The sequence below is a fragment of the Melospiza georgiana genome, chromosome 2 (assembly GCF_028018845.1).
Source record: "Melospiza georgiana isolate bMelGeo1 chromosome 2, bMelGeo1.pri, whole genome shotgun sequence".
Taxonomy (NCBI): Eukaryota; Metazoa; Chordata; class Aves; order Passeriformes; family Passerellidae; genus Melospiza; species Melospiza georgiana.
The window spans coordinates 63,149,700-63,726,415 of NC_080431.1; the positions used below are offsets into that span (position 1 = coordinate 63,149,700).

The following is a 576,716-nucleotide window of genomic DNA, read 5'->3' on the forward strand; positions in this document are numbered from 1 at the left end:
GTAAATTCTCATTTGTCTGGTTTTTTTCCCCCATCTGCAAATGCAGCAGTAGGTAAGTTTAACCACATTAGGAAATTTTAACTTTCAACCTGAAGATGAGAAGACAATCTCTCTCAGATGCTGCCATGGGCTTCTATCTCAAGCTGACACATTTATTCTTGGCCTTTTATACCATGCTTGCAAATGCTATGAAGGAGCTGAGTTATAAATGTTAGTTTTGCTGGAATATGGCACTGTAAATAAACATGCCAATACACTGTAAGATTGTCATCCTCTTTCATCCTCTCACCTCTCATCCTCTCCACCTGATAACCCTTGGCACCTGCTACCAGAAAGTCCATAGAATAGAATGGGCATCAGACAGGTATGTATGAAAATGGCCCATGAATACTATCTAATAGGAAGAGAATTCAGAAATCATAACATCATGAGAAAAAAAAAAAGTAAAAACTCTGAAAAAAATAGAACAGTTGATGCTCATTGCAAAATTTTGTGGTGCCCAAAAGTTGTACCTTTCTTTAAAGAAGAGACCACATATTAACAAGAAGAGAGAATCACACTAAATGTTCATGATTATCATCATCATATTGGCCAGTGAGAGATTCCTTTTAAAGAGCAGTATTCATTGTGCTACTCCCACAGTAAAATGGGTGTAGAGGTAAATCTCATATAATGACGAAGGTGGAAAAAACATAGTAAATCTGCATTTCAGTGCCTTTTGTTTTTACTGCTTTGGATGTTGCCTTTCACAGAGCCATAAAAGCATGGAAAAACCTACCAAACAAGCCAATGCTCCTCCTTAACCCTTTGGCAGTGAGCAAGGAGTGTCTGGAAATCTTGAATTTGAGCATCAAGGCTATCAAAGCAAAATAAACAAAAAAAAAACAGCTCACAACTCTCAAAGTCTGGCAAGAGAAGCAGAGAACATAAAAGCTGTGAAAATGAAGCTAGCTAGGCAAAAATACAGAAAAGGATTGGCACTAGAAAATATTAGCTCACTGACTGATTTTTGAGCAAATACAAAGTTGTTGGTTTTTTTAAAAAGGATGCAAAGTTTCTTCTTTGAAAAGGGGTATTTAAAGCAGAAATTGAAGAATTCATCTGATTACTAAGTAAATAGCAATAAGCTAGTCATCATAAGCTATTTTAATTGTCATGTTCCCCGATTCTAGTCAAAGAAACAGTTCCAAATAAAGTGATGGACAAAGTGTTTCTGACTATTATAAGGTCACTTTCCTAAGCTTGAAAATCCAGGATTCAAATAGCTTAACTCCATGTTTTCAGAAAAAGAAGAGATAAAAGTAATCTGTATTTAGACACTGTTATGAATAAACACAAAATCAGCTGTTGAACTCCTTTTTGCTGTGACATAAAATCATAAAAATGGTCCAATTATTCAAACTGAATCAATATAGAGATAACAAATAAAATTAGCAGGCATTTCGGTATGCTACTGGTATATTTACATATTCATAATATCACTAGGTATAGGTACGAACTTTTACATGTACATGGTGTATGCGCACACTTGTGTATAGATCAGTTTTTTGATTTTACCAGGATATTTCACATGCCCTGTATTGCCACAGAATCTTAGAATGGTTTGGATTGGAAGGAACCTTGGAGGTCATCTAGCTCCAACATCCCTTTCTTGGGCTGAGGCACCTTTTTCTAGACTAGATGCTCAAAGTCCAATCTCGCCTGGCCCTGTGCACTTCCATGGATGGGGCATCCAAAACTTCTCTCGTCCTTCCCCTGTGATTTCCATTCTAGGAATTTTTCTCCTCATCTCCCTTAGGTTGATGGGAGTTAGTTCAAGATTATCAGAGCTGCTGGACATGCAGCATTCAAAACAGCAAGCACTCTGTGCTTGGGCAGTTTTCATTGCACCTCCAAGCTTGGCTGTGTCCATAGCAGGAGAACTCTGGCTATGCACATGGGACTTTGGGAGCCCCAGTGCTCCAGGAAGTACCTCTGCCCTCTTTGCTTCATTTGGAGCAAACAAATACAAATTGCAGCAAAAGGGGTTGACTTTGCTAAACAGGTAACTGCCCAGAAGGAAGAGGTTTGCTAGAAAAAAAGACTGAAGCTTAGGTCAGGCACCCACCTGCTACACTGCTGCCCTCATTTCTGAATGAAATGAGAATGAAGAGAGCAAGTGACAGCACCCACAGTTCCTATGGAGGAGCTTTGTGGCACAGAGGGCACTGGGTCACTACCAAAGGTAATCAGGCTGGGGAGCTTTTCCCAATCAAGGTGTCAAAATCCACCTTCAGGATAAAATTAAGTAGTTCAAAACAGTTCAAACTGCAGTTCACTGTTTGTGAAATGAGGATAGCAAGTGCATAATTATTTGAAACGGCTTCTGTGAGATTTAACACATGAAGATTTGAGAGCAGGTCAGATATGAAGACAGAAATCCCCAAATAGGGACTATTTTAATAAGAATGCTGAAGTAACATTTCTAATGCTCATAGAAATTATGACCTTCCAGATCTTCAAGATCTTCTTTCAATGCTTCTTCTGTCCAGTGGAAAAAAAGTTTGATCATAATTCCGGATGTAGCATTTCTTCCTTTTTTCCCAGGCATAAGAGTGGGAATCTTTAGTTCTGTGTTTTATGTATGTGTTACTAAAAACAGAAGAAAATAGGTTACAGAAACTGTGACTAGAAGATCTGCAGGTGTGTGCCCTATGATCAGAGACAGAGCAGATGAGAGGTCAGGAAATTGCTGGTTTCAAATTTGAAGAGACTGTATAATAAATTCAAGCTAAAATTAAACCATTTCTCCTCCAGGAAAAAAAAAAGTATTTGTTAAACCTGAAATCAACTGATTGTATATGTTACCTAGATTGATTTTGAACTATGTGATTCCTCTTTGAAATTACATTTACATTAAAGAATATACAATTACCATGTGCTTTTTAATTCTTTTACATTTCTGTCACGAAGACTACTGCAGTTGCAGTAGATACTGAAAGACTAAATAGGAGGCACAATACTCTTTAAAGGAGGTGTAAAAAATTCAGATATAACAGTCATAAAAATATTTCCATTCTAGCAAGAAAACAAAGAACTTGATGGTGTCAGGAAAGCTAAACCTCAAATGCAGCTGAGACTTGTAATGCATGACAAAACTTTTTTTAAAAAACATGGTTTAATGATTGGGTGCAGCATCTGGTGATTAGTGGGATGCATTCAACTTGGAGACCAGCAGAAGCAAAGCAATGCAGGGAGCAATCCCAGGATCTGTACTGTTTAATCAATAACCTGGAGGAGGCATCATGAACATCATGCTTACGGCCCAGACAAGTGCATGAACGCGAGCACTGAGCCTTCCCTTTAAACAGGATGGTACATATTTTCAAGGCACCTGACCTTGAAAGAGCGGTCCTTCCTTGTTTCAAGTTCTTTGTCCTGTGCCTCATACCATCATCTTCCCAGCCTGATCCAACCCTTATCCTCTCCTCAACCTGTCCCAGTCTTCCCTGTTCCCCATGTCATCTTCTCTGCTTTTGAGTTCTTTTCCCCTGGTCCCAACTCACCTCTTGTCACTGTTCCAGCCAGGCTGTCCCTTAAACAACCATATTTGCTGCTCTCTCTAAGTTTTGGAGCTACAGCCAGGAGAGCGTTGAGAGGACAAGACAGGGCAGGTTCTGTGTTTACCTTCTTGTCCCCTGGAGAACGTAATAATTTGTCCCAGGGGCAGCCCCACACAGATGCTGCAGTTTTAGCCTGGCCCACACTTGATGTGTTTGGAGCCCTCAGAGATGTTTGTGTTGATCATGGAAATGGGGTTTCTCAGAGGCTCTAACTTTGGTTTTCTCAAGGATAGCAATAGTCACTCATTTTTAATCACACTTTCAAAGCTTCACAGATAAAACAATTTGTCCAAACTTAGATCACAGTAGACCTACTTAATGAAAAGTCTGCATAATATTTTATCTTCATTAGGCGGACACTAAGACATCCTTGATATAACTTTTTGAGCAACTTTAACTTGAAGCAGGAAAAGAAACTTAAAGTAACAGCCAAGGTGGAAATTAATCTATTTTATCAGTTTACAGCCAATGGCTACTGAAGAGGATGGTGGGAATGGAAAGCAGACTTGACTCTCGTTGTCATTTCCTCTTCTTACAAGCCAAAGATACAACCAGTTCAGTGACCTCTGTACGCAATATTCCTCATAAAGAAAGCTCATTTGAACAGAAAGCACACTTCGTCTTCCCTAATACAGGATAACACAGAGTGGTGCAGTAATGCAACACAAAGACAATTGACAATTCTTAAAAACAAATTGAGCAAGTGATCCTAAATATCAGTGACACAGTGAAATGATCTCCAGGAGCAAGAGCACAATATGTTCTTTCTCTATCTATTAAATGAAAAAGTAATGGAAAAAGGGCTGTACTCTCAAATCTAGATACAATTTGTACATCCGTCTTAATCTAAGAAAAAAAAAATTATGCTTATTAAGGCTATCCAGTGATGTTACCATATTCCACCAGCTTTCAAGGCCAGCCTTTTAAGAGAATTCCTAGAAAAACGCATAATTTTTATCAAGATTTGAGATTTGTTCATTTAGCATTAATGAAGTATGAAATATATTGTCTGCTAAACCTGCCAGTCTAGGCAGATTTCCAGATTATTCTGCTTTAGTACTCTTTTCTCTTTAGTGGTGTTATGAAATAAAAATAACATTGGGGCTTTCGTTTTGTTTTACTTATTTTTCCTAGCATATGCTTTGTTTTTAATGTTCTTGCTTAGTATCATGCTCTCCAGAGGATCCACAAGTAACACAGCCAAAGGCAGCTGAAATTATCCAATACACAGTATGTAGTAAAACACAGTAGTATGAACCTTTTCTTCTACTTTCTATATTTTGCATCGTTATTCAAGCTCGTGTGCAAATAATGACACTTAGAATCCTATTACTAGTTTGTGCCTTTAATTCAGGAAGTGAGATAAATAAGTGGTATCAGCTGGGCCAGCAATTAACTTTGCATTGAATTGCAGTTTCAAAAATAGAGCCAAAGTTGACTCTCTTAAAAAGGCTGCTCCTAGAATATCACTATACTGTATGCATTCCTAAATGTATTGGTGAAATGCATGCAGCCAATGAACATTTCCTAATATGCATAGGATATTTTTGTGGAGTGGACACATACTGGTTATTATGGAAGAGCATTCAGAAAGGCAGGAGGGGACTCAGAGCCTTGCAACACAAGTGGCTGTCTAACACCTTCAGTCCCTGCTCATGTCTGCATGGCCACCTGTGGTGCTGCACATAAACACACAGGCTTGATGACTATTAAAAGGTTTTTCTACAGTCAAACTGGTGCAGAAAGACCACAACACACTCCAGTTCCAGAAAGGGAAATACATCCAAATATATATTTCAGTTGACTCTGCTCTGAACAAATGGTTTGGACTAGACGATCTCCAGAGGTGCCTTCATACCTCAGGTATTCTATTGATAGTTGGCATGGGGCAAATGTCAATGCTATCCATCTCCTCATTAAAATTCCAAGACATCACTGCTTCAAAAAACCTCAGACTGAGTAACTGGAAGAGGAGCTGGGGAGAGGATAGATGTAAGTGGAATGCCTGAATAGAGGGATCAACAAAAAAAAACCAAACCAAACAAAACAAAAAAGGAAAGATATTTGAAATAGAAGAGCTGGATAGTGGCACAGGCAGCTGTTCTAGAAGAAAGCTAAACCCTTTTTTAGCAGTCATGCTTTCTCTGAGAGAACTGGAAAAAAACAGTCATTGTTTTTTCTGAAGGCATCAGCTGTTTTTTTCTGTCAGTGAATCACTGGCAAGCATCTACTTAATTGTGAGAATTTACCATTCATTGTTCCATAATTTATGCAAATCTATTTTCATACCCACAGAATACTAGCTATTAGTTATTTATGATAGTTATTAGTCAGCTAGCTCTGAGTCATGACTAAAACTCTTCAAGCAGGAGAAAACAAACAATTTAGGAATAATAAGCATGAGATATTATTTCTTTCCATATGGTACTATGCCTATTTGTAGGTGAATACATAGTGAAAGTCACCAGTCACTGAATAGATACGATCAAAAATTTTAAAAAATATTTGCTAATAGCAAATAGGAAAGGTTTCCATGTAGCAAAGAAGAATTATAGCTTATTCCAGGACAGACATTCTAGACTGGTGCAAAATCAACATCATTCTAGTGACAACAACAGGGTCACTAGAAGTTTCATTGATTTATACAACACATAAGTCTAAAGTTTATTTCTTCTTTCTTGTTTTCTTCCCATTGTCCAACTTGCTTCACTGCAGAGGATGATTAGAAAGAGAGACTTAGGAAGAGCACAGTAGCAAGCACCTGGAGAGATGAGATCCAAACTGACTAAGGCATGAACAGGTATTTGCAGATATGTAGAGGAAAGAGAAGTCAGGTTCTGGCAATGTTTCTGTGATTGTGACATGAAGTTAGAGATGATAGAGATGAGGGACAGAAAAGAATGTCTGGAGTCAGGAATGTCTCCATTCTGCAGTAATTTGATACTAACCTTCTATAGCTGAAAAAAAATAAATTAAAAAAAATTTAAAAAAATAATTAAGGAAAAGATTAGAGAAATAGACTCATCAAAATATTTTACCCAGAGCAGAATTAAAAGTTTTCTTCACCAGATTTACTCTGGTGTTGACTTTGGCTAATATTTTTTTGTATTATTTTTGCTCATGAATTAGATATATGACTGCCTTTTTTTTACCACTGCCTGACTTTATTTCTACCAAAAAAAAAAAAAAAAAAAAAACCAAAACAAAAATAAGTATTTTTCTAGAAGCATTGGATGACTAGGACATGTGAAACCCTTTCCTGGATTTTCCCAATTCAGAAGAACCACGCAATGAGAAGAAGCAAGCTTGCCTGAATCTGGAAACAAAAGGATATATTGTCTACTTTTATGTACCAGTGACAGACCCAAAGGATCTCAACACTTGCTTCACCCACCAACCCTGCCTATGGACAGATGTGCACCAGTATATTCATACACACATGGTTTTTTCTTCACACTAGACAAATCTGAAACAAGGAAAGGCTTGATTTGATTTGTAAAATTCTTCAAACCACGAAATTACAGAAAACACATGATAAAGAAGAAAAGCAAAAATTTCAGGGGAAAGAAAACACTTCAAACCCAGTTGCTTATGTTAAAAAACCCACCAAAAAGCCATGTTCAGGAACCCACTGTTTAATAAATTGATACTAGACATATATACAAGTTTACTGTCTGAACCTAATTCAACATACACCAATGCTAATGACGAGTAATTTACATTGACAGCTTTTCAAAACAGGTTAGTTTCCCCGATCCAATATAAAGTCCTCAAGAATACACCACAGCTGTTCTTAAACCTATACTGGAAGTTCCTGACAAGGGAAAAAGAAATGGGAACAGATAAAAATGACTGTAGATAGGGAAAGACCTGGTCCCATCCAGTCTTTTTTCTTCTGCTTCTCCCTGTGACTTTATACTCCATGTTAAAGGAAGGAATGAGGCATAGCACAAGCCTGAAATCTTGTTCCACACATCAGGATAACTGCTGGAGCTTGGGCTTTGCTGGACAGTAAAAATAAACACAGAGCAAGAGAAAATCAGGATAGAGCAAGCAAAACACTCAGAAACAAAACCAGTAGCCAGTTCAGCATGGAACAGAGAAGAAATATGAAAAATTTTCCTTTTGCATGGCCCAAAGGGGCAAAACTAGGACATGCTTTAAGTAAACCAGGCACAAATTCATCCCTGATGTGGCCTGATAGGAACGGCTTTGCTCACAGGAGCAGTAAGATCCTGATCATCTCCCACTGCATTTTCACAGTTCCTCATGACTTAATGCAGGTTCAACTGCATGATAAACCTCCTTGCAAAGATACAGAGCTAAAGGCCAGCCAAGGCCCATGGAGGAGTGTGTCACTCCTGCTCTAATTAATTCAGGCAGAAAGAACATGATCAAAGAAGTGCTGACACTCAATCAAAAGTGAGACAATATGTTCATGAGTAATAAGCACCGTCACATTTTCAGGATGTGCCAACACTTCCACTGAAGTACACACTGGAAAAGGGGGAGAAAGGCCAGCAAGGCAATTGCAAAACATATGAGACAGAGGCTCGACAAAAATAAATAGCTCCCCAGCCAAAAAATAATGCTCCCTGACTCCCCCCTACACTGCAGACAAAGCACCAGGCCCACTAAAGCTTTTTCACCTCACAGAGCAGCTGAGTGCAGGAGACTCATCTGGCTGCGAACCTGTAGGTACCATACGGTCATTTGCAAGCCACATGGCAAAAACCTTGCCCAGCACAGATGAAAACAATTCAGTAGGTGAGTTAAACACACCAGAGGTCTAAAGGACAAGGACAAGGCTGGCAAAGGATTGGCCCTTTTGGAAAACAAAAACACAAAAGCACAAGTCATCTTTCCAATCTGCCAGTCCAAGGCATTGGAAAACTGTCTTACCTCACTGGGGTGGAGTAGGGACATGTCTCCAGGTCTTCACCATCCCAGGCTTGTCCTGCTTTTTTGGTAGCAAGGTCAAAAAAATCTTCATTGACAACAGGATTGCAAAATTTTCTCCTTGATGTTCTCCCCAAAAAGCTGTAGCACCCAAGCTCAGACACAAACACAGAGCTAAGATTTCTAAGGAAAAACTTCAAGACCTGTACATGTCCAGCCCTGCTCAAATCTGCTCACCGACAGTGCCAAAGAATGCATGTGCCATGCATCACCAATAAAAGTATTAAATATTTAATTTTTTCTCCAATAGTGTAGGTTCCTCAAGCAAAACCCTTACCATCTGCTATAAATGTCTGTCCTTATCAATTAAATGACTTTTACTTTATTTCTTCCAATAAAACCTAATTTTCTTCATCAGTTGGACATTTTTCATGACAGTATTGTATTGTTTCAACATGGTATTGTTTCCACTACATGGTAAATATTAAAAATCATACCATTACCTTTCTCCTATGCTTTTTATAAAAAATATCTTCCAGAATACATCATATTTTTCAAAGATCAGTCCCCATAGACCTTTAAAGAGGCTATGCTATTTGCATTTGTAGTATTCTCCAGCAAAGACATTTCTGGCCATGAGAACCTCAATCAAGCAGAAAATGCCATAAAGAAATAAGATTCATAAAAGTCAAAAAATTTTCACCAGAAATCAGGTGCACAATAGTCAACATAACCATAATGTGCCCAGAGTTGCAGCAGTCATCCATTTTATGTCTATTAAATAAAACCTCTGGCTTAGACAGTGGCTGCATATACCTGACCCAGAAATGTCTGGATTCTATTGCCTGATATGACCTGGAGAGTGCTTCTCCATGCCCAAAAGCCTTTTGAACCATATGGGGTGCTGTAAGCTTGCTCACTGGAAAGATATTTGGAATATCCCCTCCATGCCTGTGCACATCATTTAATTTTTTTTGTAATAGACAGGTTGTTGTTGCATGGCTCTGCCTAATGAATTAGAAGCACAACTGAGGAAGAATTTGGTGCCACCAGTTCTCTACCATAGGGACGAGTTCAAGGAGAAAAGAGGTTACCAGAGAAAATGCATAAGAAAAGGAGCCTGGCATGGAATTTCTGTGAGCTCCTGCCTCATCTCCAGACAAGGAAAGCATGTGGCTTTTTTTATAAAGTAGATTCAGATGAGATTGGGAGTTTTTATTACTGCAAATCCTTATTATAGGCTTTTTCATTTCTCTGTCTGGCAAAATAATCAAGAAAATGTTGTGCTTTCAGTACCTGCAGCTCCAAGTGCAAGTCAAAGTATAAGTCATTGCTTGTAATATTTTACAATACTCTATTATTTTACCACTTTCATAGGCCAGCTACATCATGCCGCACACATGGCTTGTTTTCCGCGGGTTCAATAAAATGCATTTCTATTCAAGTTTTTAAGCTGATGTCAACAGCTGAAGTCATCTCCATGATATCGAAGTAATTTGGATATATGATGGACATAAATGGTCAACATTTTCAAGTATTCAAACACTTTTTTGAAGTTGGTGAAACCATGTTCTATTGAAGTTCTATTCATGTCTTCAACACACATTAACAGGAGCTGTGGACACTCAACATGTCTTAATATAAAGGAAGCTAAAGTTAATGTTGTCTTTTCACAAATACGCCTGCAGGTATGTGCAAGCAAATTATGGATTCTGGAATTTTAGAAAAGACAGAAGTAAAAAGAAAATGTGTTTTCAACAGTTACATCTAATGTGAGGTGCTTGAGTTTTGTTATTGGATCTTCTTAATGTCTTAAAAACATTATTGAATTGAATCTTTGGAGAGACATCCATTTATTCAATTGAAAAATCAAAATATTTGGGGCAGTATCAATCTCACTCAGCCATGGAAATCTCCATTTACATACCTAAGCCTGAGCAAGTCACTGTAGGCTCCTCTGAAGTCAATAGTGAGAAATAAATTACTCCTGAGGTGATACTATATTTTATCTTTTGTTTTGTTTTGTTTTGGTTTTGTTGCTACTCTTATTTTTCCTTTAAAATAAGATAATTCTCTTTTGAAAGTACTTAGTTCTCTAGAGCAACATGGTGCAACAGCCATATACTGTAGCTACACTGTAGGGAAGGAGAGGAGATTGGCTCCTTTGCAGTCTGAGGACTAAGGTGGGAAGGCATCCCTGGAGATCCCCTAGTCCAAACTCTTCTCACAGCAGAGTAACTTCCTAGGTATAGAAGGTTGCTTGAATAAATCTATGAACCTTTTGGGACACCAATATGAGCCAGGTGCCAGGCAGGGAGAGCAGTGTCTCAACCAGCACTGTTGTGTTTCACAAATGACAAGAGAGCAACAGCAGCAGTGAAGCTATCAGGAAAATTCAAGCAGCAGAATAGCTCCCTTGACCAGGAACACAAATATTCAAAACAATGAAAAAGACATAAAAACATAAAAAGGGGTGGGGTGCATGGGGAGGTGACAGGAAAGGATTCAAAAAAGTCATGTCATCCTATGTAATGACTTGGTAGGAAAATGTTTTCACACTTCAGCCCACTGAAACTAGACTGACACTCCACCCTGTGTAATGTCTGTATTTTAACCACAGATAATTGAAATGGAACACCCCAGCCTTTACTTACCCTGCCTAATGAATGTTATCATGTGGAAAAGGTAAATCAATAACAGCTGAGATCAAACATACCAATCTCCTTTCCAGTGCACAATGCTCTCATTTATATAAATCTTTACAACCTGACTGCCCTTCTCGTTTAAACGCAGCAAGTGAAACATTGCCCAGTACAAAAGACCTTCTCTCTCAAGAATTCTCCATGCTGTTTGAAAGGGTAGCCCAAGTGAATTGCTGGAATGGCCATTGAAAGGGCTACTCATTAGCTATGACTGTCCTTGGGAATTGGCCAGGCCTGAGGTAACAAGACCACTAAGTGCTGTTGGTATTGGCAGCAGAGGCAAGGTTCATCATAGTACCTCTTGTCTAGACTAGGGATGTAAAAGGAACTAGAAAACAATTCTTCGACTATATGCACTTGATGGTCTGTTCCTTTTTTCTATAGAAAAAAACTGTAAGACATTTGGAATTTTTCATTTTTATTTGGGAAAGAAAAATTTGGAAACCATAGTGACTCATGCTGGAAAGTGTCTGACTGGCATGGGATAGACAGCTAGCTCATGAAAGTTAAAGCTGCAGGAGGAGTTTGAGCAAGGCATGTGAATTCAGATTTTAATGTGATTTAACTCTTAGTATCCTTATAATTCATTTTGCTTTATTCACTATGAAAATAGCAGGGAAGTCCTTAACCGGATACATACCAAGAGGTTCACATACCCTGGCAATAAGAATTTCAGCTTTAGGAATGTGTACAGGTCCATTCCCAAATGCATAGCATAAGTCTCTTTTCAGGTCATTCTGTCATACAGGTATCCGGGATGAAAAGGTTAGATCAGATCCCTATTTCTGTCTCACTTGGGTGGCTGCAAAAGAAATGCTTTAATCTTCAGAGCATCCTGGCACTGTGGTATCCCTGTCTGAATTAAGAACCACACACCCTTTTCACACAATTGCTTCTCATTTCCAGCTGCTGCACATTGTTCCCTGGCCAGATCAGGTTCCATCACACAGCAGCTGGCTAACCCAAAGCTATAGCCTGAAGGAAAATTTACAGTCTTTTCTCAGGACTTTCCCTAGAAGCTGAATCACACCTCTTTGGGGAACTTTTTTTCTGTCCAGAGGCAGCTACTGTGAGCTTAACCACAACTCACACTCTTCTTTGCCTCCTTTCCTTCATCAGAGTCCTGACATCTTCTGCTTGCAACCACCCTAATTTCTTTTGGGAAGGGTAAGCACTGAGTTTCCTCAATCACTACATCTATACTACCTCTTAGCTGTCAACATTTACCCATTGACAAATTTCCTAGTAATAAGTCAAAATGAAAACACCATCTATTCCTTAGTATCTTTTTAGTGTCCCTACTAATTCAGGTAATTGAGAAGGTAAGGGGGCATCACAATGCCCCCTTCTTTATCATCACCTCCTTATAGACACCTTGTCTTCTGTTTCCACCAGTGTGTTTTGTTCCCCACTTTCTCTTTGTGTGTGTGGTGCCCATGTGTCCTTCATTGCACTGACAAGTGCAGAAGTGGATCTTCCCTTATCTGTCTTTCATTCCAAATAAAATTTGATGGCCTTTCAGGCAGGTATTTTATGTCCTTAGAAACATGACTGATAGGACTCCAGCACTTTCACGTACACTTACCTATCGTTGTGGCTCCTGATCGTATCACACTGGCAATTTTGAGATATGACAGTGCAAATTTGACTCCATATACACCCAACTCTAATAGACTGTTTTGGGTTTTTTTATCATTCTCACATTCCCCTGCCTCAGTCCCTAAGTACCATTCAGGCATGGAGGCTAGGCTTTCTATGCTGAACACTTAGAGTATTGGACTTACTAAAGCAGGGTAATGTGCTGTCTTCAGCCTGATACTTGGACCTCTCTGCTTGTCTGACCTTTGATTGTCACCTTCTCAGTGAAATGGCATCTTTATGTCCTATCCATGCCATGGCCTCAAAGCTCAGGAAGTGCTTTATGTTTGCAGACATATGGAGCAGACACATAAACTCCGAGGAGTACCAGATACCAAGTATTCTTTCATGGAGAAACACCACACAGAGGCGGCAAAATGGGCATCTACATCCACCCTTTGCCTCCATCTCACTCTTCAATTACTATCTGAGCTGGTATGGAGTTTCTTAAAATCAAAAGCCTTTCTTCCCCAAGTTCACCCTCCTCTGCCAGCTTAATTGCTAAGTAAATCTCCAATCATAAAACTTCTCTCAACTCAGTGGTTTTCAATGTCCTGTTTCAAACTTCTCTTTATCATCTCTTTTCCAGCTTCCAGATTTTCTTGTCATGTAAGTGGCAGTCTCATGAGGTGCTCTGCAAGACTGCCTATGACTAAATTGTTTCCTCAGATTCAAATTTGGGCTGGACAACAATGAGTTTTTTGCACATAGGCAAATAAAACCAGCCAGATATAAAAGTATCTTGAAACCCTCATCGAGATTTGAATCTGACAACAGTAGAAGAGAAGTGCACAAAAAGTCTAGTGTTTAACGAGGATATGCACATTTTCTATGTGAAGCAGAATTGACAAGTCATAAAAATCAACAAAGAACCTCGAAAAACAGGAGTCCTCCTTCACATGGCTGTTTTATGAAAAGGGATGGCAGAACAGACAGGCAATACTTTTGGCAATGACAGGACAAGAGCTGGAATAAAGGCAAGAATAGAGAAGCAGAGGAAAATCTTGTGTATCTGCAACCAAGAAATCCTAGTCTGGCTCTCAACCTGCATGTTAACAACTGCTGTGCCAGACATATTAATGCTTCCCAATTGTTTGGTTTTAACTTAGGGCTTTGCACATGATTGAATCATTGAGTGACTGTGTCTTGGCCTTATATTTCCAAGATATATTGCATTCCTTTTACATATACATTACACATCCTACTCAGGGCTTGGTGCTATATTCAATATGCAATCTACATTTAGGAAGCATTCCTTTAGATTCACCCAAGAAAAGTGCTATCTCCATCTGGTGTCCTGATCATCCTTATGTGAAAAATTCATCTGTCTTTTAATCTCCTCTGAAACTAGTCTTCATCTGATACTTTGGAGTGTTCAGAACATTACTTTCTTTCATGTGTCTCATTTCTGATTCTTTCTGGACTAGAGCCAGAAGTCTTACAGGAAAGCATCTATACATGAGAATAAAAGCCCATTTAAAAGGTTGGAATAATCTGAATCAGGTATATGATCTAAAGTCAAAGCCTTTGCCCAGTAGCTTTACTATTTACACTTGATCACAAGTCAACACCATAGAAATGATTTGCATAAATAATTTTCATTCTCTTTAGTACCTATAGAAATTACAGTAACGTAGCTCACTCATCCAGGATTGCTCACTGGTTGTTGTCAGATCAGCTGAAGACAAAAAAAATCATATAGCTTGCTGATATTTTTAAAGTTTTCCATTCACTCCTCTTTTCTCTGTTTAGTCAGGTTATCACTCGGAACGCAGCAAAGGTACTGCTCATGTCCTGAACCCTGTAGTGCTAAGCTATGTGTGCAAATACAAACAGCATGTTCTTTCTAAAAGAATATGTACTTGCAAGAGTTTTTTAGTTTGCTATCACAAACAGTGGTACAGATTTCACTGAAAGTGAAGTTTACCAAACACATACTTACCTGCAGAAATGATAAACAAATTGTTGTGGAAAAATAAATTTTGACAGTCAAGATTAAGAAAGTCTTGTTTTACAGTGATCAGTGAACTCTTCCAAGAAAGCTGGGCTGTGCTTCTCTTTACCAAATATTATTTCAGTTTTCTAGCTAATCACAGGAGTTTGCTCAGAATTAAAACAAGAGTAGGCATACACTATATCTTGTGTAAATGACATTATCACTAGGATTATTATTAAAGGCTGCTTTTGTAAACTGATATGCATAGAAATGAGCTTAGTGTAGCTCTATTGAGTATAAGTTATTTGCCACAAGTCTTTAATTTTTGTGTTCCATGAGTGACTTCCCCATCTTAATTCCATTCTAACTAATCGGTGTAATGCTGTGTAACAATCACAGAATCGTATATCACAAAAACAAATTTAGATTGAAAGACACACCCAGAGGATGTCTGATCCAGGTCCTTTCTCTAAATAGGGTTAAATAGATCAGATTGTGGAGCTGTCCAGTTGAGTCCTGAACATTGCCAAAAACAAGAGTGTCCACAGACAGAGCAACATATTTGACCACCATCATGGTGATATTTTGTTAATATCCGACAGGAATTTCTCTGTATTGTAACTCATGTCTGTTGTGCCTCATTGTCTCACTGTGCAACTCCAAGAAAACCCCAGCTACATGTCTACGTGTAATTGAAGACAGCCGTGACACCTCCCTTTTGCCTTCTCTTCTGAAGGCTGAACAAACACTCTTCCCACAGCCACAAACTCTGTCTTTTCTGCAGACTCCTCCCATTGATGTGACGTCCAATGAACTCTCTCCGCTTAGCTGAAGCCTTTCTTGTCCTGGAGAACTCAGACACAACACTCCAAATGGCATCTCAAATGTTCCAAGTCACTCAAGCAGTCTTAGTGTTTCTTTTGGTGAACTCATGATGTTCTTGTCATCTTTATTTGTCCAACAAGTCAAGATCCCTCTGAGGAGAGCAACCCAACTCTCCCCAGTTTGGTACCATTTGTGAATTTTTTGAGGGCACACTCTGTCACATCACCTATTATAGGTGTCAAAAGCCCTTTTGAACAGTACACATTACACTTATGTATGGAGAGAATAATAATATTGGTGTACATATACGGTTTTACCTACTTTCCCTGGTCAGTTATCAGCAGAACCAGGGTTAAAGTCTGACTCCCTTAGCAGAAGAATTCACACATGTGGCTGCCATCATTACTAGCATTTCTGGAGACCTGGGATGAAGGGGAACTTTATGAATTCACTTGAAGAAAATCATTCTGGGAGGATTGGAGGAGTTAAGATACCAGTCAATAGAAACCATTTTTTGTCTCATTGTTTTCTCTGAGTTTAGCCTGACCATGCACATAAAATCTATTCTAGGATACATCATACACATGAATTTTTTTATCTTCACCGCAGTGAATAGAAAAAATGTTCTTTTACTTTAAAACATGCTCTGCAAAACCTTTAGACCCCACGTGTTTAAATCTCAAACATTTGCACTTTTTCTCCTTCACTGACCTTTTTTGCAAAACGCGTCAGGCTTAAGGTAATTTACAGGAAGCACCATTTGCAAACCTGCATCACCTTCTCTTGTAGCTGTAGTTTCTGCTGCATGGTCACTTAGCCTTAGGTGGTCAGGCTGAGCTCTATTCTGCTTTCTCCCACCAATCTTGGCACCTGCGATGTCCCAAGTCCAAACCATGACTGGATGTCAGCCTGGGACACTAGGGCCAAAGCCATCTGGACAAGAAACCTTGTTTCCTTACCTTCATGTCCAAATAAAGCCTCTTCCTGGGACCTGGGTTAACAACTGGTCACTGCAATTTCTCAAGGAATGCAAACAAAAGGGCTACAAGTGTAACAGGACTGAATCATGATTTGGGTTTTACAGGATTGGCAGGAAGCTGGCAGTGTTTTAGTGTTTACTTACACAATAGCTCTGCTTACTATAGTCCCTCAAGGTCCAGGAGTGAGTGGGTTTTCATGCCTGTTGTCTCACTCTCTGAATTATAGTTGGGCCAGTAACACTTTGTTGGTTGTTATAGGTTATACTGAGACCAAAATGTCATTTGCAACCACATAACCAGGGACTCAGTCAGGGGAATTACAGTTTAGTTTAAGTCACTGAATTTCTCTATTCATTACTGTGCAGTATATTAATTTGAAAAGTGATGATAGTGCTTTGATGACAATATTCCCTTATTATGACTAATTAATTTTCTCATGTACCTTGAAGCCATAGAATGTAAACAAACAAGTGATGTCAACATGTGTAGCAGACAAAAAATAGTGTATGAGAACATACCCTTTCTTGCATATAATGACATGTTTTTGCTGTAGGAAGTCCCCAAGGCTGATTTCTTACTCGCAGTTTCAAAACATCATCATTAGTAAGACACTGGGGAATTAAACCTTTCCATGAATCCATTTATGTCTTTACTGAAAACCCCACTTTTCTACAAGAACAACAAGAGTCACTTGCAGTTTTTCCCTCACAGCTTTTGATGTGGGCCAGAAAACCATTTCAGGTAATAGACGTAACATACCCTGCTAATCTGAGTTGGCTTACTCAGCTACCACAAAGGAAGGAGCCAAATATAAAATCTATTGTCAATCTCATGACTGGTCATATGTTATTTTCTCTACTGTATGTTTGTTCGCTTAAATTTCCCTTTTGTTGCATTCATTGATATTTGGAGCTTATACTAAATTAGAAGACACATATTTATGCAATAGTTCAATGGTGAGGTAGGAAGATAACTTGGCAAGATTCTTTTTCCCCCTCAGGCTTATAAAAAATTCCAGATTTTTCTCTTTTTTTGCCACACCTATTTGGCTTTTTTTTTTCTTTTTCTTTTTTTTTAAATGAAGAACAGGAATAACAAGATCAACCCTGAAAAACACAAAAGTACAAAGCCCCTTTAATGAGGGCCCAATCCTAACCTCCAGAACCTCTTTTGCTCAGTTTAGCTATTTCTGGACCAGGCTCATACTGAATTGCTCCTGTTCCTCAGCATGTTTCAGCTGACAGCCAGCACTGCACAAGAATGCTTGAGAGAACCCTCTGTCCTTGGCATAAACGGGATGAGCTGTTAATCATTTCTCTCTCTCTCTGACTGACATTTTTTTCTGCCTTCTGACTTTCCAGGTCATCTGTTTCTCTCTTCCCAGTGCTCTCAGACACACCACGTTCCGGTTGCTTCAGGGGCTGCAGCCACTCTGCTCAGTGGTTCATGCCTAGCAGCCTCCCGGTAGCAGGTACCTCCCCGGTAAACCGGGTTCTGACACCTTTTGACTAGCTCCAGTTCGTCCAGCTGCACTGCACTGGAAGGAGCAAAGAATATATTTCATTTAAAAGTGAAAGAAAGGCTAGCTGGGTAATGTGATCTGCTGCAAAATCTCTCTCTCCTCTGAGGGCAGTCAGGTAAAAAACATTACACAAAGAATTTCTAAGATTCTTTTTTCTAAAGTTGTCAGTAACAATACAGACTATTCTTTACATTTTAATTAACTTCTGTTTCACTGTTTTTTAAATAAGATTAATTAACCTATTGCTTTCAGCTGAATTATTGCAAGGTCTTGAACCTATTCAAGACCTGCTTAAAATTTTCAAAGGCTGGCTTGGCTGGTTTGTGTAGGGGAAGTCAAATTAGCCATAGCTTCATGGCAGTTTAGTAGCTCATAGAGACTGCAGTGATGAGAAAGATCTCTTGGAGAATCTCTCTGCAGCAGCCTTTGATCTTACAGGGGTTTTCTTCTTTACCTTTGTAGTATGTATAACTGTTCCAACTAGAAAATAAGGAACGGGAGATTATATGTGTAATATAGTAAAAAGCTAACATCAGAAACCTCAGAAGTATCCCTCTACTTGTGCTAAAAATAAAGAGCACACCTGGCCTTGACATCACTGCAACGAAAACAAAATCTGAGAAGATACATTGAGTGCCACTCTCCTGTATTTACCACCTTCTCATCTGCACTTTCACTACCAAAACCTTAATTCCAGTCAAGAATCTTGCTGCTCTTACACTGTGCCTTTCAAACAGCATGTTCAATATAGCTGCTAGCAAACGTGTTACAAATGTGCATAGAATTGGGAGCAAGCTGTGAGAGCAACATTGCACAACTAAAAGGAAGTATATGATTGACTCATTTATAGAGAACATATATATATATATATATATCAAATATGTCTGAATCCTGATACGAATCAGTATGGTTTCTTGATGGTATACATGTAGCACCCTAGATCTTTGGCTAGGACTACAAAGCATATTACACAACACAGGAAATGTGAAAAGGGAGTTTCAGGCCAAATTTGCAATGTGCCACTCCCAAACTAGTGACGTGCTGATCTGATCTTCCAACATAAGTTGTTTGCTTTAAATTATCCCTCCTGTCAGTAGCACAAAAGTGCTATGACAGCAACTAGGAATTGGCAGGAAGAAATTAAGTTCCTAGCTGTGCCATCTCTTTTCTAGACCCATAACCTCTTTTTCCAGCCTTCCTCACTCTCTTCACCAGATCCTCGGGCCCTTCCTGTCTCTTTCACTTTTTATGCTTATTTTTGGCATGTATTTTTCTTAACAGAGTCTTCTGGCTGCGTGCGTAATTCATCAGGAGAACTAATGCAATCAAGGGTTGATCAACCTTTGCCCTATTGCCCAAAGAAAAAAAATTCCTTTTCCAGCAGGATTTCTTACTCAGCCTGGCAGACTCTTAACAATTTTCATACACTCACAGGCAAATCTTAATAATATTTTGACATCTATTCCCACATAGTAGTGACGAGTTCACACATGTAGTTTGTAGACTGAAGACTGAGGACATAAGAAATTCTTTCCAGCTCTGACGAAACTTGCAGTCTTACGTCCATTGTACCAAGGAGATGAACTATTGAAGTGCATAATATTGAAAAAAAGTTTAGTTTTTCATGACACTCTTAGAGAATAAGACAAACAACGACCAGAACTAACATGTCATAATCATCTGGTGACCTCAGACGGTCCCCTTGAACTCCTCTCTTTTAGAAACCAAAAGCATCCCCACAACTCACTGATGCATCTTGATAAATAAGTAAAAAAGCTAGATAGGATTGCATGTGGTAGAAAAACAATCCTGAATTTAACAGTGGCATAAAGGAATAAAGGGAACCTTTTACATAACTGTCATCACATCACAAAACCTTCCCAATGAACCAGCTAGTCACATGAACACTATAAATGTTGGTCTTTGTCACTCTTTGGTCTGTTTTTACTAAGAGTGGGTAAATTGGAGATGACATAATATTACTATTACTACACTACTACTACTACTACTACTACTACTACTACTACTACTACTACTAATAATAATAATAATAATAATAATAATAATAATAATAATAATAATAATGTTCTTTTAAAAGGATAAGTAATCCCAGATCATTTTATCTAACAAGATGCTCTGGAGCTTAGCATACACTAAGTTGACCACTGGAGGCCAAAAAGCCTTAGAAAATACTGAAGTCACTATGGCAAGGGGAATAAAATGTGTTATTGTTCATGAACAAACAAGAAAGTCCAGGTTTGCTTACAGCTTGGAGATATTATGGTTACAAAATGCTTCTGTTTTCATCCACCCTGATTTTCTCCTTAACAGATGGCATATGCCTTACCATCTTTATTACTGACTTCATTTCTCATTCTTGTATTGGAGTTAGAATCTATTGCTTAAAAAAGGTCATTCCATGAATACCAGAATGGATGAAACTCTTTTTCTGTGACTCTGAGCCTTCATGATGATTGACTGATTAGTTAGGAATCTTTAACATATTGAAATTCTTATTTAAGTTTCTCTTTTAAGAACGCACTCTATTTACAGTGATAATCACAGCAGCAATCAAGCACTAGAAACGAAGTACATTCACTCCAAACTCCCCATTCACAGTTTTAGAGGTGAGAGAAATTAATCAATATGTCAATTCTTTGTGACAGGAAAAAAATTCATGAACATGCTCCCATGTAAAGGCACGTAATTTTCACACTGCTTTGTTTCCATACCATTCGTAGGAACGATTGTTTTCTGTGGGAATGTTAAAATGAGCTCTTTATGGTTCACTTTTTTACCACCTGATTCATACTGTGTGGATGTTAGCCTGAAATGCTGTCATAAGATCTGTTTTTCACAATTTGGGTACAAAAGTGACTATGAGCAAGCCATCACAACAGGCTATATCCAGTAACCTGAAGAGGTTGCACTTCTTGGATTGTTCTATAATCCTCTTATCTTTCTTGCAGCTTTTGCTTCCCCAAGTATTCAACATTATTCTTGAAGACTAGAGACAAGAAGGGAGTTCTACATCCCAACATCAGTCACATCAGAACAGTTGTAGAAGAAAAAAGTTTTCCCCTCCAGACCCTTTCCCTGATTCTACAAATATTAGCATAGGCTGTTTTGATCATGGCTTCATTTACTTACATGACCATAACCCTCAAGTCTCCCAGAGTCCCTTATCTGAAAAATACTGTGGATTCTCTTCTATAATGGCTATTATTCTATGGCTTTGGTTATAGAACATTACAGCTGTTCATGTTGAAGGCCGTGTCATTACCTGTGCTTGGTTAAGTGATACAGATAAGCCTGTGTCAGGGTAAAGTCCTACCTTCAACCACCCCAAAGTCCCATCCTTTTAGCCACATAGCTTCCTGTGAGAGCCATCAGAAAGTCACAGGGTCCTGATAACAAGTCCACAGTTCCTGAGGACACTTCCTCACATCTTTTATAGATAATGACAGGGGATGGATTGTCTCCTTGAGGTGCCAATAACTCTCCTCCTTTGACTCTACAGAGCTGTACAATCGGTGCAGATTACACGCCTGATGTTACAGCTACTGACATGGGATGTAAGACAAACCCCATCCCCAGTGCAGCACCAATGTCAGCACCAATGTCACCATCCCCAATGTCAGCACCATTACTTAACCCTCTCCTAATCTTTACAGGTGTCTTCTGTCTCTTTCTTGTGTAGGGTTTTTTTCAGGAGTGGTTTTAGATCTTCATTCAAGCTACCAGTATGAATTTTGAAATGAAAGAAGGTCAATGACTTACCTCTAGGGGCTCTGCACAGATAAACACATACACTAATAATGATTTGCCTGCTTCCAATTACATTTTGAAAGGTGTTAACTTAATGAATTGTTTTATCTTTTCTCATTTTTTCCATTGAAATGCTGTATGGCATCAAAACAAATTCATTTTAAAACAAAAGTATCTTATAATACTTTTTCATAGAAGTATTATACTAGTTATAAACTCATTGTGCCTGACATATGCTAGAGGTTTTCCTTTCTAGAATTCAATTCTACTTACTCTTGGGATCAATGTCAGATCAGTACATTTAGAAATACTTGATACAATAATAAATTTTCATCCATTCCTCTGAAATTTTTGTTTTTACATATGAACATATGAAAACATATGAAAAATCAGTATTAATAGTTAAGAATTCTCTCTTTAAATAGATATTTCAAAATGTTTAAATTCATTTTCTGTAGTTTAACATTTTTGTCAGTAATTAAAGCAAAAACAGCATCTACAGATAAAGTCTCCTGTTTTCTTTGATATATAATAAAAACATCTATTTTTTGCCTTTTTGCTAACATCTCTGACATTTTAATCTATAAATAAATATAGCTGTTGTGTTTCCCCCTTTATAAAATGCTTTAGAATCTCCGACTTTTTCCTTCCTGTTAGAAACATCTGAAATCTGCTATTCATAGATTTTCTCATGTCTTTCTTCTTCCTTTCTTAATCTTTTCAAACTCTTTCCTTTTACTTTATACCTTTCCCCTTCTTCATTAATAATGTTCCTGTCTTTATGAATCAGAAACATAATTCAGGCAAGCACCTTAAAAAATGAAACTATGACCTTAGTCTTCAGAAACACATTGTAATGCAGAAGATCCTTCCAATCATCTCATTCCTAATTCCCAGACACCCAGTTTTTGACTATCACATACTGTAGCAAAGTTCTGCAAAGTTCTGCAGCTTGTGCTATCTGCTACTGTACTGGATATTTTGCTATTTAGATTCAGAACGGTGTCCAGTTACTTCTTTCCTGGGGAGAAAAAAAAAAAAAAAAAAGAAAAAAAAGAAGTGGTTTCAGCATGCTCTGGATCTAACTGCTTTCTAATTCCAAAAATATCCAAGTGGATACAAGCATCCTAACATCTCTTAAGCTTCTTCACTGAGTTACAAGATGGCAATGGTCTTATAGTACTGCACGTTACATTTTTGAGGTTCGGAAAACTTTCATCCCATTTTTGATCTCTGCAAAAGTTTTTGAATCTGAATAAGATTGAATAGTTTCAGTTCCAGACAATAAATTATGAGGGAAGTTCCTCAATTTTAGGCTTGTATGGGAAGAAGTGGGAAATTTGAGGAACTTGGAAAATATGAGCCAGAGTGGAGTATGGAAAATATTTTCCTAGAAGATTTAGTTGTTCAAGACTATGAACTCCGGAGTCATGTAATATAAATTACGAGAAAAGACAGAGAAATAGAATATTCATTTTAAACATTTTAAGCTACAACTCTTCACTTAATAGAAGCAAGTCACTTTCAGATTTTCTATGGAATCCCCTTGCACATAGCCCAGAAGCCACCACCAGGAAAAAGCAGCAAAGTGGCTAGATGTTCCAGAAGAAGTTATGGAAATGAAGAACAATTGGGGGATTTACTCCCAATTGCTCACAGAAGTTTCTACATTGAATGTTTTCCAGATCCATTGAAGTGAATAATTTCGAAGAATAAATTAGATAATTTAAAGCTCCCTAATCTACTGTAGAGGAAAAAAAAACAAACCCTAAAAATCAATACAGAACAAGCCTACTAAATTACAAAGCCATTCAAAACATCCATTGGATGAAATGAGTAGGGAAAAGTAACCCTTGTTCTGACACAGGTTCTGGTGAATAAATGTGAGGTTAGTTATTTTCTGATGAATTATTGGCATGAAAAATGCATGGGAATTAATCATCAGCATACAGAGGTCCATGAGGGGGGCATCAGCCTTCTCTTCCTAATCAATTTTAAGAAAAACACGCTAAGTTTATGGGAAGAATACATGACACGGCTTCAAATCATGCCTGTTAACTATGCACATAACCCAAAACAATTTGAATGCTTTTAAGAGTTCCACAAGCTCATTGACAAGGACTTACTGACTCTTCTCTGCCCTCTGGGGCTGCTTTGCCACAACTCTTGTATCTTTAGCCATGATAAAGAAAGTTACATAATGGCAGAAATGTAAACATGGAAAACAAGTTAGTCTTTCTATTTTTTTTATACCAGGTCTCTTGAAATGTTGCTGATTAAAGCAATAACTCAGCTGAACCAAAATAATAACAGATGTACTGTAAGTATTCCCAGACCTAAACACCTTGGAAGGTCTGAGATCATATTTAGTAAAACTGATCCCTATCTTAAGCAGTTTTGACACATATTCTTAGCCTTGGTGGTAAGCAAATAAGTAAGTCCTTTGAAGCATTCTGAGGCAGGCAAACAAGGATCTGTCACATAGGGCTCTTTTGACCTTATATTTTTGCACAAATTTCCCCAACTTAGTTAAATTCACTAGGATTTTTCAAGTGATGTTTCATGGAGCTGACATTTTAAAGCAACAACCTGTCTGCCTGGGCATGTGTGTGTATAAAATGGAAGACAGCACCTACATATTCAAAAGTCAAGTGAAGTGATATAATTGGAAGTAAACTAGAGGTGACATATCTTTAAAAAATTATGAAAGTGTTCTCTAGTTACCATATTCAAATATATTTTCAACAGAGATATATTTCCTTTCCTCTTCATCATTTTCCTGATTATTACTAAACCAGTAAATGAGTAAACAATCTTTTCTAATTTAGTATATTGTTTTAATTCAGCATAGGCAGGCATACCCACTACTGCAATATGACATGGTGAACATGATGAAAGCCATCTGCTTCCAAAGGTTATGGTTCAGAATTTCACTCAAAATGTTTTGTAATGGTTCCAATTACAGATGCTGATATTCATGTGCCAGTGGCATAAAGAACATGAAAAGGCAGTCCCAGCAGATCTGTCCAGAAACAGGTTCATCATAACTTCCCAGATTTTTGCAGACAACCCCAAAATCACAGTTGGCCACATCTTAGGCCACCCAAGACATTTCCACATCACCAGCTGGTATTTATATGTTCCAAGGCATGGATTTTTTTACTGTGGCTTTACAGTTCTGTTAACCTATGTGAGGCTTTAGGGAAAAAATGTTAGAGAATAAATCCTTAGGATCAAAATAAAAAAATATAGATGAAATAACTAATTATATTTAAGGCAACGGTAACAGTAAGCTGGTGCTTTGTTTAGCAACTTCCTATACAATAAAAAGCTTTAATTATAAAAAATTATCAGAAAGTACAACAGGTAGGTAGATGGTTAAAGAACAAGCAGGGTCTGCTTATATTGATACACATTCAGCTCAGTAAGATGGTTCTTGTGTCCTTTCCTGAAAAAAATCAACGACGATCCACCAAAAGTGTGCACTTTCTGTCACTTTGTAAACATATCCCTTTTAACTCTTCTTTTCTTCCTTCTGCCTTAATAATCTCATTTTCTTGCCCTGCTTATTCCTTCTTCTTGGCTTCATTAGACTGAGTTCCTTGTGCTTGGAAACTTCTTTGGAGTTATAGAACAAATAAGACAAATGGGGCTGTGATCTTAACTTCCAACAGCAGATGCTACCAGAGAATAAACTCTCCTGGCCAGTGGCAGATTATCATCCCTTGTTTCTCACCCTTGCAGGGCACACTATGAAGTGTTCTATGACAAGCACAGAGTGAAGAAAATCCAGACTTCCTCCCACTGCTCTCTGGGGCAGCATGCAACCCATCTCTGTCTCTAGAGTCCCTACATAGTGTAGGGGGAAAAAAATTGTCTATTGAATAGCTGTGGATTTCTTTATAATTCAAAGGTTTCTGCTCAGAGGTTTCTACCTTTTTTTTTCTTTAAAAGCCCAAGGCTGTAGGTGAAGCCAAATCTTGGTCTAACATTTGCTTTTCATATGTATGGGAGAATAGTAATGGAGAGCAAATAATAACACACCAAGATATACAGAAAGGCAGAATTCTAGTTAACAACTAAATTTAAGCATGGGGCAGGGCTGTCTTTCTTACGGGTCCTTGTTTCAGAGGCATTTACATCATTTTCCTCTCTTCATGAGCTGAAGAAGGAAAACTGCATTCACATACATGTAGGCAGAGCTGTCTCACTAAGGGCTACAACTCATCCTCAGGTTAAGCACCTTACTTATGGTGACTGCACCCCATCCAAAATCACCTCAGTCAGTCAGGAACAGATAGCTCTAAATTAGCTGCAAGAATCACTGATACATGTGAAGTAAAATGCATCAGAGGATAAAAGTGAAATTAATCTTACAATCAAAGTCTGGATAATGGCTCGGTTGAGCGTGGAAATGTAGGTACCATTGCAGACAGTACACTAAGAGCTCATGGTCCCCCCCAAAAAAATCTAACAGCATTCAGGTGCTGCAGAAGCATGAAGGAGAAGGTGGAAACAGCACAGAAAGCATCATAATGCCTTTGCATATATGAAGGACAGAGCATACTCAGATACTTCTTGCAGCACCAGGCACTGTGTTCCATAAAGCAATATGATAGAAGTGGTGAGAGATCACAGAAAAATATCAGAAGTGGAAACGTGGTCTTGTGAAGAGAAATTGAAAAGACAGAGGATTTTCCTCTCATACAAGAAGGAATGAGAGGCAAAATGAAAACCTTTTACAGATTAATGTTATCATATAAAACAGCACAGGGAAAGCAGATCAGGGGCTTCCACTCTGGCTCTGGAAGGAAAAACAACAAGGCATTCATTGAAATTAAAAGGTGGGCAAGTCAAAACTGATAAAAGGAAATACCTTTTTATATTACGTGTAATTAAATTGTGGAACTCCTTGCCAAAGGAAGTTGTTGAGACCAAAAGCTTTACCAGATTCATCAAGAGATTGGATATTATATCAATATCATGGATATCCAGAGTTATCATAATTAAAGAAAATAAAACTTTTGGAAGAGATATTAAACCTAGTGCTTCAGGGCTTAAACTAGTCTCTCACAATTAGTGAGTAGGATCAGGAGATCTCTGTGGAGGCAGATTATTCTGCCTCCGCCTCCTGCAGGGTTCTTCTGTCATTCTTTATAGCATCTATTTCTGCTTGTATCAGATTGAGCAACAGACAAAATGGTTCTCCAGTCTGACTTAGTCAAGGATCCCTCTACACTTACACTCCTCTCCAACGAAGGTCTACCTCGAAGTGGCTGTGGATATGTGCTAAACCTTTCTGTATAAGCACAGGATGGGGTCACAATTTGATCCTTAGCCACACGTGAAGGATATTTAAACATGATTTCATACTTGCAGGGATTTATTGCTTTCCTGATTTTACTGTGAGTTTTGCCCAGCACTTCCAAATTTGTTGTTCTGCACAAAGATGCAAAACAATCTTTAGAGATAGATAAAGTTTTATTAAAGAGCAAGATAATCCAGATGATATATCAATATGTTCATGGTGCCGAAATAACAAAACCCATGAAAAGAACAAATCAGTAGACAGGACACTCTAAAAAGCATGCTTCGAAGCAGGTCATTAAAAAGATGCCCCTTTTCCCTATATCTTCTCACCTTGGCTTAGCTTTGCAGTCTCAACACAAATTCTGATCCCCATTCTGGTTTGGGGGTCTTGGAACCTGAGCACACCATTTGTGAGATAAGGAACTCATAGACTTCTTTCTCCAGAGAGATATCCTGTCCACTATATATAGAAGTTATACTTAAAAATCAGCTGCAGTGCACTCCTTTAATCTAGGGCTGGCAACAGGGAGATGCCACTATCATGGTTTGAGAAGACATACGGCAGTGGACTGCCAGTCAGTGGGAAAATACATCTTTTGTATTATTTGCGTAGTACAAAATGGGGAGGAAAAAAGTTTTGGAATTAATCCAGACATAATTTTTACCTCTTTTTGAACCAACAATAATTGACCTAGTTTTACTCCAAACAATAGCTGACCATTACAAACATAAGTCTTTAAAAGCTGACTTTCCATTTCACCCAGCCACCAAAGCTCTTTCTTTCTTTGGAGAATTAAATTGCCTCAGTATAAAGAATTCATACTAGCTTTAGTTCTAGAAATCTGATCCTACATTTTTTTTCCCATGAAGAATAATTCCTTGATCTGCTATCTTTGGCACTTTTCCTAATCCTTACAAGCATTCATTATCTATTTTGTTTGGTTGGGTTTTGAGCTACATTTGGAGATATTATTTGGCAAGTACTTGTAAATATACAGTAGCCTAGGTAACCCCTTCTTTTGTGTTTGCCTTCATGCACAGGGTTACTTTAAGCTACCTCTACCAGTGTGGCAGGAATTTAATAAAGTTTATAACTAGATATTTACTCCATTGACCATCCTTGGAAGTAACTTCTTTAAAAAGAAATAACTGAAGATGCAATTGAGAGCATGACAGACAAAAGTTTGCACCATTTTAGTTGCTATTTTTGCCATTCTTCCCCCACCTCAGGCTTTTTTACTCAAGTTTTTCATTATTTCATTTTGAAAGTATTCTGTCAATGACAGCTAGTCAGAAAATTTTTTCTGCCTCTTTGTAAAATATGGAATTTTTGTAGTATGTAAAAATGTAAAATGAATGCATGTTACATATACAAAAATGGACCAAAAAAGTCAAGTTTTTGACAGTATTGTTGTGACTAAAACATATTTCAAACTCCTCTTTGCTTAGTTTTAACTTTCAATGTCTTCTTTAAGATTTTATGAATACCAGAAGAATTCAGATCTGTATTCTTTAATCCCTTATATTCCTATTTTTCCTTTTTCTCGTCTTGTTTATACACCCTGCACCCCTATGCACTCTACTGAAACAAGGGCAGAGGAGATAAACAGTGGGTGAAAATAGTGGATGGGAACAATTTCTACACTTATTTCTCCCAAGCAGAGAAATTCAAAACAACATGAGTGAGAAAATTATATTTGTGGTGATAAATAATAGCAGTAGTAATAGCAATGCAACTTTACAGCTGAAACAATATATTAATATGTAGCTGTGCATGTACTTTTAATTTTTAATATAAATTAATTTATATAGACTTCTCTGCAAGCCCCATACTTGGTTTCTGTGACCCAAGTATTACTGTCAAAAATTCAAAATTTTGTCCTGGACTGATTTGGTATAACTGACTCATAACCCAGTGAATACATGGGTATTTTTAATGGGAATGCTGACACCATCCCATCTATTCTAGCTCAGACAGTGCTACTCAGTTTCTTGTACATAAAATTCATTTAAATGCAGTGATGACAAGAGCTTGTGTTTTCACAAGCCCTATAAAGTTCAGTTCAAACAAATACCTGTTATCAGACTATTCAAGAAAAGGAATGTGGGAGGGGGGGGGGTTGTTTTAATGTTTTACTCAGTTTTGAAGTGGTTGAATGGTTCATCAACCCACTGAGTAGTTTCCTTAATCATTTTCTTTTTAATTAATAGACTTGTGAACAACCACAACTGCTTTGTGGAAACACTAAACAGATGACTAACTTGGAGTGAGCAATCTACTCAATACAGTCTGCCTTAATTTGAGCCATACATGCTGAAAAATAAAAGCATGGCAAGCATGCAGGTTATTGTACAGCTTTGTGCCTGCTTTCAGTTAGAACAAGTCCCTGGTGAGCAGAAAGCAGCAATCATAAAACTGAGCGGAACATTTTAGATTTACTGCCACCTGCTAGCATGACTTTGAGCCGTGTAAGGGACATGCCTTATCAGCCAGGTTAGTGTCACAGCACTGGCGCTGGTGGCCACCATGGCTGCAGAAAGAAATGGTCAAGTGTCAGCTCTGTGGACCAGAGCAGACATTAGTGCCTGATTACAGGAAAGATAGCAGACTGTCACTGTGTTCCTTCTGTCCTGCTTCTGGATAGGAACCATCTACTGGGGGTTCATTAGAAAGGAGCCTCGAGGCAAGCCAGCTCTGTAAACTACAGCTGTCTAATTGGTTTTGCTTGTGTGCACTGTCTTTGCTTTTATAATGGGGAAAAGCAACATAGCCTTTCTAATTAGATTGTTAAACATAATAGCTGAATGGCACAGCAGTAAAGAATTTGCCCTACTCTTTGTAATTCCAGAATAAGGCACAGCAAAGATCCAGGATTTTTCCAGCCCATTTCCCTCATCATCATAGCCAATGGTAATGAGACTGGGTGATTTTTTTTCCTTAAAATAATGCAAACGATTGTAGGCCTTGCTAAAACCAAAATAAATGTCAACACAGAATTCCAGGAGCAAACACATCTCTCCCTTTATTCTGTTGTCTCTGCTTTCATTTGCTACAAATGCTGGTACTATGCACTAATTGGTGTCTTTGTTGGCAGCTGACACAGAGGGGAAAAAATGCACAGGCTTGGAAGATGAACTCTCCTCTCTGCCTGAAGGTGGTCCCCCTCCACCAAGGCTGAAGTGCCCCAGTACAGGGGAGAAAGCTCAAAAACCACCATTTACTGCACCTGTTTTGTGTATTAGGAAAGGAATTTTATCTGTCAGCTCAGCACCTTTCATAGCCTCTAAATTGATTCAGAAGGAATAAGAAAGCTTCATGAAGCCAGTTTTTTTTTTTTTTTTTTTTTGCCTCAGTGTCTTAGATTCAAAGTTCTTGATTCTTTTATAGGTCCTTGCTGGTTTTCACATAAGGACTTTGTCAGCATGCTGAGCACATGCAGAAGGATGCAGAGAGGCCTCTGTTTCCATTTGTTTTCTATAGAGTAATTTAATGCATATCCTCACAGACATGATGTGGCTATTTGGAGGAATTCCTAATACAGTTGAACCTTTTCTCTTCTTTGAGAAGAAGAAAATTCTTCTCAAATATTTTAATATTCTCTTTTCCTTTCAGAATTCTATCCTGGTGAAAGAGTCTCCATTGGATTCATAGGATAAATGGGGTAGGGAGCAAATAACAAAGTATCAAATAAATGTGCAATTTGTATTGATTCTAAGGTTTAAGTCACTCTCGACAACATGGCAGCAAAATGCTTATATTTTACCTCAGTCTTCAAGTAATTCAATGACTCTTTTGTCAGATACTCTTTTTGATTCCCTGATTAGAAAGGGGGAAAAAATAAAATGGTTTGCTAGAATAACCAAACATGAACTTCCCCCTAAATGCTCTCTTTCAAAAGATAAATTCTTGAGTACTTTACATATAAAAGAGGATTTTTTTTTTTTTTCTGGAATAGCATAGAAAATTATGCTTGAGATATTTGAAAGATGTCACGGGAAATAGCAAATTGTTCAATGTGCAACTGCAGTAAATAACAGCAAGAGGAACCAGCTGTGCAACTTTCATGTGGGTGTCTCAAAGGAAACAGAAAATGAAAAACAAACCATAAGTGCGCTACACAAACCTTTAGCATGTATTGCTCTCTATTGCCTTAAGCCTTCTGAGTCAAAATTAATTTGATTTCTACACTGCAGCTCTTTCTCATCTCTCAGGGTTGCACTTTGTTCTGCAGGATCTTCAGGACCAGAATTCTGAGAAAAATTGGTTGAAACTCATCTTGCACAGTATCTTTCTATTATGTCGTGGTCAAATCACCTTGCATTACCAGAACTGCTCACATCAAATAAAACTCATTTTGTTTCCAAATTTGGAGACTTTTTCCTTCTATTTTATCTATAAAATGTGAGTTAATATCATACAACTCTTTTAGTTCTTGGGAAATTGCAAAATTTATGTAATAATTGTAAATAGTAAATACAGAAAAATTTTGGATTAATACATTAGAGGATGGCAAAAAGCAAGTTCATTTCTGTAAGAGATTATTTCTAAAAATGAGAATGACAAGCAGATACTTTTAAGACATGTACATTAATTCTTTATCTGCTTTTCCCCTGGTTCATCCAACTGTGATATAAACATCATTTTAATGAGTAGATATGGTTCTATCACATATGTATTCACCAACCAAGATCTCACCATAATGGTAACACCTAATACCAAAAACTAGGTTTTTAACATCTCCTTTAAAGACCTTCTTCATAAAATGGATTTGAGATACCTTAGGGGGACGTTTGAGGTTTTATACTGTAACATGAGGTTGCTCATGGATTTTTTCTGACTGTCTTCAGGGATGGAGTTTTCCCAACATCTCTAGACAATTTGCACCACTGTTAGACAACCCATATAGTGAAATTTATTTCCTGATATCCAATAAACATTTTCTTGTTTTGCACTTTGTGTATGTATTTTTTATCATGCTTTTTCATTAGAAAGTGTCAGTCCTCAAGACCCAATAACTTTGTGACACTGTCTCTGTTTTAGAAAATGTCTGAAAAGATATTTTCTGTACCTAATTAGACAACAAGTGAGACACCACCTGATACTGTAGTGAGCAAATATTTTTCCATAAGAGGCCAATGCAGACGACTACTCAGCCTTGATTCAGGTCTTTTCTTCTTGATCCAATGATATGAACTGAAACAGGACCAAAAGCAGACACAAACCCATTTGTTAGGGCATTCACCTACACTAAGTAGCTTTGATTCTTCACTGTGAATCAAACCAGACAAGAGCTTGGCTTTGCCCCAAAGGTTCTTCAGCAGATGCTTTAGGCAGAAGCCTACTGTTCTGGGTAAGATTCTCACAAATTCCAGAATTTCAAAGAGTGTTTCTACTTTACTTGTAAGTAAAATGTAACCATTGTTCTCTGGCCAGACCCAGACACAAATTCTGCCAAATTTATAGAAGACAACAAGGCTGGAATTCATCTCATTTAACCCCAAGCATGCTCTTAGTCCATGGAAAGAATTAGGCTTTTCTGAGGTGTGATACATCTGGTCTTTCTTAGATACCTTAGGTGAGATTTCTCTTACCAGATGTTCTTACATCCAAGCTGGTCTCCCAAGCCAATGGACCAAAAAAAAAGCAACTCTACAGCACTATTTGCTTTATTTTAAGGTAAATTTCTAAAATTATCTAAAATTGTTAATTTCTTCCCATTGACTATAGGCAGAATAAAGAAGAAAAATCGGGGTTAAACACCTTTCTCATAGATATCTGAAATTGGATGCAATGAATTCTACCCTGAGAGGAAAACCTTGTGTCCATTTTCATTTGAAGTTATGGCTCATATCCAGTTTTAATGAAGAGAGAGAAAAACCAGGGATTTAAAAGAAGTGTGAGGTTGCTTTCTTGGCTTTTGTAGGCTTTGGAAGAAAACCTATACTGTGCTCTTTCTTAGGTTATGTGTTGAAACATGTTTCTATGTTGTCAAAGATTAAATAATTAGTAGAACATGGTCGAGATCAAAAGGCTGTTCCATGTCATAGCTAATTTGAGAGTTACCACAAATATGACAAGTAGCGATTCCTGCTGGTCCAATACCTGCTGTAGCCAACCATATGGATTCAGAGCGAAATGTAATACACTCACATTGTGTTTTAATTCAAGTTGTCATAAGGTGTTAATTTAAGAACTGAATGTATTTTTACCACTCCTCATCTTCCAGTTAATATTAACATAAAAATGAATAATGGGCTTCTATTCTAAGCAAGAATAGTTAAACACCTGGCCAGTGACCTCTCAGACACCAGTTCCAAAAAATGTGTATAAAAAAAAAAAGCTTTATGCTGATTCTATGCACAGTTTTATCAGAAAGCAGTCTAATAATACTGTCTTGGTGGAGGGGGTAATTTTTTTCCTTCTTTTGTTCTTTCATTTCTCTCTTTTTCACCTTTCTTTCTTTCTTTCTTTCTTTCTTTCTTTCTTTCTTTCTTTCTTTCTTTCTTTCTTTCTTTCTTTCTTTTCTTTTCTTTTCTTTTCTTTTCTTCTTTTCTTTCTCCTACTCTCTCTCTCTCTTTCTCCCTCTCCCTCATATTTGGCATATTGAGGACACCCATCTATATATTCTGTAAGAATCAGTATCTTTGTTATGCAACAAACACAGAAAATGACTGATATAAAAAAGAATCATTTCATTTGGCATTATTCATAGATTCAAAAAGCAGTAAGCAAGAACATTGTATTACTCTGATGCAAAAAATTATTCATTCTGTGCCAGTGACTCATGCATCAATGCTTTGATATGCATAAGCTGAAACATTCACCCTCAAATTAACCTTTGTATCTTACTGTGATCTATCCACCTTCCATCTTAACCACAGACATTATTAGTATGGAATACTATTCCTACACACTTCCCTGCAAACACTTTTGAATCCACGTGCTACAAAACACAATCTTCTAAAGCCTGATCTGGAGGTTTCAGTTTCAGAGGGAGAACTTCCATCGCCTGATGGCCAGGAGTGAGAAGAATTCTTAATGGTTTCAGCTTTGTTAATCATTTTTGTATGTTGATTGTTTCGATGCACCAGTACCAACCAACATAGGAAGATCCGAAACGCAGGAATCATGAGTTCCGCTGCTAGGTACATCAAGCTACTCGTGACTTTGAACTATTCAAGGTGAGAACATTGCACTTAGTTTTTCAGAGGCTGTTATATATTCTTCTGTCTTTGCATAAAATTGGACTCTATCAGAAAAGTAGCAGGCTCTCATATCACCTAGAAACAGTTGTTTACTGCTTTTACTTCATCTTCTTCCTCTATTCCAAAGTGTCTCTTCTTTCTTCTATTTTAATTTTTTTTAATCCATCTTTTATTGTACTAGAAAAATCTTATAACTGCTTTAAGACTCTCTTTTCTTCCATAGTCCTCTTAGATATTGCACTATCTATCACACAGTCTTGATCTATGACCTCAAGATCTTCCAATAGACTCTCTTTTTACCTTTGTTCCAGCAATGATTTCAGCTAAAATTCTGTTTAGGAATTTTTCATTAAATATTTTTGGCCTTTAACAGATATAACAAATCTACTTTTCATCATATTGTCCCAGTAGTGATTGAATGTAGCAGATTCAGGCCTGCATGATGCAAGACATTGTCTTTTATCAGCTGAACTGGGGAAAAGATCATATTTGGTTTGGATTTTGAAGGACACTAAAGGTGAAATAAGGCAACTTGCTTAAACGCCTTGTCTTACTCGCAGTAAAATTGAAAATATCTTACATTTGTTAATAATTTTTATGCTGCTTGAATCTAACCATATGCCAGAGCATACAGACAAAAGAAGAAAACTATCTGAAAGCCAAGAACACATTTCTGGTCAAAATAAGAGATAGAAGAATCCACTTACCAACCACCAGAACTTAGTGGTTAGGGCACTTGCCTACAAGGCTGCAGGCCTTGATCAAGTCCCAGACTGATTTTTTTCTCTCTCTGATTTACTAAAGAAAAAATTCAAAGACCTTATATCTGTTTGACCCCGGGACTGAGCCATTTGAAAACTTCAGTAAAGAAGAATAAGTTTATACATCTCAAAGTAGGAATGCTTTTAAATCCTTACATCTCTTTTGCTATTTTTCTCTTTTGTCTTTTAAATCTCTACGTGCATATTTATTTTGTAAACTGTGTCCTATTTGACATAAGTAAGATGTTCAACTTTCAGCACCTAAAATGACAGCTAAACTTTTTCTGACTTCCTAGGTGAGCTTCAGTCATTTTCTTGTCTTCTCTCCTGTGAATGCAATGATTATTCAGTTTGGGGATTTAACTTTCACCTAGATGTCCTTTAGCTGTCTTTCTTCAGTTCAGGGCTGGCTTTCAACTGAGGTCCAAAGTGCACTGGACTTTACTGTGAGCTTTATTTTGCTTGCAAATTTGATTATATTATTTTAAAGCACAATATCACAGAGGGTCCAGAGGAAGCTCCTCCACAGACATTCCTTTTTTACTCTTTCACATGTCTAGATTCACATCTCATTTATAAGAGATTTCCAATTCCAGTGGAGACAATGAAAGTAAAATTAAATTAGCTCTCAGGGAAAAGGATTCAATATTGCCAGAGACACTGCTGTGAAGGGCATCTGAACAATAATTTTCTTGGAAAGCAGGCTTGAATGTGCTGTCCCAGATCACAGAGCAAGAAAACTATGCATATATCATAGCCTTCTGCAGAAAGCATGACCTTTCAAAACCCTGTCAATTTAAAAACCCATGAACTTCATTTGGAAGTCATAAGAACAATCGGCATTATTGGAGTTACCTCAATTTTTCTCTCTTTTATCCTGAGGATGTGAGATTTTTGTGAAGGGAAAAAGTAACAACATGACAACTATTCTAGAGTACATGTAGTGGCTTATTTTTATGAGAAAGTACATGGATATTCTCCAGTATTGTAACTGTAACTCAATTTTATGAACTTTATCATTTAGTGATTGTCTTTATTGCATCTAGATAAGGATTTTTGTGGGTTTTAACCTAGATATGAATGAATGAATGAATGAATGAATGAATGAATGAATGAATGAATGAATGAATGAATGATGGTCAAATGTGAATGATGGTCAAAAGCAATGTGCTCTGTTCTCAGTTCTTCGATATCTGCTTGACCAAGGTCAGAATTGGTCTGTTTGGCCCCACTGACATTAACAGGACAAAGCACAGACCATGGTAAGAGGACTGGAAGAATGGGCTCATTCTGCTCTGAAATTCCCAGCACAGCCGTGTGGGACAGAGGGAGCAGGAGGGAGTGGCAGTGATGTCCCCTGCCCTGGCAGCTGCCCAGGCTGTGCAGCAAAGTCCTCCTGGGAGGCCAGTGTGAGGACCACGCTAGGGATCATACACACATGTGCCAGGAACAGGGCACGGGGCTGTGCGCCTGCTGAAGGGAAGCCTCTCTCTGTCCATGCCCGGTTAATAAAGAGGATTTAAAGGGTGGAGGATGTGTAAAGGATTCTGCTTGCACTCACACCTGGGCTTTGAGAGGATGCAGGAATGGGCAACGGGACTGCAGAGGCATCCCAGAGGCAGGGCAAGGTGCCCAGGGCATGAACCTGATGAAAAAGCCTTTTCCACAGAAGATGACATGGGACGCTGCCCACAGTAAGAAGCTGTATGGAAGGGTTGGGATGGCTTAGGATTCCAGCACAGCCCAGAGAGCTCAGTCCCTGTCCCACCGAGAGATGCAATGGGAGAGGCTCTGGAAAGGCTGAAGCAGCCAACCACCTCCCCAGGGGCAGCCAGCTGTGCTGGGTTGTAGCACATCCTCCAACCTGCTCCTTGGGATCGGTAGGTCCAGGCCAGAGCTCAGCTTGGAGCAGACAGTGCAGCCCAGCACTCTGTGATGATTTATTATCACCATTATTATTTTAGAGAAAAATGTATCAACACTCATGCACACACCTCAATTTGAAGTATCATTTAGAAGTCTATTCTCATACAAGTTTTTTTCCTCATGTGCAAGCTATTAGGTATGATTGTTTAAGGAAGTTAACTGGAGTTACTAAATATTCCTGTCATATGCTTTTGGGGAGATTTTTTTCCCTAGGCCTATAATCACAAATTAGAATTTACAGCATATACTACATGCAGCCTTGGCAAATAGGACTATGGGGAAGAAATTATAGTGCAATAACTCATTCTTGTTTTCCCTCTTGTTTTAGTGATAGCACTGACACAAATTACAAAGGAAATATTACTTCAAGTAAGCATTTCGGTGGTTCAAAATACTATTTAAACACTTTCAGGTCACCTTAGGGAATGTATTTCACCAAGGACTTTGTTTTGGTAGCGATGTGTGATTGTGCATTTGCGCATAAAAATGTTTCTCTGTGTGAGTAGAAAGCCCATGGGGATGTGTTTTAGTGCATTATGCTGGTATTTATCATAGCAAAAGCTTGCTAAGGAGACTTAGTCCTTTCTTAAATGAAGCTAATCACTTGGTTTTATTTCACCAACTTTTGTAATGCCAGTTTACAAACTGGTAAATAGGGCCAGATTCTGAGAGGAGAAATTGTTTCCGTTGTAAAATGTTTTGGAAAATATTAGAAATTAACCCAATAGCTTTAATTTCTCTCTGGATTCTGCCACTTAATTTTCAACATAAAGCTAAATATTTTCTAACAAAAAATATTTATCCATTGCATCACTTTAGAGGCTCTAACTCATCATCACACTTCTGTGTATTTATTTACAAACACGCCTGTTTACTTTAGTGCCTCATTAACATAGCTTCCCTCATTCCTTCAGGCCACTACTCATCTTCTAGCTTAGAACTTGGGGTTTGAACAATACTTCTTTTCCCAAAACACAGATACATTTCTTCCTACATTGTCTTCAGTTTTAGTAACATCCATCAAAGTTAAATCAGGAGGCTCTGCTCTTGCACCACTGTTTCTGGCTGCACAGGTTACTGGATACAGGGACACGGTATCACAGCCAGCAAAACAACATCTGCTAGAGTGATTAGAACTACATTACTGCTGGTGGAGAAATGTTTGTAAAATTCTTTGAAGATAAAAAGTCATATTCACAGGAAAATTGATGCAGCATTCTAACAAAGTTACACAGAGCCCTTAATACCTTTTCTTCTATGCCAAATACCTTATCAAAATACTCAACACAGTGTTAGAAACAGGTGTAAATGTGTCTGTTTTGCAAAGGCAGATGCATCAGTGAAATCAGGAAGGCGGCCATTTCAGTTTACAGAGCTGGGTTCAAATGACAGAGGTTAGGTTCATACAGCTACATGCCCGTGGTAGTGCGTTGTCACATCAGTCTCTGTGCATTTCTGGCTCCGACAGAATACCACAATTTGTGTCTAGGGACTTCCAAGGCACAGAGAATGCAAGCAGCTCTTTGCAGATCACGTGTTGTGCTTTCTGGTTTTGGAGTTATGTAAGTGTGCAGCTGAACTGGGCAAAGGACCCCAGAGCTGCACTTTGCAAGCCTCCAAAGCGCTGCTCACAGTCCTCATGAACTGGCAGACGTGACGCTTGACCACCCAGGCACTGAGGAGCTACAAATACAGGCTCCAGCTGGAGATCCAGATAAGCTTGCATCACAGAAGAAGAAGCTGTTCTGAGAACAGTCAAAGCGCCAAAGTCCAGAGACAGCACTTATCGACAGCTGCCCAAAAAAGCAGAATAATGCCCTTGTGTGCCAGGAAGTTCAGCTTCCAGTCTCTAACCTGTGTGTGTGTCTGTGTTTGTTTGTTTGTTTGTGTGTGTGTGTTTGTTTGTGTGTGTGTGTGTGTGTGCACGCTCACATTGCATTAGTTCATTTAATGACTGAGGGGAAGGGTGCCTGAAATTATATTTTGTAACCCTCTTCTATATTAAATTTTTTTAAAAATCAGAGAGGGAAAAGAGAAAAAAAGAAGCATGTGTTGTTGTGGCTAGTGTTCACTGATTCCTGACATATGACCTTCCTAAAGTAAAGGTTCTTAACAGTGGTCCTGGATATGACAGGGTTATTGTAGAACCAATCCACTGTGAGCACAATAATAGACTAGAATTTTTCCAGCTGCCATTTTCATTATCAGATAAGCAAGGCTTAATATCAACAGAGCCCAAAACCCTAGCACTTTTCTTGTACAATACCCTGTACAAAATCTCCAATCTTTTTTTATTTTTTGCACTGGAAAACATTTATTAAATTTATCTTCCCTCATGTGGAGCAGCCACAACCTCAAGCTGGGCATTTAGGATTTACAAACAGTGCTGAGCCTTCAGGAAATATACAGCACAGTTTGGAAGAAAAACCTTTGCTCTTTCTAACTTTTAATATTCTCTTCTACTTACATTTTTGTCTCCTTAAGGTTTCTTATGAGGTTTCAGTACTTGTCTATTACCAAATTTACTCATCAGAAATCCAAGTATTTTGTCTAAAGTAATGATCTTGGATGGGGAGAGACTAACATTTCCAGAAGATAACTGCCTACTGAAACAATTTCCCTTCAAGTGTAATGAACACTTGATTAAGGTGCTTGCACTAAGGCCCTCAATTAGGGACCTTAAAGATCTTGATTAAAAGAGTTTTAGGGAATGAGTCATGCGTAGAATCAAGTGAGATGTATGTTACCTTTCCACCTTTCTGCTGAGGTCGTAAGCAAACTTTCATAGTTTCTAAGTTTACACTGGCCAAATACTTTGCCAGACAATTCTTCTTTTGCTTATTCTATTCCACTTATATCTGAATTATACACTGTGTTTCACTTTATAAACATTTACAGTTGATATGTTCTAAAGGGAACAAATGACAGTTTGCCTGCTATGAATGTGGGCTTGACTGCCAACTCCAATACCAGCAGTACAGAGAAAAAATTTCTTTGCTTTCCCCTTCAGGATATTGCTGGGAAATAAGGCATGGGAAGAACATTTTTCTGCTGAAAAGTAGTATTCAGTGCAGAAGCAATTCACATTGCAGAGGAACTTGAAGCTAAAAAAAATTTAGCTTAAGGAAAAACTTTTATAGGAAACTGCACAATAATTGTAGCTATTTTTTCCTCTAAATTTTTGTTGTCATAAAAAAATCCTTTGAACAGTTTTTTATATTAGAACTAATTTTGTCAAAGAAAAAAAAAACAAATGGAAATAGAAAACTATAAAATATATAATTCTTAAACAAAGAAGAAACTTGTAGAATTATGAAAAGTTAAAAAAGACATTTTGGCTTTATTATTGGGGGAGAAGAAAATCTACATTAAAATTTCTTTTAAAAAATTGTTTAAGATTCTTTGAAATGCTTTGAAGACTGACAAAACATGCAAAGCAGATCAGTGCACTTAGGATGACTGATGGTTTTTGGACTGAAACAGCTGGGTTTTGCTCAGTATCATAGCATTGCCATCTGGAATTATTAATCCATAGGATCCCTTCACAGTTTAGACAAATGTAAGGGCAGATTCCCAGGCTAGAAAGCACAAAGTGTCTCTGGAGCCCATTGGGACAGCCTCAGTCTTACCCCTCAGAACATCCTTGAGATGAGATAAGCATCCTTGTGCCTGTAGTAGAAAGAGGCCAGTCCAGGAACTGGCAGCTGCCACAGAGCAGCCCACCCTTTGGGCTTTTCTAAGGCATGGTGGGAGACCTTCTTTTTTCCCAGCAGGCAAAGCTTAGTTTTAAACCCCTACAGAACAGAATCAAGTCATATTCAGCATGCACATTGCTAACCATAACAGAGTGTACAATTTGTATATATAGCTTTGTATTCATCATGTCAGAGAGGGTAGCGAAAGACCGATACTGAGATCAAACTCAGACTTCTCTGAGTCTGATCTTAGTGTTGATCTTCTTTTCTTCCTACAACATAAAGGGATCTACAACACAGGTGTTCTGCAAACTACCTCATAACAAGCAGAGAACTTAACAGATATCACCACCATTACAAGAAGGACAGGTATAAAGCTCTTCCTAAGTCAGTGGAGGGAACATCTTTGCTTGCTCCACTTCAGTCAGAAGCTGCTTGCACCAGCAGAGCCAGACATGGGATGGGATGGGATGGGATGGGATGGGATGGGATGGGATGGGATGGGATGGGATGGGATGGGATGGGATGGGATGGGATGGGATACCTTTGCATCCCATGAAGAAATTTTTCATGCAATATTCTAAGGGAGATTCCTCCACTGAGGTCACAAAAGGAGATTTCATAATGTCCTTCTTCTAAAACAGTGGAGATGTGCAACATACAACAAGGGTCATGGGACCAGTTTTCTATTGCAGTCTACACGAAGTCACACCTACCAAGGTGTCACTGATCACCTTACATTTATTTTTGAGCCCTTGTGCAGAGATACCAAACCAGGACAGGTCAATATACAGAGATAGACATAAAGAGAAGGCAGCACTAGCTGAGACAACCCCTTTTTCAAAAGCAAAGACACAAGAAAAAACTTCCTTTCATAATGATTTTTTGTGCATCTCAGAACTTTGATGTTTTTGTGGCCATGGACTTGGCCTGGGGGTTGAGTGGATATGCCAGTCCTGCAGGACAAGAGCCTCTATTCCAGCTTTCAAACACAATCAGCACAAATTTTGCTCCATAGTACACCAGCTCCTGCTCCCTGTACTCTAACTAATTCATCAGAAGCAAACTCTATAAGCCTTACACTGTCCTCAATGAAATGCTGGATACGCAGCACAGCTGCCATCCTTGCACTCTCTGGGGATGCAGGCAGCAGCCTCTTGCTCACAGGTGGATATTGACACTATTCCAAGGCACTAAAGCAGTGTGAAGGGCCTGGCATCTACAGTTGAGAGATATCAGCAACTGTGTTTTCTTTGACTCTGGACTGTCCCAGCAACGAGGCTGCTTGACAATTTGCTTTAGACCTGTGTTTTTAACTAGATCCATTGGGTTTGTTGTTTTTTGGTTTGTTTTTTTTTTGTTTTTTTTTTTTTTTTTTTTTTTTCTGAGAACATGGCAATATTCTTTAAAAAAACACCTTGAAAATTGAAACTAAACTTCACAGAAATCTTTGAAATTTTGTTCTTTTCTGCCGAGTACATCACTGAAAATAAGATAATCTTTACTTTGGGCTGTGACTTTAAAAGATGCAGCCCAAAGTAGCAAATTATATCATTATTACCTGACCTCTCTGGAAAATGAGCTACCAGGAAGAAAAAGTTACTTGTGAGCCACAAAGTCCCTGCTTAAACACTCTTGGTGAGTTTGGACAGAAAGGGGCCTTCAGGGCTTGGCTTTGGAACATACACACACCTCCAGCAAGGAGCAAAAAAAATCAGGAAAAAAGCATGTGAATTTAATGTAAATAATTATATTCAGTTTCCCATGTTTGAACATTTATTCTAATGTGAAAGGTTTTCTTGAAGCAGAAAGTGACTACCTGGTATGTTTTGGAACCTCATCCAAGGGAATATCCCCCCTCCCATCACACAGTAAAATCACATCCCTGCTGTTAAGCGCTCCCTGCACTAAGAGCCTCTTGCACAGTCTCCTGTTGAACTGCAGGGAGAATTCAGGACTTACACTCAAAAGCACATGAATTCTATTCCAGAATCATAATCCTTTTCAGCTGGCTGCTGCACTTGTATAGTCACATTTTCTGTGTAACTGAAGGGTGCTGGAAAGTTTCCTCAGTTTGATTATCCCTTCCAGAGCTGGTGAAAGCATGTGGGGGTTTTTGGTTTGGTTTTGGGGTTTTTTTTGTTTTGTTTTTTTTTTTTTTAACCAAGTTATCTTGTTTAATCAGGACTAAGTAAACATATTACACACTAATAATAAAATCACTGGAAATTCTCTATTTAATCTCTGTGATTTTCCTTAAAGGGCTCAAACAAAGACCAGAAGGATCTCTAATCTTATGATCAACAAAGTTACATCACCAGCAGCCTCTGTTTTATCTGTTTACAGATCAGGCTAATGTTGTTAGAGGGTGGTGACATTAACTGTTACTGTATCAGTAGATAGTGCAATTGCATTAGGCAGCCCAAACTTTGCTGTCACCTCTGGCAGCAATTGAGGAAACTGCAGAGATTATTTTTAGTGCCACAGGATGTTGTTGTGGCTAAGTTTGAAGCAGTAGATCACAGAGTTGCCACTGAGGATGCTATAGGAGCCTTTGCAGAAGCCTCCAGTCATGCAGGAGCTTTTTTGCCAGTGAATGACCTTCCTCTGGGCTGGTAAACGCCAGCTAACTGAGTATGGAGAGAGGAGCTAGAGGCTAAGGATTCAGTCTGCTCCCCATTCCTCGGACATGATGTCTCTCCAGCCAAAACTTGTTCCCCCACCCTCACACTCTGCCTGGCTCCAGGATAACCCTGGGTGCAGGCAGATAAGGATGCAACAGGCATTGCAGGAAGGCAATCCCCAGCCCTACAAGAAGGGACCCTGGCATGGGGGCTGCCTGCCATCCCAGCTGCTGCACGGCTGCTGCTGCGTCACCTTCCCTGCCCCTGCGCAGGCTGTGTCCTGGAGGGAGCTGCAGCTGATTATCATCATGCCTCCCACACGAGAGGGCTGTGCTGGAAGGAGCATTACTCCAGCCAGCCTCCCACAGCTCCTTGCTTGAAGTAAAAAGCCCAATCTAACCCTTAACAAACATGAATAAAAGTGCTAGGGAAGGAATTTTAATTGGTTGACACTGTAAGTGCTTTGAAGGTGCTGTGTCATTATTGACTGACTTTCAGCACACCTGAGCCAGCCAGAGGGCAGTGATGTTAGTTTTGGACCCAGGGTATTCCTGTTACTGTGTCCTAGCACCCCACTGTTAAACTGCATCATCTCTTTCCATTGAGCAGGTTTGTTGTGCCTCATCGTGTCAATAAAACCTTGCCTTGCCTCTGCACTGAGTTTGCAGGGAAGGTTGGAGCTGGGTTCTTCTCATACCTCTGCCTGGCAGCGTTCCACCACCAGCACATGGCTCACCCACATGCAATTCTGAGCACTCACAGAGTGCAGCAGTGTAGATAACCTCCCCTTCCATCCCACTTCTTCCCAGGAGTACCCTCCCTGCCCTGAGCTGAGTTGTTGTTCCTCCCCCATGCAAATGCTAATGAAAAAAAAAAAAAAAAAGTAGTGGAGAACAAGAACAAGACAAGGAAGCTGAGTTCATTTTAAGTGACGAATGACATGAAATCAGAAGTCATCCAAATAGGAACCTGAAAGGATGCACACTGAGCCCAACACAATGTTCCATATGGTGCTCAGGTAGTAAGTACTTGTCAGACAAGATAAGTCAAATTCACAAAGAGCTACTACACAGCCCCATCGCAATGCTTTCCAGCAGACACGAGAACTGTCTTTGTATACTCTGCTGAAGGATATCAGAAACTCTATATCTCAATCTTTTCAGGTGACCTAACCACAAGATGCAGGGAGCTTTGCTCTTTTTTCCTTTAGAAAAGGTTCTTTTAATTAAAAATAAGTGACATCTGATATTTAGGTGTTTAACGCCCTTTGGCTCATATGTGATCATGCTAAAATATTGGGATTACTTCCACTACAAAATAAAACATATGATGAAGCCCTGAGGAAGAAATCTTGGAAGTGACAATTTTCTCCTTCCATAAGGATATACACAACTAAATGTAAAGTTAATCACAAAATTGAAATATTATTTATGGAATATTATTTATGAAATATTATTTCTGCTGACATTGACAACTAAAACCACCGCTGCTTTACATTTTTGGGTTGTATTCTGCATTGTTCATGTGAAGGACCTTTTTAATGGCAACTTTTAAACATCCAGGAGACAACATCATTATTACACTCATTAGCAGCTCCTGAACACTTCCTTTCAGCCCCCAGCAAGGAATTTCTTCTCTGGATTTAAACCACAAGTTACAAATATTTGAGTATCATTTTTACTCCCTTCCTCTATCCTAGCTGTGTAGCCAGTGTCAGTATGCTGTACGTGTATCAGGGATAACCAGTGATAGAGAAAACTGCATTGGGAACAAGGCACTGCCTTGGCAGATGGACAGACATCCCCTCCATGGATGAGGGAAGGGTTCCAGCATCCCTGGCCCCACCAATGGTTTGTCACTGAGAGCAGGCCAGTCCACATGAGGGCAACAGTTCCAAAACAGCACAACAATAATTCTACTCTTATAAGAAAGTATTTTCATTTGTATATCCATATTTTTATGAGAGCTTTAGAAACCTTAAGCCTTCTCCTGCAAAGGTCAGTAAGTGTTTTATATGCTACCCTGAGATGCTGAAATGCCTGAGTAAAAATAGACTGTTGAATGAGAGACCTTCCACAAATGAATTTTCTAATAGCTTTGATATTGTTGTCAGCACAGATTTCATGGATGAGCTGAAACTAGCCTGAACTTGCTGTGCCACCCAAGTTCATCAAAAACTGCAGGAGGAGCTTGGATGGGGAGGGTAGAAAGGTCCTAAAGGTGATTCCTACCACCTTTAAACCTAGACCTGTTGACCAGAACAGCCTCTTTGTGGTTTCCCATCATCTGGAAGAAATAATCTGAACCATCACAGTTCCCAGAAGTGAGACCATGCAAAATAGGTGAGAGACAAGTGTACAGAATCCAGTAACATCAGCCTGAGAAAGCTCAGGTTGGATGTTTCTTTCAGACAAGCACTTCACATACATCATGACCTTCAGAGACTGTAAACTCTTATCCTGTTGAGGTTATTTAAAATCAAAGGCCAGTGTGCCAGCAGCTGCACAAGTGAGGAATGCCTAAGAAAATAAATACCAGTTAGAGTGCTATTTAATGCTGTTAACTGCAGTGGGTGGAGGCTGGAGGGCAGTAGCTTTTAACAGGTTTTATTTGAAAGACTAACTCAGTGTGGTTGTCACGACAGTTGTCTTTGTGACTGAAGTTGTATTGCTAACAGATGGAAATCTGGCAGCTTTTTCTAATTTATGCAGATGCTTTGCAGAAGGAATTACCATCCTAAGTGATTCTAACATTAACCTTACACAAACCTTTCTCTACTGTGTTAATAAACAGAACATTTTAAGGCTGTTCTGCTCAAAAATGTCAAAATGCTCAACCATGCCTCCCTTTCAATCTCTTCTCTTGCAATTTAGCTTTAAAATTCTTTTGCATAAAGCCTCTTAACTGAGAGTTGGATATGTAGCAAAAGTCAGCACAGTGCTCAAAATACCCATTTTAATTATAAAATTACCTACCAGGTTGTGTCTTCATTAATGAGCTAAGCTTGTGGACTGTCTTGTTCTTGAAAACTGGCATTCAGTACAATAGCTAAAAAGAATGATTTAACAAGAGAACTATCTAAATTGGCAATCATTTAAAAGGACTGAATAATATTCTTAATAGCTGTGTAATGTTTCATTTTTTTGCTTTGATTGGCACTTTTTTAATTGTTAACACTCTTTTCAAACTGGCAACACATTTCCTCATTCTAATCTGCAGTAAGCCCTACAGTATTACACACCAATGTGAGTGCTAAACAGACTCAGAAGGAACACACCACTGAGATGTTTTGAGGCATTTGGTGTATTTAATGGATCTCTGTTCTTTATAGTACATTTTAGGAAATCAGGAGACCATATGCTTTTGTTTTGCCTCTTGGCAGTTTGAAAATGTGGGTGCTGTAGAGGTTATATGGGGAAATTAATTTGCATAATCAATGCCCTGATCAGCTGAGTGAAAGGGATGCTTGCTACTTCCTCTGTAGCTCTTTGAGATTACTGATCATATGCATCCACACTGAAGATGACTTGAACAAAAGAGCAAAACTCATGAAATGGTTCCCTGTTTCCATATGTAAGATTTTGACCCTCGCTGACTGAAGGCAGTAATAATATAACTCTGTAAGGAACAGAGATGAAAACATGATATTGAGACAATGAGTCAAAATTAGTTTTTAATTTTTTTATCAGTATCTGCATGACTTATCAGCCATCTTTTGGGTCTGAGCGTTCTAACTTGAACCAAGAAAGATACCTTAAGTGCACCTTGAGTGCTTTTAATAATGCACTCAACCTAGAAAATACACAAATTAGATGCTAAGCTCAGATGCCATATTCAGGCAGGTCAGATCTTTCCATGGAGGCTTTCAAATGCCTTTTTACTTTGGCCATTTTCTTTACATGACATCAGACACTTCCTTTTGGAGACCTTTTCTATCATTAACTTAGAAATTAGGCACAAGTCAGTTTTGTCAAGAGGATTATTTTTCCCCCTTTTTTTACAAAAAGCCTGCCTTACCTGCAACACAGAATTGTCTACCTTTTCAGAGTGCAGTCAGGTGGCAGCTTTGACAGTGCAGTAGCCTTCTCAGCAGCCCCAAGGCATGGACACACACCATGGGCAGAGAAGACAAGTGAGTGTTGGTGACAGTATAGGAAGCAAGTTTCCAGGCCTGTGGCTCAGGCTTCAGTGAAATGGATTGTTTCCTGCCTGGAAATCTCATGCAGCTATTACAGAGAGGAGATGAGATGCTCCAGTGAGGTATGTATACTTACCTTCTGCTGCTTTTTTGGCCCAAAGCATGACCTTGACTGCACATGAGCCTCTGTTCTTTTTCCCTAGCAATCAAGTGAAAAGAAGTCTCAAGTTGTGGTGACTAAAAATATCCTGGAACTACTTGTAAGTAAAAAATTTCCAGCTCCCTCCTGAGGGATCCATATAATTTTTCTGGATTACGTTTTTGAAGGGACCAGATATTTGCTATTTCTAATTTATTTATACAGACTTCTCTGTCAGGAGGCTTTGCCTGCAGAACATCCAGAAAAGGAAAAATTTTCCCTTAAATCACTCAAAGTTTAACATCCACTGCCCCAAAAAACTTCTGCTTGAGCTCTATAAAAAGGATACAGACATTCAGGTGACAGAACAAGAGCTATGTTCTAGGAAGGATGAAATAATGACTAGGAATGATGAAAAAGGGTGAGGACTCTAACAATTTCTCCCAATTCCTCTGACTGTGTAATGCCAACTCAGCAGAGGAAACAATCTCTGATTGATCATAATCTTGTTTTTGTAGTATTGGGTCTGAGAGAGTACAGGCTTTCCAGAGTGGTTTAGCAGTGGCCCAACTTTGAATGGGACATGAGAGAATAAGCAGCCACTTCTGAAACTCAGGGCATTTGGAAATAGAAAACTCTTTCAGTTGCTTGACAAATGTTACGAGAGTCAAGAGGGTTAGACAATATGTCAGGTGGGAAGTACCATTAGTCCCAAACAGTTTTACAAGAAAACCAAACCATAAAACCCCAAATTCTGTGCATAAGTAATACTACAAAATTGAGTCTAGTAAGCATTTATAGCACTTTGTGCCTCTGGCTTCTTGTGAACTAAAAAAGATCAAAGGCTGAGAGTCCTCACCACTCAGTCAGACCTTCAAGAAGGGGTCCAATATTCCTCCTAGTTGATTGCTGCCTTGCAGGGAACACTGAGCAGCTTGAAGAATAGGGCCCTAAATGCATATCTGGCACCCAGTTAACTTCTACAGTAAGTAGTATTTTTTTAATCAGCACTTGTTACACTCCAGTATAAACCGCAGCTAAAAGAAATCTCACGCACCTGGTCTAAATCTTGGTCATTAATTAATAAGCCTGTCAGCCTTATCACAATAAGAGTTAACCCACTCCAGTTAACAAGTTACTGCTATTCATGTAACTTGTATTTTCCCTTCAGTGGGCTATTTACTGTACATTGCACTTACAAAATTCCATTATTTACATAGATAGCAATTGTGCATGAAGTGTGTCTCCAGCTGTTTTCAACTTTTGTGACCTACGTAAACACTGAGCTTTGAAATAGTTTATGTTAACTCCTATTGAGAATAAGTTAATTCCTCAGCTGACTGATTCTAAGTATTTTAAAGTCTGCGGTCTCAAGTGAGCTTTAGATTTCATATTTCATCTCAAAACAGAGCTAAAACTTTCCTATCTTTAGCTAGAAAGCTTTAAATCAGTACCATCTTCTCATAATGTTTGTACTATCACAGGCTTTATACCCGTATTAAAAAGACATCTTTAAGATTTTCCGTACACTAACTAATTTGCGCTGCAAATTTCCACAGGTAACAAATTGCTCTGTCAGAGTACAACACCATATTTTCTCTTGATTCCACAAAGGCAAACTGCAAACTCACAGTGTTTGGTTTATTCAAATAAACCTGCTGTAAATTTAAAAATATATTATGAATATCTGTCACACACACTCATTTCTCTCTTCAAACCCAAGAAATAGAGACTGACAAAAGCAAAATTATTAATCAAACGTTATGCTGAGTGACAGTCAAAACACCAGACAAAAGCCCGTATTCTGGTCTGTTCTTCTCCATAGTTTGACTAGTGCTTTTGTAGGATGTATTAATTTGAAAAATTATACCTTCTATTTATTCTAAGATTCAGCAAAATGGGAGTAGCCATTTTAGATCTGTGTGAAAAGGTAAAAACCACCAAGCATTTCTTCCTACAGACTGATTTTAAACTGATGCAATTCCTTGTGCTGAGTCACATGCAGAGGACAACAACTCTGCATGTAAAAACTTTCAGGGAAGCTTTACTTTCTTTATGGGCAGAATGTACCCTCACAGAGTGTGGCCATGAAAGGACCTTCGGATGGAATCATACAAGTTCGGCTTGGAAGGAACCTTCATCATCATTTAGCTCAAAGCCCCCTGCCATGGGCAGGGACACCTTCCACTAGACCAGGTCGCTCAAAGCCGCATCTAACCTGGCCTTGAATATTTCCAGGGTAGGGAGTCCACTGTCATCCTGGGCAACCTGTTCCATTGCCTCACCACCCTCACTCACATTAAAGAATTTCACCCTAATAACTGATCTGAGCCTTCAATTACAGGCTGGAAAACACAGAGAAAGTTGCTGTGAAAGGAACATAATGTGTGTCACAGGAAGGGACAGAGGCAGAAGCTCTGTTTCAGCTTCCCAGAAGTTAAAGTGAGGAATCAATGAATGGCAGATGGAAGATTGAAACTTGCCTTACACTCCAAAACATACACATTACCTACGCAATGACTGCCCCTCTCTTCTTAAGTTTTCAGTGGCAGTTGTTTAGCAGACAAAACACAAATCAGCCTCAAAATACAGATTCTCAAGACTTGCATTGTTTATGTTTCTTTGAATATGGGCCTTGATAAGACAGTTGCGAAAGTGTTTTCTAAGAAAACAATTTAGTGACTAGATGAACTCGTCTTTGACAAACGCTGAAAATGAAGGATTAATGATGATTAATGTCAGCTATTTTTCAAATTATCCAAGGTCATTCAAATTCAGAATTTTCCAAAGTATTTTTTTTCCTGTCTGAAATTGTTATTTTATTTATTCAAGATAATTGACATTCAGTGCTTCCAATGCCAGCCAGAATGTCTTTTAATGTCATGAGCTAACATTTTATAATTTGAACAAAAATTAGCAGTGGTCGAGATTTTTCACATTAACCCATAGCAAAGAAGCACAGTACGTGACACCACACTGTTAATTCTGATTAAAAATTTGAATTTGGTCTGCCTTGACCATGTAATCCTAAGTCAGTAAACAGAGCTAAGTGGACTGTAAATCGAGGTTAAAAGAAAGATGGAAATGGTAATGCCAGCATAAAGTTTAATGGATCTGGAACATATGAAGTCACAACTGTTACCCAGAAATGGAAGAATTGACAGCATAATCCATTTATTATAAAGCTGTTACTGTAAATGGGGTAACACCACCACTTAGAGTCTCACCTTGTGGTCTTGAAGGAAATCTTTCTCTTAAAGACACTTGATAGGGACATATGGCAAGACACTGCATTTGAAGTAATTTCAGTGTGGATCCAGCATCTCAAGCCCCTTCTTCTTCACCCTGAGACAAATCTGGAAGAAGTCATTACAGATCTCATGCAAACACTTCCAGGGGGATATAAACCTAGGCTTTGTTATAGAATGTTATCCTTCCGTATCCTTCCTACCTTAAACATTTTCCCAATTTGGAAAAGAAAGTATTACCCTCTTTTTCTTACTAGAAGGAATAATGGCTGATGGATTTCTTTTTCCCTGTACACCTAATTGCACAACTAGTCAGTTTGCCAGTAAGCTCTTCAATCAGTTAATAAGACAGTTAATAATGTTAAAGACCATTAACTCCCACCAATGTAATTCCCTGTGTGTCAATTTAAAGGTCAGAAGCAATTTTCCACTGTTATTTTATTTGTGCATTTGTATTTAAGGATACAGACCTACCTAGTCTTTAGTCCTGCATATCTGAATAAGGCATTTATAGTCTTTCATTATTCAATACAACGCTGTGTAAAACTAGGCAAATGCAAAACAAATTCTTGACCGAATCACCATCATTTCCATGGTCTTCAGACTGGTTTTTTTTCTCCTCCCCAATCCGTTTTTGACAAATACAACTATGTATGTATGTATGTTTTTTTATCTTATGTGGGTTTTTTTTACTATCATTTTGTGGTTATTCACTAAGAAAAACAGAAAATTGGGGTTACCTGGCAATAGAAAAACTGGCATTTAGCCATGGCATCATCAATTGAATCAACTGCCCTTGGGAGTCCTGTAAATTCATTGTGATGGTGGATCCTAATATAGAGAGCAGTTACACCTACTGCTGCTCATGCAATCTAGGAGAATGCCTTGCTAAATTTAGCACAATGTTTATCCCTACTGTGCCTGTATGTTCTGATTAACCTGCCTGTTGTCCTTCACAACCTAGCAATCAGCTAAAGCAACTGAACTTTCTAGTGTGAGACAAACTAAACTATTTTTTCAGTAGCTGTCAGCTGAAATAATTTGTAAAACCAATACATTTTTCCAATCCAGTTTAGAAATCTATGAATCACCAAACTCCTAATTTATTTCTTCAGTAAAAGAGCTTAAAATTATAGTCTGTTCATCAAGTTTCCTCACCTATTCATGGAAAGGCCCTGGTATTTTCATGTATGCGTCTTCTTAAAGTGGTGACTTTCTTGAAGGAATGTAAGGAATTAAGTGTTTCCTATTCATACACAAAATGGCAGTAACCTAAGCACCAAGGTTTGAGGCTACTCTGTTTCCTAGGACATCCTGACATTTCAGTCACCTTAGTCAAGGTCATTTTAACCTTTTAAATCTATTCACTATCACCCTTTCCTGCTGAGGGTATCAATTAGAGCATCATTTGCTCTATACCAAGCAAGCTTACCAAACTCATCTAAACTGAGATCGTTCCTTCCTGAGAAAGCAGAGTGAAAAGTATTTCCTGCTAACTTCCATAAATCCTGGATCACACATAGAAACCATCAGACTGATAAAATAAATGTGCTATTTGGGAGCATGTAGTAACAATGGCAAGAAAGGGAAAAGCAGAAGTCAGTGCTCATTACTGGTGTAAGTAATAGTAATCAAAATTTGTGAGTATTAATGGCATTCAACAGCAGACGGAGCAGCAGCACTGTCTTTTCCACAAAAGATCTTCAGTACCCCCTGAGCTTAACCAGTGATTTAGAAGTCACAGGCTCCTCATACACTGCAGATTTCTGAGTCATTTGGACTGCTGTGTTTTTAACATACCTGAAGGATCTCATTTGGCTTGCTACAGAGCCATCAGAAGGTGCTCCAAACAAAAACATTATGAACATTTTATAATCGGTAATTAATTTTAATCAAGATTTAAAGGAATAAGGTTACTCTTCTGCCTAAAGTAATGCAAGTAATTATTGTGAAGGTTTACACAGTGATGTTAATTGTGTGGACCTCTAAGAAGGAGCAACTATTTTCTTGCAAAGATTAAGGAATTAACCCACGTATTGTGCATCACCACAATTGGAAGTTTATCCTCCATATATTATATCTGCTACTCCTTCATAATAATCCCATAAACATCTTGGTACATTTAATCTAGATTCTACATCTAATCTAGATTCTAGGACTACAGGTCCTTGCCAGAAAGGGATGTAAACATAAAAAAGTCCCCCCCACCATGAGAAAAGAAACACAATTGTGCCAGAACCATTTTTTTATTTGCAAAAATTGCCTGGTTGACTATGCAAAGGATATGGGATTACCATGAGGCATTCTTTGTAAGGAATGAAGAGAAGGTTCTCTCAGGTAATGGCAGACTGAAAGGATCCCCCAGCAAGAAACTTGTTAACACAGAAGCTGAAGAAGCCCCGGCAAATACAGAGGTTCAGGGGAGAGGGGGTTCAGGTCAGAGCAGTGCACAGGATTTTCTAAGCCCCATTGTGGTTTGACTGGGAGTTGTGGGAGATCAGGAGGAGGTAGCAGGAAGGACAAAACAAATGTAAGGAGAGGAGGCTAGCTGATTCATGCATTGTAACCACTGCGGTTGGAAATGAGAGGGAGATGAACTTGGAGATGTGGAAAAAGAGCCACCAAAGTAGAACAGGGGCCTGGATGTGAAAGAAGAAGGGAAATAAAATCAAAGAACTCTGCCATAGGTGAATATGTTACACATGGAGGACTGTTAAAGCTATGCTGAGAGAGGGTAAAATTGTTCTTGGGTTCATTCTCCCACAAAGAGAGGCCAGTGGAACTCCCTCCTTAGTCCTCTGCATGTAGGCAGGTGTCAAGAGGAAAGTATTCTGCAAATGGTGTAATTGTACACTCCTTCCCAGCAGGAAGAAGTTAAATTTTGGATGGGGCTGCAGCTATATTCCAGCTAGTGGACAGGAATGAGTCTGGCAGAAATAACCAGGAGCATGAGTAGGTGCTGCTCAGTGTTGCAACAGCCAGTTTAGAAGGAACACCTCTGTATCTGTCCTGAGAGCTGTGTGATCACTGCAGGCCTGCACTGCTGCGGGAAGCTGAGATCTCTCACAACAAATGCCATTGAAAAATGGGTGGTGCTAACACAGCTGCTCATAAAACTGGTAGGGTGTTGTTGGGAACATGAAAATGGAAGTAGCAGCTGAGGCTGTCAAAAGGGAGACTTACCACTTTTAAACTGATACAGGTCCCTTACAATTGGAAATTTTAATTCTGAACTTTAATATTTATTTTAACAAAGTTGTGGTTAAGAGACACATCACAGTAATAATGTTTCTAAGGCTTATCACAGGATGGAAATGGTTCATTAAGACATGTTCTGTAATAATTACATTCATAGGGTCATCACAAAATACCTTCAGAAATTTTGTGTGAGGAGCGCTATACTCAAACAGCCTCAAGAAGAAGTCGACTTTTAAGAGAAATTTCCACCTCTGTGTAGAGCTAAGATTGAAAAGATGTCCCGTCTTGAATAAAATTATGGGGTTTGTAGCCTTCTTTTCCCTGAAATACTGACTAGAATTTGAAAACTACCCATTAAAATTTGGTTAATTCACATGAAGATTGGCTTTCATTTTGGATAGCTTAGAAATGGTGATTTATGTTAACAGGGGGAGTGTGTAAGGTATGTGTTTCTGCCATCCTGCTTGTTACAGAAAGTTTGTTTTTTGGTTTTTTTTCAGCTTATTAATGAAAAAACATGAAAAATTCTCATTCAAAGAAATTTGTGTTACCTTTTGGAGAAAAAAAGCCAAGCAGAAAACACCAACCTCTCCTGAAACTTGGATGGTTCTTTCCAACAACCTTTTGAATATTTTCCAGTCTCTCATTCTGTACCTCCTTGGATGCATAAAGATATAATTAATAAAACCATGTCACCAGGAGCCTACTATTAAATCATTTCACTGAGTTTTCTCTCCATTTAATTCTGTTTAGCTGAATGTTTACTGATGAGTCAATTAGCCACTGCTTTGTTTGTTCAACTTAATGTCATCACATCACCACGAGATCACCCCAGCAAAGATGCAGCAGCAGCAGCATTGTCGTGCCTGGCTGGTTGCTGCAGGCGGGCCTGGGGCTGGCCACATCAGGGGTCTGGCTGGTCAGTGGCCTTGGGCTGGCTGTGATGTGCCCTGGGGAACCACTATGTGCAGGGGGACCAGAAAGTGCTTTTCAATCAATGGTGAGGATCATGCCTCCCTAGGGTGCATCCCCTCAAGCAGGAAATAAGGAGATAAGCCACTTTGCAAAGGCAGCTGGGACAACAACCCAGGGCAAGTGAGTTGGTGTCTGCAACAGGAACAGATCCTGTTACGTTGTGATGGTACCACACTAAACATCTGTAAATTATTAGGGAACAGGGTAGCAGATGTACCAATGGGCATTAATATACCCGCCCAGAAGGTTTCAATTATATTGATGTACCTGGTCAAGCACAACGGGCATCAGATTAATTAATTTGCATTGTGTATTGCTGCCATGGACTCAGATATTCTGGAGCTGAACAGAAGATGGCAAATGCATGTCAGGGTCACTCAAACTTAGTGCCTGAATTACTTCTTCAAGCACATCTGCCAGGCTATGTCTTCAGAGATTGTTTTCCCAAATATCTGTACATGGACACAGTCCAGCTCAAGGTACACTTCAGTATATCAGCAAATGATGTGTTTCAGACAGGGTTTTTGTTCAGAGAAGATAAAATCCTTTCACAGAGATGCTGAAAATCTAAATCATGCTCAAGGAGTGCCTGTTGTCTTTCATGGCTTAAACAAGGAGTATTGTTTAAGGAATAGAAGCAGGCTACTAACAAAGAAACTTAATCAAGGGAGGTTGGATGTGACTGGAGCATAGGCTTGTGAGTTGCCTCTTAAAAAAAGAGTTCAATTTTCGCCCTCTCTGCAATCCTCTTAAAACCTAGCAATTGATCCTCAGTTTCTAGCAAGGGCAGAGGTAGATAAATAAGGTGTTTCAAGGGGAAATAAAAATTTGTATTTATAACCAGTCATAAAGGATATGGAAGCTAACAAGGAGAGGTAAGTCCACAAATCCTGTGATTTAGGGAAGTGAGGAGAGAACCAACCCCTTGCACAGCACCTACTACATGGTCTGTGTCCTCCATGTGGCACAGTCTCTAGGTCCTAATAATATTCTGGCACTGATGCTTATTAACAGTGCAATTTCAATAATCAGCATATTTCATCAAATAATTGGTAGGCTGATGGTTATAAGAGGTGACACTGCCAATATCTCATAAAGGCTGAAAGAAATATTTCCCATTTCTACACTGCATAAACAAAGCATGCCAGACAACCTCAGGAATGCTAATGATCTCCAGTACTTTAGTATATTAAGTATTCATCAATTGAGCACAGACCACAACAATGTTTTGAGAGTCCTTAAACACATGAGAAACACATGAGAAATGATGTAAAGTTTATATGAGCTCATATAATCTTAGTTGGTTGTACAGCCAAGCACAAGATCACAGAAATAAGGTCATGTGTACTATATCTCTCCTACTAGAGGGTTGTGCCCTACATTATATTTGCTGGTGCCACATCCAGCCCAGAATTAATTGACTCAAGAAATGAGTCATCCACTTTTTCCCCTATGGCATTATTCCCCAATCTAACAGATTACATTGTTGGGATTTCTTTTCCTTGATAATCAGACTGCACTGTCCTTAATTTCATCCCATTATATAACAGCTCACACTTACGCTGTAACTGCCATCCAAAAGCTTTGCAAGTGTTAATTGAGTTTCATAACAGCCCCCCATGAAATAAATAAGTTCTGAGTCAGAGAAGCAAAAACCTGAGTTACTTGCCACAGGCCACATGTGGGATCACATGGAGCACAGCTGGGTCTCTATCATTGACTGGGAGCTGTGTGCTTGGAATTTATGCAATAATCAAGAAATAAAAACTCCTTTCCAGGATGCAGCCCTGATCCACTCCTACCAGTGTCTATCTGCACTGTGAAAAACAGTTTACTTCTTCATTAATATTTGTGTCCTTTAAATATTCACATGTGTATCTTTCCCTAGCTATAATTTTCATACTGTTGATATTTGCTCTATCCAAAAATAAACCATTCCTTTTATTATGTGGCTCTTTTCTCATGACTCTCTGATCTGGAGACATGTCTTTGCAGATTATGTGCCTAGAAGGATACTGTGTGGAGATAAATCATGCTGTGACTTCGCCTCCCAGGCTGCGACACGATAGGAGAGGCACAATCCAGCTGGCTGCTCCAGACTGTCAGCTGAGACACAGTAGCTCACTGTGCTTGTGCTGTTGCCCCATTGTGAAGCACAGTAACATGGGTTCATGTGAGTCACCATCAACTGACCTTGTTTTTCGACGCAGCGCAGCAATGGATCTCACCCTGTTACCACATCTGAAATGAAGGACCCTGACTAACAGCTGGGGGACACGAACCTCTACAGGCCAGCACAGGCTTTCTGCCTGACAAACCCTTAATTTTCTTTCATTAACACAGTTGGGTTTAGAATACACAGTTAGAAATGGCATTTTATTGCACGCATCACCATAGCATCTCAGGTTTCTAATTGAAGCAACTCAGGCAATATTCTAGATCATAATCCAAAAGCAGGCAAGTGCTAGAAACCTTCTGACTGCTTTGAAAAGTAATGTATTTGGTTGTAATTTCTTTTGCTGAATTTCTTTCTAAGTATTTATCTTCAATTTGCTTACTAGATTTTGGGTGATATTTATCTGATTACTGTTTTTCTTAATAGGAATTAATCATATTGCTCATTTGTGTTTTTACAACACCTTCATCTCAGATTATTTTGTATCATCCTTCTGCTATTCTCCCTTCTTTTGCTACCATTTCTTAATGAATTGAATAGTACAGTGCATGGTGGAGATTCCTGCCATGTAAAATTCAATGTGCTTTAATGTGGCAGAAATGAATGTTTTCAAAAACATACCAAGCGGTGAATTACAACATTTTTTGTGTGTGTTCTGCTATATACAACATAGGGGTCATAATACATGCAAAAGATGTTTCTACGAGTAAGTTTTGGTACAATATCTTCCCTGAAATTATCTTTATCCAGTACTCATCCTTTCTCCACCCTGCCAGAAAAGCAAACTGACAATAAGGAAAACTAGCAGTCCTCTCCTGCCTGGGCAAAACAGGCCTGGAAAAGGGGGAAAATCTTTCTTTCCTGAGAAAAACAAAGAGCTCCAGATATGAACTAGTGGTTGTCTCACCTGCATGAAACAATGGGTGTTTGTGAGCTATTTAGCTAACTTTGAAATTGCTTTCAAAAAGGCTCATAAAAACTGAGGCTAACATCTTGCTGTAGCCAGCCCTGCAGCTCACAGATCTCACATATAAAAAAAATGTGCTACTTGTGCATAATTAAAGGATCTGCAAACTACCAGTCAAGATAAAAAGATCAAGGGCTATCATAAACCATGCTGCCTTACGGGATGAGTTCACCAGCAGCAGAAAAAGATGTGTTTTCTTTCTGTGAGGATTACTTGCTCTGGTATGGTATAGGAGTTTGACAATCTCCTCTCCAGTAGCTCTACTTGAGGGCACAATGGAGTCTTTTTTCTAGGACAGCTCCTGTGTCAGAAAATGCCATCAAAATAATTTGCCTATCTGGTCTGATATTTAGCGAGGACCCACACAGAGCAGAGCTAGTGTGGAATGTTATTTATTTACTTCTTGAGAAAGTGTTTATGGACCAACACTGGAGTTTTTTCATGGGAATATGTCAACTCAGATAAAGTTTTTGGCAGGAAGCTTTCCTACTGTACAGAACCCAAGCTGGAAAGACCTGGGAAAGTGCAGAGGTCTCAAGCTGATGGAAACAGAGAATTCAGTATCTGTCTTTTCTATATGTTTTGCCTCAGAAAGCAGTTGTAATTAGCCGGCCTGAGCCATGTCACTTGCACCTATATTGTCTTTTTTTAAGAAGATGTCAAAAGAAATTAACTTTTTTTTTCTCCCTTTCCTTCTTATTTTCTTTCTGTATGAATGTTTTGGGAGGATAAGTGTGGAACCTAGACAAACAGCGAGGGCTGCAAAATCATTCTTGCTTTCTTTCTGTTCCTAATACTATTTCTTCTTAGGACCCTGCTGTAGTCTCAGGGAATTTGGAAGCAAAACTTAATGTTGATTAAAGTCTTGAGCTCAAGTTCTATTGCAGCCTCATCAGTTATAAACTGTTTTCATGTCAATAAATAAGCTTTCTAGCTTGTTTACAGAGAAAGTAAACAAACATTTTCCCTGCTAGTGGTATCCCTTTTGAGCATTTTTTTTTTTTGAGTATTTTTGTAATATTTTCCTTTCACTTGTGCAAACTGTTTAGCATTTAATGAACCTCCAAAAATTTGAATCTTTGCTCTAGTAAATACACAAAACCTTGAAAACTCTTCAATTTTGCTGATTTATGAGACTTTTAGTCTCATAAATCAGCAAAATTCAGCAGTGGAAGATCCAGGAAATTTCCAGGTGTCCCACATTTATGGCCAGTTATCAGTTTCACTTCTCTGCTTGGGTTTTTTGGGGTTTTTTTCAGTCCATTAGATTGTGTAGGGAGAGAGGGAGCAGGAAAGGCCAATAAGGTAGACGGGATGCTTCGACTCATCAACCTGTGCAGGGCAATTGTCCAGTGACTGTAGCAATCTTTCATCCCCCTCACCTGAGCTCACACCTTCCCCCATCACAGAGAAGCCTTAAAATAGGCTCCATGCAGCAGCCAGCCCAGAGCACCTTGGGATTACCCGCTTCCAACACCAGAGGGAATGCAGTTGCTGCAGCTAATTATGACTTCTCATAGGTAATCTCTAGTAATACTCATCTGGAAAATCTTAGTTTCTCCATAAAAGGCAAATTTGGAGATACTGAAGAGTAAAATCAGTGTGCAAGTCAAGCTGGGAAGGGCCAGGTGGGTGTCACTAAAGGTCATTTCTGCACCTCTCCTACTGGTTTTTGGCGCACACACACGTGCAAAACAAAACATGTGAATGACAGTGCTTGTCATGCTAACCCAGCTGGATCCTGCAATCTCCAGCCACTGTGAACTCCCAGGGAAGCATTAAACCGCCTCAGCACAGGCTTCTCATGCCATTTCAGATGCTGCAGAGTATCTGGCATGACCTTCAGCTCTGGCTTGAGACAGGTGTGGATCTCCCATGGATCCTAAGTCCCTTCTACCAGCTCTGTGTGGGTGGCTTAGCTACTTCAGAGCATCTGAAATGTTCTGAGCAGACTGTATTTTGGCAATGGGCCCCTGCTCCCTGTGTTGCAAGCTATGGAAAACATGTTTTTTCACTTTCACAAAAATCCCCAAGTGTGAAAAGATCAGAATGAGGCAAAATCTCACCAGAGTCTGGTTTACTTTTGCAGCTGTGACAAAGGTTTTGTGCACTGTATTTCAGCACAGCACCCTTTGCTGTAGACGTTCTAGGGTGGCCATAACACCAGGGTAAAGGCCTCCCATGAAATTGCTTACTGTCCAGGGCTGTTTTTGCATCCTCTGCCAAACTCTTCATCAGCTACTCTATAAGGCAAAAAAACCCTCTGTGTTTACTGTGGGATGGAAGTCCAGCCTGGGACATCTATTCCTTGAGAGCTAATGCGTCAACATGTCCTGCCTGGGACTGCAGAGGGGTGTGGTCCACAGGACATGGGGCTATGGGGGGCTCCTCTGGGGAGAAGAGGATGCCATTAGTGCTGCACCCCTCCTTACATCACCAGGAGAGCAGCTCTCCACTAAATCAATCTGCTGTACTAGAAGTGGAGCTGTGGGAGCCACAGGGGGAAATTCTCACCTAGCAGGCTTTAAAACAAAAGAACAATCCCCACTGCTTTATTATCAAAGCAGGAATGGGCATAACATAAAATTCTTCAACCTAAAAAAAAAAAAAAAAAAAAAAAAAAAAAAAAAAAAAAAAGAAGAAAAAAGATATCAAAATCACATTCACCCTTTTTCTTACCCAGAATTTCATCTGGTGGAAAATCTGATACAAAAGGGAGTTGCACGCTTTGGAAAATCTGGCTAGTGTGTCAGTTCAGTATAAAAAAGAGTGGAGAACAGAGAAGCCAAGCTCCCATGATCATGATGACCCTTAAGGGAGCTTAATTAAAGGTGATGGTGAAAGAAAGGTAAGCAGTTAAGACCCTGCACCAGACAGGATATACTGAGCCAGACTACTCAATACTTGTAAAGACAATGTTTGTCCCTTGCTCCCATCAGTCTTTCTTTCCTCAGTCCCTGCACTCTGATGAAGGTGAGGGGTAAAGCAGGGGAGGAGGTAAATGACAGGCAATAATGCCATTCTTTAAGTCCTGTTTCCTGGTTAATTGCTCTTCCAAAATTTTTATTTCACTCTGCTTCTCTTTTCTTTCGTACCAGGAATCTGTCCCAGAACTTGCCTGCCACTTACCAAAAATTAATAGCAAAGGAAAGAAAGAAAGAAATCCTGTGCAGACAAGGTCATGTTCCAGTGAACTCATTCTAAACATAACTTTTTCATTTCAACAATCCTGCTCTGGCAGCATCTGAATTCCCTGCCCAGCTGGTGGTTAAGGCTTAATGCCTCTATTCCCATTACTCTCCAGCCCTATAAAGTAAAATCTCTATGGCATACAGCTATGAGATAACAGTCTCCTTGGGGCTGAGTCATAGGACTCTTCATCTAGGGATGAACAATTAACTTGCTACCATTCTTCTTTGCCTCCTGCCATTCTTTTTCTCCACTCTCTGCTACAGAAATCTGCATTTATTCTCCATCTTCACACTGCTGCACTGAAATCTGTCTCAGGCCACCATGTCAAACAGTTGCCTGTGGGCCCTGTATAACCATTCACCAGAGGGACCAGGCTACAGCAATCCCTGCCTGCTCTGGGAGGAGGGTGAGCAGCCACAGATGAAGAAATCCATCAAGAGAAGAGGCAGGAGCCTCAAAGAGCTTGTTTAAAGCAAATATTCTGTGCTTTGACTAATGCTAGTTTGGGGAACTTCAGAACAGCGTAACATGGCTGTGAGCTCATTACAACTGATGGAGAAGAAATTGTTTTGATCTGATGAAACTGGAAGTGAGAGGATGTGGCCCATTTCTTCTTTTTATGAAAATCTCTGGGTTTTTTTGCCTTATCCATAAAGGAGTTGATATCTTAATTTTGGATTTACAAATCATTAACATCCAGGGCACGGATTCAAGACTATTCCTGGTACAGGATTTTTGCATGACCTTGATAAGTTAATCTAATGGGATCATGCTGGCACTCAGCAACTCTGAAAATCAGAACACAAAGGTGCCTAAATATGGATGAGATGCCCACGTTTCAAATGCTGAATGTAACCACTTTGCCCTTCTATTTTCATACTTAAAAGAAATCAAGCTAATAACACTTTATCAGGATCAATACTTTACTGAGAAAAGAAACTGCAGTGACTGGCATAAATTTCTAGCAATAGTGCATTAATTCATTTTTTAGAGTCCATTTAGGATGGTAAGATGAAGGTACTATAAAAATGCAAAATACCCCACAAAATTTTTCTTCTCTCTCCATTTATAGAGTTCATACTTGCAAATGTATGCATCTCACTAAATATAGAATCCACAAAGTGTTTCAAAGTAGACAGATTAATATTAGTTTATTTACCTGAAAAAAAATTAATGTCTGCAATACAAAAATTAATGAGAAATATATGGATGTTACAGGGAGCAGCTTCCATTTGGAAGATGTGCTCAAAGTCTCACACTAATGAAATGTCATAGGCTTTCTAAAAGTTATGGAGCATAAGTTTCTGACACAGAAGGTTACTCTGCCTTGGACTTCATATGATGGATAAAGATGAATAAATCACTGGAGTAGAAGTTGGTCGTTGCCTAGGAACCAATGATCATGACCTCATTGCATTCAACATACCCAAACAAAAGATAGCCCCAAGAATACAGTAAATGTGATGTTTCAGAATGGCTACTTCCAAAAATCTAAAGGAAACTCTGAGCTACATTAACTGATAGAGAAATATTTTAAAGGAACTGTGCTTATATAACTTTCTACAGTGATATTTGTCCCTGTGGTAGTAATTTTAATGAACCTTCTGATGATTATAGCACATACCTAGGAAGATACTTAGTTTGAAAAAAAAAATAAGCAGACAAGCAGAGATCTGGATAACTACAGTTTGGCTAGTTTAATGTCATATTCAGGGAAAGTAATGATAGATACCTTTTGGTAGTATGTGCTACAGAATTAACTGATGTCAATTCAGTAGCTGCTGTAAAACAAACAAAAACCTAAACACATCATAGTCTTTCAGACTATAAATTCAGATGGCAAAGGTTATTTTTAAAAGTGATTCAATTGGGAATATTGTTAGTCATTCAAAGCAATAAAACATGATATTCTGATTAAAAATAGCATTGTTTATTCTCTGGGGCACTTATTTAATGGATCTAAGGAATGACCAAATAACAGATCTTGAGCACTTGGTGAAAGACTGTGTTACTAGTGGGATTATTTAAGGATTGTTACTATGTCTTTTACTGGCCAATGTTATTATATTAATTAGAAGCAATAAGAACAAATTTGGTGCTCACCTACAGATTAATGCAATAATATTACAGAATGGGCACAGGACATTTATTTAAAGCAACATATTTTTTCAATAAACTAGGATCTACTGAAAGAAAATATTCTTTAGAACAGAGCAGAAGAATAAATCTCCCAGCTTCTACTAAAAGATGTTGCTTTGACCTCGCTGCACATTGCTGTTATTTGGAAAGTTATCACAGAGTAGGGATCAGACTTTAGTTTTGCTGTCTCTGTCCTCTGTCCCTAAGACTCCCTGGTAAGAGAGTAGGCACTGTTCTGACTGAAATTTCCATGTCTTCAAGCACAGCTGTCCTTATATTTTAAACTGAAAATCATTTGTCTTTGGTCAAGGAACAGATATGGTTCAAGCAATGGCTAACTGGTTGAAATAAACAGGAGATCAGGCTAGATTTCTAGCTGTTCCTTCTAGTCCTTAATCTCACAAACCACAAGCAGGCTAATGCATAAAATATTCAGCCAGGCAATATCTAAACATTTTGCTTCAGTGTATTTGTTCTATAGGAGAAAGCAGTGTCTTCACTCCAAAGGCTTACCCAAGAGACTGTTCTATGGCTTCATGGAACCAGTGTGCAGCAATGGTCTTGAATTTTTTAAAATTTCTTTAATACCCTAATTAAACACCCTAATTTTAAAATTTCTTTAAAATACCCTATCCTACCCAATTCTTTTCACCAGCAATTGATAAAACTTATTTGGACATTTGAAACTTAAAAGAAACACATTTAGTATCTGAGGTTGCCATTAAAAACTACATGCAAAAAACAAAAGGAAACATTTCCTCCCCTTGAGATGGCACATCTGCTCAGTAAACTTGCACTATACTTTACTGGCTTTGGTTTTTTTCTTCCCAACAACTGCCCCTGTGAAAACACCTGTGAAGACAAGTCAGACAGAGCTACATTAAATGGACATTAACAGTATGTATTGCCAATTCTCAAATCCAGATTGTGTCAGGAAAGAACAAAAAGGAGGTCTGAAAATCTAAGTTGACCATGAAAAAAAATAGCCAAAATGGGCCAAGCTAGCGTATGTAAGAGATCTATCTCACAGAAAATATAATGGCAACATTGAAATTTTTCAAATAGTCAAAACAGGAAAAAAGAGTTCAACTTAAGTGTAATCATGCCACAGGAGTTTTCCGAATAGTTCTTGGATCAATTCTTGCGATGTTACTTAGAGAAATGTCAGAGCTCACTGGTTATCTTCCAGAGAACCGACCAGCTGCCTGCCATCAGCACTCCAACACTCGCCTTTCCCTCTTCATTACAGATTTGACTGCTACTGCTTTAAAAGCTCCTTTCTCCTGAACAGTAGAGATCCTGGGTTTGTGCAGTTTTGCTAAGAACAGCCATTTTATTAATAAGTACTCGGCCTGTTGCACACATAACAATATGAATTCCGAAGCATTTCAAATCAATTATTTTTAATTATCACAATTCTAATATGTCAGTAAAAATATATAAAACTATGTTATGTTATATTTTGATTACTACATGATAGTATTTGGAAATAATATTCACATGAAACATGCATTCTCTGTGGAGACGCAGCACTCACATCGCATTGTTTAAAATCACGTCACACTGCTACAGCACACCAAGTACCTGGTGTTGAAAGTGGATAAAGGTAGACATGTCACCAGAAACTCTGAAGCACAGGAGAGAAAAATGGTTACAAGGAAGGGGATGAGAAAGACCTCAAGAAATCCATTTGGATATTCTGTGTCTGTCTCTTGCCCACTTTGTGCTTTGAGAAATCTTGGGAAAGTGGAGTACCAAGACTGCCAACACAAAGGCTTATCTATACCTGGCCAGTCTTACTGCACACAGCTCATCTGTGCTTGGAGTCCCTGAGCAAACACAGTGGGAAAGGCACCATGTTATTTCAGCACTTACATTCATAAGGCTAAAGAATTTAAAAAATAGTATAGCACCACGACAGGAAATTCACTGTGAACAAAGTGCCAGTCGTTTCTGTAAATTATTTATCAAATCGGTCACCATACTAAAAGAGAAAAACAGAACTGAAAACCTGGATAACAACAAAGACAATGCTTCTGACAGTAATTGTCAGTGGATAAATGAATATGCTGTGGTCAAAGTTCTGCCTTCACGAACTGTGGCAGCAGAACTTTTATCTGAGCTCTTTCACGACCCTAAATAGTTACTGAGTGCAAAGAAATGAGCCATAGATAACTCCAGGGAGTTCAGAAAGGAATTGAAAGCTGAAACAGAGAAAAATAAGCAGGAGAGACATAATAGTGTGGTTTACTTGGATTTTTAACAAGCTGTGTGTCTTCTGCCATAGCCCCTAAACTGTCCAAGGAAAGAGGTAGAGGTCATTTTTTTCAGTGTAATTGCATTCTTATGTATCTATTTTATTCCATTGCCTTTCAAACACCCTGAAGCCCACATTTATGTGTCTGGATTGAGAACTTCTCATGCAAGTGAATTACACCCATGGAGCCTTGGAAAGTAGTCACAGAGATGCATGGATTCACAGGAGGGGTGTCCACAGCAGCAGCACCTCTCCACACCACCCCTCACCCTGTCTGTGGCACCTGCTGCTGCTGTGGTACCGTGCCACAGTCTGAGCAGGGCAATGTACCCATTGATCCTACCTGGAATGGGATGCTGCATCTCTTTACTCCACAGCAGTAAAAGAGATACACGGGTGGTGGGCAATATTTTTTTTCACTTTAGCAAGAAAACAAGGGAGTGCTGACCTTCCACAGTCATGGCTTGCAATCATCGCGTAAAAGAACTCAGTGGAGCTGCAAGTACAACCTGAAAATAAAGACAATTTACTGGGCTATTTCACTACAAAACAAACTGTTTACAATATTTTATGAACCACTCATGCCAGTTTCCATGAAAATAGAGTGCTGTGTTTATGAGATAGTATAACCTTAGTGCCTTACACTTGAATTCTACTAAAAATATGTTGCGTTGTCATCAGGGAAAAGTTAGAGTAAAACAAAACAAAAAAAATGATTACAATCTGGTAGACTGGATAGTGCTGAAAAGCTGAGAATTAGGCTAGGACTTACAGCACATTACTCTGGGGATCCATGGCGTACAGCTAAAGGGCTACATCAGCTGCCCAGTCTGTTGCATGTTTGTCCAGCCCAGGACACACAAGCTTCCTTCTCTCCCCTGCCTTCACTCCGCCAGGCTCCTGTAGCCTTTGAAACTCTGAAGCAGCTAGAGGGATGGTGTCAGGAAGCAAGGCGCATGTGTCAAGCTCAATGAGTCCCTACAAAACCCTTGGAGTCACAGCTCTACCTGGTTCCCCACCAGACTGCAAATGCAGCAGGCAGAAGTCCAAGGGAAGTGCCTGCTGCCGCCGGCAGCGAGGTGATGCGTTCCGCTGTGTCAGATTTTTGGAACACACTAGTAGCAGCTGAAAATAGTCAGAAGGCTTTAAGTATGTGCACAATCATCAGAAAGCAAGGAGAGAGAGCCTCCATTAATGAGAGAGAAGGTAAATAGAGCCTGAGAAACTGGAAACATTCTTTGGTTTGGCTTACAGCAGGGAAAGAAAAATCTTAAAAAGCATTGTGCAGAGCACAAAGAGAGGCCATTAATCACAGGAAATGCACTTCCTCAAGTACAGTAGGAACATGTGAGAGCCTGTCATTTTTCAGACCGCTACCCAAAAGCTTTCCAGAATTTCAGAATACGATGATCCTCAAGACCCAGGTGACGTGACATGGCAACAGAGTGACTGATGTGACAATGATGGCAGAGGGCTTAGTTAGCCTGAAGAAAAACATAATTCCTAGGCTTTGGAAACCTACCACAAATTTGACTTAGGTGCCCCAGCTGGCTTGGCATTGAGGGCCCTTCCCAAATACCCAGCTGGCCACATGCATGAGAGAAGTGACCTGAGAACTTGATCAACTGTAAAAGGGGTCCATTCTTTGCACTTTCCAAATGAGCCATCAAGTCCTAGAACACATATACCCTGCTATGGCAATTGTTAAAAATTACAGCAAAACTTCAAAATCAGTGGTAAATTGCCATGCCTCTTTCAACATCTGAAAAGAGTAATTTATTTAAACTTGAAAAGTATCTCTCTCTGCTTTGGCTTTAGAACAAGAGCCAGGTACAGTATTTGTGTTTTACAACCGATGTGGGGCTGTAAACTGAGAATTTGGTATGTCTGTGGGAGCTGGAAAAAATTATCTCTGCTGACAATCACGTATCAGGGATTCACAGGTTTTAAAAGTAACAATGTCATACAAAGTATGATGGTTTAGTAGGAATACCAGGTCTTTGTTCTCCAGCTCACCACATTTGCTAATATCATCTATGCAAAGGACTTTGCACAAATTCATTCTTCATAAAATCCCATTGAATTGAGGTAAATTCACTCTAAAACAAAAATCCTTCATTGGATATCCAACAAGATGCAAAAAAAAAAAACTCCAACAAGCATCAAGGAATGGGTCCAGAGTTTTTTTCTCCTCTGTGGATTTACCTCTAAGTATAGGTAGCAATCATATTTGTTCCCACAATTTTGGATGATATTTCTCTGTTAAAACTGCAACAGACCTGTTCTGCTGGAAAAACAGTACGAGGGAAAGTATTTCCAAGAAGCTGTACCAATTAAAATGAGCGAACTGCCCAGTGCATGGAGGTGTGCTAGCAGGATCTGGGCTTTTTGTCGGTGATACCAACCTTGGGTGGGGCTCACTGTTATCCTCTGTAGCCCTGTGGGTCTGTCCTTCCCTCGGCATTGGCTGCATGCTGCTGCCTCCCTTCCAGCATAGCTTTCTGTGCCTGCCTAATTGCCTAAACGAAGGTGAGGGAAATTACAGGGGAGAGCCCTGTATGAAACCTGAAAATGCTTTGCCATGTTTATAGCGCTGACACCTTCATAAAATCCCAGGTACAGAGTGGATGACAAAAACGTGGGTTTGAAATGAGCAGGCAGAGTTAAGGAAAGTGCTTTTTTAACTGCTGCCACAAACATTACTGACAGCTAAGTGACACTGGAAATACAAAAGGAGGGAAGGCACAGTGGAGCCTGTCGGTTTAACTCTTCATCGGAGCACGTTTAATGGGACTTTATGTTCAGCCATGTGAACTTTGAAATACCTAAGTTCAAATTTCACCTTCAGACTTCCCATCTGTTCTTATTTCATCCTCAGACTTTCCATCTGCTCCCATCTAGGCCTTCCTAATGCCATGCCCAGTCAGACGGTATGGTTTTACCAGATGCTTCTGTCTTGGAAATTTTATGGCATATATGAAACAATAAAAATTTATGTTCTACATGTTACTTGCGCTAATTAATTCCATTGCACAACAATGTTTTTTAAATGATATTGTCCAGAAAGTCTGTTAAAATCCACTGTAGACAAGTATGGCAATATTTTATAGCTCCTAATGCCAGATGGGTTTGGAGTTCAGACATTTGCGCTAATGCATTTTGCACTTAGGTGCTGTGCTGGGAAAAATCGACTCCCAGGGACAAAGAGTTAACATTAAAATGTTGGTATTAGATAGGGGCAGTAAATGCAAGGTAGAGGTGTGTTTTTCTGTACTAATTTTTTGCTGGAAATGAGTATATGGTAAGCTGTTAGTGTGCCATTTTACAAATTTTATATAAAATGAAAGATGTTATTTCTTATTACTAATATGAAAATATTTTAACGTCTGGAAGAGCAAAAATGTGCTGGCTAACAACCAAAGATGTGCTGGATAAAATCCCCTCCACCTGTTCAGAGGGCCATTGTGCTAGAAAAAGAGTATTGTTAAATGAGCAGCGTTAAGTCTCGTATAATAGCAAGTCTAGTAAGAATAATTAGTATATTAAAGAAAGCGTCATTATCCAAGGGCATTCCTGTAGTTTCTTACTTCAAATCACTGCATTCAGAGCCAGGAGATATTCTGAACTCTGAGTGCAAACAGTGGGTTACTCAGTGGGGCTTGTTTTGTACAGGGCTTTTTGTTTGCTTGTTTGTTCCACGAGACTGGGTTAATAAGGCTTCATGCCAAGCAAGACTTCCCTTCCCTTGATTTTGCTCCCTCCCAAGCACTCTGGTGGCTGCGCCTTCTATACATGAAGAATCCAGAATGAGCCCAGGGGTTTCACATTTGAACCCAAATGCTGTTAGATATCAGACAACAAGGGTTTCCTCCCCAATGGCAGATTCAAAAGCAACCTCCTGAAAAAGGCTCTGTCATCTCCATCACCGCAGGAAGCTCCCTGATGGCCAGACAAAATTTGTTTTTAAGTGGCAGCTCCATCAACATCACATCACGGGGGTTAAAAGGTGCAGAGCTGATGGGGGAATGGCTCTCAGCAACAAAAATTGAAAGAGCAGCTTGTCTCATTTTCCTCAGTAAAAGAGGTGCTCTGGGAGGAGGACAGGGAAAGGACAGACTGCAGTATCTATTCAAGTGAACATAAAGATTGGATATTATCTTGTCTAACAATTTTTGGAAGCTGACAAACAGTTACAATTGATGCTCAGAGATTAAAACAGGAAATTGTATCATTGTGAGAAAGGGCATTTACAATAATGCTGTGATTCAAGAATACTTTTGTGAATAGAAGAAATAAGCAGAGTTTCCTGCTATTTGTGCTTTTATAATATGCCATGCTTATAAATCCCCACACAGCTGTGGGTATTTGTCATGATAATCATGAATCTTCATACTTTACTCAAATTTTAGTGCATGTGATTTGTTCCTGTAAATTATGCCAACACTGCAATTAGCCCTATACTTTTTTCCATATTATTTTGTTTTTAAAGCAAACAATCTCATTTCTAGGGAGAAAAGATGATACCTGTGTGAATTATTGACTAATTGTGATGCACAAGTAGAAACTACACAGATATAATAGCATCCTACAAGCAACCCACAGACTAAAGTCTGTTTTCATAAACTAGTCAATGAATATTTATGCATGGAAAATATATTCATGAACAAGGGGGGGGAAAAGGGCTAAATTTGCAATTAATATTTGTGGTGAATAATTTTGATTTATGAATGGGGACATTTTGTTCAAGGTTGCTAATTATCAGTTGGTTTGCATGGCTGCAAAACAGATTATTCTAGCAAAAAATTGGAAAACAAGTGAATATTCAATGCTTCCATAAGTTTTGAAGTTCTTTATCTACTTTTTAAACTCTTACAGCTTCTTAGATAACACCTGATTACCTAGTTGCAGGTAAGCATCTTTCTGAAACTGATACATTGTTTAACAGGTATTAATATGCTCATGATCCATTACTATTTTACTCATTGTTTCAATAATGATGAGACTGAAGGACTCTGAAAAATAATTGTGGGATATGTACCTTTTCTTTTTTGATTGGTTTGGGTTGGGAACATGTCCCAGTTTTGGGACATAGCCAAAATTGTTACCATTGTTGGCCAAACATTAAGCCGCAGCATGAGTTGTGGTCAAACATAGGCATCTCTCACACACTGCAAATAAATATATTGCCAGCTTGCATTGAGTATATTGTGGAATTGCTCCCAGTGAAGGTGGTGAAAATCCTATCAGGTTAAATGTACCTTTAAGGTACCCACTGGAAAAAACAAGAGACAATATGTTTTTAAGAGCAAAGAGTTTCCATACCAACAGCCAAGGGTTAGAGAAACTTGGTATGTCCATTGCTGTAGGTTAGCAGCAGAATAATCTGACTGGGAACCTAATACTGAGGCTACTCTTTTTGTTTCCTTCTTTTTCTTTTTAAAAACACAAATACAAGTTTTCAATTTGGGGGCTTTCCTGTATGCCGAAAATAGGCCTGAGTCCCACTGCATTTTGCCATAAAGACACAGTAGAAGCCATGTGCCTCTGGCTTCCAGGTGCCAGCCAGGTGCCCTCAGATTCCTGTCATCCTTTTTGATAAAGGGCCATTCTCATAGTCCTTGCCATCTTCCTTCAGACTTTGCTAGGGGTCACTTCTCTTTTACTCTGACCCACACATATCTCCTCCCTCCAGCTCTATAGCAAGCAGCTGACACATCTCTGTGCCCTCCTCCATGCCAAGAGAAACAAAAGAGCTGACTTTCTGACATGAGATCTGACTTTGTCCGTGTGTAAGAAGATATTTATACTCACATGTTCATAAAATCTTACATTTTCACACAGGAAATCAAAATATTTGAAAGCACAGGCACACAGTGACACTGCCTAAAATAAGTCGTCATTCTGTTGTTTTGTGTCTATGGGTTCCCTGGTCTGAGCTTGAGAAAATCAAATTTGTGAATGCACGTGGACACATGAGAGGAAGGAGGCAGCCAGTGTGTTCGGACAGAAAAGAAGGCTATCACAATCCCTTTGGTACACCTGGCAGAAGTCCCACAGGTAGCCGAGCTCTCATGAAGCCTCTCAGAAATCAATTGCTAACGGTTCTGGTCCATGCCAAGAAAAATGGGTTCATAAAGAACAGTTCATTGGTTAAAACAATGAAAATACCCCACCTATAAACACTGTTGATTACACTCTCTCAGGGCCACAAGAAACTTTGTCTTCACATTCAAAGATTCCTCCTGACAAAGCTCAACTGAAAGAAGTGAAAGCAAAACCAGACTGGGAACACAATGAGAGCCTGTGCTGATCATGCTGGTTGTGAGCTTGTGCTGCCCAGGACCTTTTTCTCATTTATGAAAATATTAAGAAATGTATACCTTTCTCTAACATAAGGCAAGATGCATTTCAAATGATACCACTTCCTTGAACTGAATTTTCTTCCAGCCATATCTAATGATTATGGGATCCTTGAAAATATTTTCAATGGTTCCTCAATTACTTAGGCAAGTCCTTTTGCTTGTTCTTCTGTAGCTTCTATAAAGCAAAAGAAAAATATACTGCTATTTTTATATCATTTTTGCTTGTTCTTCTGTAGCTTCTATGAAGTAAAAGAAAAATATACTGTTATTTTTACATCATTTTAATCCTCTACACCTTCAATCTTTTGTTCTTTCCTCCAAGCTGTAATTATTTCCTTGGAAACACTTTCAGTTTAGAGAACATCTTGATCACTAACATTATATCAATATAATATAATATTTGATTCAAAATTAATCTAGCAGGAGATATATCAACTCCAATTAGCCTTTACTGCATTTTTAATTCAGTACAAAGACTTTCCTGGAATCAAACAAACCATCATAATTTAATATTTTACACTGGGTGTCTGAGACTGAGAAGTGAAGTGAAAAACACATCAGCATTGTTTTTTGTTACCACTGTATGTTGTATAAGGATGATAGACAGGGCCTGGATGATGGCAGTTCTTTTATAACAAAACACATTCTTGGCGGTGATGGTTTTGTTCCTGCTTTCTTTTTTATAAATAATTCACTTCTTTATTTTTCCTGGATTTTTGCAGCTGTGGCTCCCTGTGGGGACAGACCTTCTCTCTGAGCATCCTTCAGCACTGACCACTTCCAGTCTGTCAGATAAAGTCTTACAAGCTTCCTAGGTCATCATGCACTTGTAGATCTGTGTTAGGCTTTAACTGGGAATTAACTACCTTGGTTTCATCAACTACAGTAAGGATGACTTTTTCCTTAATCTTCTGTTCTCTTTTTTTTAAACTACTTCAAATGCCTGCTATGAATAAATCATGATTGTAGGAGTGTCCCGTGTAAATAACTGGCTGGGAGAGATTGTTCATTTGGCTGCTAAAGGGAGGGAAAAGCCCCTTAGATTCATTCAAAATAAGTTATAACAACTAACATTTTATTATTGAAGAAAAAACATAAATATACCAAAACAACAACAAAAACACTAAAAACCACCACCAAAAACCAATCTTCACTCATTCAACCCAAGATAAATGAAGTTTAGAAGACTTATTTTCGTGTTTCTGAGAAGACTGTCTCTTTTGCCTACTGGCCTCCCTGAGGATTTAGATGAAAGCCCAGATGAACTTCCAGACCTTCCTCATGGAGATTCAGACCAATGTTCTTTATTAGAGAGCACTCTTCCAAGCCATTTTGTAGGAAGATGCTCCTCTGGCATCTCCCTACTCAACTCATATTGTTTACCACTAAGTGAGTTGAAGTCCACAAAGGACTTCACTCCTGCATGGGAGATACATATATTCCATAGCTGATGCCAGTATTTACATGTATTTGCAGAGGAGTGAACAGGTGGATCAATCCCTTCAGACCTGTTAGCTGCACCACAGGCACAGAATGGATAAATGCTACTTCCAAAGCGGTAGTTTCCACCTCAGCACCTAAGCAGTCTCTCCAGCAGCTGTTTTATCTCCTTACGAATCACTTCTTCTTCTGCAGAACTTATACAGCCAATGACAAGGTTTCAGAGCTGTCCTACCTCTTGATTCTAGAAATTATTTGAAGTCGGTGTTAATAGTTTGCATTCTGCACGGGCAAGCTCTAGATGGGATGCCCACTAGATTGAGGAGTCAAACTGTCATAAAATGATTAAGTGAAATTATCCCTGAAATGAATTAACATGACTTTTTGGCGAATGTAGAAAAGTGAAAGCAGCAGCAGCTCTGTAGTGGGTTGACCCTGACCAGATGTCAGGCACGCACCAAAGCCACTCACTCACTCTCCTCTGTAGCTGGACAGAGAAGAGAAAACAAAGTGTTCATGGGTTGAGATAAGGAACTGGAGAGATCACTCATCAAATACCGTCAGGGGCTAAACAGGCTCAACTTAGAGATATGAAGTAAATTTATTGCTAACAAAATCAGAGCAGGATAATGAAAAGTAAAATAAAACCCTTAAAAACACCATCCCCCAAACTCTCCCTCCTTCCAAGCTCTTCCTTCTATCCCAGCAGCACAAGGAGGCAGGGAATGGGGGTTATGGTCAGTTTATCACTCGAGGCTTCTCCCACTGCTCAGGGAGAGGAGTTGTTCCCCTGCTGCACCATGGGGTCCCTCCCACAGGAGACAGTTCTCCATGAACTTCTCTAGTGTGGCTCCATTTCATGAACAGCAGTTCTTTGCAAAGTGCTACAGTGTGGGTCACTCTTCCATGGGGAGCAAGAACAGGCTGCTCCATTCTGGAAGCAAGGAGCCCTCTCTCCACAGGTCCACAGGAACACAGCCTCCACCAGGCATCCACCCGCTCCAGCATGAGCATCTCCACGGACTGCAGGTGGATCTCTGCATCGCTGTGGCCCTCCATGGGTTGCAGGGGCACAGCTTCTTCACCATGGTCTGCATCACAAGCTGCAGAGGAATCTCAGCTCCAGTGAGGTACCACTGGTGTGGTAGTCAGACAGCAAATTATTCCATGTTTTTTGGTATTAACACTAATAGCACATTCCAATATGCCAACACTACTTGTCATTCAATATAATTGACCATTGACTTAGAAATGTAACATTACAACCCAACCTAAGTGCATATTTAAGGCTAGAAAGACCAGGAATATATTGCTATTCATGCCAGGATGAATAGGACATTACACCTGACTGTAAGTAGAAACTCCTTCCTTCTGCTTGGATCATGCATGCCTTTCTCTTTCTCATTGGCAAATGAGTAACACAGTTCCCAGACTCTGACGCTGGCACCTGCTCCTGCTTCCATCTGTATTTTGGCAGAATTAATGTTCATCGACTTCTCTATTCAAAGGCTGTATGACATAAGTCGTAATTTTCTTTATGCCATTATATCTATTTGTTTTGCTCTATCCATGAGCCCTGCATATATTCCCTAACTGTGCCCTCATAGCTCTGTGAATTTTCAAACTTTTATGAGAACCACAAAAATTGGTTTCTGTGCTTGCTGAATGGCAAAATTCTTTCTTTCCCCAGAAGATTTTCAGGGAGTCTTTCAGACATTTTTTTTCTCCCTCAGGACTCAGAAATTTCCTACTGGAAGTTTCCTCTGATGCTTAGAAATGGGCAACTTCACTGAACCCAGATATCAAGTCCTTAGCCTCAGAGATCCTATTTATCTCTTTGTAACTGAATAATAAATTCCTAGATGTACTGAAGGATTTAGTGGAGGTATCTGTTGCATCCAGAGACTTGTGTCCAGAGTCTTAACTAGGCTTTAGGGATGAGGGAGAATCCTGTTTCCAAAAAAGAGCCAACTTGTACACTCAACACAAATCTGGAGGAGAGATTTGCAGGATTACTGTAAAAAGTCCAACCTTCATGACAATACTTAAACTCAGTCTAAGTGCTCTGGCACTTCCCAAATTAGTTTTCACTAACTGCTGAGGTCTTTCTTAACTCCCTATGTTTCATTCCTGCCTCAAATCCCTATTCCCTACTCCTGGTGCACCTTGATTTCTCACCTCAGTCCTGCCTTGAGAACTTCTTCAGTCATAGGAGCTTTGTCTATCCTGAGATACAATATCATTGCACCTCTCAGAGAACCTGAATTCTCAAGCAAGTTCAGAAGTCCTTCTCCTGACCAGATAGATGGGAACCATAGCTCAAAATTCCTGATATTTCAGATGTGAGCAAAGAAATCACACATAAGCCTCCACAGGAGACTGATTGATTAGACTGCTTTGGCTCATCAAGATAGCACCGAATTTGGTATCCAAAAAATGGAGTATCAACCTCTTGGTCAAGAACTTCAAGTGCTCTTTCATGCAATGAGTGGATTGAAATCCACAGCCTGAACCCACATCATAGGTCTTGGCAGGTATCCAACAACTAGGCCATGACATTGCCTGAAATAAAACTATTCATTCTCCCTTCCCTTCATCTGAAGCTGAGTCACAGAACAGAAAAATCTCAAGTCATAGCTAAGAAGAAAGGATGAAATAAAAAGCAAAGCTGAAAAGGGTTAATAATAAGTTTCAAAGTCAGAATATTATTCATAACTTTTCTTTGAATTTCGGAAGCCAAATAATCCAATCAAGAGTTTAACTCCCTAATATTCATGAAGCTGATTTTCATTTGTGCTAATGTCCTCTATGTCCTCCATTAACAGATCATTTAAAATTTTTAAAGTCCCTTTACATCTCTAAAGCAGTGTGAAGGAGCCATTCTACAAGTTAGTGTAGGCTGGAAACATTTTCTCCACTATTACATATTCTGTTTTGTGGGGATTTCTTTGGTATGGAAACTACATGAAGCCTTAATTGAATGTGTCCCCACAAGTCTTAAAACATTACTACTATAGGTGATAGTTTCCAGGAGCTGTTCTCTAGAATTATTCATGCCTCAGTCTTGTGGAGAATATGTAGATTTTGCAAGTGAATGTGGATTATCATACAGCATGCTGGGGTTTTCTCCAGGACTTCCATGAAACAAAAACATTTCCATAAATGAAAGGATGCATGATTTTTCTTGTGGGTTTCTTGTAAACTTGGAAATTTTTGCCAAAATACTGCATCATGAACTGCTTCATACTTCCATCTAGAGCATGCAGTGTGCAGGCCATCTTTCTCCAGAGAACTAGAAAAGTGTATTTTTCCCAACAGGCCTTTGGGTATGAAGCCACTGTGCCCTTCACACAAGTCACAAGCAGGGGGACTGCCAGCTCTGGATCTTCCTGAGGTCTTTTTAGACCAAGAATAACCCAACCCAGCTCCACTAACCAAACTCTATTCCAAAATGAAGTGCTAGAGGTTTTCAATTTCCCATTTCCTGAGGAAAGAGGTTCTGTGGCAATCACTGCATAAGAGCTTCTCTGGGAAACCATTTTAAAGTGTTTTAATTGGATGTACAGAAGCAAGTTAAGTTTTCATCTTGAATGAGAACAATTGGACCTACAGTAAATAATGGCAGCTAAGGGGATAAAATTGCTTTAAAAGGAGAATGTGGTGTTTACATTCATATAAAACAATTCATCTGTAACAACTCTATTTCCTTCATTTTTCCTTCATTGGGCATGTTCTGCAGCTCCAGGCACTCAAGTGTAGTGCACGGTAAGAAGGCAGGCTATCAACCATGTTAATTTAGAGGTCTTTCAAAAGCAAAACTTTCAAAGAAGGCCATCAATTTTAGTAGTATCTCAAGTGCAAATTGCTGAATATTCTGAATTTCCTCCCAAAGTAACCCATCTGAAAAGCAGGTCCTTTCATGTGGCTAAAAGCTATCTCAGAGTCTTCCCACTGATCTCTGTGGGGAAATTTTTTCAAATTACCAGTAATTCATGGAATTAAATCATCCTACTTCGAGCAATGTTTTGCAAACCCTCTCAGTTCCTTTGAACTAAATGCTCCTTAGGTTCCTGCTTTATTCTTCTGTCAGGCTCACATGCCTGAGAAGCTCAGTATATAACACAGTATCAAAAGAAGATAAATGCCTACAATTGGAGACTAATTGGAAATAGGTGCTGGGGCCAGAATTCAGCCCCCCTTGGCTATAGAGAACAAACTAAGGCGCATGAGTTAGGAGTGCAAGTACACCGGGCTGCCAATGGAGTCAGCAGAGAGACAAATGCATCCCTTTCTGGATGCATAAAAAGACCTCTGATTTCATGGGCTGGGAAAGGTTGCAGGACAGTTGTGTAACTAACACAAAGGGCCTGGATCTGGCATGAAACTCAGCCTGAGCCTACAGTGAGATATGGTTGTTTCTCAGAATGTTAAATACAAAGATTTAAAAGACATACTGACTCTAGGATCACACCCAGTGTTTTGAAAAGTTTTGCATTTCCATAGATTTCTGTGGAGTGCAATCACACAAAATCCTGCTGTACCCCCATGTTATTGCCACACTCGGAAAAAACAGTGACTGAAACCACTTAGCCTTAAGGTAGAATTGCTGCATGTGAGGACCTATCTACCAAAAGCCCTCCCCAAGACATGAATGCCATTATATGAGCTAAGTGAAAAAACAGAAGGTAAATTGTTCAGTTCTTTCAAGGGTAAAGACAATGTAAGAAATTTTTAAAAATCTCAATATGTAAACATCGAGACCTATGTATCCCAACAGAATTAATTAATTATTCCTATGTTTGTTTTTTTTTTCTTAAAAATATGTGAAATCACTTCAAAAATCTGCACAACAGTATAAAGGCCATTATTTTAGACATATTACTGGAAAAAAATAATTCTATTTGCAGGGTCATGGGTGCTGTTATAAGAGCTTAGGGGCAGCAAATATTTCTTGTCAACTTGCAGCAATTTTTTCTGTTTCTTTTCCTAAAAGCTGCCTGTGCTGTCTTTTTTACAAATTATCTGAAATTTCAAAAGACCACACACTTGGCTTCTCCATTATTTTTTTTTCCCAGGAGCCCCTAAAAGGGCGAGGAACCTTGTTAGAATAATTTCTTTCCAGAATAGAGTTTGAACTGGCATTCCACTGGAGAAATGCTATTTTGTTCTGGCCAGAATCCATAGGTTCCATCTTCATATTAGAAGTTTATCATCTTGCTTAAGCTGGAATTGTGTCCAGCTGGGGAGTCGCCATTCATCCCTTCATCATCTTACTAAATATTCAGAGAATGAAATCTAACAGCTAAAAATGTGTGGCTTATGATATGCAGCTTGAATTTATAGTAACACTATCTGCACGCTAATAAGGAATTTGCAAGCTATAAAGATGATTATCTTTGTCCTTAAAGATGAACGTCATTAACCAGGCCAGTTCCATATTAGCAATGATATGCCAAGCAGTCTCTTATTTTAGAATTGCCAATATTTTCCCTACCCTTTTTTTTAGCAAATGCAAAAAGGCTAAAAAATTTAAAATAAAACTGAGACTAAGATAGAAGGTGACATATAACTATTATGTCTATAAATAATAATTACTATTTAGTCCATAATTTTTTTTTAAAACCCCAGATTTAAGGCTATTATCCCACTAAACTAGTTGAAGTACAATGTCCTGAATAATCTTATTGTCTTTGCCTGAAAATGGATTAAAAAAAAAAAAAACTTTAGGAAATTACTCTTTTGATCTTAATAACATGTAAATTTTCATCTGATCCCTGCTGACAGTTCTCTGCAGTCTAATCCATCCCTCACTTCAAATTCCTGCATTTCTCTATGAAAAAAGACATTGTTCTCTACAGCCTTAAGAACCTCCTCATGCAAAAGTTATTGAGGAAACATTGCAGTCATGTTTTTGGAAACATTGCAGTCATGTTTTTGAAGACTATTGACAACTGTAGTCCTTTGGGACCATTCACTTCACTGTAAGCAGAAGAAGGGGTAGGATACTTTTGACCTGATCCTCAAAGAAAAAAATTAAAATCTGCTTAATCAGGTCTCACTTTCAAATTCAAATTTTAATTGCTAATTTTTGTTTGAGGTTAATTAGATCGGCCATGGATTTGAAGGATTCAAAATTCAAAATCTGTTAGTGAACAGAGAAACTAAGGTGTGTAATTCAAGTAAAAAATTTGTTTTATAACTGTCTGAATGTGAATGGTTAGTCTGGGAATACCCGAAGGAAGCTCTCACCAGCCCACACAGTGTCAGTGGTTTTGGGACAGCAGTAGCAGCCTTCAGGGTCCCAATAGTCCTCACCCTCCTTCCCAGTGCCAGTGTCATGCCACCAGCCATGACCTCTGCTTTTCTCAAATTCTCAACAGTCTTCAAGCAATAAGCATGAAGCATGGACATCTCAGACACTTTAGCAGGAGTCAGAAATCTCAGAGGAGATGACTGTCATTCCTGACCATCTGTTTCTCTCATCATGAATGCTGATGTGCTTTTATCTGCATCACCTTCATATCTGAGCCTCCAGCAGTCAGCACTGCAGCCCATTGTGGTTCCCTCCAAACCAGTCAAAAACTGTTTATCACTCTGCTTGCCCAGGATAGTATGCTTTATATTATAGGCCAAAGGTAGATTTAATTTGGCAATACATTTTCTTTAAAAGTCAACCCCTTTGGTGCTGTAAAAGACATGAGGTTTGATGTTCTTGGCTATGAAAAACTTGCCTTTTGCCAAAGTTGCATTGTCTGAAGTCTCAAAGCAGAAGTTATCATGTTATTTGAGATGAAGGTCAGAGTAATTTGTGGTGCTTGGGCATGACACATGTAATTTTACACTTTATCTGTAGGTGTGATACTGGATTCTGCCAGAGTAGGCACCTGGTATCAATGTGCATTCTGGCAATAGTTCAGCAAGACTCACGACTCCCAAGAAAAACCACAGGTTACCGTATAGAAAATGAACTCAAAGTGTCTAGAGATAGGCTAACATTAGAAATGTATGACCTACCCAGGAATTTGTGGGTGACAAGGAAATGGAAGGATGTATTTCTCTAGGGGCTTTTTTGCATTCGGGGTGATGTGGCAAAAGTGACTGCTATGTATCTCTGTCTCTGTCTTAACAACTGTTTGGAGAAATTTTCTCATACTTAGGATTTAATGCCGTGTTTATCCTAGGGAACATTAAATAAAACTTCAATTTGCTCTTGGGAGGTACTTTTCCTGTTATCTGCCTGCCATAGCTATTTGCTCCTGGCAAAGAAATCCTTGAAGAAAAGGAAGTCTTTCATCACAATTTTAGTGGACTGAAAATTGCAGCAGACTCCAAATGACTGATGTTTCTGTGGGTAGGCTAGGCACTGAGCATCAGGGGAGATCATTATTTAAAATCAGTGCAGAGAAGGCCATTTCTAGTGTCACTACTAGGATGAGTAATTTAAAATCATTCCTGAAGCTACTGCAGAACAAGTTTATCAGATTTATATCCTTGATCCAGATTATTAGCATGCAAGTGCATACTCCTCACAGAGAAAAATTGCAGAACCTGGTCCATTTTTAAAACTATATTTCCAGAACTGAAAAAATCCATTGTAGAAACTGTCACTAGTTTAATGCTGGGTCAGTGAATGAAAACTGCCAGACAGCCTCACATATCCATTGCAGGTTATGAGCCTTGTTGTCCACATACCAGTATTTTTCAAACAGCAGCTGTTATATAAAACCAAGAGTGTTATGTTGCACATAAATGGAGGGGACTTATTTCACAGCAGTTTTTCTATGTACAAACAACTATAAAAGATAGACAACACAGGATTTATCAGGCCACAGTCAGAGCACTAACCATAGCAGCATTGTTTCACATCTTTGAATTTATAGACAGACCAAGGTAATGAGAGAGTCAGTGATTCACTTTACCCACTAAATAAAAGAGGTATGTTCCAGCTGTCATAACTCGTCATTAACAAAAGCACCCATGCTTTGAACTAGATAATCAATAACACTCTCCATTTTGGAATAGGCTTTTATGTGTTTTATGCATGCAGGTTTCTTTTCTTACTTTATAGCTTTATTTCTTTCTCTTCACCAAATCAACAAGCACCAGTCAAACACTGGAATTGTGAATACGAATCTATCTCTCTTGTTCAACTGCCACAAATGTCACTTTGGAAGTTCAAAGCCAGCATCTCAGCAACTGAAGCTTCAGTATCATTTACTATACTGAATAAAATTCAAGGGCTTTCATTGCAGTATCTCTGAAGTGGAATCTCTAAAGCCTTGTGTTGAGAAAACACTTGGTAATCCTGTCTGCAAATATCCCAAATAGAGCTCCTAAAAACCAGATACATTTCCTCACCTCTTCCTGCAACTCTTGCTACTGCAGCAGTTTCTCCTGCAAGAGATGTTATAAGAAAACTCAACATCCCATTTGACATGTCAGAACGAAGCAACACAGTCTGGCTGCATAGTTTTGAATCTCTGTAGAAAATTTGCAACACAGATTGATAAATTCCGCAACTGCAAAATGTCACTGGATAATATTTGAATATTATACAAATTTTAAAAAGTTGTGCATGTCCATGTATACTTATTTTAAGATAGGCAGAAAGACGGAGAGGCAGAAAATCATGCTCTAATTGTTTGCAAATTCCTACAGATGTTTATTCATTTTCTCTGGTTGAAACTCTATTTGATTTGTGATCAAAAGCAACTACATAAAGGAGTTTGCCTTCTTTAAGAGCATTCTTTCCATTAGCAAAAGTATTGGAAGACAAGCCAAAGAGAGGATTTCTGAATGGAAATCTTGTTGACAGTTGTGGTAATCCAGACTCCGGTTGGCTATTTTTCCATGTGGTTGTTGGGCAAGGATTGTTGTTTATGGTTCTGGTTGATCACATTTTCATGTTCTCTGCAGCCTTTGACAGACAACTTCAAACTGGAGAAGCACAGCAGTAATCCAAGAACATGTTCATATTCTCAGTTACCACAATCTTAACTGCTTTCAGAAGTTATTATGCTTCGCAGTTTACAAACGATACAAAAAAGTCCATAACAGCTATTAGCAAAATCAGCTGCAAACTTCCCAGCATCTCAGCTCAACTGAGTATCTGGAAAACAGTACTTTGACTTTGCAGAGCAGTGGAATAATGCAAGAGTTCCTCAGAGAAGGCCTAGCACCATAAACCCCCACAATGTTATGGTTAAATATGTTTATGCAGAAGTAGCCCGACTCACATGACTTACCCCCATCTCAGAGATGCAGAGGTTAGAGTGAAAACATTTGATTATCTAGTCTACCTCTTTAATTCAAACCATAGAATGTCATCCAGTTACTCCTGTATAGAAATCAGATGCTTAGGCTTGCCAAGAAAGGTCTGAAAAGATATTGGCCCTTGATTTGTGTAGAATTAGTAATTTTTGCATGTCAAATAATTTATCTATAACTTTTTCATTTTACCTTTTGATGAAACTGAATTTTTCTTGGTCATTACACAAGGGAAATTCTGGAAAAAAAGCCTATTTCTTACAAGAGTGTTAATTTTATCAATCTCATTCTATTCAACATATATATCTCCAGAAGAAAAATGCCAGAAGTGTTGGGCAAATAATCCTGTGACAGTTATAAAAGCAAGTATTTTTTCCCAGAAATTTATGAAATAATAAGGAAAAATAGAATTAAAATATCATAAACATCTGAAGATCTACTCTTTGATCACCAAGGATCCAGATATTACACTTTGGATTGATATATTAAGGTTGTTTCAAAATGTTTGTTGAGAGAGTGACAGGAAGGACACAGGGCAGTATAGCCACATTTTCTTATGAAATGTAATCACAGAATCACAATTGTCTGAAAAACAATAAACTGCTTAAATGAAATATATAGGCAAAAATCTATATATAAGTAAGTGTATGATCCTTGCTGTTCATACCCAAGCTTAAAGGCCTCTGGATGATACTTCAGGATTCTTTTAATTTCACTTTAATGTGGTTTTAGTTGTCATACCACACTAGCTCTGGATGGTGCAAACACACTTAAGCAGAGCTTTGAATTACTGAAGATTTCACAATGTCTGTGACAGTCATGCCTGTAGCAGTCATGCAGAAAAAGTCACATACTCTCATTTGCTGCTTTTATGGCATATGAATCTTCTCTGCTGCTCCTGTACAGGCAGATCCTGTGTGACAGGTGCTCAGCTCAAGACTGAATTTCACCTAAACCCCTCACTTTTGGTTTGTTTTTTTTTAATTCTTCCAACAAGTCTTGGCCCTTATCAATGAATTTACCACATCTAAATAAAGGTCATTTATTAAACTCCTCATTAAATAAGCAATCCATCTCAAATTATTTCCCTTGCCAAATCTGCAATTTTAGGGATGTCTTTTCTCTCAATCAGACATGAAATTTTCTTTCTCAGCTTTCTTGTTCAGAGTTTCCTTCTCTTGCAGTTCTTGGAAGAGGAATGTGTAAGTTACACTCAGCCTTTCTCTCAGTGCCTGCCAAGTCAGATCAAGTCATCCGTAACACACACAAAGATACAGTGATGATTCCAGAATGAAACACATATCTTTATTAGTTAATGACTTCTTGGAAATTTACTGACACAGACCTTCAGAATAATCAATATTTCACAGAACAGTCAACAGTGAAATAAGCCACAGCTGGAACAGCCAGTCACAGAAGTTCACGTACATGGCAGCCAAAGATTACTGGAGGAGAGGGATTTTTGTCCCTCGGTTTTCCGCCTGATAACTAAGGCTGCATCTGTCCTTGACATTCAATGATTTTCTTTTATTTAGCTTCTTTCAGTTGTAGGATTCTATTTTCCTTACGATGTAATATCAAAATTATTTCTTCTAAGAATTTTTTCCCTTGCAAATCCTCTTCCATGAAGATCACCAAAATAAAGTAGAAACTAAAAGGCATGAAACAATGTCACATCAGCAATAGCTGTGTAAACATGCTGTCTTCTCTTTACAAGTCTTGGGGTGAGTAAGGGGAGATGGATACTGTCTATGTTTCCCCTTTCTTCAAATACCAGACTCTTAGGTCATTAGTAAACAGGGTGATACTGCAACTCTGCTGGAAAGGGTAAAATTTTACAGTCCATCTTTAGAACTTAGTGTCTAGGAATATGGAGTTGATTTACATTTCTTTAAAAACATGTGATCAGCATTGAAGAGTGCAGATGTTAATGATAATAGAAATCAAGCAGACTCTTTCTGGAAAGGATAAAACATTTTCTCTGCAGTAGTCTGATGTTCTGGATGACTGTTGATTCAGTCTTTGTGCCATTCATCCAACTAATTGATTATTTTAAGTATACTTGCAAGCTTTTTGTATTACACAGAGATATTCCTCAAGGGTGCTTACTGACAAAGAATAAGTTAAGCTGGTGACTAAAAATGGAGTGAGAACACAGTATCTGTGAATGGGTATAACACATCTGGTGAAAATATGCTACAGCTAGAAATGTCAGTAGTCCTTTTTAAACATATTTATTGTATTCTAGAATTAATATATACATTCACCAATTAGCCATCTACCTGTAGGTACAACATCAAGGGCAAGAATGAATTAAAAACTGGCAGTTGATATTAAAAGTATTGTAAACAGTTGCGTCCTTTTACATCAAGAAAGAAAAAGGTGTTGGGGGTGGGAAGAATGTCTTTATATTCTAGGAGTCACTTATTCTGCTAAACCAGAAACTGAACCCTGATGAAGAAGTGTCTGAAAAATAATGGGGCTGTCAGCTCTCCAGGAAAAATGCTCCACCTGTGTGACTTTGATGCGGGCTTTACTAAAGAGTGTGAAACGAGAGAGATGTCACTCATAGTGACAAAGGACTTCCTCGTGTCACCCCTTTACAGAAAGCTTGCCAGAAACACCTGCAATTTCCTTTGCTAGTCTTTTACTGAGCCTGCTCATAGATTGTCATCTTTTTCAGTACAGGATGTTTCATGGAAGTCCTAAATTTCACCAATCAGCCTGGCGAACCTAAAGTTGTAAAACTAATTACATAGAGCAAACCTCTAAGGTCAGTCTTTAAATCCTTAATTTAATTGTTACATGGTGCACTTTGAGAGGACCAGATTTTCAGATGGCATTTGTTACAGAAAGATTTAAACCAAATGGGGACACAAGTCTCACTGAATGGAATCAATAATATCCAGGAGGTTCTTGTCTAAACTGAAACAAACTGGACCTGATATGGTGCTGTCTTCTCCCACGTTGCCGCTGTACCCACTACAGTACAGAGTCAAAAGCATCTCTCCAGAGCTGCAAAAATTATTCAGGTATTCTACACTGGAAGATGAGAGGGTCTAAAAAGTTGTTAATATCCACATTGCCTATAGATTATGGAGGGACTGACAGGTGGAGGATCATCTTTTCTGAAACCTTGCTCACTCTGGAAAACCATGAATTTGAATGGTCACCAAAGATGAATACTTGATCATGGCACTGAAAGCCACACTGCACTTACAGGTAACTACTACCACCTCAGGGTTACAGCACAATGTGACACATCTCAAAGATCCAATGTCTTGCAAATGAAATGTCTGCATTTTGGATCCCTACACCCCAATGTAAAGATCAGATGGTACAACAACCACCCACATAGTAGGATGCATTTATGAAATGCTAGTGAAACTCATAGATTCCTAGCATGAGAGAGGAAGATAAAACATGTTTAGTGCTTAGGAAGTTGTTAACTATTTGAGTTGGGTGGCGGGATTCTTCTGGCACTTTCCACTCCATGTCTATAAAGGCTGATTCAACTCCAGGAATGTTTAATGCCATTTAACATGAGAGATAAATACTAAGTTGTGAGCCTTTGAAATATGAATAAGAGAGGAATAAGAAGAGATGGAAAGCAAAGTGAAAAAAAGACAAAAGAAAATGTCCAAGCTAGAAGAATTTTTTTTTAATTTGCTATGGAGAGCAAAGCAGAGAAAAACTGCAGGAATGCTGACTTGCCAAATGACCTGTTGTAAGAAGATATGAGGAGTTAGACTTCAACGGTCCTTGCAGGTCCCTTGCAACTCAGAATGTTCTATGATCTTCAGATCTATAACCTAATCTAGCTATTTTGGATCATCAACATATTTGGCTGCCATAAAGCCCATTAGCACCGATAGACTGGATTTCTTGTGTCTGGGCTAACTCCTGGGGAAATGCTCTGATCCATCTTACACCTCCAGGCTGGAATAACCCAGCGTGCTGGGGTTAGCTTTCATGGTCTGCCTATGAAGCAATCTAGTCTGCATAGAATTTCAAGGGGTGCGGTGAAAATCACAAAAAATCCTATCTCTGACATTTTATTTTGCTCTAAGGCAAATTGTTTGCAAAAAACTTTCCTTTTGATTCCTGTTATCCAAATAACTCCAGCTTAAATTGGAACTCAACTATTAATCTGATAATGACATGGCTGAGACAAATTCTCTGACAATTGATCTCAAATGACATACAAGGCTTTACTTTACCTCATTGTCTGCATTCCTTTCCATCCAGGAGTTCTGTCAGTATTTAACACACACACAAACCCCTCAAATGTAAGTATTAAGATGATTACTATGTACCTGGAAATATCCTTTAATTTTAATTTTGTTTTATTTTATTTTTAGCTTCAAAGCTTTCCCAGGAATGAACACCTGTCTTCCACAGCATTACAAGAAATAGTCGGGTACCTCAGATGCTTTGTTGTGTCAAGTCCTCTAATAGGGACACTGTGAGTATAAGTCACATTTTAATTAATGATCAAAGCAAAGGACACCTGTAAATTTTGGTTCAGTTTCTTCAGTTCTTTGATATCAGGTTTATCCATTAGAAAAGGACTCCTTTGATGCATATCCTGCTGACATAAGGTATCTTTCATGCCTAGATGCCATGGTGACTGGAGCTTTACAAATACTGAATTGAACAAGGCAAACAGAATACTATGTTTTTGCCCCATTACATCCATCAGTTTAAATCTTATCTCTAAAAGCAGCAAAACTCACTATCCTGGGCAGTCTCCTTTTGTTCCCATGACTAATTTCTACTCAAGACTTTAGAAGGTACCATTAGGAGGTCTTGTTGGGGTCTGGCCCTGAGAGATAGTGACAGATTTGTGTAAGCCTTGAAACCTGCTCACCATCCAAACGAGCATGAAGATGCTGCTGGGGAAGGAAGGGACAAGATACTGCAAGCCCCTGAAATGCCTCCCCATTTCCACTGGAAAAAAAAAATACAACCCAAAAAACTGGTGGGACTCCCCAGCTCAAATCTCCATTCATTCCTGGGGGAATTAGGAGGGGTAAAGCAGAACCACCCCCACTAGCCAGTGTCAACTAAACAGTGCACACAGCATGGAAGGGACAAACCCTGAATTTCATGGAGGCGGCAGCACAACCTCCAAGCAGAGTTGACACAGAACCCTCTCTCAGGCTTTGCAAGTATTGAGGCAGGGGAGGCAAAGGGCAACTGGTCCTTGTGAAATAAAATAATAATAACAGAAATATCACACAGCTTCACCTATAAGATTAGTTCAAATGTTATTGATCATTTTTCATGGGGCTTTTTTACCCAAAACGGTGGCATGTAGCAGAGAGATCTGTGTGACGTGCAGTATTGAGGCCAGATCACATCAGCAGCACAACTACCCAAATAAAGCCACAGTCAAACCTCTACCCCTGAAAATACCTAAGTCCTGTATGTAAGAAGTCCTACAGTTCCAAAAATGCTCAGCATTTTAGGTGCCTGACTTTTGGAAAGCCTATTTTAATCTATGTCTAAACACTTGGAGAAGGTCATGCAATGATTTAAAATGTATACTTATTGATGGGAATTATATGGATTCTTTGCCTAGACAAAACCAGGTAACTAGCCTAAATAAGTTATTCAGGTTTCTTCTACAGGCAAACATGAGCAACAGATACCTTTATAGTGCAATGCCATCTGTCATGGGAAATGATTCATGCTCCAGAAGTGCCTAACTTTATACAGCTATTTTATGGATCTATTTTGCCTGCATTTAGCTCTCATCTATTTCTTTAAACTGAGTTTCAAAGGAAACTACACTCCGAAAATTGTTGAGTAAAATGTCTATCTTCTAGAAATTAGTGATTTTTATTTGCTTTCCTACATGAAAACAAATGTGCAAATTTTTAGTAGAGAAAATCTTTGACTAACGTGATAGCAAATCCATCAAAATAGCTTCACACAAAATTACTAGAAAGACAAAGATTTCCAGAAATACTCCCTCCCACACCATGAAGATTTTATAAACTGTTTTGAAAGATCTGGAGGGTCAAAGTGAAATATTAAATTCTCAGAAACTGCGCTATGAAATCAAACATAAAACTTCTGATTATTTCGGTGTCAGAAAACCATCAAATCATACCTGAAGAAATGCAGGAATGTCATATGCCTTAGACATCATCCACTTGGCTACACATATGTCTCTGCCTACAAGGGAGGGAAAGAATGTACTTGAAAAGGAATAGAGGATAGAAATAAAAACTGAAATATGTTTCTACATGCCACGTTTGGGAGAGTGGAAAATAACCTTGCAATATGTCTTTAGAAAATACTTTTTGCATTCTCTTTCCTTAACTGAAAGATATAGGATTGAACATTTCTGTGTCTAGACCACTCCCTTCCCCAGTATCTCAAGGCTTTGCAATTATCATTTACCTTGCCTGTATCCCTGTGGATGTAAGAAATTATCATTTTCCTTCTTTTAGGATGGGGAACTGTTACACAGGAAAGATTTCAGCACCTTCCTTGAAGTAACAAAAAAGTTTGAAGCTAAGTCAGGAGTTGAGCCCTGCTCTGTTGCATTGCAATCCAATAACCTACTCACTAGATCATCATTTCTATTCATCTTACCTTATCCTGACTTGCATAGCCAACAAATTGTGCCTGTGCTTTTGCCAGAACCTCCAGTAATGTTTTGCATTGTTACTGTCACTAGTCCAACAGACTACAGACAACACTTTGTAGATATTACTTCTTTTGTTGGTAAAGCCACACCTCTCACCAGAGTGGACTTAATACCTAATATAAAGCAGCTCAGGAATTTTTCCATGAATCTTTTGGAACAGAAGATTTGTTATAACCAACATTTTCCTTACTATATTGCCATGTTCAACACAAGATTTCTGCATAGGCGTGCTTGAACTTCAAGAAGAAATAGCTTTTCAGAGACATTGCTTGATTCAGAAGCTGCTGATTAGAGAACCCTTCCAGGGTGCCATAGGTTTGGTTTTTACCCCTAGCCTGCCTCATACACAGAAAGAAGGTCTTGCAGTCTCTCTGAGCTACTGGCAATTTTGACATGAGGGTCTCCTATTTCTGAGTAAAAATTCTGACAATATTCAAGCTTATCAAAGGAAAATAAGGAAATGTGTCTAAATACAAGAAACTAGCAGATGTACTGGCTAAAAGAGTTCCCTTATGTCTGCCTCCACGGTGAAGCAAGTTTAATCATCATCTGTAAAACATTTAATCTGGGCTTAAATATTTCTCCTTCAGGGAGAGTAATAGTGTCAGTAAAGACATCTGTATTGACAATTTGATTTACTCTGTTTTGCCAAAAACCCCGTATCTTTTAATTTTCTCTACTGTATATATGATGGTCCGTACCCAGGCTTTGATTTGTAGTAACCAGCTAGTTATTTTGGCCACAAAAACCATGGCAGGGAAGAGCAATTTCTTTGCTGCAGGGTTGCTCACTACCAGCAGCAGAGACACCTTTGTGCCAAGCTTCTATTTCCCTGTGCAGTACAGGAGGAGCCAGTCCTTCAACAGTATCCCAGCAGGATTCACAGTCCTCGCCTCGCACTCAGAGGTCACTGCCTCAGCAGCATCCTGCAAAATCCCTGCTGGAAAATCAGAGGACTCTGACAAGCAGCTCTCTGGCTGTTCAGCTACCTAGCTTACTGGCTCTAATCCAACAAAAGGAAAAAAAAACACCCAAAAGCCAAGATTTATCAGAGGAGAGAATGGGAGCAAGGTCCCAGAAGAGACTCAGGCACTTTTTGTAGACCACAAAGGAGCATAAATAAACCCAGTAAGAGTATTTCTTTCTGGAGGCTTAGGAGTAACACTCAGAGGCAAGGGCTCAGCTCCCTGCTGTGTTGCAGGCACCATGGATGACCTGTCTCATCTGTAATGTGTACACAAACATTATTGCTCTCAGACTGACAGTAGCCTCTGTACAACTTCAAGCAGTGTGTTTGCACAGATGAAGTTCAGCCCTTGGAGGCTGCCTCTGTCTCAAACTATGAGGAGCAAGCATGAATTCATGACCTGGGCCTGGAAATGAATGGATTGTCTGAACGAATCTCAAGCAAAAAATTAGCTTTTAAGGGGTTTTGTTATGAAATAAAGAATTCCCCAATTTGGAAGGAGGGAGGGGAGCATGAGGAGTGGAGAGAGCAATTTAGGAGTTCTTTCTTGTTAATTGTGTTAGTGAAGTAGTTTTCACTCCCTCATGAAGCAAGACAGACCTGACAGACATGCATTTTATCAGCCACGCCTCAGATAATGAAAGGGGTGTTGTTAATTGAAACAAAGCGATTTTGCAGATCTTTCATACCCTCAGAAGATTTGTATCTGCCCTTCATTGATCTAGATGGGGAGGCAGAGCTGAGCAGCGCCGCACTTAACCCAGTGGAAGCAGAGGCACTGACGTGAATGTGCACATTGGATCATAGCAATGGGTTAATATGTGCAACTGCACTGAAAAAAAAAAAGAGCAAAACTCTGTAGTGAAAGTGGAGGAGCTAAAAATATAGTTTAAACTTCTGCCCTACATAGTCTTCAACAATCAAAATCTACTACATTTTGTGACAAAATTGTGCACTGACTTTTCCAACACAAAAAGTAAATACCAGTGTGTATGTGCCATCTCAACCATGAGGTGCCCTCCCCACCTTTATGTCAACATCCTACAGGGGATGGACTGGATAAATACTCACCAGGAACACACTTTTGATTCAATAATTAAAAATCCATCTGATCTTGCTCCTGCACGGGCAAAGGACAAGCATAGAACTGCAGTGTCTACAAGACCAACAACACTCCCTATTTTCCAGCTCCCTTAATCCTGATTTCTGGCAGTACACTATGCACTGGTTGTTGCATCTGCCCTCCCTCATGGCAGATCCTGCATGGCTGGATCTCCCCCCAGATTTGCAAGCAGCACATTAACAGCTGGGAACGGGGGAAAGGTCTGTATTTCCCTTGTTTTACTTGAAGAATCTTGGGAAAATCAGTGGCATCACTTTTAGAGTCAATGCAAGTCCAGAAGAATGGCTCAAGTCTTCAATCATATGTTTCAATGCACATCTCATTAGGAAAAATAGGCCTTCAAATGTCAATCATCCATCTCTGGCCTTCCAGATTTTAATGTTATTTATAAATATCCATGTCATTCCTACTAGCAGGATAAAATTTCAGTTAACTTAAACTGAAAATAAACATGAACTTCAGTCCTAAATTAAAGAAAAAAAGATTAAATACATTCCCAGATATCTGAAATATAAGAGATTCCTGAGATTCTCTCAGAGAGGCATGTTACACAATCCAGAAATGTTATGCTATCCAGAAGGGCTGATATTCAGCCTATATCCTGTCTCAAAGTTGTTTGCTGAAGCCATTTCTGAAAATAGTTCTGCCACAGACATTACACAATGGGCAACTGTGGTACTGAAGCTCACTAAATATGAATCAAATGGACAGCAGCCCTTTTGCATTCTTGGTGAGGTGTTGCTTTGCTGCCTTCTTTGACAGAAAGGGAAAATCACCTATAATATGGGATGCAAAGCTGTATGGTTTTTTTAATGCCAGGCTGGTCCTTTCTAGAGGGTTAGAATCATGTGTCAAAACTTTCTTTATCAGTGAACAAAATATATTTTTTTCCTCTCTCCTTAGTAAGACACTGGGAGTACTTCCATATCAGCCCTTCTATTTTTCCCTTTTTTGTCCTCTTCATTTATATCAAAATTCCAATTTTTCAACAGTAAAACTGAGTATAGCTAATAAGGCAGAGATCCAGGATAAAGAGTTTTACATAAGTGTCATTGAAATATAGTGCAGACTCTGATCTGAAACTGTAAAGGTCAATCTTTAAATAGCCAGGTCTTTTGGGATCTGACCTATCCAAGAGCATTTTAGCTTTGACTGGACTTTTTTGTTCAAATTCAGTTCTCTGGAAATAGTGCTGTGTCCAAGAGTACATCAGCAGGGCAGGACTATTCTTAGAAAAACAAGTCAAAATCTGCTTGTCTCAATGCTCCTCACATTGTCACCAAAACCAAGGACTGCAGCTGTGGATGCTGTTTCCATTGAGCAGTACTGCAGCACAGCTGGCATTTCATTCTCTGCACCCTATGATTTAGTCTAACCACATTCAAGGCAGGAGGAAGTAATACAATTCCCTGAGCCCTCCCACTCTCAAAACACATAAGTTTTTATCCTGCATCAAACACTTGAAGCACTGAAGCTGGTAGTTGACCACCAATTTTCCTATTGCCCGCAGAAATAGTTTCTTGTTAACCCTGACTTGGATCTTTCCAGGTCCTGATAAAATCTGGGAATGGAAAGAATCTGACGTGAATGTGCAGGAGGTGAGAGAGCAAAGAAGGTAGGGGAGTGGCACAACAAAGTATTGAGGGTCTCAAGACATTGGAAGTAGAGGATGCAGCAAGAGAGCAGCTCTAGGGGTCCCAGGTCACTCATACAGAGCAGCGGGGAATGGTGTGGTTTTCTAAAACTGACATCAGGGCAGTGGGTGTAGAAGAGACCACAGGGTTGCAGAGTTTTGCTGGGGAAAGGAAGGGGAGGTTACAGCCCAGTCCCAGTTTCTTCTCCCAACATCATAGGTGTGCCCGAGGAGTGGGGCTCACAAGGTAAATGCAGTATGGCACATGGATGAGCTACAATTCCCAAGCAGATGGTGGACCTAATTGCCCAGAAAATCATCCAGAAGTTTTCTGGACTGTTCTCATCTCAAGTTCTAATGCTGAAATTTTTTTTTGCAGCTTCAGACTGAAGGCCATGCAGGAAGTCATCAGATCATGGTGAAGATGAGGAGGGTCTGCCCTCCTCATCTGTATCTTATTCCATGCACAGCCTCTATAGCCCCAGACAGAAGGAAACAAAAAGACTGCATCATTGCAAAGCAGGATGCTTTGGTTTGTTCTTATGACTAGTATTTCATCCACAGATTTTTTAATATCTGGGGTTTTTTTTAATTAACTCAGCTGACATACCTGCAAAACATATTCTTATTTACAGGGAGTCACTTTAGCCAATTGGCTGGCCCTTCTGAAAAAGATACCAATTTTTTGCAAGGGTGATTTTATATCCAATGAGTCCTTGGTAGTGTGTTTAACATGCATTTTTCATAAAACCAGCCCTTAGCTGCTAGTTTGTTCATAAATATACAGAGAAATTATGAATACACAGGCCATGTAACCTAGAACCCTTTTGAGTCAGTTTTGGAAGTAGACCAGTGTTATCACAGTGAGGTCTTCCAAGGCATTCAGTTCCCAATATTGTCACCATGGTCCAGCCATTATCAGAGAGAATATGAATATGGCCCCATAAGAATTGCTATTTTATTATTGTCACAGTAAGAAAAGAAAAATAAACAAAACCACCAGAAATTCATTTTGCAAAATTGTAGGTCAAGTCCACACAGAAAAATTTAAGGGTAAATGAGTGCTTTCTTGACTTTCCTTCAAGACTAAGACTTATTCAGCAATTCTCATTGCTATTAAACCTGCAGAACCTGAAGGTTTGCATAATTTTAAAATAAATTAATCAAAAAGCCGGCTGCTTTTAAAATCACAAAAATAGTCACAATTGCTATCAAGCTCGGCTTGGGTGTGCAAGAACAATGAAAAGATAACTACTGTCATGCTAACTAAAAGAGAAAACAAGGAACAGTGATAGAGATAATTTACTCCAGAGTGTTGTTAAAACTATCCTGATGTCCCCTGGCTCTTACTTAATGTGCAAACCACTGAACCTCACTTTTTCACAAAGCTATAGCTTTAAATTCTCTGTTCACTTTAGAAGCACACAAAAACTCTATAAAATCATAGAGAATAAAGCAAATGTCAAGGTTTCCAGAAAAGTACCTCAAAGCATTTTATATTATCTCAGAGGGGAAACACTCTTAATGTCAAACAAGCAAGCTTCCTCTTGCCAGTGAATTTATATTTGACTATATCTGAAGTAGAAGGGTTTCATTGTGGTTACAAACATGAAAGTATTTCCAGTGTCTTGTAGTAAACTGAAAATGGTCCCTCAGTTCTCCAGCCTAACACAGCAGTATGACATTGACACACCTTAAAACAAAGCAGGAGTTAAATACAACACTTTATAAAGCAGCTTTAAAAAATTCTAGTAGTGACATTTCAAAAATGAACAGAATATAATCTAACGTGGGGCCAACACAGAAGAGGGTCATCTTGGAGAGCCCTGTGCTGTCCCGTGGTGACAGCAGGAAATTCACTGCTCCTCCTGTCCATTCAGGATTACTCAGCCACAGCCACAAGCCACTCACTCAGCTGTGTGCCAGGACAGCACAGCTGCAAAAGCAAGTGGGAAGCTCAGCCAAGAGGCTCTTCACAGGGCATTGAGACATATTTTAGACTCAGGAGTGTGGCCTTTTAGACCAGACAAAACACAGAGGCAGCCTTTGCACACAGTGGCCAGAAGCAGACTCCGAACGTTCCTTGGTACAGCAGATGATGGAAAGTAAAGCATTGAAAATGTCACCAATGCATCATGACTTCTTCTGGTTATGATGGTTTATATTTGTTAATGTTATGTATGAAGTAGAACCGGCACATGAAAAAGATCAGAGCTGCATTATTCAGCTTGCTATTCAGTCAGACACATGCAAACATAAGAAAAATAAAGCAAAAAAACTTGTGTGTTTCTTTCTATGGCTGTATCTCTCAGTATGAGAAAGATTCTATTTTAATTACAAACTAGGGAAGCAGTATTGTGGTTGAAATTCTAGAGTTTATGAATGGGACCATGGTTGTTCACTGTACCCAGCAAGTTGGAAGGACCTTTCAGGTACCTTTGCCCAAGTCAGTTCAGCATAGTCACCATCCCCATTCCCCTTATCCTTCACCTTCACATGGCATCTGATCTCTATGGAAAGTTTTTGCTTTCCTACTTCTTGTTTCTCCTTAAACTCACAATCATTATTCTCCCGTACGCATTTTCACTTATTTTAAGCTATCACAGACACCAAGAACTGATTAATTTGAGACACAGTTATACTTCTCCAGAAGAAATCTGATTCTCAACTAATAATCTGTAGTGATGGTTTACTGCAAGTGACATAGTATCAAAAAGTCATATACCATAACATGGAAAGCAATTTGTCTCCTTATGATAAACTATCTGAATACATTCTTACTGTCATAGATTGATTAGGTTTGAATGTAAAAAGCAAGCTGGTATGAAAAAGGAGATAATGAAGATTTCTAGACATTATAAAGCTGAATAAGATTTTTTATTAACCCCAGTTTGTTCTGGTAGAGTTAGTGAAGGGTAATTGAGTATGAGAAGTTGAACATGATCTGTCTCCTTTCCTATAATCTCCTTGACTCAGGAGACTGGGCAAGACCCAAGCTGTACAGGATGCAGAATGTGGACTAAAGACCGTATCTCTAAATAAGTCTTCCTGTTAAGTTCTCTAAATCCAGTTCTAAGGAGTTAAAAAAATTAGGTGCAAATCCCTATTGTTAAAGATAATAAACAATCAGCTGTATATTTCAAGAGAGAATTTTAAAATCAATGTGCATGTTGACTTTATACTCCCTAATGAGTTAATATCAAAACAATCTTTCTCATAGAAACACTGCTGAATCACTGACTTCAGAGAACATTTAAATCTTCTGGCAGGAACATAACATGGTTCCCTAAAATTATTTAGTTAAAAAAAGCCAAGTGATAATACATACCACAAAATTTCCAATTTTCCTTATGTTTCGTGGTCCTCATCTTTTCAGGGGTTTTTTCCCCAACAGGAAGCCAAGAGTAGAAAAAACCAAGATATTTTTTTCAATTATATAAGTGAATCTATCAGATCAGCCGCCAAAATATCCTGCTATGGACATACTGCCTGTTGCTAACACTAAAAATAAGTAACCTGATATGTGTTTCAAGTCTAGGACTTACTGTAAACCTATCAGGCAGTTTTCCCAAAGTCTGAGCATATTGTGTGCTTAGGGCACTGAACTTATTGCAGGAATCCTCTGGGATTGTCTGATTCTCTCCAGAACAAAACTTCTACATCATGATTCTGACTCCACTTTTGTATTTCGCTTTGCAAGCTCAGTATGACTGTACAACAAAATTGAAGCAGTGGGGTGTGTATTTTGAAACCTTGCCCAGGGAGGCTCACAAGCCTCTTTTAAAATGGACAAAAGACATCATCTAACTTTCAGGTCAGGAACTTTTTTCTCATTCATCAAGTTTCTTCAGGAATCAGTCTTTGTCTTCTTTTCTTCAGGTTTATGTTTTGGGGAATACTTAGGAAATGTGCATAGTTCCTGCTGCTACACATATATCTGATACTTCATAGTAAGATATATTTTATAAAAGTGTAGGCATATACAGGCATATAAAAATATATGGATTAATCTTGCATATTATACATGCTCTTTAAATCCTCAGGACATGACACAGGCAGCTTTCTGTAGGCATGAGCAGATGTTTCATTACAAACTATGCTAAACTTTGTCCTTTTTTCTAGAAAACACAAGAGTTCACATAAGCCCTGCAAACATGGAGTGCCACTAACACAATCTGTTAGCATGATGTCACACTTATCTGACGTCACCATGCATCTCCTTGGGTGTTTCATCGGTCAGGTCTCCAGGATGGAGTGTGTCTGGATGTCCTGTGACAAGTGCTGTGTGCATCAAGTCTCTGCAGCATCCTGCTGCTGGCAGGTGCTGTGATATCCAAGAGCACTGTCTACCTTTTCTGTTGGGTGCCTCCATGGGAGACACAGGATGGCACTCACTCCTGTCCTGTTACACTCTAGACACAACCTTCAGTTGTTAACATACACAAAAGATTAGGTTCCACATCTCATTTTTCTTTTCCTAGGGTAGGCTGATGTAATACCTCTCTCAGTGGCATGAGGTTAGCTTGCATCCCCAATAGATCTTTTCTCAGTCAGTGACCCATTGCATTTGGCAGATCTCATTTACTATCACAGTATGCTGCCCCAGATAGCCCAAGTACTGCTAATCACACAGTGATTAGAGTAGAGGAGGTGCTCCGTTTGTAAAGAGAAGAGATCTTCATTTTGTTGAAGAGAAGAGGTACTGTCCAAAACCAGCAATGTGATGATTGCGCTGGACACACTGTCATTTATGCCTGCAAAGTGCCAGCTTTCCTGCAAGTGAGTGAGAGCACCTTCTTTTGATCCTTGCTGCTACATTGGATAACTCACAGATATTCTACCCCCACCCCGCAAAACTCTTAATTATATATTCAAACATGGAATCCAATAAAACAAGGTGTCAGGATATCTTTAGTTCCATTTATCCTGTAATGCATGCTGAAAATATCTCTTCTTCCTTCTATTATTACACAGGTTCAACTTGTTTTTGTAAATATATTCCTTCATTCAAAAGAGTAGATACTGGAGGTGGTGGTTGCAAAAGCTATTTACTCCCAATTCTCTATAAAATATTAGGTAGAATAAATATTTGTGCCTCTCTATTTAAGACCAGGCTTCTACATGTTTTACGCTGCACTAGTATGTGCAATGCTGAGAGACAGTCACGGTCACTGAGGTCAGCTTCATTTCACTGCAGGATTTCCTGCATTTCTCATTAGATTTAAAATAGCTTGTGATACCACACACTATGATTTCCATTGGAAATACTGACCTGTGGCCTATGCACAAAGTATTTTTTTCCAGGGTTGTGTGAATATCAACTGTTCTTAAAAAAGAAGAAGGTAGCTGGTGTCACCACTAAAGGAAAATGCTTAAGAGCAAGAAGAAAGTTTAACTGGAATTAGAGAGGAAAGAAAGAAGGAAGGAAGGCAGCTAGCTCTGACACGACTTGCTCCCAGGGCTCAGCTGGGATTCTGGCTGTCTCTGGGCTGCGCTGTGGGACGTGGAGCGCTCCAGCCCCGTTTGCACAGCACGAGCCCATCCTGCTCCGCTGCTGACACCCGGCACCCTGAGCGGAGGCAGAACTCGTGCTGTGCTGACCCGGCCGTGACTCTGATCTTCCCACTTCAAAGGAGGAGGACTCCTGCAGAAGGCAGCCTGAGATTCCTAAACTGTTTTTCACACAACAGATGAGCAGCTTTTGATAAACCAGAACATACAGTATAATTAGGCCTCAAACAGCATATACTAATTACAAGCACAGAATTATGCACATTCCTAATGAGAGTGCTGGAAAGGGGCATAGGGAAAGGAACTCTAGCAAGCACAGGCAATCTTCAGCAGCCACAGTCACAGTGCAGAGGAGCTATGCCTGGAGATGTGCTGCCATAGGGGAAAAGATGATGAGGAAGACCGGGACAACTGAGCTGTTTAAAACAAAATTTTACAGTATTTAGGCATTGCTGCCACCAGGAACAGGCAAGGTGGAAGGTGACCCACAACATCAGGCAGTGGAGGCAACAGAGGATCCAGCTCTTTCCAACAACCTCCAGCTTCATCTGCAGGAGGTGAGCACACTTGAGGATATAGGCACCTTCAGGGCAGCCTTTGTCAACAAATACTGTGATCTCCTGAGGCCAGCTGTGTTTGCCAGGCACAGAGCCTGCCTGTCCCTGGAAATCAAAGTTTGGGGCATGTGACATGCCAGCACATGCCCGAGATGTATTCAGGGTTGTTTGTATTCACCAGTTCTTGAGGGCTCTCACTGTGGCTTTAGTTCACATACTGACTAGCACTGAATATCAGCTCAAGGGGACGCTCTCAGATGGGTTCCAGAGTGGAACAGGGACTGTCAGAAAGATCCCAACGTATCAACTGTACAACAAAAAAGGTGAAGGTCAGCAAATATGGACCTGATCACAAAGTTTATTCCCCAGAATCCCTGTGAATAGTGTTACTCCATCCAGATTGGGCTGTTCAGAGGGATCTGCCTGGTGTCAGGAAACTCTAATGGTCTCAAAACCATTTACCCAGCATGAGACATCACTGTGATCCCTTTATCACACCTGCCCCCTGTACTGGGGCCTGGAGCTAGCTCCAGAAACCCTTTTTCCCCAACCATTCCGCACTTTCCGATCCAGAACTAAAACTGATATTTCAGCTTGTTCTCTGCCTTACTCTCTTCCTTCCATACCCAAAAACACTCTTTCCTGAAAGTCCATTTCCAGCCCATCCTAAGGTCAGCCAAGTGAATCTCACTCTAGCAGTGGCATAAATCCTACATGTGAATGTGTATAATATGTGTATAACAGTTTTGTTACCTCCTGTTATAACCCCTAGAATTTGATTAGTCCACACAATGTGAGGACTGAAACACAAAAACACCCACAGAGAAGATGGAGATCAAATTTAGTGGCAGATTATCAGATTTTACAAAGGCTATAGCTCTGGAAAATACAGGAAAATCTATCACCTCTATGTTTTAATAGAGGACATGGAATATTAGACTATATTTGAGACTATTCAGGAAATCCCATGTTACACAGCATATCTGGCAACCATAATGCTATTCCAGGAAAAGCAAATTTTATGCTTGAACATACTGCTGAATTCTTCTGTGATGCTGAGTAAGTCGCTCTGAGCAGATTTTCCCTCATCCTGTGTTCCCTGATTTTGCATCCTTCCCATTCCCCTCAGGTTGCCTTCATCTCTTCATTGCTAGGGCACCAGAAGGAAAAGCAGCAGGAGCAGAGGATATTAGAGCCTGCTATTAGATGCTGTGCCATAGCCATACATGGTAACAGGAGGAGAAATTACAGGGAAAGTTATGTTCATCTCCTACAGCCTTGGGGCAGAGGATGCCCAGTGCAGATGGCGTCTTCGGAAACCTAAGTGCCAGCTTCTGCCAGGTCACTGCTGAGAAAATAAGAACTAAGGTTTCAAGAAGCACATAATTCAGCCAAATCTGGGGGCCTCTTTACAGATAGGAAGGAAAATGCACACCATTTGTGATGAAATTTCCAAAAGACCTGAGGCTGAAGTCCCTACCCTCCATGGAAAACACAAATGTGCTCAGGCCATTTGACGCAAGTAACTGAAAAATGGAGTCCTGTAATGGAAAACCTTAAACAAAAGAGACTTTTATTTGCCTTGCTCATAATAATTATATCAAAAGAGAGACCTTATGCTGTGCTTATTATTTGTACTTAAAATTGTGGTCAGTTTTTAAGTTGCATTAATTTAGGGGAGGATAAAACTTTTCTATGAAGTAGTGAAGTAACTATCACAAGATGCCGTGTGAGGTTGATGACAAAACCAGACACAGGAATAATAAGTGGAATCCCGCACTTAGGAAATATAATGAAGTTCTGCCACTGGTTTCCACACGATCAGCCTTTCTACACGTGGTGGGACATTAATAGCCTAGATTAGTTTAGCCCATCTATGTAATACTCACTCTCACATAAAATGCAAAGACTTTTTCTTTTTTATCAGTACTCGTCAGTTCAAGATCACTTGGGAAAAATAATGTCTATCCTTAACAGAAATGTCAAAGGGCATTTTACTTGAGTATGTGCAATTATTCCAACTGGAATTTGACCAAGTCACTGCAGTTAATGTCCCGTTTTCACTATGGAAAGACATTTCTCCCTATTTAATTCTGGGTCTGATAACTCCAAATCAGAGGAACTAGTTAAACCATCAATGAAATGCAAAGCAAAACCTTGATTTTACCTATATAAAAAGAAATCTGCTACATTTTCAATACATGGAAATGTTTTTCTTGAATTTAGAGGGATGACATTCTCTTTTTTGATGGAATTTGTGTGAGATTCTCAAATAAATTCTTTTTTTGCAAGAAAGACCATGGTACTATTACTTCTTTGGTAGACAACCAGAAGGTCTTTCTGGTTTGAACTTGAATGGTTCTGAGCCTATTAAATAACATTATAGCTCTATTCTTGACTAGCTAAAATCTTGTACTTGGTCAGAAGGCCTTTCTCACAATAAAACTAATAAAATGTATAATAATTCCTCATGATGGGCATGTAGTGAAGTACCTCTTTCTTGCACTCTTGGCAATTGTGGGTACCTTGAAAATACTTAGTAAATGCCTTGTAAACAAATATGTCCAACATCTAAGTATTTGTTCATGTATGTGATATGCATGCAAAGCAAAGCATTAAAAGATACAGCCAACACTGCTGCAAGGTGCCATCTCCAGACCCCACAGCCCTTTTTGATCTCTTCTATTGCTGCCACAGGGCCAGAAATCCAAGTCCTCACTCATGAGAGAAGGCAGAGGGCTCGTTATGGAGTTCAGGGAGCACCATACTGAAATACCTGGATATTTGCACTCTCCTCCCAGTGCCAGGGACCTGCTCAGGAAGAAGGGACATTTGGCACAAACTCTCTCTCCAGCAATATGACTCCAGCATAACAATCGCAGAGAGCATCCCCTAGCAGGGAATCATTAGGGTGGCCCCAAGGACGGGATTGTCCTGAGGCACCTCCCATCCAGACTTACAGCTTGCAGCAGCATCCTATGGCCTGAGTCACCCAGGAGGTCCTGCAGGCACTCATGAATGTCCTCTGAGGGGCAATACTAGCTCATTAAAGAAGGGGAGGCTAAATGAAGTAAACACTAACTCTCATGAGTCTAAGTTGTTTAAATAAGCTTGGAAAATATTTTTAATGGCACTGAAACGAAATTTGAATAATTTTCTGTATTTTAATATCTTGATGTATGCTGGAGGATATAATACATGTATCCCTCAAAGAGAAACCTGAGTTATTCTTCGATGTTATGTGAGGAAAATGAGAGGTCTAGATTAGCACTATGAGAGTTAAAGAAAAGATCATAGTATAAAAAAAGGAATTAGAAGTGGGTAATTCACAGAACCATTTTATTTGTCTTCCCTATAAGTATTTATTGATTTGCTGCAGATTATATGTAAGTAAATAAAAACATCAACACAAAAAATTGCAAAATCAAAGAACACTTTTTTCTTTTCCAGTTCAAGGTCATAAAACAAAAGACACAATGTTCAAAAGTAAAGATTTCAGGAGGAAAGGACTTTTTCTTTGACATGACCATATTTGACAGTGTTAGGAAGCAAATCCTGTTGCTGCTTTGGCAGAAAGTATTCCCCATCTTTGCTGAAGAGTCAAATTTAAATTTTCATGGCCTAGAGTACAAAGCCTTTGCAGTTTGTCCTCTTCCAAGGAAATCGATCCTCTCATCTCACACTACTTAAGAGGTCCTGCACTCTCTGCATGGCAAAGTCCTTTGTGGGCCCACAATGATAAACTCTTTGCCTGATTCTATTAAAAGCAGAATTTTCATTCAGAAAAGACATAAGTGTCACACAATGATCAAATATTATGAAGCTATTTGCAGAAAAAATCCTCAGCAGAGACCATGCAAAGATTATGTAAATAATTTATTTTAAGATGAGTCAGCTAATTAAGATTAAGATCAATGGGGAAAACATGATTTTAAAAGAGCCAGATGACTAGAGCCAAGAAGGAAATAGTATATACTTTTTTATACATATAATAAGTGATAAAGTTAATCATAATTGATATAATCATGATACTAATACATCAGGTTTTACAAAGAGCATATCATGTTTTGTAATGCTAAAGAGGTTATGCTAAATTGCTTTTTATTATCCAGAGAAGACATAGACTTGTTGAGGTTGGAGGAGATTTGAGAAGGTCTCCAGTTCAACCTCCTGTTCAAAGCAGTGTCAAGATTGAATTCAGATCTGGCTGCTCAGGGCTATGTCAGCTGTCTGTAAACCTCCAAAGATCAAAGATAAGGTGATGTATCTCCCTCTCCTTGCCTCTACCCCCTGCCCCCTCCACCTTTTAACCTAATTTCAGTTCCAGAAATCTGCCCTTTCTCCTCTGTGCACGGCAGTGAAGAGCTCAGCTCTGTACCCTCAGTAACCTTCCCAAAGGCACTGGGAGCTGCTGTCAGGTCCTGCTGAAGCTGCCTCTCCTCCAGGTTGAACAGAGGGTATTTGTTCAGCCTCTTTTCTCAGGGTATATGTTCCAAGATCCAAACAGGGAAAGAACAGCATCCCAGGTGCAATCCTGAGTGCCTTTTCTTTTTCCCTGTGCCTTTAGGATCCAGAACTACTTTGGTACGGAACAAATGGCCCATACACCTCTGTGTACATATGCAGCCTGGAGTCTTTCTACTTTTCCTAAAAAAATCATAAACTGGCAATAAGATCCCAAAAGATCCATGAGGTTTTTCTTACTAACTTTCAGATCCATTAAGCTATATGCACACAGATGAGCTTTAACTGCTGGAAAGCAATCTCTCTGAGTGACAGTGCTGCCATCCTTTTCCAATCAAACTGCCTCCTACTGACAGTAAGATGTGCAGTTATCAAACTTATTCAAAATATGACTTATTCAAGAAATTATTCAGTGGAAAAACTTTTGTTACCATGTCAAAAGATCATCAGGGCATTTGCTGCACCACATTATGCCCTTTACCTCCCAATAGTGCTGGCCAGTCTGTTCCCACTTTTGCAAGCAGTAATTACTTCTTTGTCTTTGGATGCAGAAAGTCCATGCTGTTCACTGTGGAAGAAATGAGCATGACTCACCTTCTTTTTCCATATCAAACAATAATTGAATTTTTCCATTCAACTTTTCTGGCCAGAGAAAAATTTTTCCTTATGTTCAGAAGTTTCCAACCATATGGAAGGGCCATACCCACAGAAATTCAGCATCAGTTTCTCACAAATCCTGCTCAGCTTGTGATAGGTTATCAAAAGTAAGAGATAAGCTAACATGCTCTGTTTATGTCTCTCAAAATAAAAGGTCTGAAAACCTGACTTCAGCTGCCACACTTCATTGAAAAATTCAAAAAGCCAGCAGATTCTTCCATGTACAATGAGCAGTCTTAATTAAGGGTAGTTTCTTTTACTATAAAATGTATTTTTAAAAAAGAATAAGAAATGTCCAGTCAAATTGGCTTTTTGCAAAAAGCTGACTGCATAAAGACCAACATTATGTCATCGTCGTGTCTGATGGCCAAGTCTGCCCTGTATACAAGGTGTTTTGGACACAGATTTTCTGCTTGTCCTTACTTACAGTAAAGTCTCATTATAGTTTATGATCTGTGATTTACAAGTTTGAATTAAGATCAGTCTCAGCATATCATTTCTGATCCAGACTAGGTACTCTGGTTCATGTAAGTCTCCGTTGATGTGAGGCCAAGGAATGCAATCACTCATTACCTATGCCATCACCTTGCTGATGGATTACTACGAAAGAAGTTGGCTCCCAGGATCCTAAGGAGAATCCTCTGCTTCAGGGCACCATGGGGACCAGGGACTCCCTGAGACCTGGAGGCTCCCCAGGGTGGAGGCAGAGCCTGTCCCACCATTCCATGGGGAAAGCCAGATGGGGGCAGCCAGGGGGGCTGACATAGGGTCTTGTGTTTTGGGCAGGTGGGGGAAGCTCTGAAGGTGGCAGTGCCATCTGGACTCTGACACTTTGATATAGTCAGTAAAGCTTTCCTGAAAGTCACTGAAATTCTCTTTTCATGAACATCACTCAGGAGAACAGGAATTAGAAAAGTCCCGCTGTGCTGCCCAAAGCTATAACTGATAAAAGATCATGGTACAGTTTTCAGATGGCAGATGCTGATCTCATGAATTTTACCCACCCTGGGTTTTGGCTGCTTCAATTTCTAAACAGCATCTTCCATGGCTGGCACTGAACTTCCTTTACTGACTCCTAAAAGAAAAGCCTCTTGCATAGATCTTATTAATTTCCTTCCCCAAGTCACATCTATGAGGATATGATTGATTTCCTTCCTACCTAGAAAATACACTTTCACACTTCAGTGTAAATACACTTTTTTTACACTCCAGAGAACTGGACTGCAGGATCCCTCCTGCACTGAAGACAACTTTACCTCAGAGCTGTTAAAAGCAGGTCTAACAGCCCTTCAACCATCCTGCTCTGCAGAAAATGTGGCAAGAGACTCTTCAGATGTGTCACCAGGCTGCTTCCATTTCCACCAACACACGGGCCTATTGAAGAAGAATCTGTGTTGGATTTTGTATAATGGGCACTGACAATATTAATTCCTTCCTTCTTTAACTGCTCCCACAAGATAATGTTTCCTCCTCTGTACTACACTAAAGGCTGAGTCTCATCACCTCTATGCCTACACTGCAATCCACAGTAAATCTGAATCCAGAGAGCTGTGAATGGCATCTCTTGCCCATTCAATTATCTCTATTTAAAGCGAACCCAAAAGTGGTTGAGCGGAAGAGTTTCTGATCCAGCTCTTCAGCAAGAAGTCAAATTAAAAAGATTAATGAATTCACCAAGAAAATTATTTTTCCATAATATCTACTTACCTGTGCTTTCAGTTAGAGGATTAAAAGTGTAAATAGACTAAATTAATACAAACAGAATGGAACAAAGTAAAAGTCCTAACAAGATTTAACTCCACTGTCCGTACTGACTGGGTACACGCTTCTGAGTGACCATGAGTAATCATTAGTCCTTGGAGAAAAAAATGAGAATGTGAGATAATATCAAAGCAAAGAAAGTACTGGGTCTGCTTACATATGCTGATTTAAGCAGGAATAAGTCTGTCAGTACAGTGATAATTATTAAGAGGCTGACACAAATGAGTTTTGAATGACTAGAACTGGGTTGTTATGAGTTCATCAATCCCTTAGTGTGAGAAACATAGGATAATGGAACCAGCAGGGACTGCTGTTGTGTGAGCTAGAGGTGGACATGAAGAAGATAAAGTTTGAACTGTACAAAATTATACTGTTCTTATAAAAACTTTAATAAGAAATAGTAATTTTGTTCTGGCAAGTTCCCCTATCAAGTGTTAAATACTTAAAGCCACAAATTATTTTATCTATGTCGCAATTTACCCAAACCCCCATCTTCTGGGGAATGTGATATATATGAATTTGTCTTTTGATGTCATTTGTAGTACTTTAACCCATGATATGTATAAGCAATAATTCTGACTGAGTGACCTTTCAGATTAAAGACATCTCTGGATTCCATGTATCTACATTACACAATTTCATCACAGAGCTCCCATGTATATTCAGATTCCTGCAGTGAGCTCTCACTGAAATTTAAGTCAATCATTTTTTAGATTCAAAATCTTCCCCATCAACCAGGTGTACAAAAGCTCCAGGTCATGCAGAAATTCAGTGCTCAGGATTTAAATATTATTTCTTAGAAAAGTCCCCTTTGTTCTTGCTTCCATGGAAACTTATCTTCTTCTCAGCATCCCTGGAGTGAAATCTTGTAGCAGATGAGAGAAGAGTGGCATGGATTAGGTCTTTATTCTAATAATACTATCCCTGTCTCTGCTGCTTTCATCTAAAAATCTGAGTAAGAGGATTATTAGCTCCTCTAAACATCTTAACATTTTGTTTGGGCTTCTATCAGCTACTCCTCTGCTAAGATTAATATCTTGACTAATGTTTTTCCTTCAGAAAAACAGACCATTTTAAACCCACTTATTTTGGTTTTACTCAGTGTCCAGCTGAGTCCCCTTGTCTCCTCTCCATCAAAAAACCCCACAGTATTTCCCCCCTTCGAGGGTGCTAGCACATTGCCATTGGGGTATCTCACAACAACTATTTTGGCAAATGCTTTGGCTTCCAATCTCTCACCAGCAGGTTCTTTGCCCTGTCACTCTTTGCTCCAGCATCTGCAGACTCACTTTTTTGAATGTGGACATGTCAAGATGGTACACAATGTGCAATTAGCAGCAGCTAATTATTTAACATGTAGATAAGTAAATTCATCTTGTCTTTCTTACTCAAATATCCCATTGCTGTTCATAGAGGAAAAACTCACACTACACCACCCTGGATCTCATTTTTAGCTTAATCTGGCCCAGAAATCCTAGCCAGGGTAGCAGGCTGTCAGGAAATAATCTTCCTCCTGCAGGTATCACCTGTCCTCCTTATTCCCCTGCTCTCAACCATATCAAAACACTTTTTCTGACTGAATTTACTAGTGGATCCAAGCTCCTCTAAGAGACTGCAATCTGAAATAGTTAAGAATCCTGTGTCTTTGTGTAGTTTCTAAAATTTAGGAGGATTTCAGAGCCCTGACTAATGTTTCTGTTGTTACTGCTAGATAACATATTTTAATGCAAAAGGGACCATTCTAATCATTTAATAGACTGATATCCTGAATAAAATCACAGACCATTAAATAATTCCTGTATTAGACCACAAGTTTCTTCTTAATATACCTCACCTAAAAGCTTTCATTAATGCAGTATGTGCCATACAGTTTGTTAAATTGTTCCAATATTTTCTTAGGATTGTGTCCTTCACCTCACATTTTCTTGGTCTCCAAATACTTTCTGACCACTATTTTGAATTTGTCTGTCTTCATATCTGAGCAATTTGACATTATAATTCTATGTTCATTGTGCAGCCTCACATTTCATTTTATAAATATATAATTCTTCATCAGCGGCGATCATATTAGAGACCGTAAGTGAACAAAAAATAGAGGATAAAGTGCGTATATGTCATATGTTTATTGTTGACGGAAACACTGCCGAAGGAAAAACAATTTTCATGTATATAATTGCCATTGTATAAAAAACCATAAGGCTAGGCAAAAGCCAATTTTTGTCCCATGTTTAGACCAAAGCTCTGTAGCTCAGTTTGCAGAAAACAGGATGTTTGTGTATAAAAGTAAGGTAAAAATTATTTCCTTTTTTTTTTAAGCTGCAAATGATGGTACTTGCTTTTTAGGTATTTTTAAATGAAAAAAAAGTCTTCAGATTTGGAGATAAAAGTGCATGTTTCTTAATTTGGTGCTTCAGTGTCAAGCCACAGGAATTGCCAGTATATTGTGGAAATACTCCTGCACAACAGAATTGAATGGAAACTTTGACTTTTATTTATATGCATGGAGGATCAAACACTTCGTATATAATCAAGACAGTAGTTTCTATCCCAGATCAGCAAGGAAGAGAAAGATCTGAAATTAGAGGCTGGCAGCCTAATTATTCTGGCACTTTGACATCAATACATCAACTAGAAAGAAATGTTATACCAGCTTATTGAAAAAAAAAACCTATCAACTAAAGCCCTGATACAAGAAGCATTAATTTAAATTCATTATTTAAGCACATGCTTAGTTTGAAACACAGACCAGAAGCTCTGTGAGCCCTGATAGGGTTTAACCAGATACTTACAGGTCACTTAAAACCAAGGTTGGAATAAACTTCTGACTCAGAACAAACATTTCAAAGAAAAGTCTTTGCTCCAAAAATAGCTTAAGAGTCGCCCTGCCTCAACCATGGCAATCAGAAAGATAATGGGATTATCTTTCAAATTATTAGTCTTAAAGACTGAAAGGTTTAGCTAAACCACATGGACTGAACCATGAGACATCACAAAAAGACAGCTTTGAAAAGCTTTCACAGATGTGTCCCCCACCAGATCCAAAACAATCTTCTCCAGGAGGTGTTTCCAGAAGGAGGCCTTACCCCAAGAAAGAGCGAGCTGCAGAGCAGAAGCAGGCTGTGGACAAGCAGCTCAGGGGACAAGGTTAGAGGGTGCATGGGCACAGCCTGTGGAATCAGTGGATTCAAAAGGTGGAGGTCACAGAAGGAAATGCCTTGAGTGCACCAGCAAGAAGAGCTTTGGAGATGTAGTTTATCCCAGCAACAGAAGGTGTTGGCTCTGATTGTATTGATACAAAATATTTCTGTGGCTCAGCTTTCAATTATTGGATATCATGGTTTAATCCCAGCCAGAAACTAAGCATCAGGCTGCCACTCACTCACTCCTGCTCCCCACAGTAGGAATAAGAATTGGAAAAAGAAGTAAAACTCATAGGTTGTGGTAAGAACGGTTTAATAACTGAAACAAGAAAAGCAATATCAACAACAAAATAATAGTAACAATAACAACTACAATTAAAATCAGACAGAGAGAATAAGACCCCAAAAAGACAAGTAATGCTCAGCATAATTACTTGTCACCCACTGGCCAGTCCCCAGCCTGTTCCCAAGCAGCAATTGCCCTCACAGGCAATTCACCTCTGTTGACACACTGAACGTGGTGTTCTATACTATGGAATAGCCCTTTGGCCAGTTTGAGTCAGCTGTCCTGGACATGCTCCTTCCCATTTTCTTGTGCACCTGCTGTCTGGCAAACTGAAATGTCCTTGGTTTAGAGTAAGCACTACTTAGCAAGAACTACAACATCAGTGCGTTATCAACATTATTCTCATACTAAATACAAAACATAGCACTGTGCCAGCTACTAAGAAGAAAATTAACTCTATCCCAGCTGAAATCAGGACACTAGGCCATGCATTTACCTTTAAAATAATACAAAGATTTGTCTGGATTTCTTTTTTTTAGAAATACACTGCATTTTCCCCACTGCCTTGTATTTCTAACTATTCTTCTTCCACCATTACCATTAAACAGTTTCTCTGTGTGTCAAGGCTTTCAACAATGTAATTGTGTGCAACCCACTCTCTAGTTAAACCAACTTCACTGTGTCTCTACTGTATGCTGATCTCACACAGGCTTTTATACTGCCTTGCACCTGTAGTGCATCTGTTCACTTCCTAATTATAGGTTAGTCAAAGCAAATTAATACCCTTGTGTATGGTTCGTCCTCTTTGTCTTCCCAGGAAGAAACTGTCTGGTGGGAGAAGTATCTTTCAGTCATGATGCTCTGCTCAAATTTTTGTTTGACAACTTTTTATTTTCTAAGGTGAATGTTATTTTGGGTGGGATTTATGTAAACTAAATTCAGGCTTAGAACATCGGAATTTACATGGGAGATAGTAAGCCACAGTTCCTGTACTGGGATGTGAAGAAATAGATGCATCTTAAGGACACACGTCATCCTACCTGTATTAAGTACCTATACACAAATTTTACCTTAAGGTCTCATTGACCACTCTCTCTATTGACTAAAAGTGTGATCACTTCAGTAGCAGAAACAGGTATCTGTACTAAGAGTCCACTCTTTTGTATATATGAAGAAGTCAAGGTCAGAAAACATACCCAATGCAGGAGCAAGAATGCAATTTGCCATAGTCCCTAATATCAAAGCTAATCATTTTGGCAGTATCCAGCAGGTTTCTGAGACGCCTGCTTTTCTCTCCTGCCTAGGGAAGGTTTTGCGCTGTGCATGTTTCTCTCATTAAGCCACAGGGATGAAGCTTTGATTCCAATCTTTACCCTTCACCAACTGATTCTTGGATGACTTGGCCTAAGCTCATTGAGCCTCTTGAAGGCACAGCCAAGACCCTCAGCTTAACCTGCTGTTCTCTAAAAATTATATATACAATGAAGGAGAGGGATCCATGTGCTCCCAGAGGCTCATGTTGGGGAAGAAGGAGGCTCCTGCTCTACAAAGTTTCCTGTGGGCTGATGGGTTTGTAAGAACAAGGATCAGTGAACATCTATTTGTAGCTCACATTCTGCAAATGTTAATTTAGGTTTTGATTTTGTATAATTGTTAGTTTGCATTTTTAGTAGCTATCTCAGTATTCCCTGAATACTGAGAATCAGTGCATCCCTGGTTATTTTGCTGTCTCTAATGTGTGCTTTTTTGATACTGCCTGAATTGACAGAAAAATTCTGTAAAGATGGCAAGTCCAAAATCTGCTCTTTTCTTCTCTGCTGCACTGTTCGTGGGGGATTGCTACTATATCAGCTTGTTGCCAACATCAAGTTCCTCCAACATGCATGACATGCTCTGAATGTCCAATATATTTAAGTGGAAAAAAATAGAGGGAGGCAGAGTAAGAGGAAGAATGATAACAAAATTTGACTGTATTTAATGGGCCATGGTAGCTGCATTAATCTGTGGCTATAAGAGCTTGCCTTTCTATCTGCTGGAGCAGGACTCAAACAGGGGTAAGTACAGTGCTTTGAATAACTGCCATTCAGCAATCTCCAGGAAATATTTGTTTGTTTCTAAAAACAGTAACACATTAGGTGACACATGCACTTTGGGAAAATACTTCGGACATGAAAAGCACAGAGCAGCATTTTAAGAGGCTTGAATTAAGACTTTCAGAGCTAGTACAATTTTCTGACCTCTTTGTTTGGGCAAAAGGGAAGACAAGATGGATTTGTTGATATTCAGTAACAGAGTTACCTGGAGTAACCACCCAGAATACCATGTCTGAAGGTTATTCAGCACCCAATGTGAGATGCAAGCAGAAGCAAAGGTGACCAGTCACCTTTATGGCCATTCAAAAAACCTGAGAAATAGCCTCAAATTTCTCCTTGCCCTGCAGGGAGTCACACTCTTTGTCATCTTTAGGTTGTGATGGCAACACTGAAAACTACTGGGTGATCCAACCTGGCCTCAGCTGGATATTTGATGGGAACCAGCTTCTTTCCTCTGGAGGATACCAACTACACGTACCAACATGTAGTTTGGTATCCTCCAGATGTTGGTACATGTACCAACATACCATTTGGCCAAAACAATAGAAAGTATGGTTATTTCCAGTGGTGTTTTGGCAGTACTGCTTGTAATCTCAGCTGCTAGTCACAAGTGGACAAGCCAATGGAAATGAAAATTAAAAAACAAAACCAGAAGCAATGTACAAAGTTATAGAAGATTTCTCAAAACCTTAAGAAAAGATTTGAGTGAAGTGAATCTATTGTTTTGGTAACTCTTTTGTTCTCGGCTCTCTAATTGTTATATATTTGCATGGAATGAACCCATGGCTGTGTCTGGAAAGTTCTTTTTCTGAAGTTTCTTGCCAAACCAATATTCTCTGCTGAGGCTGACAGGCTTTATGGAAAAGTGACCATGTTGACTTGGGGGAGAGAAGGAGGTTTCTAAGATCAGAGGAAAAGACAAAGAGAGTACAGACAGAAATGTGATGGGGTTTTGATCCAAAAATGCTTTTTTCCATTCAAATACATTCTGACAAAGTGCTTGGAAGGTTTTGTTTTCATTCCAATATAGGAAAAATGTCAATTCTGCAGTGTTCAAAGTTATCATGAAGTGGAATTGCTGTTCTCCAGCCAGCTCTAAAGGCATCGTTAATGGACTTACTTTTGTTCTCACTGCACAGGTGCAAAGTTGGCAAGACTCCACTGTCATTAGCGACTTACCCCAGGCTAACACCTGGCTAAAATGAGATTAAGGCTCACTACCCTTAGATTTTCTCCAATGCATGGCATGTGTTAGAGCTCACAGGGCCTCTCTCCTGTTTGCAAAGCAGAAACCAAATATATACTGTGTACAACACCCCCTAACCTGTACCCAAGCTTAAGGTGTATAAGTATACCTGTGCCCCAAAAGAAAATGCCAAATTTCCCTTATAGTCAGTGGAGAGAAGTATGTGTTTGCGAATGCTTCCAGAGGGCAAATGTGTCTGCCTCTGCCTGGAAATTTTGCAGGCTTTTGTGCTCTTTCCATTGACCTGTGAGAGAATTCAGACAGTAAACTTCAGGATAACTGCTTCATTGTGTGCCTAAAAATTATTCAGAATCAGTTCCTGCTTTCAGTAAATTGGACAACATCTACTATGAATCTGAGGGGAGAAGTACCTTTGCATAACATGCCCATTGGTAACACTGCCATTAAAAGTATCACTAAAGTAAACAGCATGAAAGCAGTGTAAATTGATCCAATCTCAAAGCCTGCTTAACTGCAAAAGTTTTTTTAAGCACTGGACCTGTTTCAAAGTTTCTGTAACTCATTATATCATGCCAATGTCAATGCCTCTGCCTAGGGTGGATTTATGTCATTAGTAAGAGGACATCGGGTTTATCACAATGCTCAAAAAGTCTCTGTACCTTGCAAAAGTGTGTCCTTGATACTGGTTGATGAACAATTAACTTGCACGTCATGAATAAAAGAAGACAATTTCTAGAGCCAGAAGAGCCCAATTCTTTGAGTTTTTCTTAATTTGAGGAAGCTCCAGTGTCAGAAGGACCAGTAGATTAAATAATCAATAGACATCTCCTAAAGTACATTTTTTTCTTGATGAGCATAAATTTTCAGGATTATTTACACAGTGATTAAAAAAAAAAAAAAAAAAACAAAAAAAAAAAAACACCTACTTGCTGGAAAGGGGATGTTTTCATATTAAAAAACATTAGAAATCCTATTATTTCATGCCTATCTGTAATCTTAGTCCTCCTGGGGCACAGTATCTGCATATTTCTTTATGTCTTCCAGGAGCCTGGACTGTTGAATAACGCTCACAAGTCCATCATCTGGTTGGCCTGACAGGTGATGCCTGTAAGGGATGCCCTGTATCAATCAATAATGGTGATTTCTCCATTACTGTTTGATCAATACTGATTCATCATAAAAATTTTCCTCTTTTCCCTATATCCAGCCTTTTCCAGCAGAACCATCTTAATCTATAAATAAAAATGCACAGACTCTGCAGTCTTTGAATACCATTTGCCAGATGATTCCCTTTTTTTTTTTTTCCTTATCATCTTGGTTTTGTCAGAATTATATTTAACCTGATAAGAATATTTCAAAAAAATTTTGCAAAGTTAAGTGCAATCCACTGTCAGCCTGTGTTACATGAACCCCTACTGTGTGGCAAAAAAAGCATGTTGAAACACACTGAATTATGAAGACAAGCAGTAGCATTACTTGAACAGTTGTTCCTTGATACCACTTGCCTTGAGTGCTACTGGAAAATCAAGATATTATAAACTTTTGCAAAGCATACCCAAACATGGAATAATTAAATCTCCATCATCAGCCTTCATTTCTGTGGTTTATGAGTACTGAATATTTGTCTTTGCAACATTCACAGATTTATTAATGTATATATATTTTTAAACATGTTTTACTGTACAACAACCTCTCCAGCTTCCCAGGCTTAAATTCATAACAGCAGCCTGAGACTCCAGCTCCAGCACCCCTCTGACCCCTGATGCTGAGTTAACAGCAGCAGCCTCCAGAACCTGTTCTCTTCTGTGGCGGGTAGCAGGTGTGCTTGCCAGGGCAGATGGCTGGGTCCTGATCCCTGGAGCATCTGCACAGACACTTCAGGGTGCCTTGGTTCCAAACCAGCCTTTCTGCCTCTTCTCACAGGTTGTCTCTGCTCCCTGGTCTTCTGTAGCTCCTTTGCTGCCCCCCACACACCCACAGGAGCTTCCACTTCTCTTCCTGGGGGGCTTCACTGCTCAATCCCAGCAGCAGCAGACAGGTGGATTCCTGGGCCAGGAATTTTGTCTCCTGCTCTCTGCTTTTAATACTCTTGCTGCTACTGAAAACAGGAGCATGTAAATATGCGAGGTCACACACCCACCAAGGGTGCATAGAAACTAATTTTACTACTTGATATTCTGCTGGGAAGGAATTTTCAGTGTGGTCCGACCAGGTTCTGTAATGTTTAGTCTATCCGATATTTTTGTTAATGATTTGGATAATGGAAAAGAGAGAAAATGTGTAGAATTTGCAGACAATGTCAAGCTGGAGGGAGCTGAAAGCTTTTAGGGGGCTAGGATTAGAATTGAAACTGACCTTGATAAATTGGAGGCATTGTCTAAAATTAACCAAATGAAATTGGGGAAGATAAATGTATTGCCCTGTACTTAGGAATGAGAAGCAAAATACTAGTAAAACTAGAAGTAAAGGAGCAGGCAACAGCACCAAGAGGAGGGTCACAGTGCAGGGCAAATCAAATATGCATTTTTTAAATGATGCTGATAAAAAATGATAAAAAATAGGATAATTTAAGGATAATTTAAGAAGAATAATTTAATTCTGTGTGATATTGGAAGGAATGCTGTGTGCAATGCAGGAGCAGTACTTACCCTACGTTACGTTACTGCAACTGTGTCCCTTTTGGGGCAGTGCACAGCAAAAAAAAAAGCCCATGCAGATATACTGGAAGGCAGCCAGAGGGGGAGCAATGAGGATGATAAGAGGTTTAGAAAACTGGAACTATGAGAAAAGGTTGAAGGAATGGGGTTTGTTTAGTCTAGAAATGAGAAGACTGAACAGGGACATGATAACAGTCTTACAATACATTAAAGGTTATTCTGAAGAGGATATTCTGAAAAGTGATCGGTTGTTCTCTATGTCCACTCACTGTTGTACAAGAATTTAGCTTACTTTACAGCAAGGAAGATTCTAGATAGATATTAAACCTCACTAATAAGAGACAAGTACTAGGAAAATCCCCTTTCAGAAGCTGCAGAATAGCAGCAGAGGTCTTTAACCAAAGGTTGGGCAAACATCTGTGACCTTGAGATTTGTGGGGGCTCCAAACCCGGCCAAATCTGAAGAGAGTTTCTCAGGGATAGCACAAAGCCCACCTCTGCAAGCAGTGCCTGTTTCCTGACAAAGCCCTGGCCTCTGGTGCAAAGCAGGCAAATGCCAGCAATTGTCAGCGATACCTTTCAACTTTTTCCATGCAAACTGTTTGGAACAACCTTTTTCTCCTCAACCTGTTCTAGGAGGCCGAGAAAAACTTCAGATAAAACTTTACTCAGAAAAAGGTTTCCTCTATCCCAGGCAAACACCTGAGTAATTACAGTCTGAATAGTTAATCTGGCAAATTATATGCAACAAAAAACAGGATCTTAAAATACAGAATGTTAGGAAACCTTAATTATAGGTGGTGTTACCAAGCTCCACACATAATTTTTATTATGGTATCAACCCAAAGATCTAGCCAAGGTCATCATCGTGAGAACTTGATGAAGGACTGAAATAAAGAATATTAAAATAGTTACATGTGCTAATAACAGTCAATAAACTCACAACAATTTTTTGTCTTTAGAAGCTTGGTAACTACTCTGTCTCTTGATATGATCGGTCCTTTATTCTGGAAATGGGACCAGCTCATAAACTTGGTTAGAAAATTTTGGTTTTCAATTAACTTTCTGAAGTGTTTTTCTTTGCCTCTTGATCCTGCTAGATCAGGATGAAATTTTAAAGATTATCTTTATAAATTTAGGAGGTAGAAATATTCCCTTGAAATTAAAGGATAAAAAAAGAAAAGGAAAAGGGGGAAAAGGAAGAAAACTGAGACCTTCACTAAAGCACCTGCCTTGAGGAGTTAAGACTACAAGCAAAATACTGTGAGACTCATAATAATAGTGTGAGAATTGGCAATCTTTCATCAGGGTATAATTTCCCTTTCTTCTAAACCCCTTTTTACTAGCAAAGTGGTCACACTGTAAAGAAGACTAGACCCTTAATATTAGGAATAGTCCACATGTAGGGTCACAACTGAAGCTCCAAGCTAAAGAATGGTTACAGTCATTGAAAAAATTACATAGAAAATGTAGGATATTGGGGGGCTGTAATTAGAGGAAATATATCTCTGAACACTAGAGAAAGCAAAAATGTGTAATTGTTTTACACAGTAAATTAAAAAGGGTGAAATTAGACAGGGGAGTAAAGAAAGATGTTGATTAAAGAGTAGAAAGAGCCTGAATACATGGGGTATGCTTCCTTTTGTATGTTTGAACTCCGGCCATGAACAGCCAGTTAGTGTTGAAGGCTTGTTAGAGCTTGTCCCACAGCAAGGCAGTAAACACGAGTAAGTGGATTTCTGTGTGGAGCAGCTGGCCAGGATGCAGCAGGTGCACACCTGAGCAGGGAACTGCGCCCTTCCAGCCTGGAGAGGGCATGGCAGCAAGGTCTCTGCAAGGGGCTAAAGCCCATCACTGACTTCTGCAGGCTGTTGATCAGGTCCTAGCAAGGCTGTTTGCTTAAGATGGGATACTTCATAGAAGTGTTGTCAGACAAATATGGCCTTTGCTTTTTGTGAATATTTTGCCCAAGAGGAGCAGCATGCCAGGCAGCATACCATGTATATTACCACAAGAGACTTCTGTTCAAATATCATGCCAGAATTTTGATCTAAGCATTGCAGAAGAGGTTGCTCTGCCAAGCCATTCCTTTCCTCTTAATATTCCTTTGTGAGCAACGTATCTCCTGGAAGAAAAAGAGAAATGAAATTAAATTTGTTTTCTTGCCATGTTTGAAGAATATCCCTTGGAGACTTAGTTTTCACCTAAAGTTATGCTTAGAGTGCCTAGAGGTACAATCTGTCATCAAAACTCATACCCACATGTCCCTCTGCAGCTAAATCCAGCCTTCTTCTGAAGGATGCTTCTGTGGCCAACAGCCTCGAAGCAGAAGGTTACTGCCCTGCCAGCACAACCCTTCTCGGTGGAATCAAAGGACATGAAATCAAGTAATTTTGGAGTTTGATTCACCCTGGACTCCAAGGCTTTTTATGAAATCTGTTCCTAGAACTCAAGTACCTAACAAGGAGATGAAGGAAGTTCAGAAAAGTATTTGGTATTTTGATCTGAGTGAGGCAGTCAGCTCCCTAACTATAAGGAAAGGAATTTTCTTCAGCTAGAAAGATTTGCCTTTACAACAGAACCAGGGTTTGGGGTGGAATGAGGCCTTTTAATTGCCAGTCCTTCTTGAAGGGGACCAAGTTCCTGGTATTTTAACAGAAGCATTGCAAGGAGGAAGTTCTGGGACAAGATGGACGTATAAGTGCTTTGTAATAGGACACTAAGAGAATTTTGCAGTTGTGTGGTTTTCTATGCTCAGTGACAAAAAGTTCAGAAGTCCAAGCCAAGCTCTTCACCTACATCTGGATGGAAAACATGACAGGACTAGTAGAGAGGATGAGAAGAAGCTGCATACTTCTTAAGAAAATACCTAAATACCTAATTCCAGATGTGTAAATAAATCTTTGCTAGGATAGGAGGGTTTAAAATTAAAATACACTTTAAACAAACATTTCAGGGAACATAGTGTCTTTTAATGGTATTTTCATGTCTACTAAGGAACATGATGTCTTTTCTGGACATTCTCAAGTTTTCAAAGCCTCATATTACTTTTCTCTAAAGTTTTCTCAGTGTTCTCAACACCTGAAGGGTTTAAATATTGTGTATCTAAGTAGAGTGTCCCGAATGGGTACAATGATATATCATCTTCCAGTTCTATATGCTCTCCATGATTGCAAGCAATCCAATTGTTGCTAAAATTTTCAACATAATGGCTATCTTCACTTGATGAGAAATTTTTCGTATTTGATTCATAAGCAAAGACCTGGAAGTTTGCATGATTTCATACCACTCCTCTGGAATTCTCTCTCAAGCCAGTATTGTGCCTCATCTGCATGCTAGTACTGTGGGGTTTGATCCATTTGCACAGGGAAGAGTGTCTAATTCCTGGCCGCACGTCTGTAGTTCTATATTAATGTTGTCTAAAATTTATCAGTGTTTGCATCATAAAAAATTACTTTTTGATAGGAGATGAAATTTTTTGGAAGTTTCTGCTATTACAACATACCATGTTTTCATGCTAGCAAAAATACTTGCCTCATAACCCACCCTTGCACTTGCATGTCTGTTGTGTAAGACTTTAGCTTAGGACACCTTGTATTGAGAGTTCTCTTCTCTACATGACTCAGTGCAACTCCCTAAGCTTTCTGTAGCTATGAATCTTTTCTTATATTAAACAGCAGCACGGGCAAGACTATATTACAGAGGCCAACTATTTCCAAATTATCCCTACAAGGTCAGTAAAATCTGCAGAGGTATACTGAGATTCTTTAGTGCTTGCAGATCACATCCATCTTCAGTCTCAATGAGCCACTTCATTTATTCAATGTTGCATATTAGAAAATTACCTTCAGTAATGCAAAATGTGCATAATGCATTGTGAAATCATGGATGCCTTTTGGGTTAAAGAAAACTTTCTGGATATGGTCACGAACTACTAAAAAAGTAGTGTCCTTTTAATTCTCTTCTTTCTGAGCAAAATTTTCTTCCTTTTTTTCCAACTCATGGACACATATCTTTTACAAGACACTAGTAGAATATCTGTATTTAGTAAGACAGTAGATTTATATTTGGGAAAAAGCCATAAGGGCAAGCAAATGACAGAAATTTGCATATATTGGTCATTCAGTATCCTCAGAAGTATCAAATGCTTAACCTCCAGAAGCAAAAAAACAGAGCTTTGTCATAAATTCACAGATTTATACAAGCTGGTGTAGATTAATTGAACAGGACTAAAGCCATCTCTTGACCATGGAAGTTCTAGCTTCTGCCTTCTCTCCTTGTATTCTCCAGACAGAGTGGGTATATCCTATAAGAGTCAACAGGGAATTCAGCTGTTAACTTGTGATGAAATCCTCTTCAGCCTATTTAAAACATAGAAAAAAATTGGAACATGGAGAAGCCTCCAAAGCATCAAGCGGAGAAATATCACCCTGAGCAGACACCATGGGAACAGAAAAATGGTTGCATCTTCTTGATTCCTTCAGAAGCCGCCAGATGAAGAAGATCAGAGGATGGGGCTAGTGACTGGATGAAGTACACAGCGAAGGAAAGGAAGATGTGTAGTGCTCAACTCAGAAAGAAAACAAGTAGCTTCAAAGCCCATGCTGACTGGTGACATATCCAGGCCATCTGGGTTTGCTTACATTTAAAATAATGGGCTTTCCAGGACCTGGAGCAGTCCAAGATCTCTAAAACACACAAAGTCTTACATTACCTTCATTTTGCCGATAATGTAACTGCTGTGCAAGACTTGGACCTGCAACATAAGGACATCTTGCTTTTAAGAGCAAAGAACTGCAGTATGGCACTGATTGGAAGTATATAAAATTTGCAGTAGAAGTGAAAAGAATTCACATGCTATTTCACAATCTCTTGCCTTAAAAGCTGTCTCACTTGTTTTGAGAACACTACCTGCTACACAGGATCTGGCTTCACCCCAGGTCTCTCTGAAATTAACCAGACTTACTTTCAATTTTACATACCCTCCCTCCAGTTTCCTTCTAGTGTGAGATTAAAACTCAAAATTACTTTACTAATTAATGATGGTAATTAGCCACAATTGTGACAAAAAAGACCTGATGCTGTACAACACACCTGGGTGAGGTGTCTCCTACCTCATCCCTACAGCAAGAACAAGACATGTAGAAAGGATGTAGTAATGTAGTAGGCTTTTAAAATTCCTCTCCTCTCAGTACAACATACAAGGAAAGTATTATAATATTATATAATAATATTGTATCATTATGTAGCTGTATTATAATATTATATAATTTTATACAGACCTGCCAAAGCTATAAATATTCCCTCTTCAACTGAGCCTCTGGGAAATTTCTCTAAATAGGAAAAAAAAACAAAAACCAACAAAAAAACCCCCAAAACATCCAGTTAGCATGCTACCATATTTCCCAGTGGTAGTACTTCATTGTTGAGAAAGTATCAAGTCTTCTTTCTGCCTCCTCAAGGACTGATTCTCCCTGCTCTCTCCTTGTATTCTGCATTAATGAATGTGCCCTTCTGTTTGACTCTCTCGCTGCAACCTTTCAACTCACCCGTCTGTCACTTGGCAGTAGCTTCGGGAGGGCTCTTCCCAGGGACATTTCGTGTTTATTCAAGTGCTGCTGTGCTGTGAGACTGAAGAAGCAGATCTGTTTTTTCCAGCTAAATCTGTTTATTTCCCAACCCACAGCACCACATATCCCCATAAGGAAAGGCAGGAAGGCAGATACCAATTTGAAACAAAGTCAGGGGACTGTTCTCCTTTCTCATATTCCCGTTAGTTGCCTGTGGCCTTTCTATGCAGCTAGTACACAGAGAATTCAGAGTCTGCAGAACCCATATGAAAACAGCTTCTCTTTTTCTCTATTCTTTTGTGATCCATTTCCTTTTACCCCAAGACTCTGAGTAGCTTGATGTATATCAAGACAGTACAAATGGATGGAGGGAGGCCAGCCCTTGGGCCTGGTAAGTAGGCCCAGTCTGTAATGAGCTGGACATGGTCTTCATCAATAGCCTTAGGTGGGTGCAGATGGAGCAGGAGGAGCTGTAGGTGCATACCGGGGTACCATGGGCTTATCTTGGGATAGAGCAGCTCTCTCTCTCATGTTAAATGTGGGTGGTGCAACCTCAGGAAAGGCACAGGCATTCTCTTCCTCAGCGTGACTTGTCCTGTTTCCATTGTGCTTGAAATGAAGGCCAAGTTAGGAGCCGCCTTTGAAGTGGAACATTACTTAATTTTCTGACCAGAAAGGAGACAAATGAGTCTGTGGATAGTTTAGGAAATTGCTTTGGAGTGGTCCCATTTTCCTGAGGCTCTGCAATAGAGCATACCCAGCCCACCACGGGCTGAGCAGCAGCCCTGCCACAGGGCCTGCAAAGGACAAGGGAAGGCTGCTTTTGGCTGCCCAGGGCAAATACTCCTGGGCTACTTTCTGTTCTTCACAGGGTAGGAGTCTGAGCAGAAACACCTACTAAAGAGTGGTTCATGTGCTGTGACATGCTGAAACAGCAGCTTTTACTCACTGAGTCAACAACAACAACAATAACAACAATAACAACAATAACAACAATAACAGCAAGGTGTGTGTAGAATCAGTCATGGTGGCAAATACAGGAAATTAAGATAATGCTTGGCATTCAGAGCAACCTAGAAGAACAGCAAAAGATTAAAAGATTATAGGTCTCTACACACATACAGTCCCAGGTTAATATGTACTGTATGGATACAAGATAATAGTAACAGAACTACCAGCATGAAAAGTGGCAAAAACTACAATTAAAAATTGCTTTTATTAAAATCAAACTTTGAAAATGTGTACATGCTAAAAGGATGCCAGAAACCATTTAATTAATTTTGAAAGAAATACCCATAAGTTAGAAAGGTGAAATTCAAAACTTACAAAACTGAGCTACTCTGCATTGTGGGAGTATATGAATTAAAGATTTATGTAAATACATTAAAAAAGACAGACCAAAAGGAAAACATCAAGAGGGAATAGCCCTCACTCCCTGAACAAGGTACAAATAGTCCAGTGCTCACTGAACAAGGCTACAGGCTGATTGCAAAGAGGATTGTGACCATCAGAGAATGGAAGTCTGAAGCAGTCACTGGGATGGAGAGCTTAATCCAGCAATAAGGACCAGCATCCTGCCAGGGCTGTCCTGCCAGCAGCCCAGTGGATGCACAACAACTCTGAGAATTTGCAAGAGCTAAGGAATCTCTGCACTTGACAAACTAACACAGTAGCCTCAAAAACTACTCCAAAACAGACCTAGGTCCTGACCAGTAAAGCCTGGGGATCAGCATATAAAGTTTGACACCTGGAAATGCCAATGCATTGTTGAATGCTGGATTTGTATAAAGGTATTAAGATACTGGACTGTAGAGAGAATTCCAGCCTATAAATGCGTTATCATCAGCCCTAGCTAACAAAAGGGACTTCATAAACATTTTCATTTCCTGTGTCTCACAAACATAGAAACCAACTTTCAGCTTACAAATTTATGAAAGAAATAAAAACTTGAAAAATCTACTGATTGTAAACATGGTCCCTTAAGTTTTGGACACAAAGCTCTAGGTAGATTGTGTACCTCCACATCTGATTAAGGAAAACCTGTTTGCAAACAAAACATGGATTGTGTTTTCCAGAACTACCACTGGGACCATGATAAATTATCAGACAATTTGTGTAGGGCAACCCATAAGGCACTTCCTATCCCATTATGATCTAAGCAAGGAGTTCTGAATATTAGAAGTGATATTGTGTACAGGCCACACAGGATATCAAATTCTCCAGTACAACAGAAAAGAGTGGTAAACCTTACCCTCACACACAATTATTCAAATATTAGAAAATAACTGATGCTTTATATTGGCCCAAATGAACAGTGACACAGGAAAACCATCCTGTTGCAAATGTCAAAAATATAGCAAAGTCAAAGAAAACAAGCTTAGTGGTTGGTTGGGTACCCTCAAAGCAAATTAAAATGTTAATAGTATGATTATCTACAATAGCTTGTCTTGAATCTAGAAATCAGGTAAAATTAGTTCCCAACACTAGCAAAAAATTCAGATGAATCCACACATCAATGTGGGTTTTTTCTGTGACTTTCTTTCTGCAAAATAAAAAATAGGCAGTGTATTATTCCAGATTATGAAAGTCTGCAACTCAGTCAAATGAATAATTCTTCTCACAGATAGATTAAATAAGAAGTCTACTTGTCATCACTCTTTTATTTCCCAGGATGGTTATCATAATGCACTCATATTGCACACTATATAGCATTCCTTATATTCTTTTATATTCTGCAATTTTCCTGCTACCTGAAATCCACTACAGGCTGCTGAGGATTGCTCAGAATTGAATGTGAGAGCTGCTTTTTGCAGTCTTTATAGGCAGGAAGACTAAGTTCAAACATGTAGCTGCACTAAGAATAGACAGAATTCACACCACAGGTCAATCCAGCCTATTGCTCAGCTCCAGGAACTGATATAAGGGGAAGAGTATGAAAACAAGGCATAGACTTGAAAATCCTTGGCTGGGAATGTGTCTGTCCCTTTAACAGCTCTTGATAGACCTTTTACTCCAATGTATGTGCTCAGTTGTGTTTGAACCCATGTAAACCTTTAACAGCCATGATATTTTTCATCACTACATTCCACAGCTTAACTTTCTTTCTCAATGAAACCTTGTCCTTTTGTTTGCTCTGAAACTGCCCCTACTAGTTTCATTTAATGATTCCTTGTCCTTATATTGTAAAAGAAAGCAAACACTGGCTACTTACCTGTAGAATCTGCTTGGGCCTATCTGCTGATACTTTCAACATTGATCAGTAGCTTAGTATCCTCATTACTAAAAGATCCGTTAGCAGCTGAACAAAATATGTATCTCTGATTAATGCAGGAAAGCTCAATAAGAGAATATTTAGTATCAGGTCAGGACTAAAACAAAATTTGCTTTTACCTGAGGGAGAAGCAGTAACTCTTACCATATCCTTAGAGGGCTCAGCTGCTGTTGAACTTGGTATCTCCCAAGACGAAGCTTTGAGGTGAAAAGTGTCTTCCACTGACATCAAGTTCCTCCAGGCTAAACACCTACTAGGTACAATTCTGTCTGTCCATGGGCACTGGATCCTGGGCCATCAATCAGTAACAGTCAGGGGTTTCTGGTCTGCAGGGAAAAATGTTTTCCTGTACTTTTTCTGCACTGGTAGTCAGAGACCACAATAAAGTAATATCTACAAGTGCTATAGTAGACACTTCTCTGTGTTATCTGATTTGCAATGAAAATAAGCAAATGAAAAGGAAAAATCTTAAATGAAAAATACTTCTGTTATCTGAAAATAGTATTACACAAGTCTCTCTTTTTTGGAAATTATCCATTCATTTTCTTCATAAACATTTACTAAGGAGAAAAGTATTTTATGAACATATGGCACTTGTCTCTGTTTTGGATGTAAAAACGTCTGGTATTTTGCTGACTTCATTTCATTGTGAGTCACTGTGTAGGTTTGTATAAACACCAGGGTATTTTCATCAATTAGAAATAACTGAGATTTTCAACATAACATTCCCATATTTACTTGCACTTGAATAGTTCTGCTAATACCCTAGACAATACACATATAGATGTATTTACTGCACACACAGGATCCCTGTTCTTAAAAAAGTCCAGTCAAAGCCTGAGGACCTATGACTCTACTCTAAAACCCCTCTGTATCCATTAGCAAAATCCCTTCAAATTTTCCCTGTAAGTGGGTGTTCTTCATCAGTTAGGATACTGTGGTCAGGAAAAATTAAGTTTTAGGAAAACAAATTCTAATGGGAAAAAAAATACTATCAAATGAACAGGCTGCTTCAGAACACACAGAATCTCATCTGGTTGTTTCAGATAACCTTTCATTATAATATATTCCTGCTTGTTGCTGGTAACTCCATACCCAGACTGGGCAAATCAATTGCTCTATCAATACTTCAAGAAGTAGATTGATTCTGTCCCAGATTTGGAGTACTGCAGGAGAGAGAGGGGACACCAGAATTCCTGTCTGCCTCAGGAAATTAGTAAAAAGATTCCCTTTAATCCAAATTACTAGCACATCCAAGACAGTAACCAAGACAGCAAATCCAAGCCACTGTGGTGGCATCCCTAGAATGGCAAGTGGATGATTACATATGGCAGGACAAGAAATAGGTTAGAAGAAGAAAGTGCTTATGCCACTATGGAGGGCACTTTCATGGGGAGTAGATGTTGTGGGTTCAAATGCCTTTGGCAGAAAAGAGTCTCTATAGCTCAAGGTTCCTGGATAACTGCTCTAGCCTCGAGCTAGCAGGTGAAATAGAGAAAAAAGCTGTGTGAAGCTAGCCTGTCCCATGGCTGAAATCACACTTGCTAGTCAACTTGATTCTGAAGGCAGAAGAAGAGCATCTTCCCTGATCTCGCCGCGATGAGAACAGACAGAACCTTTGCTGTTTGTCCTCCCACAAGGTGACACTAGATGGCAGCAATTGAAGTGGCAGCAGGAGCTGCAGGTCTTGCTGGCCCAGAAGGCACTCCAGCAACCAGAAGGTCAAAAATATGGGGAACACCTGATAGTCACCTCTTCTCTCCCTACCTACAGCCACCGAGGTTCTCACAGTACTCAGGCAAGTCATGAGATACAGACATGAAGATGAAGTCTGTGCTTTGATTGTCCTACTTATCATACCTGATCTAGTTGAAGGTGTCTCTGCTCATTGCAAGGGAGTTGGACTAGTTGAGTTTCAAAGGTCCCTTCCAACCCAAATTATTCTCTGGTTCTGTGTTCTGTGATTCTGTTTCTTTTCTCAACACTGACTTGCCCATATTTGGTTGACCCATTTTGTGTCTGGGGCATCTTAGCCTGCATTTAAATGGCAATTTTTCACAGAGTAATGTGATAAAAGGTATTAACCAGTCTAATGTTATGTTTGCTTCTTTGGAGTCAAATGGGTTAGGTGTTGCATGGCATTATGGAAAAACTCATAGAAATGGCCTTGCTAGTATGGAAAACAGAGTCAAGAAGCATAGTAACCGAGGGATAATGTCACAACTGCTGTTCTGACAATTAACTTCTGAAAGAAACCAATGGAAGGAAAAGCTGAGACTCCCCAACACATGAACAGTGCCAATATAGCATATGTTCCTCTTGCTTTATTAAGACAAGACTTCACTGCCAGCAAAATCACAGCTATTCAAAGTTTAACAAAGATGTATCAAAAGACAGTGACCAGCAAGAGCATTAGTATTGCCTTTGAAATATTCATGTGCTTCCTGTCCTCCACAAGACAGTTTTGTTCGATATCTTTGCCACAGTTAAAGCTGTCTCCACTGCTTCATTACACCTGCCAAGTTCTGAAAATGTGTTTGGGGCTTAAATCTGGATATCAAGCTATCAGCAGGGGAAAAGAGCACAGCACTTTACACAGTAATTGAGATTCTGACTTTGAGCTAATGAAAGCAAAATCCAGTGCTTAGTCACTGATGGGAACTGCAGGCATTTTAGTCAAGATCTCGAAACTCAATTGCTGGCTGCAACTTCTGTTGCTGCAGTGTGGCGTAGTCACCTAAAGATAAGTGCCTCATACGACAGCCAAACCATTTACATCTTTGAGCAATTCTGGCAGTGGCCTTGCTGTCTGCCTGCCAAGCAGCAGGGAAGGAGAAGGGAGGGGTGGAGATGTGAATTGTCACTATGCATAAGCGTACACGAGATGGAAGCAGTGGCAGGTGACTCAAGATTACAGAGACACTGTCTGCATGTGCAGGAACAGGGTTTTGGGAGCCAAAGAAAATGAGATGTTGAACTTCAGGAGAGACATAAATGGTGACTGAAAGGGCTTATACAGGTGTATGAGCAGCTAAAGGAAAACTAGGAAAAATGTGGTCCTGCTGCTGAAGGGGGCAGGAGACCCGGTGACAAAGGACCTGGATGTTCTTGATGATTTCTCCACCTTGGTCTTTACCAATTAGAGCAGCCTTCAGCAATACCAGGCCATGAGACCAGAAGGACAATCTTGAGCAAGGAAGACTTATCCACAGTAGAGAAGAATCAGATTAGCAAATATAAACAAGAAAATGAGACTTGATAGGAAAAACACGCACGTGCAGTGACACCTGGCCAATCTCACTAGAAGGTCAATCTCAATTGTCCTTGAAACATCATGACAAGCAGCAAAAGATCCTGACAGCTGAAGAGAGCTCACATCACTCCTACCTTCAAGAAGGTAGGAGGGCAAGGAGGTCTGATTCCATAGCCGATCCAGCCTCACCTTGGCCCCTGGGAAGGTGAGGGATCAAATCCTTCTGGAAGCCATTTACAAACATGAAGGACAAAATGGTGATTAGAAGTAGTCAGCATGGATTTACAGGGGAGAAAACATGTCTGACTAACCTTGTATGATGAAATGTCTGGCTTAGTGGATCAGGGGAAAGCAGTGAAGATTTTTAATCTTGATTTTACCAAGTGTTTCAACAATGTCTTATATAACATCTTCATTGACAAAGTGGAATACTGGCTAGATGAGTGGATAGTGAGATGGGTGGAAAACTGGCTGAACTGCCATGCTCAAACATTTGTGATCGGTGGCATGAAGTTCAGATGGAGGCCAGTCACTAATGGGGCACCTCAGGGGTTGCTACTGATGCCCATAGGGTTTAGTGTCATTTGTGACCTGGATCATGGGACACAATGGACTTCATGTTTTCAGACAATACTAAACGGAGAGGAATGGCTGATGCACCAGATGAGCATGACATGATGCTATTTAGAAGGGTCTTGCAGGGTGGAAAAATGCACCAACAGGAGTCTCATGAAGTTCAACAAAGAGAAATCCCAAGTCCTGGCCCTAGTACAAGTGGGGTCTGACCATCTGGAAAGCAGCTTTGTAGAAAAAGATCTAGGCACCCTGGTGGCACCAAGCTGAACATGAGCCAACAGTGTGTCCTTGAAGCCAGCATCTTGCTTTGCATTAGGAAAATGTTGTCAGCAGTCTGAGGGAGGTCACCCTTTCCCTTCTCTCAGCATGGGTGAGACTCAGCAGGAATGTTGGATCCAAGCCTGGGTTCCCAGCACAAAAGAGTCCCTTAGATACTGGAATGACTCCAGGGAAGGACCACAGAGATGATTAAGGCACAGGAGCATCTGTTAACCAAGGAGAGGATGGTAGAGCTGGGACTATTTAGTCTAGGAATGAAAAAGCTTGGTGGAGCTCATCAGTGGGAGGGGAGGTTAAGAAGACGGAGCCAGGCTCTTCTCAGCAGCATCCAGTGTCCTTGTTTCTCAGAAAGGCTATAGAGACTCCATCCTTGGAAATATTCAAAACCCAAGTGGGCACAGTCCTGGACAGTCTCTTGTGATCCTGTTCTGAGCAGAGGAGTCAGACTAGGTGATCTCCAGAGGTCCCACCCAACATCAACCATTCTGTACGTGTGTGAATCTGTGATTCTGTGTCAAACAACTTAGTCTTCAGATGGCCATCACTGCCTTCTGCACTGCAGAGTCCACCCAAACCCTGCAAGACAAGCTAATTGACAGGCTAATGCCATTTCTGCAATGATGCAAAGAGTAATCACACACCATTGTCTCCCCCTTACTGTTCATGTTGATTTGTTCATGTTGTGATCATTGCACCAAATAGAGAAGGATCAACAAGCCTGTGAAGACAATTTTTTTAAACAGGAGCAAGAGATAAAAAATCATCTTCACAGTTCAGGGACAAAGCATCTTTTTGGCAACTCCCTGGGGAGATGGTTTTGGCTCACTGTCTCATTTCCTCAGCAGTGCAAGGCACTGTAGGATCAAGAAAATTACAGGAAAAGATTAGCAAGCACCTTCTGTCCTCCTGTCTTAGGATACCTTGTGTTCTCTTGGAGCCCTACATATATTACTTTTTAAAGGAATAATTGTGGTTCTCAGAAAACAATTACTCAAAACTTGCTAAAAATAATAGAAAATTGAGATTCATCTGAATTTGGAGCTCTCTGCCAGTAAAACATCATTCAGCGTGAATAAACATTTGCTAAACTAACAGAACCTATGGGTAAAACTAATTGTCACCTGCACTGTGGTATTAATGACAGAGGGCACCTTGGTGACGACACTGTGCTACTTGAGGCTCACAAGGCCCAGTTATGCCAATGGACACACTTTCATCAGAAGCTACTGCCACTCCTAAAATACCAGGAATGCTGTGAGTGCATGAAAACCTCACTGAAAGTATCCAAACCTTGCAACTACTGGGAGAAATTCAAAAACTGTTCTGAAAGTTTAACAATCTAAGTGGCAACAGTAGTCCATGTTACAGACGATTTCAGGGAGCCTAATTCATATCATTTGAACATGAGTCCAGCAGTTCCTTTTAGTTCCTCCTCTCAGGCATAGAAGAGAAATCATCCATCTTTGCCATTGTAGGTCTCAATCATCTGAGCAACGCCTCTGTCTCCTTTTTTTTCTTTTTGTGACAGTTAGAAAAGGGCTGTTCTTTACCAGCAGAGAGGTAGAATTTTATACATGAAACAAGGAGGCCAAGGTCTTGAGAAACCTCTTCTTACCATAGCTCAAAGTAATTTTCTCTTTAAATCAGTATCTGTTGTCACACACTGTCTAGATTTATAAAGTTATTATCATTTTCACTAATAAATACCCTATAAGATTTAGTAGCAATGTCAGTGTTGTTACTAATAAAAAGATTTTCAGCTTTTTGTAAACTCTTAACTCATGATACCTTGTTCAGCTTCTTAAGCTTTTAATAAATATCAGGCTGTGCTAAAAATACTATTTGTCAGATGACAGTTTAAAAAATGTTTTGGATAGAGCTCTCAAATCCTATTGAAATGTTTTGAGAATATTTTTGACTGCCGATGCACTATGAACAGCAGGAGACCTTGCTGACCCCACTGGAGATTAATGGGCTGGAATTTGTGTCTTTCTGAGGAATGGAAGACGTCAACGCTAAAAGTTCCCTTACCCCACAGATAGCTGGTCCCCAGTCCTGTTGTTTTTTCCAGTCTTCAGAAAAATCCTTGGCAAGAACTATCATTTTTCCAGTCATCAAATTTCCAAGAATCTTCTCTTCACATCTCTCTCTTTTTCTTTGATGGACTCTCTCACTGTAGTAAGTGCAGACCTCTTGCAGGAATGTGGGCCAGACATGTGTGTAAGCCAAATGGCTTATGCCTGGAACAGCAGCAAATGAACAATGAAATCCAGCAATGAGATTAAATTTAAAAGGATACTTTTTTAAATATAGAAACGTTTCTCACTTCTTAATTGATTTGATTGAACTGCGCAATTAGTTTTGGCTCATTGAATGGCTGTCCGATAATGTAGGGACACCACGTCCAGTGCCACCTCATACACATTTGAAATTAAGCTGTAAAAACTGGCAACACTGAAAAAATATTTTCACAATTTAACCTAAGACAGAAGAGGCAGGTGAACTTTTTTTACCCTGTTTTTCTTAATCCAGATATACCAAAAAGCTTGTTTCCTTGAACAGATCACCTAAATTCCGGTGAATGAATGAGTATTTTTTTGCCCTTTGCTGCTTGGCTTATACATACTAACATTGACCTATTCTTTCAATAGTATTGTTCCTGTTCAAATGGTAGAGTTTGGGGTTCTGGGCTTTCTCACTGGTGAGACACTCTGGTTTATAAAATTACACACATATTTTTAGTTTAAAGCCCATCAAAATGACTTCAAAATCTTTAATTTCAAATGAGCTGCACTGTACAAACTCTTACACTTGAAAACACATTTAATTGTTTTAATAGACACCTCACTCGGGATATACAGAATTACAACTGTACTCTGATTTTCATATATTCTTCGTAATTTTGACCTATATTATTATTTTCAAATTTTTCCACTGCTATGATGCTATCCTGTCTCTGGTAAATAAAGAAATGAAAAGCTATCTTTCTTCTATGTGTAGTTGTGTCTTGCCAAACACCTAAAAATTAGAAACACTGGTTTTTTAGGGGATGTGGATAACTCTAAGGACTAGTTGATTGATTCCTTAAGTTCTAGGCCTCATATTTACATCTTAGTCCAGACTACTAAAATCAATAATTCCCAAAAATGAAGAATATTACAGGCAGTCAAAAATAACCTCAAAAATCAAGGAGATGGAGTAATACAGAGTAACACAGTAATACCTTGGTTCTGGTAAAGATTACAGAGAAATTCTCACAGGAGTAATTTTTAGGAAGGAGGAGAAGCTGACTGGGAAAAACCAGCATAAATTAACCAATGACAAACTGCCTGGCCAACTCAGCCGCTCTCTACAATAGGAGGACTGGTTTTGTGGAGAAACAAAGCAGTTCATGTCATTTGCCTCAACATCAGCAGTGCTGTTGACATATCCCTCATGGCACCACCCCCTGGGCAGACACGGATCCTGGGCAGGTTCCAAGATGGGTGAAAGACTTTCCAGGCTGGCAGGCTGAGAGAGCAACAGTCAACACTTTGAAGGGATGACGTTGAAGAGCAATGTTCCTCAGAGATATGTGCCGGAGCTGACACTGACCTGATGCAGGAGAACAGACTGAGGACTGCAGCTCTGCAAGGAAGTGTGGGCTGGTCTTGGACAACAAGTTAAATATGAACAATCAGTGCATCTTTCAAACACTAACCATGCATTGGCTGCATTAGCAAGGTGGTCGCAAGAAGACAAAAGGAAGAAGTTGCTGACTCTGTTGGGTACTTTTGTGTCTCTGTCTGGAGTACTGAGCCCAATTAACTGAGTAATTTAACTGAGCCCATTTATGAGAGAGATTTAGTCCAGCTAGGAATATCTCCAGCAGAGGTGTGGGGGCTGGAGCAACTGATATTTGATAAGGTGAGTCTTTCAATGTGGAGAAGACTAAGGAGGGGTGTAATTGCGGTCTTGAACTACATAGTGGGAGGTTGTAGAGGAGACTTAGAGAGGAAACACGGGAAGGGACAAGAAGCAGCAGTAAAAGGCTGTAACAAGGGAAAATCTGACCAGGTCTGGCGAGGGTAGTGCAGAAGAGGGACAGGGGCTCAGAGATGCTGGTGACATCTCCATCCTTTGAGGTATTTAAAACACATCTAGCAGTCAGACCTAGCTGTAAGTTAGAATCATTGAATCACAGAATACCTCAAGTGGGAAGGGACCCATAAGGATCAGTCCAGACCCCTCTTTCTCTCAGAACTACCTAAAAGTATATACCTAAAAGTAAACCTTCTGGATAAGAGAACTGTCCAGACACTCTTTGTACTGTGATAGTCTTGGTACTGTGACTGCTTCCCCAGGGAGCCTGTTCCAATGCCTGACCACCCTCTGTGTGAAGAACCTTTTCCTAATATTCAAACTGTGAACTTCCCTTGACACAGCTTCATTCCATTTCCTCATATCCTTGTTAGCCCTGACTTGAGCAGAAGTTTTGCCTGGATGACCTCCAAGGTCCCTTTCAACTACAGTAATCCTGGGTCCATGTCTCTAAGAATAATTTAGGTTCTGTTTCTCACAGTGAACTAAGGAACAACAGTTGTCACAGCCACTGCCCCAAAGACTATTAAGACACAGGATCTAACATCTTCCTATCTATAGAAATGCTTCTCTAGTCATATTTGAAAATACATCTCCTTTACTAGTCTTGGAAAACACCCAAAATCCAGTTTTAACAACCTAACTGGGAAGGACTAGAAGAAAGAATTCATCAGGGTAGAAGGAAGGAGCCTGGGATGCCACAAAGCCACTAAAATGAACTTTTTCTCTTTCCTGGTCTCTCACAAAAGGGATCCTAAGTGTGGTGGAGTGTGGTAAGCATGGGCTGCCCCTGGACCCAGGGCCTAGCCCACCAACCAGGCCACGAGCAGCCCCCTTCTGTGGAGCCACCCGGTGTCACCCCACCCACAGCCACGAGCAGGCGATTTAGGTCAACCCAGCCCCTTTCCACCATCACTATGCCTGCTCCCAACGAAATAAATAGAAAGGCTATTTTGTCAAGCCCAGCTGTTTTTATTCAAGAACTTCTCAGAGGAAGCCTGAGTGCGTAAACAGGAAAGCAGGGGCTGTTTTTACTTCACCCATCTATAGCCAGTACACGCGGGTTGACATCAGGCTAGGGCCAGCTGCACTGAATGCACCCAACAATTTGCTCCCCAGGCAGCAGTACCAGCACCAGGACAGGCATGGCTGCAGCGAGGTACAGACAAACACAGCACCCCAATACCCCTGTGCCCACCCTGGATGCCCCCCAGGTCCCCATCCTCGCTGGGGGCAGCAGAAAGGCAAAGGGGCACCTGGAGGATCATCCTTGCTCCAGAAATTCACAAACAAGAATTCTTTTTCCTGCAAGAGTGGCAGCCTCTTAATGCAGCTTTCTGATCATGGGGGGCCTTACCACAGCCGCCCAGGACCCTCATGCTTGTGTGATGTGAAGTGCTGCAACCAGCAAGCACTGGGTGGCTAAAAATAGGTGCCCTTGTGGACTGGAATTGCAGGCTGCACTGCAGATCTCCCTGCAGAAACACTGGTGGGAAGGAAAAGCAGCACCACACTGTAATTTTGTCTCTAGTGATGGGGTTTTCTTTCTAAATCCCGAGTATCAGTTTCATTCACTACTCCAGGCTACAAGAAATATGCTTCACCTACAGCTATAACATCTTCTCTCCTGCCTATATGTCACCATATAATAAAACGTGCAGCAGTTTTATGGTCACTGTAGAGTTATTACAAGACATATGTGTAGAGAGCACACTGGCTTATGTGACCACCCAAGCGATTAATAAAACTGGTTGCCTGCTAGAAGTGATCTTTAACTAAAGGTTGAACAAAATTGGTCTGGAAACCTTGAGAATAATTTAGAGTGGTTGCTCAAATCACAGAGACACAAAGTCTGCAGGAGGTGGATCTTCATGTAGCTTTCATCATTAATGTGTTTTCTCTCCATGCTCTCAACACTTTTAAATAGAATAACCTACCAAATAATATTTATGTTAATTTGTTTGTTTGCTGCCATAGAAAAAAAACAACAGCAACAACAGTGCTAAGGGAACAAGTGTGAATAGTAGTGAAGAAGTGCCTTGGTTATGAGTAATTTCTGTCTCTATTTTAAACATACTGAGCAAATTCTGCTCAGTTACACCAGCCTAAATTGGAAAAAAATTAATTCTGTGAGAACTGAGGACAAAATTTAGCCTACAAGTTCAAATCACCACTTCATAAAATAACAAAATCCAGTTATTAATTTTATAAATTACTCTCATCATATTTTATGCATTACTTGTAAAATTTTCCTTGCATATAACTTAGTTATATGCATAAACTGAGCATAAATTAATTTCCTTATGTGTTTTGCTACTTGTTAATAACTTGAAAGCCTCAACAGCGGTGATCTTAACTTATATCAGAAAGTAAAATAACCGTTTGATCTGCAACAGAATAGAAAGGACATGCAGACACAGCAAGTCTGCTCTGCCAAGACAGTACCACCTTATGTTTGGTTTTTATTGCACAAATTAGGTTGTAGTGTAGAGCACAGCGAGAGCCCTCAGAAAAACAGATTTACTCCATGGTTTTCTAGGTCCTCAGCTCGCTATAAATAGAAGCACATGAAGACTGTTTGGGAGACATTATTTGTTCTGCATATATCCTATCATTAAGGGGGCTTACTCATTTTCTACTCTGTCTTTAATCTGGAAAAGATAAAAAAATCAGTAAACAGTAAGTTTAGGCTAGAAACTTCTCTGCTGTTGACCAGCTGAGTCCATGTCATACTGCCTCCCAGTTAATGCCCAGCTGCCTTTTTTAAACTCTCCTTCTGCTTCAATTCCATAGAGTCCATCTGCCAGGCAGAAGTCATGTACAATGCCCAGAGAGTCACTAGATAGACTTCAGCATTTGCTAACTTTAGTTAAACTCACCAGGGACTACTATAAAGATTTGTGCAGAACTAACATAAGTCTTGGGTATTTGATCCGAGGTTTAATGTTACAGTTTCCAGCTAATACAAAGGTTTTGGGGGTTTCTGTTCCAGTAAAAAGGCAAAAATTTCTGACAATGCAAATTGAATAGCTGATGATGGACATTGATTGTTCCTGATGAGTTTGAATTTGTTGAATTTATATTATAGAAATAAGCAACCTCACACACCTCTTCTTAGGACTTCAGGTGGTGTAAATCAAATATAAACGGCACAAACTCAGTGGAATTACTTGGATTCAAATGAGATTAGAACCTGACTCTGCATCTCTAGCAAGCAGTGCCCAGTGTTCTTCAACACCCCACCAGTATGTAAAGGAGACAGCACCAGCCTTTCATAGTCACATCCAGAGAGTCTCTGACAGATGCCTTTCAGGGCAACTGCTACTGCATGGTTATCTCAAGTTGTGATAGAGTCATTTAACAGATTTTCTCTTTAACCTTGTGCAGGTGTCAGAGTGCAGGTAAAGAAAGAGAACAAGTCCATGCAGGCCATCAAGTCCATCCTTTCTAGCCTCCCTCTGCATCAGCGACTCAGAAGTGCAATTATGGAACCTCTTCTCATTCCAGCTCAGGGAGACTTACTGCAGTGGCCAAATTTTCATTGTGCTTTTGTACAAAATAACATGATACAACAAGATCTCAAGAGGGACTGCCCTTCTCTAACCCCAGCCTCCAAAAGCTTGATGCAATATATCCATGCCTTTTTGGTTTAAGCATGAAAAGGGGGAAGAAAGTATCATTTTACTGTGAAAAGTCAATATTTCATTTTAAATAGAAAAGCAGTGGGGCAAATCAATAGGTCTTGCCTGATACACATTTGTGGAAGAAATTAGTTCAGAAGTTGGGAGGTTGAGCAGTGAAACCACAGACTAAGAAAAGGGACTCCAGGACAGAGCCTCTTGTTCCTTCAGCCTGTAAATTTTAAGATTTCTTAAAATCGTGTTGATCCAGCAAAATCAGTTCATACACAGGTAAATAAGAACACAGCAGTACATGGAAGGAAACAGAATCAGCTTCTGCTATTCATGCAGGCTAAAATTTGGAGCAGTTTAGTTGTCGGTTCATGCATTAGGGAACGAGAGTCATCTGGCTTTTCTGGGTCTGGGAATAAGAGAGTCACCAGTGTGAAAACAAAGGAAGACATGGTAAAAAGCTAGAAGCTACTCAGAGAGTCCTGAGGTACCTGTTTTCAGAAAACAATCAATTCTGGGATGCAAGGAAAGAATTAAAAAGCTCCCTGGAGCTTCACTGCAGTGTTCAGTACTGTTCCTCATGTTACCCAGTACAAATAAAATGTGAACTCAATAGGCCTATATAAGGCATATTCAAACTCCCTTTTCCCTTTCCTTTTAGCTTTCTCTTTCATGTCTTTCTTCTTTGATTTCTGAATGAAATTTCTGCCTTTCCTTTGTGGTCAACCATGCCAGCCATCTAATGATCTCTTGAGAAAAAGACTCTTTTCAAGAGTTAGTAATCATGTGCAAAGAACTTTGGTCATAAATACTTCAGGGATATTGTCAAGAATAAAATCCAACAAAAATAGGCAAGTTTAAAAAAAAATATGTAGGAGTAGTTCAACAGAGCCAGCTGCACTTCCTCCTGTCACACAGTCCTTCATGTATTCTTCAGAACAGGACAATTCAGAGGATCCCAGTAATTTCTTCTGTGGGGGTAAGCTGCTGTTCACATCCTCAAGCAATACAAGTCTTTCTATGTTAATGGACATGATAAAATTGACACTTTAAAGACATATATAAGTCATCTTTCATGAAATATCATCAGTACCACAATCACCAAAGAGATTTAAGAGACAATTCCAGCTAGCAAACATCCCTGACTTGCAGTTTCTGAAACTAGTATATGCCTTCTCTGTCTGTAATGAAAAGGCATCTCCATCTTCACTGTAAAGGAGATCACAGCTTTGAAGATCACAGCTACAGTGTGCCTAATAACAAAATCAAATGCTCAGCTCACCTTTGCTAGTAGTCTGGTGTCCTGTGCCTCATCCATCCACCAGTATGAACCGTGACAACATCCTTAAACCATCCCTTCCTCTCAACCATATAGGTTGTGGGATTCATTTTCATGGATAGCATCCTACAGCCACTTCCACAACAGGTGTGCCCCTGCTTGTGGAAATCACAGTAGGGTCGGGCAGAAGCAAGTGCTTTGTGGGAATTCAGTCAGCCTCATCAAGTCGGTTGCAGTAACTTCAAGAGGCCAAAAACAGAGGTGTTACATCTTGCTTAACACTTGCTACCAATGAAAGGCAATTTTTAGCAGCAGAGGTTCCTAAGGAAGAGAAAGAGAAGACAGCCCCTAAGACCCTCTAAGAAATATTCAGCATTCTTTTCTACAGTGCAGGTGTCCTTTTCTAAACAAATATTATTTCATTTCTAAAATCTGTTCAATTTCTTCTCTATATCTGTTTATAGTGATTCTCAAAGTATCCCTAAGTAATTTTGAAGTGGTGAATTTATAGGAAGTTCTCTCTATAGCTGTGGTTCTTTCTGCCACTAACAGATGAAACAAAGAGATTTTTCCCTCAGTTCTTTCACCGCACACAAAGTTCTGGCTAAAATATGTGCCTAAATAAAGCAGCCCTGTACCTTTGTTTTTCTCCCTTGTCTGTTGTTATGGTGGAGCAGGAGTTCATTATTCGTGTCAAAGCTCCAGTGGTACATCAGGACTGAAGTCAGAGGGGAGAGAGAGGACATGTTTACTACATCTGCATGTTACAGGCAACACCTGTGCTCAGCAGTGGGGTTTGCACCAGGCTTTGGCTGTGGCAAAGCAGGCAGTCACTACATGAGAACTGATGGCTGGAGGGCAAGGAGTTCCTTTCCAACAACCAGGAGCACCAGGTGAACTGAATTTCTCTTAAATATCTAAAGAAATAGACATACATTTAATGATCATAATATCCTTGCAAGCAGTCTGGGAGACCAAAGGAAATCAAAATCCAAAAGAAAAGTTTACAACATTCAATTAATTTCCAGTGAATCTGGTTCGTAGATCAAAATCTGAAGGCAGAGAAAAGCACTCAGCAACGACTGCACTGGTCAAACTAACAAATTACTTTTCTCAAGGTTTGGACAAATAAATAGATGCTCTTATTACATGTTTATATGAATCATTTGATATGATTTATTGGTTTGTTTTCTCATTAAAAACTACAGGCTCTGAGCATCTTTCAACTTCTGTTGTATGTGTTAAATTTTATCAGCCACATGCATTTTAATTTGTCTCTATTCATGGCTCCAGCTTCTTGAGTTTGAATAGACCATAGGGAATAATGCAAGGATCTATTTTTAGTCTACAGCCATTTTCTATTTTGGCAAAGAAATAACTGACAGTAAATAAATATCATGCCATATTTTAGATTCATGTGAATGATTCTGGATGACCTTACAGAACTCAACAAAATAGGAAGCAAAAGAAATCAACAGCCAACATTAAGAATGTACAAAATGAGCATAATACCATTGAACTGCTAGTAAATGGAAGTGTGGCTGCATTAAGCTAACTTGAACAGCTATTTTATCATTTCTTCCTTTTCATACTTGAGACAAAAATAAGTTTCTGCTGGATTAACACCAGATCCAAGGTCATCTTCTTGAAACTAATCATGATATTTTATGCACAATACAGAAATTAGGCTACTTCTGCAGTTTTTTTAACATATTTCAGTTACTAACATTTGAAGCATTTTTCCTATTAGGCCAGTCCATGGTCATGACATGGTCAGAGATGCATGAGATAAAGTGCTGCTTTGGTCTTTGAAAACGTTGTTGTGAAGTGGGACTTTATTTCCCTTCTGCCCATCCAGCTCCTAGTCCAAGGTTATTTCCACAGAGGTCTCACAGTAACCTTTAAAACATAGGAGAGTATGAAACTCTGAATAGAGATCTTGTTCATAATGTCAAGATAACTAAATCAAATTTGGTGCTTCATCTCTCCAAAATTTGCCTCACCTGCTGGTAAAGTAAAAGTTGTTACAAAATAGAGGTCTTACCTCTTTCCAGGGCACTTTAACGGCCCACTGGTAGAGAAATAAATGGTTTAAAGATATATTCTTGTAAGGGTGGATGTATGAAGCAGCACATCAGATGGGTGGTGCCAGGATGAATTTACTCTTTTTGTGCAGTTGTCATTTTACCCATTTCCCATTTTGTCCGTATCATCCCCAAGACTGTGTAGGTCTTTCCTCTACTGCGAAGAACTGGTTTTACTTTAGCTGGTAGTGCTTCAATTAATGTTATTTTTATCTCTAAAATTGCTAGAATGTATTAGAAATCCGGTGGGATGATATTAGCTTATTTGACCTATACTTTTAAAATAATTTTTTGTTTTTCTTGGGCAAAAATATGCAGGCCACTCCATTATCTGTTGCATTAGAGCTGAGCTCACTGCCTTTGATCCAGAAGACATCAGAACCAACATGGGCTACCCACAGGACAAAACATCTCCTCCTCAGTGGTGACCTGCCCAGCACAGCCATTGCTGCTGTCACTGATGGTGCCACACAGCTCATTTCCCACAACAGCGTGAGCTGTAGAGATGCAGGAGCAAGCAAAGTTCAGCTCTCAGTTACAAGAGGTTGCCCAATGATAAATGCCAAGTTCATTTAGACCTTCATTCTTGTGTTCAGTTCTCCCCTGTTCTTTGTTCTTGTTCTCAGCTTAGAGGCATTTTACGGCATCCATTGCTAAGTAACACTATAGAGAAAATCAGTGTTTAGTTGTGTTCCTAAGAGCTGAAGCTCTTGAATACAAATCAAGAGTTAAACCTGCAGTAGGTACAAATTGATATATCTCCATTAATTCCTTTGGACCTATGCCATTAGTCTGGTTTTCATCAGAATATCTAGTGGGAAAAATTTCAGATGGGTTGTTTTTTAATACTAAGACATAGCAAAATAGTTCAGCCATAGATCACTTCCATGGAACAGTCTTCATTTTGAAACACAGATTGTCAGCTTACTTTTAAAAAAAGTAGTATAACAGCCTTTAAGTTCACTCACAGGTTACTTGTTTTGGGGGTTTTTTTGCCTCTGAGGTTTTGGGTCATTGGGATGTTTTTTTTATTCTTGGGGCTTTTTTAGAAATCTCATAATTCATATGTATCCACACCTTTCAAAAATCACTCTGTTCTTCTAAAGGAACTAGCTTTCAAAATAAAGAATTCATCCACATGTCCTGTCCTTGTGCTGGAATTGCTGGAGTGGAAATCAGAGCTGGAGCCAGTATACTTTAAAGCTTTTTTCACTTAACAGACCACTTAGTTTACACAAATTGCATACTTGCTGGTTTCACCTGTCCAAATCGCAAAAACAAACATCTACAAAAGAGCCAAAGTAAAATCCGAGCATGCATTCAGAAGATGAATGGCACCAAAAAGTAGCTGTTTGTGGATAGAGAGCATTTACACTTGCATTCGCTGCAGAGTTATCAATGTGACAGCTTCCTTTTGTTACTGCTATGTATTGGCTTTGATTAGAAACCGCCGCAGAGCTGAAGGCTAAGAAAAACTTCCACATTTCCCAAATTATTTCTGGAATACGTGAGGGTCAAAAGGTCGGATTCTGCTCCACAGCACACCCACCAGCTGACACCAGTGAAGGCAGTTCCCTTGTGGGAGAGCAGGCTGGCCAGAGCCCAATACACTGAGATTTTAAAGAAAACTTTGTCACAGGTTACACCAGCTCGCCTAAGATGCTACAAGGAAAAGGGGTGAAAATTAATATTTATACTGGGAAAAATCACCCAGCTGAGTAGTCATGGGTCTGAGTGCTACAAGAAATCCTTTTAATAAAAAGTGTGGGTTTTGCCAATAACTATATTTGTATATCTCTGCTCCCATGAAGCTGTATCTCCTCCCCAGTGTCAAAAGACCATGAGTTCCTCCTCTTCTGCCTCCATCACCTCCTTTCAGATACTCCTCTCCTGCTGTAAATGTGGCTATCAAAGCAATTCCATGGTAGGCGTGCAATCAGCACCCAGGGGAACATTTCAGCTCCAGAACCCCTTCCTATTGTGCAATTTTCTCAACCCCACTGAATTTACTTTTATTTTAATTTTTCTTCTTCCTGCCTTTCCCCAGGTTCTCTCCCTTCATATTTATTGCAGAACAGCAGACTTTCTGCAATAAAGAAGGAAGAAAACTGAGTCCCTCACTGAATGTGAGCCCTGGCTTTATTCCTTCTGCCATTGGACCCCATATGTGTTTTGCCTTTCATGCTCTCCTGTAATGGAGGGTTCAGGTGTTTCTGATGCTGCTGCCAGGCTCTAAAAGCAGAGTGATACAAATGTGAGGTAAAAGGGATCCTTCGATCCCTAACTGCAATTGCAGATAAAGCTGGGAGTTCTCCAGCTCACACCAAGCAGCTGCTGCTGTGAACTGGCTCCAGGGATGTACTTTGGTGCATTCTTGGCCTGACTTAGTGCCTCACTCTAACTCAGTTTTCAACCACAGTCATCCTTGTGCTGGCTCATTATTACAGCACAATAAAAATAAAATGTTTGGACAGAACTGAAACTTCCTCCTAGCTGTCTCTCTCATTTGCATAGCAGGCTGTTATCCTGTGTAAAGGCTGGCAGTTGTTTCCATCCTATGGCTCCTCTGATTTTCCTGTCAGATTATGTTTCCCTCTAATGCCCTTTGTGTACCTCTAGTACAATTAACAGGGTGGTTACTTGATCTCTGAATAGCAAAAGCCATATTCAACTCAGCAGGAGTCAAGCAAAAGAAGTATAAGATCTGGCCTTGATCTGGTTAATTGACTTGCTAAATCAGATAACACTGAATTATCATATGTTCTTAAGTATTTTTCTTGCATTTTTTATTGTAACCATTAGGAAAATACATGTTTAATGTGATTAAAAAATGTGTGGGTATTTATGCAGTTAAAGGGAATGAATTAGACATGTGTTTTAATTTAGATATTATGAGGCTTTTCAGCATTTAATGAAGCGAGTTGCATCTGCTCTTCACACAGATTTTTTTTTCTTTGAATTTCTGAATAAAATGGATGGGAAGGGAAACAACTGCAAGCAAGACATTACAGTCCTCAAAACTATAAAACTCTCTAGCTTGGGAAAATGTGGGTTCTTCATTTCAGATCTTGCTCAGCAACACACTTCTGAAATACAATTATTCTTAAATGTTAAAGCCACTGATTCTAGCCACTCAAGCGAAGGTCCTCTGACCAAAATATTAAGGAGAACTCATTCCTTCATCATTTTTTGGTGTTTACATTACAGCTCTGGCCCTTAATAGCATTTTTGAGGAAACTGATACCTTCCAAAATCATCTTTAAGCAAAAAAACAGCCAAAGAGCTTCTGCAAACAGAAACTAAAATAAAAGGTTAGATGCGAGCCTGTGCAGGAACTGTGAAAGACTTCTGTAATACACTATCTTTTAGGAACAGTTCTCAATGTTTCCCAAGCTGTACAAGCCACTCTGACAAAGGACACCTGGGTGCAGGTATTGGAGGACACTGACACCACCTTACTCTGACCAGAACTGGACAAATGAGATCCAGGTCTTAGATCAGCCTATCCATTCTTGATTAGGATTCCTGTCAATGCCCTCAATAACATCATGATATTAATGCCCCAAAGATGCTGCGCTACTGTAACATTTTAATTTTGCTATCCTTGTATGTCCAGAACAAGAGACATCTTACATGGTATTCTTATTGTCTTGGCCAGTGCATATCTAGAAATAAATACAGCGATTAAAGTATTTAGAAATCCCGTATTAAAGAAATTCAGAGTTAGTTGGTTTTCACAGTGATCAGACTCTAAATGAATTAACTGCATTTAAAAAGAGAAATATTGGTGAGAGTTCAAGTGAGATATAGTCTGACATTTTTGGCCTGGACTGCTTTTGTTTTCAAATAATTGTGTTTGCTTCCCAGAGCAGGTGAGGAATAGGAATGTGGAGAAGAGTGATCAAATTTCACCCAAAAAAATACTGCGGAATAAAAGCAGCCATTACATTAATCCTCATCTTCAGAAAAATTCCACTTCATGTCAGCAGTTGGTAAAAGGAGTAGGCAAAAGGTGACAATGGGGTAATCTGCCCTTTCCACATCCCTAAACCTCATGAAAACCCCACTATCCTTGTCTCTGCCAAGATTTAAGCTTTTAACCCTTCAGGTAATGTACAGAAGTTACAATCTGCTCAAAGGAGAAAACCATGCTTTCCCCAGCTGGAAGTTGTCTTGGCACCCTGTTGCCATCCTGGTGACCACTTGTGTCAGTGATTACACTCACTCACATTTTTTACTTGCAGGTGAAACCTCCGAGTGTCTGGCCCAGAATCAGTTCTCTTTTACCGTGTTGGGAAGACTTCTGTCAGACGCCTAAAGGTTAGGCACCTCATCCAAATATGTGGCCCAGGCACGTGTGACAAGGTCCATCCTTCCCCAGGCTAAATGACTAAGCTGGCTCAACTCCAGAGGGACTCCATCTTTGCACTGGTTATAGAGAAGGCTAGACCACTGGCTTAAACCAGACTTGCAGCTTTTTGATACCTAATGCTAAAGTAAATGGATGCCACCTCCTTGACTTGTGTGGTCTTCAGAGAGCCTCCAGCTGCTCCAGTTCCATTTCTTCTGGGGTGTCCTGACCACTGTATACTGGCCAGAGCAGGTTGTACCTACACTATTGAGAAGATGTCATGGTGTTACAGACCAGTGTGGCAGCAGAAGCTATTGAACCATGCTTGAAGTGATCTTGAGGCAATTTGTAAATCCATGTTCCCTTTTTAGGCTATTTCTATGCAAAACGTACATTGGAGTAACTTTAACACCACTATTATTATCTGAGGTGTTGAGTTTACTCCTGACCTTTAGTAAAAGGAGCATACAGAAAACAAATTTTTGAAAGAGAAGGTCAGCTGAGCCTGTTTTCATGCAAGTCATATCTAGAAAATCTCTACTAAAACAGAATACTCACTGACTTGAAAGCCAAGTGATTCTTAAACAATTTCCAATCCAAACAAACTGATCTTTAAATTGGACCTTACAACCACTTTTGCAAAATCAGCCCTGCCACTGAGGTACATCTGGTGAGCATGAAGTCAGATGATTTTTTTCTGTGTACGAGCATTCCGGTAAGTTTGCAGATGAACTCTAAGCTCTGGTGCAATTTAAAAGCTCTAGACTGAATACGCTCTTTTCAGTCCCTGCCAAGCACCAGCTCGCTGCAGGATTAACGTATACATAATGTTCAAACCATAGCATGTGTCTGAAGGGACAGTTCACCATAGTCCTTGGACCACAGCAGTGCCATAACAGACCTTCCAGTCACCCCTGGACTTGCCCACAGTGAAGCACAAGTGAAAAAAGACTGAGGACACAGTGAGCTAGGGACCTAGTCACTAGACCCTCCCCAAAGACAGTAGAGGGAGACAAGCTTTGTTCTAGGGTAACAAATCTTGGATGGGGTAGGATGGAATGGGACTAACCACCTTCTGGAAGTGTCTATTCACTGTTCTTTGTGCAGAGATCGAAGACAACTATTTTAGGAGAGACCTCTGACTTTTAGACGGCATCTGTCAAGATGAAACCCATCCATCCCTGGACAGGAGAAGCTCACATTCCTGTTTTTTCAGCTAGCTTGTTTGTCTTTGCCCTGAAATGAACTCCCATTAATCTCAGAGTAAGTTGTGGCTGAGAAGTAGTTTGTGAATCTGTTTTTTATCTTTGCCACCTTTCAGCTCTCGTTTACAAGCTTCCAGCTCAGCCTGGGTGCCTGGCCATGGCCATGTGTGTAGGCATCCCACCAGGCATGCCAGGACTCTTCTCAAGAGAGGGAACTCAGCCACCGAGCCGTGTAGACACAGCCTTTGGCATCTCACTGGAGAAAGGGCAAGAGAGACTTTATATTCCTGGAATTGCCTTGCTTCCTTACAAGAATATCTCAAGTTGTACTTATTTTCTTGAGGTTTTTTTCTTCCTGGAAGGTTGTTCTCTCTGTTTTTATTCACTCCTGAGAAAGGGAGAAGAAACAAAAGCCCAAAGGCTAGGACAAGAAGGAGCGCATGTAATTTGGCAAAGACTCTCTGAGTCCTGAACCCAAGTACTGCTGGAATCAAAATATTTACTAAATTTCATATTAAGGGCAATACCCCAAGCTCTATTTTTCCTGTATTTCAACTTTCCTGGCTATTAGTAGCCTATATGACACCCATATGATCAAATAAATCTGGCCACTGTGGAGAACCCATGGAAGTGGCTTGGTTGTGCTGTGTGTGGGCTGAGTTTATGAGCAGGTTTCGAGGAAGCTGTTCAGGGGTTTCACCACTCTCCAGGGAGTGTCTTGCACAGCAGTTTTGAGAGCAGGAGGGAGAGAAGGGAACTGAGACCCCCTCTGTGGTGGCAATACCTCTGGCTGCTGCCAGCCTGGGGCCAGAGTGAGCTCAGAACCTTTGCTGACCGGCCCCAGTGATAAAATACCAGGCCATGGGGAGCAATCTCTACCCCTGAGTGAGAATTTTTTGTTTGCAATTTTATTTCATTCCATTTTGAAGCACTGAAAGAGTAAGACAAGCTGGTAAATAAAATCTCAAGTTGCTTATTCAGTTTTTGCTTCTTTTCATTTTGTCTCCTAGAAACTAAGGGCATGTTAGTCAGTTAAGACTAGGGCTTGGTTAATTAGGCTTTTACAATTATTTCCTTTTCTTAGCAACAGAGTACATGGCAAAGTATCAATAATATTCCTTGCTAAGGTTCAAAAAATATTCTTTTCCTGCAGTTAAGCAAGGCGCTCTTTTAAAAATCATTTTACCTATGAAATTGTTAATGAGATTAAAAAATGTTCTGTGCTTTGCCTTCCCCCAGGAGACCTTGGCTAAGTACTACTTCAGATAATAGCAAAACATACAAGTAAGTTGCTAAAGGGACTACCCCAGCACTGAATTTACTGCAAAACAAACAAAAGTGACATAAGCAAATAGGTGAACTCTTGAAAAGGGCCCCAGCAGGGCAAAGATTTGAGGGTTTTTTCATTGGTTTCTCTGGTTCAGAAAGCTTAATTTCTCAGCAAAAAACTAGCCGTGCATGGCCAGGCAGTAGCAACTAGGCATGCTAACAAAATAAGCAATTTTAAACCATTCAATCAAGCCAGCCAAGGGGAGTGGATGAAAAAGGCATTTTTAAAAGCTGTTCTGTGCACTTGAAGTGTCTTTTTTCGTTCCTCTGGTCTCCAGATTCCATCCAGGACACATCTTTGCATGTCAGCAAAATCCAGATGAAATCACAAAGACTGAAATTCTCTGCTGGGGGTTTAGGAGGAACTGGAGTGGTCGTAAACCCTGAATGGGCTGCTGCACAGGAGGAATTTCATTCACAGAGTTCCTTTGCCATATTATTAAGTACCTTTATTTACATTTTGTAACTATATCTTCTGCCTGTACCATGAAAACTCTTAGCAACTTTTAAACAATGGATCTTCTGTATAATATGCTTGTTAAAGTTTCCTGAAATGAACTCTTCACACTGTATACATTAGATAACTAATATTGTACTACAACTCTTTTGACTGCATGTTTTTCAAAGAGCCACAGGAGTTCATTCTTCCTATGCATCTCATTGGAACATATCTCAGAATGATCCATCATGTGCAGATCAGCAAGGTTGTCATGAATGGAGAAATAAGGGTTTTAAATTGCAGTCCTACCACCTGAGAAATACACTGGCTTTAAGACTTAGCAGGGTGTTTGCATTCCTGTCATGAAACCTTGAACATCCATTTAAGCATAGGGCCCTGCCTGAAATACAGCATTTTGTGGGATTACTTGTATGGATCTCAACGTGGCTGATGCACAGATGAAATGGTATTTGCTTTGTACCTTTTATGTCAGATCTGACTCTGAAATTTTACCACCTGAAGTGTTTTTTATTGACAGTTCAGATGTGTTCATGTCCTGTGAACAGCAAGTTGAATTGTCAGTACCCAAAGGCAAGTGTGTGTGCTATGATGCTGCTCTGTGCACATGGGCTTGGCTGGACTGGCTGCATTTCCCCAGGATGATCAGACTATACTCACTAGGTATGCAAATGTAAAAAAATAAATCTAATTCCTTAATGTCATCTAAAGGCAGCCATTTCTGTGGTATGAAACTGATCTATCGAATATATCCTGTGTATGACTTAGTTAAAAATTTCCACCTTTAGAAGTGGTTTATATGGGAAATGTATCAGGGTGTCATGTATAGGTATTTCAGATGAAATTAACAAAGGTAAAACAGGGGCTTGTTGAAATCTCCAATAAATGGGTTTTCTTCTCTGTATTATTTTTTTATTATATTCTGGAGTGGGTTTCTAAAGGCTGCCACAACCAGCAGGCTCAGCAACAGCCATAGTTAAGCTCCTAGGGTAGAGGGTTATGCCATGTTCAGATAGGTTTGGGTACATTCTGCTCAGCTCTGTCCTTGGCATTTGGTGTCTGGAGAGACATTGGCACTGGTCCTTTTCAAGGTTTCCTCATCATTCTTCAGTCCCACACTTGTAATGTCCTCGTCATTGCCTGCCTTTTCCAGTGGCAAGACGAAGCATGACCTGAATTAGGCAGAATAGAATCCAATAGTCGGTTTTTCTTTAGAGTGTTTTGTCTAGCTCCAGCATGGAGCAGGCAATATAAAACCCCTTTCTATTTCAAACTGAGTCTCTCTTTTCTTTCTCATAAGTATGTACTTATTCCTGCCATCACACAAGGCCCAGTATGAAAGTAGATGCCGCTAAAAATCAACACCTCTAAACACTGCTTCATTACAGCAGCAGACAGACAAGTTGTACCAGCAGAAGGGCTCAGATATGCTGATTAGTGTTATAATTGATGATGAATATTTATAAAAACAATCCTAAACTCAGGATATATCTGTAATTTATTTTTTCAATTATTTTTCTTTCCTTTATATGTAATCTCCCACTGTCTAAAATACTTTCACTCAGTCCTCATGGATTTTAGGATCCTGCTCTAACCTGCTTCCTTTGCACTTTTTGAAGAGGGTTAAATTTCATCCACTTCATGTAGTATGCTTTGACACTTCAGTTGCTACAATAGAAGATGGAAAGTAGGCAATGCATATTCACAGTTCCTGAAACAAAAGAAAGCAGTAAAAGACATTGGAATTGCAAAACATGGCAAGAAAAAACACATTTTCCCCCCAAGGGATAGGAAGTACTATTTTTATCTTTGTGAGGAAGAAGGTGATGCTGCAGTCACCTAACGCATTAGTAAGATTAAATGTTGATGATATTACTCTCTGTCAGCCTTGAGAAGGTGAAAAAGGCACCTGACAGTCACATGAGGAATGCAGAATGGTGGCAATAAAAACATCCACATAGTTGCCACCCCTAGTTTGGAAGCCTGCTGGAAAAATCCAGAAGTCTTCAGCTGTAGGCTGAAGCTGTACTCTGCTCTGTTATAACTTCATTAATCTTGTTGCTGAGATACCTGTGAACTATTTGCACTCCTGTAAGTCAAACCGGAGCTCACAAATGTGCATTCACAGTGTTACCTGAACAAGAACTGGTGAAACCACCCAAAATTATGAAGAAGCCAAAAGCCATTGTTCAAACATTTGTGGGGTAACCAGACTCTGGAAATATTCTTAAAATTTTGTTCTGATTTTTATCTTAGGCCACACAGAAATTAAGAAATTATAAAGATATATTAAATAAAATTGATTGCATTGCAAAATGAGAATAAACTAAAACATGTCTGCAAAATACTTTTATTTTGCTACATTTTTAATATCTAAAAATAAACAGTTGTTTATTCAGATTTGATGATAACATTGACTCACCTACCACGCAGCAAACCAAAGATTTCTCCAATGTGTTTGTTTTGAAGAACTAACTTGCAAAACAAGAAGTCCTTTTAGTGACAATAACATTTTATAATCACAGAAGGGCTGTCATTTCTCAGGCTGGGAACACAAAATAGCACTTTGTGTTTACCATGTTCATAGTCATCAATCTAAGTACCCTGGAGTGGAAGACTTGAAAGGCTTTACATATATGCTGCCTCATATGGCGTCGCAGTGTTTCCTCGTTTGATATAAATAGCTTTTGGTTGTTCTTTTCTCCACTTGGCTTCACCTCTTCTGAGGTCAGGTGTTGTGCTGATCTCGTGCATGATGAGGGAGGTCAGCCATGGCCATTTGGAGATGCACAGGCTGACTCAGGGTATGAATCACACTGTAAAGAAGACAGTCTGTCCCTCAGCTTTTATGAAAAATTCTCACTCATTTCAGTGAAGCTGCTTGTTAACAGCAGGCACTTAAGAAAAATGCAGCTGGAGTAGGTTTGTTGCATTTATTGAGAGTACATCTCCTTAAGGCAGAAAAGATATGTCTCCTTAAGATTTGTCACCTCAGGGAGACATTTCCTTAAGATATGCCACTGAGGTGCCTGGTGTTATGATTTAGCTGTATAGCCCTGCACCTCCAAACATTTTGTTTCTTCCCTGTGAGAACAAGCACAGAAGCAAATAAACTGAGGTAATAAAAAGAGGATCACTAGACTCCTTTAACCCCTCCCAGACCAAATGGCTAAAATGGCCAGCCAGCCATAAACAACAGTTGGGGGACTGCATCTCTACAGCATTTGTCCCATGATGTGGGATGATGCATGGGAAACACCAAATACACTGAAGGGAGAGGAAAGTTTTGGAGATACAATCAGCTGAGATCAAGAGAGATGGATTCAGATCCTGACTTTGCCACAGGCATCTTCTGTGACACCAGATAAATCACACAATTTCCCTGTGCTCCAGTTTCTAGACATGACATCAAGATAACCCAGGAGGTTCACAGAGAAGGGGTGAGCACAAGGTGGTCTGTGGTCTTCCATTAGCATCTGGGTGCCCTGCAGCTCTCACACACACTGCAAGAACCACTGGACTTGAGTTAAGCTCTGCTTTTTTCTCTTCTGCCCTCTGCTTGTTTTGTTCAGCAGCAGATCCATCTGTGCAGTGGCCAGCCCTTCCTACCTGCAGCGCCAAGGCAAGACCTTGCAGGCAACATCGTGCTGTGAGCAAGAAAGAGGATGTGCCAAAGGGCCTGTCTAAAGGCTACACCGTGATGGGGGCACACACAAGGTCCATGTGGGAGTTTAGTGATGTGCCAAATTGCTGGGCAGCTGCTTGTGCTGATGGTGGCCATAACAGTGTTGACAACACAGAGTAGCACACTGAAATAGGTTCTTCAGGTTTGGCTGATGTCCCTCCACAAGCACTGCTGCACCAGGGCCATCAGTTGTTAGCACCAGACAGGCAGATCCCTTCTCCCAGGTCAGTGTTACAGCAGGGAAATGGGTGTGGGGGTGTGAAATGGGCAGTTCGGTCATAGAGAGCAGCTACTCCAAACCTGCAGGTTTGAAGAGGCATTGGCCAAAACGCTTTCCTGAGGAAAACTGCAGCCCTGAGTGCTCAGAAGAGGAGGGTGCACACACACACACACACACACACATGCACACACACACTCCCCCAGCTCAGGGTCCTGCGCTTGCCTTGCAGCCTACTCAGTGCCAGCAAATATATGGGAGTGAAATTCAATTGTTCAACACCACAATCATCTCATTCAGTCAGAAAACCAGCCTTCAGACTAATCCTCCTCAGAGACAAGTTACAAGGAAAGTTCCAGCTTGTAATGTTGTCACTTTGGTTACACACATGAAGACAAGAAAAGGAATAGCTTGATTTGAAGTGTTAAGCACCTGCAGCTCCTGTTGACTTGACTGGTATTTCTGACTACTTGACAATTCTGAAAACAAGACCAATCCTTTCACAGCAGAAAAAGGCTCTTTTTTCCTTCCTTGTAAGCAGAATTCACATATAAATCACATAGAAACTAAAATTAAAAAAAAAAAATTTAAAAAAAGTTTAAGGCTGAAATCAGGCAGATAATTTTCAGCCCAAAAGTGCAGTTATCAGCACACAGAGATGTAGATAATTGTAGAAGTCTCCACTTACACTGCAATACGGTGTTCCACCACAGTACAAAAAAAAAGAAATACAAGTATGATTATTACTTTAAGAAGCTAATGCAGCTGCAGTAAGTGATTACACCAGTTAAAAACTGTTAAAGATTCATTTTAACTTCATCTCCTCACTAGTCTCCCTGGGATTTTTTGCTTTGTTATTCTTTCAAGTAAGTGTAAACTGGGGGGTTTGCCTTTTACAGACCCAATGTTCAACTCCATTTTTGTATCTCTAAAAAACAGCAACTTCTGATTGAAATGGCTCTGAGCAGGCATTCATAATTGAATTCCACTACAATTTTTGAATAAAACCACAGATAGGCTGTTTGTTTTTTCAAGCTAAAATTAGCTGTAGCCACCAATACAAATGGTCTGCATTCATGCAGGTTTGTGTAGTGGGCTGCCCACAGCACCAGCATGGTGCCAGATACAAACTTAAACTAGTAATTTGGAAGGATTTCAACATCAGCCTTCCTGATTTCCCCGTCTAGGGACCTTTTCAGTAATTAAAGATTACCCAGCTCTTGCTGGAGGCCACCAATGCATTAGCTAGAGTCAACACCAAGCTTTGGAAGAGTGTGGCTACCTGTGTTTAGTCCCAGTATTCCATAAGTTGTGAAAGAGTGACAGAGCTGGTGGCAGGGAAGAAGCAGTTGCCCCTTGCAAGTGCCACTTGGTGAGGTTTTGCAGCTGCTTCAGAGGAGGATGACAAACAAACTAGAAAAATGCCAGAGTGACCTATCAGAAAATGTTGCAAACTTTATTGGAAATTCTTCCCTCTGAAAGTAGTTTTCAGTGCTGCTTTACCAAAGTCAAAAGGCATCCTAAAGCAAGGTCTGGTACTCTTTGATATTACCATGAGAGACGTGGGCAACTCAGTACCATGTGTGTTTGAGTTTGCAGATGGTCTCCAGCTGACAGAGACTGCATGCCTGTTAAAGGGTAAGCATTCAAAAATAATAGGATAAAGGGATCTTAAAAGAACTGAATGCAAGGTTCCAGAAGGTATGGAGTTATAAAGGACCAATAGCAAATCCCTCAAGTGTGAGAGCCCAATGAGCAAAGGCAGTTCAGGCAACTCAGAAGAATATCTGGAGCCTACAGTAGATCACAAGGTGAACACTAGCATGTTGATGCAAAAGGAAAACTAAAAAATCTACTGAAACACATAGTAAAATTATATGTAAAACCTTAATTAATCTTCTGTTGTCCTCAGGGGAAAAAAATGTTCTTGTGAGACTACAGCTCAATTCCCACAGAGGTGTAAGCTCCTACCTGTTTGGACTTCTGCAGTGAAGAAGGACACACTGGCATGACACAAGATGCACCTTCTGTCCAGGGTAGGGGAATACACCTATTCCTACTTCAGTTCACTGGCAGCTCCCAGCACAGCAACAGGAGGTTGTCTTGTCTGGCTGCAGAAGAGAATCAGTTGATATGGATAATCATTTTTCAGCTGCCCAATGCTGGAAACATTAGTGTCAGGTAGCAAATAATGTCTAAATATCCTGCTAATACAAGCCATTAATAACTATTTGGAAAACAGAATCAGCTCATAAATTATTCTTAAGTTGAAATAATTTTTATTTGAAGCTCCTACAATTTACAAGAGATAATGTGAGCTCTGTTGCCAACCATTTTCCAGACTCTGGATTTCCACCATTCATAGCCCAGTGTCTTTTGTATTCAATTTTTTGAAAGAACCACAAGAAAAAGGTGTTTATGTGAGATAAGGCATCAAAAGTCTAAAATCTAAGTGGTTGTCTGCCTGCACTAAGTGTAGGCTAATTTTCAAAGGCTATAAACAAAATATTGCATATTGTATGAACTGCTCAGCAAAACCAAATTTATGCAAAAAAAAAAAAAAAAATGCTGCTGCTAACCAGTTTTTTTACAGAGTCCTGAGTTGCTCTCTCCTCCCCTTTCAAATACAATGCATGTAGTTCCTGAAAGCTAAGACATCAAAAGGCATTGCTCTTTGGTAAATCCCAAAGTGTCATGTGGTACAGTATGTAAATCTGGATATACAAGATACCTGAGAGCAAATTGTGAACCCTAACTCAGGGAAACCCTACAGTATATTAATTTCACATGATGGGATAGTAGAGAAATTTAATGACCTTCTACTGGAAGCATAGGAACCCCTTTTAATCCTGGGTTGAGTAAATGTCCTGTTCTGCCATGTACCTGACCCAGCAGCCACAGCCTGGAGAGAGGCAGTAGCAAACACAGCACAGGCAGGTACAATTAATCTTGGTTTAAGTAGCTATGAAGCAAAATGCCAAAGAGAACATTCCTTCCTAGCCCTAAACATATTTGTGTAACTTTTAAGACTTTAAAACACCTGAAATCCAGAAACTGTAGTAATAGGGAAATATTCATGGTATGATAGTTTTTAAGCGTTTATATTATGCAAAGATGACAACATTCTAGAATTATTTTTACAAGTATGTAGAGGTGATTACCACTTACTTAAGTCTACAGGATTTTTCCACAATGGGATCTTTGGCTGAGAAAATCAATTCCAAAGTCCAAAGTTTGTGACAAGCGATTAAACAAAACTGTGCAATGTTACTGTGAGACTGGTGACTGGTGTTGGCATTAGGATCATCAATGATAAATCCATCTTTAAAATGTTTAAAAACTGTTTAAAGAAAGCAGATCAATTATTATTTTTCAACTCTTTGTATGAAAATTAATATTTCTACAGAGAAAATTTTTTTGTTGATTTATAATTTATTTCAACTGGCAAAATCCCTTAGGTACAAAAATGTAAATATTTACCTAGCCAAAAGTGCTTTTACTAAGTCTCTCTTCAGGGAAAAAAAAAGTAGGAAAAAAAAAAAAACCAGCTATTGTTTGTTACATAAAAATAGGAAGCACAGTGGAATATTCAACAAACTGGTTTCAGACACCCCAGTGCAGCCCAGCAGGTTTAGCATAAAAACTTTAGTTAGGAGCTGCCAGGAGATATTTCATTGCATTTGTGTGACATTCTTTAACTGGTTTTCATACATTCCAGTTTCATGTAAATATATCCATGTAGAGCTAATGCTGTGGTAAAAGTAAATGTTTGAGACTCTGCAAAGATTAAAGGCATACCGTTAACCTCACTCTTGCCTTTAGCTGGAATATTTCCTGATACTTTTTTAATCTCTAATGTATATTTTTTCTATAATTTAAAAGCAAAAATAATATAAATGGCTCTTTTTCTGGCAATTCATTGGCATTTGAATGCTAGAAGCCACAAACATATTATTGGAACTGAGTAGCCATGACATTGTGATACTGAGAGTCTTAAAATAAAGGAGAAAAGAATAAAATTACCCCTTGAACCTCATTTCAATTCAAAAGAGAAAAAAAATCCCAGGCTTGTTAACATAAATAGTATGTGCAAATATGCATAAGACAACAGCCCCTTGGTAACGTTTTTCCCACAGGAGGGAATTCCTGCAAAATTGTAGGCTATGTGCAGATACTTTTTATTTTCTAAACAAAAATTGCATTATGCCAAAAGACATATACATTTCAACCATTATTAGGGTGTAATTAAATTATGTTGGTTATCTTTGTTTGTAATACAAGGAACAAGATTTCTGTTGAAAGCACAAGGAGCTCCTGGGTTAATATCCTTTCATCTCACTAAGTGTCACACTGTAGGTGGTCTGCAGTGCTTTCTTTATACAGAACTTTTCACAGGATTTGCTTAATTCAATGCTACTTTTTAGCTTTTGGGTCAAGTGAAAAAAATAGCAGGAAAGCCACAAGAGGACAAATTCCCCTTTCACTTAGCCTGTGTAAATCCTGTTGAATGGGGAAAGCAGGACAAAGGCTGAATACTGTGCCTTTGACATAAGGAGAAATACAAATATTTCATGAACAGGGCAACAAATGTCTTTGAAAGTTGCAACAAAGTAACAATTTCTGTAAAACTGCAGAGCCCATTATTTCCTATTCATTGAAAACATATGTTGATGCTGTTACATATCAGAAACAATCAGAAGTCATTTGATTTCTTATTTCTAAGACTAAAACAGTAGCTTACTTTTTAATACATAACCAATTGTTACAAAACATCTGGTGAGCTGTACCTTTCATAGTTTATAGACAAATTCTTGCTTTAAAGGCAAATTGGAAAATCTTATGCTTTCTTTTCCCTATAAATGCAGTATTTCCTCAGCCCCAGTAGAACTTTGCCTTGCTTGCTCACTATTTCCATGCTGCTGGTGGACATGGATATTGTACATAAGTCTTTAAAAAGAAAAAAAAATAGATTTTCTAGGACAAACTCTTCTTCTCCCACTCTTCACTTCCCACCTCCCTGTTTCTCTTGCACCTCTTTGTGTAACATTGTGCTGCCTCAGTTCGTTGCCCAGGATGCCATACAGCAGAGTTGACAGCTTGCACTGCACAAGTATTGGCACAAAGTCCTCCATGCATTAAGAAGAAAACCAATGCCATGTCAAACACTTCCAGTGTAAAATGTGAAACTGCTTTTATTTAAGGAGTGGTCACTAAGTTTTATATAGTCAGAGGACATAAATGCTAAGAAATGTTATCCAGGTCTCTCTTACTGTATTAAAAGTTGGAAAGCTTTATACACTATTGGATTTAGTTCATAAATCTCATTCTAGAGCCAAGGATTCTCATATCAGATGACATTAATGTGATTTCAAAACTCACCTGCTGACTCTCTGACATCCAGAATTTGAATTTCCCAGAGGTTTATATAATGAATTGAGGTGTGCTCAAGTAGCAGCCTCCAAACATACAGAGCAATATTTTTTAATTGCTAATAGTGTTACTAAACTAGGTTATCAAGAAAGAACCCAAGACACCTAGATGAGTCTTTGTAAAGACCAAGGCCAAAAGCGCCAGGAGGTTTGAAATGTCAGGTGTCTCCCAGTGGGAGGAGCTGCCATTCCTGGTTTCTGCAGCAGTTTCCTCATCAGAAAGCAGCACACAAACAGCAAGGGAGGGAGCACACACTGTGCTTCATCAGTCTGACAGACACCCCAGAAAAGAGATGGGGAAAGCAAATCCACAAAGAGAAAAGTCTGGGCTCATTGTTCATACAGTAGCAGAAAGAAAAAATTTCTGAGGAAAGATGTTAAAAATTATTCCTAGGCAGGAAAGTGAAGTGGCACCAAATCCATGTTTAGCTGTAATGTGAGCAACAACCAGAGGATGTGGTTTTAGCCAAGACAGACGTTACACAGAAGGATGAGGCAACGATTGTCTAAATACAGCAAAAGGACTCACGTTTCCCGAAGGCCCACCATTCCCCAAGTTGCACCATAACCCATCAGCAGCCACCTCAGATATGCCAGAAAGGCAATTCCCCCTTGGAACCATCTGAAACAGGTGTACATGAAGCAATAGTAATTACAGATGGGAATCCATGGACATACCACATTTCATAAAAATATGTGTAGATTTGTGGTTTGCAGAAATATGTGTTTGATACATTTGAATGTGAAAATGAGGAAAATTTTAAAAACAACAGGATATTATGTTATAGGTACCTTAATGTGAGAGGAAGAACTTGGAAGAGATGGTTCATCAGAGAAAGAAAACATTCAACAGATGATGCCAAGGAGAGCCAAGTGTTTCATGCCTGGTTGATATTTGTTGTCATAAAATGGCAACCAGTACAACTACAAAAAGAAAACTTTAAAAAAAAAAAATTGAAAGGAATAAAAAGTATTGAGGTAAATTGTAAATCAATGAGCCCTGTGAAACTTACCAAGGCATACCTGTAAAATTGGTACATACAAATCCTGAAACATTATCAGTTATTTTTGGAAATATATACAGGACTGGTGACATAGCAGACTAGAAAAGGACAAATGAGATGCTTATTCTTCAAACAGATGTAAAAAAGAACCTGGGAAATAACAGGCTGGTTCAACTTTTCAGTCCCCTTAGAGTAATGGAACAAATAATTTCCTTAAAATATACCAAAGAAAGAAAAAATAGTTAAACAAAATAAGAGAACATGGTTGCAGCAAGTGTATTTGGAAACTTGCAGTTCTGCACAACCAATCTAGCTTCCTGCAAGAAGTGGCAAATCTGTTTTGTAGTTGAGGAAAGGACTATGGGGAAAAACAGATAGTAATATCATATAGCTTAATATTAGAAAACATATAGTTTGACCGGAGTAAAGTTTTTACACCGATTATTTCAACATTCTCATAAGTAAGCTCAGAACTTTTGTACATGCTGTAGTTCACAACCAGATGCAGAATCAGACACAGAGCAATTTTTGGTGGTTCACTGGCAAAAAAAAAGATGTCCACTATTATCATATATCTTCCTGAATTAGTTGTGTGGTGGAGTAAACGTACATTGCTATAAACATATACACAGACAACAAAGAGATACATTGATATATTAATATGTATCTTTTGTATCTGAATTAGCTGGTGGTAACAACAAGTTGTGAAAAGTCAGAACCTCAATTAGGGATGAATCTCTAGTCCAGAATGATTTTTTCAGAGACTTGATACAGATTACAAATGTCACCATGAGATTAAATAAGCTTTATAGATAGGTAGAAATAACCAATTACATAAGTACAAATAAAGAAGGACAGGAAAGGATGGTTACAGGAAATTAAAAGCAGTGCACGAGTCACCACGCTGAATTTCTACCAAATCCCAAACTTCATAGTGGCTGAAGGGGCCACTCTAAGGCATTTGAAGTCATTCTCCCACACTTCTTGGCATTGGAAAGGCCAAGAGGAGCCTGAGTTTACGTCCTGCTTGGGGAATCACTTTTGAAGGAAATATGAGCTTTCAGTTAGATGGTGATTGGAGTTCTGTCTGCAAAAGTGGAAGAATTTGTGCTACTGCATCATAAATTTCCACACAGGAAATTTTGAAAAAATTCTTATGTTACAGATCATTAATAGCTACAATAGATGACTTTGAAAGGATGCATTATACTATCACTGGAATTACTCAACTTGTGGAAGTATCTGCATGAAAAAGTTACGTGAGTTAGTGCTGACTTTGAGCAAGGGAATGGACTGACTGATTTGCTGATATATTCTACAACCTCACAGCCTGGAATTTTGTACCAGGGTTTGACGTTAGCTATTTGCAGGGAATTTGTATCTTCTGCTTTATCTGTGAGTATTTGATCTCACCTGACTTTTAATTGCCCCATTTCTTGGCATTTTTTCCTTTGGTACATCTGTATATGATGTAGACAATGTTATGGGGTCCCTGGTTCATGGAAAAGTAATGTCTTTTCTGACTTTTTCAACCCTTTCCAAAAGAAGTCTGAAAAACAAAGTATGGAATCCAAAGCATGCCCTGCAGGGCTTGGGAGCAGCTGTCTGGTGCTCAGGTTCCCAAAGGAAGGCAGTCTGATTGTCTGATGTGCCATGAGAGTGGTTGGTGGCTCCACAGTCAGCACTTGCTGCTGTCCTGTTTCCCTCTTCCCTTCTTGCTTGTGTTTGCCCACCATCTCCATGCCTGCCCAACATGCAATGAGTTCTCTGGGGTGAAGCTGCCTCTTCTTCTCTTTGTTCACACACTTGCTATCAGGCTTCTGAGAGAAATCCCCAGGCACTACAATTAAGTCATTATTGCTGGTGATAGTGCTATTAAAATTTGCTGTTTACAATCACTCACATGTAGTAATTACATGCATTCTTATTTTCCATTGGTTCAAACTATACATTGGGAGGGTGAGAGGCAATGTTTATTCTCTTCTAAATAACTGATTTGCAAGGTTATTTCAGATTTTCAGATATGAAATATTGTGTTCCTTCTACATGAAGTACAACATTCATTTGGGGAAGGCAGAGATAAATGAGGGGATAAGGCTTATGTCATTTGTTGTCTTTCTCAAGTCTTCAGTGAACTCTTGTAGGGAAATATTACTCTACTTGTTATTCTTATAGCAGACAGATATTAATTCCTATCTTGCATCCACCTGCTTATCTACCACATTACAGAGGGGTCCTGCCCACATTTAATCTACTGATTAAATGCCAGTTTAATTCTTCTATGCTGTAGGCCACAAGAAATGTGTTCAAAGGACAGCCCCTCATATACACACCACAGTATAAACATTTTAATGAAATAGAATTTTTTGTAGGAGGGGAAAAAAGTTCCTTTGCTTTGAAAATAATGAATAAGCTCTCACTGAAATGAACCTTTTATGTATACCTTTATGTTTCTGATCTGGCAGCTTTGAAGAGTTGATATCATCAGTTTTAGATCCTGGAGTCTGGCCACTATTCTCTGAAACATGTTTTACAATGGAAAAGACCATTTGCAAGCAAGTAAAACAATACAGAGGGAAAAAATCAGGTTCTTTTCAAAGTTTGCAGATTTTTTATTCCTTTGCAACCTTTCTGCCTGACATATAAAACATTCTGTGTCTCTTGCTTGTCATACCACTGCCCTGCTACTCTCATGCTTCATTAGGATACTAGAACTACTGATGGCAGAGGTTAACTGCAATTTTAATTTCCACTGGAAGGAGTTTGTGTAAGTCCTACTGCATGATGCTGTGCAGTTGTTCTTAACAGAGCTTGCACTGCACCTGCCCAAGAAAGTACATATTTCTTCAGTTCCACCAGCATGTAAGCATAAAAGCACACTGGTGTAAGTTTGACTGCATTAAAACCAAAGGAGAACTCATGTGAGGGGTTCAGCAGAGATGGGAAACTTGCTATAACATTACATTTCTTACAGCAGTTACCCCAGTTCATAAATTTAACTGTTTCTATGGACAGAGGAGCTGAAGCAGAGGCCATGAGGCACAGCAAGCCTCAGAGGTTGAGCACTGACCCCAGCAGAGCAAAGGCAGCGCTTTTGAATCATTTCCTCCCCTGGCCCATGCAGCTTCCTTACCCAAGGCTGCAGTGAGAGCTGGAGTCAGGATTAAGGCACATCCTGTCTCATACACAGGCTGTAAGCCATGACTTACTCCATGGACCTGGGGGACAACTTTCCAGATTTGGAGCCACGCCACCCTCCAGCCCACCACTTGCACTGATAGTCCCTGCTGGTCCCTGGCTGGTTGAAAAGAGTCAGCCTGACCCTCCACCTGCAGATCCCCAGGGCTCCTCCTCCTGTGAGGACTCACAGACCCAAGGCATCTGTCATTCCAAAACTTCTCCAGGTGAAACTGGGATCTTTAAACATAAAAGCAGGTTTAAACCATCCAAAAATGCACCACAAACTGAACTGCCACACAGGTTCAAACCACCCAAGTGTTAATAGCCTATTTACTTTAATGAAAAATTCAGAATCAATTTCCTTCTCTTTTTATAATAATTTCACAGGTTTCCAAAAGAGCAGAATCTGTATCAAAATATGGTCCAGATAGTCTTGTAACAGGAACTCATTTTGAGGGTCCTGAGTTTTGGAAGGCACAGATCCTTTTCTGTGCATAACGATCAGACATGTCAGAAGACCGAAGCTTTCAAAAGCAGTGTTAAACTCTTCTGTAGAGCAAACAGGAGACAAAAACTGGATCAGATATCTGTAAGTAAAATCACAAATGTCTGTAAGTAAAATCACAAAAGGATGAGGGAAGACTTCTGAGGTAATCCAAAGACACACTATCTACTCCAGCAAACCACTTTCTTCAGTGAACCTCAAAGGCCGTGGGACATGGACTGTCCACATCCGCTGACCAGCTGAAGAGTCCTGAAGGATTCCTCTGCTTTCCACTGGTGCTTGTGCAAGTGGAGGGTCAAGCGGTCTGGAGCACAGCTGTTCACACTCTGATTATCCCACTCTCAGCCTTCCTCCCACTTACACCAAGGGGGAGGGAGCAGGAGGCAGAAGTGGCTTCATAAATTCCATAGATCAGAGTCACTGTAAGTAATCTCTTGATTTGTCATTAAAAGCAGCATCTAGCTTAAGGCAGTAGAGTGTCCTTGAGTTTCAGGCCTAGAAGAATTGTTTTGTCTGACCAAAATGTGAAGACAGTAACTAACACTGTATATGGAGTTCAGAGTTACACACTTTTACATTTGAAAAATATAAAAGCTAAAATCCTAAGCCATCAATGTAACCCCCTACAGCTTGCAACTACTTGGGGATTTTTCCTTTCACCTCCCGTAGATAAGTCATAGCAGGGACACTTTGGCTGTGCTCAGCTCCTGCACACAGCCTGCATTGCTCTTTGTGGGAGGATTATGGCCTTTGCTGGTTTGCTACCTGCAACTCTACTTAGGGTGGCTGACAGTATCCAAGCAAGAAATAAAATGGTCTATGATGCATCAAAGTCTGCTGAGCAGCCACCACTGCTTTCTTCAGCCAGAATTCAGAGTTATTAGTTCATTTATTTGAAGATCCCATCTTCATCTTCATGTGAGACCCAATTATCCTCTCAATTGCAGTAATGTAGATCATCACATCAATCATTACAGAACAAGATGATGTGGTTCCTGTTGTAATGGCAATCCTGTTGGCCATTCCTAGACCTCGGGCTGACTCCCTGTGTCTCTAGTCCCTGCAAAGAAGCAAGACAGAGCCCCCAAAAGGCGGCCCTTAAAAACAGGGCCTAGGTGGGCGCAGTCCTTTTCACAAACATGGTCTACGTAAACATGGTCAGTCTCTCAAGCAGAGAAGACATAGCTGAAAAACTGGAAGTATCTGCACAAAAGCCCATGACAAGCTGAGCTGTCTTAAAACAGTTGCTGTGATTTTCCAAAAAGAGAAATTTTAAAAGTTCTTTACAATTCTGGTTATTGGGGTTTTGATTCCATTGTTCCATTGGCCTCACTCAAATACTTTCTTCTCCAAATCTCAACTAAAATTGCTTTTCATTTAATAATACATACTTATTTTCTTTTTTTTTTTTTTTTTTCTGAGCATAAGTCTGCTCTTTTTACATTTCCTTTACAAGGCAAATTTGGCATGCAGTTTGGTTGCATATCCTGATGTCAGCTTATTGAAGGCAGGTGCACTCTTTAATATATATGGGCACAGGGACCCCCTTCCAGACTATAAAATAATACTGGGCATGTCCTCATGTGTAATATCTCTAATTTTTTTCTATTCATAAACCTAAAAATACGAGCTGTTCTTTTGCCTATACCCATTACAAGTGAGTGTGAAGAGGCAGGCACCATATTTCTACATTACACAAAGATGGTGTTAAAATTATTCCATTAACATCTTTTGTCTATCATATTGTCTTTATATGACAGTAATGTGAAAAGGAAATGATGCCGTGATGCTGCACTTTTATTTCTAACAAAATAATCATGATAGAAAATACTCCAAGGCAAAGCAACTTCAGCTAGCCCAACTGCCACCCTTTTGCTTAATCTGGAAAGATGTGATCCAGCATGCTGTCAAACAAAAATCTTTCACTTTTTATTTAGCATTCTTATAGAATTAATAACACACAATGGGGAATAAAGAAGAAAAATTATTCTGTCTGTAATGAAACAAACATGGTCCACATGATGCCATTTTCAGAGATCTGTTGTTTGGTATAGTTTTTTATTTGATAAATCTTCATGCAAAATGAGATGACCTGTGAATGGTAGAAGAACACATTTTTACTTTTTAAAAGCCAAAAAATATAACAGATATTAAATGGTTTATATAATTTAATTCCCATTTTCTTGTGTTCATTCAAGCATTTCTAAAGGCCAAATCTATGCAGGCAGCAATCCCATTTAGCTGACATTGTGGCTGTGTCCTGTGCCAGTCCAACTCCTGGTTACCTGCACCTGCTGGAGCACAGAGCTTTTTGTCTCTGAGGCACTCACTCATGTTCTTCTCTCTGTGAAAACACAATATTTAAGGTTAATGGAAAGAAGTTCCATGTAGGGCTCATCTCAGCATGAGATCAGGTTGCAACTGGAAATAAGTGCCTCAAGGTCAGATACGTCTGAAGATATTCAGCAACATATTTTTCGCTGATTCTCAGAGCATCTGAATACTTTTGTGGGCCTGTAAGGACCTCATCACCAGCAACTGAAAAAGGCCAGGGGCACATCCTTGGGCACCACAACTCAAGTTTTCCAATCTACTAGTAAGGTCTCTGATATGCATCCAGCCTGTGCCACCCAGCTGTCCCAAAAAAATACCCTGCATTTGGGAGGGAATGCAAGTCAGGAACCATACCTAGGAGGAAGCAGGAAAGCAGCTTTCATGGCATTGATGAGAAGAAGAAAGCAGAGCAACATCTGAGCCTATCCTTTGGTGACAGGTATTCTCCGGCCAAGAGGGCAGCCTGAGGAATTCAGCAGGGTGTGTTCAAAAGTGGATTCAGTACATAGTATTTGTGGGGGGTTTGATTATTTTTTTTTTTAACTGAGGGTATGTTTGAGAGCTAGTGGATGTGACTGACCCATAAACCCTACAGTGGAATAAATCTCAGAGGAGGTGGGCAAGGACAATGCACCCTTGAAGCTCAGAGAACACAAAGCAGCTGACTTTATCCCAACACAAAGGGAACCAGAGGAGATCTTTATCTTCACCAAGTACCTATCAGCAGCTGAGTGGATCAACCAGTGGCGTAAATGTCTCCCTGAGTTACCCAGACCATTATGAGGGGGTCAGCCTAATGCAGAGTATAAAAACTAAAATAACAAAAGAATTTTTAAAACAGTGGGCTTGAAGGGGCTTCAACACACTCATCCCTTCCTAAGAAACTGGGGAAGTCCAGAGTCATGTCAGTGAGTTGTAGAGTCACCTAATCATGGAATATTTCAAGTTGGATGGGATCCATAAAAATCATCAACCCCAATTCCCTGCTCCTCACAGAACTACCACAATATCATATGATTAAGAATACTGTCCAGACACTCCATAAACTCTTCCAGACGCTGTCCACCATCTCAATGGAGAACTTTTTTCCTTATGTTCAACTTTCCCCAAGACAGCTAGTACAGCGAGCCTATTATAGAGACCAATGATGGGAATCACACTGGTAATTGTGACTGAGCAATTGCTATCACTTACTAAGTGTGACGTACGTAAGCATTGTGTTTTCAGAACATTTTTTATCATTCTACTAAAACAGAAGTCCTGTGTAATATATAAATAACTAAATTGCTATTAAGCATAATTCCCTCCATGTGTGGAATATCTAAAGGAAGCTGTTCAGAGAGTATTGGACTCTACCAGGAAGATCACACCTTTTCTTTCAGCGGTCCATGGAGGACCCTCTGAATTTCAGGTTTACCTGTATCAGCTGCCAATATGCAGACATTCCTTAGTCCTTAAGTCATACTAAAAGGTACCAGGACTTCTAAGTCCCCTATGCACAAATAAAAGTCATACCTACAATCTTTGATTGAATCATCTCTCAGTTCCAGTCAGTTTGTCTGTGATGATCCCAATGCCGTGATGTCTTCTGGTTCAGATGGTAAATACTTTTTACTCATTTAGGAGGTTTATTTTCCCCTTCTCAAATCCAAACCTACAGGACAGTGTATTTCTCTTAACTCATGGGAAATGAGGACAGCCCATTAGAAAGTCTCCTTTACTTTTTGAAAAACACAGGACTATACACAGCAGACTTGCCTTGGATCCCTGCAAGGATCAGCAGGCCCCTGATCTGGGCTAAAATTCACACTGGAGCACAGGCATGCAACCACTCAGCATGGGCAGGAGATGAACTTGGGCTTTAGTCAGAGCTCAGACCCAGACCAGCTTCTCAGTGAAACTTACGTATGACTACCATGCCATTACATTACATCAAAACAAATTAACTTCTGCAGAATAATTTCATCCCATTCTTCAAAGATTTGAATGTCATCTGGAGACTGAAAACAGGCAAAACAGTATTGAAGAATCACAGAATCATCAAGGTTGGAAGAGATCTTCAAGATTATCTACTCCAGCAGTTAACCCAGCACCACCATAATCATCCCTGAAACTTAACCCCAGGTGCCACATACAGACATATCTTGGGCGCTTCCAGAAATGGTAAATTCACCACCTCCCTGAGCAACTCAATCCAAAGCCTAACCACTCTTTCAGTGATCTTTCAGTGACAATATGATTTTAGTATTTTCTAATCCAAACCTTCCCTGGGACAGCGTAAGGTCATTTCCTCTTGCCTTTTCACTTGAGATATGTCAGAAGAGACCAGCTCTCACCTCACTGAAGGCTCCTTTCATGCATTTGTAGACTGCAATGAGATCCCTCTTGAACTTTCTCTTCTCCAGGCTGAACACCCCCAGCTCCCTCAGCTGCCCCTCACAGCACTTGTGCTCCAGACCCTTGCCCAGCTCTGCTGCCCTTCCCTGGACACGCTCCAGCCCCTCAATGTCTCTCTGGCACTGAGGGGCCCAGAACTGAGCACAGGATTGGAGCTGTGGCCTCAGCAGTGCTGGGTACAGGGGGACGGTCACTGCCCTGCTCCTGCTGGCCACACCTGGCTGAGCCAGGCCAGGATGCCATCGGCCTTCTGGGCAACTTGGGCAACTGCTGGCTCAGAACAACCTATTTATCAAGCAAGAAAATAGAAAGAAGTGCTACTGCACCACAGTAAAACCTGAGGAGTGCAGCCATGAGACACCAGCTTACTTCCCTTCTACACTTCTGCTCTTACAACCATACAGCAGGCTGTACAGCTCATGTGAACTCTTCTGATAAACTCCTGATGATATCAGCTGTCAAACAAGCTTCTTAAAAGAACTATGCAGTTCAGCATTTGTTCTTCCATTTTGAGCTGCAGCTTTCCTGCTTGTGCATCTAATGCATGCAGGGAACACCACTGGTTTCCATCTCCTGCTTAATTACTACCACATCACAAGAATCTTAAGGGAATGTTCTACTCTAAATCTGTCATACCCATCTTTATTTTTTGCCTTCTTTTCCTTTTCCTTCATTTCCTTTTTTCCCTGGTAACAGAATAGGTAATATGTAAACAACTTGTTAGCTGCTCCAGTGCTAAAAGTGGTACTGCTCTTCCAGATTTATAAGTGTAACAAAAGGAATTGCAAAGACACAGGAATTAGAAATGCTTTTTTAACTAGCTGTCTGAGGCTGACCAAACCAAGAATGGAAAACTTCTTGGTGTGTACATGTATAACTCATGAGACAGAAGAAGTTGCATCCTTGATGTCTCACCACTGATGCAAAAAGCAGAAAATATTTTCTAGACAAGGCTCTGTGCTCCTTAGGCATGTTAGAAACCTGAGCTCTAAAATCCTGTGACTCCATTTTTTTAAAATTTTGTACTATGCAAGAAAATGCACTGAAGTACAATTCTACTCCAAGAAATTACTGTAGAATCAGCACCTTTTTCACACTTTTTATCATTCCCATCCACAAATTCAGAGATCTCACCTTCCAACAGTTATAATGGGAGATTTTTTCTATGTATTACTCCTTTTATCACTGAAGTGGTCATACTGGTAAGATAGTTATATATCATTAACAGCATTACAAAGCCAAGCACAAGCTCCCACAGAGTAGGAAGATAAAAGTACAAAACTGAGACAATGGGTGACACAACCTAGGTATCTGAAAGGAGAGTTTTGCCTGAAAAACATTTGTCCTGGAGCTGAGGAGGGTCAAGACAACAGGACTAGTTTAGCTTTCACTCCCCTTTTTGAGTGTACAGCTCTGAATATCAGAGAGATCAGAGAGAGCTTGTCTCCTTCCAGACTAGGTAGGTTTTTAATTAGAAATATGTGAGTTACAGTAATAAAAAATGCCAAGAAGTCCCTCTAATAATTTTTTCTGATCAAAGCTGAACGCTCAAAAATTCATCCTGAGACTCTCTGTCATCAAAACTTTCTCTGATTCCAGAGACAATCCCATTTTTTAACCCAGCAGAAGCTTCAGGCAACAATATCATGGGCAGCTGACCTGGTGCAACCTGGTGCATCTCATTTCCACAAAAAAAAAAAAGGCATTTCACTCTTCCTCTCTGGTCAAACTATTCCCCCTCCCCTTGTTTTAGTTGACTTACTTTCCACCAGGGTGCTTGGTTCACAGAAGGGCCTGATGAACCAGCATGAAGTAAACAGCTAGAAGAAGACCAGAAGTGATAGAGGAGGGTGGAGGAAGGAGGGACCTTACATTTTCAGCAAAAATAAGCTGAAATAACTTTCACTACCTCTCAGGGAACCACAGCCTAAATTAGATGTGAAGAACTGGGCAGTGCCTATCTTTTTCCATTGTCTCTAAGCAGATCCTCCAGCAATGACTTGGCTCAGACCTCCAGCTTTTAGACAGCCACCCTCAGGTGAGATCTGTCCCCTTTAGCAATACTTGATCTGCCAAGGCAGGATGGACTTGCTTTAATTTTATCACATTTCAGCCAGAGACATCTTTGGGTCCTTTTCAATCTGTACTCAGTAGTACTGCAGTGATGAAGAAAAGAGAGGAATATAAGCAAATATTTATAGAGAAACTTGAGACTTTAGCCTAATTTTGGAGCACCCTGAGAGCAATGCAGGCATCCCCAGGAAGATACATAGAGTTCTGTGAAGACACTTGAAGTTGAATCTATTTTCATTTATATTTTTACAGAAAAAATATATTTCATTTATATTTTTACAGAAAACATTTCCATACACTCAGCGGAGTTGAACAAGATCAGAGAAACAAGTCCATTGTTTCAAAGGTGGAGAAGGCTAGTGTCAGGAATGAAGGTGTGCAGAGTGTGTGGTAGGGTCAGATGTTTGACAGTATTTATGCACTGAAGGCAGGTCAGACAACCTGCAAGAGAAGAAAAATTGTCCTTCTGACTTGCTCCCTTCAAAACCCTTGGTCTTTGTTCACTGATCTGATTCCAGTGAGATTTCTGTGAAAGTACAGGTGGAAAATAAAGCAATGAAACACAGCACCTTTGTAACTCCACATTTGCATTACAGACTTGGATTTTTAAAGAGGCGGGAAAAAAACAAGAACTGCATGTCAAACCTGCATCTCTTGAGGCTGTCTCAGCATAACTGCCTCTAGCTTGCTGAGCATCTTGGGACTCATAAAAAGATGTTCAAGGCATTTTCTATACTAACATTTCAGTGGATCAACTAAAAGACCAGCATGTCATGCATGGAATGAAAAATACCAAGAGTTCAAATATGAAAGCAGTGAGTTCAAGTGAGCAGAAGCAGAAAAGAATAGGTCTAGGAAACAGAATCTTGGAAAAAGTAGTCTTTTTTTCTTTATGATCTTAGTTGGACTGACATTTTGGGGGGATTGCCGGATACTACAGGGTTAGTGGATTGTCCTGGAAAGTGTTATGTGATATTTTTTGTGACTTTCATGCAAAAGATATTTGCTGACCACTGACTGAAAAATCTCCTGTACTGGAAGATAGTCCCAGGGTTCCACAATTCAGGTTGCAAAAATATTTGTGATTACCTGAATCAAAATGGACGATTCTTTATTGAGACTATTTCATTTGTTGCTAATAAACCATTGATACTGATGAACACTGCAAATATCTTTACCTTTTAAGCACAAGCTTTTAAAGGAACTGTTCACAACATGCCTTGGTAAGAGAAATTTTTCTTGGGTTTTCTCCAACTATTCTTGCTAACGTGCTAAGTTCTTCCATCCACTACCTTAGGAATAGGCAACACACTTTAATCTAGAAGGTGGTTTCCTGTCCCTTCATTATCTGTTTTTTTAGCAAATCTTTCTGTGTTAAACTTCATTTTTATTACTAACTGAATACATTAGGACTTAAAAATTTTGTACAGCCAAAGTAGGTGTGGTACTATTTATAAATCAAGGGCAAGTTATGCAGTTTTCATAAGGTGGTTTATATTGCATATTTGAAATCTGGAGGTGTTTCAGGAATGTATCATAAAACCACCTTCCATAAACTGTCTCTCAGGAAACAGTAATGATAACAGAGGCAGACAGATCTCACTTTAAACAAGTTACCTTGTACCCTTGATATACTAAATTTCTGGAATTTTTTTTACCAGATTGAAAATCTTTCCAACTTTTTGAAGTCTTATCAACTAAGTTTTCAGAAGATTCACTTTACTGCTAAGATTTCCAAACACTTAGTAATGTTGAGGCTATATAGCTGTATAAATCTTGCCTCATAAATTTCACAGATTTATGAAAATCCTAATTGTATACCATGCATAAAGGTAAAAACAATTCTGTATATAAAATAATAAATGTACACATACAAATTAAGCTTCCAAATCCCAAAATGGTGAACTTATAGATGCCAGAAAAAGATTTGACATCTGTGCAGTTTACTAAATGGGAACTCTAACTTTTCTGGATTTTACCTCACTTATTATTTTCACAGAAAAAATGTGTGCAAAGCTTCATGTCTGACAATGTGGGTGTCAGAAGCCTGAAAAGGGTGAAACAAATTGGAAAAGTAGAATGAAAATATATAAAAACCTGTAAAATTACTATGTTCCCTGACTGTAGGCAAGAGCTATATTTAGATCTGGTGACCATAATGGGATATTGGTTAGAAGATGAAGGACAAATTTCAATACATGTTCATTACTTTAAAGAAATTACACCTTAGAGTAAGTCTTTTATATTGAAAAATTACAGTAGTTAAAAAAAAAAAAAAAAAAGGAATGTCTTTAGTGCAGAAAGTAGTTTACCTAGCCTATATCCTTCTGTGTGCATTTTGCTGCTGTTGGATATAACTGTGTAAATAAGGAATGCCTTTCAGAGCCAAGGTTTTCCTTTTTTCTATCCTTCAGTGGAGTCAGTTCACAACATCATGACCGGTTCTTGTGTGAAGAAGCCCTGGGAGACTTCTATTTTATTTAACTATACTGAAATATTTTTCTTGCATGTTAAATACCCAAGGTCTAATAAAACCTATTTACCATCTGACATTTATCTCACTTGGGGTTTTTTTTGGTGGGAGGCCTTGACAGCCCAGAGGAATAGCTAGGATACCACAGATAAAACACAGATATTGATTGTTCACAAAGGAGCATTTCTTCCAACTGTTTCCTAAGTATTTGAGTTTTATGCATGTTAATTGAAAAACAGCACACATATAAAGTATGAACTCATTTTATTCCTTTACACAATTCCTTCATTTTACGCTGATGTCATGATCATTCTGACTACATCAACATCTACTGAAAACCATGTGGATTTGCAATACTAAACACAAACAAACTTCCATAAATCAGAAAATCTAAAGCAATAAAAATAAACTTTTCCAGATTCCTTTATAATGAACAGAAACTACTGCTTTGAGTAAATCTTTGTGTAACTGATATATATATTATATTCCAAGGTCCATAATATAATTTCAGAGAAATAATATACTTCAGAAACATAATATATATATCAGTACAGCTTGAAGTTATCATGTTTTGAAGGACACCATGCCATTGATGCTTAAAAAACACTAGTAATGAGATAGAAACATGGAACACAAAATAAAGCTTTACTGGGACTGAATCTGATTCAACAGGTTCAGTTTTCATCATGATGCCCTTAATGTGAAGCCAGAGTAGTAAAATGTCTGAAAGGAGGTTGTTTATCCCCACACCTCCTGTCCCCACTGTCGGCCCTGTCTCCCACAGTCCAGCCCGGAGTGTTGGTTTAGTGAACTGATTTGGAGTCTGACAGGAGACAGAGACAGCACAAGGTGAAAGTCAAGAATGGATGGTGAAGAGCAAGGTGGATGTGAGAAATTGAACCCTTCCTTCCGGATAGGGTGGCCATCCTGCCCTGTGAAGCAGCACCCTCATCTCTCTGACACAGTAACACCTCTTATGCACTATTACACCAGACCCAGGGAGTCAGAGCTTAATTGCAAAGGAAAATCACAAAGACTTTGGGTTGCACAGCATTTCTATCTCAATGTGTTTAACAAGGACTTTGGTAACTTTATACTTCCTTACAGATGGGGAAAATAAGACACAAAAAAAGGTGTTGGGGTAGAGCAGGGACCAGAACTCATGTCATCTGAAAGCTAGTCCTGTTTTCTGTCTGCCAGATCAGAGAAAGGTTTAGATTGGAGAGGAAGAACAACTTATTCACTGAAAGTATTTTCAAGCACTGAAACAGGCTGCCCAAGGAAGCTGTGGAGTCATTATCACTGCAGATGTTTAAAGGCACAAAGGTGTGGCGCTCAGGGGAAGGGCTTAGTGGTGGACTTGGCAGTTCTGGGTTAATAGTGGGACACACAGGGACCAGGGTGTGACATAAGGCAGCTCTGCTGTTATTGTGAAGAGAAAGAATAGCAGAAGCCTGTTGTGAAGCTGAAGTCAGTGCAGTGTGGGCTTTCAGGTGCAGACCAAAGAACAAACATTCCCATTACATGGAGGACTCCTCTTAAGTGAACATTGGAAAGATTTCACCAGAGTCATTCCACCAGCCACAGCTGATCATTTTTTTAGGCCTATAGAAAAGCTTTTCATAGAAATTAGCTTGGAGGGCAGCAATCATGAGGTAATTCTGGTTTTCATACAAAGGGAGCTTCAAAGCAGGTCAACAGCTCAAGTGTGATGGAGTAGGTGGGAAGAATGACAAACTCCACAACTCATGAGCCTATAAAGCTTTTAATAAATGTGCCAGCTGCTTTCAGGTTGTGTCTAAAGGATGCCGTCAGGGAAAGTTGGTGTGTGGATAGATAGCAGCACAGGCATAAGGCTGGCAGACTGACCTGAGATAGGTCCCAAGCCACAGACAGAGAGAAGTAATATAAAAAAGGAAAAAGAGCCTGAGACATGATGAGGCCCCTGCTTGGAGGAGGTGTCTCTGAGCAGGCAGTGGCTGGAAAGGGATGATCAGCCCAACAAGAGCAAAGGGTTATATGGGCAGATGTGGCTGTTCAGGTATATTGTTGATAAGGAAGCAGGAGGAATATTGGTGTTGGTCCTAAAGGACTAGCGAGGCCTTGAGCATACAACCCAGCAACCTTCACGTTTGGCTGGAACTGGAGGATGCATGGGACCCCAGTGAAAGAGGTGACAAATGGCAGAAATGCTAAATGCCAGCCAGGGTATCTACCCCCGTGAGGGGGGACTTTGTCTGCTGGTGGAGACCGTGAGCCATCACAAGGATTTTGAGGAACTGAGTTCCTCAAAACTAACTACACCAAAGAGGATGTGTGTGTGGTCATAACAGACACTTGGATTATTCGTAAATAAAGCAGCCAAGGGGAAGGCTCTCCAGAAATCATATCCCAGCAAGAAAAATACATTAGAAGGATACTGGGAGCAAGAGGAAAAGGAGGTACAGAAACACAAAAGTTCCCAGAGAAACAGGAGATTGTCAACATACAAGTTGAGTTTGAGCTGGCAAAGAGAATGAAAGTGAATGGTCAAAAAATTTATTTCTATTACAAAGAAGAGAGAATTAAGTAGTTGGCTATACATTGACTGGAGAGATGCTAAATCTCTAAAAACCTATATATCTCCAAGATCTTTCTGATTATTGTCTCTTCATTTCAGAGCAGATCTGCTTCATGATGAAACATGGACATGCATGTGGTCTTCAAACTGCTGACCTCTACAAAGGACAAGGATTTGTGCACTGAAAACACCCCTTGCTATTCACTTAGGAGCAGGCACATTAGAATCACAGAATCACAAGGCTGGAGGAGACCTTCAAGATCATCAAGTCCAACACAGCTCTAACACCTCAACTAAACCATGGCACTGAGTGCCACATCCAGTCTTTTTTGAAACACATTCAGGGATGGTGACTCCACCTCCTGTGGCAAACCATTCTAATATTTTATCACCCTTTCTGTAAAAAACTTTTTCCTAATATCCAACCTATATTTCCCTTGGTCCAGCTTAAGAGTGTGTTAATGAACCTAAAATTTTGTCTTCTATTATTATTTTCATTTTGCTGAGAAAACTGGAACATAAGAATGAACACACAGCATAGGATTCTGGTAAATCCATGCTTACAAAAAGTCCAAGAGAATGGAAAGCCTAGTTCTTAATGTGAAGAGAAAAGGAATCTACACCTTTGGAACCTGATTATTTGAATTCAAAGCCATATACAACTTGAAAACAAAATGCATTATATGAATAATTAATGAATAAAAGACATGGAGATAAATAGAAGATGGGATAAAAGGTTACCTAAATTAGCATACCAGACTCAAAACAACTCTTGTTCTGAGAGATTAAATTTTTAAAAAATTATGTGCAAGATACAATCTTTCTTTGTAAAAATAATCTTTACAAAGATTATAAGTGGGGATTAATACAAGAATTGTAAGGTGCACCAGGAACCAACTAAAGACAACGAGCAAGTGGGGAAGTACCTTGCCACAAAAATGTTGGCTTGCTAAAGACATTTTCTGATAACAGAAATTTGGAAAGCATTCTTATAAGGGAGGAGAATCCAAGCAAACAGGAAGAACTAGATGACCTTAAGGAGTGAAGCAATTGAAATGGGATAATATTTAATGGTATCAAATGGCATGCTCTGTACCTAAGGATTTATAAGACAGATTTATGCAATAAACTAGGAGCACATCCATACAAAAGGTGAGGAGCACACCCTGAATGTGCTAACTACCCACAGGATCTGTTGCCAGCATAATGCAACTGTGGCCAAAGTAAGTGCAAGCCAGAAACCTACCAAGGGCCATTTCTAATACAGTTAGGAAAGTATTGGTGCTATTGATAAAATCCTGGGAGATCATGATTGGGCTATTAGGTACTGTCACAAGGAAAGTTTCCTCCACCCTAGATTACGCATCTAAAAATTAAGCATTTTAGTATGACTAAGTCATCCAAGACTCTTCTATCTATGCTGAAAATAAATCTAGAAAGCCATTAATTTCAGCCTATAGTTATGTCCAATACAAATGTAAAGCTCTGGCTTCTGGAAGTTTTTCTCATCTCTTCTTCATCTTTGAGTGTAAGGGTGTGAACACCTCAGATGTGTGAAAAATGAATGAGGTATATCCAGGTCAGGAACAAAACCTATGAACACAGTCTGGCCCCTTTTGCCAGGAACAAAATACACAAATTGACTTGATAAAGTCTGAAAATAAGAAGATGTATTATTATAGCCATAAGTGTTTACAGATGTAGTGAAAAAGTTCTAAGCGGGCTTTAAGATGAAGACCAGCGCCAAAGGAAAGAATTACATTGAACGAATTTATTCAGTCCTGTGGAGCTGCATTTAAGCCTTGCTAGATATCCACTCACTGTTTAATCACATCTATGCTTCACTGGCTCTTTAGAGATAGTCATTCCATATTATAGACAATTTCATGACTTCATGGTACTTGCAGTATATTTATAGCATGCACCTTCCCAAAGTAAAACACTGTGTGTACAAAATTGTCCTAGACTGGCCTGTTCGTGTTTGTCAGTGGTTGGCAAACCACAGAGTTTGTCAGTTTGCTAAAGTTGTCTTTGTTTTGCCATTATCTTTCTTTGTCTCTCCTCTAGACACAACTTGGCTAAGATTCTGTCTGAATTTAAGTATCAGTACTAAATTGTTGTGAAAAATACTGCATAACACACTCTAAACAGACATATTGTAGATGACAATAAACATAAATCTTTGAAAATACCCTGCAGAGTAAATGACAGAACTTCAAATAAAACTGTCCTGCTTGATATAACGTTATGCCATTATTATGAATTGTGCATCAGCACGTATGTTTTTCAAATACTCTGTGTTTCTGCACATATGTTTCTCAAATACTCCATGTTTCTGCATTATTTTGCAACCCTGTGACCTAGTCTAGCATTAAATCATAAGAAGTTCAGCCTCTGAGTTTTATCCCGGCCTGTAGAACACACGTACCCTTACTGTTTTAAACAGGAATAAGACATTTACACTTCCATGCTATATATCTGCACAGCCACTTACGTTTTGTCTCTTTCTTAAACATGACATCTAATATGTGACATCAAGGATAATCAGATTCACGTATCCTTTCAACATCTTATGATTTTCAGAAAGATTTAAGGGGGGAATTAGAAGATTTGTTTACAACCACACCCTTCCCAAGCTCTAACCACAGAACCATTCTTTGGCCAAAGCAGTGGGACAGATTCACTTATTTCCTGTACGTTTTTCTTGCTAATGCAAGATGAGATATATAAAACCAAGGACAAAGCCTTCTTTCTGGGTATATAGCAGAGCCCTTCTGAAGACCCCAGTAGGATGGAAAATTCACAGAAAATAATGTATTTGCAGTGGTAGCTTCACTATTCTGTCTGAGGGTGCCCATGTGCCATCATGCCTCCCTAAAGTGGCTGACCCATAAAAAGTCTGCCAACCAGTTACAACTGGTAGACAGTGGACCTATTGCTTGACTTCAACAGTAAAAAAAAAACTGCAAGGAATTTATTCTGGATTTTCTTTTTTTTTTTAGAAAATGAAGCATATGTGATTGCAGTGTCAGTCCCCCCTGATAACCCCTGAAGCCGCTGACAAACCTCAGCCAAACCTGGAAGAGTTTCAAAAACAAATTAAGTTCCTGTAAGTCTGCGGGGGAGTGGTGGTGAGATAGAGGAGGGAGATCCCCAAGTTTGTCCCTCTGGAAGGGGAATGGCAGAACAGCACTGCAGGGAAGCAGAAGAATTTGGTACCATTTGGTGGGGAGCAGCAACCCCTAGGTGGGTATTTTGGCTTTCAAATTCCAGCACCATCTTTTGGAAGCAAAATTCAGGCTTGATTTGAAAAGCTGCACCAAACCAGTCAGCCACCAGCAGGGTCTGCTTAGCTGGAAATCCCTGGGGAAAGCTGCACCCCAAGCACAGCAAGCACCAGCACCTCCAGTGCAAACCATTGCCCCTCCCTGTCAGCAGTGGAGGAAGAGCAGGCAGCGGCCTCTCTGTGTTAGCATTGTCCTTTGGTACAGCCACTCAAGTGGATCACAGCAGGGTAAACACCCACCAGATAATATAAATATTGCTTTCCTTTTCCTTGAAAGAAACAAAATTCATATCCTCATGATGTGTCCCCTTAAGGGATAGCTTTCACTACACTATGAAGATTGTAGTTTCTTCCAAAACTGACTTCAAATGCTACAACATACACCTGTGGCATCATTTCAATAATGGCAGTCATGGAAAAATTCTCTAACAAAAAATTGAGGTCTAAATTCCAGAATATATAAACAATTAAGTAAATAAAGAAGGCACATTTTCTATACTTTGGTTTTTAATGAACTATCTCTCATCTTCTCTCTTTTGTGAAAGGCTGTGAGGCAGCTGAAATAGAAAAGTCTAGCATCAGTTTTCAAAGAATGGGGTACAAGGTTTTTGCCCAAGGTAACCCTATTTTACACTATCACCTGTAAATGAGCAGATTCCAAGGAATGTCTGAAAGAAGGACCCTTAATTCCTTCTCCAGTTTAACATGAACAGCTCTTAGATGTTTATGGATGTGCCTAAATTAAGCACAGTTCTCCAGAACTGCAAAAAAAGGGAACAGTTCTGTGTCAGCAGGATTCCCATATGATCACAATCTCCATGGAAGGAGGGGAAGTTTTATTATTTTGTGCAAATATCTTTCTGTGGAAACTAAATATAAATGGTTTAGCAGACTGAAATTGCTGTGAAGGCTTCCAGTTCAGAGCAAACTCCTGAAATTTATTACAAATACCAAAGGCCAAAGGGGAATGAACTGTACTTCAGAGGTGGAATGAAAGAATCTCCCCCAAAAAAGACACAATCAATGTGTCATCTAGGCAAATTAATATCCCTACTCCCAGACAGATATTTTTTTGAAAGGGAGAGAGAAGGGGTGCTATTTTGAGTTACAGGGATACTTCAGAATTCAGGCTTTAATTGCACTTTAGCCATAGAAGCTTGTTTTAGATATTGCTTCTTTCAAATATTTCAGACCTTCCTTCCTTGAAAGTTCACATCTTCATAGTGCCATCTAGTAATGCTTCATAAAATACGTGAGAACCAACTGAGGTAGAAGTCCAGATTGCAAACACAGAGATTAAGATCATTAACACACACCAAAAAAACCCTAAAAAAAAAAAAAACAACAAGCATGTTCCGCGCCCAAATAAAACAACATTGATCCCTCTTTCTTACTTCCTGATTTGCTAATCAGCAATAACTGGGGGAAAACAACCAACAGTGTTTATGCCTGCACATTGGATGCTGCCCTCTGGGCAAAGGCCTGGCACCTTCCCTCAGGTGCCACTTTCCTGGACCCGTGTCAGACGCTTGAAGAAAACCAGGAAAGCCTTGGGGAGGGGCAGCACAGGGCAAGGGCAGGGCTGGTGCTGACACGCTGGCTCTGCACCTGCCTCGCAGCCCGGCACCTCTCCCGCTCCCTGCCCTTTGCACACCCAGGCGTGACAGGCTGGTGCTTTTCTGAGCAGCTTGTATGGCTAGCTCTGGAGGCAGGGGGGTTTTCCTGCCCTGTGTTTGCACAGCACCTAGGAGGCTGGGTCTGTATTTCTGCAGGGCTGCTGGAATAAAAACCTGAAAATAGCAAGTAGCAACGGAGCTGATGACAATCGTCCAGCACATTTACCCTCCAGGTCTGGCAATGTTGAAAGTTCAGCGTGTTACCAAGGAGTTCCTCGAGTGTGGCAGGTCCTTGCTCTGATAAATTAGTGTCTAATCCTAAGGGTGGCTCATTGGTTTTCAGTTTTAGGCCCTTAATCTCCTTCCCTAGCTCAGGAATCTTCTCACCCTGCAACCAGAGAGATCATCAGTCATTCCTTTGCCTAGAGTTACCAAACAACATCCAAATTTTTAGTAAAGATGTCAAAGTGTCTGTCTAAACATCTTCTGGTTTTGGCCTGAAACTGATATGGCTTGAAAGTCTTCAGCTCTTCCCTAAATCTTGACAGCTGGCTAACAACAAATAAAAAACAGCCCAGTGATTTACTATGTGGATCCCACATTGTTGTGCTCTGTGTTTCTTTAAGAAAGGTGCGAGTATATGTGTAAGAGTCTTGAAATACAGTGGTTGCCATGGCAATTATCTGTGTTTAGAGAGTGGAGGGGAGTAAAGTTCCATGTAAGTGGTCAGAGTAGAGTGCAAGTTAAACATGCCTCTTTGCAGGTCTAAATTATGTACTTTTCTCTCCCTGCCCCATCCCCCCTCCAAATATTTGTGAAAATATGCATAGATTGTCTGATGAGCTCCAAACTATTCTTGCAACAATGCCAGACTTTTTTCTCCCCCTCAATATTCGCACTTGCCTGTAAATCCTCTGAGAATAAAGCATAAGGCTTCAGAATTGCCCATCCACACTCCCATCCAGGAGTTTCCTTATCTGGTTCATTTCTCCTTAATGGGACTGAGTACATTACTCTTACAAAACTAACAGATCAAAAATATAGGTACACCTAAATGGCTGTAAATTGAACTGGAAGGGAATGTTATACAAGTATAAATCATCAGGACAAATATCCCTTAGCATTTATACTGTGCTTTATGTTTTCTGATTACTTCATGGATTTGTTGCTTTAGAACAAATATGCATTGTGCCTGGAGCTGGAACATCTATTCTCCGTAAATCTTTCTCCTCATGTTCTCTCTCATTTTCATTTATCAACCTAGATTTTTTCCCCATTTCCTCACATACATGATAAGGATATGATGCCCAGCCTCCACATGCATGCACACAGCTTGTATAGTTATTTGCCAGGTGTTCCATGCTCAAGGTTGGCCCTAAGGCCCTTTGCAGGGCTCTTTAGCTTTCACATAGGAATATTCTAATGCTTCAGGACAGTGATCACAACAGAAACTGTACAGGTGATAGTTGCCCGTTGCTCTGATTTCACAGGGATAGTGTTCACGCCAGACTCCACGAAATGAATGGTGATTTCCAAAGTATTCACAGGTGAGACCCCATTCTGGTCTGAATGCCACTTCTCCCAGAAATGTTTGTGACAGTAATAAAACCAGCATACAAACCTTGCAGTTGGCCTGTAAGGAGCGATGGTTACACTGGGAAAGAGCCACTGCTTAATGCTGATTTAGAATTCACATGCAGCACCGATATGCTCCGCTTGAATACAGAGTGAATTCTGCAAAGGAATTGACACCATGACAGTTTGACACAGCTGCTCTTTAAAGCGTGTTGCTAGGGCCTTCTTTAAATATTAATGGGTAGATTGCAAGATGGAAATACATGATTAGGTACTTTTGAAACACTGGATCCTGAGGCTCTGCTGGTTTCCAAGCAGCTGTTAGTAAGGGAGCCATGGGTTCCAGCAGCTGGGAGCTGAGGAAAGGAAACTCTATTCACTTTTAGATCCAGAAGGGCCATGTTGGCTAACGCTGAAAGCACCTCATCCTTCACTTTCCATCCTTTACCAGTGTTTTGAAAGTTGTAATAATCTTCCTCTGCAAATGAATGGTGAGTAATTTTATGTTTTTTAAGAGGTGTCAGGCCTAAGCTTTACAAAAGAATCAGAAATTATTTGGTCCTTTTCTCACTGTTTTTAACCCAGTTTTACATGAGGCAATTAGTGACATTGATAAACAATTCAGTTGATGAAGGAAGAAAAACCAAAGATTACCAAAATATTATCACAGTTTAAGATGTGTGACCAGCATGATGCCTCCACAGCGAGTGGTTTTATAACCCCCTCTGGTAGCCAACATGGGAAGGGAGGCATTTTTGGGAGGGATCTAGGCAAGGCAAAGGTGGTGAGCAGCTGGAGAATGGATGTGGGAAAGGTCTTCCATGATTATGGGTGTACTACTATCAGAGAAGTAAATATGCTGTACTGGTAAGTGGTGTCCTTTGCCATCATGTTGTATTTCTAGAGCCTGAAGAATGGCAGATCACAAGCATCACGCCAACCACTCATTCACAAAGAAAGCACTGCACCAGTAACAACTTCTCTCTGAGCTGAACAATACACCTTACCAATGAAAAGGCTCTCCCAAAACTACCACCTCGCAGAAATCCCATTTTACAACTAGGCAATGCACTCTCTTCCCTACTGTCTGATTTACTGCCCATGTATTGCTCTTCAGATTACTCTCTTTATATATCTAGCTGATTCAGTGAGCATGGGAGCATGATGCAGACTCTCTGGACAGTGTGATGAAGCTGGGTGGCATTGCTTAGATTATCTCAGTGTGTGTTAGCTCTCCTCAGGGTCGATAAAGACCCTGCCCCATAGGTCCTGCGGCCTAATGGTTCTATAATTACAGTAACCTTTGGGAAGGCTTAGCAATAAATAACATTTTCCATGAGGCTAGTACTGTTTCAAAGCACAGTGACTTGCATATGCAGGGTATGACTGCTTTCTCCATCAGCTGAAGCCACATCATCTCCTCCACCTTGTCCCTGTAACAGGAGGCAGCCATAAGCTAGTCTGTGGCTTAACCCCCTTTCTGAGGACACGGGTTAAACCTGTATTGTTCTGCTCATGTGGGTGCACGGGGTCTGAAAATACTCAAAGACAAAGGTGCAAGAGCATAAGATGAGTAGAAAAAGACAGTGGCAGATAATAAAATTGGAAAACTGTCCTGCTTACCAGGCAGTCTGGCCTGTGCCTGGGGGTACTTCAGGCTTATCAGGTAGGTTTGAAAGAGGCAGATTAGAAATTCAGAAGGTATCTGAGAGAGGGGAAAGCCATCTCCTCTCAAAAGTATTCTGCACATTGATGCAATTCAGCGAAAACATGCTTGGCTAACTGTTCTCTTTGGCTCAGGAAGGAAGGTTTATGAAACTCCCAGTGACCATGTTAGCATCAGGACATGCATGGTCTGGCCTCCTCCACCATGTGCCACCCAGGAAGCCCTGCCACACTTGCCAGGACTGTGGGTCACTTTTAACTTTAGTTTACCTTTGCACTGTCACAGTACACCCAGGCCAGGGATCAGCCCCACTGTGGGTTCCATGCTGGCATTTAAAGCCCTCCTGGATAGACCCAGCAGGGCCCTTGCTCATGGGCAGCATTAGGAGCATGATTTACAGGCATTTCAGCCCTCCCTACCACACCAGACAAGAAACTATGCACAGCCCAAGTTTTGGGCCATTTACTGCTCTTTCATAGACCTCAGTGTGGTCTTAGTTTTATGGAAAGTATTAGCTATTACAAAATAACCTGTAGATAAGATCATGACATAAGGAATCTCATATTATTTCAGTAATTATCAGTTTTGTGAAGTCATGAGCATTTTGGCCCAATCTTGAAAAATACCTACAATGTGTTCTGCAAACATTTGCTGCCTTGCACAATAGCTTCTCCTTTTTATTTCCAGGACTCTCTGCATGCTTCCAAAGTGGTTTGCTGGGTTGGGCCCCAGACACTTGGGTACTCTGTAGCTCATTCACACACTATAATGAGGTAGTTTGTACTAGATTTTCAGTTTAGTTGTAGAGCTTGGTCCATTTCAGCAAACTTTCTTCATGAAGTAGGAAATATAAAGCTGGAAGCATTACAATACCATAACCATGAAACACAGACTTCCTGCATGTCAGTCTACTTTAAAAAGAAATAGTGTGTCTCATTTGTAAATTTCAAAATAAATTCAGTGCATGGAGGAAGGTATTGAAGAGAAAACACCTTAAAAACAAGTGAGGAAACTCAGTCTTTTTCATTCTGTGAAGTGTGACAGCATATGGTAGATAGTGGGTGGCTGTTCTAAACATAACATGTATGTGTCCAACCTAAAATGTTTTATTGGTTCCTACTTATGAAAGCAGCAGCTAAAAATGACTGATGACTGTTCTTTCTATATCAGCAGCATGTAAAGGCCCAAGGAAAAGAAAAATCAGTCTTTAGACTCATAAACATCTTTAAACAGCCATAAAACTCTGTTTAACGTACCATTTTTCCCAAGGTACCCCAAGTTTAATGTTTCCTCTTTGTGGAACCAGAAGACTACAATATTTTTAAATATCACTATTATTTTCAGATAATACCAAAATATGTCCAGAAAAGAAAAGCAGAATAATCTTCCCTTTTCCCAGAATTACTGTAGCTCTCATCTCAATATCCTTTGAGAGCACAGGTATCTAGGACTGCATACTCATGTTAGTTTAATACAAGAGAAAATACAAGCCACAACTACAAGCCTCCCAGATCCATAGGAGAAAACAGTTTTATCCCATCTTCATTCCAACTCAGTACATTATAAACGTGAATGTTGAGCCGGGAGCCAATTTCCCCATTGTCCCCTCCTTTTTTCCCTCTGAGAGTTATCATCGCAGAAGGAACTGAGGCTGAAACTGGGAAATGTTACAGTGTGCTCCAAGTAAGTCCAGTTTGTTACTAACCTGTCCTCCTGTGGCAGCGACTTCTGCGTCTGAGGCCAGCTGCCAAGCATGCTCCCTCTTCCTCCCACACAAGTTTCATCCTTGTGGTCAGCTGTTTCTTGGAAGCTGGGGAGCATAATTGATATTGCAACTACAACACCGTGCACAGAGTGAGCTTACACAACTTAGTGAACATGCTTTTCTTGCCCTCTCCACCCACCTTTCTCTAAAGCTATGTGTTTGTTGGTAAAAACAGGATTCAGGTGTCAGTTATATGGGTGGAGCTCAGGTGCTTCTGCAGATGTGTGTCCTAATCCTCCTGCAGGGATCAGATTGCACCCAGGTGACCATCCCTTTGAGTGACCTCAGTCCAGTGGCACAAGGGGCCCTGTCCTTGGCTCTGCACCAACACCAACACTGGCATTACTGCCTGCAAGACACCTCTCAGCTCAGAGTGTCAGCAGCTAGCCAGCTGGCTGGAGAAGCAGGGAAGATGCACCTGCTGCACATGTGCCTCCCAAACCTGTCTCAGTCTGAATTTCACTTCCCATGCCGCTGAGTCCCCTGGTTACTTGGGGTTCAGAAAACCAAGCCTGCCCCAGCAAGTGTGGGATAGCTCCCCAAAGTGCTGGCTGGGAAACAGATAAAGCACATTTTGTGACTTTGTCCCAAAAACAGCACAGCAAATTTGGGATGGACATGAGTTTTGGAACAGATTCAAAACTGTCTGTTTGGGGTTTGTAGCTGGATTTTTTGGTTGTTTCTTTTTGTTTTTTTTTTTTTTTGGCTGGCTGAGGGGGTTTGGCATTTGGGGGTTTTTTTATCACAAAACAAGTTCCAAGCCCTTCCAATGAAAGGACTGCACAGTCATTCATCAGATACTGCCTCCCCCTCAGTAGGACTGGTCTGCACCAAAGGATTCTACAGAAAAAGAGAGCTGCACCAAAGGATTCTACACAAAAAATACTGCTTTGTGTTGCAGTCTTAGCCCTGAGAAAGCCAGCCTCCTGTAGTAATGACTTTTATCAGAATTAGAGTATGAGAAAATCATTTGTGTCTTTCCTTACATGATTTGTCCAAGTTTGGAAAAGGAAGCACTGCTGACACACTGTGCTTCTCATTGGTTATTCTTCTGAGAATCTCAAATCTTCTTATTCATAACCTAACATCTCCAGCCCTACATGTGGAATTTTTATTAGAACTTTTTCTTTAATTAAACATTGACCTGACAAAACCTTCAGATAGCTTGACTTCTATGAAATTCTGTGCATTCTAATTTCATACTTTATGATGAATATAGCCTCAAATGCTTGTGCATGCTGCTTTAAATGACTGCAAGATTCTTGCCCCAAAAGATGGTAATCTATGTAATACAAAAATCTCTGAGTGAAGGTATGCTGATTATTGCAAGGAAAATGCAGAAGTAAAACAGCCACAACAAAGACAAGTGTGGAAATTTGGTTGCAATAATGTGATGTGATCTCTGGTAATACACACATGTTCCTTATGTACTTGAGGTTAGTTTTATATAGCACCTTTCAATTATTTTACTGATGACAAATATGTTTACACAGCTCTACAGAGCTACTTGGGAAACTTTACATAGCATTGCAGTACACTGGGGAGATAAATCCTGGTTATACAGGGCCAGCATTACCACTGCTCGTTGCAGCAACTGGGAATGGAAGTCACTTAAAATGTAGAAGGAAGCATCAGGTCACAGAATGCCTCAAAATATTGAGGAGAAAAGAAAGGTTTTCAAAAAGTATTCATCTTCTCGGAAACTATTCCCAAGTTACAAAATAATCAGTGATAGTGAAAAAAATCTTCTTCTAAAATTCTCTTTACTTAGGGCCTTGGTAGTTCAATTATGAAAACAGAATTCATCTCACTTTATTGTAACTCAGAGTGGTTAAGGACAAAATTTCCAACAGTGTTTCAAAGATGGGTTTTTGAGACCATTTGTATTCCTGGCAAAGAGTTTGCTCCACTGCTTTTCTTTGGTGGGATTGAAGGAGTTCTCTTATATTAAAAGTTTTATATTTTGATGGATACTGAAATTAAAGTCATACTTTATTAAATCACTTTAATATAGTAAATGCAATTAAATATGGTTTAAATTAAATGGTTTGGAAGGAAAATCTGTGTAATCATTGTCAAACAATATTTCTTCAAAAGTATAATTGTTGTTTTAATATACTGTTCTTTTCATGTCTTATATGAATTGTCCGGTTTTGCTGTGTTAAAAGGCAAAAAGAACTATACAAAATGTTCATGGAAAGTATTCTCTTTCTTTGCTTTTTAAGCATTTTTCTCTTGCTAGTCCAAATACTGATTCAAACTGCATAAAATGGAGAGAAAATCCCTGAACATCTGCAAACAGGGAAGAGCTTCCCAGATTACATTTATTGAATGTCCTTAACACAGCACAACTACACATTTTCAATGGAAAAGATGACCAATCAGCTTAAATTGCCCAACTGAGTGAATGGAATCAGCTTCTCTTGAACCAGGAAAAGTGGATGGGGCCTGACATAGGTGTTTGTTTTATTCTAATAGGTTTCTCCAGGATCTAATCATTATTTATTTAAAATGGAAATACTGACACATTTACAATGAGAGAAAAATCATTTCACAGTTTTATTGAAAGGACTCCATCAATAACACTGGGAGAGACAAATTAATACTACAGGCATCTAAAAACTAGTGATAACAACTCATGAATCAAATCACAAATGTAATGACTATTTAATGATAAACTGCACAAAGAAAATGTGTGGTATTTCTTCTGCCTGGTTTCTGCTGAGGCACCTGCTGTAGTGTCATACAGGAGATGCTACGTGGATGGGGATGAGATGGACAGAGAATGGGCTCATGGAGGTGCAGTGGGTTATGCAGGTCAAGGAAGCTGCAGACCCAAAGAAGACAGGGAGTGGAGATTTTCAAGGCCTGGTTTTGGAAACATCTCTGTGCAGCAGTGCCAAGGATGCCTTCAGCACAGAAAGGAAGATCACATAAATGAGATTCACTGCTGACACTGGGAGGCATCTCACATGCGTGGGAGACATTTTCTCCTTCAATGGGCCTGGACCACTTAGGAGCTCTTGTCTCCAGCAGTGAGCAGTGTGGACACCAGCACTCCCAGTGCATGGCTAACTGCTGACCCACGGGTGTGCTACCTCCTGCTTGAGCTTCTTCTGGTCTTTCTTTCTCCTGCTTGTGTTCTTCTTGTGAGAGGCTTTGTCTATCACAGCATCAATTCTCCCTCTCTTCTTTGCAGCCAGTTCGGTGAAAGCACTCTCAGACAGAACTGACGGGCACTTAGAGGAGTGTTTGTGTCAGTACTTCCCAAGCCCTCTCCTTTATCAGGTACTCAGAGTTAAGCACATGCTTAAATATTTTACTGGATCCAGGCCCATTCTCACACACATAAACCAGACAGGGACAACTAGAAGTGGTCAAGAAATGATGGGACACTGCTCACCAGGAAAGCATGTGAATTGCTGTTAAACAGGCAATAAATTGCAAGAATTCAAAAAACACCAGTGCCATAATCCAGCTGTTAAGTGACCATGTTCCCAGTGTGCACACACTTCCAAGAAAAATTAAAATATGGACATGAGGCAAGCAGTTGCCTAGCGGACTGCTGAGTGCACGGGATTTATGTCTCAGTAGTTAGTATTATATTACACTCACAAAGTAGTATCCAAATATCAGCAGCTGTGTCTTGTATCCATTATTTCCCTTCTCCCCCAAATATAAACCTTCCTCACCTTTTTAATTAGAAAAGCTGTTTGTTGACTATGACATGGAAACATTTTACATGTTGTTGTCCAAAACTGCCTTTATTAAATAAGCAGGAAAATATGTTTGGTGGTAAATAGCAATGACCTTTAAAACAATGTCAAGCCCACACACCCCATGATTTGTGCATAGGTATGTGTTCTTTTAAGTCACTGTATATTACCAGTAATGTGACATAGAAAGCTGCTGTGGAAAGTATCTTTGGTTGAAGAAGTGTAGGGTAGACAAATAATTAAAATCAAAAGTGCATAGCCAACTTACCTTGTAAACTGCTAAATTCAAACCTGTTCATGGGAGGACTGACTTCATATTCACATTGAGATGTATAAAAATCAATTTTTTTTTAATCATGAAAAATATTTACAGCAGTTAACTGAGGTCAGGACATCTCTTATTTTCTTGGCTGACTCATCCATCACTTGTGCAGCAGCCTTCTCATGCATAACAGAGGAGCACTGGTGTCACGCAAGCAGAGAAGTGGCCCTGAGAAATGCAGGAAGAGAGGCTGATTTCACCTGTGAAAAATAATGTCATTTTTCATAAAACATCTACAGAAGAAAACCCAAATTAGGCTAGAGTGCACCCTAGCCTTCCTCCAGGTCATTCCAGTGAAATGCAGAGGTTGTGTGGTGTTACTCCAGGAAATCAGCAAAGATTTTTCATGTTATTATTTTTGTTGGTGCCATTTGTTTCAGTTTCATTTTGTGTTTAGAGATCAAGGAGAAGAGACAGAGAAGGATGAGCAGGAAAAGTTGTCTTTAGGGCAAAATACTTACTGTATTAAGTGCAAAATTATTTGAAAAGTATTGTGAACTTTTTTTAAGAAACCCCAGCAAGCTGCTTAGATGCAAATAAACCTGTGTAAGAGACCCTGAATCTCATGCCTCACATTTAACAGACCCTTTTATAAGGAAGGGCGTGCCAGGGTGTGCAGGTGTGCACGGACAGACCTTGAGCTCCGCGCGAGCATGACGCAACAGCAAAGTGTTTTACAGGACATTTGTACCATGGGAACTGCACAGGCAGGGCAAGGGTTGGTAGGAAGAGCTAGCAAGGTATAAATAAATATATGTTTGTAAATGTGAGAAATTTGTGGAGAGAGGGCCTGCAGTGCTCTCTTACAAGGAATGGACCAGAGAGCGCTGCGGTGGGTAAAGGTGGGTCTTCACAAGTACTTACCTACAGGTTTGGTAGAGAATTTTTCAGCTGAGCAATTCTTTACTGGGAAACAGTGATTCAAGAAAATCACTGTTTTCCACAGAAACTTACCTGTTCTGGTTAAAGTTTACTCAGGAACAGGCTCTGAAGGACTAGATGAAAGCTAGGGACAGAGAAAGAGAAGGAGCCCTTGCAACATGTTGGTATTCAAAGCATCCAGTTAGCAGGAAATAAAAGGGTTTGGCTCAGCCTAGATCAGAAGTCAGAGCATGAGTTTTCCTCCTCGTGAGTGAGTCCAGTGACAACTATGAGATCCAGGAGAGCTCTTTTTTTGTGCTTTTCCCAAGAAAAGCAGCAATATATCTTGAGGATATGTCAAACTTTTTTTAAGTCTCAGAGCTTCACAGGATAAGAAGATCATTTCTCAGCAAAGATATCCAATCTCTGGTAGTTTTCATACTGTAGTGTAAGTGTCTCTTTGACCAGGCACCCAAAAGTCACAACAACCATTCCCATGAGAGTGAGACAGTGTGCTGGGAGCATACAGACCCTCCTGAGGTGGGTGTCCCCAGGCCCCCACTATCCGCTGGCTGCACTCATAGTGGCAGCAAATTTTCTGACAGCTCTACTTGGGCAGTTTTGAATGGCTGCCCATAACAAGCCAAGGAAGAAGGAGCTGTAGGCTTCATTTAAGCAGAGGGGACAGGGGAGCTGCTTGTACTGAGACAATGAAAAAACCCTCAAATTTTCCCAAACTAAGAAGGAAGTTTAGAGGGGTGGCTTCTTGGTTCTACAAATTACCTGCATTTTGAACTGCCTTTATCTCTTGGTGAGCATCATGAGCTACATTCAGATGCAAATGAGATGAGCAGAAATGAGACACATGCATGTGCTGTGCCTATTTCCTCCTGCTGAACGTCTGCTCCAGTGGTAAACACCAGCCCAGGAAGGAGCAAAGAGGCAGAAGCAAAGTCCAGGAGCAAAGGCCATACCCTTCAATGTACAGCTCATGGGAAATGCAGCAACAATCCGTGAGTCAAGACTGAACCTTGACTTCTTCCACAGCACAAGCTGTGAACAGTGACACATGGAGGACAGCCATGCACCTGTGAGGCTGTTGTTCCTTCAGTTACCTGAAATTAGTCTTAACGTGACCCATGGTCAGATCATTGTGGCCTTCAGTTGATAAATAGAAAAGGTAAAGAGAGATTTGGAACACTGAAAATCAACTGGACTGAAATTTTTCATTTTCTCCCCACCCAGACATTTTTTCTTAAACATGTTTCTTATTTCAGTCACACCAGAGATCCTGCACAACCCAATCATGTCCCAGTATGACCTCTGTTGCCAATGCTCAGGACTTTGCTTCTTCTAAATCACACCCTGCCACCAACACTGACTTCCAAACACCCCTGTCTTGGTCAAGCTCCATTTCCCAGCAGAACAGCCCACCCCAGCCACTGAATGCCATTGCTTTTCTTCTTGAAAAACTGTCTCTCCTGTAACTATTTCCTGACTTAGTTTCTTCTCCATTGCTGCTTCCTCACCTGATTTTTTTGCCTGTTTTGCCTTTGCCTGTGCCAAACACACACTCTACTGAGAACAAGACCTCATTTTATTTGCTTTTTAAAATGTCCACATACATTGATGGAGATGTATAAATAATTAATGCATGCCTTAATCTAAAGATTATGAAGAAGAAGGTGGTGATTGCTACAGAAAGATTAATGTGGAAAAAATAACCAGACTGTAATTTTCTCTAGAGACCTATGAAAGAATTAACCCAAAGGAGGCCCCCCTTAAGTACTTTTGCAGATAGCCCAATGAATTCCAGGTATGGCTTTGCTTTGCATTCATTTTCTTTTCTTCCAAGATATATCTGCCTATCTTACATGCACACGTTCATATCCTTGCCTCTTCCTCTGTGAATAGTTTCTCCGTGCCATTTCATCCTGCAGCAACTGTAAAATAATGTAATTCTTTTCACAGTGCAGGCAGGGTAGCTAAAGGGCTCTTGCAGAGATCTGAAGTTGTACAGCATACAGCTCTTGAAACAAGAACTGTGAGCTGCAAATTGGATGCAGAAACACTTGCTGGTCCTAAGCTTCTTCTTTTCTAAATGTGTACTCAAGCTCAGCTCCCACTGGGAGGTATAATGGGCATAAAGCACAAGCAGGGCCTGTCAGCAAGTGGCACAGACCCCTCCAGAACAATTTGGTCAGCCCAGAGTTCTGCTCAAGTCAATATATCTTGGAGAAAGACAGAACTCATTAGCAATGAGTAACCTGGTGCCCCCCATGTAGCCTGTGTGCCTCCCAGATCCCAAACCTGGAACTTCTGAGTGCAGCTTACTTGGACTCAGCTCGAATCTGTTGGGAGACTTGAGGAGCTGTGTGGTTGTTGGAGTGCTGGAGTGTGGTTGTGGCTGTTGGAGCTGTGAGGAGTTGTGTGTCTGTGTGGGTATCAGAGAGCAAAGGTGCTTTGCCCCCCAACCATCAAAAGCTCCAAGAATTCCCAGCATGACTCTTCAGTGACCACAGACAGCAGCAGAAATCTCAGCCTTGCTTTCTTGCCTGGGCTGAACCCACTGCTCCTTCTGTAAACCTTCCACTTTCTTTGTCCTTTCCTCCAAAAAGCTGCAGGAGCAGAGTCTGGCTGGGCCGAGGGGACTGGCGGACGCAGAAAGGAAGCACCTGCAGCTGGGGCAGTCGAACCCAGCCAGTCCAACACAGCTGGGAGGGGAAAGGTCTCTTGTCACCCTTCAGTCTTTCTCAAAGTGCTTTACAGGGAAAAAGTAATTTTATAATGGCTGGAGCTTTTTGATGCCAAAGAAGAATGAAGGAAAGTTACTTAAAAGCCAAGATCAGCCTGCGCCAGACATCATGGTAAGAGCAGCTGAGCAGAGCTTGTATACCTTCCACCCACAGTAAGACCTTCACACTGAGCAGGACTGAAGTTGTCTGTCCTCAGGGCTGCCAAAAGAGCACATACAAGCCTGAGGTGTTACTCTAGGACTGGATGTCAGTCCTGGTAAGGACTGTAGTGTGGGAACCTGGGGAGAGGGTACACAGCTGGATCAGGTGCCTCAGGGAAAGGCAGCTATGCCTTGTCTCATGACCCCAAGGAAAAGAAGAGGACAGGTAAAACTGGCACAGAGAAGGGCCAAGTCTGGAAGGATTCCAGGCAGCTCAGCAAGCCCAGCACCCTTTTTCCTCTGGTCCCTCCATGAGCACATTACTGCCAGTTCTTGCTTTCCCTCTCTTTATGCCAGCTTAAGTCTGGGATAATAGTCAAACATTAAACTAGATGTAATCAGCGAGCACAGGCAATAATACAAAGCACTGGGGACTGCTTCCACAAACCTGGCCCTTTCCTGCCCTCATGCTGATATCCCTGTGAACCCTTATTTAATCAGGTGTCTGGTAACCCATGCTCTCCCTTCTAGTCCTTTTGAGGGTCCCATTGTTCCAATGGCACAACTTGTTATTTTTCTCTAACAGGATTTGGTCTTCCTTCCAGACCTTTCTAAAACTTTCTTCTGATGTCACACAATCACCTTCAGTATTTTGAATACAATAAATCACCTAAGCCTGCTAACTCTACTTTTTTGCACAAGACATTCAACTTCTTTTGACTGAAGTGGGAGCTGAGGCTATTCAGTGCTTTGCAAGATCAAGCCCCTGAAGTTCAGCTTTCTCCTTTGGTTTACATCAAGTGATGATTACCATTTGTTCTCTTTTCTATAAATTTTCAAATCTTCACCAAAGGTACTGGTTTCCTTGCTGGTGTAATCTACTCCATTCCATTTATCAGCCTATTAAGAAAAGATTGGTACAGTAATTTCTTATATGGATTAGGTGTTTCAGATAGTTCACAGATACTGCTTTTCTATTTTGCTGATTTCTGGGCTCACCTGCAAGTTTGTCTTGATCCTTTTCTTTTCTTAGCTCCCGCACATAACAAGGAAGACTCAAACGCACATTCCTCAGTAACAGTTTACATTAACATCGCTCTGCTTATCCTGTAATTACAGCGTAGGTACTCTGGTCCCTTGCATTCATGTTTGTCAGAGTAGAGGGATCTTGTGTGTACCTGTTTTTTCTATCACAGCACCAAGAAAGCACAGACACTTTGAAGTACACATTTGGAAAGTGCACAACCAAAGTGGTCACAAATATGCCACTTAATCACTTCATCCATGGGTGAAAAAGGCTGCCTCGGTCTTGAGAAATGTTTGGTGAATAGGGCATTCTGTGTTACTACTTTTCAATATCCAGAAGACAGATGAGGCTGTGAAGATTGTTGTTATGTATAATTTTTGGCCTTTTGGTTTACAATCAGTGCCAGTGTTTGGGATACAAAAGAGTCACCAGCAGTAAATAACGGTTTCTGATCACACAATTAAGTTCTCATGACTACATAATAACTGAACCGTGTTGCAGTTTCAATTAACGTGATGGTCTCTGTCTCCAGTCCAAATATGTTGTCTAAGTCATGGTGTGTTAAGTTAACTAAACTGAATAAATAGATAATGGCATTAAATAACTGCTAGGGTAAATAAAATGTCTTTTAAATTAAATGAGAGGAACAGTGCTCACAATGTGCTTGGCTATACTGTGCATTGTACCAAGCCAATAGAACAGTTTAGGAAAGAAAGGTTCCACCCTGCAATGTGCTGCATGTTCTGGATGTTCTCCAGACAAACCCTAAATACAGTCTGGAATTCAACTAAATTAATAGGCTTCTGAAAAAATACAGCTATCTCTGCACTCTTGGAGATGAAGACCATGGTTCCCACAATTTTTCAGGATCCAGACCTTGACAAGGAAAATTTCAATATTGCAGCAATAAGCTCCTCAGACTAACGTCATCTGGAGCCATGGAGTGGGAGAGAGGGAGGGACCTGCTCCCAGGAACAGCCTGTGTGCAGAGTCTCCTGTAGTAGTCAGTATTTCAGGATCAGATCAAAAGGGATTTAAGCTGTAGCAGAAAAACAGATGGGGAACTGGCGAGGTGGAAAGAGAGAGAGTGCAATTAATCCAGACAGCTGGCATGGCAAAGAGGCAGGCCTGACCACCAGCAGTGGAAGGGAGCGTGGGGAGAGCCAAGGGGTGGCTGCGTGGGACGTGCTGGGTAGCGCTGATAGGCCTGAATGGTTGTGAAAGACACGGGCACAAGAGGCTTTAGAGTGTGATTTTTAGAGTGGGAAATGAAATTTCCAAAGCTCATACTAATTCTGAAGACCTTGTTTTGCTGGAGGTGGGAGCCTCAGATCTCAGTGAACCCCTTGAACTAATACAGAGACCTCTGCTTGTGCAAACAGCAAGGGGCCAGGCAGTATCCACAGCAGCCTGGCTGTGGGGCTCTGGAAGAGTGCCCAGGAGAGGAGCCGGAGTTAGGGAAGCATGAAGTGTTCAGCATTCACACAAGTGATTGTCAGGCCATACACTAAAGGTAGATCTGGATCTGTAGAAAGGCAGCTTTCCTTTCAGCAAACAAGGCATCAGTCAAAGCATCCTCCTGTGACTGTCATGCAGTGTCTTGCACAGGGGCCACCAACACGGCAACAGGGACAGACAAGCAGAATTTATCTTGAAGTCCACACTGACATGGGGATGCAAAACACTGTGAGAAAAATCAAATGCAAGAGCCACTCTGCCCACAGGAAGCTGCCTGGTGTACCAGGAAGCCTGTAGGCTTCTCTGGCCTTCTTGGGATAAGCTTTTACTCCTGACACACAGAGAAGAGCTTACACAGTGGAGTTTGAGCTATCACTTTCATAAAAGCAGATGGGGCCCTGCTGACTACGCAGAAAAGCTTGAAAACTCTAAATCAAAAGCTTCAGAATCCCAGCCTAAAAAATGACAATATTTACTTGTTTGATGACATTTATGGTGCTTGTGGCGGCTTGGGAGTGTGGGGGTCAGGCATTACAGCAGCAGCAGACAGGAGGCTGAACCAAACCTCCTACCCCAGGCGTGTGGGCAGCACAGCTACTCTCCAGGGATGGTGGCTAGTGATCTGTACACAACAAGAGCCTGCAAAGCAGTTCCTGTCTTTGGCTGTACTGGGCAACAGAGCAAGCTCTGATTAATCACATTTTAGTGGGTGGATTGACGGTTTCCACTATTCAGTAAACATTAACTTTCATCAGCAAAGACTTAAATTTTTTTCTCTCTCTTCTTTTAATCAGGAATGCATGTGTTAAACAGTTAGCCTGCACTTAATATCAAAGGCTCTGCATAGTGGAGAAGGCTTTCTGAAGACCTATGAAGTGCTGTTGAAGGGGACCCTGTGATGCAGTTACTTGCAGAAGCAGAGACCAGATTCAGTGACCTTAGAAGTCCCCTCCAGACCTGTCTATTTCTTTTTCCCTCCATACAGTTACATTCTGGGATATTTCATTTTTAAATACAAATTCCAAATGAGCTTTCATGTAACAGTTAAAAACTGCTGAGAAATGTATGAAAACACAGATTGTGATCTAATTTGTGAAAAGGACTTCAAAAGATGCACATTCCATCATCTGATTCTCTAGCCAGTCCTCCAGAGGAACCAGGAGAGCACTATGGCACTGTAAGAACATTAAAAGGTATCTTCTGCCTTGTAAAATGACATGCCAAAGCTAGGGAGACTTGGGAGACAACAGAACTGTGAGGATGCAGTTAAATGGGACTTCACCCCTCTAGTTCTTATTACAGCAATGCTATAATTCATATTAGCTCAAAAACTTCAGCAAAATTAAACCAAACTATGTCTTCAACCTATTTCTGGTTTAATGGGATTGCTTTTGATGAAACTCTCTAGAATTTCAAAATCCAAACACAGTTAATGCTATTCTAGTTATGGGTTTTACCAGCTGAAACTCACCAAGTAAATATAAATGTTTGTTTACATGTTAGTTCGGCATTCTACAGTAAAAAATTATTTTTTGGAAATAAATTAAGCAAAACAAACTCTGTGAGTCTAAATTGTTAATGGTTTATGCCAGTAGTATTGCTGAAAGCTGCATAATTAATCCAATTTTCACCAGTTGTATGGTGTGAAGCAAAGCATGTATTCTAAGCTGTTAAATCCTTTTTAGTAGTATAAAAATCAAACTTAAGCAAATTTTCTTTTGTGCCACCTCAGTGTAGAAACGTTCATTTTAAATTAAAGCAGTCAAACTCAACACTAAAGGGGTTTTGATGTGCAACTTAATTCTAATAAATTTTAATGGCTCTTACTTTTCATACATAGCATGTGGAACTTGTTAATTAAAAGCTACTTCCTTGTGTTAGGTCTTGATCACGTTCCAGCATCTCTCTTAATGTGCTACTAAAATCTCTCTTTGACAGTCCAGAGCTGGGAGGCACTGAATGCCATCAACTAACTCCCAGTGAACTTTCCAGGTTGCTTTGCACTTTGGAGGTTTTACACGGTTTAAAAGTCAGACTGGACTGCTGTGATCATCCTTGTTGGATGAGAACCTACTCCCTGGCTCTGCACATCCTCAGAGGGCTCAAGTCCAGGGCTCACCAAAATTAGATTTTGAGTAGTTAGGAGCAGACACAGAGCACACATGTTACTTGCAGTTACCTGATGGCTCACCGGTTTTGCTCTGGTACCCACCAAAGATGAAATGCAGTTACTGATATCAAACCTCAGAGCTTCTGAAAATGAAGGTATTATTTTATCAGCTATAGGGAAAATTTTGAGGAAAACAGGCTACAGAGAACTCTGATTCTCTTACCTTTCTCCACTGGTAGCTTGATAATATATATATCCTATGGCTCCTGCAGTAGCTTATTGACATCTGCTCTCTGTCCTCATGTAGATCCCCAAAGGCTGTTCCTCCTCTGGTCAGAAGGCCCTGTCCCTGGCAATTCAGCTTTAAGTGCTGACTGCACAAAGGGAGGAGATTCAGCATAAAGCCTAGCCCGGTTCCCAAGATGCCTCTACCTTCTCACTGCTTTTCCAGAGCTCACTGTGGCTTCTGCTCTTTTTGCACCCTTTCCCTTCATCTAGGCCAAGAGTCTGCCAGAGGGAGAGGTGAAGCTAGGCTCAGGTATTATCTCAGGTCAGTGCATGGCACTCCCAGACCTTGCCAGAGCAAGCCCAGCCATAGTGCACTGGACATCCACCTATAGTCCCTGCACAAAGCTCAGCACAGGATTTACTCTGATTGTTCCTCAGTGAAAAGCACTGTCTTCCTAAGGAAACCACAAGTAGTGTTTTAAGGTTTCTAGTCTTGATTGAAAGCCTTCAAATAAAGCCCTTCCAATGATTAATTGCCCTTGTGAACCCAGTGCTCAGGGCCTTCATGCACAGATTCCCCATCCTCACGTCCCATCTTGGACTTGCAGCTGCCACCAGCAGCACAATGAGCCCTTCATGCAGATATCTGCAATGCCACTTTCCAGCCCTTTCTCCTCCAGCCACTCTAACCTGCAAGGCCCAGTTATTCCTTGGACTGAGGAACAATGATTATGGCTCTGCAGCTTGGGCTTAGGGCCCTTGGAATCACAGAAAACCAGATGCAGTTTCTGCTCCTGTGCTACTCTAATATGAAACTGTAGAATAATGAAATAGAAATTCAGGTCTTTATCTCAAATCTCTTCCTGCACAAGTAAACAACTTTCTCTGTAAGGAAAAAAATGCTGCATGAAACCTCCTTTAATTAACTCAAACTTGGAGGTAACCTCAGTTCATAAAAGGGACTAAATTAAATACTCTTTATCCCTGCAATTTGGGGGGGGGGGGATCCATCAACATCTACAGTCTGCCCACGTGCCTTCCTCTCTCTTTCCTGCCTTCCCTCACTTCTGAGCAGTTCAGCTTTGCTTAGCCAGGTACTTGGAGAGCTGGAAAACCAGCAGCACCTGGCACAGCCAGGTATATTTAGTGGAAGCCCAGCTCTGCACACAGTGGTGCCTGGCAGAGAGCAGCAGCCCCACGCCGGTGCCCGCTGGCCTCTGCGCGGTTCCAGCGAGGGCTCTGCTGAAATGAACTTTCTTGAGGCAAACCTGCAGGTCAGTGCTAAAGATCAGGATGCTGGCAGGGGAGATGTGCAGCAAAGCATAAAGGAGCTTTTCTGAGGAAGTGCTCTTGGACAAATATGCTTAGCTCTGGGGAAATGCCAGACTAGGCAGAGGGGAATGAAAGCTGCCCCGTTAACCAGGGAAGAGGCAGAAGTTTCTTGAGTCCCAGCTGGTTAGCTGGGCCACCTAAACAGCAGAGCACCCAGCTGCATGGCCTCATTGGCCCAAGGACAAAATCTATTAAAGAGCTTGAAAGTGTTAGCAGGATCACTGGGGATGTGCTAACAAGTGAGCTCCCAGCATGGACTCATTTTCCTACAGCCACTTAGCAGGGGTCATCAGATAGTGATATTTGCTTACTACTGAGCCGCACTGGATTAAAACATTCTTCCCTGTGACATGGGGGGCTTTCTGGCACCCAAAATATTTTTTTTTCAATGGCAAGTTACCAAGATGTATTACCCATGGCAGGTTGAGATCAACGCTATCGTTTTTACCAAACAAATAGCCATGCATTGCAAAAGGTCAATAAATTGGCAAAGGAAAATGTACAGCTAGCCATAAAGAAGCTTTTCTGTGGAAGTGTTCTTGGATAAATAAACATGAGTTCTTGTAAACACTGTGTACTTTCCAGATGCAAATATTCAGAAGGTGTGCTCAAAAAGCCTGAGATGGTTCCAGCTCAGCATTTTATTAATTGGAGACGGTGAATTTTCGGTCAGTTATTAAGTGAGACTTAATGTGAAAAAGTGGGTTTTTGCCTAGTCAGGCTTACTGCTTACACCAAGATGTTGATAAGAGCATTCAGAACAGTAAAAGATACTTTGAATGTTAGAAAACACCTTGTGCAATATAGTGAGATTAGATATGGAGCAGGTTGCAGGACACAGGAAGGAAGGTAGAATGGCAGGGCAGCAGTTTACAAAGTTCAGACAGGGGTAGGATTGGTTTGGTTCTGCAATATTGTTTGGTATCTTTAGAAAATTTTAATTATGTCTTTTTTCCTTTCAAATTTTAGTTTTACTCAAGCCTGAGAGTTGTTTGAAAACAGGATTTCTACTTGTTGTGTGAAAGATTAAAAATTTAATCACAAGAAACTAACCCTGCTGGGCTGGGAGGGTGAGGTATTGTTCCAGTTTAGGGGCACACCTGAGGGTGCAGGTTTAAAGACTTTGGGCTCTTTCAAGAGTGTAGAGGAGGTCTGAAGCATCATTGGAACAGCCAGTCTCTGCCACCAAAGCAGACATCTGTCAAGAGCTGGCACCTCTGCCACAGCCCCGTGGGGAGTTTTGGTGGGGGTACCCTGTCCCACGCTCAGTGGTTATTAAACCCAGTGGTTGTTTTCCTAACTTGTCCTGAGAGTCTTAATTACTCTTGCTCCAAGCACACAGCCACCCTGCTTCATGAAAAGCTGGACAGAAAGCACCTGTTGGGGTTAGGCAGTTCACCTCCCTCCTGGTTTGGGATTACTCCTACTGCACGCTTCCTGGCTTTTATTTTCTCCCAGAATAACTTCAAAACCTCCAAGCAGCACATCTTCTGCACCCTCCTCCACAAGCTTGGCCCAAAGGTTTGGGAGAGCACACAGCTCTTCTCTCCTGATTCAGAAGCTGAAAATGCACATCCTGTACCCTCTCAGCTCAAAAACTAAACTCAGTTTGCATGTCCGTGGAAATTGTGTGAAAATAACTGTGTGTGTTTAGACTTCAAGCCAGCATAAGATACACATCATACAGAGGTCATCTGCAGTCTGCGGCTTAAACACAGCATGGGTGTAAGCAGATCAGAGATGCATCACAGAGCCTTGTCATGCAAATAACTCTGACTTCCATGTATGGCCTTTCCTCAGGTTTCCTTCTTCAGCAGGAGGAATTTGAACCTACTTTTCCCTCCTGAGCAATTCACAGAGGTTCCCAGCAAAGGCACTGCCAAAGGGCCGAGGCTCAGTGGTGTGGGGAGTGAGCCTCTGCAGAGTGTCCAGCTGTGCACAGAGCCCTCCAAGGGGGCTGCCTCGGGTGTCATGTAGCAATACATCCCAACGCCACTCCTGGAATGTCTCTGAGGCTTTGTCCTGGCCCCCATTGTAGCTGTTTCCCAAGCCACTCACCACTCTTGCAGTGACCAGAAAGTAGGAAGCTCTGACCAAAACCCACCACAATGTGTAGCCCAGAATGAAGCTCTGGTGCTCTCTGGCTCCTGCCAGCACCGAGTGGTGCCACAGTCCTGCTGCTCCATCAGCAGCAGCTTCCAGCTTCCTGCCTTGGTCCCCTTGCTGGTGCCCACATCCTGCCTGGCCATCCCAACACGCCTCACATCACTCATCCCACAGCCGTGCCAGGAGGACCCAAACACAGGACTTCCAAGAGGAAGCTAGCACCATTTTAGTCTCGGTGTAAATAGTTTTGCAGTGCTGTTTTTGAGCCCAGGAATTTCCCCCAAACAGGGAAGAATCCAGGAGCAGGTGAGGAAAGCATGTGAGACAAGATGCTGAGTCAGCAGCCTGACATCTACGCAATGGGTGCCAGAGGAGACACATGCACCCACTCCAGGCAGAAACTGTCCAGTGGGGAGGGATCCCTGCACACAACTCCCAAGTCCTCAGCCACCTGACCCATTTGGTGCTGGCAGATTTGCTGGTGGCAAAGCTGGGCAGATCCAGGACACCTGAAGCTGCTGCAAAGGGCACATTCTTGCTCAAAAAGGTTCAAAACCATCTTCTACTCCTGCAGCGCAGGCCATGTCTCTGCTGCAGTGATGGTTGACCTTGGAGGATGGAAGCAGGAGGAAAAGTTGATAGACATAAGGGCAGCTTGCTTTTCTTCTTGTCATGTGTGCCTTTTCTATTTTTTAATCCATTTTTGTACCAACCATTCCCCTACTGCTTCTATGCCTTAAGAAAAAGCTCATTTCCTTTCTTCTTTTAGTCAGAGATCAAAAATATTCACCAAACTCAGAGAAAAAACTCAGTGTACTGTTTGATAGAAACACATTATCTTTATCTTATGAAGGGTCATGCTACCAGGGGTCCCTCTTCAAGGTGAAATGAACGTTTGATACTGTCCTACTTGTTCCCAAGATGTGAGGACTTGAGCCTCAAGGCAGTCTCAGTATAAGAAACTGCTGAAAAAATTGAAATATCTGTCTAGATCTGGGGATTTTACATATTTCTAGAAGTTCTCTTTTGCTCACAAGCTCACATTTGAATCAAAATCAATTCCTCCTCTCTCTTTCCAAATATTTAATCTGACTTTAAGGAAAGCCTAAAGGAAAAGCATAAAGTGAAATAAGCAGAAGCAGAGAAAACATAGTTCTCACAAAGAACAGCAAAAACAGGACAATAAAAGTGTTCATTCTGAAAGCCAGGTAGGCTTCATGCACCAGTTGTACACTCAGTCCCTTTTTAGGTATCACAGTTGTTCACCACCCACCTGACTATTATCCTCCCCCTCGATCTGGGGGACTTTCCGTCTCTTCCTCCCCTGGATGATTACATGACCTTTCATCACTAGGACGAGCTGCCTTCCATTAGCCCAGTCTCTCCTCCCCTCCTTATCCTCAGAAATCTGGCAGGGACTGCTGACTCCATCCTTTTCTCCAGAGCAAGGCTGTCCTCCAGAAAGTGTCTCTGCCTCACCTCAAGCATGTCCTGGAGGTACCTGCCCGAAGCAGGCTGAACTGTACCTCAGTTTAAAGCCCAACATAGCCTGAAGCAGACAACAAGAGCCACCTCCCTCCTATTTTTGACCCTAGATCTTATATTGGTAAACTCCAGACATCACTTATTTTACTACTTTAAGTCACAGCATTCAAGATTTTTTAGTTTATTGAATGCTGACACGAATTCTTTGTATATTGTGACATTTTTGGCTCATTGCTCACTTCTTTATGTTTAGAGCAGAGAAACAAAGGAAGGGGAGGGTGGAGTAATCTTACACTCTCTATTAAAAGCAGTGATGGAGCATTCAAAGCAAAGCACATAGCGGAGGGAATCACAAGGCTGGAGAAAACAGTTGGATGTGTGTCTCCCATGACAATTTTTTTCCCCTAATGCATAGCAAAGGAAAAGGGGCTCAGAATTCACACATCATGCAAACTACAAAATTTGTTGAGAATGTACTAATGAGAATTAAATGCTGGTAGGTGCTCTCAGATGTCATCTGAGAAACTGAAGTGGTGAGTACCAGAAATAGGTTGCCAGCTGTCTCTGGTCATATTCTTTGTACAAGAATGCTAACAGTTTCCCCCTCCTATACACCCAGGGACAAACTCTGCCATCGTGTAAATCCATGCAAGCCTCCAGCTTCTCCAGGACTGCACAGCTGTAAAAGGAATCTCACAGTTTTATTAAAGGCTGAGAAAAAACATTTGGCAGTGCTGCCTGCTGTCAGCTACCACCTTTCTGGGAAGCTCTAGCAGCCCAGCCTGGCTTGCAGCATCTCATCCCCCATGGCACACTCAGCACATTCAGCACATTAGGAGGACAGTATTTTAACTCCCCACACTGTGGACAAAAGTGCTCCACTCAGGGCAAAAAGGAGACAGGTGCCAGGCATCTTGAGTGTCAGCCAGGCAGTTTACTCACAGTTGCATTATTGCCTGTGTTTGCCTCCCCCTGAGTGGTGCAGGCTTCTCCTCCGTGCTGCACTGCAGCTCTGCTGTGCTTGGCTGCTGCATGAGGAAACCCATCCCAGTCTGGCAGAGTGCAGATCCCACTGCTGCCTTCTCCACAATGCCCAGACCAGTGGGTACAGCTGTTCTGAGGTGTCCATCCTCAGGACCTGCATCCACACAAATCTGAGAAAGTTATTTCCAAAAGCTCCATTGTTCCCGGTGATGGCAACAGCTCAGGTCTCACTGTGGCAGGCCACCTATTTCATTTTGGAAACGGACATGTTGTGATTCAAGGCTGGACACCATGTCTTGTTTAAAACTTACAAATGTCTTCCAATAATTATATCTCCAATTTGAAAATTGCCTCACTGAAATCTTTTCTGTACCTAGCTTGGTCTCAATCCTCTTCTGTGTACCAAAGATAGAGGAATAATTTTCAGTGCTCCCTTATGGTTAACAGTTACTGGAAAAAAATCCCCCTTCCTCTTCTGCAGTTTCACCAATTATTTCTGCTTCACACCACATTTCTAAATAATTTGCTGTCTATGAATATCCCCTTTCTCTCCACTGTCCCTTAATACCCACACTTTTTGCAACTTGAGTAAGTAACCAAATTTCAGTGTCCTACATGTTCTCTCCATTGGGAAGAAAATGACGCAAACACGAATTTCTTTTATTTTTTGCTGCAGTCCTATTTATTTAGAGACTTTACATAAGGTCCTTCTGCCCTGAACCCAGCAGGATTCAAATCTCAGGAGATGGTTTCTTTGCTCACTGACCCAGTGATTATCCAATCCCCCAAGGCCCCCTAAAGTGTGACCCCCCCCAAAGTGTGTCTTAGCTCCATTCCCTTAAAGGCTTCCCCACTCACCCACAGACTCTGATCCCTTCCCCACTAACTCCCCTCCAGTTTCCATTCCTTGTCCCATAGAGGCAGCTACCAGCACACAGATTTTCCCACACAGGCTCCCTGGAAGGCCCCTTCCCACCAGTCCAACTGGGATTTCAAGCTTCTTTAAAGCCCCCAGTGTTTTGAAAATCTGTAAAGCAAAACCTACTTCAATCTCACATTAAGCTTGAATTATATCCACCAGGAGCAATGGGGTACCTCGCAGGTTTTCAATTTTAAAAATATTCTCTGTATTTTATGAGGTAATGAGGTATCTTCCAGGTTATCAATTCTAAAAAATATTCTCTCTATTTTACTGCTCACCTCTCTGTCTTTACTGGATCTGTGGTGAAGTTCTCAGCACCTCAGTACTGATGGCAAAGGGGACAGCGTTACCATGGCTGGATACAGCCCAACACACTGGATGCTGTGTCAGCTTCCCTGGAGTCAATCTGACATTTTTAAGGCAATGAAAGAAGCTTGTACTAGGCAAGCTGTGCACAATGAGCAGGAACCTTTTCTTCAATAATAACCTCTAACAAATGGGAATTGAAAAAAATGTTGCCAAGATATTCTTTTGAAGGTGGAAAATGCTGCCTTCCTAAAATTAAATTGCACAAAGCTGGACAAAGAAAGATAGCAAACCACGTGCCAGACAAACTGCCACTCAGCTAATACCTTACTTTCCAAATATAAAAACAACCTACTGCTTGCACTGACAGTTCAGCACATAAGCAAGAAGGCAATGATGTATAACACCATACTGAGCTGAGCCTGCAGAAGCACACACTCAACTTAGCTACCTCTCTGAAATTATTTATGAAAGGGTGCTGGGGAGAGAGGATAAAACATGTCCAAAGAAGAGCAGCAGCAGCACAGAGGTTGCTCAGCTGAGCCACTTTGGTCTGCAGGGGTTGTCTAAGCTCCCAGCTGTGAGTGGCCACCACCAGTGGCCAAGAGACTCCCACCCCTTGGCCTCTCAAGACAATTTGTTGCTCTGTTCCTTTATGCAGCTGCTTACAAACACTTCTTTAAAAATGTCTGCAAGCCAATGCAATAGCTTCTGATATGCTTGGCCACAAAGGCTCTCCCAAAATTTTTGCTGAAACCCATTTCTGGAGAGGGGATAGAAAATGTTCATCTTTTCTTACCCTTATCATCCCACTCCGTTCATTCAACACTGTAAAGAGCCTTCTTCAGTCTTAACCAATGTTTGGTACAGGACACCCTGCAGATTTACAGGTTTGTTATTTTATTCCATGTCTCATGCAGGCAAAGAGTTAGACAGCAAGAAAAAGGAAGGAGCAGATATTTTTCTTACTCCTAGTTCTGTATGCTTTAGTTTCTCAATTGGCCAGCACCACCAGCTCACCATTGCTGCACTGGACTTGCCTTACCTTTTTAAATTATAACAAAATCAATTCACTATTCTATTAAGTTATTTTTAGATCTAGTTTTTAAAAAATCCATTCATAGACATTCTTTGTAGCTACATTTTATAAAAAAAAGCTTTCACAAAGACTGTGATTCATAATACCTAAGCTCACACATAAAATTCTATTGATTACCTAGCAGTTTACAGAATTTCATGCACTATTACTTGTATTTTAAAGCAAAAACTCAAATCTTGGGAAACTCTGAAGATCTCAGTTTTATGATAATACAAAATCGAATTCTTTTCCCTAAAGGGATGAAATGTATTTTCTTTAGCCAGCAGTTCTGATTGATTTTACCCTCATGCTGCTCCAGCATTATCATACTTTCTCATCCTTCAGGTCTTTATAAATTTTGAAAGCTACACCCTGAAACTCTGAGCACTAGAAGCATAATGATCAGTCATCAGCTCCAGCATCTGCTGTGGCAGCTAAATTTGGGTTAAACTGGGAGTAGGAGCTGAGAGCATGAAGTGAGCTGAGAGTAGTACTACTTTTAAGTGTATGTCCTTAACAAAGGAAGGTAATACATGAAAGTAGATTTCACTTGCTGCTGAAGTTTAACCTTATAAAAATTGTCAGTTCACTAAACTGTAATTACAAAGGTTCCTAATTGTCCTGTTTTGTGTCCCTATCCCAGCTGAACCCAAAACCACAACTTACCATGAACAGGAGGGAAGTCAAACATGAAAGCTCTGACCATGCCTGCGCTTCAATGACCATTTGCACAGACAGGTTCTGCCAGCAGCAGGGTCTCAGTGACACCACATTAGTTTGGAGGGAGAGGAAATAGCGGTTTTCTGAATATTCATCACTAAATTCCAGGGAATTGTTGGCATTTAATACAATGTAACATGGCAAATATGTTGAGAAGTTACTTTGATTAATTAGGTATCTCCTGCATTTTGTGTCTTGGCATTTCATGACCCCTTTCTGGGCTAGAAATATTTTAGTACATCAAGGCAGGTAATTTCAGGATCAGTTCTGTCAGAGCAGAAATGGAAAACCTGCAGCACCGACTTTCCAGAATCTTTTCCAGTGAACTAACCTGAAAAAACCAAGTTTGGTTTCACAGTTCCTTTCAGCTGGATCCTCTGCCAGTAGGAATTTCAAAAGCCTGCATCATGATTCGAGCATGTTCCTATGCCAAGTGGTTTCCACTAAGTTAACAAACAGAAGTGTTCAGCCCCGTGCTGCAAATCTTTTCACATTCCAGAGGACTTGAGTAAATGGGCACCGGGTGGTCATTGGCATACTCTGTCTAGCAAAACAATGTTCCCAGCTTACTTACACAGAGCAGAAGTGTTCTAGGAATTTGCAAGTGTGGTGTTCTTAGAAACAGTGACCTGCAGCCACTTCTCCTGAAAGCATAAGCCTTACTGGTGGTTTGGGGACAGATACTCATTTGCACTGGAAAGGTCAAACAAGTTTGGGGTGAACAGATTCAGGAGAGCAGTAGTGCTGCTCTTCCCCTAGGGGATAGCTCAGTGTTGTTAGCATAGCTCACATCCTGGATGCAGGATTGCTCATATGGGGATGTCCCCAGATGTCCATCTTTTTGTCCATCTAGCTGGAGGCTGTAGGTGAACAGGGGTAAAACCTAAAGATCCTGTGAAGAAAACACCGTCAGTATCTATAAAGATACCTTTAGTATCCATATGAACAATAAGAAGATACTGTCAAATGGAAAATGTGAGAAACCAGACTCCATATGGAGCTGGCAGGAATGAACTGTTTGTAGCACTTAGTGTAACTCACACTACAGACATGCAAGTATCAGCTCCCTGCACTCCCATTTTTGCAACTGCAATCACATCATAGTAGGACATATCAGATACACTGCAGCCTCATTCAGAATATCTCCACCTTTACCTTTACCACCATTTCCTTCACCTGTTCAGTCTGTGAGGAGGAAATTCCACCTCCTGTCTCCTTCAGTTTTAAAGTAATGTCACATCAGACAATACTCACAAATTTTCTCTTTCTGGTCTGCCATAACAAGAATAACAAAGCAATTCAACGTTGTGCGACTCAGTCCTTTAGACCTCCTTGTGGTTTGCAGGAACTTCCAAAATCCCCTTTTGGGTTTCCCCATCTTGTAATTCCCTCACGGAAGAAAAAGATATGAAAAACAAAACTTGTGGGCATGACCTTCCATGAGCTCAGTCTTGTCTTACTGAAAATGTCTAATTTAAATATTGTCTTAACTTAAATACGTATCGAAAATATATTTTTCAGACAGGACTTTCCTCTTGAACTGTCTAGATTAGCTGAAGTTTTCTCACTGAAGATTTTGATTACAATTGTTCTTCCACTGACAGCAAGTGAGGACTCCTATGCCTCTGCGATGGTGTTTTTTCATTTCAGAGGGTTTAAACTATTTTAAAAATCCAGTGAGAAGTAATCCTAGTTGTTACACAATGTCCTTTGAAGTATTTCATTGGGGCTTTTTTACAACTGCAGTCGGTGGTTTTGGATATAGTGTGTCAAGTTAAAAAAATACACATCACTTTGAAATAACGACCATTGTGTATATTTATAATTAAACTAGCTTGTAGAGTAACTTGTATAGCTTCCCTCTCTTTAGATACAAAAGAAGAGAAATTCAGACCTTGTTGAAGCCAACAAGAAAACTCTGATTGGCACAAACAGCGCCAGGTGCTCACCTGTAATCTATATCATAAAACCATAATTGGCCATCTCCTTTAGGACTAAACTAAGAGGAATGTTGAAGGTCAGGACGAAGGTGTATTTGCAGCCTGCATAGTTTCTGTACACATTAATAGTCCTTCATGGGTATCATGTTCACATTTTTCAGAATGTATTTGTGGTATTTTATTTGCTAAAGCCTGGTGGGGTGGTCGCTGCTGTCTGAGACAGACAATTATGGCAGTCCCAACCATACCTAACCAGCAAAACTAAACAGAGTCTGAGCTTGCCCAGGTAAGCTGTGCCTGGTCAGGAGCAGAGCTGCCCATTGTGTATCTTTCTCTCTCTGTCTTAATGAGGGCACCAGGAAACAGAGAAGCGAAACATCTCTTCAGGAAGGGTAACAAATGCTGAAAGAACACGGTATCTACAGCAGCAGAGCTGCACAGTTTCCTTAACTTGCCTTCTTTTCTGTCCCAGCAGAAGAAGAGAGTTTACAGAATGGCAACTACCTTAGCCACAGGGAATTTGCTTAGCTGAATCCTGACTCATGCTGCTCATCTTTCCTAGAGTTAGGAGCTCTGCTTTTGCTTATTCACTGCACCAGCAAAGAAAATCAAAGCTGGCACATTAGACAAGACACAATGATATGCCTGGCAGCTGTTGTGATGTTTGACTTTTGGGATCAAATCATCAGCCTAGGTAGGTATTTTTGGTGGCTAAAAGAAAGGCAAGAAAAGGGTGCCCTAAGCAGAAGCTGAACTAAAGTCTATCTCCAAGCCCTCAGGACCCTTTCCAGTGACTGCATTGTCACTGCTGAAGCTATTGGCTCTGCCTCTGACTCTGAGAGCAGCAGCCTTGAGCGCCCTGTTGGGCTGCAGCACTGCCCACCTTGGTGCCATGGGCCCGGGCTCACAGCTGCTGCCTCCCCACTGCATGCAAAGTGAAATGAGCAAGTTTCTGTAGCACTGAAGCAGTACAGGTCACATAAAGAGAAATTCTATTTTGGCCTATTTCTCTGTACTTTGATTTTTAGACATGCAATTCACATAGGTCAGTCCAAATACTGGCAGCTCAGAAGCTCCAGTAAAGCCAAGGCCTGAGAAACAAAATAGGAATATTTCCCCTAAAATTTCTCTGGTCCAGTTTCCACAGTAAGTATTCACCCTTTTTCAATTACTTCTTCTCAAATATGTGTTGTCATGAACATAAATTAAAACCAAGCCTGTTGGCTGCAGAATAATTAGCATACTAAATGGGTTTTTGCTTTCAGAGAGAGGATTTTGTTTCTGAAGGTCACTTTCTTCTGAAGGAGCCAACACACTCTGCTGCAACACATTCTGCTGCAACACACTCTGCAGCAAATGCAGAGATTTAGTCCTGTCAACCAAGCACTTCTAGCAGATCTTTTCTTCCTTTGGATGTGCTTAAATAATTGGACACGATGCTCTAATACTTTAAAGCAGGGACAAGAAAGAGGATGAGTGTTTAATAATTGCATCTCATGGCATGAAAGGAACTTTGCTCATTGGAACTCCCCTTGTTTTTTATAAAGGAGATGGGGCAAGTCTGCAATGTGTGAAAAATGGGAAATGCTGTGCCCAGTTTTGCACCACACACAGTTCAAGAGGGAAGCATGAAACTGAGAAGGTTTAGCCTAGAGAATAACCAAGATATTCACAACAAATGACCTACAAGGGCATATGAAGTTCCTACTGCTGCCTAAAGGACAGGGATGATGAGACCTGAGTCAAAATAGGAGCAGAAAATAAATCAAGGGGAAGCCAATGGAATTTCAAGACTGTGTAAATAAACAGCTGCTTAGTGAGCTGAAGTGGGAGGGTCCAAGTGACAGAGCCACCACCATTCTGCTTCTGCTCACTAAAGCTGTTCACTTTATTGGTTGTTATTGAAGTCATTTTTCCAATTATTTAGAGACTTCAAAAGCAAAAGAGGTGGGGGTTTTGTGTCCAAAAATTGAAACATGAATTCAAGTATTGGCTCATCTACTACTGTTCTAGTCCTCTGCAATGATAAGTTTTGTGCAGCTTAGTTTCCTAAATTGCTCTGTAACACGCTCCCATCCATGTCTTCCCAGAACCAATGACCTCTTCAAGGAGGGAAAAAGTGGGCAATTGCCTTTGGTTTTTACTTGGAAGTATAAAATACAAAGAAAAGAGGTAAAAACTCCTTGATCCGTGGACTTGCCTGATAGCTTGCCTGAAAAAATAGCAGTAAGATATAAATTTTCCCATTTATCTTAATCAAGTAATACCTCTAGATGAAAACCTCCCTTTTAAGTCAGATGTTAATTCTGAAATTCAGGGAGCTTTTGCTGTGAGAGAGGTCAAGGACTGATGCCAGCACTGAAATGAATTTGGTCCTGCTCACCAGTGCCACTGTTTGAGTGCACGGAGGCTGGGAGGGCTGATCTTTCCTTGCTCCTCTGAACCAGTGGGCCACCACATCCCTCCTTACCAGGCCTTACCCCCAAAATCTCAGGAGGGGTGAGTCAAGGGCAGGGAGATTCCCCTATCAGGTACTGAGCATCCTGCCTGCTGCTGCCCACAGAGACAAACAGCAGGTCCCAGCAACAGCAACAGCAGTGGTGGAAGAAGCCCAAGGTTACCAAGTCATACTACTTGAGATGTTTGACTTTTGGTTTAGGCCAATCTAGAAGTAAACATATCTTATTTTCTTGTTATTTTCTTTGTGGTGTTCACAGTGTTGTTTTCATCCTATTTATTGCTACAGAAGGCAATAGCAAAGTAATACATCCTAACTGGCTATTGAAGACAAAGCAGTGAAAAAGCATGACCTTAGCAAGGAGGAACACCTTCCTTAGAGGAACACCTCTACAAAAATTATTATTTCATGCCTGTGACAAGGAGAACTGTGGAAGAGAGGAAAACTTCAAGGCTATCCTACCTCCTCTCACCATTAAGCCTGCGTCAGTTTTACTGATCATGCAGATATTGATTTCCTCCAAGCCAGGGCTTAGCCTTAAACTCACTTATACAAAGATCAGTTAGGAACAAATTGCCTGCATCTTAAGTAGCTGCCTGTGGTCAACTGGGAATTTTGCAAAGAAGGAGCACAGACATCTCCTGGTGCCAGACATGGCCCTTGCTCAGCAGACACTTTTGTTGTGAACACAACCCAGCACACACCTTGACAGACCAGGCTCTGCAGCACCCACTCAAGTCAACAGTGAGGCTGTTCAGTCCTCAGTATATGGAGAAGGAGTTTCCCAGCCCCAAAACAGACCCTTTTCTCTGGTCTGAGTCCTTTTAGCACCACTTACATTATGGAGCTGACCCTTGAGATGGATTGCTCATTAGAGGTGTGCAACACATGGTCTTCTAAAGCTGCTAAGAAATATCAGTTAGCTGGAAAGTGGAGAAAGTGTGCCTGGGGGAAAAGGGGTAGCACACAGGCAAAGCAGGGAGAAGAAACAGAAACATTTGTGTTTCTGTTTTATTACATTTCAGACTGTGCTAATTTCCCCCTGGCAAACCCAGGAACTTCCTTGTCCCCCTGCTTAGATGAGCCCTGTTTTTGACACGTCTCTTTGCTGCCTCTCCCTCCTCTCCACAGGGACATGGCTTTGCTGTTTCAGAGGGACTTTCCCTGCAGTGCAGACAAGTTCCTCAGCCTGAGTGAGCACTTTGTCTTGATGGAAGTTAACCCTGGAGCTGGGCGGCAGCAGCTGGGGGGAGGTTTGAGAGGCATCTGCAGCAGGTGGGGAGGGAGGTAAGCACTTCTGCTGTGCATCAGAGGCCTGGCATACCCGTGTAACAGCTGAATATGGTCTCCAAGACTACATCTCTGTGAACAAATCACATTTTCCATTAAGAAAGAAATGGATGCTCAGCTGCACACTACTTCATGAGCCGTGGAACACTTACCTACTATCACAACTGAAAATATGGCTGCAAGTAACACAGCTTTGACTTCAAAATTTTCAACTCAGGAGTATCTTGGCTAATTTTTAATTGTTTATTTAAGCAGTACAAGAGAGGAAGTGGAAATAAATAGGTTCACATGTACTGTCAAGCCTGTTGATCATCTAGTTTTGGGGGGAGGGTTTAAGATGTCACAGCCACCACATCTGTACAGCAAAGACTGTTATTGACAGCTGAGATCAGAACTTTGCTTGTTTTCCACTTTGCTGCTAAAGAAGAGTGGGGATACTCCTGGGATCCCACCTAATCTAATCAAGCAGGCCTGTTTGTTCTAAAGAGAAAGAAGGCTATGAGATGCTTCTAGCAGAGTACCTGTGTGTGTGTAACAACTCACAGAGAGTACAGAAGGAAAACACCAGTCTACTCAGAGCAGCCTTCAGGCATACACCAACAGTGCATTTTTCAGATAGATAATAAGGCCATAAAAGTAGAAACATTAATTAGGTGCATGGAATATGGGCTGAGGTGGGAAAGATAAGAGGTGCAAATTCTACTGAAGCCAAGCATGAACTCCTTCATGTGGTCCTGGAATGAGGAAGGTAGTCTCTTGCTGAGGGAACTGCTTGTGCAGTACAATAAACCAAAAGACAGCAGCTTCCTTTCTACACCAAGCAGCCTGGCAGGCACATTGTTACAGAGGCTGGAACAAGCAGGGACATTCCACTTGCAAGAGAGTAGGCTGATCTCAAGCAGCAGGAAATGTCAATGACTGTGGCAGCGTGTAACACCATCCCCTTAGCAGAGCATTCGTGGAGTTCACTGTACATCAAGTTCACAGATATTGGCAAAAGCTTTTGCTAAGATGACAGGTAATATCAATTGGAAAGTAATGGGATATTACAGAACCCCAGAAAGACAGTTAAGAGTATAGAAATCTGTTGAGAGGGATCAGAGCATGAGCAAGTTCACATTTGCCTCCTTCAAACGCACTAGAGGTGAGGGGTAACATGCAGTTTTCTTTCACTGTTTCTTCAAAGTTTTTTTACTGAGTAAAGACTGACTTGATTGGTAATGAGATTACACTGGACTCAACCACAACTACAAAATAGAGGTTTCATTGATAGCATCAGCCTAAATACTCAAATACCACAAAATTATATTAGGAAGGTTGAGGTGATAGGGAGAAACACCTTAAAAATACTGGAAAGGTGTGGCTTTTATTAGAAGGAGGAGAGCTAATACAGGACAGCACTTAATACAGCAGGTTATTTGGGAGTGATTCCCATGCACATTGAAGAGGCCAAAAGATCTGCTTTCCTCCAAGGGACAGTGAAGTGGATGGGAGCCAGTGAGGAAAATATCCTTAATGGAACTGGGGATGTGAACCTGACTTTCATTCTTCAGAGAACAGTTCAGGTCTTACAACAAAAGGGATTGACAACCAAATTGTGCCTCTTTAACACACATTTCAAGTCCTTATAATTCAATGAGTTGCCAACACGAGTAATTCAACATGGCTGATCAAGAGATTTCAAGTTAATAAGGTGATGTCTACAATGTAGTTTAGGTGTTAAATTATCTTAATGGATAATAAATCAAGGCTTGCACAAAACACTTAGTGAAAGGACAAATGGAATGGATACACCATATCCAAATAAACTGACATTATATATTGAACACCCTTCTAATGGTCACACTAGGGACACAGTATTATGAAGACCCAAACCATCCTGAATGGGAAGATGTAAGCACTGATTTCTTCTGGAGCCAAACCACACAACATATCAAAGATGAAAATGCACAGAGAACTGTTTACCAGCAAGTCTTCTGCTTCCTAGGAATGTAGATAAGATGGACCTACCATGCAAGTTCTTTGTGAAGGTTTGTGAAATTAATTACAGTCCAAGAATAAAAAACATGGATGGTAGCAGAAAGAAGAGAAAAGGAAAAACGAGAGTCCTGCCTGAGAAGTTACAGCCTTGCCAGCCAAAACATTAGAGATTTAGAAAATTGGCTTAACCGAAGAAGCCAGAGATAGATAATTTGACTGCAACTACTTCCGTGTGTGGACATTCATAACAAGCATAAAGATTTTTAAAAAGCAATAGAAATCGTGCTACATAAGAAATACAAAAGAAAGAAGTATGCATTCAAGAGCACAGCTGTGAGGGAGTATTTCAAGACACTCTTGCAGTGTTTACATCTACTCTCTCAACAAGGGTAGAAATAACAATAATAATTTTAACTAAAGCTACTCTCTGCGGGGGCAGGGAGAGCTTGTCAATAAAATGAATGAGTTTCAACATTACAGAAATGCTCTTTTCACCTAGACTGACTGCCTCCAACTGTAAGATATACATAAATCCAGACCCTCTGGACATGGAAAAAAATATCTACAGGGCATATTTTGCATATCAGCATAATTTGACTGCCTGTGATTTCTCAAAAAAACAGAAATGTGAGAAACATTTTGACAGTTCAGTCTAATTCCAGAATTCTTTTGGCTATGTAGTTGCTAGTTGTGAGTGATGCACATAAAAATAATTTCCCCTAACCTAAAGGAAAAGGGGGTCAGGTTTTTGGGCTTGTGGGGGTTTTTTGAGATTTTTTGCTGTTGTTGTCTTTTGGTGGGTTTTTTTAATTTTTGGGGGTGGGATTTTTTTGGTTTTTGGGTTTTTGCTATGAAATGAAATCCTTTTTGCATCACTAAACAATATAGAGCTAAAATTTATTTTATACACAGCTCTCTGTGACAGGATATTTGTGAGAGGTTGTTCAGGCAACAGATGCAGGTTTAATAAAGCTAGCATGACTTGAGGATCATTTGGAAAGATTTCTCCCATGATAACAACAACATACAAAGTATTAAACTACAATTAATGTTGTTGCCCTCGATGTAAGAGATATGGTAAGAAAAGGTCATCCTATGGACTGTTAACAGCTACTCTGAGCACAAGAGCAGCATTTTTGCAAGGCATGTGATCCTCTATCCTAACCCAGAATCACATGGCAATTTTCCTGCCCTAGGGTTCAGAGCAGAATAACTCTGAAAAATTATACAAAGGCAGCTGGACTTCAGAAATCATGAATGAAAACATAAAATAATCATTTTCACTATCATTGGGTAGAAAAAAACACACACACAAGATATTAAAGGTAGAAAACCGTGAGGGGGAAAAAGCAAAAAGTTTTATAAATTACTTTGCAGGTGGAACTTGGTTGTTATTCTCACTTAAAATTTCCAGAACACCATTAAATATTTTCTGCTTTCAAACTTCTGGCTTCTGACCTGGCCAGACACCTTCGCAATTTTTTGTTTCTAATCACTAATTGTCTTTTGAGACCTAGATTTAAGGTGCCAATTATCCATGACCTGCATACTTCAATGTCAAAGAGTTCAGCAACAAACTTTAGGGCAGGCGGTTCCAGCTTCTTGACAAGAGGAGATGAGTTTTTACTACTGGAACTTACTGGGGGCCAGTTGGGAAAACCACCTTGTAGTGTTATGGAAAGGTGAAAGATAACAAAAAGGCAGGACAGAACTGACTTGTGAACAACCCAAGGAGAGCTCTAACAGTTTAAGAACAGAGATAAAATTCTGGAAGCAGAAGCCTTCTGGTTTTATTCTCAGATCAGTAAACAATGGGCCACGTGGAATAAAATATTGAGGATTACATGGTTGTCTACTTCTTTCCCCAGTTTACCTACAAATACAGCTGCCTGCACATACACAGCTGAGTAGAGGTCTGAGTTTCCAAGATTTTCATCAAAATTCCAAAGAATCTGGAACCACTCCATTTCTGCAAAGCAAACTGCAGTTTTAAGGAGCCTGGTCACATCTTGAGGTTTGCTCGTGTACCTCATGAGGACCTTGTGAGAATTACTAGGTGGGAGTAGGGGTTCATGCAAAAAGGTATTCAGCATGGCTCACAGCCCATCCATTTCTACTCCTATAATCATGAGTAACAGAGCTGAACCTTACAGATACTTTTTTACTTGGTACAAAAGGCAGAGCAGAGCACAAGCTAGGGACTGAGAAAGGCATCTTCTCTTACGTCTTGCAATATTCTGTACACAAAGAAACTGCCTCAGAAGCATCTTTTCAACTCCCTCCTATTTGCTTATTTATTAAACTCACATTTATCTTATTTTCAAGGTGACAACAGAAGAGTTTGATTTTTTAGGCCAGAGTCTCGTCTCCAGCCTCCACATCTTATACCCTGTCATTTTTGAAAGATACCCTTTTTTTTCCCCATCCAATTGGCAAGCAGTTTGAGTCCTGCAATGATTGGTAGAAACTTAAGGCAATTTTCCTAGGATTTTTGTCTTTCCACTCTGCACTGCCCAGCTCTGCCAGGTTTCATTCACCCCACCTACGTTTGGGAGGGCTGCCTTACACATTACCAAATACAGCTCCACACCGGTCTATATTATAACACTGGTCTGGATCTCCATCATCTTTTGGGCCATACTGCTTGCCCAGACAGATCTGCTTCAGGTGAAATTCTTGCCAAAAAGACATCTCCCTGTTTTTTTCCAAATTAGCAAAAAGGCATAAAAAATACTGATGTTTTATGTTTTCCGGGAATATTCTCACACTCTTTCTAGGATTAAGCAAGGACATCTCTTTGCCCTCCCATTATTACACATGTGCACAGTTATAAGAAAATGCTCTGAAGGGACATCAAGCAAATAATACCAATTTTCAAAATTCTATAGCAATATATTTATACAAATTACAGAATTCTGTATGTATTTACACACCATTACAGAATACCAAGTAAAAATAACACCAATCGTTCTTTTCTTTTTCCCTCAGATTTTTCTTCAAGTCAATTTTAGAGCTCGAGAAAGGTGCCAGATGGGCAGCACTAGAAGGTGAAGACTTCTGTTTGTCCACAGCACAGGAGGAGAGGCACTGCAAGCCTCCCTGCTTTGCCGTGTCAGCTCTCTGCAGCCCTGATTTAGCAGGATCACATAAGGAGCAGGAGGGTGTCCGTGCCCCTTCACACCTTCCTGGCAAAGGAGCTGAGCAGCACCCAGGTGACAATGGCTTTGCCCATCCCCCACCCAAAACCAAACAGAAATAGCTCATTTCACACAAGGGACTGAACAGAATCGGTTGTTCGCTACCCGAAACAGGCCAAATTTGACCCAGTGAACCTGCAGGGAGTGGCAAACTGCCAGCTCCTGGGCCTTCCAGTCTTGCAGTAATGCCTAAGTTAAATTACATGTTTCTATATTTACATAAAGTCAGTATTTACACACCATTACGGGTTATTCGAGTAAATCGGTTACAGTTTATTTAGAAGGACTGCCATAAACTCATAACATTTTTCTCGAGTTTAATCCTTTCTGTAGAAAAATACAAAAAAAAATAAATTAAATAAAACATGTCAACTAGTAGTAATGATTAGCCTATGACTAAAAAAAATCCAAGTCAATTTAACATTAAGACTTTAACTGTGGCCTAATATTGCGGCCTTGACTCAGAGTCATTTTAACCTTTGCAGATAATTTCCTGGTGTATGTCAGATTTACTGAAACAGCAGAGAGTTGCAACCTCCCTTCCTCGTGGTGGGCTTGATGCATTTACCACAGAGCAGTGAGCCCTGGTCCTGCCCAGGAGCGCCTTTTCTTCTCCTACAATCTCTGCATGGCCCACACGAACGATCCGGCACCCAAGCAACCCACAGCAGCCAAACCATCCGAGCCCCAAAGGCTGGGACACAAACGTGTGGGCTGCAGCGGAAGGCTGTAAATTCCCTGGCAATAACAGTCCCTAGACAAGTACCCTACAAATCAACTAATGTAATTTACGTCTCTTTATCATCCATGAACAATCACAACAAAACGCCATGTTGTGTTTGAGATCACTGATATCGCCGGTTGAGACATGGCTCCTCCTACCTGCTTCAGCACAGTCAGGGAACGTTTGTTCAGCACACCGACCCAGAGGTCATTCCAGAACAGAAATAAGTTTCAAACCATATAAATCAGATGGACAAGGGTGCTGTAGAGCAAAAATTTCTTAATTACAAGTAGGCTACAACCTTTTACATCACTCCTCCAAAGGACTCCCGTGCGTACGCAGACAGCCAGGGTGTCAGGACCGGCCCTGCTCCCAACATATCCAATGGTGAAGGCTACACTCAACTTAATGGCACTGGATTGAAATCCTAAGGGATGAAACAACTACAAAATGCATTTGTCATATGGATCCTAACATGGTTTTCGTCTATTTTTTATTTTTTCCCCTTTTCTTCAGAGTATTAGGGGGGAAAATGCCTCTTCCTGAGGGTCAATTTCCAAATGGTCACTGCTAACCAACGTTTTCGTGTGCTTATCTTAAAACGCTACATACCCTTAAATATTATATACTGTCTCCTCACTTAGGGTTCATGAATATTTGAACATACTTTAGGAAAAACAATAAAAATAAGTCTAATACTGTCCCCCTCATTGTCATTATTGATAGAGATTTATTAGTTTCATTTTGCAAGTTTTACTTTAGGAAGGGTGCTAATATCATGTATTATGACAGTTCACACTGAAAGCAATTTTCCATAAAAGGTATTACAATGACCCCTATGGAACTTGTATAATTTCATAGTAGATAGTCAAGTGCACAAATAAACATGTTTACAAGAGTGATCCTGTTAACCTGGTTCTTGCCCTCTGAAATATTTATGTGTTCTTTGTGGAATCTTAAAATTAGTATAATTGTTGTTGGTATTACTTATGTTGTTTCTGGCATTCTCTTTAGGAAAAAAAAATAGCATATTTATCATTTAGCTTTGGTATAATCTGCAATAGGTTTTAACAAGTAGAATATATTCCAACTCCTATATTTTCCACAGCTGTGAAATTTACAATGATGTAAGAAGTCACTTTATCTGAGAGGAAATATTACAGACACATAAAAAAAAGTTGAAGACCCAGTTTTCTCTTTAATCCTCTGGGGTAAGCTATGAAACAAGCAGTCAGAAGAGTGAGGACTCAGTGTCATGAGTGGTGTGCATACTTGTACAATAATACGGGCACAAAAGAGATTGTCGCCTTTAGTACATGAGGGTCACTAGAATTTATTATTGTCATTACCTTTTTATTGTTGGCTTTTTTTTTTTATCCATGCACCTTTATATTTACTTGCATGAATTTACCACAGGTTCATAGTGGCCTTTGCCATTTCAATGCTTACAGAGCCTAAAGCTTCCAAAATGCCTATCTGGCCTGTACATATTTCATTAAAAATAAACTCTATATAATAAATAAATATATAAAATAAATAAAATGTTGCCTTTGGAATTTCTATAAATAAATTTAACTTTTTATTTTTATTTTTTTTACTAAGAGGTCTTTGCTTTAAACTCAGTGGGGTAAGACCCAGAGAGCGATTAACTGAAAAGTCTCTTGTTTAAGTAAGACTGCACCCTCCATGCCTTTGTAAATGCAGCGTACACTTGAGCAGGCCACCAGCCAAAAATCCTGATGAATCAAAGTATGGCAGCTATGCTGATATATGACGAAGTACAACTGATCAAAAATTTAAAAGCGTGTCTATTCCCCAGCATGCATCAGGCCTTCCTCCTCCTCCTCCTCCTCACCCTCCTCCTCCCCTCGGCTCCTCTCTCTCGCGCTCTCACTCCCATTCATCCTCTCCCTTTCTCTCTCTCTCGCACTCACTCTCTCGCGCTCCCTCTCGTACTAAATCAAGCGAGTGGGCATAGGCTCTCCTCCAGGAGGACAAACCTTTAAGTGCAGAACAAAATCAGCATGTTCCATCCAAGCCTCCATCATACATTATGCATGCGACAAAGTTTGGCAACAGTGGAGCTGATGTGATGACACAGCTAATCAATAAGAACCCACCGCATGAACCTTTATAGTGGTTACTTTTTAAGGGCTCAAGTGAAGGAATTGTCTTTGTCAACTTTGGCTTAAAATATCCTTATATAGTTCTGGTACTTTCTCAGGGTCCACCGGTCTAGGTAAAAAATGTGTAAATTTTTGATGCCGTTTAGTCCTAGTCCCTTCTCTTGGAGTCCCATCTTTATTTAACGCAACGTAGTATCGTCTTCCAGTGTCCACATGTTTATATAGATTTGATGAATATGTGTTATACCAGTTTTCTTCAAATTGCTCTCTGAATACACACTCCTGGGTTAATTTTTCCTGTGGAAAGAAAAGAAAGAGCAGTAAGGAGACAGCCACTAAAATAAGCTACTTGTAAAAGAATCACTATTTTAATGGCTTGAAACTGGTATCTCCTCAATAAATTGCAGAATAAACTATTTCAATTCTCCCAGTTTTAGCTACGAAGATCTGTATTGCTGGGTGTTTCAGGAGGCAGTCAGAAGGGTGGATAATTCTATGTGAAGCAAAAATGACTCTCAAAGCCTCACTGCCCAAATCAATACTGTAACAACAAAGATGAAAACAGATACTTTCTATTTCTGAGAGCTCCCAAGCAGCTCACAAGACCTTACTGGACTTCTGTAACAAATTGTTTCAATGGTGAGTACAGGCATTCAAACAAACAGATATAAATAAAATAAATTAGAACCAGTTTGCAGGGCTGTAATAAAATTTACAGTCTTAAAATCTCTATGTCGTTTCAACGCATGGAGAACTTGGTGCATTTCATTAATTTAAAGACATGCAATTTGCTAGCCTTCATTTGATTTATTGTTTGCAGCATGAAGCCACAACCCAACAGAGCTTCAAGCAGGAACATGAACCCTGTGTGCTGAGATGAAGCAGGCAAGGAAAATCCCTCCAGGTTTGCATTGTCAGGGTTGTCCTTTTGTCCCATCTTACTGAGGACAGAAGCCACTGAGGATATCAACCATTCATCAGATCCTCCTGCCACCACAGAATCCCACTCCTTCCAGCTGACCTACTTCTTCAGTCTGTGTGTTGCCTTCCACATCCTTAAGATTGCTTAAATTTGTTTTTTAAAAAATTGCTTAATAGAGTGCTTAAAACACAGCCACCTGATAACCAGACTCATTTTAGGAAGGATTCACACAAGTTGCTGGGAAAAAAGGTGGTGAGCATGGGAGAGCTGATGAAAAGCTGGGAAAAATAAGCCTGAAAATAGTCTTTTCACCAGGTACAAGAAAAAAATAGTGATAATTCAATGTATTTTTTGCAACAAGTTCTCATTTCAATAACACATCAACCACACCCAGCTTCCAGCTGAGGATCAATTTCTAATTATTACAAGGTTCCATACAATGCATGTGTTTTACAGATATTAAATCTTAAAACAGTTCTTTTAGACTGGAGCATGGAGATGGGAAAACAGAGACCCAGGCCCAGATGCAGCAATGTATGGCATCTAGGCCATAAACTTGTGCCTGCACACAACTAAGGAGCCACAGCTCAAGCACCCCTAAAAACCAGCTTCCATGACTTTACCAAGGAGTTTCCCAAGGTTTACCACCACCAAACCTTTCCTGAAGCTGCACGTGCCTTTGGGGCCACCTCTGCTGCCTGAGACTCAGCTCACAATCCTTTCCCAAGCCAATGTGCTTTGGCCCAGATGTTTCACTGCTGCTGTGTGTGGCAAGCACTCTGCTCCCAAGCCAGCCCACTTGGGCTGGGGACAAGAGAGGCCCAAGGAGCCCTAGACACCTTACAGAAGCCACGCAGGAAGTATATCTTGTGGGGGAAACAACGCCGTGCAAACGGGGAAAGGAAGGCAACACCCCTCTGCACCTGTACAAACTGGGTGTTGAGCTGTAAAGACAGTCCTCCTCAGGCCCTCCCAAACACCTGAAGGGTTGGGATTTGGAGGGTTCTTCTGAATTAAATTTGTGACAACTCCAGTAGGCAAGAAAGGCAGCAAGTAAGCTGCTCCTGACTTCCCATTTAATGGGTACCTCATTACCACTCAGAAAGCAGAAATCCCAGACAGGACCGGTTTCACATGTTCTACACCTGAAAATTCACTGTGGCAGTGACCATATCCCTTTGTGGATGTGACAATTTTTTTAGAGTAATTCCTGACTTTGACATTTTTAGTTCAATTTTTTTTTTAGTTCAATTTATTTTTTTAGCTTGATTTTTTTTACTTCAAACAGAGCAATAGTCTACAATGGTTATAGGCAAAAGAAGCACAAATCTGTTCACATTAAACCCTTATCTGTGGGCCATACCCTGCAACCTTCTATTGATAATTGCCTCTATGTCCTTTGCCAACCTGAAACCACAGCTGCATTGAGCATCACCAGACCAGCAGCAGCTGCCAGTTACACCCATTGCAGTATTCCCCTTGCACAGCCTCAAAAGTACAAACTATTACAAAAGGTAATCTGCTGCAGAGAGGATTATCTTTAAGTATAGATTTCATTAGTGTTTTATTTTGCATGAGGTTTAAAATCATCTCTGTTTGTCCTAAGACAGATTCAGATGCTAAGGGGTATTATATACTGGACTTATATAAGTCCGTGGGGAAAGAGAAACTAATTCAAATTGTTTTCCTACTCTCAGAAGGCAATAGGATCACATGACAAGCACTGCAGAAGAACTCCCTGCTAAAAATAGCAGCATTTTAGGAAGATATTTCAGTCCTGTCGTGAATTCATTAATTATTCACTTCATCTGCAGTTTTTTTTAGCATCATCATAAATTTCTATCTTTGCAAGAACTACTTCCCCATGCCCTGAAGGAGAAATTTTAAAATAGCCTCTCTTTATCTGGCAGGTTTGATGGATCATGACAGTGCTGTGGTACACGTAACTAGCAGACCCTGAATCAGGAGGTTTGCATTGTACTGCACTCTGGATGAGTTAAATGGATTTCAAGCTCACAAATTCAATCTTCATTTTACAAGCTTATCCTATTTTAACTTTTTATTCACTTACAAGACAGCTACATCTCTTTTGTCCTTCAAAATTCTCAGAAATTCATGTACAAACATGAGGCAAATACTTTGACATGAACATAACAGAGCAATCAGAATGTGGGATCAGATAGGTAGGGACATTAACAATTACCCTTTAAAAGAAATTAAAACATTTCTTTATACAGTCAAGCCTTTTCCTTCTAGGAGACTTTGAAATTCTGGTTGTGGTCAGACACCATTGGAGTAAATCAGTGTTGACAACTTTGGATCAGATCCTGTAAGTAATGTGGCACACTGAAATCCCATAATATCCCTCTTCCCAAGCCCTAGGAGAGTCTTACAATGATGTCTCATCCAGTACCAAGAGAGACAGAAATCAGCATCCACCAGAATAGTCATTTATGCAGAATCACAGAATCCTTTGGTCTGGAAAGAACCTTTAAGATCCTGGAATCTAACCATTCACCTAACCCTGATGAGCCCACCTCTAAACCATGTACCATCACAGCCCTACATAACATTAATACCTTATGCTCACATTTTAAGTATGCATGTCTTTATTCCAGCCAGAAATGAGCATAACAGAGAGGTGAGGCTGGTCCATCCTGCCAACATCACCCTCTTGTCTCACCATCTTAGGAAGGGAAAGTCTTGCTGAAAACCAACTCTCCCAGTATGGAAAGGATATGGTGTTTCCTGATCACATTTCTCCTTCTGGCTATGACTTTTAGAAAGTCCCTCTATGCACATTTAAGAGCAAGATTTAGCCCTACAATACAGCAATTTTTGCATACCTTTATTCCAGCAACTGACTTCTCTATCAATTTTCCAGTGCAAATATTTCCTTGCACCATACTTAAAGCTGCTGGACATCTTTGTCGAAAGCTGACACAAATACCAAACATACCCAACTGGAACAGCTATGGAAAGCAACCTGCATTCCTGTGAAAGGGGAGGCTGCCTGCCTTGCTCAAATCATTTAATTCAGGGCCAAATAAGGAGGTGACCTCAAAATTATATAAATCAGATGTTGCACCACATACCACATGTTTTCTGTGAGAGCTGCTCATAGAGTATTCAACTACAAAGTGATTGACTTTCATTTTGCTACATTTCCATGCTTCACCTGTTTGGTTTTTTAACCTGTTGCTTAACTCAGAATGTGCAAATAATTGCATTGTACAAAGATGCACATATTACAAAGACAAAACCCCAAGAAAGATTTTATTCAGAAAGCTGCTAATGGCTGGTCAGTGTTAGCAAGCTCAGGACCCCTTTCCCTTTTTACATTCTCCACCACCTAACAAGGAAAGAAAATAATTATGCTATCCTATTTCCAGGCAGATTGATTAAAAGTCAGATTCTAAAGTAATAAAGCGCATGTTTACAGGCATCAAAATGAAAGTTCTGCTAGCTTTGTTTTAAAATAGCTATCCATGTGAAATAGTTAATTGCAAATAAGTAGAAACACGTAAAACACATGTACACTGCTCAGAGAATGGTTTCATGACTCTAAAGAATGTAAGACATTCGTGCTGCTTGGTACTTGAAAGAACAGTACAGGGTCCTGTATAGAACACATCAATTTTCTTTCTTTCTTTCTTTCTTTCTTTCTTTCTTTCTTTCTTTCTTTCTTTCTTTCTTTCTTTCTTTCTTTCTTTCTTTCTTTCTTTCTTTCTTTCTTTCTTTCTTTCTCTTTCTTTCTTTCTTTCTCTTTCTTTCTTTCTTTCTTTCTCTTTCTTTCTTTCTTTCTTTCTTTCTTTCTTTCTTTCTTTCTTTCTTTCTTTCTTTCTTTCTTTCTTTCTTTCTTTCTTTCTTTCTTTCTTTCTTTCTTTCTTTCTTTTCTTTTCTTTCTTTTCTTTCTTTCTTTTCTTTCTTTCTTTCTTATAACAAGAAAGCCTCTTCAGACCATCATTCCTAAAATCACAGCAAGTACCTTTCATGCCAAGCAAACTACTCTGTTCTATGCCATGTGTAGTTTTCCCTTTTGCAAACTGCTACACTGATTCAGCAGAGACAAGAAAACACCTAATCCAGAAGTTCAAACAACTATTAACAAGAAATACATCTGATGTAGTCAACACTTCCTGTATACCTGCTGCACAGTAACACCTTGGTAATCCACCCTTAATAAAAGTCATGTTTATATGTATAATCTCCTGAGTAATTTCATGCAAATCCCTCATTATGGCTACATGGCATTACTGAAAACTGCATGTGTAGTGAAGGGAAACAAAGAAAAGCCCTATTCTCCTCTGAAGCAGTTTGCTTTGCTGCTCTGCCTACCAACACACACATTTTACATGCCATTGGCCCTTCCCATGCTGTAATGCAAACAGCCTCTAGAACACGCTATGTTCAGCTAATAATTAACACTCATACAGAGCTGTCATAAATAAAGGTCTAGCTTAGCATTTGCTGTGGCATTTTCTGTACTCTCATGCTAAGCCTGTTCGTTTCTGGCTGGGTGAACCACCTCCAGCCACAATGAGAAGCCAAATACCAGTGTCCAAGCAGCACCACTTTCTTTTCCAAATTAGACCACAGTGTGAGTCAAGCCCTGCACACTGTGTGTCTGACTTGGTAAGTGTCACAGAGCTTTCTTTGATGAGCTTCTCCAAGTAGCCTCTTTTCAGAATGCTTTGTTTGATAATTTGACAAAACATGAAAAAAATGGGGAAAAATTAGTCTGCCAAGAGGACTAGCTGACTGGCTTTTTGTGTTTGTGTCAGTAGCTCTCCAAAAGCCTTTTAGACAGGAAAGCCTTTTTCTTTTTTAGCAGGAAACCCTTCAGGGCCAGAGGAGAGACAAGCAGTCAGGCACCAATGCTGCCACTGATATACATTTCATATTCCATGGCACATTAAATATGATGAGGGAAATCAGGCAAGGTGTCCCTGGCAAAAACACAGTGAGGCAATTGCATTCTCCCTACCTGAGGTCACCTTGTACTCTCACAGAGTACATCCAGTATCCATCTTACTTGCTTCCCCTAAACCTCTTAGTTAATTTGTATAAAGTTTTTATTATACATCAATCCCCACTTACAAAATAAAAATCAAGTGTGTCTGTTCACTGCTGCCGCCATGCAGAAGTAATCATGGTGCTTAAAGATTAGAATCTTTCATACAAAAAGCTTGTAAAGATCCCAAGATCCAGCAGAACTTGAACCCCTTGAGATCATGATTGCCAAAAGCCACAACACCTACACAGATGCAGACCCTGTGGTACTTCCAGGCCCTGATGCAGACAACAGAAAAGTAGCACTTCCACAGCAAAATAACCAGACTCCAGTACCAAGAGTAAAATCCCAGGACACTGTCAGTGCAGGAGGGATTTCAGTGCTTCACCCCTTTGTCCCATTGCCGCTCTTCTCCTGCTGCCTTGCTCTCCACACTATCAAGAACCTTCTCTGGAGAGACCAGGCTGGCACAGAGCACTGTGCTACCCCAGGGCTGTTTGCAGAGCTCTTCTGACGTGAGCTGCAGGAGGAAGAGATGCCAATTGGGCCTCCATCCATTTTTGCCACTGCCAACTCCTCAGGTCTTGGTTTTACTGATACCCTCTCCTTTGAGATTTCAAGTTTGCAGCATCTGTCAAGCCTTAAGCGTGCCCTCCTGGACATGAAATCATTATGGGACGAGCAGCCCCACTGTGCCTGAGGATAGGCAGCCCATCAACAGCCATGCCTAAGTTCACAAAGGCTGGGTTTATATCTGCTCAGCCAAGCGCATAAGATGAAAACTCATTTTCACCTAAACACCCAAGATCTGCTCATGACGCTGTTGGAAGTCTTGACAAAACTCCAGGGGCAGATCTCAGGCTACATAAGCTGTCACAGTGCCTTTTCTCTGGAAGCTGACGAGCTTCCTTCTCCACAGCACAACGGAACAGGACCAGGACAAAGCCCACTCTTAGAAAACAAATAAACAAGCAGGTTTGTTCCCCTCCCTTCCAAACCAGCAGGTTTGGGCCCACACTGTGTCATTTACTAGTCACACTTCTAACCTCTATTTTATTTTTGATTCCCTTGGCACAATAAAGAACTGCAGCCATCAATGTTATCTAAGCATCTAATTCATAACGCTTGGCTGAGCCCTTCCAAGAATCAGAAAGCAAGGTGGTATTCAGCAATCTGATACAGGGGCCAGAGCCAATTTTTAAAGAAGATGGGAGAAGGGTTCCCGTCAGCTTAAATGGAACATGGATCAGCCTTGCAATGATAAAAAGGCAACAAATATTTTAAGACATTAAAAGAACCATTTCAGGCACGCTCGGATTTACTGAAAGCTGTAACTTGACCTTCCCCAGCTCCCCACTCCACAAATTCTCTTCTATCAAAAGACAACCTGTATGTCAAAGCAGGGCTGCCACCCTACAGCTACACACAGTCTTTAGCCTGAATACCAGTTAAGGTTTTACCCAGACAGAGATTTGTAAATAAAACATGCTTTCCTTAAATCCAACTAAGATGGAACAAAGTGTTTTGTCAGTATTTTTTGCCTTGTTCTGCGGTTCTCTAAGCACAGAACACAGCTTTAAAAAGCAGATAGACCTCATTCAGCAGAAAGTGTTGTTTAAGTGAGTAAACTCACATGCAGAAAACATTGTAAAGTGAGGGATAAAAAATATTCAATCTGCATGAGCCTCTACATTCAGTGAGTACCCCACAAAAGGGATTTATCCACCACTAAAGAAGCACCTCATCTCTCAGCTACCAGGTGGCATCATAAAAAGAGCAGAATGCTCAGGACCCTTCATGAAACACTTTGCCACAGGGACCAAATAATTGTTATACATATGTAGTGATATAAATGTACATTATAAAACTAATTCATGTTTTATTCTTTCAGCAAGATGATTTGGTCAAGGACTGATGAACAAAAGCCTGTCTCTGTATTTTGCTATTAATTTTATTATTATTAATTTTAAAGCTACCAGCTACATACTAGCTCAGAGGACAAGGACATTACTGATCACATTGTCATTCTGGATGGGGGTCATCAAACATCACAAGCTATCACATTTTGGAAAGATCCTCACTGAAATGCCACATAGCCACTGGGGTTTGAAAACCAACAAGCTTCACAGAGAAATTTTAAAAACTATGTGCTTTGGTGGGCACTAAAACAAAGGACTGGCACACTGTGATCTTTACCTAGCAGGGCTCAATTGCTTATTCAGTTTAAATTGTTTAAAAATGAGGCCTTTTGATTTCCCACCTTGTCTGGACAGGAAGGAAGACCAGCATTTCAAATAGTTGCTGCTGAGGAAAAGATGTCACACTTCCCTTTTCCAACAGCAGTGCCCCCTCCCTTGGCAAACACTTCTCATAAACAGCCTCTCCAGGGGTGACTTTTGGACACTTCCCCCTTCCTTTTCCCAATGGCAACCCTGCCAAAAAGTCTTGGATTTAGTCACACAATTTTAGTATCTTGCTTTCTGAGTAGAATAATGGGTATTTCCTCAATATTTCCCAGAAAATCCATACATCTTTGGTGCTGCTATGCCATGACTTCTGTTGTCAGTAATAAAGCTGACCCAGCCTTTGGGAAACACTGGAGCCTCTGCTCCTTCGTGAGACCCCTACTCCTCACATGCACACCAGTGGGCCTGTCTTTCAATGGGTAAAACTTCAGTCATGCACTTAATTTCAGCTTTGATGAAAGAAGTTGTCATTCTGTCTGTAAAAACCCAAAAGATACATTATAGTAACAACTTCAACAGAACTAGCGACTGAAGAGCTCAAAGACCAGGTTGTTGGTCTTCCAGGTACCTGCAAACATGAATCTTCCAAAGAAATCAGATTATTAAAGTAAAAAAGGGAAAAAATCCTGCTATTTTGTTTAAACTTTACAACATTTGTATATTCTATAATAAATAAAAAGATTTTGCTGAAGTCTTCTCCAATAACTTTCCTATTCTGAGTTCAGATTATACACTATATGATGTCTTAACAAAGGCATCAATGGGACAAAATCTCCCTTGTCATGAAAAAGTAAGATTATATGTTAAAAGATTGCCTCTAGATTGCAGACTCTCATAGGCAGGAACCCTGTCTAGATTTAGGTTTTTAAAATGATGAATACAATACAGCTCTTATCTTGATTGGGATCTGCTGACACAACCATAAAACTAATTGGTGGTTTTACAGGAGCAGGTCCAATCCTGATTCCATTGAAGGCAATGGTATTTCAACCATAATAGAATCAAGTCAAAATTTCTTTTGAGTCACAATTGCATCTATAATTGTGTTAAATTTGAAGAGCAAAGTTGAGCAGATAAAAGATGCACAGCCTGGGCCAGACCTCAAAAGTATGCAGCATCCACACTAGAACACAAGTTTTACCTTAGCAGCAGCCTGTGGAACACAAATATAAAATCTTATCCTCAAATCAGATATCTGCCAGTATAAAAGGAATGAAAAAGAAACAAGAGGTCCTTATAGAAGGGGAAAATATGGATTTGCACTATAACAAGCTTTATTTCTCAAGCTTTTTAAATGTGACACAAATGAACCACATTGCTGCACATCACCAAATCAGCCTAAGCACATTCAAACTGCAAGGCAAATCTCAACCAAGTCAAAATCCCTAATGAAGTCCCCACAGGGCAGACTTTTTCTACTCTCTCTTTGAAATTATGAATGGTATTATGAATGGCAAAGTGGGAGAGAGTACCACATTCACATTGCACTGGCTCCTGAATCAGAAACTGAGAACATCAGATCTTTATCTGATGCAGTGAATAATCCCCAAGCACATCTCAGGGTGTCACTGCTGCTGATGCTTTTAGCATGTCACTTCAGCACAGTATTCTCAGATCAACCAAAGGCACTGAACCTTTTCACACCCCTGTATCATTGCACAGCCAGCTCCAGAAAGGCTCAGGGCTGCAGTGACAGGGAACTACACAACTGCAAAGAAAAGAATCTGAAGATGTCCCACTCTTGCTTGCTGGGTATGATTTGGGTTTGCGATGCAGTTATGCCACTTTAACAACTCCCTGCTGTTGAAAGCATGGTGCTCAACCCATCAACCATCCCACACTGCACCTGATTCTCCCACTGAGCCCCAGTGCTTGCCCAAACAGGCAGCAAGCCAGTTCAGGAAGCTGAACATTCTCCTGTGGCTTTATATCCCTCAACTGATCTCCTGACAGGTCAGATGAGTGCCAGAGTTGGAGCATGGAAGAAAGCAGAAGCATGCAGCACTAGCAGGGAATCAGACCTGCCCTTTCTGGAAGAGGCTTCCTGCAAGGTCACATTGGCTGCCTCCTCAAGCAGCACCTCTAGCCTCCTGTTTTCATGAGAACACAAAATTTCAGACATCTTTAGTTAGGGAAAAGCAAATCATTAAACTAAGGTTTGAGTAGGATCTTACTTTACCAAAGCTTAGATTTTATATATATACATATAAACACATAAACATATGTATATGTATGTATGTATGTATGTATGTATACACACAAACATACACACACATACACACACACACGTAATTTATATAGAAGTTACTCATACTGTCCTGTCCCAGGCATGTAGTGAGAATCTAAGATCGACATAGAATTGCAGACCAAGGCAGGGAGATCACTGAGAGTTTTGTCCCAGAAAAAATTATCTTCAGACCTAGTGAGCATTTGAAATTTAGTCCTCTGAGGAAGACCATAGACTTGAGGAAAAGTGTAGTATCTATCTCACAGAACACTACTAGTAAGTGTCCCTCTTTGGTGACAGTGTTCAAGTCCATGAAGTTCTGATTTAAAAAAGACTGAAGCTGTAGTTCGAAAACAACCACAGAAGTTGCAGTTTCTCACAAAGTTTTCTCCCATTATCACCTGTGTCAAGTGTACTGACCTATCATTTTTTTCCTAAACCTGTGCCCACATCTCAAAAGACCTTTTAATTCTATAGATTCCTTCATACCTTGCTGAGCAGGTTGCAGTTCCTGCCTCATTCCCCATGCTGGTGCTTGTGCTTAAACACCATTTAACAGTACCCAGCTTTCAGCAAAACTGCCCATCCAAATTCTAAGATTGGTTATCTGCAAGGGTGAAGTAGATGAGGAAACTCAAGTATATGGACTTTTCTCAGATCTATACCCTCCACCCAGGAAATTTCCACAGTCACAAAGCTGCTTCTTACTGTACAGTGCAGAAAAAGCATTTATGTCTCATCTACACCTCCCTGCAAAAATCCCTCTGGACAGCTCAAAAACCCATTTCCTCAAAGCCTGAATCTTCCTCATTATGCAGCCTAAGCTTTCTTGTGACAAACCAATCCATTCTTGTACTCTATTTCAAGGACCTATTTTTCCTCCCTAGTGTTACACCTCAAAGTACTTACAGAGAGCAAGAACATACCCTCTCAGTTTTCATTCTCAGGCTAAGTCAGTCAAGATCTTTAGAGTCTATCATTCGATAGTCTTTTCATCCCTCTGATAATCCCAGCATGCCCTTTCTGTACCTGTTTTGGTTTCAATTCATCATCTTTAACACAGTGACAAACTCCATTTTGTATTTAGACTGGATCCTCCTAGTGTTGTATGGAGTGGCGCTGATAGAGCTCTCCTCGTGCGTAAATATTTTAGGCACAAAGACCATTCTGTGAGGTTGCCTCCTCTGCTGAAAATACTTCTCAGCTTTGCAAAAATTTCAATAACACACCACTACCATTTTATGACAAGATGTTTAATGTCCCTAATAAAACCAGGGAATAAAATCAGTCCAGGGACCAATCCATAAAAACTCCACTAATAGCTTCACTCCAGTCTAAAACCTTTCAGCACTCCCCATTGCTGTCTTCTCTTCAGAGTTTTCACCATCTATCATGCAAGTCTTCTAATAACACTCATTCTACCCACTGTAACATTCTGTTTTGTAGGTCATACCTAACACAGCCCTGAAGATTATCACTATTTTCCATTTCTAGAAAAAGATATTCCTACCAAAAATAAAATACCATGCTTGCCTGAAACTATTTATCCTGCTTCAGTAAACTCATCATGCATGTACTTCCTCTACTCTTCCATTTAAAAGGATGTTCCTAACATCCCAAGGGCATCCCAAGCCAGACTGATAGCCCTGCAGCCAAACACAAACCACACAGCCCCAGGTACACACACACTCAAGGATGGAAATTGCCTCAGAGGGAAGCAAACACTCCCTCACCCAAGGTTTGCTCCCACCTTTGTGCTGCACCTTCCAGTGACCTGGAAGGGAACCACTGTGGCTGAAGCCCTTTTGCTTGGCCAGATTTGTTTTCCAGTTTCGTGCTTCAATTCCCCAGGCAGCAAAGAAACATTTGTGCCAGCAAAAGGGAGGGGATGGATGGTTGGAGGGAAAATCACCATTTCTTTCAGTAGCAGTATTGGCTGCCCCTACTGCCTTTGTTCATCCCACAGCAGGGAGCTCCCCAGACACCTTACCACCCAAAGGATTTTGTCAGAAACAGGGCTAGCCCAGTTAGCATCCACATTCAAACTGTATTGCATTTACACTCCCTCCTGAATACATCATGTTGGTAAAGACTTCTGTTCCCTTTGCAGGCATATAGCTTAAAAACTTTTCACCTTATAAAAAGTTAAGTACACATTTCAGGGCCCAAATCAGCTTTACTGCATCAATTTCCATTTCATGCCCATGCTTCTACATCTCTAAGACACAATCTTTTCTGCAAGCCGTTCTTCTCCCATTCTCTGCAGACCCTCTGCCAAGCTCTCACAACCTTCAAATCCTTACATGCAGTTTCATCCTTGCTGGGATACCACTTCCACCGGATTTCTGCATGTCTGACAAAGTTTCAGATTTCCTTAACATTCAGAGCCATAATCACCTTTTTGAACTGGGCCTCTTCAGAGTTTGCCCATCAAATTAACTACAGGCCTGCTTCTTGCAGTCTCCTGCTTAAAGCAGATTTATCCAGGGAGACACGAGTCGCTGTCGTCAGTAAAAGACACCATCGGGTTTTTGATCATGGCAGTGCCAGGTTTTCCTGAGCAAAGCTGCTCGTGCAGAAAGCCTGACCACTCCTTACAAGCCAGCTGCCATAGGAATCACCCTCTGTCTCTCCATTTATACCATTTACCAGGAGCCACATTATTATTGTAAATAATAACACTAACACAAGCAGAAGGGCGTTAAACCAGGTGCCACAGCCATTATCCCTCCTGGGATTTGACCACTCTCAGCCCAGAAGTCTCTGCCTTCACTGAAGGAAATTGCTTTTAATTCTCCTTCCAAAAATTGTGCACTGAGACTGTTCTGTTTCCAGGCTCACGCCAACTGTGGTACCTGGACACTGAGAACAGATAATTCAGATTATTATTTTTTTTAAAATCAACCTGAAACATATGGAATCATTTTAGATCAGAGGTATTTAAAAGGAAAGTGTGATGATACTGCAGGGTAATTTATTTATTTATCCAGTTCTTAAGCACCTGTAGTAATTATATACCTGGCCCAAATGCTGTTACCAACATGCACTTTCAACCTGCTTTTTTCTTCGTGTTGTTTCCGTGCACCTTGACCTACCATTTGAAAGGCTGAACAATTCCCTTCCTTTATTTGCACAGGAGCATAAAAGATATTTTTAGAATGCAGCCAAAGAAATCCTTGCCTACACCAAGCAATTTTCAGTAAACTATGAAAATTGTCCTTTTTTTATCAGAAAAATTTCTGTTCACCAGTCTTTGTAGCTTCACAGCCCTTCCAGAACTGTGGGGACCCAAACAAAAGCATAAAACTCTGCAGGTGCAGCCCTGCTGGGACAATAAAGAGGCATATCGTCACGTCCCTGCACACTTACTGGGAAAACATGTTTCTTCAAGGACAGTACTCTCTCTCTCTCTCCTCCTCCTCCACCCTCTCCCCAGTGTTTCAGGAGCAAAAGGCTAGTTTAGTCTCTCAGATCAAGCTTTCAGTTCACTTTTTGAAGGACAGCAATTTATGACCCTGTTAAAAGTGTTCCTACATCTCACCTTGCAGCACACACCCTGTAAGTCTGCAGCCCAGAGGTGTGGAGCTTCCCTCCCTGGCTCCTGATCTGAGCTCTTCAGCTCTGTCCCAGCTGTTCTGTGAGTAAATGAAGCTCTGTATGCTGCCCTGAGCTCTCCTTCCAAGCACTCTTCCCCCCTTCCTCAACAACTCCTCCATCTCCACTCCTGCCTTCCTCTCCCCACCTGCACAGTTTTCCTGGTAGCTGCTCTAGATCTTGCAGCTACCAAAATTCCTCCTGAACACCAACCTGAGCTGTCTTTTGTCACCTGCCAAGGGCACAAGGAGCAGTGGATGCACCAGCATTTCACAGAATGGTTTGGGTTGAAAAGGACTTTTAAATCTCACTTAGTCTAACCCCCCTGCAATGCACATCTTCAACTACATCAGGTTGCTCAGAGCCTGGTCTAACCTGACTGAATGTTTTCAGCAATGGGGCATCTACAGTGTCTCTTGGCAACCTGTTCCTGTACCTCACTACACCCACCACCAAAAAAAATTATTTATATTCAGTCTGAGGAGAGGAATGGGGCAGGTGCACGTCTGTGAGAGATCAGTGAGGTGGGCATGGCAGCAGTCAGATGCAGCACAGCTCTCTGCTGTGGGACAGCCAGGACAGCCAGGGCAGCTGAGGCAAGGGTGTCCCATGTTCCTGCTTGGTCTGTGCTTGAGGTAGCACAAAACTCCCTCAGAGGACAGCCTGCAGTGGGAATATTCATTTTTGCTAGGTTTTCAAATTAGTATTTGACCATACAACGACCGGCATGACATAACTCAGCAATGTCCCTTGCCAGAGTGATGGGAGCACCTCTAAATACTGCTGTATAAAGGATGGAAATACAGCAAACAATTTAAATGATTAACACAGTTACTATTACACAGGCTGGAAGAAAATTAGAGAGTGATTCACAATGTAATAGTTATAATATCTGCTAATATTCCCAAAGGCAGCATGATAATGGGGAAAGCCTACAAAAGCATGAAGGTTGTGCGATCAGATCAGGAAGACCTCCCTCCCTCTGTGGCATGGCCCTGAGGAACACAGCTCACACACATTTGCTAACGTCCTTGCCAGACATGTTGGTAAAAGCTGTTTGGCACTTGGGAAGGAAAAGGTCTTCATATCTTGTCTTAACCCCCTTTGGGTCCTATCTGTAGTTTGCATTTTCCTCCTTTCCAGTGGCAAGCACAGTAGCTGCTGTGAAACATGATGAGTCATAGCTGCAGGCTGCCAGGGAAAGGCAAGGTAAAGGGAAAGCAGGGACAGATGAGGCAGGAGGGAAAGCTGTTGACACCAACCAGGCTCAGAGTCATTGTTAGGTAGCTACCAATGGTTCCCCTGCAGCACCATGTGCATGTATTTTCAGCTTCCCCTGGCCAAATCCATGGCATGAGGAGGAATTTGAGAACAGCCACGTTATGTTACACATCTGCCTGAAAGCAGCATGAGAGACACTGTGCTCTTCTGACCAGAGAATGCAGCAGGAACTGACCCCTGTGAGAGTGGGGAGGTGGGAAGAGCTTGTCAAGCAGCTAATCTATGAGGAAAGCAGAACTTTGAGAAGGCCAAGAGGGATGTGACTGGATCAAGATATGCTGAAACTGCCTCTACTCTTGTCTTTCATAAAAACTGGCAGCAATCACCCATCCTGGTGGCTGTGCTTGGCCATATGTCCCATCTCCAGTGGCACCACAATTATGCTGGGAAAAAATCTTCCTGCGTCAAATGTTTCAAATACAAATATAGAAGGATAGAGGTCTTTTAGGTCACCGATTTGGTTCATGTCTAATGTATTTTTCATGCAGTAATTAGAATATAAATGTGATAGTGTCAGACACAGGGCATGTATTCCAATAGTGTCGAGTACTGAATGCCGCACAAGCTGTGAATCTAAGCACCTACTTAGATCCCCAGTGCTGATGCAGAGCAAGACCAAGCATTTCTTAGGCTGCTGCTCAGTTGTGTGTGGGTTTCCCATCTTAGGAAACACAGCCACACTGTCTTAAATGTACCTGCTAGGTGACAAAGCTGATGCTGCTCACAGCCCCTAGGGAATAAACCAAGACAGAGGGATACACCTCACAGCACAGCAGCACAAGGACACCTTACTGGTGCTACAGAGCGGTTCAGCTGGAGAGACTGGTCTGCTTAATACAGGTGAAAAACTGATGTAACTTTTTCACAGTCTACCACACATCAGTCTCAAAACTAATTTCTTTTAATCTGATCTTCTACTTTGCCAGAGAGATAATTCTGTACTGGATTGTGACTTTCTTCTGATTCAAGCAGCAAATTCATTCCCATCAGAGAACTTCACTTTCAATTAATTACATTTTTTTACCAGAACCAAAAGCAAAACACTGTCACTTAAAAATGTCCAGCCAATTCTACACAAAAATCTGCTCTGAGGCCTGCTTATCTCAGTGTTTCTAAGGGAGCTGACAGTTGCTGAAATATAGGCACTAGGATTGCTAGTGTTGACAAGGCTTTAAAGCATCATCACACTGAGCAGCCATTAGAGGTTATATTTCATTGGAAGTAATGTAATTCAATTACCATCACTCTTTAGTATGTCCCATCTCTGGAGGCTGACAATAAGCCCTATCATCCATCAGATTTTAACCTGAACTTTGCATTCTAGCCTCAGAGATTGCCAGTTCTCCGTTATGAATGGCTTCATATTTTTAGTGTCATTTCTTAGGAAAAAGAGGTTATCCAATTATACTGTACATCCATTTGCCTGCTTGTCTCTCCTTAGCTTGTCAACCAGTTTCAATTAGGAGGCAAAGGTCTTCAAGAAAATTAAGTTCCTATCAGTTTTGCAACTAATCAGAGCCAGAGTAAAGAAGAGAAATTATTTGCACATCCCACTTGGGAGTGGAGAGCTATGTAATCCCGGCAAACTGACAGTCTGGTGAGCATGGACAGCTAACACTGTCCCTTTCTCCATACAAGAAACACAAAAGGCTAGGGAATTTATGCTACTGCAGGGACAGAATGTCAGAGAGACCCATGCCTTGTACTGTGGGACACAGCTCCTTAGGAAAGCAGGCTCCTTTAGAACTGCTGTTCATGGAACAACTATTTTATAAATGCAGTGAGCTTACTAATTTGCAAAGAATTTCTTGTGTATATTTCTTCAGCAAAGATTGTCTTGACTAATTCATTCTGACAGCCAAACATATTGCAAATACAAAACATAAATTGCACAGGAAAGTTATGTAACGTTTGCTTTCCCAAGTCTATGCATTTAAGCTCTCTCAATAACCACATTTCCTGTCTCAGAATATCTGAAATGCAGAGTAACTGATTCACTGTGTTTATGTGTTGAAACAATTACTCTCACTGATGACTATCAACATTACTGATTCATATTACTGTTGTTGTTCTGCCTTTTTGCTGCCTAACTGAACCTGATGTACTCATGTACTTCGCTAGTTCTTTATCACATTCATCAGCTGCACAAGGACTATGACTTATGACAACTTGCTCCTCACAGGCAACTGGTTTACATCTGTCATTGCATCAATTCCTTTTCTCACTCCCTCTCCATCCTTCCAAACTTTACCTGCTCCATATTGACATTTATGCTAAATTCAGTTTCTTTGGCCTTTCCCGCTCACTGGCTCTCACCACCTCTGCACCTCCCCTTCTCCCATGTCCATTCATCCTCCATCCCAGCCTTGCCCCTCATTTTACCACCTCTTTTTCTGCCTAATGGCATATACTGTCATTGTCTGCATCTCCCGGCTTCCTCACCTAGCTTGCTCTTTGTCGAGAAGATAATCCTCCTCATCTCTCTCACACAAAATTTTGCTAGAAAGAGATCAGTGAACCTGGACACCCTTATGGAAACACTGCTGCTGGACTTTCCTAGTTTCACTTGCTCACACTTCTACATGGATAATGTACATGGAAGTTGGACTTCCCTCTTATTCCTTCTGTTTTCAGCTGCCCACTCACAGGCATCATCTCATGTTTTCTCCTACTCTTACTGCCATCCCCACCCTTCTCCCTGTTACTGCTACTCCCCTGTGACACAGGGGTCTTCAATTACATTCAAAGCCCTTCTCTATCACTTTAACTTCTTTTTGAGTGCTTCTCTTCAACATTTACACTACATTACAATGGATCATTGTACCCTTCTCCTCTGCTTCTAATGAACTTCTGTGAATACACAGCTTCACTTCATTTCAGATGTTCACTTTTGCCTCAGATATTCACTTACCCTTCAATCCTACCACCCTTTTCCTCAAATACAACCGCTTGTAAACTTTGGAGGTTGATATTTTACTGCTAGAAGAGCTTGCCTTCTACCATCTGGGGAATTATCTGCCAAATTCCAGATGAACCTGCCCACGATCTACCCAGGGTACGAAGCCGGTTGTACATCAGATGCCTCCAATAGTCCCAGGTAAGAGCCACGTCATACCAACATATGCACACACACACATACACACACACACACACACTCTCTCTCTCTGCTCTGCTGTAAGACAGCCCATGCTGCCAAGAACAGTCACCCATCAGCTGCAGGTAGGCTGGCAAACTCCCACATCTGAAATACCAAGTTTTACTCCTCCCTCACACCCGTTACTCCCTCCTGCTGCCATCCCTCAGGGAGCACCAACGAAACTTTCAGGACAAGATCACCAAGCCTCTTGCCCTCATTCCTATACTTTTTATAACTTCTGTCATACTCTTGTTTCTCATTCTCTCATCCACATATGCCACCCTTTTCCTCCCCCTCTACCTTATTTTGTCAATTCCTAGAAAGCTCTCTGCCTACACACAAAAGGAATCTGCTTTGTCTGGATTTAGGTTTCCACTGACAGGAGACATTTACAAATCTTAGAGTACATCCTTTAGTCTTCAGTGACCAGCTCTGGCCATCAGTCTCTATTGTTTGTATCTAAATTGCCATTCATCTGCATTATTACTCATTCCTGATTTTGTCACCTTTTCTCTCTCCCACATTCATTATGTCACCCACGGGGTCTTGTTTTGAATTAGATTGCAAGATATTCAGAGCAGAAAGAGTGCTCATACAGCACACACACATAGTGCAATGGGAGCTTGTAGGAGCTAGCCAGTGTTTCCCCACAGAATGTAAGGATTAAAACTGCCCAAGGCTAGCAGGAACTCACCGAGCCATACAGTTCTCCTTTCTCATTCATTCCAAGGTAAAGTCCACTGTCGACTCCTCGGATGCTGACCAAGCCCACTGCTATACTGATAAATTCCAGTATACCTATGAAATGCAGGAAAAAACAAACAATGTATGAACTGTTCCTATTGAAAGATTTTTTTCCCCAGATATGACTTATCCCTGAGTGTCAAGCAGCTATTTTCAAGGCTTTTTTCACATTTTTTGAGTTGTTTGGAAGATGAGGACAAAATTAATATACAATACTTCAAGTACTTTGGGTCTTTGTTAGAATGATGCACTGCAGACAGCATTAATGTATCAAATTTAGAGATTGCCCCAATCTTTCTCATCATTCCTAAACACGTATCTCAAGCTCAGTTATTCTGATTTGCACAACAGATAATATATTCAGAGAAAAAAAAAAAGTTTTTAGATTGCCAAAATTAGCAGGAATGAGGAACCTATGAAACTTGTCTTGCAAAATAAATTCTGAAAAAATATGCATTTTAATTGGAATTGTGAAATAAAGCAATGTTACACATGGAACCAAAAGATCTCCTTTCAGACATCAATGAATCAGAAATACAGGGAAAGATTTACTCACAGTATGATCTTCCAGAGGCTTGAGAAATGAAAATCCTTAGTATAGTCCAGTGTCATGCATTTCTGTTTAGATAGTAACCATTCTCTCTGGTGTGTTATCATTTACTCATCTAAAATTCAGACATTAAAACATCCTACACCTAAGTGTAACAGTGTGTACATGATCAAGTTTTCCCATGCAAATAACAGCAACCTTACACCGACATTTGTTCACTTAGAAACAAGAACACTTTGCAGAGAAGCACTGCTTTTGCAAAGCTCCAAGGTTCAGCATCCATGTGCACAGTACAAGTATCTGTATCAAGTATTGGCTCATCTGGTTCTGAGGGTTTGGGGATTTTCTGGCAGCCTTCCCTGCAAATTGTTTACCTCTTCAGTGAGGATGCTACTGGTGAAATCTGGCATAAGCCTAGTAATCCTGTGTTAAAAAATGGAAAATTCTTCCTCTTTGGGAGTGCTCATCTAAGACTGTAATGGTCTCTCAGGAAGTTATCCAGCAACATTCAGAAGCATGCTGCTGTGTTATGCTACTTTCTGAGTCACAAAATAAGGTGTGTCCTGCACAGAGTAGCATTTTCAATACATTATGTGAATTTTCATGTCCAAGTACACTGCATAACTATTTTTAAAGCTTATTGGAAAATATATGCATATGAAATAATGAAATAACAGTATAGTGTGTGTTGAGCCGCACATGGCAAATAAAAAGGCATTTTGTGGCTTTTTTTAACAATTAATTTGGCATCTCTTACAAAATAGTTGTGCACTAATCAATAGCAGGCATGAATTGCAGAGATTGAACATAGCACAAGTTGAAGCCAATAGGGAAAATTTATAGCCAAGCTAATGTAAAGATGAAAAGTATTCCCTGTAAGGGAGTATTGATCATTACCTTATATATTATTCAGCACTACAAACACCACAGTATTATTGTTTTGATAACCTTTTTTAAGGCCTGGTCATTTTAAATTATTCTCTACATATGCACAAATAAAAAATACTGGGGGAAATATTTTGCCACTATGTAATTATTTAAGTAATATAAAGTGGCAGCACACCTTTTGTCTGGTATATGTAGTGTCTTAGATACAATTGATGCATTGAAACAATTTTAAAATTCCCATTATATCTGGACATGCAATACTTTCAGATTTCTTACTAAGGCTTTTTCTCTAAAGCTTTTACCAAAATATCATATTACTTGATACATGTTACCAAGCAATTTTAACTGAGTTTAAATCTTACATTAAGTGCGTATTAGACACTACTATAGCTAAGTTAGTGAGTCTGGCATTTTTCATATCAGTCCAAATGTAGTCTTTAATTGCTGTCATCATTTCAAATATTTGAATGCACACTGCTTTCTGCACCAAAAGAACAAAAAGGGCACTGTCATGTCCTATCGTAAGTGCAGAAAATTAATTTAAGGTACTTGGCAAAGAGTATGCACATATTTGAGATCAGAATTGAGACTTCTTCATTTGAAATACTCAAAAGCCTACTCACAGCAAGTTTTATGTGCCATATTAAGTCCTTCAAGAAATTATCTGGGGCCAAGCATCCAGTCTTACAGAAGTCTTGTCAGCTAAAGGATTGCATTTGTCCCACAGTTCTGGGCATATTTTCACTGTATAGTGTCTATAATATACAGATAGTACTTAGGGCCTGAACTAGATATTAAAATAGACAATCCTCTTCAAAATGAGGCTGTATCAAATGAAAATCAGGACAACTCCAAACTTTGAAAGCTAGGGCCCTATTTATAGCTAAAAAATGTGGAAAGGAAGAGAAGTAGAGAGGAAATAAGTCAGCACATGGGGTGCTGAAATTCTTCTCACTGTATTGAAGTGGTTTTATTAAGGAAAATGCTCAAAGATCCATTCCTTCACAACGATAGGATGAAAGTTTCAGGGAAGTTATTTATTTCCTACATGCCCACATCAGCCCTTCACACACCTTCTTCTACATGATCCAGCTCAGACAATGCTGAATGGTGCAGGACCACAGCCTGACATAAATGCTGTCCTGCTCTCCTGACACACTCACAGGTGAGAGGAGGTGTGTTGTTCACTAAAGCCAAATTTTAATTTGCATCTGTCTTAGCTATGGTTAAAAGCAGGCCTACAGAAGCATTTTCCTTAGCTTTTAGGCAATGAACACCTCTGTAACCGCACAATTTTATGTTGTTGACGGTCTGCCCTTTGCCCATTTTTGTCTCTGGCTTTCTTTGTATCAATGGAGTGGAGCAGTTCAGCTTTCCCTTAGCAGTGCAGCAGACCATCTCTGACAAGGAAGACAGCGAGCAAATATCTCTGCCAGCCCCCTCTTGGTACGGCTTCCAGGGGAAGGGGAGCGCAGGGGGACCGCTGGGGGACCCTCCGGCCAGTTCTCTCCCCGGGCAGCGTGGCGAGGGGAGCGGAGCCCCTCGTGTCTCAGAAGCCGCCGGGAGGTCAGCGCAGAGATGGGGCGAGGGAAGGAGCTCGCCCTGCGCCCCCCTGCCCCCGGCGCCCCCCTCTCGGCCTCCCGCCCTCCGGCCGCGGCTGCGGAGCGGGGCTGCGCGGGGCTGAGCGCTCCGCCGGGATGCGTCCCGCCTGTCGCAGCTGTCACCACCCCGCCCGCTCCCCCACATGATGCCAATTAAAAGACGGGAGCGCAGACAGACACGGCACCCCCAGGCAGCAGGGCCCTGCTTCAGTTTCAGGCTCCCACAGCGCCCCTGCCCGCCCCCCCATCCCCTCCCCTCCGCAACGCTCGATAGCGGAGGAGACTGTCGGGCCTGCTCGGCGCCTTTCCCTCCGCCTAAAACCTGGCCCACGATTCCCGGTGCCGGGGGCCAGCGCCTTCCCCGCACGCATCACCTTCCCCCCGCCCCGCCCCGCCCCGGCCTGCTGGCTCTCCCCGGAGACAGCGCTGGGGGCAGGCCCGCCCAGCGCGCCCGGCACGGAGGGGCGGCAGCGCAGGGACCCCCGGCCGGAGCCGCCCCCGCGCCCGCCCGGCCCTCAGCCCGCCCCGCCAGCCCAGCGCCCGAGCAGGCCGGGCGGGCCGGGCAGGCGGAGGGCGGGCGGCTGCGCGGCTCCCGCAGATGATGAACGCAGCGGTTCCTTGTAGCAGCAGGTCCCGGGGAGCGGAGGTCACCTGCTGACAAGCTTTTTTTTTTTTCCTTTTCCTGCATGCTCCTATTTTTTTAGTGCTGTGCATGCAGTACTTGTGCTGACGCACAGAGACACGCCTCTCCGCTGTTAAAGAGTTCCTGAATTTACAATGACTCTACTGTCTAGCCAATGCCCTACACTAAAGGAGACTGCATCAAAAAAATTTCTTTTGTGACCCGGGAGAGATAAGGCTTTGATCACCTGAGATCACATTACGGGGGGACCTAGCCGGGTTCTCCCGGGGAGCTTTTCTTTTAGAGATGGACATCTTGCTGCAGGAATTGCGAAATGCCAGGGCTCCCAGAACCGGGCGAGTATAGACACACAATATGGCTCGGTTCATTGTACGCAATAGGCACACATCCAACATAGCATCACAAAAGAATTACTCTTATCTGATGTCTCTCCAGAGGTGTGTGCGGGGAGGGGGATTCCCACAGGGCAGAGCCCAGAGAGGAGTTTACGCGCAGCCCCCGGGGTTTTCTCTTTGTCCTCCTTATTCCTGGAGAAAAACTTCCTTCTGACGCGCACCCCCGCATCCACACACGCGCACGCAGGTTTCCCGCACACGCTCGCAGGAGACCATGTGAGCCCGCTCTCCCCAGGGCAGCTCCCGAGATGGGATGCAGACCTCCCCAGGATCATCAGAAGATTTCAAAATCACCAAAACTCAAATAGCACCAGCTATTCTGTGACCTTCCGGCAAACACAACAGCCATGTCACGGCACCGATACAAAAGTACCTTCCCGCAAAGAAGCCGGGAGCCCCTAGGCATCCCACGGGTTTGCCGTGCCCGGTCTTCCCAGCCCCGGAGCGAGCAGGGGCATCACCGGCGCGCTGCATGGGGAAAAGAGTTACCACTGAAGCGCGTCCCGGTGGGGGGAAGAGAGAGATCAAACCGACAAGGACAAAAAAAAAAAAAAAATCTATTTAAAGCCAAGGCGCTGCAAGGGGTGGAAGAACTGCCCCTCGGAATTGTCAGCTTCCTACAACTGCGGCTGGAAAGCCATTTTTAAAAATAGACGCCACGAATAATGTGGTCACGGCCGCCTTGCGAAGGGAGCAGCTGGCGGCCCTCCTCCGGGGGCGGCGGGGCCCCGCGGGCGGCCGCCCCCCGCCGCCGCGGCTGCCGGTGCGCGCAGCGCCCTACACCTGCCGCGGCCCCGCTCCGCGCCGAGCCCGCCGCCCCGAGCCCGCCGCCCCGAGCCCGCAGCGCAGCGGGCACGGGGAACCTGCGGCAGCCACGCGCGGCGCCTGCCCGTGCCAAGGAAAACGCCTGGCTGCAACACACCCCCGCCCCCCGCCCCGCTCCCCTCACTACGCGTCTGCCTGAAACACTTTCCGCACTTTTTCTCGCCAGGAAGCGTGGATGTTGCGCCCCCGGGAGAGCCGCGAGGCTGCCCCCACCCCGCACCCAGCCCCGGAGACCGCGGGCGGGCGGCGTGGGAGGGAGGAAGGGCCTGTAAGCAGCGTGAGAGTGTCAGGGAGCAGCGGATGGAGGGGGATGGAGGATGAACCTGCGACCATGCGAGAGCTTCAGTCCTCTCCTCCCCCGTCCCTCCCTCTCCGCTTCCCTTATGAGCCCTTTGGAGATCATCTCCTACAACACCGGCATTATCTAAATAGCTTCACAAAGCAATAAAGTGCAGCTTAGATATCGTTCAACATCTGGCATTAAAATACAAGGAGAGAAAAAAAATCAACACAGGACTTTGTTTTTATGACCGAATTTAAGTGTTGTCAGGTTGGTTCACTCACAAGTTAACTCCTTCCAACAGCTGGGAGCGTGGCGAGCTAACCTGGCATATTTTCCGCACCCCTCCTTAAAAAAACCCCCAAAGTATCAGCTCAGCCAGACTGTTTTAGTCACTTTCATACATTCAATCTGCCGGGCCTTTAACAGACTCCCTGGCAGCCGAAAAGCTCCAGGCCCACTGGACTCGCGTGTGCATGCGTGCGTGTGTGCGTGCACAGGCTCTCCGGAGCGGCCGGGGCCAGCAGCCCTCGCTGCAGAGTCACAAACAGTGTCCCCTGGAAAGGAAACCCAGGGAATGCTCTTTTCAAAGTCGCCGTGACACGCCACACAGCTCGAGAAAGGCAGGTTTTGGCGCAGGATTCCCGGCTGGCTCCGGACCCCACCTGCGCTCCCTCTTTCCCGGGGCGCCTGTCACCGGCACTGCCGCACGGCTGCGGGTGCGGGCTCGGCCGGGCGGAGAGCCTGGCTGCGGGTGCGCTGCCGCTAAATCCTCGCCGAGCAGCGAACCAGACAGGCTGTGCGATTCGGGCAGTTACTAGGGCAGGTAATCGGCAGAGAAAACGAAAGAAAAGCCCTCGTCAATTTGCGTATAGGACGAGAGCCACTCCCTCCAGGAAACTCGGTGAATTTTAAATTGTGGTGGTTAATGATTAAAAACCCTTTAAACTCGCGAAATCAAATCATTCAGCAGAAACGTCCCGAGCAAAAATTCCACCACCGCCACCACCACCTCCCAGTACGCGTCTGCTGTTAAGCAGAACTTGGGGCTACACAAACATCGCTACCGAGCACCCAGCGAGGGCTCCTGCTCCGCCGCGGCGGAGCCGCTCGTGTGCATCTGCACCCCCGGACACATTCATTTTTCCCCTCGGCGGATCAGCCATCAACACAAACCCCCCTTCCCGCCCGCCTCGCACCCCCCACCGTCCCCCCGCCCGCAGTTCTGCCCCATTATTTCATCACATGACCACTAAAGGGTTAAGGAAAATACCTACCAAATCTGCTGTGGTCTTGCCTGGTTCCCTGGATAGTACCATTGGGGAAGATTTCTAAATGAAATCCAGTCCTGCAGTATAGCTGCCTCCGCCTGAGGATCCCCTTTAAATGGTCCAAGTCCGTGACCGCAGGCCCCCTGGGTAGCCCACCTGCCTCAGACTGACCCAGGTGGTCACTTAACAAAACCGGACTATCCACCGGCAAAACGGGCACATTCCCAAAGGGTACTGCATCCTGCACACCGAAATAGTTCCCAACTTCACCTAAGGGAGCCATCAGAAGATTCTGCTTTTAGAGAATGAGAATAAACAATAATGATGGTGCCAAACCCAGGAGATATAAGATTAGGTATATTCCACTCCTCTCCCCTCCCTAGCGCAGTTACAGAGAAAATGTTCTTTCTTCAATCCATTAAATGCATAAATAAAAGTAATATTCTGTTTTGACTGGTACAGGTTCAAGGTCAAACCAGTTAGTCTAAGAAACCACCACTTTATACTCACACACTGACATATTTATAAACATATAGATGTGTATATCTATATAAATGCATATATCCCCAGCTCTTAGCAAGCAATACGGTCTTCAGCCCATCCAACTGTAATAAAGAAAAAAATCCGTAGTTTCTCCATTTGGTTTAAGATAAGAATGACCATAGCAACTTAAATACCTAGGCGTTATAGGGATTTTTTTTTTAAGATGCACAGGCTACGTCAGGATTTATGGATTCTGACTCCAGAAAGGCATGCGCTGTTTTTACTCTATAACAGACTGCATACATCAGCATGAATCCTGCAAAGGGGGAGGGGGGAAATCTCACGTTGTTGGCTGAGATAAATCCAAAAAAAAATGGAAAAAAGAAAAAGGAAAAAAAAACTTTTGACGTCCAAATCTATTATCCAGAATTCTCAGGAGGCTCAGCAGATGTCCACTGGTTTAGGATTATTGACGATCCACAAGCAAAGCAGCAACATACAAGTGCTTGTGTCTTTCTTGGCTGGCTCGAAACAGGTGTTGCTTCTGCAGGGCTCCCTGTGAAATGTTGTACTCCAGCACTGAGCTGCAGCTCTTGACTGTGGATCTCCATCCAGCACGCAGACTGGCGCAGGAAGAGGCATTGGGCTGGGTTTAAGGTAGTCCTGATTGCTGCTGGAAGGATTCTCCGAGGTCCTAGCGCTCAGCCCTACCTGCTGCAATACCGAGCCGCTTCCAGCGCTCGGCACGGCGCGGAGCGGCTCTTGCTGCTCTGCGGCAGCGCGGCGCTCGCCGGCAAATAAATAAATAAGTGGGCGAAACTTTGGGGGAGGAATAAAGCGACGCGATGCTAAATATACCGCGCCCGCCCGCTGCGGGAAGCGGGCTCCTCGGGAGATGCCCGCATAGCCCGAGTCCCCGCTGACATTGGCGGGGGGAGCGGGGCGGGCAGCGCCCTGCCCGCCCAGCCCCAGCTCGGCCCGGGGCCCGGCCCCGCCGCAGGGGAGGCGGAGGCGAGCCCGCCCCGCACCGCTCCGCAGCCCGGCCCCGGCCCGCTCTGCCGCAGGTAACCGGGCTGCCGCTGTCCCAAGCGGGCTTCAAACTCAGCTCCGGCGGGCGAACCGGCGGGGCGCGGGAACTCGGGGAGCTGGGGCGGGTGGTGCGGGTCGGTATTGCCCACGCCGCAGTTTTTGCCTTCTCCGCTCTGGCCCCCCGCCCCGGCAGTCCGCAGCCCTCCCGCTCTGCCCCTGCGCGGCCGGGGGCAGCTTCGGGGATGCCGCTGGCGGTGCGGGGAGCGCCGGGGCCCCGCCGCCGCCCGGGACGCCCCGCGGGCCACCCGTGGCTCCTAGCTCGGCCCCAGTGTGTAAGAGCGCGCTGGAGAGAAGGGAGAAGCGAGTAGGAGGTGGTATGGGGGGAGATAGGGGTGCAGTGCGAAATATGTGTTCTCTTTGCCCCCCAGCCCCTCCCCCGCTGCCCAAAATGAAGTTATCTAAAACTGTCGGGAGAGACTCGGCTAGTGGAGAGAGGGTTTCTGTTTCTTCTTACGATGCCCAGAATTGGTGTTATTGTGGTTTTGCCCTTCGAAAAGAGCTGTGTGAATCAGCAAAGGGCCAGAAGGTCTCCTGCATTTGCAAAAGCGTTCTTGAGCAGAGCTCAAGGACTGGGCACGATGCGGAGCCTTGCATGGGGGAGAGGACACTCTGGCAAACCTTTGAATTGAGCACAAAACCTAAAGACAGGCTCATTTGGGAATGGTGGGGGGAGAGAGAGAGGCAGGGAGAAAAGAAGCAGAAATATAATATCTTGGGGGCTGGGGGAAGAGATTGCATGGTGTGAATGATGATGTGCACCGCTGAGGTAGAGGGGTCCAGGAAGGTCATTGGTGGAGCCTTGAAAGAGAACTCTAGAGAAGGAGAATTTTGCAAGGGGGTTAATTAAAAATAATCGACTCTGCATGTCCTCCTGCTCGATGGGCATGCGGTAGAGGGGGTGGCTCTCTTTGCCTTCCCCACCACAAAAGGCAGCAGTCCAGCTCTGACTGGTGCAGCTTTCCTGCATCCCTCTGCTTGCCAATGTGACTAAACACAAGAGGAGGGAGAGAGACTAGTTTCCATGTCTAGCGGGGAAACTGCAGCAGGGAAAAGCTGTGTCCTGAATCCACGCGGACCTTTAGGGAACTGACTCATGCCAGTGGTGCAGGAGCCACCCCCCCTTTTATTTGACTCTAACAGTCTTTATTGCAATTTGAAGGACAGGATGCAGAAGCTTCAGAGCAGGGTCACATCACTCTAGTTCTGTACAAACCTACAAAAAGAAAGAGTTGCTGCATGTCAGCCCATGCATTTCAATATGCAGGAACAGAAAAAAAAACCCAACGCCAAAGCAGAAAAGTCCTTGCTCTCTAGCAAATTGTTCCAAAGCATTCATCCATTTTATTTTTTTTTTCCTTTTTTTTTTAGGATTTAAGGACACTGCTCTCACACACTGGTTATATCAGCGTGAACAACTGCAGAATGACTTGGGGAAAACTGCAGAACTCACCATGTCAAAAATCATCATTCTTTATCAAGTGGATCATGGCAGCACCCGGAGGCCCCATTCAGGGCTCACAGCTCCATTGTGTCGGATACTGTAGACACATGTAATAAGAGAGATGGTCTATGCCCAAAGAGCTTATGATCTTAACCCATGATGAAAGACAACAGGTGTATAGTACAAACCCATGGGGGAAGGATAAGGGAAAAACAGCCTTGAGAATAAAAAGCAACAGGCCCAGCCGGTGACAAGTGTTTGGTGTCAGAAGGAAGTTTTAAGGAGATTTGAAGGAGAACAATAAAGGAGCTTTACGGTTATTAATGGGGAGATTTTTCCATGCATAATGGCTAACCTGGAAGAGAACATAAAATTGCTTGTTAAAAGATTGCACTGCAGAAAAGTGAAGGTTTGTGCCACTGGCAAAGCAGAGGGGAATATTGCCGAGTGACCATAAGGGCCTGGTATCTGGTGTGCTCTCAGGAAAGAGGTTCCCATCTCCTTTCCAGTGCTTTAAATTTACATTTCTAGTCCCAGTGAAGAGTATAATATGGATTTTTTTCTTTACTTCAGTATTTTCTATGTTGTACTTCACACCAGCTTACCTTATGAAAAATATCTTAAGGAAAAGAAGAAAGTATTGGAATAGTTGCCTTTTTTTTTATTGTTAAGGGACTTAAATGAAAGCCTACAGGTTATTTGCTATAGGAAGTTTAGTGTTATAGAAGTGTTATCTAAGTTGAGGCTTTGATGTCTGAATTACTCCTAAGTATCAAAGCCACACATGAATTATGCAGGACATCCCCAAAATTATACCCATCTGTGAGTAGGTGGTATTCCAACCTTGCTTCACATAAAATCTATGTGTGATGTGTAATGTCAAACTTACCCCTTACAGAAGTTTGGCATTGCTGATAGCTGGGGCTGTATTAAAAACCTATACTTTTATCCCCAAGACACTGAGGCAGGAACATCCCTAGCTCCCCTCTACTCGAGATTCACACCCACTTCCCTTATACCCTCCTGGAATTAAAGACTGCATCTGCCACAGTGAGTCATCAAGAGCTTACTCATCAGCTTTATGCAGGATTTTAACTCCTGAGAGCAGAACTGGTCAGAAGGATCCTGCATTTCTTGAGGAGTTCCTGGCACACGTTCTTCTCACATGTACCACACTAATGTGACACCTCTGTCAGGTTTTAGATGTTATGGCACTTTTAAAAGAAAACTATTTCACCTGTACTCTGCCACCTAGTTTAGTTTAAAAAGATCATTTCACATATCATTTTTTGAGTGTCATATAAAAATAATTCAGCCTGCCAAAAGAGTTTTGTCTTGTTGTTTGTTGGTTTTTTTTTAACTCCTCCTGTATTGTATAATTTCACCAAGAGCAGGTTCTTATTCTGGACCTTTAATGTATCTAACTCATTTATTTTCCATCCTTGCATACAGAGAACTGAAAGACTCAGTTATTAAAAAGAGAGGTGTTATGACTTTCCCATGAAACACATGGCATTTGCCATTTTTACTAAAATGTTTTGAGGCAGAAAACTTTTAAAAGCTTTTTTATATGTATAAATTGAGAATAATATAAAAAGTAATGCTATTTTCAGCTTTCTTGACAAATAAGAATTTTTAGGGTATTTTAAAGCATGACCAACCTGGATATAAGACTATTAATTAATCTCATCTCACTTGAGGCTGCTAGAATTGAAACATCAAGCTATAAATGACTTGTTCTTTAACACAGAGAAATAGGAGCAATTTTAGGGCACAAATCATCTGACCTATTCTAGGCATCTACTTTAGGATGACATGACTCATGCGTTAAAGATGCTTAATTCTTCCTCGTGTATGGAGGGAGCCTATATTAGATGTAGACTTCTACATGACAGAGGTCTAGCTAGGACTGCATGGATCCCACCTGCTGCCTCATACATGTGATTGAGCATTTCCCCAGAATGGCTGGTGAGGGCACTAAACTATTAATACAGCCACAGAAATTAACACTCCAAAGAAAACTCATGTGATCTCAGCAATGAAAAATGACTGAAAGTAATGATTATCAAACATTAGGTTGGCTGGAAATAAAGAAAACATTTGTGAAAACAAAACAAAACAAAACAAAAACTATATGATTCAGGTTAACTGGATTAATAAAAGAAATGTCTACAAATCCAGAAAATTTAAACTGGAGGAATGTATTTGCTTTCCCACTTTGGAGTCTGTAGAAAAAATAGCAGTATTTACCACCAAAAAGATTCCCATAAAAATTCCAGAATTAAGCAGGAAAAGGCCAGTTCATCAAAATTTCACACTAGACTAGTGTAAAACACACAGTTTAGATGGAAAATTCCAAGAAAACACCAGTGTCGGTGTCACCATGTGATACACAACAACAGTGGGATATCTGACATGGACTTTTCATGGTGTTATGGCATTTTGCAGTGTACAGGAATCAGTGAATCACATAAATACTGGCAGAATATGATCTTTGTGATCATCTTAGGGAAGGAGTTATTAGGATAAAGTCAAGTGCATTGACACAGGTGTCAACACAGTCTTTTTGAATGCACGTCCCTGTTGGTGATACTTGAAGGTAGACAGGGTGATGTAAGTATGAAAGTTGCCAAATATGTTTGCAATTTCTGTGGTGTGTTTATTTGTACATAGCTCGTATCTGCTTATTTTAGTAATGAATTGATTGTTTACTGTGTTGCATGTCCCTCCAACTCAAGAGCCAAAGTGCCACTGATTGAAAGGAGAAGAAGGGAGGAAATCAGGGTTGCCATGTGTGCAGGTGACCGCAGAAGCCTCCACATGGCAAGCAATTTGTGTGGCAAGGCTGGCAGAACTGCTCATTATGAGAACTTCTTTGCCATGGCCAGTGCATTGCTTGGTGCACCTTCCCTGCCCAAACAAGTGCCTCATCAGAGGTTTCTGCCTTCTTCATGCTCCCACACTGTCGGTGCTCAGTGGTAGCAGGGCCTCGGTAGGGTTTGCTAGCAGGCTGCAGGGCATCCCGGAGGCTCTTCCTTTGGCTGATATTCTTCTCCTGTAGATAGTTCACTGCCTGACAGATGAGGCGGCCTTTGTACACCAACCAAGGCACATAGCTTGACCATCAGCTGGATGCTACTTACCAGTGCTAGACTGGAGCTGCAGACAGCAGCCAGGTCCTCGCCCCCTTGCCGGGCAGGGAGAAGGCGCCTCTCGGCACCTGCCCAGCTCGGCAGCAGCTGGTGCGTGCCCCACTTACCGCTCCGTGTGGCTGCGGCAGGCGCGGCAGCAGCCCGGTGTGCCGTCCCCCCACGGATTAGGTCCGTGCCAGCTCCAGGATGGCTCTGTGCCCGCTTTCTGGAACGGCCAAAGGCCTTGAGAGCTTTCCCGACGGAAGGGATTACCTCTCCTTCCCCGGCACCCAGGACATTTCGTGCCGACCGGCCCCGAGCCCAGGCCTGCAGCGGCCGCCCGGGGCTGCTCCGCACGGGCCGCGCCGCTGACCCCGCCGGGGCAGGGGGCCCGGGCGCGGCGGGCCGGGGGCTGCGGGCAGGGGCAGCGGCGTTTCTGCGGGGCTCTCTTGCCCTCTAGCGGGCAAAGCCAGCGGGGCGGCCCCGCCGTGCCCCCGGCCGGCGCTGCCGTGCCAGGCCGCAGCCCGCGGCCCGCTCTGCCGGAGCCCGGCTCCCGCCCGGGACAGCCCCGCCAGGGCCGGGGCCGGGGTCAGGGCCGTGCCCTGGGGCCGGGCTGTGCTGCGGGAGCCGGGCAGCGGGGCTGGGCAGCGCGGCGGGAGCAGCGCTCCAAGCACAGCGCCTGTCCAGGATGCCAGCACCGCTCAGCCGACTGCGGGGAGAGCGACTCGGCGCCACGGCCCAGGCCAGCAGCACGAAGAGCTGACGAGCAAGATCATAATGGGGCAGTCAGGGACACCATTCGTCTTTGCGATTCCTTCAGCCGGTTTGGTGGCTGACCATGACCCCGTAGCTGCGACCACAGCTACGGATGAGGAGCCAAAGAGGAGCACGGGGCCGTGCACCCCAGCTGCTGGGCAAGCACCGTGTGCCCGCTGCTGCTGAAGAAGGGAGCAGTCACTGCGGACAAGGGAGTGCTGGGCACGCAGAGACCTGGAGGCAGCTCTGCATCAGCCCACACCTGAGTGGGGTGGAAGTGATGCTGGAGGTCGTGTTTGGGAAAGGGAGGACGTCTGCGCTCATGTGGGGTGTTCTGACACACCATAATTTCAGTTCTTTAAGTTGCATAGGCTGTGTTTACTAAGAACTCTCCTTTTCTGCTAATGGTTTAGAAAATATTTCAGTATCGCCATCTCCATCATCTTCTTCCTTCCTGGTTCCAAATCAATAAAAACTTAGTCCTTTCCTACATTATTTTAAGCATACTATCTCCATCTAACAGAAGTTCACACATTATCAGTAGGAATGCTTGCTTTACAAATGTTGTAGAAAACTCACATCTTTTAAAAAACTGGCAGTGACTGACTTTCTTCCTGTAGACTTCAGCTTGACTTTATCACTTTTCCCATTTTGCAGATAAATTTTATACTTTTTCTCCCTCCTCAACTTAAAAATTATTTTCGGTATTATATATTGCATTTTTACTCTGACTGTTGTAACCACTGAACCACAATAGGCTTAAAAGTTATCCTTTTCATGAAATATACCTTGTTAGCCATCTAACAGAATTTGTTTTCTTCCTCTCTAAAGCTTTCCTACTCTTGCTTATAATTTCCCTTTTTTGGGGAATCACTGATACCTCTGGGGTCACCATCCCCTCTCATGACTCCTTGATGTAAGGCAGTGATGAGAAAGTCCTCTGTTTGCTGGTAGTAAATTTAGTTGGGTCACTTGGAATGCATCACTCGGAAACCTCCACTCTCTGCTACAGTTATTATAATCCTTTGCATGCCTGTGTCCGTTTCATTTGCTTAAATGCTCTCCAATTACTTTGTTGATAACTAACATATTTTGCATGGTTTTGCCTGGTGATTTTCTTAATCATTCTGTTGCTATTTCACCAATAACTCAACAGTATGTAACTGCACTCTGATTCAGTAATGTGAAGGAGCAGAATATAACAATTTGCTTTAAATAACTACCCTGGATATTATACTAATGCTTTTGGTTGACCAAGAAAGACAAAGGTATCTCTGACTAGAATCTGACTTGTTTCTCCTGAACTTACTGCTTTGACAGCAAGACTGGAGACCCTTCCCTCTCGTACAGGGAGGAAAGGGGGAGAAGCTCTGGAGAAGTCAGTAGCTGTGGGGAGCCGAGCTGCAAGATTCCTAAGCCATTCCCCACAGAGGACTGCCATCTTCTGTTTAAGCCATTTCTGTTTGCCCAGCCTAAGTTTATAAAAAAACTGGGAAAAAGGTGAAGGGGGAAAAGAAGGGACTACACTGTACAAAGTGCCATTGGCATAATCTTTTCATATGCTGTTGTGAGCTACCAAAAATATTTTATATAGTGTCCTATTTACTGGTGAAGAATTGGAAATGTCTGTGATGTGTATCTAAGGTATTTCAGATGAGTTTTTCTACTCCACATCTTTGCCATGAACAGCTACAAGCCATGTTTGCTGTTACACAGGGAGTTAATGGTAATAGCTGCACCTTCTAGGTTTAAAATAAATGAATTCAGGCTTACCAGAGAAGGATAAAGAAACCAACAGAGGTTCTTGAGCTACTACACAGCCCTCAATGTGACTCTCCCTGCCTCTCTCCGGATGTCAAGGCACTGCTTTTATGAGGGTCACCAAAAGACTTCTGAGTACCAGGCTGTATCTTTATCCATAGCTGGAATATCTCCTCCCTGCAGAGGAGCAGAACAGAAAAGAGTCTTCATTCCTTTGCCCCCACTCCTCAAAATTCATACTGATTTCCACATCCTACCCTACTTTTCTCAGAAAAAATTTCCAAGGAGATGAAAAGCTCTCTGCTAACAAGAACTTGCTTCTCTGCTTTCATGGCTGCTCTTGACAAAAAACAGGTTTCCCACCCTGTTGTTTAGATTTCATCAAAGTTTGCAAACCTGAAATCCACCATAGGAATTTTAGTCCCCTCCCAGAAGCCTTTATTCCAAGAGAGCTTAGAAATTCATCAGAGGATCTGAAAAACACATCAGCACTGGGAATCCACAACTAGGATTTCATGCCAGAAATAGGTGCCGCCTGAACTACTTTGCTTTTTCTAGGCATTGCAGTGAAATCACTGACAGGGAATGGGGAAATAAACTGTTCAGGAGGTTCCTCTGCTTTAAATATTGCTCTAGGTTTGAGGAGGAGAATGGCAATTACTGTCAGAGATTCTCAGGGACTGACTTTATGGCACAACTAAGCATTGAGAACTCACTTCTGCAGATATGAACAAATTGGCTGTGACTACCTTGCTGTTACTGCAGTAGCACTGCAGCCAACAGAACTAAGCATGCAAATGTGAGACATCAGGCAGACATCTAGTATTAAGTATCCTGCTTTTTTTAATGGGGCACAGGCTTGTGAAGAAACACATGGCAAAACTGAAGGAAAATTATCTTGCCAAGTCTCATGTTATGCTATTTGTATAAATCTTGATATGAACAAGCAGAAGGAATTTGCTTGAACTTTTTTTGAAAATTCATACCTTGTGTTCTTGCCATCATCTGAGTGTTCCAGCTCTGCATGTGGGAACCTGGTTCTGCTACCCTGCTGAGGGCTGCTAAGGAGAGCTCTGATATAAGCTTATAAGCTTGCTCCCTTCTCTAGACTAGATGTTCTCGGGTTGTGTCTTCCAGTAGAGTGATGGTGATGACACAGCAAACCCCTCTCTTCAAAAAAAAAAGGAGCAAACTCCCCCCTTAGGTAAGCTACCACGGCACCACTCTATTGCTGGAGTGTTAACAATTTATACAAATGCAAAACAAGCAAATTTGAGTATTTTATTCCCTCAGGTAAAAAATCCTTTTCTAGTTCATCACTGCAAACACTCAGAATTTGTGGGCCATTCTCAGTCACAGCTTACATAATTAGGAAGCTGTGGAAGTCATCATAGATGGACAGACGAAAGCAAAATCCAGGTACACCAAGAACAGGGAGATGAGTCAAAGATCCAAGAACTGCTTAAACATTTGCAGAGTCACGCAGTGAATTTCTGGAAAGACTGTTAGCAGTCCAGGTGCTCAAAATACGTGACTCTCAACTGTAAAAGTGTGAGGACTGAGGGCTCAGTAAATGTACTTGAATAGTCCTCTCTGTAGATTTGATTGTCACTCTATTTTTCCTGCATGCAGATTTTGGTCCAGTAGTCCTCATATTTTATTTATAATTTGGGTCATATGCTGCTTTCATAATTTTTGTCTAGTCATTTAAAGCATCTTTGCACAGTATTCAGACAAGAGAAAATATTGGGGGTTTATTATTATTATTATATTTTCCATTTTCCTTGGGTTTAAGCAAAGTCTATATAGTGCAGAGTCTATGAAACACTTCAAATTCACTTTGAAACTTTGCTTCAATGCTATTCAAAAGTTGAGGCATTAGAGTTGTCCATGAACAGTGAGAATGAAGCTCATTTCTTAACATTTCTGAAAGGTAAAAGCAAATCTGTAAGCCTTTTAAGCAATTTTAAGCAATTTTTTAAGTGATCACAAACACTCATTCATAACACATGCTAATGTCACACTCAAAAAACAAGAACTATACTGGCAACATGCTTTGAAAAAGTTAGCCTTTTAATAAGGATGTTTTACAAGTGGAGTCTCTCTTAGAACAGAGAATCAAAAAACTTCCATTACTGAAATAACTTTAAATTATGCATTTATAAGAGCAAAAATTCAAAAATTAGAGCCCAAATTAAGACTAAAAGGCTAAGATTCTCAGAACTGTTCATTGGTGCCTCTTTTTGGCTAATTACTGAAGACGCCTTACATGAGTGCTCAGTAAGTGAACTGCAGGAAATACTTGGAGAAAATTAGGTTCATTAAGATCTCTTCATTGAATCATAGAATTGTTTAGATTGGAAAAGAACCCTAACATCATTGAATCCAACCATTAACCCAGCACTGTCTGCTGCCACTAACCCATGTCCCTAAGAGCCAAATATACAACAACTTTTAAATACCTCCAGGGATGGTGACTCCACAACTTCCTGGGGCAGCCTGTTCCAATGATTGATAACTCTTTCCAAGAAGAAATTTTTTCTAATATCCAGTCTAAACCTACTCTGGAACAACTTGAGGCCATTCTCTTCCACCCTATCACTTGTTACCTGGGAGGAGAGACCGACCCCCACACGGCTACAGCCTCCTTTCAGGCAGTTGTGGAGAGGGATAAGGTTGCCTCTGAGCCTCCTTTTCTCCAGGTGAAAAAACCCCAGCTGCCCCTCACAGCACTTGTGCTCCAGACCTTTCCCCAGCTCCGCTGCCCTTCCCTGGACACGCTCCAGCCCCTCAATGTCTCTCTGGCACTGAGGGGCCCAGAACTGAGCACAGGATTGGAGCTGTGGCCTCAGCAGTGCTGGGTACAGGGGGACGGTCCCTGCCCTGCTCCTGCTGGCCACACCTGGCTGAGCCAGGCCAGGATGCCATCGGCCTTCTGGGCCACCTGGGCACACTCTGGATCATGTTCAGCTGCTGTTGGCCATCACCCCAGGTCCTTTTCCACCGGGCAGTTTTCCAGGCACTCTGCCCCAAGTCTATAGAGTTGCATGAGGTTGTTGCGACTCCTCAATGTCTTTAACTATTTAATTACTTATATCCTAAGTAAGGATAAGGATTTCAGTGCCTGAGGATAAGCTCCCACTGTTCAAAATTCCTGGCCTTATCTTTTTGCAGTGAGATCACGCTTCCATTAATATGTGGCACCTTTTCATATGAAAATTTACTCTATACCACTTCATACCTCCTCAGCCCTTCTGAAAATTATGTCAACTCAGACTAACCACTACAAGTTTCCTATTTCATAGGATACATAGACATCACTAAAGATTTCCTGTTTCATGGATATACAGCTATGATCTTTGCTCTAGAGTATTTGGGAAATACTACCACATTGGGAAATCCTACCACATTATGGAGAACAGACATAATCTGCCAAGAAGGCCAATAAGCATAGTACTTTTTAATTCATGGTACCTTTTCATTCACATGATTCTTAAGCAAAGTAAGAAAAGCTGGTGCAGGCAATATGACAGCATGAGATATACACCATGAGACAAAGCTCAATACTAAATTCTGCCTGTAACTGGCCTTCCCAGCAATTCCTTTCAAGAGTAGTCCTTAGATAAGCAATTCCTGAGTAGAAGATAAAATTAGATAACTTTTACATCTTTAAACAGCATTTAAGAAAGGAGATCACAGTCTTTATTCCTTTTCCCATTAAACACAGAGCAGCCTGACTCTTCCCCTACACTTCTTAGGTGGGCAGCACAGGCATACAACTCACAGCTATTGTGTGTTCAGGGACTTAGGGCTAACTGTGGCTACTTTGACCCTCAAGACTTCAGCCACCTTTGAGACACTGCTAATGCAAATCCTACCTCTGTCCACAGGCCAAAAATATTCAGCAGCAACCTCAAACCTCCTGAGGCAAGATTCACACAAGTGGCTCAAGTTTCAACTGCTTGATGGTATAGAACTGCATGAACTTAAGCAGTTTCTCCACAGGGGAATATAAACAGCTCAACTCGAGGTGAGTTATGCCTAGAACATTACAAAACATTAATTCACACTGAGCTGGAGAGGAAAAGCTCCCAACATTGTACTCTTTCTTGAATATATTCACAAACACAGGCACCCTTGCTCCTCCTAATGCTGATATTTAGAATTCATATAACTGATGAAAATTAATATCCATTAGGCTGCATTTACAAAAAAAAGGATTGTTCCATCTTCACTGAAAACCAGACTGGGTACCTACAGACACTAATGAAGAAAAAGGCAAAATTCCTATCTCATGAAAGATAGAGGTCCCAGTCCTCCAAACAAACCAGCAGTTTAGACTGACAGGCAAGGATTTCTCATGCTGCAGAATGCTGTCTCATGCTCTTTGGAGGACGTCTGTTCCCAGTCACGACAGCCTAGCTGGTTCCCATCAGTTTCAGCATTTCAATAGTACTGACTGCCTCTGCATGGCAAGTACTGTTGAGTCTGCAGAAACTCATCCAATCTCTTTTGGCTGACAGCATAAGCTATGAGATTACTGTGTCATGTGAGCTCTTTTTACATCTTGTCTTCTGGGGTTTGTTTTCTCCCTCTGCTTGCTTCTAATTATTGAAGGTTCTTACTCTTCCCTACTTCTTTACTTTTTGAGCAAGGTGCAATCAACTCAATTCAATCATCTTTGATCTCATCTCCAGTTCTGCTCTCAGTATGGAGCTATCTCATCATCCCCACATTTCACTGCTGCCCTGCCTTTCTTCTTAGTCATGCTTTAATGTGGCTGTTTGATGACTAAGGCAAGAAATACTTACTCATGTACTGTGTCCTCAAGCTCTGAATCACTCAGCATTTAGCACAAAATTCTAGCATTTTGCTCTTAAGAATAATACCCAGAGACTTTGCAGTGGGTATTATGACATTTCATCATGTTCCTACCTTTCTACTAAAAGTTCATTTAGTTCTTCTCCTGTAGCAATAAGATCCTCTTCAACTTTTTTTACTAAATTTGTCATCTTCAAACTATGAGACTCCTCAAAGAACTATGTCTGTAAAACAGAGACCAAAAGAATATGGAATTCTAGAGCAAGACCTTGTATCTTCATACCACCTATGGCCCCTGTGCCATAACCTCTTGGTCAAAACTACCTTCAGCACCACAGGCTCTGCATCATAGCACAGACATCTTCTGAATTAGCCAGGGATTAATATTCTCCTCCTCCCACTTGTGACATGAGCATTCTCAGCTGTGGAGAACTACAGCAGAGCCAGATGAACAGCTGACTCACTGTACTCTGCCAATGGTGTACCACATCCACACAGAGAAAATCCCCTTTGCACAAAGTGGTCACTAGAAATGCTGAAACCTCAAGCTCTTCCTTAATTAAGCTTTTCAATATTAAGCAAAATTTCAGTCATTTTTAAAATTGTCTTTCTTTGTATTTGTATGACCATTATTCCCAGTAATTTCTAAGTGGCAATGTACCTCCAGGAGAGGTACAATATATTGGTTCTCTGGAACACTTCTTTTTTGTCCTTGTTTAACTCTTTTGCCAGTTTTAGTACAGCCAGCAGTCTTTAACAGATGACAAACCATAAAGAAACATAATTTCAGATCTTAAATATCTAGAAGTCTGTAGGAGTCCTTGGAAAAAACTAAAACTCTGCTTCAGTTAAAATTGTGTACACAAAGACAAAAGGCAGCACCTTAGGGAATTAGAAATCTCCACAATACGAATGCAACGAATAGAGCCCCAAAATAAGAGGCTGTCAACAATAAATAAAACACAATATATATCAATAAATAAAACACAATCTGTGCCACAGACTTGGTTAAGAGGACTGGGGGACCAAGACTCAGAGGAGACTAACACGAGCTACAAGAAAAGACCTAATTTTTTGTGTTTCTGTTGGATTGGTTCTGAACAGGCCTTTCACTCAGCACTTCCTGACATGAAACCTTGATCCAGAAGCCTTCCATGCACAAATCTCATCCAGAATTCAGCAGAAATGTGGTGGATGCAGAATTCACGGGATTACATCTGGTATGCCATGTACAGTGGCAAATGCTCATACAAACACATGAACAGCATGTCCTTTCTAATAGAAATTTAGAGATTTGTAGGCAGAGTTGCAGGGCTATGTTATAAAGGCACACTCTAAGTCACTGCCAAATCTAAAAAGAAAACAGCCTGGGGTTCTAACCTTCATTCCAGTTTGCAACATATAAAAGCTACAGATAAACACATCCTCTCATCATCATAACACCTCTGATCACAACATTTTAAAATCTTTTTCAGGCTGCTAATTCAATGCCCACCGGCAATTCTGTTCTTTCCTATACAAGCACATTTTTAATGTTATCCTATCTGAAATTCAAGTCTGGTAAATATAATAAATTTGATTATAACTTAGATTCCCTAGTTATTAAATTAGCTTATTTTCAGAAACCATGCTGAATCTAAAGGAGAAAAAGCAGCAAATTATACCTGTCAGCTTTAACGCATTTATAACTATATGAATAAAAGATGTGATTCATCATAGATAATAAGTCTTGCAAAAACTTTGGGTGAGCTGAGAAAATAATGCTAATAGCTTTGCAAAACTACTTATAATTTAAAATAATTTGAGTGGTGAGGAAAATGTAGCAGATTCTAAGGACTACAAAGTGGTTGAAATTCCATTAAATTTGCTCTTGCAGAATTTCTCTTTTTGTGGAAAACCACAGCAGTAATTTTTACTTTCATAACTGCTGATGTAAGATCAGGTATGGAGAAACGAGACAAAACATCTTTTGTGAGTAAACATTTTAGCATTCTCTGATTTGCTAGAGGACAGTATAAACTCTCACTTTGTACCCATAAGTCTAACACACGGTATTATTTATTACATCTATGACAACAGAGTTGTGTTTTGTATAGTATCAGTACTGTAACTCCAGGATGCACATGAAAAGCCAGGACAGATGACTTTAATGTCTAAACCCATTTCTGTAGAACATTCACTATTTGTTCTGGCTAAGCTGTTTCTAAGGGTAGGGGATGAAGATGATGAATAAGGCAGATTAAGTTTTAGGCTATCAAGTGTAAGTCGAAGTACAAAAGATACGTTCTGGACTGAAGTCTGGAATAGTTTTGCCAGTTTCTTCAAGCATCTTAAAATCTTACAGATTGTCTCAGTCTTAGCGAATATAAGGGATTTTAAACTTACATCATTATATACAAAGGAATTAGAATGAGGGGCACTAGATGAGGCATAAAGTCAATGGTAGTGGTTTCCACCATGTTTTAGACATTTTTTCTTCCATCTTCTTGTTACTTGCTTTTATTGAACCATAGTCTGTCCCATTTCTTCAGAATGTAAGTTACAACAAATTAGAATCAGTAGAGTTATAGCTAGGAAAATTTAAAAACTACATGTAAGGTGGATGCAAGAAAGTGATGAGTAGTAGCATCAGACTGACAGACATCCTTGCATTTAAAATAAAATGTGGATGCCAAAAGTTTGGTAAGGCAAAAATGTTATTTTATTTTTTAAAATTTGCCAAATTTGGACCAAAACCTGTCCAAATAAAGTAATATTTGCAGAAAATATGTTACAAATAGCACCTGCCTCTGGGGATTATTTAGAGCTCTGTCACTATCTTGTTTTAAGATTTTAGACAAATCATTCCAGCCTAATGTGTTCCATGGTACAAAAAAGAAGATAATCAATCTCTAGTGACCCTACACAGATGCTGCAATACCTAGGTCTTGATAAGGTACCCTGACCTTTCAGAGCAGCAGAGTCCCCTGATGCTCTCCCTGCAGGGATTCTGGTACCATCCCAACTACCAGTGGCAGCTGAGTTACTGGCAATCAGCAAGTAAACCTAGCTGCTGAATTTACCAGTATAACATATAATAAAACAGATTATATAAAAAGAGATTGAGGAGGAGAGCATACTAAAAGGAGAAGAAGAAAAAAGAGATTCCATGGGTGTTAAGTAATTTAGATCCTACTTAACCTGCAACAAAAACGGCTGCCTACTATTTATTCAATATAATAATGCAATACTTATTCCTCAAACTTGTCTTCCACTTCATCCATCATCCAGGTCTGACAAGAGCAGTGGGCTCTCTGGGTGCTGAGATGTTACCAGCACTGACACACCCCTGTTATGGGTAGATTTGGGGTAAGGTCACACCACGAATAGTTCCTGCTTTCCAGCAGGTTTCCCACAAACTCTTCTGGTGCTTCACAGGCGTCAGCTTCCTGGAGCTTCTCAGGGCTAATGGAGTGGGAGGCTCCTGACTGACCTAAGGTCCTCTGAGTGAACATGGCACTTTCTCTTGCTGCTGTGAAGAACAATAAATAACTTGCTGTCACCAGTCACTGCCTCCCTTCTAACAGAACCCCACCCACCTCAACTCAGGGGCAATCTAGCTTAGGATGCTGAGCACTCCTAAATGCCTTCAACTACCACAGGGAGGTAGGCAGGCATCCTCTGGAACACTGGATAATCTACCATTGTGAGCTCCCTCCAACTCTCTCTGCAGCAAATGATAGCAGTAATGTTTGAACTGACAGAGGATATATATATTTTTCACGTAAGTCAAGACACAAAAAAGACATAAATTCCAGTGCTCCCAAATACAGATGTTCACAAGCCTAGTAACAAGTCAGTACACAGGGAGGGAATGAGGATATCACAACTTCTCCCATGCAACATTCTTCCCTCAGTTACATCTTGAAGTAACACATCCCTGCTTTCATCTGTCATCAGGGTGGCACCCCATAATCAAACTCTGTCTGACTATCTCATTTGTTGCCAACTCTGACAGCCTATGTGCCCAGCAAGTTTGATATCCGGATCTGCAAGAGTTCCTTTCCAAAAATCTCTGCAGCAACTAGACACAGTAAAGAAAAGCAGTTTCAAGTATAGACATTTACAGCTGCACAAAAATAATCTCTGTTCCCCTTACAGTCAGAGAGACAACATGGGTATTTCTTTGCTAGAGATTCAACTGAGCCACTTCAACAATTATCTTGGGATGAGACAACTCATGCCAAAGATGATTACTTACCCCATTAACAAGAGCATAAGGTGATAAATTCAGATATAGACACCTGTATGTAGACATTTCTTTTTAGTGGGATGAAACTTATCCACATCTAACACACCTCTGCCCTTTTACAAAAACCTTCCTGTGCATGCTTTAGTCCTACCAGTCTCTTCTGTTCCTCATAAATTGGGTTATGGCTGATTTGCTGTGGATCCTCTGGACTACTTCAACTAAATCTCTCCATGATAGACCAGCCACAGAGAATCTACACCTAAGCAGCAGGAACATGAGACCCACAAGCAATATAAATGCCATGGGAGCAGGAGATTCCCTAAGCCTTGTGAACATGAGACAGTCTGTGTATCTCAACTTTTTGCTCTTGGTATAGCTTATGCCTTCTTGGACACATGCGATTCAGATATTCCAGAATATCAACTCCTTCAAGTTCCCTCAAGACCTTTCACTTCTCTAGAAAAAGGTTATGTAATGGCTTGGAAATCCTCTGTGGCTGTACTCAGCTCCTGCCTGACTACTGCCAAATGGGGACTGTCAGCTTTATCCACAGCTTTGTCAGGGATTTTTATTAGTGCCATTATTACTGTGCTTTTCTGAGAGGATCCAACAGCAGCTTTGGTGCAGCTACAGACTGAGGATCCCTCACCAGCAAATATATCAAGACTGCCCACAATATTCACACAAATAGTAAAGCTGTTTTTCAGCTCTGCAAGTGCCAAATGCAGACACCTATGGAAAAAGATTCTGCTGACTACAATGAACTTCATATTAGGACTTCCAAATTTTGAAGAAAGGATTGCAGAATCTTCTATAGTGAAGCTGTGTGTCTACCACACACTCCTTCTATTAGGTTAGATAATATTAAACAACTAAACACATACATGGAAAATAATCATGCCTTCCCCCTGCTTATATAAAAATAGGTGCTTATACAAAAATAGGTGTAATCACAGCAAAAGAAGTAAACACTGTTTGAAATAATGGGATACATTACAGAAAACAGTAATTTAGAGTTTTATTATTTCTTTCTTTTTCACAGAAATAATTATATACACTTCACCATCTTCAGTAGTATTAAGGATGTGATAATTAAGGTAACTTTAATAAATCACAGTAGCAGTGCAACATGTTATTAATAGTTGCTCTAGACTGTGGTCTGGGAAAAGAAATGAGAAATAAATATATGATGCTGCTTCTACTTCAACATTTCCAGAAAACACATATTTTAAAAATATTTTACAGGTTACAATACTGATAATTCTATAATTGTTTCTTTGGTAATACTGTGAAGTAATGCCTTGCCATCTTTATAGTATTTTTTGAACTACATAATAATAGTTATTTTAAATTATATCGGTCTCAGTCACATTGCATTTAAAAATATAAAGTCAAGAGTCCCTAATAAATCCTTCTGGTTTTTCAGGTAACACAGATAAAATTAACTTTGCTAATCTTGACATGTTTTATTGTACTCTTATGCACAATTTCTATCCCTCTCTCTTTTTAAGTACAGAATCTATACAGCAGAAAGTCTTAGGCAATCTTAACTATAGTTATTACTGCCAACTCTTCTTATAAAATTCAGGGTGAAATACTGGTATAATTAAAATTGATTGCAATGCTCACACTGATTTCAGAGAATGAAAGAAAAGAGAAGAAACACCCCCTGAAATATAGCAAGGTCCCAGAAACACAATTCTATATTTACATAAGAAGCACTGGCAATAAGATTTCAGGAAATTCTATGATTAATATATTATAGGCAAAATATATATATAAATGTGCATTTATTTGTATGTACACAAAAGTACAGGTTAAAGGTCAAAATGACAGGATCCCACTTAGACATAGGTCTCTCTTTTTAATCGGTGCTAGCAGCACTGCAGAAGAATGTTTGCAAGGGAAGAAAAATGAAGGATAACTTATTCAGGTGAAAACATGAGGAAAATACATGCACTAAAACACATCATTTAATTCCATTACTTAAAATGTTTTCAAGGGACCTCTATTATTGTTGCAAAACTGCAATGGGATCTTATCATTAAAAGATAAAACAGCAGTTGAACTACAGTTCTCATCTAACAGCAAGACAGTCTCCACTCTTCAAATATTTATGTATACAGTTAATTTTATGCAGTCAAAGTAGTCTTCAGACCACAGAATTTTTCAAAATGCTTAAAATTAGGTATAATATATGAAACTTGTCACAGAACTGAGACCTATAGCCTTACTTGGAAAGTAATAGCAAATAAACTTTCCAAATTTAAAAAATTAATATTCCTTCACAAAAGAGAATCAGTTTTGATCTGCCTTTTGTATTCACATTAGTGTTTAAACAGTCTGTGTACCATTTTCTTTAATAAATCAAATATTTGTCACAGAAAGGTCACTGCCAACTTAGAAACTGCATTTTAAAATCTTTCCAATTCCATTACTGTTATCTTCCATTCTCAAATTAATTTTTTTAAGTAAGAATTTTGCTTTCAACTCTTTTTCTCTGATTTTCAACTTCACTTAAGTAATTCTGAAGTTTGAGGGAACTTGTGTTACATATACCAGCAAAGTTTTTCAGCTAACTACATACAAAGAGTGTGGGAAGACAGTGTGTTAGAAAGGTCAGTATAAATGAATGCTATGAGAGGTATTTGGGAACACATATCTTAGATAAATTTTAATTCTTTTGCTTTTAAATGGACTCTATCATGATAAGCTTTCAAGTAACTTTAGCAAGTTGAAAATATTTGGAGATAAGCTATATTTATAGTGTAGTTCCTAACTGCAAAGATTGCTGTGAACTCTTATTTATGAGCTGAATAGTGTTATCTAGCCACAAAATGCTCATATTTATTTTCAGATCTACTGGTGGATGAATGTTGACTGTCTAGTAATTAGTTCCATTTCCATCATCTCCAAAGCATACAAAACAACTGGACTTTTTGTAAACTAACAGCTTAAAAGATTCTTCTTTGGAAGAATCTTTTTTAATCTTTTAATCATTACCTTCATTGGAGGAAGGTAATTCAGATTCCTTGAAAGTAATCTCTCCTCTATCTGTTGTTTGGTTTTGTTTTCTTTTTTTCTTGTGGAGGAGGGATAGATAGAAATTATGAAAATGGTCAAGGCTGCACAGGGCTCTGAGGAACCTGACATAGCTGAAGATGTTTCTGCTCATTGGAGGGAGGTGGACTAGATGACCTTGAAAGGTTCTAACTATTCTATGAATAACAGTCTTACAAGGCAGCTTTGGAAATCCCTGAACTCAACTTCTAGCCTTCATCATGAAGACCTGGGAACAGGACTTTTGAGCCTCTGGATAGAGACCAAGGTATCACCTGGCCAACTTTAATGACTGTCAAGTTCTCTCAATCACCCTGTACTTTTCTAAGTGTGCTAAGAACATTTTGTGTTATCACTTTTCAGAAAACTTGTCTTCCCTGTGCTTACATCCTTACCTGCTTCAGAGTGTTTGCCTTGTACTCATAGGCAAACAGAGTGTTCTCAGGTTTGCTAAAGTAAAACAGAAGTGATATTCTTCAGAGACCATGTAAGTTTGACTGGGCTAAAGAAGGTCTGGCTTTGTGAGACCTTCCATTTCAATCTTCTGTCTGACATTGGGCAAATATAATCTTACAATCCAGTTCTTGACTTATAAAGCCAAACAGTGATATTTGTTGTCCTTTGATTAGCTTGTCTGTTCAGCTCTGTCAGAAAAGTATCAAAATACTGTTAGCACACTGTACAGCCTACTAAAATCTCACATTTGGTTGGAGCTTACTGTCATATGTACTTATGTTAAATAAGTCAGACCAACCCCCACGCTATTTCTTGTGAGATGGGGACATGTATACAAAAGATGGTTTGCCAGCTTCCTCCCTCAACTTAGAAACAGCTGATCACTGCCTTACCCAATCCAGTTTACGCAGCATTTTAAGTCCAGGAAGACAGACAAGCATGATGGGTGGCCTTCAGACTAACCCACTGAATCCAGCTCTCAACTCTTACTCTGTAAGAAAGGGTTTAGACAGAATGTAACAGGAGTTAATTTAAGCTGTTCCAAGAGTAAATGAATGCTGGCATTAAGCCTAATGCTCTTGAGGGGATTGGAGTTCTAGTAGAGAGTGAATCCCTCTTGGAACTTGGCCTAACACTCTTAAAAGACATTGAGATGTGGAAGTGGACCTTCAGGCATGAGGAGATGTATGTTTACTTGGCTTTTTTTTTTAACTTTGTAACAGAACTTAAAAGGAATAAATTTCTGCCAAACATGATTTCCTAAGAATGACAGGACTCACGAGGGTTTTGTTTCATGGTGGTATGATTTTGTCTTTTGATGTGACTTTACATTATATTCATTGTACCTAATGAAAGACTAAGAAAAGACTGCATTTAAGCATTGTTACATAACAATTCAGTGGGACATTGAATCTTAAAGAAAAATTACATTTTAAACATTTCAGAAAACATTTTATTAGTATTTTCATTTGCTTTTTCAAATTTTCAGGAATGCAAACACCTCTTGTAAAAAGTGTGATGTCACCACACAGAAAGCATTTTATAAAAAAGCAGGTAGGACATCTTGCTAAATGTAATGATTTCTGCTTATAAGAGCATGGAAGAGCAAACTGAGCAGGACAGCAAAGGGAGGTAACACTTTGGTGCTGCAGCATGCAGTAGCTGATGACATTTGTCACCACATAACTCATTTTGTCTGGTGAAACCTTTATTATATTTACCAGACTGTCAGCATCAGACCACAGAGATCTTTGCTTTCTGTCATAAACCACCCTGCAGTGATACTGCATGAGGTGCAACAGGACTCTGTGTGACTCACCAGGAGTTCTCTAGCTGGTTAAGGCGTGTGTTCTCACAGCACTCACAACTGCAGCAGCACAGTGACAGCAGCACAGCTGTGAGCAGCATGAGTGGCAGCTCCGTATTCCGGGAGCCTGGGCCCACGAGGTGAATTCACTGCAGGAGACAAGGGGTGGCTGAGGACACTGAACTCGCCCATCAGCATTGCGTGCTCTCAGCCACATGAGGACAGGTCTCCATTCACACTGCAGCTGCATCTGTTCCAGGCAGGAATGCCATCTGAGGAAAGACAAATGACCTACTTATTTGTTTTTTACTTGAAGAAAAACTGAAAATGCCTGTCAGAACAATGAATTATACCTCCTTGCCTATGCTGTGGTTGTGTATTCAACATCAAGGGATCTGGCATTCAGAAATCAAATCTTTCAGCCATCCTTTACAAGATGTTTCTAAGATGTTGCCAGCACTCATGAAGTGCTCACTATTGGCTTATACAGAAAGTAAAGTCCTTTTAAGGTGTTTGTAAAAATACTATGTGTCAAACTGTAAGATTGGGATGGAAAATATTTTGTCTGTCTAGAGGGAAACAGAAATAGGCAATGGGCATTTCCTGCAAGTTTTACAGAAGAAGTGGGATTTTCCAATGTGTTTAAAAATCGACAGATTTTGCTCCTATGTTTTATATTGGGATTAAAAAGGCTTTTCCCATATTAGTTTCTAGGTCTCTAGGAACAGGAAAAAGCTTTTGCAATGTACGTTAGCATGCAGAGATGGAAACCATTCATCCTGGGTGATTTTGCAATGAGCAGTCATTTGTGTTCCCCAGAGAAGGTGTTTTTGAAGGGTTTGTATCCTGCTAAGGACTTGAGCCCTGAGATTCCTGAAGACGTCTCAAACACTTCACAGAATGACACTCAGTGAACAACACATGCTAAAAGAAAATGGGATAAATTCTGAAATGCCATTAGTTAAATGACTGAAACGATGCTCTGTGAAACTGAATTCATGACTCTGAATTCAGGTCAGGGAAGGAGAGTGAACTAAAATTACTTTGATGGCAGTGATGGATGACCCCCTTTTGTCAGTGGATAGAGGGCAAAAAAGCATTTCCATGTTACAGAGCCCATACCAGAACATTTGTAATGTTGACAACACAGCATTGGCTGTCATATCAGAAAAAGGTGGAAGATACAATTTGCTAAAACAGACTGAGTACGTTCTGAAGGCCCTCAACCAAAGACCAAAGTAATAGCAAATTGCATGCAGCATTCACAAGGAGTCACTAGGTGAACTACTCTCATAACAAGGATATCGGTACTGCCAACATACAAATGACATTTAACTTACTCTCTGCTTTACTTCATATGACCTTATCATTAATTTTCAGATGGCCCAATTTTTGAATGTGATCAACTAACTAATGTTTGAATGTAACCAACCAAGACCTAGAGAGCTTTGTTAAAAACTATGGCAGTGAGAAAAAAGAAGTAGTCTGAAGCATTCATGGTAAGTAGTAGACTTTTGGCACAAGCATTACTGCCAACCAAGTCATTCTGTAATGCTTCTCAGCTAACACCTCTGCCATGACAACTTCCATAAACTCATCTTCTGTCATCTGTGTTTCACGAGAAACTCTACTCTGCCCTTGAGAAGGATATGGCAAACTTGCTCGTGCTTTTGTTGTTCCTGATCTGGATCACACACTGAGCAACACATCCATAGGGGCCATTAACGCCTCGGAAATCATCAGCGCCGGGTCAGCCCTGCTTGTGGAAGCTCACCTAACCTGCCTTGCTCAGAACCCCGGGATTCCCACAGTACCTAGAGTCCGGCTTGTGATCGATTGCTCCTCCTGCTCTCAGCAGTGGGAATCTGCTCTGGGAGACGAGTCGCACCAGGGAACGAGGCGAAGCTGAGCACTGACAGACACACGGGAGTGGCCGGGGTACTCCTGGGGCCGCAGGAGCGCTGCGAGCGTCGCCACTTTTCACTCCGTACCCACAGGCCAGGCCTTCCCTGCCCCTCCCCTGGCACAGCCCAACACACCTGCTCCCTGCCCTGCCCGTCTTCCCTCCCTCCCCACCGGGAACCCGCCTGGAAGGGGGCCCTGCCGCCTGCCCTCACCTGGGAGCTCCCCGGCCCGAGACGGAGGGACCGGGCGCATTCCGCCTGCGTTACAGAAACAGGGCACCAGTTAGGCTGGAAAAGGCTGCTGGGATCATCGAATACAACCTGTGGCCCAACACTGCCATGTCAACAGGCCCATGACACGGAGTGCCACGTCTAGTCTTTCCTTAAACACCACCAGGTCCCTGGGCAGCCCATTCCAATATCTAACTACCCTTGCTGTGAAGAAATTCCTCCTAATGCCCAATCTAAATCTCTTCTGGCGCAGCTTGAGACTATGTCCTCTCGTGCCGTCGTTTGTTTCCTGGGAGAAGAGCCAACGCCCGCCTGGCTACATCCTTCTTCCAGGTTACCTCTCTGCCAGCTCCGTGCCCTCCGGTTGTGCGGTGGCGCCGCTCCCGCCGGCGGAGCGCGGCCGGCGCGATCCCGGCGAGACCGGGCCGGAGCTGCCCCCGCCCCGCGGCCTCGGGCCCGGCACTGCGCATGCGCGGCGCGGCCGCCGCGGCGCTTTCCGGGAAGATGTCGGCGGCGTGGAGAGCGGCGGTGGCGGCGGCCGCCCGAGCCCCGCTGCGGGGGCGGCTCGCCGGGATGCGGCCTCCGCGCAGCCAGCGCCGCCCGTCCGCATGGGGGGCCGCCGCTGCTCTGGTCGGGGGAGGCTGCCTGGCGGTGTGTTACAGCGGGCGGCCGCGCGTGTTCCCGACGGTGCTGGCTCAGGTAAGGCAGCAGCATCCCCGCTCCGGGCGGCGGGCAGGGCTGGGCGGGCGCGCCGGGGGCCGGGGCGCGGGGCCGGCTGTCAGCGGCCCGCGGACGGGTCGGGATCCGCGGTGGTCAGACCCTGTCGTGAGGCGAGACTGGGCTGCGGGAGCCCTCCTGGCCCCGGTGGTGCGGCAGGTAATGCGCGTCCCGGCCCCCTTGGCATCACAGCGGGTCACTTTGCGCGGAGCTGCCTCGCCTCAGCGGCGGGGACTCCGCCGGTGTCCGCAGCCGGAGAAGGCAGGGCTTGCCTTTTGCCTTAGCACGGAGCCTTTCCCCTCTCCCCTTGACAGACGTGCTCGTGCTGAACGATGGACCTGTGTGCTTTGCACAGACACACGGCCTGTAGCGAGCTCCGCCTTTTGCTGGTAACTTTCAGGGGAAACTTCCACGGTGCCCGGTCTGCATGTCAGGTGCTGTTAGACAGTCATGCACGGCTTTGTCTCTTGAAAAAAATATGTATAGCTATTTCACGGAAGTAGTACTTTTGTAGTTCTACTGTGTCTGAAATGCATTACACAGACTTATTTCCTCTTATTATGTCCAAAATGTGTGCCCTGGATGCTAAAATGTGATTTGCCTTGGAGCGTCAGGACACTCAGAAAGGTGCTCATGACAGATCATTATTATTTATAAAATAATCTTTGTACACGATTTCGCAACTTTATCCTTTTCATGGAGGCAGTGAGCTTTTTCCTCTTATTCCTCCAGATAAAAAGTTACTGTCAATTAGAGTTGGTTTGTTATTTCAAACTGGAAGACGTAAATGCTTTGTAGGCCTGAGGGTTTAGGTGTGATGGGTGAAGAGGTCAGTCTATGCTTGCAGTGCCATTCATCTACTTATATCTGAGAATTTTTGGAAGTATTGAACACTTTGTATGCTTTGATGTCTTATCTCTTAACAGTGATTAAACAGGCTGACCTACAAGCAGATAAATAGCAGCCTTTATTCTTGAAAACATTTATTTCTGAGTCAAGAACAAATAATTACTTTTTAATTTTTTTTTTAACATTTTATCCTTCATTGTGGAAAATACTTAAACTACATCTTCTTAGAAAACTCAAATTTTATTAGATAAGCATTTTTCTAAATAGTAGTCCTGGTCCTTGGACCAGGACAAGTTAAAACTTTGGACAGCACATGTTAAAACTTTAATGTTCTATATCCATCTCCTAGCAAGGAAAGCATCCATTACTCAACAGATATGCTACTGAGAATGTATCTCCTTGTTGTTCTTACTTTTAATTATGTGAGGTTTTTAAGCAGCATTGCATTATTTTTTAAAAGTCCTGTCATTGAGACCAATCTCATTAATACATGGAACTCTTGCTGAAGAAGATGTGTATGTAGGTATATATAAAAAGTGTTAAATGTGGGAAGTAATCACTTTTAAAGAGTGTTGAGTGAAGAGGTCTCAGTCTGGTGCTGATGTGTTCTCGTGGAATAGCTTCCATGTAATGCATGGACAGTCCTATGAGTACACTTTTAATGATTCTCAAGAGGCAGTCCACAAGTCTAGGACTTACTCAACTGGTTTGGAGATAGTAAATTACTGGGCTCTTCAAATGTTTATTCAATTTGAACTTTTGAGTTTTCCCATAAAATGATTGTTGGAGAAGCTAATTCTCCATATATGTTGTACTCCATATTGCTGCAGGTGGTGTACTGAGCTTTTTAAAACTATCTAGGAAATTACCATGTAGAGCATAATGCTGCAAATAGATTGTGAAAGCTATGAGCAACAGTGATAGAGCCACGCTGCAAGTCTTTTAAGCATTTTAGATGCTACTTGTGACTTCTGATTGATAGAAAATAGCCCAAAGTGAAACAGTGTTGAAACAAGCAGTCACCTTTATTACATATTTTGAAGCCATCTTTTTCTCAAGTCAGAGATTGTGGAATCATGAGATATGAAAATTCTTTACCTTATTTTCTGTTAGTATTCCTTCTCATTGTAACTAATCTTAACCAGTTTGTAACAATCTTAACCAGATTGTAACTAATCTTAACCACAAGCTTGAGCTTGTGCTGACAAACAATATTGAACTGTTTGTTCCTGTTGTAGTATGTTATGTAGTGGGAATGTTGGCAGCATGGTGTGTGAAATATTAGAGGTTAAGGCAAGTATTTGAAATTAAACAGCGTTATTTTCATTATCTTTGTTATAAAGGAATATGTAGTGGAAATATTTATACTTCTGTATCATCAGCAAGGCTTACTGGTTGCTCCTGGGAATGCAGTGGGATTATGGTACAGTGCTTCCCAATTTTCCTTGGTAATATAGTCTTGTCTGTTTAATTGCTGCAAAATTGGTCATAATTATTTAAAATATTTGACAAAATAAAGCTGACAAAGTGACAAGGTATCTCCATGCTGTAAAGAACCAAAATAATAAGCTTTTCAGTGGCATTACATTATGTTAAAAAAGTTCTGTTGTTAAGACCAATTTCATGTCTGTGTGTGACTCTGGTGTAAGCATAATTTGAGCCACTGAGCAATTTTCATTCTTGTCCTAAGTTACCATTAGTAACTTCTTTGCACAAAGACTTCATTGGAAATACTTCCTGTCTGTTTAGGTTAAGTAGTTGAAGTTGATAACTCTATTTAGATTTTCTGTTTTTCTCACTGAAACTAATCTTAGTCAAGATAGTCAGACATTTTTCAGTTTTTCCTTATTCCAGGAAATTTCAGACATACAATTTCTAGTGAGGCTGGCAAACAGCATGCCAAAGGTAATGTTCTGTATATTTAGTACTTACTCTTTTTTTAAATTCTTTCTTCTAAAGCTTTTGAATATCCTAAAATGAAAGACTGATACCTTTGGCACCTAGTTTCTTAAATCTATTTTTAATTCCTGTCCTTTCTTCCTGCTGGAATGGGTTTAATCCTGCTCATATTGGTTAGGGGCACTTCTGACTTCTGCTCAGATTAAATGAAATCCAGCCTAACACAGCATAATCCTGTATGAGTCTTTGCAGAATCAAAGGTCTTTCAGGGTCAGATAATCTGTTTTCCTTTTGTGAGTTGTATGAGTAGTTTCTGTTTTATTTTGTAGTGGCATGTCTCTGGTTACTGTATTTTAATAGGATTGTTTATTCTGACAATGACTTTTCAGTTCAGCGCCTTTTTTTTAAATTTTGGCCCAGGTGTTTTGTCAACATTTTCACTAACACTTACTTGTTCTTACAATGTACATTAAGTGGTTAACATCCCAGTAATAAAATGTTCTATATTTAATGTAATATACCTCAGATGTAATCTTTCATGATTTATGAAGTTGTTTTCATTCTCTATCTTCATTTGCTGACCTACTGTTTAGAAACACATAACTAATAATATGTTGGAGTAAATCCTTAGTGTTGATTGGAAAACTCTACAAAGATTATTATAGTAAAATGAACACAATATTTTTGAAACTTTTTCTTTATAAGTACCAAGTGTTGGTTCCATCTACACTTGATATTTACCTGTGAAGCTACAGTGAAAATACCCAAACCAGATAATAGCCTCTGTTAGAAAAAAACTAGATCAATTTTCATTTTTTAATAAAATGAGCTAATTGGCTTGTATCAAGAGGAGAAAAAATAAGGGTGGGGGAAATGGCTTTTGTTCTACCAGTGTACCTCAGAACAGAGATTTATGTTGAATTCACTAAAAGTGTTCCTTTTAGTATCCTAACCAACACAGCCAGGTCCAAAACGTTCACACTGCTCTGCACACCGCATTGATATTATACAGGCTGCTTTTCTTTTTTAGTAGTGGAACGGCACAATGGTATGTGGTTTGTAACCACGATCAGACTTGGAGCATTGTCTCTTGTGCCCTTTTTCTCTCAGAGCATGCAGTTTGCAATACTAACATGGCCCACTCCAGCTAAATTTGGAACCTTCCAATGGGCTGCAGGCTTGATCTTGGACACACACAAACTGCGAATGATAAGAAAATTCTGAGAAGCAGCAGGCTGCCAGAGGCAGTATATCCTGCCCCTGCTGAGTTTTTTATGGCCATGTTTAGGTCACTAGCTTCAGAAAGAATAAAATTTGATTTGCCCTTGCAAAGTTGTGATCCCTGCAGCGTGTCACAATTGGCACTGAGTCCAAGTCACTGATTTCCAAATGAGACTAGCTAGAATTGTTACTAGCACGTATGCGAAGCTTTATGTGTGCAAAGTCGTGTCTGCTGATAAACATTACCATGTTTCAGCACTCTGGTTTTTAGGGAGCATTAGCTGCAACCTCAGTTAAGCTGTATGAAATATTTAAGTGAAGTGGAAATCATAACTAACAGAAATTTTTTGGGTCTGTTCCTGTTAATACTTTCTATTACATGGTCATAGTCTAATTGATTCTCTTTATCTTACCTTTTCTGCTACTGCTGTCTTGCATCAGCAATCTTCCTCAGTTATTCCTGATCAGAGGAGACTCAGTTTGTCTCTTGGAAGTCTTAAATACTTATATTGTTTTTGGTCATACTGAAAATATTAAGATAGTGCTTATAGCAATTAAGAAACAATTTGTGATAATTTGTAAAATATTTGAAGTGTCCGAAAAGCTAATTTTATTTAAAATGCATTTGTTGAAGCAATTTTATTTTGGACTGCAACAATTTTATTATCTCAGTTTAAACTGCATTGAATGTTTTGTAATTTTTTGAGTGTCAATGATTCTTAGCAGAAGCAAAGATGGGAGTGGTAACTTTGTATGTCACACTACCCACACACTACATGGGAGTGGTGACTCCCATGTCACACACATGGGAGTGACAACTTCTATGTCACGATATGAAAACTTATTCTGAGCAACTGAGAGTAGAAAACTTTGAGTGATTAAAACTAGAGCTTAGATTTGTGTACCAGGTCTATATGTGTACCCACCATGAAAATTTATTTTGGAGCTATTACCTTACACCTTTTAAAGAAATCAGAATACTGTAAAAGATTCTCCAAATACTAGCTCTTTCAGGGGACACTCCCTTGGTTCTGCCCCTGTGGAAAGGTAAAATGGTATATAAGCAAACCTAGGGCTGTGCAGAACCCAGCTCCACAGCTCATAGGATAATCTAGGGAGAGTGCATATATGAAATATAACTTTATCAGGGGCTTAGTAGAAATCTCTGGACTCCCAGACTTGGAAGTTGTTAAAAAAAAAAAATTAAAAAGTTTTGTAGTCCTACCTGTGTTTTTTGGTGACAGTTTGAGATGTGTGCTGTGTCTCCAAAGAGATTGAGTGCTGACACATGGTTGGTTCATGCAAATTCCAGTATTTTATCCATGGTTTTCTTCTCAGGTAAAATTTCCAACCCAGATGAACAGAAAATTTTCAAAATGCTATAAGCATGTTACCTGTCTGGTGTATATCTGCTTGATTGGTAACTTCTGGCAAAAACAAATAAATTACATGTGCTTCCAAAATAATTGTAAACAGTTGCATGCAGGTCAAAACAGCATTTTGTTTAAATCATATGAATTATTTTCTACAGGGCAGTGGAAGGAAGAAGTGCCTAACTCTGGGATTTTAATTGGTTTTTCACACATGCTTAGTAACCAGGATCACTTTGTGACTTAAGTTATGCTTGCACTGCTTGTAGGCCACACTTTCGCACTCGCTATATTGAAGATTTTTAGGTTGATTGGGTTTTTTTGTTTTGTTTTGTTTTCTTTGTAATACATAGTGTTATTTAGGAAGCTATGCATAATAAGTGCATGTGAAGGATTTTTTGCCAGATAAAAATATACATGTGGCATTTGAATTCATTCACCAAATAGAAAAAAAGAGAATATTTCTTATACATTAATAATGATTCCTACAAAGTCACACGTCAGTGCTTTGAATTGTGAGATATGATGTATTGTGTTAGAATGGGAGTTTTTGTGTGGGTATCTTTGCCCGGTTCATGCTGGGGAAAGAATATTACTGTTAAGATGAGGTGTCTTGATAAATATAGAATCTGGGATAAAATTGCATAAGGATTTGTATTGATGTATAGAATCGCCTGGAGAGGGGAATGTGGTTCTAATATAAAACCAGAAGAGATATGTACAGTCTAATCTGAGAAACATGCAAGAAGATTCTTGTGTTTACTTTGTCATGCCTCCTTCTGTTGGAACAAAAATCCCAGGACAGGTTCTTTTCTCCTAAGTGATATTTTGAAATGTTTATCTTCAAGTCTTTATTCTATTAGAATTTAATGGAGAATGCAGATGCACAAAGATGATTACTGGGGTGCTCACTAAGTAAAATTAAGCATGTGTAAAATGAGTCTGCATCATAATTTTAACATGCTTTTGAAACTTAATGCCAGTGTTTGTAATCCACATCAAGCAAGCTGCTCAGTGATGGCTCGCAGGCCTCAGAGAAGCCTCACAGTGGAATTCAGTTTGTGTGAACCTGACCACATGGTTACATTAGTAATTCTTCAAATCTATGTAGTAAAACAATGCCTTGTAGAAATAATGAAAATTACCATTACCTCTATGGGTTGGAGCATCTTTAAGCAAAGATTATTTGTTTATTTATTTGGGTTTTTAAATCTCCTGCTTTACAACTTCCTTAAAGGAAGGGACAGCTTCCTCAAAATGTTGTCCTTCTGTCTTTGTGTCTTACCTTCTGCTGGTTGTTGTTGTCCTTGCTGTGTTACGCTGTTCTGAGTGGCAGTACACAGCACACAGCCAGGCAGTGGTTCCCTGCACAGCCTCAGATTTCTGCCACTGTGGAGAGGTAAAATTGCGTATAAACAAATATAGCATGGTTGGAAAGGTTTTCTTACTGCATCTGCAGGCTGTGTCCTTGAACCATCTACAAGAGGGTGCCTTTAAATCTTCCTGATGAAGGTTGTGCAAGACTTGCAGCCTGTGGAGGAGGCTCCAGTTGGATTCAAGGTGCTTTGAACCCCCAGTGTTCCTTTCCAGCAGTGCCTGCCCAGCACTGGAGAGGCTCCTTATTCAGCTGTGGCGAGCTGCAGGCAGTGCTCTTGCTGGCATGTGGTAGCATCCATCCCTCTGCCAGCCTCATGGTTTATTTGCCACTGTATCTTTGCTGCTATATTTACTATCTCAATAAATATTACTAAAGAAAAAGTTGTCATAGATCATGACAAGGCACTCAGTAGGTAAATGCATTCCATACTGTCTGTTCCTGAACAGGAAATGGGTAGTCATTTTTTTATTAAACTATTCAGATACCTGTAGTCTATGGCTATGAAAGAGGCAGTTTAACATAATTTATGCATCTGCCTTCTAACTCAGGTATTTAATGCGAATATATTCCTATTATTTTTTTTCTCTCTACTGTGCATCTTGATGTAGATGAAGTACTAAAGTGTTTTGGTTCTGAGTTTAAATGGCTTGTAACATTCTTGCCTCCAAATTCATCTTCAATGAATGAGTTTTGGATACTAGTCTCAAAATATTCTGAAAATAGTGTGTGCTCAAAACCTTTTTTCAGCATTGATAAATATGCAATTAGATTGCTAGCTCAGCCTATCCCAATCTTTTTTATTTTCCTTAAATATGCTTCAGGATTTCTGAAACTGTTCCTTTGTGCAGCCAATGAGGGTAACCTTAGCTACCTCTTGTTTTATTCTGTGTTTCACTGTGTTATGGAAATACTGTATGTATCAGGTGTCCATCAAGTAGTCTAAATCAATAACTGCGATATTAAATATATCGCAAACATCATTCTCAGCATTAGTGACATAACATTGTCATGTTATGTGCCTAAAATAGAATGTGGTATAGAGAGTGTGGAATCTCTAGGAACATGATGTTATAATTAATTATACCCTGAAATATTACTTATGTATGTGCATTTGTTTTACAACTTTAAATATATGGTATCCTTTTCAGTTTTTTTAATGTGAAATATATATATACTTAAGTTTCTGGCTTTGACAATATTTACATTTATTCCCTTCTCTTTGTGCACAGAGATTCTTTGTGCAGGTGTCTTCATCGATACTAAAGCAACATGATGTAAAATGTAATCTTAGAGGTCAAGGTTAAATTTTAACTGTTTTTCATCTGATCTGTCACCTTTTCCTTGAATTCACATGCTATGTGACTTCAGTGATTAAATAAAATCTAACTAACATTCCTTCTAGGCACTTTGATACATGTGAACAGATGGGGTGAGTTAAGCTGCATGGTTTTGTGCTTTTAGCTAAAAGGTTTTTACTAAAACCTTTTAGTAGTAAAAGGTTAGTGCTTGAGAATTTTTGGCTGTTTATGTTAATGGACAAACATAAACAGATAAGAAAATAGCTTGCCTAAAAACAAAAAAATAGATTGATTAGAAAGAATTGCACAAAATAAAATTTTGAATTTTAACAAAGAATCTCAAGAAGAAACTAGCATTTATTTACTGGTGATACAAGACTTTTTCTCCAGTAAATACAGTAGATGGTTTCAACATAGGTACTACGAAGTTTCTTTTTTATTTGGTTCTTAGATGGAAGCTCTGTTTGCCTTGTTTTTTTGCTAGAAACTTTGAGCTTATTGATAATTCCCTTTTTTTCTTTTTTTGGTAAGACATGCTGTGTTCTGTGCAAGCAGTAGCAACTGTTTTCCCATTGCTGCTGTTTTGTACTGTTTTCCAAATGCATTTGCTGGGTTAGCATGAGAGCTCTTATTGCACTTACTTGTAGACTTTTGGGTAACATTGTGGCTGACTGAATATGGTTATTCCTGGCAAGTGGCTCAGCATTTTGGAAATATAATCTAGCCAGAAAGAACAAATAACTCAGAATCTGGTTTAAATAATCATCCAAGATAAATGTATGTGAAATGCTCATTCAGAACACGTGTAGTAGGCTATAGCTCCTTGCTGCTACTCTCTGAGCTTTTTATTACATGTACAGCTGAAAGACAGGAGAAGGGAGTCTTGTCAGCTTCAAGCACCAGACGTCATTTCAAGTAGTTCCTCAAGGTTTGTGTCCCCTTCAGGGTGGGGGAAATTTCAAGAATGACTGTCTTGCATTCGTGGAGTCTATGAAAAGCACTTACAGCAGATGTAGTTAATAAATATTATAGGTACTGATACTTTCCCTGCTTCTTTGCCAAATCATCAGAGAAACTCCGTCTCTCTCCAAAAACTGCACAAACTCTAGCACAGATAGAAAAGTTACATGAAATTAAGAAAATTGGTGTTTCCAAATACTTTAAAATCTTTTTTTTTTAAGTAGACATTTTCTTTGATAATGCCTTTTAATGGCAATACTGCCATTACAATGATCTATTAAGAAATAATGCTGTAGTAATAAAGCAATATATACTGAGCTGAGTATAAAGCTATGTATATGTAATGTAAATTTATATATATTAGTAAGGGTATGCATATGTATAAAATATACTAAAAATACATACTGTGTGACTACAATAATAAAAAATAAACATAAGAATGTGCTAATGGAGAAATGATGTGATTTATTTTGAAGGTTTCTAGTTTAAATGGCCAGATAGGCTCAGCATTTAAAGGACAAAATCTGCCTGAAGTTTTACCAAAAGCTTCTTCTGGAGGCCCTGTAAGGGGCAGAGGTCTGAGTGCTGCCAGATCAGGCTGGGCTTTGAACTTGACTGCATGGGCTTGGTGATGTGAGATCTTGCCAAGGAGAAAAGCATGATGTTCTGTCATGTTGTATTGCTCACTGTGGTGAAATGGACTTGGTAATTACATTTTATGATCTCACAAATTTGCCAAAATGAACTTTATTTTTCAGTAGAGAAAATTCTTAATGGTTACGTATTGACCACATTATCTGACAATCTGCTTCTCCTTTTATAAAACTTTGAAAATTAGAAGATAACAAACCTTAATTGTGTAGCTGACAGAATAATTGGTTTGGAAATATAGTACAGCTTCTGTACCAGTCCTCTCTAGGCTTGTTTTTGAAGCAACTGTGGACTTGTCTAGTAATTTGGTGTTTTTAATGGCAATGCAAAATTAAAATTATACTTGGCATGGAGACTAAGAAAGGGCTCTTTATAGCTTTATATTGTTTAAATGCATAGAGACAGTGGCCTAAGTAGCCTGTGATTGTCACAGTGAAATGTTTTCCCTTGCTCATTACGCTGTAATGACTTTCCCTCGGGTTAAAGTACTTACTTGGAAATGTGGTAAAGCTGATGGATAAAACATCTGGCACCTTTTTTACTGAAAAATACACTTGATGGTCTTAGGCATCAGGGAATACAGTGCTGACACTGCTGTCTTTGGGAGTATGCAAACAATTACAGGCTTCTGCTGAAGATGGGAAACAGCAGGAATACGCACTGTAATCTCCAAAAGATGAAAAGCACAATACACAACATGCATCAATTGAAACCAGCATTTCCCAGATCAATTTTGATGATTTTATCCAATGCATTAATTTATCCAGGGCATTAATATTAAATCTGTACTGTTCAATACAGAACAAATGAGGAGAATTGATGCTTGACTTACAGAATCACAGAATAAGTCACTTGAAAGGGACTCTGAAGGATCATCAAATCCAACTCCTGGGCCTGCACAGGGCCATCCCCAAGAGTCACTCCATGCGCCTGAAAGCACGGTCCAAATACTTCTGGAGCTTCCTCAGGCTTGCTGCTGTGGTTCTTAGATGAGATCCATCTACACTTAAGCGAAGTTTTCCTACTTTTTCTGGTTGTGGTTTAACCCCATTTGGCAGCTACACATCTCAGAGCCTCTCATTCCCTCTCTCCTTGGCGGGGAGAGTCAGAAGAGTAAAGAGGAGAGAACGTGTAGGTTAGAATACAGACATTGCAACGTGTGGATGCTTTTTCTGCACTTTGACTTGTTTTGTCTGCCATTATCTTCTTCTAACCCTCCACCAGACTATCTGCAGCGCATGCTGCTATTTTTTCTTTACTTAAGTGAGAATTTTTTGAGCTCTGTGAACTCTTTTTATTTGAACTGGATGTAGCCAGACATTCCTATATGGAAACTTCTCAACAAAATCTTAAAATATGTTGGGATTAATTTATAATAGTGAAACATGCTCTCTTTTGGCATACACAGTTAAAATGTGTATTGTAATTTGCCATTCAGATTAAATCAACTTCTGTATTGTATCAGAGCTGGAGTTTGTTTTTATAGCTTGGTTGTTACTGTATGTGTGTGTTACTGTTGCAGTATTTCTTCTTCTGGGAAAAAACCCAATTGTCAATTTTTTCACATAGAGCTGTAGTTAGCACTTCTGTAAAGAAGTTTGTGCTTGTCTTTTTGAGCTGTTGCTAGGAAATTTCTTGAATAAGAGTACTAAAGATCTAAAAAGTCATAAGTAGCTGCATTTAGGCTGTGACATATGGAGAGGACTCAATGTGGACAACAAAAATGGCAAAAACTAAAGAAAGTCTTCTGTTTCTGGATTTTAAAAAATCCATTAAAACTTTAGATTTTAATTTAGCTGAAGAACCATCATGAATGATAGTGTAAAGGGTATAAAATGACTTTGCCTAGAACACAGTATTTTTTCTGAATTTACCAATTGTATATAATGTTCTTACTCAGTCTTCCAGAAAAGTACATTGGGAAATTGCTGACATACTTTTTTCCCAACTGCTGTTAAATTTGGAAAACTGGCAGTGTCATATTACCAAATGGTGTTGCATTGTTATTCTTTAATTTTAAGATTTGTGTTGCTGTTTCTCTTAAGCCTCAAAAATGAAAAAAAAAAAAAGAAAAATCTAAATATTTAGGTGCACCAGTAGTGTTGAATTTGTTAATTGAGGAGACATCATGTAGCAATAAATACTGTATTATTTACATTAACAGTCCTATCAAAAATATGCACTTGCCCTGATAATACAGTTTACTGAGTGTTTTTCATGGGTGCCTCACTATAATCTGCAGTGCTGAGATCCTTGACAGGACTGCTTCTTGAAATGACAGCAATGCAATCAAGTTGCATTGTCAGAAACCATGGAATCGTAGTCAGATTCCTTGCTGTAAAACTTTTAAAGGACTATATGGTGTTCCAGTACAGATGGATTTTTCCTTGCAGTGTACACTTATTCTCTCTGGCAGTGGCAGGAGGTACCACTTCCAGTATCAAAGGGTTCTGGTATTGACAGCAAACAAGGAGTGATTATCCTGGGTGTCATCACATGGCTGAGTCCTTTGTGGGTAGGATTTGTGAGACTGTAGTTGTGGCAGTAATGGGCATCTTTATTCCTTCTTCATCCCCTGTAGCCTGTGGGTTAGGTCACTCTCCCTCCATGACTTCCAGGAGCAGCAGACTCCATGTGAGAGGCTGCTCTGCCAGCAGGAAGCAAGACTGGGCTGTTCTGGGCTCGGCTTTGAATGCAGAGTTAGAAGGTGATGAGTAATGGAAAGCAGACACAGTGGCTCTGGGCCAGGCTGCATGGGGATTAAACTCTGGATGTGGTATTAATAGGATGGAATGAGACCCTTCCATAGGGTTCAGGAGTGTGTGTGTGTATGTGTGACTGCATGTCACCTCGATGAATTCATGTTACATACATCTGGTTCTGGCCATTGGAAATGTCCAGCTGATCTGACTAGACCACTATAAGTGGATTTAGAAGTTGCTTGCAGTTCTTCAAAGTGTATAAAACTTCATGCATACAGTGTTCCCTGCCATTCTGGAGGGCCCAACCAAGCTGTTATCCTGCTGCGTCAGAGCTGGAGATTGTAAGTTTAATCACTGCCTGCTTGTGGATGTTTCTGGCCCATTGAGTGTCCCTGTGAGTGTTTGGCAAAACGAAGTTGGACCCAACATTCTTTATTTGAGCAGCTTCTGTAACTGGGAAGATTGCACAAGCTTTTGATCACCACACCAAGCAGCAGAACGAGTGTTTTCTGTTGGTAAACTTTGAATAGACAGATGATGAGTTTCTGATGGGGATCAGGTTATGTTGACATAGCCATGAGACAATAAATGATGCACTTTTTATTGTGGATAGGGTGTTGGTCCTTCAGGCCATAATTTGCAAAGAGCAGAGACCATTAATAGTTTTCATAAGAATTTGAAGGTAACAGAGCAACACAATGTATAGCATGCCTATGCATCAGTTGAATACTTTATATTGAGATATTTAGCTGTTTGAAACTTCTCCTATAGGCAGTTCATAAAAGCAGTTGTTCTGCAAAAATTTCTCTTATTCCTTTGTAATATTGGTCCCACAATATTCCTATTTAATATAATACTTTTATAGTAGAGGAAGCAGAGAATGAGAAAGTGGATCTTTTCTTCTCTAGGGGCTTCTCTACTGTATTTTTGGAACTGATAAGGCACTGAGGAAATGACCCTGTGTTGTTGCAGTTGTCTCAAAAGATATTATTTTATGCAATAAATGCATAAAATAGCATAATTAATTTTGTTATTCATAAAATAGGTATCAATGCCATGGGCAGGGACACCTCCTGCTAAACCCAGTTGCTCAAGTTCTTATTATCCAGCCTGGCCTTGAACACTACCAGGGATGGAGCATCCACAGCTTCTCTGGGCAAGTAGTTCCAGTATCTCACCACCCTCACAGTAAAAAATTTCTTCCTTATATCCAGCCTAAATTTTCTCTCAGTCTGTGCCCATTACTCCTTGTCCTATCACTGCAGTTCCTGAGAAGGAATCTCTCTCCACCTTCCCTGTAGGCTCCCTTCAGACACTGGAAGGCTGCTACAAGATCTCCACACAAGCTTCTCTTCTGCAGGCTCAACAGCCCCAACTTTCTCAGCTGTCTTCAGAGGGCAGGTGCTCCAGTCTCCTGTCAACTGCGTGGCCTCCTCTGGACTTACTCCATCAATTCCATGGAGTCCTTCCTATGCTGGGGACACCAGAACTGTGCTGGTCTGAGCAGAGCAGAGGGGCAGACTCCCCTCCCTTATCCTTCTGGCCATGCTGCTTTGGGTGCAGGATGCAGTTGGCTTCTTGGGATGCACATTGACAGCTCATGTTTAGTTTTTCATCAACCATATCTCAAGTCCTGCTCCACAGGGCTGATTTAATGATGCCCTTTAACACTGCATTGATATCAAAAGCTTTCTGGTATTCATGATGAAACTAAATGGAAGTATGGGTGTATAAATACACTTTACATCAGTGTTTAGACTTTAGAGTGAAGTGTAGGAAGAGCCTTGATGAGTTCTTTGGTGGCATTTGGGGAGAAACTTCACTGAAGTGCCAAGGTGCACTTCTTAATTGTGAAGAACAAGTCTGTAGTAATGGAAGAAAGTCTGTAAAAATTGACAACTGCTGTAATCCTGTAGAAGTCCTAGCTGGCTATCCATTGAATATCCTGCTCCTTTCCTAATAGTATGGTTTTGCTCCATGTTACTTATTTTCTTGATTTGCTGAGGGCTTGTGACCTTCAGAGAGAAAGGGGGAGAGGAACGCTTCCCGTGCAGAAGCAGCTTGAGAAGATCTAAAGTTTGAAAAAAAAAGTGAGAGGGATTTTTTGTTACATGGAAATAGTTTATATATCTAAACTTAGATTGTCTTTATGTCAGTTGGTTTTGTAGTGTCTTGTATGTTGAAATAATTGTTAATAAGGGGATTCTCCTGTACTGCAGCAAAACATATGATACCTGAGCTATGAATCTATGAATTGAGATTTTGCTCTCAGAATAAAAGCTCCCCCTTGTTTTGTTGTTTTTTGATTTTTTTGGGTTTTTTTTTTTTTTGGTTGGTTTTTGTTTTTTTTTTTTTTTTGTGGTGGTGTGGGAGTGTAGTGTTGCAATTAGTTTTTTCCTTAATTCTTCTCCTTATTAGCATAGGAGTGAACAACTGTGTTCATAATGCCAGGCTTGGCATGCAGTTTTAGTGGCCTTTTTAAAAGCAGCAAGGCTGCACCTCAGCGTAATGATAACTGTGCTAGTAAGTCTTGGGCATCTGCATTTCTGTACAGGAAGCCTCAGACTCTTCTGTAGTAGTAAGTTTGCTGCAGAATGGGCAATTAGATTTTTTCCCATTGAAAAACAAAACAGGTGGTTGTAGTCTGCAAAGTAGGAATACAGTTGTTTTGACAATATTAGGAAGATTTCTACTGCATACAACGGGAATCGAGAGGAGAAGTAATTTTTCAGAATAAGGAGAGTCTGAAAGTTGTGATATTAGCTGTTTAGTCTCAAATTCATGATCTAGATACAGCAAAACACAAAATTCAGTCTGCATCTTTCAGATCAGATAAACGTGTTATCAAGCAACTTATTGTGTGTGCTGATTTATTAAAAAAAAAAAACCAAAAAATACACTTTCTGGAGAGTTGTCTATTTTTTCCCCAAGTAAAAATGTTTAGGTTCTTGTGGTAGTGTTATTCTGGGATAGAAATATGATTATTTGGGGGCCACAGTAAAAGAGAGACGTGGAATTTCAAAGGTACGCCATTTCTCAACCAGATTTGGGTACAACTGGGTACAGCAATACCCACAACTGAAGAAAAAGTAAATCAGTTTTGAAAGGAAATGTATCATTATCTTGTCCCTATGCCCTGTTTACTAAGAACTTCTTGGGAAGGACTATTTTTTTCCTGAGACGGTCAAAAAGTCAAAAAGAATTGTTTTCAGGGGCATTTAGAGGATTCTTATGCAGATAATTTGATATTCAAAGTACAGTTAACTCAGTGTAACTCATGTAAGCATCTGTGTGAACTGTATTGTTAGTTTAATTTGGTATTTTTAAAACAGTATTAGATTAGCATCGGGAAAATAGCACAATAATTTACCAAGTGCTAAATGGGCTTAAAATCCTCCTTTGTGGCACAGCCTAAAGTATGCATCTCAGTTGTGTTAAAGATACTAAAGTAAAAATAAAGAGGAGGAGGAAAGGCATATCTCTGGTGTCAGAGAGGCATGTGGTAAGCTGTTGTATAAAGGGAAGGTAATGGATCTGCGTGGATTCCAGCCAGTGGTGCTGGACACGGCATTCTGCTGAGGCGCATTCCGGGGCTTTAAGCACAATCCCTGAGTGTGCTGAGCCCTCTGTGTAATCCATCTTCCCCATGGCCCACTCTGCCAGGGGCCAGGCACTCAGTGGAGGTAATTCCAGTACCAGTGCAGCTTGTTGTAGTCACTTCTTCAGTTCAGGGCACTGCTTGTCTTCCAAACGCTTGGACATGGCTGGAGAGCCCCATTGGAATCTCCTGTGCAGGCACCATTTTTCATCTTGCTGTTACTTTCAGTGGGGTGTTGGATGTTGTCTCTGGTCTCAGTTTCTGGTTGTAAGCAAGTCCTCTTAAGAAGACGGCTTTTCAATCAAAGTTTTATAAGTGCTGTTGGGGTTAGTTGTAAAATTAAGTGGTAGTGGGATTACCTTTTAACCTTTCTGTCATGCTGCCAATTTACTTTACGTCATACATGTGTGATGCGTTTTTCTGAACACAAAGAGGTGGAACAGAAGGAAAAAGGCATTATCCATCCATGCAAGGCACCTGTATATTTTAACAAGTAATGAAGCACCTCAGTGAAACTCACACCCCAAAAGTGTCCACAATGAGAGTTTGCATGCTCCAACCTTGAGACATATCATTCCCATTTTCTCCACCAACCTAGTTTTCCACCTTTTCCCATTTTCTTGGCCAGTTAAAAGCAAGATGAATTAGCCAAAAAACTTTGTGTTGTGTCCCCTAAAGTGTAAACTTTAAAGACACTCAGAAATGTTTGCAGAGTTGGCCTCTGTCTCCTTCCTGTGCTCAGATCTCCTATGACAACCATACACCATTTCGTGAAGTTAATTCCTCCAAGGTTGTCTGACTATGGGGATTATTTGGCCATTTGTTTTATGGAATGACCAGAGAGAGCCTGAAAGTATAGACTTAGTATGTATGATTGTGTGCAACTTCTTTATAAAAAAGGTATATTATGAAAGCATCTTACAAAATAGAACTATATATAATGTTATTGGTTTTAATTTCAACTTTTCATGCTAGCAGCTCTGATTACTTTTCATTGTTATTGGAAAGTTCTTTTGTATCAAGACCTTTCAGATAAATATTTTGTGTCAAGCTGGCTTATTGAAATATATCGTTATGCCCAAGGTAACTGTGGCCTACACTTTGTTGAGGTGCCATGCCTTGAAAATATAAAGTGACCTGCATTTCTAGCATGAGTATTTATATTCACTTTTTAAAAGCTTAGTGACCAAAATCTATTTTAAAAACAACTTGTTTTTCTTATGTGTTCATAGCAATTAATCCTTATTCAAAGATGCACTCTAATAAATTAAGCTTCTTAAATTGAACTGATCTGCCTTTCACCTCTCCTGCCTTCTTAGAAAATCCTCCTACTTTGAGTGCTACATAATATTGTTTATAATTGTGGATGCAAAGAACTAGAAATGCTGGACAGTGGAAAGAATAAAGGAAGGGATGGCACTTTCCTTCTCTAGCCCTGGGAGCATGGTACACTGTCTGTCCTCCTCCACTCCCACAGCCTTTCTTAAAAAGAAGCCAAGGTTCAAAAAACTTGTGTTTAATTTGATGCTGTCATTTAACATTCTCTGTGGTTCTGAACGAAGCTATTTCTGCGTGGGACCTAAATAGTCATTCACAGCTGCTGCCAGCTTATACCCTGGTGATCTTTATAGCTCCTCATCCTCACACTGGAGAGACTTCTTTTAAATAGAATATTTGAAGAGCACTGTGTTTCTTGGTTAGAGCCCTTGTCCAACCCTGTTCATGTTTCACGCATTTAGAACTGGCATTAAGATCATCTGTGTTAAATATAGGGAGCCATAAGCACTTGAGAAGACAAAGAGTCTTTAAGAACAACTAGATGTAATTGAGCAATAGTAGTGTGGAATGGTATCAAATAGGCCTTAGAATAGATAGTCTGTTGTGCCAACAGCAGAACTGTGTCTCATTTTTGGCAAATTTCTCTGATTCTAAAAAGAGGCATTTCTTAAAATTGTGATTGAACTGCTTTGACTAAGCTGTGTAGCTGTCCTTTTAAAGTAAATTTTACTGAGCTTTCCCAAGCATTTAGTGTGTTGGGTGTCTAAAGAGAAATTATTATGGAGCTGAACCGAAGGCAGTAGTGTTTACATTAAAACAAAAAAATTGTAACACTGAGAAGTAGCTTATCATCTCTTTCTCAACTCTGTTATCTGTTCATTCAAAATCCCATCAAAATAAAGATAAGAAAATAAATATCCACATCTTATGTTGATGCTCTTGTGTAGAGTAGCGTGGGAAATTGGCCCGCTGGTACTTCTGACCCACTGTTGGACAACACTCTCAGGCACATGGTGTGACTCCTGGGGATGGTGCTGTGCAGGGCCAGGAGCTGGAGATGATGAGTCTTGAGGCTCCCTTCCAACTGAGCTTATTCTGGGATTAAGTCTTCCCAGGTAAGAATTTTCTGATTCTTTCTTCAGTTTGCTTTTATGTCATCTACCTCTTCCTTCTAAAGAGTAATCTCAGCCCCCTAATTCCCACTTTGAACTTCCAGTCTCTCTTGGTGCATTTTGAATTACACAGGCATCTGTTTGAGGAAGAATGGAGATCTGTATCCTGTTTTGAAACTAAAAAATATCTGTGAAAAATTAGTTTGAGACACTGGAATAATTTTCTTTCTGCAGTAAGTAGTGTAGCTTAAAGAGCTAAAATATATGCTTCAGGGTGTCCATACACAACTCAGTAAAGCAATCAACTTTTTAGAAATTCTTCCACTTAATTTGTACAGATAATACTGTACTGACCAGAATGGAGCATCATGTGATTTACATAGTAAAATATACAGATCCCTAAACTGCAAACTTCTTTTATGTTACAATGAATAGTGAGCACGTGTCTTAGCAGATAGGTGCAAAATATTAAATGTAAGTAATGAAAAGACACACAAAATATAATTTGGAATGTTATTTTTTAATACTGTAAGTAATTACATACATTCTGTTTAGTTGCCTTCTATAATTCATTAGGGCTTTCAAACTGCTGAGTTTAAAGATAACTTGGACTTCCCTCAGTAGAAGCTTTACTGACTAGCTTGAAGCCATTTTCTTTCAAGGAATTAATATTTAGATGTAATATTAGCTATGGGGGTAATTGACAGATTTAGAAAGATGAGTAAAATTTCAAGGACTGGAAATTGCATTCCCTAGTATCAATATCAACTGTTAAAGGCTTCTTTAAAGGTTTTCTCTGATTAAAATGCTAAATTGATTTTATTTTATGAACAGGATAAGGAAAAAATTGCTGTAATGTCTTTGTAGGCTCCGTTAGACTTGCCTCTTAATTGAAATCAATCCTGGATTAACTAAGCAGACACACTAGACCTCAAAAAATCTCATTTGGTATTGCTTATTTTAAAACATCTGCAATTTCATTTTATTTTTATTAGATTTGCTTGGTTTTATAAGAAATAAATACTTTATAGCGTGTACTGGTGGAGAGAAGAGGAAGGGGAGAGATATGGGCTTTTGAGTTTAGTTTTGTGCCAAAACCAGTTCCTCTAGTGTGAAAAAAAGTTTTTTAACTGAGACACAACATATTTCATGATTGCCTCTTGGTTGGCACACTTCATTGATGTTCCAGTGAACTAAGCTGATAACATCAATATCTGAGAAAAACTAGAAGTACAACACATATTATAAGAATGCTCATGGTACTGAACTTGTTGTTTGGTATTCCTCCTAAATCCATAATTGTTTTTAGGAAGTTCCCTTCCAGTCTTCCAAATCATTGTTAGAAATGGACATTGCTAGCTGATGTGGGAGTGGCGTCCCAAAGCTTCTGATCTTTGAAGTGAAAAAAATAATAGCTTAGAAAAACTTGATTGAAGGTTACTTGAAGAAAAATTAATTTAATATGTGGTTGCTAAATTGACGTGTGACCTATGAAGTTAAGAGATGTCAGACAGCAACACTACAGTGAAAGAACCAGGCAATGCTTTATTTAAATAATACTTTCAGATGCTATCATACATTCAGAGTGTAATCAAAATGACTATATTACCTAAAGCCCAGGCAGAAACCATAAGAATCTGTGTTTTATCAGTAAATTGCTCTGATTATTGCTCAGACCAGCTAATTACCTTCCTTTCTATACTTTCTAAGCAGAGAAGATTCAAAACTATGACCCAGTGATGGCCAGCATTGTGTAGCAGGAGCTGTCACACGCTGGTGTTTCACCAGAGAAGTGACTTCTGTGCTGCCTGTCTGAATGAGGTGCTTTGGGTATGGGGTGTGAATAATATTGGGTATGGCAGGGTCTTGAGTGTTTGTTTGGGACCCCTCTTTCCCAGCCCTAAAGATGTATCGACCATTTGAAGTTGCTTCATATGTAGAATATTTTTAGTTTCTATATATAAATGTATTAAATTACAAGGTTTTTTTTTAATCTTTTAAATACTGTCTTGCTTCTAAAAAAAGGGTGAGTTTTTACTATATCATGTGTGGTTTTACTTCAGGAATAAAATAAAACTTCTTGATTTTCTTGAATTACTGCATCCATGTATGTGTCCATACTTGATGCCTGCATCTTAAAAAGGATAAGGCTTGATGATGACTAACATTTTATTAGCATTGTTATGTGATGTGATGGCATGTAGCAGTTGTGAGAGAAGATACTGTTCTCTGACATGCTAATCCTGTGTTATGCTGGGCCATTCACAGACCATTCACATAGTCTTCCTTACTTATCATTAATCTTCTGTGTCAGATCTTCTGCCTGTGATCATTCTTTACTCTAAATCCATATTTAAATATACAGAATGTGGAATTTGTGAGTAATGTGATGCCCAAGAAGGATTAACACAGCAGTTTTCGTTCTTCTTGATCTGGGTTTTCATCTTAGTAATTGATTCACTTTTTAGACCAGACTGTCAAATTCTGTTTCCTAGTTTTTCACATGAATTCACTAATAATTGCAGATTTTCCTGACATCCCCTCTAAAATTATGCATCAAAGTGTAGTGGTTCTTACCGTGCATGTATGTATTTAAAAATCCTCAGACCTATGTTGTTTTTACAATCATTTGTTCTGCTTCACTCTCCTAGCAACAATCAGTGAATTTAACTGGAATTTGTCAAGTGCTTTGTAATAAATATCTGTGCTCTTACTGTCTCAGAAGACAAGAAACTATTTTCTTTGTAATAATTCATTTATGAAAAGATGAGTTTTCATTGTAGCACATGGCTCTTTCAGTACCTTTCAATAACTGTGTAGATTGTTTTCTTAAGCAGTTAGTAACTTAGGTATATTTAAATAAAAGATTAACATATAGGTGCTTTTATTTTAACTGTGAGTAAAATTGCAGTGCTTTTAACTGGTCTGTCAGAAAGATGGCCAAAATTGGTGTGGTATGTCATTCCAGAAAAGAAGCAGAAGCATTGATCTGTCATATTGTGTTGTGTGTGCTTGGGGAACAAAGATCTTGGGCAAGATCTTTCTTATGATGAGCATAGAAAATTACAGTTGTACTTGTGTTCTGGAATTCAAGTGGAGGATGTGTTAGTGTTTGAGTGTTGTGTCAGTTGGGTTTCTTCTAATGTGGTTTTTTTTTTAATGTAGTGGCTTTTCTTTGTTTTTCTCTTAGGAAGCAGTTCTCCTCATTCAAATCTTTTCTTATTGACAAGAAAGACCTGCATTTGATAAGTAAATATTAAAGTTAGATGTGGAGATTTCAGGGGACTTAACCAAATTGCTTGTTACTTAAAGGCATATTTAATTTTACTAGCAACATTGTTAGGTATTTATAAATTTTGCAGATGTAATACTATACATAGATAATTAAAAACATAAAATATTTTTATATAAAATATATATTTCCTGTTGTATAAATGTAGAAACTGTTGATGGTAAGGTACCAATGGTAAGTATCATTGATTAGTAAGTTTAAATAAAGCTGTGGAGCAGACTGAAAGGTAAGTGGTATGGATAGTAAAATAATAGCAGACTTAAGGTCTGTAATTCTTTCATGGATTAGATACATGATATTCAGCTGGCATTAAGTTCAAAAACCCGTTCCTTTACTATTTGTAATTTGACTTCAGTCACGCATGGACTTGCTGACAGCTATTTACTAGAAGTCTGCCTTTGCAAGAGACTGGTACCTTGCTGTGTAGCAATAAAGATATCGACATACCAGCTGCAAAAACTGTTTTTCAGATGTATTAATATATCTACAGTAGAAAGTGTGAAAGTCTTCACTTTGAGCTGAAGTGTGCAAATACACCTAATTTCCTGTAGTTACTTGGCTGCCTGCTGATGCTTTCATTAGAATTGTAATTTTTCCTTGTATATCTTTATTAAATATCGGTATTCTAATTACTTTTTTCAGGTTATCTGTATTAGAAAATAGCCCTGCTTAACAGTCCCCTGTTGTGTGTTAAACTTTCTTGTCAGTAACTTGAAAAGAAACATTCTACAGTTTTGTCATTCTTGGAGGTCTTCTTCCACGTAACAAATGATAGATAGAACAAGGGGAAATGGCCTCAAGTTGCAGCAAGAAAAGTTCAGGTTTTATATTAGGACAAATTTATTCATGGAAAGATTGGTTAAGCACTGGAGAGGCTGTCCAGGGAAGTAGTGAAGTCACTGTCCCTGGAAGTGTTCAAAAAACAAGTAGAAGTGGCGCTTCATTAAATGGTTGGTTTAGTGGGCATAGTGGTAATTGGTGGAAGGTTGGACTTGAGGGTCTTGGAGGTCTTTACCAGCCAATGATTCTATCATTCTATTTTATGATCACGTGTAATTTGTTTTTCCTTGTGCTTTCTTTTTCACTTACATGAAATTTCATCCTACAGTCATTTATAGCTTTTGATCAGATTTGGTTTTGGTCATGCCAAATAATTTTGAATAATTACTGAGCCTTTTGATTTTTTTTTAAACTGGCTTTCTAGACCTCAGGTATGTTGAATGACACTGGCTCTAGGAGCTCTGCTGGCAAAATCTCTCATATGGAAAATGCTTTATTTTCACTCTTGCTTGCAATTGTTTTAACTAGTTATTTAGTTCTGTTAGGATCTTCCCTTTTGTCTTGTGTTAGCACAGTTTGTTTGGGAGGTTTCTTACCTTATGTTAGATAGCTTGTCCAAACTTCTTGAAAATTGAGATATGTCCTGATACTGAAACCACACGCAGCTGCTTATCAATTCTTCAGCTGCTACTCGTAGTAATGACTTCCCACTACAAAAGCTGCTGGATTTTCCCATTTATTTATCCATATGCTTTGTCTTGCTGGTTTTGCTACAGTTTAAATTGTTTTATTTGGTGCAGGCCTGGCTTACCTATACCAAACTTCCCTTGCTGCTCCCAGAAAACTAATTTTTTAATTTAAATGGTAGGCTGTTTGAGTATCATTGCAGTCTTATAGAGCATTTTTAGGAAATAAATTTCACACCACAGTCATTAGATCAACTATTTAATATTTTACTTTGTCTGGAAATTATGGGTGAATACTGTCTGATTTTGATAACTTGTTAATGGTTTTATCTAGATTAACTTATGCAGATTGCATAAAAGGCTGTCTCTCTTCTAGCCCTCTGGAGAAAGATTGTTGTGGCAAATTCCATCTGCTCTTCTATCGTGAGAATCAGGGAGAAAAAAGATCAATGTAGTTTTTTTGTGTTTTTGTTTGAGCTCTCCTTTCATGTGTCGATTTCATATTTGCCTTACTGATTCTCTCTTATCTTTGTGCTTGTTCTTGGAACAGTTGGTTTTAATGTGAATTGAGAAGATTATTAGAAACTTGGTTTTAAAACTTACTTTGCTTTCCTTTTTTACAATTTCAAGTTAACCGGTTTGTTTATATCCTCCCCCTTCCTGTTCTTATTGTTAAGGAGCAACATCTGTTTTTAAAAAGATGCTTTCCTACCTAAAATAACATTCTGCAATGTTGGTTTTAATCAAGCTGGTTTTTGCAGGGCTTTTTTTGTTATTCTTGCTTGCTTGTTTTTAATAAGTGGTGTATGTTTAACCATATTGGTGGTTTTGATGGAAGATCCCTCTCACGTGCAAGCATTTACACTTTGAGGCACTTCTTCTAAACTGCCTCTTCATTTTTATGTAGCTTACTTTGGTGAAATTTGTAACAAATTTTATTCCAAACAGGTTTAATGTGAGTGTATTACAGTTATGATTAGTGGTTCTTTGATTCAGGATGTAAGTGGCATTGTGAACTGTGTGTTCCTGCATCAAAAGAGGTTTCTAATTTTTATGACAGCTTACAGAAGGAATAATTTTGCTGTCTAAACTGGGTTGTATAATAGTATATTGAGGGAAGAAAAAGGCATTTGGCCTTGGCATTTCTTAGACATATGTAGTCCAAGATACTTCCAGTCTTAGACTCCCAAGTACAAGAAAAGTATTGACAAACTGGTCTGAGTTCAGTGGAAAGCCACCAAGGTGGTTGAGGGCTGAAACACTTGCTGAGGGAGGAAAGTTGGAGGTGTCTGCACTTGTTGAACCTGGAGAAGAAGCAGTTTCAAGAGGACTTAATAGCATCTTTCCAATGTCCAGGAGAAGGTAATGAAGAAGGCAGAGCCAGATGCTTCACAGTGGTGAATGGTGGAGATAAGACACAATGGGTATGAATTGAAATAAAGAGGATCTAGATGGATTTAAAAAGAAGTTTGGTGGAGGTGCACAGCAGGATTTCATTGCTCTTGAATTAATGTTGAATATTTGGCCTCTTTAATTTTGAACTGATTGACGTGGCAATTCTAACATTCTTTTAACACTCTATTTTCTAAATGAAAGGAATGGGCACTGGGGAAAGTTAGGAGTGTTTTGAGCTCTTGCTGTTCCAATTAGATGGTATTTGCATTCCACAGAAGTTGAGTAAGAATGTTGTTCATGATGTACAGTCTAATAGTGTTGTTGGACTGTATCTGGCTCTGTGGTTTTTGGGTTTGGTTTTTGCAACTTACCTGTCTTGATTGAAAATAATAGCCTTTAGGATTATGGAATCCACAGGTAGTCATTATTTCAGTGTTAATGGTCCAGCTATTCACAAAACAGATTTATAAAGAGGATAATGAATACAGACATGAAAACAATCTTAACAGAAAATATGTATACGTAAAAACAGTCCCTTTCAGGCACTTCCAGACTTGCAAAAGTGTAAGCACAACTGGAGACGTGGAAAATATCATTAAATCTCAGTAAGTAGCTTGGAGACGTCAAATACACAGAGGCCCTACCTTCATTTGTTGTGGAAAATCACATAATATTTAGTCTTTCATTTAATATAGAAACTTTATTCTGACTATTAGTGAAACTTGCCGTTGTCTGAAATGTCTTAACTTGTGCAAGTATTATTATTTCCTCTGTTACCCTCAGACATATTTTTTTTCATTTGGAATTTAGTACTGTATGATTGAGCCTCCTGAGGAAGCTTTCCTAACCTCTGATGTTAGTTGTACAAGATTGTGGCCATTGTAGCCATTTACTGAACTTGGAATTAAAAAAGATGGATTTCACTGTTATTCTTGCTTGCCTTAAGAAAAGTACATCGCCTTATATTCTCTGTAAGACATTTTTAAAATCAATTTTAAGAAAGTGACTCACATAGCTCGAGGTTTTGTAGTTTGTGCTCTGCTAACTCTGCTAACTGCTCCCTCATATTTCTCATTTCATGGTTGAGAAGTGATTCTTTTCTTACAAAAACATAAGAACAGCCATCCAGGTTCAGATGAAAGAAACTGGGAAAGTGTATATGGCAGTTTTTGTAGTGTGCTATCCATTTGAGTTTGGACAGCCTAAGGAGGAGCTGTCTTTTACTCAGGATTTACTGGCTTTCAGCTTTTTTGGGTTTTTTTCTCTTTTCAGTAAACACTGAATGCAAAAGGTTTTAGTGCCTGCAGCATAAAATGGCAGCATCTAACACCTGATCATGCCATGAAGCATCTTCTTTTGGTTTTGAGTATTTGGTGTCAGAGAGACAGCTGTCTCTTTTTTATGTTTCAGGTGGCTAGAAATGCACTGTAATGTTTTATCAAAGTCTGTTATGTGCTGTTGAATACAAGTGTATAATTAACAAATATAAAGTTAAATTAAAAGCTTCTTTTTAGCAAGAATGTTCTTTTCATAATGAATCCTATTTGTAATAAATAATGAAATTGTCAATACAGAAATCTTCCAGAAATCTAGCACATGTGATTCCAGAAATATGCAGATACTTATGCAGCATTCCTTCCTGCTTGTGAGTATACTTGTTCCATCTAGGTTGGATGAACATAATGTGCTTAGTCATTTCTTCATCCTGTCTTCAGAAGTTCTCCTAGAGCAAGAAATAACACAAATTGCCTTCACGAGATAAGGACAATATGTTCTTTAAACATCAGAGAGAAAATTACAGATTTCTTGAGGTTGGTCTACATTGTGATCCCAAAGCTGTAAACTAATCAAGAGATGCAGAAGTGGTGCTTTATCTGGCATGCTGGTGGCCCAGAACCAGTAGCTTGTTTATCACCACAGCACGACTGTTTTGTTCTGCTGAAAACTTTCAGCAGAAGATAAGCTTGGGGAAAGTCTTAAATGTCTTTAATTGCATTTATCAAATGAAGAAACAGCTGCATTGGAGGTAGGGAGTACTGTATGCTGTGCTGAAAAACTTTCTGTTTCTTGATATGGTTTAAAAGTTCCTTTGTCCATCTGTAAGCTGCAGGCAGCAGTTGCCAATTCTGGATCCAGCCGTAAATATCAAAAATGCAATAGCCAACATGTTACCTTTTCAAAAGCAGGCAATAGGTTTAAGTTAGGCTTTACATAATCAGCAATATGCTAGGTTGTATGAGCATAACTATTGTGCTTAATTTCTGCTGCAATTTCAACAGAAATCCTCAATTAATTGTTACATTTGCTAGAGATTTCCAAGCCAGGAAGAATAGCAGTTACCTGCAAAACAGCTCATTTTGCATAGTCCTTTGTTAAAGTCAGCTGAACCAAACCCGAACAGTAAGCTTTCTCAGCTAAGCTAAAGCATTGCTAATGCATCTGCATCTATAAGGGAAGCAAAAAATACCATTCCTGTGTTGTCAGGTGAACAAGGATATGTTATAAATTCTAATTCTATTTAGAAAGCATATGTGGCCCAGTATTTGGTGCCTTACTGCCTCTGAGGGATCCTTAAGAAAAGGAACAGCAGTGAGCACTCTGCAGTGAGTGTAGTGATTTAGTCTATCAAACTGTGCTGCACTTTAGGTTATATGTTCTTAAGAGTGTCTTAGAATTTGAGCTTTCTCTTTTAGATATAATGTTCTTAAGTTGGTAATGGCTGTCAGTTCTTATGTCAAAAATAGATTTATGTTGTTGAATAAATAGTCTTTCTCTGTAAGTTCTTGTGAGCAATTTTCTCTATTAAGAAATGACTGTTCTTTAATGTTAAAAGTGATAGTCTGCTGCTAGGACTTCCCCTTGTTCCCATTTTGTAACCATCTACATTTAAAAGTCCAGTCATAGGGGCTAGGGTCACCAGTATGCTAGGATACTAGGATACTAATGAAAAAATGTCCCTGCCTTTAAACAGTTATTCTGCTGAAAGGACTGATTTGTCAGTGTTTATAGACTCATGTATAAACTTACCTGCCCTTACTTCAATACACAACATTAGTACTTTTGCAGAATACTTTTATTTTTAGCCCATGCATAATTTCTTTCATTTTGTAAACCATGTCTTCTGTGTTCAGTGGGATGTTTTTTACACTGCTCATTTCCCCTTTGAATGGCATTCCTTGGTCTGGCATTTGCTGATTATCAGTTACTTTCCAAGGCATAACTTGTGAAGGGAAGGAAATATGCTCAAACTTACCACTCTAAGACTGTGCATGATCCTGTACAATTTTTTCTTCCCTTTAATTTGACTGGATTTTTTTCTTTTTTTTTTGTCAGTGGTATTTAAAGGCAGGCCATTACTTGCACTGTTTTGTTGAATATCAAAGTTATGTGGCTGCTGCTATGCTGAAGTTTGTTGGTGAATAGAACCTGAAACTCTTCAATACCAGATATGTCTTGGAATGATTGTTTTGTTGCAACCAGAAGATGTTTTGTCAGCTCTTGAAGTCTGCTTGGCTGTGCTTCTATAGTCAGTTTGAGAATTGTGTTCCTTGGGGATCCTGATTAATTGGGATTGCACAATTAAATAATGTATCACTTTTTATTCTTTAGCAAAAGAATTGCACTTTCTACCTGTCCTTGGGTACATTGCTTAGCAATTTGTATTATTTGTGATGATTAATGCGTCTTCTCTTTGTTCTTTCACATCAATTAGCATTTCCTTTCTTTTGCTAATTTTTATGTATTTCTGTCTAGTTTTATGCCTTATGTGCCTCTATCCTTCTTCATTAATTTGCATTCAGCTTATGTACATTGAATTCCAGCTGTTAAAAACGGGTTTTTTTCACAATGTTCAATTAGCTCTGCCTTGTAGGAGCATTAAAAGAATTTTTTCTCAAATTCCCTTGTCCTTACTGCTGTCTACTGTGGAGGGCATTTTTTTGCCAAAACTGTCTGAGTTGAACAACCTGGCAGAACTTTAACATTGCTGGTAAGTGTTATGACCTGGGAAATGTCAGCCACTTATATCTCTGGTCACATTTTTTAACCATGACTGTCACCCACTTTATTCTCATTTTCTGATATCCTGCTGTACCATACGATGTTTTGTTGTAGTTGTGGTTTCTATTTATCATATTGAACTTCTGTTTAAAATTTTTATGGGGAAAACTGTGTATTCATGTTCACACACTTCTCTGCTAGTTTTCAATCTGTATAGAATCTTACTGTTCACTACTTCCTATTACTTGCATTACTTTAGATGTCTAATGAATTAATTTCCTCCTTTAATTTCCCTCTGAAACTGTCCTAACATTTATAAAGATCTGTTCTGATATTTTGGCATATTTTGGTTCTGGATTACTTATATTTTTTCCAGTTGTCTTCCCTTTCTAACATTGTCTGATTTACTGCCTTTCTTTATAGCTTTTGGAACAGACACTGCTGTTTTTAATTCTGTGCTTGAGCAGTTCTCTCTCAACAATGACAATGGTTTAATCAAATTATAGTGGATAAGTTTAATGGGAGGTGCACTGCCATTGTTAGAAATCACAGGAAGTAGAACATCTTTGTGTCTTCATTTAATATTTTTTTCTTAAGTACATTTAATCTGTCATTCTACCAGTGGTTGTTTTCCAGACCCTCATCAGCTGAGAACAAATGGCTGTACAAAAGTAATGTCTTTTCTTGTGCATTTACTCTTTTTAGTGTATATATCTTTGGAGAAAATGACATGTAAATCTGGTTTAGGATGCAAAGTTATAGGAATTTTGTAGCAGTTGAAATCACAAGAGTTTTGTTCTTGTGGCCAGCCCACTCAGCAGCTTTAAGGGAAGGTTGTTTGATTTACTCTGGGCAGTGTGAGGGACAACCAGCAAAATTCTCAGGAGGTTCAACAACAAATGTTTATCTGCAAGCTTTAAAGCATTGAGGTAGAATATGGTACTTGGCAAAATTTAAAATGTAGCTTTTTGTGTTATGTTATCTATAGAAATCCAACAATATAGCCTCCAGAGGTGGGTGTGCACCCCTGCTGCACCTGGGCTGGTACTTTGGGTGTTGTCAGCAAAGCCCCGGTGCTTTTGGAAGTGGTTGATTGTCTGAGCCATTAACTTGCCAGTCTCTCACAGTTGCCTGGTCCTGCAGTGAAGTGGAGAACACAGCAGAGATAAATTCTATAAGCAGATCCCCAGGTTAGTGGTTTCTGTGGGTTTGTGTGTTTGATGGTGCTTGTAGATGCGTCGCTGCTCTAAGCTTGAAATGTTCTGAAACACAGATTGAGACTAAGAAATTGCTGGTTTCCTTGAAAAAAATTATGCAATTAGTCTGTCTATGTATGCCAAAGCAATATATATAGAACCTTCTTTAAAGTCTAATCATGTTTTGCCAAATGTTATAAAGACATAGTATCGATATGACCTCTAAAGTTTCTGAACTTTATTGTAGAGTTTTTATTTCTAATAAAATTTTACTGCTCTGTTTCAAGGATAATTAAAAAGCAGGTATATATTTTTGAAGATTAAATTTTCAATAATATTGAGAAAAAACATGCACAAAAATATTTGATACCATGTACTTCGTAAGTTGTTTATACCAGTGCCATTATTTTCCAGTTAATAGGACTCTGAGTACAGCTGTTAATATATACCTGTTTGGTTTTTTGTGCATGTACACACAAGGACACAGAGTGTCTGACTGTATTTAAGTCCTCAAAAATAAGATAACTGTGATTTTTATCACAAAAAACATCTCTTGTGCACTGTATGTGAGAGGGAGAGAGGCATGCTTCCAGGTAAGGTAGTTCATGGCTTTAAGGCAGCTGCCTGTTGTGGTTCCAGCTGTGTGTGGGCATGTGTAGCAGGGGGCTCATGTGCATGAAGCTTGGTGTTTTGGGCTCCCGGCCCTGGGCAGATAGTGTGCCTTTAGATTTATAGGAATTCTGGTACTTCAACCAGTTGCAGTGATAATCTTTTTCAATGCTACTTGTCTTAAATTATTTTTACAAGTCATGAAAGAGCAAGGTATATATTTGCATCTTAAACACTCTAGTTGTTTTTTCACTGGCTTGTTGTATGGCTTAAGAAAGCCATCTTCATTGCTATTCTTAAAGATATCATCAATTCACCACTTCACTGTTGTTGTTTATTCTCCCTCCCCAATCTGAAACTTGCATCTTCTCGTTGTTTAATCTTGTTAGGACTGTAGGTAAAACACATCAAAACAAAGAAACTTTAATATTTTTCTAGCTAAGAACAGCACTAAAATGAATTGCTCTCAGCTCTAGATATGTTTTACAAGATTGAATCATTATTATAGCTCATCTTTGAACCTTATCTACTGCCTTGTTTGTTTTTTCTTAATGAGTTCCAAAATAATATTAAGTATTTGTGGTGTCATGAGCTCATGTGGGAAGGCAACATGATACCCATACTCTAGGATTTTTCTTGTTTAATTCCCAATGACAGAATTATTAAATTTATAATACTTAGCAAAATGCCTGTAATAAGCCCCGAATCAAAATGTCAGCTCTGGCAAATAAATTTTCAATGTGCAACATGAAGAAGGTAACGGATCTAAAACTTCAAATCATAAAGGGATAGGATTTTTGCAGAATGAGAATCATAAATGTGGATGCAAGCTGAAAGAAAAGCATTGTGCTGTGTAAGTCTCTGGGCTGCCTTTTGTGGCAACAGATGACATTGCCAATTTTCTGCTGAAGTGGTGAAGCAACTTATTGCAAGTTGTGGACAATGGTTAGAGCCAGGTGTTGATGTTCTGGTACTTTCTGTCCTGCATCTTAGAGAAGGAAGCTCAAGATGCAGCATAATCAGGAAGTCATTGGTGATAGTGATGGACATTTGGGGCTCTTCAGTTACTGGAAAGCAGTTGAAAAAAGATGACACTGATGTATCCCAGCTGAATGCCTGAGACAAATTGCTCCTGGATTCTGGGACAGAATGTCCAATGTAAAGTATATAAACTAAGAGCAAGGAAGAAGATAAAAGTTTGAATTCGTGACATAGAAGTTTCTTTGTCTGGTATTTTTACCACGGAGAAAAAGTTAATCAGATGAGAATATATCTGTAAAGGAACAGATGGCAGAAAGCAGTAAGTAGGTGAGATTTACTTTATGGACAATTTCTCTCCTGTACTAAGTTTGCCACCTCTATTGTGTTTTCCACCATCATGAAGAGCTGCTGCTCACCCTGCAGCCAAGCTGTGTGAGCATTCCCCATCCAGCTTTTTCCAAAACGGACGAATCATTTACCCAATTATTAACCAGCAAACAAATGCTAATAATAGTGGCAAAGCTTCAGTGTTCATGGGTGTGGCAGCAGCCATGTTTTCTCACAGTGAAGATGTGTGCCTTCAAAGGAATATCATGCTTGTAGACTAAATCTTCTTTAGTGAGGATGTTGCAGAAGCTTGGATAATGGTATTTATATATAAAAATCAATTTGACTGAAAAACAATAATAAAATTTAAAAATGCATAGGAGTTTTGGTTTGATTTAGTTTCAGATTCAAGCACAAACTTTGAAAAATTAAATAATGCAGTGATTTAAGAGCACGGGATCTCAGTTATTAAGTGTAGAAAATAATTGGAGTTTCAACAGAAAACTAAAAAGAGAAACTTCCCAGGAAGGCTGATAGAGTCTTTTAGAGGCTTATAAGAGTACTGGGAGCAAACATTTTTAGCAGGGCCTGTAGGAACAGGACAAGGGCTTATGGTTTCAAATGGGACAAGGTTTGAATTATCTTACGTATAAGAAGTAATTTACAATGGGAGTGGTTAAACACTGGAACAGGTTGCCCAGAGAGGTCTGAAGATGGCCCATCTCTGGAAACATCCAATCAAGGTCAGGTTGGGTGAGGCTCTGAGCAATCTGATGAGGTTAAAGATGTCCCTGCAACAGCAGAGGAGGTGGACTCGGAGGTGACCTTTAAAAGATCCCTTCTAACTTGAACTATTCTATGACTCCAAACATAAAGGAAAAATAAGCACCTCAAAATTGAAGTGAAATTTTTTGTCTCAGTTTTAGATTAGGAAAGTACAATAAGACAGACTAGAAAAGGTAGAAAGTTTCTCTATGTGTAAACACCTTCAAAGTGGAAGCCAAGTTCAGATATTGATGTGCTCCTACCAGAATTGTGTGTTTCCCAACGCCCTTGCTACATAACTGTAGGCTACTGGTGCTGAAACTGAAGTGGGAAAGGTGGTGCAGGTGATTGTAATCCCATTGGATTTACCTTACCAGGTTTTTTTTGATTTCCAGAAGACACTTAAGTGAAAAAAAAAATGCTAGTAATATAGATGCAGGTGAGATGCATCATAAAAGACAAGGAGATTACAAAGTTTAGATTACTTCAAATTAATGCAGTGTTTTTGCAGTGGTTTTCTTGAGGGTATGGAGGCAAATAGGCTGCTTCTTGGAAAAGTTCTGCCTTCCAAGTTGCCTTTCTTGAGATTTTTTTTCCAGTTGGTGCCTATATAGGAAATATGAGAAGGGAGGGTATATATATATCCTCTAACTCATCTGGGGACAGTGCTGCACAAATTTGCTATTTGCATTAACAGATCACCTCCTAAGCTATCTTATAGCAGCCTTATCTCTGAAACATGGTGCAGGGTGGATTAAATACTGGAGGACTGGGAAGGATAAATGTACCAGTTGTCAAAGCGGGGAGAGGAGTTGAGGAGGGAGGGTTCAGCTGTCCTAATACTGATGTTCTAAAAAATAAAATCTGTTAAACAGTTTTTATTTATGCACAAGATAATGAAGAGATGAACAATTCCTAGCATGGGCTTACAAAGAATAAATAATGTTAAATTAGTTTAATCTTTCCGTATGATCAAACAGTTGAACTTGTCAATAGAAACAAAGCAGTCGCTTTGTTTCTATTTTTATCATATATTTTTACTTCATTTAAATCCATAAGTTTAAAGACATAAGTCTGTCTTTTGTAACATTTTTATAACTAATGCACAAACGTGATGTAGGAGAAATTGGTGTACAGTAAGTGCAAAATTTATTGGATTTGTATTTCTGTTGATTATTGTCAATGTATTGCTCTCAAAATGAAAAGGTATATTGAGCAGTTTTGCACAGACCTGCCTGGAGGCTGATTCCCTTTTGGTGTTTTTACGTGATGTACTTAATGGTAGCTGGAATCACTCTTCAGATGACACAAACCTCGAGAAAGACTGGAGAACAAGACTGTATTTCAGAAAGATCTTGCAAAACTGGAAAAATAATCTGCACATCAGTAGGAGAGATCCAGTGAAGATGAGAAGACATGACACCCATGATAGGAGTTTTCATTTGATAGCACTATACTGTATCAAGAGATAATCCTGTCACTGGGATGTACGGGTAGAAGTTCAGCCAATTAAAGAAGCAAAGTTAAACCTTTATTGAAATCTTTGCTTGAACACTGTTTTCTTCTTGGGGATAGATGTTGCAAAGCAAACTTGAACCACTTTGAGGCTGAACAGAGGCATCACAGGTGATCAGAAGATAGGAGGAATCCCTTAGAGGATGCTTCATTTGTTTAGCCTGTGGAAGGAAAAACAGCGGAGTAGAGAGTGTGGTTTTCTAATAGGTAAAAGACTGTTGCAGAAGAAATAAAGAAATAGTTGCTTTTGTTGATAGTAGCCTTTGATAAGTGACAGCTGTTGAAACTATCAAGAAAAACTCAAAGGAGATGTTAGGGAAATCTTTTGGAATTGCAATTAATAAAATAATTAAGTAGATTTTATGAGAAGGCTTTGAATTATTGTCATTGCTAGGCTTTGAAGAGCTGGTTAAAGATACAAAGCTATAGATTTCCCCACTTATGAGAGTAAGTGGAATTTTTTTTTAAATATTGTTTCTTTAGCCTGTATTTTTCAAGAAGTTTCTGATTGAATGACTGCCCTGAACAGAAGTATACAAGTAGAAGTGAGATAACATCAGCAGTTACATTTACACTACACCCTACTTGAATTTTCCTTTGAGAAGAAAAGTGAGGAAACCTTTTCTTCATTGTAATGGGGAGACAGGGGAGGACTAAAAATAACATTAAAAGATTGCTCTAGATTAGAGATCTTATTCATATTGGACAGGGAAAGTGATAAAGTCTTCTCTTGATTCAAGTATTTGCTTCAAGAGACATTTATTTTGAAATATCCCTTTAATGCTTGAGCAGGAATTTGAATCCAAGTAGTTGTTCTCTTCAGATGAGTTTTAAACAATATATTTATGTTTGTATAAACATAGCTTTCATCTGTCCTCATCTTTCTCTGATTTTAATTTGAGAGGTATCTCTTCAGCATGACTGTCTAAACTATTTTTTGCAACAGAGCTGTTTAAAAAATTAAAAACATACAAAAACATATAGCCTTTTAGACAATCTTTTCTTTCTCCTTTTCTTCAAGGATGGTCATCTGTGTGGGGTTTTTTGCTGTAATCTCTATAGAGAAGAAAACCCATATATACTAATTAAAAATTCATTGCCATTTTATGTTTGACAAAAAGCTAAACAATGCATTAGACTAAATTGTCCGTTACACTTTTATGCAAGACAGTATAATTACACGAGAAGAATAAGAATAAAATTTATCATAGGTTAGTGCTAATGCATTTATGCGCAATGAGAGTCAGTTTAATTATAGTACATTTAGGATTGGTATGCCAAGGGCAATAAACTTTATAACATACAAAAGTTTAATAAGCATGAAACATCATAAGAACAATGTAGACTAAACCTTCCTTGCATCCGAAAAGCTGAAATGCAAAGAAGTTTTTATTTATTGCCTCAGGTAAAAAAGTCTGTAGAAACAGATAAGTGATGACAAAGCTTTGATGTTAATAAACCCAAATGGAAGTAAAAATCAAAGTGTGTAAATGGCTGGGTTATAAAAAGAAAGATGACAGAGTTATACCCTGTAATTAGGCATAATTTGTGCTTTTGGTGCACTATTTGTCCTGCATGAATGAGAGGTTGTCTTATGTTTTCTTGTCCCTGTATAATAGAATTGCAGTATGGGCACATCCCACTTAAAACCTCCCTGGGATTTTTTTTCAATAAGTATTTGATCACACTGTACATACTAATCCCCTTCTGGAAGCACTGGAGCCAGTTTGCCTTTCCTAGTACTTGAAAATAATAATAAGCTGAGTGTTTATAAAACACTTCCAGCTAGAAACAAAGTAATAATTTAAAAAAAATGGAAGCAAATGACAAAATTAATTTCTACCTTGACTATAAACCACAGACTTATGTGTCATACAAGTAAATGACATCAAAAGTAGAAAATAATTAATCCAGTTAAATTATTTAATGAGTTGTTCTGTTTAGCAGCTGGTTGTCTCATCCATATTTTAAACTGTTGTAGAACAAATTGCTGTTAATTAAATAATTTAATTTAATTGATTCCTGTCTTTGTTTTATGGTGTCTCTACACGAGACATCAAATTTTCAGTGCTGAAGCCTCTTTTACAATCATCTCTTCTGACATGTACTGTGAAAATTTATAACAAATCCTTCTTTTGACTTTCTGTGTTGCAAAGAAACAGAAAAAGTCTTGTTTCAAGGAGAGAACAACAGATTTTACTGAAGGCGATATTTCTGTACCAGTATCAGGTTTTAAACTTTCCAGTTTAGAAATAATTACTGTATTTTTAGACCCGCTTCATTCTCCATGTCTATGAAATTACTGCAAAGTTTGATAGTGATGTGTAACTTTGATCTCTGATGTGAAGTTCACAGCTCTGATTTGACGGGAGGTGAAATACTCTCGCAGAGCACCTTCCACTGAGCTGCATTACATGTCTAATGTTGTGAGTCCATGAAATGCAGTGCAAGAATTGGCTGCTCCTGCACTGCAAAGCCACCTGATGAAGCTTGTCATTCTCTTATACATAAAGATGTGTGAAACAAAATGAAAAAAAATAGTATGATTCCTGTTTATCCTGACCTAAATATATATTTTCTTTCAATTTTCATATCTCCTTTTTAGTTTGAAAATTGAGTCTGACATTCAGAAGTTCTCAAATGATTTCTGTAAATGCTGCAGTGTGGTTCCATGGCAGTGTTTGCTGGTGGCATGATGTGGCACTCTGCCTCTTGTGGGCATCCTTTTGAATTCTGAAGGCATATTTGCTTGTCCTGCAGTGCAGAAATCTACCACTTTTTTTTTTTATTGTCTTTCCAGTTCATGAAGTCTTTTTCATTAATTCTGCCCTCAAGGACAAACTCCCTTGTGGGAGGACTCTGATGATTCAGACATTTCCTTTCTGTTTGGGCTGGAGGGGCTGCAAGTTCTCTTTCTGGGGGTCTGTGCTAATTCAAGGCTGAGGGATTCCCTCCTCCCACGCCGGTGTCACTCCTGACCTGTTATATGCCCTTCTTCCTACTGATGTCATGCCTTCCTCTAGAACTGCTATAGCTATATTGGGGAAGAGGATTTGGCAAGTCTACAGTTTCTTCTGCTATTAAAGGAATAATCTCATTGTTATAAAACCAGTTATGTAAGTGTTTCACTTCAGAGGTCACATTTTGGTAAGCTAAAAAGGTTGGCTAAAATTTCTGAACGCCTACATGGGATATTATTTAAATAAAATTTTAAAAGTGCAAATCCTCAAAGAGTGTTTCAAGTTCTGCCCATGCTGCCAATACTTTAAAATATCTTCAGAAGATTTAAGTGAAAAGTCATAGTAGAGAAACAAGATGCTACTGAAGTAACTTCATATTTTCTGTCAAGAAGTGCAATTCAGTAGAATTTCAAACCCCTGTGGGCTGTGATGAGAGCAGAACTTATGATAGAAATTGAATAACAGTCCTGTGATTTAGTAGTTATAAAAGTAGATGTCTGTAGGTTTTAAACGAATTTTTCCCAGCACCACAGGATTGCTGCAGCCTTAAAACTTCAGTAAAAGTTTAGAAGACCTTGCATACTGTGTATGTTCGATACATGCCAAAGGTGCACATTTTTCTACCTTACCTGTAAAACCACTCTGTCTCTTGAATATGTGCTGATCATTACTTGGTTTTTATTTTCAAGTAAATGTGACCGTATTAGTGACCCATGAATGAATATTTCTCTTACAGTCTCAGAAGTGAGGAAATGCTCATCTCTGTGAGGGTTCTCTAAGTGTGGTTCATGCTGATCAGTTACTTAAAGATTTTTAGTTTCCCTCCTTTCCACACCATTGAGATTCACCTTTGAATTTCATGTGTAGCTTTTAAGAGGCATTTTCCAACTGCAGTGGAATGAAAAGAGATGTGGCCTGTTCTTCTCTCACAAGTGCTAGAGGCATGCTCCAGGTGGCTCAATGCATTGTCTTTTCTCCAGCTAACATTGTGAGTTCAGCTCTCCTGGACAGACTGATTTTAATCTGTTTCTTGGGCCCAGATATCTGCTCAAAATCACTGCTATTCCTGAAGTGCTGGTGCTTGCTGAAAATTATCACCATTTCAGTCCCACTGGCAGTTTTCACTGCTAACCAGATGACAATTGATGTTTTCTTAAGCCCACAGTCTGTATCCATAAAATTATACCCTTGTTTAAGCTCAGTATTTCCCTTTCTGTTTCTGATATTTATTTGCTTTCCTCCTTTGCTTACCCAGTTAATTCTAAACTTCTTTCATGACTCTCAATGCTCCAGATCTGTGAGAATGGAGATTCTCACTCACTCTGCCATTCTAAGCCAGGTTCAGTTTTTGCCTGAAGCATCTCCCTCACCACCCAACAGAGGTGGGAATATGAGGCAAAGTTCCTGGACCTCCTCTGGGGCTGAGCAAAGCCAGGACCCTTCCAGCTGTGCCAGCTGCCACCTTTTTGCCGAGATGATGTGGTTTGCAGGACAGAAGCGCACAGAGTGTGGCTTCCTAGCCAGATACCACACTGCTGCAATTCTTCAACTCAGACACAGCAACGAGTGCTTTGCAGGAATGGTTAATAATTGATTTGGGCCTTCCAAGTAGTCTTGCTGTAGAGAATTTGATTTGCCTGTCAATTCCCTGAAATCACTATGTTGTGGGAAAAAAATCTGAAAATTCTTTTTTCTGAGTTTTTAGTCTGAGGTGAATGAGCTTGTGGGATTTCTTTTTAATTCCAGTATGTAAACCAGAACTTTTTTCTTGGCTTTGAGTGGAGCCATTTCAAATTAAAGCATAGTTAATTCTTAATAGAGATTGTGGAGTAGAAATTGAGAAGTATACTTGAATAAGATTTCCGGTGTTTGGAAGAAATGCTAGCCTGTAAATCTGAAGTGTTTGACAGCCATGAAATTTTTGTATGGTTTCTTCCTAAACTGGTTTATATGGTATGGTATTAATGTTCTCTATTAAAACTGATTATTTCCATTGTGCTCTGACTCTGTTGAGGTGCTGCTACTTGTTAATAACTGGGAAGATGCCTTGAGGTGAAGGAAGAATTGGAATTGCTGTGTGCAGAATTGTCTCTTTGCTTAAAGACTTAATTTTCATTTTTAATAGTTGTGACACTAATCTAGATGTGTTGACAAATTTTTTTTTGTAATAATTGGCAGAAGTGTATGTAGATTAGAACTAGAATAGTGCAGTAAATTACCTTTTTTTCAAATATTTAACTGCAGTTATGTTAGATTTATAGATGGGAGAAATTTTCTTTCTACTTGCTCTCTTTCTTGGAGCCTATACTAGTTCTGGAGTTCTTTGCCTCTTTTTGTTAGTGTGGTTTTTTGAGTCATTAATTTGATGGATGTCAAAGCCCTGTGTTTGTTTAAAGTGTAATAACATCTTTATTTGAGATGGGGATGTTTTCATCTGGAAATGACAGAATATTTGTGTTCTCTAAAGCACTTTTGCTTCAAATAATGACTTTTGTTCTAACTGGTGCTTTGAGAGTATGGTTAGGCCAGTGGCTACAGTTGTAGTAAATCAGTTCCTTCCAAAAGATAATGATTGCTCTAAATCAGACCAGCTTATAACATCATATCAGTTGGATGAAGACTGCTGCAGTCCCTGGACCAGTGGAAGGAATGAAGTTCTTTGCCAGGGAAGCCTTAATTGTTTTAAGGCCGAGAACAGAAAGCGTGTACTTAAGGGACTAGCAGGAGCTGAAATGTGGCTTACTTACCAATTGTGAGTTAGTAGTAATCCATTTCTATTGCTTCAGATAGCTGTGGATTTGATGAGTAAAATCAAATGTGTACTAATTCAAATTTTGTGCTTTTTTCTTTTTACTGTATTTTCTGTAATGATACATGTGGATTTGCATTACAGATGCAGATGAATAGTAGAGGAAGTGCAATAAAAGTTGATTTGAATTAGGATTCATTTGATCCTCTTAAAGTTCTAGGCATGAAGTTTTACAGTTGATCTATAGTTTGGTTTCTCTTGAGTGTACTGATTTTTAAAAAGGTCAAAATACTTGTTCTGGAGCAGATAAATGCATAAGTTGAAACTAACTAGAATATACAATGGAGAATTTCGGGTTATGTGAAGTTTTCTTCTAAAATGTGTCACCGTTTTAAATTTTTAAAATTCAATTAAAGATTTTAAATGAAATTGTGCAAAACCACAATGTGATTTATTTCAGAACATTCATATGGTGAAGTGTTAGAGTACTAAATGGATAATCCAGCAAAATTTAAAAAGTTGAATATATGTACAATCTGTTGTTGACACTTTCACACTGGAACCTGCTGAGGAAAAAGACAGGAAACTTCCCATGGCTGTTGTGCATTGTCCCAGTAATATGCATGCCATGGAGAAACACCTATCTAATTATGGACGGATTGGTGTGGTTGTCTCACCTGCTCTGTCTCTGCCTTTCCTGTTGAGATCATTAAGAAAAGGGTTAGGTTTGCTTTGTTTAAATTAAAATCCTGTTCTGTTCTAGAAGCATAAACTTTGGTATGAAAATTGCTCTGTCCCTTTTCCAGTAGGCTCTAAATTGGCTTTCTCATGCTTTGATGTCAGTGTTTTGTTTTTAGACTGTGATTCTAGATACTGTAAAAATGTACTGATAATAGTCTTTTCAGAGCATCTTTTACTTGTTTTGGTTATGAGAAGATGTTTTCATTGTTCCAGAAAGTAACCACAATATTCATCTCTGTCATTTCAACTCTTCTGAAATTCTCTTATTTACATTTGATAGCATCTTTGGATAGAATCCCGGTGAATTCTTATGACTTTTTTACATCTGGACTTACATATTTAGGTCTTTTAAAAATCAGCTTTCACAATTCTAATTTTACTCAGTTACTTGTATCTGCAAGTTTTAAATCAGGTGTAAGTATTCCATTCTGCGTTTTAAAACAATAACAAATTTGCCTCATTAAATGGAAGCAGGCACAGCATTATATAATTGCTGGTTTTAACTCAAATTCTCGGACTGTACCACAAATAAAATCCAAGCTTTTCTGTGCCCTTTGAAAGCATCAAGCAAAACATAACAACCTTGATGATTTCTGACAAACAAATGAAGGTTACTTATGGCAAGCCAGAATTGTTGAATTAGAAGCTATATTCCAAGGCTGCTTGTAAGTCTTCACAAATCCTATCACAATGGAATCCATGCAGTAACAAAAATATTGTGAAACAGTTGCCTCCTGGGTGGCTAATTATTGGCCTTCTTTCCTTTTTTCCTCAAAGGGAAGCTCTGTATCTTCCCTGTAAAGTGCTGTCTGACTCAACAGCAAGAGTGTTTTGGGGTGGGAAGCTGAAATCTCTTCAGTGATTTATTTGTGAGGGTTTTCTTATTTATACTTTTATTTTATTTTTTAAAATAGTTCTTAAAAGGAACTTCATTAAATCTTTGCTGTCATAAAAGACTTAATACCTTGGCTTGCTCTATTACAAATATCATGTAAACAATTATTGCATTGTTTGTGCCGTTTCATGGATGTTGTTCCATTCTGAAGTAAATGTTGAAGTGAAAAGAACAGTTAATGCACATTCTTAATTTCACATATTTTGTTTAGATGAACGGATGGAGTAAGAGGGCTTTTTGATTTATTATACTTTCCCTTTAAGTGAATGCCAAAGCTTTTCTTCTGATTTGAGGTAGAACTTATGATCATATTACTGTTTCTCATGTGCTGTTTATTTCCTTTCTGTGAGCATTCCTGTATCAGCTTGATTATTAAAAGTTTTAGATATCATAATTCTAATTAGAAAATAATTATAATAATGTAATTGCATTCTCCTCATCATGGAAAAGTGGCAGTTCTCAGTGAAGGAAGGAATAACAGTCCAATATATGCCTTCTGATGTCTGCCTTTAGCTGGTTCAATCTATAGAAGCTTTTCAAAAAAGGGCATGAAAAATTACAGCCCTTAAGTTGAGGAAAAATTAGAAACGTAGAAGATAAGCTCTTTCTAGGAAGTGTAAATCTGAAAGAAAATAAATTTCCCTAAATGATATGTTTACATTGGTCTTTGCAAGTCACTAGATCCTTTCTCACTCAGATATTTCTAATAGGCCATTGCTTATTGGAATAATACCACATCACACTGCAACAATTGCTAATGTTCCATTAGTTTATGGTCTTTAGAGAATCTGGGGAAAGATCACTGTAAATGTGAACAATCACCACCTTGATGGCCTGACTTTCTGTTTTTGGCTTTCTTCAGTTGCGTTGTGCTTCCTTGGGAGATTAAAAATTCATTATTTTATATCTATTCTTACTTCTTTGTGGAAGCTGTCAGTCCAATATTTGGTTTAAGGTTATGATTTGGAGGAAGACATTATTTATTCTTAGGGGGGAGGGAATCTATTCTCTTCTGGCCATGCTGCAAACATCTTTTGTTACAGCATTTTCCTGTCAGGATTTTTCAACCCCCCTGGAAAACTAAAACAAAAAGACAGTGATCTGGCATTTCTGACATTAGAGATGTGGAGTCTGTCTGTGTTACACATAGCTTTGGTACATTTCTGGGCATTCAGGGAGCTTTTCATTATGTTACTTTTCTTAGTCTTAGGACAGTGAAGGATAGAAGTGTTTTACTGCATGGTAACAAGTGTTTTTCTTGTTCCAGGAATGTGCAATACTTTTCCTAAATCTGGTTCAAACTACAAAAAAAACCCAAGAAAAAACAAACAAAAAACCCAAACAAACAAACAACAACAACAAGAAAAAACCACACAAAAAAAACCAACCCAAAAAACCCAACAAAAACAAACAAACAAAAAAAACAACAAAAAAAAAACCAACTCCCATCATGTATTTTATAGGAAAAGCTTAGTGACACAAGTGTGATCACATCACTGGCTTGTTCAAAACTGCACCAGAGGAAGAGCATTTAGTTGTAACTTCACAGAGTAAAATAGCTGCTTCATCAGCAGAAAGCTGCCATAGAGTGACAAAAAACTGTCTTGCAGCTATGAAAAATCTTGAAATTCTTACTTACATACTTTTGACATTAATGAGAAACAGGTTTATAATTCAGAATGGTAATTCATTAATGTAATTGTAGAATATGTAAGTAAGAGCCATTTCCTTGAATCAAATAGTGGCTTACAGTATTTATTTAAAAATCCTCCATCAGTTTACCATGTGTTCAATTTTTAAGAATATTAGGACTAGTTTTCTGTTTTCTGTACCTATGTGTATGTGTATATATATTTAAAAATGAAAACATTGCTGCTTGTCCAAATGTGTATGTTGGAGCTAAGATTGGTGCTTAGTAGTCTCAGAGCACTACTTCAAAATCAGCCAGGCTTGTAATTTTTTTATACATTAATAAAAATTAAATATGCTCCATGATCTGTAACCAGGATAAATCCACTGACTTCATCTGAGTTTTCTGAATTATACTAGCTTCACCTGGTTTACAGAAGAGAAAAATTTAGCAGAGACTAGCTAGCAGAAAATGGGATAAGGCAGGTGAGACAAAATTTAAGTTCTACAGCCACTTTGAGGATCACATATAAAAAAGCAGAAAGCCAAATCAGGAAGCCATGCTCCCTGACCTAACTTTGGAATTCAGAATATGGGAAAAATGCAGAAATGGCCTAGGAATTTCTTCTGTGCTATGTCATTGAGAGAGACCAAGCTGTATGCATATACAGCACATCATTTTTATACTTTGTTTTCAAATGTGATGAAACAACTCAGCTAAGAAAGCATGCTAAAAAAACTTTTATGAAAAAGAGATCTTCAAATTGTGCTTAATCCCTGTCTGCTTAAATTCTGGTTAAAGTGAGCATAAGTGTGTCTGTCGGGCTGAGCAGACTTAAGTGTTTTGTCAAATGGAAAGAGACTTAACCAAGTTTTACATGTGTTTAAATGTTCTGATCTGCCATGATCTACCGAGTACCTGTATTGTGATTCTGTTAGGTTGGAGATGCAGGGCCAAAGGTGTTTGGCTTTAAGTTCTTGTGTTCTCTTCACATTCTGTAGCAATAGGCTGCCTTTGCAGTATTAAAAAGCAGAAATGAGATCCTGGCAAAGTGTGTGGTATTCCTATAAACTGCTGCCCTCAAGACTTCTCAACTGAAATGTCATCATCAAACATCAATGTTTACAAAGATAAGTACAAAATAAGTTAATGACTGAAAATAGAAGAATTTAAAATGCATTTGCAGCCTCTTTGACATTTACTTTTCTAAGATTTAGGGAGCTATGATTGCACACAAGCATTAGATTAGTTGGTGAAGCTCTATGTAAACCAACAGTCCTGCTGAATTGCTTGGAATAACGGGGTAAAGGGTTGCCATGGAGTTGGGAGCACACTCACAAGAAACTTGAAAAACGATAATAATTTGATAAGTAATTGTACTATTCCTTTAAATATTAAAGTGATAAAATGATACCCTGTAATGAAAGTTCCTGCTGTGTGTTTGTGTGTATGTACATACATAAAATGCAGTACACACGGAGTAGAGTGTGTGTTTGTGTTTGTGTGCACACACACATATATATGAAAATCCCCAACTGGGTGTGTGGGGTGTTTTCTTCCAAGTTAAAATTCACCCATCTGAGCACATTTCATCTCCTCCTTGTCCTCCCACCGTCCTCCCCCTGATATTTTCTTGCTTCCATGTTACCAAATGAAAAGTATCTGTTCCAAGAAAGGAGCAGCATCAAAGCCAATGATGATCACTTTGCAGAAGTACATAGCTTCAAAAGTATTAAAAGTTTTATGAATACATGACTTATTCATTTATTTTTGACCTCTGAAAGTAAGAAATTGTGGTTACTCTGAAGAAGGATTTCCTATTATTTTGCATGGTAACAATTTCCAGACTAAATAGGCACAAAAGTTGAGTTAGGAGCAAGATGTTTAGGATATTTTATTTAGAAGTAACTGGTTCAAGTGGATAGCTGTTGTGAAGTGTAGTCATTTCACTTCCCCCAGACCTGCTTGTAGCTGCTGTTGATCATTAAAATTTATAACAAATTTCCCAGCTGCTGATGCTGTTAACCAAAGTAATAGCCTCTGTTAAGCTGTAATTGGACTCTGTCTGCATCCTCCCTTGCAACATTTTAAATTCTGTTAAACTTTATTAAACTTGTGACACCCTGTGGCAGTGGTGAGCCATTGCGTATTATGTGCCCGGCGAAAGAGGTATTTTGGACACCCTTTTGTGGCGTAGCCTTCACTTGTCAAAACTGGAGTGACTGCAGATGATTTTTGGTCTCCCAGAAGAGACACTCCCCTCAGAAGCAGGAGTAGAAGTCATGCTTATTTGCAGCATGCTGCATTTTACAAGTAAATGTATTTGCTGGACCAGGCTGACACACTGTGTTTTGACAGTTTCAGTTTGAAACTGCCTCTTTATCACTGATGTTTCTGAAACAGCCATATGTCTGTCTGTGTGCACAGCAGCAGTCCAAGAAGCAGCAGGGGGAACAGCAAGGACACAAAAATATTTCTGAATGGAGTGATCTTCAGTGAGCTTTGTTTTGTCATGAACCCTCAAAGTTATTTCATGAAGTCACTGTTAGCAGTACTTGTACTATCAACTAATTCAGTAAGGTAGCTAAGACAGGCAGTCTTGTATGGACTCTCAGATCATTTTATTTACAATGCTCTTCAGGGATTTCTGAAGGAGATGGTTACAACCACTTGGCTGTGTATTGGCAAGGTCCTTGTGAGCAACTCTTAACACATCCTGAAATATTCACCATAATGTTTGAACGTCTCCATTTAAAGAAGAGTTTGCCTCCCTAAACTGTTTTGCCGAAGCCTGTGAGTTTGTGAAAGTACTGTATTATCATCTGCCAATAACTATTTACTGATGTTTTAATGATTTTGTGAACACTGTTTACTGGTATTTTACTTTTTTTCATCTGTCATATTGGATTTGTGCTTAGTTTTAGATTAAGTACTGATTTTTTTGTTAAAATAATTTTGTAAATAGCTGATAGAGTTGAGTATATCTGAAACTTTTTGTGAGAGGCTAAAGATTATTAATCACAGAATTTTTAAAAATGGCTAGCTGTCTTATTTCTAGCATGGTTTCTTTTGCAGATGGCTTTTGAAAACTCTCTGCATTTAAAACCCTAGCATGGATTTACAATGGCTTTGAAATATTTTTCAAGGTGGCAGGATAGAAAGAGTGTGACCTGACTACTTAATCCCTAGCTGGGGCCGAGGGTTCCTTTTACATAATCCCATCATTCTTACACTATGTTGGTGCAATGGAGGGAGTAAGTGACCAATGGCTGCAAAAAAAATTACGATAATCCAATTCCTATAAATTGGTCTGGAGTATACAAGACATTGTTTTCGAAGAGCTTTGTTACTGGCAAATTTAAACGCACTTTTTTTAAAAATTATTGTCTACTTTTTTTTGGTTACAGATGACAATTAGCTGAACATTATCTTAAAGGTGAAATAAGTAAATAGTGTTCATTTCCCTTCCACTAATTTTTGCAACCCGGTAGCAGAAACTAAACCATCCACATACTGTAAAATCACAATAAATAGTACTTTAAATAGTGTGTTGCATTTGCTCTTCCACCATAAACAAAAAAAGAAGACTATTTTCTAGTGTAATTGTAACTGTAAGCTTGAATCTAAAATTTATTAAAGTTAGTTCTGCCAGATCATTACTGTGAATCTCTCACGATCAATACGTTGAAAATTGTCTAATGAAAAGAAATGCACGTGAACCTTGAAAATCAGTTCTACAAAGATGATTGAGTATTTGCTTTTTCTTTAAAGATCAAACTTCCTCTAATAATTCCCATATAATCCCTGTGTAGTTAAATAGCATGGTAGTCATAACATGCTTGAAATGTATGCAAGACACCAGCCCAAAAGTTTTAACTCTTAATAACAGAAGGATAAAAGGACTTCACTGACACAATTTTATTTTAAAATAAAACATGATACAGACATAAATGTTAGTATAAGTAAAAGGCTTTTTTACCATACATTTTAGATATTTTATGTTGTAGATTGAAATCAGTTCTCCTTGTCTTAGCCAGAGAAAGAAGTCTTGCACACCTTCATAGTCCCAAAAACAAATGTTGTGGTTTCAGTTTGTTCTCTGGCTGATGTCTGTACTGAGGAACAGTGCCTTGAGGAAAGGGGGGTAGGTGTTCTGTCACCTGCAGCTTCATTCCCTCTGTGCAGAATTGAAGTGTCTATGGTTAAAAATGTGCTTTGATGTATTAAAAAATTACTGTTAGCTGAGGAATCTTTATGCTTCTAATTTGCCATGTAACTCAAGTAACTGTGTTGCTTTAGGTTGCTGAAAATAAGGAAAGCTGTAATATCCCATTAGCAATTTGAGTGTGCTATAAAGACAGATCTGTGGCTTTTGCCCGAAATTTGTCTTTTGAGAACAAGTTGTGTGGGCTTGCACAATTGCCTTCTGGTTTTTAGATGACTCCTGCTGAGATGAGCTAAATCACAAATCTACTTCTGGATGTGGACTTTAATCAGTGTCCCATTTTGGTTCATTTTAAATGACATGCTGTGTTTGTAGAAAGTTTCCATCCACTTTTTACAGGCTGCTGTTCTGAAATGTCAAATTACAAAATAGCTTCTGCTGTGGTGAGGTGTATTTTGTCCCAATTCTTAGAGAATTTAAATTTCTTGAATTGTACTGTATCATTAATGTTGACATATTCTCTTTTTCAAGTTAATGCAGTGCTAAGTTTACACTTAATATTTAAATTAAATACCTTCTATCAGACATTCAGAAAGCCAGCTTTCAGTATTGAAGATGTGAAGTGATTGATCTGTGTGGAAATTCACTTTACTGTTGATGACCAGCAAAATATTTTTCTCTGCTTTACCAAAGAATATATCATATATACAGTTGATTAATTGCCAGGTTTTGTAGTTTGGTTAAGTTTTTATCCTGCTAAAGCATAATGTTCACATTGTTCTTTTAAGTAATGGTAGTGTGTGAAAACAGTGCTAACAATTCCCAGGTAGAAAATTATTTGTTAGGAAGAGAGGAAAGGATATTAATTGCTTGGAGCACAGTGGTGTCTATCAGGCACATAGGTCTGACTTTTAATTTTTTTTTTTAATTTTCCAAGCTAGATCTTCATCTGCCTATCTATTTTCCTTTTGTAGTGCGTTTGAAAAATAGGTAATGTTCTTCACCCATGTTTAGCTTCCTGTATTCTTCAGGGAGAATATTATTGTGATTTGGTAAGGGTTTTGTTAAATGGCTCAAATTTTAAATAGCCAAACTATACAGTCATTTGGATAGTACTTCATGGTTGGTAACTGGGCCCTCAGAAGCTGGTGAAACATGCTGGCTTTTTTATAACTGCTAGTAACGAAAGCTCAATTAATCTGGAAAATAATGGATTTTCATTTTTCATTATATTTAACATATAAGACATAAAATATTTTATATTCAATATAGTAGATGTTTATAACATTGTTTTTTTTTCTCTTGAGTAAAGGAGTCTGGTTTTAGTATCCAAAGACAGTACATTCCTGCTTTTAGTTCAAAAAAAGGTACAGCACCTTTCCATATTTAATCTAAATTACTTGCCACTTGGAACTACTGGAAATTTCAGATCATTCAGGACAAACAGCACTGAACCAACCTTGCCTGGGGTCAGCTTGAGCTTTCTCTTGAAGTTGAATGGAGCAATGCTTCACAAGGAAGCCACAAATCTTGAATCTTTTTAGCAACAGAAACAACATTTATATGTTCAAAAAATATTTTCCAAATGACTTTGTGATAAATGGAAGATAAGTAAATTGTTTTACTGAATATCATTTCAGTCTGATGTCACATTATTTAAGTTCATCTAATTATATTTGTAAAATCCATGCAATATGCTTTTCTAGTGCTGATTAAGTGATTTTCTATGCTGTTGTGTTTAGCATGCACTTTTTTCTTCTCATCCTGCTATTTTTCCAGGATTTAATCTCCTCCCTCCTAAATTTTCTTCTCTCTCGACCTATTTTCTACTTGTAAATAAAGCACCTGTTGCAGTTTGAACACAGTTTTGAACATACCTAGAAGATTATTGTGATGAAATTGAATACATTCTTGTTTTCATGTTAAAAAAATAAAGTCAAGTATTAAGTAGAAGTTCAACTCTTTATGCTTCAGCTTGTTCACTTGGCCAATCCAGAAAATAACTATTGACTTTCTCTTAGCTTGAATGTTTGCAACTAAAAAGGAACAATGAGGCACTTTGGCTGTATGTGCTGTGTTTAAAAAAATGGCAACTTGTGTTGGATTCTGATATTTCAAAATACTACACAGATAAGGTCTCCCTTTCTCTAATAGGAAAGTTGTGGTAAAGCTTTAGACAGCATCACAGGGAAACCCTACTTCAAGAAGTCAGATGACAGGATAGTTCCTAAGCAGGGAGATGGATAGAGAAAAAAACCAGCATAGTGCAGTCTGGGCATTGTAAAGGTTTGTGCAGATAATGTGTAACATGAAGCTGTTCCATTTGAATTCTCAGAGAAGTCCAGAGGTAATCAAAACTAGTTAACACAATGAATTTTGTTAAATTTATTTGGGGGTGTGAGGGGAATAAAGCTAAAGTTAAAGCCCTCAAGACTGCTTTGAAGTTTTGCTTGCACACAGTATAGCGTCATGATAGCCATCAGGTGTAATTGGGACAAAAGGGACTTTAATCTTCTTGGCATTCCAGAGTGGACCCCCTTTTGAGGCAGGATCTCAGCTCCTCTAGCTAACAGATGCTCAGGGAAGGGATTAGCTTCAAATTTACTTCCAGATTGTGCTTGCTTATTTGACACTTCCTGAATTGTTACTGCATCGTCAGATTGTATTTGAAGATTTAACTCTTTGCTAGCATAAAATTTATGGGGTTTTCTTTGGTTGCATAACAATTTAATAAAGTAACTGTTCTTTGATAAATATAAGATATAACTGGGATTGTAGCAGGATCTCTTCAGTGTCTGACTTATTTTGTGTCTGTTCTCAAACTACTAGTGGTAAAACTCAAAAAAAATTGGTTTTCACATTCTCAGCACTCATTCCTGAGGTTGTATCTCTCACAAACAAGTCTGCTGTTACTTTTCCTATCACAGAGTGGAATTCTTTGTTGCAATGTATGAGAAATGTTTGCTTTCCTTTCTGCTGCATGAAAATATTAAACCTGCCAGCATCCTGTAAGATAGATACTTCACTACATGAAGGGTTCCCAAAATTCATGTCAATGAAAGCACAGATACTAGTGGATTTAGGAGTCATCTCTGTCTTTGCACTGCTCTGTGGACATCTGCAGGAGGGGCTTATTACTCCATCCCATCAGCATCCTACACTTCAAATTCGGAACTACAAGCTCACACACCTGTACTTACCCTGACTGTTGGTGGGTTGTAGCTGCCAGTGTGAAAAAAGCTTTGGCAACACACTTCAAATGGTCTACATGTGTCAGGTTGGGCCCTTCAGTATTATGGTAATTAAATTAATTCAACACTTCAATGGTCTACCTGAAGCAAAGTGAAAATTTTACAAGATAGAAATCCATTTTAATTTAACTGAAATGTACATTTTTGAGTTGAGCCTGTAGTTAGAAATCATAATTATTTAGCCAGGCTGCAAGGCCTAAGCTCAGTGAAGTTACTTCAGCGAAGGACAGAGATAAAGGGGAAGAGACAGAAGATGATAGAGAGAGACAGAGCCTGCTGTAAGAGCAAGTCAGTCTGACCTCAGAATTCTTTCTGATAAAAAAGAACTAGTGGTAAAAATCACAAGAAACCCATAAAAATGAATATGTATGAATGTATTGTGAAACTGTATGCATATGTATTTGAGAGAAAGATGAGACCTGAAGTTCTCAGAGGTACGCATGCCTTTTCAAGAGAGTTTTCTCCACATGTGTCCGGCGCCGTAAATAAATATACCGAGCTTTACAACTTCTATAAAGTTGTGAAGTTTCTTCTTTTCTCTGCAAAACAGGTTGTAGCTGCTAGTGTGAAAAAAGCTTTGGCAACACACTTCAAATGGTCTACATGTGTCAGGTTGGGCCCTTCACTATTATGGTAATTAAATTAATTCAACACTTAAATGGTCTACCTTGATGCCAAAAAATTGAGAATATACAGCTTATTGTTCTGTGTTAAAACATCTCACTCCCTAGCGTTGCTGTAGGCTGTGTGTTGAGGCCAAGAGTCTTGTAGCAATCTCTTTCTGAAAATGTCCTGATGCCACTTCTGGTAGCTGATCTTTCTTTCCTCCTCAGCAGGTTTCCTTTACCCTAGTCACTTCTTACATCACCTCTTGTGAGGGTTATCTGGGATTTATTTTCCAGTTCCAGTACTGTTAGAGTTTGTAAAGTATTGTTTATTCCTCCAGATAAGGTTCTTTTAATGATGTTTTAAATGAAGTTTAAAAGCTACTGTGTCATGACTTGTTAATGTCTTCAAATAGCGAAATGTTTATTGCATTTTTTTGTAGTAATTTATTGCAAAAGAAGTGGTATAACACCATCTCTGTCTTTTCAGCTGAAGAGTCAGCATTTTTTCCACTGGTAATGCAGAAACTTTGTGCAATTCATTTGAGTTTTGTATGACTGTGAAGAAAGTGTCCAAATATAAACATAAGCAATGCTGTGCTTATCTTCCATTTTTCTAGATTTTCTGAAAGCACGTACCTCCAAGAATGGTTGGTTTCTTGTAGTCATTTAAATGAAGTGCTGAATGCTGAGCATGTAAGTGTGGCTGATAAGTATGTGCTTGCTGATCAAAGGAACCAGGGAGAGTGCAAGTCCAATAATGACTCCGATGATTTTTCGTTGTGAAGTCCCCGGAGCCCTAGGCTTGATCAGACAAGATAATTGTGCTTTGAACACATGTAAACTCACCCCCTTGTCCGTGTTTTCTTCAGATGCACCTAGTAGCTCATGAAAAAGATAAGCAAAGGTCTTAGAGGTCCTATCCAATCCTATTAGTTAATGTTTCTAATTTTTCTATTGCTATCCACTGTTTAATTTTTCTTCTTTTTCTCTTTTTGCTAAAAATGCTTCAGAAGGTGGAATGGAGATATATGGAGATATCTCCTCTCCCCCCTTCCCTCACCACCTCCATGATCTACTATAACTGTTCTCATTTGGTTCTGTGTGAAGTTTTCTGTACTGTGTGGAAGTTTTTAAGCAGAGATGTGCTTGCAATGTATTATGCTAGATGCAGAAGGAGTTCCTGTTCAGTTTTCACCAATTTCTGGCTACAGAAAGAAATTTAAAGACAATGAGCATATCAATCTTAGCTTTGTCTCTTGGGACCTTGGAGGAAGGCATGCTTTCTGTCAGGTTCTGAAATTTGAAGATGCATTGTCATTGTCTTTGATGAGCTAAAAATTAAAATTTGCTATTTACAGTAATGATTATGGTACATCCTAATATGTGCTTCAATGGTCTGATGAAGTTGGGTGTACTTTTAGGGGCTTGGTAGAAGCTACCTTGCTCTTTTGGCAAGTGAGGTGTTTCAAAGCAGGTTTTCTTGCTTTCAACAGCATCCTGTTTAAAGCACTTCCAAATTCCCTTACCAAATAACCTGTAAGTGCATTTATTTTTATACTGACATAGGTATAATAGCAGAATATTGTCACTGCATTTGCAGCTATCATTGGAGTGCTCTTGCCCAACAGCAAAAAAAAAAATCCCTTAAGTCAGTCATACATGGAGCTTGAAGTCTGTACAGCTCCTTTGCTCCTAGCTACAAAATGACTGTGGGCTGGTGCAACCCAGTGTCTTGCAGTGTGCCTGGGTTCTCCTGCAGGGTGCAGTGCTTTGGGGAGCAATGGCAGGCTGCACTTGTGTTAGTCCACTGACATCTCTGTGTTTGGAAGGACAATCATCATCTGTGTGTTCTGCTGAGGTGTGTTTTTGCAGTGGTGTGATGGGTCATGTTCACTCTTCTAGCAATGCAGTCAAAAATGGAACATTGAGTCATCCAGCACATTGCTTGGAGTCACATCTGATTGCCATTATAGAGTTGTATTTACGCTGAGTTCCAGAATAATTGTGTCAAATAATGCAAATGAAGGCAGCCTTCTAGTCAGAGATATAGGTTATATTTATGATCAAGCATTTGATTTACAAAAGAAAGAATGATCTACTATTTAATTTTAACCAAAATAACCATAGTGGTCAATATACGGTGTTTATATATTTAGACTTTTAGAAAATATACCATGTATATGTCCTTAAAAATACGTAAAAATAAAAATTCAGAAACATCAAAAATCTTTTTCTCTGGATAGTGAAAGTAGGAGTTAATGCAGGAATTTCTGGTGTTTCTTACAACTATGGAATTAGAAAGGTAGAGAGCAATATTAGTTCTTGATACAATTCCTTTGGATTTTGACCGAACGTATCTAAAACTGAGTAGTGCTTCTAGGATGTATTCTCACATTTCCATAAAGAGTAACAAAACTAGTTTTTAATGCAGGAGTAAGTTGGAATAGGCATTCCCATTTTCTTCTCTGTCTGCAGAGCTACAACTGCTGTGGTTGCTGTGGTTTGGGTATTAGCTGTTGTCTATTCTTTTTCCTGGTTTATGACAAGAAAGTGATTGTGCTTGCTATTTTCATTTTCATGCACAAAGGTTGCCTGCCTTTCCCAGGCAGTTGGAGTTGTTAATGTGAGCCATAGCTTATGTATTACTATTATTGCCAACTGCTGTGCTGTGCCTCATTTCTTACAAAACTTGGCTAGGAAGGAGTTAAGGCAGACATAGATTTCTCAGAGAAGAAATCAAATTTCAGATGTCCAAATACTACGAGGAGTGAGATACCCATCATTCTCTATTGCACTCAGGAGGAGTCAGGGGTAACTGAGTTCTTACTTTTTATTCTGGATCTGGGAATTTGTCAGAAGCACATAGACAGTGAGTGGTGAGCAATACTCCGTGGGCTTTGAGCTAATGACTTGTCTGTCATCTGAGGTGACCTTGCTTAACTGTTGTTTGACATGCAAAGAGAAATTTAAGCTAATAGCAGATAAACTCATTTCTTCTTGTTTGCTGCAGTGGCCAGAAGTTAGTGACTCCATCTCCTTTCCTTGTGCTTCATCTTCTGAGAAATGAATTTTTATTTATCTTTCACTAGTGTGACTTTTGCCTCAGTATGGCTTTTAACTCTTTTTGGGAAATTCTTGAACTTTATTTAATACCCTAAGTACTTTAAAAAGTGGCACAAATGACACACTTCCATGCCCCTACCATAGGAAATGGTCTTTGCAGTTTGTAAACAGAGAATGTAAAGGGGAAGTCAATGAGTCAATGAACAGCTCTGTTCATTGGTTGAACTTATTCTGTTTGAAGATAACTTATACTTAGTGGTTTCTAATAAAACATTGAAGTGTTGGTTCATGTTTTCCTGTGTTTAAAAAAAAAAAGCTGAAAAAACAACTAACCAAAATCTACCTGAAATTAATAAAATGTAGCAGAAAACTGCTTCAACAAATATCAGACAAATTGACAAGCATTAGAGTAAGATTCTGTAGCCTTGATGGATTTCTGGCAGAAGCTAGAAGTAATAATTCAACTAAAACCTGAAAGTCATTTTATTTTGGTCTGTTTAAGCACAGCCTGCCATTTCAAAATGTTATAAATAAAAAGCAGAGCACATTTAATTTGGGAGTTGGTGATTATTCTGCAGCATTTCTGTAGTGTAGGTAGAACTAGCATGTTGCCAAAAGCTGTTTCTCCACTGCATGCAGTCTTCAAAGCTAATTCATGTCCCACACTGGTTTTGTCAGCAAATCAGTCCAAGTTTACATCAGGTTTTGGGTTTGACAAGTAATTTTCTTGTAATGCCACAGGAATGGCATCACAAACATACAATCTGTGGTTCTGTAAAATGTGTCTTTGATAGTCTCAACAGTGATACTGTTTTATGAAAGACAAATTAAAGGCAGAGAATAAGGATGGGCTGGAAGAAATCACGGAAACCTGCAAGTTCTGTTAAAGCATTCTCTGAGCTTCCAGCACAGAGGGTAGCCAGTCCTAAAATGTTTTCTGACTTGATAGCCTGAAGAGGAGCAAATGCTTTGTTCTTTTACAGTGAAAGAAAAGCATGATTATATAGTGATGCTGGAGGCTTCCAGCTACTAGATGAGTTCAGTAACTTGCCCATTGAGGTAGAAGGTGGTAGGGTGTCATTTAAATTATGAGTTGTAGCTCCCCAAGCTTGGAAGTGGAAATACTTCTTGCAGTGAAAACTGCATCATGCTTCAGAGTTTAAAAATTCACAAGGAAGTGGCAGTTTAGGACTTCCTTTAAAGAAGGAGCAACTTCTGTGCATAAAGACTAGGCAGTATGAGTGGTAGCACCTTACATGATTTATCTACCCTCTCCTCGGATGCACACTGAGTGGTCTATGTCCTTGATTTGCTGTTGGCATGAGACAAGCAGAAACTCCTTTAATATTGCATTAAAAATTAGAAAGAAAAATTACAGTATTTGAAAAATTACTAACAATTGTCTTGCAAAACACAGTGCTATTATATGAAGCTCTGGTAGTTTTCTTGCAAATAGAATCTGGAAACATCTGTTGGCTGCATGCTTAGATAGGTAGAGTTTGTGCATATTTGGTGAACCTGGTTCCCAACTCCATCTTCAAGGGCTCAAAGAAAGAAGCCATCAACCTGTCCCAGATCCTAGACAGAACATTGCTGGTTATTCAAGGTTGAATATTGAACTTCAGGTAAGTGTGATTTGAAGTGGCAGGATTACATTTGGGAAAGTAAAAGGGGTTTTGTGGCAGGGGGTTTTTTATGGCAGCTGTATGAAGCTGCTCAGAAGTGTGGAGTGATCCAAGTAGTCCCAGCAGAGATGGATTATTGGAAAAATGCAAGTAAGGTGGGCAAAGCTGCCTGATAGATTGCAAAACCATATGATTAATTATACTGATCACATGCATATGGCCCTCATATAACTAATGTATATTTGTGTGCAGAGATTTATCCTCCCCACCACCCTTTTTGTAGTAAAATTCAGAGCAGTGAATTAGGAACGATACAATCAGATATAAAAGGATTTAGAACTGTTTAGGTGACTGGGCCAGCAGCTGGCAAACGTGGTTCACTGTGGAAAAATGTAAAATAATTAGTCTGGGAGCAAGAAACCAAAGGAAACCCAGTGTGTGCTGCAATGGAACAATCATTCAGCACACTGACTAGGAAAAGGATTTGAAGGTTATTGTGGAAAAATCATTGAAACCATGGGGCTTATGCACAGCTGCAAGAAAGTAAGTTACTAGGTTGTACCAGAGGGATAAAATACAAAATAAGAGGCGATACGGTTACAGGAGTGTTAGGCTCCATCTGGAATACTGTGTAGAGTACTAGTCAGTGTGCCACACAAGAAATTTAATGTCTGGGAAAGAGTGAAAAAGCAGTAACAGAGATAAATATTTTATGTGTTATGTAAAGATTAGGGAAGATTATCTAGGAAAACAGATATATATATATATATATATATATATATATATATATATCCTTCTCTTTGTCCAAGATTGAAAATTGGGAGTATTCTTAAAAATGAGGAAATATAACTGCATATAAAAAGTGGTAAGGATCTGGAATATATTATTATTTCAGAAAGTCTGTTGAAATACAAAGTATACGTAAATTCTATAGACTTCATAAAAAGAATTAAAGGAAATGACAAATGAGATAAATTTGTGATTGAAGTTTTTAAATTTGAAGGCAGGCAGACAAAGCTGTTTCCATTTCCACCCCTCTTAAATGTTTGCAACTTGAATGATCATAGTTTTCAGACTTACTACAACTTGTAGTGAGGAGGGCACATGGTTTTTACCCATGAATTATGTTTTTTTGTCTGCTAAGGCTATTTTAAATTACATTGGAGAGCACCCAGATTCTTCATGTTGTGTATTAGGAATAATAATGTGTTCATTCTGCTAGCACTTTTCTGAATTTCAGAGACCTGCAACTAGGATATAAGGCTGCCAATCTAGTGCTTCTGCAGTGCCATCTCAGGATAATGATGCACATTCAGAGTTTGCCACAAGTTTGGAAATGTTTTAGAGATTTGCGGTTTTGTCAGTCCTGGTTCTTCCATGGCATTTAGAGTTTGTGTAAGTGGCAAAATTGTAGTTAAGATGAAAAATTTGCTAAAGCAATTAAATTATTTTAAGTAATAAAAGTCCCTCTTTTTCAGGATTCAGCACTTGGCTGAGGGGGATGCTTAGCTGTAATGTCTAGCTAGCTGCTGAAGGAGCAGTAAGACAACATGTGATTAAATGAGAGAGAACTCTGTGGACTTCAGTTCTGTGGAGGAAATTAGCTGTCTGCGTCTTTGAATCTAAACCAAATGCAGTGGGTCACTGGACTGCAGTTTGAGAAAGCAATTTATCAAATTTGGTGTAAATTGCTAACTTCTCCGGGAAACCATTTCCATTTTGATACCTGCTTTGAAAATTTTGGAGTTACTTAGTCCCTGCTGCCTCTTCTCTGTTGTCACATAGTTGCAACAGTGAGGGCAGTTCTCCTGTAGACTTTGTATTTGATGTGCTGGGGCCGTGTCTCTCTCGGGACTCCTGAGGAGGCATGCAACAGAGACCAGTCATGGTTTTACTTTTTAGGTAGATAGTCATGAGGCTGCAACAGACTGCCTCTGAAGCAGGCACCCAAATTCCATGTACATTACATATACATTACCAAGGGAGTGGAGGAGCTCCCAAGGGGAGTTATGAAGCCTGGGAGCTTTGTAGACAGCAAATTAAACCAGTGTGAGTGGCAGTACTGCTTCTGCTGTGAACTCTGAGTGGCAATTTAGTGCAATTTAGTGCAAGTTGGAAAATAGCCTCTCATTAATTTAGGTGGCTCCTGACAGTATTCAGAAGCAGAACTTAAGGACTTCAAAATTGAGTATCAGCCTTGATATCTGTATCTCTCTTTAGTTTTCCCTCATGGATCATGGCTTCTTGACATATCTATTACTTTCCCTTTTTGTTTCCATCATCAAAGTCACCTCACTGAAGAACCTGATCTTTCTGGAGTCAGTGGAATCTCTGCAGTTTAGACACCAGAAATGTATTCTGTTATTAACACCCCTCCCAATTAGTGCTAGAATTCTGGAAAAAAATATATCCCAAAGATGTATTATAAAATGTTAATCTTTACTAATTAAACAGAATCTGATTTCCAACGATATTGCTTTTGACCCACTTTTGATGACATCATTTCAGATTGTTTCCAAGAGCTAAAGAGTGACATGCATAATTGTTAGACCTAGATCAGAAGAGCTTCAGATGTTACCTTAAAAACAGTTTGGCAATAATAAAACTGTTCTAGCTGGATTGATGAGATCCAGCTAGATCTCAAAGTGTGAGAAACTAGATCAGTTTTGAGTAAAACTATGTATAGTTTAATTTGAAATGTGCAGCTGCAGTTTTGCAGAAAACAAAATATATAGCAAGTACAATGCTTATATTCAGCCTGAAGTTAAAGCATTTTTTTCCAGCTATCAATTTACAGCTTAAGATAATGGATTTTGGCAGTGTGCAGAGCTATTAAGTAATGTTTATTAAAATGGATAAGAAAAGACTTAAGAGGTGGCCTGTAAAAGAATTTTTGAAGGGCTGGTTAGTGAAATAAAGAATAGCATTTTCTCCTAGAAGTAAAGTTTTATATCCCTGGAAAAGTCATTAATGAAAAAGATTGTGGTGATATCATCTTATTATTTAATGCAGTTTATGAACTGATATGGAAACTGTACTTCGGATATTTTTTTCACTTCTACTGTGAGACTGAAGTGTGCTAAACATCTATACTAGAGAGAGAAATAATCAATTATATTTAAGTTTGCTTCAGTCACAAAACTAGCATACAATTTGACATGACCTTAATATTGCCAGGATCTATTATGCATTGTGCAGTTATTCAGAATAGGCAATAGATGTGTGAAACTCCATGCCAAAAGTCATTAAAGCACTAGAAGTTTGCATGGACTCAAGGAGATGTTGGGTAAATGCCAAGGGCACTTACATAGCCAAGAGTTGTTAAATACATAGAAAGAAACCACATCCAGCTCAGGATGTCCCTGAGCTCAAAATAAATTAATACTGAGAGAATATTTTTATTCCTTCCTAAGCATTTGCTTCTGACCAATGCTTGAATTGATGCATACACACTGCAATTGGATTTTTAGTACTATGTCCAACTCACTGAGTTGCTCTGACCTTGCAGCCACACACCATAAGGAAAGAGAAGTCATGTTGGATGAGGTGGACCTTTGGTCTGACCCAGCACAGTCATTCCTCCTGTCTTCTGAGGTCATTTGTGACCTAATTCTACCTTAAATGTTTTCCAAATACTTTCAAGATAGGACTAGACACGTGCACGAGTTCAGTTCTGAACATGAGCAGAGTATGTGTGCATTTACTTGCTTTTCTGAATAGAAGTGCTTTTGAAATCTGTAGATCTGCTAACAGGTCACAAAATTGACTGCCAAGTCAAGGCTGTGGAGCCTTGGGCAAAGGGATGCTAAAGCACTTTTTGTGCAGTGAGGAGCAGGGAGCAGTGTAATTGCCTTAAATGAATATGGCTCTTGGCAGTAAGGGGTGCCCTGGGGCCCCGTTTTTCACTGCAGGGGCTCCCCAAAGGCTGCGTGTCTCAATGGACATGATGGCAAGCAGAGTTTGAGCTTGACAGAGCCCATGCCCTAGATGCAGTGGAGACCTAAGAAATATGCATTTCTCTTTCATTGTCTTTCAAAATGAGCAAGGTTTTTTCCTAAGCACAGTGAGAACCACCCTGTAACTGGTTTTTGCTCATCTCTCCACTGCCTTCATGGTTGCCCCCAGAATGAACCTGTGGTCTGTGCTTGGTGATTAGAATCAGCTAGAAATCAAGTCATCCATTTATGCTTTCAGACCTTAAATTATTCTGGTGGCTAGTGAACCTTCTCCAGCAGAGCAGGAGAAAACTAACAGGCATTACTTTTAGCTAGTGTTGTAAACATTTACAAATGGACAGTCTCTCTTGAAAAAATGTGCGCATAGCTGAGGTCTTAGGATGTCTGAGAAGTCATTTTTTGACAAGAGAAAAGAGTTTGAACAAAGCATTTATTTGGCTCAGTCTGGGTTTTACATAATGTCATCCTTCTTGAATTAAATGTCACAGTCAAAACTATTTCACGAGAGAAGTTTGAGATAAAGATAATCTTAAAAATTTTGAAGAGGAGAAGACAGAATTACATCAGATAGAGTTTTGGACCTCCCAAAGAAATGTAAGGTTTGTGCTAATAGCACAGTCTGCTTCCAAGAGTATGGCAGATTTGATAAATGAAACAACACTGATAACTGATACAGAGGTCTTGAAACAGAAAATCAGCACATGCTTGCTGACCTGTTTAAATGGTACTACAACCTCTGCAAAAGCTGTTTAAGGTGCAGCCAGGATGACTGAAAACAACTTTATCTCTGGTGCGGAGGAATGTAGCACAGAGCAGTGGATGACCCACTAGGTACGGGGTTTTCCTAGATTCAGGTGCTGCAGAGAAGAAAATTCTGGTGCTTGTTGTGACCTTGCAGTCTCACTGAGGGTGCAGCAGTGATGGACTTTGAAGGGAGGATTGAAAAAACATACTTGAACTTTCATTATAGAAGAAAAGTACAAAATTAGAGAATGGAATTTATAAACACTGGTAAAAAATGAAGGGTCAATACAACTCTGCTGTTATCAGGAATACACTGGTTTTACACTCTCTAATAGCTCCAATTAAAATAAATATTTGTCAGTGTTAGTCTATTCACAGAGTCTGATACTGAGTTTGACTTTTAGGATAACTCTTGATAATTCTAAATGGAAAAGTGACCTTTTGAATTTCTCTGATGTAAATCAAGTATTCTGAACAATCATCTCCTTGATGTCCAGTTTAAACGTAGTAAGACCTCTTTGCAAATACAGTGTGTGTGTAAATTTAATTTATTTAATGAATTCAAACTTCTGTTACCTTCTGCTGGTGCCCTTAACTATATCTAATCTGTTGAGCTCTCTGTGGATATTATATTAGGGGCTGTCAAAAGCTGATTTGAAATATTCTGATCTACACAGCAATGTGCTAGAACTTTGAAGATTATCCTTGCCAGTTTTGTGTGTTATGCATTTTGCAATCTATTGAAAACTTCAACTATTACACAAATTCTTTGATTAAATTATGTATGCTTAGATCAAAGTAAATATGTTCTTTTGAATGGGGGAAATTCTAAATTTCAGAGTTATTTTTTCAAATATTTTGAATTTATTGTGAATTTTTTACAAACTAATGTTGGTGAAAATATTTCATTAGTAAATTAATTATTTTATTATTTTATTACTAGTTTTAGATAAAGCTTTCACTGTGGCTTCTGTTTTTCTGAAAAAGTGGTGCAGTGGAATTGCTTTAGCTGTCTCTTTTCATCCAGACTTTCCATATGTAATTTCTGTATCAAATGGAAATGCTGTAGAAGAAAAATTCTGCATAGGTAGAAAGTTTAAAAAAATAAGCAAGTCTATGAAAAATATGCCTAAGCCATTGGAAAATATAGTGAATTTTAAGACATTCAGGTTTTACACATGGCATTGTCACAAGATCAGTGACTCCTACAGAAAACAAATCATTTGTTTAGAAGGGAAGTCAGCAGCTTTATGGAGAAATAAATATAATTTTACAACTTAATTACAGTATAAACAATTCTTGTGGTAGTAATGACTTTGTTGTTATTGTTGTATTAATCTTACAGGACATATGGATATTTGTTTTGGTACCTCCTGGGACCTGCTAAATCCTCTGAGCATAGCTCTGACCACTCTTCTAAAGAGCTTAACTTGTTAACCATTTTTCACTTGTGTGACTAAATGTTTAATAAATAAAGGAGGAAAAAAGACAGAAAGAAAAGCTTTAAAGATATTCTATTTTCTTTTCTTTACAAGTTGTTATTCTCTGATTAATTTGCTACTCTGGAAGTTTTATCTAACAGTGTTAGTTCACTGAAATAAACTGAGGAATTTCACACTTCCCAGCTGCTGTTGAATGCTTTAGGAGGTTTGGTGGTGTAGTCTTTTCTATGGCAACCCTATCAGTTAACTCCCCTGCACTTACAGCACCTTTTTAAGTACCAGACTCTCTGAGAACTGAGAAAATGTCTTGATATAGCATGGCTAATAATGGGGGTAAAATCTGATAGAATTCTTCAAGAGTAAAAGTATATTGTGACTTTCAGGTAGGGATTCCTTTTGTTTTCAATTTTGTTCTTTATGCAGAAGAACCTGGAGTGTGTAGATCTGTCCTTCTTTCGTTTTGGGGTTTTTTGCCCTTGAATTTGTGTGTGTCTTTATCTTGAAAGACTTTTTTTTTAAAAGGGCTGGAGAAAAGCTTAGAAAACTTAACTTCCCCTTCACACACTTCTAGAGAGTTTTCAGGCTTCTGGGGGAAGGAGTAATGTGGTTAGCTCTGTAATGTTCACATTATCACAGAAGGGGATTCTGACACTTTCTGAACACAATTTTCCTGTCTTTCCAGCAATCTGCCACATCTAGGATTCTTAGATATTTTTTCTTCAAGACTTGTATGTTTTGAGTATTGCCTGCTATTTGGGATCTTCTTCATTTTTGACAGTGATTTTTTTTCCTAAATTTCAGAATATTTATAAGAAATGCTTGTGTAGTTACAATGACCTCTTCTGTTGTGTTTTAATTTTATTGGGGGACTGGGTGTTTTTTGCTTGTTTTTGTTTTTTTTTTTAACCCACAAACCACAAACTGTAAAACTTGTAATTCCTTTACCAGTATTTACTGAGTTTTAGGTGGTTTTGCTGTAGTAAGCCATCCTAAGAGTGTGTACAACTGGTGTGCTTACTGGTATAATGTACAGTGCCTTGTAACACTGTTAAATACATGTGTGGATTAAAACAAGAGCCTTAAAGCACAACCCTGTAGCTCATGCTTTACATGACGAATAAACTAAAGGCTTCTGTCTCAGTTGAGCCAGCAGAACTTTCTTCCAAGAATCATGACATTTTTAAACTGAGTTTTCAGACCCTTCCAAAAGGGAAACACTGAAATTTGGATAAATTCATAATAGCTACAAGTTTCTTTTAAAGTCTTTGCAGATTGGCTAAATAGAAGCACTCGTTTACAGAAACTGATGGCAGATAACATATATTATAGTTGGATATTTAAGATTCTAATTTTTTTTTCATTCTTCGATAGTGTCGTATAAGTGTTTTTAGGCCTTATGTACATCTTCTGTTTGGTTTGGTTTGAGTTTTGCTTACTCTTCTATACAGAAACATAGCTCTTAGTCCAGGAAGATGAAGTCACAGGGTATTTCCACTTGTGGGGAGCTTGTCTTTGGTAGAGAAGTGGTTTTAAATCCATAGGTTCTGCTGCTGCAGGGTTGGTTTTGGTCAGCACCGCGGTAGCCTGGTTGGCAACTGCAGCACCGGGTGTATTTCTTGTAATGCCGTCTCAGTGTCATGGTGAAAAGTCCCTGGCAGAGCAAGTACGAAGTACCTAGGTTAAAAATTAATGGGATTTGTGTGATTATATTGGCACACAACGTGTTTTAGGGAGTGATACAGCAACCCAAGGCTCTTCTACATCTACTCTGGTTGGAGGCACTGTGCCATCAGCCACTGTTTAAAACATTTTGGATGTGCAAACATGTTAAGAGTAGTGCTTAAACAAGATGGATATTCTGAAATGTGTTTCAAAAACACACAAGTGACAGTGTTCTCTGATGAGAGAGAGGCAATTTCTTTCACCGTGTTTCCCTTGAAGCACATACTTTGTGTGTAAAATATCATGGTGGTGCAGCGACTTTGAGGGAATACTTTTGGCACATTGTTGCAAACCTAGGGCATACAGAACTCTTGAAAGTGTATGTAACCATGGACAGGAGCAGTCTGGAGTTTTAAAAAGCTTGTGAGACAAATTCTGGTGTATTTCTGTTCTTTTTTTATCTCAAATTATCTCTAAACTTCCTACTATCTTAGTTCCCATTCCATTGTATTTACCACTTCTTGCTCAGCCATTACACAGATTAGAATAGCCATCTTGTTTCTAGTCCCTTTTATTCATACATGAATGTGGATATATTTAAATATTCACAACCATTACATGCTAATGCAATACATTTGTTTAATTACCAAAAAAAAACCCCACTTGAAAATGTAACCACTTTGCTTTTTACTGTGTAACTTCACTGTCTGTTGCGTCAAATCTAGCTCCTTTATCCTCAGAGTTTCGTCTGTACTGTTTTGTTTACCTATTGGAAAGTTGCCTTCTCTTTTTGTTATCTTCTCCCGGTCTAGGTTTTAAACATGCCTTCCCTTAGGTTCTTCTACCTAGGTCCCTACATCCAGCATTAAATATTTACTCCTTTAAATTCTTCCATATGAGCACTGAGTCCAGAATTTGTCATGTTCAGAACAAAAGTTGTCTAGCATTCAACCACCTACTATTAAAGCAGTTTACTTTTTTTTCCTGTCTGTGCAGTTGCAGGACCAAGCACTATGACAGTAAAAACCTTTTAAAGCTGTAAATCATCAGGTAAATATATGGCACCATGCAGCTGGCATGAGTTGGACTGCAAAACTTCCAACAGTTTGGTGTTGCACTTCTCAGACTCAGGCATATATAGTCCCATTCTCAAGGGTGTGCAGTTAAAACTGAATCTCATATAATAAATGGATTATCTCTTGATGTAGTTCAGAACAGATGAAGTACAGCCTCTGTCTGAGTTACCCAATCAAAGTTATTTGAAAGGGCATATGGTTTCCTTCTGCAGCAAAAGTGCACTTAAGAGGTAAAGTCCTATCAGCTTGAAAATCCCAAAGATCTGCAAGCTCAGGGTAAGCAAAATCAGATGGCTTAGAAGCTTTCCCAGCTCCTTCTGAGAAGGTGTGCAGAGAGACACTCCATACATCATTTGAATTGAGAAGGAGGAGATAAAATAAAGATATTATGGCATTTCAAAACAAGCTTGATCGTCAGGTCAAGGATTTCTGCCCCTTCACTCTCATGAGACCCCATGTGAAGAGTTGCATCCATCTCTGGGGCCTCCGATGTAAGAACAACATGGACCTGCTGGAGTCACTCCAGTGGGGGATACAAAGATGATCGAAGTGCTGGAGCACTTCTCCTGTGAAGCAGCTGGAGAGGGACTTTTTACAAGGGCATGTGACAAGGGATGATGGTTCTAAGATGAGAGAGCGCAGATTTAGATTAGATATTAAGAGGCAATTGTTTGCTGTGAGGGTGGTGAAGCAGCAGCACAGGTTGTCCAGAGAAGCTGTGGATGCTCCTTCCCTGGAAATGTTCATGGGTGGGCTGGATGAGGCTTAGAGCAACCTGGTCTGGTGGGAGGTGTTTCTGCCCATGGCTGAGGATTGGAACTAGATGATTATAAAGTCCCTTCCTACTCAATCTGTTCTGTGATTTTATGATTTTAAAGGCACACAATAAAGCACCACACATAGTATCTTTCAAACAGTACACAGTGTGTATTGTTTACGCATCCACACATTTTCTTTCAAAAATACCTAATTCCTCTTACTTTTAAAGATAAATGTATTTGTGTCTTCACATTTTAACTGCTCTTTAATGTGAAGTGATTGACTGAGAAAGATCAGTGAGAAGGAGATGTGACACATTTTTCACCCAAGTCTACTGACTGTCGAATACAATGTAATGAGCTCTCCCAGAGAGTTGTATGGACACATTTCTGGATGTGTTGGCTTTGAGGCATCAGTGTGGTCCCCCTGCCACTCTGTATGTATTTAGTACTTCTGCACCAGTGTGTGTGAGAGGTGTGTCAGCCTCAGTAGGGGAATGTGTAAGGAGGCTGGCGTGATAACTTGCAAGTAGAGGTGAAAATGTATGGTTTGTTAAATCAATTAACTGGTTCCCCAGCTTGTTAGTGCTTGGGTACCTTATCTGCCTTTCTTATATTCTATTAGGGGAAATGTGCTAGTTTCCTACTTTGTTTTAAGCTTATGTTTAAAAATGAGCTCTAGTAATTCCAGAAATTCTGGAATTAAATGCTGAAATTAAAAACCCTCATAAACTGAGACTGTTTTCTCTATTATCCTCATGTTTGAGTTAATTCTCCATTTGGTGTGGGTGCTCATAACAGTTGCTCTGTGTGCACAATTTAGTCTGAACTCAGTGAAATACAAGGGGAGGGAGAGAAAAATTAAAACCAGAAATAGCAGGGGTTTAGATGCAAATAAACTCCTCAGCTGCTGCTTCAAACATAACCGTCACTAATTAGTACCAGCACAGCAGAACTGACTGAGCAGCTATTTGAAAGAAAGGAGGGGAGTGGCACCTGTTAGTGCATAGAAAGGGCTTCTTCTAATTTTCAAGTGTTTATATACAGCCATTAAGAGCAGCCAGACATTAGACTTTTGCATTCTCATTCTTCTCTTGTCCTTACTTTAGCAGGCTATTCTGTCTCAGAAGTAGCTCCTGAGAAGGTATTTTTAATCTCTTGCCCTTTTCATATTTAGGGATTTCTTGACAGTCAGAGCTTTTAGAAATGTAGTTGCTTGTTCAGTTTCAGTCACTCAAATACTTGTAATTTGGAATTGATTTCCAGAGAAATATATTCTCTGCATGTGTTCTGTGCTTTCCCCCTGTGCCCTCCCCACAAGTTTACTTCATGTCCGAGCTAAGTTTGATTTGCGAGCTCAGAAAACATAATGTTTAAAAAAGCAATACAGATCAATTCACATCATCAGAACATTTTGGTTCTGATCTTATTTCTTTAACTTGGTGTTGGTTTTGGTAACTGGTGCATTTGATCAAGACATGGCTCACTTCCTTTATTGTAAAAGTACCAACTACTTTTGCACATACTTATACAAGCTTTCTTAAACATTATGATTTTGAGCTTTCTGTAAGTCACATGTTTCTGTCAGATGGATTTCTTGTCAAAACTCTTTTTCATCTGTCAATTATTGCATCATATGAAACTTTGAAACATTCAGCTCTGAGCATTATTCCTCTGTGCATTCAACATGCGTGCTGGGTATGTTAACGTGCAGCGGAGTTGGAGGTCGAGTTACATTTTTTGTTATTTTGGTCATTGCAGAATGGATTGGGTTGAAATGGAGATACAATAATGACACTAGTTAACTGCAACGTTTTCATCGGTCCTACAGAAATCTGATACAGAGTTGCTAAATCCTTCTGTAGATCTAGTGTGAATTAATGGCTCCAAACCTGAGGCTCCCAGAGATCTGGCTGGCACCAACTCGATTTTAATTACGTGCACACATTGGTTTAGTTATTCTTGTAGCAGGTAAAATGAGTGTAACAAGTTAATTCTTTCAGATTAGAGGAAGAAAAAAAAATATTGGTCCTCTTTTCAGATGAAAAAATGGCATCTTAATTTCATTTTTTTCTGAAGGAAAAAGAAAGGAAGCTATGTAGATAATAGAAGAAAGAAAGACAATGAAAGGATACAAAGAGACAAAATAAGTAGATTGTATGGAAAGGAGTAAAGAAAAAAAGAATTATATTGGAAAAAATTAACTGGAAAGTGTATTCTGTCTTATAAGCAGAAAAGATTAAGATAGAAAACTTGAAAGGCACAGGTGCATTAAAGCACCAAATGCTGTGCAAAGGGACAAAAAGTAAAATTAATTAGAGGGGAAGGCATAATTTTAAGTTGAAGGGGGAGATAAGTGCATATGATATTTTAAAATATTTTCTCTTGAATAATCAGCAGCATATATTTGAGTTTGTACTTAAGAATGACTTAGATTTTTAATAGATACAGAATTAGTGTTACCAAAAATCATATCACAGTGATCAGCAGTGTCGCTAAAAACACAGGTAAGGATTATGAAAGTTTTATTTATGTAACCCTTCATTGTTATTGAATTTATTTAAAAAAATAAAAAAAACAAAACAAAAAAAAAAAAACACAAAACCACAAGCCAAAGAGTGAACACCATGAACACTATTAATTCTTTAATAGCATCTTAAGTTTAGGAGACTGACTGATAAATAGATTAATTATGTCAACATGAAAATTAATTGTTTGAAGTAATGTTGTTGTCCTTAGGCATTTCTCTGTGCAGGAAGCTAGGAAGGAAACCACAGTCTTTGGTAATGCTTGTAGATGCCAGTGGCTGGTCAGCTCCTGATCCATTGCCATGTCACCTGCACAGCATCCTCCTGGAGCCCTTTTCATGTCATTCAATTCTAATTTACCATCAGCTATCACAGCTTTATCATGCGCGTTCTGAAATTGGCACTGAAGGCTTGACATAAAACCACAGAGGCATATAAATTCCAAGTTAAAGCTAAAATTTCATTCTCAATTCTCTTTGTGGGGCTGCTGTGGAGCATGTGGGAAGACCCAGTGTTTGAAGCCCCAGCTGGACCCACACACAGAAGAACAAGCTCAGCGAGGAATTTCAGCCCAAGCCCTACCGCTAAAGCCACGTAGCTCTTTGTGGTTGGATTTCTCCTGTGTGGCACTGTTAGAGGCAGAAATAAGCCTAAGTCAACCCCAGAGTTATTTTAAACTATGCTTACAAGAATCTTGTGGTAGTAGTAATAGATTCTTCTCGCCCATTGTGCCTCAGAAATTTAAATAAATTTAAATTTTTGTATCCAGCTTGCCTTGAGCTTGCACTGTTGGAAACTGCTTAGGTGTTAGATTACATATACCCTAATATCTGAGGTTCAGCCTTAAATACATAATTATTTCTTACATAATTATTTTTTATAGTATACCTGTCTTTACTTGAAACTCGTTTTATGGTAAAACGCTGCTTTTTGTCCAATACATGCATTTTTATGAGAAAAATGAGCTTTCACAGTATTTTTTTAAATGTCAGGAATGTCAAATCTTTTTTATCTGAAGGACTCATTGGATGACTCAGGAAAAACTACTTAGAAATTAGTCAGGATTTAATTGAAGTGGGAAGGATACTGAATTGTGAAGAGAGAGCTTGCTTCCCTCTGCACTCATTAGATCAGTACTTCAAAAGAAGATCAATCTTAATTTTAAGTGATTGAATCAGCCTTTTCTTCAAAACATAATTTTTATTTAATCTTTGGTTAGGCACTTGGAATAATGATTAGAATAGTTATTCAAACATTTATCTCTTTTAAGAACAAATGGGAGTTATGCTTATAAGTTGGTTTTTTGTTTTTTTTTCAAAAAACAGGAGCTTCCTACTTCTTCCCATGTATTTCTATCCCTTACCAACTGTCTTTGGTGGGTCTGGCATCCCTGCTTATTGAAGACTTGGAGAGATATGTATTGGTGAAGAAAATAATGGTGAATGAGCTTTTAAATCAGGTGGTAGCTGCTCTAGCTGAGCTCATGCTCATGTCCTGAAGGGTGTTCTTTGCAGATGACAAATTTCCTTAATAGTGACAGGATGTCAGGAATTTTGCAAAAGCTTAGAAAAAAAAGTAGGAGATGGCACAGCTGATTTATTTAGTCCTGTTTTGTTCTCATTTGTGCTAGTTTTGAAGCTGATGTTTGTAAGAAGTTAGCCATGGCTGTTTTACAAATCAGGAATGCCAGTTTCACAAAAAGAAAAGGGTTTGATGAGTCCACAATCCCATTATTGTAATTCTGATGGGAATAGGTTCCTTTCCAAATACAAGGCACCCTTCAGAGTTGATATGTGAACACAGAATCACAGAACAAGCTGAGTTTGAAGGGATCCATTAGGATCTTCAAGTCCAACTCCTGGCACTCCACAGGACACCCCAGGAGTCACACCATGGGCCTGAGCACACTGTCCAAATGGTCCTGGAACTCTGCCAGGCTGGTGCTGTGACCATTCCCCGGGGAGCCTCTTCCAGTGCCCAGACACCCTCTGGGTGAGGAACCATTTTCTAATGTCCAACCTGAACCTCCCCTGGCACAGCTTCGGGCCATTCCCTTGGGTCCTGTCACTGGGCATGAAAGTGAAGAGATCAGTGCCTGCCCCTCCTCTTCCCCTCACAATGAAGCTGCAGACTGCAGTGAGATTTCCCCTCAGTCTTCTCTTCTCCAGGCTGAACAGACCAAGGGACCTAAGCCATTCCACATACGACTTTTCCTCAAGGCCCTTCTCCATCTTTGTTGCCCTCCTCTGGACACTCTCTTAACAGCTTAATACCTTTCTTATATGGTGGTGACCAAAACTGGTACCTATGGATTTCAGTTAAAATTGTTGACTTCTGAAATTCAGTGTTCTGTTATCAGTAACAAATTTAGCTTTAGACAGAATTCAGGTAAATACTGCAAGACTTATGAAACTTGAAAATCCAGTTGGTTTGAACATTAGAATTTGCTTTTTACTTCTTGTCTAAACTTTTTTTTTTGTATTTATGGAGAAAGATTGCTTTTCATTACATAATTTTGGTTAAAGGACAACTGTGAAACCATTTTGAGCTTTTTTTAAAAATTTGCCATTGGGGAAAAATTGCTTTCATTACTGTGAGAAGGATGTGATTTTAATAAGAATGCAGCATGTTAATACCCAGCAACCGTGAAATACTCATTTGGGATTTGCAGCATTTGTTGAGTCTTGTTAACTAAGCAATTATGGAGTCACTTGTCCCCTAAAGTTTTGAAAATAATAAAGCTACATTTGTTGCTACATTTGATTTGTTTTTAGGCAGTATTCTCCAGAACATGCAGGTCTGAACAGCAGCAGTGCACTTGGATTGTAGGCCATGATAGAGCTCTATACTGTAAAAAGCTTAAAGCAGTTCCCTCTAAACCAAAGCAAGTCTTGGCTTCAGATACTTAGAGTTAGCCCATATTTTCCTTACATATCAGAATATGACTGTTTTAAATCTAAATTATGAGCATTGGTTTTTTCTTGTTGTTGGTTGAAGGGATCCCACCCTTCATTGAAACCTGAGGTTTGAGGCAAACAAACATGCTACAAGGGAAAACTCAGATTGACTGTAACAGGTGCTTGTTGCCTGTCATTCAGTGAAATACTTTAACAAGTCCTTAATGCTAACATAGAGCTGCAAGGCATGGGATTAAATGGCAAGTTGAAGCCTTCTATTTGGAAATACAATAATATATAATACAATATGTGACAGTAATTGTTCTATGATTAATGTTCAAATACACACAGTGTGTGTTCTGAATCTTAGAGTTTCTCATTTTCCTGTTGTCACTTACCATCTCTGAAATCCTGAAGTATAAATACCTCTGTTTCACTGGGTCTGTGTCCTCTTTTGCTGCCAGTAAGTGCTGGTGCTACTCATCAGAGTATTGTCAACTCTCATGGTTTTCATCCTGAGTGTCTCAATATTAATGAGGAGCAGGTCTAGTTGGAGATTTTTTGTGTGCTTGACTAGTTGAATCTTTGGTTTTGGTGGTATGATCTCTGACTCTTTTGTTGGTGTTTTCATTGCTTTTCCCATTTTTTGACTTGTCTGAAAGACAGGCCCATATTTAAACTAGAACATCAGTACTCTCCCATCTTAGGAGTTGCTTCATAGTTCAAAACTTAACTTCAGGAGTGGCTCATTTGCATGGATACTCAGCACATTTCAGCCTTTGCTGAGCCAGCCACTAACCTGGCAAAATCTATTTACTGTTTGGTGGGTTTAGGTTTTTGTTAAGTTATCAAGCTGAATTTGGCTCAGCAAGAGCCCAAGTAGCAGAGCTGGCAAACAAGGAAGTGCAGGAAGACGTGGCTGAGAACAGGGGAGTGGAAAGCAGGATCAGCCTTAGGTGACATTGAGCCATTAATTTGGTTCATGTGTTCTCAGTGAAGCAAAAAAGTACTTTGACTATCATGTAAGCACGTCATTCTTTAAGACTGTGCCATAAAAGCTTTTATTGCTGGTAGCTTTTTGTTGTGGCTACCCACAAAATACTGAGGTTGATCAAGATTGGGTATAAGGTTTTTTCTAATTACATCTTTGGTCTACAAATGCAGTGGACTTCTTTTCTTTTTCAGAAAGAAGATGTCATTCATGCAGACGTGGATGAAAGGCTGTGTCTTCGAAAGCACCGCTTCATGCATTTTGCATCGTTGGAATATGAAGGAGAATATTACATGACACCAAGAGATTTCTTGTTCTCAGTAATGTTCGATCAAGTTGAACGTAAGTTGTTTTCTTGTCATTGTATTTGTGAAGGAGAAGAATCTTGCTGGTCCCCTTAGAGATGTCATTTGCAAATCACTGGGATAAGATCCTTTATGTTACATAAATCAGCAGAAGCCAATTTTTCAATGTTGCCCATATGGATTCTCACAGACACCGCTACCCTTTACACAAGTGAAGTGAGGCTGATGATTTAGAAATCTGCTGACTTGCTGATGACATCTCTGCATAATTTACATGACTGATCAGTATGTAGTTCCTCAATTGCTTACATGCCACAGAAAATAGAATGAATGTATTATAATAGTGTTCATACCGTTACTGGTCCTGTTATCTTCTATCCACTTCACCAGCAAGTGATTCTGTGACCTTTTTTCTTAGAGGAGGCAGTGATGGGAATGAGTTAAATGAGAATAATAGAGCCCAGAGTTCAGTTCTACATTTTTGGTTTTAAATCTTCTTTGATTTTTACATAACCTAGTTAAGAACAAATCAAAATCACAAGTATCTTTTCAAGAAGAGCTTTTAAAAGTGTACTTTCTGAGGAGAAGATAGGAACAGCACACAAATAAAAAGTGCATAGGTTGTTGTCCTTTTCTGCAGGTTTTCTGGTTTCATTAATTCTCTCCCATTCCTTAAGGTTCTTTCATCTTTGTATCTTCTTCTGTTATTTCCATGATACCATTATGTTTTTAATGATATATGCTTTTTTTCCTAAAAAAATTAGGTTTTATAGTTTTCCCAATTTTTTTTCTTTTAGTTTTCCAGTTAAGTTTTCCAGTTTCCCGAGAGGATTGTCACTTAGAGGACAAATCCTCTGTTGGTTCACCTGCTGAGGGAAAGAGAGAGAAATCCCAGCTTTAGTAGTTGTTTGCTGCAATCCGCACATGCTGACCAGGAGAACATGTTGTCTAGCAAAAGCCATTCAAAGCCTGGGATGCTCTGCCCACCTCCCAGCAAATGCTGTAGTGACTTGGGAGTATTGAACTGGAAATCCTGAAAGGAATTCAAGGTCCTGTGGAAGGGTTTGAGAGACAGGGAGAAAGAAAGAGACCAGAAAGCACTTTGACTGAAGCCTGTCGAAAATCTAGGGCAGAAAGCAGTTTAAAAGAGCTGCAAGTAGTCAAATAGGACAATTATTATTAGATAGAATTATTGGTAATAAAAGAAGTTTTCCAGTATCTGCCAAAAATCTGTAGGTGATAAGGATACGTGAATTCACTGCTGACACAAAGCTTCTAATGTTGCACAAAGCTGAATATAAATCCTTAGAAGAACTTTATGACCTTGAGAGTCATGGAGATTTTTAAAAATGCTGGTTTTTAATTGTATGGGTGTTAGACTTCGTTCCCCCTCAAAACTTAAATCATTAAGTTAAAAACATGAAAGGGAACTTATTTTGAGTTTTCCAGCCTGAAAGACAGTGTGTACAGAAAATGTTACTTTTTAATGTGTGGTTTTCAGACAGTTGTGTCTGAAGACAAGGTTAGAGAGATAAGTGTTTTTCAGTTCTAGCCATTCATCCATATTAATTGGTTACTCCAAGTATAATAGTACACATGCAGATTTTTAATGAAGTGGTATGGGGTGATATTTATTTGTAATGCAGCCAAGTTAATTTCAGTTGCTTTGCTAATATGAGTAGGAAATAGCATTAAACAGAAGCGAATAAATAATGACAAGAAAAAAACCTTTGCTCTAATGCATATTTAGCATTTCAAATTGAGGTCAGGCTTGCAGCAGTCATCATAGATGCTTGATAGAAAAATGTTGACGCTTGAATCTAACGTTCCAAAATATTTTTTAACTGCCCTTGGTAGGGTTTTTTGGCCAGTAGCATAAACACAGTGGTAAGCAATTCTCTTGATTTCTCTTGCTTGGAATTTTACATTTTTATGTGACTGCAAACAGACACAGACTTTGATAGTAGAGAAATATGGCACTTGAAGTATTTTAAAGGAAGTGGTTTTATTCATTGTGTTTCAAAGAATTTCCTTGAGGAAAATAAACAGACCTGTCTCAAGTGTCTGTCATGGTATATTCAGAGTAGGTCAAGATAGTGAACTTAATAGCAAAGCAGCAGTTATTTTGGAAGCTTTCTGCTTATGTAATAAAGTAATTCTCTTTCCCCCTGAACAGTGCCTTTAGAAAGGAGAAAGGTATGACACCACTTACCCTAGAAAGCTCTTCACTTACTGCATACTTAGATGCAATTTTAACATGTGATCCCACATGCATATGGTGAGGCTTACAACGCTGAACTTCAAGTTTTAATGATTTGGTTATTCTCTACATATTTTTTATTAATTGCTAATAAGTAAAAAAACCCAAACCTCCCAGCAAAATCTGAAGCACCCTGGCAGTAACCATTCATCTTCATAAATCTTTGCTTGGAGTTTTCCAATTGAAAGCTGCTTATGGTAATATGGAAGACTAAGGGCTGTTCTAAAGTTTTGTTTCTGCTGTACTTTTTACAGACAATATGCAGAAACATATGGCCAGCCTCATGAGCAGTTTAGTTATGTACATCATTAAATACTGCTGAGGTTGATCTGTCCCTATTCAGAGATAAACACTCCCACAAGGAAAAAAGGCAGGCAAAAGGAGGGATGAGAAACACATCTGAATTGAGAATAGGAGACATTGCCTGGCCAGCCAGCCTGAGGGTTTTTTGCTCATGGGTGGTTGTCACTGGAGAATTACTTTGAAATTTCCTTTTAGTTTTTAAACATAGTTAAATTGAGTAGAAAGTAAATGTGGTATTGTGTAAACCAGAAGAATTGTTGGTGCTAGCATTAAAAAAATACCAAAATATTTCAGCTATGTGCAGATTATCAAGTGAATTCCTGTACACAGTTGGGTGGAATTTATTGCTGAAGCAAAAATCTTAGGTGTGGCCTCTGAAAAGGTTGCAAAAGATGCAATAAATTATAATTTATTGTGGAACACTTTACCAGATAAGAAAATGGATGAATTGTACTGCAAATATATCAACTGTCATCCAGCATAAGTGATCTTGAACCCTGCGTGGTAGACCTTAGCTCACTACCTCTGGTCATTTATTTCCTGGTGCATGGGTTTCTCCATTACTCATTTTCTTTAAAATAGAAAAAAGTTGTGAAATGTTTGCATTCCTGTTAATTAAATCACACCTTCAAAGTTATTTACTGTGAGGGTGAAAATGAAGAAAAATATTTACAGTATTGCCATGTGAGGAGGATGAGCTGATAACAAATGCAAAGTCTCCTGACAGACTTTTTGTTATGCATATTGACAAAGCAAAGAGCTCTATAAAAGAATAAAGACACCATCCAAAAAATTTTTGCTTGGTTTTAGAGGCAGTGCTTCTAACACCAAGTTACTCTGTAAACATGTGCCTTGTTCTATTACTGTTAGTTATTTTATGAAAGGAAGCAGCTACCTCTTTATAAACAGTGACAAACAGTAAATGAGATGAGGTGGTGTGGCACAGCATTTGTGTCAGTGCAAAACTAATATGGCAGCATTTTTTTCTACCAGTTAGTTCAGTGCATTCTGAATGCACCATTGGGGATTTTGGGTTCATGGCTATATGCCGTGTAATCTTGTGTTAAAATTGTTACCTCAGGGATGTGTGGCAAACCATTGCAAAACCAGCCAAATTCTTCTGGGTAATCTGTGGGATGTTCATGTAAATCATCATACCTGATGCAATGATAGTTCAGTGAAAATGTGTTCCCTGTTAATGTTCCTATTGTGATGTAAAAATACTTCACAATGTCTGGTAATATCTAATACAAATAATATAAACTTGCTGTGTTGCATCAGAAATTCTGGCATTTTTAGCATCACAGGTATGGGAAGGATAAAATTCTACTGATTTACAGTGAATTTTCGCTGCAGTGCTGGAGCATTTTCAAGAGACCCTTCATGTAAAATTTTTATCTTAGACCATTGTGCATAATTAGGCTCATATTCCAGATTAGACAACTAATGCTGTGTTAGAGCTCCATGGAAATATCATGGTTGATGTGCCGTTGCAGAACATACAAGAAAATATGTATTAGTATTTGAAAAGGACTGTAAGAGTCCTTCAGGAAATGAAGATGTTGCAATGCATTGAATCTGAACTGTGCTTATGTTCATTTTTTTCTGGAGAAGATTATTCCTCTTCCAGGTAGAAGACAAACCTTCAGGTTACCTTGTCTGATAACAATTGACACTTGCTAAATAAAGATCTTGATCCTTCTTTCTCTGCTCAGTCCAGATTTAATGTGTTGTAGCATCTTCATTCATTCAGCTGCAGTAAAAGAGATCTTCCTGTGTTCCACAGTACCAGGGTACCAGAGGCAGTATTTCCATGGCAGAGTCCTATCTGCCAGTGAGGATAGGTGTGTTCTAAGTTCTCTTGGAGAAGTTGTTCAAGTTGGTTAAGCTTTCTGTGGGGGCACAGTTGGTGCAAAGTTGTTTTGTGTTTGCAGCCTTGATATGATGTGTGGCTTCCTGTCACAGCATCAGCGTGGTCATGGCTGTGAGGGAATCTGAGGAAAGGACACAGTGCAAGGCTGTGGTAGCTAAAACATTGAGTTCTCCATTGTCCTTAGTTGAGGTCAGTGCTGGTGCAGTCAGTGGTGTTAGGAGGGCCAAGAGGGAACAGGCAGTAGATGAGCACTTTGGAATGAGCTGAGTCAGTCTTTTTATTTTTGGGTCTTGAGTTTTTTGCCTTTGGCAGGGGTTCAGACGCCTGTACTTCAGTGTCTTCATTTTGACCTGAATTTCATAGGCGATAGCTGATGAGACTGATGTGAGTCACGCATCAGTGTCAGATCTAAAATCTGGGCTTCAGAGTCAAAGAATAAGATTGAAGCTTGTATAAATGGAGAAGCTTTATATGGGAAGTAGGGATTGAAGTGTTGCATGGGGAGCCATTGAAACAGCTGGGAGCTGAATTCAATTTTCTCCAATTTCTAATGTGTTAACAAAAATTTGTTTTCTATCTCTGCATTTAGTGGTTTTTAGTACAGATATGTCATTGTTGCTCAAATTCCCCAAACACAGTAAAGAACTCTGCAAGCTGAGTACACATGACAAAGATGACCCCTTGCCCAGTGGTAGATGGAAGCTAAAGTGAAGATAAATGCAAAGAAAAAACGTGATGGTTTAAGGTCATTAGATTAATCTCTTTTGAACTTTAGAAAATGAAACAAAATCAGCCATTTCTAGCCAAAGCTTCATATTCATCATTGTTTACTCATTGCTTAAAGTGGAGTTGTGAGTAAAGGAAAATACTCTTCCTATTAAGGAACTGAACAAAAAAGCAAAGATAAACATTGATTGCTGAAAATGTCTCCCATACTGTGGATTCTTCATCATTCAAAAAGCTTTAGGAAATCCTACCACCACCCAGTCAAAGTCTTCAAAGTAACTTACTTTCACTTTCCCTTAAGTGCCCAAGTAGAATATTAAAATAGTTGTTGTGCATAAAATACTAAATTGTTTTAGATCTAATGTTGTGCCTCAGCCAGTTGTTGGTAATTAATTAATTAAACTAAATAAGGGAGTATTTTGCTTTTTCTTTTGTCCTCATCAATTAGATGTTAACTCTGATAACTAATATACATAGGCTGTATGTTTATCTAAAAACTAATTTCATGGTAAATAGTTATTTGTTTAGAAATATGGCAGAAATTCCTATGATCTTGATAATGTGTATTTGTGTCTATTATGCCTATATGTTTTGTTGTGAACTCAAAATAAACACTAATCCACTTTCATGATGGTTGCACCAGAAGGCACTACACAACAGAATCAAAGATGGTATTCTTGAGGAGAAATGCAGTGTTCCCTCCTGCAGCATTCAAATCTGCTCTACTGGCCAGGCTTCTTTTTTGGTGTATTAACCATTGGCATCTGTACCAACTTATTTGTTTGCTCCCATATTTCAGAAAAGTGTATTTGATTGAGAGTCCAGAAAACAGCTGAAGTGGAGCAGTGCTGAGAGCAGAGGTGTTTGGTGAGTGCTGGCTTCCAGCACTGTAGCCCTGTGGCTGCAGCAGCAAGGAAGTGTGCATGGTCAGATGGGAGAGCAGGAGAAAAGGGAACCATGGAGCAAGATCACTTAAAAAGGAACATGTTTTAGCATATCATTGCAGAGGGAAAATATGTCTTTTTTTTCCCCTTCAGTTCTAATTTCCTACCTTCAACCATGTTGAAGGTACCTGAGATACATTCCTTGTACAGTTAAATAGGAAAATATATTTTTGCCCCTTAAATTTATACTGGCATTGTATTAATTACATATGTATGTTTGCAGGTATGTCTGTGTGAGACAACAGTAAGGTTGCATTGAACTCATGTCTCTGTTATGATTGATTCCTATTTTTCCCTTTGTGGCATTGATGACTGGCTGAAGAGAGATGCAGATTGAGAGTTCTTACCTCAATTGACTGCAAGATTTACTGATTAGGTAAAAACTTGGGCAAGATGATTTGAAAATACATTAATAGCTATTTACCTTTCAGAAAAACAGTTCAATGAGAAGATAAATTACAGCTTCTCAATAAATGAAAGCAATTTATAAAAACTCAGCATAAAACTCAGTACAAAAATAGTAGCAATAATAAAAGCGATCAGGCTTCGGCAGAGTTGTGAGCAAGAGGCAAGTGGTCTCAATGCACATCTTGAAGGATTTGGTTATTTAAAGTGTGAAAGTTATTGGTTATTTAATGGCATCTGAATGGAAAACAGATTCCCTGAAACAAATGAAAGTATATTGTGCTCGTACAGAATACTTGTAGTGCAAGTAATGGAAAGATCTGGTTATTAATAACAGGAGTCTGCTTGTTGTATAAACATCATCTGCCTTAGAATTTCAGAAGTCTTGCAACAGTTTCTGCTCTAGTCAAGTATTCCAGTTTTGTGACATGCTAATGTGATATTTGAAATACTTAACAGAGAAGTCACTTTTTTTATATGTATGGGCACATTTCAAGAGCTCATACAATCATTCCTGGTCTCTGAATATTTTTCCTATCTTTAAAGATTTTTTTTAATTTTTTTAGAACACCACACACTGTTTCAACTACTTTTATAACATACTGTCAACATACCAGAGAAAATATCTTTGGGATTCATTCTCCCACAGGTTCCAAATACTTTTTGACAGATTACTTCAGTATTTTTTTAAATAATTCAGTGGAACTTAATCAGTTCTGAAACATCCTGCTTAACTGACAATTAAGTCTTAACAGATGTAGCGTGAAAACAGATTCAATGAATTTTTTTCACTCTTAAGTGTATTTTAATTTCTTGCAACATATGTCCTCAACACAGACAGGTATTGGTTTATACCTAAGAAGTACAGACTGGTTTTAACATTCCTTGGCTTGCATTCAGTTATTTAAGAACTGATGAGGATCTGCAGACCACTGACGGATGATAGCAGGTGCCAGGACTGCAGATCAGACTCCTGCCAAAATCTAGCATGCATTCTAGCCTCATATTTTCAGTTGTTTGTAACTCTTTTGGTAGTGATGGTTCTGTGCTTTTCCTTAGCCAATGCTGAATTTTTATTGAATTAGTCATATGATTTATTCTTTTTTGACTAACCTTGATACAGACTACTATTTTTCTCCTGCTTGTTCTCATAAAAAAATGTTACGTTATGAGTTTTTAAAAATGCCTAGGGTAAAACCACAGAGTATCAATCACTTTGCTTCTAGGCAGTAGCAGCAGGCAAGGTGTGCAGCCTGCTTTGGTAGGTGAGAGGAGCTGTCCTTACTTGCCAAACAGCTGGCGTCTCCAGGGGCACTGTTGAGAAGTTCCATTGCTCCCTGTTTGGAAAACACTGGCAGTGATTCCCTAAGTGAGAAACTGGCCAGGTTATGCTGTTTTTCACTCCCCAGCCTTGCACCTGCAGTGGGTTATAGCACTGATTGTGCTCAGTAGCCTTCCTCATCTGCTGTGAAACAAAAGCAAATACTGAGTTCAAAGACATTTTTCCATGTGTAAAACACACAGGTTTCTCTTGTTAGAGCCACCTGCTTGTATGGCAGTGCCTCCCTTGGGTCACCAGCTTTGTTACTGCAGAGGAGAATGCAGACAAGAGACAATTCTTAATAATCAAATCAGTCATCCAGTGTTGTCCAGTCCCTCAGAGAGCTCAACCATCATCTATATCCATACTGCTGGCAGGCACCTGGTCATTCTGCTAGCTGCATCCTTTTTTAAATATCTTTCCTCTCAGACCTGGAAAAGCCTGAAAGTGAAAGGATTTTACAGATGCAGCTAACAAAATATACTATATTTTCTAACAAATCCTGCCTTGCTTGTTACCAGACAATAAGTAGTTCAGCATTGCTGATAAGTACAAATCCATCCTACCTGGCAATTCTTGGTTTTTCTAGCTGTTTTTTTCAGCTGATTAGTGTCCAGCGACTTTGTTTACCAAGAGCTGCAATCATACTTGACTTAATAAAAATTCTGAAATGGGCTCCTTGCGTGGAATTTAAATAGAAGACATGGCCAAGACAGCTACCTTTTGATGTTTTTCAGTTTATTCCAGTTGTCTTTCAGGACTGATGTTTGAAGTCTTCAGAATGATGCAGCTCGTTTTCCCAGGCGCCAGCCTTCTTTTCAAGTCTTGAATGCATGTCCTTTGTGCCAATACTTCTGGAACTACTGAGACAGTGAAATTTTGCTGCTGCATTGGTGTTGGCAAGCTCATAGTCAGTCACGTATCCCACTAGGGAAACTGCCAATTGCAGTACACAGAGGACTTTTCTCCTTTTCTGCTCTTCTCCAAATGTTGGGGGTTTTTTTCCATTTTTGTTTCTTCTGGGGAAGAGGTGTACTTGTGTTTGTGTGTCACTCACACCCTGACAATAGCATTTATTTCTTTTCTGCGGATTTGTTGGTGACTTAGAATGTGTGAGCTTCCTTCTGCTTCACTATCAGTTTCTTGGGAAAAACTATAAAATCTAATGCTCAAAAGTTTCATCTACTTCTCTGGCTTTCCTTGAATTGGCTAAGGAGAAACATTTTTTGCCATCTGAATGGTGGTAAAGGCAGTGTGTACTGCTGAAAAAGTGAGAGGGTCTTTTAAACCAGTATGGTCATTTTAAAAGTACACTGGGCAATATAAATTACTCTACACTTTCAATAGAAGAAAGCTGTCCATTGTTTGCTTTTCATTTGTACCAACTGTGAGAATTATAAAAAGCAAAAAAGCCCATTTAAAATTTGATTCATTTGTTGTTTCAATCTCTCTCCTTTGCAGCTAAAATAAATGTTCATTTCAAGAGGACAGTTGCTATTCTTTGTGTCCGCTATTTCTGTAAAGAGGAGAAAGGATATCTGCTTAGTCAAACCATTGTAAGAGCAACCATATTTATTGCCACTGCTAACCTAAGTTAACATCTAATATCTCATAATGTATTTTTATGGATTTGCATCCTTATTAGTGGAATACTTCATGGCTTAGTACTTGTCTTTAACATTTCATAGCTAAGTGTTTCAAAATGGGAAGATATTTATTTATCATATATGGGTTTTTTTATCATAAATGTTCTGTAAGTCAGCTCCTATTTCAGCAGTTTAAAATAAAACAAACTTAAAATATAGACCTCATACATTTTTTTCATCCTCAATTTAGCATCATTTTTAACCACTGCTTATGTTGGAAAACAGTGACACAATATCTCTATTGCTTAAAAACTCTGCTGATATCCCTACTCTAAAAGTAGTCACTGTCTGTATAAACCCTCTTGCTCTTATGCTCACATTTCCCATTTCCTAAAATAGTGAATTTTCTTCTTTTGAACCTGAGCTCTGTGATACATTATGGATAATTAAGCTACCACTCAGCCCTGGTCTTGTTAGATTAGCAAACCTGAGTTTATTTTTATCTTTTCTGTCTCAGTGAGGCCATCTATTCCACAGCTTCATGTAGCATCTTTATTCCATGCTTTTCTGAGTCTGATTTATCTGTGTAAAGCCAGCATCACTCCCTGGCTCACGGCACAATCTGCTATCAATCACTGTGGTCTGAGGATGAAAGTCAGGAACTTCTTAAATTAAGGCTGTTGCTGAAATTTCTGAATGTCAGACTGCAGCTTTAGTTAAGGAGAAAAATGGTTCAAAGCAATGCTCACTTGAGCAAAATGCTGAAATGCGTGTAGCCTGTGCTGTGCTCACAGTCACTACGTGCAGAACAGCTTCCAGCACCAAAGGTGCTCTGGTCCTCATTTCTACCTCCACGTGTCTGCCAAGCTAAGGATACTGGGGTAGAGCAAATTATTTTCTGCATCCTTAGGTGAGGAAATTTTTGGCATAATCATTGCATAGTGTTTAAAACATAAAAAGAGAGATCTGGCAAAGAACAGCCTCTTAGGAGGTCATGTACAGTCAAGGGCTTGATGGCCCCAGGTAAGGTAGACTTCTGCTCAGGGAAAGGAAAAGATTGTCCTCTTTTTCAGTCCAAAATTGCTCTTGGAGGAGAAATTAGTATTGTCAGAGGAAAGAGACAACACAAAGATAATTGGAAGTGTTGGAAACAGAAGCCCAGTATACTGAAGGCTGCTGAAAGTTAAATGAGACAGTAATGGGAATTTTGATGTAAAGTGTACTCTGCATTTGGATTTGCCTTCTTAATTATATGTTCTGAATAAATATTTCTGTTCTGTTTCTGTCTTGACGTATTACAGTGTTTCCTCTGGTGCTTAATATGGTCAGAATTCTTCAGAAAATCTGACTGTAAAATAAAAACCAGAGAAAAACTAAATGTGTTTCAGAGGTTTGCTTCATCAGATTATTTGAATTCAGGGAGAGAAACATTCTTTTTTCTGAGGAAATAAGACAGTTCTAGAAAATAACAACTTGTTTTTTGAAAGAAACTCGTGATCTTCTTTGTCTAGTTTTTTTTTTTTTTCTTTCTGAAAGATTTTTTCTTTATTGTGTGAGGAGTTTGAAGTCAAAGGGTCAAGTGGTGGCTTATCTTTTCTTCTCTTATTCAGTCTGCAAAGTTCATTCTTTAGTGTAGAGGAGGTACTCTAGTTGATGCACAGACTTTTTGTTTCTACTGCTATAGAAGGCTGATGAACATCATGTCAATCATTTTAAACATATTATTAGCAGTATGAATTTTTTTCTGAGTTGCACATTTACCAGACTGTTTTGACCAGTGTAATAAGGTATTATTAACACCTGTTTTTAAGCTCTTCTATGATTTCTCTTTAACTTTAGCTCTTTCCAGTCTCAGGGGAGTTCTCAGACTTTTCATGATCCTGCTCCTCTTTCCATTACCACGATGTCTACTGGACAAAGGCAATAAAATTAGTTTTATGTAACTGTCTTCACTCTGCTGTTCTGAGAAACTTAAAAAACCTAACAGAATCTCTTCACTGAGCTTTTTGCGTGGCAAAAATAGGTTAAACCTTCCATAGCTTAAAAACCATGAGCATTCTGTTATCATTTACATACCCTTGGAGCCCCTGCTGTAGGAAAGCTTTCCAAACATCTGTTAATTGCTATGTGGCAGATGTTAATGGTGTATAAACAAGTCAGACTCAGCAGGGGCTGTTACTGGTTTGCTTGGAGATTTTCTGTGTGCTAATAACAGAATGAGCTAATCTTAGAAGTGGAAAGAAACTCCAGACTAATTTAAAGATAAAGGTGAGAATGATGTGGACCATCAACTGAAGGAGAGCAAGTCAGCCACTGAAAGGAACTCCAATTAAACAAGAGAAGAAAGAAGGAGAGGAAAAGTAGAGATTGCAATAATGCTTGAACCTGGTGAGGTGTGGAAATAGTGAAGTAGGTCTGTGCAGGATCAGTAAATGCTCAAAGCAGTAGACAGTGTCTTCTGAATTCTGAAAATTCCTGAACATGGTTATTAGAATGTCCTTACCTTTCCACAATGGCAGCTGGAAAAAGTAATGTCATCACTGGGATGTCATTTGCACTAAAATGGCCTTCCTAAAATTTTCATGTAAGGTTGCACTTCAGAGCCTTATAAAGGAAAAGGTTCCTTCTGGAAATTCTGCAATGACAGTATTATCTTAATTCAGCTCTGAATAGTAATTCCCTTTATCATTATCATCCTTGTCATCCCCAGGAATCTAAAACATTTGAAGTGCTACAATACTGCACCTATGCCGAAAGTCTCTTCCCTTAAAATAGCAGTTTTGTTATTTTCTTTTTTTTTTCCCTTCTCCTTCCTTAAGCTGATTCACTAACATTAATGGGGATTAGTTGTAATTATTCAGCTTCTGTTGAAAAAGAAAGGGATGCATTAGGTTCTGCTAGAGTAGGCATCCAATAATTCAGTTCATCCTTTTAATAAAACTAATTGCAAAATGGATGTGTTTCTTTGGTGAGTGTTTATGAGCCCTTGTCTTTCAATGGATGATGTCAGCAGAATTTCAGAAGGTGGAGGACAAACAGATAATATCATCAATTGCAAAAAGACAAGGTTTTTGGTGTAAAACTGTTGACTAGTAGCAAGTGGAACCCAAAACAACCTTGTGTGCTTTCTTTTTGCTTATATTTGTCATATCTTTTAGAAATTCCTCTTACTGACATTCAACACAGATGGTAATTAATTTACTAAAGCCTATCCAAATTTTCAGTTAAGAGAATTATTTCATCCCCTTTTTGTCCTCTAATACAAATGTAGTTGTTGTTGCTTCAAGAAAAGTCTGCTGCAAAGGTGAATAGGAGGTGTAACTAGCACAGTCACCCCATACAGTAATTGCACACCAGCCAGTGGGTGTTCACTTAATCCTTTCATTCCTAAATAGAATCTGTATTGGTTATAATTTACAAAGTAATTGTTCTCTGAACTCAAAAGCAATGCCCTCGGACAGCTAGTCACTGTAAATGGTATTTTCATGAATGGGGCTTTTGTTCTGGAAGAGAAGCATAATAAGGGTTTGAATTTTAGGTGTTTATTGTGCTCTGGACAGTAAGACTAAATGTCCTGGGCCTTAAGCTTAAACACACATTTCACATTAATGAAATTACCAATATAGAATTGTTTCCTTTCAGTAAAATGCCCCAATTCACTGTTAAATCCAGTGCTTACTACTCTCATGCCTCAACTAATAAGGCAAAAATGCTGTATTGTAGGTTGTCAGTGAGAATGGAAGCCAGGCTACAGCCTTCACTGCATGAGAATGTTGTTGCCCTTAGTATAAGCAAGGGGGCAAAACCCAAAATCTGCCTATGAAACCTATCAACTCTTGCATGTTTTTGATGCTAGTGTGTGTTACAAAAGCACATAAATGGATATTTTCGTTTTGGAAGGATTGGTTAGGTGACTGTATTAGAGAGATGTCTTTTGTTCATAACCCTTCTAGAAACAAATGTCTGCAGACATATGCTAGACCAAATTGAACATGGTCTTGGGCAACAGATCCTGGCTGACCTTGCTTTGAGCTTTTTCCTCTTGTCATTGTGAGAAGATAAGGACATTGTAGTTACTGCAATAACCTCCAGAGCTCCCTTCCAACTTCAGCTATTCTGTGGGTGAGGGAATTTCCCTTAAACATGGGGGAACCCCACTTCATGGGTTTTCCCACAAGCTTCTCAGAAACTCCCGAGACCATCTTTCACAGTCACCAGAAAGGTGCTGCCTAGATAAATTTCCTAGAGTGTTACCAGTGGGAAGGAAATAAGAACAATAAGATGTTCAAAAGGATATGTTTGCTCTGTGGGGGATGTAAGGCAGCCCTGAAGACCTCAATTTCTAAAGATTTGATGGAAGGACAAGGCACTAGGAGAATGAATTATGATTACCACCATCATTAGAATAGTGCAACAATAGAATCAGACATCCTGCTGTTGAGAGTTCCAGATTTTGCAATAGCAGTATAGAAAAACATCAGCCACCTCTTTCTCTCTATTTTTTTTTCTTCTAAAGGTCTGACTAGGGACTGCTATAATATGATGAATGACAGTTTCCCAAACTGACATTTCTAGGAAAATTCCATTATACTTTTCTAATCAGCTGTCACCCCTTTGAGTATTTTTTGCAATATTTCTAAGACCTTTTACTGCATGTTGCTGTTGTAGAAATAAATCCTTTTTAAAAAATACAAAACATAACAAAAGAGGAAGTATTAATGATGGTGTAAATAATTTTGATATGTGATAGGGTGAAACAGGAAAACCAGTAAAAAAAAGTAAGCTTCTACATAAACTGGACCTAAGTACTATTTATATTTACAGTACTCTTGAGAACCCATGCAATTTATGTGAAATGTCAATGCTCCTAGTTGCTTACCCACTGCAGTAATTTAAATTGCCTAGATGCACTGATATGTCAGCTATTTACTGCTTGGACACAAGCACAATAAATGTCCTTTATCTGAAGACAATTACAGTAACCAGCACATTTTTCATGCTGATGCCATTAATAAATAAAACTTTTACACTTAATATTTCTAGTTTTACTTTTAAAATTTAAAATTACTTCATTAGTAAATAATTAGATTTTTTTTTTCTTTCTGTTCCACTAGGAGTAAGCAATATCTACAATATCCTAAAGTTTGTATTTGGATGAATAAATTTAAGAAGCAAACTATTTCACAAACAAAGGAGGTGAATTCATTTCACCAATTTTTGACCTGTCCAGTGAGTGAGGGAAAGGCTATGGGTGTTGTCTATCTAGACTTTGGAAAAGCCTCTGGCACTGTTTCCCTCAGCATTCTCCTGGAGAAGCTGGCTGCTTATGGCTTGGGTGGGTGCCCTGTTCACTGGGTAAAAAACTGTCTGGATGGCCAAGCCCAGAGAGTGGGGCTGAATGGAGTTACATCCAGCTGGGGACTGGGCACAACGTGGTGTTCCCCAGGGATCAGTATTTGGGCCAGCCCTGTTTAATATCTCTGTTGATAATCTGGCTGAGGGGATCAAGTGCACTCTCAGTCAGTTTGCTGATGACACCAAGTTGGGCGGGAATATTGATCTGCTGGAGGGCAGGAAGGCTCTGCAGAGGGATCTGGACAGGCTGGACCACAGGGCCAGGGCCAATTGCATGATGTTCAGCAAGGGCAAGTGCCAGATTCTGCACTGGGGTCACAACAGCCCCAGGCAGTGCTGCAGGCTGGGGGCAGTGCCTGGGAAGCTGCCTGGTGGAAAAGGACCTGGGGGTGCTGGCAAACAGCAGCTGAACGTGATCCAGAGTGTGCCCAGGTGGCCCAGAAGGCCGATGGCATCCTGGCCTGGCTCAGCCAGGTGTGGCCAGCAGGAGCAGGGCAGGGACCGTCCCCCTGTACCCAGCACTGCTGAGGCCACAGCTCCAATCCTGTGCTCAGTTCTGGGCCCCTCAGTGCCAGAGAGACATTGAGGGGCTGGAGCGTGTCCAGGGAAGGGCAGCGGAGCTGGGGAAGGCTCTGGAGCACAAGTGCTGTGAGGGGCAGCTGAGGGAGCTGGGGGTGTTCAGCCTGGAGAAAAGGAGGCTCAGGGGGCCCTCAGCACTCTCGGCAGCTGCCTGACAGGAGCGTGCAGCCAGGTGAGAGTCGGCCTTTTCTCCCAGGTAAAAAGTAACAGGACAAGAGGAAAAGGCCTCAAATTGCACCAAGGAAGGTTTAGGCTGGGTTCTAGGGAAAAATTTTTCAGCCAGTGGGTGGTCAGACATTGGAACAGGCTGCCAGAAAAGCAATAAAATCACCATCCCTGAAAGCGACCGGAAGACTTGTGGATGTGGCACTTGGGGACACATTTTACTGGCAGACCTGGCAGTGCTGCATTAACAGCCAGACTCAATGATCCTAGAGGTCTTTACCAACCTTAGTGATTCCATTGTGAAGCCAAATCATGGAATCATAGAATTATTAACGTTAAAAGGATTTTTAAAATCATCAAATCCAACCATTAACCTAACCCAGTGTAGTCCACCACTAAACCATGTCCCTAAGAACACATTCACATGTCTTTTAAGTACCTCCAGGTATGGTGCCTCCACAACTTCCCTGGCCAGCCTGTTCCAATCCTTGACAACCCTTTCAGCAAAAAAATGTTTCCAGTCTAAACCTCCCCTTGTGCAACTTGAGGCCATTTTCCAAACTAATTTTAGTATTTATACCATCTTTCAGATGTGTGAACATGTATTTTTGTGCACCTAAACTGAGATAATGCATGAGCCAAAGTCCTTTGGGAGCAATAGGACAAAGTGGTTGACCCATGTGGTTAATTCTGGCATTGTTATCTGTAATTCTTTCGTGTTGGAGTATTCAGTACATATCAAAGACTAATAAACCATACAGTTACTTCATATAATTTGATATAGTTTGAAATTATTTGCTATTTGTGCTTAGGGGATAAATTGCATCAGAGCAAAAAAGTAGAAAAGATGGTCCTCTCTGACATGTCCTCTTTTTTCTTATTCCAGGTTAGTAAGGTAGCTTTATGCTAATGGTACATTCTCACACAATGGATGAATTCTCCATGTGGCACCTCAGTTTTGTTTTCCAGCAAGAGAACCCAATTTGTAATAAGCAATCTTTAATAGTCTTGTGCTTAGTCTTTAACTGGTTATGGAGGGGGGGGTTTGCACTTCGTAAGATGCATGTGAAAAGTAACAGTTTGTCATGACAGGGAAGATCTTCAGAATACATATGGTAAAGGAAGTGGATGAATGAAACAAAAGGAGTAGTTGCTAGTGTGGTAATGGGGCCTTTATATTGAGCACATAAGCTTAAATCAAGTTTTGCATAGTGAGATAAGAATCAGTTTCTGGCTTTGTTAGGATGTTGACCTTTTATTCCTTCATTTTCATTTTGGGATGATTTGCCCACATTTTCATTCTGAATCCAAATTTCTGCTTATAATTAAGATGCAATTTGATCGAGTTGTGTATGCAGTCAGATTTTTAACTGTGTCGTTTCACTGTTATTGTCCTTACCTCTCTTTATTTGTTCTTCTATCATAATCTTCTCTAGCCATAAAGTAGATTGCAGAACCCTTAGGCCAGGGATCATGACTTCCAGTGCTCTCTAGGAGAGAAACAGAACTAGACCTCTAGTGCTAGGAGGCTGTCATGATAGTTTATCTTCGATGTTAGTATCCTAATCTAGAATGTGCTCTGACACTGTAGTATTTAAAATCCAGGTGTTGTTAACAATAGGAGATGATGACTTAAGGAGAGTGATGATTCATAAATTAAACCTTCTTTATTTCAAAGTTGGATCAAAGTTCCTTAATTGAATCTTCTTGAAGGCATAGTCTAGCTTATACTCTTCTCTTTGCTAGATAACACTGACTACAGTCTTAAACATTGTAACAGGAATTTCTGGGTATTGTGGTTCTACTTGCCTGCTCTTTGTGGGAAGGACTATGGTTTTGTGCAGAGTCTGGAAATGCCATCAGTCCCAAAAGTCTGAACTGCATAGTGTTCTCTGTAAGTTGCAGAAATTGTTCTCTACCCTTCTGGTCTCAGAAATATATATTATGGGTACAGCTCCTTCCAGATAATCTTAGTTGTCCTTTTTAAGACTTTATTGCTGCAGTTGTGCAGCCATTCCATCTCTTAAACTGTAGTAAACTTTGTCCTTGTATCTGATTAAGTTTTTATTAAAACAGAATACATGCCCTTAGCACTGCTAACATCAGGCTGCTAGATAGGAGGTTGGAAAAAACAGATTACAGATGTAACAAATGCAGAAAGCAGTCACAGTGTGAGTTATCTGGTTGCATGCAGAAGCACTCACTTGGCCAACTCACATATATAAAAGCTGAATGTCAGGTCAGAGGAAGTAATTGTAGCATTTCTTTATATAAAGGAAACTGATAAGTACAAGACCTGCATTGGACACCTGTCTCAACCTGGAATAAATAGTCCTTTCTCTGTTTCTCTCCCTTGACTGTAAAGGCAGCCTAAGGTCATTAGTCAGGAGAAGTTTGCAGAAAGAGACAATATCTTTTATTAGACCAGTTGCTCTAAGTTGGAAAAATTAGATAAGCTTTTGGGCATATGAGCTCGTCCTCACATCTGAAATAGGAGCAGCAGATTTCAGAGTTAATTATAAATCTTTTTCTGGGTATGTCCTCACACCATCATAGTTACAGCAAAGCACCACAGAAATCACTAACTCAGATTTAGGCACCTAATTTTTAGACATCTAAATGAAGCCAGAGGAACCAAGCATGAGGTGCTTATTTGGGAGTTTGAGAACTTGCATTTCACATGACACTTTTTTTTTTCCAGATGCTCCCCCCAGTGCTGAGCTCTGCCTGCCCAGAGGACTGGCAGCCTCTCCTGCTGGGGAAATGCTCAGCTGCAGTTGTGCTCTCTGCTTGGCTTCTTGCTGCTTGAGTGTTTCACATGAAGTCTTAGCTTGCTTCACGTGCTCCCTTTGCAGAGCTGCCCTTACAGGCCTGTGAGACTGCTCCAGTTGTTTGGGAGAGGTGACTTTCTGTATCCTGTATGTCCTTGCAGTACAAGTCTTGTGGTAAGCTTGGAAGTTTGAACACATTCTCATCTTTTCCTTGTCTGTCTGCAGCTCGGATACGTTCTTAGAAAGAGAGTGGATCTGGAAGCTTGTCATTTTCCCTGGATGAAATCTAAGGAGAACGTGTTCCCCTGCTCTCCCTGCCATTCCCACAGACTCCTGCTACAGTTCCAGTGAGGACTGAGCTGTTTGCAAGCACTGTAGTATGCACCACAGCATCTGCTTTTACCCTGGTGCCTTTGGTTATTTTGGAACTCCTGGTGACTTGGTGCCATGATCTCTTTAAGAGGTTTTGAAAACTTGCTTATCTTAATTCTTTTGTCTGTTTCAGTTTCCTAAAAGACTGTGTCATCCTTTGATGTTTCCTCCGTGCATCAGCATCCCACCCTTTTTACCCCGGGCTGCCTGACTCACTGAGAAACCTCCTGGTATTGACTTGCTCTGATGCAACTGCTCTTCTGAAATAGAGATTTGCCAGTGCTGGCCTCATCCCAGCGCTCTGTATTTCTTGTTTTCTCAGAGGAACAATTGCTTTAAGTAAAGAAGGACAGATGCAAAGCTTGTTTTGTAAAGCATAGCAGAAGCTTCTATTATTGCAAATTGCCTTTTCCACTGGGCATACTTGAATTCAATTCAGTTGGTTCAATTTACTAATTCATGTGATTTAAATTACTTTTATCAATTATCTTTCAATGGAGCAATGCAGTAGTTCAGTAAAAGCTTTCTAGCTGAAGTAGATTCTTAATTCATTTAAATTGCATGCTCATTTATTATTCAGGTATTGGTTTGCCAGGAGCTAGCATAGCAATCTGACCACTTGGTTTGTCATGCTCTCAAAAAGCCTAATTTTTTTTGCTATCTTTCATTTATCTCCAGTATCACCAGTATTTCAAAAGGAGGCCGTAAAGAAATAATTACTAGCTTGAATTTTTGTCCTTTATTGGTTTCATTAGCAGTAAGTACTTTATAAATGTAGAGAAGAGCTTTAAAGAATGAGAACAAAAATAAGGTAGGTTAAAAAGGCACACTTTGTTAATATAACATACTTGTCCGGTATCATTAAAATTATCTAAGAGAGCTGAGAATGAAATACAAGCTATTGAATGTCAAAGATCTTCTATTTCAGGCTAATTTAAACAGAAATTTTAACATCATCTCCCCAAGGAAATCAACATACACAACTCTTATCTAACCCAGCTCTCTGGTGCAGGATTCTCAGGGTTCAGCTTGCGTGAAAGCTGGCAGCCAGTTAAAAGGAAAAAATGCAAATCCTCGTTCCCATGGCAGGCAAGGCTGCAGGGTGGGCTCTGCTGTAAAGGCCACAGCATGAGCTGCATACAGTGGGTGTGGTTTTTAAAATGGCCTGATCCTCAAATTAAGACTGTGCTGAAAACCCATCGCATTTAAAAGGTTTGTTTCTCCATCATTTTGGAGAATGAGAGTTTGTTTCAATTGTGAATATACTTAATGCTATTCTCATCCTAATTTTTCATAAAAAAACAAATGGTTTTATAGCACCTCAGTATGACCTTGAACCTGCAAGGTCAATATTCAGCAAAGATAGCAATGAATGCCATCCAAAATTAAAAAGCTGGAAGGTCAATTTTTCTTTTATTTTTGTAATTTTGTCTGTTTGAAATAGAGCTAAAAAGAGATTCAGGCCAAACCATCTTAGTGACTTTACTGATAAAGAGGACAGGAGTTTGTTCTTCTAGGAAAGGATACCTATTTTATACTGTTCACATTTGAATTTCAGGCTGTGGAGAAAGATTGATTCAAAATTTAAATTAAATTTCCATATTACAAAAATAAGGCAATGTTGCAGACATGTAAAATCATGTTTTCTTGCAAGTAGTAGTAACTACTTTTACTTTGTCCTTTGATTATTGTTGTTAGAGTTGTTGATATTAGTGATTTTGCTCATTCTTTGAATCTACGCATCTTTTGTCAGATCTAAGCCGGTCCTTAACTCTACAGGTGTAAAAGGGTGTTACTGTGTGTGTGCAAGTCCAGCCTTGTTCAATTCAGCCCTTTCCTAACAGTAATCCTAATACTGATGTCAGGTTGGTTCTACATCTTAGTGAAAAAAAACCCATAAATGATGGAAACACTTCTGTTGTAAGAAATGTAAGTGACAAAATACCCAGGTTTGCCGAGGGCAGATGAAGACTGATGGAGCTGCTCTTGGCAGTGTTTTCTTAATTAGAGTTGTCAAGTAACTTTCTTGGCTAACAGCACAGAACTTGTGTGTTTATAAGCAGACTCAGTATTCATACAACTGAAAATGTTAAAATGCCTTTTTGTCCATGAAAAGAACCTCTGTACCTCATTGTATCCTGGAAATGCTGTAGGTGGTGAAAATTAGATGATTGCATCTGTAAAATATGTAGAGACCCTTGAAAATACTCACTGTCCTTTAAACCAGCATTCCTGCATAGTTGTGGCAGGTCTGTAGGGAAAAAAAGTTCTCATTTAATCAAGTTCAAAACAATAAAAATTCCAACTTTCTTTTCTTTCATATCAAAGTAAGACTCTAACTGCTACAAACAAGTTTTGTACTATGTCATTAATTTTTCCAATTAGTAAGAATCTATCAAAGTAAAATAATAAAACTAAAGAAAATTAAATCATGCAGATCTTTTACTTTTTAGATTAAATATTCCCTAATAATTACATCTATTGCTTGTAGTCCTCGGAGAGAAACTGAGATCCTGTTGTATTTGTAGTCATGTGTGAGGAATCACAGAACCAATATTTAATTCATAGGAAGAAAGAGGCACTTATTTTCTTCAGTGTACAAGCTGGGTAAGAAAACTGTTCAAACCTTTGTAGTGCATCTTCTGCAGAGTGGAGTTAACATTCTCCTAATTATTTTAGACAAGGTCTTAAAAGACCTGATTCCTCAGAGGGCTGTACATTTTATATTAATGTATTTTTACTTTTTGGTATTTAAAGGGTTCTCACTGTTAAGAAGTAAATAAATTGAGAAAATAAGCACCAAGAGCTAAATTAGCATTCAAGATGTTTGTTTCCTGGTGAAAACAGAGATTTGAGTCTTCACACATTATTTTATGTGGTGACAGTACCAATGAAATGTAACTGGATGTAATTCTTAGAAAACATTAAAATAATTATTGGAGGAAACTCATTCTACAGTTTAATTTATTATATTATTGTAAGATTGTATTCTAATATCTTACACAAATCCCAGTATGAAAGATAACACTACTGTCTGTTGTGGTGTGCTGTATTCCAATAACTGTCCCTAGTGTCAGGGTGTTTTTTCCAAAAGATTCCTACCCTCCAGTACATATGCTTGCTGACATCTGCCCATGTGAGAAGAGCACCATTAAAAGAGTCCATATTTATTACTTTACTGTGTTTACTGCTTTGAAAAGTAGAAATCTCTTTGTTTCTCTCTCAGGAAATCTGTCCCTTTCCCTCCTGCCTTTTTTCCTGTCTTACTATAGCAGCTGCCTCTCATCCAGTTGCTGCAAGGACCAATTCTGACCCAGCTGGTGCTGCCTCTCACCACATCCTGGGGTGTTTGTGACTCTTCTCTCCCTCTTCTGCCACTCAGCAAAGACTTCTTTTGCTCTACCAGTGCTTTCCCCCATGTGAGGGTAGCATGAGCATCTCTGTACCATTGCTGTTACTGTCTTTTCGCCTCTGAAAGAGGTCAGTCAACATGTCAGCATCTTAAATGTCCTCTGGAGGGTGCCTGTGGCTGGATGCAGGAGAGCAGATGTTGATGGCTGCCACAGCCATTTCTGTGAGCTCTAGGCAGTTGCAGTTGTAAGTGCTGGCTGGTGAAGAGTCTGTACATCTACAACAGACTTCCCTTCCCTTTCGTAATTTTTATCAAGATCTGATAATTCTCAGTGAGGATATGTTGCTCCTCAAAACCGTACAGCTGAGGAGTTTCAGCGTCGTTGTGCTGAATGCAACACAAAGAAGAGAAACACAAAAACACTCAAGCAAGTGTACAGCCTCACAAACTTGGCTGGCTATTGTCTCAGCTGTAGCTCCCAGTGCTTTCTCCTTACCTTGCATCACTTATCCATGCCTTTGCTGTTCCAGCTCACAAAGTTCAGCTTGTCTCTCTTCATCGTCCTCCTGGATGCTGGCAAAAGGCTGCTCTCCAGTACACTGCTGTGGTAGCAAGTGCTGATCCAGATGCGATGTTCTTGGGATCACCAGGAGAATCAAAGGAATGGGGCTGCTGTTAACCAGATAAGGGTATATGGCTGGCTTTAGTGCAGACATCAAGTACAAGGAGCATGTAGAGTGAAAAACATTGCAGGGTGGTTTTCCCTTTCTTTCAGATACTCTTTTTTGCAGACCTACAGCCTGATTCATTCCTTTCCATAAGGCTGCTCTCTAGGTGGGTCTGACACAGCCAAAAAAACAGTTTCAGTTCAGTTTCACATTGAAATGTGCTGTACAGAAGCAGTGACATTTCGAAGCTGAGATCTAAATCACTTAATTTGCTTAACAGCCATTCATGAAAATGCTTTGCAGCAGTGTTAGATGTAACTGTGGTGTTACATCACACTGCTCAGGACTCAGCCTTACTGCATGTATCTATTGTTGCTGCTTTTCCCAGTATGTTATTAGTCTGACTTCTTTTGTCTCAAATGAAGCAAAGTAGAGGATTTCATGCATTGTTTTACTTAAAAGGTAAGCTCTACCTATGGAGCTTTATAGATGTGTGTGTCTATGGGTGTAAATGTATGTATAGCCATTGCACAAAAATGTATTCATCCACAGTAACAGGTGGTACTGGCAGCACCTGTTGCTGGGGTCACTCAACACTCCAGTATTAAAACCCTAATTTTAGTTGCTTATAACTTTTGTCAAACTTAAACATTTGTGTTGAAATGTAATGTGCCAGGTGTCTGCCTTAGGCTGATTTGGGGGAGGGGATGTGAGGAGAGGAATTTATCGGCAAAACTGTTACTGCTAATTGAGGGAGCAGAGGCCAGGGTACTGGTTTGCCTGTGCTGAAAAACGAGCTATTGCTGGTTGAGATGTTGCAAGCCAAAAGTTGCCAGTGGAGACCCCTTGCAGCTGGGCGTGCCATTTGCCAGCGCTGTGGAAATTCACTATTTTACTGACAAAGCACCTCCATCTGGCCAAATTATGGGCCTGTGAAAATGCTTGGTAGATGTTTGTTGACAGCTGCCCACCAGGCTGCCTCCATCATGCCCATTTCCAGATAGTGGTGCTGCACTGGTGACCTTTTGGATGCAAAATGCCTGTGAAGCAGCAAAGTAGCCTTGGAGACAGTGTGGAGCAAAGCAGGCTGCTGCACACAGGGGCACCAGTCCATGGAGCACATCCAAGTGGCTCAGTTTGTGCTTACTCAGTGTGAATAGATAGGAGGGAATGGCTGGCGGGAATCCAGAGGAAATGGTGATGAAGGAAGAGCCTGATGGGCTGAGAGAGGTAAGAGTGAAGGACAACAGGGTTTGGAGAATTGTATGAGAGATGCTGAAGAGATAGACTAGAAGGGACGTGTACAGCTCCTGCTGGTCCCTGACCATAGGGTTTCTGTGATCCCTGCCTAACCAGCTGGAATGTTCCACTCTTGATACATTGCAGCTATATACGTCCCTACAGATACATTGCAGCTCCTCAAACGTGTGATTTGCACAGGAGCATAACCTATACTGCCTGTGGCTCCCCTGTTTGAGTGTGTACACTTGAACCTGCTAAGAAGCACTTAGCAGTTTGCATGATTTTTGTCTGATGCTCTTTCAGAAAGCAGAATTGTTCAATTTGCTTCTGCTCAATAGAAGCATCAACATTTTAATTTTTTTTTAGTATTTCTTAGCTTTCACATACTCATCCTTCACTTCAAGGACTCTCATGTGTGCATGGAAATCCCTCTGTAAATTCTACAGCTGTTTCTTGCTGTGTAGTCTTGCTTTGGAATCTGTGTGACATTTGTAGCTCACAGTATGCAAAGTCATACTAGTAAGTTGGTCATCAATATGAAAGTGGGCTGTACTTTAATCTAGGCTGAGATAACATTTGAACAGACTGCTCATATTATTTTTAAATCTTGTCCTTTCATGATTATTATGGGAATTAGAAACAAACTGTCTGTTGCGAAATATTCTGTTTCATATTACTTAGTATTTTCCCATAAAAATCTGAAGAAATGACACAGAACCTGATCAAAGTTCAAAGTCAGTTTGTTATTGAATGATGATGATTTTTTTTTTATTATAGGGAAAGCCTCAGCCAAGAAACTGACAAAAAAGGTAAGCAAAATGTTCCTTTCCTTCTTCAAAAGAACTTGCATTCTTTCTGTTACTGAAGTGATTAACTCTCTTTCAAAACTGGCTTTATATTTTCTTGTTTGTGTCTTTAAAGGAGGTAGATGCTGCACTGCTGTATGTTGCCAAAGCTAAACCAGGACCAACCTTTTTTAGAGAGCTTGGTGATAAAGGTAATGAGCACTTTTGATAATGAAAAATAAATCTTGCTTTTTATCTCATTATATGGTATGTGTTGAATGTATTTTTAAAGAGGTTTTCATGGATTTTATTTCATCCTCATCTAGCTGCCTCCTTGGCAAATCTCTCAGTTATACATGAGAGAGTAAAGAGGCTGGGAGTTGAAAGCCTTCTTAGGTGCAGGAGGAGACATAAAAGAAACTGAAAAGCCTACGAGGAAGAGGAAAGGGTTAAAGAGATGACTTGAACACAAAATGAACTTTTAAGACTTTTTGTTAATAACCTGACTGTTCCTCTATATAACTTAAATGCATGGAAACTACGAATAAAAATAAAACTTGTACCTAGTTACATTAAGTTGGTATCCCTGATTTCAAGAGCAGTTGAGCTTATTTCTCCCTCTTTGGGAGCTCTCTGACCCTTCACAGTGTTGATGTGCTTTGTTTTCTTTTCACCCAGCATTTCCACTTTATATTGAACTACATAAAGAGAAAACTAAGAGTGGGGATATTGTTAGTGTAACAACAGGGGATTAAAGAACACCAAATAAACATCTCATTAACATAAATTAATTGAAGAGAGAAAACAAACAAGAGGATCAAGAAAACCAAATAGATGAGCAATTAACCATTTCACAGTAACAAAAGACCAAAATTCCCAAACTAATGAGAAAGACCGACAGCGTCTATTCACAAAGTTTCTGTATCATACAGTTCAGCGTGAATCTCTTATCCTGTGGATGTTTCTGGAAAATAAAGCTACTGTTGCGCTGCTGCAGTTCCTTGGCCAGCATGAGCCATGCTCTCTCCGTGCACAGCAGATCCTCAGGGCTGGAAGCTCGTGCCAAGAGAGCAGCCCTCAGTCTCAGCCTGCAGCATTTCACCTGCCCTTCAGTCTCACAGCCTCTTTTGCCTGCAGTTCATTTCTTGCACCCTTGTGCAGACCTCCAGAGGTCTCCAGCTGGTTGCCTTGCTTGTCAGTCTGCCCCTGAAAGCATACTGCAAAAGCCCTGAAACATCTCTGAACAAATTACAATTTTTTCCTTTCCCAGGAGAGGCTGGATTTTGTAAAGTCATTCCCTGCCTTTTCCAATCATCACATCCTTTCCTAGGATTTAGCTTAAAGCATTCTCAGTCTTGAATTTTTGTATATTCTCTCTCTTTACCTGCTTTTTAGAGCCTTTCTTTTTCTAGTGATGGACACTGCAAATCCCCAGAGCATGCTGCCTGGGAAAACCAGGAATCCACAAAGAGAAACTGAAAACAGCAAATCAACGCAGCCTCTTCTTATTGCACCTCTCCCAGCTGAGTGCTTGGAGCAAAGTGGGCTCAGTGATACACTCAGAGTTGGTGTCTCCTGCATTCTGGCAAAGATCTGCCCTAGCTTAGCACTGTGTGTTTGAATCTCAGTCCTTCAAAGGCCAGGTAGGAGTTTGAGATGATGCAAAAATATTCAGTGCAGTCATCCATATGTCCCCACAACACTCAAGAGTTTTTACAATTTTTGGTCATGATGCCTGTTTAGTGACTTTGATGCTTTTGCTTTGAGATGCATTATTATCACAGTTTAAAAATAAAAATATTTATGCTTTTACAAGTACCAGAATAATTAATCTACCCCTGTCCAACTGTTAAGCTTAGGTTATTTTAACTACCTTCAAATTGTTATTTAAATGTCAAGGAGACAGAAAACTGCCGTCAGTCTGGTTTGTAAAATGTAGTGCTAGGGGATTCTGCCTTCTAGTGGGCAGTTTTAAAATCTGTGTCATATTTTGTAGTATACTTATGATTTATTCAGCAATAAGAATATTGTACTGTCAGCATTTGTTAGTAAGTTTGAGGACAGATATTTCTAGGTTAGGGAAGGTTCCTTTAGCTTTAGAAAATGACAGTATTTTGCCAATGCAAACTTCACATTCTTGGCTGCAAGTATGCTGAGTCATTCAACAGTGTGTGAAGCTTTTCTCTTTTAAATTTTGCTTGGATATGAATTTAATTTTCAGTGGGTTATTTTGGGTTTTTAAAATTTGCTGCTTTACATCTTTTAATTTGAGTACCTTTGTAATAATTACTGTAGAATAAAAAAGAAAATTACCAAAATATTTCATTTACTTTATGAATGAGGTAAGTTGCCCACTCACTGCATGCAGGACAATAAAATTAAAGGAAGTTTTTAAATGGAAATTAGTCCACAAATTAAAAAAATCTTATGATAAATTATTTCAGTTCAGTCAGTCTTTCAGAAAATATCAGGCAGACTATGAATTTTCTTTAGGGCATTAAGTCAGGTTTTAAAAAATAATCCAGAATATTTCTACATCTTTTTATTATATTTACATTTTTACCAATTTCACTATATCAGCTTTTCAGTTAGATTACAGTAAGATGATGAAAACTCCTGCCATTTCTTGCAAAGCTTTACTTTCCAGCCCTCTTCAATTCAGATGCTTTTCCCCTGAGCCAATCAGCAGGGTGTCGTCTTCAAACTGATCTTTTCTTCACATCTTGCCATCTCCGTAAAAATTTTGCAGATTCTCTCTGCAGAATTTTATAGGGTATAATGATCCCTGTTTAGCTATAAAGGTAAAACTCTCCAGGGGCTCAGTATTTTGTATCTCAATTATTACAACTTTATTTTTTCTCAGACTTTTACAACCACAATCTGCCATGTTAATATCCTTTCAAAAGTTTTGATAAACACATTTTTTTCCCACAACTTCTTTGAGTGTCTCATCTGTTATTTTGCATCCCCACACTGGGCTCTCCTTGTTCTGTTTTACCTAGCATAAATCACTTGTCTTCAGCTTCCAGGTTTTCCTTAGACTCTCCCATGCAGAAAATCTCAAGACAGCTGAGGAGCAGAGTCCCACTTCTCCCTGCCCAGTAATGCCATCCTTCATTGCTTGGTGGTTACATTTTCAGTCAGGGGTCTTTGTGCTGACACCACTGCAGTCCTTGACTGGGAGGTGTTTTCTGTACAGACCAGAGAAGTTACCTCCTTGTCTTCCTTAAAATTCTTCCTTTAAACATTCTTTTGCTGTGTCACACACATAGCAAAATTAGGAATTTTGATCACTACTTACCACATTATTTGCTTGATTTTTTTCGCCACCTATTTGTTTCTATCCTTTTTTCCTTTTTTAATCTTGTCTTAGGCATATAAGCTAAAAAAATTGGGGCAGGAGTACTTTCTCTGTTTATTTGATTTCAAACCTGTAGAAAACATAGATGCTTCATTTAAGAATACAACTCCCAAGTTTTACAGCAATTAAGATAGCAATTTGCATTCTTTCAATTACAGAAATGCTAAAACTTATAAGCAAGACTATGTCTTTGAGATTAAAGTATTTTTTATTTCCACTATGTATTGTATGATTGTAGTACTGTGCTGATTTACACCATTCATGTAGGATGATAGGGTAAATAGTCCTATTTTGATGGAGAGGAAAGCTGAGATATGGAACCAGAGTATGTTGGCAACAGGATCAGAATTAGACCTCCCTTTAGCTAAGACTTGTTCTCATATTTTCAGACTCTTGCATTTAGCAATTTAATATTTCTGAGCTCTGGTACTTAGAAGTGTTAAGTCACTATCTGAGGTCAAATACAAATGCTGTTGCTTCTGCCTAGTAGTTTATCAGAAGCTAATTGTTTATCACTGAAGCTTAAGTGGGTTCCTTATCTATCAATTAACTAAATATAAATTACAAAAATAGTTTATCTTTGCACAGATAGGCATGTTTGAACTTCATTATTTTAAGCAGCTTCAGCATTATACAATGTTTAGCTCACAAGTTAAAAGTAGCTCAGTTATTTTGAAAAGTGATTTATAAAAAAGCCCTTTACATTTTTTCCCCAAACATTATTGCAGGGCAGATGGTTCAGATTCTGTTGTTTAGCCACCCTCATTCTGCACTCTCTATCTTTAGCTTGCACACTCTATTTTGACGCTATCACATCTTTGTGTTTGTTCAGGCTTTTCACTTAAGGCGGTATTTCAAAAGAAAATACTGGAATTTTCCTTCAAAAGGGGGAAAATACTTTCACCTTGTAGAAAGGACATGTTCCTATTTAAAAAAAAAATAAGAAGCCTCCTCTTGGCACAGTGCCCAGCAGTACTATCAGCACAATCTAGCAGCTTGGCAGCTTTGCATGTTGCCATGTTCCCTTGAGAATTAGAGGGAAGCTATTCTCTGCCTTTTGCGAGCCTGCCAAAGGATGGAGGACTTTGATCCTTCAGGGTAATGTTAGAGTAGTTCTCCTCCCAGGTACTAAATGTGACAAAGCACATTTAATTTATTTGCCTTTTATATAAACATTGAATGTTTTCAGTGAGAACCCAAAGATTTAGTGTAGGCCTTTTGTTAATTTCAAATAAACCTTACTTTCTTGGTTAGACATGAACATTGATGAGTCTGGGGTTAGGGAATTTTACTTCAGAGTACTAAAAACAGAAGTGAAAAATTTATTAAGTAGTAACTTGGCTTACTTTAATACAGGTATTTAATAAAATGTCAAACTACATTTTTTATATTTCTAAGATTTAATCTCTCAAATTTTGCTGTGAGTTTTTGGGGTTTTCCACAAATAATTTTTAAACTTTTTTTCCAGGGTTGATCTCTTACGCAGAGTATCTGTTTTTGCTGACAATTCTTACGAGTAAGTATTATATATTTAAAATATATAGGTACAAATAGTCAGCTACTAACAGTTTACCAGGAACTTTTCTTCTGATATTTTTTAGCTCCTAAATTTCTACATTATAGTTAAACAAAAAAACCTGTTGTATATAGGGTGACAATGCATTAATATAAATGGACATCAGTGTCATCACTGGCCCATAGCAATACTTCAAAAATCATGGCACTTCCTGCACTATAGGATCAGAAAAGTCTTTTGAAATCCTTTGAGAGGGGGGAGACTTTGATTTCAGAAGGACATAATAAGGGGAAGAAGAACTGGATGGGAAGATGAATAATTTTCCTTCTGTATAGTAGTTTTAGTCATTTTGGACAATGAGGCATTTGCAATATAGCTCATGCAGGAGTGTGAAAAACTGCTGTAGTGTCTCAGAGGTCGTTGCCTGTTTTTATTGTGTTCAGATTTGCAATGGATGCAATACATAAACAGCAGAATTCTTCAGTGTCTTTTTGTCTGACTTTAAAGTCCCTTTTCTTTATCCTCTGTTCCTTTTGGCTTTATTTCCTCCAAGTGTTGTACGTGTATTTCAGCCCCCCTCCTTTGCTTCCTTCCTTTTTCTCTCAGGCACTTTTTTTTAAAACAACTTTTGTTTCTAACTTGCTTTATCTACAAGCAACAGGCATTTTTTGATTTTGTGCATGGAAGTGACCTGGGATTGTCTGGTACTTACTCTGTGCCATACTTGCCACCCCCTGTTTTGTTCTGCTGTGTAGGTGATGCTTAAAAATATCAAGATTTGAGGTGTGTCAATGAGCATTACATGGCAAGACCCTGAGAGCAGTAGTGAAGTCCATATGCATGTCCATGGAATAGTCCACAGAATAGTCCACATGCAGTCTTGTTTGACTGACTTGTATAAGTCTAACATTTTCAGCAAGTAACAAAGCCAGGCGTAATAAATTTCTTGTATCAGTGCATGGAGAAAGGAGAGAAGGAAGCAGTCACTTCTTTTCTGACCAACTGTAGAGGCATCACTCTCGTGTGACCCTCATCACTTCCATGGCTGCAAGGTCCATGACTTGGCCTTAAATAAATTGACAAATTTTCCTTGCTCTGGAAATCCACCCTCTCATAGTGTAGTATGAACAAGTAATGTTGGTCTCCACAGAGTGGAGAGAGTATGTCCAGCCTGTCATTATTATGCACCTTTGCACAATTCAAGTGGCTCTTCTGCAGCTCACCTCATTCCTCAGCAGAACTGCATTAATTCCTGTTGCACAGCATGAAAGGTGGATAATCTCTTTGGCAACTTCAGCTAGTACACAGTATTAAATTATATATATATATAGATATGCATTAAGCTTTAACATACAAATACACTGCTTCAGCAGTGATGACTGTCCCGTGCTACACACTGCTTGAGAATGAGTTATACCATGTGTTCAAGCGGCTTTTAAAATCAGAGACAGGAGTTTAGCCCAGGTAGGATACCAATTTTAAAATATTTATTGCAACTCATAAAATATAAATTTATATTAAAAAAGGACAACCACAACGGCCAAATTATTACTTCAGAAGAGTACCTTAAAGTTGCAGGAATAGGTGCCAGAGATTCTATTTCTTTAGAAATCTATGGCGGCTGAAAGTGAATTCATGCTCAATTATTGTCTGAAACAATTAGAAAATTGAAGCAGTATCAAAGAAAGTTGTTCCACTTCTCCAGAAAATCAAGTAACATTGTTTTTCACAGAATTTATATGGGAATATATCAAACTGCAAAAACACAGGCACCTTTTAAAGCAGGATAAAAATGCATTGGTAATGTTACTGCTTTGGTTACACAGAGGGTTATCATACTGATCAGTTTGAAAGCAAATGTCAACAAGTGTTAGTGCCTCTATCTTTGCCTAACAAGTATCCCCTGCCAGTCAGCCCCGAGTTACACAACCTGTCTCTCTCACTAGTGAGATTTAATGTGGGATTTCTTAAAGCAGGCATCAATATTTAAATTACTTCCAAGTCACCAACTGAGCAATAGGGAAATGGAAAAAGAGTCATCAGACTCCTGGTTCCACGCTGCTGACAAGACCATGCTGCCTGCCATACAAAATCAGAGTCTGTAAAAACACTGAACTGGAAAATGTAATTTTGTGACAGAAAAAGGTTTTATTTTTTCCCCCATGACCTTCTTTTTTCTATGTGCCTTGTGTTTTCACTATCTTTTTTCCTCCAGTGCTGTATTAAATTTCATTTCTAGCAATAGTTAATGGAGCCCTGCCTGGTGAAGAAGCCCAGGAACTGAAGTTGTCACCTTTACTTAGGGCTTCGTTTCAATTACCCAGTCACGCAAGTTGACAGCTTGGTCAATGCAGGAGTATTAGGAGAGGAAGCACCTAGGTCTAACCTGCACTCACAGCCAGGATGAAGCACTTCTGTTCAGATTTTGGAATTTTGCCTGATTCTAATTAAATACAAATATATCTGTGGTAGTCTTTGAACTGTGCTTATTTTACAAACACATACCTTTGGGGTTACATCATATCAGATAAGTATGTCATCTCTAAACAGTATAGGCAGCTTTAGGTCTATATTTTCACTAACAGCTCTCTTATCTGAAAATTGGAACACAGATGGTATGAATTGCTATTAAATACATCAATTACTTTTATTCTCTAAATATATTATTGGATAGCCTTTTCTTGCTTTTGTACTAGTAACACAAATTTAGCATGTGGCATTTCCATGGAAAGGAAGCCAGTTTTGAGTATTAAATCAACCCAGTTGCTGGGGAAAGCACTGCTGTGCAGATTGCAGTGGTATTTATAAAATACCCTTGCACCAAAAGATTGCTTCGCACAGAATATTAGTTGACTGCTGAAGATGTAGTTATTTCTAAAATATAAAATTAATACTTTCTTTAACCATCTTGTCATGATGTGAAAGGAATGGGATATCTCTTTTAACTTGTTCCCTTTGCAGAAAAAGTCTCTTTTAAAAAAAACAAGATTTAAAACTTTACAGAATGCAACTAGAAGAATATATTTCAAGAAGCCAAATTCTGAAGGCATTGGAGTTTTTTAGAGATACGACTTTGCTGCCCTCATGAGTCCAGCATTGTTCTTGGAAGCATCAGTATATTCCAGAGACAATAAGTCCATACCTGACATGCCTGGGTTGTGGCATTAATTCACCTCCTCCAGAGATTACTGGGATAAGGGGTTGCTACCACAGGGAACTGTAGCTACAATTCAGCAGCATGCTGCTCCTGTGTGGGCTTGCCAATGCTCAAGGCCACCTCCTGTAAGCAAATTAAGATCAGGAAATTGTGGGGAGGACCTCAAAACACACCATGCTTTTATAGAGTCCTCAAGATTCAGAACTCATTACATTTTTGTGTTGAAAATAAACGTGCACTCAGGGTTGGAAGTGCAGGGTAAAATTGTGTAGAATTCCTAAAAAAAATCATCTTGATGGGAGTCACACAAAACATGCTTTTGTCAAAAACGGCCAGAAGGAGTTTTCCACTCTTCTCACCTGAAAAGGAGCTCTTATAAAAAAGGCAAAGCTAGACTGCATAAGTGACATGGGATTTTAGAGACATTCTTTGGAAACATCTTAAGACCTGGCCAGTAAGAGATACAGTGTTTTTGTTGGTTCAGATGGACGTTCATGGCTTGTACTTAGGCAGTGCTGGCATTTCTTAATTTGCCATTGCATTAATTATCCCTTGAAATGATAGTAAAAAAGTGTTTAAACAGTTTGCTTGTGCTGGAAGAGGTGTGTATGGTTCACTGGAAATACCGTGTATGTACATAACAATGGAGAACTGAACCGGAGTCAATGCTCATTTTACATTTGGTGTTTGAGTTCTAGTGTAAGTGTGTGATATTTTCAATAAAGTTCTTTTGCAATTTGTTGCAGAACCCCAGACTGGACTTCAGATTGCCTTTAAAATGTTGGATGCAGATGGCAATGAACAAGTTGAAAAGAAAGAATTCTTTAAGGTAGGTGTATTTACATACATTTTAATTTTAAATAGATCCATGGGTTATATTTGCTCAATGAAGATTCATTAAAATCATCAAGCCTATTTTTCAGTCCAGTCTATCATCACATGCTTACTAAAATGTTTTATATGAAAGGAGCACATATTGAGGTATTTTGATAGAAGTACTTACCATAATTGAATCCACTTGTATAAATGTTACCTTAGAATTGTAAGTAAATATCTGCTACTGGGAAGGTAGGAATTAGTGTATATCCTTTAATCCCATGAGCTAATTTAAATAATCATCTGGAGGAGTCTTTTAATTCCCCATCCTCTTTTGGTCTTTATTAATTTTGCTTGCTGTTGCAGAAAGATTTTTATCAATTCACACTTTGAAAAGAAACAGCAGTTTTTTTCCCATATTATATCTAAACTATGGGGAGAGAGGTAGATATTTTAAAAACTAAGAAAATCTTGCTCTGAAGTTAGGAAGAAGAATAGGCTTTAATTATATAGCTTTTTCAACTTTAATTATATAGCTTTTTCTACTTTTAAGTATTTAACAGGAGACTAACTAAGTACTTCTTGTCAAAAGTTGAATGCAGAATTAACAATCATAATTTTTAATAGAATCCCTCAATTTACTTCAGATCTTTAATTTGTATTGGAGGTAAGTGGAGAGACAATTTTATAAGAAGGTGACATGGCTACTACGATTCAAAATATTTTCAGTCACTAGAGTGATGTTAAAGTTGATCATGAACTCACATCTCTAGAGAACCTTAAAATCTAAAACTTTTAAAGATGGACCTGTTGATAGAGAAATTAGCAAAAATTTATTTAGGTGAATTTCATAGCCTTAAACTCTGAATTAATAATAGAATAGCTGTTCACGTGTTTTGCACTTATCACCTTTATTTCAGTGAATTGTCTCTTAGCAAGGTTACAATTGATGAGTCATACTTTATTCTAAAATGTTGCAAAAATACTTCTAGACTTAGTAGTACTATTTGAAAATAATACTTCAAATTAGGTAATTTTCCAAGACAGTGTTCCCAGAAGCCCCTAACTGAACCTGCAGATACCTTTGGCGTGGTGAAACCCCAGCCAGCAGCCAAGCCCCAGGCAGCTGCTTGTTCTTTCCCCCAGCAGCTGGATCAGGGAGAGAATCAGAAGGGTAAGAGAATGGACTGACATAAAGACATTTTAATAGGCAAAGCCATGCACACAAGCAAAGCAGAACAAGGAATTCACAGCTTCCCATGGGCAGGCAGTGTTCAGCCATCCCCAGCAGAGCAGGGACCCGCCACGTGTAATGGCGACTTGGGAAGACAAAAGCCATCACTGCAAATGTCCCCCTCTTCCTCCTTTCCCCCGCTTTAAGCACAGAACATGATGTCAGATGGGCTGGAATGTCCTTTGGTCACTTGGGGTCACCTGTCCTGGCTGTGTCCCCTCCCAGCTTCCCAAGCACCCCCAGCCCCTCCCCAGCATGGCAGTGCAAAAGCAGAAAAGGCCCTGGCTCTGTGTGGGCCCTGCTCAGCAACAACAAAAACATCTCTGTGTTATCAGCCCCCTGCTCAGCACAAATCTAAAACACTCTCCCACACCAGCCACTGTGAAGGAAATTAACTCTACCCCCTCCAAAAGCAGCACAGCCCTACACCCATTTGTTGCTACAGAAGATCTTTTCATTTTGAAGAATTTATTCTGTTTGTGTTAATTATTTTGCTGATTAAAAAGAAATCAAATTCTAGTAAAGCCTGTATTTTTAACTTACTAAACCAGGCGCAATCATAGTGAATTGTTATCAGATTAGCAGTTCCCCGATTACCAAAATAAGTCTGTTATGGCTGTATTATTCAGCTGCAAAACAGTATGTTACAAGCAAAAAAACTCCATGAACACTAGTGAACATGTTCAGCTTGTAGTGCCTCTGCACCAAAATGCCACATTAGCAGTACTTTCTTTTTAAAAGTACTGTGAGTTAAGCAAATAAGGAGATTCTTACACTGCTCTTTTGGGGAGATGTGCAATATCTTATGTATTTAATATCATTACCCATTTCAGGTAATTCTAATTGAATCAGCCAGTATAAACAACAGAGAGTGATCAAATGTAGAGGTGAAAACATTCTATAAATCATTAAAAATAATTTGATTTCTGTAGAGGCAATCAAGTTAAATGAAAATTATTCTAGTTAGATAGATTGTTACTTTGCATTTCCTTTTTGGGCTGTATTGATAAAATAATATAGAGTGGTAAAAGGACACCCATATAAATCACTCTATCAACTCACAAGAATCATTAAATTCAAAGAAGTCCCATAGGATGCAAGTTAGTCAGAGGATGAGTTTTCTCTTGTGACTGTTTTCATAATATTTACAGAGGAGACTATTTTCAAGCAAAACTGTATAGATTAGGTTTAAAAATAAAATTTTTGGAATGTAAGAATGTGGAAATAAGTGTTTATGTGTTAATCTCTATACTTTAGTTCTGTATGCATCATAGAAAGTTTCTAGATAGCTAATAAACCAGTAAATTGTGTGGCAAATCTGTCATTTGTCTTGTCCCAGTTTTCATCCTAGCAAAATATATCTGAACTAGTCTGTGGTGATTTCCACACTATATTTGACATAACATCAGGAAATAAGGAAAATGCAGTGGAAAAGAATAGTGAATAAGCAGTAAGCAGGAGGCAGTCTCTGTAGGCAGTGCACAGTGGGAAAAGGAATTTCACTGCTGATTTTCTCTTGCTTTGTCATCTCTTGTGTTCCCCATTTCTCACCATTATCTACTGGTTAGACATCTATGTATGTCTGTGATGTCTGACTGTAGAGTCTGACTGCTGATCTAGACTGTAGAGTCTTTGAGGTAAGAACTTCCCTTTTGGTCTGCAAAATGTCCATCATTCTTTGAATTGTGTATATCTCAATTCTCCCATGTTCCTGGATGAACAGGCACAAGATGTGTCAAGCAGGTCATTCAGAAAGGGGAAATGAGTGACAAGCAGAAACTCCAACCCAGCCCTCAGTGCTGCATTATATGGTGGGATATAGGCTGTTCAAACCTGTATGGATCAGGCACTTCAGGAGTGCGAGGTGCAGAATTTCCCAGTGTTCTCTGCTGACAAAAATGGATGTTTGGAAAAGGAGACCTTGAATGCGATTTCATGTTTTTAACAAGGGAGTTTATCTTGTCCTCTATAGCCTTTCCATTTCAGTGCACGTTTCCCTAATTTCCAGTAAAAGTCTCTCCCTTCACAGGGATACTCTTGTTCTCTCTCCTCCCTATTTCTTTGTGTTGAAGCCAGTGTAATTCTGCTTTGTCCACATTTCAGTGGTAAACACTCACAGTACAAGAGACGTTTCAGTATTAGGGCCAAGAGAGTTTTGTTGCTTTGCCCTGCAACTCCAGGGTGAAGAAGACAAGGTAGAAATGGCATGTTCACAGATGTTAGTTGCCACCCTTTAATCAGCCCCTGCCAGAGAGCAGAATCATTTCTCAGAGCCATGTTATCTGCATCTCTGTGAGGACAGTAAGAGATTTCCATGAACTCTGCACTTCCAAGACATTCACTTGAGACTTGGTATGGGGGATTTCCAGACACATAATAACCCATGCGCATTAATCTGAGACCTCCCACCAAGAATAAGGCTACCAAAGTTCCCAAAATCCCCAGCAAGTAAGGAATTTCCCTGACTCTCTAAATCTGTCGTGATTAAAGATGTCTAAGTAAAATTAATGACAGTTCAAAACTATTGGGAATAAAGGCAGAGTAGCTCTGATGGCACATGCAAGAGCTGTATGACTTAGACTTTCTGAATAGACCATCTTACACACTTCTGCAGGAGAGCAGATACCACAAAATACTTGTAGAGCTTCATCTAGGGCTGAATGAGCCAGCACCCAACACTCAGCAGCTGTGGCACAGAGCTTCCACAAGCCCTGATCTCTCTCAAGCAACTGGAAGATGCAAAAAAACTACTTTCTTTCTTTCTTTCTTTCTTTCTTTCTTTCTTTCTTTCTTTCTTTCTTTCTTTCTTTCTTTCTTTCTTTCTTTCTTTCTTTCTTTCTTTCTTTCTTTCTTTCTTTCTTTCTTTCTTTCTTTCTTTCTTTCTCTCTCTCTCTCTCTCTCTCTCTCTCTTTCTCTTTCTCTTTCTCTTTCTCTTTCTCTTTCTCTTTCTCTTTCTTTCCTGTCTTTCTTTCTTTAAGTCTTTCTGCCAGAAAGGCTGTTCAGAACAGATTACTTCTGTCTTTAGTAGAGGCTTCACTTGTGCATAATAGGTCTCATTATCTTTGAATCAGCCATTATTATAGTGAGTGGTGAGCAGATATAAATATTAAATACAAATAAATATTACATGGAGGAGTCCATTTCTTGAGGGCAGAATTCTTCTCCCTCTGTGAGTAGTTGCTGCACTATGCTGAAAAAAAATCAACAGACTTCTGGAAATAGTTTCAAGCACTCTAAGAATTTACATACTGTATAAGAAAACAATAAGTGAAACCTTTCAGAATATGTGTGAAAATAATTATGCTGTGTCTGTGCTCTTCAGTAGCCTCTGCTACTGCAATCTACTCTGCAGATTTTTTTTAAGAGTCCTTTAGAAATAAAATCTAAAAGAGAAAAATACAATTTTACTCCTGTTTGGAAAGGTTTTGCAGTTGTATTCCTTATGTGTGATCAAGTGATTGATTTTTCAGGTAAAAAAACCCGTGATTTCTCAGTGAGAATATGGACAAGAAGTTGTGGTTTTACCCACAGCTGTATAATGCTATTATGCTATGAAGAAATTTACAATGCTTTTACTGTAGTAATCATTTGTTTTGTAAATGATCAAAAATTAAGATAATTTGGAGGAACAAATGGTGTTTAATTGCCTTATTTTATAGCATTTATTTTGGTAAATGCTATCAAGACGTGCAATTTAAAACTAAAAATAGAAAGTAAGCATCCTAAGAAACTAAAAAATTGAGGATAAAAAAAATCCAAACAAACCCAGAACAGGTTAATTACTCAAAATTTGAAGGTCAAGGGGTGACTTTTGGCAACACAAATCGATAGCGTGTTTTTCTTATTGTTTACAAGCCCATACTGCTTCTCTGAGGAACAAAAAAAAAAAAAAAGAAAAAAAAGAAAAACAACAAAAACAAAACTAACAACAAAGGAGAGATCTAAAAAATCTAAAAACTCCAGGATAATTTCTGTGGAAATTTGGTAATGAACTTTTTCCAGGTTTTAATGAGCAGGTTGAGGAATCAGTCAGAAATGCCTGAGAAGCAAACCAGCAGTTTTGAAATTCTTGAGCTTTAAAAGCATCTTTTAAAGTCTCCAAATCCAGAGTGATTTGTGTAATTCCATATCTCTACCTGAAATGTATTAAGTCCCTTGTTCTTTCATTTCTGCTGTCTTTTTGAGGATTCATGCAAACATCTGAAAGGTAGGTGTACTTTGTGCTATATTAAATCACTCGTTCTTGTGGCAGTGTTCATCTCTGAAGCTGAAATGCAGTCAAAGAAACCTTGCAGCTCTGATATGCTTGAGGTACTGAAAATTAATGCACAGCTTATATTACCTTAAAACTTTATTTGGGACAGTGGAAGTTATGTTTTGAAATGTGAGTCATTTCAGTAATTCTAAAAATCTTCTTAGCTAATACAGTCAAGATTAATTTTTTCCAAGGGTGGAGGGGAAAACTCAAGCCACATTCTGCATAATGCCAGTTCTGAAAAAATGTTTTCTTATTTAATTGAATTATTCTTTATTGTTAGTTGTATAGTACCTAATTTTAACAGGTATGTTTTTCATGTCCAGAAGATCATGTTTGTAACAGAACTATGTAAAACTATCTAGAAGGACAGCATGAAAATCAGGATAATTTTTATTTCTGGAATGATACTTGATGCTATACCCCAGACTTTCAAAATCTTCTGAAGTGAAAACTAAGCTTCTGTTGCTAGAAAATCTCCTCTAAAAATAGAGTAAGCACTGGGCTGCAAGAGATAGATTAATGTTTGGTTACATTAATCACAGTAGATAAGACATTCCTAGGGAAAAGTGTGTCTGAATAGCAAAATATTGTCAAGTATGCAAATATTTTGTCATGACTAGAGAACCTTGCAGAAATGTATAATTAAGAAAAGGTGCAATTAAATCAAGATTCAGAAAAAGTAGGCTCTTATAAGATCAAGTTTGTAATTTTCCTGTTCTTTTCTTATGTTTCAACAAATACAGCTACAGAGAATCATTGGGAAGGAAGATGACTTGAAAGCAGCTGGAGATGAAACTGTACTTCGGGTATGAAATAGAGATACATTTTCCTTACAAAAACATTGTAGTGTTTCCCATGAACTTTGTTATTTTTTCAGTTTTTAGATAAGTATATAAGCCTAAGTATTAGTGCTTTAATTAAATGAAAGGGCATGATTTGTCAACTGCTCTCAAACTGGGGAAGAAAAATGTAATTTCTGAGGCTTCTGATGAAGTGGATGGAATCAGTGTGTTTTATGACTGTGTATTCACTTGGTTGGTTTCTGTGAGCCTCTCCTTTAAAGCCACTCTCCTGTATTTATGAAAATCTCAGGAAGAGCTCCATATTGCCATACGAGAATAGAAGGCTTTCCAAATGGTAATCTATAGCTTAAGCTTACGTAAATGCTGCTGTTGCAGTGATATCAACTCATTCTGAGTTGGTTTGAAATGTGATTATTGTCACTGAGGTGACAAAGGCAAGGATTATTTTAGTTAAGTCCACTTCCAGAAAGAGGCAGTGTAGATGCAGACTAGAAGAAACAATCCTAGAGTATGATTGTCCTGCTGGAAAAGAAGTTTCACTGTTTTGCAGTCCACTAGCAAATGGTAAATAGATCTCATCAATGAAAGAGACAGGTAAGTTCCTGCTCTCTTTTGTTTTCCCCTGAATCCAGCCACCTCAACCTCCCTTCTTCTTAGGTAGAGTGTATTCTTGAGTCTGTAGTTAGCACAGAGACAAGATATTCTGTAGCCTGGGTGACATTGAGTGAGACTGAAAAGAGAGAGGGGAATCCTGAGTATACTAAAACACCACAGAAGAAGCTGATGAACCATAGAACAACTGATGGAAGAAGCAAAAATGGCATCAAGTTGCACCAGGGGACATTTAGATTGGATATTAGAAAAAAATTTTCACTGACATTGGTCAAGCACTGGAGCAGGCTGCCCGGGGAAATGGTGGAATCACCATCCCTGAAAGAGTTTAAAACACATGTGGATGTGGTGCATAGAGACAGCTTTAGTGATGGACTTGGCAGTACTGGCTTAATGGTTGGACCCAATAATCTAGAGATCTTCTCCAATCTAAATGACTCTGTGATTCTAAAGAAGGGGAGAATACAGCTGGATTGTCTCCATCTCTTACTAAAAGTTGCTGCTCACATCAGCAACTTGCTGTCGGCTGTAAACTTTCGGTTTGCACTGGGCATGAGGCAGTGGCTGCTCACATTGGAAGCATTCAATAAGGAATTTGTACAGGCCTTTGCTTTGTAAATCATGCATCAGCAGTTTCTACAAGGAGTTACTCATGTTCTTTACTTTTTCACATGCCTGAGGAAAAAGTGGAAGTGGCTACTGCTGACACCCTTAAAATTTATTAGGTATAAACTGATTCACAAAAGTCTTCTTATTCACAAAAGTTTCCCTCCCTCAGTGTATATTCAAAGTTGAGTTAAAAGTTGTTTGATTGACAAACAGCCATCTCATTTCTTGAATCTTTTCATCAATCACCAGATTAAAATAGGTAGGATTAATGGGGTTGTCTGCTTCTTAATGCCATGACAGTGAAAGAAAATGCCATGACAGTGAAAGAAAAAAGATCTTTATTCTGCATGAATGCACAGCTATAGTATAAAATTACCAGAGAAACTTTGATACAGTTGGACAGATTAGTTATAAACACATAAGCTTATTGTGAGCTAATTAAATACCTGAGCCGGAATGTCTCTACTTTGTTTTTGTCTTGCTTCAAAGTTTGTTTCAGAGTTTTCCATTGAGAAAACTCTGAAGTTACTGTAGCCATAAAATGCTATTCAATACAGTTTCATAGAAGATTATAAATGGAATTCTAGTATGAAAGAAGAATTAAATAGCTTAGGGGAATACAGCTAACTTGAAATTATTGTAGTCTCTATATTTCTAGTGGCAAAATCCAAATTATCACATTTCTCTTAATTTTTATTTTCTTCCTGTCTCAGTTTCTCACCAAAGAAATTGATTATCATCATAAGCAGTGAATCTGACTATGCAGTGTAGTCGTTGGATATGTTTTTACCCTTCATGTTTTATAATTATGGTAAATCATAGTATTACCTTAAGAAAAACAGACAAAGCATAAAAATGTGGTTGACTATGGTTGACATAGTTGACTATGTTTTTTGAAAGTTGAGATACTGCAACAAAATTTTGGTGTTTGGAATGGTTCTTTATTTCCCCAACACTTTCTCAATTTGCATATGAGTTGCCGTTTTTTCAAAGTAAACCCGGTCTCTGATACCGGATGGCGAATGTCACCAACCTAGGAAAATACAGTTTAAATGGTAGTCTGCAACTTTGTTTAAGCAGCAGGTATATGCAGGTGTGTTCCCTGTGTAGACAAAGGTCCCAGTCATTTATTTACTTTATGGTGATACCATTTAATACTCATCAAGTTACTATATAAGGAAAAAAAAAATCAGTTTGCTGTTCTCCCAGGGTGCTTCTATCTGTGCCTTTTTACAGACGCTTTTACTTACACATCTAAAATTCAAATTTTCACCACCAGTATTGGCCCTTGAATGGGATTACAGTGGAATTGTTTATCCAGATACATGTATTTCAATTGAGGACTTTTCTTACTCCAATATTATAATTGATGCTGGAAGAAAAGCAAAAAAAATCTGCCCAGCCTTAACTGGCTCCATCTTTTGGGAAGTTCCATGCTGGATTTTGCAGAGCAGGCAGTCTGGCAGCCTTGTAGCAGAGGTGCGTACAGTGAAGAAGAGCTGCAGGCAGACTTAAAACACTGGAGTCTGGTTTTTCTAATCAGACTGGAGAAAATGGTGCAGAAGTCAACAAGAGGCAGTGACTGCCTCAGCTCAAGCACCCTCCCCATAGGCCAGAGGAAATTCTCCATCTGGCTTCCTGACAGAACTGATCTTCATATGGAACATCCAGCTGAACCCATGACCATGGTTCATGGAAGAGGAGAGCCAAACTCCCTGCCTGGAAGTGATCTAGATTACAGTAGGAAAGTGCATGATCTAGAAGATTTTGTTTCTTTTGAAAAGGTGTTGCCTGGTGAGCAGCACCTGTTGCTTTTGTGTTCCTGCCCTGAGTTACTTAAAAGGATACTCGAACAGTGTAAGGTGCTTTAGTGTCCTGGCTGTGAAAACAATGCTGATGGTGGCAAATATCTACTGGACAGACCAGCTGTCTAGATCAGGGACTTTGCTCTCAAGCCTTTCAGTTTAGATTAATGAGTTACCAAGTACTTTCAATACCTCTCATTTAATAGGCTTTATGTAATGGGTAAACTTATAAATTACTTTTAGCTACTGTTAGAAAAGGAATGATAATACAGTGTTCTGTATTTGTTCTTGAAAGGAAATGAGTGTTGTGAAATACATAAATTATCTCATTTCCAAATGATTAAAGACATGCTTCTGGATTCCCTAGTGAATACATTTTCATACAAAGTGTGAAAAGTATGACTGGGGATTTTTTTTTTTAATATTTAACTAGTAGTTGGGGACACAGCTACTCATCTATTTTAAACAGAAAACTTATGAACTGAAATTGTCTGACTATATGCAGTGTACTTTTAGACTCACACATGAACAATTTCATATTATTTGAGTATAAGTTGTTTTAGACTGTCTACTTCTCTCTTTTTTTTTTTTCCTGTGGTTCTAAAAGAAGTAAATTACAATAGTAATTTACACATTTCTCTCTGTTTACCTGGTCAAGGCAAGGTTTTACACTTGGACCTTCAGACACTGCAGAATTGTGATGCATCTCCTCAACCACAGGAACTGTGCAAGTCATCATAACTTGCCCATCTGCTCCCTAGAATCTCTGCCTGGTTTAAAGTTTTCTACTCAGTGCTTCTAAGTCTGCATAGCTCGCTATAACTAAAGACTGCTTACAACTGAAGGAAGGTGGTGGCTGGGGGCTGTGCACTTCTAGTGCAGCAGTACTTTGTAACAGGGGTGCAACACATCAGATTTTACAAGAATCTAGTCCAAGACTAAAATTAATATCCCTCCCCAAAGAGTCAGTCATTAATCTTGTAACCTCTCAGTTCGGATGGAATGCACATTTTTTCTTGACCTATCTTTTCCAATATAAATATGTATGTTTTGTGTCAGCAATTTAACATTGAATTCTGTTGAAAAGCTTTTAGATACTTCAAACCAAGAAGCAGCATGATGTGCTTTAAAGAAAGTTCTCCAGACAGGTAAACCCCCTAAAGAACCAAACTGTCTGATACCAAAATGTTAGACTATTGAAAAAGTGCTGGGTCATTTTCTGCCTCATGGACAAGGAAATTATTTTCTTTTTACATATGATCTGATGACATTGTAACCTCAAGAGAGAGAAGGAACCAGATTTGAGCAGGGGCTGACTGGGAGCTGGTGACAGGCCACAGGAGCCATTTTCAGCACTGAGAGCAAGAGGGTTTGTGTGTGCTGAGGATGGATGTGCTCGGCCTTCGAGGCCAGGTCTAGCCCCAAAAGAGTGGGCTTCACAGCACATCACACCTCCTGAAGGGAGTCCTTGTCATGGAATCTCTTGTTTTGGTGCAAAGTTCTATTTTTTAAGTATGCCACAACAGAGGGGCAGGGCCTGGACTCCTGTGAGGAGCTGTCTCCAGTGTGGGCAGGAGCTGCTTTCCCAGTCTGCCAGCAGGGCATGGGTCAGGCAGCCTCGGGCTTTACAGTGGAGCAGTGCCATTCCCCAACTCTTGGCACAGTCAACCCTCTTGGAACAAGGCATGGTTCAACCTGGGCTTAAAATGGTTCAATTGGGGCTTAAAATATCTCCTGCAGCATCTCCTCCTAGATTAGTTTTAGCCCCACCAGCTGGAAACCATTTTTATTCTGTACCTCCTTATGTGACTTGATGCAGAGCTGTGGGTGATGCACTGAAACCTGAGCATGTCCATGAATTTACATGTTCTTCATTACAAAAGGCCTAAGTGTACAGCAGAGTGATTCCATGACATTAGTTGTCATTAACAAAAGAGCTGATCCTCCCAGTAATAGGAGTTATGGGTGTTATTGGATGCTGTTTATTGTTTAGAAGATGTTCTGTCAGACTTCTCAAATATTGTCTGCTATATCCTCTGTAGAATCATCTGTGCACATTTCAGCCCTTCTGCATCAGACCTGAGGTATTCTTGAATCCTACCTAGTAAGAATGTGCATTGCAAAACATTAAAAACTTCAGTATGGATTTACATTAGGATGAAAATTGATTTATCACAAAGTACACACTTTTATTCTGGGGCCCACTAGAGACTGTCTGGGCTTTGCCAAAAAGAACTGCTTTTGGAGATCTGTATCTCCTGGTCCCACTAGCTGGCCTGCTTACAGTTCTTTTGACTGACTGTAACTGTTAGGATTAGTTTCATAATGGACACATCTTTTAAACCTTCTTACCAGAACTGAGTCCTAGGATATATTCCAGGATCTGGGAGACTATCAAAATGACAGAAAGCTCGAATTCTCTTTAGCAGTGTGTGAAGCTAGGCTGGGATAGCAGCCTGGCATGGTGAGTTGACTGAACTAGCAGCTTAAAAGCAAAGAGGATTGCAGAGCAGTGGACTCAGAAAAATTTGCAAATATTTAGTCTTACCTTTGGAAATATTTGGAACTTCACTAGCAGACAGAAACTAAGGTATTGTCCTCCTTGCCCAACCTCACTTCTTTGCCCGTTCTTCCATCTACTCACTCTCCTTCTGTCTTAACTAAAAAAAAACATTCAATCCAAAATACATATTATTTTTACAATTTCTAGTGAAGTAAGATATTGCACAGCAAATACCATCTCAGGAAGCACCAAGAGAACATGAAACAGGAATTGCAGATTTTAATCGTGATGAATGCTCTCCAGTCGTGCCTCTGGCAAAATTCTGCAAGGAAAGGTGGTAAGAATTTAGAGACAGTGAGTCTATTAACATTTCAGATGAGTTTTGAAAATCAGTTAGGTACATTATTCTGAAAATCCCATCTCACTGTGCGATAAGTTTCTTCTCAGTGACACTTGTTGGTACTTGCTGCAGTATCAGGTCCTAAATGTCAAAAGCTCAGTGGGGAGCTACAGGATTAGGTAGGTCTTTGCTCATGACTCAGTGTTTGCAGCATCAGGCCCTTATGTTAACAGCCTATGTAATGTAATAAGGAAATAACTTGTGTTATCTGATCTTGCTTAAAAAGGAATAATTGCATAATTCAGCAGTTCATGATACTTTTGAAAGTGTAGGAGGCGTTAACATTACTCTAGGAAAATTAGCCTATGTTTGTAATATGTACACACATGTTCATTAGTTCATAGACTTGTGTGGCATCAGATTGTGTGGTCTTTGGGATTCTGGAACATGTTTGAGTTCCCCACTTGTGGTACATGTCTCTGCCCTACCCTGTGCTTTTATTAAGATGAAACTCAGACCACTGAGATCCTCTTTCCACTCTATGTAAAATGTACAGATCAAAAGGGTTCTGTGGTGCACTGTCCCAGGCCCTGAAGTAGCCAGATAGACCAGAATGCAAACTTTCACTCAGTTTAGATAGTGACTCAAATCTACTAGTCTGGTCTGCTTTACAGCCTGGGATTAGGTTACCATTTCATTCTTATTGCCAAGAGAGACATTCCAAGTGTACCAAGCTCACGAGGGCAAGGTGTTGGAAATATTAATAGAATTCTCATTATCTTCTAACAAGGATTTGTCTTGTCGGTACTAATTTATACAGATCAGCAGCAAAAGCTCCTAATGATTCTGTGGACAAAAAGGAATTATGTACTAACATGTACTTTAATTTAATAGCATTAACTCTAGGAAAAACAATTTTTTTTAATTTCACCCTGAAGGTGTAGTCTCTGTGGTCTCCTATTGCATTCTGTGCTTTAAAGAAATGTACTGTTTTGTAGTTCTAAAATATATTTAACTCTCACTAACATAGTGTTTGGACATCTGCCAGTTTCTCTGTGGAATTTCAACTGATAAAGAAGGTAGCCAGCAAGTAGGTGCATATTTGTTATAAATCCTGGGATAGGCTTTGTCATCTTAGATAAGATGAGGTAGGTATTGTTTGCATGCCTTCTTCTAGCTTGTAACTAAAAAAATGTTAATAGAAGAAAAAAACTTTCACTGTCACAGACTTAGTTTTGAAAAGGTTATTTTAAACCTCACTTTTCAGTTTGTTTTCATACAGCACTTATTATAATGTGGAGTAAATAAATTAGAAGCATTAATTTGTGTAATCATGAGTTCAGTTTTTAAAATTACATTAGCAAATTCATTCCTTGCATTTTTCAAGTGTCCTTTAAACATGTAAGCAAAACCCACAAAAAGCAGATTACAATCTAGCTACAGTGAGGGATATGTGGATTCTTCTCTCTTTCTTTTTAAAAAACTTTGTATTCTGATATAAATAGTTTGGGTTTGAATTTTAAATAAGCATACATGAATGTTTGACTTTTGGCTTTCAAAAAAGCATATACCAATGTTTATGCATCAGTCTTCACAGTAATCTGAAGTGTTTAAACTTCAGAAGGATGGATCTTGTGGGTATTTAAATATTCTTTGCCTGCAATTAAATGATAAAAGTTCAGTAAGTGCAGTTTGCATATGGCTTGAAAAGTGGTTTTTTTTTCTAGGTTCACTCATACATAACTCACATCACTGGCATTTGGTGAACTGTGGCTTGTAGTAGAAATGAGGAATGTTTCTGCTTTAACTATAAAATAACTGTATCATGTATGCAGTAAGCATGGAACACAGGGGACTAATGGGACTTGTTATTGATGATGCTGAAAGCTAAATAACCATTAGTATTAAATCTTATGAATAGACTCTTGTCTTTCATCTTACCTCTTCAACCAGATAAAAGACACAGAGGCTATTTAGATGTCATAAGAATAGTATGCTGAAATCCTTTCAGACTTAAAAAAAATTCTCTCTTCGTGTTGCTCAGTGTTTTGTTGTGTTCAAAGAAATGCCAGTATGCTGGTGCTGAAAGAAGCATAGAGCAGAAATCCAGCATTATGTGTGGGTTTAGGCTTGTTAAAGATTGAGTTGGAATAGTGTGTATCCCTTCTGTGCAGAAATTTCTTCTTCAGATTTTAAAAATATTTATAGAAAAGTCACTAACCCTGAAAATTTCCCAGTAGCCTTGTAAGACCATAATATAATAGAGCATTATCAGTGTTGGTATTTCCCTAGCTTCATTCATTAGACTATCATGAATGTTTTTTAATAGCTGTAAGATGTTAGAAATACCTAACTAAAAACTTCCTTACAGATACTAACTTTATTTAAGCCTTCTATTCACCTAAGAATGAAGTCTCTTAAATATTTAACTTGCAACCTTCTCCATTTTAATAATAAAAATAATAAAATATTATAATAAAATGCACTGATGGTGGTTGGAAATTGTTCTTATCTTTCATATAGAGTATTTAGAAGCAGAACTTATAACACACTGTTAGCAGTTAACGTGGAAGAGGTTTTCAGCTCTGAGATCCTGTGTGATAGCTTTGGGAACAATAATTAAATTTCAAGTATCTTTAGGAAAATTCTAGTTCAAATAAATATTTTTAGATTAATGGTGAATATTAATGATCATGCAAAGCATAACAATCATATAGGTCTTTTTGTTTTATAGGAAACAGAACTGGACAGCTGTGATGTTAATACTGTGTTGCTGGTACATTTCTTTGGAAAACAAGGAAAGGAAAAACTTCGCTTTTCCGAGTTTTTCAGGTATTTTTTCAGCTAGGCAAGCATAGCAGGAGCTAGTCCTGTTCCTTACCCCTGTGCTTTACCCCAACTCAGGCATTTATCTGACATCACACTGAGTCAATCAGAAAATTAAGCAATGACCAAGTCACAGAAAAAGTTACTTCCAATCAACTAAAAAACATTTTCTGGGTTGAAATACTTCCTTTCCTAATACAGCTGTCATGGTAAGCTACAGGCGACTTCTCCACTTGCTTCAAATTCCAGCTTCTGTTGAAACTTTCCCAGTGCCTTTTCCTTTACCATTTGGACTACTTTTGCAATGAGACTGTGCAGATACCTGTTTGAATCTTGACACACATACTGTAGCATGGCATCAAGAGAAGATGATCTATCAGTATTACCTTTTTTACCAAAGTAATCAGTCATTGACAGACTGGAAAAATAAAGTAGAATAATGTGTTTTGCTTCAGTTTGCATTCAGAAGTGGAGAATGTGTGGCAGCCCTCTTAAAAATGAATGTTTTTGCAATCAGTAGACTAAAAAGCGTTTGGCTCCAGTGGCTCTGGTACATACCAGTCTTCAAATAAACAACCTTTCCCTTTTGAAGACCTCAGCTCAATAGGAATCTAAGTGAGTAAAATAAGTCTAAGATGTCTCCAGCTCCCTTTTCTATAAATACCATAGATCCTCTCAATGAAACAAAAGGCAGAGAGCACCAGTAAAAGGTTGTGTTTGCATATACAGTGTAAACTGAAAAGCCTCAGGTTTTAGATAAAATCCTACATTGACCCAATGAGGCATGACATTGATGAAACTATGTACCTTGTACATTCAGAACACATAGGTTAAAGACCTTTGCCTGCCACACAGATAGACGCCTGTAATCAAAATCAAACTCCCACATCTTGCTCTTAAAATTTGTGGGATAAGTGTAAGGTTTAATGCAGGTAATTTTTCAACAGTGGCAGTTATGTTTCGTGGGGCTGGAATGTGCCTCTTTATCACTGCGTAGACACTCCATCTCAGCTGCCACGTGACGCTGCAGTTTGTTTAACATGCAGAAAGGTGAATAAAAGGATCGCTGTCTTCTTAACCTCTGCGAGGATATCACCTTTCACATGATTTTATTTGCAAGTAAATCAAGCACATCATTTCTGGGTTCCTATTGTTCAGAGAAAATGTGATTTCTATCTGATGGCCTCTCATAACACTTTACCTTGTGCGGGAAGCTATTGTTGGCTGTTTGATCAAAGTGCCACATTGTTTTTACAAGAGATGACTGATGAGCTGTAGAGACATAGATCATTCTCAAAAGCAAAAATAATGATGGTAAATGCTTTTATCATTTTCCAAGTTCTTGCCTAGAAAGCTTTTCCATTGATCAGTGTAGTACCTAGTAGAAAATAGAGGTGATTATGTTTGATTAGGACGCACTAAAACTTGTCACATTAGTTAAATACACAGATATTGCTGTGCTTCAGAGTCCTTAAAACTAAAAAAAAAAAAATCCAAACCAACCAAAAGAAAAAAAAGGGAAAACCCACTAAAAATATAAAGATAATTCACCCCAAAAAACAGTAATGCTTTCATTGTGAAGTTTCACTGAACTTATATGGGAATTCTGAAAGCTGAGACCACTGTTCTTATCTCATTACCTACTTATATTTTCCTCATGCTGCCTCTTTTCAGTTTGTCTGGCATTAAAAAATCCTTTTGTAAGTGTGCAACCATCTGTATCTACATGCACACCAGCATTATCCAAGCCTTTTAGCCCACAGTCCAAACATTTTAAAAATGTCAGACTGCCACAGTCAATATACCAGGGCAATTAATTTGCCAAACTGTTCTCCTTTCTTTGCATTTAGATGGCACAAAGAAAATGGAAACTCTCTACATCTCTTGGAGAAGTGTGAGGCTGATGTAAACCAGTTCTTGTGCCTCTTTTCCTACTGCCCTGAACACAGGAGGCACACTGAGAATAGGGAGGGAATAAGGTCAGGCATCTGTCTCCAGCTGGTGCTTGCTTCTTGGGCAATCCCAGGTATTGATACACACACAGACAATCCTCAGGCAGTGTTTTTATCAAATGTAAAGGTTCTTTCAGAGATCTTCAGGCTTCTTAAGGTAGGACTCAGGGAACGCATGTTCAGCTCCAGACTGGTAGATGAGTTCTTATTAGTGTATTGTCCTTAACATAAGGACATTATAGTAATTATTAATTAGAATTTACAATTTCAAAACCAAATGTTTCCCTAGCAAATGTTAGGAAATATAAATTTCTGGAGTATGTTTATGTATATTACTACTAAAGATGTGGCCTCCTAGTCAAGTACAGCTAGAAGAGTATTCTCCTGTAACCTTTTTTAGGGAAATATAGAAGAATATGCAGTAAGCCTAAAATCATATAACAAAGAGGGTAGATTTAATACAGGAAGCTGTCTTTCTTCTCAGAAGATCTGAACAAGTTTCTGTTTCAAATGACACCACTCAGTTTTACACCTCAACGATAATGTCATCTTCTAATACCAGGTCCTTTCTTAGAGAACGTCCCCAGAATTCAAGGCTTTTTTATTCCTTAGTATGGATTTCTCCTGGTTTTTAATAAAGAAATAATTTTTAGTCTTTTCTTTAAAAAAAATCTAACTTGTGCTTTTATTTCCAACTACATCAAATGTGCTGTCTTTTATTCTAGAGTACAAAACTATTTACTTTTCTAGCTATAGGAAATATTTCTTCCTGACAGACACTGGGGGTTGTCTTCCCCTGAAAAAAAGTCCCTTACTGATCTTGTTTAAGTATGTCTAATCCCAAATAAAAGAGGAGACAGTATTTCACTCCCTAAACAGTTTGACTGCTGTGATTTTTTCTGTAATCTGTCCCCAAGCAAGCTTAAATCTCTTACATTCTCCTTGAGGGAAAAAAAGAAAGTGCAGAGAATATGGAAAGGATATTAGACAAAACTCTCTGATTGTTGTATTTTTTCTGGGATGTCTTAGAAAAAAAGTACTTCCCAGTATGGTTAAACAATGGGCCTCTTTTAATAGTGTGAGGAAAGTTAACGTTTCAATCCAGTTTATGTCATTCTCTTACCTGATTTCTTGCTTCTTGTTTCATCAGTTTATAGAACTTTTTTACCAGAAATATTCTTTAATTATGGTTCTTTTTTAATTTCTGTTTAGATTGAAGGGGACAAATTGTATAACCATACAGAGATCATGCCTTTTACCTACTTGTCCCATTTCTTTCCTTCAATATTTTGGATTCCTTGATACATTTTATTTGGAACCTTTCATTTAAGAAGCCAAAATGATCCAGTTTGGACCCCACTGCTAGTGCTGACATTTTTGGGGAGGCTGTGGTGTGTGTGTGCCAGTGCATGGATGCAGCATCTATTTCAGGTGTCATCATCAGCCAGCGTGCTGTGCTTTTGCTGTGATGACAGCTTATATATTTTCAGTGATTTTCATCTGGGGATTTGGAATTGCTTTGCAGAAATAGAATATGATTGCTTGTCTCTGTTCCTACACTTTTATCTATATGTGTGCATTGAGAGTCATAGTACATAGAGATTACATCAGTTATAGCCAAGATCAGGCAGTGAGGAAGGGAAGAACAGCAACAAAATCTGGCTTCATGATATTCCTGTCATAACTCAATCTGAATATTTCCCAAATATTTAGTAAAGAGCTTGATAAAAATATTTTTCTTCCTTTCATGTGAGCTTAGCAAAAGAATAGTGTGGTTAGTTTCTATAGAACACTTAAAAATGAAGGTGAGTTTTTTGGTTTGGAAATGCTAAGGACAGTAAATCAAAGAGGGTTTTGCTTGCAGTTCTGAAAATTGTGATATTAATTGTCTTAATGCTTGCAAGCCTGAATTTACAAGCATAGATCTAAATGTTTTCTAAAGATTACCTTTATTAGATTTTCTGTTTTCTGGTTTGAAAGTCAGATTTCAAAAAGGCAAGCTGCAGCTGGTTTGCCACAGTCTTCTGGTGCAGAGAGGGTTATCAATTCTTCAAAAAGATTTTGGTGTCCAAAGAGGAGCCAAAGCACGGTGCAAATGCGGTGTTGGTATATCCACCACTATTTTTGTTGTTAGATTCCTTCCTATAAATCAGTGTGACAGGAACTGGTCAGTTCCTGTATTAAGAGTTTTGAAGCTCTGCACAGACAGTTCAGGTCAAGAGGTGGAAAAAACACTTTCCCCAATATTTCCTTTAGTGTTTCAATCTCCTTCTTTGTGTGCCGTGAAGAATTCTCCACTTGGAGGGGGGGATAGCTGCATTCCTGAGATCTCCCCTCTTTTATTACATTTTCACTACTATTTGTGGTGGGTTAGCACTATTAAAGCTGAGTTGCCAAAAGCCTTGGGAGACTCCCTCGTTCTATACTAGAGCCCATTACAAAATGAGGGATAAATCCTGATAAGGTTTCTGGATGCTGTTGTAACACGATAACAAATTTGGCCATTGGCCTTCAACGTGGGTGTTTTAGAGAGTGTGGATAAAGTGGGCTGTCTTAAAGAAAGTGCTCTCTATTCCTGGCCTTTTCCCCTCTTATAAATTTATGGTTTACTTTTCCTTTTTGTTACTTGGAAACTTAGAACTCTCTTTCATTTTCAACCTACTATAGCATAAGAGTATTCCCAGTGTAATAATTTTTAATTGTAGAGCATATCTACAATCAGAATCCTTTTCCTGTACTTGAATTCTGACTCCCTACCAAGTCCCCAGCCAAGATCCCACTGACTTTGAGGGAGCAGGAATTTTATTCCTGTGCTTGTTTTTCCTAGTATCTGGATACATTTTGAGGACTTCACAGCTGAAACACATTGCACTGTGATCCAGAAGATACAAAAGCAAGTATCCCTAGTGGTGTCTTGACATTTATGTATCAAGTTTTACTTCCTAACCAGAAAGTTGTTTTTAATAACTTTTAATAACTTTTACTTTTAAAAAAACCTCATTAGGATTTTTAACTCTCACATCTGGGAATAAGAGTGACCTAGAATGCTGATGCGATGATTCACAGTATTTTAATTTTTGTAATATGGGAAACTATCACATAAATTTTAAATTGCACATTTCAGCTACTGCTCCAAGTAGGATTTGATAAGGCAGGAAATCTTCCCACTCTGGCTTGCCAGGAGCAAGCCTACAAGTTGAAATGAACTTCAATTAGAAGAGGGTGCAGAAGCAAGAACATGCTGAAAATGCCGCAGCCAAACCCTTCACTGTCAGCTCTGGCTTTGCCGCCCCTTTCAGCAGGCTGATGTGTGCAGCTTGGTGGGCTCCTTCCTCATCATGTTGGAATGATTGATCTGCCTTATTGGGTATGACTAGAAGGCAGATCACCATGGCTTGTCTGCTTAAGGAAGTACAATATTCAGAAAAGATGGAAGAATCTGTTTCTGTGTCGTTGCCTATGGCTAGCAACCAGTAAAGCAAATGACTGAGAGCTTTCTCCCCAAGATAAATAGCTCAATTCTCAAGACCTTAAGTCTATTGCAAAATATGTCCTTTCATAGATAAAAATCCAAGAAAATAAAACACATGTTGTCTCATTTCTCTGCATCCAAATTTTAGGCGTATTTCTGTGAGTGACCTCATTTTCAGCAACTTCTCCTCCTCCAGACCAGACGTTACATGAGTTAGAAACTACAGTCAAAGAAATTGTTCTGCACAGTCTTGGCGGTGCCTTCCAGCCCACCGCAAACCACACATCCCAAATACCATCTCCTCCTTGCCTGTGATGGCCACTCTCAAAATGCAGCCAAGTCTCTGCTGGGCTGACTCCATGCTTGGTCTGCATGCCAGATCCATGCTGTTCTCTCCCTCTGCACCTTGACCTCCCTGCCCAAGACCTGGGGAAACTGTTCGGGGCCATGGGTGCGGCAGGGCTGCTTGTGCCAGGGCTGATCCCTGGCACATGCTGGCTGTGATGCTGGCCAGAGGCAGCAGTCTCCTTGTGAGTTGCAAAGACAGGAGCTGGGCCTGAAAACGGAGGAGTGCTTTGCAAGCTGAGCAAGGCAGCTCTTGCCACTCTGCAAGACAAAGGGCTGCCCAGTCACACTGGTTGCACTACCTGGTCCTTTGGTCTTTCATCCACTTCTGAGAGGGAGAGCTGGGGGAATTGAAAGTGTGTCAGTCCTTAAGGTGGACTGTGGAGGAACATCGTAGTGTTTAGCTATACTGTAGAATCCCCTTTACTAGACCAGAAAAAGGCACGTATGTAATGTGACAGCATTTTGTACCCCTCCTCCATATTACCCTAACTCAGCCCCAGCCTGAAACTTAAATTCACCTCATTATCAGGCTTTCATTTACCTGCATGTCCTGAGCTGTGAAGCATTTGTTGGTCCTTTATTTGCATGTGCAGCTCTACCTGTTAGAGGGGAAAATACAAGAGAGAGATTATGCTTCAAGAGCAGTCTTTAGCTAACCCCTTATAGACTTCACAGAGCTTCAAGCTACTAATTGTCCAAGTGATCTCATTAAAGAGCTAAAGATAGCTGTGTGGACTCAAATGCTGTAATTTCAAGGGAAAGAATTTAAACCCAGTGAGGCCAGGCAAACACGGATGAGCAAATGAACCTCTGCTGATATTGGCTATGCAGACCCTTAGCTGTCCTCTTCTCCAATTAATTGCTTTGTCCTAATATAGGAGTATTTCATTCCCTCTTGTCAATAATTTCTGCAACTCAATAAAGAAGGGTTCTTTAGCAATGTGGAGGGGATTCTGGCAAGCACCACTGGTTTTAGCCTTTATTTTAAAATCACCTCTTGTTTGTGGATTGCCCCATTTTTGAAGTGGAAAATATCGAATGGATCACACTGTATTGTCTGTGTTAACTTTTTCAAAATTAATACTAGCCATATAGACCAAACTGAAAAAACTTGAAGCTACAACTCAGAATTACAGCTCTATACCTTCAGGTTATTATTTGCTTCTTGTAATACTTTTTTCTTTCTTTCCCAAAAGAATGAGTGCCTCCTAAATCCTTTGATGTTGACTCTTTCCTTTTTCAGGCAGCTCTCTTACCTTCCCAAAGCCCTGCAACATTTTCTGTGCTCTTCTTAACTCTGTACAAGTCAATTGTAATCCTCTCTGATCTATCCTCTAGTGAGCACAGAACTGATTCACCAAACCTCTGTATGTAGTTATAATCTTTGATACTTTCGGTCATCTTCTCCTACAGCAATGAATGCAAGTTTCCTCTTTCACCTTTGTGATTATTACTGCCTCATCTTTTTAGGCACTGTGCAATCTTGTCATTCCTCTCTTTTTAATATGAAACCTCATAAATCATGTGTCAGGCCTTCAGTTCCCAAGTCCTTTTTCATTCACTCATTCATTCATTCATTATGCTGCTGACTTACCCGTTTTTTAATCTCCTTATCTGCGCATTTTTAAACGCGAGTAAAACCGAGATGTCCAATGCGTGCCCAAGTTCTGCTGGCAGCAGCCGCCTGTGCAGGCCGGGAGCGCGTCCTGCTGGTGTCCTTGTGGAATTGCAGCCCTGGAAACGTCCGCGAGCGCGGGGGGAATTAAACCTGTGGGGTTTATTTGTTTTAAGCAGCAATGTCGACAGTGTCTCTGGCTCAGAGCTGGTGTCTGCGGCACTTGGTAGCTAAGGTAGTAGTGGTGATACAGGGATGGAAGTATCAAGTGGTGGATAATATCTGTTTACACTTAGATTCATGGAAAATCTTCAAACAGAAGTCCAAGAAATGGAATTCATCAAGTTTTCAAAGGGTTTGAACGTCATGAGAAAAGAAGACTTTGCGGCATGGTTGCTGTACTTCACTGATGAGGAAAACAATGAAATTTACTGGCAGAATGTGAAAGACAGAATCGAAGCAGGAGAGGTTGGTACCCAAAGTATACTTTGTTTTCCTTCCTCCTTTCTGTGCACAGGTTTTCATTTGAGTGTGGCTATCTAATGAGATAACCAGTTGCCAAATGAAGTATTGCAGCCCTTGAATTGTATACAAGTAAGAGCAATGATAATTGTCCAGCTGAGAAATACAAATATCAATAATGAGTAGGCAGTCACATCTAAACACTAAGCCCCACGAGATTTAATGACATAGAATAATTGGGATTTGAATGTATATTCATTATATATAATCTGAATTCTTTGATACTCTAGAACATCAGTTTGGAAGAATTCAAGACTTTCTGCAAGTTTACAAATAATCTGGAAGACTTTTCCATCGCCATGCAGATGTTTACTGTAGCCAATCGTCCTGTTAAGCGGGGTAAGTGCTGTACATCTTTCATGTGCGTTTTTTTAAAGGAAAAAAATCATTTTAATTACGAAATAATGTAAATTATTATCCCAAAGTACCACAGTGAAATCCAAAAATATTATACTGCTCGTATTTGGACTTAGTTATATTTCATTAAAAAATAATAATATAAAGTTTCCAAAAAGTTTTCATTTCAAAGTTCTAATGTGCTGTCATATGTGGATTAATGACAGCAGACTAATAAATCATAAAATAGTTTGGGTTGGAAGGGACCTTTAAAGGTCATTTTTCCAAACCTTCTGCCATAGGCAGGGAACTCTGTCACTGGATTAGGTTGCTCAAATCTCCACCCAACCAGACCTTGAATGCTTTCAATGATGAGACAGCAACAACTTTTTAAGTTTCTTTCTTATGTCCAGTCTAAATCTACCCTTTTTCACTTTGAAAAGCATTTTGTTTTTCCTGTCACTACAGGCCTTGGTAAAAACTCTCTTATAAGCTCCCTTGATATAGTGAAAGTCCACAGTAAAGTCTGCCCTGAGGTATCCCTTCTCCAGGCTGAACAACCCCAACTCTCTTGGCCTTTCTTCACTGAAGAGGTGCTCCATCCCAAAAATTACTACATAATTTTTGTGGCCCTCCTCTGGATTCACTCCATGTTCTCCTTGTGCTGAGGAGATTGTGTTATGCAGTTATGTCTATTAAAAAGAAACAATGTCATAAAATGGGGTTTAAAATAAAGATTTCAAGGAGGGGAATTGCTTCCTTCCCATATAGGAGAAAGAGGAGCAATGAATCAAAAGTTTTATGGACATACAAATGCTTTTTGTTTTAATCCTGAGGTTGTAGTTGTTACTCTTGAAGGACAAGTCTCATAAGTTATTTCAAAATAGCAACATTATTAAAAAGTTCCTAAGGAAATTTAAAGAGATATTAACATTCATTGAAATTAATATTTGATGGGCTCATGTGAAAAAAAGATGAAAAATGTGAGAAGATGGAAAGAGAAATACATATTCTTGAAAGATATATGTTTGGATGGGATTTGAACCAAAGAAAACTGGGGGATTTGCAACTTGTGACTTTCATTAAATTAGTCTGTTTTTGTGCTGACCCCCACTGTAATCAAAATCAGCCAGCTGCTGAGGTAACTCACAGATGTTGCATGCCTGTATGTCTAATTCTCTCCTGAATCTGGCTGAGTTCTTTGTCTTGTTGTTTGCATGATAATGTGGACATTATCATGTGTATTCACACACATATGAACATTCATCTAAATATAAGACACTCTTTTAGTCCTTCATTTTATTCTAGATTTCTTTTTCTTCTAAGTTCACAACTCATCTTTTCTCTCCAGTAAGGTGGCCCTTCTCGGCTTGAAAATTGTTATGCCCCACTATTGTAGAAGATATTCTTTTATTGATGTTACATTCAAAGAAAGGATAGTGCCATGTCTGGATTTTAATTCAGCTTCAAAAATGAAACAGTTAACATCTTTTCAAAGACAAAATTAAGACTACTATAAACATCCCATGTTTTATGTCTTTTTCAAGTTGTGATATATCCTTTTACAGAAGGATTTTTAACTTAATTCTATTTAAACCAACTGTGAAATAGTCAACTACATTTATACAGGAATTGTTGAAAGAGACGAAGATGAGAGCTATGTCAGGAATGCTGTTCCCTCTTGTAAGCTTCAGAAATAATCATATTTATAAACAGCACTTGTTTATGAGAGCAGAACCATGTTAATATTGCATTTATGACTTCATTGGGCGACTTTCTGTAATAATCTACAATACTGCTACACTTCATTAACTTCCAGTTCCTTTTTGAAATTCACACTTCCATGATGCCTTCAAAAATGCATCCAATTCATGTCTTGTGACTGTGCTTGCTCCAATAAACAGTAATCCTTCCACTCTTACAAGCTGCTGTTTTGCGGCAGCCCCACACACTTCCTCATCTTCCTTGAGCCAAAACTCCAAATTCTGTGCACCACAGGACAAAAAGAGGGGCTAGTGGGTGTTTCTATACTGCGCATGGTGGTGTAAAGAGAGAAGGAAAAAGAGCTGAAGATGAAAGTACATCTCCAGAGAGGTATGGCAGCTTTTTCTGCCACAAATCCTCAGTAACTCAACATCATTTAAGAAGAGCTAGCCAGCTTCTCTCAAAACCAGAACTGCAGATATATAAAGCCATGTACTGTAATCAGTGCATTGACCATTTGATGGTCTGTGTTTCTGCAGAGTTGCTGAGGAGATTGTTAGTTGAGGTGGAGCATATAACCCACTGTTCTCTGAGAAGAAGAGTTTTCATGTGGAATGAATTGTCGTGAAGCTGGCTTGATATAAAATGGTAAGGTTTTTAATGAGAGGATAGTGAGGCAAATACCATTTGTATAAACAGGAAAGAGCCAAAAGTATGTAAATTCTCATCTATTTCTAGCAAAAATTATCACTTGTACTGTTGCTTGAGAAGCAGTGCCTTGCTAAAGCTTATGATAAAATGAATAGTATTACAAAAGAAGCAGCATGTGGTATCTTCTGGATCCCCAGGACGAAGGAGGAATTGAGAATCTGACTCTATGTTCTTAGAAGGCTACTTTATTGTTTTATGTTACTATATTAAGGAATGCTATACTAAAACTATACTAAAGAATAGAGAAAGGATACAGACAGAAGGCTTAACAAGATACTAATTAAAAACTCAGGACTGACTCCTCAGAGTCCCAACACAGCTGGACAGTGGTTGGTCATTAAGTCAAAACAATTCACATGAAACCAATCAAACAACCACCTGTTGCATAAACACTCTCCAACCACATTCCAAAGCAGCAAAACAGGGAGAAACAATGAGATGATATTATTTTCCTTTTTCTCTGAGGCTTCTCAACTTCCCAGGAGAAATCCCAGCGAAGGGATTTTTCAGGAAATATGACAGTGACAGAAGAACACATGAACTGAGTCCTTCTAATAGTTTACTAGTTTACACATCCCAAATTCTCCAGTTAGGATGCCCACAAGCCATTGTAAATTGGACAGAGTCCTGCTATTTATAAGCTTTCTGTTTTCTTTGCAAGTTCAGTCACTTGTGATGTAATATTTTGTCTTTATTAGCTGAGTTCAAGAGAGCAGTGAAGGTGGCAACAGGACAGGATCTGTCAGATAATGTTTTGGATACCATCTTCAAGATTTTTGATCTAGATGGAGATGACTGCCTCAGCCACAGCGAGTTTCTTGGAGTCCTGAGGAACCGAATTCATCGAGGCTTGAGGGTAACAAGCTGACATAATTGTTTGTAAATACCACAGATGATTTCTACAACTCTCTTGTAAATGCTTGTAGAAACACAGGTAGAGTTAATGAATAGAAAAATATATATATTTTAAACTGAGTAGTCCTTACTGGGATGAATCTGGGATGAGTGCTGCCACTAAGAATTTGTTATTACACATGTGAACTATGGAAGCAGCAGCACATTATACATTGTATTTACACAGTCTGGGAATAGGAGTCTTTTTTGTGTAAATGCTAAACACACTTTAACTTTATTAACAGGTACCACAGCAGCAAGGCATTCAAGGTTTCTGGAAGTGTGTGAAAAAAGAAAGCATTAAAGAAGTCAAAGAACTTTGGAAGCAAACTGGGAAAAGTCCTTTTTAAAGCAGTCCATTTTTCTTTTGCTTAAGTGGTTTTTCTTTAGGGGAGTTTGTCTGTCCTGTTTACATAATAACTAAATCAAAAAGGCTCTTTTTTTTTAGCAATAGTTAAAGTTTAATTAACCTAGACTCTAATGCAATAATTTTATAATCATTACAGTGCAATCAGTTTGGTTTACAGAACTGGTGTCACTTTTGGCCTCCATACCAAAGTACTCTTGTTCTGGGGAATAGTGTTGTTTACTGCTCTGGGGAATCTGACCCTGCACTGTAGGATACAGGATGCACAGGATTGAATAATGGCCCCAGGCACGAACATCCCAGCAGTATCATCTCCTGTTGAAGGAGTGAACATCATCTCAGTCACCCACACAGCAGCTCTCCTTCTCCAGCAAGGGCAGAGGTCCACAAGGCAAAATCACTTGCACAACACATTTTAAACCAAGTTATCCTAAATAAAAAAGGAAAATTCACACCTTGTTATGGGGATCGGCTCATGTGCTGGTTCCTGATGCTTGATTCCACCAGTTCCTGTGTGGATGTCTGGTTTGTCTGCCCTCATGGTGTTATTATTAAACTGGAAAAATACAGGACTGATGGGCTTGATGCAGGGTTTAAAAGTTGTACATTGATCAATGAGTGTGTATTGAGTGTCTCAGACCTCTTCCACAAAGTATAAATGGGAAGAAAAAAAATCCTCATTCTATCAAACACACTGGTAGCTACAATTTGACTCATTACTATTTTGCGTTAGTTGTATTGCAGAAGATGGATGCGTAACAAATAGTTGTTTTATCTCACTAAAAGTTGTGACAGGAAAACCTGAAGTATCTCAGAAAATCAAGGTTATAATAAGCCATTGTTGAGGTATGTCCAATAAAAAACCAAATACAAATGTTTATCACTCCAAATGCAAAGGTAGACCTAAGATCTTGAACACTAAAAAGAGGAACAAATCAAGACTAACACTTAGAAATTACAGATGAACATTTTTTTGCAATGACATAAGGTGCACGTCTGTGTACACAGATGTGCATGTTACATGTTTTGTCTTTCTTACAATCCCAGGAGCCAAAAGCCAGGTCCAGATCACTCTTCCTAGTTGGCCATATATATAGGAGATAGACTTATCTGTAAAGCTGTCAAGGTTCTTCCTCTTTCCCACTCTCAGTTGTCTGACTTGTCTTGGCTGGAGTGAAAGCTTAGCCTTTCAGGATAGGTTTGTGGTAATAGAGTTAATAGACTCAAAACATGGACTAGGGAAATGTCTCAAAAAAATTACAAAGAAACCAGTCAGTGAGGAGCTATCCACCCATTTGTTGCATTACATCAGCTGTGTTTGCTTCAAAGCTCAACATGTGGTGCTAGGTTGTCATTTATTTGGGGTTTGTAAGAAGAGGGGCAATTTCCATGATAGGTAAGACATCAGGGCAGCTCTCACTCGGTGCAGGGACAAGAGAGAATGCATCAGGAAATGCTAAAGGTCCCTCCTAAGAAATACTGAGTTTACTGAGAATGTGTTTGATGTGTCAGTAGCTATCATGTTTGTGCTGAGGACAAGCCCTCCTGCCTGAGCCTCGGCTCAGTGGCTCCTGAGGAACACGGTGAGAGGCCAGCAAAGCAACTCTTCCCTCATGGCCTCAGCTTGGAGCTTTAATATAAAGTGTTAAAGAGAAAATGCTGGTAGTCCTGTCATGCACATGCACCCAGAACAAGATCATACCTGTGGGGACGTCCTGAGATTATCTGGAAGATCATGCTCCAGTGACCATCAAGGATCCCTTTTTCCCCAGGAAAAAATCCAAATGAAGTAAATGCCTCAAACTGAGCTCATGCAGTGCTATGTGGGCAGCAGGATAGCAGGTGCTGGTTTTCTTTGTGTATTTGGAAATTGTTTGTTGCTTCTCATGGTGGGAGCAAAGGTGGGGCAGTGGGACTGGCACCACAGTACCACAGCCAGCTGCACTTCCCCGAATTATCCAAAAAATGACGCTATTGAAGAAGAGCTGCCCTGGCACAGAAGTGTGTATGTGTTCACCCAGTGTGCTTTGTGCCAGCTCTGGCTTTAATGCAAGGCTGCCTTTTATTTGTTGCTGTTAATATTTTGGCATATCATTTTTACTTTGGAGTGGAAATTATTCCCTAGCATTTTATTCTGTGTGAAGTTAATAGGTTTATGATGTTTTTTATTGCTTTTGTGGTTTCTTCTGTTTACTAATTACTTCCTTATTACAAGCTGTTTGGTTTTCTTTTGGAAAAATCAACTCATTTAGCTTTAGTGTATCTAAGTTTAATTCCTCAGTGCTCATTTCTATCTGGGTTTGTGCAATCAGCAGTATCTGCTTTCAGGGATTTCAAGCTTTATTTTCTAGCAAAAGCTTTAATTTCAAGTTCAGAGGAAAAGCAAAGGCATATGCTTGGGTTTGATATGAATTTTGTGTCTATAGTAAAAAAGAAAAAAAAGATTGATTGGAAATTAAAACAGACTTATGAATAATTTTCAGAAGTTATCCTGAAAGTGCAGCCAGGAAGGAACTCCTTTAAAGGCCAGGGATGACTTGTCCGCCAGGCTTGAAGAATCAGACTCTGCATTTAATTTGTAAGTTTATTGTTATTTGTCAACTAAAATGGTTTGTAAAACAGTCTTAAAGTAATTTCTCATTTTTAATATCTTAGATTAAAAGAGATGTATATGTATTTAGATACACCCTGTTTTTTAAGAAATTCATTATAGTTTAAGTGTTTGATGTTTTAGTTCCTTTTAGTCACTGTATGATATTTGCAGCTTGCTGTGAGCATTACTTAACACATTTTAGTTAAGGCTTATGCCAGCTACCAGTCTAAATATATCAATTGTGATTTGTTTTAACATAAGGAACTCTTCCTCTGAACAGGAATGTATAGAAAAGCTAAATAAAATAAATTTTTTTTAATCTACCACATTGCATCTGAATTTTACATAGAATAAAAATGAACACATTGCACATTGCAAAAGTATAAAAAATTGATATAACATATCAAAAGGATACACAAAAGCAAGTGCAGTCACCTACAGTGTGTAACTGCTTTACAGAATTTTAGTTGTTGTATCCCCATAGCACTTCTTGCATTTCTTTGTTTGTTTACCTTAAGATAATGTCTAATAACCATTTATTCTTCATTTCCAAATGAAGCAAAGGCAAAAATGCAGTGTGATATACTAGAAGTAATCGAAACTCATTGATTGTTTCTAGAAATTAATTCTGGTGTCTCGGTTTGTACAAGCCTCTTTCTAACAGCAAAAGTCCCTTTGGGTTCAAACCAAGCTGGCAGGTTTTAACAAAACAGGCAACAATGAGGAGTACATGTTCTGCATAGCAGACAAACAACCAGGCCATGGACATGGTTTCATGGCACTTCACATGTTCAATGCATGTAACATAACAAGGATCACTACCCAGTTAAGGGCAAGAATGGGAACAATCACATTTCTTAGAGGAAGTATAAATTTCAGGTATATTGACCATACTTGGACTAAAACATAGAAATGGATCAATAAGTGTGCATCAAAATTTAAAATTAGTTTTCTTCTCATGCTGGAGTTCTCACGGGAGAGGGCAAGCATGCCTCATACCTTCAGCTTTGTTTTTTCCTGTAAAACAATCACAGCTGGTTCAGGAAACTACTCCAATGCAGAAAAAAGCCTTCAGTCATTCTAAACAGAAAATACGTGCCCAAATGATGTTGTGGTCATTATTAGTGAGATCCAAGTTGCCCCAGCAAACAGCTCCTGTAATGCAGTTGGTCACAAGGGAAGCATCAAGATGGCAGATGGAGACACACTCTTCTAGTGCCCAGCTGGCCACAGAAGCTCCTGCTGCAGAAGCTGAAGATGTCATCCAACAAGAAGCTGAAAGCCCTTTACAGAACAGAAAACCTGAGAGACTTGAGCATGCACTAAATTAATCAGCAGACAAGTGTGTGTCTCTTCACTCATTTATTTGAATGTTTCCCGTTGGCTTTGTTTATTAAACAATTCCTAGCTGGCTCAATAATAAAATAAATTATACAGCATATGTGGAGACAGATTTCCCATTAGGCTGATGTTGGCTTAGTTAATAATGTTTCCAGTTTATTAATTGGAGTGCCCTAGTGCAGAGCTCTGCTTGCTGTCCTGGGCTGCTGTTCCTGCACACCAACATTGCAGGGAACCTGCTCAGCACTGCTCACACCTGCAGGGGCTCTGCCACAGCGTCTCATGCCCTGAGGAGTAAAAGACCATGGTTTTCCTCACCTGTGTGCCCATTGTGAGTTTAGATTGAATGCTAGGGAAAAAAACTTCACATAAAGGGTTATCAAGCACTGGGGATAAGCTGTCCTGGGCAGTTGTGTCACCATCCCTGGAGGCGTTGAAAAGATGTGTAGATGTGGCACCTGGGGACATGGTTTAGTGGTGGTAGACATGGCAGTGCTGGATTAATGGCTGGACTTGGTAATCTTGGAAGTCTATTTTAAATGAATGTGTTATTCACTTCTGCCTCTGGCAGAAGGCTGGCCTGCCTTTCCAGGCTGAGCGAGTGGTGGAAGTAACATGGGAAGGCACCAGGCTGTGGGAAATGGACACAACACCTTGCAGAACACTGTGCATGACTGGGTTTGTGTTGGCCAGATTTCAGACACACAGGTTTGAAAAGATAGAAGGAGGAATATTCCATAGGTAATTCAGAGGAATGTGTGGGAGTTTTGCTCATGGGATTTCAGATGCAAGCTCACTGCTTTGAAACAGCCTTGGAGGGCCTGGCCTTTCTCCATGGACTGCAGAGGGAGCACAGAAGATGAGCCTCTCTGGACTAAGCCTGTACTTTGTGAATGCCACAAGCACTTTCCTGGAGAAAGGATGTTCTACAGAGGCATTCTACCACAACACTGTGTCTCAAGTCCACTGCTCTAGGGAAAATTTCTCAGCTTTAATGTCAGCCCATGGAGCAACTGGCTCTAAACCACCCCAAAGAAAACCAATTGTTTTAATTTAAGACTTTGCAATAAAGTGTTTTAAAATTTTCTTCTTTTTTCAGGATACAGATTTTTTGATTTAAATTATGTGGCCTCTTACTGTGGTTTAATCTACTTTGAAACTGATACTGTTGGAATGAGCAGACATTACTGAAAAAGTGGTGTACATCACTTAAATAATGCACAGAAGGTAATTCGTAGAGCAATGGCAAATGAGTCACAGGGTAGAAGATGACATTCGCTGCTGAAAAGAAAGGATACCAAAATACAATGCTTTGCCACTAATCTTTAGAAAAGGAGACTAATGGTAAGTCCTGAAGTCAAAAGAAGAAACAGAAGAGCTATTAGAATAAATTAAAAATTAAGCAAACATGAATATCATTGAACAAAAGGATGCTAGGTAAGCAAGAACTGAATAAATATGGCTGAAAGTAGGTTTTTTAAAATGCTGTTTGACCAAAAATGCGTCCTTACAATTTATAAATTTGATTCAGTCCAACAAAGGGATAGTAATCCCTGGTAGTTGGTGTGCGCAAGATTACATGATCTGTACTGGAATGTGAAGAGCAAACAATTTACATAATCTCTGTTGTGTTTATGTGTAAATCAGGAATTCAAAGCCTCCAAAACTTTGATTTGTCTCATATTACAAGGAATAAATTAGATAAATTATGATTTTTCATCAGTCTTCATCTAAGACGTTTGGTTGCTTCTGCCTTGGGATTGCATGCTCCTGGAGTTTAAGATGAGCTACTCTGAGAGGGAAAAAATACAGAAGCAAAAAGGAAATGAAATTGTTGGAGATTATAACCTCTAAATAGTAAGGAGAGAAGTTCTGAGTAACAAGAATGTTTGCAGGGCCTTGCTCTGGGACCAACAAACATCTGGAGGACTGCAGCAGACCCTAACTGGTGCTGAGGCTGCAAAGGGAAACGTTTCACTTCTCTTACACATTTTTCAATGTGACTAAAGCAGATGGGCAGCCAGAAGTGGAGGTGTGCTGTGAAAATGGACAGGAGATGCCTTTTGTTTTTCAATATTTGACAGTCATGGGATCCAGTGAGAGTGTGGTGAGCAGCTATTCCCACAACATGACATTCTGACTTCCCAGAATCTGCTCCACGTGTCATTTCTTGTCCCTCCCCACAAATGAGGCAGCAAAGTTTGCACAAGCTGCACTGCAGCCATTTGAAGTCAGACAGGTTCAGCAATTCCTAGCAGAGCTTCCTTCCATCCTGCATGACTTCTATTCAAGGAGCTGATTTCTTCTCAAGAGGTCCTTGTAGAGACTTCCCAGGTGGCTTTCAGGAGTGGAAGATGATAGTTCCTGCCAGCTGTGCCAAGGGGCTTCTTGTGCAGCAGAACTCCTCAGTGGGGGGCACTGTCTGGGTATAAATAATCCCTCTCTGCCGCCTCACAACCTTGGTGTTGTCCTTGTTTAATTCAGTCTCACTTCAATTCCTGTCATTCTGGAAACGCTGCACAGAAATGCTGCTGGATTGTAGCTGATAGAGTTTGTCCTGTCCAAGGTTTATACTGCAGCCACTGGCCTTCCATCCTGCCCAAGGCATCTGTCTGACCCAGAACTGAAACACTGGCTGTGTCACAGCTTCCAGCTTTGCCAGCGTCAGACTGCATCCAAACCACATGTGGCTGTTCCTGCAGCTCAGTGTGGACCTGCTAAAAGGGGGGAATGTCAGCACACACGGCTCCACTGATACCTCTGTGGGTGAAACTGCAGTTTTGTGTCAGCAGGGAAGACTGGGATAGGGAGGATCATGTTGGATCCCCTCATGTCTTCCCTAGCATAGTGAACTATTTGCTGGCTAAACGTTTTTATTCATGGCTGTGCTCCTTAGTCTTCATGTTAGGAATTGTGTTTATTGTGAATGGGATTTTGTCAGAAAAGTTGGTGGAAGCACAGCCAAGAGGATGGTCAATGCACAGTAACAGCAGGAGTCAGTTACAGCCACAGCAACACGCAAGACCTTCTTGGTAAAAGTTGTTTGTAACTTTGCTTCCCAGGTCCAGGTCCCTTTTTAAATTCCTGAAGGCTTGAAAGTACAATGTTTCTTCACTGAATACACTACTAAGAAACTAACACAGCAATTAAATTATTAAAAGCGCATAGAAGTATCAAAAAGCATTAAAAAGCTTCTAAAAGCATTATTAACAAATACTATTTTGACACCAAGAATTTAAATGCTTTCCCATTGTCTGAAGGCCAAGTGTTAACAGTCCCATGAGATCTTGAGGTAAAGCACATGCCAGCAGTTGTGGCACATTTTGATACCCTTAAGAAACAGAATCATGGAATCATTAGGGTTGGAAAAGACCTCTAAGTTCATAAAATCAAATTGCTAACCCAGCACTGCCATCTTCACTACTCAAGCATGTCCCCAAGTGCCACAATTAATGAAGGTTAGAGGAACTGGAATACTTAAGCTATATCCCTGATGTGCTAACCAGCACATCAGATCAAAACTGTCCTAGTTCACCTTAAATCCAAACTGCTCCATCCTTGTCAGTACTTCTTGTCAGAGTGACTAGATGTCACAACCAAGATGCTGTCCATGTAACCAGTCACTCCTCCCTTGCTGTACATCTCTCTGTTAGGAATGGGCCACACCAAATTCTTACACCAGCTCTCTCCCTCTCCTGCAGTCCCTTTCTTTTTCAGCCCTTGCATTACTGCATGCAGTCTTACAATCCCCTTCCCCTACCATTATCTGTGTAGATAATGCTCCTCTACACAGCCTGTACAAGCATGCCCGTACCCAGAGTTCAGATCCCAGACTGATAATCTTTCCCTGGGCACATGTCCCTGCTCTGTACAGCAGGGCCACAGGTCGCTGCTTCATTCCTCTGCTCTGATACCCAGATGAACACACACACACACACATTGCCACACATACAGAGGCTGTGTCTTGGGTATTTGGCCGGCGTGTTTTTTCCCTCATCGTCAGCCGTTAAGATGCCGTCTGTTCCCTGTGGATGCTGTCAGTTCCCTATGGATGCTGGCTGTTCCCTAGGGATGGAATACTGTCTGTTCCCCGTGGATGGGATGCTGTCAGTTCCCATGGATGCCGTCAGTTCCCTAAGGAGGCCGTCTGCTCCGTTTCCCTCGGCTCGGGACGGCCCTCTTGCTGCCGCCAGATGGCGCCGGAGCGCCGCGGGAGCCGCGAGGGGCCAGGGACGCGCTCCTGGCGCGAGCGCCCTCAGGCTCGGCGGGGAGATGGGGAATTTTGCCATGGCGCGGGCCGTTCCGACCTCGGCATCCCACCCACAGCAATGCCAGAGTACGGCGAAAGATTTCCGGCGCTCCGGAGGCTGAGCCCCGCAAGGCAGCGCCGGCGGCGGTGCCCGGCCGAGGCCGCGGTGTGGCTGCAGCTGTCAGGCGCTCAGCGCCGCTCAGGAACAGCGGGTGAAACAAAGCGCAGTAAGTGATTTTAAAGTTCCCTTTGCGGCACCCAACAGGCTGCTTGAGCAGTGTCAGTGCTTGGCGAGCAGGGGCAGGCAGCAGCACGGCCCGGAGTTGTCCCACCGCCTTCCTGCCCGACACCGACAGTCCGGCCAGGACAGGAAAAGGGGAAAAGTTGGAGGCTTAAGAGCAGGTTTTATGGTTGGAGGAGGATCTCGCCCGTGCGAACAGAGGGAGGCGGAGGGTTCCCCGAGGTGCAATGGCGCTGGATGCATCGGGAAGAATATGGCCAGCAGGTCGAAGGAGGGGGTCCTCCCCACGACTCAGCCCCGTTGAGGCCACATCTGGAGCGCTGTGTCCCCTTCTGGGCTTCTCAGTACAAGTTGCTACTGGAGAGGGTCCAGCGGAGGACACTCCAAGGATAATCAAGGATCTGGAGCATCTCTCTTATGAGGAGAGACTCCAGGAGCTGGGCCTGTTTAGTCTAGAGAGGAGAAGGCTGGGTGGAAATCTCGTCAATGCATATAAATGCATCACCAAGGCATGTGGCAAGGGGATGGTGCCGGGCTCTTTTCAGTGGTGCCCAGTGACAGGACGAGGAGCAATAGCCATAAACTAAAACACAAGTTGCGCCTCAACATGAAGAAGAACTTTCCTTGGAGGATGGGCAGAGCACAGGAACAGGCTACCCTGGCAGGTCATGGAGCCTTTCTCTCTGGAGAGATACCAAACCCACCTGGACGCGTTCCTGTGTCACCTGCTCTAGGTGGCCGTGCTTTGGCAAGGGAGGTTGGACCGGATCATCTCCAGAGGTCCCTTCCACGCCTTACCGTTCTGTGATCCAGAGGCGTTCCGGCGCCCCGAGAAGGGGGCGGTGGCGGGCGCTGGGGCCGCCCCTGTCCCGCCCACTGCGGCCCGCCCAGGGCCCGCCCGGGGCCGGCTCCGCAGCGGCGGCCGGAGCTGCAGCCGCCGCCCGCCCGTCGCAGCGCCGGCGCTGCCGCGGTGCCCGGCAGGGAAGATGGCGCCGTCCCACGTCCTCAAGTGCTGCCAGAAGGTGCTGGCCTGGGTGCCCGTGGCCTTCATCGCCCTGGTCGTGGCCTGGTCCTACTACGCCTACGTGGTGGAGCTGTGTGTGTGTGAGTGGACCGGGAGGGTCGCGGGCGCCGGGAGCTGCCGGCCGGGCGGGCAGGACCCTCCGCCGGCCGCCTCCTCCCCTGCGCTCCGGCGGGCTCGCTTCTCCCTGCGCCCGCCTCAGGCTTTCTCTCGGGCGGCGGAAGGAAACCCTGCCTCGGGCGCTCCCTCCGGGCCGGCTTTACCTGTTGTCAGGTGCCTCATGGTGGCGGGGTCCCGGCCCGGGGCCGCCTCTGGAGGTGCCGGGGAGAGGAGGAGGCCCAGGGTGCTCAGTCTGGGGACAGGGACTTCTCGAGAGCTCAGCCCCTCGTGTCTCCTCGTGAGGAGTTTCCCCTCTATTTTACTGTTGTTCATCCGTCTGATGTGTCAAATAACTCCTTAAGGGTGTGTAGGGGGTTCCCCTCCCTCCTTTTCATTCAGAAGCCCCGTGCCGGTGAAGCATTATGAGGCTGGAAACATCCAACTTAAGCGGGCTGGGGAAAGGATTTAGGTCTTAGGGGGTTTTGTCAGGCCGTATCCAGGCTTTCTGGACAAGAGCTCGTCTTTATATAAATGTGACTTGCAGCCGATGTCGATCAGGGCGATATTTACCCTTTTCTGTCTTCAGGAGGAAAGTTCCGTTCAGGAGGATGTTGGCTTTCCCTGGGCAGGGTAAATGGAGGGGAACTGTGGTGTGCAGTATTCATCAGAATTGCTGAAACTTGGAAGCAGCATAGGAAACTAAGGAACGGGTTATTGAGCATTTGGCATGTTTAAGTAAGGAAGCTGAAATGAGAAAGAACCTCGAAAGTACTAAGAACTATTTTAGGCTACATATAGGTCTGTCTAGTGTCTTTAGGTCCTGGAACTACTTCTTTTTTGTGTAAACTACATGCTTTGATATCCCTAGCTAGGAAAAAATGTTTGCATGTACTTTGTATCTGGGTAAACTGGTCTATACAGCCTTCCATTAACAATAATCACTTTGGTTTTTTTCTGTGATGACTTAGTATTTTGGATAACTTTTCTGTATGCTGATGTTGTTTCACAGCCTTTTGTATTTGGAGATCTAGACTGGAGCATGGACCACTGGCACAAATGTTATTTGAACTTCAAATAGTAAAGACATAGCTGTAAAATAATGCTTGTTGAGGTACTAAGTGAAATGTTGATATGAGATACACTGACATATTTGCAACTATCCAAATTTGCCAAATAACTATTGTGCAGTTGTCTATGTGAATAAATAGGTTTTCTGGGAAATCATACTTAAAAGTATAAACATTTGAAAACAAATTTGAGTCAGTCTACTGGAGGTCTGAGCATGGGTAGCTGTAACAGTAGTCCTGAAAGGGGCTGTGTGAGGTTATAGACTCACATTTTACAAGTTTTCTGTACCCACTACGGTCTGATTAGTATGACAAAAGGCAGATTAGGGCTATTTTTAAACAAAGAACAAAAACTCAGGGATTAAGAGGCTTGCCTAGGGTCGAACAGGTGGTCTCTGCTTGAATTGGGAACAGAGCCTCAAGCTCTGAGTCTCAGCTTTGTGTCTTGATCACAGAGTGGGTCAGGACTAGGTGCTGTGAATGATTTGTCTATCATGAACATAGAGAAGCTGAAAAGAGCTCTTCTGAGTTCATTAAGGTCTCGCTTGTGTGAAAATTGGTGAGAAGATTGGCTCCTGTTGAAGCAAGAGCTTCTGTGTCTCTAAGTCTGGTTTCTAGAAGACTGGCTCTTTTTGCTCACAAATCATCTCTATTAATGTCTGTGCATACAGGCTTTTAAGAAAAAGTGTCATTTAATGAGCAAAATATTTACTGACTTCTGTTGCTGCCACTGAATTTTTCAGTTGTTACTTGTCTAAATCATGCCCGATGACCAAGGATTTTATTTGTCTTGTGAGTTTTTTCTGTTGACAATTTGGAGGGTTTTGGTTTTTGTTGTTTATTTTTAATCTGTTGAATTTTGTTTACACTCCTGAGAAAAAGTCATCTCACCAAGTGAGAGGAAGGAGATTTTGTGTTTGGATCTTTTTGGCACTGTGGGTTTTTTTCCTTTGCGTGGTTTTACTCTGCGGTTGAGTTCAAACCAGGATTGAGAGGATTTAGAGCAAAATACAAGGTTTTCTGTTTGTCTTGGCAGGTAGTTTTTCTTTCTGCTGGTGCTCCCTATGTTCTGTTTGTTTTGGGAAGGACAGCACTGTGTGCTGCGAGGAAGAGCAAGGATGTGCCTCCAGCACGCAGCTGATGCATGAGGCAACGCTGGCAACGGTGTTCACATGGGGCGGGTGCAGAAGCAGGGATGTGGCTTTGGTGAGAGGCTGATCTGTGCCTGCTGAAGGAAGGAGAGATAGAGGAAGGGAAGCTTTAGAAATGAGGAGACATAACAGAAAATTTCAAGTAAATACTGGGCAAAAGAAAAATTGAAACCCCACAGCCATCAGTGTTTTTTCAAAGTTTATTCTAAAAAAAATCAGTAACTATTCAGATGTGATAGTAACAAGGGAACAGGAAGAGGGAAATGCTGTATTTTCCCAATTATTACTTCTTCCTGGTTTGGTTGTTTGTTTTTTTTTTCCTTGTAGTCCTTGGTCGTTTATTAAAGGTTGAACATATATTCAGTTAATAGATCAAGTGGGAAGCCAGGCTTAGTGTAGTATCCTAAAGGAGAAGATGGTGAAGTTGGGGCTGCTGCTTTCGTCACCTCACCCTTTTCCTTTCAGTTTTGCTTCTCTGTGCTGCTTGCCCCACCCTCCTCTGATGGGGTGCTCACATATTGCTCAATGTGGTGTCTGATGGACTCAGGCTGCTCTATAACTCACTCCTAGTATGTATTTACTGGATTATGCCTCTTCTGTAACCCTAAATTATATTACTTACACACTGGCTGTGAACACCAAGGAGGACTGGTGTGGATAAGATGAAAGGAGACTCATGAGGTTGTCTATTGTTTTCCTCCCATGGGAACTGCCAGTATCATTCTGTCTCTCTGAAGATGATGAACACTGCCTTGTTTAGACCACTATTGCTGTGTCGTTGTGATCCATCAAGTAAATTAGCTATTAAGCTAATTGGAAAGGTGAAAAGAGCCAAATGTCTGTAAGTTGAGGGAATGTCAGCATAGTGTAAAAATTCAGTGCATACATGTAACTGAAGGAACTACAGAAGACTGAAGGCAGGTCTCAGAGGGCTTTTTAAAATGTTTTGAAGTAGAAAAAGCTGACTGAACACTTTCTAACCAGATTATTTCTTCTTTTCACACATAACCTGCCCAGAGCTCTGTTTGCAAGAAAACACACCTAGCAATGCATAAAGGATGTTGTAAAATAGCTTTTTGTTAGTTTGAAACCATTTCATGTGTTCCTGTGTCTTATCAAAACATGTTTTGTTTTTAACATCATTGCTTTTGTAAACAATGGCTATATTATGCTGCTGCTGAATTGGACTGATTGTGTTTGCTTACCACATCCCTCAGATGCTCAGAAAGAGTGAAATGCTTCTCTCGTGGTTTGTTTTCATTTATGACTGGCTTGGATCTTATTAACTATCCCAAACGTTTTTGTAGGTGGTGGGCTGTAGTGCAGACTGGTTTGAGGGTGGTCACAAGACACTGTTTTGCCACATGTAGTTGGTGGGTGAAGTCAGCTCGTTTCTTACAGGCAGCCCTTCTGCTAAAAAACACTTGCAGACTTTAGTAGTGCCGTCTTGCACTGAGAAAAAGAGGAGTTTGTTAACTTTGAGTTGTCTGCAGCCCCTAACTAAAGTGTTATGACTGGAGTTAGTAAAAAGAAACAAAACAGCAAAAATCCTGCTCAGGTTAGCTTTTTGCTTCTATACTGAGGACTGCATTTTCTGAAAATCACAGTCCTGACTCTTCTCTTGAGCCAGGAGTTTTCAGGATAATGACTTTTTTACATGTTTAGTAGGCTTGTGAATGAATGAGTGTTTTTATGCCTCAGGGTCTGCAAAGTATGGAAAACTCTGATTTTGAAAGCTATGGGAGAAACTAGTTGTGTATACTTTTCATCGCATCTAGTTGCAGAAGGTTTGCTTTTTTGATACAGTGTAATGTCTAGGGTGTCTAAAATCCTGGCAAACAAAGAAGTTTGTACTTTAGAATGCATAACTTTGTGTTAGTAGTACAAATTATACTCCTTGCTGTTCCAGGAGACTGCAGTGTCTCTTGTCAGTAGGGAGCCAGCTCTGATTTCCCCAAAGCACGGCCCTTATGAGAAGCACGTGGTGATCCCTTGTAACACTCCCCATCTGAAGAGCCTGTTGCATAAACAGAGAGAAGGTAATTCCATCTGCCTCCTCCGAAAGAAATCTCTACTGAAAATGCTAATGCCATATCTCTCAGGCAATGGCAAGGTGATACCAACAGCAGTTCTGATTTCAACCTACAGAAAAAGCTGAAGTATCAGCACTGGGGTACAACGTTTGCATGTTAAGCATGTAAAGGGCATTCCCGTAGGAAAAGAGGGTCACCTGTCAAGAAAAGGAAAGCAAATTAAACAGGTTAGATCATTGGTTAGTTAACTATGTTTACGTGCCTCTCATGAATTTGAAAATACAGAAATTGAACCACTCTGCATACACTTAATTTTGTTGTAATCTCTCAGCATAAGCATGCATATTATCATCTTAAATGAGAACCTTTTCTGTTATTATAATTAGAATTCCTGTTGAGGTGGTCAGACTGGATACAGATTATTGGAAAACTAAGTGCTCAGCCGAGGAGAAAGATTATCTTCTATGGTGCCTTGCACTGTATTGGTCATACTAGTTTATAGGGACAGGTGGACATGTGCCTTTTACATTAAAATGCAATCTGCTCGCTTGGCAGTCCTCTAATAAAAAAATTGTTCCAAGTGCAACAGCCTGATTTCTTGAAGAGTTATCTTGTATCTGCTCTTTCTTCTGCCATCAGAAGGACTCCAGCCCTCTATCTGCAGTGCCCGCCCCAGCCCCTGCATCTGCTAAACCATTCCTGACAGCTCTGCAGCAGCTGGCATCTTTCCTTGATCCCTAATTACTATCTGGTCAGCAAGCAGTGTGGTGCAGTGACCAGTTCGGTGCTGCCCAGCTTGCTCAGGGGACTGGGCAGAAAATGAGCAGCTGAGCTCAGAGCAGCTCTGCCAGCAGGGAGTTTGGGCTTGTCTCCTCTGCTGTCCAACAGCTTTGATGAAACTTAGTGGTGCATGCTTTGTGTGAGACCTGCTGTGTGCCTCAGCATTGTCTGAGACTGCTCCGTGGGCAGGATGGGTTTGGAGTAGGGTGGAGAAGGGGCTTAGGGAAAGCAAGGAGCTGAGCAAGTGTGTGAGCTAAAGCAGGAGCTCTTCCTGTTTTCCTTTCTTGTAGCCATGATCACTCACTGCTGCAGTGCTTCCTGATTGCCTTCTAGATGTGGACTATAAAGCTTTGCTTCTTGCTTTGAAAGGACTTGGATACCCTGAGCATTTAATATTATGGAAAATAACTTCTCTCAGTTTTTTCTCTGGTAACAGCAGTAGGAGATTTCTGTATGCCTCTAGAGTTAGAACAGTGATCTAAATGTCACTTTCATTTTTAATCAGGACTTTTATGTTCCTTCATCACTTGGGAGTCTCTGTTTTCCTGCAAGACGCTATGGATAAAAGGACCAGAATTTCAAGCATATATTTTCAGCTGACATTACTTTGAGGTCATTGACCCTCTACATACAGTGAACTTCAGGTTCTTCTGTCTGTTGAAATTTCAATAATTAAAACTTTGTTCTCTACTGACTCATATTTTTATGAGTTAATTTCATATGCTTTTCATAATCAAAGAATTTACAGGGTTTAAAGATGGATTTCAGAGCTGAGTTCTCGTATACCTGTAATAGTTAAAATGCTTGGATGGCACTGGACCTGCTTTTACTCTTGGAACTTGAGACTGTAGTGGAAAATGGGAGTAAGATAGATTCTAATTGTCTGCCTAAAATTGTGCCTGTTAATGCTGAGGGTTCATGCCACTCATTTTTCACCCATTCAGTGCATCGCTTTGTTAAACAGTTTCTTACAACTGTAAGATTTTATGCTGGTTTAACATGTACTTTTCTTACAAGTGTTACAAACTGTAGGTTCCTGAAACAGCTTTTATGGAGTTTTGATCTCAGTCATTAACTTCTTCCAGCTGGTGCATAATCTTCATGTAATAGGATGAGTATACATTTTTTTCTCATTAAAATGTATAAAATGTCACAGAAACATTTGGAAAGTAAGCACAGACCACTTTTTTTTTTTGTGTAAGCTGAATCTCCACCAAGGTGTGATTCAGTTATAAAAGAGATAATGAGATTGCAACAAATTCATTTGTTCTTTTAGCCACTTCCCCAATATTCCTCCTTCTGCTGTCACTAAACTGTTTTCTGTGGGATGTGCTTAACTCCTTCTCTCCCGTATCAAGAAACAAAAAAGCCAGATTTTTCCCACTCTTCTGCTTTCCATCCTCCCGACAATCTTCAGTGGAATACCTAATATTGGACCATCTTCCCTTATCTTTGCTAGAAGTCAAGCTCCCCCCCTGCAACATTTCATGCCTCTGCTTTTCCTTTTTTCTCAAACAACCAAATGGCTCATCCATTCCTTCTTCATCTTTTCTCCTGACTCTTAAAATTCTCTTGTGAGATTGTCAAAGACAAGCAGATCATAAGAGCAGCGTGCTTTGCCTTTGCAGTTCCTGCAGCAGTCTCTCTGATGCTGTACATGGTGCAGCATTATCTTAAACGTGAAGCATGGAACCAGTTCAATCATATGATCTACAGAGAGAGGGTTTCAAAGCAGCAGTCTTTTGTTTGTGCTATTTCACTTGTGTATCTCCATGTGTGTTTGTCTCCAGTGTGGGAAATTTTTATGCATCTCTTGTGAAGTGCTAAGTGCAGTGATAGCTGTTTGGGCTTTGAGGGGTTTTTTTTGCATTTTTTAAACCTCTTTGTGACAAAAAAAAATTAGAGCTTGAAGAAATTCATCTAGGATTAGGCAAGCTGCCAGTTCAGAGAGAATGAAACAAAGTTTAGATTCAATTTAAATAACCTTGAAAGAAACAGACATTATTTGTTTGAGGAGACCTAAACACATAGTTATTTTATAAGCTGGTTTGCAGTTGTGTGTGGTGGACTTAAAACTTAAGTGCCTCATCTACTGCCTGGTCATGGGTGTGAATGCAGAGAACCTCTTACTGTATCATTCATCATGACAAGCAGTCATTCCTTTTAGCTTTGTCAAGTTTGGATTTTAAAAAAGAGAGAAAGGAAGTGTACATTGCTTTGTGATTGATTGAAGGATTTCACATCTGTTGGTTTGTGACCTGCAGATTTACCCTGAACATTGCAAAGGAGACCAAAACTTGGAGCAGAGCTCTTGGAGCAGCATGGTTTCTGTTCTGTTTTGCAAAATCCTATGTGACTAACACTCAAGTGGCCTTTTTACAGTATCTGAAACAGGATGCAATCTATGCATAGGATTTTTGTGGGGATGTTTTGTGTGTGTATATTTTATCTATTTAATCTGCTGCTCCTTAAGTTTCATGTTGGGGGGTTTAAATAATTGTATTTTTAAAAAGTTTGACTTCAGCTTTGTAATTGCATACAGTGATACTATGCCTGTGTTCCATGGTAGATACCTGCTGAGACAAAGCTAAAGCAGCAAGCAGTGCGGAGAGTAGGCTTGAACTTCTGTAATAATTAATAATTTAGACAAATCATAAATTTTGACAGTGGAAAGCTTAAAGACCATTGACCACTAGATTCAGTTATGTTTTTCTCTTTTGTGTGGCTATTTTCTGGTAACATCCTGAAAGCTGTAAATATCCTATGTTTCTCACTACTTTCCACACTTGTAGAACCCTATTGCCAAGTTAAGAGTGGAAGTGGGAATCTCATTGTGAGCAGAAACCATGATCTGGGAGAGCTTCCAGGTACATGCAGGGCCTCGGGAGCTGTGTTTCCGTGCCTCAGGATTTGTGACAGTGACAGTGCTCTCCTCTTGCTGCACGCCTTCTCTGGAGGCTTCAGTCAAGCAGATGCATGCCCTGCCCCCATCCCAAGTGATGACAGCAGGTTTAAGGGTCTGGGCCAATCACCCCTAGTTGTTGGTCTTTAGAAGCAGCCACTCTCCTGCTCTAACTTCCTACAACTCACTGGGGTTGCTGACTTTTGTGCTGCAAGCAGCAGTCATTTCTTGGACATCACATACATTGGTTCCCACCAGAGTGCCCCACTCCAGTACTTCACCTGCAAGCAAAGATGTGCTTGCAGCTGTGTTGCTATGGTGGGTGATAGCCTAGGAAGGTGACAGAAGTTAATTCTCTCAGTAGGAGCCATGCATGCTTCAAGCCCTGCTTGTTTCTTGTTAGGCAGCTGCCAGCCCTGCTGTTACCTCCAGTGCTTTTCCCTGGGAGCCCTAATGCATCTCTGAGGAGCGGTAGGCAGAACTGTTCTCCCCTTGGCACACATTGCATTAGGATTTACAGTATTGCAGTTAACGTTGTTGGAGTCCTTACTTTATGCTTTCCAAGAATATGTGGTGAACTGTCAGCAGGCAGGTGAGCTCTGAGGATTTTTTTGGTTTATTTATTTGCTGGAATCAATAGTTACTGATTGAGAGCTCATGGATGATAGGATGTGCTCTTTTGTATGCTTGCCTCTCTTTTAGCTCTGGACTACTATCAAAGATTCAGTCTAGATCTTCTGGAGTATCCAAAAATCCCTTTGCAGTGGCTCATACAGTCTTTGTGCTGTCACTTTTTCATATTCCTAAGTAATCTGGTACTTAAATGAGACCTGCATCAAAATGGTGTCCTTCTGACCTTGTCCTCTATCCAAAACTTTCTATCCTTTTATTACCAGTGGATTTTTCCCTCTGCAGCACCTGGATCCTTTTTTATGTTTCTAGGGAGTTGCTGTCATTTCTTCCTTTTTGCAAAGAAGCTAGAGGGTGTAGATTTAGCTAGTCAAGCTTTGTCTCAGGATGTCTCAGTCTAAGTAAGGTTTAATGTGTAACATTTTGTTTTACAACAAGAGCAAGCAGCAAAGCCTCCAGCATCAAAAGATGCCAGCATTTGTTACCAATCAACTTGATAACCTATATATGAACAGAATCACCATGAGAAGTCTTTAAACCTTTGTTTATTTCATAACTAGTTTTATAATTTTAAAAATACTTAATATTTATTAATATTTACAAGTCCAGTTTGTTGAAGACCGGAGTTCCCCATCACTATTCTCCCACAACTAATATACTTGTTTTTAAATGACATGTTTTTCAGTACAAAGTTCCTTAAAGGGCTGAATCCAGGAGCTTAGCTTATTAATATCTTGATGGGAATCCATGTAGATTATATCACTGGCTGCTCTGTTGTCAATGCACTGCTGGCTGAAAATCAACTCTTAACAGAGGCAGGTCCATATTTAAGCTCAGGTGGCAAATACCTGTCAAACCTGACCAACATTGCAAACTTGAAACTTCACTTAGGGAATCCAGTGACACAATGCATGAGGGTTGGTTGGCTTGATGGGCAGTTTGATTTCTTCCATTACTCAGTGAACTTGGTGACAACAAAATCCTCTTCTCAGCAAACAGAGTGCCTAATGCTTTGTAAGGAGATTTACAAGGAGATCTTTATCCGCAGAGTTTTGCAAGGAGATTTTATCCTCACATTTCAGGAAACACTTGATGCAAGCTGGGCCAGTAGCTAAGCAAGGAAACTGATTTTGGAAGAGTCTGAAGCCAAACATGAAAAAGGAGCCTGATTAGCAAAGCAGGTCCCTCTTGGCTGCTGACCATTCTCACTGCTGGGTGAGGGTTCAGGTCTGCAGGTCACAGCAGCTGTGTCTGGAATTTTTGTTCTCCATGAGCTGACACCTCTGCTCTCCTGCCAGCTGTGTGGAATAGATAAATGAAGACTTGCTTATTTTCATCTCTCTGGTGTAGAAGTAAATAGATTTACTAGTAATGTCCTCAGCCATAAGTCTGTCAGCTTTAAGTGACCTTTATATTCAAGGCAGGTATTGACTGGCAGTCACAAACTGCATATTGGTGTTGTTTTCATCAAAAAGAGTTGGCAGATTGTTAATGACTTGAAAAATACTGTTATGAAAATATGTGTTGGTTGGATGGGATTTTTGCTTGCTTTGGTTTTTACTTTATATATACTGACAGTTTCTGGTATGACCTGCAGAGCACCTGATCTTGTGCAGGGTGTGTAAGACAGCTCTGTACAGCGCCGTGTTTGCCAACACCAGCTGATTATCCTGTTTGTCACTGCTATCTCTTGCAAGTGTCCTAGTAGTGTCAGCTGCAGAACTACTGGAGTTATTCCTAACACAACAAGCATTTTCACATGTGTAGATGCTTGAGTGTAGTGTTACTCTGAGCTTGATGTGGCCAGCCCGAGGATAAATACCTTTCCTTCACATGCAAATGTAATTAATTAGTGGTGTGGACCTTAGCTAGCTCCATTCAGATGCTTCTGAGTTTCCCTGCCTTTCTGTCAGTTCTGCTTTTTCCCATTCACTGATGTGCCAGAGAGAGCGCAGCTCACTGACTGATGCAAGTAGAGCTCTCTTTGTCTCTTGAGAAGAAACTAGGCTTTCTTTTGGCTCTGTCTGATAGCTTAAAGACAATATTGGAAGCAATTTATGCACAGCACTTCCATGCTACTGAGCAATAAAGCTGTTACTGTTATGATAAAGCAGAATTTTTGGTGAAAATTTGAATGAAGTCCAGTAATATGAGTAACCAGCTGAAGAAAGTGTGTAGAAGTAATTCTAGGGTTTTAAACCCATCAAAATGCAAATAGAATGAGCAGCGTCAAGAGTAATTAAATAGCCCAAGAAAATCAAGTCACATTAGGGGGTTTTGAGCAATTATGGTAAATTGAAAGTGAGTAGTGCTTCTTGGGGAATGGGGATTTTCAGGGCCAGCAGACCAGGTGCATTGCTGGAGCTGAGTGCTAACTTGATATTTAGGAAAATCCTTTAGTAATTTGGGCTGATACATCTGTTAATACACAGTAGTTGGTGTGGACGCAAGTGTGGGACTGAGATTAAGACCTGGCCACACTTTCTTCTGCATGCTGACCAAGTGTAACTCTTGGGTTTGAAATCATTTGAGAAGTGCAGGCACCCTTGTTGAGAAGACCATTAGGAGACCTTTGGTACAACTTTAAAGAATATTTTGTAGATGCAGCAGGAAGGAGCCATCTGTAGGATTTTGTGGGTTCCAGAAGTCAGCTGCCTTTGTAGCTATGTTTTAGAACTATGTAAGTGGTAGCATGGAATTTACTGTTCCCACAATACGTGGCAGAAATCTTCCCAGTTGTCATAGCTAAATTCATTGCTAAATGTAACTCAGTACCCAAGAAGTATCTTGCATTGCTTATGCTAATTTCTGCTGTAGACTGGTTGTATTTATGCATGTACTCTGTATTGAGGCTGAAAAGACCTTGGTTAAATAAAAAGTTGCTTTATTATTGTGATAAGAGAGCGTTTTCTGGGCAGCCAGCCTCCAGCTGCTCTCAATTACTTGTTCTAGTGAAAGAATCATGTTCATATTGTTTAAACCATAAAACAAATCATAATGATAGCCGCTAACAAGTAACAGAAACATTCTGCAGTGCAAGTTGAACTGCCTTGTTTGAAATATGAATTCATTTTGCCTGTCCCTGTGATAATGCTTCTGTGAATCCTGTACCCATGGGCATGGCAATCACGAGTGTAGGAAATGTGGTTGTAAAACAGAGCATCCCCCTTTGAGCCAGTGTTTCTTCCCTGCCTGCATTTTCTGCATTTTCTTCCTCCTATTTCCTCCCACCCCAGATTCTCACACATACGCAGTACCTGCAGTGCCTTTGAAGGCATCATCTTGTGATCATTTGAAGTCACAAGGCAGTAAGTATCTCAAGTGCTCCTGCTGAGCACAGGAAGTGTGAGGAGTTTGGGCTCTGGCTCGTGCTTAAAGGCATTGGTGGCCCTGACAGCATTTGTTTCCCCTCTCATGGCTGTGTGTGACCCAGGACAGTGAAGGTCACTCGCTGCCATTCCCCCTTCACCCTGCACCCCTGCTCTTTGTGATCACACAGACTTGTGGTGTGCTAGCTACCAACTTCATTGGTGGCTCAGGTGTGAGCTCTCACTTTTTCTCTGTTTGTCTGCCACAGAGGAGTGGGTAGATGGTTAAGAGGGGTAACTTTATACACCCTTGCAGCAAGAGTTGTCCACCACAGGTCACACCTCTGAGACAAGCATCGTGTCAGACGTGGCTGATGGTGCAGCCGTGCTGCAGACCAGCCCCAGGCAGTGCTGCTGCTGAGGCACACGGTGTGGCAATGTGACTCTTGGTGCTGGCTCAGCACAAAGGAGCCACATCTCCTGCAGCACCATTCTATAAAATGTTGCTTTCTGAATCCCCTGGCAGTATGCTGGGAGTGGAGAAACCTATTGTGTCCTGTTCCTGGATATCTGAAATTGAAATACATCAGTCTAATACAAATGAAGATAATACAATTCTAAGTTTATATGGCTCAAAATTCTGCAAAGAGCATTCATGGTGACAGTTGAGTGTGTGATTCCTGGACCCCCATAGCCTTTTAGCAGGAACCTGGCAACATCTTCCTGCTTTGGCTTTTGGCTACATGATGCTGTCAACTTAGTCATCTTGAATCATTTCTCTAAAACAACTCTGGGCTGTTAAGGGAGGAGGGCACCTAGTGTGTCCCTGCCAGCTGGGAAATAAGAAATATCTCAGTGTGGGAAGGTCACAGAATTAAGGCTTTTAGAGAACAGTGGAGAAGTGCTAAGGTCTTCGTGTTCTGTTGCTGCCCTGTAACAGAAGCCAAATGAGTATTTACTCATTGTCCTGCTTGTATCAGTAAATAGCGTTTCTATCAGCTTCTTGTGACTGATTAGGGTCTGCTTTTGCAAATGGAAATTATGTAACCATAAATCTAAGTTACGCTTTCAATAAAATGCCATTTTCTGAACAAATTAAACAATGAGATGATGTCAGTGGTGCTTGCCTTTGCAGACAGGGCATTGCCTGTAGGGGTTTCTGTTGAATTTCAGTACTGATAACTTCTGGAAATATATGAGTCTGTGCGTATATATGTGCATGGGTAAGTATAGGTATGTTTAGTTATTTGTTTGTACCTCTTTTCATGAAAAGCTGAGAAAAGCTAAGGCTGTGCAACTAGTGAAGGGATGCAATTGCACTTTTATCTCTGCTTCTTCCCACCCTTAAGGAATGCCAGCCAAAATGTGAATGTTACTTTGAAATTTGTGGAATGGCTGGAATAACCGAAGTGTGACTCCTGCTCAGAGCTGTCGTGGGCGTGGATGTGGAAATAAGCATAGCACTTCAGTAACAAGATCAGTTCTTGTCCTTTGCTATATTTCTATATTGGTTGGAGTTGAGTTTCTTCCTCTGCAAGAAGCTTATCTAGCGATGGTTGGAACATGCCTTTTAGGGGAGTAGGAAAATGTGATTGGGAAGGGGGGAGTTGATTCCAAGCTTGAAAACAAATGTCTTTTAGCATGCCTCTTGCAAGGTCTTGGGAGATCATATCACATCTTTGCCTCAGAATAGAGAGATTTGGTTTTTTCCTATTACACAGTAAGTTGGAAGATGCATGAACTCGTCATAGCAACCCTGAAAATAAGCCTGAAACTAAAAGCAAACCAGCTCCCTAACACTTTTCTTTTAGAGATGAGATATTCTGAGAGGTTTCCTTGAAGCTGCTTAAAAAGTGCTCCAAAGCTTTCTGAAGTTGACATTTCTATCACTTCACACTCCAAGAGGAATGCTTCCAACAAGTGACATTTTCCCCCAGTTTCATTTGTTACACAGCTAATGATGTCCCTGTGTCTGCAGGATTGTTTCCTGTGATAAAGCTGTGGGCTCCTGCCTCTTTCATTCTTGTGACATAGGTGAGATGAAAGATAACAGACGACAATGTGAGGAAGAGTATCTAGGAAAGTGTAACCAACCACTGGGGTCATAAAGGAAAGAGTATCTTTGTTGCCAGGGGTGATGCTAGGTGTCTAAATCAAAACTAAGACAACTTTTTCCTCTGTGGAAGTCGAATGTGCAATTTGTGCTTGTCCCCTAAGTGGACAGAGTTTTAAAGTACATTTGAATCCAGCCTAATATAGGCTGTATGATGTATTTTAGAGGTAGTATTCTGTAGAGAGGGATTCCACATACTTCAAATTGTGTGCTTCATCTTGGAGGGACCCCAAAATGTTGGGAAGTCCAGTGTGTAAGGTGCTCAGTGGACCAGCTGACAACGTGTTGCACCTCTACATTTTTGAGCAAGCTGCAGCAGCATGAAATTCAGTGTAGGCCTGTCTATCTCTCTTTACAAGCAGGTTTGCTGCACTCCTTACTTAGGATTTTGGAAACCCTGAGATAGCCAAGATAAAGCTCTGCACTGCAGTCAGACAGACAAGATTTGTCCAATTTGTTCAACTCTCCTGGTGCTGTAGCACTGAGAGGTTGAATCCTTTGAAATTCTGAGGCCATAGGGAAAACTCCATGTGCCTGAGTGTTCAAGTGCCTGCTTCTGAGCTCTTTGCATTGAAGTAAACTGCAGCTTTCACTGTCTGGTCATGTTTCATCCTTCCCTGGCAATATCCTTCTATAACTTCATAAGTCTTCTCACAAAACCAGAAACTTTATGCTAAGAAGCAAACCCAAAGAATATTTTTCCTTTTATAGCTGAGCAATAGACTGATATGGCAATATATTTCAAAATCTTCAAAAGAGCAGCTGTTTTACACCACTTATGTTTGTGAATCATGGGCAGTTTGTGTTGATTGCAGTGCCTAAGGCACTAACTTTTGCTGATGCATCTATCTAGTGTATAGTGCTGTTGCAACCTGAGGTTAACATATAAATCATAAGCAGTGTTTATTTTGTTTTTGAAAAAAAATCAGTAAGTGAAAAGGCAGTGCTGCCTTGGGATTTTTCCCCCATCCCATGTCCCAAACAAGAAACTGTATTTCAAAAATGTTTGAAGTGAAAATGGCACTCATTTAGCAGAAGCTGGCAGCCATCTAAACATCACAAGCAACAGAGGAGAAAAGTGATAGGGAGCAAACTTGTAACTACAGGCCAGGGATGGGGCCCACAATTGCAATGTCATGTTCTGTGAGGTGTTTTCCCCTGATGTAGAGCTCAAAAGCAAGAATTGATTTCTCCATGGTACAGAGCTTCTTGTTAGATGGCTGGCCTAACAAATACTTAAAAGTCTTTTTTACATGAAGATTGACTATTAATTTATGTGAAGAAAGGCTTTGCTTTGTAGTATAAAGATCCTGTAAAGCTGTTCATGTGCCATCTGCTGAGTGGATTTGGACTAGTAGAGTTGCTGTTCATTAAATCTTCTTGATAATGGACATTAGAACTGTGAAAAGGATAGAAACAGTAACATTAACTTGCATGAGCCTCTGAGACAGAAGAGAACAGGACATGTTTTATTTCATTGGAGGATATTAAGGCAGGATGAAAATCACAAGCATTTCCATGTTGGCTTTTACCTCAAACTGCAGGAGTTTCTCAAATGAAAATTGTTCTACACAGTCTAATAACTGCATTCTAACCTAAGGGACCTATGTATGAAAGAGAAATTATCTCCCTGGTGCTGTGAAGCTTAATTAATTTTTTGAAGGTTATTTAGGGATCTTTTTGATGAAGTCCCACATGTGATAAAATACTATCTTATTTTTTTCCTTGGTTTTGCATGCAAAACCTGTTCATTATTTTGGGTCTTCAAACATCAGATTTGGCTCACAGCTTTGTTTCGTGCTGAGAGCAGAAATTAGGTACAAATTAAGGACTACTTTAATGACAATTATATCCAGATATCCTGAAGTTTTATAGATAACTATGTTCTCCCATCCCCAACAGAGGATAATTAAGAACTTTTTATATTTCTTGTCCAAGGAAATAGATGTTTATGAATGAATGTGTGCAAAGGTGTTTACTTGAGATATGAGGAGCCAAAGATAAAGCTAAATCTAAAGTAAAGCTAAATCTAAAGTAAAGTTAAACAAACATACTTTGCAAGCTTATTTTACCTCTGACTTTTAAAATAACTTTTATCTTCTCCTTGCATTGTTGAAAGCATTTTAACTGGAGAAATAACACATTGGTAAAATTTTAAGCAAAAACACTCACAGGATTTGCTTTAAAAATAATTTGGCTTCTGAAGCATGCAGTGGAGTTTCAGGCAGAAACATGGGAGCAGGCTGTGCAAGTATGCATAACTAATGTGAAATTAAGCTGTTCTTTAGGATTGACCTCCTTGAGTTTGAAGGCAACATTTTTCTATCCCAAATGGTAATTTCTTCCTCCTTTAGATGGAAGGAATCGGAACCTTTTCCATTAACTTTGCAGAGGCTTCTGCGTACAGAGGGTGGATATTTAATGGAAAGGTGTGAGGGCAAGAAAGAAGGAAAAAACTCTAAAACATGTCTCAACAAAAAGGGATCATCTATACACGGAGGTATCATGTCATTATGCCTCTTGCTGGCCATGAAAAGAGGCACAGGTGCATAATGCAGTTATAGACCCGTTCCCTGTAGGTATCTACAGGTAAGTGACAAATGCCACCTCTGTAACAAGCTGCCCTTCAGAAGGAAGTCTGCAATGCACACTCAAGCCCTGCAGATGTAACAATCTAGTGTGCATCTGGAAAAAACTCTTTTGAATTGTTGCACGGGTTAATGACAGTAGAAATGTCAGAGCTGGGAGAGGGGAAGAAATATGCAGTGAGCTAAACTGCAGGAGGCACGGTGTGCCCTGTTAGGATTTTGCTCGTGCTGGTGACCAGAAGCTTTAAGATGGAGTCAGGAAGGATCCTTTCCTAAGTGAGTTTCAGTAATTCAGTGTCCAAGGAAGAAATCCAGCAAGGGAAGTGATATGAACACAGCAACCAAAAAGTCCAGCAGCTCTCTGTTCAGCATCATCCTTGAACTGATAAACTGAGTGTGAAGGTTTTGGAAAAGCCTGAGGGCAGGAAGATGTACTAGTCAGGCAGTGTACAAGGTAGATTTGAACAATGGTATTTGCTGTTGGCGTAAAAGGAGATGAGGAGGTAGAGAGATTTTAACTATGTATGAAGAATTCAGGTCAGGGGGGAAAAAGGCAAAAAATAGTATGTGACAGGAAGAGAGAAGTGGGGGGGAAGAAAACTTAAGGAAGAAGGTTGAGAGTAACAGTTTCACAGGAAAAGTAAGAACTTTTAATTTTGTTTTCTGCTTTCCAGTGGTACACCTGTTGGCCTAGCTGTTGACTCAGAAAAATGAGTTAGGTGCATATGGGAATGGGAATGTGCATAAATTCTGTCTAATTATTTTCTGTGGAGTGTGCTCGCTTCATTAGCCCAGGGAACTGCATCCCTTCAGCTCTTCCAGTAACTTGCCAAGCATCAAGGCTGGCAGGAGGAATATTGACTCCTGTCTTACCCCAGTGTTGGGTGGGAAAACTCTCCTAACACCTAAAGTATGCTTTGGAACAGGTCAACAACCTTGTATATCTCACTTTTAGCTAATTATTTCATTATGTACGAATTTACCTAACTTTTTTTTTTTTTTCTCTCTTCCAGTTACCATTTCTTCAACTGTCGAAAAAGGTAATTTTTTAAAGTTTTTATGAAGATGTGAATCGCTGCTTTGCATGCAAGTCCTAAGGGACATAGAGTTTAAATGGACTCCTTTATGTGTGAGCTCTGTGTAGTGAGTAGATTAGTGCTAAGAAACAAGGTAAATATTGTACAGTTGAGTCTGTTTTGTTTCTAATACCACAAACTTGGGATGATGACAAGATCTGTGACTAATGCAAGTAATGCAACTATGATTTAAGTTTGTGTTTATTTTTAAATGGGTACCTACCAAGAACAGAAAAAGGAGAAGAGAGAAGGAACTGCAGCACATACACAATTCCTTTTTCTATTTAGGCCTGTGACCTGAGAGACTTCTGGAAGAGGGTGAATTGTTGTTGTACTACTTAATATTTTCCAAACAGCTTACCAAATTCCTCAGAACGCCATTCTTAAGGAGTAGTTAGAATTGTGCAAAACACAACCATTTCAAAAGTGGCTGCACATTATAATTTTAAATTTACAGGTCAAGTGTTTGAGGCCATGTTTTGAGAAATTTTAATCTTCATATTGGCTTTAGCAAGTACATGCCACAGTGGGTAGTAGTACACAGTGACAGAGATAAAAACTAACAAAAAAAATTCTAGTATATTGTTGCTGGGATATTTGGGAGTTCATTACGGTTTATAGGGAAACATGAGTGGTAGATTAAGCACAGATTTGCACTTCAACTATCCACAGAAGGCTGTTTCAGACTGGTAAAATCTCATCTCTTAAAAATTTTGCAAAAGAGCACAAAACTAGAAGCTAATCTATCAGTTTTCTTCCTGGTGAATGTTTACCAGAACACTGTAAAAAGAAGGAATCTTGATGGAATTTGTTGTTTAATTTCTAATGAAGAGTTGAAAGAATAGGAAAATCTTCAAAATAAACTGTAAGCCGTTCAAGTTGTGAACTTGAACACAAATCCTTGTGTTACACTGGATTTTTTTCATCCCATTTTACAGCTGGGCTTTACCTTGACTTCACAAAATTCTGCAAGGTGCTGCTGTACTTGCTGTTGACCTGTAGATGAATAAATTTTCCTTTCTATTTTCTTCCTGAAAAGCAAGAATCATGTATCAGTTAAGGAAGTCTGGCAGAGCAATGTTTGTGTTGCATAGTCAGATCACTATCCCAAATGCAGTTCCTATCTAACTGGATCAGGTTCTTCTAAACCTACCAGAGAAGGAAAATGCAAGATTAATTAATGAGAGCGATACTATCACTGGAACCTGTTAGGCTCTTAATAGCTGTCACCTGCATGCTGCTTGCACCTCCCATTCTGAATCATGTCATAGGCATTCTGTATGCATGAATTTATCAACCATGAGAGTTGATTTGAAAATGACATGTGAAGTCTTCTTTGATTTGAGAAGAAAGGTGGCTTAAGTTTTCTAAAGTTCTTATAAGCCAACTCATGATAACGAGGAATCACCATCAGAGGAGTTGAAAGAACAAAATACCAGAAACATTGCTATGTAATTCAATAATGTGCATCTTAGCAAGTGTATTTTGCTCCGTGTTTCAGTGTAATACGTACTGCAGTAAAAGGATTTGAATATAATGGCAACTTTTGATTTAATTAGTGGTGATTCCTTCACCTGTTAAGGCTCATTTTTGCTTTGTAATTTTATATTCTTGCCTAGTTTTATATCCATTAGGATAGAGGAATAAAGTCAACTCTGAATCTCTGTTAACAATGTAATATACCACTGTTATATATTATTGCCTCTCTGCCATCTGACCCTGTCTTGAAAGTAGTATTAAGAATGATTCAGAAAAGAATGTTAAGGGCAAATCTTAGGAGAGCTTAGCATATTTTAAGAGGATTCTGAGAGCATGTCTTAAGACATTGTCTTCTTGAGGCCATAAATTTGGCATAGTATGCATCAGTGCCTTTAAAGAGAACTGACTTCACTAGGTCACAGCATGGCACCGAGAATCCTGGGTTGCCTTAGTCTAGCCAGTTCCTTGTGACTCTCAATCTGGATAAACTGGCAGATACTGGGGTTGGGGGTTTTTGTTAGATTTTCCATCTAGCTTGTAATTACAAGAAAATGAGCTGACTAGGAATAAACCCAGTTTACATTTGTTCTGGAAACAGATGCAAGATGCTTCAGGGAGTAGTCTGTAGAGAGCTGCTGATACCCGAAGTGGTGGGTAGATGGACTGCTAAAGTAAAGCTGTTAAAAATGGCATTTTCCCTCCCTCTCATTTCCTGGGGAGCATTGACAGGACAGTTATGTGTAATCACAGTAGGAAAGGCAGCATGGGAGTAGGAAAAGAAGCAAGAATTTATTTAGAGTGAAGCCACTATGCACTGCCAACTGCAGGGTCTTTCCCTGGGTGGTGCCCATCACTGGCTACTGACTAGTGGCCCTTGGCTTTTAATGATGGTGACAGATTGCAAGAGCTCAGTGACATGAAGAGCACTTTAATAGCTGCCTCTATCTAATAAATACTGGTAGCTCTGGCACAGATCTGTACCCTTGACACAGCCAGCTGTGGTCCCTCTTATTCTGTGGGTTTTGGGGACATTTACAGCCTGTGACAAAGCTTTGAGGTTCTGCTGTTTGACTCATTGTGTGTGCACTAAAAATAATCCTTCAAAAGAATCTGAATTCTGGTGTGATTTTTATGGACAGAGAGAACTGTTTACTGTGTAAGTTAGTTTTGCTGTGCCTTGCCCTTCCCTGTATCTCATTTCCTCTTTCCTTCTATTCAATTTCTCTTGCTCTCTTCTCCACCAAAGTTCTGATCTGTGCCACTGATTCCGCTCCAGTTTTATGTATTTTTTTTTCCTCTCTTCCAAACCATTTGCTCATTCTTTAGTTGCTTAATCACATTGTGTTTGAATGTAGAGTATGTTTTTCATAACAGACAACTTCTAATAATGCAGTGCCTACTACAGTAATACACAAGTTCTTTCCTATCAAGTGACTGATTTAGGATGGCTTTAGAAAAGGGTTTTGTTTCTGGCATTTTCAATCAGCTCCACAGCTGAAAATTTGCCAAGTCTGCCTCTGAGGTTGGAGGAATCAGAGGCAAAGATAAAAAGAATAATTCTCTAACAAAAGCTCAAATGCAATTTGTTTGTTTTCATTGCAATAAACAGTGAAAATCCTGAAAGATGATAAATTAAAGCCATGTCTTCTGTCACTGTGCACAAACATTTTCTGAGCTGTTGGAGGTTCCCAAAGTTTTGAGCCTTTTTTGCTATCCATCAAGTATATCATATACCCTCTTAAAGGAGTCCATCTGTACAGAAAAGTAGGTCAAATTTCCTACTTTACTGCAACTGAAGATAATATAAATATTTAATATGACTTCTCTAAGACTTGCTGTTCTGGCACAACTGATCTGTTTCCTCTTGACAAGTGATAAAAGAAACCATTAGAGGAAACAAGATTGGAAGGAGCTTCCTGGGTCATAAGGTCTGCATTTCTGGTCTTTAGACAGTGATATCATGCATACTCATTAGAAAATTTATTGAGCTGCCTCCTAAACCCAGCTACATTTTATTGCCACTGTGTGTAATAGGACTTTTCCAGCTTGTATTTCTCAGATGATTTGAAAGATAGTAAGAAAATCTTTAACTCACATCTGGCATGACTGGAGTGCAGTACTCTCCAAACCCTTTTTGGGGATTTTAACTGTCATTCATGACCAGTGCCTTCTGTAATGGCACAGTACTGTGCTGTTTCTGTTAGAAGTAGAAATTAAATTGAATTCCATAGGTCAGTAAGCAATCAATTACTTTCTGATAATCTAGAACAGAATTACAGCATCATCTTTATCCAGAAAGCTTAGTCACTTACATGACAGAAGTGAGGCTGTGTTCAGTTCTGGGGTTTGGGGGTTTTTTGTTTGGGGGAGGGATGTGGTTTTGTTTTGTGGGGCCCTTTTTTTGGTGGTGAATTTTGGTTGGTTGGTTTTTGGGGGGTGGGTTTTGTCGATTTGTTTTTCTCCTTCAAAATCTACTTTGGAAAGTTCAGCAAGGTCCTGCACATGAGTCAGGACAATCCCAAGCACAAGTACAGGCTGGGCAGAGACTGGATTGAGAAGCAATCCAATCTGGGGAGAAAGACATGGAGGTGTTAGTTGATGAGAAGCCCTACATGGCTCAGCAGCATGAGCTCACAGCCCTGAAAGCCAGTGGTGTCCTGGGCTGCATCCAAAGCAGAGTGGGCAGCAGGGCCAGGGAGGGGATTCTGCCCCTCTGCTCTGCTCAGAGCCCACTGCAGGGCTGCATCAGCTCTGGGGCACCAGCACAGGGAGGACAGGGACCTGCTGGAGTTGGTACAGAGGAGGCTACAAAGATGATCAGAGGAATGAAGCATCTGTCCAGCTGAAGACAGGGAGCTGGGGCTTAATATCCTGGAGAAGTCTCCAGGGAGACCTAATAGCACCTTCCAGTACCTGCAGGGGGGACTACAGGAGTCCTGAGGAGAGACTTGTAACAGGGACATGGAATGATAGGACAAGGGGAGAATGATTTCAAACTGAAGAGGGCTGGTATAAATTAGGTATTAGAAAGAAGTTCTTTATTGTGGCAGCAGCAAAGGTTGCCCAGAGAAGTTGTGGATGCTCCATCCCTGGAAGCATTCAAGGTCACTTTGAATGATAAAATCTATAATAAAAACATTATTTCCTTGAGGAAGAGCAGCTGTAACATTTGGGGAGTGAGGGTGGGTGTTTATTTAATTTTTTTTTAAGTGAACAGTCCTAGTTCACTTAGTTGGTAGTTGCTTAGCCCTCCTCAAAGATCAGGGTTGGTTTTTTTTTTGTTGTTCTTTTCAGCTATATTCACCAAATTCTGATTTGTATTTTATTGCAGTTGTCTACCTTGTAGTTTTTCATCTGTCATTTGTCATGTTTGTATGGTCCTATGGGAAGACAATTTTCACATCTCCTGCAACTCCCTCTAATGAGGTAAGTATAATGTTATGAAAATGTCAATGCCTTTTTTATAAATAGCTGAACTGTTTTCAGTGATGAAATTTGTTTGCAGTACTGCATGATTCACCTTTGCCTTCTCATTGTCTAAAATAGAACAGCATGACAGTGTATCATGAAGGAAAATGATCAAGTTAATCTTAAAATACCATATGTTTTGTGTAATGACATTTCCTTATACAAAATATGCGTTTAAATCATCACAAGTTTGGCAGTCTTGTACAGTGCTATGCTATGAAGTGGCTTGCTTGAAACTTGGAATTTTTAAAAATGATAAATGAAGTACAGTGACAACATTTTTATGTTTCCTTTTTAGCAGTTTTAACTGTTGTTTGAATAAGAAAGGGTAGTAATGCAGTGTATACTTATAACCTGGAGGACTGAACCCACTTATTAGTCAAGGGTTAAGGTTTAGAAACACTGAGATGTGACTACCTAAAGAAGCTTTATATAATAGCGAAAGAATGCATGATGAAGTTTTGTTTTGAAAAAGAACTGTATTAATTCCAATAAGCCTGAGATGGATTACCTTGTTTTCCATTTTCTCTAATGTGTGTGTATGTAAGGATTAAATACAGGCACTGAATTTAAAATATTGCACTTCTCTTCCTTGTTTTTACAAAGCTTTTAAACTGTCTAAACTGTTTGAGGTGTTGGGGGGTTGAATTTTTATTCTGTTTTCAGCAAGACTGACATTCAGTGCTAATATCAACCTTAAACATTCTTGAGACAAGTTATTCCCATGTTTTGAAGAAAAAGCAAACACTGCTCTGTAGTGCTTAATTATAGCTTAGAGATCTGTATGTTAAAGCTGTAGAATGTGAAGTGTAAAAAGCTAAACACTATTCTGCTGTTTAGCTAAGCAAAAAGTCTAAATGCAGCTGTTGAAGATGGAGCACAAGCTGTTGGTCTGGAGTACAAATCCTGCGAGGAGCAGCTGAGGGAGCTGGGGGTGTTCAGCCTGGAGAAAAGGAGGCTTGGGGGGACCTTCCTGCTCTCTGTAACTATCTGAAAGGAGAGTGTAGCCAGGTGGGGTCAGCCTCTCCTGCCAGGTAACAAGTGACAGGACAAGAGGAAATGGACTCAAATTGCACCAGGGAGATCTAGATCAGATATTAGGAAGAATTTCTTCACTGAAAGGCTTGTTGTCACAATCACTGGAACAGGCTGCCCAGAGAAGTGATTGTATCCGCATCCCTGGAGGTTTTAAAACATTTATAGATGTGGCATTTGGGGATGTGGTTTAGTGGTGGACTTGGCAGTGCTGGGTTTATGGCTGGGCTTGATGACCTTAGATGTTTTCCAACCTACATGAGTCTATGAATTGGTAAACCTAAAAATTCAAAGGGTCTTGTATTCAGGGTAATTTGGTTTTGCTTTTTCTGCAGTGGTTTTGCAGGAAAATGGTTGAGTTAAGCAGGTTAACTAGTTAGAACATAGTTGAAATGATGTTATTCTAAGTTTTATAAAGCTATATGAACTAGAGCTCCTTTTAATGCTAATGCCTAGTAACTTTTACCGTCTTCTTGAATTCTTCATTAATAGCAAATTTATTCTGACAATACTTTTCCTGTAGTTACAGCGATGATGTAGCAGGCTTTTTGTATTCAGCAAGCAGAAGGGTTGGCTTGGGCATATGGCATGTAATGAATTTTTTGTATATTAACTGTGGAGAGAGATCAGATTTAATAAAATTTTCTTATACAGCTAGGTTTAAATGAAAAAGGACAAAAAACCTCAAAAAACCTATCCCACCAGAACAACAGAAAACCACACTCAAAAAAATTTTAAAAAGCAAAAAATCAACCAAATTTAAAGCCCAGCACCACCTTTTCTGTTTCTGGGCAAATCCCTTCTGTTCATGTACTAGTGAGTAATTTATGCTGTTTGTCCTTAAAAACAACCATGACTTCAGTATGTCTCCATTGTGTGAGAGTGTAAATGTATATAGTTTTAATCATTCAAATTGGCTATTCTTACAAAACAAATAGCATCCTGTGATCTTACTATTGAACTAAAAAAAAGATTCTGCAGCTGCTGTTGTCTTAGTGTAATCCCTGTGCATTTGTCCTAAGAAAGAACAATCAGCATTATACAAGATCCAGAAAGAGGAAGGAAACAAAGGGATTCTTTCTGTTTTCAATAAGAACTGCTGGAACCTCATTGGGAATTCTGTTTGCTGTGTGGTAACAGACAACTTTGGATGCCTTTGAACATATCCTGCTATTGTCCTGAGAGACTGTGGTCTCATAGCCCTATTAAGTTCTGAAATTAGAAGAGAAATGCAGCTTTTTGGAAAACCAAAATCCTATCCAGGATTTTTAGAGTAATACAATGATGTTACATGGACAAATTTAAAAAGCTTTAAATCTTTTTATTGTTTTCCTTTTCTGTGCACTAATGGTTTGCCTTGAAATGTCATCTAGAGGGGGTGCTCATGTTTCCTGCAACCTCTGCTTGATTGCAGGTCATGGATACCTGGGTCACCTAGCAGCCTCACAAGGGTGGTAGGGATTAAGGTGTATTGCACTACTGTTTGCTGGAATGATGCTTCACATCTGCCTTAAACTTTTGATGTGAGCATCTCCAGTTTTCATGCTTGAATAAATATCGATCTGAGTGGTTAAATTTAAATAATTAGGTCAAACTCTTAGTGATGGCTGAAATGTTAAACTTTAATTTCACCCTTCACATAGATTAGTTCTAGTGTCTGGTTATTTAAAAGGGTATTATTTAGACATGTTCCATGTTTCACCCTCGAAGGGTGTGTAGGCGCAATAACTGGGATGATGCTACATGTGACAGGAGGCTTAACTTGATTCTGTGAGCTGTGAGGCGTCTTGCTTGCATTCTGGGTTAGGAAATAGCACAGAGAAATTGCAGCAATGTCTTACTGCTTCCTCCTTGCTGTAAGTGGAGTCTTCATTGTTGCTTGCCAGCTGACTGTAATCCAAAAGAGGAAAAAGTACAGGATGAGAGGAGAATCCATGTGAACTAATCATGCACATGTTTTTGGTAGGAAAATACGATCATACTAAACCACACTAAGCCAGTTTTTGTTCCAGCTGCCCACATAGCATTTTCCACTCTCTACCATGAATGCTTTGTCTATGTGTGCTCATAAAGAGAGCTCTTGTAGTCCATGCAGGAAGCTCAGAGTTTAGAAGTGCTTTGGAACAGAAAAATGCCAAAGAAAATCCTCATTTCAGCCCCTGCTGCACAGAGCCTTGTCAGCACGCTGGGTTTTGTGGGCTTACTGGGAAATACTGTTTCAGCGGATACCAAACTAAGTGTTTCACAAATGAGTAAAAGCTCTCTAGGATTTTCTGGTAAAGGCTTACATTTCAGTGAGGTTTCAACAGGAATGCTTGTCAGGCTTTACTCAGAATTGTAGGACACTCCCAAACTGTACAGGCTTTGCTTAAGGTGCTTTCCGTACAACTTAAGAATTTTGAGACTAGTGTTGACTACTCCTGAGTTAAAAATCCAGTTAAACTTTTCCAGCTTCTGTGTGGGGCTGTGAAGCTCACCACACCCCCTGCCTGCCTTTTTTTCCCTCCATCTGGTTTGTACCCCTCTGTATGTTAGAGAGGAAGTGGGGTAAGAGAACTTCAGTGCCTTGTAGCAGCAAAGGACTGTTTCACCTTCTTCTTGTTCACAGTTCGCTTAAATTATGCCTATCATGAATTAAAGGAAAGCTTGTACCTTAAAACTCACTCTGAGTCTCTGTGTTCCCTTGTGTTGGAGAGAAAATACTATAGATAATGGAACAGAGATAAAGATTATTTTCTTGAAAATACATCCAGAAATTAAATACGTCCAGAATACATCCAGAAACTTAGGAGTTCTAAAGATCCCCTGTAATTCCTGTCGCATTCTTTTTTTTGTTTACGTGGTGCTTTTGGGTCAGTGGATGGGAACACCCAAAGGGTCTTTTCCTGGAAAACAAAGAAATAATTAATCTTTCCCATCCTATCCATTTTCTACATCCTTCTTAGTTCTGCTTGACAAAACTTGATAAAGAACAATATGAAAGAGAAACAAGACCAGAAATCCAGCAGGAGATTTTAAGAAGAGCTGCCAAAGACTTGCCTATCTATACGACAACAGCATCAAGAGGTGAGATATAAAGATTATTCTATGCTCCTCAAGTTGCTGTTTATTCATTTGTTGCCATTGAATCAATAATTTATTAAGCACATATTGCAAAAGCCATGATGTTTTGTTCTTTGTTTGTCCTGGTGTTTAATCCCTCTGAGAGAAAGAGCAGGCCTTTTTCTGGGGTTCTCAACATAAAGCCACTACTTGAAATTAAAGAAGAAAAATATCTTCTAGCAGGAAGAGAGATGATAGCAGTTAACTCCAGCTGTGGCAATTAAAAATAAACACAGCAAATAAATATAGCTAAGATAGCTTGAAAAAGGGAAAATCAAATGTGTTGTTCAATTTTACAATCGCTTTTATCCTCACTTAAATTTTTTCTTTTTGAGCTGTTTTGATTCAGCGTGAGGAGAAATATACTTAAGATCTTAACAGGCTTTTGCAATTTAAAAACAAATAAGTATTGTTTCATTCCCATCTGCAATTCAATACAAATGTAGTTATGAACTGTTTCTGGATTTGCTTTTAATATATGTAGGTATTTTATTCCAGTTTATAGATGAATGAGCTGTGAAAGCGCTGTCTTATGTATATGTACGTTCTTTAAAAATCTGTAGCTTTTATATGTGCATATATCTTTTTCTCTTTCTTGAAACTAACAACCCTGTAGAGTTTCCAAAAATATAAACTTCTCAGAATAACCATTGCCGAAGTTTACTGTGACTTTTCCAAAGAAAGTCTAAGGACACCTGGCTCTTTTAAACACAGGCCTCCATATAAGAGTCCCAGTCTTAAGTTCCTGGAGTGGTCTGGGAAGCTGTTGCTAGCTCTTATTAGTTCTGTTTAGCTGTACATGTTGGCTTTCCTCCTGCTTACAAACTGCCTGTGCTGGTGTCTTATTTCCATTGAGAAAAACCTGAAGGTCTCTTTAAAAATATCCAGGAAAGATGAGGAAGAACTGACTTACTGAACACTCTGCTAGATCATTGTTTGGTGAAGTGGATGGTGAAAGTCAGTGCAGAAGGCTGACTTGCTGAAAGAATGTAGTTTCACAATGAGATCCCTTAGTACCCTGTGCAGAGGTGAAAAGGGGATCAGTGCCAAAGGATGAAGGACAGGAAGACTTGGGAGTCAAAGAGTAAATGAAAATGGTAGTAATAAGAGGTACTTTTGAATACTTTAATATGTTACATTCCTTAAAAAATCAAAACTACATATCATATGAGATTAGGTGTGTGACAATCTGTGAGAACAAGTGTGGCAGGGGAGGGCAGGAAGCTCTTTTAAGATTCAGTTCATGTTAAGGGGGAAAGCTTTCATAAAATGAGATGAATTCTACTGACCTGACCCTTGCACTTAAATACAGCAATCAGATACTGTGATCGATGCCAGCTGATCAAACCTGACCGCTGCCACCACTGTTCTGCCTGTGACGTGTAAGTGTCTGAATCTGGAATTACAGATTTTCTCTTTCCTGCAATCATCTCTTTAGTGTGTTCATGTCTTCAGTGGGTCAGTTCCTTCTGTTGGTGCAATATTATGGTACAGCCCTATTGTCTAAAGTGGCAGAACTTTTTAGGAAAACTGCTTGTAGCTTTGTAAAACAAAGTTTATATTAAAAAATAGATTAATTTAAAAGTGAAATATCATATGGATTGAAAGTAAAGAAAGGTAGGTCTGAGATAGCAGCACCAGATAAAGCTTATTATTGAACTGTTTCCTTGTAACTTGTTTCTGTAGCTTTGAAACAGATGTGTTCTGCTAAAAATGTTTATCTCAAAAATTGGCAGTAGAGTCACATGCCTTTAACATTTCAAAAACATCATTGCTATCCCCTGTTTTCATTGTGAATCATCAGAGGATTCTGCACAGGCACTGAAGGCTGAGGCTATGCATGAGACTTCAGTAGGCTGAGCTTGAGGAAATCTCGTTAACTGAAGAACCTAATACACATCTTTTGGCTAAAATCAAATTTGTTAACAAATACAATGAATGTCTCTGTGTCTGAAATGTCCAGTAACTGTGTTTACTTTAAAACTGGATTAAAGTGGCTTGTGAACTATTCAAATTGCCCTTTGTGCTGATCTTTTCCTCCATTAACTAAAAAAAAAAAAAAAAAAAAAGATAAGCAGCAAACAAAATGGTGGAAAAAATAACCCTAAGGTAGACTTAGTTGAAGTGAGTGCCAGGCTAACACACCTTATCCACACAACCCTGACAGACCCTTTGGATTTGTTTTCTCTGCACACACATAAAACTAGGGTGGCTTAATGAACTGCTACATGGTGTTGCTCAGTAATACTCCTCATGCTAATTTAAGAAACTCTCCTCATAACTCTTCTGAATTTCAATCAGTTCTTTTGGGTAAAAGAACAGCTGCTCTAATATAGAGAATTGGTATGCTTGAGAAGGGCTTGAAAAAGATACAGTAGGGCAAAATACTTGAAAAAAATCAATCAATAAAAAACAACACCCAAAACTGTAGAAGCTAAAGTTACGTGTCTTGGAAAGAAAACTTATTTTTTGTCTTAACTTGCTGGAAATTTTCTCTTTCAGATGTGTATTAAAAATGGACCACCACTGTCCATGGTAAGTTTTTTTTTAAAAAATCAGTATAAGAATGATTAATTAGATGCTGCTTCAAAAATGAACTTCTGGAGTAAACCTTGATTTCCACAGAAGTTCTTTAATATATGGGAATAAATGTGTGATGCAGTGTTAAATTTGTAAGCCCAGTAGTCCAAATCATGCAGTTTCTCCTCATATAGAGAAACCTTGACATTAACGAGACCTGTGAGAAAATCCATTTTTTCCTTTTTTTACTCTGTTGGTGTTAGCAGGAGAGGAGATACCACTGCAATGGGAGAGTAATTTCTGGATTTTAGGTGATATGTATGACCCACTCAGACTCTTCTGCAGTTTGTGTTCACTGGTAGTCAGTAAAAATATTATCTGCTATCACTGTGAAGAGCATTACTACCAGTAGTTGACTTAGAGGTGGTTTTGTAACCCAGCAGCATGCACTGAAGTTGATGGTGAGGTTCCTGTTACTTTCTGTGGTGCCTGCAGTTAGTTTGTAGTGGGAATTGCTTCCTGTATGGACTGTCTGTATTGTAATGCTTTGCCAGCTCATGTCCTGTCCTACAGAATCACGGGGGGCAAAATTCATGTGAGAGGCCCAGATCATTCAGCCTGAGAAATTTCTTCAAAATAGTGGCTTAAATTGCTTCTGAAACACTGGTGCTGGAGTGTTTTGGACATACCACTGACATACACATTTTGCTCTGCAATGTATTGTGGGTTTTTTGTTTGTTTTATTTTTTGTTTACCTTAGTAACCTTTTTCTCTTTCCCCTCCTTCTAGGGTGAATAATTGTGTGGGATTTTCTAACTACAAATTCTTCCTCCTGTTTTTAATGTATTCCTTACTGTACTGTTTGTTTGTTGCTGCTACAGTCTTGCAGTACTTCATAAAGTTTTGGACAGTAAGTTCTAAGGCTTTTTTTGGTTTTTGTTCATTTGTTTAATCCTGCATGTGTTATTGAAGGCTGCATCAGCATGTTGTCACTCACCATTTACTCTGTTCTGTGGTTCACTATCATTAATGACATCAATCAAAGTGACTGAAGCAGGAGAACCTTATGAATTTTGTAAATGTATTACACTGCCTGGGATGAGTAACTGGGGGAAGGACTTTTGATGAGGACACTGTGCAATTTCTCTGCTCCATCAAAATTGAGTTTTGATGAGCTCAGGTTTTTATGAGACTATGAGATACAGATATGTAGATAAAGGAACAGACCCTATCAAACAATTATGTATATGTATGATTATATATATGTGTGTATATAATAAATACTGACAAATGTGAAATATAAATAACAATTTTGTATCTTCCCAGACTTATCTATGGATAATCTGCTGCCAGCTAAGGCAGATTAATTTGTTGGGAACTATCTGAGCTTTGTTTTGGAGTCCCTACATAGGCATGTTTGAACTTCATATTAGTGGCTTTTATGGTCTGGTATGAGTAGAATGCTAGGATATGTACAGTATGATTGCTATACATCTTCCTTGCAACTGTTATGGGTTGTCAAATGGGTAATACACATACATCCATCTTAGAATGTTTAATAACATTTATGTGAAGGCAACCATCCTTGTATGTCAGTGTTATATTGCACCTATCAGTTTTGCTCCAGTCACATCCAGGCTGAACACAGTGCCTTCTGTAGTTGTTCCCTTTCATCTAGAAAAACTTGTAGTGTGCCTTCCTATCTCTAGGCTGAAGTGTTAGTGGCATAATTCCCTTAATCCATTTCCATTAATGAGCATGCGAAAAGTTACCGCAAGTGGAAGGGTCTCAATCACATCTTTGGGTAAATAATACCACATATTTCTCAAATGCTGGCTGCTGTCAGAGTAACTGGGAAAAAGTAGGAATTATCTGCAGCGGTAGATATTGATATTTGCTTTATTGGAGCAAAAGGTTGCTGCCATGTGAGGGTAAGAGAAGCTTGATCATGTATTCAAAATAGCTGTACTTTGAGACAATTGGCATTAGTTAAGATAAACTGTGCAAAGAAGTTTGTGTTCATCTAAACTTGTGGGTCTGATCTGCCAAAGTACTGCGTTCCTCTTAACCTGTGAGTTCTGTATAGCAGCCTGTCACTGGAGAGCAAGGAGCCATGTGGGAAATGAGCTGTCAGTACTGTGAGATGAAAGCCATAAATGTGTTTAGCAGTCATAGCTGGGTCTTAAAAGATATTTCAAATTAAATGGTCTGATTCTGCTGTTCAGTCTTGCTTGGCTGTAAAATAGTTAAATTTTCAATCTGTGAACGTGCCATTTCCAAACATCTGCCTGGCTGCTTTCCAGTGCTTTGTATGCAATTTCTAAGGAGGCTGTAGATGCGCTCTCACATATTTACCAGTCAGTGCTAGAGCAAAGAAAAGAAAGAAGAATTTGCTTTGCTACATTACTTTATAGTTGTTAGTGCAACAAAAAAGGCCATAGGACAGCTGCCTACAATGAACAAATATTTAATACCAACATTTGCAGCAGGACTCTTCCAAAGCTCATCGGACACAATGGTGAAGTGGACTCTCAAGCAGAGGAAGTAAACTTAAGAGGGATGATTTTTTTTATTATTGATTCAGTTGTTAAAACTGTTTCCTGCAAGAATGGACTACTTCTGAAATATAACAATAGGCAATGTAATTGTGTACTTGCTTTCAATTCCGGATACTTCCTGTACTGAATCTGGCAATGCCCTGATCTTATCAGCAGAATAGGTCTCTGACTCACTACTCATATTAAGTCACCCACTTCACAAAGCTAAGACACTTCTGAGCTTATAACTGACTTATTAAAGTACATTTCCAGAAAGAGGTGGCAGCTCCATAATCATGTAAGCTTGCAAATTTTTGTATGTTTCTTATACATAAGCTTTTAGGCAAGTGCTCTCTTGGAAGGTTCTCTGTACATCTGTATGCAAACCAAAGCCAGAATGCTGCTGACACATGCTGTCTGTAGATTGCTTCAGTATATTGCTAATCCTCAGCTTTGTCTGCTACAGCATCAGACAGATTGCTGTTTGGACATTTTCTGTCAAGGCTGTCTAGATGCACAGAACCAGTGAATATTTTGAATTGGAAGGGACCCTCAAGAATCATCGAATCCAACTCTTCAGTAAACAGCCCATATGGGAATTAAAAACCCACAAGCTTGGTGTTATTAGCACCATGCTCTAAAACTGAGCAAATCAAGGTTGTTGTTTCCTCCCAAAGCTTGACTGCAGGAAATGTTACAATTTACCTTCAGAAGGCAGTGCTTTTTTTTTTGCTTCCTCACAGATGTTTTTCAGAGACTGTGCAACGAAGTGCTGGATACATCCAGTGTTGGAAAGAAGTATGGGCTGTTCTTGGGGAATGTAGCCTGGGGGAAGAACTTGTTATGAGGTTGTGGAGGTGTATGTGCTAAGTACACAAATGTAGCAATCCATTGTTTTGCACTGTTGATAATACTTGCATAGAGACATGCTGCTCCTACGCAGATACTTGGAAACATTGTGAGACGTGCACACCTACCAAATTCTTCTTTTGAAGAAAACCTTTGTATTTCTCACTTGCATGTGCAAGAGTTTTACACAGTGCATTTCATGCTCTGTGCAGAAGTGCTGAAGAAAGGTCTTGATTCTGTGCATACAATTCTGGAACAACTACGCTGGCTGGAAATGTTTACCACAGGCTTGCACCCTGATGCTGATGTTAAAATCTGTTTTGTAGATAAGGGAATGTTATTGATTTCTTTATTTATACTCATATATTCATGACATTTTTTATTTCTACCTCAGAGGTTGTTAAAGATAAAATGCCAGTTTATCCAAATGTCTTTGACACAAACACCAGCACTGGCTGGATGCCCAGTGCTTGATGCCTTGGTTACACAGTGCATGGTGGTGCTTCCCAGCTTATATTTGTGTCTACTCCTATTCTTGCTGCACTGCCACCTCCTTGAAACCATTATGTTTTCCAGTCATTTGCAGTGTCTTTCACTGTCCTCCAGATTAATTTTCAATCCTGAGTATAGCTAAATAAAGGATATGATACATGTCCTGGGTGGATAGCACATGCTTCTGCAAAACTTTGGTTGTATTAATAATAGGGGGGTTTAAAAAAAGGAGTGGTTCCACATCATTAGTTAGAACTCATTCCTTCTGCCTATACTAAGGATGTAGACCAGATGTTTTTTTCAAAGATTAGGCTAGACCCATCTACTGAAAATGGAGGAACAAATCAAGCTCAGACAACACTTTTTTGTTTGAGGGGTTTTATGACCTGATACCAATCAAATGACTTTGAGAAAGAGTTTGTAGGGGACTCTTGAATAGTGACTGGCTTCAGCCTATTGTGTGCTAAGTAGTTCAGACTGTATTGTGCAAATTGCTTCCTTTTGTAAACTCTGCAGCTCTCTCACCTGCAAGTCTCTGCTTCTGTGCTGCTGCTGAGCCTAACGATCTTAAATAACCAATGTCTGAAGTTTCACTCTCTTTTCACATGAGGGGGGCATGTGGACTGCTGCTGGAACACCACTGTGAATAAGCTTGTTATACACACTCAAAGTCTGCATGCTTCTCTCCGGTAAAGAATTGGCCTTTTTTGAAAGATGCTTCAGTTCTGCAACTGTCATTCAGGAAGTTACAACCAGTGGCTGAAGCTGGGTAGTCAGAAGAGGTAAATGCTCCCTGGGGATCATGCAGATTATTCATGCATAATTCAAAAAATCCTCCAGGTTTTAGAGCTGCTGGTTTAGGAAGATGCAAGTGAAATAAACCTAGATTTTCTGACCCACAGAACACACAAAGACTAAGCTGCTGCTGCTCTTTTAGCGACAGAATAAGCTCCTGAGAATTCCTTGTAGAGAATTATTTTGTTTAAATATGTAATTTTTAAAAAGTCATAGGAATTCAAGTTACAAAAATCAGTTGGGCAGCTGGGGAACACTGCAGTGAGCTCTGAGGTAGAAAGAGTTACTATGGCTTCAACATGAAGCTTAGGAATAGGCAGCAACTGGAGTATTTTGCTAGGCTGGATCTCAGTGGATCACTGCAGGTGGAAGAGGGACTGTTGCACGAATTGTCAGTAAATAAGTAACAAAATGGCCAGTAGGAAGCTGAACTTAAATGGCAGTTTAGAGAGCTGCACTCTGCTGTCATTTGCTTACTGTAGAATTATCTGATGGCAGCCAGCACTTTTGAAAATGCTGTGTATATCTGCCTGACTCTAATGTAGATGCTTGGGCTCTCCCTAAGCTTTTTGCACATATTAATGGAATTTAAAAGCCATACATCTTATCTGCAACAGATCAGTTAAGTGTTGGCATCTTAGCCAAGATACCACTCTTTAGGTATAAAGTTTGGAGTTTAAAAGCTAATTTGAACCCAGCTTTCCTGTTTCTTCCTTTGTGTTCTCAAGCACTGGTTCAATTTCAGGTGTTATACTAAAGATACATCCTACAAACTGCTCTCTATTGAAGAAAATTAGGAAGAAGAAGAAAAACTGTACTGATTTGTTATCTGATCTCTTTTAAATGAAGAAAAATGTGCAAAGAATGGCGATTTATTTTTTATGGTTTTGGCTGAAACTATGTTTAATGGTAATGGATATGTTCTGAAGTCAGAAAGGTTTTTAATTAATGAACCATTACTTGATACCTCAGGGGTATTCTGAGCTTTTCAGACCTTTGTGAATGGTTTCATCATACAGAATATTCACATAACTCTTATTTGTGATGGAAACAACTAGCAAAGAAGGAAATTGGTGTAGTCATGCTGACCAAGCTGAGCAACCACTTGAAAGTGATCCAGTCACAATCTGAATTCCAGTACATCTATGCTTCAGTAGAAGATTTCATGCCTTGGAAGTTAGTAGTGGGCTCTTGCATACTTCTTCATTTTCTTGGAGAACAGGGGCTAAAGCTGCTGATGTGCTTTGGAAATTGGAACATCCAAGAGCACATTTGCACACCAACCATTTTGTTCTTAACAAAGCCTGTGCTGTTTTCAAACACCCTGTCTTAACATAATACTAGTGTTTAATAAATTGTCTTTCTTTGCGCAAAGCTTTGCCGCAGGAAAGCTGCAGAGAATTGTCCAAAGGTAAAATACAATATTGCTGTCAATATTTAAATGTGGTTCCTACTACAATTTTTCTAGTCCAGTCATTCATGGCAGGTATTCACATCATCACAGAAGGAAGGAGACTAGTAATCTGTTGTCTATAAATATATAAGCCATGTAGAGGGAAATGGATATACCTATGTGCACTTGATCTTAATTGAAATGTGCTTTAGCTTAAAAAAGAAAGTCAGCCATAGATAAATGGGTGTACTGAATGCACTAATGGAAAAAAGTAATGGCAGTAATGCTAAGTAAATAGCTGAGTAAAAATAGCCTCTCTGCTTTCATAATGTTGTTAAAGGTCAACTGCTTGAAAGTGCTGTGATTTTGAGGATATAGAGCTGGAATAGTATTATTACAAATCCCATTGGCCTTTTGAAAGTCTGAAAATAGTTTGGGGTGGAATTGACAATCTGATATGGGTGGGAATTGCTTTCTTTATGGTGGTTATACTGAAATTGTTGTTTTCCACATAGATTTCTGGTGATTCACTTCTACCTGGTCAGACGTGGCAAATTTGTTTTGCTAGGTACATGCTTGTTGTTGCTTAAACATTAGAGGTGATCAAAAATTGAAGATCTATCCCATGTCTTGTTTAGGACTTGTTCATGACAGCCATTTACCTTTTATGTTCATTATACCAGCTGAGAATTAGGTACATTATTACTACCTTGTGGCAGGAATTGCACTTTTTTCCCCTTCAGAGGAAGTGGCTTTGGACATATTTTTCCCATGTCTCTCTGTCTGTGGCTGCACAGTTAAGATTTTCTGGTATAGAAAATGTTTTGCCTTGCCCCTTACTATGCATTTGAAAAGCATGGATGAACAAGTGCACTCACAGTAGTAAACTGGGGGAAGGGGTACCCATGAGATTTAAATGCTGTCCTTTTCCAGTTTAACATGACGTGAAAGGAAAAGCTGCTGCTTTTCTTTCTTGGTGAAAACTGAGGTGAAAGACCTGTAGCAGTCTGGGTGTGGCAGGAAATGTTCAGCAACCATAGTGCCTTAGTTGCTGGGAAGTGTTAACATATTAATCTCTTTCTCTCTTTCTCCCCAGAATGAATTGCCAGATACCCATGCAAAGTTCCACGTACTGTTCCTTTTCTTTGTGGCAGCCATGTTCTTCATCAGCATACTGTCACTCTTCAGCTACCACTGCTGGCTAGTTGGCAAAAACAGATCAACTATAGGTCAGTCCACTGGGAGATGAAACTTTTCCTGGTCCAGAAAAATGACAATTCAATGAGAGTGTGAGGCCTACGTGATATGTCATCACATATATCAATATTGATTTTTTCAATATTGTGCAATAAAAAGCATATTTAGTGGAAGTAATTAAAGGTGAAACAAAAGGGAAGGTGAAGCCTGTGGGGGATCCTCTGCTGGAGCCAAGCATTCAGATTCATGATGACTGTTCATTTCTTTTGTTTGTATTTTTGAGACCTCTGTGGCACCATGCATTTTTGTTGTGAATTTAAAGTGTGATGTAACCCATTTGCTACTCATCACTCTGTTGCTCTGATACTTAGAGTAGCTGGGTATCCCCTACCAAGTCAGAGGCTCTGCTGTACATGAACATGTACTACATTTTGAATTAGATGCAAACAAATATTCTTAAATCCTGTCAAAAAAAAACTAACATTATTATTAGGAAGTGGCTTGTAAGAGTGTAATAAAAGTGAAACACTGATGCACATTTCCTAGATAATAAGAGATTCCCATATTTTTATGCCTAAACATTTTAAATTGATCTTGCATTGATCAGCATAAACAAGCTATGTGCATTTAATTAAAGTATTTGAAGTTCTTGCTAGGAAACACTTGAGAGTGGTTTTTGCAGTGTGTGGGGGGACAGAGACTGATGAGTATTTCTACAACTGAGTAAGTCAAAATCTTATATCTTTCATTGGAATTTAAATTTCTAACCTCAAAAATAAGTGGGTTGATTAAAAGTAAAATAATTTTTGGCTAGAATTTTTTCATTAGAATTTTTTGATTGGTTGATAGGAGTGTTATTTGAATTATTTTTCTTTGACATATCTTACAGGTAAGGAATATTCACAGTTTCTTTTTAGCTTTGAAGAAGACTTCAACATATTCCTTACCCAAAAGTCAGTGGTCATAATTGGCCACATAGTTCTTTATCTGCTTTCTGGATCATGATCTTAAAAGACAAGATATTGGTATGGAGGGGGAGCAATGATTCCTCTCAGTTCTTGGTCAAGGGCATAACTGGACTGAGTACAAAAATGGTGGTGGCTTGCTATAGTTCATGATGTGTCTGTTTCTAATGCAATAGATGTCATCTTCCGCTGATAGCACGGGATGCTCTTAATTCAGCTTCCTAATTTGGCAGATGTGGAAAAACCTCTTTTGTATGGGGATAGGTCCAGCAGTGCTTATGGTAAATTACTCCTGAATGGGAAAGTTGTCTGCTCAAAGAAGGCTGAAGAGAGAGCAAGTCACCAAGTAATAAGGGATGTATGTGGATATCTTTGGCATGCTGATGGTACTTAGCTTTATCTCAGACTTTGTTAAATGTAAAGAGAGAAAGTTGACAAGGTGACTGTCCTACTGTCCTCCTTACCTGATTTTCTCATTTTTCACTAACTCTGTGATATTTTTTCCCTCTGATTCCTTGAGATTTTTTAAATTCCCCCCCCCATAACATATACATCAAGATCACCTCACCTTGCCCAAAACTGGCTCCACAGCAGAGAAGTTTGGGTTTCTTCATGCTCCCTGACTCCTTAGTGGTTAAAAGAATTGTATGTTTTTATTTTACAGAAACGTTCCGTGCACCCACATTTCGAAATGGTCCTGATAAAAATGGCTTTTCTCTCGGATGCAGCAAAAATCTAAGAGAGGTTTTTGGAGATGAAAAGAAGTATTGGTTACTTCCTATCTTTACCAGGTATTCAGTCTGAACAGTAATGAATTAGGGAATTAATTGATTCCATGACTTCCACTTTGGCTCCTTTTCTACTAAAAAATAAAGCACGGCTGAAAAGCCAACTTGTATATCCAGTACAATAAATACTGGTGCAGGGAAAATGTGCAATAGAAAACGATCAAACTCCACACAGGATTTTCATTCAAAGACAGAGCTTGTTGACAAGAGCCTTTTAAATGCAGAAGTTTGAAAAGCTTTGAGAAGCATATTGCAAAAATTGTACACCTTTTGGTGGTAGTCTCAGTGATTATAGAGCAGAAATCTGCAACTCAGACGAGCTCAAACAGCTGCATCCTAACAACATCAGCTTAAGAACACCCTCTCTTGGCCCTGGAAAAGCTTGACAGCTTTCCTTTTGCTGTAGATGACACTTTAGGATTCAAAAGCTATCTAAGAAATTGCATGTAAATAAGAAACAGGAGTGGAAAAATCTGATATGATTAAAAATGCTGGAATTAAAATGTCAGCTGAGCCAGCATTAGGGAGTTGCAGACAAGCCTTATGAAGCAAGGCTGATGTGCTGTACACTCCAACCACTACCAGATTTCAGCAGAATGGTGTAGGAACTGTGTTTCAACACTGCTCTTGGGGGTCTGTGTATCAGATAAAAATGTTGCTGAACCTGTTTGTGAAGCTGAGGTCTTGGTATCAAACTGCAGAGGTTATACCAGCAGCTTAAGTTGACTCAGCTGTTTGCTCAACTACTGATTTAAAGACGGAAGCTCCACGGTAGATGGCTCGATGTTTTTTGCTACCACATTTTATCCTGATAAACTTTAAAAGAAGGCATAGCTAATTTCAAAATTATGAGTGAAGGGGAAAGCATGGCCACCAGAATGTTATTTATTATACAGCTTCTGAGGTTGTAAATACCAGAGAGTCTTGCCATGTGTGCATGCTGGTTTGGGGGAAGAGTAGGGCTACAGTCTCCTGAAATACATCTGTGTTTCTGAAATCCACACACTTGTGCTTTTGCACAGCAATCCATATTCAGTGATAGAGTGGGAATCAATTGAGCTCCAAGATTTAATTAACTGATCTTCTAATTTAGTGGTAGAACTGCCTTGCTCAACTCTAGAGTTCATCACTGTGCTCAGCTAATTGATTTGACCCTGTAGCCTTTGCCTCTTCCTTTGGTCCTTGTTCAGTTCACTTAAGTCAGCTACCAACAGTGATTTGAGTCTTGTTTCTCATTTAGTTTGGGAGATGGATGTACTTTCCCAACTCGTTTGGTGATTATGGATCCAGAACAACTTGCAGTCTCAAGCCAAAATGAACCTGCCAAAAGGTAGCTATAGCACTTAAATACTGATTTTGTACTGTTTCATACTTATCTAGAGAAAAAAATTGTTTCAAAGTTAATTTTTGAATTCTTTATGCTTCTTGTCACTTCAGAGTAAGTTTGTAAGTCTTCAGCGAAGATTAAGACTGAAAACTTGACTATGTCTTGGTTTGTTGTAACATAAGGCTCTAAGGAAGAAGTAATAAAGAAAGTAAGGGAGCTTACTGGCTCTTAGCAACAATCAAAAAAGTCCTTGGGAAGACTGAATAATTGTCCATGGGAAAAAAAATGTTTACTTGCTTGGTTTGGGTTTTTTTTTCTGAAAGACAAGGTATTATTTGTATTTCATCTCCTCAGCAAAATGCTGAGACATTTTGCAAGAGAAGTAGATCTCTCATGCTGTGATTTTTAGCTCATTACTTTTTATCCCTCTCAAATTTGCATGTTTTGTATCTTCAATGTATTTTCAAAGTGACAAGAGTCTCTGTGTGCAGTTTCTGTTTACATTTGCCACCTCAGAAGTCTTCTGCATAGTTTAATGAATTTGTAAGCTGAAGGTTGTTGCCAACAGCAGTAACCTGAGTTACCAGACATTAGAGGATTCAAAGGCAATACAGAGAAGTTACTTCCAGTGCAACATAACCTGTGGAATTTACACAAGAACAGGACCCTTGTGCAAACAGCAAAGTATCCTTTTACATTCAGAAGATTGTTCAGAAGAAGGCCCTGGCATTTGCATGGGATAAGATAGCATTTGGCTGCTCTTCCAGATGGAACTGCATAGTTTTTCTTTTTAGCTGTGTGGCAGTGTTATTGTCAGGGTGTCATTTCTTGTCTCTCAATCCGTGGGTTTTTTCCATTAGAAGTGAGTGGCCTGTGTCAGGTAGGGGTTTATTTTAGATTGATGACTGGAACCAAGCCTGCAGAGGAATTAGGGCTGGGGGCAGGCAGCCATTTCCAGTTGGCACTCTAGGGGTGTTTTTTATTAACTTTGCTTTTAAATAACTTCACTATTCTAAAAATGTCTGAAGCAGCTACTGGTATTACAGAATTCCTGTTGACTTTGCTTACTTTTCAGCTCTGTAACCACTCGACCACTCAGTGAATCACAAAACCGGTTGCTATCTGGTGATTGTCAGTGGGTGGAAACTGGCCCTGAAGAGGAAAATGTGAAATCAGGTAGTGGTTTTGTTTGTGGTTCACTTTTTTTTTTTTTTTTTTTTTTTTTTAATTTTTGACACCTAGAAAGTCCTTAGGAATTGGCTGGAGTGATATAGAAGAAAATGTGTTCCATGGAATAGAGTCAGGATGTTTAGAATTAAGGCTAACTTGCATCTCATGTTCTGCTCCAAAATTAATTGTGTTACGGTAGTGGATGGTATATGGATAAATAATTACACTTTTGCACTTCAGTTCTGAGGTTTGGGATCTTTTATGTTTGGTAAAGGGGAGAAAAATATTTTTGTAAAAGCAGGTACAACATGGTCAATGTGCTTTCTGGTTTGAAATCTTTGCTATTTGTTATGCAGATCTGCAAAAACACATAATTGAGATTCTCTCACATTCTAGGTGCAAAAAAGCATATTATAGTTTCATTGGAAAGTTGATCTCAGCTAATTACTAACCAACCATCTCAATGAGAAACAGGTAAGACTAACATAATTAATTGCTATTTCTGTACATGTATGAATAAAATTGACATCTCAAAATCAAAAATCAACTAGTCACGGAATGCAGAGGAGTCCTCTGATGTTGGATGGGTAATAACAAAGTATAAACAAAATTCAGAGTGGCTGTTGAGAAGACAAGAATGGCAGTAATGCTGTAGTGCAGGAAACATGGGTTGGCTAGGCCTGGGATGAGTCAGACTAATCCTGTAATTTAGATTAAAGTGGGTAGTGCTGGATTTGTTACCTGACCAGGGAAAAGAATCTGATGCTAAATGCAATTCTGAGATGAAACGCTGTCTTGAGGAAGAGCTCCTTAAATGTCTTTTTCTTAGTCATATATTGGTGGGCCATGTTCTGCTCTTTAGGAAGCTGCATGTGCCTGAGGAAGGAAGATCAGTGAGTGAGTACAGGTCTCTGCACACAGACTGCTCTGTCACATTTGGAATTGACAGTGATCTTCTGGAATGTTTCTTGCATTAAAGTGCCCTGTGTGCACTTTGCATATAGGAAATACAGCACCTTCTGGTGCATATATAAAAGTTCTTTTGATGTATTTCCAATGACTAAATTAGACTTCATTTATGTTAGCTTTCTACTGTGGTGAGCTTATAAGTTACCATTAAGTTTTTCTGTCTGGAAGACAAACAAATCTTATTTGGTGGACTAACAGCTGTAAAAGCTATAGCTGAGTCATTACTGCCTCTTTTTTTTTCCTTTTTTTTTTTTTTTTTTTCTTTTTTTTTTTCTTTTTTTTTCTTTTTTTTTTTTCTTTTTTTTCTTTTCTTTTTTTTTTTCTTTTTTTTGGTTGTTGTGGTTTTTGTGGTGAGGGTGATGTTTTTGCAAGTAATTCACATTTTTATCAGAAATAAAACACTACATTTGAATTTGGTAAGCTCAGTAATTTTAGGATTACTTTTGTTTCCTTTCCTTTTATTTTTTTAAGGAGCCTTCTGACCTAAAATTATAGTTTTGGGAGGGAATTGGTTTGTTTTTAAGAAAAAAAAAAATCTTTCTAAAAGGCCTTTGTGGGTGATGGTGTGATGCTTGGCCTCATGTTGGTCAGAGTGCTCAGTGTAAACTCATACAAAACCAAGATTAGACTAGTTAGTTACAACTTCTGAAAAACCTACTCAACCATGAGAACTCACCAATGGTAAGTTTCCCCTTTCCAACTTTTCCTAATGTTATATAAATGTGCTAAAAAATATCCCAAGCAAGGGGTTTCCTTCAGCCTCCAGCTATATAAAACCTAATCTGATCTAAATAGGTCACGAAGGCTTTTCTGTTCTTCATGGAGCAGAATAGAAGTTTCTGAGAGCAGCTCATCCCAGCAGCCTTTGATAGGGTATTACAGAAAGGTCCTAATCTTTCTTTCCACTGACCTAGAGAGGGAGCATAGGTGACTGTTTTAAGCTAGACAATTAATTGGTAATAGCTTGAGATTAATTTCTTTTCTATCCTCCCTCTCTTCCTAAAATGAGGCCAGATTAATAAAGGAAGAATTTTTACTTTGTGTTATATTTGCCCAAACTACACTAGTTTTAAAAATTGTATAAATAAAAGTGCATAATTGCACCCAATGCAAAAGCATTTGGGTGTGTGTTACCTTAAATTAACTCAGTAACACAATGTTTGAACCATTCTGAGTTCAGTGGGATTTGATCACAGTTTAGGCCAAGATGGTTCATTCCAGTCCTGCATTTCTAAGCAACTACACAGTAGCTGTGAGATCCAGGATCTGTTCAATGCACTTCCATAAATCCCTGTAACAAGCCAAGAGTTGTATTTTGGAATTTTGGGCCCATAACACACAGGAGAAGCAAAGTCATGGCTGATTCTGGTGTACAGAGCTTGATTTGCAGAAGGCGGCCAGTCCCCCAGCTTCACCTAGGCAAATAGCATTTGTGTCCTCACATCTATCAATTTAATTCAAAAATTGAATTGCCAGTCAGGGATCCAGAATACTTTAGATGCAGATCAGTGGTGAGGGATTGATGTTCTTAGCACTGATAAACTTCCAAAACATAAGAAGCATGAAATAAAAACCCACACCCTCCCAGAAGGCTATTTCTGAGCTACAGTTGCTTTAACTACTTACCTTAATCAGAAGTCTGTAAATCATATTACCCAGGTGCATTTGTGTAATGCACTATGATTTGTTTGTTCAAAGCTAATTGGATAATTCTATTAATTACCTTTTTTTGTTTCACTAGGTTTCTGCAACCCATTTTGAGCTTGAATATTACTTAATTTTGTTTGGAAGAAGTTGAGCAGGAAAAAATGGAACATGAACATTTTAGGAAGAGACAAGAAATTCAAGTTTCTGCACAGTACAATGGATTCTTGTAAGCACTATTGCAGAGCAGGGAAGTTAAGACAGATGCCTTAAGATTCTTAATGTGCATTTATGCAACACTGAATTATATACTGCTACCAAAGGGCCAGATCCAGAAGTGCCCTGCTTGGATGCACAAGGTCCAGAGTGGGAACTATGCATTTCTTTTATGCTGCAGTGGTGGGGGTAGATTGCAGAGACTCTTACCTCCTCACGGGCAAACTTCATACCTTAGGCACTGCAGAAGTCACTTCCATAGCAGGTCTCCAGAGTACAGAAGGAAAGAAAAAAGGAAAAGGAAGAAAAAAAAAAAAGTCAGCCTAGAGCATGATCAGCAAGTCTGAAGTGGGAGTATACATAGTTCAGATGCCAGATGTTGGGGAAGGGACTGGATGATGTCTTCTCCTCTCTTCCTATTAACCAGTCTACCCCATGATCACAGCTCTCCAAGTCTTTTGGGACTGAGGTTTCCTTCTACTAGCTGTGCTTTGGAGCTAGGCAATGCCAACAACATAAAAGCCTTTAACTTGGGTGTTGCTTTTTTGCTATAGGATTGAGCTTCCTCATCATTTTAACTTGATTTATTTAACTATACCAAGGACAGAGCTCAAAGAAGAAAACTTGGGTTTTAGTTGAAAAAAAGATGGATTATTACTTTCCAACAATTGTCAGTCAGCATACAAGGAAAAGACAGTCAAAAAGGAATTAACAGTTCTTACATTTTCTGTTACTGTTTGCTGTGTTCTGTGTAAGGCAGCAACAAAACGGTCAAGTACCCCTGAGAAAAATCATATTGCAGTTGTGTGTTTCTAGAGACAGAACCAGCAGAGTACTGCTTTTTCCATGGGACTCTTGATGGTTTATAAATACTGTTTTATACTTTTGTTTTATCTTTTTAATAAAGGCACAAGGTTTTATTGGTTCTAAAGTACAAATATCAGGTACTTAAGATTAGTGTTAGATCATAGATCTGTGTTAGCACACTGAAAAATTGCATCCTTTAGTCTCCCACTTTCAAGTCCAGTTTAAGTGATGCTGAAATTGCTAAAGACTGATGGCTTTGTGCAGCAATGTACCTGCTTACAAAAGGCAAAATGTGTTTCCTGTGTGAGGAATCAAGTCCATCCCATTCTTGGCTCAAGACCTACAGCAAACAACATGGGGGTTTTTTTTCCTCACTTCTCTACAGAGAAGACTGCTAACTCATCTTTCGGTGGTATTGGAATTTTGCACCTGGAAAAAGTGGCAAATATTATTTTTCTGTCTGTAAGATTTCTGATGTTCAGCTGCTGCTGATTACAAAGAGACATGAGCCCTTTTGATACAGACTGAAGGTAGTAGTCAAATTGATGATCTAGTCCAAAAGAACCTGTTTGGTTTGTCTCCCAGACTGATTGCTACTTGAGTTAAATATGTTAATGATGGAAATACTAAGGTATCAAGTATACTGTAAGGTTTAAAATAAGTATTTTTTGTCTTTGGATATAATAAATTTTTCTTAAATATTAATCTTCTGGAATCAGAACTCTTTGAGAACTTATGATTTCACTGTTGGATATTCTTGAGACAGAAACAATGGTCCAAAGTTGCATGTTTTATAAAAGTTGCAGAATGTTTCTTCAAACTTTGTACAAGAAATTTTGCATTTGCTAATTCCAAAACTTACAAAAGCATTTGCTACACATTGATCTGAAAGGTTTTGCTTTTTCTTCTCAAATGTTAAGTGAGAAGTGCCCATGTTAACAAAAGCTCTCAGCAGTATCGCACCAGCAAAATTTCTTGGGGAACATAACAGAGAAGGAAGACTGCATGTTCAAATGGCTTGTTCTGAACACCAAAATTCGCAGCCCCAAACACTGGTGGAACTGTCATGGAGGGCCTGGGATTTCATCTGGCTTTTACTGCATCCATGTATTATAGCTGAAATAATACATCCATGCACAGGCATCATCTAGCAGAAGTATAAGCAAAATGTATGTCAGAATCCTAAGTATCACTGAACTCAGCAATATGGTCTTTGCTGCCCCCACCTGCTCCCCAAAGTGATCATATGCCCCTGCCATGATTGTATGTATCCTGTAGGCCAACATAGGAGAACTTGTATGATTTCTTTAGTCAGGATAGTGAATGTACAAGAAAAACTGCAAGTAAACAGACTGTGCTATCTCCATGTGCATTTTCTAGTAAGTGCTGCTCTTCTGAAACCACTTCTTTGTATATCTGGACATTTTTGTGGCTTTTCATGAAGAACTGACAATTCTAAGTATTTATGCAGATCACAGGAATATTTTGTCCCAGATTTTTCTTCATATTTGAGGTAAGAAAAGGAGAGCAGTGGGTTTAGGATAATCCTGAGGCCAGAGTTACTGTTGGTATAAAAGCAGGTATTACTGAAAGTCACTTTCATAAATACAAAGTGTAGTAAAATGATTGAAAGATGATTCTCCCGCATTCACCACTCCCAGCTCCTTTTGGGTTTTTTGCCTGGGGAACTGGGGACTAAGAGAAACCCAAGACTGATTTAAAGGAATTAAGTTCTCTAAGGGAATTGTACTGCTGAACCCTAAGGGCATGCCAGCCAGTGGGATGGAGGGGTTAGGTTTTCCTGGCAGGCCTGGCCTTTGGGGGAGGTGTCATGGCTAAGGCAGCCAGGATGACATCCTCTGCCTTTGGATTCTGTCCTGAGTGCTCCCTAGGCTGGGCTGTGCTGTGCCAGAAGTCCATGAAGGAGCAGGGTGATTCTTTGGCTGCTGGGCTGCAAGCAGTCATACGTGTGTCCCTGCTAGCAGAGGCAGGGGCTGCAGGAAGGGGGTTCTTTTGGCCCATGGTCAGGAGATCAGAACGGGGATGGATCCTGAGAAAACAACTGTTTAGGGTGTTGGGCTGTATTGTAAATGCAGGTTTTGTGCTTCAGCCTACTCTGTATCAGGGAGTCTTGAAAATACCTAGGTTGTCATTAAAAATAGCAGCCCTTAAGCTTTTAGATCCATTAAAGTAATGACTACTACAAGCAATACGTAGTAGTTATTGTAGGATAGTTACATTGGCTGTGATTAGAAACTGCTTTCTTGTTTCTTTCTGCTTTTCTCTTTAAAAAAAATCTACATACACTCAAAAATTTTTTTTAAATGTCTTTAAATTCACAGTGTGAAAACAGAAGCCTGATGCAGGGGAGGATTTCATTTTTCTGAAATGTCTTGAAAAAACCTGTCCTGTGAATATGAGGCAGAAAAATCCACAAATAGAAATTACTTAAAACTACACAATACTGTTTTTTTTTCTGACTGTTATTTACTCACAGAGTGTGCAACACACACATCATTGCTGTGCCTACCAAAGGCGTATTATGGGAGGAAGGCAGGAAGAGGAGTATTAATTGATTTGACATTAATTGACTTCCTACAGTATTGAGACTGTATTGATACAAGTCAGATGTGATTAAAAACATCCATTTTAAATAATCTGAGGGTTACTTTAGAGGAAGCTTGGGTACTTCTATTTTTAGTGATTTAAGTATAAATCATGGTAATATTTTTGTTAAAGCTGCCTCTTGAGTGTGGAATTTGCAAGTACCAAGCTACTCTTGGTATGCTGATCTTACAAACTGGTCCTGTTCTCCAGAGTGCTGAATACTCACAGTTTTCAGGTACTGTTTCTTTCCTTTGGTCTTGTGTGGTTCTTCTTTATTAATTATAAATCTTTTTTTTTGGGTCGGGACGAATTTCAATACCACTGAGGATGCACACAAAGACTTCATGATCTCACTGGAGTATGGTCCAGTTGTAGCTAAGCAGAGCCCCAAGAGGAGGAAAACTGCAGTGTTTGCAGCAGTATTAATGTCTGGCAGATTTACCAAGATGTGCTGGCTCCAACACAGATTGACCAAATCTGCCTGGATCTGGAGCACCTACTGACCAGATTTTTATTTAAAAATTAAATAACGACAAAACCACGACAGCTTTGAGTTTCATAGTGTATGTTCTCCAAAGACACCCTCTAAAATTGTCTCTGACTGGGGGATTTGGGTGTGCATTTAGAGAGGCTCCAAAGAGCAGTTACTTTTAGCTCACAAACATGTATTTTCACAGTACCTAAAAAACAGCAATGTGTGCAGCTTCAGGGGCTCTTCTATCCCTAAGTGGCACCAAAGAGAGCAGCTGCACATGAAGGGATTTAGTACTGAACACATTTGTTACACTCATTTCTATCAATTTATTTTGTATATAGAGCTTTTTATACACATTTTTCTTAATTATGTAACTTGTGAAACGTCATGAAGCTACAAGTAGTTTGTTTTAATGCAGATTAAAACTGGTGTTTGGCCATTTGTTTTCTGAAGCCATTACTTGAATTTGTTTCCATGAGGTAGTGAAGTCTGATAATGTTTACAGGATCACTTGCTTTGGTTTTGGGAGCTTTCCCCATCTTCCTTCCTACCCCCTGTCCTAAGAAACAGAGAGCTCATGCTCAGCAGTCAAGCAGATGTGTCAGAGATGAAGAATTTGTGTTACTTTGTCACCAAAGCATTGGGAGTGACATGCTGATTCCCTCCCGTTTACACTGCTTAGCTGACACCTTAAAGACGCTTAGCATGGTCCTCTGTGATTCCTCCTGTCCCTTATCCTGTTATCAGCTTTATTGTGGGAAACTTAAATCTTCCTGAATGATGATTTACAATCATGAAGCTATCCCAGAGAGAGGCGGCATTCCTCCTGTTAAGTCTGTTCCATTTTTAACTTAGATGAATGAAACATCCCTCTTATCTCTGCATTCTTTTTGTATTTGCCAGCAAGGGTCATCAACATTTGCACTAATCACAATGTCCCAGCTATTCTGCTTCCACAAGGTTATTTTTAATTGTGCTGCCTAAACTTGGAATGAGCTGTATTTAAGTTTGGGATGAAGTGTAAAAGATACCTGTAACAATGATGCACTTATTGTATTTTTTGTATGTTACAGATAGGACTCATCCTATGCACAGAGAAAACGTTGCCATTTATAGTTTAATACTTGAAGTAACTTTTTGAAACGGGCTTTTATAAATGAATAAATACAAAATCACATTGCTTTGCCTGGAAGTTCCTTCATGTTTTAATTGTATTTGCAATTTCCCCATATGTATACTTTTCCATAAAGTTCTCTTAAGCCATTTATAACCAATGGAAGTGCATTCAAGATTTTGTACATCAGTGTTCAGACCTGTTCATACTTCTCTGAAGTATAATTCATGTTTAATAAAAAAGTACCATTTTAAGCCTCTTTTCCAAAGTGATATGAATGGACTTGGCACTTGAATTCATCAGTGAATGCAACATCAACTCAATAAAAGTATGTGAAAGAATCTGAAAATTGCTCAGCTGTAGCATCTGTGTTATTAGATCACTGAGAAAAACTGCCTACCGGGGCAACACTGCACCATTGCTCTGGCTTTTACACTCCAGCTGCAACAAACCTAAGATTACACTCACTCTTGACACATCTTCCAGGTCACTGGGTCTTGTGGGGAAATAAAAAGCCTGACTTGTGGCTAAATCTTATTCCCCCACTTCTAAGCCTGACTTAGAAGTCAACTGCTCAAACAGGAATCAGCCACGTTCCTTTTAGATCAGGAACAATCTGTGTAAGAGAGCTGTAACACCCAAGCTGACACTGACATGACAATGACACTGGCAGTTAAGATCAGCAATTCCTTCCAGAAAGTTGTTTTTAAAATGGAACATTTTATAACATTCCATGAATTCCAGCCTCATCCCTCTGTCTCTGCAGTTCTAGTTCCCCTTGGTCCTTGCATACCTGATGGCAAGTGTCACAGTTGTGTCTCAAGCACCTGGTGGACACAGAACAATCCCTGAGGAAGGGAGAGTGACCAGCCCAAGCCACCGTGGCCAGTACCAGCAGCACCCTCTCAACACAGCAGGAGTGTTCTCCAGGCTTTCAGAAGGCAATCACTGAAGCTATCTAGGTTATAGATAGCTGAAGCTAAACTAGGTTATCTGTAGATCACCACCACTGCACCTGGTAACTTGCTGTTTAAGCCCTGAAGAACAGAGGGTGGGCAGATGGTAGAGAGGCATGCAAAGAACTTCTCCAACAAACCAGTAATAATAAAACATAGGCTGTTCCAGAGGACTACTTTTAATGTAGTATTTGTACACCACAGCAACATCTTATTTGTCACCCATGCTAATTACAGTGCAATACCATAACAGGTATGAGAGCAGATCCCAGGGTAGTGCACAACATGTGCCAAATATAAATATGCTGTGTTACTCAACATGTCCACTTCTTTGTCACATTTAAGTGGTTTAAATGATCGCTGATGTATCTGTGCTCAGGAAACTTGGCTTGTTTCAGGCTTTTGAAAGCTTCCCACTTGGCACGTCTCTCTTCTGTGTTGTGTTTGTATTCCTGTTCCTGTGTCAGGTAAGGCTGGCTGAGCCAATATTCGTTCTCTGCTTCAATTTCCAACCTCCGGATCATTGCTTGCTTCATGGAAATGGTAACCTGTCTTGGTCGCCTGTACTTGCCAATCCACTGTTTTCCAGGAATTCTCTTCCGCAGTAATACTGTTGTTAAAAACATTTTGCCTTAAAACATAAACAGAAATATAAAATACTCATTACCTTAGCGAGAAAAATACAACTTTGACAAGAAAGATTAAAAGCTCTGCACTCACTCCACTGCCTTTTAGCTGGCTGGTTTGAAGGTTCAGGCTCAGAGCCTGGTAACCATCACAAACAGCAGGCAGCACAAGGCCAAATACACTGGAAACTTCAGAAGCAGAAAAGGGGAATTAACATCTATGTAACTTAAGAATTTATTCAGTTATTTTTACACTGCAATTAAAGCATACCCTCCATAAATTATTCAAGAAAAATCCAGTCACAGATACTCAAGAGTGAAAGGTTCACTTCGCTGATGCCTTCTTCAAATAGTTGTCAAAACAGAGTATTTCCAGCTCTGTCTTCTCGATCCAAATCTGGCCTTTCCTCAGCATGAGGTTTTGGACTACAGTCTCTCCGTAAGCTTATTAGTATGTAATGCCCTAGTGTCGTACCCTGACCGAGGGAAATCTGTATCCTGAATTAGACCAAGTGGCGTAAGCGGAAAGCAACAACGGACCCTGCCACAGCACGCTGGGTGTAAGGCGCAGGAAAGGCCGAATGACGTTCAAACTTTACACAAACGCTCTTTGTTAAGCTGCTCATTAGTCCCACACCCGCTAATGCCCACGTTTCACGCTACACGGGATTTCATCAGCTTTAGGGAACCACAGAATACGCGGAGTTGGAAGGGACCCACAAGGATGATCGAGTCCAACTGGCCCTGCCCCCGACATCCCCAGGAACTACACCATGTGTCTCAGAGCTGTCCAAACCCTCCATGATCCCTGTCAGCCGTGACCAAGTCACTCACCCGCGCACCTCTAGCACGGCACAAACCAGCGCTGCCGCTAACAGAAGCCAACCCAACCCGCTCCCACGGTGCAGCTGTATGCCGGAGTCCCACTCTCTGGTCCGAACTGAAGCCAAGCCGCGGGGATCCGTGCGGGCACGGCTGCCCCAGTCCCCAGCTCCCCTCCCGGCCTCACTCACCGGGAAGCTCTGGCAGCGGCGGCCCCGCGGAGGAGCCAAGATGGCGGCGGGCGGGCGGGGAGCGCGGCTCTCGCGAGAGGCGGCGGCGGGCGGGGCCCAGCGGCGCCAATGGGGCTCGCGCTGGCGGCAGTTTGAAGCCCCTCAGCGGCGCGCGCGGCCCGGCCTGGCCCGGCCCGGTTTCACTCGGGGCCGCTCCGCTCCCGCTTCCCCCGCCCGCAGCCATGGATGTGACCGCGGGCTTCTTCGGCAAGCTGCGGGAGCTGGCCGTCACGGTGGAGAAGGAGGTGAAGCAGCTGGAGCGGGCCATGCGCGGGGAGGACGCCGGTAAGAGCAGCCCGCGCGCTGGGCCTGAGGGGTTCCCAGCCGCTCCTCCTTGCGGGATTTGCGCTCCCGCCTGCCACTGCCCCCCGTGCTCCGCTGGGAGCGCCTGTGGTGGGCCCGGAGGTCAGCCTGGGATTGGCTCGGCTGGGAATTTTTTGGGCTCCTCCTCGTCTCGTTGTGTCGCTGATCTCCATTGTGGGTGGGGGGCTGAGTTTTTTATCACGGAGGAAATCAATGTGAATGGGATGAAATAAGAAGCACGTTCTTGCTTTTTCTTCTTTTCGTGGATCAATATAGGAAAACTTTTGCAGGGCGTGTTCTCTCTCTGGACAGATAGCTCAGGCTTCTAATTGTGTTTATCTCTGTGTTATGTCTTGTCACGTAGCGGGTGCCCTCCTTTACACTACTTGCATTAGCCTTGCTTTCAGTAAAAAAAAATTGCGTTGTGTAAGTGAGCAGTGCATCTGCCCACGTGCAAATACAATGGAAGAATTCAATTTTCTGCTGAGATTTGTTTTTCACTGGTCTCTATATCACTTTTTTTCCAATTTCATCTAACCTCTTTAGGGATAAAATTTTAATACAAGTAATTCTTGACAGCCCGGGGACCCACTTGCTTTATCAGTATCTGTTATATACAGTATTAGCTGCAACATTAAGGTGAAAGCCTGGGCAGTTTCTCTGTGGAGTTTAACACGCTGTACAAAGAGCAATTTTTTGCTGTGTGAAGTGCCTGACAGGAACTAGTTCTCTTTGGTTTTGTCTGTATTGACTCTCTCCAGGTTATGAGTCCAACATCTCTAATATTATAGAAGCACAGAATGGTTTGAGTTGGGATGAACCTTAAAGATCACCTCGTTCCAGCCCCCTGCCATGGGCAGGGACACCTTCCACTAGACCAAGTTGCTCAGAGCCCTATCCAGCCTGAGCTTGGACACTTCCAGAGATTGGGCCTCCACAGCTTCTCTGGGCAACCTGTTCCAGAGCCTCATCATTCTCACAGCAAAGAACTTCTAATATCTAATCTGAGTCTTCTCTCTCTTAGTTTGAATCCATTCCCCCTTGGCCTGTCACTACATGCCTTTGTAAAAAAAGTCCTTCTCATTCTTGTGAGCTCCCTTCAGGTACTGTAAGGCTGCAATTAGTTCATCCTGAAGAAGCCTCACTTTCAGGCTGAACAATCCCAATTCTCTCGCCCTTTCCTTGCAGGAGAGGGAAGGCTGAGAGATCCATCTCTCTGATCATCCTGATGTCCCTCCTCTGTACTTGCTCCAGCAGGTCCCTGTCCTCCCTGTGCTGGTGCCCCAGAGCTGATGCAGCCCTGCAGTGGGCTCTGAGCAGAGCAGAGGGGCAGAATCCCCTCCCTGGCCCTGCTGCCCACCACTGGATGCAGCCCAGGACACGTTTGGCTCTCTGGGCTGTGGGAGCACACTGACAGCTCATGGCCATTCACAGCTCAGTGTCAGTGAGTGCACATTGACAGCTCATCTGCTAGTGCAGGAAATTGTAGAATGTTAGTAGAAATGTAGAATGTTTCATGCTAAAACACTAAGGCACCTCTTTTATTTTCTAAACTCTTTTATGTGAACATTCATCTCAGACTATGAAGATGAATCTCCGCTTGCAGTCCTGCATGACCTCCATGGAGAAATCAAGACTCAGAAGGTAACAACTTGCTTCCTTCTTGAGAAATGACATGTGTGTGCATGTTCCATAAACTTATGGTTCTGTTTTAGTCATTAAGGCACAATTCAACTTTGTTAGTAGTTATAACCCTTATATTTACTCACTTACATCTAAGTCCTTTTAATGGCCATGGATATTGGGGTAATGCACAAAAACTTGTGGGTAACCCAAAGAAGGTTTAGCAATGTTTCTTAGTTTGCAGTCACTGCTGTCACTCAGGTAAGCAGGGAACAAAGGTTACAAGGAAGTTGGAGCAGTGCCAAGGTAGGAGGAGATTGATTCAGCAACAGCAGCTCCCAACAAAAGAGAAGCTTGCTTGTTTTCCATGACCAGCCTTTGGAATAAAATCAGTCTTCACAGAAGTTTCAGTACCTTCAGCCATTCAGTTAAACTTGTGAATAATGTTGTCTATTTCTTATACAGAAGCCAAAAAAATGGGTTATAGAAATGACCAATATAGAAATAATTGAGTGATCTAAAAGTATGATTTACCTTCTGCTCTGCACTTATTCTTTGTATATATGGAGTAAGAGTCCAGACTAATTGCTGTTACCTCATATTTTTCTGGAGTAAAAGCATATGATTCCCTGGCAAGGTTACCAATAAGCAGTTATCACACTCTGAATTGTCATCACACTTACTTTTATAAGATTCCCTACACTTGGGCTCTATGTATTCCTGGTATTCTGTAGGTATATATACCTGATGGTTTTCAGGTATAGAAAAGACCTAATTTCGCCGCTTATCTTCATCTGAATTGCAGTTGAATACTTACTCTCAAAATGCTTCATGTGTACACTACCATGTGATGATTTGAAAACCAGTATTTCTTTGTTTCCCTCTCTGTCCCCAAAGCAAGATGTTAGTGCCAGTCTTGGTAAGATTTGCTCTGAAAAAAAAGCAGTTCATGAATTCATGAAGGCAAGTGAAATCTTGTTGCAAAGAAATGCAGCAGATCTTGGAAAAATAAGAGAGCTGTTCCAGAAATATGGCTACAAACCACATGTCAATGACTCTACAGGTAATGTTTCTTGTCAATACAGTATGTGAAGAAAAGTATAATTTTTATAAAATGTTTCTCTTCAGCTATGTGTATATTTCTATTAATTAGGAGATCAAGTACACCTATGTTATTTGCTTTATAATAATAGCCAGATGGTAGATTTTGTTGTAATTGGTGCTGTGAGAATAAACCAAAACACAAACACTTGGAATTAGATCTTCTGGCATGCCTTTAGGTTAGTGTATGTTGGATTTTGGAGTTTTTTCAGTAATAATTATATTCAGAAAACATGTTAGCAAGCATGTTTTGATAACCCAGAGACTTCTGCTGCTTGAGCTTCTCATGCATGAGGAACTATTGTAGATGCACCTCAGCTGGTTGTATTCACATGTGATGGTTTTATTAACTTAAATCACCCTAGAGAAAATCTTAAAGTGCCTGTTTCACAGCACAAATGGGACAAGAATGCTCAGGAATTAGGTGGCATGTGACAAGCAGTAGCCCCTTGATCATTGGAGGGGAAGGAGGTCCTGAATCCAGACAGAAAATGCTCATAGAACTGTCTGAAAAATCCAGATGTGCCAAATGAGTTAAAGTACTACACTTGTCAATACTGCACATACCCCTTTTGGTACCAAGGGCCCAGTCAGGCTTCAGAAAGCTTTTGACATGGTCTTAACTTGCTCTGAGCACTATCCAGTCATTACACAAAACAAAATTATGGTTGTGAACCAAATTGATGTCCAAGTTAAGCTCCTATAGCTGTTTTACACAGATAGGGCAGAAAGCTCTGATTTTTTTATAGTGCCTTTCTTCCTATACTCTTTGCCTTTAAAGAAATCTCCAAACAGAGCTACAAGGTTAAATTATTTTTTAAGTTGTATTTTTAAGCTAAGTGTATCTGAAGAGATAATACCACTGCACACCAGAAGGTATATTACTTTAAATAGCCTCCCTCCCCCTGCCCACCTCACAGAATCAATTAAGTTGGAAAAGACCTCTGAATCATCAAGTTCAACCTGTGGCTGACCACCACCAAGTCAAGCAGGCCACGGCACTGAGTGCCTTGTCCAGTCCTTCCTTAAACACCTCCAGGGACAGTGACTCCACCATCTCCCTGGGAAGTCATTCCAATGTCTAATTACCCTTTCTGTGAAAAAATTCTTGCTAACATCCAACCTGAATCTTCTCTGCTGCAGCTTAAGACTGTGTCTTGTGGTCCCATCACTTGTTACCTGGCAGAAAAGGCCGACTCCCACCTGGCTGCACCCTCCTGTCAGGCAGCTGCAGAGAGTGCTGAGGGCCCCCTGAGCCTCCTTTTCTCCAGGCTGAACACCCCCAGCTCCCTCAGCTGCCCCTCACAGCACTTGTGCTCCAGAGCCTTCACCATATTCATTGTCCTTTACTTACTACATCATGCAGAAATTGACAGACACTACTATTTGGTCACACTAGTATTTGGGTGTACTACCAATACTATTTGGGGTGTTTTGCTTTATCTAACTCCAAAAATGTACAAACTATGCATTAACGTATTTTTGCAGTAAACTATTGTTACTGAAAAAGCTGTCCCCTTTCACAAGTTTTTAGTTACTGCTTCATAACCTTTCCTCAACACAGTTTTTCTGAAGAATGAGCATTTTAGTACTGTATGCAGCCTTTGCTCTTTCCCCAAAAACCTTTTCATCTCCATTCAGGGAATAAAATACATTTATGTAAAAATCTTTGAATTTCATTTTCCCTGAAAATAATATTTACCAATAGAGTGAAGCTCAGTAAATGTGTGACTTATAAATATAGCTTAGCCATATGAGTGTAGCTTCAGGTTCAGTACTTTAAAATGAAAGAAGGAATCTATTTTAAGTAAAAAAAAATTGAATACTGGGGAAGTGTCACAATTTCTGACATAATTTTTTTTTAATTTCTTCCCTTAAAAAGAAGAGGAGGATGAAGCTAAGAGTGAATCAGCAATGTGTGCCCAGAATAAATGTGATGAAGAAAAAGCAAATGCAGTGCCTCGGCTCTGTGCTCCTGCAGAGGAGGCAGCCCTGCCCAAAGACCCGCTGCACGTCCCGCAGCTCTCTGACTTCGGGCTCTCGCAGTACGCCTTCCCCCGGCCCTGGAGCGCCCTGAGGGCACAGCACAGCTCCAGTGCGCGTCAGCTAAAGGCCCAGAGTGACACTCCACTGAGAGTGCCAACGCCTCAGGCTCTGCCCAAAACACCCAAATGTAAGCTGAAGATGGATGACTACGAGTGTGTGACACCCAAGCTTGAGCACTTTGGCATTAGTGAACATACCATGTGTATGAATGAAGATTACACCATGTCACTTATTCAGAAAACTTCTCAGGCTATCAAAAAGTAAGTTGATGGAATTCAGATTATTTCTCTACTGAATCTTCTGTATTTTCTTCTTGCTGTACTAATTTCTTGTTCCTATTGCCCTTCTTTTGTCTTGAGGTGGGTGATTGTTATCTCTCAGCTGCTGGGTCCTGTGTCCTTTAACTCCCTACACATCTTTTCACATGCCCATTGCAGTGCCAGATGCTGACATGAAATACATCTGTGCTCCTTGCCTTGACTGCACCATAAGAATCTTCCAACACAATGCATTTACAAGAGAAAAATGCAATGTGATCTGTTTTCCTTAACCAAAGGTTTGAGCCTGGGCTTTCTGCCATAGATACTACACAGCCACTGTAAAGGTTGCAGAAGCTTTATTAATATAAACAGAAAACAGTTTGTAAAGCATTCAGTAAATTTTTAGAAGCACTGTATTGTCTCCAACATAAGCCCCACCTTACAGTTTGTTCCTTTTGCTCCAGTCTTCTGTTGAAAAGATTTCTCTAGACTTTTACTGTTCTAATTATAAAGGAAAATAATTGCAGCAGTTAGGTCATGCACATAGTTAATAGGTCATGTTTTAGCAATATGTTCCATTTTAAATTTACCTAAATATTTGATATTTCGAGAAATTGTTTTGAAAACAAGGATCAGATGCACGAAAACCACTTTAAAAATTCTACTGCTTCTACTCCTTGTAAAAACTAAAAATCATATTATTTCAACTACCTCTATGACTTCAAAGACAAAACTGACTTGAAAAGTTACTTTTTTATTTAGCCCAAAGTTTGAGATATGTTCATCTAAGTAAAATATACTGCCTATACTGTTTATTGGGGTTGTGGGGTTGTTTTGCAGCTTAGACATTCTGTAGAGAAGATCTAAATCTGGTTATGTTATTTAAGATTACTTTTTAAACATTTTAAAAAACTTTTCTTTAAAGACACAGATTTGTATGTAGGTTAGGTAAGTTTCCACTTTTTGCCTAGTATTCTCTTAACTGTATATGCCATTTTTTCACTAGAAAATCTTGGATATGAAAAAATAATTTTAAAAATTTCTGTTTCCAGTGTTATGGAATAAATATTAAATAGCTTGTCATTTTGAAATCACTAAATTTTATTTTAAAATAATTTTGGGATCTCTCCCTCTAAATAGTTATGTAATTACTAAAATTACTTGAAAGCTCTATAGTATTTGATTAAGATAAACAATTTTATTTATACTTAAAAATTCAATTTAAAATCTTTTCCTGTTCACAAGACCCTTATTAGTTTAAAAGCAGAAAAGATTTCCTCTTGTTCTATATAATTTCATAGTCATCAGGCAATTCAAAATAAAACCCCTAACACAGAATTGTTCATCTGTGGCATCTGTTGTACCCTGGACATCTGGTTTAGGTTTGGTTTTTTCTTAATGCCTTAGACTGAAACCTCAGTATATTTGATCATTTGTGGCTGGACTGAACATTTGCATACCACAAATTGCAGTAGAATCACACATGAAAAAAATCTATAAACAATTCTTATTTGAGAAAACTATTTTCTTACTTGCTTATTCATAAATTAATACTAGAAAAGTGACTAGGTTGGCAATATTCCTTTAATTGTGGCTTCTTCATACTTGAGAGCTAATTGGGGATTTGGTTTTCAGGTTTGTTAAAAGAGGAGATGATAATGGAGAGAATTTGCCAGAAATGACCATCAAGCAAATCATGGTTACTCCTGCATCAAAATCAAGTAAGAGAGCTGAGAATGGTAAGTAAAAAAATCTGTTAAATTAATATACATACGCATTTTTACAGAATGCATGTGCAAGTGTATTGTAAACACATTGGTTAACTTTAATTGTTCTTCTGGTTAAATATGTTTAATTCAAGGCAGGTCATTCTAAGAGTAGTAATGTCCCAAAAATGTTGGTGGCTTCTATGGGAAAGTTTCTTACTTCCTATAAATTTTCTCATTCTTGTACTCCTATCCAATTAGAATTACGCAGAGGAATTTATCATTTGGTAACTGCAGCTTATCCATGTTTGAAATAAAAATACTATTTTGCCAACTTAGCTTTTTTTTCCTGAGAATACAAATTGGATCTATTTAAAGACAGGAAAGAAAGGGGCTAGCAAGACAGTAATTTAAGACTGTCAAAATTAATGCTAAAACTTCTTTGAGAGGAGAAATAGGTTATTTTAAAAATCTTGAGACCAACATGGTGACATGTTGGTAAATGAGAAGGTAAAGCAATGCTGATTTAAGTTGGGCTTTTTCAGTTATATTCTGTAGTGGGACTAGAATGACTACTTTGCATTACCTGCCTTTAAGGAATACTGTAATTTGGATGGATCAAGCAAAATATCAACTAAATGATACACTTGTTTTAGAAAATGAAACTGGAACTGGTAGTTATATATAGGTGTGTGTGTACATACATATTTTTAATTTTATTTCACTCACCCTTGATAGCAGCAGCTGACTGGATGGCTTCTCCTATGGTATTTGTGTTCTGTACTCCTGATGTGAAGGACTCTTCCAAAACAAATAATACAGTATTATCAAGGTCACCAGAGACCAAGGAACTGCCTCTTCCCAGTCATGCAGCAACACCACAGTGTCCAGATTTTCAAACAAGATGGCTAAAAGCAGAAGCTAAGGTAGTAAATAGCAGTTATGTACATTTTCACACACTTTGCCATAAGCAGATTTTAAAATGTCAGTTTGGGGTTCTTTTCCAATACTATTTTTTCTTATGTCACTATAAAAGTTCTTTCTAATAGTAATTATGTAAGAACATTTACTAAATACTTTACCTAACATAAGTAAATTAACTGAAGGTGTTTAATACTTCTTTTGCAGCAGCAGGTAACACCAGGGGCAAAGCTTGAGTCAGTGACAAAGAATGAAGCAAAAGATGCACCATACAAAGAAGAAAGAATTCCTTTTGCTGCAAGCTCTCATGAGTATCTTAAACATAGTGAGGACCCTTCCCCTCCCAAACTGGAACACTATGACCATTTACTCAATACTCCTCCACCTCCAGAAATAACAAGGATACCAGATAATGTTCTAAAGGTTAGCTAATATGCTTTTTTCCCTAACAAATTTTAATATCAAAATACTAGAATAGAAAGGGCCTAGTTCTATCTATAATCCATCTGGTTTGAGTTCTTCGGTAATTCTTTTTATTCCTGTTTAATGTTTCCTATAGATGCTTTCCCAATATAATCATAAGGTAGACTCTTTTAAAGCCAAGGAAATTGAGACCAAGGCAGGAAATACTGCAAGATATGAAAGTGGTTCCAGGGATTACAGCAACAAAGAGAACAGGTATGATTGCACTTCACAAATTTGGTTAAGTAATTTAATTTGTAGGAGGTACAAAGAGGCACTAATGCACTTAGAAATTCACAGTTGCTTGCTATTTGACTATCAAAACAGCTCTTGCTTCTTTGACTAAATAACTGGGGTTTTGGCATGGTATATAACTGCTTGTTTGTAAAGAACAAATATTATAGCTGGTGGTGTGTTTGGATCCTCCCAAATAAAAAAAAAAGGCAGATTTTTACTGTAGGTTTATCTCTAGGAATACTTTGCTTTGTGGCAATAAAAGCACCAGTGAATTCTTTCTGGGTAAACTTAGGCAATAAAACAAAAGAATTTGGTGAAAAGTATCTAAGTGAGAATTGATTTCAAACTTGTTTTGGTAAAGGCAAAATACTTGAAATGAAAAGCTACAATACGTATGAGTAATCTTAGAACAACTGAGTTACAGTTTTATAAAGAACACCATCAGTTTGAATATAAGGAAGGTTTTATCACAACTTTATCAAAGCGTACATATTCCTGATTCAATGTAATATAATGCTTGTTGATTATCTGTTAAACTTAGAGTCTGTAAAGATTATTTAAATAGGAGGTACAAGGAACATGTAAGGAACAACAACCCAGAGTGACACTGATAGAAGTTGATATCTTACTATTGTTGGGAGTTGGAATCAATCTGGGTAATCTCACTTTAGATGACCCTTCATTTTTTGTTGTCAAGACAAAAAAGACACGTTTTCAATATTTCTGTCTTTTGCTAATTCAAAATATGATTTAAATAAGCTCATTAACATGTCTGGGTATATTTTTAGAGGATATCGTGGAGTTTTCAAGACAAACATGTGAAATGAAACTGAAGACCATGTTGAAACTTTCACATTCATGGATCTTATCACCAAATCATAACAAGTTCAAAAAGCAAAAGGAAACACTGGTGGGAAGAAAGAGCTATACCGAGAACAGGCCTTTTTAATGGAGAACAATTCTTTATCCATGATGTGGATGTACTTGTTTGAACTAACAGATTGTGCTTAATACTCTATTGACATTATTGGCAAAATGAGGGGTTGTAAATATATTGCACTTCAAAGAGGAATGGAGATCCATGTACAAGGTGGTGCTTCAGTTGTTTGTTGTGTGGGATTGCATTTGCAGTAGGCTGTAGAGAGTGCAGTTAGACTGTAATAAAAGCAAAGTCCAGTATATTGCTCTCAAAAGTGGATATCTCTGGCTGTTCCAGTGACTCTGCATCCTTTCAGGGCTGAAGTCTGGTGCTTCATCAGTATTTGATATCTTCAAAAGAAACAAGTAAATTTGTTTTGTATTGGAAGAGTAATTCCTGCTTTACTGTTTAAAGCAGTTCTGTGCTTTTAGTCCTTTCTGCAGTGCTAAGATGTATCTGACACATCCCTGCACCAGACTGACTGTTACCTCTCTGGCAGACAGGCATTTCCCATGCAGCTTCTTCCTTTATGCATCAACATAGTATCAGGTGCTATGCATCTGGTTTCTTTGTAGCTCTGGAAGGTGACTCCGGCTCTACTGTGAATCCTTTGAAATGTGCAATTGTTACTGGTTATGTGTATCTTAAGCTGCTTGGAAGAATTTGGCGGCAGGCCTGTAGGTGATTGCTTCCTCTCCTGCTGCTGCCGTGTGTATTCTCTTCAGTGCTGGTATCACTTCTAAATGTGCACATCTAACCCTGTAGTAGCTGACCAAGCTGAAGTTCTCAGAGCTGTTTGGAACTCTTTTGGTAGTCATAGGAATCAGGATTTTTTTCTACCAGAACTTTTATTGTTTCCACCAGAAAAACCCAGCTCCATATCCTTGTTAGGAGCCAGTTTGCTGTTTCCAGTGTCAGCTGTTCCTCTAAGTGACTCCAGGACTGTTCTTACTATTTGTCTTCCATTTGATGACTGAAATTCTGTCATTTATGTGAGGGCAAACATGCAACACGTGAGAAGGGAGAGACTATCACAGGAGATGGGGATAAGTGGATGTTTTTCTGAACTCAGCTTCACATTTTTTTTAAGTCTTCATGATATGCAAATGTCTAGAGAAGCCCACAAGTATTTCTTCATTCGTTTAGACAGCAAGCCAGATAGCCTTTTAACAAGAAATGGAACAAGCAGCACTACTACAGGCCTTGCTGTATTCCCCCTGCCTTCAACTAATGAAATTCACAAAAGGGCTTAGAGAAGTCTTTTCCCTAAACTTGAGAACAACTCAGCACTTCACTGTGCTTTCCTCTGCTAGGGAAGTGTGGAGCTGTACCTTGCAGTGCTGGGTTTCTCACTGCAAGGCACTTGCATAATTTTGCTTGCCTATTAAAATTTTCTGCTACGCATTATTAACTAATAATTATCTTCACTATAATAATTGAAATCTTAGAGTCTTCTGGTCTACTCAAGCTGTTGTGACATGATACAGGGATGAGACTTTTTGGAATAAAGAAATGAAGTCATATGCATCAGTTTTGTTTTTCTTGTCTTCAGTATTACTCCAATATATGTAATATTGTTGTTTGTATTTGTATTCTTTTTTTTATAGGCAAAGCATGGCTCTGAGATAGTTTTTGTTTTGCTGCCATGATTTTATCTAATTTTAGTTTTTTGTACTTCACCTTTGAAACTCTTTTAGGTTTCAGGATGTCCTAAACAGTACTTTGAGTAATGGGAAATGACAGCAGTGAAAGTGTAAGCACTGGAACAGGCTGCCTAGAGAAGCAGTGGAGTCTCCTCCTGTGGAAACAGTGAAAACCCACGTGGATGCAATCCTGCTGTAGCATGGGGGGTGGGACAGGTGGGTGTGTGGCTGTCTGATATACTGGAACAGCCAAGGATGCAGCCATGGGGCTGGAGGAGGGTAAAACTCCTCTTAGGCCAGTGTTGCTGCTGGAGAAAGGCTCATCCAGCTGCACTGTGAAGTTAACAACCTGTCAAAGTGGGAATGACGCAAAATAAATTTTACAAGTTGGTTTGTTGTGGGGTGAATCTCTTTAACAGCATTGGCCTGTAAGGTTGGCTAAACAGTAGCTATGTAAGTAGCAAACAGAGTGGGTCTGTGAGAGACAGCCATCACCTGAAACAAGCAAAGGTGCCAGAGTAGTTTTGTGTTGTGCTTTATTTAGTTTAACTGGGGGCTGCTTCCACTAGAGGCTGTTTCACCGTTCCCTTGCACAGAATTTAAGGGTTGTACGGTTTTACAATAGATTTCTTCATTTGCCAAGACACAGAAAGGCTAATAATTTTTGTCTTCTCATCTTGTTTGTCCTTCCCAACAGTAATCTCAAGCTCAGATTTTGCCTTTTGCCCATGTGAGTGCTGGATTAGATGTAAGGGAAGGGTGAGAAGGGAGATCACATCTAGCAGTGCCTGATCTCAGAAAAGATTGAACCCAGCAGAAAACTGCTCTTCAGTATTCAAAAACATCTCGGAAGTACCAAAAAAAATCATAGCCTTTTCCTTCATTTGCTCTAGTTCTTAGTATTTTTTCTTCTTCTTTTTTTAAAGTATATCAAATGTGTCAGCTAACAGAAGCTTCTCCCCTTAATCCCATTTGTTGTGAAAGGAGCATCTTTCTTATCTGGGAAATACTTTGCCTGAGGTTGAACACAATTATAGTTCTCTCCGTGAAATGAAACTTCCCAGATGGTTGTCAAAGGGATAATTGACAAGGATTACTTCTAGTGATTCCCAATGTGCTTTTATTGAAGATTTTATTAACCACTGGAACAATAATTGGAGTCCAGGCTTCCTTTTTTTTTTTAACGTACCCTGGCTTCTTTAAATTTCCTGTAAAATGTCACATTTGCTTTGTTCTCACTTGTCACTATTCAAATGTTCCAGCACCCAGGGTGGTTGCATGTGCTCCATCAACAGCTGTAGCTGGTGTGGATCTACCTTCTGTTTTGGGAGTACCTTGTTGTTCCCCATGGGACAATAATACAGATACTGTGATGTTTATAAGGAGCAAAGACAATATCCAGTGGCCACACTATGGAATCACATGTGTGTTAGTCCACTGGAGCACAATTTTCTGCCAGGAAGACATTGGCTCACGCTGCCTATATCAACTTAAATGTAAAAACTTATGCTTCTCTTACACTAATACCTACTTTTACAAAGGGGCAGTTGACATCATAGCAGGAGCTGACCAGATCCAGCAATTTCTTTGAACCTGTCTTGCCTAAATTAAGTTGAAGAGTTTAAAAAAAAAGTAGCACAAATGTGTCTGCATGGGAAAAGGTCCATGGAATAAGATGCTCTGTCACACAGGCATTTATCCTGAGGAGGGGCCAAGGAAAGCATAGTTTGCAGAATACCCAGCAGGAAGGTGTTCAGATGCTTCCATAATTTTTGGCATATTGTATTCTTGGCTTAAAGCCCTGGGGTTACATTCTCTAATGATTGCTTATGAAATTATTGTAAACCAATCGAGAGCCTTCTGCATGTTCCCACCCTTCCTCCCCCAGCTGCAGGTCCCACACCATAGGTTGTTGGTTGCATCACAGCAGTTGTGACTGCAGGGAAATCCATTCCTGCTTGCCCAACCACCAGGAGCTAATTACTGTTTTCCAGGACTAAATTGTTCAGGGACTGTGCATTGACCCAAATCACTGCCTGCCTGCAAAGGCATTGATGGTTGTTGAGGCATGACAAGGGAAAGGAGAGGCGTGGGAGCCAGGATGTCCTCCTTCCCTGGCTGGGTGAATCCTGTCTGTCCAGCTGCTTTGGTAAGGTTGCCTAAGGCTGTTCCTCCATAATTGTGAGACTGGAAATACCCCACAGAGGGTCCCAAACAAACACCCCAGGCCCTCTGAAGCCAGCCCTTAGGCAGTTAAGACCTTGCCCCAGTGTGCCAGCCAGGCACCTCCTCACCACTGCCAGGTGTTTGTGGCCAGGTGCACAACACCACATGGCTGTTTCGCAAGGCATATTCCTCAAGGGGAACTGATAGTCTTGTTTTTAACCCATCTGAGTTGCACAAAGTCCAGACACGAGGGCTTAGACAACAGCAGATAATTGGATTGTTTTGGTTTTGGCAGGTTGAACCTTATCTGTTGCATTACTTATAGTGCTGTTCTTTGAATACTACCCTAGCTGTCATCATTTACCTGCTCTGACACAACAGGATTTCAGAGACCTCCTCATTTTTCCTGCCTTCCATTGCAAAAGTGAGAACTTGCTGATAATGCTTAATGTGTTCCTGCTGCATCCCAGTGTTTCTGCTTTTGACCAGAGCTGTACAGTAAAATTTAATTCTCCACAACTGCTTCAGTCAGATAGCAAACACAGAGGGAGGACTATGTTTGGTGCTGCCCAGGTTATTAAAAAAATGTGTGAGATGTCCTCACTCTTTAAATTAAGGAGGGAATTAACCTCCACACCAGAACCTCTCCCAAAAGTGTTGCAGAACTTACATCAGGCTTGTGCTGCCGCTTCCGGAAAGGAGCTGGCTTTCTGATGCTGTAGCCCCTGTTTGTGGATGTACGTACATATGTGTGTATACACACTTGTATGTGCCTGCACTGGAGGGGTGATGAAATCAGAAGGTGACTGTGAAAACTTAATTAAGGCCTGAGCATGTGGAAAAGAATCTTTTTTCCTCCCTATGATAACTGAAAGCCTGGCTAATGATAAACAGCTGCATCAGTATTTATGTAAGGTGTGACAAGGTTGATGGTGTGGGGATTTTTGAGGAGGAAGAAAAAGTAGTATTTTTGATATACCTTCTTTTCTGTTTATTAGATTGAAAAAAAACCCATTGGTTTAGGTGCACAAAATGAGGAGGGAAAATTAGAACTAAGAGCCAAGTTTGTTTGGGGAAGCACAGCAGAGAGTCCTTCATGACAAGCCAAACCTAGACAGGCAGGAAAGACACACCAGAAGGGACACAGGAAGAGGAAGAAGTCCCATCTCTGGGAGCAGAGCAGCTTTCAGTAGGTGGTACTGAGGGTAAAAAAGAAATTAAGGGAAGTTACCCTGGTTCTGTAGCTGGGTCTGTATGACTGTGCTGCACCCCCCACGCAGGATGTGGAATGCTTCTGGCCCTGCCAGGGAGCACAGCTCACCAGGCTTGCTGCTGCAGCCAGAGGCCAGGGAGCACAGGCTGGAGACTTGCAGGAATGATCTGGATGTTTGTCCCTGGTAAGAGGCAAAGCAAAACAGCCCTCTGAGAAAGGACAGGGAGAAGGGGAGGCCTGGAGAGACACCAGGGAGGTGGGGGTAGGTGTGGCATTCCTGGCAGGACATGGGCAGGAGGCAAGAGTTGTCTGGGCTGCTGGGCAGGGAAAGGATTACCTCTGAGAAGTGTCAAAGTCAAGAAACCTTTTCTGGAGAGCTGTCATCCTAGTTCTTTGCCTTACTCAGCTGAGAGACAACAGGCTTTGGAGGAGTGGTTGCTATTGACACTGCAGATATATAAGCTATGTCTCGTAGGCCTTTAAGGATCCCAGGAAAAAAAAAAAAAAGGAAAGCCCCTTATCCAGCTGCCTTCATGAGGGGCAAAAATTCCTCATCAAATTACTGCCTGCAAAGTAATCCTCTGGATTGACAAATTTGGATCCAGTAATCCTCTGGATTGACAAATTTGGATCCAGTGCTGTCTACACCACTTCCTGAGCCTACAGACTGTTCACTGATGATGACCACGTTCCAATTTCCCCAAACCACAGTGCTCTACATATTTTGCTCTCTTTAGGGACTGATATCACTCCTCAACTTTTACAGCAGCATTCAGAGACAAACTCAACCAGTTACTGGGACTGAATGCCCTCCTGTGCACAAGGAGCTCAGCTGGCGACAGCTTTCACTTCCCTTTCATCTCTTGCCACATCTGGATGGTTGAACACTGGTGCTGTCTGCATACACAGCTGCTGCCATCAGCTTGGATTGCCAGCTGATATATATTGATATAGGAAGCCCCTAACCTGAACAACATTCTTCTCTCAAGTGTCTTTACAACATTCTTCTCTCAAGTGTCTTTTCCCATAAGAATAAGCTCTGCACATCCACATTACCTTTCTGTGTTTTGTGAGCAAGAGATCCAAGAGATGTTTATCCTGAAACAGCTGGGGAAGAGATCAGCGGACATTTATACATTCATGGCAGTCAAGGAAAGGTAAACTCCTCAACCAAACAAGCTGAATGAAGTATTTGCTACTGAAGGCAGTTCTGCACTTTCATTTCCTGGTGATTTTGCTTCATGGGCCACCACATAAAAAGCCAGTTGATGTTCTTTTTCTCTGCCAGCTGGGCAGGAACCAGCATTCCCTGGCCATGTCTCCCATTCCAGCAGCAAAGTCAAGTCGCTTCCCAGAGCAGCTGAGTCACAGACACAGGCTCCGTTGCTGCTGTTGCCTTTTATAGTGACTACATTTAAGAATTATCCTTAAATGCAATTAAAGCAAAAACCAGGACACAAAACTGAGGAAATGCCCATATTCCTGTGTACCTCTAATGGCAGGTCTGTCCTTCCCTTTGGTGGGAGCTTTGCAATTCTGTAATTATATGCTGGTTACTCACGGCATGCATTTTGCAGGACAAATGATGCCCTGGGGCAACCTTAGCCCCTGAGCCACTCAGCAGTGGCCTTTGCTTTTCTCTGTCCAGGTCTGTCAAGTGTCCCAAACATGAGCAAGCTTGTCCCTGCTAACACAAGTCCCTGAGCTGTTCCAACACGAGGGTTTCTCACAACATCAGTATTTGGAGCACCACTGCCTCACACCAGAGGTGACTGCACCACAAAAAAACATCCCGTCCATGCCAGCTCTGGCAACAATAAATCAGCTCCACTGCCACTTCCAGGCTCAGTCCTTAATAAGCAGCATTTATAAGTATTTTCTCTTGAGCTCTCTTTAAAAAAAGGTGAGGAGCACATTACAGTCTTAGGGGAGAAGTGACTCGGATGTAGGTGACTCTGCCAATGACAGACATTCATGAAGGCTGAAATTGCAGCTCCCTAACAGAACGCAGAGAAGGGGGACAGAAGAGGGTTAAGCCAAGGGCAGAACTCCCTCAGGCTATACTGAACCAAGGGACTCATGAGAGGGAAAAAAACAAAGCTATATAGATCCCAGTTCATGACACAAAGCACACCTTGTCCTCAGCAGACAGGAACATTTACTGCAGTCCTAGCCTCTGCTCAGGCCTTAGGCAAGGAAGGTGGAGATTCTAATGAGTTACTGCTTCTACTCCTGCCCTTGCCTTGCTCTTAGCACAAAGGGGCTCAAGGCGTGAAAACCAAGCACCTGGTCCTGCCCAGACCAGCTGGATGCTCCCAGTCAGCCAAGGACAGCTGGACCCTGCTGGAAGACCAGAGGTACCTGCACATCTCAGCCTCTCTCCCTGCAGTGACAGAGGGAGTCAAACACTGAACACCACTTTGCTGAGACACAGGTCACCCCTTCTTCACCCTGCTCTTTAAGGCACCAGGCAACACCACACACCAATCTTCCAGCTGCCTCATGGACAACTAAGACCTGAGCAACCCCCTCTTCTATTTTCAGATTCTACACTGCTCAACACTCCCCAGCACCATTAGTAGCTTCTAACACAGAGCAGCCTTGAGCATTGATACACCACTAAACAGTCAAAGGATTAACATCAATTTTTATTCCAAACAAGACAGAACTTCAGAACACCTGTAATCCTCCTGGTCATATTTCATGAAATTCTTTAGAACACTGGACACACTAATCTACTACTCAAACTATAACAATCAGGGATAGGATGATGGCACTGCTGAAAGGGTTTCTTCTAAACAAACTAAAAGTTAATGTTTAAAAGTTAAATTTCTTCTACAATGCTCAGCTATGTCTTCAGGTGCTTAGCAACAAAAGCAAAAAAATAAGCCTGCTTTAGAACAGCAAGTAGGAGTAAACAGAACACATAATCATACAAAGAGAAGCAAGACTCTAGTAAGGTCTCATGCGGCTTGATGGGGGCGGTGCACGATTCGGAGGAGTAATTGCTATATCCAAGTAGTCTCCTATCTGGAATTTCTGAGACTGCAATGTCATGGAATCATCTGTGCCCTTCCTGCCCGACATGGTGCTGCCGATCTCCTTCACCCTGTGAGGGGCAGAGGAAAGGCAAGTTAGTTATCAGGGGCCAATCTCTCCAGATGTCCAAACAGGAACTGCACTGGCTCCTAACTCCCTTCCCATGCCATTCCCTGCACTGCACAAACGTGAATGTGTACTCAGAACACTGGGATGTTCTGCAATCCTGGGTGCACCAACTGCTCTGTCTGACAGCACAGATTAAATACTAGTGAGAACCCCTTACCCCCTGCCATACAGACAATGCACAAGACCCCGCCAGATTCCAAAGCAGGGTACATCCACTGGCTGCTGACAAAGCTTAGCTCATGCCATTCTGGAAGAGAAACACCTGCTACAGGATCACTGCTGTAACTCAGGAACAAAGCATTATCTCAAGGTGGAGGGCCATGTTCCAGCTGCCAATACAAACCAAAGCCTTCAAGCATACAGGCTCATAGTCTCAGGAACACATTAACAGGGATGGTGACCAAGCACAATTTAGAGGTTGTAGCAGTCATCATAGAGAGCTTCAGAAGTTTGGTATGCAGGTTCTGAACTTTAAATCAGTGTTAATGAAGGATAATTTACTGTTCTGGTGCCCAAAGTATTCTATTAACTCGGAGAAGAAATGCCATTTACCTATAGCCAGGCCTCTTGAGATCTGTAAAAACAATTGCAAAGTTGAAATGTGTGCCCTTCTTCCGTGCTTCTGGGTAAACTTCTTTCACCAAGCTGGTCAGCTCCTTCAGAGTTGCATCCATCCTAGATTAAACAAAAAAACCCAAAGCGCTTCATACTCTCAAAGAAACAGAAAAAAAAAGCTTCCCAAATTTTTAACATAGAATCAATACATTGCTACAACCTAACCATATGTTTCTTTGCCTTGGCATTTCCTATGTCCACAGTTATTGACTGTAACACCTGGGAGAATTCACCACTTACAGCACACTGGAGGCAACATGCTCTAGTGCAAATGTGTCTGATTCTCTGTGATTTTCAGATTAATCTCTTCATCTCTGTATACATTTCAACATCTGCATCTCCAGGTCTCTCTGAAGAGTTACCATTTAAACAGCAGGAGCCTTTTTATTTTTAAATACATTCATACAAGCCACAGTGTAAGAGTTTCCTCACCTAAGCTGAGATATGTATTAAAGTAACATTACTATTAAAGGAAATGTAAGAAAAGCAGAAAAATAAAATAGCTTTCCGTTTCTGCCCTAGCAGGCAGCACTCCTTTACCCAGCCTTCAACCAGAGCAGGGCTAAAGCTCATGTCTAGAATTTCAAGAACAAAAGTACTCAGTCACTGCAAGAGAAGTGTCTCCAATTATACAGAGCTTCAGGCAACCAAGGAGCAGTGTGTTGACAGACAATGCCCATTCTGACTTCTGCAGATGGGAAACAACTCAGACACCACCAACAGCCTGGACAGAGTCCATAAATCCCACTTAGAAGTAAATTAGAACTGTATGCTTTGGTAGCCACAAAAATGGATTTATTCAACCACACAACGCATGAGTTAAAACTCTGGCAAACATCATGAAGGGTTTAAAAAGCAGCATAATTCCTTTTCAAAGGCATTCTTCAAAATATTACAAACAAAACCTAACATGTTTCCAATGGAGACTAAGGCAGTTCTCCAAAATAAATCTGACAGTGATAAAAAGCAGCCCTCTGGTAAAGCACTGGTACCTTACCACGCAAAAAGAAAACTCATTACTCCGCTCTCAGAAGGGTCTGAGTTAAACCGACAAACCATTCACACAACATTTCAAGCCTTCTGCGACAGCTGCTTTTACTGGATAAACGGGACGGTTGGAACAATACATACGCATTAAAGGAGAACCTCTGCATCGAGTAGCTGTGTTGCGATAACCACCGCCACAGCACAAGCCACGGACTACATGCAGCAGTAATTGGGCACTTGAGCCGCACTAAGTCTCGGCGGCTGAGCGCTCACCGCTGCACAAAGCTGCGCTTCGGGAGATGCCCCCTCTCAGCTGCCAGGGCACAGCCAGAACCGCTCCACACCGGCGGCGGCCAAAACTCCCCGGAGTTTTCCGACCGGAGCCGGCACAACTGCCTCAGGCGCCGGGGGCCCCGCGGCACGGCCAGGCGCAGAGGCGCCGCCACTCACCAGGTGTAGATCTGCAGCTCGCTGGAGGGCACGTTGCCGCGGGAGAACTCGTCCATGCGGTGGTGCCGCCCATTGTTGGTGGTGAAAACGCGCAGCAGCAGCGGGCACGTCTGCGGGGCGGGGCGGGGGTGAGAATGAGCGCGGGGATGGGAGCGAGGAGCCGCAGGGGAGGGGATCAGGATCAGGGGAGGGGATCGGGATTAGGAGCCGTTTGCCACGCCCTCCCCACCCTCCGCGGAGGCCTCACGCCGTCACTAGACGCTCGCCACTCCCCCCAACCCGCTGTCCGCGCTGGAGCGGCCGGTGAAGCGGCGCGGCACCAGCACCCCGCGCTCCGGGCACCTTCTCGCGGTCGATCGGCTTCTCCGGCTCCTTCTTGATCTCCTCCTGCGTCACCCGCGACTCCACCGCCATCTTACCGCTCCGCTCCCGGATGTCGCGCCGCGCGCCGCCCATCTCGCGAGAGCAGGGGCGGGGGCGGCCCCGGCGGGGCTCCTCCCCCGGGCATGAGGCACCGCCCTGCCCTCAGGGAGCCGCGGGTCTCCCGTAGGGATGAAGTACGCAGTCCGCCGCTGGAAGTAGCGGCAGGGTGAAATAAACGAGCGGGAAATCTATTTAGAATCTAGCGTCCCTTAATATTACATTCAGGGAAAGGTCAAATGCATACGCTTCCCGCTTACGGGGTTTTTTTTCCCCCCACAAGTGAAATCTTCCATTAGGTTAAAATTGAGTCTGTGGTTTGTGTCTTACAAAACAAGCAGGAGTATATAATATCTATAAAAGAATACAAAATATATGGTTTTGTGATAGCTTTTTTAAAATGTCTAGAGTTGCTTGTTACTCATAGCAGTAGGTGCAGAGGGGCTCAGTTGTTTTCACAGGATTTACAGTTGGATTGTTTCCTCTGAATTTATTTCTCGTTTTGAGAGTAAAACAAAGTTTCTCTGTAAAATTAAGCAGAAGCGTGCTTGCAGGTGCAAAATAATCACATCTCAGGGACTCAAAGATTTGCTGAGGCTGGAAGGGAGCTCTGGGAGAGGCTGCCCACTCCAAAGCCCGGCTCAGGAGTCAGGATCAGCAGGGGCTGCGTGGATTCTGAGTATGCCCAAGGATGGAGATCGCTGGGCAGCCTGCTCAGTGCTCAGTCGCCTTTGCAGTTAAAAAGAAGAGAAAAAAAAAAACACTTCTTATGTCAATTTGTGCCCTTTGCCTCTGGCTCTGTGGCGGGGCATGGCTGAGAAGCCTGGCTGTCAGTCCTTGTTCCCACCCGCCAGGTATTCCCGCACAGTGAGCCGTCTCTGTGAACAGTCCCAGCTCCCTCGGCCTGTCCTCATAGCACACATGCTTCCATGCCTTACGCACCCCTTGAGCTCCTCACACAGCTCTCTGTCGGGGCCTGCAGCAGAGCACAGCCCGTGCGCCACCGGAGCTGCGTCTCAGGGTCCCCGTCGTGCAATGTAAGTCCCTGAGTAAGCAGGCTCGGGGCGCGTTTGGGCTGCTGTCCCGAGTGTAAATCCAGCACCAGAAGGAAGTATTCTAAGGATGCAAAAAGCATCCTTTAGGGAGGAGCCACAAACTGAGGCTCAGCCCTGAGTGGAGTCACTGGGAGCACTGGGAATGCTGGAAATGGGGTGCACAGCTCCAAATCCTTCCGGGAAGCTGAGATTTGCTCTGACAACACCCTTGTTAAGGTGTTGTAAGTGTTGAAGTACCTGTGCTCTTAGGGTGATGGGGTTTGATTTCACACTTCCAAACACGTTTCAATGGTATTATTTACTGAAAAAAATATTTAGGGGAAAAAATATTATAAAAATATAAAGGGGGATAAATAATATAAAAATATCTTCACATATTATGTTTATGTGTATATCATAAAGAAGAAAAAGGGTTATGAGTCCATACTACAAAAAAAAAAAAAAAAGCTCTTGCATTTCACTCTAATACAATCAACAGTACTTGGTTTAAAATGTTGATTTATGGCTCATGAAATACAAGATAAGAGAGCCAGTAACCTTCTACAGTTCACCCTCAGTTTTTATTAACTTCCTTTTGTAGTAGTCTGGATAGTGTTGTACAGTTTTTAATCTACATTAAGTTACAGGGTATTATCATTTTGTTACCATAGGCAATGAGTCAGCCTTACCACCATTTGTGGAATTTGATTTCCCAGGCAACAATTCAGTCTATTACTCTGCTAAAATTAATTATCTCTGCCATGATAACATGCACTTTGGGCTCAGTGTGTGAACTACCATTTCTGAAACAAAGGAATTTATGTCAAGTATTGTAAGGGAACAGCTGTAACAAATAAAGCACAAATCTGAGTAGTTCCTTCTGCTAGAACTTTTGGAGTGCATTATTTGGGTGAAAAATGACGCTAGTGAGCCTAAGTTTAAAGTAAATTAAAACATTAATTTATTATGCTTTTTACATTTTATTTTAAGTCTAAAATCTTAGATTCTTATGTCACGTGTTTGGAAGCAAAGGTTGAAAATTATTTGGAAATTATAATGCAGTGATGTGGCTGCAGGGTGTGGGTTTTACTCGGGATGGGGCTGTGTGGTTAAACAAGGCATAACACGATAAACGGGGTTCCCACAGGTTTAGGCTGAGGTCTCAGAGGACTGGAGTTGGTCCTTTACTTGCTTTTGCCAGAGGAGGGGGATTTCACTCCCGCTGCTTGTCCTCAGCCACATGACAGGTTTTTCCCTCCCTTCCGCCAGGCATGACTCTCCCTAAATGCTTCCAAATCCAAGCTAAGCTCCCCAAATTAAGAGAAAACTGTCTAGTGTGGGCTGGTTCTCTGTCAGTTAATTTCACTTGATGCCTTCTAAACTGACTTCATGATTGCTAGATGTGGTGCAAGGCAAGTGGAAGTGCATGCCCGGGAGCAGCTGGGAGGCAGAGAATGGGACTGGAGTAGGGCATGTCCCATCAGTGGTAGCGGGAAGGTTGATTGCTTCACCTTCCCTTCATTTATCCTTAGGTTTTGGGGGGACAGGAGGTCTCCTCTGCTTGTTCAGGGACATTGTGTGCTATGCAAAAAATGTCTGTACATGCAAACATGTAAATAAATAAATAAATATAGGGTACGATGTAAGGAAAATGAAAGATCCTTGCCGAGGTAGTGAGGCGGGGTAAGACTGTGCACAGGAGCAAGTCTCCCGCCTTTGTTGTGAAAAGACCCAAAATATGACTAGAACTTTTCCAGCTGTGAATGCCTGTAGAGCAGGAGACAAGTGGTTCGGAAGCGTGAAACGCCCCTTCATGGATTGTTAACACATGTTCTTAAGGAAGTGGTTATTTAAATAGCAAACTGTGAGTTGTTTGTTGGGGCGTCTGAGACGGGCATGAACGAGACAGGGACTTGGTGCCATTAGCACATGGGACTGGGCAAAGCTGCTACAGCCTCTTAGAGAGGAGCACTGTGGGTCAAGGAGCTCACTGGCCAACAAAACATTTACTGTAACTTGTGACTGAAAGGGAAACACAAAACGGGCAGTTGGTATGGGGTAGCTTAAAACTTTCTAGGCAGAATGGAAGGATTGTAGCAAATAACAAATGTCCTTGGGAAGGTACAGGAAGTAATGGTGTAGCTGAGCCTGGGATATAAGCCACAGAGGCAAACCTCCCAGAAACTAGAAAAATTATAGCATGACCAGACTAAAGAACTCCACACTTTTCAGAGCCATGAGTGTATAAAATCTGAGTTCAACGAAGCTGAGTTAGCCTCAGCAGCATACTGCTTCCAGGTTCCCAAGGCTCCCAGGACTTCTGGCTTATTGGCTGTGTTTCTGAGTTCTTTCTAACCAGAACTACATACAGCCCCTAAATTTTTCTTGGTTGTATGTGTATCCCATAAAACCTGTCTGATAGAGGACCTGGTCTTTATCTTGATTGTGGAAAGTTCAACTACCCTATTCTGCCAACAGCACAATCAACTTCCAAACATTTTTACAATCAATTGAGAGAGCAAAGTCTCAAATTTGATGGAGCTTCTACTGCAAACCAGCTTTAACTGGTGGAAGAAGAGCACAAGCACAACTTCTTTGCAAATGCAATCAATGGTATTTCCTACATTTTGTCTCATGGTGATATCATGGGTGTGTTATGTTCAAAATGCTCCGTGTGCAGTAGATTTGACTACAATCTTTTAATTTCCTGTGTTTTGTACCAAAGTTAGTGTGAATTTCAAGCGCCTAGTGCTTCTAGCAGCACTAGTGCTGCTAGACAATTACACTGTTTTCATATAAACTTCAGTTTATGTTCCCTGTGTTGAATTTAGATGGTTTGGGCTCACAAAATGCACTGTAACACTGTGGTCCTCTTCAACCTGCCTGCAAGGCAGCAAGTGAATGAGTCAGTGCAGGACAGACTGGTGGGGCTGTGATGTAGAAAAGGACTCTGGCACTGGATGTATAAAGCCTACAGAGACCCCGAGGCAGCACCCTGATTCAGGAGCTCCAAGACTTAGCTACCTGGGAGGAATCTGTATTTGTATATAAAGTACATATATGTTTTTCTCTTGGTTTTTTTTTCCTGCAAAGTCATCAGAAGGACCAAAAGTTAATAAAAATGCTTTGAAGGTGATTTACTGTTCTACAATATTGCAGAATGGTTTCACTGCTAAAGTGACAGCAGCAGCAGTCAGGCTGTGCAGGTTTGTGCTCGCTCCAGGCATGCAGGCGGCGTGCGTGAGGCAGAGCCGCTGCCGTGCCTTGTAAACAAGCTGCCTCTTACCTCCCAGGGTCAGACCTTGATTAAAGCTGGAAGTGGTTTGTGATGTTGCCAAATGTTATAATTCTGCCATTCTGCTATTCCACATCAGGTGTTTCCTAAAAGAGTATTCTCAGAATGGTTTTTTTTCAGTTTCAGAAAAAATATTCAAGGAATAATGTATTAGGCAGATAAGCATTACCGCTCATATTTCTGTTACTTCTGTTCATTTTAGATACCAACAGCAGTTTGTCAGAAACCTGCAGCATCCACATGAGAAAGAAATAAAATTTGTGAGATATGCTTAGTCCTGTTAGAAATATTCTCATAAAGCAAATACACTGGATTGAACAGTAGTATTAAAAAAAACCCCCAAAAAACTCTGCAATTTTTCTGCAGTCAGCTGAGACTAATATTGGACACCTGGGCATGTGAGGGATTTAGAAGGATGTCCACACAGCTCCTGAGCTCTGCCACAGGCCTGAGCACAGGAGCTGAGAACAGTGGTGATCCATCTTGTTCTCCTTAGGGTGCTGCTCCTCACAATGGGCAGTGACGGAGGATGCAGGATGTGACCCTGCCTGCATCCCCTCAGCAGTGTGAGGAGGGAGCTGGAGAGCCACAGCACTTCAGGCTGATCCAATGCAAAACTGCTCACAATCTAAATCAGCTAGAGAGTACAGCTTATGCAAAAGAGATCCAGCAAAAAATTGTAATGACTGCTTGAATTTCACCTGGAGCAGATCAGAACAAACTGGAGCTTGTAGTTGTCAGCAGAGGAAAACAGACTTCAGTTTCAAGTAAAGAAAAAGTAGCTCCTGGTCTGTCACACAGAGGTATTTTCTTCTCTATACAAGTACCTGTTAAGGTGAGAGTGTGAGGTGTGCTAAATATTCTATTGATTTTTCCTGGTGGAGTTGTAGACTTGGTTACAAAATATAAAATGAAGAAAGAAATGTTGCCAGAATCTAAACCTGGATTTCATTAAAGCATGTTGTCATTTCTCTATAAAATACATCTGCTACGATATTCCAGAAATTTTAGACACACAATAGAGTAATAAACTGCTTTTATAACTTGGGTAATACTCTACCATAGATTCCTGATTTCCCCCCTACTGTTTGTCTGAAATTACCTCAGTACAGAAACGTTCATACACTGTGAGGGAGGAACAAATGGGTTGTCATTTCAATCAGTGGAAATTTTTAAAATTGCATATGAAATGTGTTTTATGGAGAGGACAACAACACTGGAAGTTGGTCAGCCTGTAATTCAGCGCAGATAGTTAGGTCAGCAGTGTGGGTCCCTGCCTGTGCTCCCTGGTTTGCCTTCACTGGGTCAGCTCCACTTCTGGAAACAGTGGTGAGAAACCAAGCCAGTGTGAAGGTCACTTTCATTGCTGGTGCTTTCCCCAGTTGCAGATGCTGCTGCTGCCCACTGAGTGAATCGACTTTCCCTGGGGACACTGGGGCTGCCAGACCCTCTGCCCCTGCACTGGCTGCTCTGAGGTAACAGCACTGTCTTCCAAGCACTCTGCATGGCAAAGCCAGTGCATTCCCTCACAACATCAGCAGCTGGAAGAGATGTTCTTAATATTGTCTTCCACATTTCCTGTGCAGACAAATCCCTTCCCTGCCTGCTTCCTGGATTAATGTGATCCTATCCTTGAACACAACACAAAAGTCTGAGAAGGGGGTGAGTGTCTCCATCAAATAGACACATTCCTGTTCATGGTTTGGTGGGAACATTTCCATGAGTAAGTGTTAACAGATTAGGTTGATGGTTATTTCAGTATCTTCCCCCAAATATTTGTTATTTTCCCTTCCCATGGAAGAGTCATATTAAAGTACTTAAGCTTTTTTTTCCTGAAGAGCAAAACGCAAAACTCTAACTGAGTGTACAAACATACACATCATTTATATGCAGCTCCCTGGCTACACTTCTCTTCATCTTGCCATAGACTCTTAGAAGTTTCCAGTCTGTGGCACACACTGATCTGCTGAAAACAGTAAATGGATAAAGATGTGTCCTGCATGCTGAGAACAGGTATTTCCCTCCCTGTTTTCTACCCCAGTATGATGGATCCTAACAGAAAAAACCTCCTGTGTCTGTGGCATTTTGCAATGATTCTGCAATGATGAGGGAACTGCTGACAAGTAAGTCCTCTCTGGGCAGCCCCAGTGGGAGGCATGTTTATTCTGGCTTCCTCCTGGGGCTCACAGAACCCCATGGAAGGTTTATGAGAGCAGTGGGTATCCTTCCTAAGAAAGGATGATGTTGTGCAAGCCATTATGTGTGTCCTGCCTCCAGAAACATTGTCATAAAGAGTCAAGCAAAACCTTTCTCCAAAATAAGTAGTTCCATGTGGCCGGCCTTGTCAAGCACAAAGCAAAGCCTCAGCAACCTGAGACAGGCTCAGCTGCCCTGCAGAAATATCTTTTGTGCCTCAATGAGAAGGTCAGAAAACAAAATTCTCTTTCTCTTTTTGGTTTATTTTGTTTTTTCCTGAATGGCCACTTATGACGAAAATGTTCTGGCTGCAATAAATTACCCACAATATTTTGAATAATTCAATATAAAAGCAAATTCTTTACTGAATGCTATGCATTATCAATTAACTCTAACAATATTTTTAAAAGAAAGGAACTGTCCATCACTGGGAGTTTACAATATGTGATGATTGAGTCCAGAATGAATTCTGATAGCCTGGTTACCATAAGCTCCTCAGAGACACAGTGCTTAGTGGAAACACTGAAATAATCCTAATGGTAGTGGCAGAATAGTGCCAGTAAAACAGAATGTGCTGTAGGCACAATGCAAGGCAGAATTGCTTCAAAAGTTCCTAGAAAATTTGTGCATGCCTATTCCTTAGACCAAGAAAGAATAATCTCTCATAACAATGGTTATCAGCTTTATTATATGCCATTTTTCACATGGCAGGAGGTACTGGGGAAATTGCAAATGTAGGAAGTTTTGCTGCAGAGCAATGAAGCTGGAGTTGTAGATGAGTGATCTTAAGGGCATGGGAAGAAGTGGACACAGTGCCCAGGGTGCTGGCAGAAGAAATCAGTGCTTTTACATTTCTTGCTGATCCTTCCCTATCAGCTCTCTTGGCAGAGCTGGTCATGATGAGCTCCCCATAGAGCTGTTGCAATGAAACAGCTAAGCAAAGGCTAAGAGATTTTTGTGAAGAGTGTACAAAAATCCTGCTGCTCTTGCCTGGATTGGGTGAGGAAGGGTTCACACAAGCAGCTGTGCTGGCACATCAGTGGGCCAGAGGGGATGACGCCTTTTATCTGTGGGGTGATAAAAGGCATCCTTCTTGCCATGGTTCACTTGGAGTCAGAAGATGACATCTGTCCATAACCTGGTGCTTTCAAATGACAAGCTGTACAATGTGACAAGTTATGTGACAGCATGACAGACTGTGACATTTCAGATTGCTGTGAGCAGCACTCTTTATTTGTGTTCACAAGTTGTGTGAGAAGGCACAGCTCTCAAAAAAATAAGTAAGTGCCTCACAGACTTGCTAAAGGGAAAATTCTTGCAAATTAAGAAAGGGGGAGGATATAAACTATTTCAAAAGATGTGGATAGGCATAAAATCTTGGGCCAACACTTCTTTACAGTTAGCTTTATGTTTTGTTATGCCTGTTACAAATCTAAGGATAATTCAGAATAATTTCTATAAAACTTCAGGGCATAGAAGAGCAGGAGAAATGGCATTTTTACACCCCTTAGATTAGATTTCTTCAATGTGAAGCAAGATTTTATTTTATTTGGGCTTAAGGAATGTAAAGGCATAATAATTACCAGCTGATACACCAATTTAATGCAGGTGTTCAGAGTTCTTAAAGATAAAGAGTGATAATAACTCAGAATTACCTTTAAAAAGAGATCTCAGAATTTTCAAATTCAAAAAACACTAATCTTGGAAAAAGAAAGCCCCATTATATGAAAGGAATTGAAACTCTTGAATATGAAAAGTACACTAATTCTGTTCCCAGAGACATGGATAGATTCCCCTGCCTGTTAGAGGTGAGCAATTGCTAAGCACGCAGGTTTGAAAATTTCAAAGTGAAATATTAAGAACACAGGGCACAGTTATTGCTAAATTATTGCATGCAGGTTCTGCTGTATGGGCTAGATCTTAAAATGAAGTTCAGCAATCTGTCTGAGTCTCTCAGACTTGGGTCTGGCTTCACCCAAAAAAAAATGGAGCTGCTGCTCAAACATGCTTCAAACAGTCACATGAATGAGATTCAGAAAGAATTTTAGCCATGGCCAAAGATAAGTTAATACACTGTCAAAGTTATTAATTGGTTTCTGATTAGAATCCATGAAGACCAGTCAGAATGAGAGATTCATGAGCATCTGTCCACCTCGAGCTGCAAATGAAGTGGGAAGCTTTCTGTATTTGTGCTAACACAGCTGTAGCTGTTCTTTGAGCTCTGGCCAGCTGATGCAAATTACTTGGCTAGGAAAGGCACTGCAAGTTTTTATGTTTAGATGGCAGATAACATTTTTGGTCAGTCATGGAGAAGTTCCTACTGCATTTGCATTCAGGGATGCCTGGATATTGGTGAATGCTTTTTTATCCCACATTCTTTGAGCCTCTTGTCTTAAGCTGGTAATTTTTGGTGGTGTTAGTGATGGAAGGCAAATAAGAATGGGCTGTGCACCTGCTCCTGGGAGCTCCAAAGTTCATCCTCCTCCTGCTCTCTTGTGGGCTGTGAGCTATACAGCTCCATTAGCTCTGTTCACGTTCTCACAACTGAACTGCAGGGAGTTTACAGTTTCTTCAGGCTGCCTGAACGAGTCTTGGCTTCTTGCTGGGACAGCAATCCCATTATTCCAGCCACCAGGACTGTGAGTGGCTTCATCACTGGCTAGCTGGCAGAGATAATAGGTGGGGAAAGATAGTTGAAAGCAGCTGGTCCTTGGCAAGATTGAAAAATATCAAGTGCAACTGTTATTGGCCCTACCTGTGTGTCGCTGCTGGAGCAAGTCTGCAAGGGGCATGGCTGAAACGTGGGAATTATACTTTATGCACACCATTTCCTGGCCCAGCCAGGAGCAAAGCCAAAACTATGACAAATAGCAATGGAGTCTTTTGCTAATGTTATAGCTTTTAAAAGACTTCCAGAAAAGATGAATCCTGCTTTCCTGACTGTACCAATGCATATGTAATCCCAAACCACCTTTTCCTCTGCTGCCAAATTGTAAACAAAGCCCTCTGTCTTCTGGGGGAGGAGTGTGCAGTGCATCAGGCTCAATATTTGATGAACATGTGAAAACCTTCGTTTGCTGTAGTGCTGTAGCAGAAGAGGAATGAGACAGGCATGGCACAGGCAGGGTGTCCTTGCACAGGGAGTGTGGCTATGGCAGGTCCCTGGGGAGTTTGAGCCAAGGTGTGCTCCTGTCCAGCCACACCAGCACCGCCACTGGGAACAAGCTGGGATGTTAAACTCCTCTTCACTGCATAGCTGATTCAGCTCCTGCACTTTCCTCATGCGAGGAAATAACACATTTCTCCCCTGAAATTATCTCGTATTTCCCCGAAGAGTTCTTAAAATATCCACAACACAAAACATAATGGAAAAACTGCTGGAATTTGGGTAAGATAACAATATGAAGGATAAGAGGCGAGGTACCATTTTGTTGTGCTTTACTAGTGCTTGTAATTTATATCTCATCACTTTCAAGGCCTCTGCTGGCAATATTTCCTTCTAAGAATAGAGCTTAAAGGTATTTTAAGAATTCTAGTTGTTGTTCAATTAATAGGGTAACACTTTGTTCTAAGTAAAAAGATCTGCTGTTTTGAGCAGTAACAGTATTTTGCATGTAAAAAAGGGGGAATGGAGAATGTTTTGTTGCCAGCACTTTTCCTTACAGGGGGATGAATCATTTACATTCTTGGCAACCAAGCTTAAATTCACAAGAATGCTCAGTTTGATCAACTTCCTTCAAAACACTAAGCTCAAAGTACAGAGGAAAAAAGAGAGAAAGAAACTTGGATGGGTTTGGATGTGGAAGACATTACAAGATGGACATCCAAGCAGGAAGACAATAAATCTAGTGTACAAATTGTTTTGCCCAAAGCAAGTCGCTGACTTGCTGTTACAAGAGGGTCCAGTCTAAATTAAGAGAGTACTGGAAGGGAGAAATAAAACAAGGAGGAAAAGAGAGCCAGAACAGAGAAAGAAAACTCCTGCCAATCTGGCAGACATGGTGGATGTTGTGTCAAACATGAGTTTATTTGCTAATAAAACAATGTGAATTTTCATGAAATTTCATTAAAAATCCCTTCAGAATGGAAGATTGTGCTGAGAAACAAAATATGAGAATACAGTTAGTTTAGATGCAAGGAAAGTGCCTATGTTTGGGCTGTTGTTTCACACAGCAAAGGCTGAGGGTCATAGAGGGACTTCTTAGGCAGGAGCACAGGATGAACCAAGCCATCCCTTCATTGCTCCTCTCCACCTGTGCAGTAGACCCCACTGAGGAAAGGGTGGCACTGAAAATGGTCTGGTTTAGTTTTATTCTAATGGATTCTTTTGCAGCTGGATTGGTTGCCTGGGCTGGTTTGCCAAGCAGCCCCCTGTGGCACTGCACAATACACCCAAGTATCAGTGGAGGAGATGACAAGAGTAAGGGGACGTGGCAGAGGGGGAATGAAGAAGCTGGACAGGCACTGCTACTGTGCCCCCTCATTTGTGATCTTCTGTACACCGCTGATCTAAGGGACTTTTGGCCTGCTGCTCTCTTCTGCTCAGACAGTCAAGTTTCTATGGCAGTTTCTATGAGACCAGCACAACTGCTTGTTGGCTGAAGTAAAAACAACCCAAGTAAAACCCAAAACATTATTTAGTGTGGAATTCCCCTTTTTCTAGATCATCCTGTGGTCATGCAAACAGCTGTGTCAGTATAAAAGCATGACAGGGAGGAGTGGTGGAATACAAGAAGGAAGTACTGCTGCCCAGTACTGTTTGATTTCCCCCTGCTCTTCACCCCAGTGCTCTGCCACCCCTCACCTGCAGTGCACATGGGGCTGCAGCACCTCTGGATGATCAAGGTAAATGTGACTGTGTCATTCCTGCAGCCAGCATAGGGCTCCTGTGCTTCTGTTCAGGGTGTCCTCCCAAAATATATTTGGTACTTACTGAACCTAATATAGGTGGAAGTAAATAATTGGGGAAGAATGAGAAGGTAGAGGCCTAGGAGAGCTGGGCCAGGCCACAAAGGATAACTGCAACTCAAAGCAGGACCCAAGATACTGCAGAAGTGTTGGTGTCTAATAACCTCAGCATCACACAATTGTTGCTGTGTGTCTTTAGGGTCCCAGTTTCAGTGTGCTGCTCAGTATGTTTCTGTCATGCTCTGCAGTGCCGAGGCACTGAGTCCAGTACTACTGTCTGGTTCTGTAATCAGATATGTTGCTTATATGTAGTAAATCCCACACATTTGGGACATTGAATGTACTGTGTATTCACCAAGCAACCACATCCCATTCATAGAATAAGATCAGTGCTTCCTGGTCTGGTTTCCTGTACACAGATTGTACAATAGGTCACCACAGGTCCTGGGGATATGTTCAGGTTTTCCACATGTGTAGCCTTCCTATCCAAGCTGCAGTACAGACAATCCTCAAACATCTGTGCAGGCGAATTTTATGGGCAGAAAAAGAAAATATCTAGCAAAAGAAAATATCTAGCAAATCTGGACAGAGGGTAGCCCCAAGTCAGAGCCTCCAACACATCAAGAAATACTGGACCAAGTTTCCAAAAAGAAATGTGAGGAATCTTTTAAGACTAGAAAAGTATCTGCCATAGTGAAGTCAGCCTAAACTAGATCCCTCATTGCCTTATTTCCCATAAGAAATACTAGTTTGACTCTCTGCAGCATGAAGAATGGCAAGCACAGTCTGTTCTCTGCTCTGCAGCCTGCTCTCTCCTTCTCCAGCCTCACACGTTCCCAGTGTGACACTCAGTGCAGAAACTTGGGGCTGGACACTGAGAAAAGGGAGATTTGAATGCAGTGAGTCTGTGTATTCATGCACGAGAGAAACTGTGGCAGCAATGGTGTTCCCTCATAGTAATGCAGAGCAAGCCGGAAATGCAATGAAGTTTCTTTCAGGATTAAAATAAGCAGAACAAGAGCCAGTTGCTGTTTTGGGGAAGAGGAAAGCAGTTGATGTCAAAATGTTTCACCGACTTGGCAAAAATGCCAAGCTGGCCCTGCCTGCATAATACAAGGACTTCAAAGGGATTATCTTGAATAAGAATTGAGGGAGCCAGATCACCGTTTCCTACATGTATTCAGCTAAGGTTAAATGGTATGCAAGGCTATATCCCAAGGGTGTGTTTTCCTGCTGATGCCATCCAAGTTGCTGACACCTCTGCCTAGTTTGTGGGATCAGTCTTGCTATAGCTGTGTACACCCAGAGGGAGCTCAGTAGTGGGTCACAGTCTCACAGCTGGTGACTTCAGGAGTGCTGCTCCACAGTGGGAACACTGAAACAGATGGTGAGGCCCATGCTCCAGCGGTGAGCCGGTACTCAGGAGGGGCGTGTGGTTCTTAAACAGGATGCAGGCTGAATAACCCTCCATTCCTGAAGAGGGTGGTCCCCGAAGGTCAGGGCTGCCTTCAATGGTGTGGCAGCACGAGAGGAAACTGCCTCAGAGGGTGCTTTCATAATGCTTAGACTATGAATAAATTCAGCCTCTTGTTCTCTGGGTTCCCAAGTGTTACTCATAAAATATGTGAATAAGGAGAATATGGTTAGGAAAAGAACGATTCTCGAGCTAAACTTTCTTTACAGGATGAACAGGGGTCCTCCTCCCCCACCCTCTGTCTGATTTCAGACAAAGGGCTTTGCATCCTGTGCAGGAGTTCTCTTTGCTGCCTGAAAGGAACATATGGACTGTAGGTGATACAAAACTGGAAGAGCTTAGCTCACTGAGTAACAGAATACCTGGGGTTGGAAGGGACTCCTTGATGTGACCTAGTGCAAACCTCTACTCAAGCAGTATCACCTAGAGCAGATTTCTCAGGACCATGTCCAGTCAGATTTTGCAAATCCCCACTTATGGAGGCTTTGCAGCCTCTCTGGGCAGCTGAACAGACTGGCAATGACCAAAGACCTGATGTCAGTACAAATCATTTTGACACTTTTCAGTTTTATGGTAAATTATTAAAGTACCACCTGAATAAATGTACTTGATATTCACCCATTGGCTCTGGTTCTGCTGAGACTGGCTATAAAATTATGTGGACCAAGGCTGATCCATACTTAACCAAATTGCATACTTCTGGGAAAAAGACAGTCAAAGAGACAGTTGGGTGCTACATGGGATTAACACACTGTGGTCCCATGGGAGCTCTCCCAGTTCAAGACAGGAGCAGCCATTCCTCCAGTCAGTGCTGTGCTAATATAGTGGAAGGAGGACCAAGGGTCTCTGAACCTGTTAAAACAATAAATCCAGAAAAACGATGAAGATTTTTCATCCTTTAAAAGATGAAGCGTTTTCTAAGAATATTTGTCCCTTAAATTCCAGAAGATGAGGGAACAGATAGGGTCATGCTTTCTGTTCCCATGCTTCGGAGCCAACACTTTACCCTGGCCATCACTGTTACCAAGGCAGCATCACAGTTCTGGCAGGAGATCTTATCTGAAATTTTAACAGAGGCACATTTAGGCTATTCAAGACAGTTTTATATTGCTCAAGCTGAAGTCAGTGAAATGTTTCATTCAATTAGCAAGCAAACAGTCTGTCAATTTCCTCTGTGCAATGTACAGAATTCTCTCTGCTTCCTCCCCAAGTACAGTACAGCATGTCTGAGCCACTGGCTACTATAATTAGGATGGGGAAAACATTTATATGGCACTATAAAGGTGAACTTCTTTGCAAGTACAAAAACATTTTGAACTTGCTTTGCAAATGCAAAAACCATTAAAGTCATTCCCAAAGAATTCAGAGTCAAACTCTGAATTTGATCGAGAAAAAACACAAGGCAATTGTCTCCAGGGGAAAATGGATCCTGCAGAGATGAAGAATCACCAGGGCAGCAGGTCTAATTGGAGAAGGGAACTCCTGAGCTGAATGTGGATGTGACTCAGAAACACTGAGGGGTTTCTTTCCTAATCTGCCATGGACCTCATAGGTGAGGAGGAGTCAAGGGTTCTGTGCATGAGCTCTCCCTGTAAAACTGGCATTACTTCAGCTCACTCAGTTTCCAAAATAAAGGCAGCCTATGAAACAGAGGCTGGGAGAAGACAAGAGGTACTGAGAGAGGATAATATCAGAAGGCACTCAGGAAGCAAGAGAGGGAACAGGGACAAAGGAAAACCTTTGGAGAGTGAGGAGGAAGGGAGTCAATGACAAGAATAAGAAGTGAGATGGGATCCTTCAAGTGTGGGGGAGGAGAAGGTAGATTAATAAATTTTTGGTTAAGCTCAAGAGAGTACAAAAACCTGAAAGAGAAGCTGTCAGTGAATTTCAGTAGCTAAAGCAGGTAATGACCAGAGCATAAAGAACTGTAGTCATGGTGATAGAAAAGCAAGGACCACTTCAAGAAGAAGTACTGAGACAGAAATGAAATGGTTCAGATTAGGCCTTTCATAAGAGACCAGTAATGTGAAAAGGAAAAAAATATTTTAAAAAACCCTCCCTGAACCCAGAAAAAAATAGAGGAATTACAGAAATCAGATTTGAGAGAACTGATCCTTTTATATTAAACAAAACCAAAAACAATAATTAGTATGTAAAAGTAGCAAGAGCTTCCGGAGAAGAAATTTTAAAAGTCACAGGGATCTACAACTGGATAGTCATGAACAGAATAGAAGATCATTTACCCTCTAGAAAGGTGCAGGCAGGAATGATCAGGTGCAATCACGGGAGGAACATGGAACAATCAGCAGTGTTTCAGGGGCCACCAGACAAAAAATCTCCACCTACACATTTTGTGTCACCCACTCTGGGCACACACCTCCTCTCATTTGTCAAGATGAGGGTTCAGCCTGATATTTCAAATGGTCATGAGGAGCAGTAACTGAAATTCCAAGTGGCCAAGAAAACACTTGTTGCATACAAACACAGTCTTTGCTTGCATTTCACAACATTGCACAAGGTTTAAAAAGTAATCTCCAAATTTGTACACCCATATCACTGTGTACACAGAGGATGGCTAAACAGACCTGGTGTGCATTGAAACTCATGTCATAGCCAGAGCCTGCACTCTTGTTCCCTATGCACCAAGGGCTTGGCATTGCAGAGAGCATTTGAGTATCTGGACTTATGTGTGAATCTTTGAGAAGTGGAAAATAGACAGAAGAGCAATTAGACTGCTCTTGTTAGGATAAAGGGAGCATGGTGAAAAACTGTGCATTAAGTGCACTACTTGAAGCAAAAAACAGCCAGAGCACAGAGAAGACTTTTAAAAAGGGAAAAAAGGAAGACACAGGAAACTACAGGCATGATAATCTTATCTCTGTGCCCAGCAAGATCACAGAGCAGATCCTCCTGGGAACTCTGCTAAGGCACATGGAAAATGAGGTGACTGGTGGCAGCTAACATGGCTTCACTAAGGGCAAATCATACCTGACAAATTTGATGGCCTTCTACAACAGGGTTACAATAGTAGTGGATAAAGGAAGAGCAACAGACATAATCCACCTGGACTTGTGCAAGACATTTGACATTGTCCCATATGACATCCTCATTTCTAAAATGCGGAGACACGGATTTGATGGGTGGACCACTTAATAGGTTGGGAATTGGCTGGATGGTCACACTCAAAGAGTTGTGGTCAACAGCTTAATGTCCGAGGGGAGACAAATGAGAAGTGGCATTCGTCAAGGACTGGTGACTGGTGCTGTTTAACAGCTTTGTCAGAGATGTGGCATAGAGTGCACCCTCAGCAAGTTTGCCAGGGACGTCAAGTTGTGTAGTGTGATTGACATGCTGGAGGGAAGGGATGTTATCCAGAGAAACCTTGACAGGCTTGAGAGGTGGGCCCATGTGAACTGCATGGAGTTCAAAAAGGCCAAGTGTACCTGCACTTGCCCTGCACCTGCATCAGAGCAATCCCAAGCACAAATACAGGCTGCATGGAGGATGGATTAAGAGCAGCACCAAGCAGAAGGATTTAGGGGTGCTGGTTCACAAGCAGCTCCTGGGCGTGTTTTGGCAGTGTGCTCTCATATCCCAGAAAGCCAACTGCATCCTGGGCTGCATCCAAAGCAGTGTGGGCAGCAGGGGGAGGGACAGGATTCTGTCCCCCTCTTCTGCTGTTGTGAGACCCCACCTGCAGTGCTGCATCCAGCTCTGGAGTCCCCAGGTTAACAATGGAGTGGGTCCATTGGAGGATCCAATGGATGAAGAAGATGATCAGAGTGCTGTAGCACCTCTCCTACGAAGACAGCTTGTGAAAATTGGGATTGTTCAGCCTGGAGAATGCTCTGGAGAGACCTTAGAGCAGGCTTCCAGTACCTGAAGGGGGCCATATGAGAGCTGGAGAGATTTTTTATGAAAGCATGTAGTGACAGGACAATGGGGAGTGGTTTTAAACTGGCAGAGGGCAAGTTTAGATTAGATATAAGGAAGAAATTCTTCCCTGTGAATGGTGAGACACTGTCACAGGTTGCTCAGAGAAGCTGCGAATGCTCCATCCCTGGAAGTGTTAAAGGCCAGGCTGGATGAGACTTGGAGCAACCTGGTTAGTGGAAGGTGTCCCTATCTCAATGGCGGGGGGTTGGAACTAGATGATCTTTAAGGTCCCTTGCAACCCAGATGTATGGGTTCTATGATTTGTAATCACAGGGGTAGAAAAGCAGGAACCACTTGAGTTGTTTTGCATGCTGTCATAAGATGCTGCTTTAAAACAATTGGTTGTAACTTCTGTGTTTCTATTCACTTTGATTTACAGTATAGTAATATTCTTATTCACATGTTTATCACATTCCAAAACTTAAAGAAAACTTTACTCATTTAAGTTACAGATTCATTATAACCAAAATCTGTATTTTAATTATTTGCAAATCACATATTATCCAATTTACAGTTTACTACCCCCGAACATTCAGAGCCTTTCTCCTTTAATCCTGGAGTTTTTATGAGCTCTAGCAGAGTATGTAAACGTAAGGTAGAGCAGAGACTGAAAGAAAGTAGCTAGAAAGTTGAAAGCATGTTTAGGACTGCTGTGATGCTTTTTAGACATGGAACTTTGTATTCCTGAAGTGAGCTAAAAGCAGCGGCTGGTGTGGGAAGTTAATTCAGAATAGATGTGGGTTGAAAGACTGTGTGGAAGACTAGGAGACACGCGGTGATAATGATAGTCATCAAACAGGAACACGTGGTGAAGCGTTTTTGCAGGGGAAACTCTTTCCGTTTCTGTGCTGTTTCCATGTACATTATTCTGTGATGATACTCTAGCAAAGCATGATGGAGAGCCAAGGATTTTTCAGTCTCCTACTCTGGTAGATTGACTCTGACTGGATGCCTGGTGCCCACCAAAGCTGCTTTTGTTGCTGCCATTCTCTGCTGGACAGGGGAAAGAAAATAAAACAAAAAAGCTCACGGGTTGAGTTAATGACAGGGAGGCAAAGGACTCACCAGTTACAGTCTTGGGCAAAACAGACTCAACTTGGGGAAAATTAATTTATTGTCAATCAAATCAGAGTAGTATAATAAGAAATAAAAACTAATTCTTAAAACACCTTTCTGTCACCCCTCCCTTCCTGAATTCACTCCTTAATTCTCTACCTCTTCCCCCACAGTGGTGCAGGGGGACAGGCAATGGGGGCTGCAGTCAGTTCATCACATGTGTCTCTGCTGCTTCTTCCTCCTCAGGAGGAGGCTTGTCACACTGCTCCCCTGCTCCAGTGTGGGGTCCCTCCCACAGGAGACAATTCTCCATGAACTTCTTCAACCTCAGTCCTTCCCACAGGCTGCAGTTCTTAGCACTGAGTTCTCCAACATGGGTCCCTCATGGTGTCACAAGTCCTGTCAGCAAACCCACTCCAGCACGGGCTCCTCTCTCCACAGATTCACCAGTCCTGCCCGGAGCCTGCTCCAGCATGGGCTTCCCATGGGGTCACAGCCTCCTTCATGCTTTCCCCCCGTTCTAATCTGGGCTCTTCCATGGCTGCAGATAGATTTCTGCTCCTCTCAAAATCTCCGGGGGCACAGCTGCCTCCCCAAGGTCTGCACCGAGGCTGCAGGGGAATGTCAGCTCCAGTGCCTGGAGCACCTCCTGCCCCTCCATCACTGAACTGCGTGCCTGCAGTGTGGTTGCTCTCATGTTTTCTCACTTTCTGGCTGCTGCTGTGCAGCTCTTTTCCACCCCATTTTAAGTCTGCTATCCCAGAGGCATTACCAATAACCCTGATGGGCTCAGCCTTAGCCAGCAGTGGGCGGGTCCATCTTGGAGTCGGCTGGCCTTGGCTGTGTCGGACACAGGGGCAGCTTCTGGAAGCTTCTCAGAGAAGCTATCCCTGTGGTCCCCCAGTACCAAAGCCTTGCCAAGCAAACCCAATAGACCTACACAGGGGTCTGCTCAGAATTTTCCTCAACAACTTTTTAGAGACTGTAATCCTGAACCCAATTTCAATAAAACTTTCTCTTTTATATGGATGTATGGCACATATGGATGACAAGTCTCAATGCGCAATTTCATGTTTCTATTGCCAAGGCCATGTGATACTTAATCCCCATCTTTCCATCCTTGTGATTATACAAACGGGTCAGGCCAAGTAATTTTATTCATGCAAGTCTCTCACCTCACAGACAATAGCAACTACTTCTCTTGGTTTTCTGGTATCCTTCTTTGCTGATAAAGCTGTGTAAACAAGTGCAAAGCACACAGGATTTTGACTTCCAGAGTACACAGAGGTGTGACTGTAGTTTTTCCCCTACTCAGTATCATTATTTCACCCCCAAGAAAATATGCGAGGTTTGTTGACTGGAGCTTCTTATGCTGCTATGAGATGCCTTGCCAAGTTGTATGTTATCCCACTTCCTTCCTGCAGGCAATCCAAACAGTGAAGGCTTCCACAGGAGTCCTGCCCCTCTCAACTGCATCACACAACTGCTCAGCTCTCAGGCCCTCTCTTTCAGCACAAGAAATGTGGTGGCTCAGTGCTGGGCTCAGCAGGAGCGCTGAGAGCCTGCCCTGCTGAGGGCAGACCTAGAACAGGAGAGTTCTGCAAGCCCAGGAGAAGCCATGAGCCAGCAGCAACCCCTGGGCAGCTCCACGCTGCCATGCAGATGTGGCAGGTATGCCAAGGGAAGGCCAGCTCCATTGGCAGAGTCACTGTGAAATGCCAGTTTACTTAGGAAAATGAGATGAAGCAAGAGGCTTACAGCACTACTGGAAAATTACTGTGTCAAAGAGAGGCTAGGCAGCTAGGATCTGAATTTCGGCAGAGTACCTAGGGCAAGACCTAAGCCTTACAGGTTTGCCTCAGAGCTTTTTACCTGGGCAATAGTCTGCAACAGAGAAATTGGGCATCCCCTCTGACTCTTTGTATTTTGCATCCTTTTGAAATTTTGTTTCTTTTTTAGTGACAATATGATCTAGTTGGTGACTGTTGTTTGGCAGATGAGGATTCTGTTCCTGGCTTTGCCACTGAATTGTAGTGTTCCTTGTGAATGTTCATGCAGCCTAGCCTTGCTTCTCTCTTCAACTCCTCTGTCCATCTTATCTGCAGACATGTAATCTCTGCTCTGAAGAGTAGTGTTCCTTATTATGGGTTTGGGGTTTTTTGGTAGCAATTGCAGCTTTCTGGTGCACCATCCCATATAGCAAGATAATTTGATATTTTCCCTGTGCCTCTCTGTGGTGTTCTAAGTAGATGTTCCACACATGTGATTACCTTGCATCAGCATCTTATTTCTGTTTTTTTTTTTAAATTTATGGTTACTTCTATCACCTACTTCTCTCACTCTTTGATGCAAAAGCAGACTTATTAAAAATAGAGGTATAAATAAGTTTTTTCTACTTCTATAGCTGGTGTCTACCTCTACCTCTGTTTCCACAGAAGTCTTATTCAGTGTTTCTGGAGTATTTGAGTGCGCATAGTTCAGTCTCTTACAGTTCGACTTCCATGTTTTATATCAACTCACTCCTTTTTGCTTGTGCATTTTCTTATGCATTATGTTGCAGATATCAGTCTGTAATCTGTCTAATTCTCTTCTTCTGCAGTGTGTCTTTCTTATCCATGTACTTCCTTACCCATCTGTACTATTATTTTGTCTTTGAATGCACATTAATAGTGCTTCTTAACATATGCCACTGCCGCTTTTTCTATTCCATTCCTTCCTCTACCCTGATCCATGTCCAGTTTCTCTCAGCATTTAATCAGTTGAAATTCACTGCTGTTATTTTTTCCCTTTAGAGCTGACTTAGTCATAATAACAAGGCTTACAGGGAAAGATCCAACTCTTGTTCAAAGATCTGATCCAAGGCTCATTACCATGGTCACTATTTTTTTTTATAATCTTCCAGTTATATTTCCCTCTTTTTCCTCTGACTCTGTCAGATCCAGCAACATCTCAAGAGGAATGGTTTCCTCTGAGACCCACGTGTAGTCCAAACCACACATTATGCTGGGAACCCAAAGTATGTTCAACTGATATCTAATCTGGCACTTCCTTGTCCTTTTCTGAAGTACCACTTTTCCTTGTAAGGCTTTTGATAAGGCAGCCTATTAAATGTGCTAACTTGTGACTCCATTCAAGCCTTTAGCTGGGAGAACCATTTCTATGTTGGTAAGGTGAGATGGTTATAATCCATCTAGTGTTGTCTTCCAAGGGCACTGGACTGCCAGCCCTCACTGCTGCACTCCCTTGTTAACGTATCTATTCTCTCTAGCCATACCTATTTGTCCTGTCTTAGGACAAGAAGGATTTTGATAAGTTTCTAAGAATTGTACACCTTAAGGCATGCTGAGATGTTTTGGTTTTTTGTTCTGGGAAGGGTTAGGAGTAATTGTGGTAAAATCCCTGTCTGGTTTGTAAGCAAATGGACATGGGTTCCTAACTAACCCTGAGAATGTGAGCTGTGTGCATTCCCTGCTGTGACTACTACCTTTTGTCTCCTTCTTGACTATTATCCATCAGATTTCTCTGGTGAGGTGTCCAGAAGGGGCCTTCCTAGAAGGTGCTTTTGGGAATGTGACGTTTAGCTTTAGTGATCAGGCATTAATTGCAAGCAAGTAACTGAAAATACCATTTTCAGTAAAGTTTTGTTAAATGCTATTTTTGGCTTCATATGAGTAAATTGCAGTCTGTCACATGAGTAATTTCTATCTAATTCCAGGGTCTAATCTAATGGGATCAGATCTTTAAACAAGACTTGGATCTTTCCCTGTGTGTGAGTTACTCATGGATAGAGCTGCACAGGGCTTTAATATCAGGCCTTCTAAACAGATACAGTAAATGATCAGAGAAATGAACACAGCTTTCCTTTACATTAATGCTGGGCTTTGAGACATCAATTTAACATACTGATTGGTCACAGAAAGAGGTATTTATCCAGAGATTTCTTAGCCTTTCCAAAACATGGGAATTACCCCTCTCTCCTTACAGGCAGGGAAGTTCAGGTGGAGAAGTGAAACAGCTTGCTGTAGGTCCCAAAAGGGACAAGGAGTGGAAAAAAAGCTGATCTATATTCTCTTTGGCTCTATGGACCTGGCTACCACCCCCTCACTCAGATCAACATGAAACATTTCAGTGGTGTATCAACCTTCTGAAGCTTTGGGTAGTTCCTTACAGCTGCAAAATGCCCTTTCATTGGTGGGTGTGTGTATGTGTTTGGGCATGGGGCATGGGGCACTCCACAGGCTCATTCCTCCCCATGTGCTCTGGTGCTGCCTTTGCATGCTGTGCTCTGTTAGGAGTATCCTAGTCGCAAATCCTTGCCTCCGTACCAGTTGCTCTGGGAATTCAGAAGTGCCTCAATTTGCTCCCTCAGGATAGGGGTTCCCCACAACTCCTTTATTTTTTTTCCCCCCACACAGACATTTTGGGAAACTACCCATTTCCTCAGCAGTCCCTCATTTTCTGCAGCAAGCCAAGGGCTTTGAATACGCATGTGTTCCTCCCACACCTTTTCCTTCTGTCCGGAGTGTGAATCATTCAGAGCATGTGGCAGGAAGGACAAAGCTGTGGTGGGGGTATTGTTATGCTGGGAGATGCTGCTGTGCCAGGCCTTCGATGAAAAGATAATTGCAGGCTAGACTGATGGTTGCTGGCTGCCCAGACCTGTTACCAGGGCTTCACATGTCCTGCATTACCCTTCTCTTTTTCTCCAGGATCAGAAGGGCACAGTCTAAAAACTTATAAAATTTCTGGATTGGGTGGCAGTGTTGTTCAAAAGCAATCTACACTGCATCTGAACAAAGTGATGCCATCAAGCTGATTGCAGAGACTTGAACACTTCAGCAATTCAATTCCAAATGGAGGGTGCAACTGCTCGGCAATTCAGTTCCAAATGGAGAGCACAACTGGCTCACACTGGTGAAATTCCACACAAAGTCCCGACATTCCTACAGTCCTCTTGGGCTCTGCTGGGCTCCAGCTGCAGTCAATAATTGATACAAAGTCTGGGGCTGGGAGCAGAGTACATAGGAACGTGGGTCCTTGTGAAATTCAGAGTTTTGAACCTTTTGAACCTGAGTGCTGTAAAGGCAGTCTGAGCATCCTGAATGCCTTACCCAGTTAACCAGTCTGTGTGCAAGCTGAGACAGTTTCACAGTTAGATTTGTCCAATTTCACTACTTTGTGCTGAAATAAAATGAATTTCTGAAGTACCATCTCACATTCACTGCATCTTTGCCACTCCAAAAGAGTGCTGTGATACATCCCATAAGCATACTCTTAAGGGCGAAAAAAAGCATACCTAAACCATACTTAGAATTTGGTTATAGTTTATTTTTTTAACCTACTCAATTATTGAAGCACTGAGCCTAATTTTGACCAGCAGAAATGCAATTTTGCATGAGGGTTAAACATGTATATTATATTCACATATAGGCTGTATTGTCTGTACTGTGCTGGGAGAACCCAGAACTGCTGTTTCAAACTGGTTTTACGTTGGTGATTTGAGAATAATGATTCTGCAGTATCATTCTGCAAAGAAAATCAATGTCTTGAAACATGAAAATTTCAGTGACATTGTAAAGCCTTTTTTCCTTGCTCATGATTCATGTTACATCACACTGGTTTGCTCTAAACATGTCACTGTTGTTCTAAACAGGATGTCATTGTCAGCAAATTCCTTGTGTATATATGCTCATACACACGTGTTCACATGTTCACTATTATTTCACATGTGTGTGTCCCTCTTTTTGAAAAAAACTAGCAGAGAACTAGGTGATATTGATAATATTCCTGCTTTAGGAATATTCTCAAGTTCTCTGAACGGGTTCAAGCTTTTATTGGCAATTTGTACTGTGTAAAGAAAAAGTTCATCCACCCACATCCTAATTACTTGGTTGTTAGGAGTATTTTTAGCACCGTGATTTGCTAATTGGTTCCAAATACAATAGTTTAGAAAGAGACACTGTGGCCCAGCAAACAGTGAAATAAGAGTACAAGGAGGGGATGAGGCAACACACAGCATCAGATGTCAGGATGGAGCGGCATGGAGCTCCCACCTCCCTCGTTGTTGCAGGTGGGTGGAAGGAGAAAGAATGTGAAATAGTGGATCTGTGGTCCTTCCCACTTGCCCACACGGCAAGACAGCTGCTCAGGCAAGTCAGCAGGTGAGTGCTGTAATCACCACAGACCCAGCAGCATCACTCCCTGAAGCAGAGCCATGAATAAATACAATAACCCTTACTCATGGTCGATTAGTATCTCTTAGTCTAGTCTGGGAGCAGACTTGCTGCTCAGCACAGCCCAGACTGTATTGTTCTTTTTATGGAGCATCTTTCCTTCTGGAGATGCCTTACTGGGGAGAAGATGGCTGGGAAGAAAGACTTGACAGTAATTTCCAAAGAGATTACTTTCACGGTGATCTCCAAAAACCTGCAAAGATCAAATAATGCTTTAACCAAGTTGTTGTATCAACCTAGCTGACTTCAATTTCCCTCATATTTCTGAGGAACATGATTTCCATTAGTTTGGGTTTCTAAAAGGGTAAAAGCAGAAACAGTCTACAGAGTATCTACATCTGTGGTGCACTAGCTGAATGTGGGCACTTTCTAGAGGACGGATGCAACCCATCTCACCTGTACTTGCTGTTGCGAGGAGGGAATTCAATCCCAGGAGCTCTGTGCAAATACATGAAATTCAGAAAGTACAGCTGGCTGGAACCAGGAAGCAAAATAGTGCAGCTGAGTCTCATTCCCAGATGGATCCAAATGCAATAGGAAAACAAACAATTCCAAAGGAGAAAAGTAAATTAAAAGATCTGTTTTACTTAGATTTAAGAAAGTGGTTGACAAGCAAATCTTACAAAAGAGTATTATAGCACAGAGTAAGCAATTTTTATCTTGATGCTGTTCCTTTAAACCAGCCTGAACTTTGTTGGGAAAAGGTCTCAAACCATTGAGCAATGTCTGGTTTGGGCAATCGCGTTGCTATGCTTCATCGGATAAGCACAGCAGTAATTCAGAAAATGAAGCCATGCCGCATCTGTCATATCATTTAAAATTTACTTCAGTTTTGCAGGTATTTGAAGATTGCAAAATGACCCACATTTTCCTGCTATATTCTGCCAACACTGGAATCTGGTCTGAACCGAAAGGATTTCTTTATCTTTAGCTTTCCAGAGTGAGAGGCTTACTCTTTCCCCCCCGACCCTGCCTGACAATATATTCCAGTCAATGGCACTATTGAAATTCTGACAGCAATTTATATACAGTAACTGACTGCCTTCAGATGAGATGCTAAACAATTTCTATGCACCAGGCTGCATTTTTCTCATGAAATGCAGCATTCTATTATCTTCCCAAACCAGCAGTTTTATAAGCACTACTTTTTTAGAAGCATTATTCATGCATAGGCACTATTGACAGTTTTGCATGGAAGACATTGAAAAAAACTACAATAAACAAGCTCAGAGAAATGTCCTGAGATAGGACTGCCCATGAGTATATTACTTACAAAAATAGTCTCCCTGGCTTGGAAAAGGCTGTAAATATAGCTCCCATCCTGGAAAGACAGTTATGCACAGACTCCTCTTTGTACGTCCTTGCAGTCCAGTGGAAGACACTGGGGCTCGTCGCATGATTAAATGTGTCTTAACAGTTTGCAAGACTGACATTTTCCCTGCCAAACACAGCAACCCTACAATGAGCACCTCTCAGCTGTGCAACAGAATTTTAAGAATTTTGAAGAATTTCAGGACTGCAGGCTTCTTCCATGTTAATGATCTAAAGATATATGCCTATATATAAAAAAGTTTTATTTTCTTATGGTTTTTACTCTGTATGAATACCCCCTGGTTATGACTAGCATGCGTATCTGTCACGCTGAGGGGTCAGAGCCAGCCTCCCAGACCTGAACATTACTGTATTTGGGAGGATGGGGATTATTTCATTATTCTCATTGTCAATTGTCTTTATTAAAAATCACAGAGATATCTAAAATTATATTATTCCTGCTTTCATGAAAAACAGGTTCATAGGTGGACATTATCACTTTGTAAAATTACATGAAATGAGGTTCAGTGAGCTGGGGATCTGTCCCTTCTCCCAGGTAACAAGCAGCAGGTCAAGTGGAAATGACCTCAAGTAGTGCCAGGGGAGGTTTAGATTGCATCTTAGGAAAAAGATATTCTCTGAAAGGGTGGTTGGGCATTGGAATAGGCTGTCCAGGGAAGTGGTCACTACTCCTGGAAGTGTTCAAAAGGTACATGGATGTGGCATTTGGGGATGCGATTTGGTGGTGAACACGGGTCGGTGCTGGGTTAATGGTTGGACTCGACGATGTCAGAGATCTTTTCCAGTCTTAGTGAATCTATGAATCTGGTTCCAGGTACCACCATCCATAATAAGGTCAAATATGAACTTTGCATCCAAATATTCTTTGCAGCTTGGTTCTGCATTTTCGTTCCAGATGTGAATTCCCTGTCTGTCCTCTGATACCTCATAGCTCCCTCGTCTCCTCACCATTATGAAACAACATGAAAAAACAAGTAACTCCCTCTTAAAACAAACAAACAAACAAATAAAAAAGAAAAAAAAAACACCCAAAGCAAACTAGGAATTAAAAGAAAGCCCCAAGTAGGCATTGGAAATGCTGCAACTTTGTGTGCCTGGTTAGTCCAGCATGGAAAGGAAACTGGTAGGAATAATGGTTATCAGCACAGACCTTTCAATCTAAGTGAGTTTGGAGCACGGGGAAGAGCGCTTCCAACCCACCTATCCTTCCCAGGGAAGCTGTGGATGCCTCATCCCTGGAAGTATCCGAGGCCAGGTTGGATGGGGCTCTAAGCAACCTGGGTTAGTGGAAGGTGCCCTCCATGGGCAGCGGGTTGAAACTTGATGGCCTTTTAAGGTCCCTTCCTACCCAAGCTATTCCATGATTCTATCCCGGCTCATTTCGCCTCAACAAGTGGAGGCAGTGCCACCCTCTCCCGCCCGGACCCAGCGAGGAGTTGCTGTGAGGCGGAGTGTGTTTTGTGAGGGGAAGAGGTGTCACTCCTGCCCGTACACTACGGACGGGCGCCCCGAGAGGGCCGGCGGGCGGAGGGCAGCGGCCCCCGCCACCCCGGTCCCTGAGGGCGCGCCAGCCCTTCCCGGCCCTTCCCGCCCTGGGAGCCCCTCCCCCCGCTGGAATGCGCCGGGAGGGGAGTGGAATGACGCGGGCGCCGCGGGGTCACGTGGCGCGAATGGAATGCCAACAATGTAGCGAATGTCCCGACTGCGCCCCGCACTCGGCGCCCGGGACGGCCAAGGGGGAAGATGGAGAGCGGCCCGCGCCGCCGCGGCCGCCGCCGCTGCTGAGCCGCGCCGTGCCGACCCGCGGAGGGCGAGCGGCGGCGCCGGGCACCCCGGGGAGGTGAGCGGAGCGGAGCGGGTGCGGGCGGCGCGGGCTCCCCCTCAGCTCCGGGTGGGAGCGCTCCCCATCCCCCAAAACCGCTCAGCGCGGAAGGGAAAGTCCTGTGGGGAATCGGGGGGTGCGGGCGAGCGGAGCCGGGTCGGTTCTCGAAGCCAGAGCGAGCGTCCCGTGTGTGAGTCCCCCCGTGGGGGCCGCCCGGGCGCCCTGCCCGCACCCTCCGACATTTTCCGGACACTCGTGTGACAGCGCAGCTCCGGCGGAGCGGGGTGGGGGTCCGCCTGCCCGAGGCCTCTGCCCCAGCTGGCCGGAGCTGCTAATAAATGGCCGGAGTTTATTTTGGGAGCTTGCTGCCCACGAAAGGAGTGGGGGGAGAAGGGGCTCCCGGCGGCGCGGGGTGGAAGGCGATCCGGCGGGGCAGACCCTGCGGGCTCGGTGCCGCAGGGAGCGAGCGAGGGCCCGGGCAGCGGCCGGGGGCAGGCAGGGCCCGCGGGGTCCCGTGTGGCTGCGGCGGGGCCCGCTGTTCCCAGTCAGCTGAAGGTCACTGCCAAAAGCCAGCAGCTCGCCACCCTCTCCGCTGCCTCGTGAGCAGAGTGCGTGTTGAAATAGCCCTTTCCTCGGGAAAGGCACTCGCCCAAATGACGCAGAAAGGGCTCGTTTGGAGTGTCCGGGCTTTGCGGTCCGGCACTGCCGGGCTGCTGAAGGAAGGTGAGCTGTTTCCCAGAGCCCTGCTTGGGCCGCTGCTTGTGGCTGGCAGTGGGACACGGGCACAGAGTCACTTTTGGATAGTACTGTTAGCAGGAGAAGTGGAATCGTTTTAGGGAAAATTCCCTTTCCACTTTTCTTCACTTCCACAATGTGCCCACTTATAAAGAGAAACACGGTTTGTATAATAATGAAATTCCTGAAACACTTCCCCGCCATTGTACACCTCCAATACGAGCTGCACAGTCCCCGCTTCCTTGAATTGGTGTTCTAAAAAAGCCCTCAGAGACATACTTATAAATTGAGAGAGGCAAAGAAGTTGTAGCAGTTTCTTAAAACTTTACTCCTTCCTACACTGCAGCGATTTCAAGTTCAGCTCACTCCAGTGCCTGCACAGTTACAGGGAAACAGCTCACCAGCTTGGGTGAGCTTTAGTTTCTTGCCTGTGTCCCAGCTCCACAGAGCCACTGCAGCCTGTTGGCGAATGAAGAAACAGGAGAGTGAATAGATAGTGCTGCTGGGAAAACAGACATCAACATATAATTTCAGTGTGTCATTGATCAATTGTTTGGTTGCTGACAGAGTAGCTATTGGTATTTCTCAAATGAAACAAAAGAATCAGTTACTCAAAAATTGTTTAACTTGATGTAATTAAAGTAATGCTGCACCTGCTTGAAGTGTCCAGTATCCTTCAGGATAATGGACAAGCTTCTAATTAGTACAGAACATGTAACATTTTGGAAAAGACCTTAGGACTGTTTAGTCAGAATGGCTAACAACTCAAAAATAATTTCTTCTGATGGCAGGAAGGCTGTTACATCCATGCTGCAGGCAGGGTGCAGATTAGAAGTATTTGAAATTATCCAAATCCAGATGTACAGTTAGAAATGCTTAGACAGAATGAGACACATTACATACCTTTTAAAGCATACAACCACTTTATGGGTTTTTTTTTCTGAAAAATGCAAATCACAGGAAGATATGAAAAAAGCCAGCAGCTTGTCTTTCCTTGTAAATCATCTGTAATATTTAATGTTCCTTTTTTTTTTTTTTTTTTGGCTTATCTTACATATTTAGTTAAAAAAAAAAACCCTGCAAAATATGAAACAGGTTTGCAGTTAGCTCCAATACTTAGTGCTGTTGCTGCTCTCATCCATACTGCCTGAACGACAGTATGGATGGTTTCTGCTTTAAGCAGCATTGTAAATGTAAGCTGAGGAAGTTGCCAGCTGGCTTGACCCAGCGTCATTAGACTCGAGCTGAGGCCAAAGGTCACAGAAGTTCTTTATGTGAAGCATGTGTGTAAGTGGGAAAGCAGTCTTTTGCTGCAAAAAGGTGGGGGGCTTGCAGGCTCTCCCAGCGTGTCCCAGGCCTGAGGACTGGCACAGGGACTGAAAAGGAAGAACAACCCAGATGCCTAAACCAAGCCATATGGTGCCTGCTGCTGTCAGGAAAAGAAAGAAAATTATCAACCAATTAATTGCTTTGTACCTTCTAAGCACTAGCTAGTTATGATGTAATCCAAAGAAAGCTGCAATACTATTGTGTTTTATTTTTTTACCAAGCCTGTGTGTTATCTTTTGCTATATTCTGTCCAAGTAGAAAAAAACCTCTTTTTGAGATCCTGCAGTTGCTTTTGTCTTCACTTGAGACAATGAAAGCTTGAACTGTTACTGACCAATAGCTGGTTTGTGGGAACATAAATATCTGGGTGAACAGCTTTTAGCACTTCCCTTAAAACAATTGGCAAATGTTGCTGTCACTTCTCTGTGAGTTAGCTTTGCAGGGTATTCATGGAGAGTGGAGAATGGAGGAGCTCAAGACCTCAAACACATTGTGGGTGTTTTTTAGTTAATGGAGCATTTAAATCCTAACAAAAAAAGGTTGACTTGGGTTAATCTCAAGCGATTAAGCTGTGCTCCTGCATTTCAGTCTGGTGAAGCATCATAGAAGAGTCTGGGGTCTGACTGCAGTGTTGCATTTGAGACCTTGGTAGAGGAAAGCTTGAAGTGGACTCTGTCCTGATGAGGAAGTGATGGCAGGCTTCAGAGGTGAATGTGTCCTGGTTCTGTTGGGCTTCACAGCAGAAAGCTGTTTGCTTGGAAGTGAGAAGTGACAGTAAATGCTTGGAAATGATTTGGTTTTGGGAAGTGCTACAGTTATCACAACAAAAAGAATTTTTAGTATGAGCATAGGAAAATAAAGAACAGTACTTCCCTGAGAAATCCTTTTCAGTGATAAATGTCCTAGGATCAAAAGTGAAGCACTTTTTAAAAAAAATCCAATTGACTTCTGGGTACTGGAAGAAACATACAGTGTGTTACCATCCTCTGTATTTGCAATTTGGAAACAACTGAATGGAATTCTTCCCTCACCAGCAAGGTGGCTGGAGCACCATTCAGGAGTCACTTTGCAAGTGCAAATGGCAGCAGAAGAAGCCAACTTGCATAACCAGCATCAATAGCAAGGTTGCATTTCTGATGAGGCTGTCTTTTAATCCTGTTCCAAATGCACCATTATTCCATGATTGTGTTATGGTGATGCTTAAAGATTTAGTTAAGGCAGGGTTCTTGTTGTAACCTCTGCTGCATGGAGATCACAAGTTTTACAGTTGCTCAGCTGTGCTGCATAGGTGTTCTCTGCAGCAGAGCAGACATGCAGCAGAGAACATAAAGCTGTCTCAAAGTCTTCTTTTTCTGTGTTGGGATGCTGTATGATCTGATTCTTCATCTTCCACTCTTTATGTGTAGCTCCATTTACCCATCTTTTCCCTTTCTTCCCTATAAGGCACAGCTAATGAAATATCAATATACCCTTTCTTCTTTGTTTTCCTCCCCTCTTCCTTGCAGTTCTGGTGAGCACTGCTACCTTCGGACTTTGCTAAGCTATTCACGTGGAAAGGCAAAATATCTTGTCTTTCTGTTATTTGCTTTATTATTAAAATACTAGAAGTTGCTATGGTTAGAGTCATCAATATTTCCATTATAAATCTTTTTCGTAAACTTCTGAAACTGTGCTCAGCTAGTGTAAAACAAACAAAATCTTAAGTGGGGGAAAAGCATTTCATAAGCATACTCTTCCCTATTTATGAAATAGGATAGGCTTGTCCAGAATTCAGTTATGCAATTGGATAGGAAACTTGCCACAATTAGGTACTGTAAAATTCTTAAATTATTTTTTTAAACCTTGGTTTTTAGGAGTTTTATTTTAATTTATTTTGAAGATTAGACTTACAAGAAAAATGAGTTATTTATTAATGTTGAGAAAATGTTCTAGAATCCTGCTGAAAACAGATAAAGTGAAAATCATTAAAGGGTATCCAACTGTGACAGCTTAAGAGGTTCAACTGATTCATTTTCACTTGATTAATTGTCATGCTGTCCCTTCAGAGGCATTTACAATATCTACTTAACTGAATGTACTTTCTGGTTTTTTTTTTTTTCAGTCACTGTCAGTCTGCAAAATGATGATTCCACAGATTATCATTTTCCATAGGAAATGTGAAGATAGTGAGCTGAAGTAAAACATTGGCAAAAATCTCTTGAGAGAGTTTTGCCTTTTCTTCTTTGTGAAGGATTATGTTTACAAGAAATTGATGCCATCAAGTGACACTTTTTTGAAATAATTTAAAAGAAACAAAGAATCAAGCTGTATTTATGCTCAGAGAAAACTGGATCAACAATGAGGCCAAAGACTTTTCCTGCTACGACGTATTCTGGAAACAGCAGACAAAGGTTGCAAGAGATTCGAGAAGGTTTAAAGCAGCCATCCAAATCTTCAGGTCAGGGGCTGCCAATTGGAGCAGGCAGTGAAACTTCTCTGGAGCCTAAGATTTTAATAGGGAAGGATGCTGCAAGGCAGCAGCAGATGAGACAAACGCCCAAGTTCGGACCATATCAGAAAGCTCTGCGAGAAATCAGATATTCCCTGCTGCCCTTTGCTAATGAGTCCAGCACCTCAGCAGTCGTGGAAGTCAACAGGCAGATGCTCCAGGAGCTGGTGAATGCAGGTTGTGATCAGGTACGTAAGGGCTGGGAGGGGAGGATTGGCACTGCTGTCAAAACAAGTTCATACTCTGGGCCGAAGAAAGGATTTTGGTGGTGGCTGTCAAAATCATGGAAATGCACTGATTCTTCTGGCAGTCATATTTCTGTATGAGCAACAGAATAGATGGACTTACTGGGGACAGATGTGACTAGTGTGGTGTTCATTTATGTTAAAGACAGTCATGGTCACCTCTAGGATTCTTCTATGATTATTCTATGGTTTCCCCAGTTGATAAATGAGACTGAAAAAGGTAGCTTGTCTTTTTTATTAGCTTTCTTTTCTTCTTTTTTCTTTTTTGTTTCTTCATTTTCCCTGCAATGCTTAGTAACAAGCCTTAGTTGTGAGTAATAGGGTGCAATTTTGTCTAGCACATCTAAGCCCAGCTCACTGTCAGAAAAAACTGTAAGAAATTATTGACACAATATCTGGTATTTGAAGACTCTCACTTGCTGCTGGCCAGAAGCAGGAGGGCTTGGATAGATGTTCAGCTGACTGCAGTGATTCTGTCCACACCTTTTCTTTGCTTTCTCTGCTTCTATTAGGAGGTGGTAGCCCTGCTCAGGTCAGAGACTTGGTGTAGAGATGCTTTTTATTTTTGTCATCCTGGGATTGATGCTAGAATATATTCTTAATTCAAAGACTTTTCACACGGTGAAGAGCACATTCTTTTTGTGTTGAGCTGCATTCATCTTGCTTGTGCTTCCATTGTTGGTGTCAACTTTCACCTCTGTCCAGGAGTAGTTCAAAATTTGGCTTTTTAGAGAAAAAATGCTGGTTTGGGTTCAGATTCTGAGTGTTGTAGGAACACTTTTTTCCCTGTACGATTGAATAGAAGTTGTTGACAAGCTGAAACATTTCCATTTATAGTCCTTGATACAAATTGGAGAGATTTAAAACCAAAGTGCATTCAGCAGCATCTCCTTGATTTCAAAATAGCCCCCATTCACTAATGGCAGAATGTGAGTCTCTTTACTCTCCTAGACTATATTCTGATTCTGTGTAACAAAACTAACATCAAGCATTATTATAAACAGTATAAGAGTATGCATTTCCCTGGAGCCATATAAATATTAATTAGTGCTGTTTGTATGCCAAAGAGTTTATGCTACACAAGATAATCAGAGCTAGAGTAGATTGCATATCTAATAAGAAGTGCTGCAGAACAACTAAACACTTCCTAGTCCAGTGTACCAAGATGCTGTACTGAATTATTTAACTAAAGGAACTAAGGATTTTCTCTGATCTCTAGTACATCATGAAAACAGTGTTTTTTAGAACTCTAGCCTCTAAATTTCCCTAGCTGTTTAGGATGGGAACACTCCCTGTTCATATGAGCCAAGGTTAAATGAGCACAGCTGGATTCTGGATTGGAAATGCACATTTGGTAGGTTACAGGGACAAATCCTTCACACATAGAACTTGGCTTGTTGGGCTGAAATCTTGGAAAGTACTTTGAGCACACTACAGCACAGAAATGTTAAGCCAATGTATAAACCAGAAATACCTGAACACCTGTTAAAATGTCTTCGTATTCAAAGCAGTGTAATGAAGTATGTGTGTAAATTTTTTTATATATTCAGCTATTTTGACTTCAATGTTCATACAATGGTATTGCTGCTTCTAGAGCATTGAACTCAGTTCTGACTCTGATGTGGAGATTTTTGCTCCCTAAATTTTGCTCACATTTTTGGTTGGGCTTTTTTTTTGCCCCTCCTCATTGACCATGATTCTTCCATCCTCCCATTTGTTGTTTCTCCCTAGCTATGACTTGTTGCCTGGCAATGGCATTATTGGGCCTATTCTTTAGGTGTGTTTGGCACTCAGGTCTGTGCTTAACCAGGGTCACATTTGGCTAAGGTCCAAACAGAGGTTTCAAGACTGGAATCCTGTGAATAAAAGTGCTGAGTTTCCTAGGGTGAGTCCAGACCACATAAAGATTCACTGTCCTGGAGGGTGTGAATGAGTGGAGCTTCTTGAGATGATGTGAATGTTATCTGGCCTTGGAGATGGCATAGTGTAGGGTGACAGACCTGATTAATGCCTCTAGATTCTTCTCTTCCCCCTGGTGCCTGAGCTGTTCTGAATCAGACGCTGAACTCTTTTGTATCATGATGTGTTTTAAATCAGTGATCCCAAGCTGCTCTGTCCCTGCTTGTGAATCACAGCCTTTGAATGCCTGCCACATGGACATCTTCTGTAGTCCTGTGGGCAGCCACAGATCTCTGATTTACCAGAGACGTGAAGGCAGCTTCAGTTTCTTTGGGGATGTTTTTATTTACCTCTGAACCCAGTGCTTGTGTGAGGTTGGTAAATGGGCATTGAAGCCCACAACCAACCTTCCCCTTTCAAAAGCCATGAGAAGCTGTTTTGAGGTTAAGGATTTCAGTCCATGAACAGCCAATGTTCTACTTGAGCCTTCCACTAGAGCAAGCCTGCAAAATACAAAATTTTACTCCTCCTGATCCTTCTTCATGGTACACAAATCAGCTGTTCGGGTGCTGCAAGCATCCTGAAGTGTCTGGCATTTTGTCATAAGTTCTATTCATGAGCATTCTAGGAGGCTGTGAAGAAGGAGCAGAGGGCTATAACACTCAGTTGGAACTCCATTTTCCAGCTGGGTTTGGGCTGATGATTTTTGATGTCCTGGATGGAGCACTGAATATTAACACTAACCTTGTGGGAAATGTGGTGGACACCATGCAAGGATCAGGATTCTTCTTCAGTCTGTTTATTAAGTCACAATTTTGGCTTTTGGAAGGGTGAAGGGAAGTAGTGACAATTAAAAAGGAAAATAATTTTAGAGGCTAGAAAAAGGATACTTCTATTTAATGCTCTTACTAGCTCCATGTATCTGTAGCATGGATAGATTTTAAAAACAACCATTTTACATCCTACTAGAGATGTTGCTTACTGGGGTTTGTACCTCCCTGTTCTGCCTAAAGTGACTCTTACGTTTTAAGATTAAATAGAAATTAGTTTTATTAAATAAAAAGGAAACATAACATTTTATTACTTTACTCTTGTTCTGTGAAGTCCCACACAGCCAGGAGGTTCATTATAAACCACTTGATGGACTTAACGAGTATATGAAATGCAGTGTAATTCATGAAGTAAATATCAAATTCTCATGTCTTTTGGTTGCAGTCAGCATAGGTGTTACATAGGAAAACAGACTTTTTTTTTTTTTTAATTGCTTAGGAAGTTGCCAGTATTTTTTTAAATGACCTGTTTTCTTCCAGAAAGATTTCTATTTTTCAGCCATTGTGTAGTTTTTGGTTTTATAGTGAAATCTCATCCCCTAAACCTAATGGGGACTTCACTGTTCACCTGAAAGAAGCCACGATTACATAATTTTTTTGTTTTTAAGAGATAGAAACCAAAATAACACGCATAATTAGTCATTGTTTTTCTGAAACAAATGGAGCAACTTGTCTGTTGTTTGCTTAAGTCATCTTTTCAACAGTAATTATTTAGTGAGTTTCAATCAAAAATAATTAGTGCAGCCTAAATAGTTTTGAAACTCACAGAGCATGACTGTAAAAGGCCAGACCTTTTTCATTGTAAAAGCTTGAAACCAAAAGCACACCTAATATGCCATTCTTTAGTAAATAGAAGTCCTTGGGCTTGGAAGGATAACTTGCAGTCACTGTAGGGGTACAAGAGTGTGGGGTATCTGTCCTGTGGGCTGGTAAACCACTGGAATCACCTGGGGCAACTGGGTGGTGTTTGGGGTGTGGTGGTAAAAGCAGCTGCTGTTGTGGGCTGAGTGTTTCTAATGAATAGATGCAATTGAGTGTATGATCAGTGGCATTCCAACAACCTGAATGGGCTGTACTGTACTTACTGTACTTCCTTAGAGCATAAACAGCCACTGACATTGTAATTTAGAGTGGGCTGCAGCAGTTCTAGATGAACTGTGGAATGTTACACACTTGTCACTTTTGTGGGCTTTTTTTTCTTTCCCTCAATCAAACTTTCCTTTGAGCAAAGGGTGCCTTTTCTGGGCGAAGATTTCTAGACATGGTTTGTTTGGGCAGCTATTTTTAAGAAAAAATCATGTTTTAGGATTTTTTACAGGCTACATACTGCCAGTAACATGCTATCTGCTGTACAGCTATGAATATGTGAAGTGGGGAAGTTCTGCTTCATTTTCTCCAGAGGCTTTTATAAATATCTGGAGTAAAACATGTTCCCTCCCTGTGCCAATATCAGGATATTTTGAAGGGCAATATCTTTCCACTAATTGTAGTGTCTTTCAATAAAATGGAATGGCGTAATAATGTGTGTAAGAATATCAAACTGACTGCTTTGTCATCAGTGTTATGCTGAATTAATGAGATTCAGTTTGTAGAAGTGGGGTGGGGGTTTTGGTTTCTTTATTTTTTTTTTCCCTTAAATTCCTCATTGCATTCCAGGATTCTTTCAGTCTCTTCATCATGGCTTGCCTTCTTTTTATTGAACCCGTTTGGCAAAGATTCTACCCTGATTTGGGAATGCTGATTGGTTTCAGGTTTTGAGAATGGGGGATAAAGTATTTCTCTCAATTTGAACAAATATTTGCAGTTCTTCAAGTGAGGGAAATTCTGTTCTGCCAAATAGAGCTTGGGCAAAAAGTCCTTTTTTTTTTTGCATTTAGCATATAGAACTAGTATTCTGTTCTTCCTCTTCTGTATAGGTCATGCTTGTCCACCTATGATCCTTGTGGCATCAAGAAGTGTGTTACTGAGCAGTAGGACTTTTCACCATAATGTTGGAGTGATGACAGGAAGCAGATACAGTGTAGAGTTTTGTTTTGATAACAGACTTGCTGAAGCTTTGCTGTAGTAAAATATATGTTGTGATGTATTTGTTAAGAGGACATGTCTAAGGAGACAGCTTGCCTTTAAGTGAAGGACAGCAAAAATTGTAATAGCAAGTTAGAGAACTAATTTCATAACACTGGCCTGTCCTGTAACAAAATTTTGTGTTTGCTTGAGTAAACTTTACCTGTGTTAGGAGTTTTGCCTGCCCAGCTGTTTACCAAAACCTCAAGGATGAACATCTTAGTCATCTTCTGGATGTTTTCAGTCCAGATTGTTTGGTTAATGAAAAATGACTGAGCTGTTACAAGATTGCCTGGGTTATTCTGTGGGACATACTTTAAAGGTGAGGATCACAGAATATTTTGAATTGGAAGGAGTCCACAGGGATCATCAAGTCCAGCCCTTGAGTGAATAGCCCATACAGGGAATCTAACCTGTGCCCTTGGTGTTGTTAGCACCATGCCCTCACCAGCTGAGCTAATGTGGTGCAAGTCATTACAAGCTGTGCTGCTTGTAGAAGTATTTTGGGTTACAGGGAGGAAAAAAGGGATGTTCAAATGAGGGCACTCACTGCTTAATGTAGGAGAAAGGTTTTATTTTAGCAACTGAAATAGATCTGATAATTCAGGCCAACAGTCTCTTGGGTGTTCCATTTGCATCCACCATTTGAAAGTAAGTTGTTCACTCTGCCTTCTCTTTACTAGGTATATTGAGGGCTTGTTTCATAACCTTTTCTTACACTTTTTTCTTTCTAACCTCCCTTTTTGGTTTCAGTCTTTCTGAGAGATTTCCAGTGTAATGCAGTGTTCTTCTGTCAAAGCATGTAACGGAATGTGTTTCCCCACTAATATGCCTGAGGTTAGCAACTTAAGTCATTTGAGTTCTTCAGAAAAAAAAGTGAGTCATAGCTTTCCAGGGGCTGAAAGCAGGAGGTGGAGATTGCTCTTCAGCTGATAGCTTCTGACACCTTTCTCTCCTAAGCCCTTTCTCTTGTCTCCGATCTTCCTATGTTTCTGTCACTTCTTGATGCATACTTAGATTCTCTGTGTCAGGACACAGCTCCCACAATGTATTTGAGAAGGTGCTCTTGGTGTTGTTCTGTGTGAGCATGGCTTGGAATATGCTTGTCCTGCAGAAGGAAGAAAAGTATTTTCCCTTGAGTTTTTGTGGTGGTGGAAATATTTATTAGCAGTTGTAAATGATGGTGTGTTCTCCTTCGCATGACAAGATTTGGCAGCTGGGCAGTAATATTGTACTGAAGAAGAATATTTTAAACTCTGCCCTTAATTCTTCTTAGTCTTTTTTCTTCTTTCTCAAACTATAGAATAAATTGCATCTTTGTAGTAGGATTGTGTTTGAAATGACAGGACAGGAATCAGATGCTAGACTTCAGCTGTAGATAAATGTGAATCTTGAGTTATCTTAAACTTTCCTATTCCTCATAAGAGATAAACATTCTAGAAGCTTGGGAGTTAATGTAAAAATATAAAATTGTATCTTGCTATAACAGGGTACTGGATTAACTTGCACTGGATACTTAAACTGTATTTATTAAAGTTTAATTGCCAGTAGAATTTTGAGCTATAGATTTTAATTTTTTTTTTGTGAGAAAGGAAATGACTTCTTCACAGTCACTAAAAAATCTGCATAAGCATTTACTTCAGTCTCTGAATAAAAAGCCCTTGTGACCAAAGGTGAAGATTGCCATTATTATTCTAACAGGAAGCTGATATCACAATAGTAGTAGGGTGTAACAGTTCCTTTTGCATTTTTTATGTTGTTCTCAGCCTAAATCTCTGCTGCTCTTTCAGCTTTAGTATCTCAAAGGAATCAATGTTATTTTATATTTTATACTGAGACTGAAAAATAGCATCTCTGCATTGGAAGGGGAATGTGGGGTGTTTTTTGCTGGTCTGTGGGGATTCTTTTCTTTCTTAAAGAAATTGAATGTCACTTTTAAACTTAGAGATTCAGCAAAAGGACTTGATACAAGACTTTTGCTGACTTTTGTCTTTAGGGGTAGGTCAAGGTATGCATTATGAACTCAATTCAACCTAGGAATGTTTTTTAGTAGTTACCAAACTAATTAAAAATTTACGCTAAAGCTGCTAATTAAATGTCAGTACAATGAAAATAAAAATTCCTTGCCACTCATGTGATACTCAGGTGTGTGCCATACTTCTGTGGAGTTATTTTTTTAAAAAATTATTTTCTTTTTCCTAAAGCATGGGCAAATAGACATAACATACAATTACATTTGTTTTTCCTCAGTTTTTTCTTGCTGTAGCCCCATCTCAAGCAGACCACAGCTTGTTGGTGCTCCCATGGGCCCAGCATTCAAATTCTGCTCGGCAGCTGCTTGCAGTGTCAACTCCTAGAGAACGTCCATGTGCCATGTGTGTTTCCATGTGTCCCCCTAATCTTCCATTAATCAGGCTTCAGTACTTGCACTCTTTGCTTCTTGGTGCTGCCTGTCTCTGACTTGCAAATGCTTGCATGCAGTGCTGTCTGGAGTAGGTGAAGAGAGATGTGAAAGAGCCCTTCAAATCTTTTTACTTGGTGGTGCCAGCTGCTGTTTTTCTCATGTAGTGGATATGTCCATTAATTCCCTACCATTGCCTTGAATCACTCTTAAGAAACAGCTGGTTAGACCCAGGTTTTCCTTTATTTGACCTTGGCAAGAATTCTGAGTGTATTACAATTGCCTGTGGCTATAGCTACTCTAGCTATAGAGTAGATGTTCCACAGTCAAGTACTGCTGGAATAAATGCCATTTGGACTAGTAAAATCAAGCAGGGACAGACACATGATCATTGTTTGCTTAAAGCTACAAATGTTTGTGTTAACTTGGGCTTTAGACTTATGTAGGTTATGTGTATAGCATGTGAAATACATCTAACTTCTTTCATTCCTTCTGCTTATGTTCATAACCTAATTGTGAGTGTAGATTAGATCTGACATTATGTTGCTTGGAGCTGAGGCTTAGAGTGGGAAATGCTGGCCCTTATTTCTAAGTTTTTATAATTCCCTATTTTTGGGGGGAAAAAAATTAAATTTACCAATGCTTCTGATTACCAAATTAGAGGCTGAATTTGCTGTGGCATTGTGGTCTGTGGTCTCATCCTAGCAGTAGCAGTCTCATGTTGTCCAGGCTTGAGAGGGATCCCAGTTTCCCATCTCCAGAAGATGCTTTAATAAAAGCCTGGTGAAAGTCAGTCAGTCAAACTCTTGCTGTCTGCCTGCTCTACACATCTGCTGCATGTCACCCAAAATACTGCTGCTGATAGGAATATTTTTGATTTTATGTTACTGGGCAGCTTCTGTGGAGGTGGTTCTGTCAGCTCTGATCTTGATGGGGTCTCCCAGCTGTGGCTGCAGCACAGCAAAACTGGTTTGTTCCTAATGGACTTGTCCTGCCATCTGGGCAGTCACTGGCAGTTCACAAGGAACTTCTGGGTTACAAATGGACACACAGAAATTTGGTTTCGTACAAGCAGTGCATGTGTGCATATATGTGTTGGGATATAGACTGCAGTGTCTGCACAGTGCCAGCTGTTTGTGGAGAACTTAATCCACAGGATTTGGTGCTGCATTGAGGATTTCTTTTTCAGTCTAAGGAAACAATATTCTAATGTTTGTGGCTATGTTCTGCTTCCCTGCAGTGTAAGAGATGGATTTTTCCTGATGAGAAACTTGTGCTCTTCATTTTGAGTGAATCCAAGTAATTAAAAATATTTCCTTAGGGAGGTGAAGGATAAAAAGAATGAGAGAGGATATGAAAATACTTTAAAAAATTATTTCTAGGTCACTTAATTTTCAGAAGGCTGAAGCTGAAGAACACTGTGTACCTGTAACTTTGTGAATCAGGTAATGGCCATGGCAAGGACAGTCTGTGGAAATAACTGTCCTGTGCCATTGCTTTGTCTTTAATTGTTATCAGTGTATGTGTGCATGTGTGAAACTTACTGTGACACACACGGTCAGTTATGCACTTAGAGAAATACAAACACAGTGGGAACTGGGAAAATGGTGGGATTTAAATGTGTACTGCTTGAATGACCAAGCATTCTGTAACTGTTTTCTGTACCCTTCATTATCCTCCTTTTCTGTATCCTTCATTACTCTGACACAAGGTTTGTAAATTGCTCATTTAATCCAAAGCCTGCAAAGGTCTGGCACCTCACATGCATAAAATGTTAGAAAGAAGACTGCTGCTACTGGGTGATAATATGGTTAAGTTTCTGCCCTGTGAAGAGACTGACTCTAGAAGGAGAGCTAGCAGTGTAAAATTACTCCTGTGAAAGTCTTTGTATGGCTACGTTTGGATTTTATCCACTATTTGAATCTGTTGGATGGGGGTTATTTCAAAGCAAATGTCAGCTGAAACTTAGAGATCACTGTTGCTGATCTGCAGCTTCATTCCCTCCCTGTTTGTTTTGTTTTGTTCTCCCCCTGTATCAGTTCTTATCTTCCAGCCTCTTCAAGTCTATACCTTCCTTTCTTTACCTGTTGTCCTATTGCACTGCTTTTTCTGCTCCATTGGTTTGAATGACTAATATCCAACACCTCTTATGGGCCTTTCTCTATGTGCCTCTGAATACCCTAAATGAGTTTATTTTTTTTTTTTATAATTGCAAACTACTAAGGAATAACTCTTTTATAGACTTCAGTCTTAAATATAAAAAAATTTGGTGTGACATGTTAAAGAATTATAGATGCAATTGTAATGTGACTTTGCCAGCACACCCTGTGTGTTTTCATTTCTGCATCTTTTCTTCCATTCAGTGGCAGGGATTCATAGGCTATGCTTAAACCAGCCACCTGTCCCATTCATGCTTTTCTTCCAGCATTGCCACAGTTGCTGTGTTCATTCCACCATCCTGCCAGATGTCAGCCTGATAAAGATGCATAAAATCCCATTCAATCAATGTAATTGGAATCTTTGAAATACTAATTTGTGTGGGGTATCCCCATTAAAAAAAAAAACAAACTGGTTGTATCAATTAAAAATATAAAAAGTTGTGGTCAAAAGACAGAGACCTTTGAATCAAGATAAATTCTCTCCATATTGGGCTGGTTTTGTCCTGGCTCCAAATGAGTGCTCCAAACAATATGCATTACACCTTGGTGGAGCCTGTTTTTTCTGGTTGTGCAGCACAGTTTGATTCTATTTCAGATGATCTCTGTATTTTAGATGATCCCCTGATTGCCCATGTGATCTGTGCTGCCCAGACATGGTAGCAACCTGCTGGCTATGTCCTGGAGCAGGTTGGAATTTTTCTTCAGCAGTTGCTATGCTGGAAACTCACTTCCATCTCCTTCCTGTGATCATTTCTTGCATGTTGACCATCCCTTCTGTTTAGAAAATCTTTTTATTATGGTCCTTAATACAAGCACTATGTCCATTGAGTGCTTTCTGGAAGGTGTTTGATGACAAACCTGTGAAATGTGTGGTGTTGCAATTGTGCAAATAGTGGACAGAAGCTACTGGTGCATTGTTCAGCAGTGCAAATTGAAGACCTGGAGCCTAGGAATCTACAAGTGGGCAAAAGTCTCTGTGTCAGCCAGGACACGTGGCACGCCAGCTGCCCATGCTACAAGAGGACCTTACTGGAAAGTGCCAACAAATTTGAAAGCAAACCACAAGAATTTTCATTTGCGTCGGTGTGCCTCCCCCCGCCCCTCATCTCTCTGTTTGCTGAGAAGTGAACCTTCAGGGCTCTTAACCACATGAAAGTAACTAGAAAAAGTATTTTTTCAGTATTACTTTGTAATACTGTAAAATCATTTGCAACAGATTTTTGCAGGAACTTCTCAGTGATTTCAAAGTGTTAGAAACTGGTGGAGGTTGAGAACTTGCTGTTGCAGGCCCTGCTCCTCACTCAGGCAGAAATGGGTGCTCAGATTTGCTGCCAGGGACAATCTGTTGTCCCCTGAGCCTGGAACACCACTGCTCAGGAGGGAGAGTCTGGGACACAGCTCTGCTTTGCAGGCAGAGCTGCCTTCTCACAGATTCCTGGCAAGGTCAGAGTGTTCTGCTATGTGTTCAGCACCTCCAAAAGCACTATTCTGAGCAAATAGCCATGCTACATACCTAGCAGGATTTTTTGGTTCTTTTCAAAGAACTATTTCTTGCTTTGGGCCAGAGGGTTTGTGCTCCCAAGCTCACCACTGTGTAGTGGAGTATGAACTCAGTCTTCACCCTGCCCTACACAGCAAACAGCAACAGCTGTAGCACCAGCACAGCATCTCCATCTAGCTGGAGCAGGCAGTTGTTTTAGTTTCTGCCATGCATTAACTTCCTTCTCCTCCTCTCTCCCATGAACTTAGAGAAGCAGGACCATTGCCTACTTCAGACCAAGCCATGAGTCAAACTAGTGGAGCCCTCCTTGCACAGAAACTGTTGAGCCTATGAATTTGGGGAAACTCCTGCCCCTAAACAGAGAGCTAGTTTGTTTTGCCACATTCACATAGTAGTTTTGTGATTTCCCAGTCTGAGAAGAGGCTTTTTTTCTTTTTCTTTTTTTTTTTTTTTTTTTTTTTTTTTTGACTCACAGATCATGGCAGCTAATGGATAGAGGGAGGAAGTATTGCTGTTGAGGTTTAAACTCTGACAGGAGAGTGATATCTGACAATGCTGAGGGCCAATGGGAGGCATAACAAGGATGAAGCTCCTGCTAAACAGCAGGAACTGGGTGTGTGAGCAGAGATGATATTTGACATTTACTTGAGGGGCAATGGCAGTTGGGTCTCAAAGGTGGCAGTGCTGAGCTCAACCATTAATAGTAAACTGGTTGTTTTAACTGGCATATCTGGCTTGAAAGGATCATGCTCAGGTGCTGGGAAAGCCCTTCTCTTCCACTCTGCAGGGTGGGAGAAGCAGCAGCCTGAGCCTGAACTGCTCCCTGCACACCAGGGAGAGCGGTGTGGCGTTCCCACCAGAGATCCCGCAGTGTGTGCCTGCTCCTGGCTCTAGTGGGGGTCACTGCAGAGGTGCTTTCCCCACCTTCTCAGGTTACTGAATTGAAGAGCTCCAGGTTACCTTGCATTCCTCCCTCCCACCCTCTTTTAAGTTTTTTGTTTGCTTGCTGTCTAAAGTCATGCTTAACCCCTCATTCTGCCCACATGCTCTGTTCCACAGGGCTTAATTGCTTTTTGTACTTTCAGGTAACACCCTCCTGTACTTGAAACGCCTGGCTTCTGTGCTTGTTGCAAAGGTCGTTCTTGTTTTTAAGAAAATAAAGGATTTGCTTTTCATGTAAAAATAGCTTTATTGTTTCCATATGCAAGGAGGAATCAGGACAGGCATGTTTCCAGGTCAGCCTGGAGATGGGGTTGGATAGTGAAACCCACTGTTCCAAAAATGGGCTGGAGCAGACGACAGTTCTTGATCTGCTGAGCAAAGTTAACTGGCTTGGAGGGAGGCAGGATCCCTTTTTTGGGTGCACATGCATCATGCTGGTATTTTGGAGAGGAGTCAAACATTGCCATAATGAGCATTTTATTCTGTTAAGTGCTCGTGTTTGTTTTACAGTTTTCTCATAATCAGGTTGTTTGGGTAACTGTAGGCATGAGTTTTGCATAAAAGATTACAAAGGAAAGTTTCTTAGGGCATAGTTCTATACTGCAAGAGTATCTGAGTAGAAGATGTTTGCAGGAGCAGTCTTGTATTGTTCCAAGATTGCGCTCACTTGGCAGCTGTACTTTGGATTTTGTTGTCTATAGTAGCCTTCTTGTGAATCTTATGGCCATGTATTTCTAAATTTATGTGAATGTGATGTGGATCTTTTTCATCTTTGTCTTTTGCTAGGTCATATTTTTACTTCCTTCAGGCGTATTCTAGAAATCCCTTTAAGGCTTTTAAAATTAGTCAGCTTGAATTTTTCCTTTAGCTTCACAGAAGTCACTACAGAAGTAAAAAGAGCACAGAAGGGGAATTACAGTCAGCGTTAAAAATGTTCCTTCAGAACAGAAAAGCAGATTTAACATGAATTAAAAACTCAGCTCTGTTTCAGAGTTGCAAAAGCTCTTTTATTCACCAGAGAACTGTTAAAGCTAGTAATTTTTGGCATAGTATCGGTCAAGGAAGCGTGACAAAGTGCAGTGGAATGCACTGAGCTGTGATCCAGCTTGTAGTGTTATATGACTTTTAGTGTATGGAGCATTGCAGGAAGTGCTGCAGGGGGGTGGGGAAGGTCTTTTAGTTTCATCAGCTACTGAGTAACAGTGTCCTCCTTCCTCAGACCCCACCTGCAACAACAGGGGTCCACCTTGGTTGCTTGGGTCAGAAGACAAAAAGTGAATTTTTGCCTGCACAATCTGATCAGAACCTGTCTGTTTTCTGAGCACCGCTGTGCAGAATGCAGTGAGATGAGGAAGTTTTGTGAAAGTAGTGTGAAAGAAGAGGAATGTGTTTGGGATTTCAGACCACTATGCATGTAGACTGGGATCGTACCCCCAGCCCCACTATGCTGGAATATGAAGATTCTTGAGCTGAATTTCTGCCCTCACTGGAATCAGCTGTAAAATTCCTAGTGATTTCATCGGGCCAGAGTTTTGCTGCCTATTTTGAGCAATAAAAGAATCCTCCTGTTTCACCAGTACACACACATGCTAAGTCCATTTACTTAGACTTAGGGTTTGGCACGGATTTTGGCCTTAAATGAGGTATGTTCAAATCTCTTTAATATTGGTAACTTGGATTTCAGATTACATGCATGACTGAATAACCAGTTATAATAACCAGCCAAGATATTCTTGTAACTTGTAGCTTACCTGGTATTTTCCTTCTTTCCTCTCCTAATTATGCTGTCAGTGTTCACAGAATTTTCCAAGCATTTATAATGACATTATAAAAAAAAAAATGATCATACCTTTCCTAGCAGAACAAGATCTTTGGTTTATGACCTGCATGTTAGAAACTGGTAAAACTTCAGTGTGGCATGGATGGTATTACCAGTGTAAATGGCTAACAAGAGTTTTACTATTCGCTTTGGATTTCACATTTGCATTGCAGTGATAATCAAATAAAAAGCCACCATTTCACCCTGACATTGGAATAAAGCTGTTTGGTGCAACATTGCTGTAAAAAATGAGGTCTCTACCCAGAAGACATTACAAGCTGGATTGATTTTTCTAGGGTAGAAATGTGAGAAGGCTGCAATCCAGAAAAGATGAAAGGATAATGATGTTCAGTGGTTTTATTGTTTGCATAGAGATCTCTGTCATTCTTACTGTCTTTGTATTTAACTTTCTACAAGAGGACACCTTGAGGTTGGACTGAAAAAAAGGCTTGATGTTCAGGGCAGGAATAAATGAGTAGTCAGCTGGTGGGATGGCCCAGTCCATACATTTCAGGTTGGAAAGAATGCAAAGTCCCTTGGTGGAGCAGTTGCTTAGATGGGAGCATTGTAATACTCACTGAAAGCTCATTTGGCTTTTAGCACATAGATCCCATTTAAAATTTCAGCTGTCAGATTATTACAGTTTAGGGTACTTCTGCTCTAGTTTCCTGGCTCTAAACTTTTGCAAAGAAAAGCTGCAAGCTAAAAACCGACTATTAAAATTGATATATAAGAATCATTATAGTCACTCAAGTAATGGGCTACATATGGAACTTCTATGGCTATATTACTGTTTTCTCTAGCAAGGCAGTACTTTGGATAGTTCCAAAAACCTCAGCTACTGCATGTTCTGAAACATAAATCCTACATATTTCATTTGTGGAAAAACATGCCTGAATTCAGGTTTTCACACATAGTTTTGTATATATGTGTGTGTGTATATATATATATGTATGCACATACTTCAGAGCCTGCCTGTCCTTGGCCTCTGGTTAGTCTCTGAAGGTGGTGGCAGACACTGCAGAGCTTGATTAAAAGTAATTAACCATAATGCCAAGAATTTTAAATGCTGATGGATGCCTTGGAGAAGAGGAATAGACAGTTACAATGCCTGTTACAGGAAGCAGATGTTGGCCTTGGAAGCGCTGCTTGAACACTGCTGTTCTGGAGCAACTGCATCTGTGATTCTGCATCTCACAGCACTGTCCAAGGCAGTGTGCACACAGCTGGAAGCCCAAGTGGAATTGTGGAAAGACCATTTCTCTGGGACTGTAGAAACTACCCTAAGATGACCTCTCAGTGTAGAGTGAACCTGATCATCAAAATACAGGGGACCATCTCCATATATCATCACCATGGAGGCTTAGCTTTGTTTTGTGCTTGGCACGCTTGAAGAATACAAACACAGATCTTCCCATGAACCTACAGTGTGGTCTGATGCAGGGACATATATAACAGTACTTGGCAACATGCTTGCAGATTAGCAATCAGTAGGAGGACTGTCTCCACCCAGTTCTCTGAGGGCAAGTTTAGGAAGTTGAAATTTGATTGCCTAACCAGGCATACGTCCTTACCTTTGGCAGCTCTGTCAAACAGGTGCAGAGAAACTGAATTATTTTTACTTCATGCAGAAATCAAGATATTCACCTGTGCACTACTGCACATTGTTGAGTCTTAGTTTCCAAAACTCTGTCTTACTAATCCTCCCTCCCATGCCATGTAGTGTTGTGCTTGTTACCCCATTGAAGCATTGGCCAGTTTTCATTTTGCTGCTGAAATACTCAAAAAGAATATTGCTCATTGTGGTTTTGCTGTAGACCTTAATTTTAAGAATATTTTTTCTCAAGGAAGGAAAGTGATCACTTGTCTCTTTTGTTTCTTAATGTTTGCACCCTTAAAGATCTTAGAAGAAACACTGCTGCCTTTAAATAGTATTTGTGCAGCTGAGTATGGGCTCTAATAATAACAATGCTGCTGATGATAAGAATTTCACAGAACTGCCGAATGGGTCACATTGGATGGGACCACAGTGGGTCATCTGGTTCAACTTCCCTGCTCAAGCAGGGCTATCCTAGAGCACATGGCACAGGATTGTGTCCAGATGGTCCTTGAATATCTCCAGTGAGGGAGGCTCCACAACTTCTCTGGGCAAACTGCTCCAGTGCTGGGTAACCCGCACAGTAAAGTAGTTCCTCCTCATGTTCAAGTGGAACTTCTGTGCAGCAGTTTCTGCCTGTTGCTTGTTGTCCTATTTCTTGGCACCACTGAGAAGAGCCTGGATCCATCCTCTTGACACCCTCCCTTTATACATTTATATACATTGTTGAGGTCCCCTCTGTTTCCTCTTGTTGAGGCCCAACCGCCCAGCTCCCTCAGCCTGTACTCAGGAGAGATGCTTGGCTACCGTAATCATCTTTGTAACCCTCTGCTGGGCTCCCTCTGGGAGCTCTGTGTCTTTCTTGTACTGAGGAGCCCAGACCTGGACACAGCATTCCAGATGTGCCTCACCAGGGCAGAGTAGAGGAGCAGGATCTCCTCCCTCTACCTGCTGGCGCTGCTTTTCATCCCAGGATCCCACTGGCCTTCTTGGCCACGAGGACACTGCTGGCTCATGGACAGCTTGGTGTCCACCAGGACCCCCAGGTCCTTCTCCAAGAGCTGCTTTCCAGCAGGTCACCCCCAGCCTGTGCTGGTGCCTGGGGTTATTCCTCCCCAGGTGTAGAACTCTGCATTTGCCTTTGTTGAATTCCAGACAGTTCCTCTCTGCTCTTCTCTCCAACCTGTCAAAGTCCTTCTGAAGGGCTGCACAGACCTCTGGGGTATTGGCCACTCCTCCCAGCTTTGTGTCATCAGTGAACATTTATCAAAATGATACTGGGCCAAGTATTGAACTTAATAGTAGTAATGAAGCATGAAAAACAGTTGGCAGTTCTCCTATCAAATTATATAGGTTGAAAGCATTGGAAAATAAGAGTCTCCTAGAAGTTTGAGTAAAGGCTTAAAGGAGAGAGGTGAGGAATAGTGATCCCCTGCCAGCATTACTGGGAACTACTAAGCAAATGTGTCAACACTAAGTGACTTATTCAAGAGAATATATCTGTTTGAACCTTCTCAAACTCCCTCCTCAGACTTCAGTTTTGAAGGCGAGTAGAATCATGTCCTCTGCTCTGTTTTCCTCTCTCTCCTTTGTTTCAGTTTAATGAGGTTCAGACTTCTCTAGAGTTCAAAATACTGTATTTTCATAAGAAATATAGTTGTTGTGGAATAGGTCCAATATATTCTAGAGTGTTAGAAGGTTTTTATTGGCTTGATACAGTGAGATTTTTTTTCCTTCTTCTGTGGTTTAAAATTACTCGTCTAACATGTTGATTTATAGCCTGTCATGTAAGACTGTTTCCCCTTGGCTATATCTTTTTAAATGATCAAATGTATTTTTGAAAAATGTCCTAGTTTTGCCTTGAAATATTAGGTGATAACTGCACAAGTAAGGGACGGATTAGCTTGTTAAACTTAGTATGATACCAACATACGAAATACTGCACTTAATGCAGCGCAGAGGCAAAAAGAAAAAAAAAACAACAAAACAAACCTTATGATCTGAGCTATCACAAGCATATTCCTTTCACCTGGGAAGTTTGTAGGCTGGTGTGAAGGAAGTAGAGGAGACTCCTGGGCTGCATTTCCAGGAGAGCAGCTTTTGTTGTTGCTGCCAGAGCCACCCATGTTCCCTCTTGCTTCTCCCCAGTTCCTTCTTGCGAGCTGTGCCAGCACAGTGTTTGTGGAGCTGAGCAGTGACAGACCAGAGAAGTGATCCAGGTTAAAAATAAGTTTTTGAGGATGATGGGAGGGGCAGGAGCACAATTGAGGGGTATGACAGGGGGAGGCACAGAAAGCAGGAGAGAAGTAGAGAGTGGTGGCAGCTGCCTTGGCTGTCAACCACCATCAGAGAAAATGCTGAGAGAAATCTCAGCCTTGCACTCACATGCTCTCCTCCTTCCAGCTGTGCTCCAGGGAGGCCCATCTGCTCCATGCTGTGTTATCTTACTCTTCCTCTGCTCCTCTGGTGAGGTCTTACTGCCCCAGCTGAGCTGCTGCTGGAGTTAACCCTAGCTGTCGTGGGGCAAAATGCTTCAACAGCTGGATCACCGGTCTGTGCTAACCCAGCTGGCTCTGGTGGCAAGTGTGGTCAGGCAAGAGGGAAGCAGGGGATACATCGGGCACAGGGAGAAGTGACAGGCAGCCAGGGACAAGACAGAAATAGTTTTCTGCCAACACACTTGCAGCTGGAACAGGTATGTGAACAGTGAGTTATGAATGCTAAATGTAGTGATGTGGTTGTTTTCTACATTGCTGTGCTGATTTCATTGATGGCTCATGGCAGGTTTCTGAGAAAGGAGATGGCATTGAGGAGAATCTTCCCAGAGGATTTCTTTTCTTACAACAAGCCAAAATACATCTCACAGCTTTTGCATGTAAATGGAGCAGGGTGAGAAAGATGCTTCTTCAGGACTGTGTGTCTTGACTATTGAAGTGTGCCACTTGGCTGGTAGCCATCAGAAGTAACAGTGAGGTGAACTGAGTAAAGATACTGTTAAAGAAAAAGAAACAATTTTAAAAAGGACAATTTCAGAGATAATGTGGAAACCTAGAAGGAAATAGTTTTATACTGTCATGTGTACTTTTGAAAATAATTGCACAATAAAAGCAAAGCTGGAGACTTAGCTGTTTTAGTTCCTTTCCATTCTGTTCAACACTATCTAATATTTATCCCCCACTCCTCTGTGTTGAACTGAACTTGGATTCCTGCTTACAGTGTTCTTCTAGGACACTAATTAAAGCCTGTGTTACTAACTGGCTTCAATTTATTTTTCATTTATTTATTTATTTGTTTACTTATTTCAACACTTCTCTATTCTCAAGAAGCTCAGTAAAGGAGCAGTGGAGTGAAGCATTATCACCGAGCAGAAGTAGTCTTTTCTTCATGTTTCTCACCACTTTTGGGGACCTCAGTGGGCATTTCTCCCTCCCCCCCTGTAGCTCCCAGTCTGAAGAAGATGCAGCTGCTCTCTTGGGGGAATTGTTTACCTCTCTGTGGAATCTTGTCCTGGTCAGCTATGTGCTAAGAATGTGAATAATTTTGCTGCGGCTGCTTTACATGTAAAAAGCTGGACCTTAAGATATTTTATCTGACTGAGGGCTTTTTTCTTTCTTTCTTTTTTTCTTTTTTTGCCTCTAGCATTGGTAGATTTGAGAGTCTTGTCTTGCAACTGCAGAAAGCTGTGGTAACTTTGAGTCGTATGAGGCGTTTAGTACAAAGAGATATTTTTGTAGCCTTGAAAATCATTAAATGCCAGTCAGTGCTGTTTAACAGTTCTTACTTTTGGAGCTGTAGTTATATATATGTATTTTATAGAGTTAATGAAACTTAGTCAAGAGCTGCATGGAGACTTCTGGAAAATGTCTAATGAGATCCCTAGTGCAGTGTATATTGCATTACTGGATTGAGCATATTGATTTTAAAATGTTAAAAACTGAACAAATGCCTTTTTATGTTTTTGAATGAGAATTTGGGGGGGAAAAAAGAAAGATTGCATTACAATTAACACATGAAATTCAAAATGCCAAGAAAATTTTTAAAAATAGTATTTTATGTACAAGTTTTCCCTCTTCCTATTCTGAACAATAAATACAGGGCAAGTTGCCTTGCACAGCACTTGGGTTCTCTGTGTGTGTATGTGTCTCTACAGAAAAATATTAGGAATCCTATCTCAAGATAAAACACAGATGTTGCTTCAGTCACGTGAGGTGTGCTGTGTTGCACTGGGAGGCTGCGGGAGAAAGTAGCCTTCATTTGTCTCACAGCAGAGCTGTGTTTCTCAGATATATTCTTTGTTTTAGACTCTGCATTACTGCTTGCTGTCTGTTGGGATCCCATTGTGGTACAAATCCTCAAAGGAGAGAACAGTTCACTGGTGATGCATTCCAGCCAGGTATCCTGGAGGTTTTATAAGTTCTTTTAAAGTACTCCCCAAAGAAAAAGTAGGGGAGCCAAACTCTCATAAACTTCTAAAGGCCATATCAAGAGTACTCTGGAACCTTGTTTGAAAAATTATTAGTACTTGACCTTGAATATGAACAGACTGTTTAAGTTTGCTGCCTTCACTTGAATTTTCCTTGTCTTGGAGGCTTTAAAACAATGCTTCAAAGTTCTAATGGTTTAAAACTGAACAAACCACCTACAAGAAAAAGCAGGTAGAGGAATATCACTCTTTAAATGTTGAAATCTTTTGAAGTAAAAGAAAATTTGTAATGCCTTAAGTAGGTAGCGCTCATTAAAAATGGCAGAGGCACTGTTAACAGGAAGAGGTACAAAATTCAATGTGTAGAGTTGAATGTGGAGAAATGCCATAAAAGTACTGATGCATTGCAAATTTGTAGCACTATGTAACTTTGTGGGTAACAACTGTCTCTGGCAGCACAAAAACAATTTCCAGTCTTTGACACAATTCTTTTGTATGCTTTGGGGCTTTATTCCTGGACAGTAAACTTCCTAACTCATCTTGCTGAGTCTAAATATCCTGTTTACAAGTTCCTCATATCCAATGTGTCTAAAAATAATTTGTAAAGTCTGTGAATATCTGTGAAAATCCTGTTTTCTACATAACTCAATAGATATGTATCTTTTTAGTATAAAGAAAAGCAATAGGAAGCCCTCATCTTGGTGTCTGTGGCCACTGAAAAGAAATGCTTTAATACACAAATAGCATATTGTAAATGTAATGCCAGCCAAACGTGTTTTTGCTAATGCGTGAGCAATAAAATTAGCAAACACATCACTTGCTGCTAATGAAGAGGAATAAGCTCATCATGAAACCTTCATTGAACTGCTATTCTATCCAGCTTGATTTACTCACCCTGATAGAGTAAGAAACTGCTGTCTCTGACAAAAAGAGAAAAAAAAGAAGAGAAGAAAAGAGGGGGAGATGCGTGTGCTAGCAGGAAGGGGTCGTGGCACCATTCTCACAGCTCAGGATGTGAAAAGGAGGTCTAGAGGAGGGCATGGATTGCCTGCTGATCTTGCAGCAAATATGCCCTGGTTGCTAATAAGTGTAATTGCACAAAATATCCAAAAGTAAATAAAAAAAAAAAATACCACAAAATATCCCGCTTGAGAGAAAGAACATGAAAGAACCCAATTCCAAGAGTAGACTTAAATGACAGCTGGCTTTTGCACAAAAGCAAGGTGTTGCTTTTGCAGCAATTTGCTATCTTAATGTATTTAGTCATTTAAAATGCATTGCATCAGGAATAGGTGGGGTTTTGGTTTTTATCTTTTAAGATTGCACACCTTGAGTGTTGGGACCCTCATTTGGACTCCCAGAGTGCAGTGTAGAAGATTCATTTCTTATTCATGGCCAGATTTCATATATGAGGATCCTGGCACATGACTGGCCATGAAGCTGTCCTGGAGCACCCTTCTGGAAACAACTATGTTGTTCTGGTTTGTGCTGCACCTTTCCCTCAAGGCTGGACTCAATTCTACCTCAACTTTGAAGATGCCTTCTGAGCAAGGCTCTTTGCTATGTTCTATGTGTGTTGAGACTTAGTGAGATTCCAGTGGAATCAATAAACTCCTGAAGGCAGCTTGCTATGATTTTTTTTTCCAGTAACTTGTATAGGTTCTTTGCTGGGTGCTGCAGTGTTATTAATACCCTCAAATTAGTACTTACATTGGTATTAATATGAGCACTCTTGGCTGAGTTTGCATGTTTCGTTGGGCTGAGTCAGACAAGGGCAAAAGTGGAGGAAATAGTCTGGCTGAAGTCTACCCATTCTCTTGGTAGGAAAACTTTCTGATTGCATTGGTGACATGCATAGCACCTTTCCTGCTCTGCTAATTACTTCAATGTGCTTTATGAAGAAGTGTTGATAAAATACTTCCTGTGTGTGTTACTGGTCTTGTCTTTTCAAGCGAAATTCTCTCTTTAAATTGAGTTTCTGGATTCATTGTTGCTTTCTGGATGTAAATCATGCCAATCCAGAGGAAAATTTCAAACCAAATGGTGGTGGGGTTTTTGAACCAAGAATTTGAAGATTCTTGCCCTGTACCTACCTTCCTCCTAGTTATAAAGGCTGTAACACCTGATGTTGTCTGCTATTAGCTTTTGGCAAACTCTGCTGCTCAGTGCTGCTGCTGAAATGGTTGTTTGCTTCTCTTTACACCAGCTCAACTGCTTTACTGCTGGATAAAGAAAGTAGAAAACAGGGAGATGAGAGGTGTGGCATTCAACATTTTAGTAATGCAAATTCAAATTGAGAGGCTTAGTAAAATACTCTCTACCGGCTTGGACTTCTGTGCCATGTAGCAAGGATTTGCTTTGGGATACCAGGTAGATGACTCTTGTTCTTTGAGTTAGTTGTAAGCCTCAGAGCTTGCCCAGTGCTTGGCTTGGTATGAAAAGGGGATGATGAGTGCAATCACACCCATAAGTTACTAAAAAATGTGAACAGGAACCTGGAAAGGGATTTCAGTGAACATTACAGGAGACTGTAGTGGTGCTTGGTTTGAGACAATTCATGAGCATATACCTGAATTTGTTCACTAATTGCCCTCTGTTTCCTTTTCCTCAGGGTTTTAAAGCTGTTGTAGAAAGTACCTTACCTCTGCAATACTAAAGGTGTGGATGAATAGTGCTGTGCCTTGTGGGATCAGGAGAAGCTTTTAAGCCACACTGGTTAATGCAAGGCATGTGGCTGAAACACTGAGTGATGGATTACAGGTCTCTACAGTGGCTGCCAGACAGAAGTCAACTGGAGCCCAGGCTGAAACTGCTACCAAAGTGTGTCCAGAGGTTGGGAAGTTCCCTGTTTCTGTAACCAAAGTGAGAGGGTTTCAGGAAAGTAAAATAGCATCTTTGGAAAGGAGTTATGTACACAGCTGCACGTGTGTGCATGTGCATTCACTCACGCATGAAGTAAGCAAAGCTCCTCCATGCTGCTCTGTAATGTAAACCTGCCAGTGCAGTAATTTGTAAATGCTGCTTATAACATGATTTCCCTCACTGTAAGGTTTGTGAATTAGCATATAATAGTGCTCCTGCTCCAGTGCTAAGGAAGGGTTGGGAGAGATTTGTCCAACTTTCTGTCTGTTGATGGACCCACATGGGTCATTTGCTTAGACCTGAACTCTAAATAGTTTAAATAGCTCTCCAATGAGCATACTTTAAGAGTAATGAGGAACAGTTATGGCTCTATATACAATTGTTTGCTCTGTTTTAAATTAGAAATCCATTTCAAAATAGGATTATTCTCTTGTGTCTGTGTAGAGCTCAGCCCAATGCAGAAGGCTTCAGGGTGCCATCACGGTAGAAAGGATTTGGTGCATTTAGGGGATAATTCGAGCACAGCAGATGTACAAATACACTTTTTCCCCCCCCCTCCTGTATTCTACCATTAATGTAAACCTGATCCCTGTGAATTTTGGAATATAGATAGTTCTCAAGTACTACATGTGTTCAAAATGGAATGCTGTGCGCTCGCTCCTTACAACTCTCTGCTGATGTGGGATCTGAAGAAGTGTGTTTTCCAGAAGGGGAATTTTCTGTACTCAGGGAACTACTAATATTGCCTATTACTGTTAGCCAAGTATGATTGTTAAATCAGGGGTGTGTGCTCTTTGAAAAGCTGGGGGAGCAAGCAGGTGCCTTCAGAAAGGGGCATTACAGCCTTTGAGGTAGGCAGCAAATCACCACAGATCTTGTATTAAGTTTGCAGTATACTCCCTTCACCAAATATTTGGGAAAAGAGGGCTTGTGCCATCAGCTTTTCAGACACAAATGTGCTTTTTCCAAGGCTGGTGTGGACAGGGAGAACAGGTTATTTGTCAGTGCTCCTCAGGTCTATCTATTAAGTTGCCTCTATGATCAAGCTCTCTGCACCCTGCTCCCCTTCCTCTCTGCACCCTGCTCCTCTTCCTCTCATGCCTGTGTCCTGGCTGGAAGAGAGCAGCTCACGTCTGTTTTTCCTTTCCAGACTACTTGAAAGAAAGGAAGAAAAGAAAAGTGGTATTTGTGGTATTCATGGTGGCTCTTAGTTATTTTCACTCACTTTATTATTATTCCTAGTGTTGTGGTCTCTCTTTCCTTGCCTGTTTGTTCTTTCATGGCACTTGAGCTTTGTGCAGAGTGCAGCTTTGTTGCCTGGAGCAGGACCTCTTCCAGCTTCCTTCAGCCTCCCCCTTTCCAGATCTTTTCCAGAGTGCCTGTTGTGCTTAATGGTCCAATAAATGTATATGCAAATATAATTGAATTACTTGTTTTATCAGACTGGTGACACAAATAAGAGTCTTCTTTATTTTTACGTATTGCTTTTAGGGAGCTCACTTGAAATTAGATTATTTTAAAGGAAATAATCTACTCAGATGTGCAGACATTATGTAATACCTGTGTGTGTGTCAGTACATACACACACTCTCTGAGGCATCAACAGGAGTTGTTTGATGAAATTTTCTGATTGGATTTGAAAATGGACATAGCAGTGCATGTGTGTTTTCTCTTTAAACAGATTGCATCTCTTGAATTGTTCATCAGAGCTTCTTGAAGTGTTTACATATGCACTCTTTGTCTGGAGATGCCTTGTTATAAATACTTTGTTCATTTTACAGGCATTTGTTTGGAAATATGTTGAGCAGCCGTGCTTGGTTTATTTCCAAATGCCTTAACTTTAGGACCGCGGGTTGGCTTATAGCCTGAAGTTCATATCTCTCCTTTTCAGGGGAAGAGCTGTATTTGAACAACTTGTGGAGCACAAGGACTGTAGTATAAAATGGGAGGTGTCCCCTGTGAAATGCCCATGGCCAAACACAGTGTGTCTTGTAATGAGCTGTGGTGGGGGAGTGGAATATACAGACTTAATTAAAAAAACAAACTAATACCAGGAAAAAAAATAAAATTAGTTCTATGCTGCTAGGAAGTATAAGTTACATACTGTTAAAAAGTATTTTGATATAACTGGTATCTTTTGAGACATCTGACGAGAAGTTATGTCATATTTCCAGTTGCTGTTCTCAGCTCTGGTTTTTTTTCCTCTTTTGTCCTTTATAAGATGGTGAAGGTGTTATGGTAGCTGTTATCCTGCTGCTAAATCTATATAGCATTTTTTTCTTGTCTTGGAAGAACATAAATAGTTTTGGTTAGTCATCAACTTAAGGAGAAGCAGCTGAGAAAAAACAGTAGAAAAGTCTTTTCTGTGATACTTGTGAGAGAACTTTCTATTCACTCTAGGGCTAATAAAATACAAAAACTAAAGTGATAGATTTCAAGTATTGGTATCACTTGTCTGGTTCATTTGTTTGATTTTTAACTATCCAGAGTTGTTTTAAATCCTAAATGGTATTAGAAACACTTTAATCACCAAAAGAAGGGTTTTGTAAATGAAAAAAAGTAACCAGATGGTCTAGTTACTGTTGTTTTATTTTGTCTGATTCTTTCCATAGCAATAGCAAATAGAGCTATGGAAGGAATATATTTGGACATCAGGAAGAATTTATTCACAGAAAAGGTGATTAAGCATTGGAGTGGACTGCCCAGGGAGGTGGTGGAGTCACCATCCCTGGGTCTCGTTGATGTGGTGATGTTTGGTCAAAAGTTGGACTGAGTGGAAGTCTTTTGCAACTGTAGTGATTCTGTGGGATGTGTCATATTCTGTGGCTTTAAGGATTAAGGCAATTCATTTGAGAGTTGGTTTGTGGTGATCATGATACAAGGGTTTCTGTGCTGGGACCCAGTAGAACTGACACTTCCACCCTCCACCATCTTTTTGCCTAGTACTCCAAGTTGTATATTTTGGCCTGGATTTAATTGCCTTATTTTAACAGTAAGTTATCCTGCTGCCATAAACACAATAACAGGACCCCATTATACTGGGTGCTGTACAAACAGAGTAGTAAATATACCAGTCTTCTGTAGGTGACTGGCTAAATAAAGACTGAAAGTGGTGGAAGGCAAACAGAATGAGTAGTGGCATAGCAATGACTGTCACATTAGATTTATTTTTGTTTTTCTTCTGATAGGGCCTTTACCAGAGCACTGTATCATTTATAAAATCCTTCCTCTGTCTTTTGCACATACTCCCTTTGTTAGTTCTGCAAATATCCCTTGAAAATGTGTATAAAAAAACATCTGGTTAAAGTTGTTCCTTACCTGCAATTCCCCATTCCTAATTCCCAGTCATGTATTTTTTTCGTGTGTTGAAGTGATTTAATTTAGTGAGTCTTACATTTTGTGAGGTGTCTATATTCTTTTTCTGTCTGCCTAGTTTTATGTGCTGCAGTGTGTCTCCTCTGCATACTTTAACCCCTGGTAAGCCTGGTATGAGGGGATAAAAAAGAAGGAAGGAAGCACTCTGACAATGTGAGGTGGGAATGCATAGTCAATGCAAAGCAGAGCTAAAACATCCAGCCAAAAGAATGGATGACCTTCAGAGCTGGAGTGCTAGCAGAATTAAAAATAATTCAGGAGCACAAAAGGTAGAAATGCTGTAAGGGCTAAAAGCCAGGATTAAAGCCCCAAGTGACTTTACCAAAAGGATGACTTTTCCACCACTGTTGGCATGTCATCAAGAATGGGGTGTCCACCTCTTATCAAAATCATGTCCCTGTCTGATGTTTCTTGATACAGAGATGCGCTACTACGCCAATAAAGGGAACAAAATTCCCATTTAACAGAAGAAAACAAATTCAGCCCTGGAGGCCAAGCTGTGAAAATCCCTTAGGATGAAGGGGGCTCACTTTGTAGGTAACAGCAGAACTGCTGTGAAAAGACAATCCAAACTAAAATCAGAGGCAGTAAAGTGACCCTGCATAATTTAGGCTGGGAGGGAGGTCTATCATTGCCTAAGCAGGATAGCTTGGAGGAGTTTGTAACAGGAGCAGCTGGGGCAGAAAACAGCCCTAACTAATCATGGGGCAGATATCCATTAGTTTCTGAATGGATCACATCGTTTCAGAATGGACTAAGCAGTTCTGCAGCACTCAGTAGGTTTCTGCCTCTGCTAATTTCCTCCTGCTTTTCTGATGCACTAAAACTGAAAAGCACTAATGACACTCAGGATAATATCTTAATTATGTAGCTAGAATATGTTAATCAAGGTTATGGTAGGCATGGGAATTTATGTGCAAAATTTAGCCCCTGATGTTAGCAACCTGAAAACAGGCAAAACAAAAGTCGAGTACAAAATTGGATGAAGTGTCCAACTAGAGAATAATTACAGAGAGAGAATATTGCAAAATAGGTTTCTCTGTTCTGTGGGGCTGCAGCAGTTCTGATAGAGTACATTGTACACATTGTTTCCTGAACTGCTTGGGTTTTGCATGTTTAAAATAATGAATGAAAAATTCTGCAATGGGGGGCTATCGCAGAAAGGCTTGTAATCAATGCTGGATCATCTCTTTTGGCATGAGCTTTAATTTTTTTCATTTTGCAGGGAACCTGTATCTGTTTCCTGCATCTGTCAGCCATCCTTCTTGGTGAATGGAAAGCAAGTAATTAATTTTTGTTGTTGCTAGCAATTAATTACCCTTGCCAAATTTTGGAGGATCTATTGTCTCCTTCAGACACAATGTTCTTGGGAAAAAGTCTTACTTATTGTAACCTCTTGTGCAATCTTCACTTGGATGATAAATACATCTTGGCAACGAGGAGCTTTCTGAATGAAAAATGTTGCTGGACAACCCTGTAGTACAGCAAGAACGCAAACCTCTGCCAATGCCGGTGGAGTGCAGCCAGGCAGGAGGGTAAAATGGGGAAAGCCTTTCACACTGCCTGCAGAGCACAGAGTGAGATGAAGTCTTTATGTGCAACAAATCCAAATATCTGTTTACCATCAAACAAGGATTTCTCCTATTGAGCATCTGAGCTCAAAGGTGGCCTCCGTTCCAGCAAAATCTTGAAATCTGTTGGAAGGCTGCCATCTACCAGTGTAAGACTGGGGAAATAACAGAGACATGTGGACCATGCAGCAGTCAGGTTTAGGTAGCCCACTGTAGGAATAAGCTGGGAAACTCCACCCTCCTCTTTTTTTATTTGAGTCCACAAATTTGGGATACTGCAATTTCCTCAGTCTGTTTTGTGGTTCATGGCCTGACTTTGGTTTTCCACTAGATCTGTCCAGAACCATAGCTGACCACTGAAACCTCATTTTAATATTGCAGATGTTCAATTAATTACAGCTTTGGTAGAGTTAATTGTAAATGCGCATTTTTCCCCCTGTAGCTCTTCACCTTTACTTTTTCTGGTTGATTTTTTCATCCATAGTTAGTGATGTCTGGAAGCAAAAAGGTGCATAAAAGCCCTGCATGGAGAGAAGTTTGAATCTTCCAAAGGGAATAGAGAATGAGCTGGGGCTGGGAGCACTCTGTTCTCTTGTGGTTTCTGTGCACACTGCCAGGGGCTGGTGTTTCTCCGTGGGCCTGGCAGCTGCTGTGGGGCAGCAGAGCCCAGCCAGCAGCCAAGTTCCTCAACCCGTGCTGGGCTGACAGCGCTTGGCCTCGTGAAAGGGAAACAATCTGAAGCAGAGGGCCCGATGCAGTGTACCTTGCAGTTAATGGAAATCTTTGTTGACCTCAGTGGAAGCTGGATTTGATCCTGTGCCTACTTGAGTATTTTGGAGTTGGCTGCAGCTCCAAGTGCTTTTTTCCCCCTGGCTCATTCCTGGTTCCTTTTTTTCCCTTCTCTTTCTGAAGTGTACCTTCCAGTGGTATAAAATCAAGACAGCTCCATCTGTGTCACTCTAACTGGGCACTTTTATCCTCGCCCAGTGTCTGTCCTCATTTCCTCAGCCCTTCCACTGTCTATGTATTGATTTGCAAGATTTTGGCATTGATTTTCCCCCTTTTTGAGCCATTCTGCTGCTTCTCACAAACACTCTCCATCTCACTTAAGCCTCTGCTTTCCAACGAGTATAATTGTTTAATCCATCTTCTGCCCTTCTTCCTCAACTTCAAAACAGTCCTTATATTGATTTCTGGCAAATGCAGCCCAGGCCCCAGCCCCAGCTGCCAGCAGAGAACCAACTTCTCCTTCAGCAGGCTCCTGGAGGCCAGCCCTTTGCTGCCTCATGCCAGCCATGCTCCCTTGCTCTCAGAGCTCATCCCTGTGTTGCACATAGAAAGGAGAAGGGCCCCGTGCCTCAGGAGCCAGCAGCCACCTCAGAGCACACTCTCTATGATCCTCAGCCACACATCAGCATGTCTTCAGTCCCTAAGGAAAAGGTGCTGGAGGTAATGGAGCTCTTTTCAGGTGACTGCCAGAGAGAAGAGAGCTGTGGGCATGGACAATGGCAATAGGAAGAATGATGCAGAAGAGGGCAAATGCCAGCTGCAACACTGCTGGGCCTTCTTGTTGTCCTCCACTCTCCTTGAGTATCACATGCCCTAGAGGGATTTATCTCCTGGGTGGAGAAATGTGATTATCTGTGATTTGCCTCTGAGGAAAACATTTTTCCTTTTGTTACCTTTCCTTACTTCATGTTTTCCCTACTTATTTTCTCCAGCAGTAATGTAAATGCTGAGCAAACAGGGTGTGTCAGGAGGAAACCCTTTGGAGGGTGGGAGCTGACCTAGTGAAAGTGGGGAGCTGGAGCACAGGGCTGCTGTTGCACTGGGGCCTTGCAAGGGTGAGATTGCCACTGACACACTGCTGGTCCCAAGCTCTTGCTGGCCTCTTAGGTTATCCAGCTGTGCTCAGTGGAATGTGTTGTGCCTGTTCCATCACATTATTCCTGCTGAACTTGAAATATGAGTCTCCTAAAACTGTGCTGAAGGTAGAACATGCAGTTTCTACTTCAACATGGAAGACCAGTGTTGTTTTTACTTTTGCTTTTCAGACACAGACAATGGCAAAAGAGGAGAAAGTTACAGTATGCTTTCAGAGATTATAACATTTCTCCTATTTTAGCCCCTTTGAATGATATACAGCCAGCACAGATCAGAGAGGGAGAAATGGACCATGTGGGCTGTTTTATTAATCATTAATACAATTGTTACCCAACATCCAAACCAGCCCAAATGTGCTTATAGAGAACATTTAATTTAGGAAACTTAGACTTGTGACCTAAGGCTAGATCCAGCTGCTGTAAATGGGACAGAGTATGTTAGCAGCCATGTGGAATGGGGCTGTAAAAGCCCAGTGTCCCTGGATGATGAGAATGGTGAGTATTAAGATGTGCATTTGCTAATACTTTAGAAATGTATCCACAAGAAGAAAAAAAGAAAGAGGAAAAAACATTGTGGGAAATTCTTTCCTTCATACATAATATTTTTCTCATGATTTAAAATTGTCCTTAGTAATATGTTGATGCCAGTGAAGTATTTCAGCTATAGGAAATGTGAAACCAACTATTGCCTTTCTATGAATTATGAGTCATAAATTGTATGAAAAATATTCAACTTGCTATAGCTATTCCACAAGCAGAACCTCTGACTAATGAAGGAACTGCTGCCATTTTGGGGGCAGTAGGAGGGGTCTGAGTAAAGCAAAACAAGATGCCAAGTGCCAGCATGTGGCTCTGTGCTAAGTGTGAATTGGTGTCATCTGAGATGGGCCTCCCTTGCTGAGTAAACAATTAGCGGGTATTTGAGTGTACAGAGTAGCAAAGCTGCCCTTTGCTCCAGCTGGAGTTCCCGACTGCCAGCCAGTGCCCAGAAGTGACCCTTGGGAGAGCCGTGCTCCAGTGCCAACCCGGCTCCACATCTGCAACCGGGCAGCCGAGCCAGGGAGGCACGACCTCCCTCTGATTCAGCGCTCGGTGGGCAGGTTGTCATGACAGAATTCCCCTAAAAATAATAATAAAAGTGGCAAGAGAATAGGATACTGACATTTGCAGGCAAATCCTTGTGGGTAGCATTCATTTCTTTTGGGATCAGCCGTCTAAGAACTGGGAGTTTAGTTCAAATTAGTTCTCTTATCACGTCACTAAGTCACTAGGGTTTGTCTCCTCTTATACCTATTTTATGAATTGCCTTTTGGAGGTGATTATAGAAAGATGCTCAGCAACTACTTTTGAGTAGGTATCCAGCTTTTTGATGGGTGAAGTTCTGTGAGTGAAATTCGACATTAAAGCTCTGGATTTCAATTTCTCCTTCATTTCAGAAAACACCATGGAGCCTCATGAGGATTTGTGAATTTTGCTTTGCAACCACATGGTGCTTGAGTCATTGAAAGGTGTTTAATATACCCGAGCTACAAGTACAAGTACAAACAAACTGCTAGGAGCTGTAGCAACAACTAGCAGTAGTTGTTGCTGCTAACAACTACAGTAGTTTTAGCAGCAGCAACTACTGCTAACCATCGTTGTTAATAAAATACAGCTAAAAAGACTGACAGTGTAGCTTTCAGTTTGGGATGCCCAGTAATTTTCCAAACAAATAGTGGATGATGTCCCAGCTGTACTGAAAACAGCAATTTTTCTTCCCTGTGGACTCTAGTGAGCAGAAATCAACCCCTGCCTAATTAGCTTCTTTGTGGTATTTGTGAAAGGATAAAGTTTTTACTGTGTTCAGGTGTGACTAAGAGACATGCTCTCAAATACTAACAGCTAAATTTTCATTACATTACATTACATTATATTACATTACATTACATTACGTTACATTTCATCCAGTGTGAAATTATGCTGGCTTTTCCATACCTTATTCAAAGATTGTTTTAAGGGCTCTTGAAATACACATTTTAATTTGGTGCTTCTTTAATTGCTAGAATCTGGGTAGGTTGTATGTTTTGTTATTTTCTTCTTATGATTTTTGAGTTGTGTAAGGCATGTAAATGGTTTCAAAATACGAGTCCATTTGGCTTCAGGCAGCTGTGATCTGATGTTTAAAATGCTCCTATTAATGTAAGAACACTTACTGCTCTTCAGTTTGCAGTGCTTGGGTTTTGTCACAACGTGATTCATTTCTTGTGTGCTTTGCAGGAGATGGCTGTCCGGGCACTGAAGCAGACAGGGAGCAGAAGTATTGAGGCAGCCCTGGAGTACATCAGTAAGATGAGCTACTTGGATCCCAGAAATGAACAGATAGTACGTGTAATTAAGCAAACCTCACCAGGTGAGCATGATTTTTTTTTTTTTATTGTGTTCTTCTTTCTTGCAATAAGCTAGTTTTTAAAGTAGGATCGCTGCTGGGGAGAAATGTTGGACAGCAGTGTTCCACAGCAGTCTTGTAGGAGACAGTGCCAGCTTGCAAGGCCAGCTGGGCTGGAACCTCAGTACAGCTCACCTGCTTCCAAAGAGTTGTCTGTGTACACTTTCATAGTCCACCTTCTTAAACAGAAATCTGTTGTTCAAATCCAAATATTCCCCTATTGGACCAGAACAGACTTACTGCTGTGCAAATCTAGGAGGTGGACATCATATCTCTCTTGACATCAAGATTATTTGCACAGCTGAATTATGTGTCCCAAAGAAGGACAGTTATTGCTGCTACATTGCTTTGTGGCCTCTGATAAGGGAAAGCAAAGTCAGCTTGCCTCCAAGGCTCAGGATGAATCCTGCTGACAGAGATGACAAAGGGGTCTTACTAGCTGCCTCCCACTTCCAGGCCAGGGTAGCCACTTCTTAAGATGCTTAGGATTGCTACAGCCTCATTCAGTGCATCTCATTGTGTCCCAGCAGGTGAGCTGTCAGGGGTGCTGCTGTACGAACAGCCTCAGTAATGCTGGCCTTGTGTTATCACAGGAGAAAGAGCTGCCAATTATAGATTTCACTTCAAAGATCTCTGGTTATTTGTTCAGCCTGATTCCATTTCAAAACATTGCATTCTTTATGAGGGTATCATTTAGTGTGGTGCACACTGTGCAGAGAGTGTGCAGAAACCTCTCTTAATGCTCTGCACGTCCCTATGTGTCCCTGTGCCCCTGTGGCAGCAGGGCTTGTGTGTCAAGGTGAGGAGTCAGCAGCTGTGCTCAGCTGGGGTGTGCTGTACTGCTGGCTGTATATAATTGTAATGCACTGTTCAAGCCTGTTAGTATGTCAGTATGGCTATTCTTAAGTCAGGATTTTAAAAGGAAATGGTCTAGGCATAAATGGGCCAAGTCCTGCAATTTGTGAGAGCTAAAGAAGCAGAAGGGGAACAAAAACATAACAGCAGCACAGTCTTCCCTTGTCTTTTTAGCACAGCCAGTGCTTTATACACCTGCAATTTGTCCTCAGATCAAAGAACTGATGAAAAGTGCCGTTGACACTTCCATTGTAGGAATGCTGCTGTCTTGTCTCTGCACATTCTTCAAGCTAAGATTAATATGTTGACACCCTGAAAGATTTTCCTTCCCAACAGATGGAAGATGAGTAATGTGAAGGGGTACTCAGTGTCCAACACATTGGAAGGAATACAGGACAAACTGTATGATGCCTTTGTTTAAATGAAGGAGAAGGAAAGAGGGATTTTTGAGAATGATGGAAGAGAGAGATGTAAACAGAAAACCAGTGTGAGCAGGTGGCTCACTGTGCAGAAGATGGACTCTGTGATGGCCTAGTAGTTTATAGCAATATTGACTTTAAGTTGTATAGAAAGTCCTTCCAGGAGCTTTTTGTCTCCTCTTGTTGTATTTAACACTCTGCTCTGTAGCTTCCTCCTGTCTGAGAGCAATGACTGCTAATACTGGTCCAGCTTTAAGAAACAGGCTGTAGAGTAGTCTGATGAGTTCATAGTTAGGGAATTTGTGTTTCTATTTCCATGATTTGATAGGACTCCCTGATGATTCCTGGCATGAGCATTATTGTGATCTGGCACCGTTATCAGTAGGTATACTTGGCACCTATAACTTTAAATGTTCAGAGAGTTTAATTTGGGTTTTGAAAGGTGTTTTTAAAACACATACTCCCTGAGCAGTGTGTATGTGTGTGTGTGTGTATGTATGTATAGATGTATGAGTAATACAAAGTCATTGGTTCACCTGAATTGTTTCCTAACAACATTGTTCTTCTGTATTCTTTTTATAAAGGAAAGGGTATTGTGCCAAATAATGTAACCCGCAGGCCAAGCTTTGAAGGATCAAATGAATCTTTTCCGTCCTACCATCAGATCAGTAATGCAGCCTATGAAGGGACAGGCTTTGGAGCAGAAGGTGCAAATATGCTTGCTGAGGTTCCCAGGCCATACATGGACTATTTAATCTCTACTTCTCAGTCTTCAGCTATGACTGCTCCTGTGCAGCGACCCTCTGGAGTAGGCACTCACAGCACACCAACAAGCCATCAGCAGAAAGCATACCCTGCAAATATGGAGTCTTCTGTGATTAATTATCCAGTGGCTAATCACAGCAGTCAGGCCCTGCAGCTGCAGGCGTCTCATGGCTGCAACAGCCAACATTACACCAGGCAGCACATGATGGTGCAGGGGGAACCTATGGGATATGGTGTTCAGCGGAGTCCATCCTTCCAAAACAAGATGCAGCAGGAGGGGGGATATGCCAATCTCCCAAATAAAGGGGCAGTTGTTCAGAACAACACTGGTCATGCATTTCAGCAGGCACCAGCAAGCCTGTATATCTCACATTCTCACCACAAGCAGACAAGTCCTTCTTCTCATCAAATGCATGTGATATCCAGAGGTCCAGCCTTTGCTAATGATTTTTCAGACAGTCCACCACAAAATCTACTGACTCCATCTAGAAACAGCCTAAACATGGACCTCTATGACATGAATAATCCTCAAGTTCAGCAGTGGCAGGCAGCAACACCATCACGCAGAGATTCTGTACAAAACCCAGGAATAGAAACATCTCCACGGCAACATGTATCCTTCAGACCTGATGCCGCAGTGCCAAGCAGAACAAACTCCTTCAACAACCACCAGCAACAGCCACAAGTGACCGTGTCTATGAGACAGGTTCCTCCAGGAAAACCCGATCCTTCCATCACGTCTCCAAACACAATCACGGCAGTCACGTCAGCTCATATCCTGCAGCCAGTGAAGAGCATGCGCGTGATGAGACCAGAGCCTCAGACTGCAGTGGGACCGTCCCACCCTGCGTGGCTGCCGGCACAGGCACCGGCTGTGGATGGCCTGGAGATCATGGAGCAGCACGTGCCACCGCCTGGAGCAGCCAATGCCTACCAGCTCGATGTGGATTACGGTAACCAGGAGCTGCGCTGTCCACCCCCGCCCTATCCCAAGCATTTGTTCCTTCCTGGCACCTCTGAGCAGTTTGATATCAACTGCTTGTGCACCGGCGTGGAGCAGACTCTGCGTGTGGTCCCCACTTCAACAAGCAACAAGGCTGAAGAGAGCAGTGAGAGAAATGACAAAAGCAGCAAGAGCACTAAAGCTGAAAAACCAAGCAAAGATAAAAAGCAGATTCAGACGTCTCCGGTGCCTGTGCGAAAAAATGGCAAAGATGAGGAAAAGCGAGAATCTCGGATAAAGAGCTATTCACCTTTTGCCTTCAAGTTCTACATGGAGCAACATGTAGAGAATGTCATAAAGACCTACCAGCAGAAAATTAACAGAAGGTTACAATTGGAGCAAGAAATGGCAAAAGTAATTCTTTTTTTGTTATTGTAAAATCTAGTAGGGTCAAATTGATTCTTGCTGTTTTTAATTTGTAAAAAAAATTGTGAAGGCAGAATCCACTGAAGTAGTAGGTATCAGACACCTCCCTATACCAGACTGTATCCCCTTAAAAGTGTGGATGCAGGTCTGGCAGGCTGTTTGAAAAACCTGAGATGTGAAATGATATTTGTTCGTACCAGAAAAGTAAAATGAGGCAAAAACCCCCCATATTATAGGTAAGAACTTAAAATGCAGGCTTGAGGCTGAGATAATTCTGGCAGTACTTTGACAGCTCTTGCAAAACACTTTGCTCAAGTTCCTCCTCACTGTTCCATGATTGCTGCCCATTCACCAAAGCCATGGTTCAGCTTGGCAGTCGCTGTGCCATATTTTCAGGTGACTGTGTAATACTTGACTGGAAGTTATCTGTTGAACACATATAAGTGATAATGTCATGCAGGTAACCATATTGGACTGACTTGGACTGATTTTGGGACCATTGCCAGAACTCATTCTAGAGGCAGGTCTCTGGGAGATGCATTTTGGGTGATAGAACTTCTTTCATGCCTAACTGCAGCTCTCAAATCTAAGCTGACTCTCTGATAGTGCTGCTTAAAACAAAGCTGCCAAGCTTTGATGATTGGTCTGGTAGTTGTGTTTTTAATTTTTACTTCTGAAAGAGGAAGAGGGGTTTTTTCTTCCTAGGCATGACTGGAATATGATTAGTCTACTTTTGCATTAAAGGATAAGCTCTAAGAAAAGCTGTCATTAACACATAATGGATAATAATTAACTAACTACCCAATCTTCCCTAGCACAGTCAGTTTCCAGAGGCAATTGATTCGATGCTCACATTGCACCAGAAAACTCAGGAGTTTGTTTACTGAGGTTAGAATTAAGAGAATATTCTTGGAAAATCTCTTGAAACGTTGGCGTTTTACTGACAGTTAATAGCTTGTCCTCACTGCAAGTACAGGTTATATTGTGTTGCTTGAGTATTTTCCTGAGACTGAGGTAGGGAATAATTTCTAGAGAGGTATTACAGGATCTAATTGTACTAGTTCTTCTCTTCTGACTCTTCAGCTTTCCTTCACTCAGAGATAATTCAGGTGTAAACAAAAACAACTCCTTTCCCTAGAAACCTTATCACTGACTGAAAATACACATGCAGGAGATTTTTGCTATCTTAATATTGCATTATTCTAGAATTAGCAAGAACAGAGCACACTCATTATTTTACCCTAAAAAGTAAATATTTCCTCTATTATGGATTGATGTAGTTATCTTTCATTTCAAAAATAGTATTTCTTGTTTTGATTTGGCTTTTTCCTTCAGTCTGAAACTTCATCCTACCTGTTCTGCTAGTTTCTGTAGACTTACCCCATCCTTTATTCATACAGATTTAATTTTATACTGTGAGGATCTCATTGCATAGTCTGGCTGCCCACATTCATCTTTAAATACCTAGACTACAGATGTGAAATTAAATCAGCCTAAGCAGCAGCCCTGTGGGTGTATGCTTGGGTTTCTAGCCTGCTAATCAGTGAGCTTCAGCCCCTTCACCCTCCCAATGGCCCCTTCTCACCAGGCACTGATCTTTCTCTCAGAAGTAGTTCAGTTGATGCCAATTAATTCAGGATTTTGGATCTGGGGTGTGCAGAAAGAAAAGAGTATGCTGCAAGAGTGAGTTGTCAGAGGAGCCTGGGGTCAGCCTAGGGGTTTTGCTGGTGGAGGCCACCAGTGGCTCTCATCAGAGGGCCAGACACTGAAGTTGGCAGAGTTGGCGCTCTGCAGGCTCTGTCTTGAAAGGTGGGGGAAATCTGGTTGGATCCAGCTGCTTCTTTCTTTTCCAGGAGGTTTCTCCCTACAGCCCTGTGAAATGTTACTTGCAGTTACTTGGAGGCTCTCTGGAGATGGAAGGTGGACAGGCCAGCTGTTCTACAGCTTGGGTGCAGAGGGAAAATGATACATTTAGGAGGGAAATAGCACCAGGGTCTGGGCTGCAGTGGCTGAGGGGAGACCAGAGCTGAGGATTTTAGGTGCCTATTTTGGGAGGGGAAAAAGAGAAGTGTATAGAACAGATGCTCAGGAGATCTAAAACCTTGAGAGTGGAGGATGTTTATGGCAGAGGAAGAAACACAATTTCTGGAGGAGGTTCCAAGGCACTTGGGAATGTGTAGGTCAAAAGCAGCTTTTTAATTACAACACAAAACCAAACAATCAGCACCCAAGGTAGGAACTGCTAATGTGAGTTGCCGTGGGGAAACCATGAACAAAGTGAACTGCTGCACATAGGTTTAAGTTTTAATTTAAGGTTTAAATTAAGCTGGGCTTAAGTGCACATACATATGGTGGAGTGCAGTGGCAAAGTGCACATTTGAAAGGTGTAAACCATATCCCAAGGTCAGGTTTGTTATGTTGTATTCCCCTCTCTGACAATATTGCCCTATGCCTTCTTGTTCAGCCAAAAGAGACAGGCATACCAATCTCAGATATTACAAATTCAGGCAACAACTTTGGGCACAGTGAGTTTTCAGAAATACCTCGACAGACAAGAGAGTATATCCCTCACAAATACATCTTTTCTGGTTCTTGGTTAATTTTTCTGAGAAATGTGTTTTGGGAATGCTCATTTGTTTTTCTCTTGCTATGAATATAATGGTATAGCTCTTGTGGTTTGTTTTCCTTTGTAAAGGCAGGCCTCTGTGAAGCAGAACAGGAACAAATGAGGAAAATTCTCTACCAGAAGGAGTCCAACTACAACAGACTTAAAAGGGCCAAAATGGACAAATCTATGTTTGTGAAAATCAAGACTCTGGGTATTGGTGCATTTGGAGAGGTGTGCCTGGCCTGCAAAGTGGACACCCATGCCCTGTATGCCATGAAGACTCTGCGGAAGAAGGACGTGCTGAACCGGAATCAGGTGGCTCATGTCAAAGCAGAGAGGGACATACTTGCTGAGGCAGACAATGAGTGGGTGGTTAAACTCTATTACTCCTTCCAAGATAAAGACAATTTGTACTTTGTGATGGACTACATCCCTGGTGGGGATATGATGAGCCTGCTGATTCGGATGGAGGTCTTCCCAGAGCGTCTGGCTAGATTTTATATTGCAGAGCTCACTTTGGCCATAGAGAGTGTGCACAAAATGGGATTTATTCATCGAGATATCAAGCCTGACAACATTCTGATAGACCTCGATGGGCATATCAAACTGACTGACTTTGGACTGTGTACTGGATTCAGGTGGACTCACAATTCAAAATACTATCAGAAAGGTAATATTTTTACCCTTTTTCTAGGATTCTATTGTGTTATTTGTTTTGAAACAAGCACCTACTTGTTGGCAGGAACGCCAGATCAGGAAACTAGACAAACAGTTAATGGCAATATAATGTGTCTGTCTCTCTCTGACTCACTCAATTAGCTTGTTTCCAGTTCTTTTGTTTCCAATACTGTTCAAAACCCTGTCAGTAATGTGGCTGCCCACTGCAGAAGCAGTCATTTTTCAGTTTATACTTGTTGGGAGGGTCTTTTTTGCTGGGAAATAATTTAATCACAGATTTGGAGTAGTCCATATATCTCCTGTATGTGCTGTTGAGTTCTGGTGTCTGTTGGCAAAGAGGATATAAACAATTGGTGTAGCTAACTTAAGTATACTCCATAGTTCTGTGTCCTCCATATGGAACTATACTTTCTTGTGCTGAGACAGAGAGATTTTGTTGGACATTTTGTATGGAAAACCAATTCAGAATGGGAGGGCTTTAATGTTTAAAGTTCAAATGCCATTCTTCAATGAGAGTAGAAAATGGCTCTGGATCTGAGTAAAAACTTCTCTCTTTGTGTGTCAAGTTTTATGATCACAAATGTGAACTTTCTCTCCCATATGAAAGGGAGCCACATCAGACAAGACAGCATGGAGCCCAGTGATCTTTGGGATGATGTGTCCAACTGTCGATGTGGAGATAGGCTGAAGACATTGGAACAAAGAGCTAAGAAGCAGCACCAGAGATGTCTGGCCCACTCATTAGTTGGAACCCCTAATTACATTGCTCCTGAAGTCCTGCTTCGTAAAGGTAGGTAAACCTGTATTTTTGTCCTATTTTACTATTTTTTTTTCCTTGAATTATCTTGCTGCTTTGGAAGATTACCATTTTGAAGGCCACAAACAGTTAGATTAAGAAGAACTCCTGATGCTCCAGTGTGTAGCATCACCACACTAGGGGTGGCCATACTTTGTGCGTCCGCGCTCTGAGGCCTTTGAGTGAGGCTGCTTATAAACATGTTGGATAATTTTAACAGTGATATTTTTCAAGTATAAAGCAGATTATCTGTACTCATGGAGTAAAACTATCAAGTTTACACAGACCAGTGAGTAGCCAGCTGACATTCTGGATCACTGATTCAGATGGGCCACTTCAGCGTGGATTACGTAAACTTGTGGAAATATGTCCTCCATATTCCCAGCCAGAGCCTGTGGAACCCAACAGAAAGTTTTCCAGAATTTACTCTGGACACCCTTCATTCACAAGGTTAGCTTGAGGAATTTGGACAGTACTTGGTGACTATCCCTGCAGAACTGACATGGTCACTGTTACAAAGAGATTAGGTGTTCAGAGTTGTCTGCAAACTAGATCATAAGCCTGATCTTCTCTAACAGAGATTTCACAATGGATCCTACCTCATTTGATTGTAAAAATTCCATTGAAATCAATGTTTAATATTTTTTTTTCAGATCTTAAGCATACACCTTATTGGTCTTGTTCACAGCACTTAAATGATTAAAGTTGTTCCTTTGCTTGTAACTTGCTCAGAGAGTTGTATGTGGCTTTCTTCTGTCTGTAGAGCCAGGCTGTGTCTTTCGGCAGCTTTTCAAAGTCGTGGAGTCATCTCCACTGAACCTAAGGTGGACATCAGTTGCTAAACATTTTTGTTATTTGAGGTTCAGTTTGTGCTGCTGTGGGATTGCGCACAAAAAACCCCTCCTTCTTTCTTTTTAATGACAGTGTCATGACTCACTTTTGTTGAGAATTTATTCAGCCAGGTTCAAGGACAGCAGGATTAGATCTTTACTAGAAGTAAACAGCAGTAAAGTAGGTCAGCAAGCAGAAGTCACAAACCTTTTGTCTGAGAAAAGGCAGAAGTTTGTGCTGTATGTTTTAATACTTAATTGCAAGCAGATCTATACCCATTCCCCTTAGCTAGTGGAGATCAACCTTTTGACTTGCCTTTCAGGATACACTCAGCTCTGTGACTGGTGGAGTGTTGGTGTCATCCTTTTTGAGATGTTAGTGGGACAGCCTCCTTTCCTGGCTCCTACACCCACAGAAACCCAGCTGAAGGTAAGTTGAAGCAAAGTTCCAGGCTGTGGTAGCAAAATTTTAACCCTTCCCTTCCCAGACCTACTCCCCTTTCTTTTGCTAGGGAAAGGAGTAATGGTTAAAAAAGCCTGATTTTAAATAGTTCTGTGCAAGCACACATCTTTTGCCAGTAAATGAAGACACTGAATATCAACTAGAACTGACTTGTCCAGCTGCAGAGATAGATATTAGTTTTATGAGTCTTCTTAGCAGAATTGTGATTTCTCAAGCATAATTTCATCCGTTTAATTCCTTAGGGTGCCTATTAGTACCTGATATGCCAGTGACAATTGCAGTTGGCAATATAAGTGTTTCACAATTGAGCAATGATAGGTCTTTTTTAGAGAGGATCTGTCTTGTGACCACTTTTCCTAGTTTATATTTTGACGACAAAGAGAAGTAATTCCTTTGTGTAAACTGAGTATGTTCTCAAATCTGACTATTGGAATATTCGGGAAGGAATTTGCCTTTTTAACAAATGGTATTGTTCTTTTTGTCTGCTAGCCAACAATGTTTTTCTGGTTCATTAGAGTAATTACTAACAGGAATTGCAATCTTGAAGCTGTGAACTGTGCAGACTGTGAGATGACTTGTTAGGTGTGCACTCCTGTACAGTTCATGTTGGCCATTGGAAGAGTTTTGTTTCCAGATCAGAAGTTCCTTAATACCTTTGTCACCTGCAGGTAATAAATTGGGAAAGCACACTGCACATTCCCTCACAGATCAAGCTGAGCCCTGAGGCAACTGATCTGATCACAAAGCTCTGCTGTGCTGCTGAGGACAGGCTTGGAAGAAATGGAGCAGATGATATTAAAGCCCATTCTTTCTTTCACTCTATGGACTTCTCTACCGATATCCGTAGGCAGCCAGCTCCCTATGTTCCAAAGATCAGCCATCCAATGGACACTTCAAATTTTGATCCAGTTGAAGAAGAAAGTCCTTGGAGTGATGCTAGTGGTGACAGCACCAGGACCTGGGATCCACTAGCCTCTTCCAACAACAAACACACAGAGCATGCTTTTTATGAGTTTACTTTCCGAAGATTCTTTGATGACAACGGGTATCCGTTCAGGTATCCCAAACCTTCTGGAATGGAAGTTTGCCAGTCTGAGAAGTCTGATGTAGAAGACAAAGGTGTGGTAGATCAGACTGGAGCTTGTCAGCCTGTATATGTGTAAATTATTGTATAGAGTACTCTAGATAAGACTAATCTCAAATCCAATAGGGCCTTTAACTGATCCTTTAGGAGCTGATCCTGCAGCACTTGTGTACCTTCAGCTGAGGCTGGAGACATCCTGGGGAGTAAAAGAAGCTTGCAGGGCCAGTTCCTAAAGATGGCACTCTTGAAAGTTCAGGTCAGTTCTACTGTAAATAACTTTGTTGATAGTTACACTTGAAATCCTGGTCTTCACCAAAATCTGCAAGGCCAGCAGTCTGTCATTTCTGGCCTATTTTATTTGAGGTCAGCATCCCCCTTACTCAGATTAACACTTACAGACTTCTGCAACTGTCAGCGTTGTTTTTTAAATGAGTAAAGAGCACTTATATTTTGTTTATAGCAGGGTTTTTTTCCTACTAAATTATAGGGATTAACTTTGACAAATCATGCTGCTGTTCTTCTTTTCTACATTTTTATTTTATCCATAGCACTTACTTCACATTTAGGAAGATGCATAAAGCTGAAGAACATGTGATGAAAGGTCTGTGCAATAATGTAAGAAAGAAAAAAAAAAGAAGAAGAAAAATGAAAAAAAGAAAACTGCTCTCTAATTTTCTAAATTTACTGATGCCATTGTATTCACACCGTGATTTTTGTTTATTATATGTATTTTCCACATTTCAAAATTGTGACATAACCTTAAAGCTGCTTTATTTCCTTCTGCTTATTGGAGTGTAATAGAAAGTGTGAGCAAGTGGCAACTTGGGTGTGATTTCATTGTCTAGTGTGTGAAGAGTGTTGCATGAGCAGTGGTTTTCTATTTGAAATGGCCTTTTCTTGCCATTCACAGGCAGGTCCTGTGGATTCATTTTTCTAAGGGTCTAAAATTAGACCATTTTAAACCATGTGTTGATAATGTATTGTGTGGATGGCTTCCTCTTATGATTGTATCCAATATTAATTTTGTAAAACAGATTGCAAAGGTTATACCTGAGTAGTGATGTTGTGGTCTGATGTAATAGATGGTTTTAGCAAGCACATGCCACGGGCACACGCATTCCCCAACGTGGATCAGCAGCCAGAACATTACAACGGAGCAGATTTGTGGGGAGAGCCTGGATGGGGCTGGCTCAGGCAGGGAGCAGCACAGAGGCCGTGGCTCAGGCAGGGAGCAGCACAGAGGCCATGGCTCCAGCTGGCAGAGGCAGCACAGCATCCAGACTGGAGCATCTCCCAGCGCAGGGCTCCCATAACCCGCCGAGGCCCCATGTGCAGCGAGGCTGAGGCTGGGTGCCTGCAGCTCCACAGACACCTATGGAACCTGGAGGTATGTGGCTTTCCAGACATCAGACCCCACATGTGTATCCATTTAAGATCTAATGTTTTAGGCACTGACATTGGAAAATGTTGGCATATTTGGTAGGTCATTCTGTCCCGTTGTCTAGAGTTAAAATGTTGCTGTGATGGAGCACAGTAGGCCTTCATTTCTGTCAAATTATAGGCATACTTTGAAATATCAGTTTTTAACTATGTTAAAATATGCATTTTTCTTGTATGTATAAGTGAGAATTATTCAAGATGATATCAGAATACTAAAGATAATTAAGCCATACATATTTGCATATATATTATATATAACTAAATAAGTAAACACACACAAAAATCCGTAATTCAGATTAGTGTAACAGTCCTATTTAAAGTGATTGACCTAATAACATTTGATGAAAACACTCCTTTAATGTGTTTTTGCTTTATTTTATTTTTAAATCTGGAGCTTCATTATTTTTTCCGTATATTATTCCACATATTATTCCTTAATGTTTTAGCATATCCTATCCTATCCATTGTTTAGATATCTAAGCAACAACATATGAATTCATCAGCCTAAACTAAACAAAAATGATCGTGTATTTGTTTACATTTGTATGAAAGGAATGTTCTGAGGTATGCAGTGCTTGTGTTGTGACAGTTTATGTAAGATTCAGTATTACTGCTTTTTTATATAGTAATGCCATTTTTTTGTTATTTACATCTATCTGACATTCTTTCATGTGGTAGGTTCTTTCTCAGGAACTCAATTTAACTGTTATTTATTGATATATCATTGCCTTTGAAAGCTTCTACTGGCAGAATTTATTAAAAACCTGAATCAAAATCTACAATGTGTTTATGTGTTACTCAATCCTCCTTTAAGGCAGCAGTTTTTGTGAATTTCTTTCAGTAATGTTATTGATGGGGTTGAGCTACAAATGTAAGATCCAAATCTTATCTCTCCTGCAGCATTTGAAGTGGAATCTCAGGGTACCTTCAGGCTATTTCCTCTGTCCTCAACGGCCCTTAAGAATAAGGAGCAGGATTCCAGATAAAACTTGATTTGGAGCGAGCAGGTCAGTGGATGGAATAGATATGGAATGAAATAGATAAAACTGAACACAGTCACTTCCTGTGCAGTGGTGGTGCTGCCAGGGCAGCCACAACGCTGGCTTGCCCCCTCTGTCTGTTGCCTCTGATTCATTTCTAAAAATGTAAATAATTCACCTGCGCATACAGAATATCTGCAACTAAGCAAAACAAGAGAAACCAGCCCAGAAGGAAACAGGTGCTTCCACCATTACTGATTTACAATCTATGCTGCAGGGAACAGAAGCCAACTCCCCTTTCACCTACAGAACTAATTTGAAAAACCAATCTTTCAAGTTTATCAGGCACTGTCTGTGGAAGCCTCTCATCCTTTGCAGACATTTCAGAGGTAAGCAGCAACTTGGGAGTAAGTTTTATAAAATTTGGACAAGTAAACCTTGTGCCACTTTCTGAGGCTGGCTCTAATTCTTGTTTCTGCTGAACTTCCTGCAAAATCAAGGATCTTCTTTTCAGAAGTTATAAAAATTCAGAGTTGGTATTAAAATACCCCTTCCTGAAAAAAACAAAAACAAAAACAAAAAACAAAGCAAACAAAAAACCCAGAAAACTTTATATAGCAGAGCTGCCAGTAATAGAAAGGAGTGTCTACAAACCTTTCATACCTGTACTCTTCAGCAGGGCCAGATTTGCTGAGCTGCAGCAGCAATTCTTGAGAAGCAAATTATTCCTAGTTGGATGCAAAAGAACTGGCAGTGGAAGTTAAAACCAGTTGCCTAGCTTGAGCAACATGAAAGCTAAATGAGGGAGAGAAGCATTTGACTTTTAAATGGAAATGGAAGAATGAGGCTATGCAGGAAGCAGGCGATAGCCTGGAACTGGATGGAAAATTGGTCTCACGAGCACAAGAAAATTCTTTTCCCTGTAATTTTTGAGGTATGAAATAACTGCCTTAAAAGCTTTCCTAGAGAAACTGCAAGGAGAAGAGGAATTTAGAACATATAATTTGGTCCTATCCCAAATGCAGAAACATTGGCAGAAAATGGCAACTGTTACTAAATTTACTATTGAAATTAAAAATAATAAATCTTTCCTACAGGAAATAATCTTAAGAATAGATAATGTAGAAATAGCAACCATTCACACACACACACCCCAAAAAAAGTGTAAAAATGTTTTTCCTGGCAGAGAAATCTGCTGCAGCTAAGAACATGGAAACTGTGCCTACTCCGTGTTTCTGTTCTGAGCAGTGAATGAACAGTGGGCAGCTTTTTGTAAAAACGGAGTCCTGGGTTCCATCTTACCAAAACAAACTGAGGGTCTGATCCATAAAGCTGGGATCACCTTCTGCAAATGCAACAGTAGCTCCAGGCCTTGCAGAAGAAACTGGAGCCTGGTGACATGGACAACAGAAATTTGAACAGACTGATGGATGGGCTGACTTGCAGCTCTCATGGTTTCAGAAGTGCCTTAACTTCAGTGCTGTGAGATGAAAAATACCTGTGACAGCACCTATTATTTTTTAAATGTGTGAAGAAAATGGGGCTTCATTAAGCAGACGTTGAGTGGTCTGAAGTGTTTCTCAACCTTCAGTGGGGCTCAAAAGATAGAGTTAAAGGCACAGCCTGTCTCATCCCCATGCCCCAAGAAAGCTCCAGGTACTTAGCAGTTGTAAGGAATGGGGAAATTGAATGTGCAAGAGGTACACGTGGGCCAAGGGAGATAGCTGATCCTCTTAGGCTGTGAGTGGCAGCCAGGAAAAGGACTTCAAAGATGGTCCAGCCTTTGCTGCAGTGTGCAGTGGTTACCCTGTGTGGGTGCACGTGCTGGGGAGAACATTCTTGGCACCTCCTGTCGATCTGGCCCTTGTTGGGAGCACACAGCAGCCATCCCAGGGAGTCCTGCTGGACAGGAGGGAGTCCTCAGGGAGCCAGGCCTGCAGCTTTGGGTGCTGCTCTACAGGGAAGGGTACATTGCACTGCTGCCCTGCTCCCACACCACCTCTGTCCCTGGGCTGCTTTGGAGCAAAGCACAGCCACAGCTCACCCCGAGGCTGCTGGTTTGCCCAGCCAAGTGCCACAAAGGAGCTCACCATGTGCCACAAAGTGTAGCCACAGATGGAAAGCTTTTCCCTAAACTGGCTGTTCCTATGAAGGCCACATCAACTGTCCCAGAAATATGCTTGTTCTAAGTTATAGTGCTTTTTCCTCCTGCTTTTATGCTGCTGGGCAGCTATGGCTGAGGTTTTTTCCTTTCTTTTTTCAGGGCAGCAGTTGGCTGCATAATCCTGCTCCTTTCCAAAGGGAGCCCTGATAGCTTTCTGTGGCCAGAGGGGAAACTGAACTAGAAAGGAGTAGGATCTGCAGGTCACCCGGTAACATGGCAAAGTTATCCCACTAAAGTAATGCAATATAGCTTTAGTAATGCAAAGTCTGCAAGTGAAATCACTGCTCCTGAGGGCAGCCTCTCCTCAGGCTCTCATGGTGGCCTCATGCTCTGATGAGTTCCTGTGTCTTCTTGACAGCTGCTTTCCATGGCATTGGTCATTCTTGGCCTCAATAGCAGCAGTAAGCTCAGCTCAGCAACTGCCTGTGGCTTTTACTGATCTGATGCCAATTTCAAAGCAGTTAATTTCACTAAAAAGAGGCTGATCGTGCTCAAAAGTACAACCAGTAAAAAGGAAAGGAGGGAACACACATTTACCTTTTATGTGTCTAACTTTGCTACTGGGACCTTGGCACAAGGACAAAAGTGTGCATTGGCACATTCTTATGAAAAGCTCAGTTTTCCAATACTTCACAGGTATGTTCTCCAGCTGTTTATATGTTTGGCTTTGCCTCAACATTGAAGGATGGGTAAGAGTTTTTTTGGTTTGGTTTTCTAGGCATGAAATCTAACAGGTAAGAAAACTCAAAATTCAGCTTCAAAAGCACCTGCGTAGAGTGTGGTTTACGCTGACATCATGACAGAACTCAACAAAAGCAAGGGGTTTTTTATAGGAGGAACTCATTTGGGTGGAAACCAGGGAGACTGCAGGTAGCCAAACTGACCAGGGACTGGCAGGAAGAGCAGTGGGTATCAAGGCTGGCTTTACAGCTGGATCTGCTTTGGTTGGGACCAGGGGTGAACAGATAATAGAAGCACAGAAATGCCACAGTTGGCAGAGACTTCTGGAGATCTGCAGTCCAAGCTCTGACTCACCGTGGGCTGCAGCCCACACTGGGACTGGCCAGTCCTTTTGTCCAGGAAAAGCCTCCAGAGGTGGCACATATCCCCCCAGCACAAGGGCCTGAGGCTGGGTAAAATGGAAGATGGCTGTCACCAACCACATGTGCTGGTCTCCAAGCCCTTGGGAGCCTGGCTCTGGGGGTTCTGTGGTGGTTCTTGGCATCGTGGCCCTGCACAGAAGCCTCATGTCACCATTGAGTATTGTACCACAGCTGCAGGAAGGCATGGTCAGACAGTGCCAGCCAAAAGGTCCTGAAAGAAGGTATGGCTAAAGGGCTGCATGGAGGATTCTGCAGCTGTTGAGGTGTTGGGGCACAGACCACCCTGGCTGTTCCCCAGCCTTTGCCCACCACTGAGCAGAGCTGTGCACAGCCAGAACACAACTCTCACCTCAAAGGAGCCCATTTCAGAAAATGTGCACCTGCACAGCCATAGGTGAATGAGGTGACTGCCACAGATCAGGCACCTTTTCAAAGGCAGAAGTGCTAGATAAATGGCAGAGCACTAATAGGAATGATGATGATGATGATCTGCTGCAAGTGTGGTGGGACACCCATGGCATGTCACCAAGAGGAGCAATAATGCCTTTTCTGTATCCATCTTTTCAATATGTGCCTTGTCCCTGCTGTGCAGAGGGACTGTCACACTGACACATGTCAGTGCTCTGCCCCCCAAAATGCTTAATTCTGGTAGAATTATCTAAATAAAAGTATCTCCCAGAAGGAAGTTGTCTTTCCATTCCCAGGGATTGGCTGGGGACAGGCTGTTCCCCTCAGGGAACTCTATTTGTGATGCTGGAGACCAAATCCCTGGGCAGAAGGAGGTGAATTCAAATCCATAGTGGGTTTTCTTCCCCCAAAGAAAATACTTCACATAGGAAAATATTGGTTTGACAAAATGGAAATATTTTGGCAGAACTTACCAGCGCATTTACAATCATATATCAAAAACATGGTAAAAATATTTTGTTTCCAAAGAAATCAAACCAAAAAATTTAGTAAAAAGGCAAAGGGCTTATATTTTGTATTTAACACACTATATTCAGAATTGCAAACATTAAAATGAACTACTGGGACTATGTCATTTTGAAGTTTCCAGAACGGATTTTGGAAATACAATTTCTTGGAAATTTCCAACTGTGCATTCCAATTTAGGCCTGAAGGATTGTTTTAACATTCAATTTCCCACATAGCAGGACCTGCCAACTTAAACTAGCTCTAAAAATAACAAAGGAGGTCAAACAAATCCAACTAATATCTGAAATTAAAATGAACTTAACTGACAGCCTCATCCCGCATGGAGCTCTGATGTTATCAATCTTCTTGCCCTCTTCTGAAGTTTAATCCATATTCCAGCCAGGGCTAGGGATGGGAATCACAGCAGGAAGAGTTCTGAGGATGTGGTGGTGGGAGCCAGTACCTGCAGTGCCATCAGTGCAGGGTGTCCCATGCTGGGGACAGACCAGGAACACAGAGAGCAGCACCCTCAGCCTGAGTGGGGACTGGCCAAGCTGCTGGCCCTGCTCCACACAGCCCATCCCGTGGCGGAGCCGATCGCTGGGAAACATCGCTCTGTGAAGTGCCAGAGGAGAACAAGCAAAGGTTATTTACCCCAGCCTGTAGCTGAGGCACTGACACTGCTGTGCAGTTTCCTTTAGTTTGTTGAAATGCTGTGGTTTGCTGATTTGGAAGTATTCTTTTCTACTGTGGCTGAGTCAGGGGAACAGTGGTGGCTGGAATTGGTGTCCCAAGTGGCTCCATGTTTGCAGCAATGCAGGAATGTCTTGTTAGTGCTGTTTTCAAAAGAAACCGTAGCCCAGATGTGCTTGGCAGCTTTCCCAATGGAAGGTAAAGAATAGTGTAGATGACAAGAGGTATTGATGTGAAAGCATTTTAGAGCTGGCAGGTTTAAGGGCCAGAGCAGATGAACAGGGGCGAGCGTGGTGCGAGGGCAGGAATTCTTACACCTGCAGTGGCAGAAGCACAGCAGTGCTTCACTCCTAAAGCCAAGTGGTACCCAAGCATTTGTGCCCATCCTAGTGGCGCTAGTAGACTAATGTCCCATCCCCTAGGGATGTTTTTCTGTCCCCACTAGTTGGGACAGCCTGACATAGGGCCAGGGAGTAGCAAAGCAGCATGGATTGTCATGGCCTAGGAGATTTGTCATCTTGCTGCTACAGAAGGACACATCTGGGGGACATGGAGTCACCAGGGTGATAGCCAAGTCTATGTCTTTACTGTCACAACTAAGCATGGCACATCCGCTGCCTCACAGGTACCAGGTTAAGAGTGGCATGTGATGCCCACAAGGAAAAATATTCTGGGGTGCCTCCATATTTCATGTCCCCATTAACTGCTGCTGTTTGATGGAGGGGCCTCCTGGTGTTCTTTGACTCAAAGAACTCAAATTCCACATAGCAATCCACACCAACCCCTGCCTTATGTAGCTCCCTAGCCAAAGCCAATTCCATATTCCTAGCAGCCTTGCACTTGGCCTTGGTAGTTAATACAGTTACAACCTTGAAGCCTGTAACTCAAAGTCACAGCAAAATGAAGAACCTCAAGCAGGTTGGAGGTGACAGGAGGCAGCCTGCTGAGCAACCCTGACAGCAGTGCCTCTCTCTGCAGTGTTTTACTCTTGTGTTTGCATTCAGCCCACTTCAGGATCTCCTTCACAGGGTGAGAAACCTGGTGGCAAGCTGCAAAAATTCTAATTGCTCAGTGTAGCAATATCTTGGAGGGTTTTATAACAGCTGGCTCAAGAATCAGTAGATTTGATGCATGGTTTTGCCAAAGCAGAGTAAATTGCTTCCAGCACATTTCTGCTTTGGTTCCTGTAAGACACCTTGAAGTGACCTTATGCTGCCTGCTCTGAGTTCAGCACAGGAGGCTGGATGTGCAGGACCCCTTCCAGCCTTGGATCTCTGGGGTTCTGGGCCAAGGATGGCAAGGAGCTTCTGAAGGCTCCCCTGGCCAGAAGGTGGAAGCCTCAACAGCAGGAAAAAAAAGAAAGAAAAAGAACCAATCAATAAGATGAAAAGCAATTTATCTGGAAGAAAAACTCTTTTCTAGCAGCTGAGTAGCAGTAGGAAAAAGCTTGAACCACAAAGCATTGCTGTAAGTAGCAAGAAGAAGAGAACAGCACTGATGAGTGGACTTAGGAGTCACTTAGTGGGAAGGACAAGTCATGGTGTGGCACAGACAGCAACTGAGCAACCCCAGTGACAGCAGCTGGAGCTCAAGGGGCAGAGAGGAAACTTTCTGAAACAGATTGCAGACCTCTGGTTCTGTCTGCTCTTTTCTGATACATTGAAATTCACTTTGCAGCTCAATGACTGACTTAAATTAAATTATTAACATCCTCACTCTTACAGAAAGCATCCTCATCCCTTTATTATGAATTTAAATGTTACTTTGCATTTTCTGAGTGTCAACATGGATAATCAGGCTTGACTTCCTTTTGAGAAATATCAATAAAATAACAGCTTCTACTGTCAGGCTCTGGCACAATTCCCAGTCATTGAGCTACTTGAAACAACATTTGTCATTGCTAAAAACCATTTTTGAAAATAACAGGAACTGCGCCGTAGAAGTTTAACTGCTGCCCTCTTTTGGGTAGGATAATTACTGCTGGTCTCTGCCGGGATGCTCTACCACCGACAGACACGGAATTAACTCTGCGTCGGGAGCACAGGGGTGAAATGGTTCTGTACGCTGCATAATATCCTTGAATACCCAAATTCCACGTGCTGTTTGTACTTTACAATCAACAGTGGCTTTGCCTATGAAGGATTTGTGCAATTAATGGTGGTTTCTTTGTCCCTCTGTTCTTCTACAGTTCCTGTGGGCACTGAACAGCTCTGTGCTGCAGGACACTGTGGATCACAAACTCAGGTTGCAGGCTGAGTTTTAAATGAGTTTTAATTGCTTGCAGAATACCAGGGAGAATAGTGCAGATTTCTCCAGTCTCTGTAGCCTGATTTTCAGATGGTTTGCTCTTGTGCTGGGAAGCCCAGAGTTAATAGGTACTTATATGAACATGTTGTGCTTCTATTAGGATTCTTTCCCCTAGTGTCTGTATTTATTTTTAAAGTGACTAACAGCACTTAAGTGGTCACAAGGGGGATAACCAGAATCTGTCAGAGAAGATACAAGTAAATGTCCTGAGACCAAAGCAGGAGAAATGTAGAGGCAGGAAAGGATGTTTGAAGCTCAGGGAAAAGACATTAGAGAACACCTGTGCCTTTGCAAATCAGCTTCTAGATTATTTTTAAATCCTGGGATATGAGTCAAAGGTGAAACATTTCCCTTTAAGTCCCTGCACAGGCAGCTACAGCTGATCAGTGAGAAGAAGCAAGAGGTGACCAGTCTGGAATCAGGGGAGATTTTGGGGGAGATGCCTGTGCCTGGGTGGCACACTTTCCTTCCTCTGCCACTCTTCCTTTCAATGGACAGAAAGTGAAACAAGGCAGATGCAGGTTCAGAAAACTGTTGTTCTGTGGTCTCTCCAGCCTGCCCTTGCTTTTGCCTTCACTTGTAGCACTGAGGCTAAGCAGAGGGGATGCAAAGGCTTGTCACTAGGATTATCTTCCCTTCCCTCTCCCTAACAGACTCTCAAGCAGTGGCTTGAAAAATGGGTGTATCACATATCAAATCTGTGGAAGAAGCTGAAACACAATTCCTAAAAGGTGTTTGCAAGCATTTGATTTCTTAGTTGCCTCTCCTTCATTTAGACAGCCCTGGCAACTCTCTGGTTGCTGCACAGCTGTCACAAACTGTGACCCCCATCCCAAGTCAAAATCCCATGGAATCTCTGAATTCAATGGTGCGAAGATGCTCAAACACCAAACTTTCCTCCACTCCTTACAGGTTGCTGAGAATCCTTCTTCAATCTGATGCCAGGCTGGCACAAAACAAGATTCTCACTGTAGACAAGGGATGCTTACCTGACCAGGACAGACTATTTTGTTAAACATGTTCTGGTATCTCTAAGGAAAAGGGTGGCTAATTGTGTCTCACTGGGGTACTGCAGTGCAGTGCAGGATGAAGTTCCTGCTTCAGAACAGGATTTTTCACTTTCTTTATTCCATATCTGAAGGTAGATGCTGCTGTATAATTTGTATAATTTTATGTGAGTTTTCTGCAAGATATTTTTTTGTAAGTGCATAAATTCATCTTTTAAAGGACTGCCTTGTTAACTGGAGACAGTTGGTCCCTCTCTAGCTTGATCTTGCTATTTTTACAAAATAAAGCATCTTTAACATGTGAAATCAAGAGAGCTTCCACTATATGACAGCCAGTGCTCCAATGAATTGGACTGTCACAAGAGAGGTAAGAGAAACTTTTGGCTCCAGGGGATGCAAGGTCCAAGACTCTGAGCCCTCTCCTACCTCCAGCCATGAGGCCACTGCCTACACTCAAGCAAAAGCAGCTTCCTGTGTGTTCACAGGTGAGAAAGTTGGGATTTGGGTGTCTCTTGCCCCCAAACAGATGCAGAGCTCTGGTCACAGGTGCCAGATGGGTGACATAGGTGTTGGGTTTTTTCTCTAGGTCAAAATTGGTTGTCTCTAGTAGTTCTTTCAACAAAAGGTTGCATTTATTATAAGCTTCTAACAAGATATCCAGCTCCCCTAAGAATTATTTATGGGACCTGGCTGTGTACTTTGAGGTGACGCCACAAGTTCAGGCACCAGTGTCCCTTTTGTTGATCTACTCTTGGTGATTTTTAAGGCAGAGGTCTGGATGTCCTCAGCATCTGCTGATGCTAATGAGAGCTGAGAGCACCCCATGAACTCACTAGATTAAGTGCTAACCTTAATAACTGCTGATCTAAATGTTCCCACTCCAGCAGCCAAGGACAGGAAAAATGTTCTGGAAATTTAATTTAATCTCTCAGCATGAATGTCCTGCATGGAGCTCATCCCTGCTGCTGGACTGTCTTCTCACAGAATGCCTCAGACACAACCTTGGAGGGACCTGCTGATTCTGTGTTGAAATCTCATTCTCAATGTGATCCCTTTAGATATTACTTCACATAATTTTTCACATATAGTTATTCACATAACTACAACCAAGTTAACTGTGCAAAAATTTATGTTCATGGTGTCTACGCCCTCATGCACTGGGCAGAGAGGAGAACTCATTGTTTAGTAACTGTGGAGCCCAAGGGTAATCACAACCCACAGGCTTGCCACATTGGAAAACCATTTTGTGGAGTAAAATGCAGTGATAATAATAATCCCCAGATGCTGTAGGAGATGGAAGCCAAAGCTTTGGTTTGTAAAGGCCATCTTGTGGTAACACACTCATGTTGTCATTTTAAAACAGTCCATCAGGAGATGCCCTTAGGTTAAAAGAAATAACTTGAGCCACCCCCAATCTTTCTGCAATGCTGATGGTATTTTAGAGACCCAAAAGTGAAGATGACGTTTTCCAGTAGGCGCATATTGGGCAAGGGCTTGACAACAGGGATGAGCAACAGTCTGACCCCAGTCAGAGGGTGAGCTGGGCTGCAAAGTAAAACCGATTTTTTCTTTTTGAGGTAGATTTTTGAAACTTCTCTCATTTTAAATTTAATTGCCTGGGAGTTTTAAAAATGGTGTCCAATAATGCTTTTTAAAATAAATGCCATAGTTATGACAACCCCACAGATATGCTAAAACAAGACTAAGAAATCTGCTAAACACAGGCTGCCACAGTCAGGGCATCATCCTGATGCCAGAGCAGAGCACAGCAGGCTGCTGTACAGCAAGTCAAGGAAGGGAACAGGGTGCTGCCAGACCTCCAAACTTTGGAAAATGTAATGGACATGCTCCATTGCTGCATTTTTTGGCCCAAGTGCACACATTCAGTGTTCTTTGATGCAGAGCCAAGATAGCTGTCACCTCACAAGGAGCTTGCAATGAAGTTACACCATGCTGTAGCCAGCAACGAACTGATGGTCTTCTGAAATTTTCCAAATATGAAACCCAATAAGAAGAGTTCTTATTTCACTTTAACATCTTGTTTTACACTAATCAAACCATGAATTTTAACTACATTATGTATTATGTGTATATTGTTCTCACTGCAGGCCTAATTAATATTAGTGTCTAACAAGGGGCACTTACCTATGTAATTTTTAATACTCAGTTTTCAAAACAGTATCTATTCATAGAGTTGGCTATAAGGTCAACTCTGCTTCAAATAACAAACGACAGCAAAATATTTGAAGAGTAGTTCCAGTATATTAGAAAAAAAGCCCCCAGAAAGGTCATCTTTCATGCCAGAGAAACTGGATGAATCACTGTGTTACTCTGGGGACTATTGCTTGGTGGGTCAGACCAACCCTGCTCTTTTCCAATCTGGATCTCAGTTTAGAGGTCATTGTCCTCATCCAACAACTTTTCCATCTGTGCTTATGTAAAAGAAGAGATTGATGACAGGGAGAACTGCATCAGGTGAGGAGGAGTGTGCAGAAGACCACTGCTCAAGTTGGACAGAGGAGACAATCTTTCTTTTGCCTCTAGTTGTGCTAGACCAGTTCTTCTGCCTCCATTGCAAATATACAGCACCCCTGGAATAGGTGCAATAATGTTGTACTTGGAAAGAAGATATGAGGAATGGAGGGATGGGATCCAAGCATAGTCAGCTAAGGTATTCTCTTAGGCAGCCTCAGGTTGTCCATGGAAAAGTTTACTAGCAGTGTCTGGATACAGTCCTGACTTAAACAGGTCATGGAGGCTGAAGGGTGCTGTGGTGTCCAGAAGAGTCCTCCAGTCGAGGATGATGTTGATCAGCTGGGAAGCTACATGGCTGCTCCCAGCACTGAAGGGAGCATTTTGCCAAAACTGATTCATGAAATAGAGAGAAGGTGGGTGCCTCTGGGACCCCAATTCCCTCCAAAGAGTGTTGTGGCATTTCTTAAGAAGCTGCCTCTAGCAGTGACAGATGTTGAAGGGCTCTCTCGGGTGTTCCTCATGCCTCTCCTGCTTGCTCTTGCCATTTCCCCATGTGACACAGTGCAGCTGCCATCTCTCTAAACACCCTCTGTGACAGAGGTGGCCAGTCCTGTTTCATGAGCACCATCTTCACCAAAACATTTCCAACTGAGAAACCAGGTTCTCTCCTTCTAAATAAAGGTGGATGCAGTTGCAAGAGTGGCTGAAAAGAAATGAAATTGCTTACTCCCAAAGTTAATGCAGATGCCATGATTATTCCATTATTCCAACAACACTGAGAAAATATGACTGATACATCCAGCTGTGTTGGAGTTGGTACATCAGCCTCCAGTGCATTTCCTGACAATTTAGTCATGACCATTTCCTGCCTAATAAACACAGTCCCATCGTTTATTTGCCTTAATCACCTTGGCCTTCCGCTTCAGAGTTCAGCCAGTCCAAAACAATGCCCTTGCTTTTCTTCTTCCATTCTTTGTTTTATTTTTCAGACACATCCTGATGTCATAACTACAGCTAGCAAAGGAGCAGGACAGGGGACATTGCATTGTTTGAACTGTTGTCATGTCCCTTTGCTGGATCCCACAGACCTGCTATTGCCTGTTGTGTTGTGTTTCTTCCCATTTTCCAACATATGAGCACTAATACATATTTTACTTCGATTATTCTGGAGGGGATGTTTTTAAATGCAGTTGCTGACAGTAAGTTATACTGATGGTAGCAAATAAAACAAATTCTGTACTAACAGCTTTAAAGAATGGAGAGATTCAAAACAGCAGCCATAGAAAGAGTAAACACAGTTTTAACCTGACTCCTGCCACCCTTACTGTCCCAACATCCCAAGAGAAACTTCCTTCAGCATTTTGCTCAATGCAAAAGTCCTTTGAATGCCAACATGAACTGACCAGATCTAACTCAGCATGATCTTGTTATACATGTGGCATTTCTCCCTCCTTTATCTGTACCAAAAGTTCATTTGGATGACACCATTTTCTCCAAGACAAGGTAAAGGGCAATTTTTAGTCAGTATTTCTGCACACAAAATGTCACTTCCAAGCCTTAGAATTGTCTTGTTTCTCTGCATTTTACTGTGACACCCTGAAAACACAGTCTCCCTGGCCCATTGGACAATTAGAGTTTGAGGAAAACCATCCTCTGAGTAAATCATCAATACTACTCTACTTGAGGCTAACAGAACTGTTTATCTCAGGTGCTCTAGTCATTTAGGCAAGCCTGTTTACTCTGATGCTCACTTTCAAGTGACACATTATGTAAAATTACTGAAAAATGTGCTGGTAGACACTTCAGCTAAGAATAATGTGAAGCAGGTGATTTGCACGGGGAGAACTTCTACTTCTGAAGATGAGTAAAGCAACAAATGATCTTGTCTTCTGCAGTTAAACTCCAAATTGGGAATATTTTCCTTGTGGCAAATTATCAATACATTATCAAATTGTTTTTTAAATTTTAAGTTTTAAGGTAAACTATCACAGCATATAGAAATCATGTGTAGGTACTGATTATAAATCAGGATTGCTACCTTCCATTTACCAAGGCAGGACCCTTGCCTACTGTTTTTGATTGTAGAGGAGAATTACTCTCAATGTTTAAACCTGACATTGGTTGTTCATTCACTAAGTTTTGTTAGGTTTTTTTTAGTTTAAGCTGGTTTTAAACTGGAATTTTTTTCATAAAGTAAATTCATAATGAAGTGTGCTACCAATGCCCCCCAAATCCCCAAGCCAACCCAATTCAACCCATGAGGAGTAAGAGTGATTCTGTCAAACACATGGTATTTAGGAAGGCAAGTTTTAAAATACATAAGATACAAAATCTATCTCTATTATGAGATTGTTATTGTTCTTTCCTCAATGGGCATTATTTGGGGGGCAGACTGGGCTACTAATAAGACTGCTGAGCTCCCAAAGCTGTGATGTGGCATTCAGGAACTGCACTACCTGAATACGTGCTTGCTCTTTCCATTGACTTTTCAGCCCTATGTCTTTCTCTTCCTGGGACAGAGGTTCTTGTGACCATGAGACCTTCAAAAGTAGGGAATTAATCTTGCTGGAAAGTAAACCTGGAGGGATTACTTTGGTTTGTTTTTTGGGTTTTGTTAGGAAAGCTGCTCAGCAAGGGTCAGTGTGCAGCCTCACAAATGGTTGTGCCAGAGCATTGCTGGAGGCCATGGAAGTGAAGCAATGTCAGGATCCAAATGCTGCCTGTTGGATTTCCTGCTGCCCACTGCCCCTGCCATGTCCCCTTGGTTGTGCTGGCATAAGTGAGACACTGGTCAGCACACTGAGAGCAGAGAGCTTAGGCCAAAAAGCAACCCAGTGAAACACTGGCTGCTAATTTTAACTGGATTGATTTTCTGAGCCGCTTCAGCTCATGGTGACACAGACAGTCATGCCAGCACAGGGGAGGAGCACAAGGAAGGGCAGGGAATGGAATGACAGTGGCAGGGTGGGCAGGGTGGGGACTGCCAGAAGTGTTACTCTTGCTGAAAAATGTCAGTGTAATCCTATTGAAAGTAGCTCAGTCACTGCAGGAAAATCCATTAGTACAGTCTGGCCTGTCAAGAGTCATCAGTCTCCACATTACTGTTTTTCTTTTGGAACAGATCACACATTGATTACAGGGCATCAGCTTTCACTTCTAATCTTGCCCTGTGCACAGGCTTCCATGGGAATTATACCTGGAATAGGTCTCAAGGTTTTGCACCTATGAGACCAGGAGCTCATAAAGAAAAAAAGATTGTTTAATCCATTCACTATTATGTTTTCCTTTATTCACAAAAACATTTGCAAGCAGTGGCAATTTTAACAGACCTAGTTTGAGAAGTTGTGTTTCCAGGAAATTTCATCTGTTTACTACAAATATGCCTTTGACAAGTCAAGGCTGCTTATCTATGAGATGTAATACTTTATATCATAATGTAATATTTCAATTTCTTTATGGCTAACCAGATTATTATGTATTTGCTTTTCCGGTTGATGTAAATGTAATTACAAAATAAAACTGCTGTGTGGTCAAATAAATCAAAACCTTTATCTGAAGAAACAAATGCAACTTCACCTGAATTTATCTGCGTAATCATGTGAATGTAACTTCATTGACAACATTACACATGGACAACTGATAATGAAATCATTGTTGAAATCCTTTTTGCTATGCATCCCTTTAATACTCTGCTAAGTGGGAAAGAACACAGGGAAGTTGTGACACAAGAAAGCTGTGATGGCTTCAAGGAGTTGAAGCACATTCTGACAGTGCATTGGCTCATAAAATCTTCATGATTAATACTGCTTAAAGTACTTGTTTTCAACCCCAGCCGTTATGTGAATCCATCTCCTAAATCAGCTGCAGTGCTGGAGGGTTAAGGGACTGGCCATGATTATTCTTGTTTGTAGAATAACTCTATGCTGAAATGCATAGGCCACATAGACTTTTTTTTCCTGTTTGACTTTTTCAGGCTGTCATAGTTCTGGTCATATCAGCTATCCACTACTAATGGATACTAATCTAATACTAGTCTCTGATAAGGCTACCAAATGTTTTGGACTATCTGGTATAATTGGACTTACTAAAGGATCTTTCTAATGTCTCAACATGCCATGAAAATGAATATTATTTTTTCAATAAAACAGTCAAATCCATGTGGGGCTAACAAGCAGAGTTCATTTCTAACAGTGCAGTGCTGTGATGTGTTGCAGGAGGCAGCAGGGATATGAAAAATCCAGGCAAGATTTTCAGTGATTCAAAACCAGGGTGCCTTTTGTTATCCCCAGAGCAAACTTGACAGGTAAGAGTGATGGCCACAGCTCATACAAACTTGTCATCCAGGAATCTCCATCTAAGGTACACTGCCATGTTCCATCCATACAACTCAAGGGAAGAAAGAAATTCTTTGAAAATCCAAGTTTATTCTGGAGCTGCCAAAGCTGAAACATCTCCTCATTCATATGATATGTTTTTCAAGGAGCTGGTGCAAACTACAGACCCAAACTGCAGTAAAATGGCTCTATGCAATGATCATTCTGCCCATGGACCCTCAGCTACTGGAGAATCTGTCAGCAGGTATTTCTACTACATGCCTCTTCTGTATACGGAACAAAAATAAAGAGAGTCCTGTTGCATATTTCTGCAGCAACTTCGGAAGGTAGCCACCTTCAGATAGCCTGGGTGCAACTAACTACTGGACCTTGCTTTCTCTACTGCAATTGATTCATCACATGGCACACACTTATGGTGGCTGTACAGAGGATTGGTCAGCTTTAACTTGCTTTCCATGGATTGCCTTCAAAATAGGAAATGGCTAGATGGTGAACCAACTTGTGAGTACTTTATGATATTTCTGCTTTCAGGAGGAACATTTTTGAGCAAAAGTTTGTGTCAGACCTCCTTAAGGGAAACCTCCAAAGTAGTATGGCAGCATTTCCAAGCACAAGTAAAACAAGCCTGTCAGTGTGCATGTGTGTGAGTTAAGCTATAACAGCTTCATTGGCACCTTCTGTAAACTACCACAGATATTTTATTTCACCTGTCAGCTTCTCCAGACCCCACTGTTTTGTACCTATACAACATACAAGGGAGAGTTACACATCCAAATTGGGCCCATGAATCCCTTAGTACTACGGTGGTAAGTCTTACCTAAGGGTATTGCTGAGGAGTTCCACTTAGGTCCTTTCTTTTTATCCAGGATCAGTGACAATTTCACTGGGACATGTAAGTTATTGAAAGGAAGGATAAGTCCCCTCTTAAGCAGATGACCTTAGGAATAAACTAATAGGAGTAGGAAGCAGGCATCTTTAGAGCAGGGTCAAAAGAGAACAATTTCAGTGGAGAGACTAAAGCATCAGTACTCTAGCCTATGCTAATCAAAAATGACTCAATCTTAAGTGAATGACACTTACATGAAACAAGTGTCTAGAGACAGCAGCCTAAAATACACTGGTGCTACATTGATCCCTTTTGGGTTGGTAAGTTTGCCTTGACAACAGCCTTGAGATGAAAGAGGCAGTAAGCTGTCAGTCTGAGCTGGCATTTTTGTCCTTCAACATAGATACCTGATGCATGAAGACTTTTAAGTGTTTGCTACAGCCAAGTTGAAACAGACTAGCTTAAGCTATCATCCTACCATCTAGTGTACTAGGAAAGTGTTCCCAAATACTCCACAAGTCCATGGCAGTGGCAGCACAGAGGCTTTCAAAGAGCAAAGCACACATATTTTCCAAATACTTAGTGCAAGCTATCACTGATAAACTTCCAAGTGTGAATCATAAGCAACATATTCTGATCAACTAGTCATAAATCCTAAATTTAACTCCAAAGGTCAAAATAGCTAGTGACTGTTCTGTTGAGCCCCCCCCTTATCACACTGCAGTGCTAACCCCAACACAGTGGTTGCCAGACAAGTGGAGTCAGGAGGAAACAAAATGTAAGCAGATACAAACCAAAATACAGCAGGTTTCCTGTAAAACAATTAATGCACTCACTTGCTTTAAACAATGCTTAAGCTCTTACTGTTGCAGCTTCAAATACAGGAATGAGTATCACGAGATGCCAGAAGTCTGTATGTACTAGAACTGCCCACCTGGCTTACATTTTTTAACTCTACTGACATTTTGCCATCCAGTGCAATGCAAGGCCTTGCCTCTGAAAAGCCAGTTCAAGTGCAAGGTGTGTGCCTCAATTCTTGGGCAGAATATTAGTTTAACATATTGAGTGTGACTCAGCAATTTTTGTGTCTGACATTCTGTGTCTGACATTCTCCCCTCTTCAAGCTGCTGCTGTGGTACTCAACTGGTGCTTGGCATGTGCAGTGGCTGCTCCTGGCCACGGTGACTCTTCACTGCTCAGACAGTGTCACAAGCTCTGCACACACACAGCTACACAACACACCAATTCTCTATAACCTCATTCTTAGCTCCTGTATCTTTTCCTGTGTAATATGGTTAATAATTGGTTTGAATCTTGCTTCCAGTAAGACCCAGTTTTGCAACATGGAGGTTGCTCACGTAAAGACCCAATATTTTGCCTCTTCCCTGTTGAACTTGTGTATGACACATTGCATTCCTTGTCAAATGCCAGTCTTAACAAAACTGAGGACTTGAAATTAATTACTTGAATGACTAATCCAGCTTTGCAGCACTGTTTTCTGTTATGTTGTAAGAAATAAACTGAGAGCGAGTGACCAACAGCACTGGGCAGTGCTATCAAACTTGCTTACAGTAATTTTGGTAGAAGCTTTTCCTCCAGAGGGGAATTGTGACTTTACTGTGTCCAGGTAACTTGACTGAGGCCATTTGTATGGAAGTCTAGCCAGGTTGTCTGAAGGGCTTAATCTGAATTGTTTTGAAGTGTCTGGTGAGAGACCTTCTGTGTCACTGGTGATGAGCATCACAGACTACCGCAAGTGGAATAGTGAGTACTGGAACCACTACTCTGAACAGACTTATTCTAGGTGCTGATGAGAAAACAGTGATAAGTCAGGAAGTATTGCAGGAATTCATCGCAGAACCTATTTGCAATTTATTTACAGAATTTATTGCAGGAATTGTTGCAGAAACCCATGCAGTCAAGGTTAGGAAAAATGAGCCTAGGAAAGGGAGCAAATTGCATGTTCCAGCCAGAGAAAGGAGGTCTACTGAGAAAAAAAAAGTGCAGGCTATGTAGGCAGAGATCTCTTGAACACTGCTGGAAATCAACCTTAGGAACATCTAAGGGAATCAATCACAGAAAATAAATCAAGATGCATGTCCTGGTAGACAGGATAGACAAGATAGTGAGGATGGTTTCTAAAGCTTCTGCCTAACCAATGATGAAAGATTAATTCCACACCAAGCTTGCCACTTGCATGCTTGCAATTGTCATTGTGCTTTTGTACTAGTCATCCATTTCCCTACTGATGGTGATTTCCTTACCTCATGTAACTCACTGCTCAGCCACTTCTATTCCCTTGCTCTAGACTTTGTCAGATGCTCTGACTACAGCAGATCTTTGCTAGTTTTATTGTATGTGTGCATAGGAC

General features: G+C 40.3%; 7 protein-coding genes and 2 long non-coding RNA genes across 13 annotated transcripts; 5 read left to right on the top strand and 4 right to left on the bottom strand.

Moving 5' to 3' along the window:
* Positions 1-214,181: 214,181 nt before the first annotated feature.
* On the bottom strand, positions 214,182-244,930 carry FGF9 (fibroblast growth factor 9). Its single transcript, XM_058045623.1, has 3 exons — positions 243,630-244,930; positions 237,121-237,224; positions 214,182-218,303 (listed from the first exon to the last, which is right to left on the bottom strand). The coding sequence occupies exons 1-3, from the start codon at positions 243,904-243,906 to the stop codon at positions 218,058-218,060; spliced, it is 627 nt and encodes a 208-aa protein (XP_057901606.1). The 5' UTR covers positions 243,907-244,930; the 3' UTR covers positions 214,182-218,057.
* Positions 244,931-245,084: 154 nt separating this feature from the next.
* Positions 245,085-246,956, top strand: LOC131080202 (uncharacterized). The gene is made up of 2 exons (XR_009114146.1): positions 245,085-245,170; positions 246,564-246,956. It is a non-coding gene; the product is annotated as an uncharacterized LOC131080202 (long non-coding RNA).
* A 15,432-nt stretch (positions 246,957-262,388) lies between these two features.
* Positions 262,389-268,624, bottom strand: LOC131080654 (uncharacterized). Of its 2 annotated transcripts, none has more exons than XR_009114184.1 (3): positions 268,276-268,624; positions 264,340-266,430; positions 262,389-264,300 (listed from the first exon to the last, which is right to left on the bottom strand). It is a non-coding gene; the product is annotated as an uncharacterized LOC131080654 (long non-coding RNA). The 2 variants fall into 2 exon arrangements; XR_009114185.1 differs by lacking the exon at positions 268,276-268,624 and adding an exon at positions 267,973-268,150.
* A 241-nt stretch (positions 268,625-268,865) lies between these two features.
* Positions 268,866-404,298, top strand: MICU2 (mitochondrial calcium uptake 2). Of its 2 annotated transcripts, none has more exons than XM_058045149.1 (12): positions 268,866-268,992; positions 340,807-340,954; positions 365,617-365,648; positions 365,761-365,836; positions 370,454-370,501; positions 374,405-374,487; positions 380,710-380,772; positions 389,373-389,470; positions 397,148-397,319; positions 397,604-397,712; positions 400,823-400,980; positions 401,264-404,298. In XM_058045149.1, exons 1-12 carry the CDS (start codon positions 268,867-268,869, stop codon positions 401,366-401,368), a joined length of 1,218 nt encoding a protein of 405 aa, XP_057901132.1. In that variant the 5' UTR covers position 268,866; the 3' UTR covers positions 401,369-404,298. The 2 variants fall into 2 exon arrangements, with proteins under 2 accessions (XP_057901132.1, XP_057901133.1); XM_058045150.1 differs by having other exon boundaries at positions 340,814-340,954.
* A 6,469-nt stretch (positions 404,299-410,767) lies between these two features.
* ZDHHC20 (zinc finger DHHC-type palmitoyltransferase 20) lies at positions 410,768-461,050 on the top strand. 2 transcript variants are annotated; one of them, XM_058044891.1, is made up of 13 exons: positions 410,768-410,913; positions 428,515-428,541; positions 433,388-433,482; positions 437,505-437,625; positions 438,974-439,043; positions 440,164-440,196; positions 440,971-441,091; positions 447,344-447,476; positions 449,074-449,200; positions 450,438-450,527; positions 451,600-451,700; positions 452,091-452,168; positions 454,405-461,050. In XM_058044891.1, exons 1-12 carry the CDS (start codon positions 410,796-410,798, stop codon positions 452,126-452,128), a joined length of 1,074 nt encoding a protein of 357 aa, XP_057900874.1. In that variant the 5' UTR covers positions 410,768-410,795; the 3' UTR covers positions 452,129-452,168; positions 454,405-461,050. The 2 variants fall into 2 exon arrangements, with proteins under 2 accessions (XP_057900874.1, XP_057900875.1); XM_058044892.1 differs by lacking the exon at positions 452,091-452,168.
* MRPL57 (mitochondrial ribosomal protein L57) lies at positions 460,646-462,172 on the bottom strand. 2 transcript variants are annotated; one of them, XM_058044893.1, is made up of 2 exons: positions 462,122-462,172; positions 460,646-461,113 (listed from the first exon to the last, which is right to left on the bottom strand). In XM_058044893.1, the coding sequence occupies exon 2, from the start codon at positions 461,106-461,108 to the stop codon at positions 460,797-460,799; it is 312 nt and encodes a 103-aa protein (XP_057900876.1). In that variant the 5' UTR covers positions 461,109-461,113; positions 462,122-462,172; the 3' UTR covers positions 460,646-460,796. The 2 variants fall into 2 exon arrangements, with proteins under 2 accessions (XP_057900876.1, XP_057900878.1); XM_058044895.1 differs by lacking the exon at positions 462,122-462,172 and adding an exon at positions 461,943-462,112.
* Positions 462,173-462,342: 170 nt separating this feature from the next.
* SKA3 (spindle and kinetochore associated complex subunit 3) lies at positions 462,343-472,551 on the top strand. The gene is made up of 9 exons (XM_058045077.1): positions 462,343-462,445; positions 464,043-464,107; positions 464,984-465,149; positions 465,983-465,991; positions 467,070-467,493; positions 469,129-469,232; positions 469,938-470,125; positions 470,328-470,543; positions 470,680-472,551. Exons 1-9 carry the CDS (start codon positions 462,343-462,345, stop codon positions 470,926-470,928), a joined length of 1,524 nt encoding a protein of 507 aa, XP_057901060.1. The 3' UTR covers positions 470,929-472,551.
* A 6,839-nt stretch (positions 472,552-479,390) lies between these two features.
* Positions 479,391-482,436, bottom strand: SAP18 (Sin3A associated protein 18). The gene is made up of 4 exons (XM_058045078.1): positions 482,323-482,436; positions 481,981-482,090; positions 480,481-480,603; positions 479,391-479,869 (listed from the first exon to the last, which is right to left on the bottom strand). The coding sequence occupies exons 1-4, from the start codon at positions 482,434-482,436 to the stop codon at positions 479,713-479,715; spliced, it is 504 nt and encodes a 167-aa protein (XP_057901061.1). The 3' UTR covers positions 479,391-479,712.
* A 27,232-nt stretch (positions 482,437-509,668) lies between these two features.
* Positions 509,669-558,300, top strand: LATS2 (large tumor suppressor kinase 2). The gene is made up of 8 exons (XM_058018548.1): positions 509,669-509,704; positions 513,852-514,426; positions 546,066-546,198; positions 548,093-549,630; positions 552,338-552,920; positions 553,536-553,718; positions 554,878-554,984; positions 555,686-558,300. Exons 2-8 carry the CDS (start codon positions 514,088-514,090, stop codon positions 556,178-556,180), a joined length of 3,378 nt encoding a protein of 1,125 aa, XP_057874531.1. The 5' UTR covers positions 509,669-509,704; positions 513,852-514,087; the 3' UTR covers positions 556,181-558,300.
* The last annotated feature ends 18,416 nt before the right edge of the window (positions 558,301-576,716 follow it).

Bases quoted from the DNA above. Each gene is read 5' to 3' on its own strand.
- FGF9 (XM_058045623.1), bottom strand. From the start codon at position 243,906: ATGGCTCCCTTAGGTGAAGTTGGGAACTATTTCGGTGTGCAGGATGCA. The intron at 237,225-243,629 runs GTAGGTATTTTC...TGCATTTCATAG, and splicing joins GCAAGACCACAGCAGATTTG to GTATACTGGAATTTATCAGT. The intron at 218,304-237,120 runs GTGAGTTCCTGC...TTCTTTCCACAG, and splicing joins AAGGAGAACTGTATGGCTCG to GAAAAATTAACCCAGGAGTG.
- SKA3 (XM_058045077.1), top strand. From the start codon at position 462,343: ATGGATGTGACCGCGGGCTTCTTCGGCAAGCTGCGGGAGCTGGCCGTC. The intron at 464,108-464,983 runs GTAACAACTTGC...CTGTCCCCAAAG, and splicing joins GAGAAATCAAGACTCAGAAG to CAAGATGTTAGTGCCAGTCT. The intron at 467,494-469,128 runs GTAAGTTGATGG...TTTGGTTTTCAG, and splicing joins ACTTCTCAGGCTATCAAAAA to GTTTGTTAAAAGAGGAGATG.
- MRPL57 (XM_058044893.1), bottom strand. From the start codon at position 461,108: ATGTTTTTAACAACAGTATTACTGCGGAAGAGAATTCCTGGAAAACAG.
- MICU2 (XM_058045149.1), top strand. From the start codon at position 268,867: ATGCGGCCTCCGCGCAGCCAGCGCCGCCCGTCCGCATGGGGGGCCGCC. The intron at 365,649-365,760 runs GTAAGCAAAATG...GTGTCTTTAAAG, and splicing joins CCAAGAAACTGACAAAAAAG to GAGGTAGATGCTGCACTGCT. The intron at 389,471-397,147 runs GTATTTTTTCAG...GTTTACACTTAG, and splicing joins CGCTTTTCCGAGTTTTTCAG to ATTCATGGAAAATCTTCAAA.
- SAP18 (XM_058045078.1), bottom strand. From the start codon at position 482,436: ATGGGCGGCGCGCGGCGCGACATCCGGGAGCGGAGCGGTAAGATGGCG. The intron at 480,604-481,980 runs GTGAGTGGCGGC...TGTTTAATCTAG, and splicing joins GAGCTGCAGATCTACACCTG to GATGGATGCAACTCTGAAGG. The intron at 479,870-480,480 runs GTAAATGGCATT...TGCCCCTCACAG, and splicing joins CTCAAGAGGCCTGGCTATAG to GGTGAAGGAGATCGGCAGCA.
- ZDHHC20 (XM_058044891.1), top strand. From the start codon at position 410,796: ATGGCGCCGTCCCACGTCCTCAAGTGCTGCCAGAAGGTGCTGGCCTGG. The intron at 433,483-437,504 runs GTAAGTATAATG...CATCCTTCTTAG, and splicing joins CTGCAACTCCCTCTAATGAG to TTCTGCTTGACAAAACTTGA. The intron at 450,528-451,599 runs GTAGCTATAGCA...CTTACTTTTCAG, and splicing joins CAAAATGAACCTGCCAAAAG to CTCTGTAACCACTCGACCAC.
- LATS2 (XM_058018548.1), top strand. From the start codon at position 514,088: ATGAGGCCAAAGACTTTTCCTGCTACGACGTATTCTGGAAACAGCAGA. The intron at 546,199-548,092 runs GTGAGCATGATT...CTTTTTATAAAG, and splicing joins AATTAAGCAAACCTCACCAG to GAAAGGGTATTGTGCCAAAT. The intron at 549,631-552,337 runs GTAATTCTTTTT...TCCTTTGTAAAG, and splicing joins TGGAGCAAGAAATGGCAAAA to GCAGGCCTCTGTGAAGCAGA.